This window comes from Schistocerca cancellata, chromosome 1, assembly GCF_023864275.1.
Source record: "Schistocerca cancellata isolate TAMUIC-IGC-003103 chromosome 1, iqSchCanc2.1, whole genome shotgun sequence".
Classification (NCBI taxonomy): Eukaryota; Metazoa; Arthropoda; class Insecta; order Orthoptera; family Acrididae; genus Schistocerca; species Schistocerca cancellata.
The window spans coordinates 249,066,449-249,643,164 of NC_064626.1; positions in this window are offsets into that span (position 1 = coordinate 249,066,449).

A 576,716-nucleotide genomic window follows, 5' to 3' on the forward strand; every position below is an offset into this window, starting at 1 on the left:
AGAATCGACCGTCTCGTCTCCCAGTGGGATAAATGTCTTAAGGTGTGTGATGATTACTTTCAGCCGGCCTCGGTGGCCAAGCAGTTCTAGGAGCTTCAATCTGGAATCGTGGTGCTGCTACGGTAGCAGGTTCTAATCCTGCCTCGGGCATGGATATGTGTGATGTTCTTAGGTTATTTAGGTTTAAGTAGTTCTAAGTCTAGAGAACTGATGACCTCAGATGTTAAGTCCCACAGTGCTTAGCCATTTGGACCATTTTTTGATTACTTCCGAATGGAACCATTCCTTGCCTCCGTCGTGGCCGATGTTCGGTTTCCATTTGACTACGCTTTATAACTATGCATTCTAGATACTTTGCGTTAGGATCATTAGGATAAGCATATTTTAAGTTAACATTCTGTAAGGTACAATATCACATAACATTTGGAAATTATTACAGTGAAAAGTAAAAGAAAGATCACAAGCTTATATTCATTTATAAAAAGCATATAAAATTACAGCCAAGCTGATTTTAAACTATCGGTAATGGTGACACGTTTTCAATCAAAACGTAATCAAATAAAACGAAGACAGGGGAAATGGCATGACTGATTAAGAAACGAAAACAAACCTGCAAGAATAACTGGGAGAAGTTAGAGCAATTGCTGCATTGTTTGACGGAGGGAAATATGGCCTTACAGATCAATTTTGGGGAAACGTCACGGACGTGACAGAAGAAATTGTTTTAGTTGCTTCTAAAGACCAACAAGGTATTTAATTCGGTGCAGAGTGGATGATAGGTTGTTGCACAGTTGGACGGAGGAAGAGTTCGTGAAATGTTTTCTTTTACAGGTGGTTTGTAACTAGGGTGTATGAGAAGTGAAACATTCTTCCGATATTATTGACATGATAGGTGCTTAAATCTGTGATGGGAGGTACTGGGGTGCATGTGCACAGAAAGGCCGATGTATCTGCAGTCTAGCATTCGTCTACATAACGTCATGGCTTGCGGAAACTGAAGGCAGAGACGACGACGACGACGACGACTGTGTTGGTCGTCGATATGTTGTGTGCAAGACAAGATACGAACAGTTCAACAACACTTCATCAATCGTCCTGATAAAATCTGACAGATCAAAGAAGCACGCACCTCTATACAGAATAAAAAAGAAAGAGGATAGAGAGAACAATCATTTGCGTGACAGATTACTAAATTAAAAATTCCACAGGCTACAATTCAATCGAAGAAACACCAGAACAGGTGTTCGTGTCTTACAGAATGAGTCAGGAGAATTTTTTAATACACTACTGGCCATTAAAATTGCTACACCAAGAAGAGATGCAGACGATAAACTGGTATTCATTGGACAAATATATTATACTAGAACTGACACGTGATTACAATTTCACGCAATTTGGGTGCGTAGATATTGAGAAATTAGTACCCAGAACAACCAACTCTGGCCGTAATAATGGCCTGGGCATTGACTCAGAGCTTGGATGGCGTATACAGGTACAGCTGCCCATGCAGCTTCAACACGATACCACAGTTTATCAAGTGTAGTGACTGGCGTATTGTGACGAACCAGCTGCTCGGCCACAATTGACCAGACGTTTTAAATTGGTGAGAGATCTGGAGAATGTGCTGGCCAGGGCAGCAGTCGAACATTTCCTTTATCCAGAAAGGCCTGTACAGGACCTGCAACATGCTGTCGTCCGTTATCCTGCGTAAATGTAGGGTTTCGCAGGGATCGAATGAAGGGTAGAGCCACGAGTCTAAAACATCTGAAATGTAGCGTCCAATGTTCACAGTGCCGTCAATGCGAACAAGAGGTGACAGAGACGTGTAACCTATGGCACCCCATACCATCACGCCGGTTGATACGCCAGTATCCCGAAGCCACGTACTTTTCTTCCTACTATAAACTCCTATAATTGTTCCAGACTTCACGCCAGCCTGCGTGAGCTTAGACGCGTGCCTTTCGACTACCAATCATAGTGGCTTGGCTGTCTTGCCAAGTCACAACAATTTCAACTAGATTTTATGTCCAATAATTCCAAAACATCCAGTTTTGTAATTACACCATCATTGAAGCACTAAATAGCATCATAAACACCAAATTTGGAGGTTGTAAGCTGCACAAATACAGTTTCGATAACCGGTTCCAAATGACGAAATTCATACATTCATTTAAATTCTGTGTTTTCCCATGAAGACATTTCTTCAACAAGGTATCTTTACAAAGGTCTCTAAATATGGGTTTAATTTCGTTTCATTTAATTAAATGCTGTGCATTATCTCTGCATGGAGCAAAAAGGAAGGCGTGGCATTTAAATGTCGGATTGCACAGAGCGTCAGGAAAACTATCATATCTCACGAAAAAGTTGTCGTATTTATATAAAACAAACACTGTTTCACGCAGGAACGACAAGGCATTTCGAATATGCTAAAATCTAAAAATCGAATTTTTAAGCCCATTGGCCTTCTGTCTCCACTTAAGGCCCTTGTTTGATACTAGTACACTTCTCTTTGCCGGAATGTCCTTTTTTCTAGTGCTAGTTTCCTGTCCTTGCTCCGTCCGTCGCAGGTTATTTCGCTGCCCAGTTAACAGAACTGCTTCACTTCATCCACTTCACGGTTACCAATCCTGATGTTAAGTTCTTCGCTGTTCTCACTTCTGCTACTTCCGTCTTTCTTCGACTTACTCTCAATTCATATTCTATACTCATAGGCTGTTCACTCCATTCAGCAGACCCTGTAATTTTTCTTGATTTTCACTGACGATGGCAGTGTCATCAGCGAATATTATCGTACTTTGACCTTGAATTTTAATTCAACTCTTGAAACATTTTTTTTCTCTCTGTCCTTGCTTCTACGATGTATTCATTGAGCACCAAGGGCAAGTGATTGCACCCCTGGGTCTTATACCTTTTTCAATTCGAGCACGTCAAGCTTGGTCTCCCAGTTATTATTCCCTCATGGCTACTGTACGTATTGTACACTAGCTGGGGTACCGGCTTCGCTTACTGAGTTGATGTGAGATTGTTTGGGAGGCGGAATAAAAGGATAAACTTTAAAGTACAACAGGATAAAAATTGTATTGAAAATAAATTCTAACTGTTAACAATACTTCTTAAAGTATAAGAGGTAAAAAACTTATTTAAAACAGAATCTAACTATTTACAATACTTAATTATAAATAACATTTTCATTTCGTTATCCGGGATGTATACTTATAAATTTTTCGAATTTCCTACTCGAGAGTCATCTACATATAGTTGTTCGTGAGAGAAGCAGAAATCTTTGAGGGTGATGCCGCAATGTTTTAAGATTTGTCTTTGTGCTTTGTTAATTGTAAATCTGTTGGGTAATTGATTGAAAATTGCAGTATTTTGAGTAGGACTGGCAGTTCAGTAGAGACCAGTGGTATTCTGGGAATAAATAGTGTGTGTCCTTTGTACTTTCCTGTCACAAGTTAGTCTTCGAAGATGTTATTCGGTAGCTGCTTGATAGTTCAAAAATGGTTCAAATGGCTCCGAGCACTTTGGGACTTAACATCTATGCTCATCAGTCCCCTAGAACTTAGAATTACTTAAACCTGACTAACCTAAGGACATCACATACATCCATGCCCGAGGCAGGATTCGAACCTGCGACCGTAGCCGTCACGCGGTTCCAGACTGAAGCGCCCAGAACCGCACGGCCACACCGGCTGGCTGCTTGATAGTCATTCTTGTTCCATTACATAGTTTTGGTGAGGTGAGATTTCGGAGTAGTATGATCGGAGGCAGTGTAATGGCTTCCCGGTACTTGCATGGAGTTTAGAAATTCTGTTGCGAAGTTCATACTTTCTTCAACTGTTACCACCGCGTGGATCGATAGTTATAGTCTCTACTCATTGGCACTTTCCTTTTGAATATTTAAATTGGTATCATCGACAGTATTAATTTTAGTTGCTACAATTGCCCTTTCATATAGCGAATGCGGATTGGTATAGTTGTGAACAGTGTTTGCATAAATTTGGTAGGCGAGTAAGCCGTGCACGGCTCTTGTTCAGGCCATTTATTGTTTGTCATCTTCTATTACGGTACTGCCGCCTCGTTATCTTATTCCATGTACTGGCGTCACTACTTCCTGCCTTACTGGCCCATGAGCGGCACCAGCAGCGCGTATCGATAAGTGCACTGTCGTACCACCTCTGGAGCGACCGATAGTATTTCCAGGTCGCCATGTGTCTGGTAGTCAGTTGGAGACGGACCAGCAGTGCAGTCGGGACGCAGCAGCAGTGAAGTCGGGGACGGAGCGCCGGTGAGGCGCCGACTGCCAGTGCTCGCCGACTTCTGGCGACACACATGGACTGTCCGACGGAGGGAGATTGGAGCGGGGCGACCGTTGGTTGGTCGTTCGGTTGGTCGTCTCATCGGCCGACGTATATTTGGTCCTTTCACCGTTTCCGGGTCTGGGCAGTCGGTCGATTGGCGTGGAGCAGCAAGGAAGTCTCTGTCGCGCAGACTCCGGCTGGGTCCGCTGCCGGTGTGCAGTTGGAGTTGGAGTGTGATGTGCTGCTTGCGAGTGCTACGAAGTTCGTCGCCCACCGATCTTGGACATGAAAGTTGAGTCCTCACTTAACCTACTATCGAGCATCAACTGTTTACATTTCTTCGTTTGATACTGGTTGTCGCTTTTGGGACATTCTCGCGAGCAACAACGTGTGTGTATTCAATTCGGCTAAGATTACAGCCTTTTTCCTGTGAAGTTTAACTTAATTTATTCCCTGTTGTTGAAGTTGACCAGCGGTTCTTCTGCCTTGTGGCCGTTGACGTTCCGGTTACGTGCCCTGGTTGTTGACGTAATTTGCGGCAGTGTATTTTCCTCGTCGTGTTGTTGCTGTCGAGCGCGGCGTGTAGTTCCATAGCTGAGGTGTTGTTGGTCGTTGTGGGAGCCAATATTCTGTGTGTCGTTGTATTGAAATCTTATGCTCATTTTGCTGGTTGCGTGGAGCGGAACTGATCTTGTTGGTTGGTCGGTCGGCTGCTTGTCGGTTGGGTTGCCTTCAGATTAAGAAGTCGTTGGATAGGTTGCCTGTCTCACATAAACGGGCGTTAGTGTTACAACTCCAGGCCGATACTTGCAAACTTCTGAACGCCGTTCATTGTGTGTTACATAGTAATTTCCCTGTTTGGGTTTAAGTTACTTGGCTGATGTGTGGCCCTCAGCCGAGTATCAATATCTCTTAAATAAATGTTCTTGTTTTGCTCTTAAGGCATGAGATTGTTATTCTTTTAGATGGGGCATTCGGCCGAATTTTACGTGAGATGTTTTAATATTAGGGCTTCCTTCTTTTCAATTGAAACTCTTTCCTAGGCCTTAAGCTGTTAAACATATTTTGGTGATATGTGGCCTTCAGCCGAGTATTATATCTCTTAAATTAATGTTCTTGTCTTCCCCTTAAGGCATGATATTGTTATTCTTTATAGGGGCCTTCAGCCGAATTTTGTATGAAATGTTTTAAGATATGGCCTCCTGCCTTTTAAAACTGAAACTATTCTTTCTAGGCTTAAGCCGTTAAATTATTTGCTGATGTGCAGCCTTCAGCCGAGTTTTAATATCTCTTAAGTTAATGTTCTAGTCTTGCCCTTAAGGCATAAGATTGTTATGCTTTTGTATGGGGCCTTAAGCCGAATTTTGCATGAAATGTTTTAAGATGAGGCCTTCTGTCTTTTGATTGTGACTCTTCTTATTGCTTAATATGCAGCCTCCAGCCAAGTTCCACTAAAATTAAATTATTAAGACCTTCAGCGTGTTTAGATTGAAGATTTAGAAAATATTTTTGACTGAAACCTCCAGAAGACACTTGTAGTTCAATTTCTTGCTTACGCCTTGTGTCTTGGATTTTGAGTGTGGCTTTCAGCCGATCTGAAGTTAATCAAAGGAGGTCGATCAAAGTTTTGAGTGTTTAGCATCCTTGTAATATTGTGTGTTGATAAATAAAGTTTGTATGTTGTGTGCAAATGACAGCAACTATTTTGACCCTTTTCCACAACCTAATCCGCTCCGTCCTGCTAACCCAGGCATTTCAATTAGTATGTTTTCAGCAGTGGCTATGTTGCAACAATCACTGTTGGGTTTAATGAGGCTGGTCGTCTGGTCAGTTCGGTATATACACACATCAAAATATGTTTTGCGTCACCTCGGTTCCGAGAGTTCGGGAAACGGTACCGAAAATTGGAATAGAGATCAACATAAATGTCATTTCCGCCCTTTTTATTGCTCATGAAAACCACACATTGCATGTTGTACCACAATGCAGCGAGACCTTCAGATCTAGTGGTCCACATTGCTGTACACACCGGTACATTTAAGACCTAATAGCATTTCCTCTAGCACTGATGCGTCCTTGTATTCGTCATGGCATACTATCCACATGTTCATCAAGGCACTGCGGGTCCAGATTGTCCCACTCCTCAACGGCGACTCAGAATAGATCCCTCAGAGTGGTTGTTTTGTTACGTTCATAAACGGCCCTTTTCAATATATCCCAGGCATGTTGAACAGGGTTTATGTCTGGAGAACATGCTGGCCACTCTAGTCGAGCGATGTCGTTATCCTAATGGAAGTCATTCACAAGATGTGCACGATGGAGACGCAAATTGTCGTCAGTGCAGACCAATGCTTCTCTAATGTGCTGCTGATATGGTTGCACTATCCGTCGGAGGATAGCATCCACGTATCGTACAGCCGTTATGGCGCCTTCCATGACGGCGCCAGTAGCACACGTCGGCCCCCCATAATGCCACCCCGAAACAACAGGGGACCTCCGCCTTGCTGCGCTCGCTGTGTCTAAGGCGTTCAGCCTGACCGCGTTGCCTACAAAACACGTAATCTGACGATTGTCTGGTTGAAGGCATATGCGACACTCATCGGTGAAGAGAATGTGAGCGCAATCCTGAGCAGTCCATTCTTCATGTTTTTGGGCCCAAATGTACAACGCTGCATGGTGTCGTGGTTTGAAAGATGGACCTCGCCATGGACGTCGGGAGTGAAGGTGCGCATCACGTAGCCTATCGCGTACAGTTTGAGTCGCAACACGACGTCCTGCGGCTGCACGAAAAGCATTTTTCAACATGGTGACATTGCTGTCAGGCTTTCTCCGAGCCATAATCCGTAGGTAGTGGTCATCCACTACAGTAGTAGCCCATGGGTGGCCTGAGCGAGGCATGTGATCGACAGTTCCTGTCTCTCTTACATCTCCTCAGTGTCCGAGCAACATTGGCGAGACGCCCGGACATTTCTCTTGTTGAGAGCCTTTCTGGCAGAAAGTAACAATGCGGACACGATCAAACTGCGGTATTGACAGGCTAGGCGTGGTTGAACTACAGACACCATGAGCCGTGTACCCCCTTTCTGGTGGCATGACAGGAACTGATCGGCTGTCGGACCCCCGCCATCTAAGCCTGCTCAGGCATGGTTGTTTTCATATTTTACATTTCTAAACAGTTAAAAGGGACTGACTGTCACCCAGGTTCTGGGAAATGGGGTGATGCAATACTTTTTTTGATGTGTGTACTTCCCCTATTTGTAAAAGGTATTAAGTAAAATTTGCTGTTATTTCGCCTTCCGAGAGTTCAACTCTCACATTGTGTTTTTAGTCGCAGTATTTGTATGTGAGGCCAGAGATTTTTTTATACATGCATTTATATCATGTGCTGGCGTTGACTTAGGGATAACTGGAAGTGTTTGTCGAAAATCTCCCGAGATTTTTGCAGAGCTCCACCCATCAGTTCATGGTTTCCTCGCAAGTCTTGTAATGTTCTGTTCATGCCTTCACGTGATGTTTTATGTGGCATTGTGCATTCGTCCCAGAAGAAAATTTTAGCTTGCTTTGGGAGTTCACTCTGTCCAGATAGTCTTTAGATTTTACACTCCGGAATTGTTCTCTAGCTATATACTACGGTAGTTGTAGGGCAGAATGGGCAGTACGTCCTGCTGCAATGCTAGATGGTGCCAGTGCAAGTTCGATGTGTTGTGTAGCATGTTTTCCGCCAGCAATAGATTTATCAGAAACATTTTCCCGATGGCGCCTGATAAGTCCATGTTAATACACTATGTGATCAAAAGTGTTCGGACACCTGTCTGAAAATGAATTACTAGTTCGTGGCGCCCTCCATCGGTAATGTTGGAATTCTATAAGGTGTTGGCCGATCCTTAGTCTTGATGACAGCTTGCACTCACGCAGGCATACGTTCAATCAGGTGCTGGAAGATTTCTTGGACAGCCCATTCTTTGTCGAGTGCTGCACTGAGGAGGTATATCGATGTCGGTCGGTGAGGACTGGCACGATGTCAGCGATCCAAAACATCGCAAAGATGTTCTACAGGATTCAGGTCAGGACACTGTGCAGGCCAGTTCATTACAGGGATGTTATTGTCGTGTATCCACTCCACCACATGCCAAGCATTATGAACAGGTGCTAGATAGTGTTGAAAGATGCAGTCGCCATCCCCGAACTGCTTTTCAACAGCGGGAAGCAAGAGGGTGATTAAAACATCAATGTAAGTTTATGCTGTGATAGTGCCACGCAAAACAACAAGGGGTCAAGCCCCCTCTATGAAAAAGACGACCACACCATAAAACCACCGCCTCCGAATTTCATTGTGGCGCTACACTCGCTGACAGATGACGTTCTCCAGGTATTCGCGATACCCACACCCTGTCATCGTATCGCTACGTTGTGTACCGTGACTTGTCACTCCACACAACGTTTTTCCACTGTTCAATCGGCCATTGTTTACGCTCCATACACCGAGCGAGGCGTCGTTTGGCATTTACTGGCGTGAAGTGTGGCTTATGAGGAGCCGCTCGACCATGAAAACCAAGTTTTCTCACCTACCGCCTAACTACCATTGTACTTGCTGAGGATCCTGGTGCAGTTTGGAATTTCTGTGTGATGGTCTGGATAGATGTCTGTCTATTACACATTACGACCTTCTTCAACTGTCGGCGGTCTCTGTGAGTCAACAGACGAGGTCGACCTGTACGCTTTTGTGCTGTAAGTGTCCCTTCATGTTTCCACTTCACTATCACATCGGACCTAGGGATGTTTAGGAGTTTGGAAATCTCACGTACAGACGTACGACTCAAGTGACACCTCATCACCTGACCACGTTCGAAGTCCGTGATTTCCGCGGAGCGTCCCATTCTGCTCTCTCACGATGTCTAATGACTACTGAGGTCGCTGATATGGAGTACCTGGCAGTAGGTATCAGCACAATACACCTAATATGACAAATGTATGTTTTTAGGGGTGTCCAGATACTTTTTATCACATAGTATAATTCCGCCAGTTTTGTTTCGATCCGGTCCATGATAATGTTGTAAATTCTCTTTTGATTGTCATTGAGGTGGGATTTATTGTGAGCGATGTATTGAAGTAGTTCTTAGATGTAGCTTTTTTACTTTGTAATTTCAATGTTTAGCACACTGATAGCATCACTTCGTGGTGCTTGTATCCCATGTTATACTAGTACCCACTTGTTTATTCTAGAGCAATGAGTGTTTCATTGAATATGTTGTTGAATTCTATTGTCAGTCAGGACGAGCCTGTTTGATTTCGACAGTATGTCATCACACTTAGTTTCTTCGAAGGAGTTCCATAGCTGATTTGCATTTGATGGGTTACATGTTTTTAGAATTATGGCGAATACATCACTTGTTCGTCTGAAATTGTGAGTGAGGCTTCTTGTAGTTTTAGTTCCCAGCAGTTTCCCAGTACTGCTAAGCGTTTGCGTGCTTCGCTGTAGCTCTGGCATAGTTAACCGTCGAAAATTTTAGACCTGTGAAACTTGTTCGTCCCCGTATTTTGTGTACAATTAACCGGAGATAAAAACATTCGACGATGTTCGGATGTAGGTGAATACTCGGCCTAGTGCTCCAGTTTTCACGAGTCCTGGATGATCTTCTGCTGGAAGTCCTTGTTTCCGTTGTTGGAAGGTTGTGTATAATAGGTAAAGACATCAACGTAACGTTTTCGCAAATAGATCCATTTGGCACAGTTGGTTAAAAGCTGTTAATATTGTGTTTATTGTGTTCTGAGTTAGTTCGCTTCCAGTTACTGTGGCGGCGTGTCTTTTGTGAAGTAAATTTTCTGCCTATTCTCCAAATGTGCTGCTAGATGTTGCACAGTTGGTTCGCGTTCGTGCGTGGGAAAACTGAAAATCCGCCACGCTGCTTCGTTACTGTTGATGTGTCTTCCATTTCGGTTCATGAGGATCTCGTCGTTTCTGTTTTATTGTTCGTTGTCTTTGGCTATTCGAAATACTGCAATGTCACTGCCTTTGCATACATTCTTACAGACATATTTGTTTAATTTCACTCAGTTGCAGTATTTTACGTTTGTGTGTGCCTGGAACATTTTGGAAAGTTGTGTGTTATTGATTATCTATTTCCAGTTCGTCGCTGCCTCGTATTCGTGTTTTTGCTGTGAAGCCACTGGTTTTGGGTGATCGTCTTCTGCATTTGGGATAGTCATCAACTCCGGTTGGTGTGTCGTCCAAAGTATGGTTTTGGGTACATTTTTCTACATTTTCCATTACTCCTACTTGGCGAATTGGGGTTTAATGGCCCGCATGGTCGGTGACTCATGTTTCTCACTACTGTGTCATACAGTTCCTGATCTTTTTGTGGAATGGGAAATTTAGCTTGGATGATTTCGTCGATGTCCGTGTGATGAATTTTGTCTTGTAGCCAGATGAGACAGAGTGAGTGAGACAGTCTTCGCTTTTGGCCATTCGATTGTGTACATCCAGTATCTAACGGTACCCACTTGCTTCTGTCGGAAAACTCGGGCTGTTATGTCGTGTCAATGCATGGTAGCTTGTCGTTATCAATAAAACATGCTGGAACCTACCCTGAAATTTTTTACACAGGAAGAAGACAACGAAAGAAATGCACTGTCAAAATTTTAGCTGCTAAGAGGCACTGCAAGTATTAAAAAAATAGCTGAAAATTGCTGAATTCGTAACGGGATAGGCGGCTGGAGGTACGTACACCCCTACTGGCGCTGAAGCAACTGCGCATGCGTAACTAGGTACACACACACACACACAGACACACTCACACACACGAGGTCGGTGGTACATTTGTAAACAGAAAACACGACACAACCCGATCGTAATTTGTAAAGGACGTTACGGGTTACCATTCGTTGATGGTTTCTCTGACATTACAGTATACAGTTACTATTCTCTCAAAATAGCCACTCAAGTGAGACCTATTAGAAATTATCAGTTGCTTTTCGCAGTATTTGTAAGTATTGGCAATGCAAATAAAGCTGAATTAATATTTATTGTGCTTTCGTTAGGCATGCCTCCTAATAATACCTTTTTCTTCTATCAGTTTCACACTAATGTTCTCAATTTACCAGTGTTGAAATATGAAGAACGTAGTTTCCATCCAAAATCACCTACTTCTCCTGAGGACGTACATATGTGTCATTTGTTAGTTGATTTCCTTGACATTCGTTCGAATGATATCGACATTTCATTTGAAATTGTGGACACGTTAGAAGAAACAGGAAATAACTGTGACGATTCCATGAATTGTGGTTCGGACGGCATCTGTTGTAACAGTATTCAGAATGGATAAATTATATACATGTGACGGTGGAAATACTTATTGCTCTCAGAACTAGTTTAACTTGTAGTGACATTGGAGTGGCTAGTTCCTGTGAGTTAGTATAGATAGAGGTTATATTTGACAAACGTAATAAATTAATAATTGGTTCTTTTCACAGAACCCCCGACTTAGATGATATAATTGCTGATCAGTTCAAAGAATTCTTGAGTCTCGCTTCCAGTAAGTACTGTACTCATATAATTATGGTTGGTAGTGACTTCAATCTACCCTAGATATGTTGGCGAAAATACATGTTTAAAATCGTTGGTAGGCAAGCTACATACTGAGTAAGTTCACAGAAAATCTTATTGAACAATTAGTTCAGGAGCCGACCCGTAGTTTAATTAGTTGTGAAAACATATTTGAAATCTCAGCAACATATAATTCTGAGGCAACAGGGAGCATCACGACGGATACCGCGATTAGTGACCACGAGGTTGTTCTACATCTACATCTACATTTATACTCCGCAAGCCACCCAACGGTGTGTGGCGGAGGGCACTTTACGTGCCACTGTCATTATCTCCCTTTTCTGTTCCAGTCGCGTATGGTTCGCGGGAAGAACGACTGTCTGAAAGCCTCCGTGCGCGCTCGAATCTCTCTAATTTTACATTCGTGATCTCCTCGGGAGGTATAAGTAGGGGGAAGCAATATATTCGATACCTCATCCAGAAACGCACCCTCTCGAAACCTGGCGAGCAAGCTAAACCGCGATGCTGAGCGCCTCTCTTGCAGGGTCTGCCACTTGAGTTTGTTAAACATCTCCGTAAAGCTATCACGGTTACCAAATAACCAGGTGACGAAACGCGCCGCTCTTCTTTGGATCTTCTCTATCTCCTCCGTCAACCCGATCTGGTACGGATTCCACACTGATGAGCAATACTCAAGTATAGGTCGAACGAGTGTTTTGTAAGCCACCTCCTTTGTTGATGGACTACATTTTCTAAGGACTCTCCCAATGAATCTCAACCTGGTACCCGCCTTACCAACAATTAATTTTATATGATCATTCCACTTCAAATCGTTCCGCACGCATACTCCCAGATATTGTACAGAAGTAACTGCTACCAGTGTTTGTTCCGCTATCATATAATCATACAATAAAGGATCCTTCTTTCTACGTATTCGCAATACATTAGATTTGTCTATGTTAAGGGTCAGTTGCCACTCCCTGCACCAAGTGCCTATCCGCTGCAGATCTTCCTGCATTTCGCTACAATTTTCTAATTCTGCAACTTCTCTGTATACTACAGCATCATCCGCGAAAAGCCACATGGAACTTCCGACACTATCTACTAGGTCATTTATATATATTGCGAAAAGCAATGGTCCCATAACACTCCCCTGTGGCACGCCAGAGGTTACTTTAACGTCTGTAGACGTCTCTCCATTGATAACAACATGCTGTGTTCTGTTTGCTAAAAACTCTTCAATCCAGCCACACAGCTGGTCTGATATTCCGTAGGCTCTTACTTTGTTTATCAGGCGACAGTGCGGAACTGTATCGAACGCCTTCCGGAAGTCAAGAAAAATAGCATCTACCTGGAAGCCTGTATCTAATATTTTCTGGGTCTCATGAACAAATAAAGCGAGTTGGGTCTCACACGATCGCTGTTTCCGGAATCCATGTTGATTCCTACATAGTAGATTCTGGGTTTCCCAAAATGACATGATACTCGAGCAAAAAACATGTTCTAAAATTCTACAACAGATTGACGTCAAAGTTATAGGTCTATAGTTTTGCGCATCTGATCGACGACCCTTCTTGATGACTGGGACTACCTGTACTCTTTTCCAACCATTTGGAACCTTCCGTTCCTCTAGAGACTTGCGGTACACGGCTGTTAGAAGGGGGGCAAGTTCTCTGGCTTACTCTGTGTAGAATCGAATTGGTATCCCGTCAGGTCCAGTGGACTTCCCTCTGTTAAGTGATTCCAGTTGCTTTTCTATTCCTTGGACACTTATTTCGATGTCAGCCATTTTTTCGTTTGTGCGAGGATTTAGAGAAGGAACTGCAGTGCGGTCTTCCTCTGTGAAACAGCTTTGGAAAATGGTGTTTAGTATTTCAGCTTTACGCGTGTCCTCCTCTGTTTCAGTGCCATCATCGTCCCAAAGTGTCTGGATATGCTGTTTCGATCCACTTAGTGATTTAACGTAAGACCAGAACTTCCTAGGGTTTTCTGTCAAGTCGGTACATAGAATTTTACTTTCGAATTCACTGAACGCTTCACGCATAGCCGTCCTTACGCTAACTTTGACATCGTTTAGCTTCTGTTTGTCTGAGAGGTTTTGGCTGCGTTTAAACTTGGAGGTTGTTGTAGCGATACTGAATATAGCAACGCCCAAACCCATCAAAGCAAGGTCAAATTCATATACTAAAGAAAGTAGGTAAATCTTCGCTTAACACCGTCCTAAGAGACAGTCTCAGCTCCTTCTAATCTGACTATCTGAGCAAAGACCAGAAATGGTTTAAATTAAAAGAAATAGTGTCAGCGACGATTGAGAGATATATACCAAATAAGTCAATAAAAGATGTTACTGATCCCTCATGGTACACATAAAGAGGTAAGAAAACTGTTGTAGACGCAACCAAAAAATCATGCCAAATTTAAAAGAAAAAAACATTCAAGTGCAAGAAAGTTTTACAGAAGCTCAAAATTTAGCACGAACTTCAATGCGAGAAGCTTTTAGTAGTTTCTACAACGAAACTTTGTCTCGAAATCCAACAGAAAACCCAAACAGATTCTGTTAGTATATAAAGTACACTGGCGCCAAGACGCAATCAATACCTTTATTTTGCTGTAACAATGGTGATACTACTGAAGACAATGACACTAAAGCAGAGTTACCAAACACAGGATTTCGAAATTCCTTCACTAAAAGGAGACAAAATAAATATTCCATAATTCGAACCAAGAACAATAAGAAACTTGAGTAACTTAGATGTAGACATCCTCGGTGTTGCGAAGCAGCTTAAATAACTGAATAAAGGCAAAGCCTCCAATCCATACTGTGTACCAGTCAGGCTCCTTCTGAGTACGCTAATTACAACAGCTCCATGCTAGGCAATCACAAACAACCACTCGCTCGTCGAAAGATCCATACCTTTCAGACTGCACAAATCACACCAGTACCTCAGAAAGGAAATAAGAGTAATCCACTGAGTTACAGACCCATATCGCTAACATCGATGCGCAGTAGGATTCTGGGACTTACACTGCATCCAAACAATAAGATTTACGTCGAAGAAAACAATTAATTGACAAACAGCCAACACGGTTTTAAAAAATTGCGTGACTGTGAAACACAAATAGCTCCATTCTCACGGAGTAAAGAGCGCAGTCGATAAGATATGCCAAACCGATTCTATAGTTATAGATTTGTTTTGACACCGTTCCTCGTAAGCGGCTTCTGATCAAATGTGCCTTATAGTCTCGGTGGTGTGAGTGGATTCATGAGTTCCTCTCAGAAAGATCACAGTTTGAAAAAACTGAGGGAAAATCATCGAGTAAAACAGAATTAATGTCTGGCGTTCCCATGGAACTGTTATAAGCCCTCTGCTGCCCCTAATGTACATAAACTAGACTGGTGTTCAAAATTGAAGAATCAAACCGTTATTTCCCCGACCTACACTTGTGTTCAAAATTAAAGTTGGGAAGCTGGCAATCCCGTCAGCGGACAACTGTGATCTCTCCCTTAGTCTTTCTTCCATCTATTGCCCACATTAAACAATGCCCGGTCCAAGTAATTAATAAACAATGCCTTTTATGAAGATTTGAGAGGAGCGAAGCTGAAGTTGAAAACCTAACATCAGGGCTCGATTGGCTTGAACTAAGTAAATTGGATGATTGTTGTTCAAAATGGTTCAAATGGCTCTGAGCAATACGGAACTAAACTTCTGAGGTCATCAGTCCCCTACAACTTAGAACTACTTAAACCTAACTAACCTAAGGACATCACACACATCCATGCCCGAGGCAGGATTCGAACCTGCGACCGTAGCAGTCATGGGCTACCGGACTGAAGCGCCTAGAACCGCTCGGCCACCGCGGCCGGCTGAAGATTGTTGTTGCCGAATCTTTTACGTAAATATATATTTCCATTGATTTCTCACATTTTAGTACATCGTGCAGTATTTTGATTTTTCATATTAACAAAGTCGAAATTACATTGTTCGCACCCATTATACAAAAATAAGTCCGATCACATCAGAGGCAAGCTTACTACTCTCACACTCTACGGAAATAACAATATTCCAATGGGTTCACAACTTTTCGTAACATATGAAATCCTTCTAGTTTTCGTAACATCATTAATTTCGATTATTATTTCGTAAATGAATCCATAAATAAACGTAGTAAACAGTAAAGGATTGCGTAATTAATAAAACAAATTTTAAGTGAGCCAATAGTTCTTAATTTCAATTTTTTTTTAAATTTTAACTATATATTCAGAACTAGTACTTACCGATTATAACATCGAAACTAAAATATTTTATAGAGTAATTCCTTTCACAATTTTAGCTTGAAATATAACATACCGTGTATAAAATTATATGGAAGTTTTCAGAAAAGCAGCTAAGATAATACTGACTTCTCCAAAATTCGAAAAATAATACTGGTATCGACAACTACTGTTGAGGAAAAGTAATGCTAGGGAACAATGTCCCGTTACAAAACTATGCCAACGATGCCGTCAAGGCACCTATGAAACGACGTAGTGTTTGCCGGCTAGCTCCACATCCGCAATCGCTGAGTACACAGTCACAGACGGTGCAGTATGGCACAGAGAAGATGCCTGCCATACTCTCTGCGGTGGAGGGCCAGACAAAAAAAATGAAGCAGGACAGTCGCAAACTGATAAGGGCCGATGCCTTAGTGTGAATCGTTCTGTTGTTTCTCGGATGTAACGACAATGTATACGGACCGAAACTGTAACCCGAAGAACAGGACAGAGCCGACGACGTGTGATTTCAGAAGTGAAGACCATTATTTGGCTGAAAGGACACGACAGTACCACCTTAATACTGCACGGCTACTGGCATGTGACCTTGCAGCATCCACTGTGCGTGGTGTATCGAGGCAAACGATGTGCAGAAGGTTTCGACAGACTGGTCTTCATTGTGTGAGACCTGCTGTATGTCTACTTCTCACGCTTCTTCACAGAAGAGAACGTCTAGAGCGGAGTCATCAACATGCCGCCAGGGCTGTCAAACAGTGGGACAATGTTGTTTTCACAGATAAATCCCTATTGAGTTTGGAGTGTGATTCTCAAGGGATTCGCATCTGGAAGAAATATAGAACACGTTTTCGAGATCCAAGCGTTGTGGAAAGAGTTCGATATCGAGGATGATCCCTAATGCCTTGGGCAGGCGTTATCTTGACCACTCGAACCCATATTCATAAAACTGTACAGGTGAATCGGCAAGACTTAACTGCCTTCAGCTAACGTGACGAGATTTTAGGAGTTCATTTGCGATTGATGCGATTTTCTGTGGGCCCAGACTTCGTATTGATGGACGATATTGGGCAGATTCATAGATTACAGGTGGTTGATGTTTTCTAGGAGAGGGAAGATATTGCATGCATGTCGTGGCCTGCTCGCTCTCCCGATTTGAATTCCATAGGGTATGTCTGGGATACTCCAGACAAGATATCTGTTTGGTGCAAAAAGTGGCAACTGACTCTAAATAACTAAAGGTACCAAAAGGGGATCCACTACATTTCGGCTACACGATAAACAACAAAAATCTAAAAGTTGCGAATTCAACAAAATACTTAGGGTTACAGTAACGAACAACATAAGGTGGACGATGGCATAGGTATTGCTGTGGGTAAAGAAAACCAAAGACTGTGATTATTGGCAGCAAGCTTATAAAATGCAAGTAGTCTACTAAAGAGACTGCCTACACTACGCCTGTCAGCCCTCTTTGCTGTGTGATGAGAGATCCGAGTCAGATACGATTTACGGATGACATCGGAAGAGTCCAAATAAAGTCCTTACGTCCGAAAAAGAAGAGAGAGGGCCACGGATATGATGTGCAAGTCGGGGTGGGTGTCATTAAAACAAAAGGATTTTTCGTCGCTGCATGATCTTCTCAGGAAATTTCAATCAGAAACTTTCTTCCTCAGAATCGCTCAAATTTGAGTGAATCCCTAAGTGACCAAACTACTGATGTCATCGGTCCCTAGACCTACACACTACTTAAACTAACTAATGCTAAGAACAACACACACACTCATGCCCGAGGGAGGACTCGAACCTCCAACCGGAGGGGCCACGCAATCCTTGACATGGCGCCTCAAACCACGCGGCCACTCCTCGCGGCCTCACAATCGCAAATATTTACTTGGCGCAAATCTACATAGGGAGAAATTATCCTAATAATAAAATATGAGAAATCAGAGCTCGCACGGAAAGATTTAAGTATTCGTCTTTCTCGCACGCTGTTCTAGAGTGGAACGGTACAGAAGCATCCTGATGCTGGTTCGACCAAACGTCTGCAGTTACTTAATTGTGAACTACAGAGTTTTCATGTAGATATAGATGTAGATAGATCAATGGGAAACTAAAAGGCGAACAAGTCACCCTGGATACACATTAAAATCCTCTTTTTAAGAAGGTATGTGTTAGATCGGAAATCACGCTTAAAATACACGAATCACATTCCTTTCATCGCCTCCTAAAATACATGACGGGTCAGCTAGTACGCTGGATGCAGCCCTCATATCGGGATATAAACGCATTCAGTTAACGAGGTCAGACCCCATCAGGAGGCGCGTTAAAAGTACTTCTTCCAGACGCTGAATTTACCTATTTTCAATGTTGATTCCATATCTTACATCAACATATTTTCAGTGGTTTATTTTCCATTACTTTCCATCAAATTCCGTTAATTTTCTTTTTACAGTTGTTGTTAACTGCGTGATTCTTAAGAAGCGCTTCACACCACTTCATTTGAAATTTCAGTGTAATACTTACTAAATTTCTGACTACATTAGTTGATTTTACAAAACATATTGTGCCTTTTCTTTCCGTTAACAAATAACGAATATAACACTGTCGGTGAATAGCTTCACACTGCAGAGTTTTAGTTATACAGTTTTAATACTATCGAAGGATTGCATATAACCAAACCAAAGTCAGTGTACAGGTTTCACTTTTGTTATAGATCGCATTTTTATTATGAATGAAACTCCTGCACAACTCATGAAGATACTACCACTTTCTGTTAGCGTACTCGATACTGTAGTTACCTTCCCCATCTAGTGTGTTTCTTCATATCCGCTAGCGACTGACACCTGTGTACGTAAAAACCTTCCTGCCCACACCACCGCATGCGAGCCTCTCCCTGCCCTAATCTCATGGACCTGTCAACGTCACCTCGCATCCACCATCGAGAAAATGCGCCTCAGGAAACACGAATACTGACGAGAAGACGCCGCCCATTGGGGTTACCTTCTTTAGAAGGCGGATGAGAAAGATGCGCCGCCATTTCTCTTGCGTCTGCTCCGGAAAGAGTCACTCATTCGTAACACAGAAGTCGACTTTACTCACGGTAGCCACCGATATAGCCTGATTAGACCAATTGAGATGAAAGGTGCGAGCAACATTAGGTACATCAAAGGCAATTCAGACAGAACCCTGACGATGCTTTACAGCGAGCTGAAGTTGCCAAGTGACGCACGTGAAAATACGGCTGCCTCACAATATTACAACTTATCTTCCACAAGTAAACGAAACGCTTTATATTTGTCTCTTTTCAGACCATTTCGTATCTAAAACCGCGTTAATTAACACGTTACGATCTTTTAATTCTCTTTTTTTCGGCTATTTTCAATGTGTAAGACACTAATACACATTATTACAACACTTGTGACTGTTTCACCCATATTTTTATTTACTTTGTCACTAAACGCAAAGCTTGAGTCGTCATTTAGCAAACAGTCGCAGTGACACCCCTTAAAAAGTATAATAGTTGAGTACCCAGCGCTATCCGGTTATGAGTTTATTTCAGTCATTTGTTATCCCATCCCATCGTTCCCCTCCGATCTCCACCACCTCGTCTCTATACACCTCCACCACCCCGAACTCTCCGTCCACCTGCTCCTGCCCCCTCTCTGTCCATCTCCTCCTCCCCTATGTCACTCTGCTCCTCCTCCCTCCATCCATCTGGTCCTTCTCTCTTTGTTCATCTCCTCTTCCGCCCCCTCTATTTCAATATTCTGCTCCCTCCCCTATGTCAATGCCTCCCCTTCTCTCTCCCCATCTCTTCCTCTTCCTCTGTCCTCATTTCCTACTCCTCTGTTGATCGTCTCCTCCATCACACCTCTGCTATCTCTTCGTTCCACGTGTCTGTTCAACTTCTCCTATTTCCTTTCTCTGTCCATCTCCTCCTCACCCCTCTCACTGTCTACGTCCACCTGTCCTGTCTCTGTCCATCTTATCCTCCTGTTTGAGTCTATCTCCTTCTTTTTCATTTCCTCATCCTTCTTTTTCTCTCCACGTTATCATACTCATATAACAATAGGAGGCTGGTGGTTCTTAGCACTACAGTATTTCTTTTTAGACTGTAACTGTATTGTATACTAGATTTGATTGAAATCGGTCAAGCGGTTTACGATGAGCTTTTTGCCCGTGGCTTTGTCCGCATACACACATGGAAAATATATTTCACACGTGTTTAACATATTTCACCCGTATTGTCCACGTATTTCACTCGTATGTGTAGCAAATTCGGCACTGCAGTTTGATTCGTGGGCACCTCAATGCTTACGATGAGGTATCTGCTGAATTATTGATGTAAAATTATGTGAGTTAATTTTGCAGGTACATCCAGTGGTTTATGTGTCTACTGTTGCAAAATTTTTTGTGAATATAATTAGCAGTAATGAAGTAATAAAACGTCATACAGGAGCGGCAGTCTTGGCGCAGACTGCACATCCTTGAATCTTGACCTAGTGGAGATAAGTAGTTAATTCTGTAATAACTGTCACTAAAGTTAGTATTACGCCGTAAGGAAGTTAGTTGGAGCCTACCTCATCTTATCTGTTGCAAGTTTTACTTGTTTAAAAGTGTTTCTCAAAAAAAAAAAATCTTCAGTTTCCGAGTACATTAAACATAAGTATTCATACAAATATAAGACGTTTGTGTAAGTATGAGTGTTAAGTGAAGAATGTAGGCTGTTTCGTTACACATGTATTTAGTTATGGTGTATCTATTCGAGGAATTAAAAGTTTTAAGTTTCGCCTTTCACTTGTTTCCTAAACTGGTAATCAATGTAGCTCATACGTGATATTAGGCCTAATTTTTCGGGTATACTAGTTTCGAGTTTTAATGTTATTTTAAGTGAATTACATTACTATATTAATAGCACACACATATATTAGTGTTTCACATAACTTTACTGAATCTTGTGATCTGTAGTTAATAGAAAATTACTGTTATTTTCTGGATAAATTTTGTACAATGCTTGTAAATAACCATGACCGAGAAGTGTTTCAGCTTCTGTAAGAAGGTTATTTCTGTGCTTCTACACAGCTGTTGCAACAGTTGGTTTCGTTTGGGGAATGTAGCCGCATGTGTAAGTGGGGAAGTAAATGGATCTCTTCCAAGGTATTGCTAAATACTTTTAAGGGTTAGGAAAAAAGCCAGGAAGGGATAATTAAGCCCCTTAGGGCGGAACTAGACAGTGCTAAGTAGGAACCGATGAGGTTAAGGGTGGAGAAGGGTGAAGACAAGTGGGAAGTGGTAGCAAGAAACACAGAAAGACAACAAAGACAGTATCATCATAGACACAAACAGTAGATTTGCCCTGCTACCTCAGTTACTTAAGGAGGAGGCTCAGGTACAAGTAAATGTAATAAATACTTAACAGACTTTCACCAGCAAACCAACTGTTTCAGAAAAAATTGTTAAATAGGAGGAAAGTTCTTTTGTTAATTAGTAGCCATGGAAGAGGTACGGGCCCGATCTTGCAGAAAAATTAGGTGACAGGTGCCAGGTCACATGTTTTTTGAAGCCTAACACATGTCATAGCCAATTAATAGAGGATGGAGGATCATTGTGCAATGATTTTACGAAGTACGATCATGTTGTGATAGGGGGTGAAGCAGGAAAAGGAATTTATACGGATCAGGGCTACAGTCTTGAGTGTGATCTGGTAAAAATAACATCTGCAACGAACCATACAAGTGTTGGCTTGTCTTCTGCTTTCATGGTGTATGATCAGCCCCAATTGAACCGCTCTGTCATGAGGATCAATACGGTGTTATATCAGCTTCTTTAGGCGGCTACTTTGTCAGGAATAGGTTTGGTTCCTGTTGATGAAACTGGTAGGTGGGACCTCACAAGGCACAGTGGTATCTAAATATGTAGGGGTAGAGTAAATTGGGCATGGTGATAGGTAAGGGCGGGGAGCACTGAAACTCATGGGAGTATCTCTTTTTTAGGATAAGATCAGTGTCTAATGATTCAACATTTAATGAAATGAAGTTTAATGAGAAGCTCAGACAGGCTGATACTAGAGATGTTAAAATATCACAAGATTCTCATAAAAGTACATTGAAAAATAACATTATTACATAATAAATACATCATTACATAAAAATAATGTTAGTGTATTGTGTCAGAATATCCAGGCATAGAGAATGAAAGTAGATGAGCTTCATGTTTGTTTAGGAGATTTAGAAACTTGGGGTGGAATATTTGTACTATACCTGCCTAAACATTGTGTAGCCACAGAGCTGACCGGAGTGGCAGAGTGGTTAAAGGCGCTACAGTCTGGAACCGCACGGCCGCTACGGTCGCAGGTTCGAATCCTGCCTCGGGCATGGATGTGTGTGATGTCCTTAGGTTAGTTAGGTTTAAGTAGTTCTAAGTTCTAGGGGACTTATGACCACAGCTGTTGAGTCCCATAGTGCTCAGAGCCATTTGAACCATTTTTTGTAGCCACAGATATGGAAAAGGAAAATGCACGTGAGTATATACTTTCATTAAATAAAAATAGAGACACTATGGAGAGAGGAGGAGTTCCCATATATGTTGAAATTAATCACAGAGTGAAAAATCTAGAAGCTAAAAAAATTTCTAGAGCAGTTTTGCAACTTAAACTAAATAATGGTACTTTTATAGTTGTACCTGTGTATAGATCCTCACTAGGAAATTTTCAGCTATTTCTGAAATACATGGATTCTCTGTTGGGCTATTGGTCAGACAGAGAGAAGAAAATTATTGTTGTGGGGATTACAATGTAGATTTTCTGAAAGAGTATATTAGAAAGCATGACCTTGAAGTATTGCTCAGTGCTTTCAACTTGATGACAGTTACTGATTTTCCTACAGGAGTACTAAAGAAATCAGCACAGTGATATATGTTTTATAGACCAATATAAATTTAATGAAATAATGACTTTTCCTGCTAAGAACAGTACTTCTGATCATAATGCACTGCTAGGTATAGTATCTGACGTAGCTCTCTACAGTAATGCAAAAGAGTCCTCAAGAATAGTGCATTCGCTTAACGATTTAACAATTGCAAATTTTAGGGAAAGCTTGCAACAGATTCTAAAGGCGAGCTGATGCTAATTTCTGATTCAACCATTTCCTGATACCTTTGTGAGTATATATGAAAAGAGCTTCTCTAAGAAAACAGTGAAACATAATTGTAAGAAACCATCTAAAAAGCTATCGATTACAAAGGGGATAACAATACCTTGTAAGCAGAAAAGGGAAATGTATTTTGTAGCTAGAAGGAGTAATGATCCAGAAATAGTGAAACATTATAAAAAAATACTGCACAGCATTAAGAAAAGTTATGAAAGTGAATTGAAGTACGTGCATTATGACTGAAATTAGGAATGCTGATAATAAAATTAAAACAATTTGAAATATTGTTAAAAGGGAAACAGGGCAACTGAGAGTAGAGGAAGACAGTATTTCTATCAAACTCAATGAAAAATTTGTTAACAAAAAGTCAGAAGTAGAGAATATTTTAGTAATAGTTTTTAAGCGCTGTAGAGAAAATAGAATCCAGCTGTTCATTAGAAAATGCAAGGCAGTATACGGAAGAGGCAATACATATGAAATGTAATAAAATTGAAATTCAACCCACCTCTCCTAAAGAACTCAGGAAAATAATAAAGTCACTCAAAAGTAAAAGCTCAATTGAAATTTATGTCGTTTACAACAGATACTAAAAGCTTGATCCCAACTGAAAAGTAGGATTCTCAGCCTTCTCAGCCACATATGTAGTAGCTCACTGAAACAAGACATTCTTACAGATAGACTGAAATATGCTTTTATGACACGACTGCATAGAAAAGGGGATAGGTCTGATGGTAGCAACAACCACCCAGTCGCACTTATGACACCTTTATCCAAAATTCTTGAAAAAGTAATGTGTTCAAGAGTAGCTTCACATGTTTGTAAAAATGAACTATTTTCAAAATGTCCATTTGATTTTTAGAAATGTTTGTCAACAGAAAATACTGTATATACTTTCACTGATAACATGTTAAATAATCAGAAGAACTGAAAGTCACTAATTGTAATTTTTTGATCTCTCAATTGCTTCTGCCTGTGGGAATCATAAAATTATTCTATATAAGCTTAAAGTATTGTCATATGCATGGGACAGTGCAAAAATATTGTAATTCATATTTTAACTGGAGAAATCCAGAACACTGAAATTAATAATACATATAATCTGCAAAAATCAGCAGAGTCCTCTAACTAGGAAGGTATCAACAATGGCATCTTTGGCCCCTTATTAGACTTGATATATATTAGCGACTTACCACACTGTATTCATGAAGATGCAAAGGTATTTCTTTCTGAGGCCAATACAAGTATAGTACTCTTTTTGATAACAATACAAATATAGTAATCACATCCAAGAAATGAAAATTACTTGTGGAAGTTGTGAACAATATATTTCAGAAAATTATTATGTGGTTCTCTGCAAATGGACTCTCATTACATTTGGAGAATACGCAGCATATATATTTCTGTACAGTAAATGGCATAACAACATTGATAAATGTTGACTTTGAACAGAAGTATGTTGCTAAGGCAGATTACTGAAAATTTCTGGGTGTGTGCACTGATGAGAAATTGAATTGTAAGGTACAGATTGATGATCTGCTGAAACACTTACATTCAGCCACTTATGCTGTTAGGTTTACTGCAAATTTTGGTGATCAACAAATCAGTAAATTAGCTTATTATGCCTATTTTCCTTCACTGCTTTCATATGGCGTCGTATCTTTGGTTAATTCATCATTAAGAGAAAAAGTATTAATTCCTCAAAACCATGTAATCAGAACAATAGATGAAGCCCACCTGAGATCACCATATAGACATTTATTTGAGGAACTTGAGATATTGACAGTACATCCATGATGCATATATTCACTTATGAAATTAGTTGTTAGTGACCTATCCCAGTAGAAAAATAAAAGCAAATTGTATAGCTACAAACTAGAAGAAAACATGATTTTCTCTGTCCTGGGTTAAATTTGACTGTGGCACAGAAAGAGGTGAATTGTGCTGCCACAAAAACCTTTTGTCATTTACCAAATAGCATTAAAATGTGACAGAAAGCAAACCAGCATTTAAAAACAGACAGAAAGAATTTTTGAATGGCAAATCCTTCTACTCAATAGATGTACTTTTAGGTATGAAGCAGTAATTACAAAAAGTAAAGATTGTATTGTGTAAGGAAAACTTACAATAAACTGAGTCGTTCCACATCATTATGAAATGTTGTATTCATGATCTGTGGAATAAGTGTTAATGAAATGTAATGTCTCATACATCTCAGTGATTATGACATTATATCTCCTAAAGCACTAGTCACACAATGATGTAATTTTTTCAGTTGTATATCTATTTGCTGTCTCCAAAATGTCTCATGAGAACAGTTAGTAACAAAGAAGTAATCAATTAACACATCACCCTTCATGTGGCTGTTTTACTGCATTATTGGAGAGAATGTAGAAGCAAGAAACTTATCTCATTTCATCACTCTGTGAGGAACATCTGTGAGAAAAAGTTTCATGAAGGTTTAAAACTATGTTAAAAATTTTATGGAAGTCATTAAGTGCCCTAACTCTCAAATAATAAATGAAGAAGGTATGGGTACTCTTGCGTCATGGGCTACAATGCTTATTCACCCCAATGCTCAAACGTTTGATAGGTGGTTGGTTCTTATGCCCAGTGTTTGTATGCATACAGTAAATTATATATGTACCATGTTTGTTGAAATCGGTCCAGTAGTCTAGGAGGAGATGTGCAATGCACATACATACATTCATATATACCCATGAATGTACACACAAAACTTCCTTTTTAGTAAGTGGCATGGCTGTGTACCCTTGAGATGAAGTTTAAATGTTACCATACTATCAAACTTTTGAGATTTAACAATAAAAAGATTCCACAGAAGATACCATAAGATGCACCTAAACGTGTGTGTGTGTGTGTGTGTGTGTGTGTGTGTGTGCAGTAAAACTAATAAACAGGGTCTTGCAGAAGGCCAAATATCTCTCGAAAATATTTTGATTATCTGTAGAACTTCTCTTTATCCTGGTGACATTTTCCACACTCATACACAACCTGATCATACAGTTAAGATGATGAATCGAAAATGCAACACTTAAGACACAGAGCAGAGCAACTGATTCTGCATCTGGAATCTGAAATTATTTGCAGTCCGAGAACTGGAAAAGAACTTCATGGGTACAGCAGTTCGTTGTCACAAGGAGATAGTAAGTGTACAACTGAGATTGGTAACTGAAAAAACTACTTTAAGCAATGTGCTTTTTTTGTCACAATGAATTATGAATTAATGGTTCCAGATCCTTTCTTTACCAACCACGAGTAAATTCTACGTTTTTAGGCAGTGGGAGTGTTTCAAAATGCACATTTCACATGTGTTTTCATCCTATGATAGGTGGTAATTAAGTCACAGTTTTACAAGAGTAACATCATTGTTCAACTTTCAAACAGCACCTACATTACTGAGCTGGCACACAATACGTGCAGGGGACTAACCGAAAACAGTTAAATTGTACAATGACAAGAATACTATAGAGTGCACTCACTTTCAGGAATCAGTGTTAAGAAAGCTGATGTCTGCCACCGATTTTTCTGTAAATGACTGTCTCAGATGGTGGGAGTATGTATATCGATATTTTGGGGGGACGGATTGTACATTATTACGATAATGACCCTCAAGGAAACACTGGAGGAAATTTTCGCTATTATTTGCGATATTTGTTGTACGTCTGCATACAGTTTTTATGCCGCATCACCACTGTTACATATCGCTAATGAAATCCATCGATAATTGGATATGTCCATATACATAGACTACATTGTTATCTGAAATAAAAAAGGAAATAAATGTTTTTTACCTCTACAACTTTCTCTTTAATTTCGAATAGGCTACCCATACTAGGTTAAACTGCACAGCCACAGCAGTTGAGTTAATAAGGTAATTGCCCTAAGAAATAGGGTGCCTTCATTACTATTGTACCCCTCTCAAATGGCTAAGTTGTAGTGGCTGCCCAATTTTATATCCATTAGAACAGATAATGTGATCAGGTTATTGTAAGTAAGACTATATATAATACTTTTATATACTTTTTAAACCGATACTGTTTGATACTAATGAATAGCAATTTTTATTACACTAATACAAGTGACAAAAAATAATCTATACACTACAGCTCCCATGGCAGTCTTTTAAAAAGAAAATTCACAGCTACAATTCTTCGATAATGCTGTTTCCACATACATTATTTATTGACATTCATAGTGCATTTGATATAATATTAGGGATACAGCTATCGTTCTTTAATGCCATGTTCTTCTTCTTTAGCAATAAAGCTTTTTTTACATTGGATGTATATATACAGAGTGTCTCTCCTAAGAGTTGTCAGGCAAATTTTCTCTGTTGTTTTGGCAGATATTTACAGTCTCGTATTTGCATTGTGTAGCTGGAGTCACCCAAAACAGTTGTTGTTCATCATGTCTTTTATGCAATGCCCAATGCCAACATCAGCATTGGTTTGCTTCCCACTACAAAAAAAATTAAAGTGAGGTTTTACACGCACGTTAGTTAGAGCTCTCCCAGATCAGTATAGTCTGACATTCATATATCAGTATATATGAACAGGGACAGTAAAACTCAAAGAATAAACAGTAATCCAGCAGCGACTCAGTAGAGCTGCATGCTGGGCAGTAGCAATCAGTGTGTGCCAGGGCAGTGCTGTCACTACTGGGGTACTAGTTATTCTTCGTTTTTACCAATCCTGTTAGTTTTTGTTAAGTCAATAGTCTTCTGACTGCTTTGATGCAACCAACCACGAATTCGTCTCTTGCACCAACTCTTCATTTCATATAGTATGTAAAAGAAAATTAAAAGAATTTCTGAATGGCAATTCCTTCTATTAATTAGATGAATTTTTGGATATAGTAATTGGGCAAATCGCACCCTCCCCCCCTCCCAACACGTTCCACATCATTATGAAGGTATTCATGATCTATGGAACAAGTACTAATCTAATCTAATCTACATATCTCTGTATGTGAGTATGCAATCTTATATCAGTTCCTTTGACGGTTCAATGTATATAATCCAGAGGAAATCGTTCATTATTTTTACATCGAAAGTCAATACCTTAACCTGAACTACAGTATCCATATTGGCTAATACAGGTTTAATAGTATTTTGATATTTTCTACGGATCTAGCTTTTCTCTTCCATCTGGTGTGTTACCTTTGCTGTGTACCTTAGTCTTATGCAGTATTTCAGCATACATTTCTGTCTATTTCGGAATGTACTTATTGAGATTTGAAGTTTTTAGGATTATTCGATCCATTAAACCAGGTGCTCTTTCGAATTTCCTATCCCCAACATATACAGTATGCTTGGTTAACCTTATAGAGTGTTTACCCAACATGTACAGCTGTCTCTGCTGATTCTGTAAGCCCTGTACATTTCACTGTCACTGAAGGCATTAATAGTATATCCTTATTATTATTATTATTATTATTATTATTATTACACTTTTTCTCCTCTTCTAACTCCATCCATCAAATTAATACAGACTTAATTAATGAGGACTCGTCAGTTATGACCTTCAACGTTTCTGAGAGATTATGTTCTTATCCAACTGCCTTAATTTAGCAATCGTAGTATCCAGCGAATTGAGCTCCTTACCTCATAAATTTGGGTTTTGTTGGCATGCTGTTGCATACTAAACAGGTTTCAAGTTGGTACAGCTCATATACTAATGGTGGTGGTGGGCTGTTCTTTCAACTGCCCTGTCTCGCTCATTCACATCCCACATCTCACTCATTCACATCCCACATCAAGGATTCATACAGCTCAACGTTTATGTTTATCCTTGATAAAAGTATCCTGTTTTGTTAATCTTGTGTTGAGAATTTTGTTCACTGTTTCAGTTTTTCCCTCGACATATAATTCACGTCACTGGATTATTTCATTCAACTGCTCCTCTTAGATCCATACATCTCAACTTCCGTAGCTATTACTTTGATAAAACTATCCAGTTTCATTAATCTTGTGTTGATTGCTTCATGTATAAACACATCTACACAGTCAGTTCATCACTAACACTCAGAAAGGTACCTCCTGAAAAAATTAATAAGGTCATTATACTACACCCTAAATGTGATAAGAAGAGGCTGATAGAATTACTATTATGCTCTGGAGACGATTGTATACGGCACGTTCTCAGCACTGAAGCAGTATTGAGCAATTTGCGGTCACCCATTAACTTCCTGAGAATGATTAATATAGGCCATTGGTGGTTTCAATGAATGTACTGACCAGTCGTCCTGAAAATTCTGTAATAAAAGATGCAAGAATAAGTCACAATGCTGCAACTGGAAGACAACGGATTTGACAAAAAGGATAGTGTTGAGGCATTTTATACGATCAGGTGGTTTAAATCTAAAAATGAGTAAGATGGTTCTTGAAATTTATGGCACAGTGCTATAATTTGAATGCAGCTAACAATTACGTGTCTGCCAAACAAATAACAAACGTTTTATGTAACATTACACACAGATCTGACAAGTTACTGACAGCGATGAGTTTATTGTCAAACATAAATATTGAAAGAAGCATTTTTAGTCACATGGAGACTGTCAGCTTCATGGACCGTCTCCCATCAAACTGCACCGTGAAGGGGTATAAATGGGAACACATAAGGTAAATGTTTTACACGTGCACTTTTTTCTTTCGTGTGTCAAACGTATGTTCATTATTGCTTAGGCACCTGGTAATGACTGAACTTTATTTTCTAGTGCAAGTACCTTTTCGATTGAGCTACCGTTCCAGCAAACCTCTGTCTACTATAAACAGTATACACATCATAATAATTGTATGAGAGGCAACAGCAGTGACCGAGACACCAAACCATGCAGGTACCAGTTTGCTGCTTGTACATGATGCATCGAGGCAATAAGATGGGGCATGTATATGGCTCCCAGGCCAGACGCTGAGATCGGTTATTATGCCAATAGTGAGGTGAACGGAGCAGAGACAGGAACTGCCTTGCCAACCGAGTGCGCTGCAGGCACGAACCACACTTCTTTTTGCTAATATCTGGACACTTGGCTGGAAACGAGTTACAAGTTAGTGGCGCACTCCATCGGCAATGCTGGAAGTCAATACGGTGTTGGCCCACCCTTAGCCTTGATTACAGCTTCCAACCTCGCAGGAATACGTTGTATCAGGTGCTGGAAGGTTTCTCACGGTTCGTCAGCCCTTTCTCCACGGAGTGCTGCACTGAGGAGAGGTATCGATGTCAGTCGGTGAGGCCTGGCACTAATTCGGCGTTCCAAAGCATTCCAAAGGTGTTCTATACGATTCAGGTCAGGACTCTGTGCAGGCCAGAGAATTACAGGGACACCCTGCCATCGGATCACCATATTGTGTACCGCGATTCGTCACTCCACACAACGTTTTTCCACTGTTCAATCGTCCAATGTTTACGCTCCTTACACCAAACGAGGCGTCGTTTGGCATTTACCGGCGTGATGTGCGGCTTATGAGCAGCCGCTCGAAAATGAAATCCAAGTTTTCTCAGCTCCCGCATAACTGTCGTAGTACTTGTAGTGGATCCTGATGCAGTTTGGAATCCCTGTGTGATGATATGGATAGATTTCTGCCTATTATACATAACGACCTTCTTCAACTGTCGACGATTCGACGATCTCCGTTAGTCAACAGATGAGGTCAGCCTGTACCCTTTTGTGCTGTACGTGTCGCTTCACGTTTCCACTTCACTATCACTTCGTAAACAATGGGCCTTGGAACGTTTAGGAGGGTGGACGTACAGACGTATGACACAAGTGACACCCAGTCACCTTACCACGTTCGAAGTCCGTGAGTTCAGCGGAGCGCCCCATTCTTCTGTCTCACGATGCCAAATGACTACTGAGGTCGCTGATACGGAGTACCTGGCAGTAGGTCGCAGCAGAATGCACTTAACATGAAAAGCGTATGTTATTGGGTGTGTCTGGATACTTTTCATCACATCGTGTAAATTGCATTGCTCCCCTATCCCAGGACTGGATTCCCACCGTCATTTACTATACTGGTAAACTTGCTGTATTAGAGTCCTCTAAGATAGCCACTGTTTTTAAAGCAAGGGCACTGAAAAAGTAGCAAGCGCATATACACTGAAGCGCCAAAAAATCTAGTATAGGCATGCGTACTCAAATACAGAGATATGTAAACAGGCAGAATACGGCGCTGCGGTCAGCAATGCCTATATAAGATAAGTTTTTAGCGCAGCTTTTAGATTGGTTGAAGCCCCTACAATGGCAGGTTATGAAGATTTAAGTGAGTTTTAACTCTGTTGTTATAGTTGGCGCACGAGCATCTCCGAGCTAGCTATGAAGTGGGTATTTCCCTCTTAGACCATTTCACGAGTGTACCGTGAATATCAGGAATCCGATAAAACATGAAATCTTCGACATCACTGCGGCAGGAAAAAGAACAGGACTTACCACGACTGAAGAGAAACGTTCAAAGTGACAGAAATGCAACCCTTCTGCAAATTGCTGCAGGTTTAAATGCTGGGACATCACCAAGTGTCAGCGTGGGAACCATCGATATGGACCTTCGGAGCCGAAGGCCCACTCGTGTACCCTTGATGACCGTACGAGAAAAACCTTCACACCTCGCCTGGGTCTGTCAACATTGCACCGTCGATGACTGGAAACATGTTGCCTCGTTTCAAACTGTATCGAGCCGATAGACGTACACGGGTGTGAAGACAACCTTGTAACACATGGATCCTGCATGTCAGCAGGGAACTCTTCAAGCTGGTGGGCGCTATGTAATGGTGTGGAACGCGTGCAATTGGAGTGATATGGGACCCCTGATACGTCTAGATATGACTCTGACAGGCGACACTTAAGTAAGCACCGCCGGCCGAAGTGGCCGTGCGGTTAAAGGCGCTGCAGTCTGGAACCGCAAGACCGCTACGGTCGCAGGTTCGAATCCTGCCTCGGGCATGGCTGTTTGTGATGTCCTTATGTTAGTTAGGTTTAACTAGTTCTAAGTTCTAGGGGACTAATGACCTCAGCTGTTGAGTCCCATAGTGCTCAGAGACATTTGAACCATTTGAACGTAAGCACCCTGTATGTTCACCTGCATCCATTCATGCCGATTGTGCATTCCGACGGACTTGGGCAAGTCCAGCACGACAGTGCGACACCTCATACGTTCACAATTGCTACAGAGTGGCTCCAGGAACACACTTCTGAGTTTAAACACTTCCGCTGGCCACCGGACTCCCCACACATAAGCATTATTGAGAATGTACGGGATGCCTTGCAATGTGCTGTTCAGAAGAGATCTCCACAGATTTACGGACAGCCCTGCAGGATTCATGGCATCAGTTACCTCCAGCACTACTTCAGAAATTAGTGAAGTGCATGCCACGTCATGTTGCGGCAATTTTGCGAGCTCATGGGCTCCTAAATGAAATTAGGTGGGTGTACCAGTTTCTTTGACTTTTCAGTGTATGTAGCACTGTGTTAACTCGTAATTTATCAGGGTATCAATGTAAATTGCACTGTATTGGTAGTTGTTCAACATTTACAGTTACATATTTATTTGAATATTGTCACCAATGTTGATAGGTCGCTAACAAGTCAGCAGATGTTACTTGCCCTCCTTTATCACTTACGCGTTTCAGGTATAGTCCAACATTAATGGTCTGTCGAAAAAATGTTTTTCAAAACATTCATATTGTCACACACTGCATTGTAAGCAGTACAAAGGATATATAACAAATAACGAAGCTGATAAAAAAATTTAAACACAGTCAGTGTGGCATATACAAAATCATAATTGTAAGCTGTTAGTGCCAAGTGAACAAGAACGACGTCAATAAACATTTGAAGAAATTTTGCCTCTAACAATTAACAACTGTATGTACCAAGTCCTCCCCCCATGAACCATGGACCTTGCCGTTGGTGGGGAGGCTTGCGTGCCTCAGCGATTCAGATAGCCGTACCGTAGGTACAACCACAACGGAGGGGTGTCTGTTGAGAGGCCAGACAAACGTGTGGTTCCTGAAGAGGGGCAGCAGCCTTTACAGTAGTTGCAGGGGCAACAGTCTGGATGATTGACTGATCTGGCCTTGTAACATTAACCAAAACGGCCTTGCTGTGCTGGTACTGCGAACGGCTGAAAGCAAGGGGAAACTACGGCCGTAATTTTTCCCGAGGGCATGCAGCTTTACTGTATGATTAAATGATGATGGCGTCTTCTTGGGTAAAATATTCCGGAGGTAAAATAGTCCCCCATTCGGATCTCCGGGCGGGGACTACTCAAGAGGATGTCGTTATCAGGAGAAAGAAAACTGGCGTTCTACGGATCGGAGCGTGGAATGTCAGATCCCTTAATCAGGCAGGTAGGTTAGAAAATTTAAAAAAGGGAGATGGATAGGTTAAAGTTAGATATAGTGGGAATTAAAGAAGTTCGGTGGCAGGAGGAACAAGACTTCTGGTCAGGTGACTACAGGGTTATAAACACAAAGTCAAATAGGGGCAATGCAGGAGTAGGTTTAATAATGAATAGGAAAATAGGAATGCGGGTAAGCTACTACAAACAGCATAGTGAACGCATTATTGTGGCCAAGATAGATACGAAGCCCACACCTACTACAGTAGTAAAAGTTTATATGCCAACTAGCTCTGCAGATGACAAAGAAATTGAAGAAATGTATGATGAAATAAAAGAAATTATTCAGATAGTGAAGGGAGACGAAAATTTAATAGTCATGGGTGACTGGAATTCGAGTGTAGGAAAAGGGAGAGAAGGAAACGTAGTAGGTGAATATGGATTGGGGCTAAGAAATGAGAGAGGAAGCCGCCTGGTAGAATTTTGCAGAGAGCACAACTTAATCATAGCTAACACTTGGTTTAAGAATCATGATAGAAGGTTGTATACAAGGAAGAACCCTGGAGATACTATAAGGTATCAGATAGATTATATAATGGTAAGACAGAGATTTAGGAACCAGGTTTTAAATTGTAAGACATTTCCAGGGGCAGATGTGGACTCTGACCACAATCTATTGGTTATGACCTGTAGATTAAAACTGAAGAAACTGCAAAAAGCTGGGAATTTAAGGAGATGGGACCTGGATAAACTGAAAGAACCAGAGGTTGTACAGAGTTTCAGGGAGAGCATAAGGGAACAATTGACAGGAATGGGGGAAAGAAATACAGTAGAAGAAGAATGGGTAGCTTTGAGGGATGAAGTAGTGAAGGCAGCAGAGGATCAAGTAGGTAAAAAGACGAGGGCTAGTAGAAATCCTTGGGTAACAGAAGAAATATTGAATTTAATTGATGAAAGGAGAAAATATAAAAATGCAGTAAATGAAGCAGGCAAAACGGAATACAAACGTCTCAAAAATGAGATCGACAGGAAGTGCAGAATGGCTAAGCAGGGATGGCTAGAGGACAAATGTAAGGATGTAGAGGCTTATCTCACTAGGGGTAAGATAGATACTGCCTACAGGAAAATTAAAAGGACCTTTGGAGATAAGAGAACCACTTGTATGAACATCAAGAGCTCAGATGGAAACACAGTTCTAAGCAAAGAAGGGAAAGCAGAAAGGTGGAAGGAGTATATAGAGGGTCTATACAAGGGCGATGTACATGAGGACAATATTATGGAAATGGAAGAGGATGTAGATGAAGATGAAATGGGAGATACGATACTGCGTGAAGAGTTTGACAGAGCACTGAAAGACCTGAGTCGAAACAAGGCCCCCGGAGTAGACAACATTCCAGTAGAACTACTGACGGCCTTGGGAGAGCCAGTCCTGACAAAACTCTACCATCTGGTGAGCAAGATGTATGAAACAGGCGAAATACCCTCAGACTTCAAGAAGAATGTAATAATTCCAAACCCAAAGAAAGCAGGTGTTGACAGATGTGAAAATTACCGAACAATCAGTTTAATAAGCCACAGCTGCAAAATACTAACACGAATTCTTTACAGGCGAATGGAAAAACTAGTAGAAGCCGACCTCGGGGAAGATCAGTTTGGATTCCGTAGAAATACTGGAAACGTGAGGCAATACTGACCTTACGACTTATCTTAGAAGAAAGATTAAGGAAAGGCAAACCTACGTTTCTAGCATTTGTAGACTTAGAGAAAGCTTTTGACAATGTTGACTGGAATACTCTCTTTCAAATTCTAAAGGTGGCAGGGGTAAAATACAGGGAGCGAAAGGCTATTTACAATTTGTACAGAAACCAGATGGCAGTTATAAGAGTCGAGGGGCATGAGAGGGAAGCAGCGGTTGGGAAGGGAGTGAGACAGGGTTGTTGCCTCTCCCCAATGTTATTCAATCTGTATATTGAGCAAGCAGTAAAGGAAACAAAAGAAAAATTTGGAGTAGGTATTAACATCCATGGAGAAGAAATAAAAACTTTGAGGTTCGCCGATGACATTGTAATTCTGTCAGAGACAGCAAAGGACTTGGAAGAGCAGTTGAACGGAATGGATGGTCTCTTGAAGGTAGGATATAAGATGAACATCAACAAAAGCAAAACGAGGATAATGGAATCTAGTCGAATTAAGTCGGGTGATGTTGAGGGTATTAGATTAGGAAATGAGACACTTAAAGTAGTAAAGGAGTTTTGCTATTTGGGTAGCAAAATAACTGATGATGGTCGAAGTAGAGAGGATATAAAATGTAGACTGTCAATAGCAAGGAAAGCGTTTCTGAAGAAGAGAAATTTGTTAACATCGAGTATAGATTTAAGTGTCAGGAAGTCATTTCTGAAAGTATTTGTATGGAGTGTAGCCATGTATGGAAGTGAATCATGGACGGTAAATAGTTTGGACAAGGAGAGAATAGAAGCTTTTGAAATGTAATGCTACAGAAGAATGCTGAAGATTAGATGGGTAGATCACATAACTAATGAGGAAGTATTGAATAGGATTGGGGAGAAGAGAAGTTTGTGGCACAACTTGACCAGAAGAAGGGATCGGTTGGTAGGACATGTTCTGAGGCATCAAGGGATCACCAATTTAGTATTGGAAGGCAGCGTGGAGGGTAAAAATCGCAGGGGGAGACCAAGAGATGAATACACTAAGCAGATTCTGAAGGATGTAGGTTGCAGTAGGTACTGGGAGATGAAGAAGCTTGCACAGGATAGAGTAGCATGGAGAGCTGCATCAAACCAGTCTCAGGACTCAAGACGACAACAACAACAACATGTACCAAGTGGCTTGCTGATCACTCGCACTGCGTAAGTTAATGGAAGAAACGTTTATTTACATTTATATTTATTCGTTTCATTTGACTGCAGAAAGGTGGCAGATTAATGAAGCAGCAAATTACCAAAAGTAAATCATTAATCTCTATCCTTTTTCCCCTAATTATTTTATATTTATCATCAACCAACTATTTTATTATACTCGTTTTTATACATTTTTCTATTGTAAAAAGTAATTTTTTGTTATATTTTTGTAAGTTTTAATACAAATGGCTATCAAAAGTTTTTATCTTGTTCGGTAATTCGTCGTTATTATTGTTCTTTCATGTATACAATTACGGGAGTGGCATCGTTACTTTAACAGGAATGTAGTGGTCCAGGAGACATTATTTTGCACTCAGAATCGTCAAATACCGTTATTTTTCATTATCGACATCACACTCCTCGGAGTTCTGCAACGAGGTGAGGTGTACCAAAAGCAGAGATTTTTGAAACGAACTGTTAAATACGATCAGGCTCTCAATAGCAAACGTTGTATATTTTTTCGTTTTGAAATAAAATGTTATTCCACTAGTAAGATCGCCCTAGATCGAGTGTACTTTAACTAGCTGCACAACAGCATTAAGATTTAAATGTGTTGTTTGCTCTACATCTTTCAGTACATTTTTAATATTAATTTGCAAAATAGTGGTCACACGTGTGCCCATTCATTCAGTTTGTTTGACATATCCTGCAGCGTCTGGTTTCGGTGTAAACAATAATTTAAATTATAAAGTGGGCTGTTTGCAAATCGCCCTTGTAGAGCGTGCGTACATACCTATCAAAGTTGTGCTTTATTCTGACTGGACGCTGTATTCAAATGAGACCGATGATGTACACATGTTTCGGATGGTTTGTTCAAAATTTTACGCTAGCCGCGACGGTTGGGCGTGTCATTGCATGTAAGTGATGGAGTGTATTTCTGGCTGCATGATAACTCATTATTCAACACCATTTGTATTATACACTTACTGTAACAATATGTATTGTCAGCGACTAATGTTATGGTAATGCTGAAATGTATTTTACATCACAACAGAAGTTTTCTCGAGCCATATTCCTAATACAACGCTGTCGATTCTGAGGTTGATACGCAGAGGCTCAATAGTAAAGCTAACATGACGAAAGGTGTCACACGAGTGGAACATACTGAAATATATAATTGTGACCACCATTTTCTCTGATATATATGGAGCATTATACTGTCGTAGGAAACGTGCCTGTAATGGCCGTCGATAACAGATACATTATCACTGCATCGAATTACGTTTGTACTTAGTGTAGGTGTGAATCAAACCTTGTTCTTCACGTTATCTTCTAAAACGACAACACTGACTTCATTTTTCGTAGAATGTATAAATAGCAGGTTTGAAAAAACCATCATACTTAACATGACTGTACCTTAATGAGGTGTGGAAAGGGCAATTGTCTCTGAAAAATATGAAAAATAGTTGAGTTTCTAAAGCGAAATCTAATGGTATAGAACTATTCCGTACACTTTTATCTTTAAGATACCAATTTTTTGTCCACATTGGAAGCATCCTGTAACTGCTACACCTCATCGAAGGAATCCTTGCTGCCGCAACATAGGTCTCCGGTGGGAATTGCTGATGCCACCGTATTCGACCTGTAACAATATAAATTTCGCTGAATCATTTTCAATACGTGTTCTATTAGCGTACCTAGGATAATTGAAAAATATGAAGCTCTAACAAAATGGTGACGTGTTGAAATAAATGTCATTTCTTTCACAAAAACCATCGAGACAAAAGCCGTCCCCGAAAATATACTTTTGAAAACACCGCAAAACGGTTAGGTATGCTGGTAAAGAATTCTGTAAGGATTTCGACACAAAATTTCGATTGAAGGTGTATATACCGTTCTAATGTTATGTTTCCCGCCATTATGAAAAGTGCCGTTTTGAGAAAAATTTGTTTAATGTTTCTGGTTACACTTTGCGTAGTTAACATCTCTAGTCAGTGAACCCTGGACTATACATCTATCACTCCAGATCCAAAAGGGGTTCGTCCTCCATCTTCTTCGTGGTCATGGTGGTCCTGGGAGCCTCTTTGGTGGCTTCTGCTATTTACTTCTCCGTTCGCTCAATACGCCTTTGGTCCTGTTTTGTGCAGGAGTTGCAATAGACTGGCCCGATCTGAATTTAGACCACCTTCATAACTTCAATAATGCATGGTAGGCCGTCTCTCAAGCTACATACTGCCACAATGGTCGCGATATCGAGTGGGGGGTTTTGGAGACACATTTTCACACACTGATAACTAGGTACGAGCTCTATAATTGATATTTCAGAGAGGACTTAAAGCTGAAAATTATAGGATTTTTGAAATTTTCTCAGAGGGCTACCCCTGAAGAGTGAATGAACATACAATTTTAATGTACGCATCGAAACTAAAAGGTTACCTCAGGGAATGTTGTATGTCTTCCTTTCACATTGTTAATCTCTGGCGCCTCACTGCTGCAGCTGTCTCGGTCGCATGTTCAGCATATGTGCTGAATCGAGATGGCGATGAGAAAGAAAAAATGATGCCCACCTTCAACGATGGTCTAAGTTATTTCATTATTAACGGAAAATCCACAGTTCGCACCCCTGTGCTGCTTCTGCCGATTCTCTGACGTGTTCCTTTACGACGTTTATGTTTTAAACCAAACGAGATTAATTTGCTACAAGCCCTTTATGATGGTGATAAAGAACGAAGTGTACAATTTGTACTGCTTCGGAGTCTGATAACAAGCAAGTTTCCCGCTTAGAAAGGTAAGCCAAAAATGTTATTTGTTTAACATCATGTTGTGTCCTGAATAACTGTATTAAAAAATTTTCTATCGACGTGGGTAGAGAGTAATGAAAGCAGTGACTCCAGATGTCAGCGGCAGGAAGACTTCCTGGACTGTATCGTCAAGGGAGACTTTGTACTCTGTTGTTCACGAAGCTTGAATTAAAAATATTGAATGTTATATGAAAGCAGTGACTCCAGATGTCAGCGGCAGGAAGACTTGCTGGACTGTATCGTCAAGGGAGACTTTGTACTCTGTTGTTCACGAAGCTTGGATTAAAAATATTGAATGTTATATCGCTTATCGAATGTCTTGTCAAATGCAATATATGTGACTTTGTGCACAATAAAAACTGGTTTCACAGTATTTTACAGGGTTATTACAAATGATTGAAGCGATTTCACAGCTCTACAATAACTTTATTATTTGAGATATTTTCACAATGCTTTGCACACACATACAAAAACTCAAAAACTTTTTTTAGGCATTCACAAATGTTCGATATGTGCCCCTTTAGTGATTCGGCAGACATCAAGCCGATAATCAAGTTCCTCCCACACTCGGCGCAGCATGTCCCCATCAATGAGTTCGAAAGCATCGTTGATGCGAGCTCGCAGTTCTGGCACGTTTCTTGGTAGAGGAGGTTTAAACACTGAATCTTTCACATAACCCCACAGAAATAAATCGCATGGGGTTAAGTCGGGAGAGCGTGGAGGCCATGTAAAGCCCTACACCCCATTGTGCTATTCCTGTTTTGACTCCTGACAGGTAGACCGTGTATTCTCCTACTTCCTGGCCTGGCGGCAGAAACCTGAAGTGCGGCTTCAGCCGAACAAAACTTTATGAGTTTTTCTACGTATCTGTAGTGTGTCGTGACCATATGTCAATGAATGTAGCTACAGTGAATTTATCAAATCGCTTCAATCATTTGTAATAGCCCTGTATGTTGCGTTTATATCAGGGAAGTATTATTCACATTTCGCAAATTTTATAAAAAGAGAACAAGTTTGCCAGCAGCGTATTTAAAAGATACCAACTACGAGAAAATTTCTGGTCTGAAATACGTTTTAAAGCTATTTGATTTGAAGAAGTCATTAACAAAATAACCAAGTGGTTATTGATAACAGCGCGATATATATGTTATAATTCAGAGTCAAATAGCATCTGTGAATATCGCTCTTAGCGACGACGCAATGTTGTTATTTACAGATAAGCATTTTCGGACTTAAACATTAGCAGAAAGTTATCTAAACGGTTTCCGATCTCTTCTCCTTCGACAAATGGATCTGCATCGTACTTACAAGATTTTAATAAGAAAGTTACAACCTGTAGATGCAATTAACGTATCTAAAAGAAGATAAATTTGTGGTGAGACGACGACATTATGCATGGTCAGCGATTACTTGAAGAAAATATTTTGTCGTTGTTGTGTAGAGACTAAAATACAACGATGATAAGAATCTATACTGATCCACGTCTCTGCAGAGCTGATACACTTTGGACAATGGAGTGTTACCGAACAGTGGAATTTGGTATTGAATAACTTCAAATGCTGTTTTTCCCAGCTTAAATGAAGCAACGCATTCGGATCACCGCAAGTAGTGTGAATTCATTACGGACCAGAAATGGACTATTACAGTTTCCTTTCAACTTTAGTGTTCAGTAATGATGCTTCGATTCACCTAAGTGGAAATGTGAACAACCATAATTTAAGAACATGAGAAACATAGCGGTCACATACTACATGGAAGAGATTTTCGAAAACTTCATATTTGTTCGTTGTTTGCTGAGGGAAGATTTATAACTCTTTATTTTTTGTGGAAAATATAATTATATAACTATGTACCCTGGATATGCTGGAGATCTGGCTCCTTCCACAATTGCGAGAACATGCCGAGAATTTAATTTTTCGCCAGAATTATCCCCCGCGGCCCTGGCATATGCTTGTAAGAGAGCGTCATAATTCTAAGCTGCCTCAACGAATCGACCGTAAGCAGAGTGCGTATACCATTCTGCACCAATGGCCTCCGAAGCCACCTGATCTTACGGTACTCCAGTTCCCTTTTTTTTCGGTGTTTGTAAAAGGCTGTCTTCATTCATATAGATGATATAATTTTACCAAACTGTATGATTATTCTGAAGCATTCTCTGTTATTCCACTGAATTTCGCGCGAACCCGAGGTCATGCTAATTAGATAGTCGTAGGGTATTACAGTTTTGCACTAGGTCTTGCATTGTCGTCTAGCCAGTATCTCCAGCCATCAGCCCTTTTTTACAGAGGAGGTATTGCGAATTTGCAGAAAATCCTATTTGCGCGCTCTTAAAAATCATCTTCGGAAACCGACTTTGAAAGTTATTATGGCTTTATAAAATACTGCGTTTGTATCAACTGGTTGCCGTTGAAAAGTATAAACTTTTGTCTCTGAAAGGTTAAAGACATAGTATTAGAACTTCTGTATTTCAGCTAGCACACAATTCTCCACTGGCATCGTTTGTAGCGTTCTCATTAATCAGCGTAATAGGCAATAACCGGAATTAACTGCTCGTTTTAATGCGTTGATTTCCGCGTAAAGCCGGCGCTGTGGTCTGTTTTACTGGAATCGGTTTGCCAATAGTGCTTTTATGAACCTCTACTTAGTGAACGAAAAACATGCTGAGTGCAGTCAGTATCTCTGTTGTTGTGTCTGCTCGTTTTTAGTCGCGTTACTTTTAGAATAACAACTGTTGTAGAATTTAAAAGAAGTCTTCATTGTGCTGCAGTGAAATTAAATTATCTTGCACATTCTCAGGTATTCCAATTGTTTTGCGTTACTGCGAAATACACTTTCACACAAAAATAAAGAACAGAAGATCCGTGGCCTTTACTTTAAAGTTTTTTTCTCTCTTAGGGAATTGGCAGCACTCTACAGGAACAATATCGTGTCCGTGACAGCTACGAAAGTGAAGCAACAATCGTAACAATGTTTATGCCTTCAGAGGAGTGCTACAAAAGTTACGACACCACACTCGTATTCAGATACGGATTGACGTTGACCTCATTCCTTCATATTGATGTTTTAGGCTCTTTCACTGAAAGTATTATGTGAATGCGGAGTGGGATCTCCCATCCCACAGATCTTGAGTTCCTGCTCCGTATATCTGGGACGATGAAGGAAAGATGGAACGCACGAAGGAAGATAAGAATTTAACGTCCTGTCGACATCGAGATTATTAGAGATGGAGCACTGGGTCGTGTTGGACGTGGAAAAGAAGGGAAATTAGAGTTTCCCTATCGAAGAGGCCATCCGGGCGTTTGTCCTACATAGTTTAGGGAAATCACAGAAGACTCAAATCTGGATGGCCGGACGTAGGTTAGAACCATAGTCCTCCAGATGGTGGGTCCGATATTCTACCGACTGCACCACGTCGCTCATTCAGAGACGCTCAGACGCCATCGATATAGCATGAATGTGTTACTACATGAAATCACCAGTACCAAATCTACTATCTGTGTGTATCGAGGGTACTTTTTTAACTGAAATTGTTGTTACTAAACAGTAGTAAGTGCTGAAGGTCTAGTTGTGTACTCCACTACAGTATATCAGGTTATGAGACAAAATGAAGTGTACGTACATATAACTTGAACTGACGCAGTTCCAGACAACACTGATTAAACAACTGAGCCGAAAACTTATAAATAATTACAACTGAATGAAATACAATTTTGTGCCATACGCGTTTCGCATTTATTCTTTGTAAGACACCTTCAGTGACTTGGAATATATACATATTTTTGTTCACACTATCTATTTTACATTCGAGGCATTATATATATATTGTTCTGGCAGTTTGCTATTCTATGACGTAGTAGTAATTTGACTTTCTACTTAAATGTTTCGTGGATGTTCTACATGCTGCATTTTTGTTCCATTGTTAGCGCTGTCTGCTTCTTAATACTTTAAAGATATTAGGCGACGCACGAAAAGGGAATTTTAGATCAATTACATTAAAACTCAGTTTCTTTCATGACTGTAATACAAACTTGTTGTCATCAGTCTGACGCGACCTCATTTCGCTAACGTTTTCCATTCCACTCCAAACATTTGTAAACTCCATGAATCTAAAACTAGCATTACAGTAGCACGTATCCTCGAAGGGATTCCGAATTCCGTCAGCTTGTCCAACGAAGCCAGTATCTGATAAGGATCGTAACCACCCTTAACATCAAGAAAAGCAGCAACCATCCTGCTTTTTTCGGTTTGCAATGATCGTTTGATACCCACAGCAAGTAAATATAGGTTTCCCATAGTCCCTCTACGTTTTCTGCATCTTTATTGACTTTCTCTTTTCAGGCCGTCATTTAATCTTCATTTTTATCATTCATTCCAGAAGTTTTCTCCACAAGACGTCAAAGTTCTCTGTCGATGGAGGTGACATTAGGATCCTTCACACTTTTTCGAGCTAGTCTTATAACTTACGTCTTCCATGCTTCCATTAGGTCCTAGTTCATCCAATACTAATTAAAAATAAACATTGGCAAATCCTACGTTTCCGTAGGTAGTTTCTCAAACACAGAACACGACTGAAACGAATATCAGGACAGCGATCACTAGATGATTAAATAGCCCCATTTAGAACTTCTTTAGAAAAAGGTCGAAGCAGGATGTGATGACAGTCATTTTCAATAGGTGGGCGTTTCGATAAATTCCTCTATGCAGGCGTTTATAGTAGGAAGAATGGCTGGTAGCCGGCTGTTTCGAAAAGCGTTAGTGGTATACCAATTGCTCGTCGTACACGTTGCTGTACTGAGAGAAGAAAAGAATTCAATACAATTTTTTTGTTTTGTTTATTCATGAATTGGTAACACACGAAGCTACTTTTTTTCAGTTCCCGAAGTTATTCAAGTTAGAATTCTGGACATAGGTTTCCTTAACATGTCTGTATTTAGCTATTTCTCTGTAGCATTCGGGATTCGACCAAGAAGGGGACTGTTTCTTCGTAATAGTGAACTGTTTTTTCTTGGGAATGCTGACATCCATTGCGATTTCCATTGGGTTTATTAAAGCTTGATATGCTCATGCTCTTTTTCCATTATCTGATGCCCTATAATCTTGAGTTTCCTTAGGATCGTTTCTTTATATTAATTCCAACTGACTCCTGCCACTTTCCACTTGCTATTAGCGTAGTATATTTGTTTAGTTTCAACGTCTATATTTATATACAAGTTCATTGGCAGATGATGAGATCTCACTGACAGTGTTTTGACGCTCTGAGTTCAGTAAAACAGGCGATGCAGAACGTTACATCTATAGCATAAGCTTTATTGAGAAGTGACATATGCCACAGTAGGAGCTCCACCGTATGTAGACTGTCACTACTTTAATGTCTCCGATAATATTCATCACACCCTTACTGTTCTTGCCTGTCAAAGTCTCCTGAACATCCACCCACCTGTCGGAGCCCATGTCTATGTGGTGGAAGTTCAGGTCTCCCATTAGAAGGTATATCTAGTCATCTTACATGATAATGTGGTGTGGAGCCTTATAAACTGAGAGATCAGCGTAAGTTTCGAGAGCAGATTATACTAGGACAGCGACTAATTCATTTCGCTGTTTCTATCACTGAGGGTGCATTTCTGAGTGGCTGCGAATTTTTTACAACCATAGGTTCGCCACTACCGCATTGAGATAATTGTCCCTTATTACGAAATAATTTTTAAGGCGCCAGTAACAGGATATACTGGCTGACATGAGTATTTCTCATTACAAGCTTTGCCGCGCGATTATCCGAGTGGTCTGAGGCGCTGCAGTCATGGGCTGTGAGGCTGTTCCCGGCGGAGGTTCGAGTCCTCCCTCGGCCATGGGTGTGTGTGTTTGTCCTTAGGACAATTTAGTTTAGGTAGTGTGTAAGCTTAGGGACTGATGACCTTAGCAGTTAAGTTCCATAAGACTTCACACACATTTAAACATTACAAGCTTTCTCTGCTGCAGGCATCTCATCTTGCGTTTCGCTGCAATACTTTATGGGCCTCATAGTTTAGGTTGGAAGAGAATCAAATATGCTTGTTATGAAATGCCTCATATCGTTATCTATCACAACATTTTTTGTCCCATATACTGAATGACATTGTCAATAACATTTATTATCTAATCGATCAGTTCCGTGTGAACTAGCGGTTGTCGTTGATTTTGTACTTAGGAGGCAGCTAAGGTGGACACAAGGCAGATCTGGATTCTGAATTACAGATGTTGCGCAGAGGATAGCAGGTTTCGGTACTGCGCTACGGTGTTTACTTACTTCCGCCGGCCGCAAGTAAGGTCGGTCAGCGATGTTTGTCTGCAGAAACACATACACGTATTTTCCGCACCTGTTTCCGCGCTATTGACCCAGCATATTTGCAGACGACAGACGCGGGAAGAGTTGTGTGTTTTAGGTATGTGGAACGCAGTAGTTAGTCTGGGCACTAATGTTCGGTGCAGGCAAAAAATTTGTGCTCCCAGTGATGGACGCTTAGGTTGGCATACAAGTTATGTTTAGTGCAACCACGTGATAAGTGTTATTAACTGTGTCTAATTATTGAGCTCTGCTCCATCTATGACATTCAGTGCAGGACTGATAGCTGGTTGGGTGTTGTCCCCAGCAATGGTACGAGTACCAAAAGCTGACACACAGTGTTCAACAGAATGAGGCCTACTACATTTAATACATATCATCTGAGATCAACATTGTTTGCGTTTCCTTATAGGAAGCATTTAACCCTTTCTTGACCAGTGGGATGTAAATGTCCCATACACCAATTGATTTCCTTGAGGTCACTGGGACATGGTAGTCCCACTCTGCTTGGAAATGCGGTCTAGCGTTCTATGTGTCAACTGTCTGCAGCAAAAATGCAGTCTAGCGTTTAATATGTCAACTGTCTGCAGCAAAAAGGTTCATTGTTTGCCAGCAATGCACAATATATCGCTATATTGTTTCAGATGTGAATTGTGTGCCTTGTGGTTTGGCAGTTTTATGTAATTTTTTTCCTGCCTCCAATAGATAAGGTGGGTTAAGGTATTTACTGTCTTTTGCACTTTGTGTGCTAGAAAATATACAGACCTGTGCACGAACAGTATTTGTTGATAAACACTTTTAAGTTCCCAGAATGAGATTTTCACTCTGCAGCGGAGTGTGCGCTGATATGAAACTTTCTGGCAGATTAAAAGTGTGTGCACGACCGAGACTCGAACTCGGGACCTTTGCCTTTCAGGAGAGCTTCTGTAAAGTTTGGAAGGTAGGAGACGAGGTACTGGCAGAAGTAAAGCTGTGAGTACCGGCTGTGAGTCGTGCTTCCGTAGCTCAGATGGTAGAGCACTTGCCCGCGAAAGGCAAAGGTCCCGAGTTCGAGTCTCGGTCGGGCACACAGTTTTAATCTGCCAGGAAGTTTCACTTTTAAGTTCGTTTACTGGTTTTTCTTTGTGGACAGTGTGTGAAGAGAATTTATATTTGTGCCTTTTGTTCATATTTGTGTCTAAATTTTTACGTTAATCTGTTGTATTCTGTGTTCTAATCTTATTTTATTTCCCCTTATTTAATATGAAATGGTAAGCTACGCAAACTTCTGGTTTGTTTTCTGTGATGAATGCTTCCCTTCCCCTTCTCTTTAAATTTTTCTGAGTTGAAAGTTGTCTTAAAAGAGCAATATGAAAAGAAGGTTTATGACATTTTCATCTATTATTACAGATCTACATGATGAAACTGTTTACTATTGCAGTGTCCTAAAAGAAATTAAAAATTCAATTCCACTGTCTGAATGACCTACTATCAATCGTTCTCTTAACTGTAAAACTGATTTGCAGCTGCCGTTACAGATGTTTACTTTGGTATGGATGTAGGGAAGGATACAGCTGATATTGCAAAAAGTTATATCATGCCGATTCTGGCGCAATGAGAATTTCCAGGTAAAATTTCCGGGATGCTGAGCAAGAACCCAATTTTCAAGTTTCCTCCCAACCGAAATATCTCATTTCCCTACATCCCAAAATTAAATTCTACATAAATACAATGGAACCAAAAATATTGAACATAGCTGAGCTATTTAAAAAGCTTCGAAAATTTCAGCGAATGAAATCTTAATGTACAAAATTGTTAACGCTTTCGTGGCCACTTGTTGACAAACTGCCTATTGGCTTTTGTCTCGGGTTCTTCGGCCGATGTTCATCTAATGATTTTACTGACGTTTCGCCAGCACGAGTGGCTGCCATTGTCAAAGCTTCACCCTCCATTGCCGGTGGTGAACTGGAGCCGAGCTCACGGTCGCAGACTATATGTACCTGGCGCACCAACGTCTGAGGGCTTCTCCGCGGTCATTTCCGGTGCGGTTCTCCTCTTGCAACCTGCGACACTCGTTCGCTGCAGTACGGAGAGCCAAGATCCGTTTACCTTAAGGCTTTCCTCTTTCTTGTTGAAGTTGTTCGCGTGTTTTTGTATTTCTACAGTTTCTCTGAACAAGCGCTTGTGATAGTGCTTCTCTACGGCCAGAACTTCGGTGTCAGCGAATTTCATTACGTGGTCGGTCTCACTCTGCACGTGCTCTGCCACGGTCGATTTCTCCACCTGCCCCAACCTGCAATGTCGCTTGTGTTCTTTGATCCTGGTGTTGATTGATCGTCCAGTCATTCCGACATAATATTTTCCGCACGTGCATGGTATACGGTATATTCCCGACATTGCAAGTTGGTTCCTTTTCTCCTTTGCCGATCTAAGACACTCTTTGATCTTCCTTGTCGGTTTGAAGAATGTCTTTACGATATGTTTGCGCAATATACGGCCGATTCTGTCCGTCAGTCTGGGAATGTATGGCAGAAAGGCCGTACCCGACTTTTCTTTTTCTGATTCCTTACTTCGCCGAGCATTTGGCTCTGTTACACTTCTAATATAATTTGTGGAGTATCCATTTCTTTTCAGAACACTTTACAGGTGGTGTATTTCGCGTCTGAGGTGCTGCGGCTCACATAATCGTCCTGCTCGCGTTACGAGCGTATTAATCATGCCTCTTTTCTGGCTTGGGTGATGGTTTGATAGATTGTGTAGGTATCGGTCCATGTGTATCGGTTTTCTATACAAACTGTGTCCCAGGTTTTCGCCATCCCTTGTGACCAGCACATCTAGAAATGACAGTTTTTTGTCCTTATCTACTTCCATGGTAAATTTTATGTTTGTATGAGGGATGTTCAAGTGTCTTAGGAAGTCAGCGAGCTGTTCTTCACCATGACTACACACAGCGGAAGTATCAACGACTTATCTGTACCACACCTTAGGTTTGCACATCGCCAAGTCCAATGCCTGTACTTCGAATTGTTCCATGAAGAAGTTGGCCACTACTGGACTAAGAGGACTACCCATGGCGACGCCTTTCAGCTCTTCGTGGAATTCGCCATTCCACGTGAAATAACACTTGGTGAAACATGCATGGAAAAACTTTGTGATGCCTTGTGGGAAAATGGAACCGATGTGCTCCAGAGCGTTACTAAGTGACACTTTCGTAAACAAAGAAATGACATCAAAGCTGACCAGGATGTCGTTTGGTGCAAGTTTCAGTTTCTTCAGATTCTCAATGAAATATCCTGAGTCCTTTAAGTATGTATAAATGACTCCAAAAGATGTGGTTTATCAAAATCATAAAGCTTTTAATCATATTGATGAAGAACGTAAGAAAATATTAAAAAATATCAGACCAATCAATTTGGAGAGACTAACGTCTAACAAAAGAATGCAATGGTTACTAAGCTATCTGGGTTAAAATGTTTAATATTAAACTAAAAAATGAAGAAGCAAAAGAATTTGAAAAATCTGTAACTCTTGATGTCTTTCGATCTGTTAGAAAACGTGGTGAATTAAAATGAAAGGGAAAACAAATCACTAGAAAAAATTAAATAAAATCAAATTTAAAATTCTAAAAGGTATCAGAAAAGCAATTTGCGATGCAGTTCTAATAAGACATGAAAAAATGAGAAAGTAAATAATTACTTACACATGTTCTTCATCAATTAAATGATGAAAATTTAAGAGAATCTTTTGTTACTTATAGAATATGTCAATGAACAATATAAAAAATGCACAAAGTCAATTACATATTATTACAAATGACCACCCAAATTGTGATAAACTTTCAGGTATAAATTATGTACCAAATTCAGAAAATTTATATAACCTAATGAACGAAAATTTAATAATTCATTGTCACGGAAATTATTTTAATATTTTAGATTATTATTCATGAAAACAACTGACTGATGATACAAATAGATTAACAAACGTTTCCTAGAATTTAAAACGAAATTTTCAATCATTTTTTTCATAATTTAATTCTATATAACAATCATAACTGTTTATATATGGATCTAAAAAAAAGGAAATTTACTACTTTCATTATAACAACTCAAATTTAAAACCTTCTAATGACTGTAATGTTAAATCGCTTTGGTTAACCTTTACTGGAATATCAAAATAAACTCTGTCTTCTTTAATGAAACAATAAACATTATGAAAAGTGTAATAAATATCAAACATATCTAGGTTTTCATTATCGACCTACATTTACATATAATACAGGGTGATTCAAAAAGAATACCACAATTTTAAAAATGTGTATTTAATGAAAGAAACATAATATAACCTTCTGTTATACATCATTAGAAAGAGTATTTAAAAAGGTTTTTTTTCACTCAAAAACAAGTTCAGAGATGTTCAATATGGCCCCCTCCAGACGCTCGAGCAATATCAACCCGATACTCCAACTCGTTCCACACTCTCTGTAGCATATCAGGCATAACAGTTTGGATAGCTGCTGTTATTTCTCGTTTCAAATCATCAATGGTGGCTGGGAGAGGTGGCCGAAACACCATATCCTTAACATACCCCCATAAGAAAAAATCGCAGGGGGTAAGATCAGGGCTTCTTGGAGGCCAGTGATGAAGTGCTCTGTCACGGGCTGCCTGGCGACCGATCCATCGCCTCGGGTAGTGACGTTCAGGTACAGCGCCTCAAGCGAACAAATGTACAACTAAATGAAACTTTACAGCTCCCTTAATTCGCCAACAGATAGTGCTTAGCTCTGCTTTTTGTCGTTGCAGAGTTTTAAATTCCTAAAGTTGTGGTATTCTTTTTGAATCACCCTGTATTTTTTATTAACATTGGTTTGTTTTATTTACCCAACTATTGTGTGAACTATTGAAACTTACCATTTAAGATAAACTTTATTACCTTATTATTTAAAAGTTTCTCAACAAGGTAAACACCTGGAAAATTAGTTTTCAATAGTTCTTGTTCACAAAAATTTGCTTGCTAATAAAATCTTTCAATTTATATGTGATTGCTTTGGGGTGATTAAAGTCTTTAATTCTGAAAATACATGTTGACCAACAGACTAAAAACTTTCCCAAAAAGTTCCTTAAGTTTAGTAATTCTTACTTTACCACCAATTTTATATTTAGGTTCAGTACCTTACAAATTAGTTACATATAATATTTTAATAAGTTTTTCAGTTTCTTTATGTATATTTTTTAGACCCATTTTTATTGTTCAGTGCTTTGTGTTAGTGTATTCGTCAACTAATATCGAAACTAATTCAACCCATTTATACTTTCATCACAGAGCAAGTTTATTAGACATTTTTCTCTTTAAGTGTCCTATTACATCGTTCAATAACAAATGCTTTTTACTCACTAAGGTTGAATAATAGTTACTTCTTTATCATTATCTGTTTGAAATTTTTTTTAGTTTCTTCCAGTCAAATACATTCTTCAAAGATACAATTATATTTTTACCCATTTTATGTTTAACCAGAATTGCCAAAGCAAATTTTGAAAAAGGCTATAACAGTTAATAAATATTCACATACATCAATATGTCTCGAATTTCCTTTCAAGTTTCCAGAATGCATTTCGACTAAATCAGCTTGTGCCAAATGATCTATTCCTAAAGAAATGAACTGTGTAAGCATTCACTTGAGCACGAACAACTGCTACAATTCTGCACTGCATTGATAATGACCAGACACAGGTCGAAATCTGATCTGCATTGTGACTATAAATGTTAGATTAAAGCAACTTAATTCTATGACTGATTGCTGCTCTATCTAACCCAATTAATTTCTTCATTTTAAATTGTGTCTCACTGGTTTATGTAATTAATTAATAACTTTGTCACGAATATTTTAAGGGGTGAGCCAATCAAGCACTCCTTGGCGTTTAATTTTTTTAACGAATTTCTCTTAATAGTTTTACAAATTTAACAATGAGCATCATTTCTTTTTTCCATCGTTAGCTAGTGTTCTATGAGGATGAAGTGTTTTGGTAAACTTTTTGCATTTCACACAACAAATGTGATCATCATTCTTCATACACATAGAATAAAAAATTGTTAAATTATTTCACAAAAATAATTCACTTTAGAACAACTGGAATAAATTTAATATAATCTTTTAACCCTACAGTTAAAAACTTGATTTGAACAATATTTTGATTGATTGTATTGCAGGATTTATTTGGTTAAGTTTGTCAACAACACTCATCGAAAGATCAAAATTATTAAATGTTAAATCTCTGTTTATGTTTTTCCCAACAATGAGAACTTTTTAAGAATAAAAGCATAGTCATTGAAATTGGGCAATTTTTGATTGCCTGCAGTCATAAAAGTATATGCAATAATTTCTTTATTGTATTCTTTTTGTTTAAGATTACTTAAATGTGTTTCAATGACATAATTATTCAACTGCATTAAAATACTTATATATTCAGGTTTTGTAACAAGATTTGATAATTAATTCTATAAATAATGTTTGTTGACTATATCTTCTGCACCTATTGCATCATTACATTCGGAAGTCTTCTACCTTTAAAACCTACATACTATTCACTTAATTTGAAAATAAGACTTAAGTGTTTTCTGTGTTATTCTAATAAACCATTTATTTGTGTATTTACTGAAGATTGAATACCTTAGATTTTTATTGAAAATCTGTAGGTTCCAATGATTGAACAAACATTATTTTTCCCAATTCACTGTTGAGTTTTTTTCCAAAAATTCCATTTAGTAAAATGAAAGTATCATTTAATCTAAAATTTGTACATAATAATTTCCAAACCAATAAACACAAATATCGACAAATTACTTCATCGAAATTTTGTATTCATTCGATGTTATAATAAAGATAATTTTTTTGCAAATAGTTAACTCATTGTTTTAGAATATTTACTCCAAATGGTCAATAACAACTTTTAATTCACTATTTTTATAATAACAAATCCAAAGAGTTCCATCATGATTAGATGTATTTAAATTTACTATTCGAGAATGTAACTTTTTTGTATTAATAGTTAATCCAGCAATCATAAAAGTGACACAAATAAGATTTGCTTTTGTTGTTTAACTAATTCATCTATGTCAAAATTTCATCCAGGATAGTCAAATTATTTCGTTATTTCTTTGAATATTTTTACTCATTTTTCTTTCTTTTACAATTATACAAGACATCTCTTTTGTTCTCCTAATTTCTTATCCCATTTTTTTATATACAACTACATTTGCAGTTGCTGCAGAACCATTACCTAGTGAACCAATTGTTGCTAAATAAGGCAAAAACGTTTATCCTAATGGAAGAAATTTACCTCTATGTTGTGCTAATCTAAAACCTTCATTCTTTTTTGTTATATATTCAATAATCTTTGTCACAACTAGAATAATTAATGAAACATGTAAATTTCCACAGTCTCTTTCCTTTCTTCTTGTCCTGAACAACAGTTAAAATGATATTATAATAAACAATTGTTCATTGTTAAGTTTAATTGATTTTGGTTTGGAAATTAGCAGTTGGAAGCAATGTAAAATAAATCGAAAAGTTATTCATTTATATAAATTAAAACATAAAAAAAAATTTCTAACAACCCCATCCATTTTTATCAACTTCATACCTATACCTGATTTTAGTTTTCCATACATTATTCCTGTAGCTGCAGTTGCAGCAAATTGTTCTTCTAAAGAAGCTTCACTTGCATGCTTTCTTTGTTTCATAACTAATGTAAGTTTTTTTTCTGCTTCATGTATTTTTTTCTAATTCTTTATTAGCTCTATAAGAGATATCATGTTCTTTACAAGCTTTATTTAATAAATTAATTCCTTTATCTCCTCTAGCTAATGTGTCTTCTAATTTGGTCTCCAGGCCAAAGAATTAGTAATTTGGAAGAAGGATTTCAAATGGTAACTTGATAATTAAAGCATTAACTAAAGCTTTCCATATTTTTCACTTTTCTATAATGAATATAGTAAATTATTCAAAACTCTAATTAAATAAAGAATCCATTATTGATTATTCTTTTTAATAGGAGTACATTAGTTAGTTAACATTTGAGCTATAAACATTGTTTCAATATTGTAATTTTTATTACTTGCTAATTCTCCAACATAAGTTACTATTAACCTATCAATTAAATCGCTAACATCATAGATCTAAATTTATTCAACTTGTTTTTCTAATTACCTTTTTAATAACTTTCATCACCTTTTTCTAGAGAATCATTCAGATTTCTTTCCGAAATTCCAGTGAAATATTCTTCAAAAATTGTTTTAATCAATTGGTTTTATTAACTTATTCTGCTTGAATTTATTTTGTGGGATTAATTTCATTATATTCTGCACTTGAATCATATAAAATACTTGCATAATTTTGTAAATCAGTATAATCAAATTCTATTAATAAATCGCCTGTATTTTATCTGTTTTCTAGTTAAAACTCCATCTGTTCCTTAGTATTCTTTTCTACCAATTTTTATTTTATCACCACTGAATTCTAGTAGTAATTCACCAATTTATTTATAGCAACCCACAGGCATTAATCCAATACCAAGAACTTCACTATGATTGACAATTTCAAAAAACACTTACATTTATTTTTATACCATCTTTAACGTTTAATGTTCAGTATTTTTCATAATTTTGTATTTTATTTATTTCTCATTCACTTAATGACTAGTCATACTTCAAAGAATTATCATCAATCCATTGACATATGGGGATATCATTACATTCATAAATAATATTGATTGTGAGGAACCATTTGTTTTTCCATTTGGCTATTTTCTTCAACTTCTTTTAAAACGTTTTCTCCTAATCCTTCAGTTCCTTTGTTAAGATTTTCAATCTTATCGGTAGCTGGTTCATGACCTTTTTTAAATTTTTCATGTTCTGCTCTTGGAACTTTTTGATTTCTTAAACTCTTGTTCTTATTTTGTTTCATTTTCTTTTTTTGTTTGGCTTTCTTAACAATTTCTGGATCTTATTTTGCAAACATTTATTAAGAATAATAATTATGGTAAGGTCTTTTAATTTAAGTTTAATGTTTATGTTTATGTTTTACTTTTAATGCCTTATGTTTCTTTTTTATATTAAACATTTACGATTAACATTAATGTTTAATAAGTAAGTTAAATGTTTATGTACAATGTTGATGTTCAATGATTAAAAAATTTAGAGAAATTTATTAATTGGAAAATCCAAATATTCATATTATAGCAAGTAAAATTTTAAATTGAATTCTAATTTGACAGCAGTAATAAATTGTATATGGATATAAAATAAAACAGTATTACAGGTGTTTTAGGATTTAATGATCTAATTATCGAACCTAATCAATAAGTGTTGCTGAAGAGGTTTCTAACCTCATTCCACTTCAATGTATTAATGTAAATATTAATTTTGCTGATCTCTTGTTTATTAAACATAATGATCATTTTCACCAAGAAACTAATATTTCTTCAATTAAACTTAATTCTCAGTTTGGTATTCCAATGAGGTATGAGCCAAATCTTCCAATAAACATCCCAATTTTCAATACTATAATTGATTAAAATGACAATTTGACTGATTTTAAAGGTGCTAATGTAATAGTTATTTTAAAAATGAATAAATGAACCACATCGAAAGATCGATTTTACTCATTTCCTGTTAGTGAAAACACAAAAAAAATTTACATCTTCCTAACTAGGTAAATGAAATTAATATTAATGTTTGTAATGTTTGGAATCATCCTAATTTTTCCCAACTTTATATGACTTTTGATGTTATTCACAGAGATGGAATGGATTTTTCTTCATATGATGGTAAATCAAATATTACTCTGATTGTTAATTAAGTTATAGAATGGTTTGATTTCACTACTATTATAAAAGGAAATAATGTGTTATCTGGAAACAAACTTTTTTTACTTGTTTTTCAACTCTTATGTGTTTAATCTCTTCCCTCTCAAATGAATTAAATATAGAATGACATATTCTAAACAATGAAGAATTAAAACTACAGAAATTGATGTTCTTTATCCACTAGACTTGTTCAGAGAATTTTTGATAATGATAATTCTACTCTTCGAAGAGGAGGTAAAATTGTTGTTTAAAGTATGGAAATACTTGTATCTGTTGTTAAAAATGAACCACAATATTTATTTCAATTAGAGCAAGAAAGACTTAAAAATCCAAAAAATTACAATTTTCCTTCAAACTATAATCTATTGAATTTGCTGGTTGACAGGTAAAGAGAAATTTTGAAGTAGATATTACCAATTACCATAATGCCATAGAATTTGACATGGCTTACATTATTTTAATTTTTTTTTCAAACTAGGCACAGTGGTAATCAATTACATGATTCTTCTTCATCTGACCACTTAAAATAACAAAAACTCTATTTTAAAAATAGAAGAAATGTCATTTTTCCTAGAAATTATGGATCTTGATCCATCAAATGACTTTTTGGAAGACTATGATTCTTTTAGAGATTTTAAATGAACAATGAAATTTAAAATCTGTGTACATGTTAGTCCTTTTAATTTTTTTCCAAATTTTTCTGTAGATGTACCTAATATGACTAGAACAATAAATGTTTTAACTCTTCAAAAACAACAATGAAGTTGTATACATTCTTTAACGAGAATACTCCAATTGATAGTATTGCAAATGTAATTATGTATGGTTGAAAGATTTTAAATTATGATATCCAATGTAGAAAGCTTAATGAAAATTTCATATTAAGTAAATGAATGAAAAATTTGATCTTTTGATTTCTTGTTCTCATTTGCTTTTGAAATATTTTCCGAAAATAATAGAATTTAAAAACTGAAAACTTTAGTTCTTCAAAAATTTAAATGTTCTCTAAACGGTTAATTTTTTATACTTAATTTCGTCTATAAATGAAAACCTATAAACTGAACTTACAGTAATGGTTGTTTAGAAGTGTTCACTAAATTAGCAGAACATAATAAATATGAAACTTATGTAATATCGCAAATTGTACTTATAGAAACTAAATTTGGACATAAAATTTGAACTTTTATAGGAAAAATATAAAATTGCACTTCCAGGTCGATATTCTAAAAGCTTTAAAAATTATGATGTTGAATTAGATATACTAGTAAATATATATTTTGTTTATTGAGGTGAAAGAATTAATAATGATCGACCTATACATGTTATTGAATTTGAATAAATTTTAAAATTTTTGTATTTTTCCTTTATTTAAATGAAGATTTCCTTTGCTATAACTTACTAAGTTTTTTAAATAGCTCAGCTCATTTTTGTTTCCTTTACATTTATGTCGAATTTAATTTTTGTATATAGGGAAATTGAATTGGGGGGATGTCAAAATTGGGTTCTTGACCAGCACCTTGGAAATTTGACTTGGAAATGCTCTTTGCGCCAGGATAGGTATGACATGAATACTGTTGTCACACCTCTGTTTTTTTCTTGTGAAGAGAGTTGCATCTTTCAGGTGGCAGTTGACAAAAGTATAAATAGTTTATTATCTTGACATTTTATGGCAGATAAATACCCTTTTGTACAGATGAGAATGGGCAATTATATGCAATCTGAAAACATATTCCAGAAATGAGCAGAAGAGGTGTTGCTGACAGTGTAACACAGGGAAGCAAGTGATTATAATATAATAAAATAAAAATAGTTGTGACTCTTTTTCTTTAGTATCAGTGTAATGTAATAGAATGAATATGAGCTGTGATGAATATAAAAAAGAAACACACATTCATGCTATGGCTTAGTATAAAAGAGAAATAACTAATATAGGAATATTATTAACAGTGTAATATGTTGTTTAATGTAGCCCAACTGATAAAAGCACTCAATAAACTAGGTCAGTTTTCAGGGGTTATGGAATTGTAAATACTCATTTGTTTAACTATTAAAACACCAAAGATATTCCTCAGTATATGCCTAGCTGACATCAAGTTACAAGTCGTGTGCTTATAGCATCAGAGAATATTTCACCACTTCATTCACTGTACAACAATAACTTCCATGACTCAAAATCATGGTTTCATCTCGATTCTCAATATAAGATAACAAGTGTAGCTTTTGAAAATAAAATCTCATACCAGAACTTGAACCCTGTGACAGGTCTTTCTGCCTAGGATGTTATCTCGCAACTTTGAGAAAATCTGAAAGTGAAACTCATTAAATTATTTGGAGCGATCGGCAGGCTTGTAGGATCTGAAAGAAACGTTTAGCTTTCTAACTGGTGGCACATCTCTACGATGAGCTAAAAGAAAGTTCTTAATTATTTTTTAAGAAGGCGCCTAACAATAAAGAATTTCTGTTAAGGCCCATGTCTACTCTCGACAAGCAAGGCATTGGATTACAAGTGATTTCAACACAGACACAATTTTTTGTCACAAACAACTCTATTATCAATTTGTCAATAACTTACATTGGCTGATACAGCAAGATGTATCTTCGATAAACGCTCCTTATGGTTCGCATCCAGATCATAAGATAGAAGGAAGAATAGTAATGACAAAAGAGGTCACAGTTCAAATACATAATCGCAATTCCATGGAATAGACATACATTGTAGCGTAATATATTGTTCCTTTGTAAAACCTGCAAGTTACTCATACAAAACTTACTGAATAATTTGTAATCTATCATTTTACATTCATGTCCACCTGGGAGAAACAGTACAATTCCGCCCTGGGATGTCTGGGACAAAACTGTTTAATTGTACTACTCATACCACAGTACTGCTCGACTCTTTAATAACATTGTACATTCATGTTTGTGAAATAAATTTTCGAATATGAATTCTGCATAATAGCAATATATATATGTCCTTTTCTTAATCATAAGGAAAGATAATTGTAATACTTCCCTACTCATGTGGTAGATGTTTCAGTCCAGAAATGTATTGACAATTCTCACTGGAGAATATAATAAGTTAATTTCCTCCCCCCCCCCCATTTGGCATTCAAGGGCATTGAAAAACCGAGAGTTAAAAACCAGTCCAGGGTCTTCAGACTGTATGGTCACATTTATCCAATATCTATAACAATGGCAAGGCAAGGACATGTTGATTGTATATTCCTCAAGTAAATCACATCAAAGAATACAATCGGAGAAAACACAGTAAATTATTGTTACATACATAAAATTAAAAACAATCTTCTTAGAGATGGTTATCTGAGCACCTTTTCACTTATAGTGAGAGATATGCCTAATGAGGCGTTTTACAACACCATAAACCCACTCATCACCTGTAATATCCGTTGTCAATCGCCGATTTTTTAGCTGTTGCGACGCGGGTGTTGCGTAGACGGTGTTGCGACGATACTTCGCGCGTCGGAGCTGCGAGGTGCCCCCTCCACCACGTACGCAGAGGCGATTGTTGGGCGGCAGCCGTTCGCTCTCCGATCAGCTGTTTCACCTCTGCTATCACACCGTTTCCGCGTCGTGTCCGTGACAGACGTATGAACAAGAAATTACCCATTCTAGCATTAATTTTAACTACGTACATAACAGGTACTACAGGTTAGTGGTAAAAGAGAATTATTAATATTCCATTCATTTGATATTCACACACGAACGTTCGTTTTAATGTTCTGAAATGTATTTAAGTTTCCGAGTAACCTTTAGTCCAGTCTTCACGATGTATTTCTGTTTCTTCCCTTGAAGGAATACACAGTCTATTGGTTCTCCACAAGTCAAGTTTGGCACTCTTCGAGCGTCCTGCAAACTCATGTAGTCACTTTACACAAGTTACAACTCTGTACTGGTATTCACAACACGTGCGTACACAGATGTATAACACACTAAGCTTATCTACGCTGCCGCTATGGTTGGTGTCCAAGGGTGGACTCAACTTTTCTACACATTCACCAAAGTTTTCACAGTGTTAAACATTTAAGCTTCACACGATATTCATATTGATCTGTGAAGACACCTTTGCTGCACAGCCATAATCTTAATATACTAAAAAAGAAATTACTATGTTAATCTCTATGAGCGTTTACTAGACTTTTTCCACTTTCATAGCACACACTGATGCTTTTGTAAACTGAATTGCTTTACATATTGTTTTTATCGAAAAATTGTTCGCTATATAGGCTTTGTCGCTAACAATTATATCCTTTAGTTTCAGAAGTCATGACATTAACATTTAGTCAACATTAGGATTTCATGTTAATTGCATATACCCTATGTCATGGACTTTCCTCAACCTTTCGTGCCGAAAGTAGACCTTTGGCCATCTGGACTACCAATCCTCATGCAGTTACATTTGTGTTGTTCCTAATTCATCACAGTTCCACACTTTTAATTATTTTAGATTTTAAGTGAGGAACCGTTTGCGCAAATACCAGGTCTCAACTGCATGTGTACATCTCGTGCTTTCTTGCGCGTCATTCTTTGTACATATGTCGCAGCTCTAAACTTAATGTCATGAAGTTAGTTTCTTTACATGAGAACTTCTATTCCATTAATTCTCAATAGTGTCCCCCAGTCACATGCTATTACATAACTGAAGGCCACTACTGGAGGAAACAGAACCATTACACAAATCTCGATAGTGTTCTTAAGTATTTAAAACATGCCTGTTTACTTTCACACTCCGAGCAATCAATCCATAGTCACAACTACGTATTGGCACATCCTATGCGCTCCTGCGAGTATTTGGTCACATCATTATATCCCTATTATCCTACTTATGCAAACTAGTTCATCACACAAAAATTACAAAAGAAATTCTTATCCTACTATGCACACATGAAATTGAAAGCTGTCCATTCGTTAAATCTTTAATGCAATCATTTCTGGCTACTTCTACTTTGTTTCTGAGTTAGGTTCACTCTTAAGATTGAAGATCTTATTGAGGCCATTCCTTATTATGCAACTACGAACTATTGTACAATACATGAATATAAAAATTCCTTATTCACCAAAGTACTTTACTATTTAGATGTCTAGAACAAATATTATTTTTAACTGTTTATCCTTCCCTGTATGTACATTTTTAAATCATGGTGTTACCCACACCATGATTTAAAAATGGCGTCTTTTTCCTGATTTGGGATACTCCAGAATATTGCATCCTTCATTCGGACTTGTCATCAGTCTGTAAGGTTCTGTGTAGACCATCTGCCATTTCAGATATATTTTCTATAATGCGAAGGTTTTGGGTGTGCCTTTAAACAACATGAGATCTCCTTCCCTGTATTGTGGCACTTTGTCAGTCATATCGTCACTTTCTGAGATCTGCCTGTTGACTCAATGCCAGCAGGGCCCCTTTTATTTTATCCTCATGATTTTCTATTCTAGGTAGGCGAGGTAGGTGTTCTAGTCATTCATTCTTCTCTGGATGATCAAACATCAGTTCCTCTGGTAGAATCAATGGCATCATGCAGCAAATTGTCGTATATTTGTTCAGAAATGTTGAGGTATTCGCTCCATTTCGTATGCTTAGTTGCAGCATAGGTCCTCATGAATCTATTATATTCCCGAAAGATTCTTTCCACGGGGCTAGCGTGTGGGTTAATGTGGGATATTAAAATGTGCATGATCTCCTGATCCCTTAAGAACTCCTTCCACTACTTTTGAAATATGAAGCATTATCTGATACGACAGCCATAGGCTTTCCCACTTGTGGGACAAATTCTGCTACTACCCGCTTAATAATAGGGGTAGAGGTTGCATGTTTTAAGTCATATAATTTCACATACTTAGTGAACAAGTCATGTATCGCTAGGATATACTTTACACCTCCCCACGCAGTGGATACAGGTCCCGTGATATCGACCGATACCAGATTTAGCGGTCTATTCGGTATAATAGGGTGCAGTTCCCCTTTTGTACCTATATTCGGGGTCTTAATCTTTTGACATGTGGTACAAGTGCGTATTAACTCCTGTACATGTTTCTGTAGGTTCAGATAGTAGCGATACGCACCAATCTTTCTTGTACACATTTTTATACTGAAGTGTCCCCAACAATAGTGGGTATACAAGATTAAATTTTCTATCCTTCTGGAATGCAAACAAGCCACTGTTCACACCCAGATTTCTTTCTGTAGAACAAAACATTGTCCTCGATTTTATAGTGTCGTTGTAATACGCTATTCTCTCTATTGTTAAGCACTTCTTGCACTGTTCGCCATAGCGGATCTGCCTCTCACAAATTAGCTTTGTTCGTACACATCGACAAATATTTTTGTCGTCGAGTTCTACCCTTGAAAAGTAATACTTTATATTCGGATGATTGTCCCACAAGTTCAGCGATCATACCTAAGCCTTGTGGTAGCAGTGATAATGCATCTGCCACCACATTTTGACTTCATTTTACTTGTCTTATCTCAAATAGATATTCGGATAATGCCCAAATCCACCGAGCTAATCGAGCTTGTAGCAACTTACATGACAATAGGAAACTAAGTGCTTGGTGATCAAAACACACTTGTATCTTCTTTCCATATACATAATAGTGATATTTGCGGAAAGCTCAGACTGCTGTCAGAGCTTCTGGCTCTGTGGCTATGCTCGCTCGCATTGTGACAGATCACGACTAGCAAAACCAATAATCTTTATTTCAGTAGTTCCTGAGGCGTCGTCCACTTGAAGTAAGCACGCCCCCAGGCCCATAGTAGAATCATCTGTCGCAATACAAAAATCTCTTGACATATCTGGATGGTGCAGTACTATAGAATTTAGCAAGGCTTCTCCAATTTGATCAAACTCACGCTTGCATTGATTAGTAAACAGCCACTGATTATTTTTTTTTCTATAATGACAGTAGAGCGACACTGTTCATCAGCTGTGCTGCTATGAACCGTCTAAAAACAAAGGAAGCTGAACCCAGATACGCCTTCAGTTGTTTCCGATTCGTGGGGCACGACATACTCTTTATTGCTTCTAATTTCCCTGGCTCGGGAGAAATAACCGTAGGTGATATTATATGTTTAAATATCTTCAACATCTCTTCCCACATCTAGTAGGGCACTAGTATAGGGAGAAAGGGATGGTTCAATAATTCCCCAATCGAGCATTTTCCTTAATTCCTGCCACACAACTTCACGTTTACTCCACGGCACGGAATAGGAAGCACAACAGAACATCTGGTGCGGATTTACCTGCATATCATATACACATCCTTGAATTATTCCGAGTTCTTCCGAAAATGTGCTTGCGTATGTACTCAGTAATCAAGAAAGCGCATGCTGCTGTTCCCTCGTTAAACATTCTGACTCCTTAACCTTCAATTGAATCTCTTGCTGTATTTTAACGATTTCTTCATCACACAGTTCATTTATTTCAGGATACGCCTTCAGTGGAACATTATCCTGTATATTAAGTACAAAGGATTCCATCTCTGTGTGTTCAAACCACCGAGAATACCTATTGTGCCTTGCCAATGTTTTAATGAACGATAATAGCAAATTTTTGGTAGGCGTTCGTAGGAAACACAAGCCCTGAGGGATCTTGATCATATGGCTTTCTTCCCTCAGTATGCCCCATCCCAGAATGCAAGTTGCAGTTAAATTCATAACAATGAGGAATGTTCATAATATCGAATCATTTCCAATTTCTATTCCTGCCTGCACCTGAGCTTTGACATATTGTGACTTTCCCTTTATTGCCCCCGTAATTTTGAAATTTTGAACCGGCAATATAGGCAGTCTTTTCATTCCATTAATAACTCTGAACAAACTTTCAGACATCAGCGACACAGCCGCTCCTGTGTCTATTAAAACTTTTGCGGGTACACCATTTACTTTTACGTGTACCGCAGCTTGCAATATCCTAAGCACGTCGCGTGTGGCAATCGTCTCTGACTAGTACCTCGTTTTGTTTATGTACTTCTCAAAGAAATTTCTGAGGGTTCCTAGATTGCAATCGTACATCTCAGGATTGTATACCTGTTTCTGTAGCCTTGTATGCTAACTGACCAAAATCTGGCCAAAAAAATGTTGCTCGAACTCACTAAAAGAATGACAGTTCTCTGCAACCTCTGATGCTCATAATGCGGCATCTCCGGTAATATAGGAGATAACAAACTGTATCTTTTGCCTTTCCTGCCACGAAGCAGGTAGCACATTCTTAAAACTCTTTTTGAATATTACCGGACGAACAGATCTCTTTTCTTCGGAAAATACTTGAAATTGTCTGTGTTTCAACAATGACTCTCCCTGTTTTATGGTAGCAAGAGTAGGTACTTCATTGCGAACAACTACCGGATTATTTATACATGTATTCAATGTATATGTATTAACGGTCACATTATTTGCTGGTGAATTTCCGTACGCGTCTGGGTTTGACACATTGTTTCCGCCCTGCTGCATATTACATGAACTACTACTGCCTGCACTAGGTGCGACATAGTTCATGATTCTATTATCACAGTCACTTAATGGTTTTTCAATAATTTCGAATCTTAAAGGTTCATGATTTATGCTTTTACCTTCATGACTCTTATGTCTAACTTGGCCAAGCATTACTAATTTCACTTCCGCTTCTACCTTTCATTCAATATTTAAAGAAATCTCCTCGATGCCCTTGGTTAATTGCTTGACCAAGGTATCGAGAGAATCCTGGACCTTTATGATCTCAGATACCTCTCAGGCCAAATTATTTACTTTGTCGGGTAAATCTTGCAAATTTTTCTTAACTTCAGATACTTCCGACTCTACCTTTTCTATTTCTTCGTTAACGCGTTCTAATATACATTGATCCCTGTCATCTAGAGCAAGATTAAGATTCTGTATTAACGCTTGTTCGCGTTTGACTAACATCTCGTCCACTTTGGCGATTATGTTAGTCTCAACCTTTTCAAAAAACGCAGTCTGACGTTGGACATCCTCCTCGCGCTCTATTTTTTTCTTCTGATCCATTATTGCCTGCTCTTTTTTTCTCTGCTGTTCCATTATTTCGAATCCCTGGAACAGCACTCCAAGCATATCACTTGGATTCGCTAGCTCTCCCTGCATTCGTTTACTTTCGTCTGCTCTCTCGCAGCTGATTGTGCGCGCCGGAACGACCGTCTCTTGTTGCCCCAGCGATTGTAAATTCTGTTGACAAATATCAGTCTGCCATCCTACATTATCCAGTGGGATCGTGGTTTGTTCAGCCTCAGTAACTACATTTCCTCCTGCCAACGATCCAGGAATATTCTCAAGCTGTTCGTCGCTCTCGTAATTTTCTACGTCTACACGGTTACGCCTAGTGTTTGGTCTAACCATGTTGCTACCTAATGTCAATATCGACACACAAAAATCAGACACTAACTAAGCAGTAGTTGCTATACTAATATTCACAATTGAAATACTAGAATGCCACTATGTTGAAAGTTTGTTATTAATTGCATGCGGGCAGGTGGTACAAACTAACTTCAATTAGAAACCTGGTCGCGTGCATTCCATTACTTTCCTTACAGTCTCTTTTGGATGTAGTGAACAGCGTGGGTCTACGATCACTCATTCAGTGCTTCACAGCTTGTCGTCGTTCCCGTGCGTATAATACATGTAATCGAAACGTTTTGGTCATTAGTTACAATTCACTAAGTGCTTTTATACATACATTTAATCAATGACTACCATTAAATTCGGTCAGAGGATTGTAGTTTCAATTTCGGCCTCACGAGTAAGTGTTCAATGCAATCAGCTGTTGCTGTATGTGCACCGCACTGTTTGAATGCAAAACAAAAGTTCTGTAGTGATAATGATTATCTCTGAACGTTCAGTTACATGTGCTGCAGAACACTTACTACCGGCGCTAGTGTAACGTAATAAAATAAAAATAGTTGTGACTTTTTCTTTACTATTGGTGTAATAGAATGAATATGAGCCATGACTTATATAAATGCAATGGCTCAGCTTAAAATGGAAATAACTAATGTAGGAATATTATTAACAGTGTAATATGTTGTTTAATTTAGCCCAACTCATATAGGCAGTCAGTAAGCTAGGTCAGTTCTCAGGGGTTATGGAATTGTAGGTACTCATTTGTTTAACTATTAAAAAGCCACAGATATTCCTCAGTATATGCCTAGTCGAAGTTAAGAGTCGTGTGCTTATAGCACCAGAGAATATTTCACCAGTCCATTCACTGTACAACAATAAATTCCGTAACTCAAAATCGTGGCTTCGTCTTGATTCCCAATATAAGATAACAAGCGTAGCTTTTACAAACAAAATCTTATGCCAGAACTAGAATCCTGTGACCAGGCCTTCCTGCCTGGGATGTTATCTCGCAACTTTGAAAAAATCTGAAAGTGAATCTTATTAAATTATTTGCAGCGACCGAGAGGCTCGTAGAATCTGAAAGAAAGGTTTACCTTTATAACTGGCGAGAAGTCTCTACGATGAGATAAAATAAAGTGCTTTATTATTTCTTAAGACGGCGCCTAATAATGAAGAATTGCTGTTAAGACCCATGTCTACTCTAGACAAGCAAGGTTTAGGATTACAAATGATTTCAACACAGACACAATTTTACATCTCAAACAACTCTGGATTCAATTTCTTAATAACTTACATTTGCTGATACAGCAAGATGAACCTTCGTTAATCGCTCCTTACGGTTCGGGTCCAGATTATAAGATGGAAGAAAGAATAGAATTCCATGGAATAGGCAGACATTGTAGTATTATATATTGTTCCTTGGTAAAACTCGCAAGTTACTCATACAATACTTATCGTAAAAACATGTAATCTATACATTTCACATTCATGTCCACCCAGGAGAAACAGTACAAGATATAGAGTAATTTCATATGTAGCTACTGCAACATACTGCTGTGTATTTGGCAATTGTTTGATATATTTCATAAAAATGTTAGATTGTGAATAAATAAATCTGTTTGGGTTAATAATAGTACTTACTTTCTTTTTACAGATCCTGATCCATACTAAAAAAAATTATTCTAAGTGAGACATATATGTACTGCTGGACTCAGAAACAAAGTTAGCAAACCGTTAAATCCTCCTCGAGTCCACAGGTATGAATGAATCCTACTTAAAATACTTATAAAACTATAAATAAGAATCCAAATTTAGAAACACAGTCTGATTCAGTGTCTATTCCAAAAACAGGAAACCAATTTTTATATCACAATTTGCTTTGTACCATCCCTCACACATCGATTAGTAAATATTCTGACACCTCTAATGGGGAACACTGATTCAATGACCACCAAAATCTGCATTTCCTCTAGTTCTGTTACAACTGTTGAGGTTAATCTCTGTTTGTGGACACAAATGAAGTAATGTAAGCTTCTATGTGTTTAATTTTCATCCATCTCTATTTACTAAAAATTAGCCATTTTGGGAGTTCTTAATTAAACCTTCACTTTGATTTTTCCATAATATTAATAACAGCATTTTTGAATTCTTGTGAGGAGAGACGGACGATTTTACCTAGAGGTATATGGTGGTCATGGAATATGTTCTATCTTAAAATTCCGTGCAAACAACGAATTATCTGTACGTTTATAAAAGTTATCAGACTGTCTGTAGTTACAGTTTCACAAGAGGAGTGATAATAACATTTGTTTTGGTGCAGATCAGAAGCAGAAGCTACATTTTTTTCGGATCAGTTACATTAGCAGAAGATGACACATCGTTAGCTTCTCTAATGCAAGTTTCCAAATCCTTTAATTCCCCATTAACTCCATTTTCTGCTTATTTCTCTCCTTCAACGTGCATTCCAGAATCATCCCTAACGACCACTAACGAGTGTCTCATGGCATCCATCGTGTTGTGCAATGCAGTTCCTGGAGAAAATTGAAAGGGGAGTATGTATCAGCTGAGCAGCCGATTGCTTGTAACCGTACTAAACATAAAACCGGTATTTACACACAATAAGGAAAGCTCAGGATGCACATGGAGGAGCTACCTCGGAGCACATCTAAACACTGGCATGTCAGCGAGCTAACTGGTGGATTGCGGGACTTAGGTGATTCTCTAGAAAAGGACTTGAGCTTGTGATACTTTTCTGATAATGTGGTACTTGATGTGACTAACCTTAACCTTCCTTCTCAGCAGGTATCCATGTAACTCGCTTCTGAGATTTTCTTCTTTCGGTTTTCTCTATTTTATAGTTCTCGTCTTTTGATTTGCTTCCATTTATCGCTTATTCAATGTTTCTACGCCTTATTACCATTCATTAGTACACACAGTTTCGAGTCAACATAGGACTGGTGTCAAATATGCGAATTACTCGTAATTTCTAAAACAAATTAATTACTGCTTGTTGAATTATCTTTGACTTGCAGCTGAGCAGCTCGTGTATAATCAACGTTCTCTCAGAGAAAATGTCACTGTAGGTGAGTGTTCTAATGTATACGCCGCTTCCTGGGTGTGATTTCAACACTGCGCATGACGGGTGAAGGCAAGTTTAAACTCTTTTTATAGTTCCTGTCAAAAATTGGTTTAAATTAGTAAAGGTTGTTTTGGTGTTTGGTATGATTTATTCACTTTTTTTTCGTCGGTCTTCTTACACACCGCCACAACATTTTGTCACGGTGATACACAATGCTAAGAGGTTAGAAAATTATAGAATAATTCTCCCGTTACTTTTAAGGCATAATAAATTCATGCATGCTTTCACTAGTGCTTTCTCATAAAATAAGGGTCCGCAACAGTGATTTTACTGGGCTACTCATCACCTTTCTGGAGAAAATGTAATCGTGAAAATTCGATATCTTATGGAGAAAAGAATTGTATTTAAAGTAGTGCTAAACACAAGTACGAAACAGATATTTCTTCTGAGATAACAGACTTTTTGGAGCAACAGGTTTATCGGTTAATTTCAGCCCTATATACCTCTAAACCTATAAACCAAAAATGTGGTAATACTTCTAGGTTTTATAAAAAAAAATTGCTGGACAATACAATCGCAATTTGCGAACTTTGTAGGTCAACAAAAATTACTGGCTCTTTTAAGTGCTCCCATGCGAAAACATACTGAACCAAATGACATCAAGTTTTGAATTGCTTTGTCAAATTTTTCAGGATGAACAAAACATATTTACAGAAATACAGAATTTCAGACTACGCGAAAATTTTTGGAATTTAGCTCTTACTGAGAGACTATTATGTTCATATACGTTATTGGTCAGAAAACTGGCACTGAAACTGTAAACATAAACTAAGATATTCGAAAGATCGAACATCTGAAAAGCTACGCCATTAGATGCGAAATATCAATTTCTCAACCCTGATGTTTCACTAGTTTACCACAGTAATGAACGCAATAGGATCCACTACTGGAAGCGCTTTGCGAAAGCTCCTTGTTCTAATGAGAATGCTGTGGCCACTTTCGCTCGCCTCAGCAGCAGTCGACTCGGAATTAATTGCAAGTCAGAGAATCTGACAGAAAACAACATAGATCTGTAACGAAATGAACTGTTCTCCATCAGTTTCATTCAGCACTTGTAAACATTCTATAGTAACCAAGATGACTGAAAAGAGGTAAACGAACTGCTCCTAAGGGTGATGTACTGGTTTAGAGAACAAGCATGATTTAAACGAAAGAACAGCCGCTTACATTTAAGCACTATGTAATATGTGTAGAAACACGTCCCGTAAAAATATGCTGTATGAATTAAAATGCTTTAGATCCTCGTAAATGTATGCTCTGTTGCTAAATACGTTTTGAAATTCACATATTATCGACCATTTACCTTGCATCTTCTGATGGCTAATTCCTTTATGCGGTAATTTTCCTGAGGGTTTCATTGCTAAGTTTATAGACTAATTCTGTGCATTGAGTTGTTAGTGTCTTCTTTTATTCTTTTTATCCTTGTCAGAGTCATACTAATTGTTGTCTGAAGTAACATATGTTTACAAAGTCTATGGAGTGCAAGGAAGATGTCTTTTTAAATAATTTGATCTACTCACTTGAATCCCCAGCAGCTTACGTCGCTATACGTAATACCCATGGAGCTTCTCCTCGTGATATCTGTTTCCAGCTACGCTAGGTGGTGGGAAAAAAATTTAGAACACTAAGAAATAAAGAAAATAATTACTGATGTGCTTTATACCTCTATCCGTCCCCTACGTTTTCTTTAGATCCCCTGCCCACTTTGCCCCATCCCCCCTCCCCCTCCCCTCTGGGCGCCGGAATTTTCTCTTGGCAACGACAAAAAATAAGGGACGTGACGTCTTTGACTAATAGTCTAGGGTTCCGCGTTCGAAAGTCACCATTGCTTCAGAAGTGGGGGCCGAAAACTTCCGGCATGAGAAGTAGCCTTCATTCAGCCAACGAACTTGTCAAAGAGAGCGGAGCAGCGGGCACTCGCTTGCTCTTGGGGAGTGACACTGCCCCTAAAAAGTCGAAAGAAGCAGCTATGATCAAAGACGTGAGGACGCTGAAGATAATGGCAACTACTGAATTAAAAACACATAATGTGAATCCACGGGGGGAAATGTGCCAAAAATTCCGGAAATGTCCACATTCGGGCCTCTGGGAGGCGACTTCCTAGGGAGAGATGACCGTGAGAAAATGACTGAATAACAGATGAAAAGATAACGCTCTATGAATCGGGGCGTGGAATGACAGACGTTTGATCGTTGTACGGAAGGGAGAAGATCTGAAACGGAAATACTACGGCTTCATATATTGGTAGCAGGGGCATTGAAGTGAAACGGTACGAAGTCTCGGATTTCTGATCAAACAAGTATAGGGCAACATCAAAAGCAGCAGAGAATGGTATAACGGGAGCAGGATTCGTTGTGAATAGGCAGGTAGGTCAAACAGTGAGTTACTGTGCGTAGATCAGTGATATGGATGTTCTCAACAGAATCGACAAAACCAAAACGCAAGAATAGTTCACGTACACATGCCAAAGTCGCAAGTAGAAGATGAAGAGACAGAGAAAGTATATGAGGATGCTGAACGTGCAACTCCGTAGGGAAAGGGAGATGAAAATGTAAGAGTTGTGTGGTTTCGAAGGAGTAGAAGAAAGGTGTACGATAGAATGTTGGCTGAGTAGTAGGGATGAGACATGAGAAAGCCTAATTTCTGCAATAACATTTAGGTAGTAATAGCCAATGTTCTGTTCAAGAATCACAAGATCAGCAACTATACTCTGGGGATGGTAAAGGATACGGGAAGATTTACGTTATATTACATCACGGTCAGGATTTTAAGGGGTACTCAGCGGTAGTTATAGAATCAGATCACGATTAGGTAATGGTGAACAGTAGTCTGAAGTTTGAGAAAGTAGGCAGGAAGAATTAAAGCGCTCGAATGAAGAACGGTGCGAAACACGTATGTAGTCTTTCGCCCCTAGTGTTGAATCCATACAGTGAAGAACACACGACGTACATACAATACATGTTCAATTAAAATTCCAACTGAGAGATTATCGATTGATACGATTCGCCAATGGCCTTGGTACCCTCAGTGAAAGAAAAGAAGAATTGCATGATTATTGAATGGAGTGAACAGTCTAATGGGTACAGAATATGGACTGACAGTAAACGGAAGCACGACGAAAGTAATGAGATGCATCAGAAATGAGAACAGCGAGAACTTAGCAGCAGGATTGATGGTCACGAAGTTAAGGAATTCTGCTACCTAGGCAGCAAAATAACCCACGAAGGTCGTAGCAAGTACGACATAAAAAGGGTAATAGCTCTGTAACACTGTAAAAAAGGGCATTTATGTTCAAGAGATGTCTACAGGTTTCAAATGTAGGCTTTACTTTGAGGAAGAAATTTCTGAGAATGTAATTTGGAGCACAGCACTGTATGGTAGTAAATATAGACTGGGGGAGAACCGGAAGAGAAGAGAATCGAATCACTTGAAATGTGATGCTACAGACGAATGCTGAAAGTTATGTGGACTGATAAAGTAAGGAATGAGGAAGTTCTCCTCAGAATCGGCGACTATAGGAATGTGTGGAAAATACATAGAAAAAGAAGAAGGGACATGTGTAAGGGGATCAGGGAATAACTTCAATGGTTCTAAAGGGAACTAAGCCTGCTAAATAGTTCCCTCTATGATGCTGTGGTGTCCTGAGAAAATTTGTCAGACATTAGCGAAGTTAAAGGGCTTCCAGGGATTAAATGACTTTTACCGAAATAAGCGGGAAGGAGATAACATCGACTTTCTTTAGGGCGTTTTGGAGTTTCAGTCTTGCAGTGTTTACGGTTGTAAGACTCCTGTGAATTATTGAGAACAGACTCGTCTCATGATAATCAATCCTCTCGCTGTTCTCAAGTGTGCAAAACACAATGTTCAATCTAAATGAAGACTAACCTGCTTACGTGACTTAGTTTCATTTAAAATTGCTTTCTGGTTAGTACTTCAACTTGTATTTTTTTCTTTCGTTTGCCTTCCCCTACGAACGTAAGTGCCCCTTGATATTTCATGCATACGGACAGAGATTTAGCATGAATTAATTTCAGCTTTTAAAACAGTCTCCAAGCATGAGAACATCGATACAGCACTTGGGTTAGTTTCTACTGGACATATTATCAATCTGTGATGGTTCCGAATTATTTAAAAGTACGTGAATATGACCTTGTTGGCATAATGGTTAACTCATTCTACTCGTGTTTGGGAAAGAGATGTCCAAATTTCCGTCTGCTCATCCCGATCTGGGTGTTCCATTGTGTGCATAAATTACGCAGGGCTTATGTTGAGATGATATTTGAATTAGAAATGGCTAGTTCTCTTTCCACATACTTGTCCATGGAATGTCGGCGTACCATTTCAACCTCTATTAGACGCCAAAATCTGATTATATTTATCTGCTATCCACCGCGTGTGAAGTATGTGGTCACTTAGGTTACTAGACGGCAAATTCACTGATTTAGGCACACTAAAAAGAGACTCTTCGACGATATTTGTTAGACTAAACCTTCATTCAACACTTGATGACCAACCCTAGAGTAAACAATGTTGCTATAAGTAACGGTGAAAATATAGATTAGTCATTAGTCTGTTCATAAAATTACCTTTTCCTTGGCCATCGTTGACACAGAAAATGAATTCCAATCAGGCACCTATTGATGGCAGATCAGGACACTATGCCACACTGACCCCCGCAACAGTTTTGTACGGCACATAATTTTTGGAACATCACATTCGTATTTACATCAACTATTAGTTTCACATTGACAGAGTGCCTGCATTTCAGCTTATTCAAAATTAGTTTATATGCCAAACAAGCGCAAAGTTGTTTCAGTTAATATAAACTATGTTTCTAAACGGTCATTGTGCAACTGTCTTGAAGAATAACTTACTTGGTTCCAAACTCAAGCATGCTGTTGTGGCCGAGCGGTTCTAGGCGCTTCAGTGTGGAACCACGCGGCTGCTACGGTCGCATGTTCGAATCCTGCCTCGGGCGTGGATGTGTGTGATGTCCATAGGTTTTATATTTGTTTACGTAGTTCTAAGTCTAGGGTACTGATGACTTCAGATGTGAAGTCCCATAGTACTTAGAGCCATTTGAACCAAAACTCAGTTTCAGAATTTCGAAACACTAGTAACAGTAGCGTTTAACACCTATTACTTAGACTCATTTCAGCCAAATTCTTTTACATTCCTGCTGTTTATTTTCAGATCAGGTGGTCCTAAGAACTCTATTCTTCGGTGATAAGGTATTTTCCTGCATTTCATTGAGACATGCACGTTCAGTACACTATATCGGATACAGTGATCAACTGTTTAATAGCGGTGGAAATCAGAATAACTAGGAGTATAGGGAGTAGTGTGAAGTTATCGATGATTAGTCTGTGCTCCATATTCTAAATCAAATTCTGAATTTATTTGCAGTGTCAACTGAAGGAGGGTGGCATTATAGGTAACTGTAGGTTGTAGTCCCCATCCGCTACCCCCATAGACCACTGAATGACGATCCGAGAATTGGGAATTTCCTAGAGGTTGCTCGAAGGAAGGAAGATTACGGTTTAACGTACTTTAGACAACGAAGTCATTAGAGACGGATAATAATCTCGGATTACGGAAGGATAGTAAAGGAAATGTGCAGTGTCGCTTCAAAAGAACGATTCTGGCATCCTGTAGAACTGAATCTCACCCACGATAACGCTGAGTGTCGTGGAAGGAACTCGCCCTCTCGATTCTCCGATTGATGATGTCTCGAGACGTGGTCTGTTCTATGTGAACCATGTTATCCTCTCTTACAACCTCTCTGGCGCAATACTACATGTACAGTTTGTCCCAGGAGCAATGATCTATCTATATATACGGATATGAGAGGGAGGATCATTCGAAGCAAGAAAGTGTAGTAAACAAAGGGTCTAAAATGCATACCGTAAGGGCTCTGAGCACTTCTTCATCTTCGATACTGTAAAACAAATCTCTCTTACAGCGAGCTATTTGGTTTCCACATTTTTGGAGGAGGTAGTACGGACCAAAACAAAAGAAATTCTATTAAACATGGGCTCTAAAACGTGTACCTTAAGAACTGTGAGCACTTGTTCAGTAGATGAGATGTATTTCACATTATCGAAGATGACAAAGTGCTAGTAATTCTTAAGGTATGTACTTTAGAGGCCATGTTTCCCGGACTTCTTCTGTTGTTTTGGTCACGAAATATGGAAACCGTAGAGTATCCAGTAGAAAAGATTTGTGTCACGGTGTCGAAGGTGAAGAAGTGCTCGTTTCTCCAGAGAACCACCTTATTCCTTATCTTATAAGTCCACTTAATTGCTAAAGAAGTGCGTATGTGAGTATATTTACGTTATTCCTATATAGGTACAGTCCCCATTTTGTACAGATTGATGCATATACTGTTGTTTGTTCTTACATATCAGATACCACTGATAATGGGCTATAGAGATCTCTTTTAACAAATATTTGTAATCTGGGGAGTATCAACCATTCAGTATTTTTACTAGACTACATTTTGCTCTTTTTTCTTTCTTTATTGTGATTTCATCCCCCTGCTCCATATGGGCAGGGGAGGGCTGTTAGCGGCACAATCCGCCGCTATACAGTCGAGTGACATGGCAGCTAATACAAGAAGAAAATTATACATACAAAGGCGATAAAAAAGGGGGACATAAAAACAGAGTAAGGGGGATAATTGAGGTAAAAATACCCTGACAGGGAGACATTCATGGGGGTACAATTAAAAAAGTCGACATAAAGCTAAAAACACAGTTCGCGATTTGCAGAGCACAAAAAAGACACAGAAGTCATACACACCGGTTAAAAGTGGGCCACAATATTAAAAACGCTCAAGAGCGTGACACCTTAAACCCACTTGGAGAGATGAAGCACATACGACGAAAAATAGAACTGCCAGGAGGGACCTGCCGAGGGAGAGGCCTGAGAGGATGGAAAAGGGGGAAAGAGCAAGGTGCAACAGGGGAGAAGGTGCATCAGAGGGTGGGAGATGAAGAGGGAAGACAAGGCAGTGCTGAGACCATGAAGGGGAGCACAGGAGAGGTAGGGGGTATAGGATGGGAAAGCCACTCAGGAGAAGGGAGGGAGTGAAGGGAGCCCTGAGAAGGAGACAGGAGGAAGGTGGGGTTAGAGTTGGGAGGAAGGGTAGACGTCAGGACGAAGATCATCATCCGGGAGGGGTAGACGCAGGAAGCTGCATTGGGAAAGGAGGGTGTGGAGATGGAGCGAGAGTGGGACACAATAGTAAAGGCAAAGCAACAGGCTGGGGTGGGGAGGAAGGGAGACACCAGGGGGTGAGGGGGATTGAAGTGTTGGACAATATACAGGGTGCAGATGTCTTCAAGGAATAGTTGAAGGTGGGGGAGGGGATGAGGTCGTAGAGGATGTGTTTGGGGGAAGGAAGGCAGATGCGGAAGGTGAGGCAGAGTGCATGGCATTTGAGGAATTGGAGGGCTTTATAGAACCTCAGAGGGGCGGAAATCCAAACAACGCTGGCATAACAAAGGATGGGGCAGGTCAAGGATTTGTAGGTGTGAAGGATGGTGGAAGGATGCAGACCCCATGTCTGGCCAGACAGGAGTTTCAGGAGGTGGACTCTGTTGTGTGCTTTGTGTTGGATGGTAAGGAGTTCGGGAGTCCAGGTGAGGTGGCAGTCGGGTGTGAGGCCAAGGTATTTGAGGGCAGGAGTGAGGTGGATATGAAGGCCATAAATGGTGAGGTAGAAATCATGGAGATGGAAGGAATGGGTGGTGCGGCCTATGGTGATCGCCTGGGTCTTGGAGGGGTTCATATGGAGGAACCACTCATTGCTCCAAGCAGTGAATTGGTCAAGGTGGCTTTTGAGGGTACGTTGGGACCACTGAAGGGTAGGATAAAGGGCTAGGAAGGCGTTGTCATCAGAAAATAGATGAACTGGAGGGGAGGTTTAGGCATATCAGCAGTGTACATGAGACAGAGAAGAGGGGAAAGGACAGATCCTTGGGGCACGCAGAAGGATAGAAGGCACAGGAGTTATAATTGTGGATGATAACATACGATGGACAATGGGAGAGGAAGGAAGCAATGAGATGGACGAAGTTGATAGGGAGAGCATAGGTCTGGAGTTTGAAGAGGAGCCTGGGATACCAGACACGGTCATTGGTGTTCAGGAGGTCAAGGCAAACAAAGATAGTGGAGTGGCAGGAGTTAAGTTGGAGGTAAAGAAGATTGGTAAGGTTAAGGAGCTGGTCGTCACCTGAGAAGGAAGGCTGGAAGCCACACTGGTTAAGGGGAAGGACGTGGTGCTGGTTAAAATGGCGGTGAATACGGTGGGAGAGGATAGTCTCGAAGACCTTACTGAACACAGAGGCAGATGGGATGATAGGAAGAGGTATCAGAGGGAGGTTTGTTGGGTTTACGGAATAGCATGACATGGGAAGTCTTCCACAGGTCGGGGTAAAATCCAGTGCAGAGGAGGGCATTCTACAGGGTAGCAAGGACAGCCAGGAAGGATGGGGAGGGAGATTTCTTGAGGTGGCTGTAGGTGACACCATCATGACCAGGGGCGGTGTTGCATTTGGAGCAGAGGACAAGTGTGATGTGTGGTGATGGGAGTGTTGATGTCTAAGGGGGGGGGGGTAACTGATCCAAGTACTGGAAGCTAGGGGCCAGCAGTGGGACAGAGGTATCAGTGTGGTCAAGGATGGTGGGGAAGAGGGAGTAATCAAATGGGGGTCGCCAGGAATGGAGAAGACCTTGGTGAGGTAGGATGCTAAATGGTTAGCCTTATTATCATTGCCAGGAAAGAGTCGATCGTCATGTAGGGTAGGGTAATGTGGTGTGGGATGACTACCAGTAAGGTGGTGGAAGACTGACCAGTACTTGGAGGAGTTGACAGTGAGGGTGGAGTTGAGGCATCTGCATATCTGGCGCCATTCTTGGGGTTTCTTTGCTGTAAGGAGGTTCCAGATGTGTCCCTGTAATTGCTTGTGGTGGATGAGTGTATCCCGGTCACAGGTGCAGCGGAAGCAGTGGTAGAGCCTGTGGGATTCACACAGAAGAAGGATGGCCTTTAGAGGAAGTGTAGGGCGGTGAGGGTGGATGAGTTTGGTTGGGAGATGGACCTCCACAGCGTTAGTGATGGTTTTCTGAAGGAAGGAAGAGGCATGGGTGATGACAGCAGGATGGTGAAAGGTGAGGAGTTGGTATTCGACCTGTGAGTTGATGGATTCCTAATAGGTATAGTATTTTAATGGAAGAAAAATACTGAATGTTCTAATGCACAATTTTATTTCAGGTGAATAATTAAAAGCGATGTCAATGTGATTAAATACCAATTTAGAAGAGAACTGACATGTTTAGATTAGCGTTATTCCAATTCGGTAGGGAAAAACCAAAGTCAAAACGAACTGGTGGAGAGAAAGTGTGTTCTCTTTCAGTGGTAGATGGCTTTGAAATCATATAATTTCGAAACTATTATTTCCATACGCAATTTCCTAACCAAACGTACCCAATGAAATGTTATGTATCCTGAATCTCAGTGGAGACACAGAAGAAAACAAATATTTTTGACATTTCTTGTGAAAGTAAGCATGATTATGGTTCAAACCTCTGAATACGATTAGTGATGGTGTTGAACACAGAAATTTAACTGCCAGATTTAATTAATGCAGTAGAATTTGCTACATGAAACCAATGTATTGGCCATTACGTATATGCATTTTACATTCGTAATATATCTCTACACTCTTTACATTTACTTTTAGTTTTATTAAATAATTCTCAGTTTGATCACCTTTGAGTGAATTTTTCTTCATTTAGGACGGCAATCTAGGAACAACCAAAAATAAAGTCCATCAGTAATACGCCTACATGAGGCAGCTTCGACGCCATTTTTAAGAAAGTCATTCGCCATCGATCACTTTGAAATACTTGTCAACCTAATCGGTAACATACGATTTCTTGCGTCAGCAAAGGTCATGATTATTATTAAAAATTATATTATTTATAACGCTACAAAATCATTCATTTAAATCAGTTGCCTAAATAAATAGGAAACAGCAAATTCTATTTAACTCTAAAAGATGTTAAATTCGCCGATAATATCAAATTTACACCAAAACTGAAATTCGGTAGAAACAGCATCTGACCATAATAAACATTCCATTGAAATTCCATATTCACGATTCACAAAACAGAATTATTTATCGGTCATGACTATAGAAGTGTCAAGTTGTTTTTCGGTTCTCATTTTGATTTATGAATCGTTGAAGTATCCTGGAGCTGTGGACGCCTTTTGGAAATTCTCACTACGAAACTTAAGCACTGCTTAATTCCACCTCTCCAGTAAGACAGTTATTGGGCAATATTGTCCGAACCCGGTGAGTAAAGTTAATTTTTCATTCTATCATTTTTTGGTCTAGTAGCCATTGCCTGACCACCAACTAACTATTCATAAACTGCATTTATTTGTTTTCTTCTTCTTACTATAATCAGTTGACGATGATTAGCCAGAGTTCACTTTAAAATCATTTAATCTGTTAAGGAAAACGGGTTTTCAGTTATTATTTTGTTACTGGTGTTAAACAAAATTTTGAGTTGCTTTGCTATTCTAATAAATTCCTACAAAAGAAGCTTCTACACTTCTCTTCTTTGTATTTCATGCCTTAGTGAATACAGTATTGTGTTTTGGCAAAAAATTCTCAATTCTATAGGAGGACTGCATAGATATTTATTGGAAAAGTAATTAACGAGTTGTGTTTGTTGTTTTCTGATGTATCGCTAGGAATTTAAAAGGAGAAAAGATAACCTCTCCAATAACACTTCTGAAGTAAAATCTTGTGTTCCCAATATATCCGCATAGCAAAAAGTGAATTAACATTCCATTTTCATTTTCACATAATACAATAATACGCCTGACAACTGCAGCCAATAGTACAAGCCCAATTCGAGAACCACAGGAGAAATACTACTTTTGGTTCCAATGTGCTGCCTATATAATTCGCCGCCTGTTACGTAAAAAATGGGAGTAACCAATGCAGTGTGTGTGTGTGTGTGTGTGTGTGTGTGTGTGTGTGTGTGTATGCGCGTTCTGGGAAATAATATACGCAAAGCGAAACAATGTAACTGTGCTAAAATTGTGAGCGACTATAGTAACTGTAAAATTAACACGATTCTAAAAGTTAAAATATACGTGGGTGATCATAAAAGTCTTCAGTAAGTTAAAGTATTACTTACTGGAGGAACAATATAGATTCCTTAATGCTTGTAAAGAGCGGGTCTTCCGTATATACATCTGTTTTCTGTAACAGTCTTTGTGTGATAATAATACTTGTTCAGCGACACACTAGTGGAAATTTATCACTGACTAGCTATACTGAATTGACCTGTTGCTGAAACAGAATAAATTAGGGAAAACTGTATTTTTTTAAAAAATAAAAAAAATAAAAAGAAAGAGAGAGCGGGGGCTCCCTCTCTCTCACTTTGTCCTGCTCTCGTAGTCTGTCTGAGCAGGCACATTTTCTGTGAAGTTCTGCTGAAATGATTTTTCGTTTGGTGATTTTAGAGTATTTAAATATGGTAATTGCTTGCCTCCTCCCAGCTGGATAATTTAGATAATTTTTAATCACGTGATCTAGTGGAGTTGGCAAATCGTTGTGAATAAACGCAATGACCGAATGCCATTGCGTTCAGTCATTAATCTGTACTTGCTTATAACTTTCACCGGTCCTGAGATCATCGGCCGATCACTTTAAAGCGTCTTACAATTATTCCAGGATAGAGATGTTACAGATGTTTCGGTAATTCGCCTCCAAATAATAATGATGCTAGTGGTCCTTATCCATGCCAGTGACCAGCCCCATGTTTTAAAATGTGGATGTTTTATCCGTCTTCCAATGATGTGCTGACCACACAGAGAAATTATAGAGATAAACTAAAAGTTAAGCTAAAAATAGAGGCGTAACGCATCGGAGCGGTGGGATTATAAACAGTAACGAAAGACGTATACTGAAATCTAACTTCGCCAGTAAAAAGAAGTGTGAACGAAATATCATGGTTAGCATTGTCGTCCGAGGTGCTGGAATTGGTGGTCATGTGTGCATCAAGTGTGCTTGTTTGTGTGTGTGAATGGTCTTTGTTTTACTTTTTCTGATGACGGCTGTGGCCGAAACCTTTATGTAAGTGTCTCTTAATTGTGGGCTTCTGCAACTTAACGTGTCTTCTTCACGGTACGTAACAACCTAACTTTTCCTGCATTGTTGATATTCCTACCTGGAATTACCATTGTATGATTATATTTATGTTGGTTAAAAACTTTCAAGCAATATGTTACACTAGGTCCATTATGAAGTTATTGTACTTAATCACTCTAGTTATTACTGAAATCGCAACAAAGAATGAAAACGTGTACATTGACAAAAAGTTATAAATAGTAAAGCGTCTGAGATTCATCGGTCAGTAACGGCGGACTCAACTCAGTATTAGTTTTCTTCACTCTCACTGTGGCGGGAATGCGTCTCCGATTCATGGCTCAGTAACAGTGGGCTCAGCTCAGTATTAGTTTTCTTCACTCTCAATGCGGTAGAAACGCATCTGCGATTCATCACTCAATGCCGGTGGGCTCAATATTAGTTTTTTGGCTCTCAGTGTGTTGGGAACTTCGTTACTCGGTAAACGTGTTTCTTACTTAAAATGTTTTCGTTTATTGTATGGGTTGGATACAATAGACAGAAAATTGTAACACGAATGTGCTATTTCATTTCTGTTTGATCACCGCAATAAGTACATTAGTCATTGTCTCTGGTTTGCTATTTCCAACGAGAATACGTGATGATAACATCAGCGTATTTGCTACAGAAATCATTTGATTGACGAAAGTTATAAGGTAACTGTTTCCTATATTACGTGACCGAGCAGTAAGTTGTTACATCGTGATGTAGTATCACTACGTTACAAAGCTATACAGATATATTCTTTTGGGAACTAAAATATGATATAATTCTAATAAAATATTAAATATTATTGCAATTTTAGCTTTGGATTTGCAACGTAATATATTCATTTTCAGTATTAGAAGCCAAAAAAAAATCATTAAAAAGACAAACACAAATGTCGTACTCCAAATCGGATGTTCCTGGTCCACTGTAGCTGCAGTGCAATTGCGTTTTCAGCTACTTTGAAAATTAACAGAATAGAAAACGGGGAATTAACTTACATTGAAAATTACAATAAGAGTTATTCGAAAATTCTCAGCTTCTTGTACTATAATAATTGAGGCATTATTTGTCTTAAAAAGTAATATTACACAATTAAAAACTAACGATGAAGTCAATAATGATAAAGATTATTTCGTGCACTTATTTTGAAAAATGAAATTTCTGATAACAACGAAAATTGCGATGTCTATAAGTTATAAATTCTTAGCTGCCTCAGGGAAACATCAGCACAGAAACTTACTTCATTCCCCGAATTCAGCACTGGTTCGTAATGTGAACTTTATAAACATGTTTGTTACAGTTTGAGCACTTTACAGGTCTCTTGTTGTCACAGCCTGACGGACACGATTTGCATCTGTCACTTATGAAGTTATAATTTCCGCCACAAGAGATGGTTGTTGAAGAGTTCTCGGTTTGTATTCTGTTAAGAATATCTGCTGATTCTTTATTCCGTGGCAGCGCTTTTCTATCTTCAATATAGGAGTGACGAGGAGTATTCCCAGTTCATCAAGCAGTTCTTGACCGACACCATACGATGGGAACAGATCGTCGTTTGTGACAGTCTCACGTTTCTGTTATGTGACAGACGTATGACAAACTCCACGCATTGACTTCTCCAGGTTTTTGGCCCGGTTGCTTTCCTGTATAGATATGTATTTTCAAAACATAAGAAGTAGCAGTACCGCACAGTATCCAAATTTTTATCCCATATTACGAGGGTTTGCTAGGTATGTGTTGTTTAATGGGGCACAGTCCGAGTAAAGTCACCAGTCGTGCTTCTGCCGTTACATTTGAGTCAGCATTTTTATACATTGCACAACACAATTAATGGGTAACTTTTTCGAAACTCCGTAATTAACTCCCATTGAATCACAGAACTGTGAAACTTTTCTGAAAGGTGTCTACAACGATCCTCTCCAGTCGCAAAGCGTGGAGCCCTGCAACGTCACTCACGGAGTCGCCAACGCTTCAGACATCAAGTAGCCGACAGATGAGAAAAAAGTGCCACAGCTCAGAACTTCATGTAACGTGGAAAGTGGCTTCACGCAGTCACATTGGCATCAAATTTCACAACAATTCTGCCCAACGCCATATTTCAGCGCTTCTCTTGACGCCTCTGCAATGGAAGGAAGAACCACAACATTCAGTGTTAAAATCACGCGATTTTCTTGTGACTGGCCGAGGAAAACATTTCAGACAAACCGCCGTTCTGAATCGACACTAAAAGGCCTAAGGGCGAGGCATAAAGTGCGTTGCTCCTTCATTTAGAACGTAGATTGACACACATTTCACTTTCGAAAACAGTAGTTTGCAGTGCGATGACCAACAGGATGACTTTATTGACAACTCACGGTACTGCTGACAATCCCGTTACGATTCAGCCCTTCTCTGAGGACACCGTGGGGACACAACGTCTTTGATTGCGGTCTGGCCCCTTTTGAGTGTGGCTGACCACAAGCTTTGCTCTGGCATACAGGTTGGCACCACTAGGGACCGTTGAAAACCAGTAGACGAAATTTGATTGTGATCTGAAGCACAAAGAGTGTTTATTCTTTTTCAGTACTCCTGTTTTACGCCCTCCTGTTGTATGACTACGGGGGATGCTAAACGTGTGTGAACATGTGGGGCGGCGAGTGAGTAAGCAAATTGCTTGTGAAATAAAGTTTGTTATTTAAACGTGGGAAAAACACTGCACTTCCCGGCTTTTGGAATGTTGTATAATGCTGTCTTTCACCGTTCTCAACACTGGCTCTCTCTTTGCTTTTTGGCACCCAGAAAGTGATTTAACGAAACGTGGAGCCTGTAATGAGAGTTCCTAGTGCCCACTTAACCTGAGAATATTATTATAGCTGCAGCTTATAGCTCTGAAGAAGTAGGAGATTGTTCGGGATTTCTAATCAAAAACAATTTTCCAAAATAGTTGAGTATATTCTGAAATTCACTAATAACATCACAATTATCCCAACAGCCTAACAAACAGAGCAGTTCAGAGTCTAATTCGCTGATGCAACTATAAATGTCCGAATTGAATGTCAAAAGAATGCTCGCCAAAATTTGATGAGAAAATCTCATCAAACGCCACGCTAAAATGATTGGTAGAATGTCTGTCCCGCGACGGCACGTGAAAATACAACAACACGCAAACTGAAGCTACATAATGAAAATCATTCCAAAAATAATCCTTCATTTGAAATGTTTTCACAGTTACGCGTATACATCGTAACTCAATACGGCACCCGAGGCAGTTTGTAGCAGCGCTACCGTAGCGAAGCGACTCCCGACACAGCTGACGTGCTATTCAGCGTCTGGAGAGAACTGGGGCCTTCCTTACTCGCGCAGTGCTCTTATATATATAGCCTCGGTGCGGACGGCTAAGAGAACGCCGGCTCTAACTTGGCTCTCACGACTGGCCGCTGGGCTAGTAACGCACCACTTCAAGTTACATAATAATTTATAGCTTCTTTTGCTGATGGCTTATGAAGCTGTTAATTTAATCGTGCATTTGGCACGCAGGTAAGTATTTATAATAAAATTATGACGTGGCTAAGTTAAATATCTTGGGCGAGAGAAATAATTAAGTTACGCTGCACGCAACAGATTAGCTCTGAACTGGTCCTTTTGAGATCCGCTATCGCTATAATTTTATAGGTATTCAAAAGAAACTTTTCACATCTTCATAGTCATAGCGGACCTCCAACCTATTTAAATCTAAACATCCTAGCCTTATTTATTAGCCTACTTAATCTATCTTGCTTCCTTCAGTTTTGAGACGAAAACCAGAAAATCATGAATTTCCACTAAAGTCTTAATCTGTGAAATCCAAAGTACTGTTTTTATTAAATCATTATGAAAGATGAATCTAAATATAAATTTTGAAGTCTCTAGCTCTTTTCTGTTGCGCCAATGATTTTTTCAGAAAAACGTCCAAATTTCAAAAATGGCTGAAGTTATCGAACTGATATTTAACACACATTAATTTAGTATTATTCCTCACATGTTAGAAAAGTTTTAAGTCATTTGCTTGATTTTTAAGGTATTGCGCAACATTTATGACGTCAGAGCTAGTTACAGCAGACTAGCTGGCACACAATGGAAACTGATGTGAATTTATTACAGCGTGAGTAGGCTGCTTCCCTACATCACCCTCTACTTAAATTTTTTTGTTTATGAATGTTAATGAATGAAAAAAAAATTTAATTACAAAAAGGGAAGCAAGAGTACAGTTTAACCCCCTATAAAAAAAATCGAAATTGAAATATAAACATGTAGAAACATTAAAGAAAACTGATTACCTACATTAATTATTTAAATTGTGGGCATGTTCACTGCCTTTTAAACAATGTCATTACTCAAAATTTTAAGCAAAGTCAATGAAATATTTTGGCATACATATTGCCTTAGACAAACAAACACATATGAATTGAAAAATTACGAAAATCTTAGATCCATTAAATACATTAAATACATTTTTACCTACACAAATTCAAAGAAAATAACATGATACATAAACAGATAATTATCTCTTAGCAGTCTTTTCTAAACCTGAAAGAAAAGTTCACAAATAAATTTTTTTTTACGCACGTGGTTGTAGCCGCTTTGGCTGGCGTCCTACACTTCCATTCACAAGGGTAGAGGAGGGGAAGTTGCTATGGTGTGCGTCCTTCACGTTCTCTCTAAATTACATGGGGGAAAGGGGAGGGGTCACTGTGAGTTGTGTCCAAGTAACTCCACACTTTCACGCAGCTACCAGGCTGCCATTATCTGGTTTGTCGTGTATAACAAACAAAAAGAGTGCCTCAGACTCTGTTCACTTAATATCTAAGGGTGGGTCACAATGAAATGGGGATATATACATTTTATCCTTCAATATATTACTGGAACAAAGTTAACAGAACTTTTTTTCAACATTACTCTTGCGGTTACTTAAATGTCATAAAATCGGTAAATAAATGGCTCAAAACGCCGTTAGTCACGTACTAGAGAAAATCTATGCTCATGGCATACAATCATGAATCCTATTTAACGTCAGTTTATTATTTCTGGGCCGGAACACTGAACCAATGCTCGGTACATTCCTGACATTTGTATATTAAGCACTTAACTGAATCATCTTTGATTATCTTATTCTTAGAGATAGTATGAGTATGATTAGTGGTTGTTTTCTCAGCTTCTTTATATATGTGAGTAACTTGTGGTAATAGTACAGTTCTGAGTGTTCAAAACACACTATGTTAAGTTGACTACAAAATCCATTTATTGGTCCTCTGCTGTTGTGTTAGTTCCACATCTGCAATTAGGTAATTACTTACTTTGAAGTGTATTTATGCTGAGCTAAATTTACTGTTTCACGTCTGCTATTATGTTTCTTATTTATATTGCTAGTGTATGTACTTATTTACCACTCACTCTATTAATATTTAAAGCATAGGATAGCACATTTATTTCATATTCATAGTGTATTGCGGCTGATTAGTTTGCTCACGTGGCAATCCATTTCCACTCGATCGGATGCTGAAACCTCAGGTAGTCTCTCTCGGACCTACCACTAAAGTGCATCAAATAATTATGGACGAGCGTAATGCTAAATTCCTTAAACCTATAGGACACCATGAGCTGCTCTGTCTCATCTAACATAAGGGTACCTATGGTCGCATTCACGCTTCCAACTCAGAACCTCAATACGCGTAGGTGTATCCTGTCACACCCTACACTAAAATAATGGCCAGCTCCAACCTTATAAATACTTCAGGGACGTGTCCTTCACGACTCAACCACAAACACTGCTCACTTCTATTACATTGCCTTTCCTTGCTACATCAGGTGAGTTTAAACTTACAACTTATCTGCATATTTTTCATAACACTTAGCAATCTCTTTCTTATTATTTATTAGTTAGCTCTAATGTATCCACTAGGTTTCATTACCCCTTCAGATTCTGCTTGTACACGAATTCATACATCTTTTTAAATTACTGTTGATGGACCATTTCCAACCAAACAACACTTTGTACTTACTATATTACCAGGGTACTACACATAATTGTTACTCAAATACATTTGTATCTTAATTACGTCATACTTCTCTATTGTTTGTCACTATTCAGTTTATCACATTAGGTATCTTTCTTCACTGATCGGTAGATAGAATGGTAACATAACTCATGACCTGATAGTCATGACAGAAAAATTTCATGTCAGAAAGAAGAGATCTAAATTTTGGTGGATAGGAAAGATGAAGAATGAGTGAGACCTGAAATGGAAAGAAGATCTCACACAGCTGGGACTGCACAGCTGCCACACTGTGTAGAGGTTACAGAACAACTTCCTCCCTACAGCCTTCATTGGCTGAATGCTGACTTGATAGTCATGACGGAAAATTTTAGTGTATGAAAGAAGAGGTCGAAATTTTTGACGACAGGAAAGAGGAAGAATGAGTGAGACCTGAAAGGGAAAGAAGATCTCACACAGCTGGGACTGCACAGCTGCCACACTGTGTAGAGGTTACAGAACAACCTCCTCCCTACAGCCTTCATTGGCTGCCTATGAATCTGCCACGTCGATCTGAAAATACCTTATGATGCCTTTTTAGAACCTGTCTCAGTTCTTCCTTTTGATTGGCGGAAATTTTATCGATTTCCTGCAATTTAGCTTCTATTTTGTCCAAAATAATTGCTTCTTCTTCTTCTGTGTTTAGCTTACTTGTACTAGGATTAACACCTTCGTCCCAATACCTCCTATTTTTCAGAACTCGTATAGGCAGCTCCCAAGTTTCATGATCAGTTACTACATGTTTATCACTAAAAGGTACTATAATTATTCCGGTTATTGGTAAGACCATTTTTAACTGGCTGCTTTCAAAGTCCACAACACTCTGATATTTTGACAAGAAATCTATGCCAATTAAAACCTCAATACTGAGATTGTTTACAATTAAACATGGATGATCAATTAAATTACCATTAATGTTAAAGGGTAGTAAAGCTTCTTGCTTTACCGTTTTTGAAACCTTGCCAGTAGCACCAATTATTCTTAGTCCTGATACCCTCATTACTGTAAGCTTGTCTTTACCAGGTAATGCATCAAAGAAGGACTGAGATATTGCACTCACCTCACTTCCACTGTCTAAGAGACAACGTACATTGATACCCAACATATTTACTATTATTATAGGGTGGCTTATTCTAGGTTGTACAGGTGGTTCCTCAAATTCATCTAGTAGTTCCTTTTGGATTTGTCTCCAACTAAAGTGATTGACATCTGTCTTCATTACATTTAGGTCACAGTGTGTAGGGGTTTCCGGAATTATATTTTCAGCTGCCTTTTCCAGTCGGTCTATTAATTTTAAATCGAAACACCGCACGACTTCATTACATTTCGTTTGCTGAACATAACCCAAATTACTGTAGTCTGAGCGATTCTGCGTCTCCAGACCGGGCATAGCACTAGTTACAGCTAAACCACTTTCACCATTATCGTCGGTTTCCTTCTCAAGTGACAACTGGTCACAGCTACTGGGTTCATCGACCCTCAACAGCCTACCCTCTACATTCTCACTTATCTCCTGTCCTAAATCTATTAGTACATTATCAACATCCTGCACAGGCACTTTAGATAAGAGCACATCATCCTCATCGTAAATATAAGCATGAATTTCTTCTGCTTCTTCACCTGTCAATTCAGTATTTTGTAGCTCCTCCCTATCGTTACTCTGCTGCGCCTTCTCTTTCTCTTCCCACTTAGAAAGCGTTTCTAACACGGTATCTATCAAATACTGTGAGTGATCTAATATTTCTGTTGTATCCTTAGATGCTACCGACTCTTCATCCACATGTTCAGTCTGAGTATTCTGATCTGTCTTACCAATTCCCTTAACTACTGGCTTAGGAAAAGTAACCGCCTGGTGAGCGCCAGTGTCCTCATAGACGGGAACTAGTTTTCCTGCCTCGGCCTATTGCTGTTTTCTTTAGTTTCATTATAATTGACTGGCACAGCATTGCTTTCCGTACTGTTGTTTACATGCATATTTCTGTTCGGCACAAAATTATTATCTCTTGGACGCCATTGTTGGTTCTGATAATTATTTCCCCAATTCCTACCTCTCTTAGGATGGCGAATACCTACTGTTCTGATGTTTACATTACCATTTTGCTCATTCCTAAAATTACTATTATTGTTAGTGGCATTTCTGTTATTACGTGCCTGCTCCTCATTGGCAGCAACACGTTCTACACGTTCCAAATATTCAATGAAACGATCAAGATTGTCTCTAGGGGCCGATATAATTCTGGTTTGCCAATACCATGGCAGTTTGGCGTCAAGACCTAATATAATCATTTCTGGCTTTAGCTTTTCCGCCAAATGTGACAAACGTGAAATCCATGACCTAGCAAATTCTTTAATTGATTCCTTGCCTGCACTGAAGCGTTTTCCACTCCAAAATTCTCTTAACACTTCATTTTGCTTATTACTAGACCAATATTCATTAATGAAAGCTGTTTTAAACTCCGCTAAAGTTTTACACTTCAACATAACATCAGCGGACCAACGCAAGGCGTCACCTGCTAAATGGCTTTTAATAAATGAGATTTTCTCTCGTTCAGACCAATTTGGTGGAATTACATCTTCAAAATCGTTCCAGAAATCTAGCGGGTGGATATTTTTATCTGGATCAAACCGCAAGAACTGCCGACACCCGATAAATGCGGCGTTTGCAGCTACAACTTGTTGTACACTACCATTACCAGAAGTTACTGAAGCTACTTTACTTTCAATGTTAGCAATGTTAGTACTGATATTTTCTACTCTCAATTCAACATTATCTACTCTTTGTACAATATGAGTAGTATCACTTTTGATTGCATCTAAGTCTGCTTGACATATGTTCACTTTAATATTAACATCTTTAAATCTATCTGAGCAAAGTTCAGATTCCGCCTCGATCTTGTCTGTTAACTTGTGCTCCAGCTTCGCATCTTCCATTTGGAAGTCTTTGCGAACCTCAGCAACTTCGGATTTAACTGTTTTATACATTTCAGAAAATTGTTGAGCAACCTTTTTCTTAATATCCTCATGGTTGTAATCAATTTTATAATTCAAACTGTCAAGATCCTCTTTCAACTTATTGCAACCAGCCTTGAAGGTATCGTCCATTACCTCCAATCGTTTATTAAAATTAGTTTGACTGGCCACAATCCTGTTATTTACCTCAATTATATCAGATTTTAATTCAGCTGTCATTTGTGCATTACTGGCAGCGATTGCTTGTAATATAACATTTAGATCAACAGCCCCAGCATTTTTGGGTTGCTCACTAGCTGGCTTTTTATCACACTCAGGTGACGAAAAACTAGCTCCAACACCAGAATCATCAAAATTAAATGAAACTTCTGATTGATTAGTCCTATCTAACTTCTCCTTCTTAAACTCTACCATCTCTGATGACTGTTTCATTTTTAATTCATCAGAGAAACTATCATCCAATAAATTTACAATTTCTACTTTCTGCTTTACTACAGGGGTCTCTATTATTGAATCATTACCCCTTCCCACACTACTGTCAGGAGATAATACTTCATATTTTACTTTAACATTACCACTTTTATGCATATTTACACTTGAACCGTTGTCTGGATTTACAGTTCCCTCCTCAGACATAGGTTCTGATATAAGTTTAACCTCAGTTTCTTTTGGCGGTTCCATCGCCGACAGTCTCTTAGTGCAGGTTAGTAAAATTTTTAACAGTTTTCCACTTAACTTAGTTCCTTCTGCACGACGTTGTTGTTGCCGGCGCGGCGTACCAGGATTCCTGATGCGACGCGGCACGTTGAACTGCAGACGGCACTCCGACGGCTGTGGTGCAATTGCGTGGCCCGCAATTGCAGGCGCAGCTACGGCTGCTACGGCGGACGACTGCGGTACGGCGAAACTGGCTTCTCGCGATGCCGGCAGCACCGCTAGACTCAGTGCCAGCTCCGTCAATCTAGATGCGTTGTTAATTCAACTGCGTTGCCCACCTGCCCATGTCACACTTTCACTGTTCCATTACTCAGTTGCGTGTCGCATTTCACTCGCGAATCCGAATAGTTAAAAATCACTTTCACTTAGTTGATTTCCCGGCCGATGCACCATATGTGGGGCGGCGAGTGAGTAAGCAAATTGCTTGTGAAATAAAGTTTGTTATTTAAACGTGGGAAAAACACTGCACTTCCCGGCTTTTGGAATGTTGTATAATGCTGTCTTTCGCCGTTCTCAACACTGGCTCTCTCTTTGCTTTTTGGCACCCAGAAAGTGATTTAACGAAACGTGGAGCCTGTAATGAGAGTTCCTAGTGCCCACTTAACCTGAGAATATTATTATAGCTGCAGCTTATAGCTCTGAAGAAGTAGGAGATTGTTCGGGATTTCTAATCAAAAACAATTTTCCAAAATAGTTGAGTATATTCTGAAATTCACTAATAACATCACAATTATCCCAACAGCCTAACAAACAGAGCAGTTCAGAGTCTAATTCGCTGATGCAACTATAAATGTCCGAATTGAATGTCAAAAGAATGCTCGCCAAAATTTGATGAGAAAATCTCATCAAACGCCACGCTAAAATGATTGGTAGAATGTCTGTCCCGCGACGGCACGTGAAAATACAACAACACGCAAACTGAAGCTACATAATGAAAATCATTCCAAAAATAATCCTTCATTTGAAATGTTTTCACAGTTACGCGTATACATCGTAACTCAATACGGCACCCGAGGCAGTTTGTAGCAGCGCTACCGTAGCGAAGCGACTCCCGACACAGCTGACGTGCTATTCAGCGTCTGGAGAGAACTGGGGCCTTCCTTACTCGCGCAGTGCTCTTATATATATAGCCTCGGTGCGGACGGCTAAGAGAACGCCGGCTCTAACTTGGCTCTCACGACTGGCCGCTGGGCTAGTAACGCACCACTTCAAGTTACATAATAATTTATAGCTTCTTTTGCTGATGGCTTATGAAGCTGTTAATTTAATCGTGCATTTGGCACGCAGGTAAGTATTTATAATAAAATTATGACGTGGCTAAGTTAAATATCTTGGGCGAGAGAAATAATTAAGTTACGCTGCACGCAACAGATTAGCTCTGAACTGGTCCTTTTGAGATCCGCTATCGCTATAATTTTATAGGTATTCAAAAGAAACTTTTCACATCTTCATAGTCATAGCGGACCTCCAACCTATTTAAATCTAAACATCCTAGCCTTATTTATTAGCCTACTTAATCTATCTTGCTTCCTTCAGTTTTGAGACGAAAACCAGAAAATCATGAATTTCCACTAAAGTCTTAATCTGTGAAATCCAAAGTACTGTTTTTATTAAATCATTATGAAAGATGAATCTAAATATAAATTTTGAAGTCTCTAGCTCTTTTCTGTTGCGCCAATGATTTTTTCAGAAAAACGTCCAAATTTCAAAAATGGCTGAAGTTATCGAACTGATATTTAACACACATTAATTTAGTATTATTCCTCACATGTTAGAAAAGTTTTAAGTCATTTGCTTGATTTTTAAGGTATTGCGCAACATTTATGACGTCAGAGCTAGTTACAGCAGACTAGCTGGCACACAATGGAAACTGATGTGAATTTATTACAGCGTGAGTAGGCTGCTTCCCTACAAACAGACTGGCAAACGGTCCGTGTAAAACACCCTAGTTCGGCAACATCCTCGGTACAACCAAACTACCTATTATCAACCACTATAAAATGTCTATATATTATTAAAAGGTTTTTTACTTCTAGGTTCCGCCGACTCAAGTGTCTTTGTTGTTTCATTGACCAGTGTGTCGTCAGTGTCGCACCCATGTTGATCAGGTCACATAAGGTTGAGGAACAGGAACGCAGAACAAGCAAAAATGTCCTTTCCTGCTACGGATCAAATTCAGTTTTCGTTGAATGGTTTTTAATGGTCCCTCGTGCTTCCACTCTGTGCAGCATAGAGAAAATTGCACTCAGACTACAGTCCAAAAGGACGAAGTTCAGTGGGGTTGCAGCCCTAAGGTGTCCTTAGAGAAGGGCTGAGTAGTCCATGGGTGTCATCAGCGTCAAAAGTTGTCAGGAAATTGATTCCGTTGCCCATCGGATTTGGAACTGTCGTTTTCAACCTACCAATGTGTGATGTTATCATTGACGCCCTTTATGCCACTCTATGATGTCTTTTCGTGCCGATTCTGAGCGACAGCGTGTGTGAAATGTTTTCCTCGGCCTCAGTGATTTCAACACTATGCATCGCGATTGTCATTTCGGTTACAGACGCGTCAAAATGAGTGATGAAAGATGGACGAGAGCACGTATGACGACGTTTCCATCGTTTGGTGCACCCATGTTGATGTTGGGCAGAATCGTGGCAAAATTTGGTGCCAGTATGACGTCAATAAGTGCAAATGTGACGTCATTAATCACCTTACACCTCATATATTCTGAGCTATGCCTTTTTTTATTTTGTGTGTGTGTGTGTGTGTGTGTGTATCTGTCGACATCTTGATGTTTGAAGCGCCACCAACTGCGAGAATGAGCGCCACTGTTTTACACTTATACGGAGTAATACTGTAGGCACCTCTGAGTCATATTTCAGACTTCCGCTTATCAATGGGAGACAATTACGACGTTTCGAAATACCTGCTCTTTAACTGTGTTGCGCCGTGTCATTTCTAATGTATTTCCGTTCACATTTTCTGCAGTACTGGTGTAGGTGCAGCTAGTCGTTTGCTACGAATGATTGCCCAAATTGTGAACACCCAGGTCGTATAGGCCCCAGGGACACAAGTGTAAGAAAATGAGCTACAACATGGGGGTGAAAACTCATTTTTGCCGTTTGAACCTTAAACTGTGTAGAATGTGCACAAAAATGAAGGCACCAAGTTTTGAGCACCAGCGCTTACATATACGTAGAATGGTGCTGAGGAGCGAAGTCCTTTACGTATTACACTGACCCGATGATAACAGCAGATTTAAACCAAGTGCGTTATGCTTATGTGGTACTACAAAAGCGTATCTCTCTGTCTATTGGTCACTAATGGCACTGCAGTCGTCGTCTTGTTAAAAGTCTTGCCCGGGACATGCCTTTTTGCCACAACCAGCAACAAATAGTCTACCTATCTGTACCGATGCAATCATTGTTCTTTGTAACGTTTCACATGTGGTAATAGTGATTAAAATCCTTAAGCAACTGATGAAATGACATTACTACGCGAAGTATCGTGTAGGCTCATGCGCGTCGAGCCACATACGCTGCCAGATGCAATCGGACTAGCTCTTCTGTCACTTTGCAGACAACAAAGGTGGTGTTCTCGCGTTGCGATGTGATTGACTCTGTTGTCAGCACTGAAACTCGTTGATCGCGTTGAAATTACCGGAATCTCTTTATAACTGTTACAATTTAAATCGTATTTTCTTGTAGAAAAAGCACATAAACGCTCTGGTAGTTTTTTTCTGTGTATTGCAACAAAACAATGGTTCTTCAGGCGGTATACATTACGGTTTGTGGATGTCGAATAATGATCTAAAGGAAAGAGACACAAAGTTCTGAATCCGCATCGATGTACCCTGTTGATATATGCTACAGGAAACAGCTGCTGGAAGTATTTGTTCCAAGTTTATGCATGGTGCAGTCGAAATAGTAGGTAAATTGAAGAGGAATGCAGCTTGAGTTCGACAATAAATAAATTGGAGGGGGATCAATTATTAGCGAAAGACAGTTTTGAGTTTGAAATCATTGTCATGCTACACAGCCCAGTCACGTGAATATAAACCCCCACCTATGTTCGACGTTAGCGTGCAATAACCGCTCACAGACACCAGGTGGCAGCACTAGCAGTGGAGGGTATATAAAGCTTTGCGAGGGGGATGCGGAAAACAGTGCTTTCGTTGTCGTCATGCGGAGATGGTGTGATTTATCTGACGTTCAAAAGACATGATCCTAGGTTTCTTGGCACAAGATGTCAACATTTCAGAAGTGGCGCAGTATGTGAACTGTTCGCACGACACTATGGTTAAAATATACCGCGTGTGGCAAAACGATGCTATCCAAGACCGGTGCAGAGACTACAGTGGTGCACCACGGCCCATAGATGACAGGGCTGAAGCAAGACTAAGGAGATGTGTACGGGTGAGTAGACGCACAAGTGTTGCACAAATAACTGACCGTGTGAACCAAGGGGCTACCAACATCTGTCTCCTCAAAGACGTTCAGCGTACGTTGCTACGTATTGGTCTCCGCTGGAGGCACTTGGCTCATGCACTCATGCTGACAGCTGTTCATGGTCGAAGTACGCTAGAATTTGCACTCCAGTAACGCAGCTGGAGGTTCACTGAGTGTCGACAGGTTGCCTTATCCGATGAATCACTTGTTATGCTCCATGGAAACGGACAGAAAGCAAACACCCTACAACAATCGTCAGAAGTGTCCAGACCCGAGGACGGAGCATTACGGCATGGGGAACGTATTGATGGATATCCCTGGGTGGTCTCGCCATTCCGTAAGGCCCACTGGATCACTTAAGTATGTGGACTCTTTACACCCCTACATGCCACGATGGCATCTACCAGCAGGACAATGCAGCGTGTCATATATCTCGCACTGTACGTGCGTGGTTCGAAGAGCACCGCGATAAGTTTACCATACTCTCCTGGCCGCCACACTCCCTGAATTGAAATCCAATCGAGAATCTGTGGGACCACCTCGTTTAGGCTATTCGCACCACGGATCCTCAGCCCAGAAACCTAACGCAGCTGGCCTTGACACTGGAGTCGGCGTGAGTCCACATCCGTTTCACTACCTTCCAGAACCTCATTGACCCTCTTCCTGCACCTCTCGAAGCAGTACGCGCTCCAGAAGGTGATTATTAAAGCTTTTGACATTCAATCACATTAATGTGTCCGGACAGTGTACGTTTTCCCTCCTAGAATTACCAGAGTGGAGATCCTAATTGGGCAACCGTTTTGGAGATGATTTCCATTTCTAGTATTTGTCTCACACCCAAAAAAAAAGTGTTCTATAAATATTGTTGGAAAGTATGGGTCGAATGTGTTTTAATTTTTCGGCATGAACCCCCAACACTGTCCCAGTCATTACTGATGTTGCTTAAATAAAAATAATTGCATGTGGCTCAATGGCCTAGTCCTTCAAAAGGACGCCATACGGCGACCTTGTCTGTCGCTAACATATCTCAATAATCCTACCGAGGAAAGTGGACGTACATTTTAACGTCAAGTCAGCTCTACGTGTCGTTCCTGGGGAACCTTCACATCATTCACAGGTGAAGACCAGGTTACAGGGAGACAAAATATACAGTGCTTCCTGTAGGATTTGATCCCGTGACCTCTCGGATTTCAGGCATTGGCTTTACCACGTTTTTTTTTATTTCTTTGACGCTCGTGTCATAGTTTGTCACTATTCTTGACTATTATTCCAAATAAAAAACTTTCTTCTCTTCATAAATAAATGAAAGCAAAATTATGTAGTCCTCCTTTTTTGTCACAGATGTTTTCTTTGGGTGTTCTAGCTGTAGCGAATATCTGGTGCCCTCTAAAATGAACTCTTTTCTTCACGTTTGTGATATAGCAAATCAAGCACCTTCTTGACGTTAAATACGTGAGTAACGTACTAACAGAAATTTTAAAAAGTCAGTACATATTAAGACGAAATTATTAAAAACTGTTTCATCGGAGTAAGGTGAAAACATACTTTTTTATATTAAAAGCGAACAAAGTTTCTAGTTCTAAAATCCACTTCCTTTGTTATCAGATATAATTATCCTTCTTAAAGTTACTTAGAGAAATACGGCATGGATTTTCTTGTAATTTACTCTTCGACAATGGAGTGAGTTGCGCTGTAATACATGTACAGAATTCCTCCTTACATTAGGTCTCTTCTGACATTAAAAAATGCACTGAATGCTCCTTTATTCAGTTGAAAAATATGGTTTTGGTTTTAGCTTACGGAATTTTATCGGGATGCAGGAATTCGTCCCATTTACTGGCTTACAAGGAAGCAGTACTGATGTTAATTGTTTGTTAATGGTCCAAACATCTTTGACACTGTCACACTCAAACCGGTATTATTGATTGCCTCTCAAGTTACGTTGTACATAAGGGTGATTTAGCCAAGTATGTGGCATAAAGCTCAGATTTGGTGGGTATTTTCCGGCTGACTGCTGTGTATTTCATGAGCCTGGATGTAGCTAAACTCGGTTAAAACGACTTTCAGAAGAAACAGTTCACTCGGAATATATTGCACATTAATGGCACGCTGTAGACTGATTGGGACTATTTCGTTGCACTAGTGAGCTGCTACTTTGTCGGACGACTTCGTACGCTGTCTCAACTTGATTCGCACGCACGTTAGATTTAACCTTAAAACTTTATCCTAGAGTATGAAAAATGACCTAAAACTGACATGATTCTTTTCATTGCCCCCTGTGCCATCAGCTTCACTTTCACAACACTGTTCATCTTTGATGTTATGTAGAATTCAAAAACATTACTGTTTTTTTGTATTTGCCGAACTTTCCTTGTCTTTCTGTATGCATACACACATGCTCGCAAGATTATTCTTGTAATTAAGAGCTGCCTCGTGTCTTAAGCTGCGTATATATTCATTAGAAAAGCATTTCATAGCAGTGAAAGTTTGTAGGTGACTGTGTTGTTGCACAGTTATGATTCCCATATGCGTCCCATATTTACAATCACAAACTTCCTCCTTAGATAAGTTCGTATTTGTAAACTGTCTATATAGTTTCAACTACTTCATGATCGTGACTAGAAATCCTACATCATCTGCATAAGCATCAGAAACAACTGTTAAACCTCTTAAACGTTCAATTAGTGTGACAAGCAAGGATTCAATGTCGATTACACACAGAGCCGTCGACATTGGACAGTCATGTCTCACACAGCTGTTATTTTAATTTAATTAGTCAGCTGTGCTCGTAACACAGCGGCAAGCTAATAGGTAGCAGTGAGTGAAGTGTTGATTAAACTGAACAATCAGGCCTGTACCCGTGCTCTAGGAGTAGTTTCTTTGAACAGTAATCAAGAAACTTCCTGAATCACTGATTTTAACATCGACACTGCTTAAATTTCAGATCAAAATCATGAGCAATGGCAGCTGAAGACTTCCGCCATAAGAAGTCTGCTAACGACTTTGCCTAAGAGTCGGAGGAACGGACAGAGTTTCAAGCCATTTTCTTTCCTTTGGGGTGGGAAACAGTCCCTAAAATGCAGAAGAATCAACAGTGGTCAACAGCTTGAGGATGCAGAAGACAATGGAAAATAATGCTTTAAAGATACATCAAGTGAATCGACAGGACATGCGGCCTGTAACTGAAAAAAGCATCATATGATCACTTCATTGGCAAAAGATATCGGATTAGTTCCCCATTCGAATCTCCTGAAGGAGACTGCCAAGAGGGAGGTGATCACCAGAAACAGACTGAACTCCTAACGAAAGGATAACGTTCAACGAATCGGGACGAAGAATGTTGAACTTGGTAGGGAAGCTAGAAAATTGAGAAAGCGACGCGCTAAGGCTGTCTACATACAGTGGGAGCCAGATAAGTGAAATAGAAATATGTCAAGGATTTCTGATCGACAGAATATAGGACAAGGACAACAACAGAAAATGGTATAAAGTCAGTGGGATTCGTTATGAATAGAAAATGTGAGAGAGTGTTTGAAGTTCTGTAAGTCTGTGGGTTCTGCGATAGCGAATAGCTCAATGGGTAGTACAATTGAAGAGGAACGGACATCTATAAAAAGAGCAATCACAGATGGTGGAAAGAAAAACGTAGGTACAAGGAAGGTAGTTGCGAAAAAACCATAGGTAACAGATGCAGTACTTCAGTTGATGGATGAAAGGAGAAAGTATAAACATATTCAAGGAAATTCATGAATAGTGAATACAAGTCATATAGGACTGAAATAAATAGTAAGTGCAGTGCATCTAAGGCAAAATGGCTGCATGGAATTGTGAAGAAGTCGATTAAGAAAAGATTATCGTAAGAACTGACTCACCATACAGAAAACTCAAAACAGCAGTTGATGAAATTGAAAGCAAGGGCGGTAACATTAAGAGTGCAACTGGAATTCCATTGTTAAATGCAGAGGAGAGGAGACGAGGTGAAAGGAGCGCACTGAAGGGCTCTATCAGGGATGGGACTTGTCTGAAGACGTGTTTGCAGAAGAAACAGCAGTCGACACGGAAGAGATTGAGAGTATCCGGCATTAGAATTAGAATTAAAAAGAGCTTTGGAAGAGTTCAGATCAGATTAGGCGGAGGGGTTGGATAATGTTCCATCGGAACTTCTAAAGTCAATGGTGGAAATAAGCGACTATTCACGCTGGTGTGTAGTCTTTGAGAGTGGTCACGTACAGTCTGACTTTCGAAAAACATAATCCACGCAATTTCAAAGACAGCAAGACCCGACAAGTGTCAGAATAATCACACAGGATAGCTGCTCATGCATCCAAGCTGTTGGCAAGAATAATATGCAAGAAGAATAAAAAAGAAAATTTATAACGTGTTATAAGACGCTGAATTTGGCCTTAGGAGAGGTACAGCGCCAGAGTGGCTCTGACGTTACGTTTGGTAATGGAAACAAAAGTAAAGAAATAAAAATCTGACTTGGCGGCTAATCATAGAATCAGTATTGAAAAAAAAGTCAAGAAACGTTCATAACAATGGAAAAAGCGTTCGACAACGTCAAATGGAGCAAATACTCGAAATTCTGAGAAAAATAGCAGTAAGCTACAAGCAAAGACGGTTATATACAACATGTACAAGAACCAAGAGAGAACAATAACACTGGATAACCGAGAGCGAAGTGCTCCGATTACAAACGGGGTAGGCATGGAAGTAGTCTTTCGCTCCTTAACTAAAAGAACTTGCAATACGGCGGCCGAACTTCCCCGCATGCGGCCTCCCGGCCAACAATACGATCATCATCATCAATCTATACACTGAAGAACCAGTGACGAAAACAGAAGAAAAGTTCAACAGTGGAATTAAAATTCATGGTGAAAGGATGTCAATGATAAAATTCCCTGATGACATTGCTCTCCTCAGTGAAAGTGATGAATTACGGGATCTGTTGAATGGAATGAACTGTCTAATGAGAACAGAATATGGACTGAGAATATATCGAAGTAAGGCGAAAATAATGAAAAGAAGCAGAAATGAGAACAGCGAGAAACTCAACGTCAGAAGTGAGGATCGAGAGATAGACGAACCTAAGGAATTCTGTTACCTAGGCAGTAAAATAACCCATGATTGACGGTGCAAGGAGGACGTCAAAAGCAGACTTACGCTGGCAAAAAGGTCATTCCTGCTCAAGAGAAGTCTACTAGTATCAAACATAGGTCTTAATTTGAGGATGAACGTTCTGAGAATATACATGTGGAGCACAGAATTTTATCATTGTGAAACACGGACTCTGTGAAACATGGAGTAGAAGGGAATGGTAGCACCCGTGATGTGTTGCTAGAGAAGAATGTTGAAAGACGTATACATTGCCGGCGATGGGCGAGTCATAACAGAATCTCTGACCGGAGAGTAGTTTATCGTTAGTTGTTGCTTGTCGCTAGTCTGCGCTTGTCTGCGCGAGTCGACAGTAGTCAGTAGTAGTCGCTAGTCTGTGCTAGTAGTCTGCGTGAGTCTGGTGGAGTCGGCATGCATCGGCTGTGTGCTCTGTTCGCGACTCTCGTCAGGACTCTGGAGGATGAGTATTGTTGTAGAAGGTAAAGAAGCAGCCTTGCGCATATTTAATAACGTATGTTAATTGTAATTTAATTTGTTCAAAGAAATGCTCCAATAATAATTTTTATAATATAAAGCAACTCTTTTAAAGAAAAGCATTCATTTCAATTTAAAGAATTTCCAATCCATTATCATTACATTCAAGAATCAAAAAAATATATATATACGCCAGCACTGCACGAAGCTGTGTCGAGAAATTCCAACTTAAGAGCAGATATAATTGGGGTTTTTATTGAGGTAAGAATTTTTGCTTTTTTTATTCAGAATACAGGGCCGAAGGGCAGCGCTGCTGTCCTCATAAAATTTATCAGGTTACTAAACTTTTTTATTATTTTTGCTGTTTAGGAATTTTTCTGTTTCGAACTTGATGTTAAATGAGAAAAGAGTTTTTGGGGGAACATTAAATGCGAATACATTTCTGCACACAGACTGTAAATGGGAGCCAATTTTGTTCAGAGGTTACATTAAAATCAATTTCGTTCAGAGGTTACAATATTAGAAAAATTCATTTAATTATTAATATTTTTTGTGGGCCAGGCTACGCTTGGCTCCATTTCCATTTAAAAAATATTTTTTGTGGGGAGGTTACATTTGGCTCACATTTTCATTTAATTATTAATTACTGTGGGGAGGTTACAAGGTGAACAGATGAGGTACGAAGTGGCAGAATCGCCGAGGAAAGGAACATATGAAAAACAGTGACAAGAAAAAGGTACAAGCAGAAGGCACAGGACGACAGAACATCTGTTAAGACATCGCGGAATAATTTCCATGGTTCAAATGTCTCTGAGCACTATGGGACTCAACATCTTAGGTCATAAGTCCCCTAGAACTTAGAACTACTTAAACCTAACTAACCTAAGGACATCACACACACCCATGCCCGAGGCAGGATTCGAACCTGCGACCGTAGCAGTCCCGCGGGGGGGGGGGGGGGGGGGGGGTCGTAGAATGTAGAAACTGTAGAGGATGGCAGATTGAAATACAGGGTGATTCAAAAAGAGTACCACAACTTTAGGAATTTAAAACTCTGCAACGACAAAAGGCAGAGCTAAGCACTATCTGTCGGCGAATTAAGGGAGCTATAAAGTTTCATTTTGTTGTACATTTGTTCGTTTGAGGCGCTGTTGACTAGGCGTAAGCGTCAGTTGATGCTAAGATGGCGACCGCTCAACAGAAACCTTTTTGTGTTATTGAGTACGGCAGAAGTGAATCGACGAGAATCCGCGGGACACAACTCAGTATGAACGTGACTCGCCTAAGGTGAACGTTTTCTGTGCCATTTCAGCCAATAAAGTTTTTGGTCCCTTTTTCTTCGAAGGTGCTACTGTAACTCGACTACAGTATCTGGAGATGTTAGAGAATTGGTTGTTCCCTCAGCTCGAACAAGAAGCACAACAATTCATATTTCAGCAGGATGGAGCGCCACCACATTGGCACTTTTCTGTCCGTAACTACCTGAACGTCAACTACCCGAGGCGATGGATCGGCCGCCAGGCAGCCCGTGACAGAGCACTTCATCACTGGGCTCCAAGAAGCCCTGATCTTACCCCCTGCGATTTTTTCTTATGGGGGTATGTTAAGGATATGGTGTTTCGGCCACCTCTCCCAGCCACCATTGATGATTTGAAACGAGAAATAACAGCAGCTATCCAAACTGTTACGCCTGATATGCTACAGAGAGTGTGGAACGAGTTGGAGTATCGGGTTGATATTGCTCGAGTGTCTGGAGGGGGCCATATTGAACATCTCTGAACTTGTTTTTGAGTGAAAAAAAACTTTTTTAAATACTCTTTGTAATGATGTGTAAGAGAAGGTTATATTATGTTTCTTTCATTAAATACACGTTTTTAAAGTTGTGGTATTCTTTTTGAATCAACCTGTACATTAAGCAAATAATTGAGGACGTAGGCTGCAATTGCTATTCTGATGTGAAAGAGGGGTATAGGAGAGAAATTCGTGGCTGGCCGCATGGAATCAGCCACAAGACTGATGACTAAAAAACAAAAAATAGCATTACCTTCTCCACTCACATTTGGATCACGAGTGCTGCGTTTTTGGGTTCACCAATGTTTAAAATCCATTATCTAATTTGTTTGGAAATTACTGAGAGTGGAAGTGTCTAGCATTTGCAGAGTAACATTTCTACAATCACCTATAGCTGTTAAGCTGTGCCTTTTAAGTTATAAGTATCATTTCAGATATCAGATTATTGTTTAATGTGTATTTCAGAGCTATGACGTGAATTTTCACAGAGCCAGGAAATAACCAAGTTTTCGAAATATCTTTGTGAGGCAGTTGCTTCAACGTAACGTTGCCTGGAAATCATGCGGTCAAGCACGAAACGGATAGGTCACCGTAGGTCACGCTATTCGCCGAATTAACACGCAATGCATCTGTGTCAGACTGCAGGCGGTAGGAGTCTTATACAACATACATTACCCGTCAGAGTCTTCGGAAAGGATAATTGGCGTTATGGCTGATTGTCAGGCTTCAAACTACGACGCGAAACTTCACTCTTCAATTGATGCCGTCATAATATTTGCATGCAGTCATCTCCCACGCTATGGAGGTAATAGTTTTTATTCATGCTGAGATCCATATATAGTCTCTTCGCCTATATTTACGTTAGAATCGCGTGTGACTCAAATAGCCAACAAGGGTAAAACTATAATACACTGAATTTCAACATCAGTATGGTTTCGTTTTCCAGATTTTAGGCAATGAAAGAAGGGAAAATTTTAATAGACTGACGTTTCCGATTTGTTAATTGATGTTTTTATTTGTCTCTTCTTTGTAGTTACACTCAGTATTTACTCGTTTTAGGAACATAAAATTGCTACACATGACACCACTCCTGTACACTATCATTAAAGGTAAGCATTTATCGTAGATTTCCATTGTAAAAAGTACTTAACATGAAAAATAAGTTCAGTCCTTCTGCTCACAGACAACAGACGGGCCAGCCAGGACTGCCGCGTTATCCTCAACCAATAGTACACACAGTTACATGTCTTTGATTATATAACTATGCCTTGCACAACTATGTTTACTGTTACTAGTGGAGAGAGACAAATTAATTTTCCTGAAATGTATTCGCAGTTGCTAATACGGAGAACCATCAGCTGTATAAGTGAGCGACGATAATGAAAGTTTGTTACTCGAACCCGGATTTCCCGCTTTCCGCGAGCAGTCGTCTTAACCGCTTTGTTTATTCGTGCAAGACCCAAGGCCAGACCCCAACTTCAGAATATCGTCATTCCTGAATCACAACTTATACTCATAGACACATTACATATGTTACTCCCGTAAAAGGGATGACATTTTAATTGAAAGTCGGTGCCTGGTAATGGCGGATAAATACGATATTGCAGTGCCTGCGTTGTTAAGACGAACGTGAGTTGGGCGCGGATACCCAAAGCGGCTAGGGCGACGGCTCGCGTAAAGCCGGAATTTGGGTTCGATTCCCGGTCCTAAACAAATCTCCACTGTGGACATTATGTTATACAACTGATGGTTGTCCATATTCGGAAATGCGAATACATTTCATTTATTTTACAACTGCTGTAGTTGCGGCAATGCCTGTTACTTTGAACAGGCATGCTTGTTCAAAGAAATATTGCTTCGGTTTCACAACAACGCAGGCACTGCAGCACTGTATGAAATAATTTTCATTGTATGATTCAGGCCCTACGTGTTGTTGTAAATGAACCATTCTTCACTAAAGATATTGTCATCTGGAAACCTCATTTCAAATCCAACAATTCAATTTTCCATACTAAGAAGGAGTTATGCCAAAATTATTTCGTGGTATTGCAGCTGGTACATTAACATAAGTGAAGCAAAGTTAGTGGTAAGTTTCGCGGAATTTTTTATAATGTCGTGCAAAATCAGCACTATAAGGTTTGAGCTTTCGTGAAAATGTATAATTATGATATTAATCGGTGATAGTACCCGTGGTCTAGGGGTAGCGTCTTTGATTCGTAATCAAAACGTCTTCGGTCCCGGGTTAGATCCCCGCCACTGCCTAAATTTCGATAAATAATCAGCATTGGCGGCCGAAGACTTTCGGCATAAGAAGTCAGCCTCATTCTGCCAACGACCTTGTCAAAGAGGGCGGAGGAGCAGATAGAGGTTCAGGGCACTCTCTTGTCCTAGGAGTGGGAAATTGCCCCTAAAGGCGGAAGAATCAGCAATGACAAACGACATGAGCATGCAGAAGGCAATGGAAACCACTGCATTAAAGACACGTAACGTGTATCCACAGGACATGTGGTCTGTATTTGAAGAAGTGTCATGATGATCTCTCCATTGGCAAAACATTCCGGAATAGTCCCCCATTCGGATCTCCGGGAGGGGACTGCCAAGGGGGAGGTTACCATGAGAAAAAGATTGAATAATCAACGAAAGGATAACGTTCTACGAGTCGGGACGTGGAATGTCAGAAGCTTGAAAGTGGTAGGGAAACTAGAAAATCAGAAAAGGGAAAAGCAAAGGCTCAATCTAGATATAGTAGGGGTCAGTGAAGTGAAGTGGAAGGAAGACAAGGATTTCTGGTCAGATGAGTATAGGGTAATATCAACAGCAGCAGAAAATGATATAACAGGTGTAGGATTCGTTATGAATAGGATGGTAGGGCAGAGGGTGTGTTACTGTGAACAGTTCAGTGACCGGGTTGTTCTAATCAGAATCGACACCGACAACGATAGTTCAGGTATACATGCCGACGTCGCAAGCTGAAGATGAACAGATAGAGAAAGTGTATGAGGATATTAAAAGGGTAATGCAGTATGTAAAGGGGGACGAAAATCTAATAGTCATGGGCGACTGGAATGCAGTTGTGGGGGAAGGAGTAGAAGAAAAGGTTACAGGAGAATATGGGCTTGGGACAAGGAATGAAAGAGGAGAAAGACTAATTGAGTTCTGTAACAGGATTCAGCTAGTAATAGCGAATACCCTGTTCAAGAATCACAAGAGGAGGAGGTATACTTGGAAAAGGCCGGGAGATACGGGAAGATTTCAATTAGATTACATCATGGACAGACAGAGATTCCGAAATCAGATACTGGATTGTAAGGCGTACCCAGGAGCAGATATAGACTCAGATCACAATATAGTAGTGATGACGAGTAGGCTGAAGTTCAAGACATTAGTCAGGAAGAATCAATACGCATAGAAGTGGGATACGGAAGTATTAAGGAATGACGAGATACGTTTGAAGTTCTCTAACGATATAGATACAGCAATAAGGAATAGCGCAGTAGGCAGTACAGTTGAAGAGGAATGGACATCTCTAAAAAGGGCCATCACAGAAGTTGGGAAGGAAAACATAGGTACAATGAAGGTAGCTGCGAAGAAACCATGGGTAACACAAGAAATACTTCAGTTGATTGATGAAAGGAGGAAGTACAAACATGTTCCGGGAAAATCAGGAATACAGAAATACAAGTCGCTGAGGAATGAAATAAGTAGGAAGTGAAGGGAAGCTAAAAAAAAATGGCTGCAGGAAAAATGTGAAGACATCGAAAAAGATATGATTGTCGGAAGGAGAGACTCAGCATACAGGAAAGTCAAAACAACCTTTGGTAACATTATAAGCAACGGTGGTAACATTAAGAGTGCAACGGGAATTCCACTGTTAAACGCAGAGGAGAGAGCAAATACGTGGAAAGAATACATTGAAAGCCTCTATGAGGGTGAAGATTTGTCTGATGTGATAGAAGAAGAAACAGGAGTCGATTTAGAAGAGATAGGGGATCCAGTATTAGAATCGGAATTTAAAAGAGCTTTGAGGGACGTACGGTCAAATAAGGCAGAAGGGATAGATAAGATTCCATCAGAATTTCTAAAATCATTGGGGGAAGTGGCAACAAAACGACTACTCACGTTGTTGTGTAGAATATATGAGTCTGGCGATATAGCGTCTGACTTTCGGAAAACCATCATCCACACAATTCCGAAGACGGCAAGAGCTGTCGAGTGGGAGAATTATCGCACAATCAGCTTAACGGCTCATGCATCGAAGTTGCTTACAAGAATAATATACAGAAGAATGGAAAAGAAAATTGAGAATGCGCTAGGTGACGATCAGTTTGGCTTTAGGAAAAGTAAAGGGACGAGAGAGGCAATTCTGACGTTACGGCTAATAATGGAAGCAGTTCTAAAGAAAAATCAAGACACTTTCATAGGCTTTGTCGACCTGGAAAAAGCGTTCGACAATATAAAATGGTGCAAGCTGTTAGAGATTCTGAAAAAAGTAGGGGTACGCTACAGGGAGAGACGGGTCATATACAATATGTACAACAACTAAGAGGGAATAATAAGAGTGGACGATCAAGAACGAAGTGCTCGTATTAAGAAGGGTGTAAGACAAGGCTGTAGCCTTTCGCCCTACTCTTCAATCTGTACATCTAGGAAGCAATGATGGAAATAAAAGAAAGGATCAGGAGTGGAATTAAAATACAAGGTGAAAGGATATCAATGATACGATTCGCTGACGACATTGCTATCCTGAGTGACAGTGAAGAAGAATTAAATGATCTGCTGAACGGAATGAACAGCCTAATGAGAACACAGTATGGTTTGAGAGTAAATCGGAGAGGGACGAAGGTAATGAGAAGTGGTAGAAATGAGAACAGCGAGAAACTTAACATCAGGATTGATGGTCATGAAGTCAATGAAGTTAAGGAATTCTGCTACCTAGGCAGTAAAATAACCAATGACGGGCGGAGCAAGGAGGACATCAAAAGCAGACTCGCTATGGCAAAAAAGGCATTTCTGGCCCAGAGAAGTCTACTAATATCAAATACCGGCCTTAATTTGAGGAAGAAATTTCTGAGGATGTACGTCTGGAGTATAGCATTGTATGGTAGTGAAACATGGACTGTGGGAAAACCGGAACAGAAGAGAATCGAAGCATTTGAGATGTGGTGCTATAGACGAATGTTGAAAATTAGGTGGACTGATAGGTAAGGAATGAGGAGGTTCTACGCAGAATCGGAGAGGAAAGGAATATGTGGAAAACACTGATAAGGAGAAGGGACAGGATGATAGGACATCTGCTAAGACATCAGGGAATGACTTCCATGCTACTAGAGGGATCTGTAGAGGGCAAAAACTGTAGAGGAAGACAGAGATTGGAATACGTCAAGCAAATAATTGAGGACTTAGGTTGCAAGTGCTACTCTGAGATGAAGAGGTTAGCCTGGATTATTTGCCAAGCTATGAATTCATGTCTAATGGCCTACAAGAGTGCGAAATGAAAAAGAATCAGATTCTCCATATAGTTGTAGAGTCGACATCAGTGGGTGATATCCACAGTTTCTGCTCCGTTCCGTCGTCTCCATGCGTCGTCACTGGATTATGATTCGAACATGATCCACATCGGGGTAAACCCGGTCACCACTTGTTAATTAAAGTGTTATTATGCGATCGAGACTTTTTTGTATAACATTTCATTACACTATAGACACGATTCGGGAACAAGTTTTACACTTAATGAATTTCGATTGTATAGACCCCATCACTCAGTTTGTTGTGTAAGTAATGTTTTAATGACAGACTTACAGCATGTTGTTGTTGTTGTCTTCAGTCCTGAGACTCGTTTGATGCAGCTCTCCATGCTACTCTATCCTGTGCAAGCTTCTTCATCTCCCAGTACATACTGCAACCTACATCCTTCTGAATCTGCTTAGTGTATTCATCTCTTGGTCTCCCTCTACGATTTTTACTCTCCACGCTGCCCTCCAATGCTGAATTTGTGATCCCTTGATGTCTCAGAACATGTCCTACCAACCGGTCCCTTCTTCTTGTCAAGTTGTGCCACAAACTCCACTTCTCCCCAATTCTATTCTACACCTTCCCATTAGTATGTGATCTACCCATCTAATCTTCAGCATTCTTCCGTAGCACTACATTTCGAAAGCTTCTATTCTCTTCTTGTCCAAACTAATTATCGTCCATGTTTCACTTCCATACATGGCTACACTCCATACAAATACTTTCAGAAACGACTTCCTGACACTTAAATCAATACTCGATGTTAACAAATTTCTCTTCTTCAGAAACGCTTTCCTTGCCATTGCCAGTCTACATTTTATATCCTCTCTACTTCGTCCATCATCAGTTATTTTGTTCCCCAAATAGCAAAACTCCTTTACTACTTTAAGTGTCTCATTTCCTAATCTAATTCCTTCAGCATCACCAGACTTAATTCGACTACACACCATTATCCTCGTTTTGCTTTTGTTGATGTTCATCTTATACCCTCCTTTCAAGACACTGTCCATTCCGTTCAACTGCTCTTCCAAGTCCTTTGCTGTCTCTGACAGAATTACAATGTCATCGGCTGACCTCAACGTTTTTATTTCTTCTCCATCGACTTTAACACCTACTCCAAATTTTTCTTTTGTTTCCTTTACTGCTTGCTCAATATACAGATTGAATAACATCGGGGACAGGCTACAATCCTGTCTCACTCCCTTCCCAACCACTGCTTCCCTTTCATGCCCCTCGACTCTTATAACTGCCATCTGGTTTCTGTACAAATTGTAAATAGCCTTTCACTCCCTGTATTTTACCCCTGCCAACTTTAGAACTTGAAAGAGAGTATTCCAGTCAACATTGTCAAAAGCTTTCTCTAAGTCTACAAATGCTAGAAATGTAGGTTTGCCTTTCCTTAATCTAGCTTCTAAGATAAGTCGTAGGGTGAGTATTGCCTCACGTGTTCCAATATTTCTACGGAATCCAAACTGATCTTCCCCGAGGTCGGCTTCTACCAGTTTTTCCATTCGTCTCTAAAGAATTCGTGTTAGTATTTTGCATCCGTGACTTATTAAACTGATTGTTCGGTAATTTTCACATCTGTCAACACCTTATTTCTTTGGGATTGGAATTATTATATTCTTTTTGAAGTCTGAGGGTGTTTCGCCTGTCTCATACATCTTGCTCACTAGATTGTAGTGTTTTGTCAGGAATGGCTCTCCCAAGGCTGTCAGTAGTTCTAATGGAATGTTGTCTACTCCCAGGGCCTTGTTTCGACTCAGGTCTTCCAGTGCTCTGTCACACTCTTCACGCAGTATCATATCTCCCATTTCATGTTCGTCTACATCCTCTTCCATTTCGATAATTTTGTCCTCAAGTACATCTCCCTTGTATAGACCCTCTATATACTCTTTCCACCTTTCTGCTTTCCCTTCTTTGCTTCGAACTGGTTTCCCATCTGAGGTCTTGATATTCATACAAGTGGTTCGCTTTTCTCCAAAGGTCTCTTTAATCTTCCTGTAGGCAGTATCTATCTTACCCCTAGTGAGATAAGCCTCTACATTCTTACATTTGTCCACTAGCCATCCCTGCTTAGCCATTTTGCACTTCCTGTGAATCTCATTTTTGAGACGTTTGTATTCCCTTTTGCCTGCTTCGTTTACTGCGTTTTCATACTTTCTCCTTTCATCAGTTAAATTCAATATTTCTTCTGTTACCCAAGGATTTCTACTATCCCTCGTCTTTTTACCTACTAGGTCCTCTGCTGCCTTCACTACTTCATCTCTCAAAGCTACCCATTCTTCTTCTACTGTATTTCTTTCCCCCATTCCTGTCAATTGTTCCCTTATGCTCTCCCTGAAACTCTGTACAACCTCTGGTTTAATCAGTTTATCCAGGCCATCTCCTTAAATTTCCACCTTTTTGCAGTTTCTTCAGTTTTAATCTACAGTTCATAATCAATAGATTGTGGTCAGAGTCCACATCTGCCCCTGGAAATGTCTTACAATTTAAAACCTGGTTCCTAAATCTCCGTCTTACCGTTGTATAATCTATCTGATACCTTCTAGTATCTCCAGGATTCTTCCATGTATACAACCTTCTTTTATGATTCTTGAACCAAGTGTTAGCTATGATTAAGATATGCTCTGTGCAAAATTCTACCAGACGGCTTCCTCTTTCATTTCTCTCCACCAATCCATATTCACCCACTATGTTTCCTTCTCTCCCTTTTCCTACTCTCGAATTCCAGTCACCCATGACTATTAAATTTCCGTCTCCCTTCACTACCTGAATAATTTATTTTATTTCATCATACATTTCATCAATTTCTTCATCATCTGCAAAGCTAGTTAGCATATAAACTTGTACTACTGTAGGAGGCATGGGCTTCGTGCCTATCTTGGCCACAATAATGCGTTCACTATGCTGTTGGTAGTAGGTTACCCGCACTCCTATTTTTTATTTATTATTTAACCTACTCCTGCATTACCCCTATTTGATTTTATATTTATAACCCTGTATTCACCTGAGCAAAAGTCTTGTTCCTCCTGCCACCGAACTTCACTAATTGTTTTGGTTAGTGTTGCAAGGCCAGCTCAGTCAATCAGCTCAGTCAGTAAGAATTACTAAAACGATAAACTATCCAGACTACTGCCCCTCCAACTACTGAAAAGGCTGCTGCCCCTCCTCAGGAACCACACGTTTTTCTGGCCTCTCAACAGATACCCCTCCGTTGTGGTTGCACCTACGGTACGGCCATCTGTATCGCTGAGGCACGCAAGCCTACCCACCAACGGCAAGGTCCATGGTTATTTGGTTACATCATAAGTTAGTGTAAATTACAGTAAGTGTTGGAAATATGGGCGATCCATTTCTGTACACTGACCACTCTTGTTAGCTTTACACTGCCTATTTCGTTGAAGGCTTTCGTAATGTTTGTCTTTAGTTTATGCAGGATATGCGGATTGCTCCTGTAAACAATAGCTTTTAAGTAGCCCCACAGAAAGAGGGAATCATTATAGCCACAATCTATTTGAAATGATTGTTTCACAAAATCTTGTAGCATCTGCATAGTAGAGCGAGCTGCATAGCGAAGTGATGCCGTTCTCTTGCACCCAGGAGTCACTCTCGTCCTCTTGCAATAAAGATATGAGCTACTGGTTAATATCTCGGTATACGGCAGCATCCACAGTTTCAGAAAACGAAGGTAGTATTATGTATAAGCTTGAAACCCCATACCAAACACAAAATTTTTGTGGGCGTAGAAAGAGTGCGGGTTGTCAGCACATTGGGTATGGTAGTTCTGGCTATTATCATACTCACCAAGGTGAAACCAAGCTTCATCCGTGAAGAACACTTGATTCAAAATGCGAATGTTGCTTCTAACAGGGTCTTGAACCGTTGACAGTAGTGAATACTTTTGATACTATCGGCATTATTCATGTCATGGAAAACCTTCGTGCGATACAGATAACATTTCAGTATTCATCTCACTGTAGGGTGGGCTGAACGGAGTGTAATATTCTTTTCGTGCCTTCATGTACGTAAAGATTTATGGGGAGATGATGAAACTGCTGCTTTAATATCATGAATGACCTGCGTCTTTAAAACTGATCTTTGTCGACAAATTTCCTAGTCTAACACTGAGCCTGTGTCACGAAAATTTTTAACGAACTTCTGGATAACACATTTCACTGGTGCTTCCTTTGTGGATTTCTCCGAGAACTTCCGCCGACACACGTCATGAGATTTCATCATAAAATAATTTGCAAAGACGAATACAGGTTCTTCAACAGTTAAGCGCCTTTGACAAACGACGAGACATTATTATTGTTCAAAAGTCAGTCCTCGGCAATGAGTAGCCCACCTTAAACGTGCGAGTAACAAACAGCTCTTCCACTCCAGCTTCAGTCGCACCAACATCATAAACATAATTTCACCCATCTCACACTAATATATGCATTTCAACAGCAATATGCATTTAGTACAAACTACTGTAGGACGAGGCCTCTTTTAAGTTGAACACTCTGTACTTATATGGTATCTGTACCATATACATATGAAACCGCTTCAGTCATGGAAGTTCGGGGGCAAATATTGTGAAATCCATTCAGAATATTTATTACATTTTGGCTAGTGTCTGTGGGAATAAAATTGAGATGACAGCAACAGCTCAATGACCTACACATTGGTCCTTAGTTATTAGTCATTCGCAAAAAGAGAGGGTTTGAGTTAATTGGATTCACCACAATATAGCCAAATTGAAAATGGATATGAATACCAAAGTGTGGAAAAGAGATACGGAATTGGTCAACTACAGCATATTTCTCTTTGGAAAATGCGACGACTGAGAAGCAAAAAAATTTAAAAACTACTGAATAAATGTAGCTTTGGCAGTCATTGTAAGAACACTTGACAGTATATGTGAAAGAGTGAACTTAACGAGCGTATAACTGTTTAATATGATGTTGCGAAGAAATTGTGATAATGCAGTCGCAAAGGTCATACGATTGGAAAGCTCAGTGACATGAATTACAGCTTTATAACCATGAAACTGAGAGTAAGAAGTGATTAAGTGAACAAAGGATCTGCATCGGATCCTGAAGAGGCGAAATAGCGAAAGCAAATACAAAAATTATAAGGGATATTAATAAAATTGATACAGATATCGTAATTGTGTATGAACACATTACTGAATCAGTAGTTCATTAGCGAAGACTGATTACAATATTACTGACAACGAATTTTTAAAAATTTTGTTGTATGAATCGCTTAACTACATCAGATATATTTCCTTCAACAGTGATTATGGTTACTAAAATGCATAGGGTGCAAAGTTAAGTACGTGGGTAACAGATGTTTTCCAATTAGTGATAAGCTAAAAAATCTATTCTGAGGACGTAAAATTGGTTCTGACCATTATACATTAGCTGCCAAGTGAATCCCAAAACTGTACACAGTACAGTTACTACACAAAGAAGCGTATAACGAGTGTACGATAAATGGCTGGATTACCTATTAGAAATATCTATTGATAACTAATAAATGTTGAAGACGTTTAGCGATACGGAGTAAAGAAATTAACACATCTACAACAGAACTCGAAGCTTAAGAAAGATTTAAAAAGCAGAGATATTAGGATGAAAATGTAGAGATGCAGGACTATCTGCTTAGTGCAAATTCGTAAGTCAAATAAATATTGGTTGATGCATAAATTCGTAGAGTTTTTTCATAAGTTTACTGTACACAACACGTACACATAAGAAAGACTGTATTCATCAAAAATATAATCTCCTTCACTATTTACAACAATCTGCCAACGCTGTTTTCGATTCAACGACTGTAGAAATCAGCTGATTGTGAGGCAAAGAGCTCGTCGAGCCACGTTCAGAGCGCATTTTCATCCGGAAAGGAAGTTCCTTGAAGGTTGGTCATCACAGAGCGGTAAGTGTGATGATCTGGGATCTCAAGATCAGGTGAGTAAGGTAGCTGAGGGATGACTTCCGTCCAACTCCTGTACAGTGCTTTCTGTCCGTCTATCAGAATGCTGGCAAGCGTTATCGTGGAGTAGCGTCACTTCACGCAGTCTTCCTGGTCGTTCTTCTTCGATTGCTTCAGCACGACGTCTCATTTTTTGACAATAATTGTCAGCAGTGATGATTACTGCCCAGGGAAGCAATTCGTAGTACACCGCACCGTCGCTGTTCCACCAGATCCATATCATATCATGCTCTGTTTGGGCTCAACCATTTCTTTCTTTTCCTTATGTTAGCATAAAAACCGTTTCTCCTCACCAGTAATGATAAAGGATAGAAATGGTCGGTGTTTTTCACGAGCCAATTGGTGACGAGCAAGAAGAGATTCATATCTGACCACTCGCTACTTTTTGTGATTTTGGCTTAGAGAATGCGGCACCGACACGAGCGGCTTTTTAACTTTCCACATTGCATGCAAATGTCATACCATGGTGGAATGATCACAGTTCATCACATTTGACAGTTCTTGAGTACTGACGTGGTTCATTGTGGATTAATTCAGTTAAACCATCTTCATCAAATTTCGAAGGTCTTCTGGAGGTGGAGAGACACTAATGTGAAAAAGATCCACCTTAAAATGAGAGAAACACTTTCTTGTGGTGATCTACTGAGCAGCGTTATCCCCATAAACAGCGCAAGTGTTTCTTCTTGCCTCCGCAACTGTCACCCCTCTATTGAATTATCTCCAAATGACGCAATGACAACATGTAAACTCAAATAGCAACAGTGACCTACACATGAAAAATGACAAACGATAAATAAACCCATCGCAGTCGGAATACCAACAGACAAAACAAAAACGCTAAAAACTTATAATGCTAGAAACTTATGCACCGACCTAATATTTATGTATGTTAGGCAGTATCTCACCTAAAAGGTCCCAAAGCGTATGAACAGGTGTTAGAATCCGACAATAAGAATGGATATGACAGAAAAATATTATGGGTTAAGTGCAATAAACACAACAGACAGAATAAGAAAAACTATCAGGAGAAGAAGATAGACATTTTTATCTCATACCTGGCTACGGGTATGGTCTGTGAGCAGGCACACTCGTGGTCTTCTTTTGATTTTTGTCTATATTCTTTGGTCTGTTCGTCCCTGACCAATGGCCTAACCTGTTCTGGTTAACGTTCATTATATGTTGTTCTATTTTCTTCTTTATTGGTGTTGATATTGTTGTCAAGAGGTAAGTTTGTGAATTCCTGCAGTGTTGTCCTTGTACTAACTGTTGTTAACGACTGTAGAAATCGGTTGATTTTCAGGCAAAGAACTCGTCGAGCCATGTTCAGAGCGCATTTCCATTCAGAAGGGAAGTTCCACGGCTACTGTGTCCCATAATTTGTTGGCCCAACGACGAACAATTTTCTTCATCTTCGATTCCATGCGAAAGACTGTACCCAACGACCGTGATACAATGAAGGATAGAACGTAGATCAGCATCATTTGTAATATCATCTCATTTTTACTGCAGATCTATGTTTCAGCTAACAGTGCAGCTATCATCAGAGCGCTGTTAATACAAATATTACAAGAATAAGACATAGGAACAGTTCATTGATCAAAATTCATGTCGTAATTGTACACAATATCAATTCCATAATTACTTATCGTTATAGACATTGCCCACATGAAAGAGACTGGGTTCACATACAAAAGTTATAGAAAAAGATACAGTGAATTGAAATAGCAATTATAATCAAATAGATTCAAAAATATTACATTAAGTATTACGTTACTTCATTACGTCATTACCGGTGGGTGCAACGACACAGATATCAAGAAGGTGTTAAAGAAACCAGGCAGCATAACACCTATTGTCATAGGACCTCAGCATGTTTCACAGTATGTGCAGGCAATCGTTCCTCCAGCCAGGGTCTTTCCTTCGCTCAACAGTAGAGCTGCCAGTTAAATTTCCAACCAGCGTGATGAGACTGCAAACATTCCACAGGCGAGGCCGCTGTTTTCCAGCAATGTTCAGCCAAAATGGAGTACTCGCACGTCACTGGCAAACACGGAGCCCCGACCACCACTGCTCCCGGCCAGTCATTTCACTATAGAGAACCGAGCACCGGGATATTTCCTTTCTGCGGGCTCTCACACGCACCCTCTAGTGGCCCATTGTCCTCTAGTCACCCAGCAAGAGTACAGAGGCAAATCTAACGCAAGTACAACTGATGCCGGTAAACATATCTTTTGTGCATGGCACAATTATAGGGTCATATTTAACCTGCATATATTAGTAATACGCAAGGATATCATCGTAATTTTTTTACATAAACCTAACGTGACCAAATACAGTGGTGGTAGAAGACAGCGACGAAACATAGCCAAAGAAATTGGTGCTATATGATAGAGAGGGAGCGTCGATATGTCGAAAATTTAATCTTGACACCAAAATAATAATATTTATAAAATAAGGAAAGATATACAGCACAGAAGGACGCACGAACACACACACACACACACACACACACACACACACACATACATGCAGCGCGCAGGTGCTACAATAGATAGAGGTCTTATACTGTGAACGAATATTTTAACTTTCCAGAAGATACACGCTAAGCAGTACTTGCTTATGGCGAAAGTTGTATTATTCTACCAAGCTTTGCAGGCACAACGACCCCTCATATTAAATATTTCCACATTTTACCTCTCTGTATTACTTACAAAGAAATACCCATGGCTTACTTATTGACACTACCGACATACACCGAAGAGCCAAAGAAACTGGTACACCTGCCTAATATCGTGTAGGTCCACCTCGAGCACGCAGAAGTGGCGCGTCCGCCGCTCGTGGTCTCGCGGTAGCGTTCTCGCTTCCCGAGCACGGGGTCCCGGGTTCGATTCCCGGCGGGGTCAGGGATTTTCACCTGCCTCGAGATGACTGGGTGTTTGTGTTGTCCTCATCATTTCATCATCATCCAGGAAAGTGGTGCAATTGGACTGAGCAAAGATTGGGTATTTGTACGGGCGCTGATAACCACGCTGTTGAGCGCCCCACAAACCAAACATCATCATCATCATCAGAAGTGGCGCAACAAGTGCATGGACTCAACTACTGTCTGAAGAAGAGCTGGAGGGAACTGACACCATGAATCCTGCGGGGTTCTCCATAAATCCGTAAGAGTACGAGGGGCTGGAGATCTCTTCTGAACAGCACATTGCAAGCCAACCCAGATATGCTCAATAATGTTCATTTCTGGGGAGTTTGGTGGCTGTCGGAGGTGTTTAAACTCAGAAGAGTGTTCCTAGAGCCACTTTTCTGTAGCAATTCTGGACGTCTGGAGTCTCGCATAGTCTTGCTGGAATTGTCCAAGTTAGTCGGAATGCATAATGGAGATGAATGGATGCAGATGATCAGACAGGATGCTTAAGTATGTGTCCCCTCTCACATTCGTATCTAGATGTATCAAGGGTCCCATAACATTCCAACTGCACACGCCCCACACCGTTACAGAGCCTCCACCAGCTTGAACAGTCCAGTGTTGGCATGCAGGGTCCATGGATTCATGGGGATATCTCCATACCTGTACACGTACGTACATCTGCTCGATACAATTTGAAACGAGACTCGCCCGACAAGGCAACATGTTTCCAGTCATCAACAGTCGAGTGTCGGTGTTGACAGGCACAGGCGAGGCGTAAAGCTTTGTGTCGTGCAGTCATCAAGGGTACATGAGTGGACCTTCGGGTCCGAAAGCCCACATCGATGATGTTTCGTTGAATGGTTTGCACCCTGACACTTGTCGTTGGTCCAGCATTGAAATCTGCATCAGTTTGCCAAATGATTGCACTTCAGTCCCGTTGAACGATTCATTTAAGTCGTTGTTGGTCCTGTTCTTTTTCCGGCCGCAGCGATATCGGAGATTTGATGTTTTAACGGATTCCTTATATTAGCGGTATACTCGTCAAATGGTCGTACGGGAAAATCGCCATCATCGCTACCTCGGAGATGCTGTGTCCCATCGCTCGTGCGCCATGCCACGTTCAAACTCACTAAAATCTAGATAACCTGCCATTGGAACAGCAGTTATATAGGCGTTGCCGTCCTCAGTGCCGTATTCTGCTTGTTTACAAATCTCTATATTTAAATACGCTTGCCTATACCAGTTTCTTTGGCGCTTCAGTGTACATAACAGGTTTGTCGATGACCACAGTTCGATATTTTTATGATTCATAGATTAATAAACGCTGTAATAATTGATTCTATAGCATAGCAAAACAGTCATTAAATGTTTTGGAGACCCTGGGCACTGTAGTTCTCATTGATAAATATTGCAGCCTTCCTCGAAACATTGTTTCATCCATGAACTCAATCAGATCTAGTTCAAAGGAAAATGAAAAACCGTATTAGCTTATTAATATGTTAGATTGTATTCTTCTGGTAAAGAACATGATATTATATCTTCTTGCCTCCTAAAATAGAGTATGCTAAGGTGAAGAAAACTTGTAAAAACTTTAGGTGATATAGGTTCGTTTTATAAACCAGCCATAATACACTCCTGGAAATTGAAATAAGAACACCGTGAATTCATTGTCCCAGGAAGGGGAAACTTTATTGACACATTCCTGGGGTCAGATACATCACATGATCACACTGACAGAACCACAGGCACATAGACACAGGCAACAGAGCATGCACAATGTCGGCACTACTACAGTGTATATCCACTTTTCGCAGCAATGCAGGCTGCTATTCTCCCATGGAGACGATCGTAGAGATGCTGGATGTAGTCCTGTGGAACGGCTTGCCATGCCATTTCCACCTGGCGCCTCACTTGGACCAGCGTTCGTGCTGGACGTGCAGACCGCGTGAGACGACGCTTCATCCAGTCCCAAACATGCTCAATGGGGGACAGATCCGGAGATCTTGCTGGCCAGGGTAGTTGACTTACACTTTCTAGAGCATGTTGGGTGGCACGGGATACATGCGGACGTGCATTGTCCTGTTGGAACAGCAAGTTCCCTTGCCGGTCTAGGAATGGTAGAACGATGGGTTCGATGACGGTTTGGATGTACCGTGCACTATTCAGTGTCCCCTCGACGATCACCAGTGGTGTACGGCCAGTGTAGGAGATCGCTCCCCACACCATGATGCCGGGTGTTGGCCCTGTGTGCCTCGGTCGTATGCAGTCTTGATTGTGGCGCTCACCTGCACGGCGCCAAACACGCATACGACCATCATTGGCACCAAGGCAGAAGCGACTCTCATCGCTGAAGACGACACGTCTCCATTCGTCCCTCCATTCACGCCTGTCGCGACACCACTGGAGGCGGGCTGCACGATGTTGGGGCGTGAGCGGAAGACGGCCTAACGATGTGCGGGACCGTAGCCCAGCTTCATGGAGACGGTTGCGAATGGTCCTCGCCGATACCCCAGGAGCAACAGTGTCCCTAATTTGCTGGGAAGTGGCGGTGCGGTTCCCTACGGCACTGCGTAGGATCCTACGGTCTTGGCGTGCATCCGTGCGTCGCTGCGGTCCGGTCCCAGGTCGACGGGCACGTGCACCTTCCGCCGACCACTGGCGACAACATCGATGTACTGTGGAGACCTCACGCCCCACGTGTTGAGCAATTCGGCGGTACGTCCACCCGGCCTCCCGCATGCCCACTATACGCCCTCGCTCAAAGTCCGTCAACTGCACATACGGTTCACGTCCACGCTGTCGCGGCATGCTACCAGTGTTAAAGACTGCGATGGAGCTCCGTATGCCACGGCAAACTGGCTGACACTGACGGCGGCGGTGCACAAATGCTGCGCAGCTAGCGCCATTCGACGGCCAACACCGCAGTTCCTGGTGTGTCCGCTGTGCCGTGCGTGTGATCATTGCTTGTACAGCCCTCTCGCAGTGTCCGGAGCAAGTATGGTGGGTCTGACACACCGGTGTCAATGTGTTCTTTTTTCCATTTCCATTTCCAGGAGTGTATATTCTCAGATACGAAGGACAAGATACTTTATATATTTTAGGCAACATTTTATATATATATATATATATATATATATATATGTGTGTGTGTGTGTGTATATGTATATATGTGTGTGTGTGTGTGTGTGCGTGTGTGTGTGTGTGTGTGTGTATGTCTGCGTGTGTGGGAATAACATTTTGCCACTTGATATAAAGATTGCATTTTTTTATGCTGTGTCAAAGGTCAAGCGCTCAGAGAGCTGACGTAACATGCTGTTCTCGCTCTATGCCGACAGATTCTAGATGTACCCTTGTCCGTTTTTAAGCTACGCTACAGATCAATTTATTTATGAAAATACAAAGTACAATCACCAACAAACTTTACATATTCACAAGTACCTTTGCCTTTGATCCAAATAAATACAGTTTCATTAGATGATAGCTTACGTCTATTACGAGTCTATAAAGTAAAGGGAGAGGGTGACATATAGGTAGATTTGCCAAAGTCTTTATTAGCATTTTCAGTAACATGATAGGTTCTGTAGGCGATGACATCTCTGTCCACAAAGCTCTCCAGGCCAGATACGTTTGGTACTCCTGATCCACCTCGTACAATGGCGACGGTTAGCCAGCCGTTGCCATGTGTGGAATCATTGATGTCGATGCTGAAGTTGAGTCTGCATCCACAGAAGACTGCTGGTCAATCAAGTAGAGAATGTGCTGCGACAGACTTTATAGTATTCTTGGGGGGGCACAATAGACTACCCCCACACCATATTCACATTGATCACTATGGCATGACTCAACATGACTAACACATCCCGGACGGACGCGTATACCTAGTATGTCTAGTATACGCGTCCGGGATAACACCAAAAAATGAAAAATTGAATTTTCATTAAATGACAATATCATTCCAATCCTTGATGGACCAGCAGTCTTCTGTGGATGCAGACTCAACTTCAGCATCGACATCAATGATTCCTTCACACATGGCAACGGCTGGCTAACCGTCGCCATTGTACGAGGTGGATCAGGAGTACCAAACGTATCTGGCCTGGAGAGCTTTGTGGACAGAGATGTCATCGCCTACAGAACCTATCATGTTACTGAAAATGCTAATAAAGACTTTGGCAAATCTACCTATATGTCACCCTCTCCCTTTACTTTATATACTCGTAATAGACGTAAGCTATCATCTAATGAAACTGTATTTATTTGGATCAAAGGCAAAGAACATTGTTTCAGTTAAAAAGCAACATAAAATGATTTCGACGCCGAAATATTTAATCTGAGAGTCTGTTGTGCCTTATCCCTGGACCTTTATAAATGCTGCTGAACTTTTTAAGTTCATGTCATGAACATTGTCGGATAGTTTTCAACATGGCTAAGATGGCTGCTCTGGGGCCACATTGTGATCAACTGCTCCAAATCACTGGCCACTTAAATTCTGCGTTCCGGCTGGATGATAGATGAGGGGAGATGGAGCGGGAGGATATAGCGGAATGGAGGAGAAAAACAGACAAATGTGTGCTGGTTCCACAACCTTGAAATTTTTAGTTTTTTTTAATTTTTTTAAAAACTGTGTTGAATGCATGTTTTTCTTTTTTTTTTTTAATTTCCCACCATCTAACATACATAAATTACTCACGAGCGCCACATTGTACTCCGCCTTCTTGGTGATTTACATCATTGCCCTTGCATGTCTCCTTTGGGCCTTTAGTCCAGGAAAAATATTGTCATCCCCTTCCCCTGAGTTGCAGGAAACGAAGACTGTTTCTTATCTGTTTGGGCTTGAGGCCTAACCTAAAGAAAGATTATATTACCGTGTTCCTACGAAAGTGAATAGAAAAGAATGGAAGTGAATTCTCACATCAGTATCATGGACATTACTTTCATTGACTTCAGTATCATTATTATAAATATTAACTGCCAAAATGCGTTGAAGAGATGCTCGCAGAATTCCTTTTTTTCTTAGATGGACTGATTCCTTTCAAACTGCTAGTACTTCCCTTGGCTGTCTGTGCTGGAAGGGTGAAACAGAACTGTTGAGTGGACTATGGATTTCAATCTTTTACATATATGTTCAATGTTCACAGTTAGTTGGCAGGATTATGTGTTATATGTCTGTATTTTCTAGATATTTGGAATGATTTATTGTCGATGTATGTGTACTTACGGGTTAGGCAGCACAGTACCTTACCATTGGTTTTAATTCTTGTGCCTTTGTTTAAAATATGTGTGTTTATGCTCATTGTACTATATTGTAGAACGGAACACATACATACACAACACATTTTAAGGTTAATGTTTGAATTTGACGATTAGACCTCTGCACTCATTGTCACTTAATACAATATTTCGGGTTGGTCTTTAGAGTGGGCAGTTCTCCACAATATGACTTATTGACTGTTCCTCCGCATCACGGTCACTCATTTGAATAATAACAGCACTTCAGTATGTGGCTATATTTCCCTTTTCTCGTTAGGTTGCAGTCGAGTGCGACGGGGAAGATCAAAATCCTTCATCCTCTGTCATTGAGTTCTGAATTATGTGAGCGTTCTGGGAGCCGATATCCATTCTAGCGTTTTCTCCCCTTCTCAGTGACATCTAAAACATCTGTGACCCGATGATCAGCTTAAGGCTTGCTTGGCTTTAGTCATGTAACTGCTGAATTCTGGAAAGCACTACCCAGAAATTTCCTTTAGAGCTGTATTTTCTGAAGATCTGTACCTTGGCAAATTTTGTTCTGAAATGCGGAAGAGAAATATTTGTCACAACAGGAAGCTACTGAATGTGAGTAGACCTCACAGTGCAAGTAATGGTTCTCATGGTCTCATTCAGACGTAGTTTAACACCGCTGTTTTACCATGCAGGGGTTGGTAACTGATACACAGAAAATGGCATGGTCGTATCGAGAATAACACCTAGGTATTTAGGAAAACAGTTATGGGAAACTCACATCCCGTCAAATATTACGTGTAACGTTCTGTATGCCTCTTTATTGTCGAGGTGGAGCGCTGTGACTTCTGTTTTAGTTCGGTTTGACTGGTGGCTCCATTTGCAAAAGCACTCACTCGATATTGTGAGATAAGGTGAGAACGTACGGCCATACAACGTGACCTCTTTGGTGTGACATTTCAGTGCCAGGCTATTTCCAACATGGATTTCCTTCGAGCTGGTACCTGGAACGTTACGGACATAGAAATTAGCCTGAGTGGCAGTCGGGACACATCGTTGACGCAAGCAACAGTTCAGGGTTCTCCGCCGTGTTAGTTTCTTCTTTTATAAAAAGGGAAAACCGTCGATCGTAGGGCATTATGTTGAGTAAATGTGTTAGCTCCTGATATGGAATTACCTCAACACAGTCGAATATCAGGCCGTCTCTCCATACAGTATCGTAAGTCTTTTTTCAGATTCAGAAAAGCAGAAGCCGATTCGAGGCGTCTGTGAATACATAAGTAACAGCTGTAGTAACCGATGACATCTGACCGCAGCAACATGATTTTTTTAAGTTGGCACGTTACTCGACTGGGATGATTTTATCAGTGATATGTTGGACACGACTGAGAATATGTGCGTTTTCTGTGACATTTAAGCCACCATGGCCATGCTGACATTTTGTCTACAATAAACTATAGATGTTTAATACGAAAGTGTGGTCTCAATTCCCGTCTGTGTCCTTGTGGTTACCATACGTGTTTGATGTCGTAGATATTTCGTGTTCGTAGTTGAACCAGGCATAAACATTCAGAAAAGTCCTTCGCTAGTATTTTCCATTATAAACGTAAGAGGTCTCTTTATTTATTAGATATGCTCGTAATTTTTCATGTCCTGTACCGAAGTGTCGGTCATAGAGAAATACCGAGATAGGTACTGAAGTGAAGAAAAAAAAGGTGCGAATTATTATTTAGGCTTATATCTGATTGAGTAATGACAAGTTACCTTAGAAGAAAAGTTCGAGTCGTCAGTCTTTCCTTATTTCTTGAACTCCAGTCGTAGCATGTACTTAGAAATATCATAATTTATCTAAAGAGTCTGTGAAGATACCTACGACCTAAGTACGTCATTATTAGTTCCATAGCCATTAATAATTTGTTGATGCAGCCACAACAATAATAACGTGGCAGTGATCGTATAACATAGTGCAGTACATCGCAGATCTTTCGATTACGATGTTCTCAGATGCGCCAAAACTGCCTTGCAGCAGTTGCTAGGGAATTGGGGACGTTAACGACAGCCGCAGCTTCCATTAGCAGATTCCGAATTATCCGCTTTAGCAGGCAAGTCACGCCTGAGCACTACGTGCGTGCTGCTTCGGAAACTGAGCTCAGCAACTGTAACTGCCGCTGTGCCTCTAGAACGCTACAGGGATTACGTTGCAGCGAACACGCCACAACGTCGTATTTAATCTGCAACTGGAGAGAAATAAAGTGTACTGGAATTTAGCTCGATTCAACAGTTCTGCTTTACTTGAGTTATGAGGGTTACCGGCAATTCGATACACTTGAAAAGTCTCCCAAACTGCACTCAGATGACGTTATCTTAGAAGGTATATTTTGTATGTATCTGTTGCACTCCTGTACATTCAACATCGGCGGAAAGTCGCAACTAGAATGCAAATCGACGTCAGATATTTAGTGACAGAAACAGGATGAAAATCGGCATGAAGTACAGATTTCTGCCACTTAAATAGCGCTTGCTGCTGGCGCTTGCAGCGTCTCTCCCATTTTAAATTTTTAATACAATTATAAAAGATCATTCTTTTGTCTGCTACTCATTTGCTTCCTTAGTTACAATTTTTCACGGAGGTTTTACAAATTTCCAGTTTGTATGATCATCTACACATTGTTTCTAGCATCTGTATGTCATAATCTTCCTTGCTAACAATGGAAATGGGAATGAGCGTTTGGCGTCATTGGCCGGGAGGCCCCTTACGGCGCAGGCCCGGCCGCCTCGGTGCAGGTTACAGGTGTTACATTCGACGCCACATTCGGCGACCTGCGCGCCAGATGGGGATGGAATGATGATGAAGACAACACAGCACCCAGTCCCTGAGCGGAGAAAATCCCCGACCCATCCGGGAATCGAACCCGGGCCCCTTAGGGAGGCAGTCCATCACACTGACCATTCAGCATAGAAAATTCTAAATCGTATGTCGCTGTGCAAGTGATTTTGGAATTTCTCATATATTATCTCCAAACGTCTAACCCGGCTAATTTTTTATGCTTGTTAATGGTGCAAGCTGTTCGAGATTCTGAAAAAAGTAGGGGTAAGCTATAGGGAGAGAGGGTCATATACAATATGTACAACAACCAAGAGGGAATAATAAGGGTGGACGATCAAGAACGAAGTGCTCGTATTAAGAAGGGTGTAAGACAAGGCTGTAAGACAAGAAAGGATCAGGAGTGGAATTAAAACACAAGGTGAAAGGATATCAATGATACGATTCGCTGACGACATTGCTATCCTGAGTGAAAGTGAAGAAGAATTAAATGATCTGCTGAACGGAATGAACAGTCTAATGAGTACACAGTATGGTTTGAGAGTAAATCGGAGAAAGACGAAGGTAATGAGAAGTAGTAGAAATGAGAACAGCGAGAAACTTAACATCAGGATTGATGGTCACGAAGTCAATGAAGTTAAGGAATTCTGCTACCTAGGCAGTAAAATAACCAATGACGGACGGAGCAAGGAGGACATCAAAAGCAGACTCGCTATGGCAAAAAAGGCATTTCTGGCCAAAAGAATCTACTAATATCAAATTCTGGCCTTAATTTCAGGAAGAAATTTCTGAGGATGTACGACTGGAGTACTGCATTGTATGGTAGTGAAACATGGACTGTGGAAAAACCGGAACAGAAGAGAATCGAAGCATTTGAGATGTGGTGCTATAGACGAATGTTGAAAATTAGGTGGACTGATAAGGTAAGGAATGAGGAGGTTCTACGCAGAATCGGAGAGGAAAGTAATGTGTGGAAAACACTGATAAGGAGAAGGGACAGGATGATAGGACATCTGCTAAAACATGAGGGAATGACTTCCATGGTACTAGAGGGAGCTGTAGAGGGCAAAAACTGTAGAGGAAGACAGAGATTGGAATACGTCAAGCAAATAATTGAGGACGTACGTTGCAAGTGCTACTCTCAGATGAAGAGGTTATCACAGGAAAGGAATTGGTGGCGGGCCGCATCAAACCAGTCAGTAGACTGATTTAAAAAAAAAAATAAAAAAAAATGGAGCACAGTCGCATTGACAGGTTACTAACGGCTTCCAGGAGTAACAAAAATTTAATTTATAGTATTCCATACAGTTATGGACCGAATTTAAAAATTTAAATTTTGTCATAATATACTCATCAAGAAGTACACTCTTATGTTAAAGGTTTAATGCGGTAAGAAATTACAACAAGAATATATATATATATATATATATATACATACGTATTGAGGCAACTCAAATCACAGCGTGCAAATTGCCCCGATTTTATTCATCCGGCGCTTGAGAATGAGAGCACTTAGCGTCTTCCATAAAAGTTGAGACATAATTTAAAGGCCTAAGAAACTTTTTCTCCCTAACACTCACCAAGACATTTAAAGAGCACTCCCCAAAAAAGTTAAAGAAAAAAATTATCGTTCGCTATACGTTTCGCTATTCATTCAGTAAAATTTAAACATCTGGCCTGATGTTTTAATTTATTACTTATTTATTGCCTACACTGTTCGCATCACATTTTGCAGACAATATGCACATATACCAATGAATTCAGCTGCAAAATTATATCACTTTACGAGAGTCAGTTCAAGAAATGCGATGTCATAAGCATTGAGACGCATGAGCAACTGTTTTTTTCTTGAAACGACTGTAATCATCCAGTGTTTGATAATGACAGCACAAACTTCGAACACAAATTCTATTTTTTCCCTTTATACCGCTTACATGATTAAAATCATATATTTAACACATTAAAATTCACCTATAAAGTAATCTAATGTTTGAAACTGTTTGATACCTGAGAGTTCTATTCTCTAAGGAATCGGGTTTTACTAGTACCTGATTCCGCAATAACTGTATTAATTACTCCTCTTCAAGGATATTATTGTTACTACAGACCGACATAATTCCCGTCCTTGTGACACGAAACTTGGTCAAAAAATGGAATTTGAGTGAAGTAAGAGTAGAATTAAGCCAGTTTGTACGGTAAAATCCTGATTCCCGATTCCGCCTTCAAACACGAAGTAAAAAATTTCAAGCCAAAGTTTGGCTTACACTGTAAACGCAAACAAAGAATCAAGTAAAGAGACCACTGCCATTCCTCTCTTGTGCTACATTTTTTATCCTTGATGAAACAATTCATCCCGATACTTATTACCTTAATGTAACGCTTTTTCTCTACAATTTCTGTTACAGTTAGCATTATGCAGAGTAATTTTACATTGGTGCTCACTTCATTAGCAGATTTGTGTACACTACACGTAACACATGACATCCAGCTGCCTCAGAAATTTCATATCCACCCTTCCGGAATGGATATTCTTATTGAATAAACTTTCCAGCGCTTGCGTTAACTTGCTCTTAATGTAATACAACCCCCCCCCCTTCCCCCTCCGCTCATTCTTCCCCCTTTCTAACACAGATGAAGACTTTTTTCAATGCAAACTGTTCCTTAACTTGCTTTCAATTTTAGTCATTCTTCCTTCTTGGATCTTTTGTTTCTTTATACCCATCTCTTCATTATCTTACTTCGGTTTCGATAACCGATCTGTTCTCTCCAACGTCTTTAGTCTTCCAGGAAATATGAAGTTTCTACCTCGTTTCTTAACTTTCATTTTCAATAAAAAAATTTCACTTCCATCAATCTCTGCCAGAATCAAAAATTTTAAAAAAAGTGTTACATTGTATTCTTACGTGACTTTTTTCCTTTACCATTTTACTCTTCCCTCCCTTCTCATTGTTTTTAAATGTTATTAATTATTCTGGTTATAATAACTCGCCACTTCAGACGTTTGTCTCGCAGCAAGGGAGATGACGCCTTCACTTCGATCTGATGTAATGGCAATGGCGAGACACCACGACTTTTTGTGATACAGCTTTGGAGTGCCAGCAATGCAGCCAACATGAGATTAATTAAATTTGTTTGTGTACATACAGAACACAAAGTAACTCAGCGCAACAACACATCAGGGAATCGACCAATATATATAGTTCTTTTAGACTGTTAACGGAATAGAGGTAAAGTATAATATAAACAAAGACTAAATAATGTCTTCCAAACTGATAATGGGGAAATATTTTCAACAGCGACCATGAAGCAGTTGTAGCAATAATGACCACCAGAGTACTAAGGGCAGTAAAATAATAGAACGATTTAAATGTTCAGCTAACTAGATAAAGAGGCAATGGTGTCGTATCTCAATAGCTCTGGAAGGAGTCATGTGGATTCACTGTGGCTCAGATGTAAAAGTATAATCAACAATGCCCCCAGTCCAAGATGGAAACAACCGTCCATGGTACACAGTCACTGTAAAAAAAACTTCAAAAGAAGCAGTAACTATTGCATTGTAGGCACAAAGCAAAACGCAGGTCTGTCGTTTTGCGAATTGCACAGTTTCTGAACATTTAAGTCAGTCTGCCAATACTAGCGCCCTTCTGAAACTTTATCAAGATCCGAGTGAATATTTATGCAGTTTTCTTCAGACAGTATTTCGTTATAGGCAACTGTGCTATATGTTAAAAATCTGAGGATAGTGTTGTGCGCCAGCTCATTAACATACAACATGAATCTCAAAGGCGGCAACACTCTTCCCTGGGGCACGCATAAAGTTATTTCCTGCGATGATTCTCCATCCACGATAACGTTCTGCGTCGTGCCTACCTAGACATGTACTTAATCATCTCACATATTTTGATTCAATCCCTACATACTCGTACTCTTTTTAGGTAATATTGGTAATCCTGGTTTGGTACAGAGTCAAACGCTGTTCTAAACTCAAGAAATCCTGCACCTATATGAATTTTGTGATTCTTGGGTTCCCGGGCTTTGTATGAGTAAATCCGTGCTAATTGGAATAGTGAAGGTCGAAATACATTATGTTTGAGACGGCAGTTTTGTGGATCGCGCCCGCTACCCCTTAGCAAATTCTGCATAGAACCTGTCAGTGATCCTTTCGGGGCCATGGAGACATGTTTACTTTTAACGATATCAGCTGAAACTCAACGTAATTGGCATAATTATCTACATCACTATACTTTGTAGTAGCGCTAGAAGTAAAGTAGGTTAGTACCTTTGTATCTTCCTTAATAAAGAAACATTTGAAAAGGGAGCTGTGTAGTTCTGATTTTGGTTTGCTAACCTGTATTTTTGTTCTGATGTCTTGGCTCTAAATTTGATACATTTGGTACCACTTACAGTCCTCATATATGACCCAACTTTAAATATGGTCTTTGTGCCTTATATGTCTTTGTGTCTTGTGTCTGACCTCAATTTGTTTGGATCTTGTGACAAATGTTTCGTTCTCATTTTGTTACATTAGTAACTGAAGTTTAACATATTGCCATCTTAACAGCCAACAGTATTTTATTCTTCATCTCTCACTCGTCCCATGCGTTGTTTTACACATGTTGTGCAGGAGCTGATTTATCTTTAGAAACTTCTTTTCTGTGCCTGTAAATTGTGGAGCATCCTGTCTGTCATCAACTGCTCTATATATCCGAATAATGCATGGATATCTATGTTTCTTAAAAAACTAAAGCCACAGTTCTGCATCATGCTGCCCTGAAGTTAATATTACGAGTTCCGATTTGGGACCAGAAACTACCACTTCATCCAATTAACTAAACTTGTAAATATTCCAGTTTTTTCAGTTTTTCTTTGTAAAAAATAACTATTCCTGACAGCAGATTCGACGCTGATATTCTCAAAGAGGGCTCGTCTCTTTGTTACTATTAGGTCTCATTTATTTCCATCTCCAATAGAAACCCGAACTCTCTGTTCCAGCTAATTTTCTGAGTAGACATTTATTAATTTTCCACAGGATGACTAAGTAGCCCACAACTCAGAGAATAATTGAACGATTAAAATGTCTTACAATGAAGACAGTTTGACTGGGGTACATTCGTGATAGCCAAGTTAGGTTTTCTCTGAGGTGGTCAGTAACATTTGGGGTAGAATCTGGTGGTCGATAGAAATGTTCAGCTACAAGTTTATGTTCATGCATGATGTTTAGTCTTGTCCAAAAAATTCCATCTGAGGCGACAATTTATTTTCACAACCGCTGCTTCCGATTAGTCTTTCAAACAACGCCGTATTTCTCCGTCCAGGGCAGTTGTTTCCAGAAAACTGCATTGGAATCATATCAAATAACTGTCAATTTAGAAATGCGAACCTATAGGAATTTTAAGCAAGTTTTTTCCTCTGACACAAGTAATAGTAGCATTGATGTAAGTGTGATTCTAAGGCTGACGGCGAAGATTTTTCCCCCAACAATACACGATTTACCGCTCCAGCAACACCACCACAAACTCATACACAGCTACAGAAGTCAAGGTCTTTTAGGAAATATATTCGTAGATGTAAGTCTGAATTGGCTTCATATTGGGATGACGACAGCGAGAATTTGTACCAAAGCGGGATTCGAACCCGGATATCCCGCTTTACGAGAACAGTCGTCTTAACTCTTCGACTATGCATGCACGAACCACGGTCAGCACCAAATTCCCATATGTCGTCGTCCATGTGTGGGAAATTGCACTCGTACGTTACGTATATATCCCTCCAGGAAGAACCTATTTTTTGAGAGTCGAGGACCTTGTATTGGCGAATAAGTACAAAATAGCATTGCCTATGTTATTAAGAAGTATGATGCAACGTTCCTTATAACATGAATGTATGCAGATTCGAGTCTCGATCCGGCATAACTTTTCGTTATCATTCCAATATACAGCCGAAGGAGGTCATATTCGTAAGTGTAGAAACATTTCCTGTATTCCTTGACAGCTGCAGTCACTGCAGTCCGAAGGAACATTACGTCGTACTTCGTAATAACGCAGGCACTACTGTTTCGTATCCAGAATTTTTGTTATCCACCGCAACATCAGCACAACTAACGGCCAGCAACGTGAACTATTGACTATATCATGAGGTGAATGTGGATCTAATTCTTTATATCGTTTATTTAATGTTTTCACATACAATAGCACACCTAAAACAATAAATTATAGAAACTCCAACATTTCTGAAGGACCTGTAATATTTTGAGGTTTCTATAACATGAAGTTTAAAGGTTCCTAAGGAGTGAGACTGCTTCGGTGACATAGTATTATCAAATTTTTATGTCAAATATTTGTATTGGTATCTGTTTTAATATCAAGTCACATATAAATGTGGCATGCACGACTAAAGACAGAACTTTTCATTTCTCATTAAGAGTTTTTCGGTTTCTCGAGTGCGTACTAGATTTCACCACGTTAATTGTGGGTCTGTAAGAGGAGCGACAGTGGATCTGAGCAGTATCTTTGGCTACAGGGGATGTTGTTAATCATCGGTCCTCAGGTAGAGCAATCAGCGGATATGCGGTAACAAAGGAGCGGCTAACTGATGGACGTTTATGTAGAGGACGTCGCATTAGTCACTCCACGCTGCCGCTGCTCTGGATGACTTGGGTATTAGTTTGCTATGCCACGTTAAGCTAATTCGGGAAGAGAGAGACATAATAAATTTTGCATTACTTTTGCCATTACAGATGTGCTCTCAGATTAATTATTTATGCCGCATTTGGTAAACTGTTTCGTGACAATAAAAATGTTTCGTTGAGTGGCGCTCCTACTAAGACCACGTGCCTCTCAGCCAGCCACTTAGTTATAATACTACCTTGCTAATTTACCGTACAAATGCTTTGCCCTACTCTACTTTATTGCACTCTATTCCTGCACCATTTTTCTTTCAGCTTTCTGTTCTGATGTGAAGTAGAAAAACGTTTCGGTCAATATCACTATTTTGTAGGGCATGACTCGTAATCCAAGCCATTCCGGACTATGTTGTACTGTACTTTTCTTGTTGTCTATTTTTGGGGAATACATACCCGAGACCATGTCCGCTGTTTTTGCAACACCGTGTCTAATATACTACGTAACTTTTCTCGTTATTCAGTCAATTTTTTGAATATGCGGTTTTCGCGTGAGTAGACTATTCAGTTAGTTTCTAAAGAGAGATTTCCTTTCTTCTCGAATGCTTTTATCATGGTGCGCACTGTATACAAGGTGTGGAGAACGTGTGTGCACTTAGCCCAACGTTATTCGAGTATAATTTATAACATGACAATAATTTTTTTTTCTTGGAGCTCATAAATCTGTATAGAACATGGTATGTCTTGCACTTGTTCACAACAATCAGCTACAATTCTTTTTGTTAAAACGGAACTTATGTCTTAAGACCGAGCGAGGTGGCGCAGTGGTTAGACACTGGACTCGCATTCGGAAGGACGACGGTTCAATCCCGCGTCCGGCCATCCTGATTTAGGATTTCCATGATTTCCCTAAATCGCTCCAGGCAAATGCCGGGATGGTTTCTTTCAAAGGGCACGGCCGACTTCCTTCCCCGTCCTTCCCTAATCCGATGAGACCGATGACCTCGCTGTCTGGTCTCCTTCCCAAAAACAACCAACCAACCAACTAATATATTATTTCGCATGGAGTATTCGTGGAGAAAACGCAGTTGAAGTATGTGAAGTATGTTAAGTTCGTTCGTTGGTTGACTGGAGTAGAGGGGGAGGGGGAATGGGGGATGGGGGGGATAAAACCGAAGTCATTAGCCCCACGATCTAAGGTCACAAAAATGGTTCAAATGGCTCTGAGGACTATGGGACTTAACATCTGAAGTCATCAGTCCCCCAGAACTTAGAACTACTTAAACTAACCTAAGGACATCACACACATCCATGCCCGTGGCAGGATTCGAACCTACGACCATAGCAACAGCGTGGTTCCAGACTGAAGCGCCTAGAACCGCTCGGCCACAGCGGCCGGCTAGGGTGACAGAAACTAAGGAATGCAATCAGCGTTTAACGTACAGAAATTAAAGGTGGAAAAACACAAAAAGCACAGTCCACTCAGTGAGAAAGGAAAACGGGCAAACAAAGAGTCAAAAGGAACGTCAGTAAGGCAGGAAGAATAAAGAACAGGAGGGGGGGGGGGGTAGAGGCTAGAGCAGGGGGCGGCCCAAACGTTCTATGCAGAATGGGGCGCCAGCACCTCTACCGACCCATCCCAACCCATACGCCATACCATGATCGCAGGGCAACGCCAAGCGAAGAAGACAGAAGAAGAGGGGAAACAAACTGATACAGAATATTGGACAAAACGAATACAAAAGGAGGAAAACTGGTGGCGTGGAAACAAGGCTGAAGGCCTCTCAAACTAATGCCAACGCTAACCAAGGAATTCCAATAAAGGAAGGAATTTCAGGTGCTTAAATCTGCGAGGACACATCACTTCCGTGAAAAAGATTGGGGCTGACTGTAGCCATGCGAGAGTCGACAGCTAAAACACAGGACAAGCAAGGTGTGAGAGCTTATTTAATGTGAAGGGCCAAAAGGCAGGGGAAGTCTGAAATAATATATATCTGTAGGGGGGCCACGCAACTACAAAGTCGGGGGTGGGGGGCGCCCATTACAGAGGAAAAAACCAAGGGTTAACCTGGTATGGCCGTTCCAGAGACAGCAGAGGATGGTAGATTCCCGCTGCGAGATGCAGAAGGCAAGACGCTATGTTGCGGCAGTCCCTTTCATTGCATGAAATTTATTAGACAAGGGGGTGGCACCCCAAGCGTTGGACTATGACAGATCAAAACGGGATTTGACATGAAGCCACAAATCGGCAGCAAGAGGTGTCATGGAGAATAGGGGGAAGGTGGCTGCCTCTCCCCCCCCCCCCCCCCCCCACCAGGCAGACGATTGTAAACGTCACCTGTGGAACCTAAAGGAAGTCAACCAAACAAGGTGAATGGTCATGATGGCAGAGACCAAGGGGTGGCGGAGAAAACATGGGCGAGAGCTTGAAGGCCACTCATTGCGTCTGTACATAACAAAACTCGGGTGAGAAAGGACCATTGAATAAAGCAGAGGATAGTACATTCCATCTGGGAGAAGTGGAGAGCAGAAAGCATGTGCAGGAAATCCCCTTGGTCGAAAGAAGTTTATTAAACTGAGGGGTCAGACATGCCAAACAGAAGACTTGAAGGCATTAGTACATGATCAGCGATTTAGAGCCATCAGTGTAGAAAACAATAGAATCCAGAAACTTCTGTAAGAGCAGGTGGAACGAACAATAGAACACCACCAAAGCGATGGGGGCTTCGCACCCCGGGAAGTGATCCATGAAAACCTGGGGCCAGTGAACCAACCAAGGTTGGGAGAAAATGTGGGCAACAGGACAAACAGGGAAGATGAAATCGTGGTGGACAGAAGTAGGCTGAGTCTAGCCAGTAAACCCATCCAAGGTACAGGTCAAGGACCAAACTAGTTCAATAACTTATTAAAAGACGTAGCATTGTATCACTTTTCCTTTAGTTTTGTGTTCTGATGTCAAGCAGGCTATGAACAAGATTACAGGTAAGTGGAAAATTTTCCTGCAACTCCATAAGGGAACAAAATAATCGAATAGATGGCATTGGTTGCTTCTGTGCAGCCAGACGCGTTTTATGGTATACATATTTGGTTCAAAATAGTAAATTAATGCAGTGAGAGTTCATTATTTGACCTTACTCATTAATCTTTTGGTGTACAGATTTGCCTTTAGTTCTGCTTAAAAAATATTAGTTTCTACAGACGTCTAACGCTGGCTGGCGCCAGTGACCCAGTTCTTGGCTATGTGGTACTGGCTCGGCCAGTGTGCGGCCGCCGCGAGACCTGTGACTGAGAGGCGCGCCGCCATGGCCGCACTGAAGAGAGACGGGGACGGCGGCAATCACCTAGCTGAACTAACGTGGAGAACACGGCAAGTACGATAACCCGATTTATCAAAAACATCGCCCAGACGAAGAGGAGTCAAAATAAGTGAAAACTTGTCACGGCTTATCCCTGGATACTCAACCGTTTTTGGCCGAGCGGTTCTAGGCGCTACAGTCTGGAACCGCGTGACCGCTAAGGTCGCAGGTTCGAATCCTGCCTGGGACATGGATGTCTGTGGTGTCCATAGCATAGTTAGGTTTAAGTAGTTCTAAGTTCTAGGGGACTGATGACCTCAGAAGTTAAGTCCCATAGTGCTCAGAGTTATTTGAACCATTTTTTTCAACCGTTTCGGAGAAAACGACGGTCAACGTTTTCGACGACGTAATTTAGATGCATTACAGCGCCCAATAATTACAGCCGAAATGGTGGCACTGTGTTTTCTCAATTTTGCACCCTGTGTTCCAAATCCGATTATCACTTTTATTTTTGTTTCTCATTTATCTACCCATGTCTGTAAAAGATTATTACACAAATGTTACTTATCAAATTGAGGGACATAGTGGTGTTACATTAATTATAAAATTACGACTAACTTTTACAAGTGTCATACTTTTCCTATACAACAAATCTGTGTGTGATATTTTAAGGGGTGCAATATTCTTGCACCTGCATCCCTGTCTTCTCTGCAAATCACACTTAAGTGCCTGGCAGAGGGTTCATCTAAGCACCTTCACAATAATTCTCTGTTATTTCATTCTCGAACAGCGCGCAGAAAAACCAACACCTGTATCTTTACGTGCGAGCTCTGATTTCACTTATTTTATTATGATGACCGTTTCACACTATGTAGGTCGGCGTCAGCGATATATTCTCACATTCTTTGGAGAAAGTTTGTGAATGTTATTTCGTGAAAAAATCCCGCCACAATGGGAAACACCTCTGTTGCAATGATTTCCAAGTGAAATCCAGTATCATGTTCGTGACACTTTCTTCCCTGTTTCTCGGTAATACAAAAAGTGCTTCTCTTCGTTGGACTTTTTCGATGTAATCAGCTTATCTAATGAGAAATCCACACCACGCAGCGGTACTCCAAAAGAGGACGTACAAGCGTAGTGTTGGCATTCTCTTTACTAGATCCTTTGCACCTCCTAAGTATTCAGCTAATAACACACATTCTTTGGTTCACCCTCCTCACAATACTTTCAATGTGTTCTTTCCAATTTAAGTTGGTCGTAATTGTAACTCATAGGCATTTAGTAGAATTTACAGCCTTTAGATTTGACTGATTTATCATGTAACCGAAGTCTAACGGATTGCTTTTAGCACTCATGTGGATCACTTCACACTTTTCATTAGTTAGGCTCAGTTATCAATTTTCACACCATACATATATCTTAGCTAAATCGTTTTGCAAACGCTTTTGATTTTCTCACGACTTTACCACATGTATACAACAACATCGTCTAAAACAACCTAAGATGCGTGCTCAGATTCTCTCCTTGATAGTTTATGCAGATATGGAACAAGAGAGAGCCTATAACGCTACTTCTGGGAACTCCAGAAAGCACATCTGCCTTACTCGATGACTTTCTGTCAAATAATAAGAACTTTGATCTCTCTGACCGTAAATCACGAATCCAGTCCCCTGTCTGAGGCGATATTCCATAAGCACGCAATTTGATTACAAGCCGCTTGTGAGGTATAGTGTCAAAAGCCTCCTGAAAATCTAGAAATACGGAATCAATTTGAAATCCCCTGTCAGTAGTACCCAAGACTTCGAGTGTATAAAGAACTAGCTATGTTTCGCAAGAATAAAGTTTTCTAAATCCGTGTTGACTATGTGTCAATAGACCGTTCTCTTCGCAGTAATTCAGAATGTTCGAACACAATATTTATTCCAAAATCGTTAATATACGGGCCAGTAATATAGTGGATTAGTCCTATTGCCTTTCTTCAATATTGGTGTGACCTATGTAACTTTCCAGTCTTTGGGTACGGATCTTTCGTCTAGCTAGCGGTCGCATGTTGTTGTTAAGTGTGGAGCTATTGCTTCAGCGTACTCTGAAAGGAACCTAATTGGTATATAATCTGGACCGAAAGTTATTGACTTACATTGCTTCAATAATACGAGGATATCTACTTGTATCTTACTCACGTTCACATTTGTTCTTGGTTCGAATTCTGGAATATTTACTTCGTCATCTTTGGTGAAGGAATTTCGTAAGATTGTGTTTAGTAACTCTCTTTTAGCAGCACTGCCATCGATAGTATTTCCATTGTTATCGCACAGAGAAGGCATTAATTGCGCTTTGCCGCTGGCTCACTTTACATACGACCGTTATCTCCTCGGATTTTCTGCCAGGTTTCGAGAAAAAGTTTCGTTGTGGAAGCTGTCGCAAGCGTCTTGCATTGAATTCTGCGCTATATTTCAAGATTATCTAAATGATCGCCAATCTGGGGATTTTGTGTTCATTTGAATTTGGCATGATTTTTCATTGTTTCTGCAACAGTGTTCTGATCTGTTTTCTGTACCAAAGGGGATAGGCGCCATCGTTTGTTAATTTATTTGGTACTAATCTCTCAACTCCTGTCGCTACTGTTTCTTTGAATTCAACTCACATCTGCCCTACACTTACATTCTTAAGTTGTAAAGAATGGAAATTGTCTCTTAGGAAGGCGAATTTTTTATCTGCTTTTTTGAATAGACATGTTTTTCATTTAATCTTGGTGGATGTGCGAGTTACGATATGCAGTCTCACTACGACAATCCTGTATCCAGTTTGGTGCTCTTTATCATCTAACTATTTTTTGTTGATAAGAGGTCAAGTGTGTTTTCATAGTTGTTTATTATTCGAGCGGGCTTGTGAACTAATTGCTCTAAATAATTTTCAGAGAATCCATTTGGGTTAAATATCTATCTCCGCCAGCATATCAGGGCAAAATTGAAGTCACCACCAACTATAATTGTATGAGTCGGATACCTGTTTGAAACTAGACTTAAGTTGTTGTTTTTTTTTTCTTTTTTTTTCTTTTTTTTTTTGAACCTTTCAGCATTTGTTCCATCTGAGCTGGGAGGTCGGTTTAAAGATCGAATTACTGTTATATTCCGGTTGACCTCCACCCATAGTAACTTACAGGAACTATCTACTTCAATTCCGCTACAAGATAAACTACTTCTAATAGCAAAAAACACGCCAGCGCCAACTGTATTTAGCCGTTCCTTTCTGAACACCATTAGGTTCTTAGAAAAAATGCCGGTGGAACTTATCTCTGGCATTAGCCAGCTTTCAGCGCCTATAACTATTTGAGCACCAGTGCTTTCTATTAGCCTTAGAGCTATGGTATTTTCCCAACACAGCTACGACAATTTACAACTGTTCCAACGATGGCTCCTGTATCTACGTTCTTACATTGTTCGACCTGTTCTCTTTAAGAAGGAAGTCTTTCTTGTGTTTTTCTGAAGCCCTCAAACCTAAAAAAAACCTCCCAGTCCACGCCACACAACCCATGCTATCCGTGTACCCGCCTCCTGTGCGTAGTGGACTAGTGACCTATTGAGCGGAACCCGAAACCCAACCACCCTGTGCCTCAAGTCGACGAATCTGCACGGTAACAGAACCTTCTGAGCCTCTGATTCATGCCCTCCGCTCTATTCTGTGCCAGAGGTTCGCGGTTGATCCTGCCGACTATGCTGCAAATGGTGAGCTCTGTTTTCATCTCGCAAGCAAGAGTGGTAGTCTTTACCATTTGTGATAGCTGCTCGAAACCAGAGAGAATCTCAGACAAAAGTCTGAAATAACTCCACCCAGTATGTACATGGCTCAAGTTGTGAAATCGAACCGAACACAGCCTGGAGCTGAGAGTGATGTGTCACCAACTAAGCTCGCATCCACACACAGAAATCACAATCGCTGTTCATACTAAAGAAGATAGAACATTACATTACACAGACAAGAAAACGACTATCGACAATCGTTACGGAACTCTGTAGACACTGTCTAAAACTCAAGAACTGTGTCTAAAAATTTGATTAACACACAGGGATTGAAAAACTGAACTACCAAAGCACATAGGTGAGACTAAATTTTTTAAATTCTCAATTCTTATATTCCATTCTTATATCAACTCTAACGTTAATTCTCATATTTCATTCTTATGTATAATCTTCATGAATATTTAGTGGATTCCCTTGGACGATACCTATCGTAGAAACGTTCGGAACATAGAAATTCCGAGCATCACGAGTATCACATTGATGGCAGGTTTGCCACTGTGACATTTCTTCATGTGAATTTATGTATCAAGATCCACTACAGGAAATTCACCGGAAACAACTCCAAATAATTTTGTCATTCATTTATTGTATTTTTCTTTTTTTAATGCATAACTAGACTATTAAATGAATAAGAACGATGTTATTTCGATATACCTTGCAAAACATTTAGTTGTATCCTATAAAAACACAGGTAAATAAATTGAGAACTAAAATAAAAGTAGCGGCAAAGTATGAAGCCACGATGCTGGCTACTGCGCTAGCACTTTTTTTTCTTTTTTTTATGGAAAATGGGTCAGATCGTGTGGTGGCGGAGGCAAGGTGGGCGGGGGTCGAAACCCGAGACCTGGCCACAATGTCTCCTCTCTCTCATTCCTGGCGATGTGGTACAAGGGATGCAACGGTTTTATTGTTTTGAATGTTTATTTCCATTTATTTTTATTTGGCTACTTGTGTTGTTTTTGTTATTTTATTTATTTTATTTTTTAAGCAGTAAGGAATTGAAATTAACAAGTACACTTGCACATAATTGAAAACATACTGATAGTTGCAACGAAGGGAAAAAAGAAAATGAGTAAAGTATGAGGCTAAGGAAGCCATTAAATATAACCGAAATATGGAATCCGTCCCACCATTAACCGGCACTGCATCCTGCACCGGATGGGAGACAAAACAAAACTGCGAAGAACCTTTCGGACTGGGGACAAAAAGAGGAAAGGGAACAAAGGCTGTTACACAGTGCAAGGGGTCACGACAAAACTCTCAATTTGCTTAATCATCAAGGTACGACTTCTCGCAATGACCAAGGTACATCCCATATTGTTCCGTGTGGTGTTCTATCATCGTCTTGTAATTTTAGCTTCTCTTACCCGTGATGATCCAACTGTGTGGAGGGTCGTGGAATGCACTCCACAAATAATTCGAAAAATAGTGTCGATACTTTGGGTTACGGAGGATCTTGCAATGTCGTTCCCGCAAACAGTTCCAAAAGTCTAAAGCGTCCTTAGTGCCGTCATGAAACAAATAATGTACTGCTTGTCCACGAAGCTACGTCACAGCATTCGTTTTCGTGCGTGGTTAAACGCCTCACCCAGAAATAATATAGGCTTGGGTTCGATATGATTTGACGTGACTCGATGGAAGTATGCTGACATTTGCTAAGTGCCGCAATGCTGTAGACTCGCCGCAGCTAAGACGGTGTTCATCGTTGTCTTGTACGCCACAGCTCGTGCACATGGGTGAGTGGTCACCTGCTTGCTGTTGACAGTGATATACCACATCGCCGTGAAGGCAGTGTCCTCCACACCGCTCGCCAGTTGACGTTCGGGTGCTTCCTCTCCACGATGTTATCGGTTCGTCCACGCTGCAGGACACGATAAAGCGTCCGTGCCGTCGCCAGTCGAGTCGCTGGTAAGGCAAGTCGAACGTAACTGAGTTCGAAGTAAAAGAGACCGATGTAGAAGAGGAACGAGGGGACATGGTGTATTGGCACAGGTGGTGAGAGGGAGGACGGCGCTAGTTCTTCTAATAGCAAACTCGTCAGACTGCCCCGACGCCGGTGCCATTGTTTGACTAACGTGGTCACAGATAGGGCGACAGCTGTTCATGAACGTGATAAGACTTCGGCTGAACAGTTTACCCGCTAAAAGTCACATAGTTTCTCGAAAACTTTTATAACCATTTTCTTTCAAATAGCTCGTATCTACACGTGCTCGCTGATTTAGACTCGTTGAACGAAGTTGCTTGGAAATCGGGTAATGGCACTTGCTGGGCTCTCCTCGTAAGTAGAACTAACATATATACTGGAAGCACAGCATCTGCTCTGGTCGCCCAGTGATCTCTGAACATTAGTGAGAATGGTCATACATCCTCAATATACGGAGTGATTTGCTATATGTGGACAAACTGAGAGAAAAAGGCCTGATGGGGATGTGGGCGGAAATGCTTCCCAAGGGAAGTATACCCACTTATAGGTGGAGATAAAAGAGTTTTGACAGTGAAGGTTTCAGTAAGTGAAACCACACGTGATATATCGGTAACGTGGGAACGTCTGTATGTATTAGTTTTATCTCTGCAAGCAATAAGCCGTCGCCAATAGCCTGCTCACATTGACGCTGAATCGGTGCTGAAGGTTCGCTGCCACCAAACTATCGGGAATCTCCATAGCCCAGATGAAGTTGGAGGATACTGCCCCTCTTGTAGGTAGCCTCATATGTGAATAGGGTGAATCACAGAGAACCCAGTACCGTGCTGACCTGTGCGACAAATAGCGATTAAACCGTCACACTAGTCTGCTGTTGATAGCGAGATTTTGTTCTACGTAGTCGGTCACCTATAATGTCCAGCTTCAAGTAAGTGTACCCCCTTGAAACGCCTTTCCGGCCGTACGCCCATATGAGATTTTTCCTCTGTACCCTCTCAGGGACAGCTTTCTTTTGTTGGGCCCCGTTTACCACCTTGTATTCCCCGTTCGTTGAAACAATTACGACAATGATTTTACTCGTGACATTTAGGCGACGACAGCGCATTGATTATGGCGGCACCTTGAACTACTGTAAACAAAAGATAAGCATTGGACTAGTCAGTGCGGCCGTAACTACGGCGGCAGCTTGAACAACTGTGAAGAAAAATGAGGCATTCTACCAGTCAGAGCGGCCGTAGTGTGTCAACATTGTTGTCACAAAACCCAACGCAGCAAGTGTTCAGGACATCTTCCAGAATGTTTCGAAGAAGAGAAAATCGTGTTAACAGTTCATACGACACCCCACGACACCCGAGCAAAAACAGCGACGCGTCAACACAAACCGCGACTTGACTCACAGCATTTTCTTTCTGGAAATGTCGTCACAGCAGATAGGACTTGGTGTTACGAATAAGAACCTACCACGAACAGGACGTAGTGCAGAATGGGCCTCTAATGGTTCGCCAAGATCGAAGAAAATGCGAATATGACGTGCGAATTGAACAACATCCCAAACAAGGACTTTTATGACAGTTTGTAATGGTTGTATGAATGTTCTGTGTCACGTTCTCAAGTGGGGTGTGACTAGGCAGAACAGCTGAAGCACTAAAAGCACTATTCTAGTTTTTCGCTAGTTTCGTTAATCCAGTCCCAAAACTTTTAGGGTTGACAGTACCATATTGTTAGGTTCAGTGCCAGCTTTGAAAGAAAAAGGCAGATAACTCTTGAAAAATAAATTTAGCTTTTGTTACTGCTGTCAGTTAATGCATTCAGTACGAAAAATCTTGCAAATGCATATTTCTCTTCATCGACAATCCGTTCTGCTCAGTGGAACTAATTAACGTACATACATACATTTTCTTAACAAATATATATCGAACAAAAAAAAAGTAACATAAGTTGTTAAGAAGCCAGAGAGCTGCTGCAGGGCGATGTTCAGCACTGTCGTCCGGATAGCGGCACACTAGTCTGCTGGTTAGAGATTTTATTCTGAAATTCACCTTATTGGGATCTCTGAGGCACGGCATGCATAATAATGCAGTGGAGTAACTTCAGTCGGTCGCTGCAATTGCTTGCACCATACCTTTTCAAACTAAAAACTAAACGTAACAAAACTGTAGCGCATTTGAATGCAAAAGTATTAATTTAAGAAGTACAAAACGTAACAAAATTTGACGTTACCAGTGACTGCGTAAGCGCCAGTATTTACATTGCCAGTGTCAACAATTTTGTAACACAACATCATAGGGTACGATCATGATGGTACCAGCTCAGAACCACCGCGACTGCAGAAAAATAATTTTACGTAGGACGTGCGCAGGTCTATTGTCTCGTCTGTTAGAGTTTACGTGTTCCGTCTTGCGTGTCCTCGCTCGCCCGTGTGCTTTGGGTCCCCACGCGTCCATCGCCAGCCACGCCCTCTGCCGCCCCCACGTCACTTGCTAGAGGGACAGCCCGACTGCGGGGCTGTTTGGAGGCGCTGCCGGCGCTGATCACGCTTTACGATCTCCAGTCACGCTTATCCAGCGGAACTGCGTGGCACGCTGCGCCGCGTCACGTGACTAGGGCGCTGCTACACACAGCCGCTCTGCCACCGAGACAGCCTCACGACGCACCTACCCCTATCTCTGGAGATGGACCTCTTTAAACCCCAGTCCGGACAGCATGGATGACTAATCTGGATCAGATAGCAAATAATTCGTTTGAAATTGAGTAATAGCTGCTCTTGTACGACTTATGAATAATAAAGCTTCGAAAGACTTGGGGTAAAATAAGGTAGAAGTGATAGACAACATTTCTTCTGAATACCTGACAGACGTTCAATCCATTTTTTTTTTTTTTAAATCTCATTTTGTTCGCTTTGGTTCGTTGCATCTGCTCGGGGCGGACGTCGTAAGACATCCGTTTAAGTTCGTTGTTGATCGATTAGCTGAGTTTTTTATTACGCTGAGCTACCGTGCCGGCTACCATCTAAGCCACCGAGGATACAGAGGATAGCGCGACTTCAGGGCTTTATCTCTGGCACGCCTCCCGCGAAACCCACATTCTCAACGTATTAATACGTAAAGTATGAAAAACGAAACTGGATCTGTTAGGTGAGAGTAAGTTGGATTTTCAGAGAAGAGAAGCACCAGAGGGGCAGTCGTGACGTTGTGCTTGATGGCGGAACCCAGAAAGTTCAGGATACTTTCATACAAGGAAAAAACGTTCCGTAGTCTAAAATGGTGCAAGATGTTCGAAATTCTGAGAAACGTAGAAGTAAGCTATGAGAAAAAACGGATAGTATTCAGTACGTATAACACCAAGGGGGAAGATCGAAAAAGAAGCCCTCGGTTTAGTACTGTAACAGATGTAGTCTTTCAACTATAGTGTTCAACGTATCCGTCGAAAAACCAATGGAGGAAATAGAAGAAACGTTCAATAGTGAATTAAAATTAGAATTGAAAGGATATCAGTGTTGAGATCACTTGAGGACATTGTTGTCCCCTGTGAAGGAGAAGAAGAATTACAGATTACGTTGAATGGAATGAACAGTGTAATGAGTACAGAATATGGATTTCTAGTAAATCGAATGAAGACGATAATAATGTGGAGTCACAGAAATGATACCAGCGAAAAAATTAACAAAAATATTTGGGATCACGAGGTAGACAAATATAATGATTATAAGGATTTCCACTACCTTAAAAGCAAATTCCAATTGACGGATGAAGCAAAAAGAACATAAAAACCAGATTACTACGTAAAGAGAGAATTCCTGGCCAAGAAAAGTCTGTTAGTAGCAAACACAGCCCTTAATCTGAAGGAAAAATTTCTGAGAATGAGCGTATGGAGAACAGTTTTGTATGGTAGTGAATCATGGACAGTGGAAAAAATGGGAAGGAAGAGAATCCAAGCATTTGATCCGTGGTGCTACAAAATAATGTTGATAATTAGGTGAATTGAAGGTACGGAGGAGGTTCTCCGCATAATGGGCGAAGAAACTTAAGAGATACTGGCAAGAACGGATAGGAGAACAGGAAAGTTAAGACAGCAGAAAATAATATCCATGGCACTAAAGAGGAGCTGTATAAAGTGAAAGCTGCAGAGGAAGACAGAGACTGGAATATATCCAGCAAATAATTGAGGAAGTAGATTGCATACTCTGAGATGAAAAGGTTTTCATAGCAGAAGATACAGTGGTCACCACATCAAACTTGCCAGAAGGCTCATAACTCCACAAAGAAAAGAAATCATTACCAACTGTCTCACTTATTCTTTTATCTGTCATTTACTCTTTGAATAACTCAAGTCGAAGTACACGTTTGATGTAACTGTCTGCTCAAGTCTATCCTGTGTAAACGTTTTCGTCTTTGCATAACTACTGTAACCTAAATCCACTTGAAGATGGCCAGAGCCTTCCCTATCTTTTGGTGAAGGGCCAGTGCCTATCACAAACTGTTCGGATCATTGTTCTATTTCTGGTATAGTACAGTGGCCTCATGCCTCCTCCACTGTAACACACAGGTGCACGAAATGAGTCGCAGTTTTTAAAAAAATATCCTATACACTGTTAGGAATTAGTTCTCGCATTTACTGTTGGTAATCATTCAGCACATATGTCTCCCACCATGCACGAAACTTCCTCATTCTATAAAATGTTAGTCACTCAATAAAACGAGGAGATTGCTCGCTTTCGAGCGCTGTAGATGATGCTGAACTACAGCACGCCGTAATGTGACCCTCCAGCACTGACCATGTCATGACATTGAAGGGCGTATGTACCACTGGGTAAGACAGATCGATGTGGGGACGCGGCTGAACGGCCGAAAGGAGTACACGATCACATTCTCATTTGTTGGCGTGTCAACACGGACCGTCCAGCGTCTCTACAAGGAACAGTGTAGCATTCGCAGTGATGTACAACCATGTAAGAAGCTTAAACATATAACAATGATAACGCATAAGGACCGGAGACGTGTACATCGCCTTTCCAGATTTCCTCTTTTCCAAACTCTATAGGAATTATTGCTGTGAATGATCTAGGTAAGTCTTAATGAGCTAACATTGCAAACGGAGCTGCGCGGTCTAGGGTGCCTTGCGATTCGCGCGACTTCCCCCGTCAGAGGTTCGAGTCCTCCCTCGGGCATGTGTGTGTGTGTGTTGTCCTTAGCGTAAGTTAAAGACAAATTAAGTAGTTTGTAAGCCTAGGGACCGATGACCGAATCAGTTCGGTCCCATAGGAACTTACACAAATTTCCAAAATTCCAAACGAAACTTCATGCACTGGACATTTTGAGGCAGATAAAGCAGCACATGTTTAGTGATCCAAGCAGCATATAACTGGAATGTAGCTGACTGGAAGCGCGTATTGTGGTGCGACGACCCGCGCTTTTGACTCTCTTCAAATGATTCAAGATACCGAGTTCGCCCTGCCCTGAACCCACAGTATGTGTAGGGTGGAGTTCAAGCCGAAGGTGGGCCCATTATTCTTTTGTTTTGTTTTTCGTACCATGACTCGGGCCCACTCATACCAGCTATCGTGAACATTAACCAGGATTTTGATTTCATCATTCTCTGTGACCAAGAGCAGCTTTGTCTTCTGTCTTTTCATAACAAGTGTGCTTCGGAATCTTCTGTCATCCAAGATGTCATCAATCATGTTCATGTGGAATGTTTAGTTTCCGCCGTGTTCCTTCTTCTGCTATATTTACAGCATATTTCGTATACAATTAACTGTCATATATAATTAATTTTTTCAAGTATACTTAGTTGACAAGTTGTCCAGCATCGCAATGCACATCGTCGTTCTTTTCATCTGTGTTTGCAGTTCTCCATCATCTTCCAGAGAAGTATGACTTCATTTTGAATTGCGCGACATATATTCCAACTGTGAAAAACCGACAGTTTCATGATCGTGTCTGCATGAAACACACAGGATATGGGTACTTTAAAACATCCAACAAGTCTGCAGATTAAGAAGACATTTGTATTTCATTATTGGCCAACGTGTCCAATCATACCACAAACAACTTCTGGCTGACGTCAACGCCATCCCTGCGTCACCTTGACCTCGTCACTAGGATGAACTGAATTCACTCTTACGCCGTTTTAATACATTTTTCTTACTCTTTCGGCAGGTAAGATTCCCATCCTGCATCTGCTGTTCTCTTATACAAACATTTCGAATGTACGTATCTGATACACCCAACTTCCTCCTCAATTTCCTGTTCTTTATATCATAATAAAATTTTTCTCTATTACTGCTCCTCACAACGCTTATCCTGGCTTTCCCAGTTGTCCACCCAACTGGGCCTTCTCTCCTCTCTTTTTGTTGTGTTGCTTCTACATTTCGTTCCTCTTAAGCTTATTTATTTTTAATGTACTTCTACGACACTGCGTAGCACATGTTTCTTTTTATTCTTTTCCAGATTTCCCATGGCTAGATTTCCTTTTGTTGCAGCACTGTTCGTCAGGTGAAAGTTTTCAAGACGTTATTCCTCAACACGAAGATTCTTTTGCCAAACAGAGCTTTCATCTATTTCGCCAATAATTTTCTTACATCTTATTCGCTAACGGAACTTGGTACAACCTCATTTGTTGGACCGAAGAATCCACAGAATTTATACTTCATAATTCTCAATTCATCTATGCTCAAACTTTATCCAAATTCTCTGTCACATAAAGGCTTGATTTTTGCCTTTACTTTTGGCCACAAGTTACGTTAGTCACGGGACCTTAGCATCGGTATACACCTGTATTACAAATGTAGATTTTTATTCCTATCCGAAAATTTTGGTCAATTTACGCTACTGGGCATTATAATAGCTACACCAAGAAGAAATGCAGATGGTAAACGGGTATTTATTGGACAAATATATTATACTAGAACTGACATGTGATTACATTTTCACGCTGTTTGGGTGCATAGATCCTGAGAAATCAGTACCCATAACAACCACATCTGGCCGTAATAACAGCCTTGATACGGGTGGGCTATGAGTCAAACAGAGCTTGGATGGCGTGTACAGGTACAGTTGCCCATGCAGCTTGAACATGATACCACATTTCATCAAGAGTAGTGACTGGCGTTATGTGACGAGCCAGTTGCTCGGCCACCATTGAACAGACGTTTTCAATTGGTGAGTTATCTTGAAAAAGTGCTGGCCAGGGCAGCAGTCGTACATTTTCTGTATCCAGAAAGGCGCCTGTACAGGACCTGTAACATGCTGTCTTGCGTTATCCTGCCGAAATGTAGAGCTTCGCAGCGATTGAATGAAGGGTAGAGCCACGGGTCGTAACACATCTGAAACGTAACGTCCACTGTTCAAAGTGTCGTCTGTGCGAACAAGAGGTGACAGAGACGTGTATCCAATGGCGCCCCATACCATCACGCGGGTTTTACACCACTAGGGCGATGACGAATACACGCTTCCAATGTGAGTTCACCGCGATGTTGCCAAACACGGATGCGACCATCATGATGCTGTAAACGGAACCTGGATTCATCCGAAAAAATGACGTTCTGCCATTCGTACACCATCGCAGGCGCTCCTGTTTGTGATGCAGTGTCAAGGGTAACCGCAGCCATGGTCTCCGAGCTGATGAGCTTATAGTCCGTGCTGCTGCAAACCTCGTCGAACTGTTCGTGCAGATAGTTGTTGATGGTTGTTGTCTTGCAAACGTCCCCATCTGTTGACTCAGGGATGGAGACATGGGTGCACGATCCGTTACAGCCATGCGGATAAGATGCCTGTCATCTCGACTGCTAGTGATACGAGACCGTTGGGATCCAGGAAGGCGTTCCGTATTTCCCTCCTGAATCCACCGATTCCATATTCTGCTAACAGTCATTGGATCTCGACCAACGCGAGCAGCAATGTCGCGATACGATAAACCGCAATCGCTATAGGCTACAATCCAACCTTTATCAAAGTCGGAAACGTGATGATGCGCATTTCTCCTCCTTACACGATCAGGCGACGCCGGTCAACTGCTGTTTGTGTATAAGAAGTCGGTTGGAAACTTTCATCATGTCAGCTCTTTGTAGGTGTCGCCATCGGCACCAACCTTGTGTGAATGCTGTGAAAAGCTAACCATTTGCATATCACAGCATCTTCTTTCTGTCTGTTACATTTCGCGTCTGTAGCACGTCGTGTTCGTGGTGTAGCAATTTTAATGGCCATTAGTGTATGAAACTGGAAATGCGTAAAACTTTAACCATTAAATAAAAGTAATCACCGTACCCAAATTACACCTGAGTGTGGCACTTGCACATTAAATGAAAGGAATCACTATGTCATAAACTGCTCTTGAGTGTGGCATTTGCAAAGAGTACAAAAAGATTTGCAGTTCCAGCAGCTAAAATGCAAACGACATTAGTCGTAAACATCTCTATTTTTATGAAAGAAACTGGTTTTGGAGAACGACTCTAGAAAAACAATTTACAAATTACTTTTACCTTTGAAAGGGATATAATAATTTGACCATTACCGTTACAAGATTTTCGCGGCCGTTACTATGGTTTTAAATCGTGATTGCTGTGAGACTAAGTGGAACTGGCAGGCAGACTGCGATGAAAATTGTGGTGCATTTACGAGGCGAGGGGGCAGCCACTGACAGTCGAAATGTGTAGGCGCGCTGTGGTCGACTATCGACGTCTCGCGATAGAGTCGAGGCAGCGAGTAACAGTGCTGAGATGGGCTGCACCCATCGCCTGTGGTCTGGCGGCGCGTATGCGGCGGGCGTTGCGTGTCTTCGGCAGCTGCCGGCGCTGGATGTCTTGCGGCGTAGAGGCAGCTGACACAACCAGGCAGTGTTCCCTGTCAAGAGATATCTTTTCTATCCCAACGACAACTTTCTGTCCAGGACGATATGCTTGCATTTTCCAGAGCTATCTCCCTGGGCGTGGCCATATAACCAACTTTCTAGCTTCATTAAAGGACATCATCTTTACGCCAGTGACTGTTATAAATTTTTATTACACTACTGCAATTTCGGCCTTAGGCCACTATCAAGTGATGATATTATGGGTTTAAGCCATGTCAACGTAATGTAAGCTGACACATTTGCGTGTCGTTGTCAATCCTGTCAAATACATTCGTGTTGTTGTTACACTAATGTATTTAAGAGAAATGACAACGACACACAAATGTGTCAGCTTACATTAAGTTGACATGGCTTAAAGCCATAATACCAGCGCTTGATAATGACCTAAGGCCGAAATTGCAATACTGTAATAAAAACTTGTAACAGTCACTGGCGTAAATATGATGTTCTTAAAAAAAAAAATTAATGGCTGTGAATCTCAGCTACAAGTGGCTAGCTTCCTTTTCTGGTGAGTTCAGTTACTGCTCACCATCCTTCTGATATATTTTGCACCCTCCCATCTCACAGTACTTACACTGTGAAAGGAAGGCACATTCAGACTTTATTTTAGCGGAAATTCCTTCACTAGACATGCACAATGTTGCCAGATAACAACAATGGTTGTCTTGTCTCCTGTCGACTCACTTATCGCCCACCCCCACCCTCCCCCTGCACCTGCTGTCTCTTTTTGCTCCATTTTGACAATGAGGAGAATCCACTATTTATCACTATTTCTCCCAAAATTCTCTCAACAGGAGACCACACACAGTGTTTAAAAAGGTATTCATCGAAAGCATGCTTTCTCTTGGGAAAATACGTAAGGTCCATTTCACATTGGATTCCCACGTTCTGTGGAGGCACCCAGTTGTCCCATCCACCTTTTTCTCCAGTTTGACGACGTGGATCTTCAAGTGTTCCATAATTACGGACAGCAAAGGGAGACCGCTCGTCGGGTGCCTAGTGCTTTAGCTACTCGAACGCACAAATGCGTTTGCGTGGATGGGGTGCCCTGAACCGTCTCTGCCTCAGGCGCCTTCTTTTACAAGGGGTGTCCAGAGCCCATGAGCCCTTGATGACGGGACGTCAAAGTGTGGATACATTACGCACTGTCGTATGCAGACACTTGGAGGCTTCAACATAATGTACAGTCTTATTCATTTATTTTAAATGAAATAATTAGAAAGGTGGTAACTCATGGTCTGGAGCTAACATCTTTGATCAAAATGCCCTCAACCGCCGGTTCGAAACCCGCCACCGCCTAAATTTTGATTAATAATCAGCAATGGCGGCCGAAGACTTCCGACATGTCACCCTCATTCTGCCAACGGCCTTGTCAAAGAGGACGGAGGAGCGGACATAGGTTCAGGGCACTTGTAACGACAACTGTACATATAATAATTTTTTTCTTGATGAATTTAGATAAATTTTTCTTTCTGAATTTATGTAAAGTAATGTAAGCAATGTTTTGAATTTCTTTTTCTTTTCGTGTCATGTTAAAGAAACTGTAAGCAACTTTTGAAATGAATGTTATTATTTATGTTAGATTTCAAGCAATGTGACAATCAAAAGAAAGTGTATTTAGTGTTAAAACTATTGTAAGATGTGTAAATTGTAATTTATACACTTGGTCCATACGTAGGTAATGCATTAGGATATGTGTAGTAGAAAACCTGTGGTGAATACCCTACCTGTAGGGGAGCGGAAAAAGGTGGAGGTAGGCGAGCGCGGGAAAACGCACACTGGCGCGGTTCGGCACAACGGGATCAGTAAAGTCAGTCGGAGTTGGGCATCGGTCAGAGGAACATGTACTGTACCGAGGAGGCTATCTAGGAAAAGTGGATTCCATTGAGCCTCGGATGGGCTGATTCCGACGACTACATGGCGTGGCTATATTCTTAGGCACAAAATTGGAAAGATTACGACGCTAAGAAGAAGGAAAGTGCCGATGCAGTGAGAGCCTTAGCCGTGCTTGCATGTGTGCTGTGCGTCTCGCTATCTCGCTGCCCGCCATCCGCAGCACCGACGTGCACAGGTCAAACATTTAATTCATCTTCAGAATTGTATCTGTGTGGACCAGTGTCGAAACTGTTTTAACTGTTCAATAATAATGTGACTTTTACCAGAATTGCCTTAGCCATCACTTATCCTTATCATTGACCTAGACAGGGTTCTTACCACATATTGTGCAACCCGAGTATCCTGAACTGAAAGTTTAAAGATAGTATTAACGAGAATTATCAGTAGACAAAGCCATGCTATAAAGAAGTTAAAATTTATGTGTGTTATTGTAAATGTTGATAAAAAACAAAAGTATGACTATATTGAAAGAGAGTTTTTTGAAATGAGTTAGCGATGTTATTTAATTAATTTGAGACAGATATAATGACAGTCAAATAATTCAGAAATAAGAAAAAAGGGTAGTTATCCATAGATTGATAATTTTGAGTGTTAATTTACCTTCAGGACTTAATAGTCTCAGTATAATGACCATAACAGTTTCAGGCCCCCCCCCCCCAACTTCTCTTGTCCCTTCTTTCACATCTTGAAGTGTACTGATCAGATTTGAACAGTAAAGTTAATTTCTATATTAAACCTAAGTGTATTAGTGTTTTTTCCAATTTTAATAGTGACATTGTATGTGTGTTTTCAAAATTGCTAATTCTAGGGTAATCTATGCCCGATTTCAGTCTGATCAATATACAAAATGCAGTTCGTAGTAATCATTGCTGTGTGGTGTTGTGTATTTATAGCTCGTCCAATTTAGTACAAAAGGAGAAAATTTTAGTTCAGTGGATTTTTCCTATGCCAAACTTTGCCATATAACGCAACATTACTACGTGTTGTTATGCTTGTACGTGTACTCACTTGTACAAGGAAAAACTCACTCAATGCCTAATTAGGCTGGCGACCGTATTATTAATCATTGGTAGTATCTACTGTGTGTATTTCTTGTCCATGCGAACGCATAATTATACTTTACATTTGCTTGACGCATCGCTGTAGTTACTGACTGAGTATAGGTTCGATCTTGCTTCCATTAGGTACACGCGGTCAAATTATGTACTAAAATCCTTGTTTTTAAGGTGAAGCCCGTGAACTTATTACAGTACAGGCTTTATAGAGTTAACGTACGTCCGAACGGGCGGTAGCGTTACACACTCTCTTGTTCTTTTGGTGGGAAACTGCCCCTAAAGGCTAGATGAACATGAAAGTAACCGATTTTGCTACTTTTACGAGTTACTAACCTGAAGCGAATTGTATAGTTCCATCTGTGTGCTTTGACAGATTAGTTTCTTTAGTTACATCGTGTTAATTTAATATTTAATAGACACAATTCTCGCGTTTTCGTTTGCGTCGGAAAGTAAACCGATTTTGTGACAGATTACAAGTTCCAAATCAGGAAAGGGTGGGATTATTGGTAGTTGGGAGCTCCAATGTTAAACACGTTATTGGGCCCCTTAGGGACATGGCTGCCAAGAGGAAGAAAGCCAATGCACACTATGTGTGCATACCGAGTGGAGTCAATCCAGACTTGGAACGGATAGTTCCGGATAGTTCCGGATGCCATGAGGAGCACAGGGCGCAGCCAACTGCAGGTGATAGCTCATGTCGGCACCAATGATGTGACTCGCTTCGGATCCGGAGAGATACTCTCTGGTTTCGAGCGGCTGATAGAAACAGTGAAGACTGCCAGTCTTGCTTGCGAGATGAAAGCAGAACTCACCATTTGCAGCATAGTCGACAGGACCGATTGCGGACCTCTGGTATAGAGCCGAGCGGACGACGTCAGAGGCTCAGACGGTTCTGTGACCGTGTAGGCTGCAGATTCCTCGACTTCGCCATAGTATGGTTGGGTTTCGAGTTCCACTGAATAGTTCAGGTGTCCACTACACGCAGGAGGCGGCTACACGGGTAGCAGGGGCTCTGTGGTGTGGACTCGGCGTTTTTTTTTTTTTTTTTGTTAGAGGATCTCAGGGAAACAGAAACAGGACTTCCTTTTTAAAGGATGCGGGCCGAACATAGGAAGAACGTAGATACGGTAATCGGCGTTATAATAGTTGTAAATTATCATAGCTGTCTTGTGAATGTACCAGAGGTCCAAGCGCTAATAAAAAGCAATGGTACTCAAATCGCTGTAGGCACTGAAAGCTGGCTAAAGCTGGAGATAATTTTAGCAAAAATTCTAACAATGTTAGGATAGGCGAAACAGAGTTGGCGGTAGGGTCCTTGTTGATATCAGAAGTAGTTTATCTTGTCGCGCAATAGAAGTTGGTCCTGTGGGTTAATAAGGGCACCGTCATTCTTGGCAACCGGAATAATTAATAACTAGATCCTTTTACGGATCTACCAATTCAGGTGATTAATTGCCGAAATATTCAAAGAAAACTTGAGTTTAATTTCAAACACGTACCTGAGTCATACAATTATAGTTGGTGGTGATTTAATTTACACTCGACATGTTGGCAAAAATGCATGTTTAAATCCGAAGGTACGTCTGAAGCATCATCCGAAATTGTGCTAAATGCATTCTCTGAAAATTATTTCGAGGAGTTAGTTCATGAGCCCACGCGAGTAATAAACGTTGTAAAAACACACATCTTAGCAACAAATAATCCTCAGCTAATGACAAGCATAAAAACGGATACAGAGGTTAGTGAACTCAGGGGTGTCGTAGCGAGACACAATATTGCAACCCCGAAATCCTCCAAAAATAAACGAAAAATATACCTATTCAAAAAAGCAGATCAAAATTCATTTGACGCCTTCCTGTGAGAATTTCCACTCCTTTCAAATTAAGAATGTAAGTCTGGGTCAGATGGTGCTTCGATTCAAAGAAATAGTATCGGCAGCATTTGAGAGATTTATACCAAATAAATTGACAAACGACGGAGCTGATCCTCCTTGGTACCCAAAACCGATCAGGATACTGTTGTAAAAACAATGAAAAAAACATGCCAAATTCAAACGGACGCGAAATCTCCAAGATAAGCGATCTTTTACTGAAGTTCGAAATTTAGCGCGGACTTCAATGCGAGATGCTTGGAATCGTTTCCACAACGAAACTTTGTCACGAAACCTGACAGAAAATACAAAGAGATTCAGGTCGTATGTGAAGTATGCCATCGGCAAAACACAGCCAATGTCTTCTCCGCGCAATAGCAATGGAAATACTATACACGATATGGCTGCCAAAGCAGTTAATAAATAAAGCGCTGCGAAATTCCTCCACCAAAAAAGAAGAAGTAAATATTCCAGAATTCGAATCAAGAACAACTACTAAGGAGACTGCCTACACTACACTTGTCCGTCCTGTCTTAGTGTGGGATCCTTACAAGACAAGAGTGATGGAGTACATCGAGAAAGTTCAAAGAACGGCAGCACGTTTTGTATTATCTGCGAAATAGAGGAGAGAGTGTTACTAAACTGACACAGGATTTGGGGTGGACATAACTATAACAAACGTGTTTTTCGTTGCTACAGAATTCTAACGAAATTTCAATCACCAATTTTCTCCATAGAATGCGAAAATATTTTGTTGACGCTGACCTACAGGGCTATTACAAATGATTGAAGCGATTTCATAAATTCACTGTAGCTCTATTCATTGACATATGGTCACGACACACTACAGATACGTAGAAAAACTCAAAGTTTTGTTCGGCTGAAGCCGCACTTCAGGTTTCTGCCGCCAGAGCGCTCGAGAGCGCAGTGAGACAAAATGGCGACAGGAGCCGAGAAAGCGTAGGTCGTGCTTGAAATGCACTCACATCAGTCAGTCATAACAGTGCAACGACACTTCAGGACGAAGTTCAGCAAAGATCCACCAACTGCTAACTCCATTCGGCGATGGTATGCGTAGTTTAAAGCTTCTGGATGCCTCTGTAAGGGGAAATCAAAGGGTCGGCCTGCAGTGAGCGAAGAAACGGTAGAACGCGTGCGGGCAAGTTTCACGCGTAGCCCGCGGAAGTCGACGAATGAAGCAAGCAGGGAGCTAAACGTACCACAGCCGACGGTTTGGAAAGTCTTACGGAAAAGGCTAAAGCAGAAGCCTTACCGTTTACAATTGCTACAAGCCCTGACACCCGATGACAAACTCAAACGCTTTGAGTTTTCGGCAGGGTTGCAACAGCTCATGGAAAAGGATGCGTTCAGTACGAAACTTGTTTTCAGTGATGAAGCAACATTTTTCCTTAATGGTGAAGTGAACAGACGCAATGTACGAATCTGGGCGGTAGAGAATCCTCACGCATTCGTGCAGCAAATTCGCAGTTCACCAAAAGTTAACGTGTATTCTGCAATCTCGCGGTTTAAAGTTTACGGCCCCTTTTTATTCTGCGAAAAAAACGTTACAGGAGACGTGTATCTGGACATGCTGTAAAATTGGCTCATGCCACAACTGGAGACCGACAGCGCCGACTTCATCTTTCAACAGGATGGTGCTCCACCGCACTTCCATCATGATGTTCGGCTTTTCTTAAACAGGAGATTGGAAAACCGATGGATCGGTCGTGGTGGAGATCATGATCAGCAATTCATGTCATGGCCTCCACGCTCTCCCGACTTAACCCCATGTGATTTCTTTCTGTGGGATTATGTGAAAGATTCAGTGTTTAAACCTCCTCTACCAAGAAACGTGCCAGAACTGCGAGCTCGCATCAACGATGCTTTCGAACTCATTGATGGGGACATGCTGCGCCGAGTGTGGGACGAACTTGATTATCGGCTTGATGTCTGCCGAATCACTAAAGGGGCACATATCGAACATTTGTGAATGCCTAAAAAAACTTTTTGAATTTTTGTATGTATGTGCAAAGCATTGTGAAAATATCTCAAATAATAAAGTTATTGTAGAGCTGTGAAATCGCTTCAATCATTTTTAATAACCCTGTACATAGGGATAAACGAGCATCATAATAAAAAAAAAAGGGAAATCATAACTCACGCGGAAAGATATAGGTGTTCATTCTTCCCACACGCTCTACGAGATTGCAATAAGGGAGAACTGTTTTGAAGGTGGTTTGATGAACCCCCTCCCAGGCACTTAAATGTGATTTATGCATGTAGATATAGATAATCAACAATGCCCAACGGCATGAGGATGCAGAAAGCTATGGAAAACACTGCGCTAAAGGCACATAACGTGTATCTGCAGACTATGTAGTCACTAACTGAAGAAAGTGTCATGATCGTTCCTCCATTGGAAAAAGTTTCCGGAATATTCACCCATTCGGATCACCTTCTCTTTCCAGGTGTATTTTCCGCTCATCATTCCATGAACCTGGCACTGCATTTCCATAGTTTTTCCAAGAAATTATAGGTGTAACCCATTTCCTGGCCGAAATTTCGAAACTTACTCGAGAGTCCACTGTTGCTTTCAAACAGCAATTCTTTTCATCATTCTCTAGCTGATTGGATATGATCTCTCCCCCGATTAACTTTTTAATTTGTCATCTAGGAGTTAGAGACCGCCTAACAATGAAACTGAGATCACGAATGAATGTCATTACTAGTTTTTGTTCACTAAACTCACCGGATTCCATTCAATTAATAATGTCGGATATCGTTGCGGTGAGACTACCCGACACATGCAGCAGGCTGGCGATGGCTGCACGTCGTATCGCTGCGCTGGCAGGCCGCTGTACTCACCCGGCGGATCAGCTACAACTCGTGCCAGCAACTCTGCAGACGATTCCGTGACGCTGCTAGGCTGGTGGTCAGGTGGCTACCAGACGCCTGCGCTCTCCAGCACCAGGACCTGTAAGAAACTTCCCACCGATTTTTCTTTGTCCTTAAGGCCTCTTCTTTTTTCTTGTATTTTCGTCTTCTTACTTGTTCGACGTCTTCGCTCTTCGTCTTCTTTCTTACCCCTTCTTTCTTCTCCGTCGCCTTCTTTCTTTTTACTTTCCAATTACACGGTTGTTTCGTGAGTTAATTTCGTTTTTGCTTTACTTTTCGTGCCCTTATTTTCTGCGTTTCTAGCCTTCTCTCGTTATAGTGTTACCACATATCGTCGACAATAATCCAGTAGCCTTCAGGCCAGGTCCTGCGATTTCGGTCAACACCTACGACGCGCGGCCACCTCGACACTCACTAGCCACAGAAATATATCCACTGATCAACCCGTGATGTTATAACAAATGGGACAATATTTTACGCCGTCTCTTCCGAAGAATTATTCTCTATATTTTGCAGTTGTGTACTTTCAAAAGGACAAACGAGCACTAATTGCTTTTACTCTCGTAAATATTCGTGTTGGAAATATCAGTTTCAAGTTACTTTTCGTATTCCAATATATTGCAGTTTGTTTCTGTTGTCAAGACAACCAGAGATTCTCAGGTGTATTACTAAACAGACAAGCGCGTATTATTTAACCCTTCATCTCTTCTTTTTAGCCGATTAGGCACTTGATTCAGTTTTGATAGCCACTTCAAGCATGTACACTGCCAAAATAAAAATATCTTCAACAGCATGATTTTTTCCTTTCACAGTAATTATCCTCTCCGTTAGTTTCTTGACAATTCTTCACAATATACATAGTTCGTGGGATGGTATACATTTCCACCCAACGACCAACTTCAATGGAATACAGACATGTACTAAACCAAATTACAATACTAACAAGTTCTTTTTCATATTAACAATGTTATATTTTATTCTGCCGGATCTGCTGGCGTCTCTGGTGTGGTATGGTTGTCAGCTCAGCGCGTGCAGAGACCAACTTCCGAAGCTGTCGTTACCGTGCTGCTGCCAGTCCACCGTCGTTGTTACAGCGTCCTCGAACACGTGGAACATAAGAACACATAAACAGCACACACAGTACACCTTTTACATAATTTTAATCTGTTACATTTATGAATGTTAACCACGAAACTCTCTAACTACATGCTGCTTCATATATTATAGTACTCTTACGGCAACATCATACATCGAACAGCTTTATAAAGGAAGGCAGTGCTGATCGGCAAAAAAGTCCGATTTTCACTCAGGATTATCAGCACAAGGGGGCTGCTGAGGAGAAAGTGATCATGTGAAAAAGCATGAAAAAACAACGAAAGGATAGCGTCCTACACGTCAGAACGTGGAATGTCAGAAGCTTCAAATGGTAGGGAAGATAAAAAATCTGAAAACTGAACTGCGACGGCTCAATCTAGATATAGTTGGAGACAGTGAAGTGAAATGGAAAGAAGATAAGGTTGTCTGGTCTGGTGAGTATAGGCTAACACAAAATGGTATGACGGGAGTAGGATTCGTTATGTATAGGAAGTTGGAGCAGAGAATGTGTTACAGAGAGTGTGTTACTGTGAACGGTTCAGTGACAGGGTTGTTCTTACCAGAATCGAGAGCAAACCAACACTGACAACGATAGTTGAGGTGTACATGCCAACGTCGCACGCTGAAGATGAAAGAGATAGAGGAAGTATATGAGGGTACTGAAAGTGTAATACAGTACCTAAACGGAGATCAAAATGTAATAGTCATGAGGGACTGGAATGCAACTGTAGGGGAAGGCGTAGAAGAAAAGATTACAGGAGAATATGGGATTGGGAAGAGTAATGACGGAGAGGAATGACTAATTGAGTTCTGCAATAAATTCCAGCTAGTAATAGCGAATACGCTCTTCACCAATCGTAAGAGGAGGAGGTATAATTGGAAAAGGCTGGGTGATACGAGACGATTTCAGTTACATTAGATTATGGTCAGACATAGATTCCGAAATCAGGTACTGGATAGTAAGGCGCTCCCAGGAGCAGATGTAGACTCAGACCACTATTTAGTAGTGATGAAGAGCATGCTCAAGTTTAAGAGATTAGACAGGTAGAATCAATACGCAAAGAAGTGGGGTAAGTACGTACTAAGGAATGACGAGATGCGCTTGAAGTTCTCTGAGGCAGTAGACACAGCAGTAAGATATAGCTCGGTAGGCAGTACAGGTGAAGAGGACTGGAAATCTCTAACACGAGCAATCACAGAAGTTGTAAAGAAAAGCACATGCGCAAAGAAGGTACCTGCGAAGAAACCGTGGATAACAGATGAAATACTTAAGTTGATCGATGGAAGAAGGAAGGGCAAACTTGTTAAGGAAAATTCAGGAATACGGAATTACGAGACAGTTAGGAGTGAAATAAATAGGAAGTGTAGGTAACTTAAGAGCCAGCCAGGGTGGCCGAGCGGTTCTAGGCGCTACAGTCTGGAACCGCGCGACCGCTACGGTCGCAGGTTCGAATCCTGCCTCGGGCATGGATGTGTGTGATGTCCTTAGGTTAGTTAGGTTTAAGTAGTTGTAAGTTCTAGGGGACTGATGACCTCAGAAGTTAAGTCCCATAGTGCTCAGAGCCATTTGAAGTTAAGACGAAATAGCTGCAGGAAAAATGTGAATAAATCGAAAAAGAAATGATTGCCTGAAGGAATGACTTAACATATAAGTATATAAGAAAGTGAAAACAACACTCGGTGAAATATTAAGACAGCTACAGGAATTCCACTCTTAAATGCAGGGGGAGAAGTAGATATATGGAAGAGTACACTGAAATCCTCTATGAGGGGATGATCTGTCTGACGATATAGAAGAAGAAATAGGAGTTAGAAGAAGAATAGGAGTCGATTTAGAAGAAATAGGGGATCCGATATTAGAATCAGAATTTAAGAGAGCTTTGGAGGACTTAAGATTAAATAATCCCGAGTGGATAGATAACATTGCATTAGAATTTCTAAAATCGTTGGGGGGAGTGGCAACAAAACGGCTGTTCACGTTGGTGTGTGTGGAATGTATGACTCTGACGACATACCATCTGACTTACGGAAAAATATCATCCACATAATTCCGAAGACTGCAAGAGCTAACGCGTGCGAGAAATATCACACAGTCAACTTAACAGCTCATGCATACAAGTTCCAGACAAGAATAATATACAGAAGAATGGAAAAGAATATTGAGGATGTGTTAGATGACGACCAGTTTGGCTTTAGGAAACGTAAAGGCACCAGAGAGGCAATTCTGACGTTGCGGTTGATAATGGAGACAAGACGAAAGAAAAATCTAGACCCGTTCATACGATTTGTCGAGCTGGAAAAAGCGTTCGACAATGGAAATTGCTGCAAGATGTTCGAAATTCTGAGAGAAACAGAGGTAGGGAGAGACGCATAATGTAAAATATATACAACGGCCAAGAGAGAATAATACGAGTGGATCGACCAAGAACGAAGTGCTCAGATTAAAATGGTGTAAGACAGGGATGTAGTTTTCGCCCCTACTCTTCAATCTGTACATGGAACAATCAATGATTTATATAAAAGTAAGGTTCGGGAGTGGAATTAAAATTTAATGTGAAAGGATTGCAATGATACGATTCGCTGTAGGCATACCTATCCTGATGGAAAGTGAAAATGAATTAGATGATCTGCTGAACGGAATGAACAGTCTAATGCATACAGAAATGGACTGCGGGTAAATTTACGAAAGACGAAAGTAATGAGAGGTAGCAGAAATGAGGACAGCGAGAAACTCAAAATCAGGGTTGATGGTCACGAAGCTGATGAAGATAAGGAATTGTGCTACCTAGGCAGCAAAATCATCATTGATGGACGGAGCAAGGAGGACATCATAGGCTCAGTAGCCCTGGCAAAAAGTGCATGTCTGGCCAGGAGAATCTTATGGTAACAAACATAGGCCCTAATCTGAGAAAGAAATTTCTGAGAATCTACGTTTGAAGCACAGCATTGTTTGGTAGTGAAACATGAACTGTGGGAAAACCAGAACAGAGGAGAACCGGCGCATTTTAGATATGGTGCTATAGACGAATGTTGAAAGTTATGTGGACTGATAGGGTAAGGATTGAGGAGGATCTGCGCAGAATCTAAGAGGAAAGGAATATGTGGAAAACACTGACACGAAAAAGGGACAGGATTATAGGACACCCGTTAAAACATCAGGGAATAACTTCCATGGTGCTAAAGGGTGCTGTAGCGGGCAAAAACTGTAGAGAAAAATAGGGATTGGTATACTTTAAGCAAATAATTGAGGACGTAGGCTGCAAGTGCTACTCTGAGATGAAGAGGTTGGCAGAGGAGAGGAAGACTGATGAATCAAAAAAATAAAAAAAATAAAAAAAATAAAAAAATAAAAAATAGGAGTCAATATATAATTTTACTCTACTCCCACAATTAACTTCAGGGACGAAGAGTAGTGTCACTGTATAACACTACCTTCATAAAGGGCGATATCGCCGCGCGGGATTAGCCGAACTGTCTTAGGCGCTGCAGTCATGGACTGTGCGGCTGTCTCGGCGGAGATTCGAGTCCTCCCTCGGGTATGTGTGTGTGTGTTTGTGTGTGTTTGTGTCTAGGATAATTTAGGTTAAGTAGTGTGTAAGCTTGGGGACTGATGACCTTAGCAGTTAAGTCCCATAAGATTTCACATACAACTGAACATTTTTGAAAGGGCGATATGTGGATACTCTTTAAGGACGTGACCATTTAGTAAACAAAAAAATTCCAACTTTTTGAATAGACTACGCGATTTCTGTGACGAACCCTTCTTCGGAGTATTTTCTGATCGGTGCATATTCTTTTTTCTCTTTTTTGCCTTATTGGGGTTCCGTTTTGCGCCGGTTTGCATATTTCTTATACTAGCTTCGTTTATCAGATCTGTGGTAGTGTCGATCTAGTGTACATTTGAGACAGCTTGCTATTAGTGTGCTACACGTAGGTGGCGTCGGCAGCTGCACGTCATCCTTACTGGTTCTAATACCCGTCAAGAATAACTATAACCTGTAACAAAACAAAATTTTACTTGTTTTCTGTTTGAGAAGGCATTCTCTCAAGGGCGTCTTTACATTATGAAAGGTTTTAATCTTGCGTTTATTTTTTAAGTGGTGCTAACGTTATACAACTAAGTTATCAAGTGTGGGCCTCAATTCCAACAACCAAACGGCAGATAGTTTTACGCTGTTGACCTCTAGTCACTCCTATTTAGTTGACAATTCACTACGTGATGTGTACAAGAATGTTTATGAAGTGAGTGTGATATGGACTTCTGTTAACTAGTATTTTACTATTCACATTTTTCTTCCATTTTAAACAAATAATCTCATGATGACTTAGTAATAGGAGGTGATGTCTTTCGTGTGACTTCGGCTAGAAAATAAAATTTAAAAAAATCTGAGTTTTGGATACTTGTGACGAGGTATAAACAAACATTGTTATGACATTCAAAACTACTGCTAGTATTTTCAAATTGTGTACCATTATAATATACAATGAGAATTAATTTTAGTTTGAACCGTAATTTCTGAAAAGCTATCTAAACTTTTTTTGTCCTGAGAACAGATATGGAAACCTATTTCCCATAATTCTTATTATGAACTCAAAAATTGTTTGTTAAACGATGTATGAAAGTTCTCCTGCAAATCTTCTTGCATTGCACTAAAGTATGAACGAAGAGGAGTGGTATAAAGAGAGTGAATTATCAACAGATTTACGAATCCGAAAACTCCTAAAGGTCAGGGGGAGGATCAATTTCATATATCCCTGCCGTACTCATTAATGTTAACGTATTTAAACAGGAATGAATATCTAACTCCACAACGGAATGTGCATTGTTATGAATCTTTCCTGCAGAACATGTCTAAAACACGGAGTCTTGTCTGTCACGGGGATCTGCTCTTATTGGCGTCTGATACCTGCTAATCCTCCCTTTTTGACCTATGGACTCCTCAGTACCCCCTCCTTCCTAACTCGCTGGACCAGCAATCCTGCTGAATAAAGTTTACAAAGGTGACAGTTTCCGCAAGGCATCTTGTAATGAACCACTTGAGACGATTGATAAAATTGACAAAACCGGTAAGATGAAGCTTATTGCAATAGCAATTACTGCCATGTGCTCAAAAGTACTCGGACACCCTCAGAAACACACGTTTTTCATATTAGGTGAATTGTGCTGCCACCTACTGCCAGGTACTCCATATCTGCGACCTCAATAGTCATTAGACATCGTGAGAGAGCAGAATGGGGTCCTCTGCAGAACTCACGGACTTCGAACGCGCTCTGGTGATTGGGTGTCACTTGTGTCATACGTCTGTACGCGAGGTTTCCACACTCCTAAACATCCTTAGGTGTACAGTTTCCTATGTGACAGTGAAGTGGAAACATGAAGGGACACATACAGCACAAAAGCGCACAGGCCGACCTCATCTGTTGACTGACAGAGACCGCCGACAGTTGAAGAGGGTCAAAGTGTGTAGTAGGAAGACATCTATCCAGACCATCGTACAGGAATTCAAAACTGCATCATGATCTACAAGTACTGTCGCAGATAGGCGGGAGGTGAAAAAACTCGGATGGCGGGGTGTGGGTAAGGCGAATGCCCTGCGAACGTCATCTGCCAGTGTGTATAGTGCCAATATTAAATTTCGGAGGCGGTGGTGTTATGGTGTGGTCGTGGTTTTCATGGAGGGGGCTTGCGCCCCTTGTTGTTTTGCATGGCACTATCACAGCACAGGTCTACGTTGATGTTTTAGGCACCTTCATGCTTCCCACTGTTGAAGACAAATACGGGTATGGCGAAGGCATCTTTCAACACGATCGAGTACCTGTTCATAATGCACGGTCTGTGGCGGAGTGGTTACACGACAATAACATCCCTGTAGTGGACTGGCATGCACAGAGTCCTTACCTGAATCCTGTAAAACACCTTTGGGATGTTTTGGAACGCCGACTTCGAGCCAGGCCTCATCGTTTGACATCGATATCTCTCCTCAGTGCAGCACTCCATGAAGAATGGGCTGCCATTCCCCAACAAACGTTCCAGCACATGATTGAACATATGCCTGCGAGAGTGGAATCTGTCAACAATTCTAAGGGTAGGCCAACACCATATTGCATTCCATCATTACCGAATGAGGGCGCCATGAACTTGTAAGTCTGTAAGCACGCTCATGACAACTGTTCGAAGCGACGACGCTAGTCAGAACGCACGACTTATTTGAGCTCTGGGTTCAAATCATTTCTCCCCGTAACTAGCGCACGGTGTTTAGAGAAGTGTTTGATTGCTACTCCACAAGAATTCTCCATATCATCTACTCCGAAATCTTGGTTTTACGCGGAAGCTTATTGATTAATCTTCTCTCAAAAGTTTCAATTCTATTTTCTCAAATTCATTAACAAATGACCTCCTCCGGGTCAGCCAGTAAGTATTCCGAACACATCACGTGAAATCTAACTCGCGCTTTCCTCACGTTACATTCTGAAAGCAATGGATAAAAGTAGTCAGATAAATGCAGTATTTATTGGCTTCTGAAGAGCGTTTCACAAAATGTCACACCTATGATAATTACTGAAAGTACTACCGTAGGGCGTATCTACCGTAATTTGTAGCTTCATTAAGGATTTCTCGGTAGATCGACCGTAGATGGGGAGTCAACGCCAGAGACAGAAGATACTTCTTTCTTGTTTCAGTGTACTATGATCTTGAAAGACGAATTGCTAGTAAGCGCAGACTTTTCGCAGGCGATGTACATACGTGTGTCAAAGTACTGTCTGAAAAACTGCAGAAACATTCAGTCACATCTTTGTTAGAGTTCGTGGTAGTACACATCCACAAAAAGAAAACACTTAGCATCCTACGACTACAATTACAGTGAGTCATAACTGGAATTGGTCAATTCATACACATACTCGGATATAGCAATTAGTTAAGATATGGACTGTAACTATAACATAGGCTCAGTAGTAAGTAATGCGGGTGCAGAATTCCGTTCATTGGTAGATATACTAAGGAAATGCAACAGTCTGAAAAGGAGTCTGCTTACAAAACAGGCGTGCGACCTATCCTAGAATACTGCTGAAGTATGTTAGACTCGTACCAAATATGACCAACAGGGGATGTTGAAAGTAACTGGTTAGTTTCCCTGACTGGAAAGTGTCACAGAGATTCTGAAGAGACTGGTAGGCACGAAGATAGTCGCAAACTATGCCGAAAAAGCATAACTGCCGAGTTTCAAAACTCAGCTGCAAATGATGAATCCAGGTATATACTACAACTCAGTACATCCCGCTCCAGCAGGGTTCGCGAAGACGAAACGTTCTAACTGCAGCTAGCACACATTCGCGTAACCGATCGTTCTTCTCGTGCTTCATACCTAAATGAAACAGAAGGAAGCCCAAATAACTCTGTATTTATGCAGATTAGTTGGTGATTAGTAGGTGGTTGCATCTACGAACGTGTGATTGATTACCATATTCATAACGACGCTAAGTTATTAGATTATTCAGTGACGCAGTACACTACTTCATTAGCAAATCTACGTCAACCTCCCATTTCTTGTAAAGTTTTATTTCTTTCTAATTTCAAAGTGTTAGTACACGCACATAAATGGGAAATATTATTACCGCGTGTACTTGAAATTTTGTTATAACACGGCATTGGGTAGTCCGACGCACTCATAGTCATAATTTTCTATGAATCGGGATAATTAGACAATAAATTACCGCATTGCAAATGCAAACGTGGAATTTCTGTGAAATGATTAAAACACAGCTGCATGGAACGGCACACACTCTTGACAAGTGCAACATATTCGAAATATCCGCAATGCAGAAGTCCAGTATCAAACTGTACAATGATCACATCATCAAATGATAAGTTATAGCTTTTAGATACCATTCGCATAACTGTGACTGGCTTTCGAATGCCATGAATCTGTTGATGTAGTGAAATGATAACGTTGCGATGTAGTATTCGCAGTTCACTGCTTTGGTAGGTCCCACAAGCTCTACAATCTGCCTCCAACTACACGACCATGATATCATTAGCTCGTTATAGGAAACGAGCGATGTCGTTACAGTAACACAGCACAGCGGTGGCTAAGGAAAACTCATGACTTGAAGACAGTTGCATGTATACTGTCAAGTGGTTCAGCGTGTCCTCGTGAAATACTACGATAAAAACTCATGATAACCCAACCGAAGTGTCCTCATATCCTGTTGAAATATTACTGTGATCGATTAATGCTGGCACCTGGATTGTCTCTTGTGCGTTTTTTTTTGTTTTTTTTTTTTTGTTTTTGTTTTTGATTTTTGTCTTCAGACGGAAGACTGATAGGATGAGCTCTCCATAATGATATACTGTTTGCAAAACTCATCATCTATACACAAATGTGGCCTAGCGGTTCTAGGCGTTTCAGTCCGGAACCGCGCTGCTGCTATGGTCGCAGGTTCGATTCCTGCCTCGGGCATGGATGTGTGTGATGTCCCTAGGTTTCAGTAGTTCTAAGTCGATGTGGCTGATGACCTCAGATGTTAAGTCCCATAGTGCTTAGAGCTATTTGAACCATCTATATACAAATACTGCAAACAACAACTACACTCACATATATGAATACCCCATCATGTACTGTCATTCCTAATTTCTTAAATACTGCTTTCTCTGAAATGGTTTCCAATATTCTTTTGCATTACCTGCAAATATACTGTAGTATAGACACTAATTCACAACTTTCGCCTTTTTCAACGTTGTAACAGTTACCTTATCTCGTGGTACATATGGATGTCGGAGCTATTTTAAGTAGTATGGATCTATCTTAATGAGTAAGTAGATGTTTTGATTTACTGTATTTGTTAAAGGTATGCGAAAGCCCGTTTACTGTATTCAGACAGCCGAAGATCATTTTAGATGCAAAAGCGCTACCAAAAAAAGCGAGAACTTTAAATACAGCAGAAGAATTCAATCATACTCGAAAAAAAAGGAGAAATATACTTTGAAACAATAGTCTGCAGGCAGACTGTTTTAACAAAAATGAATATTCCTCTCAGCAGATACAGAAAGCGGTACAGACGTGTAAAACACAAAAAATTGAAGAGGATGAGGATCTCAAAACAACAGCTTATCTGATATACATGATGTATTAAAAAGAATCATTCTGTTTGGCACGTCTGTATTTTTGAAACTAATAAACACATGCAATAAATTATATTTTTCACGAACGGGAAACTTAAAAAACTTGTTTCATATCTTTACATAAGTGTTCAATATGCTCCGTCTTGAGATGCACGGCATGCGTCAGTGCGGTATTCAAATTATTCCTACACTGCAGGAGCATGTCTTGAACCACACTTCCACAACTGTTGTTACACGAGGTCTCAATTCATTCATTGTTATTGGTAACAGAGGCACATAAACAGTCTTTTACAATCCCCCAAGAAATAATCACATAGTCAGGTATGGAGACTTTCGAGGCCAGTAATGTAGCGCTGAATCATTTCGTCCAGTGCGACCGATCCATCGTTCAATAATCTTTTGATTTAAAAATCTCCGCACTTCCGGATGGCAGTGTGGCGGTGCCCCATCCTGTTGTTAAATAAAGTCGTTCGAATCGGTCTCGAACTGTGGGAAAAGAAGGTTCTCAGGCATAACAAGATACGTGCTTCCTATGACAGCGTTTTCAGCAAAGAAACATGGACCACCTTCCTGTTTCTCAGAATTGTTCATGCCACCGTCTAATGTTCTGTACTATAGGAGGATACACACCATACTTAGTACGAATGTCGCGCTGAACAGTTTTTACTGACCCGACACTGCACAAAACGTGGAACACAAAACGGTTTCTGTCGCCCCGACACCATTTTTACTAAAACTGGAGTGGGTCCACACTGCTGCTATCTAGCGGGAACCATGTAACACTCGAGAGTTTGATCTTTCCAACAGTACGTTGTTCACACACATATCTCAAATAACATAATAGTTATGATTTCCTTAAATATGAGAATTCTTTTTGATTCACCATGGATGCTTCCGTGAAAGTAAGTAGAATACTACGGATAGATGAGAGTAAAGTGATCTTCGTCTTTTATCAAAAGTCTTGGAGCTACTGGTATCCGCCAAAGACGATGTAGGGCTCGCACGGCGGGTATTTATAGGAATCCGTGCAGTGCGGCAAATCAGGTATGTTATTATTACGGAAACTGACGCCCATTGTTGAGACGCACGTCGTGAACACGAACAGCATGCTCGCCTCCTGCAGACCAGCAAATCCGATAATCCTGAATACTGTATTTCTACCTATCATTCGATAAAATGTAGTGAAACCAAAACAGTGGTCCACAGTACAAACATTTTGAACCCCATTACGAATGAATCAGTGGGAATATACTATGAGATCAAAAGTGTCCGGACACCCCCACAAACATACGATTTTCATATTATGTGCATTGTACTGCCACCTAGTACCAGGTACACCATATCAGAGACCTCAGTAGTCATTAGACATCAAGAGAGATCAGAATGGGGCTCTCCGCAGGACTCGCGGACTTCGAACGTGTTTCGGTGATTGGGTGTCACTTCTGTTATACGTCTGTAGGCGAGATTTCCACACTCCTAAACATCCCTATGTCCACTGTTTCCGATGTGGTAGTGAGGTGGAAATGTGAAGGGACACGCACAGCACAAAAGCGTACAGATCGACCTCGTCTGTTGACTGACAGAGACAGCCGACAGTTGAAGAGGGGAGTAATGTGTAATAGGCAGACATCCATCCAGAGGAGAGAAGACTTGGATTTCATGGTCGAGCCGGTAAATATCAGACGACGCCTCGCTTGGTGTAAGGATTGTAAACATTGTACGATTGAACAGTGGAAAAACGTTGTGTGTAGTGACGAATCACGGTACACAATGTGGCGATCCAATGGCAGGGTGTGGGTACGGCGAATGCCCGGTGAACCTCATATGCCAGCGTATGTAGTGACAACAGTAAAATTCGGAGGCTTGGTGTTAAGGTGTGGTCGTGTTTTTCATGGAGGGGGCTTGCATCCCTTATTGTTTTGCATGGTACTGTCACAGCTCAGGTCTACATGGATGTTTTAAGCACCTTGTTGCTTCCCACTATTGAAGAGCAATTCAGGGATGGCGACTGCATCTTTCAACACGATCGAGCACCTGTTCATAATACACCGCCTGTAATGGAGTGGCCCCTCTCCGGGGGACACCACCTTGACGAAGCACTGTCCGTGCGGGTGGAGAGGCTTGCGTATCCGCGGAAAGCTGAGGGCTATGCCGAAGGTAGTGGACCTACTGCCAGAAAGGCCTCAGCCAATGGATCAGACTAAGAGTGTCCCACAACGTCCCATCTTCCCTATCCACTCCTAATCCTGCCCTGTCCCCTGACCCAACCCAAGGTGTGGTGCGATCTGTGCTGAGGAGTGCGTGGCACATGGGAAGATGTGTCACGTGAGAAGGGCATAAAGGCAAGGCCCCACATATAAGGAAAGTAGACTATTTGTATTTAAGGTCATGACGTAACTCGAAGCAAGTCATGTGACATTAAATCTGTATGAAACTTTGAACCAATTGGACCACATTAAAATGGCAGGATGCCCATGCACCTGTAAGAGTACCCCTCCTCCTCCTTCTCATTTGTATGACTAGATCAACAGTGTAGTTCTCCTCATTAGAGATCTGAGGCGGAGTGCTTCAGGTTTGGTATAAACAAGTTACTATTGCCTTCTCCTCTTCGTAAATCGTCTGTACTGCCGAGGCTCCCCGATACCAATGTTAACTATAAATCTATAGTGTCTGGGTTGGGAAATAATAATAATGATCTAACAAATTAACTAATAGTTTATTATTTTATTCATGGATGTAATTTTCAGTAGCTGGAGCATGTATTTCCAAATACAATTCAGTCGTCAGTAGGAAAAGCAGTGTGAAGGAAAATGCCGCTGTTGACGGTCGGCATAGGATTCCTCATCCGAAGATTTTAAACGTGGCTGAAACAGCAACTGTTGATGTTGTATAAATGGAGATGATATGTTAACTACTGACGACGCCTTTGGCACAATTATTTTATTAATCTACATCGCAGGATGTAATTTTAGGTATTTTACTTCTGATGAAGGTATATTTATATATATCGAAACCTTGGTCAAGAATTTTAATAAATCTTCTCCTGCAACTGTTTTGGCTGTCATTTACCGTGAAGAATTCCTCAACCCAATTCAAAACAAGTGTTTCTAGTGAAGCTTAGTCCCGCCGATAGGTTTAACGGAAGTGCGATTAGAAAAACGAGACACTGGCAGCGCTGTAACAACGGGCAGAGTGGCCAAGAACAGGTAGCCTCAACGCTGCGCTTTACCAGAGCTGTCCCATGAGCGAAGTGAGACGAGGCAGTGCAGTGGGGAACGATGGGCAGACTAGCCGATGTTCTATTCGCTTTCGCACTATTTTTTTCAGTTAAAGAATGAAATTCTGTTCAATTTACACATCCACAATGCCTTATCTTGCGTATTTCTATCTGTTACTGTTACCTTTACTTAAACATTAAGACATAAAATTAAATTTTTACGGACATAAAGGACCGTTTTGTTCTGTCCATCACACAAATAAAACGAACAAAAAATAACATTAGAGAGAGTAAGATCGTCTGTATCCAACAAGGTACAAAAACACAATAGGTAGGCTACACTCGATTACACATTATTCTACGCAGAATAATTCCGTTCTTTACGCTTTATGTCCAGGCTTATGTTCACAGAGTAGTATGTACACATATGTGCAACGTTACTGCAGAGAACATGTTTAAAGCGACCTCCTTACGCTTCCAAACACTTCGCCACTCGCTGGATCATATTTTGCTGGACCCTACCCAACACGCTTGCAGCCACTGTCGCCGAAGTGGTACGCAAGAGAGCTATTAGGTCGTGTGCATCCGTGAGTGGAGGACTATAAACTTGTTGCTTTAAGTGTCCCCTGAAATAAAAATCTAGTATAGGTCTGAACATTGGACTCCCACGACCAGTCCATTACCGCGGAAACGGATCATCTAATTAGTTATTCATTCCAATGTGTGTCTGTACACCATAATGCTGACCCCATAGCTGTCGCCGAACACAAAGTGGAACGGTTTGTAAACCGTCAAGCAAAGTATTCGTACGATACAGGGACGCATTCAACTTTTCCACCAATAGGTATGGGCCCAAATGCACTTTTCCCATAATTCCAGCCAAATCTTTCCTGAAAGCTACGTTCACGGGTGAAATGTGGGTTGTGTTCACATCAATAATGGCTGTTGTGGAGGTTGAAAATACCTTCAAAAGTGAAGCTATATTCGTCAGTCCATATCACCTTATTTATAAAATGCTACCCCCACCTTGATGCAGAAGCCATTCACAACATGTACTCGTCGAATGCAGTCTCTGGGTGCTGGTATTGATTTAATGTGTAATGACGTGGATGCAATTTTTCATCGTACAACACTTCAACCACTAGTCTTGGAGATATTTTAGAACTGCCTCAACATATCACGGGTGCTTCGCCCAAGTGATGACTGAACAATTTCAAGAATTGCATGGTCTGTTTGTGGAGTTCATCTAGTTCTCAAACTACCTATGTGCATTACTTGTCTACGAAGGTTACCTGTTCCCGAAGGTATTGCTCCATATGACGAAAAACATTGTTATCGGGATGGCACTTTGGGGTACCATGCAGGAAAATCATGAGCAGCAGCACCAGCAGCTTGGTAATCGGATGCACCTACCACTAAAAGCAGACTGAAGTACTAATACTACATCGGAAAAACACCCTACATGAACTTGACAGAATCAATTGTGGCTATGTGCTGCGCAGTTAATGGACACAAGCATGCAGTTTATAGGGTCCGACTGTCATGTGTCAGGATATTGTCGTGTAATAAAATGATGCTGTGCTTATAAACGATTAAAACTAGGAACGGAAACGTAATGCATAAATAAACAGCCTTATGAGGATTCGAACCACAACTCCATAGTAGCTGTGGTTTTGACGTCCCAACAGTCTACCCAGTGAGCTACAGCCGCTGGTATGGTAGCGCCCAGTGAGATACGTTCGTCTGTACATTCCGATGCACTGCACGATGTGACAATGTCCCAGCTCCTCATCTTCATACGTGTCTTTTCAAAATGCACCCGATCTGATTTTATTACATAAACATCTGCCTTGAATCTGGATGACTGTAATTGTGGTTGTTGTGTTTTGATAAAGTGCTTTTACGACATTATTTGGCAAAATACATGTTATATTTACGTGTGCATCACGACAACTCACCATGATGCTGAGAATAAAAGGGCTTGCCACGCGAAAACATTACAAGCTACCTACAATAAATAACACACAAGTGGTCCTGAAAAATAATGCCCACCAAGTGTAAAGATTAAATAAAACGGAAAACCACTGATGATGGCACAGTGGTGCTGAAACATGGTTGGGTACTTGGAAAAAACGGTGTTTTGGGTAACTGGCGGACCTCACATCCTACAATTTTAACTGCAAACACGGTACACAAGGAGCTGCAAATCCAAACGTTTATTTGGGTTCAGGGCTGACTGTCAGTCCCTGCACTAGCCATTGATTCTCTGCATGTTTTCCTGCATTTCTTTACAGTTCTGGTGTTCCGACTTTCGCATTGACAGTTTCGTCATCTGGGAGAAGCTTCAGCGTTATCCACTAGATCATTAACGTATATAGTGAATGCCATGGTATCCTTTAGTTATATGTAATTTACTGATAGACTTTTGGTTATTCCTCCCTCCCCCCCTCCCCCCCCGCCCCCCCCTCCCCCCTCCCCCCCCTTCCCCACCACGCACTTTTATTCCAACTCAGAAAAAAACAGTGAAAAATTCCATTTCAATCTAACAAATTTTAGGTGACACACAAACGCCTTGAATTTGGAATATAGCATGTGCAACACCTACTTCCATTAAATCGCATTGTATTCTTCGTCAGCTCCATTTTATACTAGTCTTTCGTAAGAGCAATGTATGTGACACATTCAGACTAGTCCAGCAACTGTTTAAAATCATTTTGACTCATATTATTGAAAAGTTTATAATAGGGTCAAAAATACCACCGAAAATGTAGGAAACATCACGTTTATTTTAGATGATTCGCTGTTTTCTATTTGAGGAACTTTTTCTTATATACTGTAATCATTTTAAAACATCCATTTCTGTAGAATCAAAAGAATTTGAATATATGAATACTGAAAATTGCTTGTTCCGAAGAGAAGATTTAGTAGCAGCTGGGAATTTTTTAATCTGTAAAACAATTGTAGGGGAAGGAATAGAAGATAACGTTATAGGGGAATATGGGCTTGGGACAAGTAATGAGAGAGGAGAAAGACTAACTGAATTCTGTAATGAAGTTCAGCTAGTAATAGCAAATACTCTGTTAAAAGATCACAAGAGGAAGAAGTATACTAGGAAAAGGCCGGGTGCTACGGGAAGATTTCAGTTAGATTACATCATGGTCCGACAGAGACTCCAAAGTCAGATTCTGGATTGTAAGGCGTACCCAGGAGCAGATATAGACCCAGTTTACAATACAGTAGTGATGAAGAGTAGGATAACGTTTAAGGTATTAGTCAGGAAGAATCAATAAACAAAGAAGTTGGATACGGAAGTACTAAGGAATGGCGAGATATGCCTGAAGTTCTCTAAGTCTGTAGATACAGCAATAAAGAATAGTCGAGTAGGCAGTACAGTTGAAGAGGAATGGACGTCTCTAAAAAGGGCAATCAGACAAGCTGGAAAGAAAAACATAGATACAATGAAGGTAATTGTAAAGAAACCATGGGTAACAGAACAAATACTTAGACTGAGCGATGAAAGGAGGAAGTACAAAAATGTTCAGAGAAATTCAGGAATAAAAATACAAGTCGCTGAGGAATGAAATAAATAGGAGTTACAGGGAAGCTAAGACGAAATGGCTGCATGAAAAATGTGAAGGAATCGAAAAAGGACTGACCTCCCCCCCCCCCCCAAAAAGGATGGTAAAATTAAGAATGCAACCGGAATTTCATTGTTAAATGCAGAGGAAAGAGACTCTATAGATGGAAAGAGTACATTGAAGCACTCTATGAAGGGGATGACTTTTCTGATGTGATAGAAGAATAAATAGAAGTCGATTTAGAAGGGATGGGGAGGTCCGGTGTTAGAATCAGAATTTAAGAGAGTTTTTGAGGATTTAAGATCCAATAAGGCAGAAAGAATCGATAACATTCGATCAGAATTTCTAAAATCGTTAGAGGAGGTGGCGACAACGCGACTCTTCAACTTGCTGTATAGAATGTAAGAGCCTGGTGACATACCATCTGACTTTCGGAAAAATATTATCCACACAATTCCGAAGACTGCAAGAGCTGTCAAGTGCATCATAAAAGGTTGCTGACAAGAATAATACACAGAAGAATGGAAAAGTAAATTGAGGAAGTGTTAGATGACGATCAGTTTGGCTTTAGGAAAGGTAAAGGTACACGAGAGGCAATCCTGACGTTGAAAGCAAGACTAAATAAAATGCGTCATATTCATAGGATTTATCGACATAGAAAAAGTGTTCAACAACGTAAAATGGTGGACGATGTTTGAAATTCTAAGAAAAACAGGGGTAGGGTACAGGGAGAGACGGGTAACAGACATATGTACAAGAACCAAAGGGAATAATCAGAGGAGATAATCAAGAACGAAATGCTTGGATTAAAAAGCATGTAAGACTGAGCTGTAGTCTGTCGCCCCTACTGTTCAATCTGTACATCGAAGGCGCAATGATGGAAATATAAGAAAGGTCCGCGAGTGGAATTCCAATTCAAGGTGAAAGGGTACCAATGATACCATTTATATGATAGCAGGCTTACTCGGCGTATTTCAGCCGGGTGGAGTCGCCTTTTAGACGACTAGATGACGACGCCTCTCGGCTGATAACCCGTGAAGATTTCATAAATGATACGACTCCATGATGACATGGCTATCCTGAGTGACTGCGAAGAAGGATAACAGGATCTGCTAAATGGAATGTACAGTCTTTTGAGTACATAATATAGACTGAGGGTGGTCACGAAGTAGATGAAGTTAAGGAATTTTGCTAGCTAGGCAGTATAATAACCAATGACGGACGGTACAACAGGGTTATGAAGCTAAGTACTGACAAAGTTATTTGTTCACTGTTTTAGAGGTACTACATTGGCGTTTCGTGCTGTTTGTGGCGAAATAACGACTTAATAAACCTTTGGAAAAGTTCGTTCGCTGTGTTTTTTTAGATTTTCTGTGACTTGAAGTCGTTTAGTGAACTTTGTGCTTTAGTTTTCAGCCGACGTTTCTTATTGCTTGTAGTGAAATATTTCAGTAAAATTTTGTTTAAACTTCGTTGAGCGTTTGGTTTTACGTAATAATTTTGTGAAGTTTCGTTGGCGTTAGCTGTGGTGTAGTAGTATTAATACAAATAGTTACTTTCCTACTAGACAGAGAATTTCGAGACCGCTATTGTTAGTTCTTTAAGTAGTTCTACTGGTGTAGCTGAACTTATGTACCGTAGACGTATAGTTTTTTTTTTCAGAAACTGTGAAATTTTACCATGAGTGAGAATAGTGGGCTCTGTCGTAGTAGTGGGTTACGGAGTATGATTTGTTCAAAGTATTTTCATTGGGGCAGTGCAGTGGGGACGCCAGTGGGCAGCCGCGCGGGATTAGCCGAGGGCGCTGCAGTCATGGACTGTGCGGCTGGCCCCGGCGGAGGTTCGAGTCCTCCCTCGGACATGGGTGTGTGTGTTTGTCCTTAGCATAATTTAGGTTACGTAGTGTGTAAGCTTAGGGACTGATGACCTTAGCAGTTAAGTCCCATAAGATTTCGCACACATTTGAACTTTTTTTTTTTTTTTTTTTTTTTTTTTTTTTTTTTTTTTTTTTTTTTTTTCCAGTGGGCATTCTAGCGAGATCCTCTCCTGGGAATGCAGAATCTGTAGTAGAAATAAGTTGATAGAGGAGCAAGAGCGTAAGATCTGTGCCCTTCAGGTGCAGTTAGAACGCGCAAAGGAGGAACTAGACAGGTTGAGGAGGTAAAGGGTGGTGGGGAATGGGAACTGGCAATTGGCAAGAAACAAGCTAGGAGGAGGAGGAATTCAGTTATATTTTGCGTATATGCAATAGATCTGAACAACTGTCAGAGTTGAGTGGAGCCTCTTGTAGCTGTAAATGTAGGGAACAGGCAGCAGTCCTCAGCAGTTAGAAGGGCTAGGTCAGTTGCAAAGTCTAACTGAAAGAAGAAGGTCCTGCTGCTAGGTAGTTCGCACAGTAGAGGTATGGGCCAGCAATTGTTGTAATTGTTGGATAGTGAGTACCAGGTCACCTGCATTGCGAAGCCTAGTGCAGGGTTGGCTCAGGTGACTGACTGCATAGGGAAGTTATGTAGGATTTTTACGAAGGTGGATAGTAGGTGGAGCAGGGAACAGTCTTGATAGGGACGGGGAATATGATGTAGGTGGTGACCTGTTAAAGACAGCTACTCAAACTGATGGCAGTAATCTGCATTTCGTGCAAATGTCAGCGTCATGATCGGACTCGTCTTAATGTGGCTGTTAGGCGCCAAAACGGGGCTGGAGAGGGCGCTGATGGCAGAGGTCATGGGGTACATTTCAGTTTTTGCCAGTTCGGTCTCTCAATAAACTGGGTTCGCTAGGCATGGCCTGCACCTCAATCGGTATGGGAAGGGGAGGCTGGCAAAGCTTATAGGTGACAGTGTGGTGGGTGGTTGTGGGATCACTCATGGAAAAATTCCTGGAGTAGTTGTTGTTAGAGCTGAACCTTTTTTAGAGTGAAGTCAGTTGATAAGTATACCTGCTTAAAGTAAGTCCCTCTAACTACGGTCTCACCTTCAGTGGACATCATGTTTCCAAGTAGAGAAGCAATTAGCATATTCCAACAAAATATAAGAGTTATTAGAGATAAAGTTAGTGAACTGCTTATAGATGTTTACTCTGAAATTATTGGTATATCGGAGAACCACTTAAATAATTGGACAATTCAGAGGCATTCTTTACTGGGATACAGATTAGCTGGCTGTTTTTAAAGGCGTCCCTTGCGGGGCGGGGGAGTGGCCATGTACGCAAGAAATAGTATTCCATTTGAGTCCATAGACGTATCACGGCACTGCAGTGTATAGATATTTGAATGTTGTGTAGGGTCAATTGATTTTAGTGAAACTAAACTTCTAATTTTTGTTATTCATAGATTCCCTAACTCTAACTTCAAAGCATTTCTGCTCAAGCTAGAGAGGGTTCTTGATTCACTTTGTAGGAAGTACCTGAATATGTGGTGACTTCATTATAAATTTTGTATATGATGATGCAAAAAAAAGGATGTTGGTAGATCTCCTAAATTCATATGATGTGTTGCAGACAGTGTTTTTTCCAACTAGGGTGCCGGCGAACAGTAGCACAGCCATAGACAATATTTTTATTCATTATTCGTTACTAGATAGGCATTCTGCTAGTAAATTGGTGAATGGCCTTTCAGACCATGATGCACAAATTTTAACCCGAAAATGCTCTTGTACTCAAACAAATGTCACATGTAATTACAAACTATGTAGGAATGTTAATACAACAGGAATAGAGAGTTTAAACAGGAGTGGCAGGATGTTTATACTGCTGATAACACAGAAGACAAATATAATGTTTTCCTTGACGCATTTCTCAAGCTCTTCGAGAGTTGCTTTCCATTAGAACGTTCTAAACGGGGTACTAGCAGTAATAGGCAGCACAGGCGACTGACTTGTGGGATAAGGATACCATGTAGAACAGAGCGAGAATTATATCAAAATGTTAGAAGTAGTCACAATCAAGCTATAGTACACCATTACAAACTGTATTGTAAGGTGCTTAAAAATTCTATTAGGAAGGCAAATAGAATGTGGTATGCAAATAGAATAGCTAATTCACAGGATGAAATTAAAACCATATGGTCAGCTGTGAAGGAAATTTCTGGTCAGCAGCACAAGGTCGCCGATACAGAATCAGTTCATAGTAAAAATATTTCTGTTACTGATAAATCAGATATATGTACAGAGTTTAATAACCATTTTCTGAGCATTGCTGTTGAATTAAATAAAAATTTAGTTTCTATAGGGAATCATATAACTTTCTTGGCAAATGCCTCTCCGAGGTTGATGTCTGAAATACTCCTCTGTGATACAGAAAAGGAGGAGATTGAGTCAATAATTAAATAAAGACTAAGAACTCTTATGGATATGGTGGAGTGACTAGCAGAATATTAAAGAACTGTGGTGAACATGTTAGTCATGTATTTAGCCATATTTGTAGTTTTTCCTTGTAGCAATGGCCAGTTTCCTGAACAATTAAAGTACTCAGTAGTAAAGCTGTTTTATAAAAAGGAAGAAAGGGATAATGTAGACAACTTTAGACCTGTTTCTATGCCATCAGTATTTGCTAAAGTTATTGAAAAGGCTGTGTATGTAAGGATCATTTTATATCACACGATTTGCTATCAAATGTACTGTTCAACTTTAGAAGTCGTTTAACAACTGAAACTGCCATATTCTCTTTGCTATGTGAGGTACTGGATGGGTTAAATAAAAGGTTTCGAATGCTAGGGATATTTTTTTTTATTTAACTAAGGCATCTGATTGTGTTGACCACAAAATATTGTTCCAGAAGTTGGACCATTACAGAATATGGGGAGTAAGTAGCTCAGAACTGGTTCATCTCTTACTTTAGCAACAGACAGTAAAAGGCCATTATTCACAATGTTGAGAATGGCTGTGATGTGTGGTCTGAGTGGGAAACAGTCAAGTGGGACGTGCCCCAGGGATCAGTGTTGGGGCCACTCCTGTTCCTTATTTATATAAATGATATGCCCTCTAGTATTACAGGTAACTCTAAAAAAATTCTCTTTGCTGGCGGCACTACCTTGTTAGTAAAGGATGTTCTGTCCAACATTGGCGTTTCAAATAGTGCAGTTCATGACCTAAGTTCGTGGCTTGTGGAAAATAAACTAAGCTTAAGTCACAGTAAGAGTCGGTTTTTACAGTTTCTGACTGACAATTCAACAAAACCCGACGTTTTATTTTCACGGAATGGGATTATGTTTAGGGAAATTGAACGGTTCTAATTTGTAGGTGTTCAGATACATAGTAAACCGTCATCGAAAGCCCACGTTCAGGATCTTGATTTAATGCTGCCATTTTTACTGTTCCAATGGTATCTAAAGTGACTGATCGTTCGACACGAAAATTAGTCTACTTTGCTTATTTTCATACGCTTATGCCATATGGTATTATACTTTGGGGTAACTCATCCCATTCTAAAAGGATATTATTGGTTCAGAAACGGGCGGTTCGGGCAATAAGTGGTGTAAGTTCACGAAACTTTTGGTGACCCCTGTTCACGAATTTGGGTATTTTGACATAGGCCTCTCTCTCTCTATATATATATATTCCTTACTGTCATTACATGATAACAATATTAGCTCAATCCCAAGATTAAGCAGCTTTCACTCGGTTAATACTTCCTTAACTCTTGTGCAGAAAGGTGTGCAGTATACTGCAGCATCTATTTTCCATAAACTATCACTCGAATTCAGTAATCCATGCACTTTCAAATCCAATCTGAAGAGTTTCCTCATGGCTCAGTCCTTCTATTCTGTCGAGGAGTTCCTTGAGAAATGAAGCTGATTCTTGTTGTATTGCCGCTTGCGTTTACTTAAACTTATGGACTGACTTTTTTCGGGTTCATAAACATTTTATTTTTATCTGTTATGACTTTTTGTTGTAATTTCATGTACTGACAAATTCCATGACCTTGGAGATTTGCTCCTCAATTTGGTCCTACGGAAAGTGAATAAATCAAAAGTAGACTATCACTGGCAAAAAGGACATTCATGGCTAAGAGAAAGCTACTAGTGTCAATCATGGGCTTCAATTTGAGGAAGAAATGACTGAGAATATATGTTTGGAGCATAGCATTGTATGATAGTGAAAAATGGGCTGTGAGAAAGCCGGAGCAGAAGAGAATCGAAGTATTAGAGATGTGGTGCTACAGATGAACCTTGAAAATTAGGTGGACTGATAAGGTAAGGAATGAGGAGATTCTGTGCGGAATGGAAGAGGAAAGGAATATGTGGAGAACACTCACAAGGAGAAGGTACAGGATGGTAGGACATTTGTTAAGATATCTGAGAATGACTTCCATGGTATCAGAGGGCAAAAACTGTAGAGAAAGACAGAGGTTGGAATATATCCAGCATATAAATGAGGACGTAGGTTTCAAGTGCAGCTCTGAGATGAAGACGTTGGCACAGTAGAGAAATTCGTTGTGGACCGCATCAAACCAGTCAGAAAACTGATGACACAAAGGAAAAAAGGCTCATAAAAGTCCAACTGGCCCGTCTCTAAGGTCGCACGGTTGCGGTGGAATGCTGAATCCTGGATACATTGGCAGTAGTGTTGCCAAATTCTCTGCAATCGTTTTAGCGATGTCTCCGAGCGCCGTTTTGAGACACCCCTGTTTCAACACTGCTGCTTTTGGTAAGTTACTGTGTTTACTGGCAATTATTCTAATAGCTTCCCATACGTTTGGATATCAATTGGAACGATTAATAGAACCCAGAACGCTAGCCATGACCTGTCCTAAACGTTTTGCTAATGCTGCAGGATTTAACTGTCGGGTTATTTATTTTAATACGAAATATTTCTGACTTGTGTCACACATATAGCAAACACAAACAGTAACACAGCGGACAGTCCCATGTAACCATCATCCCGAAACTCGCTGACAGTACCATTGTATCTCTGTGTTTGGTTTCAAGTGTCCGCCACTATGTTGCAGGACTCACCAATTGAGTCATATATAGATCCATTAATGTTTCACTATTAATAAAATTATGATATATATTATATATTACAATTTTATGGTTACAATCTTAGAACACGGCTATAAAAAATAAGACTTTACCTAATAATGACAATGAGAAAATGTGTAACAAGATTAGCACAGCAAAAATGTGAAATTTACTTCTCGATGATGGTCAACTTGTAGTTCTCTGATTGAGCTAAAACTTTACACATTTCGTTTTTTTATTGATCCAAACAAAAAAGGGGTGGGAGTTAAACCTGTAGAAAGTTGAAAAGTAAGTGCCACCCTAGTGGACGGTGACGCCACAGTCTGGCTGGGAACGTAAGTTCCTTACTTCAGACGAAAAGTAATATTACAATGAAAACCAAGTTCGTATTTTCATAGGAAGTATGACTTAAAACTTTCTCTCGCAGAATTGATTGCAAAGCCACACCAAAAGACTCTTACATTTTTCAAGTGACTCTTCTGCAAACTGCAGCCCCTCGTGTTGCTTTTCCCAGATGTGCTTGAGCTGTGACCAGCCGGTTGCAGCTGGCCTCTAGACGCTGCGGCAGAGATTCGTGGCAAGATCGTGATCCCATTAAGCGCGTTCGTGACCTCTGGTATCGAAAATAGGAAAAGTCTCAGGCCACTGCCTCCGTGCGTGTTGAACGAGAAGAGCTACATGCCTACTTGTGAAATCTCCTCCATCTTTCTTGTAACTCACGTAATGTTTCATTTCAATAAGCAGTGAAGCTGCAGCGAATTTATTATGAATAAATGAACTGCAAGGTTTTGCATCTAGACCTGAATACCTTGAAAAAAACCTCTCCCTATCTTTACACTACTGCCTCAGTTAGCGACAGAATCATAGAAAATTAAAGAACACTGTAAATGCATCAAAAATTTCTTTAAAATTCCATGCTATGAGGTACGTTATTTCCATTTACTGATTCATATGGACGTATGGGGAGACATAGAGTTGAATCTCACAAATAAAAGTGTCTTATTGACAGGATAACATGGCAGTTAGGGAACTAGAAGAGAATCGTGGGTGGTTGAACGACTGTTGAGGGAGCAAGATGCACATACATAGACGCAGTAAAACATACCTATGAAATCGACGTACTAGAGATACTGACGATCATTATGACACCTGTTATGTTGACGCTGCACAATCAAATGTGGGCAGTAGCCTGACAGTACTTTTTTTTTTGTGGTTTTAGGGCGCACAACTTCAATGGTCATTAGCCCCTGACTACTCTAAGAATGCACCGCGAGGCACAAGTTGAGAACAACAACTAAAAGGGAAAACACGATAAAAGACAGACGGACAGGCATAGGATTAAAAAACAGCACCATCAAATGTCCTTAGAGAGGTTTGTCAAATTGATAAAACGAAGAACACGAGCAACTGCTCGTGGGTCATCCGCTAAAATGGCATCGAAAGTATTTGGCAGGTTAAGATCTAGACGCAGTGTGTTAAACTCTGGACGGGACATTAAAATGTGTCGAACCGTCAGCAAGTGCCCACATGGGCAGAACGGCGCCGGCGCAGCCGTCAGCAGATGGCGATGGCTGAACCGGCAGTGTCCAATTCTTAACCGGGCCAAAACTACCTCCTCCCGCCGAGAAGGACGTGAGGAGGACGTCCAAGCCATGGGAAGAGGTTTTAAGGCCCGAAGCTTGTTGTCTGTAAGTGCAGCCCAATCGGCATGCCACAGCGATAAAATGCGCCGACAAATGACCCTGCTAAAATCGGACGAAGGGACACAACAAGAAGCTGTCCGAGGCTGGAGGACCGCAGCCTTGGCCGCGGCATCTGCAGCTTCGTTCCCAGGGATACCGACATGGCCAGGAACCCACATAAAGCTAACCGGAGAACCGACGTCCACCAGCTGCTGAAGAGAGCGTTGGATCCGGTGTACGAAAGGGTGAACCGGGTACGAATCACTGAGGCTCTGGATGGCGCTCAGGGAGTCGGAGCAGATGACATAAGCAGAATGTCGGTGGCGGCAGATGTAAAGAACAGCCTGGTAGAGGGCAAAGAGCTCAGCTGTGAAGACCGAACAATGGCCATGGAGCCGGTATTTGAAACTTTGTGCCCTGACAATAAAGGAACACCCGACCCCGTCATTGGACTTAGAGCCATCTGTATAAATGAAAGTCATGTTGATGAACTTCGAACGAAGTTCCAAAAAACGGGAGTGGTAGACCGAACCGGGGGTAACCTCTTTTGGGAGCGAGCTGAGGTCAAGGTGAACGCGGACCTTAGCCTGGAGCCAAGGTGGCGTGTGGCTCTCGCCCACTCGAAAGGTTGCAGGGAATGAAAAATTAAGGTGTTGAAGGAGGCGACGAAAGCGAACTCCAGGGGGTAGCAGGGCAGAGACATACAACCCGTATTGACGGTCGAGAGAGTCGTCAAAAAAGGAACGATAAGACGGATGGTCGGGCACTTTTTTTTTTGTTTGTTTGTGGTTTTAGGGCGCAAAACTTCTATGGTCATTAGCGCCCAGCCCGTGACTTAAGACAGTAAAAAACCGAAATTGAAAACCAGCAGCAATGGGAACAAAGTCAGAAAATTGGAGAAACTAAAAATAGAAGAATGCTTAAAAATCCACTACAGAAAGGGGGTGGTTGTCCCCAAAAAAAGCTTCAAATGACTGACGTCATTTCACTGTCACTAATAAACTGGAGAACGCGGTCGGCTGAGCGCGTGTCATCTGCTAAAATCGACGATAGATCAGGCGATAGCTGTAGACGGGAGCGTAACGGATTAAAATAGGGGCATTCAATTAAAAGGTGTCGTACCGTCCACAGCTGAGAGCAGTGGGGACAGAGTGGGGGAGGATCGCCGCTTAAAAGATGTCGATGGCTAAAACGACAGTGCCCTATCCGGAGTCTAGCTAAAATTACCTCCTCCCGACGACGCGTTCGGGAGGAAGAGGTCCAAGCGCAAGGAAGGGCTTTCACTTCCCGCAATTTATTACGGGAAAGTGCTGACCAATGCGCATGCCATAAATGAGCAACTTGGCGACATAAACCGCTCCGTAGATCGGTGAAGGGAAGCGACTGAATAGCTGGCCGAGGAAGAGAGACTGCAGCCTTGGCCGCTATATCGGCCGCCTCATTCCCACAGATACCAGCGTGTCCCGGGAGCCAGAGGAACGCCACCGAGACGCCCCCCAGGTGGAGCAAGCGCAGACAGTCCTGAATCCGGTGGACCAGAGGGTGCACAGGGTAAAGAGCTTGGAGACTGAGGAGAGAGCTGAGAGAATCTGAGCAGATAACGTACTGTATCCGCTGATGGCGGCGGATGTAGTGGACAGCCTGGAGAACAGCGTAAAGCTCCGCAGTATAAACCGAACACTGGTCGGGAAGCCGAAATTGATTTGGGGTGTCGCCAACAATATAGGCACTCCCTACACCTAACGATGTTTTCGAGCCGTCGGTGTAAATAAATGTGGCGTCCGTCATTTCTGCACATAGAGCAGCAAATGCCCGACGATAAACAAGTGTAGGGGTACCATCCTTGGGAAATTGACAAAGGTCACGGAGCAGGCAGATCCGGGGACGGAGCCAAGGCGGTGCTGTACCCCAAGTTGTCAAGAAGGTTTTAGGAAAGCGGAAGGGAAGAGAATGGAGCAGTTGACGGAAGCGGACTCCTGGGGGTAGTAGGGAGGAGGAGCGGCCTGCATACCCTACATCAAAGGAGGCGTCGAAAAAAAGGTCATGGGCTGGATTAGCAGGCATGGAAGACAGATGGCTAGCATAACGACTCAGGAGGACTGCTCGCCGATTGGACAGCGGAGGTTCAGCAGTCTCAGCATAAAGGCTTTCCAGACACTAAACGTAATCCACGGTGGTGGATAGAGTCGAGACGCCGAAGAATAGACGGCCGAGCAGAGGAGTAGACTATGCTTCCATAATCCAATTTCGAGCGCACTAAGGCGCGATAGAGGCGGAGAAGGACCACTCGGTCCGCTCCCCAGGAGGTACCATTCAGGACACGGAGGGTGTTAAGCGATCGCAGACAGCGAGCCGAAAGATAGGAAACGTGGGAGGACCAGCATAGTTTTCTGTCAAACATAAGACCCAAGAATTTAGCGACGTCTGAAAACGAAAGGTTGACAGGACCTAGATGTAAGGAGGGCGGAAGAAACTCCTTACGTCGCCAAAAATTGACACAAACGGTCTTACTGGGTGAGAAACGGAAGCCAGTTTCGATGCTCCACGAGTGGAGGCGATCGAGACATCCTTGAAGACGTCGTTCAAGAAGGCTGGTCCGTTGAGAGCTGTAGTAGATCGCAAAATCGTCCACAAAGAGGGAGCCCGAGACATCAGGAGGGAGACAATCCATAATTGGATTTATGGCGATGGCAAACAGTACAACACTCAGCACGGATCCCTGGGGTACCCCGTTTTCTTGGGAGAAAGTACGGGAGAGAGTAGTGTTCACCCGCACCCTAAAAGTGCGCTCTGCCATAAATTCGCGAAGAAAAAGGGGCAGCCGGCCTCGAAAGCCCCAAGAGAACAGTGTGTGGAGGATGCCTGTCCTCCAACAGGTATCATATGCTCTCTCCAGATCAAAAAATATTGCTACCGTTTGGCGTTTCCGGAGAAAATTGTTCATGATATAAGTGGAGAGAGCAACAAGATGGTCAACTGCAGAACGATGCTTTCGGAATCCGCATTGGGCAGGTGTTAAAAGACTGCGGGATTCCAGCCACCAAGCTAAACGGTAATTCACCATACGCTCCAAAACCTTACAGACACTACTCGTGAGAGAAATGGGGCGATAGCTAGAGGGGAGATGTTTGTCCTTTCCAGGTTTCGGAACGGGAACGACAATAGCTTCCCGCCACCGTCTGGGAAAGGTACTGTCGGTCCAAATTCGATTATAAAGGCGAAGGAGGTAACGCAGACTATGGGTTGATAAATGCAGCAACATTTGGACATGGATACCATCCGGTCCTGGGGCGGAGGAGCGAGAAGAAGAGAGGGCATGTTGGAGTTCCCGCATGGAGAAAACAGTATTGTAGCTTTCGTGATTTGGAGAGGAGAAAGCAAGATGTCGCACTTCTGCTGCACGTTTCTTCGGGAGAAACGCTGGCGGGTAATTTGAAGAGCTCGAAATCTCAGCAAAGTGCTGACCCAACGAGTTAGAAATTGCGACGGGGTCCACTAAGGTATCATGCGCGACAGTGAGCCCAGAGACCGGGGAGAAACTAGGCGCGCCTGAGAACCGTCGAAGCCGACTCCAAACTTCCGAGGAGGGAGTGAAGGTGTTAAATGAGCTAATAAAGAATTTCCAGCTTGCCTTCCTGCTATCGCGCATGACGCGACGGCATCGCGCACGGAGCTGCTTATAGCGGATACAGTTGGCCAAAGTAGGATGGTGACGGAAAATGCGAAGAGCACGTCGCCGCTCACGTAGTGCGTCACGGCATGCCTCGTTCCACCAAGGAACTGGGGGGCGCCGGGGCAATTCGGAGGTGCGTGGTATTGAACGTTCCGCAGCTGTAAGAATAACGTCGGTAATATGTGTGACCTCAACGTCGACGCTGGGAAAGCGACGGTCATCGAATGTCGCTAGAGACGAAAAAAGTGTCCAATCGGCTTGGGCAAATTTCCAGCGTCGCGAGCGCATATATGGCAGTGGAGGCTGCAGTCTAAGGACACATGGAAAGTGGTCACTCGAGTGTGTCTCATCAAGGGCGAACCATTCGAAGCGCCGAGCTAGCGGAACAGTACCGACCGCAAGGTCCAAATGAGATAAATTTGTCGTGGAGGCAGACAAAAATGTGGGGACCCCAGTGTTGAGGCAAACTAGATCCGCTTGGTGGAAGACGTCTAGCAATAGAGAGCCACGTGGACAAGGATGTGGAGATCCCCAAAGCGGGTGGTGGGCATTGAAGTCCCCAACCAGCAAATAGGGGGGTGGAAGCTGACCAAGAAGATGAAGGAGATCAGCTAGTGCCATTGGTGTGGATGATGGAATGTATACAGTACAAAGAGAGAACGTGTATCCAGAAAGGGAAAGACGGACGGCGACAGCTTGGAAAGAACTGTTTAAGGGGATTGGGTGATAATGGAGAGTATCATGGAGAAGAATCATGAGTCCTCCATGAGCTGGAGTGCCTTCAACAGAGGGGAGGTCATATCGGACGGACTGAAAGTGAGGGAGAACAAAGCGGTCATGGGGACGCAGCTTTGTTTCCTGAAGACAGAAGATGACCGGCGAGTAGGATTGTAAGAGGACCGACAATTCATCCCGATTGGCTCGAATGCCGCGGATATTCCAGTGGATGATGGACATGGGGTGAACAGAAAATGGAGGAATGTGACCAAAGTTGCTGTCAACTCAAAGACTGCTCGGAGCTAGCAACCGACAGCATGGAATGGCATTCAGCCGAAAGCAGAAGATCCTGATCCATAGGTTGGTCAGGAGCAGCCCCTGCCACCAGCGATCGGCCGGTTGACCGGCCACCAGCAGTGCGCCTCGGCGACACAGAAGACGGCCGAGGGCGATTTCCGCCAGGTGGTGCTGGAGATGGGACACGCCTTGGCGGAGAAGGAGAGGAACTGGGTTTCTTTGAAGCCTTCTTGGAAGAATGATGTTTAGATGAAGGAGGAACCGATGGTTGTGAAGTTGCGGTACGTAAAAACTCTTCACGAGTATGCTCTTTTTTCGAAGACTTGGCGTCCGACTTTTGGGCTCGAGATTTAGCAGAACCCGACGAAGGGTGAGCCATAGAGTGTGCAGGCGAAAGTGGTGAGGTTGAACGAGCGATCTTTGCGCTGGCCGATCTGACGACCGTGGCACTAAAGGTGAGGTCGCAAGTCTGCGTGGCCGCCTCCTTTGTTGGCCGAGGAGAAGCAAGGACAGTGCTGTATTTTCCTGTCTGAGGCATGGTGGGCTTGCGACTGGCGAATAATTTTCGAGCAGCAAAGGTCGACACCTTTTCCTTCACTCTTATTTCCTGGATGAGCTTTTCGTCCTTAAAAACGGGGCAATCTCGAGAGGAAGCAGCGTGGTCACCCATACAGTTGATGCAGCGAGGGGATGGAGGTGGACAAGCACCCTCATGGGCATCCTTGCCACACGTAACACATTTGGCCGAATTGGAACAGGACTGGCTGGTGTGATTGAACCGCTGACATCGATAGCAACGCGTAGGGTTTGGGACGTAAGGGCGAACGGAAATTATCTCACAGCCTGCTTTGATTTTCGATGGGAGTTGAACTTCGTCAAATGTCAAGAAGACAGTGCGGGTTGGAATGATGTTCGTGTCAACCCGTTTCATTACTCTATGAACTGCCGTTACGCCCTGGTCAGACAGATAGTGCTGAATTTCTTCGTCAGACAATCCATAGAGGGAGCGTGTATAAACGACTCCATGCGAGGAATTTAAGGTACGGTGCGGTTCCACCCGGACAGGGAAGGTGTGGAGCAGAGAAGTACGCAGCAATTTTTGTGCCTGGAGGGCACTGTGTGTTTCTAACAACAGGGTGCCATTCCGTAATCTGGAACAAGACTTTACAGGACCTGCAATTGCGTCGACACCTTTCTGAACAATGAAAGGGTTGACCGTGGAGAAGTCGTGACCTTCATCAGTCCGAGAAACAACAAGGAACTGTGGCAACGATGGAAGAATCGTCTGTGGCTGAGACTCAGTATACTTACCTTTGTGAGCAGACATAGTGGAAGGTGAGGAAACCATTGCGGAAGAATCCCCCATGATTACCGGCGTCTCCGATGGCGCTCCTCCCTTGTGGGGGCCCTCTCTGAGGGCACTCCCGCCTTAGGTGATTGTTCACACCTCAGGTCACACCTCCCGACAAACGGACGGAGGGACCAATCGGCATTTTCGGAAGGTATCAGCTCGGGTAATCACCCCTCCCTGGGCCTGGCCGTTACCAGGGGGTACGTACGTGTACTACCTGTCTACCCGGGGCGGGGAATTACGCGTTACCCCGTCACCGGCTACGCACAAAAGGCGTGGGTCGGCCTTCAGACACGCACAGGGAGGAAGAAAGAGAAAGGGAAAGGAAAGAAGAGAGGTCTCAAACGCCGCAGCGGAGAAAAGGGAAAGAGAAGAGGTAAGGAAAAGAGAAGGACAAAGGAAGGAAGAAGACATAAAAGCAAGGAAGGCGAAGAATGCAGTACATTTACGAGCGTCCGTCTCCGGACGTAGGCACAAACCATACTCCCAGATGGGGAGAAATGGAAGGAAAGAGCCAGAGGTGAGCGGAGGAGGGGCGAAGATAGGGATGGGGAAGGATGCGGAAAGGGAAGGTATGCAGCCCAGAAAGGAAGGAAGGCCACATTAGCTCGGGGTCCCGTGCTCGCTACGCACGTATCCACAAAAGAGTTGTGGACCCCCTGGGGGGTGGTCGGGCATTGACAGTAGCCGACAGGCATACCGACAAAGCAGTATATCGCGCCGGTAGGTGAGTGGCAATTCGCCAGCGTCAGCATGAAGACTCTCTACGGGACTAGTATAAAATGCTCCGATCGCAAGTCGTAAACCCCGATGTTGTATGGAGTTGAGGCGGCGTAAGATGGATGGCCGTGCAGAGGAGTAGACGAAGCTCCCATAATCCAGCTTGGAGCGGACGATCGACCGATATAGACGAAGTAGGACGGTTCGATCCGCTCCCCACGACATACCACTGAGAACACGGAGGACATTTAAGGAACGGGTACAACGGACGGCCAAATATGACACATGTGGAGACCAGCTAAGTTTCCTGTCAAATGTAAGGCCTAAAAATTTGGTTGTCTCCACGACTGGGAGAGCAATGGGACCGAGTCGTAAGGACGGTGGGAGAAACTCTTTGTAGTGCCAGAAGTTAATACAGACTGTCTTCTCGGCAGAAAAATGGAAGCCATTGGCGACACTCCAGGAGGAAAGACGGTCAAGAGAAAGCTGAAGACAGCGCTCCAGGACACGTGTACACTGCGCGCTGCAATAGATGGTAAAATCGTCCACGAAAAGGGAGCCTGATACATCAGCTGGGAGGCAATCCATTATTGGATTGTCGCGATGGCGAAGAGAGCGACGCTCAAAACTGAGCCCTGTGGCACCCCATTCTCCTGGCGAAAGGTGTCGGACAGGACAGAACCCACACGTACCCTGAACTGTCGATCCATTAAAAAGGAACGAATAAAAAGAGGGAGGCGACCGCGAAGGCCCCATGTATGCATGGTGCGGAGAATGCCCGCCCTCCAACAGGTGTCGTAAGCCTTCTCCAAATCAAAGATCACAGTCGCGGTCGGGCGCTTCCGCAAGAAGATATTCATAATGAATGTCGACAAGGTAACCAGATGGTCAACAGCAGAGCGGCGCCTACGAAATCCACATTGTACATTGGTAAGTAGGCGTCGAGACTCGAACAGCCAAACCAATCGAGAGTTAACCATTCGCTCCATCACTTTACAGACACAGCTGGTAAGCGAGATAGGTCGATAACTCGAAGGCAAGTGCTTGTCCTTCCCCGGCTTAGGAATCGGGACAACAAGAGACTCGCGCCAGCATGCGGGAACATGTCCCCCAATCCAGATGCGATTGTATGTACGAAGAAGAAAACCTTTACCCGCAGGAGAAAGGTTCTTCAGCATCTGAATATGAATAGAATCAGGCCCTGGAGCAGAGGACCGTGATCGGCCAAGTGCGTTTTCGAGTTCCCGCATGGTGAATGGGGCATTATAACTTTCACAGTTCGAGGAGCGGAAGTTAGGTGGCCTAGTCTCCTCTGCCTGTTTGCGGGGGAGGAAGGCAGGGTGGTAATGAGCGGAGCTCGAAACCTCTGCGAAAAAGCGGCCGAAGGCACTGGAGACAGCCTCAGGGGCCACAAGGACGTCATTCGCGACCTTCAAGCCAGAAACTGGTGAGTGGACCTTAGTGCCAGATAACCGGCGCAGGCTACCCCAGACAACAGAAGAAGGAGTAAAACTGTTGAAGGTGCTTGTGAAAGCAGCCCAGCTGGCTTTCTTGCTTTCGTTAATAATACGACGACACTGAGCACGTAATCGTTTATAATTGATACAATTCGCCACTGTAGGGTGGCGTTTAAAGGTGCGTAAAGCACGTCGACGAGCATGTAAAGCGTCTCTACATGCTGCGGTCCACCAGGGGACCGGTACGCGACGTGGAGAAGAAGTAGGGTGAGGGATGGAATATTCAGCAGCAGCGAGAATGACTTCCGTGAGGTGTGCGACCTGACGATCGCAGCTTGTGAAGATTTGATCCTGAAAGGTCGCCCTGGAAGAGAAGAGCCCCCAGTCTGCCTTGGAGATGGTCCAACTAGAGGAGCACGGAGAGGGGGTATGCTGCAGGAGATGGATAACACACGGGAAGTGGTCGCTCGAATATGTATCAGAAAGTGCATACCACTCAAACTGGCGTGCAAGTTGGGGAGTACATATAGAGAGGTCTAAATGGGAATAGGTGTGAGATGTGTCCGAAAGAAAAGTAGGGGCGCCAGTATTGAGGCAGACAAGATTGAGCTGGTTGAAAAGGTCTGCTAACAAGGAGCCCCTCGGGCAGGATGCTGGAGAGCCCCAAAGGGGATGGTGGGCATTGAAGTCTCCAGTTAACAAAAATGGTGCAGCTAGCTGAGCAATAAGTTGCATCATGTCTGCCCTGGTAACGGCAGATGACGATGGAGTGTAAACGGTACAAAAGGAAAACGTAAAAGTGGGGAGAGTAATGCGGATGGCAACTGCCTGCAGGCCGGTGTGCAACGTGATGGGATCGTAGTAAATATCATCCCGGACCAGCAACATAACCCCTCCATGAGCTGGGATACCTACCACAGGGGGTAGGTCAAAACGCACAGAGGTGTAGTGTGCCAAGGCAATTTGATCGCATGGGCGTAGCTTCGTTTCCTGGAGGGATACGACGAGCGGACGGTGCAAGCGGAGCAGCAACTTCAAGTCCTCTCCGTTGGAGCGAATGCTGCGAATATTCCAGTGAATAAGTGCCATCGTAAGAAAAGGAAGATGAAAGAAGGGGTCACCTCGAAGGCCGCTGAGGGCCTGGCTTCGAGCGAGCACTGCCGCCGCTATCAGTAGGCGGACAGTCATCGTCCATTGGGTCTATAGGTTCATCGGCCATCTCGGGAGGATGGCCGGGAGGGGGAGCTTCCTCCGCCGGTGAACGGCCAGATGTACGGCTACCAGCGGGGCGGCCAGGCGAAACGGATGACGGCCTGGGGCGGCAACCGCTGGGTGGCGCAGGAGAAGAAATGCGCCGTGGCGGAGAAGGAGAACTGTGCTTCCTATGAGCCTTTTTGGAAGGACGTTTGGTGGAAGTACCGGTCGAAGGCTGGGAGGTCGAGGTACGTAGGAAGTCTGCACGGGATGGTTCCTTTTTGAAGGCCCGTGCATCTGACTTCGGGGCCTTCGTCTTAGCAGAAGCTGATGAAGGGGCTGGTGTCTGTGGGGTGATGGGAGGAAGAGGAGACGTCGACCGCGCGATCTTAGCACTGGCCGAACGGACGACCGTGGTGCTGAAGGTCAGATCGCATGTCTGGGTTGCTACCTCCCTGGTAGTCCGAGGAGAGGCGAGGACAGTACTGTATTTCCCCGCTGGGAGCAGCGCAGGCTTCCTACTAGCCAATAGCTTGCGAGCAGCCGAGGTGGACACTTTCTCTTTGACCCGCATTTCTTGGATACAACGTTCTTCCTTATAGACAGGACAGTCGCGGGAGGATGCGGCATGGTCACCCTGACAATTCACACAACGAGGAGACGGAGGTGGACAGTCACCCTCATGGGCATCCCTGCCACAAGTGACACATTTAGCCGCATTGGAACAAGACTGTCGAGTGTGATTGAAACGCTGACACTGGTAGCAGCGCGTAGGTGTCGGGACATAGGGGCGAACAGAAATAACCTCGTAGCCCGCCTTGATGCGTGATGGCAGCTTAACACTATCGAAGGTCAAGAAAAGTGTCCGGGTCGGTACAAGGTCATTGTTGACCTTTTTCATGACCCTATGGACAGCCGTCACGCCCTGCTCAGCGAGGAAAGATTGAATCTCCTCGTCAGTCAATCCGTCTAGGGAGCTAGTATAGACTACACCACGAGACGAATTCAAAGTTCGGTGGGCCTCCACGCGGACAGGGAACGTGTACAGGAGTGTGGCCCGAAGCAGTTTTTGTGCCTGAAAGGCACTCTCAGTTTCTAGTAATAAGGTACCGTTACGCAACCTGGTACAAGATTTGACAGATCCGGCTATGGCATCTACGCCCTTCTGGATAACGAAAGGGTTGACAGAGGAAAAATCCTTTCCGTCCTCAGATCGAGAAACGACGAGGAACTGTGGGGCAGGCGGTAGTACTTTTGTCACTGGTGGCTGGTCACGTTTCCGTTTTTGGGCAGAAGTCGAGAGAGATGGAGTAGAATCCATTGCGGAGGAATCCCCCATGATTGCCAGCGTCTCCGATGGCGCGCTCCTTCCTTGTGGGGACCCTCTCAGAGGGCACTCCCGCCTTAGGTGAATGTTTACACCTCAGGTCACACCTCCCGAGAAACAGACGGAGGGACCAATCGGCATGGTCAGAAGGTATCAGCTCAGGCAATCACCCCTCCCCGGGCCTGGCCTTTACCAGGGGGTACGCGCGTGCCTTACATGTCTACCCAGGGCGGGGAATTACGCGTTACCCCGTCACCGGCTACGCGTGCGAACGCGTGGGTCGGCCTTCAGGCACGCACAGGGAGGAAGGAAGAAGAGAGAGAGGGAGAAAGAGGAAAGACTGTTTCAAACGCTGAGGCGGAGACCAGAGAAGGCAAGGAGAAGAAGGCAATGAGAAGGCAAGGAGAAGAAGGCAATGAGAAGGCAAGGAGAAGAAGGCAATGAGACGGCAAGGAGAAGAAGTCAAGGGAAAGAGTAAGGAAGACAGTGAGGTGGAGAAGAACAAAGAAAGGAACCAACCAAAGGAAGGAAGAAACAAGAAGTGAAAAACCAAAAAAACCACAATTATAGGTCGTGGAACCGTCCGTCTCCGGACGCAGGCGCTAACTACCCCCGTGAGGGGGATGGACTCCTTTTAGTCGCCTCTTACGACAGGCAGGAATACCTCGGGCCTATTCTAATCCCCGGACCCGCAGGGGGGCTGACAGTGCTTGTTGTGTACAACTTCGTACACAATGGTAAGGACAGGCATGCTACAGAGTGGTGCAGCTGATATTTTCATAGGAAAATTGGACAGAAATAGAAATGACTAGCGAATAAAATGTTGCAGTAAACAGAAGATTTACTTAACTTGTATTTCTCCAAACGGGCACAGACTTGTAATGACACATTCCGACGCAGAGACATACAATACCTTAAGGGCTGCTCCAAAGATTAACTTGATGCATGTAGAATATATTCTTTGTAATGTTCATATTGGATTCTCTTTTGTTTCCTACTCCAAGGAGGAGTTAAGATACACTTTCGATTGTTGGTTGGTTGGTTGTTTCGGGGAAGGAGACCAGACAGCGAGGTCATCGGTCTCATCGGATTAGGGAAGGACGGGAAAGGAAGTCGGCCGTGCCCTTTGAAAGGAACCATCCCGGCATTTGCCTGGAGCGATTTAGGGAAATCACGGAAAACCTAAATCAGGATGGCCGGACGCGGGATTGAACCGTCGTCCTCCCGAATGCGAGTCCAGTGTCTAACCACTGCGCCACCTCGCTCGGTCGCTTTCGATTGTTACCTTGTAGGGGATGGACGTAATTTTTGATGTGTGCGGAAAGGTAGCTATCTTGTTAGTATTTATGGTTTGTGCGACGAGCAGAGCAAGTCTTATTGTCTTGTGAATAAAAAATAGTCAGAAGTATCGAAGTTTTACGAGAATTATTTAAAGCGACGTAGCATTGTATTCCTTGGTTTCCACCGTCTTCGTGAAGTAAACCGATGCCGACTCAGGAAGATACACACGGTCAACAAAGAGAAGAACATCGATGGCGACTAATGAATTAATATTTCGCAGGAGGACTAATTGTACGTCTAAGGTGAGAACTCTGATTAAAGCAACAATGGCGTAGAATTAAAAAATGTAACTAATCGGAATTGTAAATTATATTACAGGCAAATTTCACGCAGCACTGACTTTGTCTGCATTCAAGCCGATCAATACAGTCCGTAAAAAAGCCTTTCAAAAATTCTAAAGTTACAGTTCGTTATCAATAATTTTTTCCTCTTTTCAAAAAAATAATAAATTTAAATATTTTATTTATTTCGCCACACTGGCTACCGTGACAGGACAGATTGTCTGGTAATGGGATATGTGCCCCGAAGAACATCACACACTACGTGCGAGGCAGAGGTCGATCGTGTCGATGTAGCTCCAGGTATGAAGCGTACCATATCAAACTTGTTTGGGATTGTCTTGTCTTATTGTGGTGCCATGGTCGTTTGATGTACAAGTTTCAATTTTCTGTGTCACTTGTTTAGGCTCTCTGACACTTGCAAAGTAGCACTATTTTGCACAATTTATACACACACTACTTTAACCGCGAATATTGCGATCGAAAATTTTACCTATTGCACCGAGATTCATTCCCCTCGATACTTTTGGTCAGTGCACATAAGTATTCACAAATTTGCAAGTCACGGGATATAGCATGAAATACAAAATACATCACATACAAGGGAATAACATATAACACATACAATACATTGTTAACATTAATTACAGGAAAATACTATCGAGGAAAATTGGAAAAAGTTTTTGGCCACTCATAGTGGCTGCTTCGTCTTGGATTTTACTGAGACAGACACCTTTTTCCATTAATCAGTAAAAAAGAACAAGTTCTTTGTTTTCATTCTTGAACTCGTGTGTAAGTTAAGGTTTACCTTACTTTACGTATTCTTCATACGCAACGACATGCATCAGTGTGCAGAGACATACAGTACCTTAAAGGCTGCGCCTAAGATTAACTTGAGAGGCATATAGGATGTAATCTTTGTAATGTTCATATTGGATTCTCTTTTGTTTCATACTCCAAGGAGGAGTTAAGATACACTTTCGATTGTTACCTTGTAGGGGATGGACGTAATTTTTGATGTGTGCGGAAAGGCAACCATCTTGTTAGTATTTATGGTTTGTGCGACGAGCAGAGCAAGTCCTATTGTATTGTGAATAACAAATAGTGAGAAGTATCGAAGTTTTACGAGAATTATTTAAAGCGACGTAGCATTGTATTCCTTGGTTTCCGCCATCTTCGTGAAGTAAACCGATGCCGACTCAGGAAGATACATACGGCCAACAAAGAGAAGAACATCGATGGCGACTAATGAATTAATATTGTGGTAGAAGGGCTAATTCTACGTCTAAGGTGAGAACCCTAATTAAATCAACAATGACGTACAATTCAAAAATGTAACTAATCGGAATTGTAAATTATATTACAGGGAAATTTCACGCAGCAGTGAATTTGCCGCATTCAAGCCGGTCAGTACAGTCCGTAAAAAAGCCTTTCAAAAATTCTAAAGTTACAGTTCCACATCCATAATTTTTTTCTCTTTTCAAAAAATCAATAATTTTTTTTAATTTATTTCGCCACAAACTCAATACAGAGAGTACAGCAATAAACTCAATACAAAGACCGCAGCAAGAAACAGAGTCAAGCTATCTCAGTACCAACATCGATGGCGATGGAGCCGCTACCTGGCGGCGTCTGTGTAGCGTCTTCCTCTTGCGATGTGCCCCCAAGAACGAGTGAGCTGGGTCACTGTCGCCCATCGTCCTATACTGTGGCGGCAGAGGGCGCTGCTGGAGGTGCGGCGCAGCGGGCATGCTCCTTTGGGTCAGCCAGATCCTGCACGACTACTATCGGCGTTGGACAGAAAGTTGCTTTTCCGTTGCCAGCTTCATACACCATTATCGTGGTATCGGTACAGGATGCAACAGTACTAATTACATAGTTTTCAGAAACCAAGTGAACACCGAGTTAATGAGAAACAGAGACAATTCATGTTTTAATACAAAGAAGTCAAGAATACAAAGAAGTCTTGCTATGATATGGATCAAAGCATACAGCAGTATTAAGGGAAATAAAGCACAAAAAGCAAAGGAGTTAGAGCGTATCTGTAAATCCAATGACCAATCTGCTTAGTTACACTCATGTACGTATGCATTGTTGTGATGGTTAAATGTAAATGACTGTAAGGCATTACTGACTGGGAGACCCTGTCTGGAGTTGATTGGTCTCCTGGTGCAAGCTCCTCTATTTGACAGCGCTTCGACGACTTGCATGTCTTCATGATGAAAACGAAATGAAATGATGAAGACAACACAAACACGCGTTGGCCCCTCAACAAAGAAAATCTCCGTCACAACTGGGAATCAAAGCCAGCACCCAGCGCTATAGAGGTAGCGCAATGTCACTACAACGAGAGCTGTGGATGGTTCAAATGGCTCTAAGCACTATGGGACTTAAAATCTGAGGTCATCAGTCCCCTAGAACTTACAACTACTTAAACCTAACTAACATAAGGACATCACACACATCCATGCCCGAGGCAGGATTCGAACCTGCGACCGTAGCGGTTGTGCGGTTCCAGACTGAAGTGCCTAGAACCGTTCGGCCACAGTGGCCGGCAGCTGTGGGTGTGTTGTGTTTCAGTTGATATACTGATGCAGTCTCTACACGTTAGTTTATCCTTTTAAAACTCCTTCATATCTGCAGAACTACGTCAACCTCTATCCACTAGAACGTACTTACTGTACCCAAGCCCTGGTCCCTCTAGACAAGTTCTACTCAGCACATTTATTTCCAGTACCAGGTGTGGAAAATACCTTCATGCCTCAGGCCTCAGAAATCGCCTTATGAACTGCTTGCATCATTTAGTCAAGGAATTAAATTGTGATAATACTTAGAAAGTGTATTTTTTGCAAGCATACCCTTTTTTAAATGAAACATTGCTTGTTGAAATTGATATTTTAAAATTGGGGTAAATTAGAATGTTAGTGACGTTTGTAGCAGTATTCAAGTACCAGTCATCTACAAGATATTGTATATTGAAAAGATCCCACGCCGTCATTTGTACAGTACATGTGATAGGATCCTCTAAAGAACAACACAAGTGCATACAGTAGTTATGTGGATTCTGACCTGTAACGAGAAATTTGACTGTCGCAGGTTGTGTTCAAAATGATCGCCGTCAATGGCAATACACCCTTCCAGCCTGGTATGGAACGGCTCCTGTACACGTGCTAGCATTTCAGCGGAGATGTCCGAGCATACTGCAGCATTACGTCCTGGCGTACCATCAGGTGTAGTTGATATGTACTTGCAGACAATGTCTTCCAGGTTTCCCACATGAAGAAGTCTACGCGCATCAAATACATGGAACAGAGCTGCCAACGTACAGTTCCTGTGCTTCCATTACAACGATTTGAAACGATTCCTAAAGATAAGTCTTGGTACTTCGTGCATTATGGGCTGGACAGCCAACACGTTGGTAGGAATGGTTCCTCTTAGTCTACAGAGGAACATCTTCTAACAACCGTGGAAGATCATTAGGAGGCTGCGATATTTGTGTGCGTTCAGCTTTCTGTCTATGAAAAACGGGTTTATGAGCAGACGGCTGACTATCCCACACCACTCCTTTAAAATCCGTGGTCGCTGACTTTCCACCTGACAAGGCCAATGAGAAGTGTCAACAGACTAATAGTACATGTTTCAGCGGTGACTGGTGACTTGTAATTGTCGCTTCATCTCAACCTACATGATACATCTTGAGTATCCTGTCTTAATGCCCAGGTACAGAAGTTAACACGATTATCACAATCGTTTCCATGCAGCTCTTCATGGAGAGAGATGTAACAGGGGTGGAAAATATGTCGACAGAGAATATGTAAAGCATTTGGCCTGAGTCATGCCACTTCCTCGTGTGATTGTGCTAGAGCTAACGTAAGGATCACCTGCAACAACAGTAAGAACATTAATTTCCCCCTCTTCTGCAGTCACTTGTTTCCTTCTGTTACATTGTCTAGGTGTTGCACAACGACATTCACATAATTGCTTGAAGAGATTGATAAACAGTAGCTAAGATGGTTGATGTCTACTGGGATATCTTGCCACATACATTGTATAAGGATTAACTTCATTTGACCTACTCTCTCCATACACAATGACCATGTCGGGTTTTTCTGCATTGGCAAACCCATTCGACCACATACATTATATAAGGACTAACTTCATTCGACCTACTCTCTCCATACACAATGACCATTTCGGGTTTTTCTGCATTGGCAAACCCATTCGACCAGTCACGACCTATGCATGGAATGTCGCACTAATTGGCTAGCAAGTCGCAATGAATTCAAGGATCACACAACCACACTGCAAGGAAACATACAACAACGTACCTAGCAACTACGCAGGTTGAATGGCACAAACAAGTGTCAAAATACGATATCTCGTAAACGTCTCGCGATAGAATCCTGCAACAAACACCACTGACATTCTGCTTTCCCCTTCTTTTCATCTGTTAAGGTCAGTACGCATTATTCCATTTAAAGAAGTGTATCTTTGAACAAAAAATACACTTTCTAAGTGTTATTACAATCTGTTTATTGGCTAACAATATGAGCCCCTGACTGCCATTCATTCTGTGAAAACTACTCAACAATAACACTTACAGTTTCCCCAATATTTAATTAAAGTGTGGTGTGGCAGTAGAAAGCATACCAGTGACACTAGAAATTTTTTCCCAGTAACACTAGAGATTTTTTTAGTGCCATATTTTAGGAAACCTTTCTGTCACTATGTTGCTGTTGGATTTCACCACCACTTTTCACTTACTCAGCTGAAAGTTTGTGTTCCGAATGTTTTAATACATTGTTTAAATAAACTTCTGCCAGTACTGTGTTAATGGCCCACCTGGAAATTTAATTATCTAAACTTGCATCTAAGTGCTGTTTGAATGACACTGTAAACTAATTCAAAGCTGGTCCACTAATTTTATTTTTTTTTTGGCATAATCAGTGCAAGTGGGCATTGTTACAATTTGGCATTAACACTATAAAATTTTTCGAAGAATACAGTCATACTTCATTTTACATAAAAACAGGGAATCTCAATTTATATCGCTCATTACCTTAGAATTAGAATATAACTTAAAGATGTTAAAGACGAAATAAAACAACGCAGGCTTCAATTTATTTATTAAGTCTCTGAAAGGAGCAGATACATTTGAAAATGAGAATAACTAAAGCAGAGGGAAATTAACTATCTATTGAGAAGAAACGTACACAATTTCAAATACCAAAATATGAAATTTGTGGTAAATCTGCAGAAGGAAGCATGTAAGACCTTAGTACAAGCAAGATGTTTACAGTCAAAGAATAATATTCCCTCCTATGTATAGTAACAAAAGGCTATGAAAAACTATCACTGTGTAAAATGCCAGTCATTATTTCAATGTTAATAGTAGTTAATTTATTTGAAAGAATACTAGGAGATAAATTACTCACAAATGGATGAAGTATGAAGTTTCAAGAACGCAGATTCTCATTATCAGTGTTTCTGGTGGTTCAATAGTTTCCCACCCCTTGCGTCTTTCTGAGTTCATTTCTGAATGTCTACTCCATTTACTACCTTAGGTAATCTGTTTTACAGATGTTACTTGTTGCCACTCCCACGGATTTTCCCAGTTGTCGTGGTGTAGACTATAAAGATATATATCCTTACTTGCATTTTCAGATGTCCTTGTAATTTTATTCCTTTTCATGTGAGAATGGTACATATGTGGTTTACCTCTCCTAGTTCTGCCTACACTTCTACAGTTTCGTAATTTGACTGTGAACTTACCTTTTAATGCTATGCCAGATCGCATATGAAATACTGTCAATTTACCTTGTTCCGTTATTTCAATTGTTCCACACTGCGAATAACCTATTTTCTAGAGGCACATTTTAAGGAATGTCACAACACCATGTCATTATTTGATACTGACAGATAATTGAGCTATCGAACGAAATTACTGACAACTGAGGTTTTCGTAGTGACAAAGATCTACCATAATATCTTGAATTGAGAGTCAGAAGTAGATGTAGATGAAACATAAGGCGCTTCACAGTGACGTGTATTGGGACACTAGCTCTTCATGTATTTCACTAACGACGTAACGGATAATAGTAACTTAGACCTTTTTCTAGATAATGTCGTTATGTATGGTAAAGTACTATCTTCAATAAGCTGTATATATATCTAGCCATATGTTGAAAGTTTTGGCAGCGTACTTCCTATGTTAACAAAACACCAAACCGTGGCATCTTATTGCCGCTGGTAGGGATGTGAAATAGAATGGAATCACAAACGGTCAACTATAACGCATAGTAAATGATAGACATTGGATTATTATTAGGAATCTGCTAAAACTCAGTCAGTCTGCAAAGTAAATTGCTTACAAAACACGTGTGTAACCCACCCTTTAATCTGAAATAAAAGCTTGATCGTTATGGGCTGCCAAATTTTCAGGTTATTTGCTATAGGCCAATTCAGAATTTCTAGTCTTATCAAGATTGCTGTAAAACTTATTAGACGTAGAAAGAACAAAACTTGTAAAATAACTCTATAAAACCGAAACAAATATCTAGTAGCTACTTCAGACATTTATATGCAATATGTTACAACAGATGTGACATACATATCATTCCACCATCTTTCTTGTGGAACAACCTGTAACATTATCTTGAACTGTATCAAATGGGAACAGAATTTTTACAACACGCGCTGGACAGCCACACACAATACAGTTTAAAAAAGTATTTAAGATACAACCATTAAGAATCCGAACCCCTTCATATCTGTATTATTCTCTTGATATACACACTTGCAAACTGGTATCAATGCCAGCTGTTCCAACGTGCGACAAAGATATTGCCAATTATCCTAAAGGTTTATATCGATATCTACGTCTGTGCATACGTCAGCAACAGAGTACAATGTATAACACATAGGAATCCGTCATCGATATAAACCTGTAGTGAGTTTTATCTTTTCGATTCTCAATGGTTGGATATTAAATACGTACCTGAATTATACTGTATGCGGTTTTCCCACAGGTTTTCCCGACGGCGTGGTGAAGAGATGCCGGGGCTGGACTTCAGTTAAGTAGTTTTAACTCCACATGGTACCACGGTACTATAGGTTTTAATGTTAATGTTGACTGTGCCTTACTCTGGCATGTTACAGTAGTTTTATGCTTCTGAAGAAGGCTAAATTAATTTAGCCGAAACCTCGTAAAGACCAGAAAATTTGCGCAACTGAGGCGGGGACTCTCCAGTATATTAGTCTATCACAGTTGCTGACTGGGCTGCAATAAGCTAAAAGTTCTTATTAGGTTTGCCACAGCATTGCACTTTAGGGAACATAGTGACAAACATGATCTGTTTAGAATACTTACACGTCCTTGTATTGCACTACTCAAGGCTCTCTTTCCTTTAGCCAGTCTGCTGCTCAGCTGTTTTTTTTTTTTTTTTTTTGTCCATCAGTTCGAGCAGTACCGACTTCCACTGGCACAGGTAAGACATATGAATTTGCTATGGTCTATTACATTGCAGTCAGAACAGAACTATTTATAATTAGCTGTGCATTTCAAAACTATTATCACGTTCAGCTTAGGTAAGGTCTGTTAAGATCTCATATCTCAGACAGACAGTTTTATTCGTTCAGTGCAGTGTTACATCTGCATGTGTATCAACCAGTGCTTGGAAATTTGTTAAGTTAGTTTGTATTCGTGAATTTACAGGGCATTTTCACAAAAACGTTCTTGATTATTTATTCTTTCAGTATTCGGTTGGTGTTTTATGTAGCATTTTTATTCTGTTAGCTTCGTCTGTCAGAACTGCAAGTGACGTATAGTACGTTACTCAGTGTAACATTCTCGCTGCACTGTGCTACACAGACAGTTCCTTTCGCATACAGCTCTTTGTTCTCCACTTAGTTTGGTAAAGCTCTAATCAAATACAGTCACACAATTTCTAAAAAAATTAATGAGATTTTTTTTCGTAATTACACCACTTGCATTGTTCAGGACGACAACACATTCACACGAAATTTAAGACAGGGATTCAGTGCAGTTATAGTTCACAATATTTCAATATTTTTATTTTATTTCATTCAGCTGTTACAACAAACAGTAGCAAGTGCTACTGCTCGTTCTCATATGGCCACCGACGCTGTATTTGCAACGACCCAGTGCGTCAGCTGGCGGAACTCATCCGTCAGTTGGGACCATGTGTGCAATCATCGTTAAATGAAATGTGGAATATTGAATAACTGAAATACATTTCAACAGATGCATTTGTAAACGCAGGAACTGTCGCGTATTGTAGCAAGACTAGTTCGGGCAGATACTACAACGCACACACAAATCATTAGTACTTTATTAAAAATTGAATATGATACGTATTGAACTTTGGAAACAATTAGTGTTCGATCAGATGTCATGAAACAGATGGCACTTATAACATTTAGCACTTCATTAGAGAACGATATTTTCATACTAACACACATTCAGATTAACTGATGGTAAGTTCATTGGAACCGTTCTACTCGCATACATTCGTATCTGTACCACGACGATACTGTCGTCGTAAGCGATGGTTACAGCTGATCGCTGATTACATAAAGAATGGTCCGAGGGGCACAGCGCTCGCACGTAAATAACTTTCCGTCTATGGTATTGTAGGGAAACACTTGGTGGGGGGGGGGGGGGGGGGCTACACCGACTTCTCCGACTCGTTGCTGCGTTTACTCGTGGTGCCGTCTTGAAGTACTAACTTTTGCATGATACCTCGTTCTGCGGACATCACAGTAATAGTACGGTAAGGCCATCGGTAAAAGTTTGCCGTTAGTATACACTCTGAACAGGAAGTGTGCAGGCTTTTGGTAAATTGTAGCACTTTCCAGATAATTTATGACTTTTATGTACGTAATTCGTGTCTGAGGTCGCATACCGCAGTGACTGAGAACACGGAGTAGAATGTTATCAGTCTCTCTAGCCTGCAACATTTTATTTTCTTCATTTTTAGCATATGTCCCACTAATGGCCATTTCCGTCAGTACTAATGTACACACTCTTTAGGCCTCGTGCTACAGTTTTATGTCCCGTGTAGCTCAAAATAATAAATTTACCTGACGACAATGAACACAGAATGAGAGGATTTAATGTTAATGGTAACATCGAGCAGGAAGGATCGTGTTTGTTAGAAGCACAAATTCAATTAAACAGAAGACGAAGGACACTAAATACGATGTCGGCTACCACGTGTTTTACTCTCTCTCTCTCTCTCTCTCTCTCTCTCTCTCTCTCTCTCACACACACACACACACACACACACACACACACACACACACACACACACACCATACACTCATTTACAGTGTTCATATGTCCTCTCTTGAGTAATGACACAAATCAAGTCATGTTACATTCTAACAGAATGTAGTAACTATCGTAAACTTTTGCTAAAACTTACGATAGCACAATTTTATTTTTCATACACACTTATTTCATGTGGTTAGCAAATTCTCAGTAATTTTTTAAAAAAAGAATATATATCTGTTTTTTCCGTTTCCGTATCAGATGCTATTAAATCCCCTGTGGAATGTTCGCATACTTAAGCCTTACGCGAATTCACCCTTCATTTTGCTTAATAACGTAGTCCATATGCTGGAAGAATAGATAACACGGCAGTAGCAAAGACCTTATACTACCAGAGCCATACATCTAAACTCCTGTAAAAGTTACTATGAAGAGTGTTTCCCTTTAATTTTATTCTGTGAGAGACAACGTTTAAATCTCCAACAAATAGTGATATCGCTTGAAAGATAACAAGTAAAATACATTGTTTGAAACTGTCAGTGAGACGTTATCCGTTAGAGTATTACTTTCTTCCAGTGGTTCGAAAGGACTTCTTACGCAGTCAGTTGCTCAAGGTGTCATGACAGACTCAGGTATGCGACATTAAACAGGCTTTTGTTGCTTGTAAGCGCGCCACAGAAATTTTGTGATCACCTTATCAAGCCAATAAAGAATAATAATGTCGACATATTGTTTCCCTAATGATATATCATTTTTGACACTTCCAGATCATGAAAAACAGAGAAATGTGTTTATATCTAAGCTCGTTTTCATTGTGTAAGGCGGAATACGTACATACATAAAACTCCCATTGCTAATTTCTACAAGTGAATAACTGAAAACAAAACTATGTTGAAAAGCATAGTGTAGATAGAGGCCGCGCAGCGTACGGTGACCGATGCGCAGTGACCAGTTTTTGTCCATAGCTCAAGGTGAGCTGATACGTTTGTTCGGAAGGAGTGGCCGACGTTGATTGCCCGCTTTCGGCCGGTCAGCGACGCACTGCGATCGCCGTCTTCCTCAAACAATTGCACAGAAAATATAGGGTAAAAAAACTCAGTTTTGCCTTACCTACAGCTTTATATGTCAGACTCTTGATGACACGCCCATCATTTCTCTAATAGCCATAGTTATTCCCATATATGTATTTAAGACACTGCGAGGAATGAAAACGTTTGCAATGAAAAGTAGAGGTCACACTGATTTTGCGTTTGGCGCGTATTACAAAATACGTTGCAGCGCATGAAATTTAGCTAATATATACAAATTTTATTTAGACTTGTGCGGAGCTGTCTACCTATCCCAAGCTGGAGAAAATTCATCTGATGTAGCAAACTCACTTGCATTCAAGGAAGAATGAAATATCCACAACATATCTCATATTTCCTAAAACGTCTGAGTTATCGAAATGAGATTTTGGCAAACGATAGCGTTCAAAGTTGAGAATATTTTGCGAGAAGGTTATTATGAAAACCTTCATTACCTATAGTGTTATTCCAATAAGTACAGACATTTTCGATAGCTGGTGAAACAAGAAATGCTGTGGGTTTTGGAACACCACAAGTGAATACATTACGAGGATGTGCTTTTTCGTAAGCTCTTGACCTTACTTTTCCAAAGTTGTTCACATAATAAACCTCTTGATACCTTACAACTCGGGCTGGGAAAACACGTGGACGGTGGACCCACATATTTCGTAATTTTTTGTTTCGTGGAATACACATTTTTGCTTAACAACAACATTATAATTTCAATTAAAGAAGACCTTTTTAAAAGAATCACAAAGCTCAAAATCCTTTAAAAGACTTGAACAGGCTCAATTCATTATAAACAAACTTCAACAACGTATACCATTAAGCGCAGGGTTTGAAACTGGCAGTGCACAGGGCCCAAATATAAAAAAAGAAGTCACACCAACTAGGCGTGGCTGCAAGCAGTTCCAACAAACAGTTTTATCAGCAAAATGAACTACAATGACCACCAGTTAATGTACTAACAATTTCTAAGCATGGGTAACATGTTACACAAGTGGACAACACATTTCCAAAATACCGACAGGGTAACAAGTCACACCACTGATAGTGGCTGTTGAAAAACCCTTAACAATGTATAAGCATTGACCAATATCCCGTGAGCAATAAAATACACAATCCCCGAAAAGTACAGGCAAAGCTGGGAAGGCATACAATTTAACTGTGATCCCAACCGGCAAACACCAGCAGAAAGATTGAAATGATCCTTAAATAAACATAGAGTTGCCGAAAATAAATAAGCTCGGAGGAAATGCTATTTAAATGTGACTGCCAAACAATGACTGAGGAAAACAATGGCACTCAATAAAAAAACAGTTGTTTGCAACACAATATTAGTTCGGAGGACATGTAAATGTAACTCCCAACTGGTACACATAAACAGAAAAGCTAACAATGACCCTTGGTAAAAATACAACTGCCCAAAACGCAAGATACGTTGTGAGGACATGCAACTTAAATGTGACTCTCAATTGGTACACACCAGCAGAAACGTTGACAATGGCCGTTAACAAAAAAAGAAAAAGCAATCGCCCTAAAATACAGGGTAAGGTGAGAACTACAGAAGACCGCCGTCACAGCCAACATGGAACAAATGGGTAAGTTTCACAATGATTGGAGTCAGCTAATGACTGTGGACCGACGGAAAGGTTCAACAGTTCATACTGATTAGTAGTTGTCCTTAAAACATAATTCGCTCCAACAGTAGCAATAAGGGTGCAAGGTTTGAACGATTGGTTAAAGAGCAGATATTGCGAGGAGGAACTTCGGGCTTGCAGAACACGCTTTAAACCTCACGAGCTTACTGAATTCACCAAACTGGGCAGACTACTCGTTCCCTATTAATCGGCGACACTCCGCAGTGGCACGCATCAAACGAAAAACTTTGCTTAAACTGAACCACCACGACACGGCTGGTAGAAGCACGAGATTGCCGGACGGAAGAGCGACAACGGAAGTGACGTCGCAGCAGAAAGCAAACTTATCTCTGCTCCGGGCCCAGGGAACAGGAACGCGTCGTCCGCTGCCGGAGCTACCCTGCCAACACACATCAGAGGGGAACAGTAATCTACAAAAATAAGGCTACAGACGAGAATGCCTTGGATGTAGAAAATCTCAACTTGTTGCGCAAGCGACTACACATGCAAGTTACAAGCTTAACACTAATTAAAATTACTTGTAAATTAGAAGTCAAAATATCAGCGCTTGCTGGTGCAATGATTAGGAGATACTCATCCACAAAGGGTGCTTTGCCTCCCGTACAGATTATGTTACAAATTTAATTTTGTCGATTCGTTTTACAACAGACAGTACACGTACACTTGCACGGAATATGGCGTGAAACGAACAATTGCGACACTGACCGACGATCATACACCCAATAACTCGGAGGTGCGTTAATATAAGAGGTACAATTCCACATTAACACATACGTGGCCTTGCAGTATCAAATACCCAAAACATAAGGAAACAACACTTAACTCCACTCTGAATTGAAAGAGCTGTGACTTCCAGGATTCCAAGCTGTGGCGTCATTGTCTGCAATCCGTACAGGCTGTCTTCCACGTGCCATAAAAGTTCTGTTTGCAGAGTGGTCCGGGAACTTGCCGACCTGGTTGCACGTGACGTCCGCTTCTCTTGCAGCAACTCGCCGTTGCCAATCCTTAAGCAAGCATGCAGGTCTTGCCTCCAACCGATTTAAACACTCGCGACTTCTCGAGGCCCGTGCCGGGCAGCCGGTGTCTCCCAAAAGCAACAACTTGCCAGCCAACGTGTCCTCCAGCTGACTGTAACAGGGCCCGCCAAACCAACAACACACGCCTCGACCAAAGAACCTAGACGGCGGTATGAGATCAGATCGCCATCGGCAGCCCAAGTAGTTAGTGGCGCCAGCGGAGTGCCATGGCTCCAAAATTAAAGTCGCCATGTCATAGGTCAACACTGAATTATTACGCAGTTGCATCTGCTCAGTGTTGTGAAGTGCTATTGTGTAACGTCCACTGCGTTTTGGCAAACGTATCAAATTTTAATATGGCAACAAGAGAAATGACTTTCCAAATTAGGCATTCATGACTGCTCTTTTACGTCACAAATTGTTAAAGGCTGGTGAAAATAAATCTCTGCTTTTGTTGCATTTCCAGCAGAATTCTTTTTGGATACTAACCAGAGCAGAGATGATAGTTGATCGTTTCGAATGTCCACCATGTAAGTGTGGGCATGGATGGTGTAACGTAGGAAGTGGGGAAGAGCGGTACGTTTAGGATGGAAGGTGAAGGCCCCTGTAATGTCATTCCTTAAACAACAACAACCAAATTAATTGTTTATTCAAAACAGGTATGAGATAATCAACGTAGGCATCTTTTATAAAATATTACAGATATCTTGCTTCTCAAGCAAGACAGCAGATAACAATTACTAACAGATTTAAAGTGAAGAGTACTATGGTACCTACTTTTCCTTTTTATAACTGTACATTTTCGCCCTTTGTGTAATTTATACCTTACCCCAACACTTCTTATTATGTATTGATTAGCTACGTGCTGGCCCGAACCTTTACAGCAATACCATAGTACACTAAGAAAATAAAATATCAGTGTTGTCTGTGGACGCTTGGTGACACTCGAGTGACCAAACGTCATGGGAAGCACTTTGACACGAATCGACTGTCGGCTGCTGAAACCTGTGTTCCAACTTGGTGGCCTGATAGAAACAAGTTTGTGACGTGGCGATCGGACTCAAGATAGACCGTCTATCGTCCTGACGTTTGTGCGGAGCGATCTGAGTCAGTTTGTAAGACACTTACCTTGGTCTTGTACACTTTCGGAAACATTGCCTCTGCGATACTGAAGAGAAACCATAGATACCTTTTACCTTGTGTCACAGCCGAAACTATGCGACCCATATGTCTTTCAACAATTAGTAGCCCAAGTTGTAAGTACTGCCACATTCACTTCGCGGTTGTCTTTAATAGACTGCTCACATACCATATTTACACGCGTGCTGCACACACTATCTAATCACAACATTCAAGCATCGTACTACGCTCATCTCCAAATTGGCCTACCCTCTCCATCACTTATGTCTACCCAGTTTAAATTCTCTACTTACTGGAAAACGATGGCAGACGAAAGTTATTCTATGTTGAAGACCGCCGCAGTATGGAAGTTGTGATATACATTGACGCACGCGTTGTCACTTTTCAAGAGACACGCTACCAAGCACGGGTGGCACACGTCATTCGAATTCTCTTGTCGCACGGCGTCAGACCATGGCTGTATTACGTATCGGAGAAGCATATCCCAGAAATCACACTCTCCGTGTGCCTGCGTGATCAATTATTCATGAAGCAGTCTCCAGTTTACAGGTGCGTGAGCTGAGGCCGAGATGAAAAAGCCGATGGGAAAGGTGTGACCGTCCCTGTCTTTGAGTAAAGAATTACATGTGATTTCGACTTACATCAGAGTCTGATTGAAATATTTTTTCATGCCTTCGAATATTAACTTATCTCAGAATAAACCAGAAACGGAGAAGCGAGGAAACGACTGCCACGACGTTCTATAATTCAGGATGAAAGTTCAGTCCGTCACAAGGTTGGACTAGTGAAAGATGTGGGAGAAACTGTATACAAACCGTTTCGATCACTCCACTGCTGTCCTAACTTATAATACACACCTACATAATGTATTTCAGATATACGTAGATACTTGTGATAAAATATTTCCGGTAAATTCGCACGCGTTTGTTGAGGCAAACGTGTAAGTCAGAAATCAGACATAAGGTGAACGCTAGAAAAATTTTAATGCATCGTCCCAGGAAGCTTTGCACGTGGGTCACAAATGCTTGTTAGTTCATAACTTCTTCATCAGCTAATTATAAATGACAGTAAATAATAATGAGAAAATGGTGAGAATTACAGAAAGGAAGTTTAACTGTTAACTATTTAGAGCTTAAAAATATATCAAGGAACTTGTACAAAATATACTAGAGCGCTACAACTATCCCAAGCAGCACTCCATTAACTAAAACAATTCCTACTACAACAATTCCTACTACATGTTCAGTATGCACAGAAAAGTGTGCTTGATACTATTAAAAGTTCCCAATTCCCTTCGCAAAACATCAGCCAAATTTTTGCGTCTGCGGAAACATCGAATGACAAAAAAAGAGACATAAAGCCCAAATAGGACTACAAGACTGCGTAATATTATTCAATTGAAGACGTGTAAGCGAATTAGTGATTTCTCACCAACGTGTCGAGATTACAGCTTCTTATTAATAAGTAATTATAACAAGATTTCCTATCCTCAAGTTACTTCAAAACTGACTATTGGGATTTTAAAGTCTGTGACGGTTCAAAAGATCTGACGGTATTTAGCGTCATGCGAATATTATGGCATTAACTTGTTGGGTCAGAACATGGCTGTATTCGGTCATAAAACAGGTGGCTGTTCATGTGGCACTAAAAATTTCCCCTATATGTTGTTGTTCAAGAGTATGTTGTAAATAAACATGAAGGAGCGTCACCGCAAAATCGTGTATCGCTTGCCTACAGCCCAACAGCATCTCAAGCGGCAAAGACGTTACAGCGCGCTGCAGCTCGCTTTACTAATACACTAATTATCAAAAGTGATAGTGGCACAGTACATTTATTTGCATTAATTGTTCCAAAATGCTTTGGCGTGAGTCTTATGAGCAGTTGCGGTTGGGCTTTGGGTACTCACGAGATCAGAGTAGACACTGACCTTATACGTCCGGGAATCCAGACACAGTCGGGAGCTGCGTTGTTTATGTGGTAAGTCAACTATAGAGGGACTGACTACCAGGAAATTTTGTAGTTTCTCGGAATTTTATAGCAGTAAAATTCGGTAGAGCAGGTTCCGGTTACCACTATTAGGATTGGTTTTAAATGCATGATAGCGCAGGCATTTGTGAATTGTTACATTACTGCAGCACTGTGCAGGTAAAACTGTGTCTTGGATAAGCAATTATTGTTGGTGGTTTGGTATGATGGTTTGTTGAGATCGGAATGGGACCCGACTGATTCCGTATCTTGTTGCTAATGGTCCTGTTCGTCAACTTCTACGGTAATAGAGATGTTGCTTTACTTACGTTGGAGATTATTTTGTTCGGCACCCTCTCAGGTAACCAAGTGGTTGCTGTATTTGCGTTGCAAATTGGTTTGGTGATCTGCGTTGAGTGACGTATTAATTCAAGTTTCAGGTTATTATCAACAAGCGTTAAAAGGTTAAAACGGAACTTCGCTTATATCATACAGTGTGCACTTTACCCGAAAGTTTTCAAAGATCTTTCCCTGAATTGTAAAAAATTGTACCCAAATGGAACCATTAATTAGAGTTTTGTGCTGAGTTATCATACACTTACAGAATTATTTGGGCAAGTGACCATTCATTAGGGAAACGATAGGGGACGCCTTTGCCAACACCTGAGGAGGTAGAATTTCGATTTGATTCTGTAAATCAAAGGCATAAATTGGTGGTAGCTCCTAGATATTTTATTTGTGTTTATTTTTTATTGTTAAATATCGTAGTTGGTTTGGGGATTTAGCTTTGCTAGCACTCGTTCACAGCCGACAAGAAACTGCAGCGAAATAAATAAAAACGATCGAATAAATGTTTGATTAGTAAAAAAATTTGAAAATCATCACGCGACTATTCATCTGAAGTACAGTAAATAGAATTTTTCCTTAATAGTGAGTCTCAAAGAAAGAAATAAAGAAAAGTATATAATACTTTAAAATAGACATAAAGAGAGTAGAAAGATAGTAGAAAATCTCTGTTAGCCACATTACAGTGTATTAGGCCAAATATACATTTTTTGGTTTTGTGCTTGTCTAGGCGATTTGCATATTATTTGAGGTAAAAAATAAAAAGAGGAAATAATCTGTAGACGCGATACATAGTACATAAAAGAAACATTAGAATGTAATTATCGTAATAGGAGAAGAAAGATGAATAGTTTGTAACTGGTAAATAATAAGAAGGCTAATAATATATCTCTGAAACTTCCTGGCAGATTAAAACTGTGTGCCCGACCGAGACTCGATCTCAGGACTTTTGCCTTTCGCGGGCAAGTGCTCTACCATCTGAGCTACCGAAGCACGACTCGCGCCCGGCCCTCACAGCTTTACTTCTGCCAGTATCTCATCTCCTACCTTCCAAACTTTACAGAAGCTCTCCTGCGAACCTTGCAGATCTAGCACTCCTGAAAGAAAGGATACTGCGGAGACATGGCTTAGCCGCAGCCTGGGGGATGTTCCCGGAATCAGATTTTCACTCTGCAGCGGAGTGTGCGCTGATATGAAACTTCCTGGCAGATTAAAACTGTGTGCCCGACCGAGACTCGATCTCAGGACTTTTGCCTTTCGCGGGCAAGTGCTCTACCATCTGAGCTACCGAAGCACGACTCACGCCCGGCCCTCACAGCTTTACTTCTGCCAGTATCTCATCTCCTACCTTCCAAACTTTACAGAAGCTCTCCTGCGAACCTTGCAGAACTAGCACCCCTGAGAGAAAGGATACTGCGGAGACATGGCTTAGCCACAGCCGGGGGGATGTTCCCGGAATCAGATTTTCACTCTGCAGCGGAGTATGCGCTGATATGAAACTTCCTGGCAGATTAAAACTGTGTGCCCGACCTAGACTCGAACTCGGGACCTTTGCCTTTCGCGGGCATCCCCCAGGCTGTGGCTAAGCCATGTCTCCGCAGTATCCTTTCTTTCAGGAGTGCTAGTTCTGCAAGGTTCGCTGGAGAGCTTCTGTAAAGTTTGGAAGGTAGGAGACGAGATACTGGCAGAAGTAAAGCTGTGAGGGCCGGGCGTCAGTCGTTCTTCGGTAGCTCAGATGGTAGAGCACTTGCCCGCGAAAGGCAAAGGTCCCGAGTTCGAGTCTCGGTCAGGCACACAGTTTTAATCTGCCAGGAAGTTTCATATCAGCGCACACTCCGCTGCAGAGTGAAAATCTCATTCTGGAATATACCTCTGACTTAGCGGTTAGGGCCTTAGCTTGGGTTTAGCGAAACATACACGCCAAAAAAGATGTGATTTTCTTTGAAAAATTTTACGTAAAAACATATTTGTATCGAATGGTTTGCCCACATGTTTACCATTTTAACCATGAATAAATTCATTCTTTCGTGAGTAGTAACGAAAATTATGTTATTCGCTTAAGTCAGCGATATAGATGTCCAACTGCGTTTTAAAAGATCATACATCAGTTACTGTTGCATTTCGTATGTTACAGTACGAATATTTGATAAGGATACGATCCATGCTTCGGCAAATTTTCATAATGGAGCTAAGGGTTAGTAAGATATGAATTACGATTTAATAAACAATAATATTGTTGTGAGACTTGATTTTCTCCCGGCGTATACAATCCTCTAATAACTTACGGGAATGCAGTCTGGTGACGTATAGACAGCCGCCGATATTTCGACAGGAGTAAATTCTTCCACTTTTACCTCCCTGTGAAAATATTGGCTGCTTTGCGGTGTTATTTGAATAAGAATACTATTAGCTAATCATATACTAGGTATGTTTAAAGAAATTAATATGTAAGATTTCGAGTACAAAATGATTGTGAAACTACTGTCGTATTTAAATGGTTCTATAATATTATAAAAAAATACACATGTCCCACATATTGGAATTACTGATAAAATTTACAGCTTAAGGCAGGCTGGCAATGATGGAAATTCGATCGGTCTACCACCTTTTGCAAGGCGCAATCGACAGTCAAATTAAATGTCCTAAAGTGTCTGTATCACATATCCAATACACCTGGCGTGTTTGTTGGTACTACTGACATAAATTATAGTTTAATGAAATACTATAGTTCAACTTTTGCACCACGCATTACTTTTGTGGAAGTACATAAATATTTATCCTAAAGCTTTGCAAAACACCCATGGGTACTGCTGCTGCTACCACTTACAGCTTAAAGTACACTTGTTGACGAGAATGTTCAAAGTTAACGATGTCAATCTCATGTCTAAATTTGACAAAAAAATCGTCTGTAAAATTGAAGTAAAAATTAGCCAGAAATTGTAGTGATCCCTGTACTAGGGTATTAACGAGATCTCTCAGTTCAAAACGTTTGTCATCTTTTGCTGTCACAGAGGGAGAACTCGATGACACTTCGATGAAACAGCATACTGTAATACACAAAAGCGTATTGGTAGGAAATGGAGAGTTCTGTGATTTCAGTTATCCACTTTCATAGCCAAATGTTATGGTGACCCCATGCTAGGGTATTAACTTTATCTTACATTCTAAAACGTTTGACACCTACTGATAACGCTAAATCATGATGTCACAGAATGGAAACTACACGACATGACAGTAAAGTAGCATATGGAACAGTTCACACACATTCATATAGATGAGAAACGAGGGTTGGTATGGTTTCACACAAGGAAGCTGACAATGCTAAGCTGCAAGGCAATGATAGTTGATGCAAAGAAACAGGCATTCGTAACTGAAATAGTGTTCTGAAGCTGACAGGGTATGCAGGGTCGGCGGTTGGATGAGTATAATGGGTAGCTGTACACACTCAAAATATTCAGAGTGAGTAAAATACCCACTCTGGATTTGAGGGACTATACGAGGGCGTGCTGAAAAGTAATGCTTTCTAACGTAATGTGTGACAGCTCCTTTTAATTGAAGTAAACTTATTATAATACTATATCCTTATTCTCCATTTCTAAATCTTTATTTTTCAACGTAGTACCACTGGTGAAGAACAAATTTCACCCAACGAAAAAGCACTTTGTTGATAAGTCTTTCTAGAATGTTTGACTTTGTTGACGGAGCCGCAACCTCACCTCTGTTTGCACAACATTATGATTATAGAAGTCTTAAGTTTTGGAAAGAGATGAAAATCATGTGGGCGTTAGTCGGAACTGTATGGTGGTTGATGGATGACAACGAACCCAAGGCGTCGGGTTGTTGGGGATATGGCCCCGCTCGTGTGTAGTTCGGCATTGTCATGCTGAATGAGAGGGTGCTCCGTGTGTGGACGAACTCTTCGAATTCGAAACTCGATCATAGCACGCTGTTTCACACGCACCGACACAGTTACTTTATACACAGCCACGTTACACGCTATAATTCGGAGCCCTCTAGTGGGAGAAGGGTTGCAGATGTTAACAATAAAGATGCAAAATGTTAACAAAGTTTATTTTATTTAAGAAGCTAAAAGGGTTTATAAATAAAAAATTCGGAGGCGTTACTTTTCAGCACGCCGTCATATATACACTGCGAGAACTTTAACGGAGGAGCTGTGCTAAAGGAAGTTAACAGTGGCGTACTTACGTCTTAGCGTGAGCTCTTTCCTATTTTGTAGAGAACTACTTTCCTAGGAAGTAGTCCTTTTGCTCCAACACACCGAACAGCACCGTGTCTCCTGCTACAGCTGCACTCGCAAACAGTGGCACAGGCATCCGAAACTAGGGCAGCGAAATTACGAACGTGTGGTGACGTCACTTACCTAGCATAGTGCTGCAGCTGCTGCTGCACTATGCTCCCAGCCGTTGAGACCACTGCTAATCATCGTGAGGTATATAGCAGCAGCTGACTGGGCCAGCAGTTCTGCGAACGTTCTCTCAGCGTACGAACACATGCATTCGTGCAGATATATGATCAAAGTAACGAACCTAAAAAAGGAACGAGGAAACGTGACGCAGGAAAGCACCATACTTAATTTTTGTATTTTAATTTCGCGAAAATCTGTTGCGTATTCTGAGAGATTACCGTTGGGGAGAGGTAAAAGCCGCTTTCTAGATATTAAGCGCTTATTTGTTGACACGTCGAGCACCACTTTTACAACACAAAAAGAATTACTGGAACTGTATTTCGTCAGACAATGTTTGTCTTCAGCACCGGCTAGTCGATTTTCCGGTGAACTTACAATATAAGAATGTCAGTAAACATTTGTCCTTTCTTTTATTCTCGTATTGCCGTATTACCAAAATAAAATTTATCTCAGTGAATCAAGCGTATTATAATTATCAAGTGACAGACGGCGTATAGTTAGTGCTGTATCTAGAGTTCTCCATTTATTGAAGAAACACTTAAAACAGTCATGGATAACATTCGTGCTGGAAATCGAAAGGAAAAACCAGGAGCAAGTAGAATAATTTCTGCAGCAGAATACTTAAGAGACTCCCATATCGTCTTTGAAAACAGTGCGTCTTGGAGTCCTTAGCTGCGAACAGGCTTAGCCAGCTGACAGCCATTTTATAGTACACTAACAATTTAAACAAGCTACTTTTGACAAACTTGATTGTGACTGTAACTTACAATACAAATGAAAAGTGAATTGTGGTACAGAACATCTGCATCATTCATATAGTTTATATATTTTTGGATTGATTTTTTTATATGTTTCTCATAGAACGTAAAAAGATATTATGGTTTTTAGCTTCAGCTGCAGCGAACTTTACAGTCCCTTCAGTTTTCAAAAATTCGATGAAGCATAATCGATGGCTTCAACTCAACAAAGACAATAAAGAATTTGTCAGATCTGTGCTAAAGTGTGTGAGCGAAAATTAAAAGCAGCTTTCGCCAGGCAGGCCATGAAATCGGGAAAAGCTTATGTTGAAGACGGATCCTCAAACCGTAAGCATGGAGCGTAGCGGATAAGCAAAGCGGGTAAGGATGGACGTAAAAAAATTTTTTCGTATAAACTGCACCGAAGCATTAACAAACGCTGAAACTATTGAGGTCTTTCGATCAATATTGTTACGAGGGTGAGTCAAATGAAAACCTTAATTAATTTTTTAAATATTATTTATTGTGCAGAAGTGGTAAAAACCTATAACACTTCTCAACATAATCTCCCCCACGCACAATGCAAGTCCTCCAACACTTACAAAGTGCATAAATTCCTTTAGAAAAAAATTCTTTTGGTAGTCCGCGCAACCACTCATACACCGCGTGGCGTACCTCTTCCTCAGAATGAAACTTCTTTCCTCCCATTGTGTCTTTGAGTGGTCCAAACAAATGGAAATATCTTGGGGAAAGGTCTGGTGAGTATGGTCGATGAGGAAGACACTCAAAATGCAGATCTGTGATTTTTGTAACTGTTGTACGTGCAGTGTGGGGCCTTGCATTTTCATGTTGCAAAAGGACACCTGATGACAGCAATCCACGTCACTTTGATTTGATTGCAGGCTGCAGATGATTTTTCAGGAGATCTGTGTGTGATGCACTGGTGACATGCAATGATCCAAAATGACGCCTTTTTCGTCCCAAAAGAGTGTCAGCATAACCTTCCCTGCTGATGGTTCTGTTCGAAACTTCTTTGGTTTTGGTAATGAGGAATGGCGTCATTGCTTGCTCGCTCTCTTCTTTTTCCGGTTAGTGGAAGTGAACCCAAGTTTCGTCCCCAGCAACGATTCTTGGAAGGAAGCTATCACCTTCTCGATCAAAGTGCCGAAGAAGTTCTTCACAAGCATCAACGCGTCGTTCTCTCATTTCAGGAGTCAGCTGCCGTGGCACCCACCTTGCAGACAGTTTGTAAAACTGGAGTAGATCATGCACAATGTGGTGTGCTGACCCATGACTAATCCGTAAACATGCTGCATTGTCATTCAGTGTCACTCGGCTGGTTTCCTTTACTATGGCTTCAACTGCTGCAATGTTCTGTGGAGTCACAACTTGTTGTGTCTGACCTGGACGAGGAGCATCTTCCACTGAAGTCACACCATTTGCGCCGCGCGGGGTTAGCCGAGCGGTCTGAGGCGCTGCAGTCATGGACTGTGCGGCTGGTCCCGGTGAAGGTTCGAGTCCTCCCTCGGGCATGGGTGTGTGTATTTGTCCTTAGGATAATTTAGGTTAAGTAATATGTAAGCTTAGGGACTGATGACCTTGGCAGTTAAGTCCCATAAGATTTCACGCACATTTGAACATTTCACACCATTTGCGAACTTCCTACTCCATTCGTGGACTTCCTGCTGTGACAAACATGCATCACAGTACTCAACCTTCATTCGTCGATGAATTTCTATAGGTTTCACACCTTCACTACGAAAAAACCGAATAAACAGAACGCTGTTCTTCCCTAGTGCAAGTCGCAAGTGCGGCGGCCATCTTTATACTGATACTGCGACGGTATGTGAGCATCTGCACTATGCTGCCACCTACAGGCTATTCCGCACGCTGCTTACAGGATAACGGCGCGAAATTTCGATTTGTTATTACAAATTTAAGGTTTTCATTTAACTCACCCTCGTACTTCAGTTGAAACAAACGATGCATGATTGAACTGTGTCCGTTTACAACCTGCATCACGCAAGTAACGAGCAGCCCTTAGTCGCTCACCATCACAGTTTTATTATCTTAAATATCTTTGTGACTAGTGCTCTTTTGGCATATTTATTATTTTAGAAATGACATTTAAGTACTGCGAGTCTTTCGCGATAATTCCGTACTTATAATTTGTATCATACGTTTTTAGTCATAATTCTGTGACCATGTTATAGACCATTCTTTGGTTTAAATTCTGAAAAAGACACTCCTAACAGTGTTGAAACCTGGTTAATTCGTTACAAATTAGTGACCGAGGGCTGTTTTCTTTTAATTGTAATATGTGAAAAATACTAACTGGAAAGAAAGGATGTCAGCATATCTGATAAGATATCCGGAAGCAACTTCCATGGTACTAAAGGGAAAATCAAAATGGATTATTGTAGCGGTTTCTATACATACACATCTGTTATTCAAAGACGTATTCTACCTTAGCCACTTTCGTTATTTTAACATTAGGCAAAAATCATCTTAGGTTATGAAAGCCCGATGCATAGTGTTGTTAGATCACACTAACCAAGGTTTTCATATGAACAATTGGGGGTAATATTCATCTTCTACCAGTCCTACCTATATCAAGATCCTCTTCGGCAGCAGCTTATAATTTCTTTCGTCACACACCACACTAACGGATTTGTTGGGGTCAGTACAACAACCTCTGGTTGCAACATGATGGAGTGCCATCACATTTCTGTGTTAATGTGCGACCATGTGTGATGTCTCGTGTAAAAATAATGTCTGACTACAGCTTTCTGAGCCCACAGAGTCTCATCAGGAGTTGTTCTTCCCTGGGAGAAAGAGAGTGAGACGAGGAAGGGTTGCATGATAACAATTGGAAGTCTCAAAAAAAAAGGTCTTTCTCTACCTATCATGCTCACTACAGGAGTAAAAATCACGGGTACCTCACTGTGATGTATATGTAATACAGCCTAAAGCCAGTTGGTGCCGCATAAACAACTTTCTGCTTATGTCTGTACTGCGTGACTGCCATAAATCTGCACATGTGAAGTGAGAGCAGCTGTTCTGCGCTGATGGAAGTATTCAGAGTTACTATTCCCAATGAAGCACACTGTATATTCCAATTCCTGTCGTCTCCCACAATCGTTACAGTTGTTTCTTCTATATAAAGATTGAACAGAAGTAGAGAAGGGCTACATCTCAGTCTTACACACTTTTGAATCACAGCATTTTTTATTATTGTCTTCCATTTTTGTTATTCCTTCTTGGTTCTTCCAGATATTATGTATCATCTGGTCCTCTCAATACCGTATACTATTAGCCTGAATAATTTAAACATCCAGCGCCATTGTGCCCTTTTGGACGCTTATTCTGTGTCGACTAATCCTAAGGTGTCTTCACTTTTATAAGTTTTGCTTCCATTACTAATCTCACCAACAGAGTTACTTTTCTGCTACCATTATCTTTGCTGTTGCCAGCCCTAGTTATTAATAGATCTCCAGTTCGCTTTTCTATTATTTTCTATATTTTTCTAGTTCGTAAATTTCGTTGCACTTGTTGCATGACAGCTCTAGAAGTTTTCTACCCTTCCTGTCATTGGAACTGTGTGGATGATTTTCTTCCTTAAGCACAGTGGCATACCTCCAGTCACACACACTTGAATCATTATCTTGAATAGTCGCTTGGTTGCAAGTTCACCCGAGAGTTCTCTACCCTTCTGCCTTGTCTTATTACAAGCGTTCTAAAATTCAAAATCTAATTGACAATGCATCGCCTTTTTTCACCAAATGGACACCCGTTTTGTCTTTTGTTACATCAGCTGAGTGTTCCTCCCTTTCGGAAAGGCTCTCGACCTACTTTTCTCAGCTAGCTGCTCTATCGCCGCTGCATCTAACAGTGGAGTTTCTGTAGCGCTCCTAACAATGACGACTTTGCTTTTAAGTTCCCAGAAGTTTATTTTTTCTCTATTATGTCTTGTATATGTCCTTAAGACAACAATTTCCGGGGGCCGGCCGCGGTGGTCTTGCGGTTCTAGGCGCTGCAGTCCGGAACGGCGGGACTGCTACGTCGCAGGTTCGAATCCTGCCTCGGGCATGGATGTGTGTGATGTCTTTAGGTCTTTAGATTAGTTAGGTTTAAGTAGTTCTAAGTTCTAGGGGACTGATGACCTAAGATGTTAAGTCCCATAGTGCTCAGAGCCATTTAAACCATTTTGAACCAACCATTTCCTTTGCTATTTCTCTACAAAATTTATCTGTGGTAGTTTCGCTTTACGTCTCTAAGACGTTCTATTGATTGCATTTCTAAATGGCTTATGTTTCTGCCTTCTTTTCTTTTCCTTGATATATTTCTATTGTCTATTTCGTCTGTCTGTTAAGGTACTTTTCCTTTTGTCAAAGTTTCTTCCCGAGTACCTATCATGTACCTATATTTTTCTTCCAAACTTTCGTGATCCTCATTTCCAGTGATGTCCTTTCCTCTTCGAACAAACGAATTGGCATTCACTATCGCAGTACAGACAGCGTCAGATAAATTCGAATTCACATTATACCTCAATACTTACATATCCCAGTTCGTAAACGTTGATTGTTTTTGACTTACTCTTAAACATCAGCCTACTCTTCAAAATTACTTAATTTTGATGGGAATTAATATTTGCACGTGGGCAAGCTTTAGAATTCAGTACGTGGTTTCACGACCTCTGTCTCATCGTGACGTAATCCAGCTGGTAATTTTTCGTGTTGCAGGTCTCTTCCAGGCAGACATCATTCTCTTTTCATACGTAGGCGATGCATTGACTATTTTTAGTTCAGATTTATTCTAGAACTCAAGGAGTCCTTCTCCTTACTCATTCCTTTGGCCAGGCTCTTACTCTCTCGTAACTATGCTTTCTTGTCCATTCCCTACCACAGCGCTCCAAACCCTCATAGTTTCGTCTCCACGAATATACTGAACTACCCATCCAGTTCCCTCGTGCATTACATACTCCTCATCTTCTGCTTGTCATGTAGGCACATATAACTGAAATATAGTTTTAAGCGTTGACTTGTTTGATTGCTGATGTGAGCAATTCCATCCCTGAACTGTTCACAGTAACTCACTGATATCCCTGCCTTCCCCGTAACAGTTCCTTCTCCTACACATTTCCTGCAACTTCACTTCTTTCCATTTCAGTGACACATACTACAGTTACTTTTAGCATTATCATTTGATTATTAAGATTGTCTATTATCACTAACACACTGTGACTGTGTTGTCGTGATCATCATCATTTCATCCCCAACGACACGCAAGTCGCCGAAGTGGCCTGAAATCGAAAGACTTGCACCCGGCGAACGGTCTACTCGACGGGAGGCCCTAGTCACACGACATTTACGTTTTTACCATGCTGCGAAAATGTTATAAGTTCAACGGTATTTCGATGTTTTCCTCGTGATCAACCCCCTCCGGAAGTTCCTTCCCGTAGATTCGAATGGGAAACACATCCAGAATGTTCTTATAATGTAGAGATCATCATCAGACCATTTCAGTTACACGAACGCAGTCGGCCTTGCCTCGTTAAATTGCGATTGCTATAACATCCTGTTGGCACCCACCTACATAGGGAGAAATGATCATCACGACATAATAAGAGAAATCAGGGCTCACACAGAAAAATTTAAGTGCTCGTTTTTCCCGCGTGCCGTTCGAGAGTGGAACGGTAGAGTGACAGCATGAAGATGGTTCCTTGACCCCTCTCGCAGGCACTTTATTGTGAATAGCAGAGTAATCACGTGGATGTAGATGTGTTCCCGTGACATTGCGCCAGTGTCTTGGATTAAGTTCGAAACGTTTCCACAGAGTCTCGTGGAGTGTAGACATGTGACACTGTTGATCAGGATCCGCCAGTCGCACGGGGACGTTAAGTTCAGTGGCCTCCTTCGTGCTAATCCAGAGGAGTAGGCTATGCAGTGGAACCGCGTTTCACCATCTCCCTTCTCTTATCTCCATAGAAAGTAAATATGACACCACTCTACTCACATTCATTATACATGACACACGCGACAGAAAGGTGCCATTGTGTGTGAAGGGTAGGGAATACCTTTCCAATTAGGCAGCTGAACCTGCCCCTTGTGGCGGTTTTTGTGTATCATCAACATGGACAAGTGAAATGAATATAGATGATAAGATACTCTATTTTTTTAAATTTTTTTTGGAGTTGCATTGATGTGATTTTGTAAATGATACTGACAATATTATACACATGTATAATGTATTATTCAAACCATAACTTCTCCCGGATAATTATTTTGTTCAAATTGCACAAGAATTCCACCTGACGTAGTGTAATAATGTTGACTGTAAGCTGTGTTAATATCACTAAAATTACAGATCGTACATCAGAGCTTTTATAATTTTTTTGTCTTCAATGGATTTAATTATTCTTAGCAAATTGATCATGAGAAGGAACCACAGAATACCACCCGCACACAACACTGACGTTGTTGTTGTTGTTGTGGTGTTCAGTCCTGAGACTGGTTTGATGCAGCTCTCCATGCTACTCTATCCTGTGCAAGCTTCTTCATCTCCCAGTACCTACTGCACCCTGCATCCTTCTGAATCTGCTTAGTCTATTCATCTCTTGGTCTCCCTCTACGATTTTTACCCTTTTTACGATTGGTGATCCCTTGATGCCTCAGAACATGTCTTACCAACTGATCCCTTCTTCTGGTCAAGTTGTGCCACAAAATTCTCTTCTCCCCAATTCTATTCAATACTTTCTCATTAGTTATGTGACCTACCCATCTAATCTTCAGCATTCTTCTGTAGCACCACATTTCGAAAGCTTCTATTCTCTTCTTGTCCAAACTATTTATCGTCCATGTTTCACTTCCATACATGGCTACACTCCACACAAAAACTTTCAGAAATGACTTCCTGACACTTAAATCTATACTCGATGTTAACAAATTTATCTTCTTCAGAAACGCTTTCCTTGCCATTGCCAGTCTACATTTTATATCCTCTCTACTTCGACCATCATCAGTTATTTTGCTCCCCAAATAGCAAAACTCCTTCACTACTTTAAGTGTCTCATTTCCTAATCTAATTCCCTCAGCATCACCCGACTTAATTCGACTACATTCCATTATCCTCGTTTTGCTTTTGTTGATGTTCATCTTATATCCTCCTTTCAAGACAATGTCCATTCCATTCAACTGCTCTTCCAAGTCCTTTGCTGTCTCTGACAGCATTACAATGTCATCGGCGAACCTCAAAGTTTTTATTTCTTCTCCATTGATTTTAATATCTACTCCCAATTTTTCTTTTGTTTCCTTTACTGCTTGCTCAATATACAGATTGAATAACATCGGGGAGAGGCTACAACACTGTCTTACTCCCTTCCCAACCACTGCTTCCCTTTCATGTCCCTCGACTCTTATAACTGCCATCTGGTTTCTGTACAAATTGTAAATAGCCTTTCGCTCCCTGTATTTTACCCCTGCCACCTTTAGAATTTGAAAGAGAGTATTCCATTCTACATTGTCAAAAGCTTTCTCTAAGTATACAAATGCTAGAAACGTAGGTTTGCCTTTCCTTAATCTTTCTTCTGAGATAAGTCGTAAGGTCAGTATTGCCTCACGTGTTCCAGTGTTTCTACGGAATCCAAACTGATCTTCCACGAGGTCGGCTTCTACTAGTTTTTCCATTCGTCTGTAAAGAGTTCGTGTTAGTATTTTGCAGCTGTGGCTTATTAAACTGACTGTTCGGTAATTTTCACATCTGCCAACACCTGCTTTCTTTGGGATTTGAATTATTATATTCTTCTTGAAGTCTGAGGGTATTTCGCCTGTTTCATACATCTTGCTCACCAGATGGTAGAGTTTTGTCAGGACTGGCTCTCCCAAGGCCGTCAGTAGCTCCAATGGAATGTTGTCTACTCCGGGGGCCTTGTTCCGACTCAGGTCTTTCAGTGCTCTGTCAAACTCTTCACGCAGTATCATATCTCCCATTTCATCTTCATCTACATCCTCTCCCATTTCCATAATATTGTCCTCAAGTACATCGCCCTTGTATAGACCCTCTATATACTCCTTCCACCTTTCTGCTTTCCATTCTTTCCTCAAAACTGGGTTTCCATCTGAGCTCTTGATGTTTATACAAGTGGTTCTCTTATCCCCAAAGGTCTATTTAATTTTCCTGTAGGCAGTATCTATCTTACCCCTAGTGAGATAAGCCTCTACATCCTTACATTTGTCCTCTAGCCATCCCTGCTTAGCCATTTTGCACTTCCTGTCGATCTCATTTTTGAGACGTTTGTATTCCTTTTTGCCTGCTTCATTTACTGCATTTTTATATTTTCTCCTTTCATCAATTAAATTCAATATTTCTTCTGTTACCCAAGGGTTTCTACTAGTCCTCGTCTTTTTACCTACTTGATCCTCTGCTGCCTTCACTACTTCATCCCTCAAAGCTACCCATTCTTCTTCTGCTGTATTTCTTTCCCCCCATTCCTGTCAATTGTTCCCTTATGCTCTCCCTGAAACTCTGTACAACCTCTGGTTCTTTCAGTTTATCCAGGTCCCATCTCCTTAAATTCCCACCTTTTGCAGTTTCTTCAGTTTTAATCTACAGTTCATAACCAATAGATTGCGGGCATAGTCCACATCTGCCCCTGGAAATGTCTTACAATTTAAAACCTGGTTCCTAAATCTCTTTCTTAGCATTATATAATCTATCTGATACGTTTTAGTATCTCCAGGGTTCCTCCATGTATACAACCTTCTTTCATGATTCTTAAACCAAGTGTTAGTTATGATTATGTTGTGCTCTGTGCAAAATTCTACCAGGCGGCTTCCTCTTTCATTTCTTAGCCCCAATCCATATTCACCTCCTACGTTTCCTTCTCTCCCTTTTCCTACACTCGAATTCCAGTCACCCATGACTATTAAATTTTCGTCGCCTTTCACTATCTGAATAATTTCTTTCATTTCCTCATACATTTCTTCAATTTCTTCGTCATCTGCAGAGCTAGTTGGCATATAAACTTGTACTACTGTAGTAGGTGTGGGCTTCGTACCTATCTTGGCCACAACAATGCGTTCGCTGTGCTGTTTGTAGTAGTTTACCCGCATTCCTATTTTCCTGTTCATTATTAAACCTACTCCTGCATTACCCCTATTTGATTCTGTGTTTATAACCCTGTAGTCACCTGACCAGAAGTCTTGTTCCTCCTGCCACCGAACTTCACTAATTCCCACTGTATCTAACTTTAACCTATCCATTTCTCTTTTTAAATTTTCGAACCTACCTGCCCGATTAAGGGATCTGACATTCCACGCTCCGATCCGTAGAACGCCAGTTTTCTTTCTCCTGATGACGACATCCTCTTGAGTAGTCCCCGCCCGGAGATCCGAATAGGGGATTATTTTACCTCCGGAATATCTTACCCAAGAGGACGCCATCATCATTTAATCATACAGTAAAGCTGCATGCCCTCGGGAAAAATTACGGCTGTAGTTTTCCCTTGCTTTCAGCCGTTCGCAGTACCAGCACAGCAAGGCTGTTTTGGTTATTGTTACAAGGCCAGATCAGTCAATCATCCAGACTGTTGTCCCTGCAACTACTGAAAAGGCTGCTGCCCCTCTTCAGGAACCACACGTTTGTCTGGCCTCTCAACAGATACCCCTCCGTTGTGGTTGTGCCTACGGTACGGCTATCTGTATCGCTGAGGCACGCAAGCCTCCCCACCAAAGGCAAGGTCCATGGTTCATGGGGGGAGGAACACTGACGTATGCTACCAAAAAATATTTTTCTCCGTGATTCGTCCGTAGTTTAATTTTGGCCTCATACGTCAGCAATGAAATCTTGTTCAACAATAAATACCATCAGCACTGTTCTTAGAAAATGCAGTCTGATTCGATTAATTTTTTTTCTTTTATAAATAGAGTTCAGTACCACCGGTGCACATTTATTTCTTACACATCGGAATATTGTTTGCAGTTTCAAGTAATTTAAATTTGCCGCTGAAATAAAAGTTAAGATGGCGGCCAACAAAAGTTAGAGGATTTCTTTTTTAATTAAGATTTTCTTTTTCCCAATAAGTTGTTAATAATTTAAATTGATGCCACCAATAAAAAAAAATTATTAAATTGTTTTGCAAATTAGTTTAACACAAACCCATGCTATTTTCAACTAGAAGTACAGACGAAGTTGCTATATAATCGCAACTGACAATGGCTGCGCTTCTTGCAGCTATGATAAAACAATTAATACAAAATTATAATTAAAAGAGAAAGTGAATTTTCAACAATTAATCATAAATAGTTTTAACGCATTTGGCTCTGTTTTTACCAGCAAATTAACATAAAAGTAGAATAATTTTACATTAAATGTTTTTCATTTAACAGACCTCAAATCGATTCGCGTCTTGCGTCGGCGATGTACATCAGAAGAAGACGACAACAGGGTAGAAAACAAAAGAAAAGAATGACATAGGTTAACAAAGAATGTGAGACAAATATTGTCTCTGTTTTACATAATTATCATCTTTTTAAGAAATAATTACATAATCGAATGAATATTATCCACACGCTCATATTCCACTCGTAATAAAATATATATATATATCGTGGATGTCATATATTGTGTGTGAAGGGTAGGGAATACCTTTCCAATTAGGCCACTGAACCTGCCACTCTGGGCTTCCTAGCCATTCCCACCACAAAACTTACGTTTTAACTACAGGCAACATTTTCCTGTAGATATACACTTGTTTAATGTAATTGTTTACACTGCCTTCTCCACCCTCATGTCATTGATAAGCACTAATCTCCCGTCCCTTGCTACGTAAGATGACGGTCAATTGCTTCAAACTCCTCCCGTCGCGAGACCTGTGTTCTGGAAAATTCGCGCGGTTCAGATGTTGAACCGCAGAGCCATTACCGTATGATGTATCAAAGGGGCATCTGCGAGTTACACATCTGCGTACACTTCCATAGCATTTCATCGGAAATCAAGTCCATGACGAACAATAGTGAAACATCTGTTCATCAAATCTTTAATGATCACTTTAACAATCGGTGATTCAAGTAAATAAGGCAATGAATTAGGTGACTCACATGAACACACTACTTTCAGTGCATTGGAGCAGAAATCACTGGTGGTGAAGCTCCGAAGTTCAGTTTAACCTGGTGTAACCAAGAGAGCATATTGGATATTTTATGTTAGAAAGAGATTCATAAGGTATACTGATACGTCCTTTCGCTATTTGCTTCTCCTGACTAATGTCCTACGAATAGAAGTGGAACATAAAAGAAGCGGTTCTGGATGCATGCCCACGTAATGTAGTATCTTTTTCTATGTTGAAGAAACTGTATGGAAAGTTAGGACGTAATCTTTTTGTTACATTCTCTGTATTCCACTGGCTTCTTGAGAGGAAGATAGATGAAATGTGACTACTGTCCCACAAGACGAACACCAATCACTCCACACAGTTTCTGGTATAGTGCTACAAAGTGAAATCATTCGACGTGAAATATAAATTTCCATAAACTGAAGCAGAATAAACGCACTAATCTTTTATGATTCGTCATATTTACTGCTGTCGGTCTGTGCGCTGATAAACTGCTTACTACAGTGTGGTGATCGTAGTTTCACAAAATTTTATTTGTTAACTACTTGACCTAGTCTGACTGTGAAGATTTTTCCCTTGCTTTAGATTTACTACGGTTCCCGTGCAGTTTGTTGGTACAAGCAGAGCTGAGTGCGCGTATTTTGTGCCCTCTCTCTGAGTCCCCCCACCCTCGCGTCATTTGTTTCGGAATTAAACTCCCTCCTCCGACAGCGGCCATGCGTCTTGCCGTCGTCTGATGCAGAGGCGCTGTTTGTTGCGGACATCTGCGGTTGCGCCGCGAATCCCTGGCGATACTTCATGTAGCGGCGTGAATTTATGGCCGCTCCGCGCTTTAAGAGTTCTCTCCGCTGGGTGTCATACTCGGGTGAAGTTAGTTGGCAGGTAACAACTGACGAGGGACTTGGGTGCACTCGGAATGCTACACGTACCGACGTAGCACAGGCTATTTGTTCAACACCTGCAGTTGTGCATAACGAATTCCTGACGTGTCGCTACGTAACGCGTAGTACCCAGCTATCGACTCTTTGGGTTCGTTTAGAAAATAGTAATCTTGGTTGAGAGTTAATAGCACGAGTACACTGTTGCCCAGTGACAGATGGAGCAACGGTTGGGAAACTACAACATTAAATGTTACACTCACACGTGCTATGTACTTCAGATGATTGCATATTCCGAGTGTTATAGGCCTTCTTCAGACCTTTTCTGCTTTGTTATGGTGCTAATAATAATAATAATAATAATGCCACATGGTACACGGCCTATTGTAAGTCATTCAATTCCACGCCATTTCAGGGACTCCCATGTCCTTGAGCCAACAGCATCCATATGCTCACCTGTCCAAGAACTAAGTAAGCCCGACTTTGCATAGGATCGATACTTGGCACAGAACCTTTCATTCCAACGTGGCAAAGCCGTTGACTGCTAGTTTTTGGTGAAACACATAAATTTCGTTGCCGTGTATGGCAGCTACAGCATTAAAAGTATTTAAATGTGGAGGCAAACAGTCTCTGACCATTCTGATACTTCATTTTCTTCAAAGGGCTGTAGACTCAGACTCTTGAGTTTTCGATAGAAAACTTCGTTGTAGGCTGAGAAGTAGAGCTAAAGAAGGAACGGATGTCAAATTCGTCGCTGAGATGTACTGTGCGAACCTCCACCACATGTTTTACAATCTTTCTGTTCGTATTCGATACAAGTCATTACACTGATGGCGTGCGGTTCCACATGTGGACTGATAAATTAATTTATATGCCTCATCACGTAGGCCTATACCATATCGCACAGAGATAGTAAGGCGCGGTAATGACTTCACAGTCAACATTGTCAAATAGCTACTAATAAACGAAATATTTACAGCCTACACTAGGCGAAGTTATATTTCGATAATACTTTGCCTCAGCTTCCAAAGTCGAATTCACTGTGGATGACTGCTTACATGAAAAGCCCAGTCTGCTACACTTGATAACTGAAAACATTACAGTGGCAGAAATAGTCCAGGAACTTTGAGTTAAAAGTAAAACATTCTAACACCTGATGCACACACGTCTTTTGTGACATTACCATCACTATCACTATGCAATACTGATTAATTATTGCCACCATTTTGTGGTTAATCTTATTTACTGGGCACGTTAGGTAGAAGGAAAGATTCGAGTTTTTCTTCTTGGCAAATTGTCCTCACAGTGTGTTCTCTGGGTGCTCTTTGTCCGCGGGAGGCGGTCAGTGAGTCTCATTAGGAAGGACGAAGGTCGCCTGGGAGTCGGGCATTTGTCACCGAAGTTAGGTTGCAGCCGGCTTATTGTTTTTGTCGGCCGAGCTAGTGCCTCACTTAGCCTTCAGTGGAAAGTGCCGTTCTGCCACTGATGTCCTCAAAGAATAACTGAGTTTGATATTTTTGTCTCTTCTGTTCAGACGTCAAAGGGCAAGACATTGAGATACCATACGATCAGCATGGGAAGGTCCACTGCTTTCATTCCAAACTGAGTCGCCATACAACCATGTTTGGTGCGATGAGTCAGTCAGTCGACTGACTACCATCCCAGTACCAACTTCATATTCGTTAAGCTGCGCCAAGAGCGTGAAATTTCTGCGGCGTTCCACCATTTTTTCATGAAATAAGTTGTATCCTTGTCTATCACATCGGCAGGAGCATTGAGTGGTATCCATCATACAGAGCTTTCTTTATGTCACTCAGTCTTGGTTTAAGAAACAATGGTCCATATCAGTGGAGAAATCTCGTGATTTTTTTGTCTTGGTAATAATGGTGTCATATGAAAGTTACCATTGAATATTTCACTCAAAATATCTTTAACATAAGTCATCAACACAAGAAGTGTAATGTGCACATGAAGTGTCTCAATGTTTTCCAGAGGAATGTGCTGCTGGGTGAACAGGTCAACTGGTAGTCGGAGAACAGGTAACGTTTGAAAGAGCAATGGGTACATCTACATCTGCATCTACACCAATACTCCGCAAGCCACCGTGCTGTGTGTGGCGGAGGGTACTTTGTGTACCACTGCGACTTCTGTCTTTCCCGTTCCAATCGCGGCTAGTTCGCAGTAAGAACGATTGCCGGTAAGCTTACACGTGGGCTCGAATCTCTCTGATTTTATCTTCATGGTCTTTCCGCGAGATACACGTAGGAGGAGGCATTATAGTTTTTGAATCTTCTAGGAACGTACGCTCTTGGAACCTTAGCAGCTAACTACAAAATCATGCTGGACGCCTCCCTTGCAGCGTCTGCCTCTAGAGTTGGTTGATGATCTCCCTCACGATTTCGTGATTAATAAATGAACCTGTGACGAAACGCACTGCTCGTCGTTGGAACCTCTAATTGCTCTATCAGACCCATCTCATAAGGATCCAATACCGACAAGCAATTTACGACGGATTTTTTACGTGCGTGTGTGCGATGCATCAATTGCGACGGATATACGTTGCTGCTGCTGCAATGCAATTTCTTTTATAATTTTTGTTCACCTACCTCTTTACAGCGTAAACTCCTGACTTCAGCTACTTACGAGATCACAGAAAAGCAGTGTTGAGGAAACTGTAACCTCATAACTATACTCCGGAGGCCGCTATAAGTAAAATTTGCTGAAAATTGTCCATGTACTTTAAAAAAATGATTCGGAAAGGGGATGTCACTCGTACTTTAAACATGAAGTTCAAATTTAAACCTTCAATAGATCTTTATTGCCGTTAAGCAAGATCATCAGCCCACATTTGCGAAAATTACTAAAGTTTCTGCTCACAGTTATCACCATACCTAAAACAGCCAGAACTTTTACCTTCCCAAATTCCGAAACCAATTACTTGTAACACAGTCAATGATCGGCCAATTACTTCTGCACACTATATTCAGTGGTTGTCTTTAGTTAAAGTTTATGCTCGCCATAAAATACTCAGTAAGAATATACACAGTACCGCCACGCTATATAATTCAAAGTTCACTCGCGATTTTCGTCGGAACGAATTATCACAACACTATAACGTTTTCATAAACAGTTTCTGGTCACATCCAGATACCATTAACACTGGACCATAACGTGGAAGTCATCTCAAGACTTCATCTTACACATAATGCGAAAAGTCACATCCAGCATAACCGCCTCCAATCGAAGCTAGCTCGCGACTCTCCACTCACTCTCCCACACCCAAAACTATATCTCCTCGCTAGGCGGCCAACCGTCTCGCTTCTCATTGGCTGTCAGCACTTATGACCAATGAGAATTCACTTCTAGGGTGCAGCTCGCCCCAAAATCTAGCAAGCACCAACCACTTCTCTAGGCTCATTGACGTCATCAAATTAAGTAACACAAAACGCTCTAATTAAATAATCGAAACAAAATTAACTATAAGCTTTACTTTACATCTGGAAATTTATTATGTAGTCGCGAATGTTCTGGCTGTCTTACACATAAGCATACATACTTGGACATCCGACATTCACTAATAGGGGAACCACTAGTGGATTCGTTCCCACGTTACAGAGTTGGAACACTTGCCAGTTCCTGTAGAGAATTACATGAATGAGTTTTAATAATGCCGAACGTCCCACATGCTCTCACGCACGCATTCTCATTCACACGCACACTAACACACAATACACATACTTACTTAGAATTCTTGAAATTATTATTATAGAAAAGTCACAGAGGTTTTCTGAAACTAAACACTTTCCAAATTTATATATGAACACTGAAAGTGTTATCAGATCATCGTACATAGTCACTAAAGGTGAACTATTACATCACTGTATTTATTTCAATTCTTGACTGTCGGAAAATTACGTTTTTTATGGAATTTTACTAACTTCCAAAATACAACTATTTTTTATCTCAGACTTTGACATATTGTTTGTTTTCACAACAGAAAGATGTATATCAAATATGACGTTCCTCAGGTTATTCCTTTATTAGTTATTCATATTTTTAGTTTCATATAATGTAAGTGGCCTGCCAGCACTACTCCACTGCTTTCACATGCGCAGCTGCAACAGATGGTCGTGACGTCAGTCTGCAGGACACAACTCGTCCGTTACTGACCGAATAATACTCTACCGGCTTACATTGCAGCCCACATACATTCTGAAATAAAGCTTTTAATAGACAAATGGGCGATCGCGCACTAGTTGCGACGCCACAAATTCTCAGGTATTGGTCGAACGAGGGTTTCGTAAGGTACCTTCTTTATTGATGGGTTACATTCCCTGAGGATGTTTTCAACGAATCTCAGTCTGACATCTGCCTTTCTTGCAATTAGTTTTACGTGGTAGTCCCACTTTGAATCTCCCCACAGGCTTACGTGTAGATAATTTATGGAAGTAACTGCTTTCTGTAGCTGTTGTGCAATCGTGTAATCATATAATAATGGGTCTTTCTGTCTTCGTAGACGCAAGCCATTACATTTGTTTATGTTGAGGGTCAGTTGGCATCCCTTGCACCAAGCCTTCATGCTGTGCAGATCTTTCTACATTTCACTACAATTTTCGAGCATCGTGGCTTCTCTGTATACAACAGCACCATCCACGTAAAGCAACTTCCGACGTTATCTATTAGACTATATATATAGTGAAAACATGTTACTCTTTTGTATCGGTTGTGAATAAATAGTTACAAATATTGGAAACTATTTATATAAGGGATACGAGGGTTGGAATTTAAATATTGGCAACTATTTATAACTATTTATTCACAACCGATACAAAAGAGTAACATGTTTTCACCTGTTACTGTCCTTCAAAGTAGTCACCAGCGTTGTGTAGAACCCGTTGCCAGCGATGTGGAAGGCGTAGTATACGGTTAGCAGAGCCTGTTCTGCTGATGGTGCAAATGGAGCGGTCTAAAGTTATGGTGATTCTCGTGTACGACTGTCATGGTGTTCTCCTAACGCATTACGTTCCTCCACGGCAGACCATCAGTGCACAGTATTACTGTTCATTTTTCGAGCGTCACCTGGAACTAGCTTTGCAAAAGAAGCGACGACACTTTCTGCGCAACCCACCCATCATTTTTCATGACAATGCACATACAGCGCAAGTTGTGGCTGCACTGTTCGGTCGATAGGACTGGGAAGACTGTACCAGCCACCATATTCCCCGGACATAAGTCCTTGTGACTTTTAATTGATTCCGAAGATATAGCAACCACTTCGCGGCATTCACTTCACAATTGTTTCAGAGATCCGACAGGTAGTAGACCGCTCCATTCGCACCATCAACAGAACAGGCTCTGCTAACGGTATACTACTTTGAAGAACAGTAACAGGTGGAAACATGTAAATCTTTTGTACCGGTTGTGAATAAATAGTTGCCACTATTCAAGTTCCAACTGTCGTATATATATACGAAAAGTAATGGTCCTCTGATACTCCTGTTACTTTTACGCCAGAAGACTTCTTTTCGTTCAGAATGACATTCTGTATTCTGTTTGCTGTAAACTTTTCCGTCCAGTTACACAGTTGGCCTCATATTCCATACACTAGTAGGTTTTACATTAGAAGGTTGTGCGGAATTGTATGTAATGGCTTATGGAAGTCAAGAAACACGGTATCTAGCTGGACGTCTACATCTACAGCATTCTGAGACGCGTGGACGAAAACAACAATCCGATTTCCGCACTATCGTTCTTTTCTGCATCTATGTTGATTTCTATAGATCAAATTTACGGTATCCAAAAACGCCGTAATATGTGAATGTAAAACGTGGCAAAATTCTGCACCTGACCGACGTCAGTAATATAAGTCTGTTGTTTTGTGTATGTGTCCGACGATCCTTCTTGAAAATGGGTCTGACGTGTGCTTTTTCTCTAATCGTCGGGAACATTCTGCTCCCCTAAACAACTACGATGCAATACTGCTAGTATAAGGGTAAGTTCTTTCACATATTCTGTGTAGAATCATGTTGATATCCCATCAGATACAGAGGCCTTTCCTTCGTTGAGAGGTTTCAGTCGCTGTTCCATCCCATTGCCTCTGGTTTTGGTATCACCCATTTTGTGCAACAGTTTTGGAAAATGACGTTTGGTACTTTAGCCTTTTCAGTGCCACTGTGATCACAGAGTGTCTGGACAGATGGCTTCGATCAGTTTACTGATTTAACATACAAAAACTTCCTCGGATTTTCTGTCGCGTCGGTGGAAAGAATTGTATTTCGAATTTGTTGGACGCTTCACGCATGGCTCTCCTTCCGGATATTGCGGCTCCGTTAGTTTTTGTTTTGTACGTGAGGCTTCGATGACGTCTAAATTTGCACTGAAGCGTTCTTTTCTTTCGTAGCAGCTTTTCTAACATGACTGTCGAACCAAGGCGGGTATTTTCCATCCCACACAACATTGTTTGGCATATACCTGTCTAAATCGTGTGGTACAGTGCTCTTTGTACATCGATACTCCACGTTGTTAGTGCTGGAGATGAAATAATTGTCCTGATCGCTCAGATAATCTGAAATCCGTTTCTTGCTACTCTTGCTAACCAGAGGGTTCTTCCTACAGTTCTTGATATTCCTTTTTACTGCCTTATTCAGTGATTCTGTAACGGCTTTATGCTCACTGATTCTCTGTTCTAAGCTGCCTCGAAAAGCTCCGGTTTATTCGTCACCACCATTCCTAATATGTTATTCTCACGAGTCAGATCTCTGGTTATTGCTCGAGGTAATTTTCGGATAAGGTGTTTAAAACAAATTCACGCAACTCCCGCTCCCTACGACACGCCCTAATCAACTGAGTCTCCCAGGCTACAGCTGTTACGTTGAAGACAGCACGTAATACTACAACCTGGGCAGGAAACAGGAAATTTACTGAAATGTTCTCGGAGGTTCTCTCAAATGTTCCAACACTATTGCTCCTGAACGAGAGGAGGGTCTAGAAAAGCGTCCGATGACCCGTCTTTAATACTTCTCTTCCTCAAAATGTTTCACATTAGGAATCTGTACTGCTCTCCCTAGATACCACCCGGTATTTTATGTCTCTAAACGCACCTCTACCACCAGAGTTCAATCTGTCTCTGCGATATACATTCTAATCTGAATGCAGAATTTCATTGCTACTGACGTCTGCTTTCAGCCAGCCTTCTGTTTGTGGTATTATGTCTGCATTGTTGCTGTTAATAAGCGAGACAAGTCCCGGGACCTTTTCATGGACGCTGCTGCCGTTAACTAATACTTTGTCAACATTTTCTTTATCGGAAATGCCATAAAGAATGCTACCCTGTTTGGAATGAGAATAAACCACCTGCAAGCCACACGTACTCTGCTACCGTAGTAGCTGCTTCATGGGTGCAGTGCACGCCTAACACATTAAGGGGAACCCTTCTTCTCCACCCGATAGTGGAAGTCGATTAATTTGCATCCGATACAATCGCAGAATATGCTGGTCCAAACCAGAGGACCACGAACCTTTCTAAGACAGACGCTGCACAATTATAGCTCACTATAAGGTTATTTGTCTTCAACAAATCAGCCAGACGCCTGATAAAAGACGGCAGGCGTCATTTGTGCCTAGAAAAGCCACGATTTGGAACCGGATGCACCCAGAGCGCTCAGTCGATGCCGGCTGTCTCCCCCCCCCCCCCCATCTCGAATGAGAACCCTCGAATGCAAACAACGACCAACCTCTCTAGAGACAGATTCACCCACAGGACACTGGAAATTCAAATAACAAGTAATCCCACCCTCTGTCGTTGCCCGAAATTCTCAGACAGATCGGCAGGAGTTCCAATACGCAAGGTACCCCGTGCTGACTTAGAAATACTTTTAGCAGCAGGGAATACATCCAACCTGTTTTTAAAATGCGGCTGGGTCCCATTTTCGCCCTCTGCCCTCTGCTCAGAGATTAATGATTCTGTCATTGTTCGTCAGTCACCATCAGATAAACGTCGACAGACTGGAAAGTGGTAATCGTAAGACGCAGTGGCATCAGCGATACAAGGCTACAGAGGCACCAAAACATTTGTCTCAGCCAATCCAATGTCACATCAGTCAACAGTAGTAGTCTGAAGCCTGTCGAAGGTGGCCAACACAGCTTCCAGCTGTTTACAAATGGCTCAAATGGCTCTGAGCACTATGGGACTTAACTTCTTAGGTCATTAGTCCCATAGAACTTAGAACTACTTAAACCTAACTAACCTGAGGGCATCACACACATCCATACCCGAGGTAGGATTCGAACCTGCGACCGCAGCGGTCGCTCATTTCCAGTTTGTAGCGCCTAGAACCGCTCGGCCACCCCAGCCGGACCAGCTGTTTACAGACAGTGACCAATTCCACCTGAATCTTTAGCCAACAGTCACAGTTCCTATCTACTTTTAACTAGTTGTTGTCAGAACCAACCAAGAAACTGAACTAATTCAGTAAAAACAATCAAAACATACTCACACTCTTACAAGAATAATAATTAAAACTACTAAAATCAGCTACACTTCGCCTTTAGTCAGAAGTAAGTAAGAATACTACCATACTAAATGAAGTACACAACCTGTGTACCAGCGATAAGCTGTTGCTAGTGAGTCCGCACTCTTCTGTGACTAGGGCTCTAAGCAAGTGAATAAACACTAATCAGCCCACTGAAATACGAACGTATAATTCAGTTCCTCGCAGAAACAGAACTAAAACCAAAGACTAAGCTGAATTCCTGTGTGTCAGACAAGCCGCTACAGCTACAGGCACGTCATCTCGGCTTCGAGACACACTGGCCGCTCAGGCGCTCAGTTTAAGCAAGAAACTTAGATTAAGTTAGTAAACACTAGGCAGTACACTAAAATTCAGAGGCACAATTCACTTCTTCATGGAATTACGTTTGAAAACAGAAACTAAACTACATTACAGTTAATCAGACAAACTGCCACAGCTACAATTTACAGTTTTTGTTACGGTGCTCGCTTATTTCCAAGTCCGTATCGATCTTAGTCCTGAGTTTTCATTCAGACGGCACTTTGGCGTGTCCGTGTGTGATCGCTGGAATCTTGGAACTTACAACAAGAACCAAAACTGGGTAGGATGACGATACCGAGGGTGGAAATATTTCAACAGCTTCTTTATCCTACAGATTTTGTAAGAAAATAGAAATGTGTTGTATCAACAAAATGCATTTGCATTCTAATCATGTTGCTATGTTTTTCGACATGTATGGGTGAACTGTTTTTTGTGAAGCTAAAATGTTTTCTTTGTTTATTTATCGTATTATCAGTGTACTTTAGGCTGTAAGTTAGATCTGAAGTAGTGCCACGTGGGTGTTTTTCAAACAATTTTATGCATTTCGATGAATTAAGTGTATGGTATAGAGATGCAAGTATGATTCCAGAATGAGATTGGAAGTATGATTGTCTACTAATCAATAATTTATTTAAATAGTGTCAGTAAGTGAGCTATGTGTACTTCAATAAGTACTTAAGTTGAGATGTGGAATTACTTAACATGAAGGCACACAAAGCCTGGTAAGTGTGGCACAGTAATCGAACTTACCAAGTGCTCCTTAGACTGAACATTTCTATAAGTAGTGCCAAAACGAATAAGTGATACAGGCAATTTATATTTGAACGTATTTAATTAGATGGTCCATTGTACTTGAAAGTGTGTTTGGTGCCCTAAATCTTAAATTTTTGCGTTTTAAAATCTTTGAATTTTCGAATTGTACTTGCATATTACGATACATATACGTGTGTTTGTACTCGATAAATGATAATTTTAAAAAGTGTTCTACTGTTGAGATATTAACTATATGTTCCTCGCAGACATTACAACTCTGTCGCCGTCTTTACTCATATTGCGTGTAAACTTAGGGAAGTAGTCAGTTTACGTTATAATCACCTTTTCCCTTCCTTCTTTCGTAAAGTGGTTTTTTGTGTGTGTTTGGTGTTTCAGTGTTTTACATCCCATATTTTTATTAGACGCTGATGTTATTTTGTAGCTGATTGCAGATCTTTGAGTGTTTTGTACACGGAGATAGCACTGTAAAACTCGACGAGCATCACAGAGCAATTTAGATTTAATTTGTGATTAAGCTCGACTAGCGCCATTCAATTGTAATAGATACCAATAATAGCCAATCAGTGCCACAGATCATATTTTTCCACTGAAACGTTATCTTCTTCCCCCTCAAACTGGTGGTGAAACATTACTGAAAATCATTAGATGATCACAGTGTGTTCTGCAATGTATCCTCAGACTGAATGACAACCATCTTTGAGTGTTTTGTACACGGAGATAGCACTGTAACACTCGACGAGCATCACAGAGCAATTTAGATTTGAGTGTGTATTGTGCCGTACATCAAGATTAGGCCTAATTAATTACGTTCTTGTGTATTTGCTCGGTACTTAAGCCAATGCGCATTCTCGCAGTTAGAAGCGTGGTGATGTTTGTTTGTGGTTGTAGGGGAAGCAGTAGAAGTAAGGGTTACGGGAGGATAGCAGCAATGAGAGAGACGAAAGACTAACTAAGTCCTACAATATATTTCAGCTAGTAATAGCAAATACACTGTTCAAGAAAAACAAGATGAGGAAGTATACTTGGAAAAGGCTGGAAGATACCTGAAGATTCCGATTAAATTACATCATCGTCAGGCAGAGAATCCGAAATCTGATACGAAATTGTAAACCAGGAGCAGCACATATAACTCAGACAATAATTTAATAATGATGAAGAGTACGCTAAAGCATAAGAGAATAATTAGGAAGAAACAATGTGCGAAGAAGAGGGAGACGGAAACAGTAAGGAATGAAGAGATATGCTTGAAGTTCTCTGCTGTTATAGATACTGCGATAGTGAAAAGCTCAGTACGAATTTAGTTGAAGAGAAATGAAGGTCTCTCAAACGTGTGAGCACAAAAATTGGTGAGAAAAACGTAGGTACCAGGAAGGTAACTACAAAGAAAGTATCGTAACAGAAGAAATACTTCAATTGATTCATGAAAGAAGGAACTACAAAGAAGTTCATGGAAATTTAGAAACACAGAAAAAGAAGTTCAAGGAAATTTAGAAACACAGAAAAATAAGTCACTTAGAAATCAAATATATAGGAAGTGTAGGGAAGTTAAGACGAGGGAATAGCTGCATGGAAAATGTGAAGAAATCGAAAAAGAAATGATTGTCACAAGGATTGAATCAGCAAATAGAAAAGTCAAAACAACCCTCGGTGAAATTAAAAGCAAAGGTAGTATCACTAAAAGCTCAACGATAATTCGCCTGTTAAATGCAGATGAGAGTGCGGGTAACTGGAAAGAGTTCACTAAAAGCCTCCATGAGCGGAGGATTTGTCTGACGACGTGTTAAAGAAGAAACAAGAATCGACAGGGAAGAGATGGGAATCCAGTACTAGCATCAGAATTTAAAAGACCTATGGATGACTTAAGATCAAATAAGGTAGAAGGAATTTCTGAAATCATTGGAGGATGTGGCAAGTAAACGACTTTTCAAGTTCATGTGCAGAATCTATGACACGTGACGTATCATCTGGTTTTTGGAAAAACATCATCCACAGGAGTTGGTAGACAGCAACAGCCGAGAAGTTTGAGAATTATCACACAGTCAGCTCAACAACTTACGCATCGAAGCTGCTGGCGAGAATAATAAGCAGAAGAACGGAAAAGAAAATTCAGGTTCTGGTAGACGACAACCAGGCTGGCTTTTGGAAATATAAAAGCGCCAGAGAGAAAGTTCTGATGTTGCGCTTGATAATGGAAGCAAGACTAATGAAAATTTAAGACACGTTCAAAGGACTTTCCGATCAACAAAACGCATCAGACAATGCAAAAGCGTGCAGGATGTCGAAATTCTATGAAAAACAGGGATAATCCATAGGGAATGGCCAATAATATACTGAATGTACAAGAATCAAGAGGGACCAACAACAGTGGAAGAAAATCGGTGTAAGATAGAGACGAAGTCTTTCGACCCTGGTGTTCAATCTGCATATCGAAGACGTAATGACGGAAATAAAAGGGAGTTGCAAGAGGGGGATTAAAATTCAGAGCGAAACGCTATCATAAGATTCGAAAGTGAAGAAGAATTAGTGGATCTGCTGAATGGGATGAACATTCTGATGAGTACAGAACATGGACTGAGTAAAAATCGAACAAAAATGAAAGCAATGAGATGTAGTAGAAATGGGAACAGCAAGAAACTTAAAATCACCATTGGTGATCACGAAGTAGGCGAAGTTAAAGAATTCATTTACCAGTGCAGGAAAATAACTCATTATGGATGGAGCAAAGAGGACACAAAATGCACGCTAATAGTGATAAAAATAAGATTGCTGGCGAAGAGAAGTCTACTAGTATCAGACATAGACCTTAATTTGAGAAAGAAATTTTTGTGAATGCACCTTTGGAGTACAGCATTGTTTGGTAGTGAAACATGGACTGTGGGAAAACCGTAAAGGAAGAGAATCGAAGCATCTGAGATGTGGTGCTACAAAAGAATGTCGAAAATTCGGTGGACTGGTAAGGTGAGGATTGAGGAGACACTCCGCAGAACTGGCGAGGAAATGAGTATATGGAAAACAGTGATATGAAGAAGACACAGGGTGGCAGGACATCTGTTAAGAAGCCGGGAAATAACTTCCATGGCAGTAGAGGGAGCAACAGAGGGTAGAAAATGTAGAGGAAGACAGAGATTGGAATACATCCAGCAAATAATAAAGGGCATAGATTACAATTACTACTCTGAGATAAAAAGTTTGGCACAGGAGAGGAATTCGTGGGGGCGGTATCATACCAGTCGGAAGACTGATGACTCACTTAAATAAATAAGTAAATATGAAGTATTTGCTTCACGACATCGGTCTTTAAGGCCTAAGTGGTGGTGTCAACTGTTTGATTAGCATGTTATTTCTAAGCCACATTTGTTAAGGCATTAAAATAGCACTGAGGCACTTAACTTGAGTGTTAACAGCGTAAACCGATGTTTCTGTTTATGTGAAATATAAGATTGTGATACATGAGGTGAAAACTGCATTTTTTGTGCTGTTGCCATATTTTTGTAGACGTTAGACTTTAAGTTAACGTTGTGGGATTTGACAAGTATCATACATGTCGAAAATAATTAATTTGAGGCTCTGTTGCGCATTGCACTATGGTACATTAAGCGTACTTTGAGTGTTACAGGTGCAGACACCTGTTGGTTACCACAAGTAACAGGAGCATAAAATAGCAGTAGACTTTATTTCACATTTTAAGTTTGGCACAATTCTGTTTAAAGTAAACCTCATCATCAACAACTACATACTACCATTTTGTTTCAATTGTTTTACACTCGTTTTCGTACTCCACAAGAAATTTTTATCCTGTTGAACTCGTTATAATATATTTTTCTATGTTTGTAATTTTTTTGTGTTTAGGCATGAAAACAGCATCGATGTACTTAGTTTAGGGTTCACAATCATGTTTGAGTCGCCAATATGACGGACAGGAATATATATTTGGAAAATGACCTTGTGATATTTGAAGTAAACATTGCACTTTTGGAACGGTTATGTATTGTTGCAGATTATTATAGATGTTATATTAGCACTGTAACCTTTCATAAGCATCAAGACTTTGATCCCAGAGGCGAGTTTCTGATGTGTGAATAATAATGTTTACTCTTGTCAATAAGAGCACTGCTGCAAGATCAGCGGTTATGCCCTTGTTATTCCATTGTAAATAGGGCATGCGTGTCACATTACGGCGACAAGATGTAAGCACGATAAGATTTGCTGGGACAACCAAAACAACCAGTCAGCAAATTCAGTTTTGGCCATGCCTAATCAGAAAATGTGTCACATTACTGTGATTTGGTGTCACGTCAAGACAAGACATGTGAAAACAAGCAAAATGCTGTGATTCCCCAGAGACGGGCGGGATAGGGAGGGGGAGGGGGAGTGAGAGGGAGATGTGGAAAGGGTTGTAGGGCGCACAGAGTGGGGCATGGTTACGGAATTTTTTCAAGATCAAGGAAAAGGTTCATTGCCTTCTCCTAAATGTAGGCAACCCAAAGGACAAGGTAAAATTTTGCTATCTGCATACCTACCAGCAACATTTTTCTCCTGGTCTTTATAAATTGTTTTTATTTGTTCATCATGATCACGATTTAGGCATATAGCACTTTCAAGTGATAACTCACTATAATGGGCATACATGCATTGTTTTTTAAGAGGACATTGTCCTTGGTCATCCATGTTTAAATTCATTATACGTTTAGAATATTTAACCCATCTTATTCGCCAGCATTGGACCTCATATAAAGTTTTCTCCTATTTGTTAACATGAAAGTAATGTCAGGAGGTTATTATTTTTGACGAAAAAGAGAAATCTCTGCCAAAGCTGGAAATAATGCGAGCTTTTGTTGAGAAGTAAATGTATTCTTTTGTATCCACATATTAATTCGCATATTTTTATCCAAAGTGACAACCCACTCATGTACAAAATTTAGTAGCACACCAGCTGAAATAGCTGTTTGTTAGATGATAGTGAGGAACAAGCGGAGAAGCCATTGTGGTCACTTGTGCAATCGTCTTTCGGATATATTTTAAGAATTATAGCTGTCGCTGTTCGAGTTATAGAGACTTTTGTTGCTGAATAAGTTAACTAGAAAGGTTAATCCGATGTAATGCATTTTGCGGGTAGCTTTATTTACTATAATGGCGGTACAGTGTTGAATCGGTGTCGCTTCCCATCGAGCTGAAACGATCGCGGTAGGCGTTCGCACTGAAATGGCGTGATCGCTGGAAATTAGGTAACCAAAACAGCTGCTCATAACGCTTTGTTTTGTAAATAAACAATGCTGGCTCAGCGAGACCATGACAGCTACGTAACACCGACACCAACATACTCGCATGTTGTTATCGCTTCAGAGGCGCAGCTGCGCCCATGGCAGTAGCGTGACTGCAGGAGCAGCCAGAAGCACTGAACAGTTTATGTACATGTGAGAGTCAATTTCCGGGTGGGGCCAGCTGTTTGCGGTGTCGATGGTCGCATCGGCCACATTCGGCCGCGCTCTTGTTGTGGTTCAAAGTTCAATGAAAGTTATCCACCACGAATCGTATTAATGACCAGTGAAATCAAAATGTTTCTGGGAAACAGCTATAATATGTCTCTTATATGTTTGTCGTTCTTGCAGTAGAGTTTTTACCTAGCGAAACGTATTTGGATCTTCTGAATAACACTGCCTAAATACAATTTTTATTATATCTCGATAAGGGATGTTGAGATCTAAAATCTCGTCGTAGAATTCGTCGTGAGGTGACGGCGAGCAGTAATTGCTAGTGTGGGTTTTTACTTCTGAATATGGCCTGTAATAGCTGTATGGCAGTATCGGAACTACAATAAAAATAATTATTTTTTTACACATACTATGTTAATACATCGATCACTGTCATGATTCCACGACAGCATGATGCCACAGCTTTATATCGACTTTAAACAAGCCTATGATACCAACTCAAGACTGGCATTGTGGAATGAAATGGAAGAGGCTGGAATACCTAAGAAGCTCATTAAACTTTCTATGATGAGTCTCAGCAAAACCAACTGTAAGGTAAAATTTCAGGACGAAATCTCCAGAGAAATGGAAGTGACGAACGGTCTTAGACAGGGTGAAAACATCTCCTCATTCCTATTCAACCTTTGCCTAGAAACTTCATAAGTCAGATAGAGTTAAGTAAAGGAGGAACCTTCTTAAATGGTTCACTACAGTACCTAGCCTACGCTGACGACGTGGCATTACTCGCACTCAGGAGAAGTATCGATGTCGGTCGCTGAGGCCTGGCACGAAGTCGGTGTTTCAAAACATACCAAAGGTGTTCCGTAGGTTTCAGGTCAGCATCGGCTAATACCTTTGAAATCCAACGACATCCCTCCCCAACATTCCGCTGTTCTCCATTTCTGGTCACCACTTTATTGACGGCTTGATATAAAGCAAATTTTGTTCCTTCCTATCTATTAAGCTCCTTTCCTAGATCTACAGAAGCCCTAGACTAAACCCATGGTATAGGCCCTATCCAGGGAAATTTATTGATAGCTAAACTGCAAAGCTATCAGTTTACAGCAATGTCCAGATTAGAAGCCTCTGACGTAGCATGTAAGTCTATTTAACAGAACACAATACCACTACACAACTATATGTCCTAACGAACCGATGACATTCATAAATTAATAGAATTGAAATTATTAACGAATTTTTAGAGTAGACGTCACTGTGAACAACAGTAACGTGGTTTGAAAAAAAAAAGTTGAGGTTTGTGGTCATACAAATGTCAGCGCTTCAGTTTTAAAAATATCGTAAATTATTGTAGCTCGAGCGGAGAATAGTAGGGCAACCATTATGACCAATAAAATGTTTTTTATAAAAATTACATCCTATTTCTTTAAAAAAGGATCGCATACATTTAACTTTTGAACTGTCTGCTAAAACGCTGAAGGTCTGACACATCGCAAAGGATTGCCGACGGTGCGGATCTTTGCCTATAGTGAACTGTGTGTGCTGAAATATGTTTGAAATTGACATGTTTCCGCAGTGTTATTTTTTTTCCCTTTGGTGCACTCAACGGTGAAGTATTGTAGTCTAATAGCAGAACTAATTGTGATGAGCGGGAAAGATTTTGCCAGGAAGCTCGCAGACAAGTAATTATGATCAATTTTCGTAATGTGAATTTATACCGGTGGAAGTGGATATTAAACAATTTATGTAAAGTGATGAAATATAAACTTACGGTCGCGTATTCAATCTCGCAATATGTGCAGAGTGGTCGATAAAATAATGGGTATCAGAAATGCGAAAATCTCTTAAAATCTTCATATAATCATACGCATTACGACATAACTTTGTTTACTAGGTCGTGTGAGCAGGTGTATGAGAGAGAAGTAATTATTTTATCGGACTGAAAAGTAAAAAATAGTTTGTTCTATTTCCATAGATAAACGTTCAATTTTTATCTTGCAGATGGCAGATGGGTGGTTGAAGTGATCACTGTATCAAGCAGAAACGTAGAGATACCAGTCTGACCCCTATTTTGACCGGAACCGAGGTTGGAATCCTCCTACACGTCGGTCAGGGGGTCTGAAGATGGCGTATTAAATCACCGCAACGGGTAGCGAAATAAAATAACACTTTGGAAACTAGACGGCTGAAAGGTGTTCGATTTCACATTGTGTACTAAGCAGCCGTGTCCTGCAACCATCTCTGAATAGATCGACATGCAGAGTCTTTTGACTATAATCTACCATAAATCCCTCAAAGAAAAAACCGTCCCCAGTAGGTAGAAGAAAGCACAGGTCACACCCGCTTACAAGATGGGTGGTTCAAAAATGGCTCTGAGCACTATGGGACTTAACATCTTAGGTCATCAGTCCCCTAGAACTTAGAACTACTTAAACCTAACTAACCTAAGGACATCACACACATCCATGCCCGAGGCAGGATTCGAACCTGCGACCGTAGCAGTCCCACGGTTCCGGACTGCAGCGTCTAGAACCGCACGGCCACCACGGCCGGCCAAGATGGGTGGTACAGAACCGCTTACAAGAAGGGAGGTAGAAGTGATCTACTAAACTACAGACCTATCCTTGACATCCATTTGTTGTAGAATCTTATAACATATTCTGAGCTCAAAGATAATGAGATATCTTGAACAGAATGACCTCCTCGATGACAGCTAGCATGGATTCAGAAAACATCGACTATCTCACACCACATACTGGAAGCTTTGGATCAAGGCATTCAGGCAGATGCAGCGTTTTTTGATTTCTGGAAAGCATTTGACTCAGTACCACATCTACGCTTGTAACCGAAAGTACGATCGTATGAGTTATGAAGCGAAATTTTTGTCTGGAGTGAGGATTTCTTGGTAGGGAGAATGCAGGAGATTCTTCTTGCTCATGTTACACGCTCTAAACAATAAAAAAAAAAGAAAAAAGCGACGCACGAAGAAGGAGTTACGTAAATTGGTCACAAACTGATTTTAGTACAGGTATCGACAAAAAAATGCGATACTGTGAACTTTTACGGCCGATGGATGAATGTGTGACGCTAAGCGAAATTTCCCCAAGTTGCTGGCAACAGTACTAAACAGTGAACATAAAGTCTTTGCGAATTTCATTCCATGTACTCAGCTGGAGAGGGACATTGCCTAGCAAACAGGCGCTTGAACAATGTACGCAGATCTCAGCATTTGAGAGAAGACGAGTAGTTGGGCGCAAAGAAGTCGGCTGGAGTAACCAGCGAATCGCTCGATATTGGCTGGATTGGATTTACCATGGCTGAGGCAAGCGTTAGCCGAGCGGTCTAGGGCGCTGCAGTCATGGACTGTGCGGCTGGACCTGGCGGAAGTTCGAGTCATCCCTCGGGCATGGGTGTGTGTGTTTGTCCTTAGGATAATTTAGGCTAAGTAGTGTGTAAGCTTAGGGACTGATGACCTTAGCAGTTAAGTCCCACAAGATTTCACACGCATTTGAACAATTTTTTGAGCCAAGCGTCGAGAAAGAACCGAATGACCTAGAGAGACTGAAGAACGTGAGGAGCGAGCAGTTGTCACACAGCCTCTCAGAGCCCCGGATTCATCGTTAACACCGATCGCACGTGCAACTGGTGCTTCATTCGTAGGCGGCTCAAACAAAGCGGCTGAGTTTAAGGCGTCCATTGCGCCGAATACCATTGACCTCCGCACGCCAGCAAGCCCGTTTGTGGTGTTGTCCGGCTCATTCGAACTGGAATCTCATTGATTGGAGAAGAATTGTCTTCAGTAGTGAATTCCACTCCGTACCGAGCCCCGACGACCAGAGAAGACGTGTCTGGAGACGCCCTGGTAAGTGGCGGGATACCGGCCTGATTGTCGCCCACAATGCGGCCCAACTACGGGAGAGGTGGTCGGGGTGACATTTCATTTTATAGCAGCATAGCGGTACGTCGACGATATTCTACACCCCGTTTCGTTGCCCTTCATGGCAAGTCATCCAGGGCTCACATTTCAACAGTATAACGCCCACTCGCACACAGTGGGAGTTCCTGCTGCTTGTTTCGTGCAGCCCAAACCCTAATTTGGCCACCAGGATCACCAAATCTCTCCCCAATTGAGAACATTTGAATCATTCTGGGCAGTGCCCTACTACTAGTCTAGGATTCTGAAGATCTGACGCGCCAATTGGACTAAATTTGGCAGGATATCCCCCAGAAGGGCATCGAAGAACTTTGTCAATCAATGTTAGGCTGAATAACTGCTTGCGTAAGGGCGAAAGATGGCCCAACGCATTACTGAGTTGCTCAATTTGCAAAGTTCTTTCTCTTGAGTAAATCATCCAATTTTTCTGAAACTGTAATCGTTTATTTGTCTATACATGTACATCACATCTTAGTGGTGCGTCAGTTTGCCGGCAACGATAATGGTAACCTCAGGCATTTTGCAGGTATTGCAGTTATATACTGTGAATTAATGTCTGAAATAAGCCGTATAAATATTGAGTCAGATATTGATATTTCCAAGCAGTGGAAACAATGACTACTTGCTTTAAATATTCAAATATGTAAACCTGTGCACCTCAAAAAAAAATGTAGTATCCTGTCACAACATTATCAGTGAATCACGGTTGGTATCTTTGAACTTATACAATACCATGGGTTCACGACTTTCCAGGAATACGAAATAGAATTATCAGGTAGCCTCAGTCCTGTGAGAAGCAGGTGGTACACTTCGCTTTATTGACAGAATGCTGGGGAAGTGCAATCAGTCAACAAAGGATATTACAAATTTCTCGTGCGATCCTTCCTGGAATGTTGTTCAAGTGTGTGGCACCAATACCAAGTAAGACTATCAGGGAATATTGAGTGTATACAGAGAAGGGCAGTGCAAATGGTCACCGGTTTTTTCGATCCTTGGAAGAGTGCTACAGAGATGCTGAGGAAACTGAACTAGAAGGCTTTTGAAGATGGACGTAAACGACCGTGAAAAAGGCTACTTATAAAGTTCCAAAAACCGACTTTAAATGATGGCTCTAGGAATATGCTATAACCACCAACGTATCACTGCAGTAGGAATCGTAAACACTGACGCATTTAAACAATCTATCTTCCCGCGTTCCATACGTGCATGGTTCAAAAAATGGTTCAAATGGCTCTGAGCACTATGGGACTCAACTGCTAAAGGTCATTAGTCCCCTATAACTTAGAACTAGTTAAACCTAACTAACCTAAGGACATCACACACATCCATGCCCGAGGCAGGATTCGAACCTGCGACCGTAGCGGTCTCGCGGTTCCAGACTGCAGCGCCAGAACCGCGCGGCCACTTCGGCCGGCTCCATACGTGCATGGAACGGGGAAATCCCTCTCCCATGTACTTCTCAGTGATGTGCATAGTATAGATGTAAATGTAGATATAGATGTAGTATGAACCACCATTACTGTCCGAATTTGCACATTAAAACATGGGAAAGAAACGCACATCCTGCCATCTTCTCGCATCGTTAGCCTTTACATGATTCTGTTTCCAAGATGAACCTCAGAAAACCGTACCTAATACTAAAACTGTACATCACGCATCAGTACTCTTGGAATGCCAGTAAACGACAGTCTTCTGGCACAGATTCCGAAACCGAGCGAGGTGACGCAGTGATTAGCACACTGGATTCGTTTTCGGGAGGACGACGGTTCAATTCCGCGTCCCGCCATCCTGATGGAGGTTTCTCGTGATTTCCGTAAAATTAGGCAAATGCTGGGATGTTTCCCTTGAAAGGTCATGGCTGACTTCCTTCCCCATGCTCCCCTAATTCGATGGGGCCGATGAACTTGCTGTTTCGTCCCCTCCTTCAAATCAACCAGCCAACTAACAGACTGAGAAAGCTGTGCGCAGATTAAAAGTCGCTACAAACTATCTGTAGTAGCGTGCTATAAAGATTTACCTCTTCTTCCAGTCGCTTGGAGGAAGAAATTGACTAGCAATGATGCGTAGGAAAAAGAAGTCGAACTGATAGAAATGTATTTAAATCACTCCCCATGTGGGTGTGCAGTGTCCTCATAATGTACACAGAAAACATTCCCATAAAAAAATCTGATACTGTTGTTGAGAGTATCTCATACATCGTTCATGAATATTTAAATGCTTTTAAGGGTACACTTCTTTCGAGCAAGCCCGACGACACACACATTTCTGTTCAACCTATCGGTATTCACGATAGCGAAGGTTCTATCAGTAATGTATTCATCGATCCTATCAAAACTATGGGAAGGTTTTTTATTCACGTCTTTGTAAACGATGTATAAAGTGGTGCAGTGGGAGCGTCTTCCTACGAAGCCGGATTGCGCCTGTTGGTCTCAGTCTATCACGTAGGTAGCGTGTGAATGCAGCGAACTTGTTTCACACGAGTAGTTTTTGTTGATTGAACCCGCCCCTTTGAGAGAAAAGATATTTTCCTCAAAATACATGATCATATCTGAGGCTGGAAGGCATTCAAGCTCTCTGCAGTCAACTGTCGTAAGGGACATTTCTCGGCATATCTGGCAGCAAGTCTTTGGGTCTTCTTCCGAGGGCGAGTGACTTACGCTCCTACCGAGCCACGCGGGGATATTCGCTGCGCTGAATTCGCTTACGGGGATTCAAGTGGTACGTTTCCAGCCATCCTTCTCTTTCCGTTTCCCTTTGTACTAGATTCAAGAATTTTCCGGGGCTTCTCACAGAATTTTTACTGCTTTCCAGGCCAGTGAACAGTACTACACATCTGCTCCTCCTCTTTCACCGTTCATGCCAGCAACAAGCGGCCTTCTTTGTTAACAACAGAATAAAATTTGTCAGGCGTGACTTTTAAGGGGATGATATCTTACAAAGTAACATGTGTGCATCTGCTAAGTTGTTCAGCTGCACTGGCTATATCAGTGATTTTATTTATTATTTTATTTTACACGTCTAGTGCTGTAGGACCAAATTCAGGAGCAAATCTCCAACGTCATGGAACGTGACAGTGCATGAAATTACAACGTAAAGGTAATAAGAGATATAAAAAAGACAAGCCATAAGTTTATGTAAATGCAGTCTACAATATAACACAAGAATCAGCTTAATTTTTCAAGAAATTCCTCGACAGAATAGATGTGACTCATGAGGAAACTCTTCAGTTTCGGTTTGAAAGCGCGTTGATTAGCCGTAGGATTTTTTAATTCTTGTGGTAGCTCACTGAAAACGGATGCAGCAGTATATTGCACACCTTTCTGCACAAGTGTCAAAGAAATGCTACTCAAATGCAGATTGGATTTCTGCCAAGTATTAACTGAGTGAAAGATACTTATTCTTTGGAATAAGCTGACATTGTTAACAAGAAACAGACTACCCAGACAATGAATAGAGGTCGACAAGAAGTTCACGAATTTACCCCACTGATGCCCGAACCGCCCGTTTCTGAGGCAAAACTATCTTTTGAGAATAGGAAGAGTTGCCCCAAAATATAATACGATGCACCATAAGCGAATTAAAATAAGCAAAGTAGACAAATTTTCGTGTCGAACTGTCACTTTTTATTGGATTGAACTGGGGACCTAGAAACTACGGAGAGGCTTCGTCCCCGCCGTAGCCCTCAGTGATTCACAACCCAACATCAGGCTACAGCAGTCCACTCACGCCACCGCCGTCCCATACCGAACCCAGGGTTATTGTTTGGTGCGGTCCCCAGTGGATTTCGTCCTGCCATGGTCCCTATACCCTTCCAGGACAATGTACAAATTGGTGTATTTTAAACAGAACAGATATTTTAAACATATAACTGTGACACGTAAAACATACTTCATAATATTCATCCGTCTATCTGGGCGTGACACATTTAGTTTATGGTCAATGTTTTTATTTACAAAGTAACGAATATCCACTAATGAAAGATTTCACAGTTTTCTTATTGGGGCAAAGATGTAAGTAAAGCAAAGAAAATATGTTGAAAGTGGAGCATGCTGAAAATAGAAAGAAAAACTTTTCTCCGGAATGAATTTATTATTAGAATTCTCTAGAATAAATAGTTTACAGCGCATTTTTAATCAAATTGTATCAGAATACGAATATTTTGAGCACCCCCTGCCATTTTCAAGGCATAAATGCTGCAAGTAAGCGCTGAGGAAGGCAATATAAGACCTGTGTTTACAGAGCAACCCGGAAAAAAATAATACTCACATACACTGTAAACGCAAACCAAAGGTGAACGACGTCATTATCGATAATGAAAATTAATAATCAACGTGTGAGGTAGCATTAACACCCCCCCCCCCCTTTCTCTGTTTTTGGACGAGGGTGGCAGGTGTATTCCATAGAGAATTTAAACAAAAATCACCATCTCTGTCTATAAACCCGTTCACTGATTTAATTTCAACAGCTTGCTTAATAACATTATCGCAACAGCTTAATGCTGTGCCAGCATCTTAATGCTGTTGCATTCCATTGGATGACCGGTGCCAAGACAATGTTCTTCAATAGCTGTTTTGTTCGGCTGTTGGAAGCGTGTGCTCCTCTTGTGCTCAGTACACGGGTCGTCCACAGTCCTGATAGTCTCACCAATACATGACATCCCGGCCGGCCGGAGTGTCCGAGCGGTTCTAGGCGCTTCAGTCTGGAACGGCGCAACCGCTACGGTCGCAGGCTCGAATCCTGCCTCGGGCATGGATGTGTGTGATGTCCTTAGGTTAGTTAGGTTTAAGTAGTTCTAAGTTCTAGGGGACTGATGACCTCAGCTGTTAAGTCCTATAGTGCTCAGAGCCATTTGAACCATTTGAACTATGACATCCCACATTTGTCAACAAAGCGGTAGACACCCGACTTACGCAAACCGAGATCATCCTTTATGGAGCCTAAAAGCGCCCCCGATCTTAGATGGGCATCGACAAACAGATTTCACATCACATTTCCGCAAAATACGACAAGTCCTGTTCGAAGCGCTCCATGCGTAAAGCAAAAAGGTCGTAGTCTTTGATACCATTTCGGTATCATCATCACTCACCTGTTGCCCAGCTGGTTGATAACTCAAAAGGTAACTTCACGCTGTAAACGGCTATAAACGGCTTGTCCCAAAGTATCACGAACCTTCCTCCTGACCATAACATGATGGATAGGAAGACAGCCACCCTCTTCCACTTTTAGCATAAAAGAAATATTCGGATGGACTGAATTCTGATTTTCTTAAAAGTCGACAAAAAATTTCACATTTTAGTTCGGATTGGTGCGGCGTTGCTTAATGGTCGCAGTCTGGAAACTTCAATCCTTAACTGCCTGGGGTTTGGCGAATTTTGAACCTATCTTATATTGCATCTCGACGTTGTGATAAACCTCATGGAGAAATCTGTTAATGACGCAGCTTTATCAGTGCTAGGAAAAGGTTTATTTTTGCACCGACTCCGAAGCATCTGCCAGTGGCTGGTTTTGTTTGTTTTGTTGAGCAGGCTGTTTTCAAATTACCTTCTGATGTTGCAGAAGAGGCTATGAGGGAAGCTTGTAGTTTGTTGACTGTGGCACGTCCACCCAATAGTAATATCACAACAACTCAGAGGACTGCTTTATGTTCACTTCGAGTTGATCCGGATATCGTTATTTTACCTGCGGACAAAGACAATTGCTTTGGACAAGCAGGATTCCTTTTAGAAAATGCAGCGTTCGCTGATTCATCGATCGGAGGATCAGTGCTGACCCCACAAGCAGGTCGAGAGAAAGGCTATGTGCCTTCTGGAGAAAGGCTCCTTGTTACAGGAGTCTATTAAGAATCTTATTATTGCGCTTTTCCCCTACGGTATATGACCTTCCTAAGATCCACACAGAAGAGGAATTCCACCCTCTTCATCCACAACGTTGGTGTTCCGACATATCGTGTTCCTTGCTAGTCTGTTCAGCCCTATTTTAGGTCTGTGTGAACACCACATAAAGCACTCTTAGGATTGCTAAAGTCGATTGGAGCGGATGCGTTTGAATGACTCTGATGTGATCTCTCGCTCTTCACTCGTGTTCCTCTGCCTCATTAGTTACGGTAGACTGAGGTTAGGTTTAGTGCTGAACTAACGAACCTATTTTGACATGTGTTGACATTCACATTTTATTCAATGACCAGTACTATGAGCTGGCAGAAGGAGTTGCGATGGCAAACACGTTGTCACTTATTACAGCCGACCTGTTTATGAAAGATTTCGAGGAACTTGCCTTGGAGTGGGTGGCTTCGAAACTTGCGAACTTTTCAAATACGTACACGATATTTCTGTTGTCTGGTCTTATGGCCGTGAGAACTTGAATGACCTTTTAAATTCAATGCACCCGAACACTTGGTTCATGATAAAAATAGAAAAGGATGGCCGTTTTCCCTTCCATGATGTGTTGCTCAGGAGGAAGGATAGGACATGCCGTTTATAGGAAACCTATCGACACTGACTTTCATCTGTAGGCTTGTCACCATCCGGCTCAACGTGAAGGGGTACTTCGTACCTCTGTTCACAGGACCATGTCTACTCTGACACAGAGTTTGTCTGCTGAGCTACCCCATGTCAAAATAGCCTTCCATCAGAATGATTGTAGTGAAAGATCAGACGTGCATCGCGCTATCGATCGACTCTGCACAAGTGAGTGATGGTAATGCGGAGGCGGTACCAAGGCCTACGACCTTTTTGCCTTACGCAGGGAAAATTTCTAACAGGATCGGTTGTATTTTGCATATATAATGTTGTGACGTTTGTTTTTCGACCACCATCTAATATGAGGGCCCTTTTAGGTGCCGTAAACGATGATCTTGGTATGCATCAGCCGGGTGTCTATCCGATTCATTACTACTGTGCCATGTCATTTATTCTTCCGACAATGAAGACTGTGGAGGATTGGTGTACTGAGCATAAGCGTCGCATACGTTTACAACACAGAAGCATATGCGCTGTTGGAGAACAATCTGTATCTACATCTGCATCGATACTTCACAAGCCACAAGCCACAAGCCACAAGCCACAAGCCACTGAGGGTACCCTTACTTGTCCCACTCGCAAGTAAAGCGCGGGAAGAACGACTATCTATATACCTTCATATGAGCCCTAATTTCTCAAATCTTGTGTCCGTGGTTCTTACAAGCAATGTATGTTGGTGACATTAGAATCGTTCGGCAGTCAGCTTCAAATACTGGTTCTCAAAACTTTCTCAATAGTGTTTCTCGGCAGGACTGCTACGGTCGCAGGTTCGAATCCTGCCTCGGGCATGAGTGTGTGTGATGTCCTTAGGTTAGTTAGGTTTAAGTAGTTCTAAGTTCTAGGGGACTTATGACCTAAGATGTTGAGTCCCATAGTGCTCAGAGCCATTAAAAAAAAAAAAAAAAAAAAAAAGTGTTTCTCGAAAAGGACACCGCCTTCCCTCCAGGGATTCCCATTTGAGTTCTCGAAGCATCTTCATAACACTTAAATGTTATTCGAACCTACCAGTAACAACTCTAGCAGCCCGTCATTGAATTGCTTCGATGTCTTCCTTCAATCCGACCTGGTACTGTTACCAAACACTTGACCAGTACTCCAGAATAGATCGCACTAGTGTCCTGTATGTGGTGACTTTTTCAGATGAACCACTCTTTCCTAATTTCTCTTGCAAGGTGGCAGAATAATTGGCCAGATTCGCACCTTACTTGAGACCTTTACACATCACAACGAGAAGGTGAAGATGACACCTAACGTAATTCGGCAGTTATGAGAACATTTGCCTATCAGTATGTAATGCAAAAAGGTATAATAGCCAATCGATGGTAATTAACACACCATTCCTATCATTCCTATACAGTGCATGTCTTTGAATGGAAGGTGGAACAGGGAACGCAATCTCTTTTAGTTTTGAAAATCCAGCCCCACCTATGGTGTAGCGAAGCTGTGCTGTGGAAGTTAAGACGGAAACCACTTAAAGTGATCACAGGACGAAGGTCAGCGACCCCAGGCTAGGTGATTCAGGCTAGAAGACGCGGGTAGTGGCACATCTGCACAAAGGAAAGAAATAAAACTTTAGAAAGCTGTGTTTCGGAATTCCAAGGGATACAAACAAAAGCCAGTGAAGCATTTTCGTCCAGCGAGTGCGACACACGGAAATATCAATGTACTTTAGGCGTCTAGAACGACCACAAAGCGTCCAATTGGTGGAAAATACGGAAGTTTCAAATGGAGTTTGATAGAAGGGACATTGCGATTGATAGGGAGCGTTTCTATAAAATAAGAGGAACACTCTTATTGATCTAAAAAAACTGTGACGTGAAAAACAACCCAAGTCGAGGGAGGAAGTTCTGCCACGAGTAGGACAAGAGAAATTTTCTGGGGACTCTTCTCTGACCTGGCGTCAAGTGCAGAACAGAGTGCTTAACGCTCCATACGATGCAGAGAAGAAATTGGTGTGGACACTGCGTCCACAGCGGCTGTTCTTCAGCTAGAAATTAGCTGTATCAATGTTTAGCTTCAACTGTGGAGAAACGAAACCAGCCAAATCAGTTATTTGTTCTTGCGAGAACTGAGAGGGCACCGTATATGCACGCTGCTCCAGCCACGCGTGTGTATATTGACACACAATAAGACTAGGGCTGAGTATATGTTTTCTCACATAACGAGAAACGTAAGGAAATTTTCTGCTGGAAAGTTCAGTGGGAACGAGCTGACAGCACCACGTCGCAGCTTAAGGCAAATAACGCGTGCAGAGGCTTAACTTAGTTGGTTCACCAGCTTGTGTCCACTGTAAACTCGAGCGGCCTTGGGTTGTCTTGAACTCAAATTTCTCATTTAACTAACCGTCCACCGTAGACTTGATTGTCATCCTAAATACTACTGAACTTTTAACTGGAATCTGACAATTTTCGTAGCACTCACCAACATCATACTGTATCAATAGGAGCAATTTTGTAAACAAACTTCCAATTAAACTTTCATATTATTGTGCTTAGGATTAATGTAAAGAAACTTCCAATTAAAATTTCATATTATTGTGTTTAGGATTAATGTAAAGAAACTTCCAATTAAACTGTCACAATATTGTGCGTAGGATTAATGTTCTGTCAGAGAGTTAATATTTAACATTGTTGTGTATAAAAATATTTCTCTTTTTGATGGTGGCAAGATGTATTATCCATTGCGCTGTTTTTATGTTGGCGAGCTGGAAACTGTGTAAAAGCAGTAATTTTGTGAGAAATATTGCGACATTAAAGTTGTCATTTCACCTTACACAGTTTTTCTCAGCAATAATAAGCAAAACCAAACCGCACCTTACACTCTCAATAAACCAAAGTCGACCACTCGCCTTCCCTACCACAGTTCTCAAATGGTTCAAATGGCTCTGAGCACTATGGGGCTTAACATTTGAGGTCATCAGTCCTCTAAGAACTACTTAAAACGAACTAACCTAAGGACATCACCCACATCCATGTCTGAGGCAAGATTCGAACCTGCGAACGTAGCGGTCGCGCGGTTCCAGATTGAAACGCCTTGAACCGCTCGGCCTCAACAGCGGGCCCACAGTTCTCACGTGCTTGTTTCACCTCATATCGCTCTGTAACGTTACGTGTAGATATTTAAACAACTGTGTCAAGCAGGGCACTAGTAATACTGTATTCGAACATTACATGTTTTGTCTTCCTACTCATGCGAATTAACTTGCATTTTTCACATTTAGGGCTATCTGCCATTCACCAGGCCAAGTGGATGTCAGCTCATGTTCCTACAGTCACCTAACTTCAACATCTTACCATACACCAAGGTGTCATCAGCAAACAACCGCCGATTGCTGCCCATCCTGTCCGCCAAGTCATTTATGTATATACAGAACAACAGTTATCTTGTCACAAATGGTTCAAATGGCTCTGAGCGCTATGGGACTTAGCATCTGAGATCATCAGTCCGCTAGAACTTAGAACTACTTAAACCTAACTGACCTAAGAACATCACACACATCTATGCCCCAGGCAGCATTCGAACCTGCGACTGTATCAGTCACGCGGTTCCCGGCTGAGCGCCTAGAACCGCTCAGCTACCGCGGCTTGCGTATGCTATCACACTTTCTGGGGAACTTCTGACGATACCCGTGTCTCTGTTGCACACTCGCGATCGAGAACAACATACTGGGTTCTATTATTTAAGAAGTCTCACAAATCTGTTAACTTATTCCATATTATCGTACCTTCGTCAACAGTGTACAATGGGGCACCGTGTCAAATACTTTCCGGAATTTAAAAATGTGGAATCTGCCTGTTGCCCTTCATCCATAGCTCGCAGTTTCATGTGAGAAAAGGAGAGCAGAGTTTCACATGAGCGATGTTTTTTAAAAAAAAAAAAAATGCTGATTTGTGGACATAAGCTTTTCATTCTCAAGAAAGTTTATTATATTCGTACTCAGGATATGTTCAAGGATTCAACACCAAACCGTTATTATGGCTATTGGTGTGAAGACTAGTGGAGGGTTGGCTCAGGTGACTAACAGCATAGGGTAGTTATGTTGGAATTTTACGAGGGAGTATCTGGTAGTGATAGTGGATGGAACAGGGAATATTCTTGATAGGTACGGGGAATATGATGTAGGTGGTGACCTGGTAGGGATAGCTACTCAAACAGGAGGCACTATTCGGCATTTCGTGCAGCTGTTTCAGCATCAGGTAGGCCTCATCTAAATGTGGCTGTTAGGCACATTAACATGGGGCAGGAGAGGTCACTGATGGCAGAGGGCATGGTTCACAGTGCAGTGGTGCCAGTTGAGTCCCTCAGTAGATGCGGTTTCACTAGGAATGGCCTGCACCTCAATATGTATTGGAAGGGGAGGCTGGCAAAGCTTGTAGGTGACAGTGTAGTGGGCGGTGGTAGGACCACTTATGGAAAAATTCCTGCAGTAGTTTGTGTTACAGCTGCATCTTTTGTGGATTAAAGTCGGTTGACAGGTAGACCTGCTTACAGGAGGTCGTTCTAACTAAGGAATCACTTTCAGAGGACGTCATGTTTCCAAGTAGAGAAGGAGTTAGCATGTTTATTGGTATATCGGAGCAGCACTTAAATAATTTGCCAATTCAGAGGATTCCTTTACCAGGATACAGATTAGCTGTCTGTTTTTTAAAGAGGCCCTTGCTGGATGGTGGAGTAATCATGTATGTAAAAAACAATATTCCATTTGAGTCCATAGACATATCACGGCACTGCACTGAACAGATATTTGATTGTGGTGCAGGGCAGTTGCATTTGATGAAACTAAACTTCTAATTTTTGTTGTTTATAGGACCCCTAACTTTGAGTTCAGAGCATTTCTGCTCAAGCTAGAGACGTTTCTTGATTCACTTTATAGGAAGTACCAGAAACTATTTATATGTGGTGACTTCAATATTAGTTTTGCCTATAACTGTGCAAGAACAAGGATGTTGGTAATCTCCTAAATTCTTATCATCTGACGCAGACTGTGTTTCTTCCAACTAGGGAGCAGGGCAACAGTAGCACAGCTATAGACAATATTTTTCTTCATTCTTATTTACTGGATGGGCATTCTGTTGGTAAAACGGTGAACGGCATTTCAGACCATGATGAACATATATTAACACTAAAAGACCTATGCAATGAAATGTCACATGCAGTTACAATATAGGAATGTTAATCCAATGGTAACAGAGAGTTCTTTAAAACTCGTCAAGGAACAAGAGTGGCAGGATGTTTATAATGCCGATAACATAGATGACAAATATAATGCTTTCCTTAACACATATCTCATGCTCCTTGAGAGTTGCTTTCCATTAGAACGTTCTAAATGGGGTACTAGTAGTAAAAAAAATGATTCAAATGGCTCTGAGCACTATGGGACTTAACTTCTGAGGTCATCAGTCCCCTAGAACTTAGAACTACTGAAACCTAACTAACCTAAGGACATCACACACATCCATGCCCGAGGCAGGAGTCGAACCTGCGACCGTAGCGGTCGTGCGGTTCTAGACTGTAGCGCCTAGAACCGCTCGGCCACCCAGGCCGGCTACTAGTAGTAAAAGGTAGCCTGGGTGCCTGACAAGCGGGATAAGGATATCATATAGAACAAAGCGGGAATTATACCAAAATGTTAAAAGTAGTCACAATCAAGCTACAATTGCCCAATACAAACAGTATTGTAAGGTGCTTAAAAATGTTATTAGGAAGGCAAACAGTATGAGGTGCGCATCTAGAATAACTAATTCATAGGATAAAATTAAAACCATATGGTTAGTTGTGAAGGAAGTATCTAGTCATAAGAACAAATTATACAGTATTTAACAATCATTTTATGAGCATTGGTGGTGAATTAAATAAAAATTTAGTTTCAACAGGCAATCATATAATTCCCTTGTAAAATGCTTTTCGGAGACTGATGTCTAAAATACTCCTCTGTGATACAGACAAGGAGGAGATTGAGTTAATAATTAAATAACTGAAGAGTAAGGACTCTTATGGATATGGTGGAGTGACTAGCAGAATATTAAAGAACTGTTAGTCATGCATTTAGCCATATTTGTAATTTTTCCCTGAGGAATGGTCAGTTTCCTACACGATTTAAGTACTCGGTAGAAAAGCCGCTTTATAAAAAGGGAGAAACGGATAATGTAGACAGGTTCAGACCTATTTCTATGCCGTCAGTGTTTGCTAAAGTTATTGAAAAGTCTGTGTATGGTATGTAAGGATAATTGGTAATTTATGTCACATAATGCTAACCTCTTCATCTGAGAGTAGCACTTGCAACCTACGTCCTCAATTATTTGCTTGACGTATTCCAATCTCTGTCTTCCTCTACAGTTTTTGCCCTCTACAGCTCCCTCTAGTACCATGGAAGTCATTCCCTCAAGTCTTAGCAGATGTCCTATCATCCCGTCCCTTCTCCTTATCAGTGTTTTCCACATATTCCTTTCCTCTCCGATTCTACGTAGAACCTCCTCATTCCTTACCTTATCAGTCCACCTAATTTTCAACATTCGTCTATAGCACCATATCTCAAATGCTTCGATTCTCTTGTGTTCCGGTTTTCCCACAGTGCCTGTTTCACTACCATACAATGCTGTGCTCCAGACGTACATCCTCAGAAATTTATTCCTCAAATTAAGGCCGGTATTTGATATTAGTAAACTTCTCTGGGCCAGAAATGCCTTTTTTGCCATAGCGAGTTTGCTTTTGATGTCCTCCTTGCTCCGTCCGTCATTGGTTATTTTACTGCCTAGGTAGCAGAGTTCCTTAACTTCATTGACTTCGTGACCATCAATCCTGATGTTAAGTTTCTCGCTGTTCTCATTTCTACTACTTCTCATTACCTTCGTCTTTCTCCGATTTGCTCTCAAACCATACTGTGTACTCATTAGACAGTTCATTCCGTTCAGCAGATCATTTAATTCTTCTTCACTTTCACTCAGGATAGCAATGTCATCAGCGAATCGTATCATTGATATCCTTTCACCTTGTATTTTAATTCCGCTCCTGAACCTTTCTTTTATTTCCATCATTGCTTCCTCGATGTACAGATTGAAGAGTAGGGGCGAAAGGCTACAGCCTTGTCTTACACCCTTCTTAATACGAGCACTTCGTTCTTGATCGTCCACTCTTATTATTCCCTCTTGGTTGTTGTACATATTGTATATGACCCGTCTCTCCCTATAGCTTACCCCTACTGTTTTCAGAATCTCGAACAGCTTGCACCAATTTATATTGTCGAACGTTTTTTCCAGGTCGAAAAATCCTATGAAAGCGTCTTGATTTGACTTTAGCCTTGCTTCCATTATTAGCCGTAACGTCAGAATTGCCTCTCTCGTCCCTTTACTTTTCCTAAAGCCAAACTGATCGTCACCTAGCGCATTCTCAATTTTCTTTTCCATTCTTCTGTATATTATTCTTGTACGCAGCTTCGATTCATGAACTGTTAAGCTGATTGTACGACAATTCTCGCACTTGTCAGCTCTTGCCGTCTTCGGAATTGTGTGGATGATGCTTTTCCGAAAGTCAGATGGTATATCGCCAGACTCACATATTCTACACACCAACGTGAATAGTCGTTTTGTTGCCCCTTCCCCCAATGATTTTAGAAATTCTGATGAAATGTTATCTATCCCTCCTGCCTTATTTGACCGTAAGTCCTCCAAAGCTCTTTTAAATACCGATTCTAATACTGGATCCCCTATCTCTTCTAAATCGACTCCTGTTTCTTCTTCTATCACATCAGACAAATCTTCACCCTGATAGAGGCTTTCAATGCATTCTTTCCACCTATCTGCTCTCTCCTCTGCATTTAACAGTGGTATTCCCGTTGCACTCTTAATGTTACCATCGTTGCTTTTAATGTCAGCAAAGGTTGTTTTGACTTTCCTGTATGCTGAGTCTGTCCTTCCGACAATCATATCTTTTTCGATGTCTTCACATTTTCCTGAAGCCATTTCGTCTTAGCTTCCCTGCACTTCATATTTATTTCATTCCTCAGTGACCTGTATTTCTGTATTCCTGATTTTACCGGTACATGTTTGTACTTCCTCCTTTCATCAATCAACTGAAGTATTTCTTCTGTTAGCCATAGTTTCTTCGCAGCTACCTTCTTTGTACCTATGTTTTCCTTCCCAACTTCTGTGATGGCCCTTTATAGAGATGTCCATTCCTCTTCAACCGTACTGCCTACTGCGCTATTCCTTATTGCTGTATCTATAGCGTTAGAGAACTTCAAACGTATCTCGTCGTTCCTTAGTACTTCCGGATCCCACTTCTTTGCGTATTGATTCTTCCTGACTAATGTCTTGAACTTCAGCCTACTCTTCATCACTACTACACTGTGATCTGAGTCTATATCTGCTCCTGGGTACGCCTTACAATCCAGTATCTGATTTCGGAATCTCTGTCTGACCATGATGTAATCTAATTGAAATCTTCCCGTATCTCCCGGCCTTTTCCAAGTATACCTCTTCCTCTTGTGATTCTTGAACAGGGTATTCGCTATTACTAGCTGAAACTTGTTACAGAACTCAATTAGTCTTTCTGTTCACAGTAACACACCCTCTGCCCTACCTTCCTATTCATAACGAATCCTACACCTGTTATACCATTTTCTGCTGCTGCTGATATTACCCGATACTCATCTGACCAGAAATCCTTGTCTTCCTTCCACTTCACTTCACTGACCCCTACTATATCTAGATTGAGCCTTTGCATTTCCCTTTTCAGATTTTCTAGTTTCCCTACCACGTTCAAGCTTCTGACATTCCACGCCCCGACTCGTAGAACGTTATCCTTTCGTTGATTATTCAATCTTTTTCTCATGGTGACCTCCCCCTTGGCAGTCCCCTCCCGGAGATCAGAATGGGGGGGCTATTCCGGAATCTTTTGCCAATGGAGAGATCATCAGGACACTTCTTCAATTGCAGGCCACATGTCCTGTGGATACACGTTACGTGTCTTTAATGCAGTGGTTCCATTGCCTTCTGCATCCTCGTGTCGTTGATCATTGCTGATTCTTCCGCCTTTAGGGGCAATTTCCCACCCCTAGGACAAGAGAGTGCCCTGAACCTCTATCTGCTCCTCCGCCCTCTTTGACAAGGCCGTTGGCAGAATGAGGCTGACGTCTTATGCAGGAAGTCTTCGGCCGCCAATGCTGATTATTTATCAAAATTTAGGCAGTGGCGGGGATCGAACCCGGGACCGAAGACGTTTTGATTATGAATCAAAGACGCTACCCCTAGACTACGGGTCTGAAAATGCTATGTTCTTTTTTATCTGTGAGGTATTGGATGGGTTAAACAAAATATTTCGAACGCTAGGCATATTTTGTGATTTAAGTAATGCGTTTGATTGTGTTGATCACAAAATATTGCTCCAGAAGTTGGACTATTACGGAATACTGGGCGTAACTCACAATTGGTTCACCTCTTACATTTAACAACAGGGCACTATTCACAGTGCTGAGAATGGCTGTGATGGGGGGTCTGAGTGGGGTAAGGTCAAATGGGGGGTGCCCCAGGGATCAGTGTTGGCCCACTCCTGTTCCTTATTTATATAAATGATATGCCCTCTAGTATTATGGATAATTCTAAAATATTTCTGTTTGCTGATAACACTAGCTTGGTAGTAAAGGATGTTGTATCCAACGTTGGCGCTGTTTCAAATAGTGCAGTTCAGGACATAAGTTCATGGCCTGTAGAAAATAAAGTAACGCTAAATAACAGTAACAATCGTGATGACTGGGTGTTGTCTGCTGTCCTTAGGTTAGTTAGGTTTAAGTAGTTCTAAGTTCTAGGGGACTGATGACCATAGATGTTTAGTCCCATAGTGCTCAGAGCCATTTGAACCATTTTTTTTTTTTTTTTGAACAGTAAGACTACGTTTTTACAGTTTCTGACACAAAATTCAACCAAACCCGACGTTTTACTTTCACACAATGGGCATATGATTAGTTAAACTGAACAGTTCAAATTTCTAGGTGTTCAGATAGATAGTAAACTGTCGTGCAAAGCCCATATTCAGGATCTTGTTGAATGACGTAATGTCCCATTTTTACTATTCTAATGGTATCTGAAGGAAGTGATCGTTCGACACGAAAATTAGTCTATTTTGCTTATTTTCATTCGCTTGTGGCGTGTGGTATTATATTCTGGGGCAGCTCTTCCCATTCTCAAAAGATATTTTTGACTCAGAAACTGGCGGTTCGGGCAATAAGTGGTGTAAGTTCACGAATCTCTTGTCGACTCCTATTCACTAGTATGTGTATTTTGACATTGGCTTCCCAATATATATACTTTACTGTCGTTTCTTACTCGGCAGAAAGCCAACCTGCATTTGGATAGGACTTCCGTAACTCTTGTTTGGAAAGGTGTGCAATATATTACTGCATCCATCTTCAATAAGCTACCACAACAATTCAAAAATCTTAGCAGCAATTCACGCGCTTTCAAATCGAAACTGAAGAGTTTCCTCACGAGTCACTCCTTCTATTCTGTTGAGGAGGTCCTTGAAAAATTAAGCTGATTCCCATGTTCTATTGTTGACTGCGTTTACCGAAACTTATGGCTTGAGTTCTTTGGGTTAATGAACATTTTATTTTTGTCTGTTATCACTTTATGTTGTAATGTCATGTACCGACACGTTCCATGAACTTGGAGATTTTCTCTTGGATTTGGTCCTACGGAACTTGACGTGAAAATAAAAAAAAATGGTCTCCAATTTTACGGGTTCGTTATTGTACCACTGAGTCACCTGCGCTTTTTTCTAGTCGTTTGGGACTTTGTACTTGGCGAGAGATTCACGATAAGAGCAAGGCAGGCAAGGGCCAATACCGTAGAATACTCTTTGTAAAATTTAGTTGTGACTCCATCTGCACCTGGTGATTTATTTGCTTTCAAATCTTTCAGTTTTTTTCTCTACCCCAGGGATGCTTACTGCTATGTCGTCCATACGACGGTCTGTCCGATGGGCAAACGACGGTATGTTTCTTCGATTCTCCTTTGTGAACGATTTCTTGAACGTGAAATTTAGTTTTGCTATCTTCAGCTGCCACACCAGACGCGTCAACAAGGGACTGAATAGAATCCTTTAGATCCGGCGAGCGACTTTAAATAAGACCAGAGTTTCCTCACGTTCTCTACCAGAGCTTTTGCTAAAGTGTGACGGTGGTAGTTGATGTACGCTTCGCACGTGGATCTTTCCACAGACCCGCGAACCTCTACTAACCGCTTGTCGTCATTTGTGCGTTGTCTTCTGAGCCGGCAGTGTAACAGTCTCTGCTTCCTCAGTATCTTCCGAATTTCGTCAGTAAACCATGATCGATCTTTCCCATCGTTTATCCACTTTCTAGATACATAACTCTCCAGATCGCTATTTGCTGTCTCCTTAAACTTTGTCCGTAATTCTTCTACGGTCATCTTACTTTTACTATGTGGTGTCTTTTCGGGGTCCCCGGTTCGAATCCGCCGGGCTGGGGATTTTCTTTGCCCAGGTACTGGGTGTTTGTGTTGTCCTCATCATTTCATCATCATCATCATCATTATCATTCGTGGCAGACTTGATTGTGTAAAAATTTGACTGTGTAAAACTCGGGACCCAGCCAAATGTCATGATCATCATTATCATCCCAGCCTTCTTGGCTGATTTATTAATTTTCGTAACCATGGCTGTTATAATGACATCATCATCGCTAGTCCCCGTGTCCGTAATGCGACTGTCGATAAGTTCTGGCCTATTTGCAACTACAAGATCTAAGATATTTCCGTTGCGTCTGGGCTGCCGAGCAAGCTGCTGAAGACAGTTTTCAGAAAACGTGTTCAAAATCATTTCGCGTGACTGTGTCTGTACCTCCACAATAACTCCATAGACATCCTAGTCTATACTCGGTAGGTTAAAGTCGCCTCCAGCTAGCATTTCCGCGGTACAGACGGCAGACTTCCTTTGAATGACTCCAGAACTGTCACAGCGGAGTCGTGCGGCCGATAAAAACATCCAGCAATTAACTTGATTTCACCTACACCTGTTATACGCGACCAGGTAACTTGAATGTCACACTCAAATTCGACCTCAATAGGGACAATAATTTGTCAACTGCAATGGACACTGCCCCTGCTATGGCCTTTAATATGTCTTTCGAATATACGTTCCACAACTCGCTAAATATCTGACAGCATTTCATTTCGAGGTGCAACCAGCTTTCGGGCCCAAGAACAATTTGAGTACGAGAACTTCTCTGGAGGACAGTAAATTCTAGAACTTTATTACGAATACTTTGACACCTTGCTGATGAAAGTTTGACAATCGAAGTATCTTTACCCTGAACGCCCTCTGAGTTCCCTTACTGCATATCGACTGAAGAGTGTTCATCGCCGTCGGGGAAGACATCAAGCGTGAAGGGCTGCAGGCAGTTCGCAGCTCTCAGCGTCTCTTCGATTACTACCACAGGTCGCAAGCAACCACAGGTGAATATTTCCCATAGTATAATACTGCTACCACCAGGCTACGTCCATGGCGCGCTGCCATATTTCGAGTCGCAGTTCACCCCGACGACGGCATTTGTGCAGACGGCCATCGACCTACCGTAGCAAAAATGTGATTCATCCGAAGAGCCGACAAGTTTTCATTGGTCAACGGTCAAATCCCGAAGGCTCCGTGTCCATTGCAATCGTATGTGACGATGTCGTTGGGTCAACATGTGAAAACGTAGAGATGGTTGTTGCTGAGCTCCCTGTTCAACAATGAACGATGAAAGTTGTGCTCCAAAAGGCTTGTGCGTGCACCAGCGTTGTGTTCTTTCGGCAGAGATGCCACAGATCAACATCTGTCCTATTTCATAGAGCGAACGACCCTCCGAAACCAACGACCTGTGAAGAGTCGTGGACGTCCAACGTTTCACCTACCTCTTTCCGTAGATTTTCACGACACCAGCCACGTGAACATTCGACCAGCTTCGCCATTGTCGAGATACTAGTCCACATGCTCTGCGTAATAATGATCTGCCCTTTGCCAAAGTCGCTTGTCTCAATGGATTTCCCCATTTGCAGCCCATATCTTAGCCAGGTGATTCCCCGTCCGTGTCTGCTCCGCTTACATACTTTTGTTACCTCGTCTCGTGCCTGCAACGCCACCAGGCGCCTTACAGCGTTGCAGTGGGCAGTGTTCATAATTACTTTTGAATGCATTACGGGAACAGCAGTGATCAATGTCTTGTAAATAATTACTATTAAAAACAGTCTTGATCACGATTTATTTAACAAGGTGACCGGTTTCGACCACTACTGTGGTCATCTTCAGACCATTGAGTAGGAACCCCTTTCTGTTGTGATTCTCCAACAGAAAGGGGTTCCTACTCAATGGTCTGAAGATGACCACAGTAGTGGTCGAAACCGGTCACCTTGTTAAATAAATCGTGATCAAGACTGTTTTTAATAGTAATTAGTGTTCATAATGTTTTGGCTTATTGGTGTAGGCTCTAATCCGCCTGGGCAGGGTGTCGAACTGATTGTGAGCTTGGATGACAGATGCAGCTATGATGCTACACCTCGGAGCGAATAAGGCATCTGTCGCCTAACGCAAGCAGCAATATCGTGATAACGATGAACTTCATACTCATCAGAACGTCGCTCTACCGATGTCGAATTCGGAACTTGTGGTGGACGTTTCTGCTTCTTACACGAGACATAACGCGATCTTCTCACGGAAAACCATCATTCACATTGAATTTCTGAATGAGAAATTCACTTCGTAAAATACCCTTAACGATCAGAATACGGGTAGCATTATTCCAACATTTTTCATGCGGTTGCGCTGAAATATTACTCCTTTGCATGTAAAAGTATGCCATCTGACCTTCATTGCATGCCGACTTGGTGCTGATATTTTAATGGCCAATGGTGTATAAAGATTAAAGGTCATTACGAGATGTGGCTCTAACAGCTATATGTACGGTTTTTGCCTACTGTATGTTGCACTCAGAAAATTTACATGTTGTGACACAGAAACAAACATGACTTTCAGGTCTTTTATATGCTTACACGTCGTGTTGCCGGCATATCGGGATCACATAAGGTTTTACACTCTTCTTTTCTCTCTCCTTTTTTCCCATTATCTCTATGATTTTTTATGTGGTTACGTCTACGATCACGAAACTAATTTCGAAATCGGACAGATAAATTAAATGCCGTCAACAAAACAGTGGCAGAGATTACACAAAACAATACATTAAACTGAATTTAACATTGCTTTCCATACCAAAACTGATAGTTTCCCGAAATTTCTTTATAAAAATTACGTTCAAAAAAATGGTTCAAATGGCTCTGAGCACTATGGGACGCAACATCTTAGGTAATAAGTCCCCTAGAACTTAGAACTACTTAAACCTAACTAACCTAAGGACATCACACACACCCATGCCCGAGGCAGGATTCGAACCTGCGACCGCAGCAGTCCCGCGGTTCCGGACTGTAGCGCCAGAACCGCACGGCCACCGCGGCCGGCAAAAATTACGTTCCTCTCTGTAACAATCTATGCGCTATACATGGATGTAAGACGCCCATTTTCGAGTTTTTCGATTTCACACATACAACAAACTCAGAGTTTTCGTTTTTACCATCAGCGGAAGTGTGATACTCCATCAGATAGGCTCCCCGTTTTCCCGAAGACTGGTTCAAATGGCTCTATGGGACTTAACATCTGAGGTCATCAGTCCCCTAGACTTAGAACTACTTAAACCTAACTAACCTAAGGACATCACACAGATCCAAGCCCGAGGCAGGACTCAAACCTGCGACCGTAGCAGCAGCGCGGTTCCGGACTGAAGCGCCTAGAACCACTCGGCCACGGTGACCGTCTCTGAAGACGGGCAAGGGCTGAGAGCACCTCGCTTGCGCTCGGCATACTCGATGGTCACTCACCCGAGTGCTAACCCAGCCCGATAGTTCTTAACTTCGGTGATCTGACGGGAACCGGTGCTACCAATGCGGAAAGGCCGTTGGCTTCAGGGGCGGTAGTCTACATAAGTTACTACGTTATGAGCCCACAGTAGACTATTGTAAGGGAGCGGTTATTGGCCGCCCGTTCCCAGATTTTCATTGCTATGATGGCATTATTATCCACACTTCGTGTCGACTGTTCTCTGTTCCAGATTACTGCCACATTTACAGATTACTGCCAAATTTATAGATCCCAGAGTTGTGACACTGTAATTTCGTGACGAAGTGCTATCTGTGTGAGCGAATGAGTAATTCATTAATATCATGTGGCATTACGCCCATGTTCACTAAAACTTTAGAATGTCGTTTTTCTTCTACACATTTCCTTGTATTACAATATCATTAATGTAATTTCATATTCCTTGCTACAAATAATTACTTCATTTCAAGATGGACGTCTCTGTAAACCGCATTCACGAATCCATTTTACTTCCGTGTCAAAATTTATACCATAGAAGCTGATCATTCTAAGCCTTGTACGCCTGTGAGTTGTCAATACTTTTGAAGTCAAACAATAAACATTACTCACCTTACATCCTCTAATCCCTCCCAGTGGCACTCGTGTTTTTCCACGACAATATTTCACTCTCACTAGCGTCTTCCAGCGTCATTATCGGCGTCTGATGGGACAGTTACGTACATCCTCATAGTACTGCAAATAGGCTTATGCGATGCCATCAGGCGCAAGACCTGACACCTTTAGCAACGGCTTTGTGTGGTATTCCGCCACTTTAACTGCATGGAGCGGAATGTGTGAGAAAAAGCAACGAGTTGAAGTAAGTGACTAAATTGCCGACAATTAGCTAATAAATTTTAAGGTTCCGAAGCACAAACTGCTACGAGTTGCAAGACCCTTATATTTCTCCACTTAGCAGTACGAACACGCACAGAGAAACTTAATGCAAAGTGTTGTCAATTAATTAGCAGCCGGCTGGCAACGGTGGCCGAGCGGTTCAAGGCGCTTCAGGCAGGAACCGCGCGACTGCTACGGTCGCAGGTTCGAATCCTGCCTCGGGCATGGATGGGTATGATGTCCTTAGGTTAGTTAGGTTTAAGTAGTTGTAAATTCTAGGGGACTGATGACCTCAGGGCTTAGAGCCAACCAATTAGCTGCCACACTAGTTATGGGTAAAAATGAGGAGAAATATTTAGATATTTAATCCGTTGCTATTGAGATCAGAGGCAGAAAACCAGGTGAAAGAGCCGTTCTAGTAGGTGTCTGAAGTTAATTACGGACAACACGGTCTTACTAACTGTTCTATGACGACATATACATTACATGCTGCGCAACGCGCTGTGGAGTGGGTGGTGGAAGGTATTTGCTACCAGTGTTATAGATTTCCTGATGTATCCCACCCGCATATTGAACGAGGGTGAAATTATTATTTACCTACTACTGTGAGAGCTTATATAACTCTTATTATCATGATCCCCACACCAATGGTGTCAGCTAGAGTATGGTAGAGTCTTCTTCTCTAAACTTACATGGCAAGGCTTTGAGAGACCATCGTTGTTTTTCTCCCAAACCTTCCCATTTAAATTCCCCGAGCCTTTCTTTTCCACTTTCGCACGAGGCGTATCACACTGTCGACGTCTGTTATCGTGGTTACAAGATAAGGGTTCGAAAAAATGGTTCAAATGGCTCTGAGCACTATGGGACTCAACATCTTAGGTCATAAGTCCCTTAGAACTTAGAACTACTTAAACCTAACTAACCTAAGGACATCACACACACCCACGCCCGAGGCAGGATTCGAACCTGCGACCGTAGCAGTCCCGCGGTTCCGGACTGCAGCGCCAGAACCGCTAGACCACCGCGGCCGGCGATAAGGGTTCGAAACCATTGAACTCTCCCATGGTATTCGTCACTCTTGCATCTTTTATGCTGTCTTCTTTTCTACCCTTCCACTCACTTTCTCTAATATTGTTTGTAAGTGATCGTCCCATTCCATATAGCTTGTCAGTATTACACCTAAGTACTTATAAAATTTTGTGTGCCCTGCTAATCTTGTAATCTGAATTTCTTTCGAATCGTCCAACGATCATACTTTCCTGTAGATGACAACAGCATCAGAGACTAATCTTACAGTGCTGCTGATAGATATATTTGAACTCTCGTGCCTGAATTACTGCGCTTGGACATATGCTGTAGCATTTGTGGCGTATTCGTTTGCTCGCTCTCTACCGTCTCATTCGAACAGAAAGTGATTTATAATCTCCCTATTCAAGATTCTTCATTTTGTTTACAATGATATATTCGCTTCAGTTTTAAATGATAATTTTTTTCTGCACCACTAATTTCGGAAACTATTTCCCCGTCATCGTGTGCCGCGGAAAATGGTTTGTTACGTCATGGTTGCCGGACAGGCCACCTACTCACAAAAGATCTAACTCGCGCATTGCCACATTAGGAACCAGCGGAGTAGCAAGGTGAGCGCCTCCCGGTAATAAAGGAAATGTCAATTGTAACTTAAGCAAATATATCAATCTGTTCAATATGATCCTCAGGTGCGGTTATTCTTCCCATCAGCCTTCGTACTCCATTCTAGGTATTAAATTAATTATACTCATGTTAATTAATAATCTTCGTCTACCTAAACATTCATAAATAATATTATACAAACAAAATAATCCAGAAGAACATAAACCATAACCAGCCATTAAAGAAAGAGAACCTATACAACCCCATCAATTTATCTTCTTCATGTGGCACGTCTTTCCTCGTCCGTCCCCAATCCGTCCTATCGCCGAAGTTTAGTTATTTCTGATGATTTTCCCATCTTCTTCTCCCCTACAAATTCTTTTGGCGATTTCTGCTTTTGATCTAAGTAATTTCTCCTTTTGGTCTAAGTATATATCCAAGCCATTCCATACGCTTGGCATTAATATCGAGCTGCTACTAGATCTGCTACATTCCGTAACACCTATATTTATTTGTCCCTCATCTTCCTATGTTGTATTTCTTCCTCTAATGTTCCAGAACTTTTCTCATCATTTTCTTTTAGAATTTCATTAATTTCATCTGCATTGTTTCAGATTTAATTCAACTCAGAGAACCGTTTAGCAGCAAAGAGATGAATACTGTTTGGTAAAACATTACTTTTGTTTTTTCTGGATTCCAACTTGCTACTATGTATATGTTTTTGTAAGAATACTTTATACCTCCTAGAGCCTCTTCTTTCACATTCCTATCTTCATTAACTGCATCATCCAGTTACATCAACCATGCTTGCATCTTCAGCTTCGTGGCCCACATTCTGTACTCTATTCCATTTGATTTACATTTACTCGGTTTTTTCTTGAGTGATTACCAGGCCATCTCCTTTCGCCTTTATTTCTGTTACAGTTATTATTACTTATTGGAAGCACATGCAGAACCTAAACATCTCTAATTTCAGAAAAAATCTTTCCTTAGCATGCAAGCGAGGCAAATTTTCAAGGATTCTATGTTTTCAACACGAAAAGAGATTGCTTTTGCGTTGCTTTTGTTCGTGACCCACAGTACACCGTTCGCAGAATTTCAGTGCGCGAATGGCGACTGTCGGAGCCAACTGTCAGCCTATGCATGTCAATACACCACTCATTTTGAAATTCGGTTTGTTGTCTCCTGGGGATAGCAGTGTAATTGGCAGCAGTGTATCAACGACGCTAAGCTGTACTGGCGTAAACTCATTGTTAACTGAGCAGATACATGACTCACAATAATGTAATTAATGAGCGCAGGCAATAAAAGATAATTCCATAGCGACGCTGTATTGTGTAATCAGTCACGCTGCACGATAGACAGTGATCCAAGTACGGATATGATTGGCATATTACATCGTCTACAATCACGCAGTAGCGTTTGTGTTGCTATAATGATTATCCTGCTTTATGGAGAGATTAACTTCAAAATCACAGGAATTAAAGTTCATCAAAAACAGTACTAAACATTATAGTCTTTTCAGGCCATTCATGTTCTGAATTTTATTAGCGCAATACCGTTATGATATATTTGGTTATTCCATATACATTTCGTTCAGAGTCTCCGACTAATGGATATATAACTTTCATACGTTATGGGGAAAACTTTCCTTGCTGCAGCAAAACAAAGGAAGGAAATGAAAGGAAAAAAAGACAGGAAAATAAAAAAGTGCTTGTGAAACAGACTCGAGAGGAAATCAATTTCATACGGCCTTCGTCTTCTTCTTTTTTTACAGGCCAGCTGGTGACCACATTATGCCATTATGTTACTTATATTCTTTCTTGAGTCCTTCATCTCCGTTTTATAAATTCAAACACCATTTTATTGCTGCTCGAAGAAGGCGTTAAACTTATAAGACGGATGTTTATATTATTGCAGCTGAAAATAGTGACACTAGTGAACCTGACAACTTCCTCTGTTCATTTTTTTTCTTTCATCCCTTCCGCTGTACAATTATGGATCTGTTGTCTTGTACATCTTCTCTCCTCTTGATTTTGTTGCGCTATGTTTCTCTTTTTCGGTTTCTTGCTTATTTCTTCTAATTTTTTATGCAATTACTGCATGCTGTTGGTTCGGCTTTCTAGTTTTCAAAATGCTGTACAATTATTCTTGTCAGTTGGATAAGACTCAATGTATATATGTGTCCATAGAACAACAGTATTTATTTCATATGAAAATTTTCTACCAATTACGTACTTCTTTGTTACTACTTAACACAAGTATATCTATTGTTGTGTTAGTTCCCAGTATCATCCGCACAATTTATTTTCCTTTCTTTCTGATTTCTTAAAATTCTTTTATTGGTCCTAAACGTAGTTTTGACGATGCATTATTGCTCTCCAGCAGAATTACTCTCTCATAATGACGAATTTTTTGCATTTGCAGAAACGATTTATTTACTACAAACGCTTTCTTAATCTTGCTCTCATGGCTTCTTTTTCATCTTCATTAAGTCTCGATAACATCTCCTAAATTCTTTAATGTTGTTCGAAATATTTATCCTTAATTTTTATCATCCAGTCTTGTAGTTTATTGTTGCCACTATTGTTTCGAAGGAAGTTTGGAGTTCTGCACTTCACGCTGTTTCTTTAAGTATTTCTGTATTTTATTTCACTATCCCACATTTCATCACCAAATTGTTAAATTACATACAAATAGCGAACAATTTATGGACGTAATTTTCATACTTTTCGAGCTGCACAGAAATTCTCCTACGTAAGTTGCACTCCTGAAAAAAAAAAGAAAGAGAAAAGATATTATGAACATATGGCTTAGCCACAGCCCACGGCATTGTTCCTAGAACGAATTATCACTCTGCACCTGAGAGACCTCTGATATGAAAGTTTCTGACAGATTAAAACCACGTGCCGGATATGGTCTCCAACCCGAGACCTTTGGTTTTCGCAGGGAAGAGCTGTTCCTGCTGAAGTACCCGAGCATAACAATAACCTGCCTTCAGAGCGTTACTTCCGTCACTCCCTCATCGCCTACCTTCCAAACTTCACTGAAGTTCTCCTGTGTAACAACCCTTTCGTCCAGTACTGCTAGTTGCACAAGATATGCAGGAGGCTTCTGTGAAGTCTGGGAGATAACAGGCATGGCGCTGGCGGAACTAAAGTTGTGTGGACAGTTCGTAATCCGTTTGACGGGTATAGCTCAAGCGATAGAGTCCGTGGACCCGGTGGGAAAAGCTTCAGTGTTCGAAACAGAAGAAGGAGTTACGTTCCAAAATAAAAAATCACTCTGGACTAACTTTTTACATTACTAATCATACAGTACCAAAAATTCCAACGTATCATCATAAATACCACTCCTATCCTAATAACATATTTTTTTTAAAAAAATGAATGAAACAATAATAATGAATAAAAAAATAAGTAATAAAAATAAAAATAAAAAGAGTACACACACACACAAGCAAACCTACATTAACACACATACAGTCAAACAAAAAACAGTCGAGAACAGAAACTGAGAAAGTTGGGAACACTTACCAAAACGCGGTCGAAAATTGTGGCTAAAGAGTTATGTTTCGAGAGAAGTACGAGCACTAGATAAACTGTAAGTTTTCAAGCAGTTTTCCAGAATGTAGATAGTTGTTTTTTGCACAAACAGTAAATTATACTCTGATATCTTTCCATTTTATCATAAAACTTTCAAGAACAGTTCTAAATTTATAACCTATACGGGCTAGTGAAAAAAAATCAAGTAACATTTCTTAGCAGCCACTAAAGATGTCTTGTAAATAAGGTAAAACGCGTCTGGGTGCACATATAAAACATAAAACAATTTAATCCCCAGCATGCAAATGAAGTTTTTCATTTAAACTGCTGCAAAAGAATTTGGGTTTCTTTTTTCGTGTTGAATCGTCTGTGAAGATACGATCTACAAATCAACTCTAAGTTCCCAGTTTATGTTTTCACGATCAGAACGCAAATAAGATTTTATAGCATCAAAAGCGCACGCAATCGACCAAAATCTTGTAATGGTAGCGATAGACAACTTCTAGAATAGGCCACTGGATAGGTAATCGGATACAACAAGTACACCGTCAGGTGGCTTGCGGAGTATGGATGAAGATGTAGATGTAGAAATTGCACATGAAAATACTTGATATTCTACAGCTTAGTACATTACTGTTAGACATAAAGAGCTGTTGGTGTACTTTGCATGAAAAAAACGTAAATATGAAACTTACAGAGCTAAATTTGATTGACTGATTTACTTTATTTAGCTTTCAGCATAGTATATTACACGAATTAATTACATGTACGTGATCAGTGTACAATATAGACACCAAGAATGCACTTATGACATGAAGATAATCCAGAAATGGAAAATGAGTAGATACACAAATACACAAAGCATACACTACCACAAAATATATTGAACATAGCAACAACCGAATGTCAATGTTGCTGATGTATCGTACCGCCGTTTTGATGGCTTGCAAGTGTGCGGAGCGGTCGCCAGTGAACGTTTTCAGTGGGCACTCTTCAACTATATATTTTACAGTTTGTCTGGCAGCGCCACAGTCGCATTTGGAACAAGTTATTTTTGCCCATTTATACAGCGAGGTGGCATATCTGCCACAGTTCTTCATATTCTATTTAGAGTAGCCTCGATTTTCCGAGGCTTGTCGAATCCAGGTGGTATGATTGCGACGCAGCGCATATTATGGAAGGCAGTGGCTGAATGTTTGGTTCACTCCTCTTCTCAGCGATCACTTAGACTGAATCTGTTTGTATACAAAACTGTAGCACTTTTTAGGGGAATAAGTGTAGAGCACAGTCAGGTTCTGTCGGAGACGTCTCGATAGATTTGCAGAAGACGGCTGTTCTTGATGTTTTTGAGTTCTCTAATGGGTGCCTGAGGTAGACTGGATAGTATGTTTCTCCTCCACTACGATAACCCCGATACATTCCGCATCAGTCAGTTCATGGTCAGAACAACTCACTTCTTCTAACTAAACGAACCGTGTTGTGATTTTACAAATTGAGAGTCTTTCCAGTGGCGATTCCAGCAAGTTAATGTACATGATGTTGTTGAGCCGTGCATGGCTCCTGTTCACGCCATCTTGTATTTTACACCCTTTTTTTTAACGTACTTCCACCTCACTACGTTAATTTAAGTTACTGTCACTGAGTTGCTGCTTTGTCTGACCGTGAGCGGTGTTAGCAGCGTGTATCGATATATCCCCTCTCGTAGTATCTCTGCTCGACTGCTATTACTTCGCGATCATTGTCTGTCGTAGTCCAGTTCGGATCGCCAATTCCGGTCGCGAGTTCGGGTCTGCCAGTCAGTTGGAACGCGTTTGTAGCGCAGTCCGGACCTGCCAGTCGGGGAGTTGCAATGCGGCATTAGTGCATTCGGGGTGGAGCAGCAGTGAGGTCTGCGTCGACTTCGCTCGCCCGACCATTGCCGCCACGTATAACTTGAGCAGGGCCACGGTCTTGGTGGATCGTCGGTCCGTCGTCCCACAGGGCGACGCGTTTTGGCTCGCTGATCGTTCATGAGTCGGCTGTGTGTGTGCACGCATCGGCTCCCGATTTGTCTTCGTGCGTGCTTAGTTACTGTTGGGTATCGTTCAGGTCTTCGTGCAAGTGTTTGTCAGATTATGTGTGTAGTTGGCGTGATTTTCTTTGACAAGTTATTTTAAATGTTGTCGGCATACTGGCTCTGAGAGGTCGGTCGTCTCATAGAGCGACGTGTAACTGGTTCTCTGAGCGCTTCTGGGCCCCTTCAATTACCATCCTGTAGAATTTGGGCCGGTCCTTTCCTGGTGCAGGGATGTCGTTTAGCCAGTGGGCGTGTTTCCTCTGCATGGTTGGGTCCGAGCCAGTATTTCCGCCGTCGTGTGTCTGGAAGTGAATGGGAGACGCACCAGCAGTGCAGTCGCGACGGAGCCTCAGTCGCGGACGGACCAGCGGGCAGTTGGTCGGTTGGTGCGGACCAGGAAGGATATCTCCGTGCACTGCAGTCGGCTGGGTCCGGTGGCAGTCCCTGCGCAGTGTCGGAGCGTGTGTGGAGCTGTCCGATCGCTACGAGCTTCGTGGTTCACCGACCCAGGAAGTCATAGTTGAGTAGTGGTTTCAAGTACCCAAGCCACGTCCATTCATGTTGTGTGGTTCTTTTCGGTGGTTCGCTATGGGGGAGATTTCCCTATGAGCAACACCGAGTCTTTCTATTGCTGAAATTTAGCCGCCATGCGGTGTAATTAACTATATTGGTTGACTACAATTCAAGTGCACCAGCGGAATTTTCTGTCTTGCGGTCGTTAGTGTTCCAGTTACCTGCCCTGGTCACTAACGTAATTTCAGGCAGCGTCCTTTCCTCACCTGTTGTCGCTGTGCAACATGGTATGTAACTTTGACAGCTAACACACACTTCATTGTGGATTATCACGTTCGTAACCTTTCGTGTTTGGGTTCTCATGTACTGATTGATGGCAAGCAAGTCGTTGTGTCGGTCGGTCCGTGGCTGTCCCCTGGTTTGGTTCCGACAGATCAAGTGTAGTTGGGTTCACCATCTGTCTCACCGAAGTGAACGAGGTCAGACCGACCTCCCTGGACGCTTCTGAGTGCCGTTGTCTTTATTGTCTCTCCCACCGGTGTTTAATTATATTTTCAGCTATTTAAAATTTAAGGCTTATGGTTATATTTTTAAAAAATTGGTAAATTAATTGTGGGCTTTCAGCCTTGCAACGTATTATTAAAATTATCTTTCAAGCTTAAAAATTGCGGCCTTCTGCCTTTAAAAGATTATGGTAATATATTTTAAAATTTTGAAATTTAATTGTTGCCTTCAGCCATTTGTATTGCACCTTGCATTTGTTTGTTCTATCTACTTTGCCTTTACGTTTTCCACCTAGCTGTGATATATGTTTTTTAAATTATTTTATTTGCTACTTTAACTGCATTTTTGTCTTGTTGAGTTTTAAGATTTCTTGTTTGGAGGACTTCAGCCGTGGAAGAGTTGCACTTGGTAAAGGTTCGGCTATGTGCCGCTTTCGTTGTAAATGTGTTATCAAATTACAATAAATTACAATTAGGAGGTGAAACTGACCCCTACCTTATTGGGCCCTTTCCATAATTCTAATCACCTGTTCTGCTCAGCGGGTTTAGCGGGCGTATCAATTGTAGCATGTAATAGTGCAACCAAAGGTAAGAGAGATACAAACACGAAATTTTGTATGTAAGTACAGTGGGATCCAGATTTGGTGCCAATGTGCATGCCCACAGACCCAGCAGTGGTGCTGCAACAATCGGGCAAGGGGGATGGGGTTTAAACGGCACGTGGTCGGCGAGTCATACACGTCAAGATCACATCCTCACTGGAGGAGGGCGTCTGCAGGCGCAGAATTCCAGAAAGACCAGTCAAACATTTCTCACAGTTCAGTCAGTTTGAGAGAGGCCTAATCATCGGCATGAAAACCACAGGCTGGTCTATACGCCGACTCACCAGGTTGATCGTCGGGAGTGTTCGGTCAGGCAGCGTGGGAGCACCCACCTGCGATGTACCAGTCTGGATCGACCAGGAAGACGAGGCGAGAGGATCGGAAGTTCGTGCGGCAAGCAATTAGGCATCCTACAGTGACTCGCTCTACGACACAAGCAGATGTACGGGTGTCAGCTGTTCCACAAACCATTTCTCTCAATCCATATTCTGTACTCATTAGATTGTTTATTCCATTCAGCAGATAAAAACAGTGGAAATGTCGTGTGTCGTCGGGTAGACCGCTCGCCTGGTGGAAGTCTTTCGAGTTGACGCGCATTCGGCGACTAGCGTGTCGATGGGGATGAAATGATGATAAGGACAACACAGCACCCTGTCTCTGAGCGGAGAAAATCTCCGACACAGCCGGGAATCGAAGCCGGGCCGTTAGGTGTGACTGATCACTCAGCTATCAGAGGCGGACCCATTCAGCAGATCATGTAATTCTTCTTCACTTTCACTCAGGATAGAAATGTTATCAGCGAATCGTGTCATCAAAGTCCTTTCAACTTGAATTTTAGTTATACTCCTGAAACTTTCTTTTCTTCCATCACTGCTCCTTCGGTGCACAGATTGAATAGTAGAGGCGAAACAATACATCCCTATCTTACACCGTTTTTTATCCGAGCGCTTCGTTCTTGGTCGTGCAATTCGTGGCTCTTGTACATATTCAATATTACCCGTTTCTCTTTATAGCTTACTACAATTTTCTTAGTAATTCGTGCATTTTTCACCGCCTTACATTGTCGAAATGTTTTTACAGGTCGACAAATCCTATGAACACGTCATGATTTTTCTTTAGTCTTGCTTCCATTTACAACAGCAATGTGAGAATTCTCGTTCTGGTACCTTTACCATTCCTAAAGCCAAACCGTCATCTAGCACATCCTCAGTTTTCTTTTCCATTCGTCTGAATTATTGTCACCTACTTGGATGCATGCGATGTTAAGCTCATTGTGCTGTGATTCTCGAACTTGGCAGCTCTTGCAGTCTTCGGAATTGAGTGGACGATATTTTCCCGAAGGTCAGATGGTGCCACACCAGACTCATATATTCTACACTCCAACGTGAATAGTTGTTTTGTTGCCACTTCGCCTAATTATATTAGAAATTCTGATGGAGTATTATCTCTCCCTTCTGTCTTATTTGATGTTAAGCCTTCCAAAGCTCTTTTAAATTCTGATTCTAACACTGAAACCCCTATCTCTTCTAAATCGATTCCTGTTTCGTCTTCTATCACATCAGACAAACCTTCACTCTCATAGAGCCCTTCAATATATTCTTTTCATCTATCCGCTCTTTCCTCTGCATTTAATACTGGAATTCCCGTGGCATTATTAATGTTACCACCCTTGCTTTTAATGTCACCGTATGTTGCTTTGACTTTCCCGTATGCCGAGTCAGTCCTTCCGACTAACATTTCTTTTCCGATTTCTTCGTATTGTTCATGCAGCCATTTCATCTTAGCTTCTCTGCACTTCCTGTTTATTTCATTCCTCAGCGATTTGTATTTCTGTATTCCTCAACATCCCTGAACATTTCTGTATTTCCTTCTTTCGTGGATCAAATGAAGTATTTCTTCTGTTACCCATGGTTTCTTCGCAGATACCTTCTCCGTACCTGCGTTTTCGTTTCCAACTTCCTTGATTGCCCTTTTTAGAGATATCTATTCCTCTTCAAATGTACTGCGTTACCAGTTATTCCTTATTGCCGTATCTATAGTCTTAGAGAACTTCAACGTATCTCATCATCCCTTAGTACTTCACTATCTCACTACTTTGTATATCGATTCTTAGCGACTAATCTCTTAAACTTCGGTCTAGTCATCATCACTGCTACTTTGTGATCGGAATCTACACTGAATAGCCAAAGAAACTGTTACACCTGCCTAACACAGTGTAGGGCCCTCGCGAGCATGCAGAAGTGCCGTAACAGGACGTGGCATGGACTCGACTAATGTCTGAAGTTGTGCTGGAGGGACTAGACACCATGAATCCTGCAGGGCTGTTCATAAATCCGTAAGGGTATGAGGGTGTGGAGATCTCTTCTGAACAGCATCTTGCGAGGTATCCCAGATATCCTCAAAAACGTTCACGTCTCGGGAGGTCGATGGCCAGCGGAAGTGTTTCAACTTGGAAGTGTATTCCTGTAGCCACTCTGTAGCAATTCTGGACCTTTGGGGTGCCGCATTGTCTTGCTGGAAAGTCCGTTGGACTGCACAATGGACATGAAGAGATGCAGCTGTTATTTACTCATGCAGCTTCTCCTTCCACCTCACCACACTGAGTGAACCTCATGGCAGACGAAGCCATCACATGAGATTCTGTGATGGTCTTCAGAAATCGAAACCAAACTCCCACATCAGCAGCCACACACATTAGAGATCAGAGCGGCCAGAACTACTGGTGATTCATTTTGGATTGGTGAAGATGTGGTCTTGGTGGTCTGGAGATCTGAAGGAGCGTCTCCTTCGCTCGAATATTGTCCTGCTCACGCTCTCCCATTGGCGCCCCGGCGGAAGACGGTATGTTGGCTGGTGTGTCGATGCTTCTGTCCTCACTCACTACATTGGATGGTCCTTAGACATTTGTGTCTTGAGAGCTCAATTACAATCACGCTGCATAAAATCTAAGGAGCGCTGTTACTGACATTAAGAAGAGTGACACAAAAGTCTCCAATAATATTAATAAAGAAAATAACAATGTCCTTCGCAGCACCGATATACTGATTTGTGGCGTATTATATGTAGTTCTCTATTAATCCCAGACTAGTACCAACAATCATAGTACTCAGTGGTTGTTGTATGTATTCTAGCCTCTATCATACATTAGAGTTTTTACCCTCTATAGCTCCATCAGATACCATGGTAGTTGTTCCCTGATATGTCAACACTTATCCTGTCATTCTGACCCCATTCCTCTATCATACATTAGAGTTTTTACCCTCTATAGCTCCATCAGGTACCATGGTAGTTGTTCCCTGATATGTCAACACTTATCCTGTCATTCTGACCCCATTTCTCGTAAGTGATTTCCTTACACCCCTTTTCTCCCCAATTCTGCAGAGCATTTCCTTATTTCTTATCCGTCCACTTAATCCGTTAAATTCTGCTATAGCAACATATCATAGACACTTTGAGTCCCGTCTTTTCCGTTTCCACAGAGTCCATGATACACATCCATTTCAAGAAGAATATGAAGCTGATGGTAATGACTCTTTTTCCGGTTACACATAACCTAGTGTTTTAGAAGTGATCTTCATCAATACGGTGAACACTGCAGCAACTGTCACATAGAAGCATGATAGTTTCGTGTTGTTGAATTGTTTGAAAGCACGACATCATTCAACCACATAACATCGTCAGTTCACAATTTGGATTCGTTCGTAGCACCCGACCACAATTTCATTTATGATAAGCGCTGCACGCATTGCCTCATAACTACACTCTCTGAACAGCAACACCTCACACATGTCGTACTAGATATCTCCACACTTAATAGAGCATGTTCTGCTTATACTCAGTCACGAGTAAGGAACTATAAACTAGCACTGGACCAGTCATAACAAGTGCGACCATTACGTCTGCCTATCCAAGATGTCCCCTAACTTTGCCTCCAGCAATCACCGCCTCGCAAGACGGTGAGGGTGTTTCTACATAAACGTGAGTTCACACGAGTTCATAGATTCAAACTCCTACATCCAAAAAACTGAAGATAAACGTTGAAATTAGTCGGTGAACGAGTGAGGCAAAATGTCTGTCAGTGTGTAACCTATCAGTGAACGCTGTCTTACATAGAGTTCGATAAGCAGAAATATGTAGTAGATTTAGTAGATCGTTGGCATTGGACAGTGTCGGTCGATTACCATCCAATTAACAATCAGGTCATTAGAGATGCGATACAGGCCACGAGCTGAAAATTGGTGTGGAATTTTGGTAGAAACTTTGCCGTCATTCGCCATAAATGACTTGGTGAAACCATATGAATCTAAAGCGTGAAAGGTTGGATGGACATATCGGGCACCAGCAGTTTCAAGAAACATGTTTTCGATGAGGAGATATGCAGTGAAATAAAAGGAAGATATCACATTCTACAGAATAAAATCAGTTGCGTTTACTGTGGGTGTTACAGTGTATTAAAATCGATATTCTGTGTAAGGTAAACCAAGAGAGTAGTTTCATTACCAAAACCATCATTATACTCATTAACTAATCTCTAAAGGTTAATACCTCAACGCAGAAACAAGTGTCTGATACCCACGGGCAGTAAGTACAAGATTACCCTTGATGCCTGATTCTCAGGTGGAACTGGGTTATAACTGAGGTTTATGTAGAAGTGGGCTCAAACTAAAAACAATTTATTGAAGATTCAGAATGTCAATGCACAACATAAATCATACTGAAAAACTAATTATTCATTGCAGCCAGAATAAGCCCTATTAGGGTTCAAATAATGACACAAAATATCCTTTTAAAACAGCAGTATTCAACAGAGAATAAATAACATGGCCCTCCAGTTTACAGCCGAAAACAAATAACAGGTAACAGTACATGGCACCTGAGCTCAGTACTCGTGACAATTGGAAGTCCTTTTACAAGAAAATATTGAACGTATCTAGCGTAGAGCCAGTAACTACTCCTCACCCTGTACCTATTAATTACACCGAATTACAACACCACATAACAACCTACGCCCATTCCTAAATGATAAATCAATCCATTACACAATATAGCAATTTACATTACAGTTTAGTACACCACAGATTCGATTACAACAAAATCACAGCATAAAACAAAATCACGGTCACTAAAACAGAATCACTGTTCTAATATAATGTACACGGACGGAAAAAAGACCGCAACACCAAAAAGTAATTAATGAAGAGTAATGAAATTCCAGTAACACATTTGTCTAGGTAACATATTTAAGCGATTAACGTTGTAAGATGAAAGGTTACTGTAAGCACGAGATAAGCCATCGTACATTTAAATACTGGTACATTAATAACCGATGTAACCACCAGAATGCTGAATCCAGGCATGCAACCGTGTATGCATTGCGTTGTACAGGTGGCGGATGTTAATTGTATGATGAGATTGCATGACTGTTCCACTTGGTCGGTCGATACGAGGGCGGTCGGTACTGTCTCAGGATGACTCTGGATTGATGTTCCTGACGCACCATATGTGCACGATCGAAGACAGATATGGTGATCAAGCAGGCCAAGGTAACATGTCTACACTCTGAAGAGAGAGTTGGGTACAACAGCGGTACGTGGGTGAACGGTATTCTGTTAGAAAACTCCTGGAATGCTGTTCATGAATGGCAGTACAAGAAGTCGAATCACCAGACCAAATTCCAGGTGTAGGTTCAGTGTGTCAAACACGCAGACTTGTTGGTTGCAGGCCTTTACTTGGCCTCCTTCCAACCAACACACGACGATCACTGGCACCGAAGCAGAACCAGCTGTTGTCAGAAAGCACAACAGACCTCCATCCTGTCTTGCAATGAGCTCTCGCCTGACACCACTAACGCGACAAACGGCGGTGGTTTGGGGCCAGTGGGATGCGGGCTACAGAATATCTGGCTCGGAGATGCCCTTAAAGAAACCGGATTTTAACAGTTCCTTGTTGCACTGTTGTGTCAATAGCCGCTCATATTCCTACTGCGGATGCAGTACGATGTGACAGAGCTACACGCCGAACACGAAGGTCTTCTGTCTTGGTAGTGTCGATGTTGGCCTACCGGAACAGTTGGATACGTGAACAGCGTCTCAAACCATCTTCATCAACAAAGAGGCAGTTCGTAAAAATTGCTGTCAGATCCTGTTAAAAGCAGGTTACATGTAACGACGAAATTCAGGAAAGGAATGAATGAAAATGAGAATTCAACGTATTGTCTACATCGAAGTCACTTAAGACATCCTAGTTCTGTTTCAAACTGACACTGAAGAAATATGCGTGACCGCCTGTTTTCCCGAAAAGAAGCTTACTACGTGTTACGCGGTGCAGCACCTCGTTCTTAATACACTACTGGCCATTAAAATTGCTACACCAAGAACAAATGCAGATGATAAACGCGTATTCATTGGAAAAATGTATTATACTAGAACTGACATGTGATTACATTTTCACGCAATTTGGGTGCATAGATCCTGAGAAATCAGTACCCAGAACAACCACCTCTGGCCGTAATAACGGCCTTAATACGCCTGGGCATCGAGTCAAACAGAGCTTGCATGGCGTGTACAGGTACAGCTGCCCATGCAGCTTCAACACGATACCACAGTTCATCAAGAGTAGTGACTGGCGTATTGTGCCGAGCCAGTTGCTCGGCCACCATTGACCAGACGTTTTCAATTGGTGAGAGATCTGAAGAATGTGCTGGCCAGGGCAGAAGTCGAACATTTTCTGTATCCAGAAACGCCCGTACAGGACCTGCAACATGCGGTCGTGCATTATCCTGCTGAAATGTAGTGCTTCGCAGAGATCGAATGAATGGTAGAGCCACGGGTCGTAACACATCTGAAATGTAACGTCCACTGTTCAAAGTGCCGTCAATGCGAACAAGAGGTGACCGAGACGTGTAAACAATGGCACCCTACGCCATCACGCCGGGTGATACGCCAGTATGGTGATGAGGAACACACCCTCCCAATGTGCATTCACCGCGATGTCGCCAAACACGGATGCGACAACATGATGCTGTAAACAGAACCTGGATTCATCTAAAAAAATGACGTTTTGCCATTCGAGCACCCAGGTTCGTCGTTGAAAACACCATCCCAGGCGGTCATGTCTGTGATGCAACGTCAAGGGTAACCGCAGCCATGGTCTCCGAGCTGATAGTCGATGCTGCTGCAAACGTCGTCGAACTCTTCGTGCAGATGGTTGTTGTCTTGAAAACGTCCCCATCTGCTGACTCAGGGATCGAGACGTGGCTGCATGATCCGTTACAGCCATGCGGATAAGATGCCTGTCATCTCGACTGCTGGTGATACGAGGCCGTTGGGATCCAGCACGGCGTCCTGTATTACCCTCCTGAACCCACCGATTCCATATTCTGCTAACAGTCACTGGACCTCGACCAGCCGGCCGCGGTGGCTGTGCGGTTCTAGGACCTTCAATCCGGAACCGCGTGACTGCTACGGTCGCAGGTTCGAATCCTGCCCCGGGCATGGATGTGTGTGATGTCCTTAGGTTAGTTAAGTAGTTCTAAGTTCTAGGGGACTAATAACCTCAGATGTTGAGTCCCATAGTGCTCAGAGCCATTTTTTGATCTTGACCAACGCGAGCAGCAATGTCGCGATACGATAAACCGCAATCGTGATAGGCTACAATACGACTTTTGTCAAAGTCATAAACGTGATGGTACGTATTTCTCCTCCTTACGAGAGGCATCACAACAACGTTTTACCAGGCACCGCCAGTCAACTGCTGTTTGTGAATGAGACATCGGTTGGAGACTTTCCTCATGTCAGCACGTTGTAGGTGTCGCCACCGGGGCCAACCTTGTGTGAATGCTCTGAATAGCTAATCATTTGCATATCACAGCATGTTCTTCCTATAGTAGTAGTAGCACAAGGGTTTTGTGGGCACACGACAGCAAGGTCTTCAGCGATGTTCTTCCTGTCGGTTAAATTTCGCGTCTGTAGCACGTCATCTTAGTGGTGTAGCAATTTTAATGGCCAGTAGTGTATTTTTAAAAGTAGTTTAATTGCATTTTAAAGCACGTCGCAATTTCAGTTTAACGTATATTTGTGGTCTAGAAAAGTGCAATACCCAGTGCAATACCTTTCGCTGCCAGCCAGCATTACTGGACAAGCTTCAAAATTTGTCATTGCTATAGCGGACCTATAATAGTCTAGCCTTATAAATGTATGTATAAAGTGCCTGTCTCAAGTTTGTCTAACTTCCTTTTTAATGGGTAATTGTGTTCTCTTAACATCTGGTTACAAGTTCGTCATTTATTTAGTTTGAGTTCCGTGCGTCACTCTGTGAAAACGGAACCCTTATAGGATTGCTTTGTTTTCTGTACGTCATTCCGTCTGTGTGTCTGTCTGACTGTCAGGAATCTTTCTTCTCTGGTAGACGCTACGGCGTCAAATGTTAAGGTCTTTGGTCTCTTTGAGGTCTAAAAATTTAATCTAATTTACTTCAGTCAAAAGACACGGCCGTTTATATCACATGAATTATTACTCGAAAACTCACTCATCAAAACCAATAGGATCCTTCCTGTTGACATACAATCACAAACTTTGGCAAGAAGCAAGTTTCACAATAAAGGATAAATCAGAAAATTCTTATTTTTTAATTAAAGACCACAAAAAATATTTTCTATTTCATTTTCTATTCCGCCTGTCTGTTTGTCTGTTAAGGCCCTTTGTGTCGCATACAAAGATCTATGGTACATCGGTGGCATAAAAATCGTAAGCGTCTAAGTTAATGTAATCATAAGATACGGTCATTTGTGTCACATATTTTGGCTTTCGAAAACTCAAACGTCAAAACTTGTGCCGTGCTTCCTATTGACCTACGATCTTGAAATAGGCCAGAAGCAAGTTTCACAGTTGAAGTAAAGGGAAAAAGAAACTGCAAATTTCTAATTTGTAATTATATAACTCGAAAAACTATTTTTTTATCTGATATCCCTCTGTCAGTCTGTTCGCCTGTTAATGTTAAAACGATTTTTGTCTGGAACGGTTTGGTCTATCAAGTTCAAACTGACTGACGTACGCAGGTCTATTATCTGATGGTGGTGGAAAAATTATAAACTTCAAAGTCAATGAAGTCGAAAGATACGGCCATTTTATGTCACGCATCAAAACCTATAGCAATCTTTCTGTTGACCTACAGTCGTGAAAGTTTTCCAGGTGCAAGGTTTCACAGTACAAGTAAAGTAAAAAAAGTCTGAAACTTGTTAAATTATAATTATTATACACAAAAATCTTTTTTGCCGTTTCAGGATACATTACATTCAACATCCGTCAAACGTACAATAAGGCGGACATTACTGCACTCAAACATAACATATAAGTTATAGTCATGTTCCAGCAAGTAACTAAAAATGTTTTATTAAATCTTCTCTTTCTACATATATGAACGGAAGTTCCCTGTTCGCTTCTTTTTGCGTGCCTGGCCTAATGTGCGGAGCTACTGGAGAGATTTTGATAGGGTTATGCAATTCCCGGGATCAATATCCTGCCAGTCGACATCGAATCAGGCAAAAGTCGTAGAGATTTTTGATTCTGAGGATCGATGACCTATATACGTACATAATTAAGTTTGTACGGAACCTTCAGTTCGCGAATCCTACCCGCACTTGGCCATTTTCTTTTCTGTTTTTGCCATTAAGTCGATTAATAATTGGTAGAATTTACAGCTGGATGTAATTCATTCATGTCTTCGTAGACTACGGGTGTGGAGGAATGATTCCTTAAATTTATTAAAAAAAGTATCTTGGAGGTTAGGGAAGATACACATTGTCATGTAAAATGCCACTTTATGATATTTGATCATTTAACTCTTTTTTGCGTGCGCGCGCGCGCGCGTGTGTGTGTGTGTGTGTGTGTGTGTGTGTGTGTGTGTGTGTGTGTGTGTGTGTTTGGTTGTCTAAATAGTTATTTCTAATAGAAAATAATTATCTCACGGCTTAAGAGGTCTGTATTGGTTTTTAAATGACTGGCGTTTCAATCTTCAATGCAAACGGTATCCCCTATTTGCAGACTATGATAAATGTTTAATTTTTCTGTAGCTGCTAGGTATAACAGCGAATTTAACACTTCAAGAGTGTTAATCTAGCGGCGTAGGAAAGGACAAGACATAAGAACTCGTAAGAAATATTTTTATTTTCTTTCATAGTTCAGTAATATTACAAATGTCTGTCTCTACTACTTCTTAAGAAGAGAGAAAGGATTCCCTTCAATTGATTTGTAGGTCTCACGAAGAAGCTGATCAGATATGAATGTAGATAATTCGTATAACAAATATCAGCCGAGCTACTTTATACGAACCTGACGTCTTATGTACGAAGGAACTCTCATGATAAATACGTAACTGTGATCTTAATGGTATCATTAATTTTGGCAGAAAAAAAAATATTTCGGCCGTAGCTTAGTATTCAAGTGAAGGGTGACGAATAAATTTATAGGAACCACCGACAATGTTATCCATATGCAAGCATGCGATAAGATTGGAATGCATTTCTTTTACTGGATTTATCCAGATCTACATCAGCATTCCCCAGCAGCGAAACTTGTTTGGCGTCATCGGGTGTGCTCCATTTAGAACCGGCTATTGACGTTCCGTCAGTCGTGCAATCCTAAAAGGACAAGAAAAACCTTCCAGCCGTCTGCTGATGGACGTGAATAATTCGCCTGAGCGCTGACCATGCACGGATCGGCCAGAAGGCGACGCTGATTCGCCTTTACAGCTTTCGGACTATGGCGTCCCCTCGCACCTCAGAGGTGGCAGAGGAATTCATTAGTTCAGACGCTTTTACCGCGACGTCGTATTGCAGACTGTCAGAGCAGTGGCTGCTCTGAATATTTATTTCCACTTCAGCAGACTTCTGAGGGACGCTACTTCGCACTCCAAACCCCGGTGCCTGCTATTCACGTGAGCTCATTCACGTGAGCTGCTGTTTTCTCTGTTCGCAGACGAAAACTGTTGTTATTTCTTTTCTAGTTTCTTGAGAACCCACGCATTATAAAGGTTTTATACTGAATTATATCATTCCGACTCTGGAAATCGATTTATATGGTTCAAATGGCTCTGAGCACTATGAGAATTAATTTATGAGGTCATCAGTTCCCTAGAACTTAGAACTACTTAAACCAAACTAACCTAAGGACATCACACACATCCATGCCCCAGGCAGGATTCGAACCTGCAACCGTAGCGGTCGCGCGTTTCCAGATTGTAGCGCCTAGAACCTCTCGGCCACTCCGGCCGGCGAAATCGATTTATATTCGTAATTAGCAGAATTCTGTACACCAATATAATTTAAGCATTCAGCAGGTTACTTAAATCTTTGGATGGCTTTTTGACGAGGTACCACATCCATATAATTGTCAACATAATCCTGTAAAATAATCCAGAGTTTTGTTATGTTTACGAATAGGCCAGGCTAAGTAACAAATGGAAACTATTGGCTAAAGTATTTAACATATTTAGGCTTGTAATGTCTGCAGGATTAATGAAAAGTGTTACACGGGTATGAAAATCAGTGTGTAAGAGCATCTGTCTAGTGCCAAACTCAATTAAAAATATAGAGCTATCTCGATAAGAATGACAGGCAATGTAAATGAGAAAAAAATGTTCAAATGTGTGTGAAATATTGTGGGACTTAACTGCTAAGGTCATCAGTCCCTAAGCTTACGCATTACTTAACCTAAATTATCCTAAGGACACACACACACACACACACACACACACACACACACACACACACACCCATTCCCGAGGGAGGACTCGAACCTCCGCCGGGACCAGCCGCACAGTCCACAATGTAAATGAAAATTCAATATTTCGATCGTTGCAGAAGCTTAATGGATCAGAAGTTAGATTATGGGTGGCGATGTATAAGCGAGGAGTTCCATGCCATACTTGAAAATTGCGAAACCCGTAAACAAGGCATTCCACTTGTTAGAATTTTAAAATTAACTATATATCACCAAGTGCACAGAAGGTTTTGTCAACGAGAGTGGCAAGTACTTCCAAAAGCAAAAATATTCATGAACAGCATCGGCTGTTTGAGCAAACGGAAAGTTTGTGCAGATAAAAAACTACCGGCCAGCCTCATGTACCAGCACAGACGGTTGAAATAAATCGTCTTTCGTCTGACCGTAGTTCACGGAAATCAAGTTACGGAGACGGTAGTAAGTTACAATTGCCGTACTGCCACAAATAACTCTTTCGTTTGCTCTAAACAGGAAGCTAAAAGTTATACCTTACGTATTTCATATTTTACAGGAAATGAAGTAGGAATACTACGTCAAAAGTATGAATCACGCTGCGAAAAAGCTGGAAACCATGGAAGAAGGAACATTTGCTGCACGTCTCATATTCAGGCTTCCCTACATTAATCGGTAAAAAAGAAACGCTTTCAGGATTGCATAGTTGTCCGCCTGTCTGTTTGTCATTCTGCCTACTGTTCAGAAAGCTTTTCTTTTTCAGGAAGCGATAGACTATAAAGTTGAAATTTGAGTCACACACAACGGACTACGGTCCTTCGGCGGTATAAAAAAGTTACACTTTTAAGTCAATGCAGTCGAAAGATACAGCTATTTATACCACATATTGGTCACTCACGCTAACTCACTCATCAAAACTTATACGGTACTTCCCGTTAACCTAGAATTATGAAATTCTGTGAAAGGTAAGATTCCACAGTACAAGAAGGGAAAATACACGAAAAAATACACTTTTGTCAATTGTTGTTCGTATGTCAGTCAGTCTGTTAAGATCCCTTTTTCTCGGAAACTGTGATACGTATAAATATGAAATGTATCACACTTATTAAGGTCTATGGTTCTTCGGCGGTGTAAAGAATAGGAACTATTAACTCAATGCTATTAAAATGCAGGCCATTTGCTTCACACGTTTTAGTAATCGTCAGCTCACACATCAGAACCTATAGGTTTCTTTGTCGTCGACCTAGAATCACGAAACATGACAAGAAGCAAGGATTCACAGTATAAATAAAGGAAAAAGTCCGAAAATTGTTAAACTATGATTGTATCCCATAAAAGATTTATTTTCGTCATTAGAACTTACTGCATTCGTCCACTGTGAAAACCGTAATAGAAAAATATTACTTCATGCAAAGAAAAAATATAAGTTGCAGTTCTCTTTTAGTAAGAATGTAAAAATTCGACGGTTCACTAAAAAGTAATGCCTCCACGTTCGTAACTCTTCAACAATTGGCAGCATTGGTATGCGGCAGGTATTGGCTTGTTCTGTAGCCTCTTCTCTACAGCTCCAGATCGCGGGAAGCCTTACCATTGAACAGTTGTATTGTTACAGTGTAAAGTATGGAACCCTGCGCATACGGTCGGTCAATGCGATTTAAGCAACGTGCAGTCATTGAATTCTTGACAGCAGAAGGTGTCACCCCACGTGTCGTTTCCTGTCACAATTGAATGGAGAAAGTCGTCGCCTCCATTCTTGTAACGCGAGCGGAATTCCTGGCAAATTTCAAGTCTGTGCGCTTTCATTTAAGGATTCGGTATCCGGGGTACGCATCGTGCACAGATATTCCGTCAAACAAAGCAATAATGTGACCCACACGTTCTTGTGACATGCCGATTGTGCTTGCAGTTTCTCTCTGAGTGATACGACGATCGTCATGAATCAATCTGTCAACATTTTGCTTGTGAAACTCGGTGGTTGCTGTCACAGGACGTCCATATCTTTATTTGTCACGAAGGTCACATGTTCCCGCCTCAACATCTTTAAACTTACCCGCCCAACGACACACAGTACTCACATCAGCACAATCTCCATAAACTGCTTTCTTTGTCTGATGAATCTCCTTTGGGGTGACACCTTCTGCTGTCAAGAATTCCATGACTGACACGTTGCTTAAATCGCATTGACCGACCGGGGTTCCATACTTTACACTGTAACAACACAACCGTTCAATGGTAAGGCTTAACGCCAACTGGAGGCTACGCAACAAGCCCATATATGCCGCATACAAATGGTGCCAACTGTTGAAGAGTTACAAAGATGGAGACACTACTTTTCAATCAATCCTCGTATTTTATTATATTTTCTGTCTCTACATACATAAACACTAATCCCCTGCACACTTGCTTTTGTATGTCTTGGTTAGTTTGATGAACTTCTGTAGAGACTCTTATATGTACTTGGAATTCCTGGGATCGATATCTTCCCAGTATCGATATCAACAATAGGCAAAAACCGTCCTTATTCTCGATTACCAGAGAGGATGAACTGTCTGAATATATAATTAAGTTCGTATGAAATCCTCGGTGCGCGCATCCTACTCGCAGTTGGCCAGTTTTATCGATGAGACAACTTTTCACATAAGTGGCAACGTTACCGGTGGAGCAGTAAACTATAGATTACACAGAAGCTTCGCGTGTGTAATTTAACTTCAGCATGGCTCACCGGAAGCTAACGCGTTTTTTCAGATCTTAGCGCAAAACGTTTTGGTCCGTTTTTCTCCACTGAGCTAGGTGTGTGTACAAAAATGTACGTGAAAAGTTTGATACGATTTCAACAGATGGCGCAAGAACACGGTTCCTTGGTATATGTAGTTTCGGACATTTTTTTAAGTCATACAAGTAAACCGCTAATTTGATAATACTGTTTACCGGACTTGTCCACCTAGATCTCTGTACCTGGTACCTGAGAATTTCTTTTTTTTGTGTGTGAAAGACTTTTAATATGTGCCTCCATTGCCGAAAATAATTCCTGAACTCAAAATACGCATTTGTATTGCGATTGCGTCGATGAACTTTCCCTGTGTCCTAACAGTGATGGTCTGCCCCTTCCACAAACAGTGCAACACATTTGTCATGTAGAGATAACATATCGGATTGCTGAAATCAGTTTTCAGAGGACATACTGAAATATACTGCGCCCAGAGAGAACCAAAGAACAAACAGAATATCGCATATACAGATGTTCTGTTTCTCATATTCTGATGAGAAGGGATTACCCTCATGCCATTCTAAGTTTTCCTTCGACGTTTTCTATCGCTGGGTGACATTTAATTAATTGTTTTTGTGTTTATTCGTTTCTTAATATTCTGACTGTAGGAACGTGATTGTAAGCCAACAGAATAGACATTCAGGTGAACCAACTAAGCACCAGTGGCCAATCAATATAGCACAGACTCTTGGAAGGTAAACAGTCGGATGCAGCTGATAGAAAGAGATTTCCTGACGTTCAGATGCAGTGGAATTTTATCTGTCGTTAAGGAAATTAATCTAACGTGCCGGTTTTTTTACGCTACAGTTACCATTTTCGGATTAGTGTTACTGCACAAGCCAACCAGTAAGTACTGTAACGCCCTTCCCCCGACTAGCCGCGCGGTCTAACGCACTGCTTCCTTAGCGGGAAGGCATGCCAGTCCCGGGCACGAATCCGCCCGGCGGATTAGTGTCGAGGTCCGGGGTGCCGGCCAGCTTATGGACGGCTTTTAAGGCGGTCTTCCATCTGCCTCGGCGAATGCGTTCTGGTTCCCCTTATTCCGCCTCAGTTACACTGTGTCGGCGATTGCTGTGCAAACACTGTCTCCATGTACGTGTACTTTATAATTACTCTACCACGCAAACGTTTGGGGTTACACTCATCTGGTATGAGACTTTCCCAAGGAGATCTACTTTGTGCCGAACCGCACAATAATCCTGGGTTCGGTGTGGGACGTTGGTGAGGTGGGTGGACTGCTGTGGCCTGTTGTGGGGTTGCGAACTACTGAGGGCTAAGACGGGACGAAGCCTCTCCGTTGTTTCTAGGTCCCCAGTTTAATGCACAACACACAATTACTGTATCAATATCTATATTACATTTTATGAACAAGAATAGCTAGGTTAACAAATGATTTTCTTTAAGTTCATGTTGCCTGAATTTATCCCCTGGTGGTCAGCTATATCATGATCTTTGTGAATCACGTAATACTTAATCAGCTTAAAGCACACATCAGATTAAAACCGCGAGGCAGATATGATACTGAATCCTGACTTTCGCATTTTGAGTTCTGTGATATCATGAGCTGTCATCCTGTCAATGATGTGCAAAATTGAAAACTTGATTTTCAAATGCTGCTTTCGAATAGTCACACTATAAGTTTCATTGTTGAGAAACTAAACAATACATAACGTCACAACATACAAGACAAATATTCTGATCCTATATTACAACTAATGAACACACTTTCTCCTTTATCTTGTGTCAACTGATACATGTCAGCTATTGTGGCAGGTCATTTAGTTTTTATTGAATGCAGCACTACATTCAGACTGAACAGATAGAAGTAGGAATGCAGTGCCAATTCTGGGCAAACAATGACCTTGAATGTGACCATTGACTAACAACATATGACATCAACATGACCATTGTACCACTTCCCTTCACACCAACTCACAGCCTGTCTCCCCGTCTTTCCTCAACCCTTTACTCTTTTCTCTAGTCAATGACAGACAAGTATTTTAGTCCGTATTAAAATTAAGCAGTCAAGCAGCCTAGTATTTTGAAAGCTATTAAAATGTGAGTCAATCGCAGTATACGAAAAGTTGCAAATTTATATAAGTGTGAAATAAGCGTCAAAACGCTTTGGACTACCTAGTTTCCAATACCCCACTTTCAGCTACTTTCAGTGTCATTATCCAAAAGACACATCTAGATCATCATAAATGGGAGACTTCTATGATTTTTGGCAGCGTAACAAATAAGAAACCCGTTTTCTTGAACAAAATCTTTATAAATTTGTGCACATATACACTCCTGGAAATGGAAAAAAGAACACATTGACACCGGTGTGTCAGACCCACCATACTTGCTCCGGACACTGCGAGAGGGCTGTACAAGCAATGATCACACGCACGGCACAGCGGACACACCAGGAACCGCGGTGTTGGCCGTCGAATGGCGCTAGCTGCGCAGCATTTGTGCACCGCCGCCGTCAGTGTCAGCCAGTTTGCCGTGGCATACGGAGCTCCATCGCAGTCTTTAACACTGGTAGCATGCCGCGACAGCGTGGACGTGAACCGTATGTGCAGTTGACGGACTTTGAGCGAGGGCGTATAGTGGGCATACGGGAGGCAGGGTGGACGTACCGCCGAATTGCTCAACACGAGGGGCGTGAGGTCTCCACAGTACATCGATGTTGTCGCCAGTGGTCGGCGGAAGGTGCACGTGCCCGTCGACCTGGGACCGGACCGCAGCGACGCACGGATGCACGGCAAGACCGTAGGATCCTACGCAGTGCCGTAGGGGACCGCACCGCCACTTCCCAGCAAATTAGGGACACTGTTGCTCCTGGGGTATCGGCGAGGACCATTCGCAACCGTCTCCATGAAGCTGGGCTACGGTCCCGCACACCGTTAGGCCGTCTTCCGCTCACGCCCCAACATCGTGCAGCCCGCCTCCAGTGGTGTCGTGACAGACGTGAATGGAGGGACGAATGGAGACGTGTCGTCTTCAGCGATGAGAGTCGCTTCTGCCTTGATGCCAATGATGGTCGTATGCGTGTTTGGCGGCGTGCAGGTGAGCGCCACAATCAGGACTGCATACGACCGAGGCACACAGGGCCAACACCCGGCATCATGGTGTGGGGAGCGATTTCCTACACTGGCCGTACACCACTGGTGATCGTCGAGGGGACACTGAATAGTGCACGGTACATCCAAACCGTCATCGAACCCATCGTTCTACCATTCCTAGACCGGCAAGGGAACTTGCTGTTCCAACAGGACAATGCACGTCCGCATGTATCCCGTGCCACCCAACGTGCTCTAGAAGGTGTAAGTCAACTACCCTGGCCAGCAAGATCTCCGGATCTGTCCCCCATTGAGCATGTTTGGGACTGGATGAAGCGTCGTCTCACGCGGCCTGCACGTCCAGCACGAACGCTGGTCCAACTGAGGCGCCAGGTGGAAATGGCATGGCAAGCCGTTCCACAGGACTACATCCAGCATCTCTACGATCGTCTCCATGGGAGAATAGCAGCCTGCATTGCTGCGAAAGGTGGATACACACTGTACTAGTGCCGACATTGTGCATGCTCTGTTGCCTGTATCTATGTGCCTGTGGTTCTGTCAGCGTGATCATGTGATGTATCTGACCCCAGGAATGTGTCAATAAAGTTTCCCCTTCCTGGGACAATGAATTCACGGTGTTCTTATTGCAATTTCCAGGAGTGTATTACATACAGAAAGTAATTCTTTCTTTATTTTTTTTGTGTAGTTTTAATAACATTTAATAACTTATAATTTATATCTATACCCAAATATTCTAATTTTTTCCAAAAAGTAATTCTCCGAAAACAAAGTAGGTATGTTCTGAACTTCTAACACATATCTAATTATTTTACTTTAAATTATATCTTTAATGGCTTTAACAACTATTTCCCGTCCTTCTTGCTACTTTTGTAGCCAATTAGTTAATATTCCACAACCCCTTGGGTAAACGTTCTAAATTCTACATCATCACATTTCCACCGAATTTCCTTCTAGAAGTTAAAGTTCACAACTTTTGTAAATGAATGTAGTTATTCTATACGTTTGGAACTCTGTCAAAGGCCTATCTGTTGCTATATGCACAATGTTTACTCCACAAAGTTTAGATATATTGTGACAAACTCTTTTAAGCCTATCCAAATGCAAATAGAAGTTTAGAAACAGATTTTTCATGTATCTTTTAACACAGTAAACAGACTCGAATCCATCATGCTATGAGTACTCCACTTTTTACTACTATTTAATCTAATGATGATTTCTTGTCTTTCCAAATTATATCAAGATTTTCCATAAACATTGTTTTAAGTAATTAATAATTATTGCTTGCACATAGGCAATAGCTTATTCTTTTTCAGTAACACCTTATATTCTTCCATTGATGGTACTTGTTCTCATGAAATATTCCAGGTTTTGTTTTTTGACTTCGACCTCTTCCATGCATATGCATAACACACCAACTAAACTTATGAATAACTTGTTCAATGAGTCTGGTTTCAATCTGTGTGATATTTTTATTAATTTCCTTAAGAGACATGCAATAATATTCATGTGACTGCATACACTCTCTACTGTACATAAGATACATCAAATAACAAAAAATTCCAAATGCTGATGGAGTTATATGTAAGTGACATATTTTAGAGAACAAAATTTAGAGAAAAACAGTTCTATAAAAAGTTTTCTTTTATATGAATTATAGATTGCAGTCCCTAAACTGAGCCAACTGTGGCCCACTTTTCCCTGTTTTTCTAGTCATCATCATCATCATCATCATCATCATCTAAGACTGATTTTGCCTTTCAGCGTTCAGTCTGGAGCATAGCCCCCCTTATACAGTTCCTCCATGATCCCCTATTCAGTGCTAACATTGATGCCTCTTCTGATATTAAACCTATTACTTCAAAATCATTCTTAACCGAATCCAGGTACCTTCTCCTCTGTCTGCCCCGACTCCTCCTACCCTCTACTGCTGAATCCATGAGTCTCTTGGGTAACCTTGCTTCTCCCATGCGTGTAACATGACCCCACCATCTAAGCCTGTTCGCCCTGACTGCTACATCTATAGAGTTCATTCCCAGTTTTTCTTTGATTTCCTCATTGTGGACACCCTCCTGCCATTGTTCCCATCTACTAGTACCTGCAATCATCCTAGCTACTTTCATATCCGTAACCTCAACCTTGTTGATAAGGTAACCTGAATCCACCCATACAACAAAGTTGGTCGAAAGATTGAACGGTGCACAGACAACTTAGTCTTGGTACTGACTTCCTTCTAGCAGAAGAGAGTAGATCGTAGCTGAGCGCTCACTACATTAGCTTTGCTACACCTCGCTTCCAGTTCTTTCACTATGTTGCCATCCTGTGAGAATATGCATCCTAAGTACTTGAAACCGTCCACCTGTTCTAACTTTGTTCCTCCTATTTGGCACTCAATCCGTTTATATTTCTTTCCCACTGACATTACTTTCGTTTTTGAGATGCTGATCTTCATACCATAGTCCTTACATTTCTGATCTAGCTCTGAAATATTACTTTGCAAACTTTCAATCGAATCTGCCATCACAACTAAGTCATCCACATATGCAAGACTGCTTATTTTGTGTTCACATATCTTAATCTCACCCAGCCAGTCTATTGTTTTCAACATATGATCCATGAATAATATGAACAACAGTGGAGACAGGTTGCAGCCTTGTCTTACCCCTGAAACTACTATAAACCATGAACTCAATTTACCGTCAACTCTAACTGCTGCCTGACTATCCATGTAAAGACATTTAATTGCTTGCAAAAGTTTGCCTCCTATTCCATAATCTTGTAGAACAGACAATAACTTCCTCCTAGGAAACCGGTCATATGCCTTTTCTAGATCTATAAAGCATAGATACAATTCCCTGTTTCACTCACAACACTTCTCAATTATTTGCCGTAAGCTAAAGATCTGACCCTGACAACCTCTAAGAGGCCTAAACCCACACTGATTTTCATCCAATTGGTCCTCAACTAATACTCGCACTTTCCTTTCAACAATACCTGAGATGATTTTACCCACAACGCTGATTAAAGAGATAACTCTGTAGTTGTTACACTCTTTTCTGTTTCCATGTTTAAAGATTGGTGTGATTACTGCTTTTGTCCAGTCTGATGGAACCTGTCCCGACTCCCAAGCCATTTCAATTATCCTGTGTAGCCATTTAAGACCTGACATTCCACTGTATTTGATGGGTTCCGACTTAATTTCATCCACCCCAGCCGCTTTATTGCACTGCAATCTATTGACCATTTTTTCCACTTCCTCAAATGTGATACTATTTCCATCATCATTCCTATCCCATTCTACCTCGAAATCTGAAACATTACTGATCGCATTTTCACCTACATTGAGCAACTCTTCAAAATATTCCCTCCATCTTCCCAAGGCATCCACAGGATTCACCAGCAGTTTTCCTGACCTGTCCAAAATACTTGTCATTTCCTTCTTACCTCCCTTTCGAAGACTGCTAATTACACTCCAGAATGGTTTTCCAGCAGCGTGACCCATAGTCTCCAATCTGTTTCCAAAGTCTTCCCACGATTTCTTCTTGGATGCTGCAATTATCTGTGTGGCTTTGTTTCTCTCTTCAACATAACTTTCTCTGTCTACCTGCGTTCTGGTATGTAGCCATTTTTGATATGCCTTCTTTTTCCTTTTACAGGCTGCCTTGACTGTATCATTCCACCAAGCTGTTTGCTTCTTCCTACTTTTACACACTACTGTTCCAAGACATTCTTTAGCCACTTCTAGTACTGTGTCCCTGTACCTTGTCCATTCCTTTTCCAATGACTGTATAATTGGCTACATTCAACTAACTGGTACCTTTCTGAGATCGCTGTTATGTTCTTGTGCCTGATTTCCTTATCCTGAAGTTTCTCCACTCTTATCCTCCTACATATGGACCTGACCTCCTGCACTTTCGGCCTCACAATACCAATTTCACTGCAGATTAAATAATGATCAGTGTAATCAAAGAATCCCCTGAATACACGTGTGTCCCTCACAGTCTTCCTGAATTCCTGATCTGTTATTATATAGTCAATGACAGATCTGGTTCCCCTGCCTTCCCAAGTATACCAGTGAATGTTCTTATGTTTAAAAAAGGAGTTTGTGATTACTAAGCCCATACTGGCACAGAAAATCCAAGAGTTGTTTCCCATTCCTGTTGGCCTCCATATCCTCTCCAAATTTACCCATAACCTTTTCATACCCTTCTGTTCGATTTCCAATCCTGGCGTTAAAATCACCCATGAGCAGAACACTGTCCTTGTCCTTTACTCTAACAACTACATCACTGAGTGCCTCATAAAAACTATCCATCTTATCTTGATCTGTCCCTTCGCAATGCGAATATACTGACACAATCCTAATTTTCTTGCTAGACACTGTCAAATCTATCCACATCAGTCGTTCGTTTACATACCTTATTGCAACTACGCTGGGTTCCATTTCTTTCCTGATGTAAAGCCCTACACCCCATTGTGCTATTCCTGCTTTGACTCCTGAAAGGTAGACCTTGTATTCTCCCACTTCCTCTTCTTTCTCACCCCTTACCCGAATGTCACTAACAGCTAAAACGTCCAGCCCCATCTTACTTGCAGCCTCTGCCAGCTCTACCTTCTTCCCAGAGTAGCCCCCATTGATATTAATAGCTCCCCATCTCATTACCATTTGTTTGCCAAGTCGTATCTTAGGAGGTCCTGGTTTGTCAGTTAGAGGTGGGACTCCGTCACCTCCAAAGGTCCGAGGCATTTTGCTCTGATTGTTGCCAGCATCATATTTAAAGTACCAGGGAAGCAGGTTGCTAACCTTACTTACCCCGAGTCCCATTGGGTTTTACCCCTAACGGCTGAGGGACTAACCGGTGGGTTTGGTAGTCTTTGCCGTATGAGCACAAAGGTGACCACGACTCAGAATATGTCCGAGATGCCCAGCCTTATTCCAAAGTAATTGGTATCCCGACTGTCGGGACCACTTACTTGGCCACTCATACGTTGCCCGTGGTTCATGAACTAGGACATGACTACAGGAACCCACACCATGAACCACCCTGTTTTTCTAGATGAAATTTTATTATGTCCTTTATTTTTCACACACAAAATGCAAACAAGAATTATGTGGTAAACGTGAGTGTTTTCTGAGAACCTTTTGACACAGAGTCCATGATTAACTATTACTGTTTCAGAAAATTTTGTTTTGCTAAATGGGCTAATGTCACCCCATTGTAGGGTAACTAAATTCCCTTTAATTTTTCAATTTTGGGCAATATATTTTGATCAGTGGTTAAGCTTTACTAGAGGGGTCTGATATTTTACACTAAATAAAGTAAAGAACCTGGTATTTCCTTGAACTACAAGGGTAAATTTAAGATCCACAAAGAAGAAAGTTTTTATACTAGTTTACCACGACCAAAGAGCGGCATCCCTTGGAACAATACTTCCTGTATGAAAACAGAGTAGGAATCCAATAGGACCAACCTCGACAAAGACTATACATACTAGCAAAGAGAACGAAACACCTGGATTTCCAGCTTCTTCAGCGTAATCTCTGGAGGAAAATAATTTAAATTTTTCATGTATGTGGGACAAAGCTGCACCACAGGGCCGCATTTATGGTAACATTAAATTTATATTTGAATTTGAAATAAACAGTGTATTATGTGAATTAAATGTATAAACACTGACTCACAGGTCCGGTACATTATGAAGTTAATACTTAAGGCAATACCTAGCTAAACTAGTTTTCTCTTGAATTAGTTTATTATCTGTTCATTACATCGATCCGGAGACTGTAAAACGACTACCCTTGACCAAAACTATACTAAGATTGTTCCGTAGAATAATTTGTACTTCTTACTCAGCATACAAAGGGCTCATGCTACATTTTGAAATTACTATTTAAAGCAAGTGTTTACTTGCTCACATGAAATTACAGGCTTTTCTAATGTGAAAGCATACTTCATTTAAAATTTCCAGAAAGCAGTAAAAGCAGTTATTGCCTGTTGCAGCTGTCAATAAGTGAATTAGTTAGTTTCAGATATGAATACAATAAATGCGAAATTTTACAATACCACACATTCAGTAATTAAGTTTACAGTTACAATGAAAACTAGCGATATTATGCTCCTTATGTTTCGGAAATGTTGCAAAGTATGATGCAAGCTGAAACTTCCTGGCAGATTAAAACTGTGTGCTGGGCCGAGACTCGAACTCAGGATCTTTGCCTTTCGTGGGCAAGTGCTCTACCAACTGAGCTACCCAAGCACGACTCACGCCCCGTCCTCACAGCTTTACTTCTGCCAGTATCTCGTCTCCTACCTTCCAAACTTCGCAGAAGTTCTCCTGCATACCTTGCAGAACTAACACTCTTGGAAGAAGGGATATTGCGGAGACATGGCTTAGCCACAGCCTAGGGGATGTTTCCAGAGTGAAATTCTCACTCTGCAGTGGAGTGTGCGCTGGTATGAAACTTCCTGGCAGATTAGAACTGTGTGCCGGGCCGAGACCCGAACTCGGGACCTTTGCCTTTTGCGGGCAAGTGTTCTACCAATTGAGCTAACCAAGCACGACTCAAGCCCTGTCCTCACAGCTTTGCATGATGCAAGCTATTGTCATGATTCTCTGTCCTCAGAAATTTCTCATAATATCATATGGGTTAAGGTCTAAGGCAAGGAGAACTTGGAAGAAACAGGCCTTATTGCACAAGTAATCAAACACATCACTGCAGACAGAGCGTAATATAGTTACAGGACTTAACATGTAAAAATATGTACATCTGCAACTCTTTTTCGAGACACGTAATGCATTTATACCCTGAGTACACAGCAGGCACAGTTATGAAAAGAAGTTTAACAATACCTTTGCTTAAGAAACCATAAAACAACTCCCTCGTTTTCAAAACAACTGCAGCATGCCTACACAAAGCACGACAGCTGTATGTATTGCGTGGCACTGCAGGAAGCGCTAAGTAACCTTGCACAGCCTCTCTCTGTGTTTTGCACCTCTTTGGGCTGAACCCATCAGCTGTTTGCTGTGGTTGGTCTGGAAGGCCCATTGCTAACTGTAGACACCACTGAGAAATGAATGTGAGACACTACCTTCAAGTATACTTGTCAATGTGGCTGCCAACACCTCCACAGAGAACAGAAATGTTTTTTTACTAACGAACCAAACCTATATCCAGTAGCAAACGCCCACTAATACAAGTACGGGAAGGCCCTACCACAAAATACTATTTCTGTGAAAGCATACCGTACTGTCAAGTTTTACATACTAGAAAGAAGTGAACAGCATGTTACTTCGCTTTATATAGGTGAAATAGTTGCGCCAGCTGGTGGTGCATTGTCTTATGGAGTCGGGTTTAGTATTTGTTACGAGGCAGCAGACTAACGTGTGAGCACCAATCTCCTGTAGGTACGCTGCGCTACGAACAAGACGAGTGCACCGCAAGGTCGCTACGCACGTCATCACGGCACTCTCTTCCAGAGCACCGCCAAAGTGCTTCCTGCCAGGGAAAGTGAAGACCTAAGTGCGCCCAAGTGGCAGCTTCGTGTCTCTGAAATATGACGCAAGGAGGTAGGATGGGCAGCGCTAAAGGATTCTACAGGTTAGGAAGCACGTTCTTCCGATGCGCTTATAGACTGCGGGTTTCAAGCACGTAGCGCCTTAAATGCGGCTGCCGCACGACTGTACACTCCCTACTTTATGACACTGTGAGAAAACTTCCAACGTAGTGCATTTTTCTGTTCCAAACAGAAAAAGGAACTCGAAAGAAAACTGGTTATTCGCTGGTTATTATTACTAATAAACGCTCCACTATATCTCTTGAATATCTCCAAACTGTTTACACAAACGGTTATCTTATTTGTGTCTGACTCGCCCTGTAACTACGGATCTAACACTGGTAAGCCGTTTACAGAGCTGAACTTTTGTAATAATTTTTGGCAGTAAGAGTGACGAATTAAAACAATTAAAATAATTGCTTTTTTTTAATGGTTTCCCCTCGTGACACTACGATCTTGGGTAGCGATCTTACGTTGTAAGCTATTCTATCCCACCTCAACGTGGTGTTTGCGTTGTCCTCATCATTTCATCACGATTTCATCATCATTCGTGACAGTGGCTAGATTGGATTGTATAAAAACTGGATTTGTTAAAATTGCACTTTATACGGGCGCTGGTGACCACGCAGTTGAGCGTCCCGCAACCCAAACATGGTCATCATCCCACGTCAGCGTTTTCATGTGACCGTAACTGGCTATAACTTCACAATTTTCGGTGAGTCTCCCTCCAGGAACTTGGTAACTAATTTGTTTGGATAAACGCGTATCACGACGAGCCTGGTACCCTTAAATGTGATATTTACACAATGAATCTTAGTGCAGGATATGCTACTAACGGTAGCACCATGGAAAGTGAGACAAAATTTCAGCACTGCCGTCCCTCAAGCCTGGCATATCAGAATTGCTACATACAAGCCAGAAGTATGGGGGATGTAGTAAATCTGCGCATGTCATGAAATTTTTTAAAATTTGATTTAGTAATGATAATAATGATCTTGTTTCCATAAAAAAAACTGAAGATAAGTTTGAGTAAGGACTGATGTGAAATGAGTGCAAAATTTCGTCAGGTAGTGAAGAAGCTCTAAACTTCGACTAAATAATACTACTTTGGAAGTTTGCATTTCAAAGGTAATGAATTTGCGTTATGCAGGTGTGGTACATTATACATAAAAACCCTCTGTTTTCAGATATTCATGGTACAGATAGGAAAGTGTCATGGAAGCTACAGGAAAAAAATCAACCTCAGTCTTTGTTGTCAGCGCTTGTATGTAACATTTACATAAAAATTTAAAATAAATATTTATCTGCTAAGTAACAGGCTTGTCATAGATTGATATCCTCAAATTTAATTTTTTATTTATATCAACGTTGGTTCCATCACGAACCGTTATGCACAGTGACCGTAGATTATCTCATTAGCTTTTATTATGCTTTCAATCCAGATTTTGACTATAAATAGCCATCTTCAGTGCTAAAGTACAAGGAAAAATTACAGGATCAAAATTAATTTGCTTTACATAGAACAAACAGTAAGCAAACGCCATGTTACCCATTAGCAGCTATCTACTCTTGTCAACAAACCATTTTCGTTGCAATTCAACAGAATCGCGGCAGTTACCTCTCCATATGCTCTTGCAGGTATAAAAACAGAAGGACACTGAGGTGGTAGTTTACAGTAAGTGCAACAGCCTTAGCTTGCGTCGTGCAGTACAAGTAAAGCCGTCTATGTTACGAATTAAGTAACAGAGGTTTGTTTCGGTACAGTAGTTTAAAAAGCCTCTTTGTATAATATGTAAAATCAAGAAGCATATTTGCATACCACTTTGAAACACGAGGGTCGTTCAATAAGTAGTGCCCCACATTTTTTTAAAAAAAAGCCATCAATATACATAGACAAACGTCCTTGTTCGTGCTTCACATTTGATGTTAGTTCTGTGAGCCGGTGTGTTTCGAACTGTTCTGGCAGATGACAGAGCCGTGGTACAGCGTCAAAATGGCGTTTACATACGACACACGTTACAAGCAGTGTGCTGTTCTTGAATTCTTATGTGAAGAAAATGAAACCGTACTGAACATCCATAAACGTTCGTGTGCAGTAATGGCGATGCTGCAGAAGACAGGAGTATAGTTGGTCGATGGGTAATGAAAGTTACAGCCTCAGGAAATGCAGAAACAGAGCTCCATGATTAGCCGCGCTCGGGACGTCCTGTCACAGCCACTGCTCCAGACATGCTGAATCGTGCGAATGTCATTATTCGTGCCGACCGGCGCATCACAATTCGCTCTACAGTTGTCGGTCAGCATAGGAACTGTGGCTGCAATGATCGAGACTCTCGGATATTCAGAGAGGTGCTCACGAAGGGTTCCACGAAACCTCAAAGCGGATCACAAGATTCAAAGAAAGGACACTTCATCTGAATTGTTGGAGCGTTTTTGAGACCGACGGAGGGATTCTCTACGGGAAACACGCGTTGAAGATGTCAGTCATGCAGTGGAAACGTTGCTGCGCCTAGAGCACAAGAGCATTTACCAGCAGGGAATACATGTTCCACACAACGTTGGCGTACAGCCATAGAACGTGATGAAGACTACACAGAAAAACAGGACATGGACAAAACGTGTTTATGTATATTGTCACCAAATTCTGACTCTCAACAATAAATACGTTCTGAGAAAAAAATGCGTGGCATTACATATTGAACGACCCTCGTATTCAAGAAATGCTGAATTACAACATACTTTTTACAGATTAGCGCTGGAGCGATCCATCAAAACCTATGAAAAGGACTGTTAGTAGGTTCACGTAACTATCTTTTTCCTTCTACTTTAGCACTGAAGATGGCTATTACTATACTAAATCTAGATATGCAAGCATAATAAAAGCTAATGGGATCTCGACTGACTGTTCTGTGTCTCTCCTTCCTTTTATTTATGTTTTATATACCAGGATTGATCAACAAAGATACAGACTGATTTTATTCCTATAGCTTCCGTGACAGCTTTCTGCCTGTACCATGAATATTAGAAAACAAAATTTTTTATGTACAATGTCCACAGACAGCAGCAATATCGTATTGGTATGTTGGTAGTAACACTATTGTATAGACGCCCTTTGCAAATCGCAAACGAGAAAAATGGAGGTGTTCGGAGAGGATCAGTAAGGCGCAATAAAATTCGGTGTTCATTTAAAAGATACAACCACTGAAACTTACGAAAACCTGCAGCGAACGTACGGTCTAGATACACTACCTCATGCAACATTGTTCAACTGGTTCAAGGACTTAAAGAAGGCCGACTTGCCTGTTGCTTCTGCTGTGATTGTCCATGAGGCTCGGCGGATAACATTACTTAGCATCAGCGAAGTGTTGAGAATTTCATACGGCAGTCTCTTTTGCAGATACGCATTATCATGTCCATATGACCAGTATTTGTGCCTGTTAGGGGCCACGTGTGGACAAAAGGCTGTGAATGTGGGGAAAGCCATGAGGTACTGTGTCTCTTTGTTGATGGAGGGAATGCCTGCCTGGGATCGATTATTACTGCTGATGAGTCATGACTGCACCATTATGATCCTGAAGGAAAGCGAGTCAACACAATGTGGAAATCGCCAGGTTCTCTAACATTAAATAGGTTGTTCTGTTTGCGGGGGAAGTGACGATGATCACATTTTTTGACTGTCTTGTAATGATTTACCAGCATGCTGCTCCCCCTCATACTATTGTTACAACAGCCTGCTACGAATCAGTATCGACTAAACTGAGGAAACACATTGCAAGGAAAGGAGCAGAACTTCTCGGACTGGGTGGCGACTTCATGATGACAATGCGCGCCCGCATGTCGCAAATCAAGTATTGGCTCAATCCAAAATTGCCTGTGTACTGCAGCCGTCTTATAGCCCCATCTTTCACCCTGTGATTTTTCTCTTCCTATCATTAAAGGCAAAGGTTCGGGGCATTCGACTTGAGAACTCAGAAGTAATGCTCAAGGACCTGACAAAGCATGGCTTGAAACATGTGTTTGAGGACTGGCCGAGCCGCTACAAAAAGAGCATTTACGTAGGAGGGGAGTAGTTCGAAAAATATCATGTAAATATTGAAATTCAACAATAAACATCTGTCAAAAATCAGTATGTCTTTGTTGATCAACTCTCGTATTATTATTAATGTGTGTGTGAAATCTTATGGGAGTTAACCGCTAAGGTCATCAGTCCCCAAGCATACACACTACTTAACATAAATTATCCTAAGGACAAACACACACACCCATGCCCGAGGGAAGACTCGAACCTCCGCCGGGACCAACTGCACAGTGCATGACTGCAGCGCCTTAAACCGCTCGGCTAATCCCGCGCGGCGTATTATTATTATTATTATTATTATTATTATTATTATTATTTTGAGCATAGCGCATTATTAGCAGTTCATATATCCTCGTATTATTATTATTATTGTTATTATTTTAAGCAGCATTATCGGCATAAATCACAATATTTAGGACCGACTTACAGCTAACGTCTCCCTCCGCGAGGGCAGGGGACGTCCTCCAAGTGGGAGAATAACTTGCAGATGTACGAATTTACTTATTTTCAACGTGGGTCCTTAATGGGGCGACGCAGTTTATCCAGCGTTTTAAGAATGAGTAACATTCATAGTGCGTTTCTGGAGTTCTGGAATATCTGCCAGATATACCAGACTAGCACTTCCTCAGTTTGACTCAAAATCGTTTCCTGGATGCAGATGTCTTCAGACGCGATGCAAGATTAAAGTCAGAGGTGCCAAAACCGGTGGATAGGATCTGTGTTCCAACGAATTACACTCCGACTCCATTGGTTTTGTCATTGCCAAAGTACTTCTGCAGCCGTGTTTCGTCGTACTGAATATTATAGCTTATGCTCCCAACGTCACTTCAAGTAAGTATTTATTCAGCTGCTCCTGAGTACTTTCATGGCATTTGCCGGTTATCGTTTTGTCGTTTATAGGGTAATGAATACCAACAATCCCTTTTGCATCCCAGTGAACAATGACGGTCAGCACACCGGCAGATGTGATAAATTCCGTCCAGTCTTTATTCTGTGCGCTGTTCGGTTTGTGGTGTGTTGCGTTAAGTTCCCAAACGGCAAGCTGCTTAGAGATGGAACGCAAGCTCTATCTGAACATGCGTGGGCCCAAATCCGGCATCGATCTGCTCAAAAGAATCATTCCAGCACAAGCTGCTAGTGATTTAGAAGAATCATGGAAAAACTAACTTCAGATTACTAGACGAATATTTGCTTTTCGATTGTTCGGATGTCCTGTGTGTAAACATCCTACAGCTTACAACACTTTTTGAATTGATGCTCGGTTAAAGCAAGTAATTATGGTGTTGAATAGTTTCCCCATATTACTTCCGTAGGATATCGAGATGCTTCCTGAAATCAGTTACGGATGATGGTCTGCCTCCTTCCCCAATTGAACGCACTTTTCGTCTGCCTGTGACTGTCACTGGCGTTCAACGGATCGCCTAAGGACGCGCTCCTTTGTTTCGTTTCCACTCACTGTGCTGCATGAGTGTACCAAAAGAGACATGTTTGCGTACGGCCCTGAAATAAAATAACATGATAATCGTAATTTTCATGGGTGGATCTCCTTTTGACAGGCGTAGTACAGAATTTTGACGTGGCATGGACTCAAAAACTCGTTGGAAGTCCCCCGGAGAAATATTTAGCCATGCAGCCTTTACAGCCCCCCTGATTGCGAAAGTGTTGCCGGTGCACGAACTGACCATCTGATTATGTCTCATAAATGTCCTATGGGTTGCAGGTCGTGCGATATGGGTGGCCTAATCATTCGCTCCAATAGTCCAGAATGTGCTTCAAACTAGTCGCGAAGAATTGTGGCGCGGTGACATGACATAGTCCATGAATGGCTGAAACTGGTCTCCAATTAGCCGAACATAAACGTTTCTAGTCAACAGTCGGTTCAACCCATGTAAGCCGGCCGAAGTGGCCGTGCGGTTAAAGGCGCTGCAGTCTGGAACCGCAAGACCGCTATGGTCGCAGGTTAGAATCCTGCCTCGGGCTTGGATGTTTGTGCTGTCCTTAGGTTAGTGAGGTTTAACTAGTTCTAAGTTCTAGGGGACTAATGACCTCAGCAGTTGAGTCCCATAGTGCTCAGAGCCATTTGAACCATTTTGAACCAACCCATGTAAACACAGCCCAAACCATCATGGAGCCTCCACCATCTGGCACAGTGCCTTGTTGAAAACTTGGGTCCAAGGCTTAGTAGGGTCTCCGACACAGTCGGGTCCTACCATCATCTCTCACCAACTGAATTCTGGACCCATCTGATGAGTCGCCTAGGTTCTAACTGATACGGGCAAGAGCCCAGAGAGGCACTACAGACGACGTGCTGTTAACAAAGCCATTCGCATCGGTTGTCTGCTGCTGCTGTTCTAACGGACATTGATTCCTGCAGTTATTTCACTCAGTGTCGCTTGTTTGTTAGCACTGACAACTGTACGCAGACGCCTTTGCTCTTGGTCTTAAAGTGAAGGCTGTCGACCTATGCGTTGTCCGTGGTGGTTGGTGATACCTGAAATTTAGTATTCGCGCCACTCTCTTGGTGCGAAATGGAATGTCCCGTGCGTCTGGCTCCAAATACCATTCCGAGTTCGAAGTCTGTTAATTCCCGTCGTGCGATCATAACCACATTGGAAACCTTTTCACATGATCTCCGGCGTACAAATGACAGCTCCGCCAGTGCACTGACTATTTATACAACGTGTACCACTGGCATACACGTAAATTCATATCACTATCCAATGGCTTTTGTCACCTCAGTGTATCCACTGTGTGAAACAAGATTCCTTGGTCGAGAGAAGAGCTGCGTGTGAAAATGCAGGTCGTTTGTATGAGCTAACGGCATCTCATCGTTCCCAGGACATAAGAAACTCTTGGAGATAGAGGAAACGGCAGAGTGACCCACGGGACTGAAACAAGGAACAATATTCGTAGCGGAAGGCAGGAGAGTGCTTCAGCTCGATGTAGCCCACGGCTACAGTTGCTGTAGTGAAACTCATCATCTTCTGCACAAAAGATGACAGCTGGAGATACAACCGTCGTGAAACGTTGAGGCGCCAGTGCAGCCTGACGGTCCCGTTTTACGATGGCTTCCAGCAGTGAATGAACAGCAGGCCAACTGCAGCATCCGAGAAAATATGTCGTTGGCCACACAAAGGGAGCACACCACCACCAGGACTTCACCCTTACCATGTAATCCAACAGGAAGCTCACTTGTGAAATATTCTGTAGCAGTAGATAAAAGTTAAAATGCAATTATTCACTTCGTATCTGCAACTTATGTCACTGTAATTTTACATTCAACCATAGGTAAGTTTGTGGTCAGCTAGAATAACTTTCTGGATTGCTCAGAAGTCTATGGTCTGACGTTGCTTCAGCACAGCTGCTTTGATTCTGAGGACCTTATTTATTGCTTCTAACCAAACACTTGTTTTCAGACACATTCTTCCCTGTAAGTAACTTGACGTCTTTCTTTTTTCAGTTCAGCACAAGGGTTTTTCAAAACGTTATGGCCACGACCGATATTTTTTTCATCTTCCACGTTTCCTTTCGTTTCCTTATCCGTTACAGATACATTTTGCTCGATGTCTGTTGACATTACATTTGACGAAATAATTATTTGCTGGAAAGTGCTATTTTAATATTTTGTCTTGCTATGTATAGTCCTCTCAGTATATCTAAGGAATCTGATTTCCTGTCCCAATTCCATTGGCAGTATGTGTTTCGTAACAACCACTGCCTGCATCCACACGGATATACCATTGTGCTAGCATTTTTCTCTTGGTACATTATTCTACCATAACACATTACAGTTGCAGGATATGTTTTTAATTTTGACAGTTCCACTATAATACTGTTAAGAATTATTTTCTATTACGATTCTGAATACGAAATTTGTCATGACGTAATTTTTGTGAATTATAGTTGGATCAAGTGAATTAAAGGACAAATCAATAAATACTGACACAATTCTGGGACTAACAACCACACTATTACTATAGCAAGTATAGTAATAGTGTGGTAATACTATTCACAGTAATACTAATGACAGTAATACTAATGACAGGTCATACCACGGAAACAGCACTGTTGACATAGCACTGTAACCTTGCAATTAGTTCCTATGAAACGGATACTCTATTCGCTTACGGTAGCGTCTACAATTTGTAGTATGGAAGACTATAACGAGAGTTTTGAGTAAAAATTGAATGAGGTCAAGAAGAGGGAAACAAATGAGCACGTGTGGTTACTGTCACCGAACACATAGATTTCTGGAAAGTAGCAAAATTTACTTCAAAATTAAGATTCTCATTCGCCAGGCCACATAACCTTCGATAGAATCTTTTGCCCTCACTCCGTAAGACTCTGTGGAGCAATGAGCAGTTTTGCCCAGGTCACTTGGTCACGACCTCATGAACATATATTTTACGTACACCGCCATGGCTACTTCCAAGCCAACTGAATTCCAATTACGCAGAGCTTCTCCCAGTACGCTAACCGAGCCTGCGACGATCTAACTGTATCAATGTGAGTTGCCGAAAATGTTACTAGATGACGGATACGACAAAAGTTTGGCAGTACAGCTCTGTTTCTCTAATTTCTCAATGAATCCAAATGTACCTGGTGTTATAAACATATCAGAGTAGTTCGTCGTATATGATATAAAACGTATTAGATGAAAAAATAATTATTTTTTGGAGGTTAAAAAATCCTACAGTAAATGTTATGTGAACCGGTGAATAAAGTAGAATAGCACAACCACGTTACTATGTCTAATATTCTCTTTGAAGAAACATATACGAGTACATCGTGGCTGGTTAGAGTAAGGAAGTCCAATTGAATCTCGAATACGCTTAAATCAGACCCATTTAGAGTCTTGTACAATGGGCAACCACTTTCTATAGTAACGTCAGATAGCATCATTACGAAACACGTAAAAATAACGGCATATTCAGAAATTGTGAAACTGACTATGTAAAAACAAATCAGAAGATCGAAAGCTAGTCGACCTTGCTGGTGATGTTACTGTTTGGCAAGAACGAAGACAAACAGTAGAAACTCTCGAAAATTGCGAGTGGGTGTAACATTGCTAAAATTTAAGCTCAGAAGGGCAACAAAATGGGGCGTAGAATATCGTCGACGTACCGCTGCGATGTAAGGATGTCGCAGATGACAATCAAAGGGGTCTTGCTGTAACTGGAAATGGCACTCTGGCACTCCTGGTTGTCGGTCCATGTTGCAAGCGACAGTCAGGTTGGCATCACACTGCTGTTCTGGGCGTCTCCAGACACATCCTCGGCCTGGAATCTCACTGAATGGAGTATAATGGTCTTCAGTGATGAGTGCTGCTTCGAATTGAGCCCCAGTGAGCAGCGTCTGGGAATACCCCGAATAGCAATGGGATACCAACCTGACTGTTGCTCTCCGTACGGCCCAGCAACCAGGAGTAATGGTCCAGGGTGCCATTTCTTTTCATAGAAGGACCCCTTGGGTTGTCATTCGCGGCATCCATCAGCGTCGCGGTACGACTACGATATACGTTTTGTTGGCCTTCATTGCAAGCCATCCTGGGCTTACATTCAGCAATATAATGCCCGCCCACGCACGGCGAGGTTTTCTGATGCATGTCTTCGTGCTTGCCAAATCTTACCTTGGCGAACGTCTGGAGCATTATCGGTAGCGCCCTCCAACCAGTTCGGAGTTCTGGCGATTTAACGCGCCAGTTGAACACAATGCCAATCTGTATAACTGCTTGCATCCGGGCCAGACGTGGACCAACGGGTTGTTGACTTGCTCAATTTGTGAAACCCTTTCTCTTGAATAAATCATCCATTTCTTCTGGATTTGTAATCATTTGTTTGCCTGTTCATATACGTCACATCTACCGATTTCCGTCCCATTCGGATAATTCCTTTGTGGTGGCTCATTTTTATTGAATTAGGATGTATTATTATCATGTGCTTAACATGTCGTACTAGATAACAAGCGGACTGAGAGGTATATTCGGTAATGGAAGTCAAATTACCTTTTAAGACAGGCAAGGAGACGGAAGAATGTTATTAGATCAATGCTATTTACAACCATGTGAATAAAAATAGAATTTTCACTTTCACTTATTTATCTGAGGTACGTTCTCGAAAGAACACAGGATGACACTTGTATATAACTGAGATGGTATCGGAGATAGAAACTAATATTTCAATTTGAGGATTAAAGATATTATTGCTGCTATCAACGGAGAATAACAAAAATTGAAATATATTTTAGTTGAGTCGTCATTTTCTCTTGATTGATTGTTGTTCATAAATAATGCACCAGATGCAGCTATTCATTTACAAAATAGCCCCTAATGTACCCTTTAACATTTTTCAGAAGCACATATATTTCTGGAAGGCTATGCTAAAATAAAATGTAAACATCACCATAATTGAAACAAGACTTCTGCTGTTTAAATCCTGTGACGGGCATCATTATGGGAAACACACCCCTAAATGAAATCTTTATGACCTGCTTAGGATCTACAGGAATTAACAACAGCAATGAAACTGATACTAAAAGGAAGTACCCTAGCTTGACTTCACTGTTAACAGTAATTAATTAATTAGCATCTATATAGGTATGTAAGTAGGTAAGCAGTTTTTCAGTTGATATGCCTGGTGGGTGTTAACTTAGGATGTGTATAATGTACTCTCGGGGAAAGGAAAGTCATACGTCAAGAACAGCATAAGTATAGATTCAAAGAAAGGTAACAAAATCGAAGAGCCGCCTATAAAGTAGTATTAAAATAATCTACAACGGAAATTGCATAAGACCAGATAAAAAACCATACTAGCACATTAACTGAATTTGGTGAGAAACTCCTTATAAAATATTACTGAGAAATAATGGTGTGCAAATAAGATACCTGTAGATACTAATACGATGTTTCAGAACCAGGACGGAAAAATAACGAAATCACGAAGTACTTAAATTAACGAGGAATCACTTTTAGTGTCGCTCGAGAATCTCCATCCAGCCACGCTACATCGATCGCGTAACGGGAAGTGGCTGCCGACAGCTCCTCAGAGGGTAGTTTCCGAACAAGAAGCTCCGTAGCCAATTATAGGCCCTTATCTATTCATCATCGCATCTCTCCCTCCCGAACACGACCCTCACGTTGAAGTAGTCTGCTTCGTGAACCTCATAGAGGAAGGAGAACACCTTACAGTAAACTGAGTTCCAAAAGTTAAAGTCACGCAATGTCAGATTTCAACCCTTTCTATAGCATTTACTGTGATGAATACAGCTCTACAACGTGCATTTACAAAGGGTGACTTAAAATTCAATCTCAGGTCAATCAACACAATGACAAATCTGACGAGGCGTCACAGTAGGAACAAAGTGAGCTGGTGTTCGAGAGTACGATTTTAGAGGAACGTGAGATGCGTTTTTTCTCAACTCAGTTTGAATCTGAAGTGAAATTATAACTTCAGCATTCAGCATGGTTACTGCAGATTCGATCCCCATTCCATTCCTCCAGTCCTAGCGCTTACAGTCCATTGCCTGACAGAGGGTAGAAGTAAAGAAATGCCGTCTGTTGAAACGTAGGTTTATTGCAGTTTGCAAGGCACAGGTATTTTGAAAATATGTACATCAGACTATACGCCACTCTCCCTCTTAATACGAATAAACATTTTGCAACACCGGCGAACTCTCTGAGATAAAAGATTTTTTAACGCATCAGCACTTTGCGATGCCTGTTAGTGCCCCATTGGCGAGGAATATACTAAGATTTTATGTTAGAAACTATAAAACATTTCAGACATACAACACTAAGGTGTTAGAGAGGTGTAGTGTACTTGTCAGTACGAGATGTGACGAGCCCAAGTTACTTGTGTTCCTCTTAGTGAATGCCTCTATACGTTGTTTACTGAATGAATGTCAATAAACAATATTTCTTTACTCGTAGAAAGAAGAGTTGGATATTTGCAGTAACACACTTACTCAGAACACCACAGTCGTGGTCCATGGAATTAATATGGCGAAATGGAGCTAATCACTACAGGTACTGATGACGTGTTCAATATTTATTGTTAGATACTGTCGTAATGTAATATTGTCAGTGGAAAAACTTCATCAATAAAATTGCGTGCATGATGCTCAAAGGTTAAGAATCAAAACTACAGAGACGGTGGAGAATGATACTCTGAGTATGGCAATCCAAGGCTCGGGAATGAATACAGGGGCAGCTCTTATATCTGGACAAATTTCAGATTGAATTTCCCGCCATATCGTAGTTCCGCCACAGGTCGCTATTAGCGTTCCTGAAAGCCGTAGGAAAACAATCAGAACTTCTAAAAGTTCGAGATGTTACGGACAAGTGCGGAATAGAACCGAAGAGCCGAGATTATAGAAAGTCTTCGCACTGTACGTTCGCCCATTGAAATAGTTCGATTCTTCGGGTACCCGAGATCAACGCTTTACGATATTGTGGCCAAGAAGTCTGGGCTTCATATCGTAGGTATTGTGTCCAGTACCGGTGATATCATGCCGCTACATTCCTTTGAAGTGGGATAAACCGTCACAAAAGAAGTTTTTCTGCAAGTTCTGGAGATCTTCGTGAAACCGTGGATGGTAACTGCGGCTTCAGGGAGACAAGATGTCTTTCAACAGCACTGACGGCCGAAGACTTCTGGCATAAGAAGTCACCCTCGTTCTGCCAACGGCCTTGTCAAAGACGGCGAAAGAGCGGACAGAGGTTCAGGGCACTCTCTTGCCTTAGGGGTGGGAAACTGCCACTAAAGGTGGAAGAATCAGCTATCATCAACGGCCTGAGGCTGCAGAAGGCAATGGAAACCACTGCATTAAAGGCACATAACGCGTATCCACAGGCCTGTAATTGAGAAAGTGTCGTGATGATCTCTCCACCGGTAAAAGATTCCGGAATAGTCCCCCATTCGAATCTTCGGGAGTTGACCATGAGAAAAAGATTCAATAATCAACAAAAGGCTAACGTTCTACGAGTCAGGGAGTGGAATCTCAGAAGCTTCGACGTGGTAGGGAAACTAGAAAATCCGAAAAGGGGAATGCGAAGGCTCAGCCTAGATATAATAGGGGGTCAGTGAAGTGTATGGAAAGAAGACAAGGATTTCTGGTCGGATGATCATAGGGTAATATCAGCAGCAGCAGAAAATTTTATAATGTGAGTAGGATTCGTTATGATTAGGAAGGTACGGCAAAGAGCGTGTTACTCTGAACAGTTCAGTGACAGGGTTGCCCTTATCAGAAGCGAAAGCAAATCAACACCGACAGCAATAGTTCCGGTATACATGCCGGACTTCGCAAGCGAAGATGAAGAGATAAGGAACGTATATTGATAGGGTAATGCAGTACGTAAAGGGAGACGAAAATCTAATAGTCAGAGGGACTGGAATGCAGTTGTAGGGGAAGGAGTAGAAGAAGTAAAAAGAGTAGAAAATATGGCCTTGGGACAAGCAATGAGAGAGTAGAAATACTGATTGAGTTCTGGAATAAACTCCAGCAAGTAATAGAGAATACTCTGTTCAGGAATGACAAGAGGAGAGGGTATACTTCGAAAAGGCAGATTACTTCATGGTCTGACAGAGATTTCGAAATCAGATACTTGATTGTAAGGCGTACCAAGGAACGGATATAGATTCAGATCACAATGTAGTAGTGTTGAAGAGTAGGCTAAAGTGTAAGACATTAGTCAAGAAAAGTCAATACGCACAGAAGTGCAATACGGAAGTACTAAAGAATGACGAGATATACTTGAAGCTCTCTAAGTCTATAGATATAGCAGTAAGGAATAGCTCAGTAGGCAGTACAGTTGAAGAGTAATGGACATCTCTAAAAAGGGCCATCACAGAAGTTGGAAAGAAAAACACAGGCACAAACAAGGTAACTGCGAAGAAACCAAGGATAACAGAAGATATACTTCAGTTGATGGACGAAATGAGGAAGTACAAAAATGTTCTGGGAAATTCAGGTATACAGAAATGCAAGTCGCTGAGGAATGAAATAAATAGGAATTGCAGGGACGCAAAGACGAAATGGCTGCATGCAAAATGTTAGAAAACAGAAAAACATATGACTGTCGGAAGGACAGACTTAGCATACAGGAAATTCAAAACAACCTTCGGGGACATTAAAAGCAAGGGTGGTGACATTAAGAGTTCAACGGGAATTCTTCTGTTAAATGCCGAGGAGAGAGTGGGTATGTGGAAAGAATACACTGAAAGCCTCTATGAGGGAAGGAATTGTCTGGTGACCTGGTAAAGAAGAAACGAGAATCGACAGGGAACGAATGGGGAGTCCCGTATTAGAGTCAGAATTTAAAAGAGCTTTGGACGACTTAAGATCAAATAAGGCAGAAGGGATAGATAACATTCCATCAGAATTTCTAAAATCATTGGCGGAAGTGGCATAACGACTATTCATATTGGTGTATAAGAATGTATGAGTCTTGTGACATACCATTTGACTTAAGGAGAAGCGTAATCCACACAATTCCGAAGACTGCAAGAGCTGACAATTGCGAGAATTATCGCACAATCAGCTTAACAGCTCATGCATCGAAGTTTCTGACACGAATAATATACCGAAGAATGGAAGAAAAAATTGATAATTTCTTAGTTTGGCTTTAGGAAAGTTAAAGACACCAGAGAGACAATTATGACGTTGTGGTTGAAAATGAAAGAAAGAATAAAGAAACCAAGACACTTTCTTAGTATCTGTCGACCTGGAAAAACATTCGACACTGTAAAATGGAGCAAGATTTTCGAAATTCAGAGAGAAAAGGTAAGCTATAGTGTGAGACGGGTCATATACAATACGTACAAGAGCCGATTAGGAACGAAGTGCTCGGATTAAAAAGGGTGTAAGACAGTGATGTAGTCTTTTGCAACTACTGTTTAATCTTTACATCGGAGAAGCACTGATGGAAATAAAAGTTCAGGAGTGGAATTAAAATTAAAGGCGAGAGGATGTCAGTGATACGAATCGCTGATGACATTGCTATCTTCAGTTAAAATGGAGAAGAATTACATAATATCCTGCACAGAATGAACAATCTAGTGAGTACAGAGTACGGATTGAGATTAAATCGAAGGATGACGTAAGTAATGAGAAGTAGCAGAAATGAGAACAGCGAAAAACGTAACATCATGACTGATAGTCACGAAGTAGATGAAGTTACGGAATTCTGCTACCTAGGTAGCAAAATAACCAATGACGGACGGAGCCACGAGGACATCAAAAGAAGACTAGCACTGGCAAAGAAGGACATTCCTAGTAAAGAGGAGGAGTCTACTAGCATCAAACAAACGAAGTAGATGAAGTTACGGAATTCTGCTACCTAGGTAGCAAAATAACCAATGACGGACGGAGCTACGAGGACATAAAAAGCATTCTAGCACTGGCAAAGAAGGGCATTCCTAGCGAAGAGGAGGAGTCTTCTAGCATCAAACATAGGCCTTATTTTCAGGAAGAAATTTCTGAGAATGTGCGTTTGGAACACATCATTGTACGGTGGTTAAACATGGACTGTGGGAAAACCGGAACAGAAGAGAATTGAAGCATTTGAGATGTGGCTCTGCAGATGAATGTTGAAAATTAGGTCGATTGATAAGATAAGAAATGAGGAGGTTCTGCGCAGACTCGGAGGGAAGGAGTATGTGGAAAACACTGACAACAAGAAGGGACAGGATGATAGGACATCCGTTAAGACATCAGGGGACGACTTCCATGGTACTAGAGGGAGGTGTAGAGGGCAAAAACTGTAGAGGAAGGCAGAGATTGGAATACATCCAGCAAATAATTGAGGACGTATGTTGCAAGTGCTACTTGGAGATGAAGAGGTTCGCTCAGGAGAGGAATTCGTGGTGAGCCGGATCAGAAGACGGATGACCTAAAAAGAAAAAAGGAGAAAAATACATCCTTCAGGACAAGATTGGAGGCGGTCATTGCGGATAAAGGGGGTTACATAGAGTAATGTTACTCTTGAAAGATATCACTATTTTTATTTAAAAGGAATTACATTTTCATTTGTATTTTGTTTTGATAAATTTGCTTTAAGGAAGTTTCATTTGTCCGGATTTCAGCGCCACACCCTATATTTCAGGTGGTAAGAGGACCTGAATGAAGAACGCATTTGAGCTTCTGGGAAGAAATATGTTATAGACTCGTCGACTTCAATGGTTCTAAGTTGGTAAACAATACAGAATTGCCCTGTGATAAGAATGTAATTATTTACATTTCTTGGCTTTTGTCGATGGTGGAACACTGCTTGTTATAGTAACTTGCAGAAAAGCATGTAATGAATGGTACAAAGGGTTGTAATACCAACATATATGTCATCATCAATATTTTGAAACAGGTATCAGTCTATGTCACTTCGAGACATACCACACAGTCACCCGTTAACCAGTGTTGTACGATAATACAAGAAAGCAAACGGAACCTGAAGTTCCAGCTTTCGAGTTTCGAAAATCTTTCACGCAGGAGTATCGTAGAGACATATCATCCTTTGCCCGTAGTACAGATTCCTGGATGGAGGGCGTAGAAATAGGATTCTGAAGCCAGGTCCGGACGGAATCCCAATTTGGTTTTACACAGAGCACCCTACCGTATAGGCCGCTTACATAGCTAGCATTTACCACGAATCTCTGACCCATTCCAAAGTCCCAAGAGAATCGAAAAAAGCACAGGTCATTCCTGTAAAAGAACGAGCCGCAAAATAACAGGCCAATGTCCTTGACAGCGTGTTTTGGGAATGTTCTAACATTAAATACAATCAGTTTCTTTGAGACATTAAAGCTTCTGTGCACAACTCAGCTAGGATGTAAAAATCATCCCACGTGCGAAACTCAGTTTACCATTTTCTCGCAGATGTACTGGGAACCGTGGTTGAAGGGCAACAATCAGGTTCTGTATTCCAGAATTTCGGAAAGTGTTTGACACAGTAACCGCCTACGGACTGCTGGTTAAGATTTTAGCTTATGGAATAAGTTCTCAGACATTTGAGTGGCTAGAAGACTTCTTAATTGATAGGCTCCAGTGCACTGGTCTGGTTAGCGAGTGTTCGTCAGAGACAAGGTTATTGCCAGGAGTGCCCTAGAAATTTGTAATGGATCCAATTTTATTCTCAGAACTGTCAGGGATAGCAGCAATGCGCGACTATTTGCTGATGACGCTGATGTGTACGTTGAGTACCAGTAGGATAACTTAGAAGAAATGTCTGTTTGATATGATCAATGGGAACTTGGTCTAAATGTAAGAAAAGGTAAGTCAGTCCAACTGAGGTCAATCCAGCTCAGTAGGAAAAACAATCCGGAAAGGTACGTGTGAAATATTGGTAGTAATCTCCTTGACACTGTCATCTCGATTCAATATTAAGGCGTAACGTCGCAGAGCGATATGAAATGGAACGAGAACGTCGGTCGTCGGGGTAGGCGAACGTCGGACTTCAGTTTGTTCCGAGACCTCAAGAGATACCCCCTAGTTAGCTTCCATCTTGGGAGTATGAGGGTGGCAAACACATGGGTCCTTAGCTAGGTGTGACAGTACTTCCACTAACTTGTGCCAGGATTCTGGTTTATACATTACCATCATCTTCCCATGGCTAAGTATTGGCTTTCGACACCAATGGTTTTAGGTTTCGCTGCACGAGAATATCTTTATTTCTTTTCTTTTTACTCTAAATGACATAGTAGATTCGATAATTCTGTCAAGGCAACTTCTCTAGGGAACGAAACATTGATTCAAAATACTACAAGTGAAGTAGCAGCCCCACAATCTGACTGTGCTTGCATGGGGCTCGTAGCTATATCGAGCAAGATTTTCTTACTAAAATGCTTCATAAAAATAAGCCGGATGTATAACAACTAATACAAATAGGTAAGAAAAACGATAAAGAGTTTGATATAACACAGTATAAGCTGCTGTTGGGAATATGGAATACTCGTTGTTTAGCTAATAAGAATATACAATTTAACAAAAAATCTGAGGAAAGAAAATCTGATATACTGCTTAAAATCTGATAGAGTGGTTCTAACAGAAACAAAACGGAAAATCAAAGGAATTCAATATACAGGAGACTACACCGTGATTTATAGTGGGGTTAGAAAATAATAAAGAGCAGCTAGTGGAGTTAAAGGCATCACTTATACCAAATGGCTAGCAAAATAGAATCTTACTCTTATGTAAATGATAAAATACTGTTAGATTTAATGTACCTAAATGTCACTTGAGCTTAATGAAAATATGTGTCCCGGAAGAAGGTAAAAAGGAAGATAGTGGAAGATTCTGTGAATAACTAAATAAGGACTGGTTGAATAAATAAAAAGAGATTACTTTGTATTATCAGGAGATTGTAATCCCCAAGTCGAGTAAATACCAATTAAATATGTTACATTTAGTTTTGATCACGACAGTTTGAAAAATAATGGAGAGAAGCTAAGATAGTTTGCAGCACTTAACGAAATTAACGAAAACAAACACTTTCTTTAGAAAAAAAGACGTCTTTAAGTTTATTTGCTGTGCATGGTGACATAGATCACTAATTACTATGTCATTACAAATAAAAAATACTCGTCTCAAATAAAAGATGCAAGCGTCTATCGGGAAAGTAATGTATCGACGGATCACTATTTCCTAATATCAAAAGCACATCTGCTAAAAAGGTGGAAGAAAAAGAAAAGTCAAATAGTGAATGAAGAAGTGTTTAAAATATACTAATTACGTGGAAGTGTATAAAAACTTATTGTCGGGCAATATCTGCTTATTTACACCAACAAGAAATTACCCAAGATATTAAAGAAAAATGGGTTAACAGTACATTAACAAAAGCAAAACGAAAATAATGTAATGTAGTCAAATTAAATCAGGTGATACTGAGCGAATAGGATTAGGAAATGAGAAACTTGAAATAGTAAATGAGTTTTGTTATTCGGGAAGCAAAATAACTGATGATGGTCGAAGTAGGGAGGATATAAAGTGTAGATTGGCAATGGCAAGAAAACCATTTCTGAAGAAGAGAAATTTGTTATCATTAAGTATAAAGTGTCAGGAAGTCCTTTCTGAAAGTACTTGTATGGATTGTAGCCATGTATGGAAAAGAAACACGGACAATAAATAGTTTAGAGAAGAAGAGAACAGAGGCTTTCGAAACGTGGTGCTACAGATGAACGTTGGAGACTAGATGGTTAGATCACGTAACTAACGAGGAGGTACTGAATAGAATTGTGGAGACGAGGAATTCGTGGCACAGCCCGACCAACAGAAGGAATAGGTTGATAAGATACATTCTGAGGCATCAAGGGGTCACCAATTTAGTACTGGAGGGAAGCGCGTGGGGTACAAATCGTAGAAGGAGACCAAGAGATGAATACTGTAAGCAGATTCAGAGAGATGTACGTTGCAGTAGTTATTCGGAGATGAAAAGGTTTGCACAGGATAGGGTAGCGTGGAGAGCTGCATCACCCGTCTTTGGACTGAAGACCATAACAACAACAACAACAGACATGATTGGAGAAAGCGTGTTGATAGAATGCTAAAGCAAAGAGTTCGACGAAGAATGCAAGGAATTATCTACAAAGGAGACAACGTACAGAGCACTAGCGTGACCCATTTGTGAGCACTGCTCGAGTGTTTGGGATAACCGAAAGGTCGGATGAAAGGAAGACATCGAAGAAGTTCAGAAGAGCGCTGCCCAAAAACATGTTTTAAAACGGCAACACTTACTTATTTTTTTATGCTTTGTACAAGCATTTCGACAGTTTATATTCATTCTCAAGTGCATTCGTATATTTGTTTAGGTGAAAATGTTTGGTGACGTTTGGATGTGTATTTTCTGCCTCTCCTGCGTCTGTTTAAAGTTAGAATTTACTCAGTATAAAGGAGAAGGCACAGTAACAGTAAGTAGCCAAAAAAAAAAGAACCTGCTCTAATATTAGTGTTTAAAAACCCTCGGTGATTCATGTTGTCCCATTTTTCGATTGCAGAGACAGAAAATCACACTTGCAAAGATCACCAAATATAGTAACGTAAACAAATATACAAATGCACTTGAAAATGAGAATAAATTTTGGAAACGCATTGTGCTAAGCATGAAAAAATAAGTAACTGATGCAGATTTCAATATTTACATCTTGAATGACACAGTTGTAGACTTTTCTGTGTCTTCTAATATCATGAACGAAATTAAGCTGCTAAATTCGTTAGCGGTAGGTTCGATCAACAAGCAAGTATTACTGAGATGCTTCATGAACTTAAATAGGAACTCCAAGGATTATTTTTGTGTAACACTGTTGAGAAAGTTTGGAAAAACGGTATCTGCGGGTGACTGTAGTACGATTCGACCGCCGCCAATGTGCATTTCGCTTAAGGACCACGATGGGAAGATAACAGAAATTACGTCACTTACCTAAGGGATTCTAGTCGAGAAAGTATGACGCTGAACTTCGTTAGAAACTCATGAATGTGTTGCTTCCATGCGTATTTACATCCAAACTATACTCCACCGATATATTTCACTCAATTCATGATTTGGAAGTCTGTTATTCCATTTACACATGGGTGACGCAATGGAGACATCACGCTGCTGTCGCCAAGTTGAATAGAATGTTTCGGTGTGTAACGTGACTGGGATGTCGAAGAGGCTGTAAATGGTTGTAGGCATGAAAGAGTTAAGCAAGATGGTCCACACGTACAACTCCACTACATTCGGTTGTACTGATATCTTCAGTGCCTGACACCGTCTACGACGGGTTACAGATACCGGACGTTACGTGTTCACCGCCCACCGGATGTGTCGTATCTCGATTCTGAAAAAAACAGAAAAATAGAGCCACCAATATAAACTGCATGAACAACAAGGTATTCATAACGAGCTACGCTATCTTTTGCCGCCGTCTGTAACAGCAAATGGGCCACAGTTTTCGTATCGCTATCAGTTTGAATAGTGGGCAACAACAACTTGCGAGCAAATACACCATCACAACAACCTCGTTATGTAGTACAGAAGCTATGGTCCTACACAAGTACTTATTCTTACTGTACACTAAAATGTATCTGTGGAGAGCTAAATTTTCTTTCCTGTCGAGGTTGTTGCCAACTTTTATAAAAGCTCTTGATGCTAATTTGTATCTGAATTATGCGATACATGTAATCACATATTAGTAATTGAGGAATAGAGAGTGTATGTGGTAGAAGTGCTTGCTGAAGCAAACTGAGTGAATGAGTGCTTGAGTTAAATGGCTCTTTATACACTACGTGAACTGCTGTGGAAACATTAGGTATTTTTCATAATGGTTAGGTAGACTGTGGCCGCGCGGAGTGGTCGCTCGGTTTCAGGCGTCGTGTCACGGCTGCGCGGCCACTCCCGTCGGAGATTCGACTCCTCCCTCGGGAATGGGTGTATGTGTTGTTCTTAGCAAAAGCTCATTTAACTTAGTTTAAGTAGTGTGTAAGTCTAGTGACCGATGACTTATGCAGCTTGGTCCCTTAGGAACTCACACACATTTGAACAGTTAGACTGTGTACAGTGGTAGCTATGGTTAGAGATCGTAAGTCCCTTTAACGTTTTTTATAATGTGTTAAAAATACCTGTATTCCTTGCGCCTTAAAACCTTTTAGAGTAAAACAGGTACAAGTGCAAAAACATATCACTTACTGTGTCTTATTTTGAAGATTTTATTGGTACAACAAGTATGACGTACGTAGTACGACAAACCCATACCCATATTTACATATCCATACTTTCCATACTAATGGTATAAACGCTAGGGTAACTCTGTCTGTTACGCTTTCACTGCTTAACCTTTGAACTGATTTTGATAAATTTTTATGCAGATAGCTTGAACGCTGAGGGAAAACGTAGCTACTTTAGAAAGCGTATACTCCAACATATTTATTGATCTAAAGAATATAACGCTAAAAATAGGACAATAATTACTATTTGTAGAAGCTATTTAGTCCATGACTTTTGAACTTCATCGTGTTTGTGTAAATGCCTTCATTGTTTTATATGTTCTGCATATCACGATTCAACGTAGTCAGTACAATGCTTATACAATCCTCTAAGTATTTAATCCATACTTCGATACTAATGTCAGTCCAGTCACAAACTCGTTACATTTTAATAGCTGAACGTCATCCGTCTCTTATAACTTCTTTGTTGCGTTGAATTTTGCGTAAACAGCTCGCGGTCATGCGGTTAGAGTTGCTCGCAATTCCAGACTAGCACTGAATATGCGAAAGTTACTCTGTCTGTTAAGTTTTCCAGATTAAACAGCTGAACTGGTATCCATGAAATTTGGAGTGAGGTACCTTGACCCCTAATGAAGAAGATAGGCTACTTTACAAAGTGTGTAGTACAAGATATTTATGTGAAGCATATTACGCAGCTTAATGAAAAAATAATCCTCTTTAAAAAAAGCTATTTACTCGTTCACATTTGAACTTCAGCATGTTAGTGATAATGCTTTTATTGGTTGATATATTCTGCGCAATATGATCCAACGTAATCATATAAAATTCTTATTCAATTCTCAACGTGTTTAATCCATACTTCCATACTAACACCAGTATTGTTAATAGCGAAAGTAACTCTGTGACGTTTTCTTCCCTGTACCGCTGAACCGATTCCAATGGTATTTACTATGGATATAGTTTGAACTATGGGGAATAACACAGGCTACATAAGAAAGCTCTATCTTTTTGAGTATTAATAACATTTTTAAACAGACGTGAGCGGAATGCATATGACGCTGGCGCGGTCATGTGTGACTCTTAGTGGCTGTAGATTATTCCGTGACAGTGAAAATCCAACGTTGGTGTGCGCGTGGTTTGTGACATTCAGTTTCTACACTACGTGGCATAGCTGGATAGTTTTGGTGGAGAAGCAACAACAAAATCGGACAGTAAACACGAGAATCATGTTTAAAACTGTAACTAAAAGCCTAACAAAAGTGAGTCTGATTTAATGCATATTTCTAATAGAGCTCAAGCTGCGAAAGTTACTCGAATCCAACAAACTTTAGATGATGTTTGGTTTGTGGGGCGCTCAACTGCGCGGTTATCAGCGCCCATACAAATTCCCAATATATACACAGTCCAATCTCGCTTCTTACATGAATGATGATGGAATGATGAGGACTACACAAACACCCAGTCACCGGGCAGAGAAAATCCCCAACGTGACCGGGAATCTGACCCGGTACTCCGTGATCCAGAGGCATCAACGCTAGCCACTAGAGCACGGGCTGTGGACACGAACTTTAGAGCAATCTCAGGTCCGCCGGAAATTGGATGGCCTTAAGAGCTGCAGAAACATTAGACCAGTCACAAGCCCATCACATTTTAGACGCTGAGAGTGGCGCGTCTCTTACAGCTTTCAAGACGCTTGAAGACTCCCAGCGAAGGAGTGGTTTAAAAGGCTGTACGACAAACAGAGAATCGTACCTTTACATGTGGAAGGTGGGAGGCTTGTGGAGAGGCTACATTTTAATTGTTGTTGTTGTTGTGGTCTTCAGTCCTGAGACTGGTTTGATGCAGCTCTCCATGCTACTCTATCCTGTGCAAGCTTCTTCATCTCCCAGTACCTACTGCAACCTACATCCTTCTGAATCTGCTTAGTGTATTGATCTCTTGGTCTCCCTCTACGATTTTTACCCTCCACGCTGCCCTCCAATGCTAAATTTGTGATCCCTCCATGCCTCAGAACATGTCCTACCAACCGATCCCTTCTTCTAGTCAAGTTGTGCCACAAACTTCTCTTCTCCCCAATCCTATACAATACCTCCTCATTAGTTACGTGATCTACCCACCTTATCTTCAGCATTCTTCTGTAGCACCACATTTCAGAAGCTTCTATTCTCTTCTTGTCCAAATTAGTTATCGTCCATGTCTCACTTCCATACATGGCTACACTCCACACAAATACTTTCAGAAACGACTTCCTGACACCTAAATCTATATTCGATGTTAACAAATTTCTCTTCTTGAGAAACGCTTTCCTTGCCATTGCCAGTCTACATTTTATATCCTCTCTACTTCGACCATCATCGGTTATTTTACTCCCTAAATAGCAAAACTCCTTTACTACTTTAAGTGTCTCATTTCCTAATCTAATTCCCTCAGCATCACCCGACTTAATTTGACTACATTCCATTATCCTCGTTTTGCTTTTGTTGATGTTCATCTTATATCCTCCTTTCAAGACACTGTCCATTCCGTTCAACTGCTCTTCCAAGTCCTTTGCTGTCTCTGACAGAATTACAATGTCATCGGCGAACCTCGAAGTTTTTACTTCTTCTCCATGAATTTTAATACCTACTCCGAATTTTTATTTTGTTTCCTTTACTGCTTGCTCAATATACAGATTGAATAACATTGGGGAGAGGCTACAACCCTGTCTCACTCCTTTCCCAACCACTGCTTCCCTTTCATGCCCCTCGATTCTTATAACTGCATCTGGTTTCTGTACAAATTGTAAATAGCCTTTCGCTCCCTGTATTTTACCCCTGCCACCTTCAGAATTTGAAAGAGAGTATTCCATTCAACATTGTCAAAAGCTTTCTCTAAGTCTACAAATGCTAGAAACGTAGGTTTGCCTTTTCTTAATCTTTCTTCCAAGATAAGTCGTAAGGTCAGTATTGCCTCACGTGTTCCAACATTTCTACGGAATCCAAACTGATCTTCCCCGAGGTCGGCTTCTACCAGTTTTTCCATTCGTCTGTAAAGAATTCGCGTTAGTATTTTGCAGCTGTGACTTATTAAACTGATAGTTCGGTAACTTTCACATCTGTCAACACCTGCTTTCTTTGGCATTGGAATTATTATATTCTTCTTAAAGTCTGAGGGTATTTCGCCTGTCTCATACATCGTGCTCACCAGATGGTAGAGTTTTGTCATGACAGGCTCTCCCGAGGCCATCAGTAGTTCTAATGGAATGTTGTCTACTCCCGGGGCCTTGTTTTGACTCAGGTCTTTCAGTGCTCTGTCAAACTCTTCACGCAGTATCTTATCTCCCATTTCATCTTCATCTACATCCTCTTCCATTTCCATAATATTGTCCTCAAGTACATCGCCCTTGTATAAACCCTCTACATACTCCTTCCACCTTTCTGCTTTCCCTTCTTTGCTTAGAACTGGGTTGCCATCTGAGCTCTTGATATTCGTACAAGTGGTTCTCTTCTCTCCAAAGGTCTCTTTAATTTTCCTGTAGGCAGTATCTATCTTACCCCTAGTGAGACAAGCCTCTACATCCTTACATTTGTCCTCCAGCCATCCCTGCTTAGCCATTTTGCACTTCCTGTCGATTTCATTTTTGAGACGTTTGTATTCCTTTTTGCCTGCTTCATTTACTTCATTTTTATATTTTCTCCTTTCATCAATTAAATTCAATATTTCTTCTGTTACCCAAGGATTTCTATTAGCCCGCGTCTTTTTACCTACTTGATCGTCTGCTGCCTTCACCACTTCATCCCTCAGAGCTACCCATTCTTCTTCTACTGTATTTCTTTCCCCCATTCCTGTCAATTGTTCCCTAATGCTCTCCCTGAAACTCTGAACAACCTCTGGTTCTTTCAGTTTATCCAGGTCCCATCTCCTTAAATTCCCACCTTTTTGCAGTTTCTTCAGTTTCAATCTGCAGTTCATAACCAATAGATTGTGGTCAGAATCTACATTTGCCCCAGGAAATGTCTTACAATTTAAAACCTGGTTCCTAAATCTCTGTCTTACCATTATATAAACTATCTGAAACCTGTCAGTATCTCCAGGCTTCTTCCATGTATACAGCCTCCTTTCATGATTCTTGAACCAAGTGTTAGCTATGATTAAGTTATGCTCTGTGCAAAATTCTACAAGGCGGCTTCCTCTTTCATTCCTTCCCCCCAATCCATATTCACCTACTATGTTTCCTTCTCTCCCTTTTCCTACTGACGAATTCCAGTCACCCATGACTATTAAATTCTCGTCTCCCTTCACTACCTGAATAATTTCTTTTATCTCGTCATACATTTCATCTATTTCTTCATCATCTGCAGAGCTAGTTGGCATATAAACTTGTACTACTGTAGTAGGCATGGGCTTTGTGTCTATCTTGGCCACAATAAAGCGTTCACTATGCTGTTTGTAGTAGCTAACCCGCACTCCTATTTTTTTATTCATTATTAAACCTACTCCTGCATTACCCCTATTTGATTTTGTATTTATAACCCTGTAATCACCTGACCAAAAGTCTTGTTCCTCCTGCCACCGAACTTCACTAATTCCCACTATATCTAACTTTAACCTATCCATCTCCCTTTTTAAATTTTCTAACCTACCTGCCCGATTAAGGGATCTGACATTCCACGCTCCGATCCGTAGAACGCCAGTTTTCTTTCTCCTGATAACGACGTCCTCCTGAGTAGTCCCCGCCCGGAGATCCGAATGGGGGACTATTTTACCTCCGGAATATTTTACCCAAGAGGACGCCATCATCATTTAATCATACAGTAGAGCTGCATGTCCTCGGGAAAAATTACGGCTGTAGTTTCCCCTTGCTTTCAGCCGTTCGCAGTACCAGCACAGCAAGGCCGTTTTGGTTAATGTTACAAGGCCAGATCAGTCAATCATCCAGACTGTTGCCCCTGCAACTACTGAAAAGGCTGCTGCCCCTCTTCAGGAACCACACGTTTGTCTGGCCTCTCAACAGATACCCCTCCGTTGTGGTTGCACCTACGGTACGGCCATCTGTATCGCTGAGGCCCGCAAGCCTCCCCACCAACGGCAAGGTCCATGGTTCATGGGGGGGACATTTTAATTATGATCTATTAACTGATTATTTTAATCATAAATTAGTCATCAAAGAGGGATGGATGAAAACTTTATCCACCATTACGCATTAAAATGGAAGGGAGAAACGGTCTGTAGGTGTTGGTCTGGTAGCTAACACAAATGTAATGAATCAAGGCATTTTTTAAATATAATTAGAAAATATGATGGATGCTTTCACATTCGACATTCATTGTGCACCTACACACCGGAGCTGCATATGTATTTTATACATATGTCTCTACAGCACTAAAAACACAGACACCTCATAAAATTACTGTCTTTCTTACTAACTAACACTCATCGCAACAAAACAAGGGAGCGAAGCAGCGGGTAACAGCTAGCGTTCATTATAAAACAATGATATACATGCGTGATTAAAGTGAAATTCATATAAAAAGCTTAAAAACAACAGGGTAAATAGCAAATTGAAATATGTTGAGGTGACTCCAAAAATTACGAAAGATAATTCATACACACTCTCTATAACCCCCTCATAGTCAGTGTTTATAGAATCATGATTATTTCCTTTTGTGGTATCCCTTGAATAATGTCCGTCCTGCGCCACACTCGCGATGGTATACCATTGTGTTGTTCATTTTTCAGTCTTCCACCTCATCTTTTGTGACCAGATCCAATACTTTCTCCGCTCCCTCTTCTTACACGCTTGGTAACAGTCGTCTGGGAATGGAATATACTCTTACGGAACTCGTGATAAAGTAGATGAATATAGTTCTTTATCTTCTGAAGTTTTCGAGTTTTCAAGTTTTATTTGAAACACATCTTAACGGAAAGTCTGTAGAAGAGGTATTGATGGGGAATCAATATTGGTTCTCCTAAAATCCGCTTCTATAAAATCAAGATCACGGTTTAGTGAATACCTCAACTGCATTTTGTTTCCTTACTGTCATTACTACTTCCGTCTTCGCTGTGGCCTCCATGGCTTTAATTCAAAGAAAGTTCTCTGTTTTCATTTACACGAGGGCAAAGTATCTGCTGACCAGTTTCACTGATTACATACTGTCTTGCGGAACAGGTATGTGTTTGAAGTGTTTCTTTCGCTTTTCAGCGAGAACTAAACCTTTATCACATTCCATACATGGCCAGATTCAAGAGCGAAACGATTTATTAGATCAGTATGTCGATTTTGCCTCAAGTTGTATCAGCAGTATTTCAAAATACGGCCTATTGAACATGCATTGAATAGTACGATAAATATCCTTAAAAGCATACACATTATACTACTGCTGTACTTAAAAGAATACATACCTGAACCTTCATTAAAGACACCAACATTTATCCTTGTGTCCTCTATTTCACTTGTGTTAATCGTACTCTAAACGCAATCCAGACACTGGCTTAGATCTTAAACTTTATCATCACTTGGTGCAGCACTATGCAGAAAATGGCTTGTAATGTTTTTACTCAGAAGAAATCCAATCAGTAAACTCTTCCGGGCTAAGTTGCCGTGGTCGATCTGTAGAACTTCTTCTCCCTGACGTTTCGTTCTCTACTACGGAGAACATCTTCCGAGGTGAGTCGAAGGGAGAAGAAGTTCTACAGATCGACCACGGCAACTTAGCCTGGAAGAGTTTACTGATAAAGACGCCGGCCGTGAAAGCCTACATGGAAAAAAATCCACATTTTATTTCACAAAATGCATATTTTAATCATTTTCTTGTGAAATGTCACTTTCCCATTAGTACTCTCATCCCATCAATTATATCGTTCATCATGTACGGTAATACATAAGTTTAAAGAATAGAAATAGAGGTTCGTCATCACATCATTTATGTTCGGTAAAGGAAGTAATTAAAAACAAAATGGGAACTAATGATCCAAACAACACTTTTACTTCTTTTATACTACCTATCAAATCTGTAATGTATAATCAATAATTTCATGAAATTGTAGAAATGTTAATGAAGGTATTTCACGTGGAACTCTCGATCATTGTTTATTTTCAAGTCTCCTCATTGTAATACAGTGTATTTATAAATTAGTTATACAAAAGTAACCATTAATTGTGAAAAGATTGAATATCTTACACAACTGCAGTACACGCTCGAATTTTATTCCCGCCTAACGCTGTTCCTTCCCAACATTCCCGTTAGGTGGCATGCGTGAAAGAGTTATTGCCACATTCATCATGGAGTCGTATAATGGTGGAGAGTGTGCGCAGTGTTGTTTATGGTTTTATGGTTCCAAATTCGCTACTACACCTTCCATGCGTACGATAAAATAAATCAGCATAATGTTTGTATATGGGACAAGCAGAAACCACGTCACGTAATCGAACTAGTACTGGACACACCTAAGGTAAATGTTTTTGCACTGTAACCTGTAACAAGACTTACGGTCCCTTCTTTTTTGTCGAGGTAACTGTAACTGCCGTATCCTACCTGGATGTGCCTGAAAATTATCTAATGCCTCAATTGCAACTGGATATAGGCTCAGAATTTATCTTTCGGCAAGATGGCGGGGTCACGACGTTATCATCGTGAAGTTGTTTCATATCTCCGTCGGAATGTACCGACATGCTTTGGGCAAGATGAAACATTATCCTGGACACGACGATAACCTGATTTAACCCTAATGGATTGTATATGTAGCTACATCAAAGTCATTGGTCCTCCGCATCCGGGAAACGTCGACGAGCTGCGACAACGAATAACACAAGCCGTTGCCACCATACAACAAGACTTGCTTCAAAGGATCTGACAGGAAACTGATTACAGATGGGACTTCTTCGTGTTACAAGAGGTAGCCACAACGAATATTTGTAAGCCGCGCGGAGTGGCCGCGCGGTTAGAGGCGCCATGTCACGGATTGTGTCACCCCTACCGCCGGAGGTTCGAGTCCTCCCTCGAGCATGGGTGCGTGTGTGTTGTTCTTAGCGTAAGTTACTGTAAGTTAGTTTAAGTCTAGGGACCGATGATCTCAGCAGTTTGGTCCCTTAGGAATTCACATAAATTTAAAATTTTTCAATATTTGTAAATAAAGCTTGAGATGTACTGCAGTCAGTGCTGTGGAAAATATTTCTGTTAGTGCTTTACCTTTATAATAGTTTAAGGCCACCTTTGCATGTCTAATTTATAAACAATCTGTAGATTAGTTCATTGTAATGAAAGCTTTTTATTTAAAGAAGTGTGATAAGATTACAACACCTGCAAAAATATGCATTGCCCAAAATCTATACAGTTAGGATAGTAGTTTATATTGGCCTTGACATATCTAAACTGAAATCTCTTTTTCTCCATTTCTGAAAGAATGATTTTCTTTTTCCAAAAATAATTTGTTTAACAAGTTATTTATCAAATGAACTGTCACATTGTATAATATTATTTTGTAGAATTGGATAAGATTTGAATAAGCAATACTATATTCTTTTAATATTAATTCTCAATTTTCTAAAAATGTATACTTTTGCCAACATTAATGTGCTTAGTTTGAATTATTGGAATTACAAAGATTCTGTTTCGAGAAATTTCTTGCAGGAAATGCGAAATTGTAAATATGGACGTTGTGGAAGAATTTTGCGAGCCTGTGTTTATCTTCTAACTAATGAAGATAGTGTGTCTGTTAGTCTGTGAGTCATCTAATACTTGAAAGATATTATGCCACTCATCTCAAGATGTTCGTTGTTCGTTCAGTTCTTTGTAGAATTTGTGACATGAACAGCTGATCTGATGACTATAAATGATGAAAAAGGCGTAGAAAAATGTGGCAGTCATCAAATAAGAAATCCAACCAGGAAATAAGCGTGGAAACGTATGCTAACAATATTTAATTCATAATTACTTTCTTAAAATGATAATTAAGTAGTGTAAAAGTGGTGAATATTTATCCCTAAAATGCACTTACTTTGTTTGATGATTAACTTTGTTGTATAGAGATTGGAATGGACTATTAAAACATCGCGAGTTCCAATGTTAGAACTTGTGGAAGAACGTGACTTTCGAATGCTCGAAGCAGACTTATTAGTCGTGGAACATATTGGTACATACTCCTATAGCAGGGTAAAAATACGCCAAAAATAAAAGGAGGTGATACATTCAACCTGCCACCACAGCTACATTCCCAGGCTTTCCGTAGGATGTTAGTCACACGGCAACACAGCCATGGCGGGCGGGTTGCCGTACAACAAGGCAGCCACTACTAGCTTCACAACACAGGCCAGCACCCCCGCCTTCGTGGCCGGAATCGCAGTCTGCCTTTGGCAGGGCAATAGTGCGGACATGCCAATATTTCCGTGGCGAACCGTTACCGCAAATCTACACTCCGATTTACTTTCTGCAACGACTGTAACCGACCCAAGCACAAAATGAAGCGTTTTCTGCGAGATGGAGTCAACATCCCGGCGACCGACGTCCACAGGAATACACTATTCGACTGTGAATAGTACGGCCTATGTTAAAATCATTAACGAAGAGGCTTGCAAACGCGTCCAACACGAGAGCAAACAGAGACTCCGCTTCAGTCGTGTTGACGGCAATGTCGGGGCGGTGTCCATCGACAACGCAAGCTTAACCATGCGTACGATACGCGTATTCAAACTTTCATTCAAGTTTCCAGGAGAGGAAGCCATACGGCACAGTCCACAGCCTCACTGTGGAGAAATGGACACAGTTTCGGACGTATCCTCCGAACTGGCGTTCGACAGGTCATCATTGACCCGCAAAACCACGTCACGAGCTACAGATCGGCGGATGCCGTGCAACAGTTATGCACGACGGCCAGTTTCGGACCTGTTCCGGATGCGGCAAAGAAGGTCACCCTAGATCGGAATGCCTAAAACGGCGTATTACGCAACTTCGAGCTGCCGCCGGACCACCCACCTCGGAAACTATGGTGCTAGCAGTGACTTACGCCACTGCTCTCGCTTCTCCTGCCGCCTCCCAAAGACGACCGAAACCCACAATCAAGCCAAATCATCAGATCACAGCCCACCGGACAGCACCTCGGACGACCCACCGCCTCGGTGGACCATCGACCCCGCTGAGACGTTGCCGACACTGCCAGCCGCCGACCCTACTCTCGGTAACAAGACGGACATCGACTCGCCTATTGTTCCTCCGAAACGTAGCTAAAGAAGGCGTCGAACCGCCTCCGGGCAACACGAGGCCGAAGATGAGGCCTCGAAACCACCACTGCCGAAGGAGCCCCTCCTCCAAGCACGGTGACGGCTCCAAACTATTTAATGGAGATAGCACCGCCGAAACTACACCACTAAACATTACTCGGTTTTATGAGGACAAAATTGACAATACACCGCTGCCCACCTCCAAGACAGTGCATGAAGAAGAGGTCTAGGATCCCACTCCACTAATCGTATTCTCCCCTGAACCCCATGAGGGTTGGTAGGATGACGTTCCACCGCGACAGCCACGTCCTTCCGCTAATGTCAAGGTGGATCAGCCTTCAGCGGTCCGTCATCAGGCCTATCAGATAGCAAAAACACCAACAACATCCGTTCAAGAGTGAAAATCCACCTTATGCGTTATATTTTCTGGGCTCCTGCAGAAAGTTCACTTGGCCAGTCTCCCTGATTTCAATGCCTATACCGCCCACCCCTCCGTAGGTGATCCCATGGGCTATAAAGTGGCCATCTGCATCCACAATGGGATTCCTGTCACCAATGCCACCTTTCTTTCGCGAGCTAGGGGCATGGTACTCACTGCCATGGGAACACGATTTTGTCTATGCCCCATCTAGCACCAACGGGCCCAATATTATTCTGTGATTATTGCCCCTTGTTTTTAGAGAGATAGGAATGCTGCCTGCTAGGATGCTTAGAATGAATTACATCCCTCAGGACTATTCAAAATGAAGTGTTTGTTTAGCCTAATTAGCGTACCTGGAAATCAAAGAATATCCATTTATATTCTGAAACATATTAAGGAAGTATCCAATTAAGCATGCTTCAGAATTACGTGGAGTTGCGCCCCAGTGAAGGATTATTATTAAATTATTTCTTGTATTGTGTATGAATAACAGTCCTTGTTGTACTGTACTAAGTGGGAATCTTAATTTATGAGTGTGGTTCTGCTTTGGTCACAAGAAACAAGGCAGCTGGATACTGATGGTATTCTCATGTATGGAATATTTGCTTAGGATGAAATGTGGTTTCTGATACCTTCTTCCATCATCTCATCACCAAAAGATATAGTAAGCTACTGTGTAACTACGTGTATCCTGATGTTTGCCTACTGCAGCCACAGACGCCTGTACCTTCAGCAAGACAATGCATTCATGTTCTGCGTTCGAGCACTACACAGACTAAGAGAAGACAACTCACTTTCTCAGTTATTTTCATATTGTAGCTATTCTCTAATGTTGTAATTACACCCCAGACAGTTTCTCTGAGACGACAGGATCAACGTGAGCTGGTGTTGCTTCCGTGAGGCGACAGGAAGTTATCACCATGAGCAGGTGAGATGACAGGATGTTTCAACATGAGCAGGCGTTCATGGGAGTATGTACATTGTCAATGCATGTTGGATCTTTATGGTAGCTCTCCTTCGATTGGCATTATCTGGAGCTGAGAAGAAATCGGTAGTTTGTTTGGTTCGAACGGTTCTAAGCACTATGGGACTTAACATGTGAGGTCATCAGTCCCCTAGACTTAGAACTACTTTAACCTAACTAACCTAAGGACATCAAACACATCCATGCCCGAGGCGTAGTAGCCGTAGCAGCAGCGCAATTCCGGAGTGAAGTGCCTAGAACCGTTCGGTCTCAGCGGCCAGCTGCAGTTTGTTTATTTAACAGCAAATCTTTCTGTTAACATTTGTGGCTTGGAAGCCACGTGCGACTGCTAGGAAGAAGAATATCTCAAAGCAGTGTCGAAAAAAATTCTGGTCCAAAGAATTTATTGCACCAGTGTGTAGAGAAAGCTTTTGGCCGAAGAGACGAAAAATAGACTTTCTGGATCTACCTGTTTGGGGTTTGGGTCACGGCAGGAACCAGGGCGCAGGACAGAAAGTAGGTTACGCGTCTGAGGAGTTTCGTAAATGCCCATTGTGTATAGGGCTAGGTTCCATAAAAATCCGCAAGTTTCCATGTTTGGTTTGGACTGGACACTACAGACAGAACCAAGGTAGTGTCGTCCCTCTGCCTACCAAGATTTTTGGAAGAGCCAGCTTCCACAAGAATTTTAGGATGAAACGCAACGTTTGTGGTGGCTGTGAAATGGTCTATATTGGGAAACAAAAGCGTTTCTATTAATTTATCTGGGGCTTGTGGTCGGACATGCTGTAATTTTCCGCCTGTCAAGATAATGATCTCTGTTTTAAATGTGTTGTGCACTTTAGGCTTAAACAAAAACTTTCAAAACACGCTGCCGAAAGTGGCCATGGGAAACAAAATTTGTGAGCGTAATATGTTTTTCTCCTTGCGCGAAAATTTATGAGTCACGGTTTGGCTGCTTCTCCAGCAGGATAAAGATTACTATTAGCTTTGGTTAGGATTGATCGGGAGGTTGAGCAGATAACCTAAAGGGAAGATGTGTTGTTTGTGGTGTGTTGTGATTAGCGTGAAACCCCCGGGGGGTGGTTGGGCTGGTGAATTTTTGAGCTTATCGAGTTTTGGTGGAAGGATGACGAGGGGAGAAATGGTCTTCTGACTCACACTCCAGTCTGGAGAGGAAATTCTGGTTTTGACACTTGGTGTGAGTGGGTAGTACTTGGGACGCTTGCCTTGAACTTGATTTGCGCTGGCACAGGTCTTGAATGGGGAGCCTATGGTGAAGTCATAGCTGTACCAGTGGTTTGGACCTCAGTCATTCGGACAACACGCTATGCCAAGGGCAATCTTATTCGAATCAGGTCTGCTGCCTTGACGTTTGCTCTCCTTGCGCCCACTGCCATAAAAGTGAGTCAGATTGGTCTGTGGTATGACTAGCGAATGGGAGTGTCACACACTGGAATCTGCCGAGATTCCAGAGCTCCGTTGGAGAGTAATTGCAATCCGTCCAACAGATCGCTTGCCTGCAACTTTGTATATTTAGTACCTGTGATAACAACCACTTCACATCGCTAGTCTGCTGATGTTTGCGTCATGACCATCACCTGAGACAGCATGACACGTCAAGAAAGGAGTGTAGTACTGCTGCCACGGCTTGGTGGGGCAAAGAGAATCACAGTCACTCCACTTGTTCTCAGCTGCACCAGCGAAGTGTAACTTCTGTGTAGTATAAATCCATCAAAGTCTATTCAGAGTAAGATCACTTCAGATTGCGTTATCCATGTCTTGAGTTAGGGTAAATGTATTACACAGATAAACCTTAATCTTCGCCAACCAAACGCCACCCAGTGGAGTGCTAATTATTTGTTGCTTATATTGTTGTTGCCAACAGTTCGTGATTTAATTGTCATCTCGCTTAGCTTGTGGTACTTGTCCTATTTTATGAGTAATAAACTTTCGCCATTTAAAAGATTAAACCCTTGTTGGTATAGTAATCACCCAACAGTAATTGAGTACAATAATGACAGGGCCACCATTTTATTAATTTTTTCTCAGCATTCAATTTTTATTTAAGATTCTGATGAAAGTTATTGCAGGCTAGCAATAGTGACCACTGTCAGAGGGCAAATTTAATGTATCAGACACATGGCCATGTAGAAAAGTGGAAGGGTTACAAGCTAATGCGAGTGCTATTTGGTTGTAAACTTGTAACCGTAGTATTTCAAATCAAACCTCAATACCAGTGTAGTCTTGCAAGATATGGCCGTGATCAGGCCAGCCGCATCTCCAGAGTTAGTCCTGTGCTAGATCAGTAGCAGCTGGCAGCACCATTGATGGCCGTCAGCCTTGAAGTGCACAATGCTGAAAGCCCTGCTTACCTAGAATACCAGTAATATTGATTCGTCACCACAGAAACGTAAATCAAATTTCGTTAAGCGATTACTAGTGGCAGACACCTGACGCAGTCGCACTAAGTTACCTTAACGTCATGTACAAACAGGTAAATCAGAGGCCGCTACCAGTCACATTTTTTTTTTTATTTATTCAAAATTATATAATATAGCAAAATGTTTCAAAGCACATTCCTCGTCCTCAGGCTGCAAAGGCAATTAAAAGCAAAGACGAAATTTAGCAAAAGTATGTATATACATTGAAGTTGTTCTTTGCAGTCTTGGTGTGTGCTGTGGCCATCCTGTAGACAATGAGAAGGGAACGTAAGTGATCGTTTGTTCATATAAAAATCTTTATAAGATTCATATGACAGATAACGCCAGGATCAGCACATCGATACTCAAATTGAAAGAAGCTTCTTTTAGACCGCCATATTGCTTGCGCTGCATAGCAGAAATGATTATGATGACGCATTTTAAATTATCCTTCGCGGTTTTATAAACAGTAGTTAAGAAAACCCAAGGACCTGTAGAAATGAATGTAACTGAACATTAATGTCAGAAGAAGGCAGCCAGTTCATATGATCATGATTGTCTAAAACCGGTTTATCATGTGAACAGCAGACTAACAAACGTTCATTATGGTTTACCTTTCACTTTTACCGCTGGATGGACGTAGCACATGCCAGGACTGTAAATAACAATTTCACTATCTACCTATACTTTTGTTAAACGTGTTATGTATACCGTTGTAACCATTGTAACCTAAGTATCAGATTTGTACTCCGAAATGGGTTGTTTTATTAAATAATATTCAGTAATACAACAAAAATGTGTGGCGATAGTGGTCTCTGAAAAATCTTCCATACTTTTGAAGCAGTCACGGCCTTAAACTGTTAACTGTCATGGATGGTCTCTCGCCGAATGGACATTAGAAAAATCGCCATAACTGAATAGCTCATTCGGAAAAGATGTGTTAACAGAACCTGTGTGATGGTGAGAAATGTGACAGCTCAGAAGGAAGAGGGAGTAGAAATTAAGGAGCTTCTAAACATTACGCCTTCACCTTAACCCTAGAATACTAAAGAGGAAAAATGGTTCAAATGGCTCTGAGCACTATGGGACTTAACTTCTATGGTCATCAGTCCCCTAGCACTTAGAACTACTTAAACCTAACTAACCTAAGGACAGCACACAACATCCAGCCATCACGAGGCAGAGAAAATCCCTGACCCCGCCGGGAATACTAAAGAGGACAAAAACGTACATTGCTACTGAACCATCGTAAATTTTAGTACTCATCAGGTTTTTGAGTGGTTTGATGCGCCAAGAATTCCTCTCCTGTGCCAACTTTTTCATCTCAGAGTACCACTTGGAACATACGTGCCTAAGTATTTGCTGGATGTATCCCATACTCTGACTTCCTCTGCAGTTTTTACCTTCTACAGCTCCCTCTAGTATCATGGAAGTCATTCCCTGGTGTGTTAATACATATCCTAGTATCCTGCCCCCTCTTCTTCTCAGTTTTATCCATATATTCCTTCCCTCGACGATCCGCGCAGAACCTCCTCACTCCTTACCCTATCACTTCACCTAATTTTCAGCATTCGTCTGTAACACCACATCTCAAATTCATCGAATCTCGTCTTTTACGGCTTTCCCTCAGTCCATGTTCCACTACCATATAATGATGTGCTCCAAACGCACATTTCCAGAAATTTCTTCCTCAAATTAGGACCATGTTTCATACTAGTAGACTTCTCTTGGTCAGAAATGCCCTTTCTGTTATTTTGCTGTCTAGGTAGCAGAATCCTTTAACATCTCAAATGCTTCGCTTCTCTTCTGTTACGGATTCTCCACAGTACATGTGTCACTGCCATACAGTGCTGTGTCCCAAACGTACATTTATTCCCCACATTAAGACCTATGTCTGATACTAATGGGCTTCTCTTGGCTTGTGCAGTAGTTGGTTACAGTTATGTCTACAGTGGTAAGTAACGTACATAATAAAAACAGAACGTCCTGTTTTACTCCCTACACTGACAGTACCAGTATGGTTGGGACCCTGGATTTGTACCAACAGCAATTGTAAATTTTACGATGGTAAGTAGTCAAGGATTAAACTGAAACTTCCTGGCAGATTAAAACTGTGTGCCGGACCGAGACTCGAACTCGGGATCTTTGCCTTTCGCGGGCACGTGGTCCACCAACTTTTTTTTTTTTTTACCAACTGAGCTACCCAAGCACGACTCACGCCCGATACTCACAGCTGTACTTCTGCCAGTACCTCGTCTCCTACCTTACAAACTTAACAGAAGCTCTCCTGCGAACGTTCCAGAACTAGCACTCCTGAAAGAAAGAATATTGCGGAGACATGGCTTAGCCACAGCCTGGGGCTAGCACGTGCCCGCGAAAGCCAAAGGTCCTGAGTTCGAGTCTCGGTCCGGCACGTAGTTTTAATCTGCCAGGAAGTTTCATATCAGCGCACACTCCGCCGCAGAGTGTAAATCTCATTCAGGACTAAACTATTTAGCGTAATGACAGGAAACATAATTCACCATGACTGGATGAGGATTTGAGTCACTGCCAATTTAGAGTGCATTTTGTCACATGTAAATTTATCTTGAGTCCTGTGAAAGTGTTAGGCGACTTTAGATTTTCCTAATATTAAACTACAGTGGAACAGTCGAATTTCTCCAAACTCCATGGTGCTGTACCGTATGTACCGATATCCCATGGTATTTGTTAGAACACAAAGGATACAAAACGTCTATTAAAATGTCTGTTAATCGAGCAAGAGCTGTGCGCTCCCTCAGACGGCACCCGTGAGGCGCTGACGGCCCTCCGCCATTGGCCAGCGCCGCATTTGACCTCCCCACCCCCTCCCCCCCCCCACCCCCAACCCCACGGGCAGGCCACGTGCTGGCGGTTCTGGGGCGCAGCTGGTGCATCACTTAGCCGATTGGACAACACTCCGCAACCACAACACAAACTGCGGCCTTCTGTGGCGTTCGCTGAGTGCATCCGACCTTCCGACCAACAGTTCGCGAGCAGTCCTGCCCTCTGGTCCATGCGCTACGATGCCACTCAGACCGCGTGAAATAGAGGTCACTGATAGGGAGCCTCCTCCGCAGTGGCGGCAGGTCTGCAACAAACCACTACTATGTGGAGTAAATAGGGGAAGGGAAAAGAACCAGAAAATGAGCTCAAATCGAGAAAAATTTGGAGAATAACCTTATGTTCGAAATGCAGAGTTTTGGAGCTTTTTTTCTTATCTTCTGACTGGTTTCATTTCAGAAAAGCGCTTCCAGCCTACGTCCTCAATTATTTGCTGGATGCATTCCAACCTCTGTCTTTCTCTATAGTTTTTGCCCTCTACAGCTCCCTCCAGTACCATCAAAGTCTTTCTCTGACGTCTTGAAAGGTGTCCTATCATCCTGTCCCTTCCCCTTGTCAATGTTTTCCACATGTTCCTTTCCTCTCCAATCCTGCGCAGAACCACCTCATTCCTTACCTTACCAGTCCACCTAATTTTCAACATTCGCCTGTAGCACCACATCTCAAATGCTTCGATTCTCTTCCGGTTTTCCTACAGTTCATGTTTCACTACCACACAATTCTGTGCTCCAAATTTAAATTTTCAGAAATTTCTTCCTCAAGTTAAGGCGATTGTTTGATACTCGTAGATTTCTCCTGGCCAGGAATCTTGTTTTTGCCAGTGCTAGTCTGCTTTTGATGTCCTCCTTGCTCCGTCCTTCATTGGTTATTTTGCTGCGTAGGTATCAGAATTCCGTAACGTCATCTATTTCGTGATCATAAATTCTGATGTTAAGTTTCTCGATGTTATCATTTCTGCTACTTCTCATTACTTTCGTCTTTCTTCGATTTACTTTCAATCCACATTCTTTACTCATTACATCGATTCCCTTCAGCATATCATGTAGCTGTTCCATAGTTTCACTCAAGATAGCAATATCATCAGCGAATCGTTTCATTGATACCTTTCACTTTGAATTTTAATTCCACTCCTGAATCTTTCTCTTATTGGATGTATAGATTGAACAGTAGTAGCGAAATACTGCAACCCTATCCTACACCCTCTTTAATCCGTGCGCTATGTTCTTCATCCTCTACGCGTATTATTCCCTCTTGGCTCTTCTTATATTACCAGTCTCTCCCTATAGCTTACCCCACTTCTTCTCAGCATTCCGAACATCTTGCACCGTTTTACATTGTCGAACGCTTTTTCTAGGCCGACAAATCCTGTGAACGTGGAGCTTACAGCCATACAACGACCCACAAGATTATGGAAGTGTGTGTGAATAAATTAACTTTCCTCAGCTGTTAAGGTAAAGAGATCGTTCATCAGTTAACTTAGTTGGAGATAACCGTTTTCTTTTTAACAGTCAAAGCTAGGTAAATTTTAATCTTTTGTGATATTTACTGGGTACACCTTGAACATTATATCAATTACGTTGAATGGTCTGCGATTCCATTAATTTGTTAATGCATTAATCTTTCGGACAGAAACAGCACTGCAGTAAGATACTCGAATTGCTTAGCTGCACTTACACAACGAAACACTCAAAACAAAGCGAACGGAAATACAATGAAGTTTCTACATGCTGTACCCGAAAGGAACTACAGTCCACAGGGTGAACATTAATAAAACCGACAAACTGCAACGACGGATCTCTAACAGGAGCCGGACGTAGTAGCCGAGCGGTTCTAGGCGCTACAGTCTGGAACCGTGCTACCGCTACGGTCTGTTTCTAAGTTCTAAGGGACTGATGACCTCAGAGGTTAAGTCCCATGTGCTCAGAGCCATTTGAACTATTTTGTGTGACAGTAAATGGAGGAAAAAAGGTCCTATGAACATGTGTCCGGAAAAGTATCGTTTCCACAGTAGATGGTGCTGACGAATGAAAGTTCCTCTGACCATGTGCCGCGTCTGTGCCCCACAGATGACCATTGTGCAGACCTATGACGTCAGGTCTGGCAAACGAACTTAATCGGCAAAGAGGACTGATGACAGAAATGCCATAACTGTCATGGTCAGCTGCAAAACCCATCGACAAAATCCTTCCCATAGAGGGAAATCACGGCGGTAATGCTTACACTCGTTGCAGGTGACAGGGATAGTAGCTGTTATCGTGCAGAATATAAATAATTTTGCTGTGGCTTACACCATGGTGGCGGGCCGCTTGCCTGGAGCTTGCGGTAGGGTTCGTCTCAGTATCCTGTAGAATCCGGTCCTCTAAATCTGATGTCCTCACAGTCCACCGCCTCCCTGCACGTTCGTCTGTCTGAAAGGACCCATGACCACTTAAACGTCCATTGTTTGAAACGTTGTGTGATGTGGTTGGTGTCTGTTGTGTCTAGGAATCCTGTGTACTCGGTTCGCTAGATAAACAATCAAACAGCTCGTATAAATGAGTTGTATTACAACTAGAAATACAAAAAAAATACACACACTTAACTCCGATTACATAGATGTGTTGCAAGGAAAGGGCGACATACAAAATGAACTGAACTGCATTAAATGCTGATCTAGAACTGAGCTATGTACAGATTCTAATGAAGAGGCTACGATGCGACGGCTAACAAAGTGGTAAACGTTGAAGTTGCGGTAGAAGTGGGCTGCCGCCATTCGGGCGCGGCGCCAATGTCTTCTTCACCTATGTAGGAGCCGCTGTTGTCGCCTTGGCTGGCTGGCCTCTTCTCACAGCCGTCTCTTCTCTGTCGTTCCCGACTGGCGTGCCGGCGCTGACTTTTACGCCATAACAGTATCTGTGAGGGTAATTTTTGGTATAGCCCTGCTGCCTCTCGGCAACTTCCATCTTCTTCACCGTACACAAACACATCCTCGGCTTGTTCCCGACAAGAATACCGGACCACTCTGATGCTTACAGTACGCTGCGTCAACCACACAGCCTGCAATACAAATGGCTCTGAGCACTATGGGACTTAACATGTGAGGTCATCAATCCCCTAGAATTTAGAACTACTTAAACCTAACTAAACTAAGGACATCACACACATCCATGCCCGAGGTAGGATTCGAACCTGCGACCATAGCGGTCCCGCGGTTTCGCACTGAAGCGCCTAGAACCGCTCGGCCACAACAGCCGGCCCTGCAACACACAAGGAACACACGGCACGTGGTATGTCATTCGCAAGTGGCATCTACCGTGGCAACGATGCATTTCTGGACACATGTTCATAGATCTATTTCTCTTCATTTCCAGACAGGATTCCGTCCCTAAAGTTTGTCGATTTTATTAATATTCACCCTGTACGTCCTGGAAGAATTAGGAATCTACAGAGTGTCCCAAAAAAGCTCGGATAAACTCAAGGGACAGATTCCTTAGGAGATATCAGCACTAGTTCATCTTCGATACTATAAAACACATCTCTTCTCCTGTAAGCTCTTCGGTTTTCATAATTCTGGAGGAGGTAGTCTGAACCAAAATAAGGAAAAAAGTCTAGTAAATATTGGTTCTAAAATGCATACCTTAAGAGCTATGAGCACTCGTTCAGTACAGAAGATGTGTTTCACTCTATCAAATATGAAGAAGTGCTCATAGTTCTTAAAATATGGATTTTAGACTCCATGTTTAATGGACATTATTTTCTTGCGTTGGTCGATACTTCCTCCTCCCAAAGTATGAAAAGTAGAGGTAGTGCATAAGAAGAGATCTGTTGCATAATTTAGAAGATGAACAAGTACTCATACGTGTTAAGGTATGCTTTATAGAGCCCATATTTTCTGGACTTTTTTACTTATTTCTACAAAAGGAACCTGTCAGTAAGATTTGTCGGGTTTTTGGGGCACATCTTATATCGGCTGAAATGAGTATCTAGACAAAGTTCTCATTGCACAAACGGACATAAAGGCAATCTGTATTTGGAAAACTATATTGACTTACTAAAAGGAAAAGCACAATTTCGACGCGTCACGACACCCGGAAATTAATTAAAAACAGCAGAAACATCAACCTAAAAATATTTCAGCGTGATACACGAAACCATATAGTAATAATATCTTTGTAATGTAGCTGTTACCATTGATTTTCCGCGGATGTAAACTGATGGTAAACACATACGTGTCAGTTTAGTAAGCTTTCCTGTCAAACAAACGTAAGTACAAATATAAAACTTAGTAGCATACATAAATTTCCGATGAATCCCAACAGCAAAAAAAACTTAGAAATAACCTCAGCAAACCATTCCAGGACACTATATTGTAGAACCTAAACGGAAGAATGACAATTAACTTCTTAGACGTAACAGATACAACACTTGAAGAAAATAGCATGATGGCGGCAACGGGCCGCGCCGCGTATCAATAACGAGTTTGTAATGTTGTCGCACAGCAGACACTTGAATGATAAATATGTCATGTAATATTATTAATAATGAAATCTAAAACCCACATGGCTTATTTTAGCTACTGGAACATAAAGTATTTTTGAACTTCTGATCTAGTAAGTACACTAGATCAGTAATAGTAAGTGATGGTAGTAAAGGAAGCTACCTTTAAATTTTAAGTACTCTTTGCTGATTCACAGTATCCTATCTCGGACATTTCTGAAACGCTGACATCGCCGTGGAAATGGTGGTGCACACCATGAAACATAGCTTGTTTGCGAACGACTGTCGCGCAATCAAAAACTCTTGTAACGAAAACTTCAGGAGCGTAGCCCGCCTGGACTTCCACCTACTCCAGGCTCCGCCTTCCCTTTTCTAATCTTGTTATCACGTTGGTTTTCTACACCCTGTATACTACCATGTCTCCCCACCGAGACAGAATGGTTATTTCTCGGCATAGTTCCGATGTGGGTCAGTGTGTGCAAATGAACAACTGACCTAGCCTCTAAATCCACTCTTCTTCAAAAATTTGTTGAAGGCAGGATGTCAACCTAGCACAAAATAAAAGATTAAAAACTGTATTAACGTATATGAAACAGAGCTCATTGTGGTACTGCCTTTCTAAACTCAATCACAACGAACAAAAATATAAATAAACTAATAATAGAAACTGCGTCCGCAGACCAAATGGTCCAAAAATATAGGAATATTGACAAATAATTCAAGTTATTGTTGAGTTGATAATTTGAAGAAGGATATTGCTGGGAGAATATTACTCAAAAATGTTCAAATGTGTGTGAAATCTTATGGGACTTAACTGCGAAGGTCATCAGTCCCTAAAACACACTACTAAACCTAAATTATCCTAAGGACAAACACACACACACACATGCCCGAGAGAGGGCTCGAACCTTCGCCGGGACCAGCCGCACAGTCCATGACTGCAGCGCCTCAGACCGCTCGGCTAATCCGGCGCGGTGGGGAATATTACTCCGAAATTTAGAAAGACTAATATGCTGCCAGATTTTGGTCACGTTTTTTTACAGCAGATGTCAATAAAAGTTGAATAGTACACATAAACATGTATCAACAACGGAATTTTCGCTCTGCAGCGGAGTGTGCACTGATATTAAACTTCCTAGCAGATTAAAACTGCATACATGGCAGAGACTCGAACTCGTAGCCTTTACTTTTTGGTGGCTGCCGACTGAGCTACCCAAGAACGACTCACCGTTCGCCCTCACAGTTGTACTTCGGCCAGTATCTCGTCTCCTACATTCCAATCTTCACAGAAGCTCGCCTGCGAAACTTACAAGACTGGCACTCCTGGAAGAAAGGATACAGCAGACTCATGACCGGCAGGTTGTCTCCTGAACAAAATTTTCACTTTACAGACTAGTGTGAGCTGATATGAAACTTCCTGGCAGATTAAAACTGTCTGCCGAACCGATACTCGAATTCGGGATCTTTGCCTTATGCGGGCAAGAGCACTTGCCCGAGTTCGAGCCGCGGTGTGGCACACAGTTTTAATCTGCCAGGAAGTTTCATGTACCAAGAATGTTCCTTGAATACGCTGTGAGGCAGTATAGTCAGTTACTAGATAACAAATTTTTACGTTGCCATATATCTAACTGTTCAAATGAAACCCCTCATCGACTCGCCTGCTTTACTCACTCCTTCGTGTCAGAGACGGATTTGTACTCAGCTTTGTCAGTTTTTGTTGGATATCTTTCATTTTCTGTATTCTCCTATTGTGTTTGCCCGCTAATCGCTCCTTCCAGTACCATGCAAGTTATTGACTAATGTCTTAACACGTGGCCCTGTCATCATATCCCTTCTTATAGTCAGTGTATTCGCCATGTTCCATTCCCTGTCAGTTTTGCAGAAAACGTCCAGCCATTGGAAGTGTCACCATAGTCTGTAGGCACACTCTTGGTCTCTGGGCACTGCAAGTAATACGATCAGGTGGTTTGATGGATGGTGTCGAGATACAGTGGATGGTTTAAGTAACAAAAGTATGTCGATACTGTGACGACATATGCAGGTTTATAAAACCTCAGTCTGTGAGTACGCAAAATTTGAGACTTCACTCTAAGTGAACCATATTCAGTTGAAACTTATCTGTCGACGGTGCAGCATTAAAAATGCCTTTCTTTCCCAAGTAAAACAGGATTCTGTACCTATACGTTAATGAGAAACCTTCCTATTTTCGTTGATTTATTAATCGATAGAAATGCTCTTATGTGTTCTGTAATTTCATCACATTTAAGTAGAACTTATGTAGTTACTATGCTAAAATTCATAATGTATATTACCTACTCAAATACACTGTTCATCAAAACAAAATCTATTAACATACACCCAAGAATAGAATGTGTAGAACAAAATTAAATAATTAATTGAAAATATACCTTGTAGAGCAAAATTAAATAGTTAATTGAATAGTAATTGCTAGAATATTGCAACAATTTTGCTTTAAAATTTCGAACTGTATTAATTTGCTAGGTTTCGGTGCCATTGGTGCCCTGTCATGTCTCTGTAACAATTAGTGCTATGGTGGATCTATCAGTGAAAAGTTTTTAGGGATATTATTTAAAGTATGACATACTTTAAGGGCGGTTACACCGGCTCCCGTGAGATCACCGAGGTTAAGCGTTGTCGGGCGTGGTCGGCACTTGGATGTGTGACCATCCAGGCCGCCATGCGCTGTTGCCATTTTTCGGGGTGCACTCAGCCTCGTGATGCCAATTGAAGAGCTACTCGATCGAATAGTAGCGGCTTCGGTCAAGAATACCATCATAACGACCGGGAGAGCGATGTGCTGACCCCACTCCTCGCCTATCCGCATCCTCCCCTGAGGATGACACGGCGGTCGGATGGTCCTGGTAGGCCACTCGTAGCCTGAAGACGAAGTGCATACTTTAAGGGCTTTGGGATCACAAGAAGACCAATACAAATATAAAATTTACTAAATTACTGTGTATCACCATTTCAGCACAGCTCCCCACTATAATGTAGTACGAATGACCATAGTTGTAGGCGACAATCATGGTGGTTTGTATAGTTTATCACTCCATTCACCACTGTCAAGATATCTCTAAACGGGCCCCTTTAAGTATGTGAAAGACGTGGTAATAAAACACGAGCAACTGCATGGTAGAACCCTTGGAGGAAAGTTCCTTTGTGAAGCTCGTACTTAATGTTGTTTGAATTGCAAATGTGAAATTCTTCAAGCAAAAGATGTTTTAACAACTTTCATGTGATTGTGAGACAGGAAAATTGAGAAACTGAATTAATGCAAGATTTATCATACTGTCGTTTTCATTAAAAATACTGCAGGAAACTACTTCCCTCGATTTCTTCACATTTCGTGGAATTTCCGGCCGTCGTGAAGAAATTTCAACGTAAACGAATACAGTTGATATCGCTAGTAAATACTCAAAGCTTTATTGTACTATCCTATCTATTCAGTTTAAGAGAAATGTCTGCAAACACATTTACAGCACATATGTGGTGTACCGGCTCCTCCTTCTTCTTACCATAGGAGTAGTACGGTAATGAAATATTATGTATGAAGTTCTTGCTTTCTTGCTGAAGATGAAGAGTTAGCTGCCGTGTTTGTCGACTCCCTGGCCTCTTCGTAGATGTTGGAGAACCACGATATAAGTAGACACTGCCTACTTTATAGTCAGTTTTAGCTTTGGGTCCAGCATAAAAGAAGACGCGTTAAAATGCGTGTGAATAGTACAAAAATTCACGATGCACGGCGCTACACGACAAGCTGTATCGATGGTTATCCATGGCCACGCTAAAGTAGAGCACTTTTTTTATTTCCAGTTGGATTAATAAGGTTTCTAACTGAATTATCTACCTCGCATATCTAGCAATAGGCAAATTTATGACTATATGAAATGAAATAATGTTTGTCACAGCTAGCTCGAATGGCATAAAAATCAATGATACTGTTATTCCCTTCGAAAATCACTGAAACAAATGACTACCGGTTAATGTAATATTCGCTACGTTAAATTTCAGAGATCAAATTTGAAGTATTATCACTTCAGTTCTATTCAATATTCACATTCTTTACCTGTTAATAATTTCAGTCTCTTTAACTATCTCTGAAAATAAGTATTTCTGTTTCTTTAACTGATTTATCTGACATGGGAATCCGGGTGATATTTGGAATCAATGCCGATTATACGGCGAATTTACGTTTTGCAATAAATCGGGTAAAACACAGTTTGAGTAATACTGATAAATTGTTTCACTTCCAGTTCACAACTGCGCAGCAAATGAAAGCGACTACCGCTAACGGGCAAAGTTTTTACAGAACAGCTCTTCACACACCGAGAATGTGTAATGAGTGCTTCGGGCTTATATAACACTAAACAAGACCTGGAGTCCAATGAAACTCACAGAACTGTTACTATTCTTTCCAACGAAGAATTGGAAGGCTGTTCTGTTGCAACGCTGAGTAAAGGCCTCAGTTTTTGTTCGGCACCGCATCGTCTGCCAATGCTGAACATTTTTAGTGGAACAGAACAGGCATTAGACATCTTTCGCAACGCGGCTGAGCACGTCAGACTAACTGCTACCCGTATGCTGGCAAAAGTTAAACTACCGAAATCCATTATCAGCAGGAAGGAACGACATCGGTTATGCTTATTACGTGAGAAAAAAGGACTTTGTTATCTTGCCTCCCGGTGCCTGAAGGTGCTGCATTTATTAGAAGATGATACAATAAAATGGCTCGGAGCGCTATGGGACTTAACTTCTGATGTCATCAGTCCCCTAGAACTTAGAACTACTTAAACATAACTAACCTAAGGACATCACACACACGCATGCCCAAGGCAGGATTCGAACCTGCGACCTTAGCGGTCGTGCGGCTCAAGACTGTAGCGCCTAGAACCGCTCGGCGACCCCGACCGGCGAAGATGATACATATCGGAAGCTTAGTCGCGATCTTGCACATATTATCGTCAAAAACACAAAGAAGCTAATAAAGTATTCCAGAAGAAGTGACGAAAAAATTAATGCCATCTGCCGCCAGACCTCCCAGGTTTTATGAATTGCCGAAGAGACACAAGTAAAATATTGCTCTGAGGCCTATAGTTAGTGGAATCAGTTCACCCACTTACAGACTGGCAAACATATCAGGCAGGGTTATTACCACACAAATTGGGACACTGGTCACGTTATTAGGTCGCACTCATTCCTTGAGATCGTCAAGAAAATAAAGACAGGCCAAAATGACATAACGGTTAGCCTGGACTTACGTCACTTTTTACTAGAGTGCGGTACAAGACACGTTGATAACACCTTATTGATGTGATCTAATGGTGAAAATGCACTACAGCGGTTTGTCGACCACCTGAGCGCTATTCATCCCAATATTAAATTTACTGTCGAATTGGAGAGGGATAGCAAGCATCGCCGGCCGTTGTGGCCGAGCGGTTCTAGGCGCTTTAGTCCGGAAACGTGCGACCGCTACGGTCGCAGGTTCGAATCCTGCCTCGGGCATAGATGTGTGTGATGTCCTTAGGTTAGTTAGGTTTAAGTAGTTCTAAGTTCTAGGGGACTGATGACCTCAGAAGTTAAGTCCCATAGTGCTCAGAGCCATTTGAACTATTTGATAGCAAGCATCCGTTCTTGGACGTTTTAGATGAACGGAAAGCAAGAGGCAGGCTTGGTCAATCAATGTACAGGAAATCTACGCACACTGACCGGTAGCTAAACGCCAACAGTTTTCATCACCCTGTAGACAAGAAAGCGGTGCTGAAGACGTTAGTATACAGGTGAGAGACTATGTCTGACGACTATCACCTAGAGTCAAAATTTGACCATTTGAAACACCTTTTCAAATGGTTCAAATGGTTCTGAGCACTATGTGACTCAACTTCTGAGGTCATCAGTCGCCTAGAACGTAGAACTAATTAAACCTAACTAACCTAAGGACGTCACACACATCCATGCCCGAGGCAAGATTCGAACCTGCGACTGTAGCGGTCGCTCGGTTCCAGACTGTAGCGCCCAGAACCGCACGGCCACTCCGACCGGCACACCTTTTCAGAGAAATTAGTTACAGCAAGGGAGAAATGGCTCCCGCTTTCAAGTGCCACCGTCAAAAGGCACCTTGTGAGAATGACAATCAGTTGCATTCCTTCCATACCGGGTAGCAGCTACTAGCAAGATTAGGTTGCTTGCTAAAGCCACATGGACTGAGACAAGTGTTCCGATCCTCCTCCAAGAAAAGAGATATGTCACGGCCCGTTAAACACAACACAGGTCTTCGAGTTCCCGCCGTGTTTGGTGTATGTTGTACCCGGTCAAGTGGTAGTATTTACTTACGGAGAACCATTTTCACTGCTGCCGAGCGTTGTGCAGAGCATTCGCGACATATCAAACAAAGGGAACTTGAGAAGTCGGCCGTGGCTGAACATTGCCTAGAAAACAGGCATAAAATAAAATTTGAGGAAAAGAGAGTATAGGCTCTAAAAGACATCATACTGGGATTCTGTCATCAAAGAAGCGGCCGAAATTAGAATAAACAGCAGCAATTTTAACAGAGACCAGGGGTACACATTTGGCAGGGCATAGGAGCAAGCTTTGGACACTGAGTGGAAGCAAAGGCGTCGACTTGGCGCTTGTAGAGACACGGCAGCAGGTGTTTCAACGGTGACGCTGCCGCCCGCGCCACCAGGCGTCTCCGATAGCCCTCAGGAACTGCCCAACTTGCCACCCGCGTAAGCGACACTCTTGCCCTCTCTGAAAGTTTCCAGATTACATCTATATAAGCAGAACAGCCGGCACGCTATGATTTCAGTTCCTGATGATGATGGGGTAGACAGTCGTCGAAATTCGAGTGTTTTGCTCGAAATGACGCTTGTAAACCGATAAGATTCTGTTGGAGATGGCAGATTCACAGGCTACAAACTGAGTTAAATGTTTATATCTTGCGTACAGATATTCTCACTACATTTTATTGGTAGTTGGCTAAACAGGTTTCTAGATATTCTTGTAACACAGTACTGACAATATGGTATATACGAAGGTTTTTACAACAGATACAAAAGAGTTACATGTTTGCACCTGTTACTGTCCTTCAAAGTAGTCACCAGCGTTGTGTAGACCCCGTTGCCAGCGATGTGGATGGCGTAGTATTACGTTAGCAGAGACTGTTCCGTTGATGGTGCGGTCTACTGCCTGTCGAATCTCTGGAACAGTTCTGAAGTGATCGCCACGAAGTGGTTCCTTCACACAAATCAAAGTCACAAGGACTTAAGTTCGGGGAGTATGGTGGATGGTACAGTACTTCCCAGTCCCATCGACCGAACAGACAGTTAGAGCTTGCGCTATATGTGCCCGCGCATTGTCGTGCAAAATGATGGGTGGGTTGCGCAGAAAGTTTCGCCGCTTCTTTCGCAAAGCTGGTCGTAGGTGATGCTCCTGATGGGGAGACACTAACGCATTACTTTCCTCCACGGCAGACCGCCAATCCACAGTATTACTGTTCGTTTTTTGAGCATCTCCTACGACCAGCTTTGCGAAAGAAGGGGCGACACTTTCTGCGTAACCGACCCATCATTTTGCACGACAATGCGCGGGCGCAAATACCGAAAGCTGTGGCTGTCTGTTCGGTCGATGTGACTGTACCATCCACCATACTCCCCGGACTTAAGTCCTTGTGACTTTGAATTGATTCCCAAGACGAAGGAACCGCTTCGTGGCATTCGCTTCATAACTGTTCCAGAGATTCGACAGGCAGTAGACCGCTCTATTCGCACGATCAACAGAACAGGCTCTGCCAACAGTATAAATACGCCTTCCACATCGCTGGCAACGGCTTCTACACAATGCTCGTGACTACTCTGAAGGACAGTAACAGGTGCAAACATGTAACTCTTTTGTATCGGTTGTGAAAAGATAGTTGCCACTATTTCAGATCCAACCCTCGTATATCATAAAACTAAGATCCACAATAATCTATTACAGCTCATAGTACTTCAGGGAACACATTTCGGTAGAAATTATGTAACTGAGTCACACAGTTTGTGTGTGGGACATGTGGGATCAAACTGGATGCATCTTACTCCTTCTAGCAGTGTACTGGAATGGTGAGGAAGAAAACTCATTTGCTCTTTCGGTAATGGTGCTGGGTGGCTCTTGTGGTGCTTTGTAACTGATAATATTTCAAACAATGAATTTATAAGAAGTACCACAGAAAAATAATTCAAAACCTCTCAGATTTTAAAACCCTTGTTTGGAAAAGTTTTATGGAGTGCAGATGTCGATATACGAAGAGTATATCTTGTGGAAGTGCAGATGCAAGACAGGAACGTGACTTAACAGCAACTTGTGCTTATTTTTTGTAAAAATTGAATTTTGAGCGTAGTTTTCACATCAACATTTTTAAAAATTATTTTGAAGAAAAGTTTGTGAAGCCAAAAGTATCTAACAGATATTAAATGTAAACTAGATTGAAAGGGGACTAAAAATATTATACTCAATTTTGAAGGAAACGTTTTACACGTAGAATTATTGCAGTTACAAAAACTGCTGTCTGTTAATGTAATGGGAAGATAGTCAAACAAATTAACCAATCACTGAAGGTTAAATTTAAGGTTCTGAAGCACGTGAGGATAAAGGGAAAATAAAAGCGTTGTGCCTTGCATGATGAATCCTTCTAACACTTTCTGTTTTATACTATTGCATTTTAATCATTAACTACAAATGAACATTCAATGTAATGCACGTCAATTTTGAGTGTGTAGTACTGGTACCGACGAAGCTGTAGCAGCAGCGCAGTGGTGCTCATTTGCGCTTAGACTTCACGAAATTTTTTTAATGGGTTTTACGTCATGGTGGATGCAAATTGCAACGAAGGTAACATGCAATTTTCGAACAGTCATACTTTTTATTCAAAACATTATTTTCCTCAATTATACTTAAAGTTTGAATGTGGACTGGTCCGTAATATCAGTACACCCTTAACTTTAGCCCACTATAAAAACAATCCGTTGTCCTTTATGCAATGTGATGGCCATCACGGCGAGTTTTTAAATTTGATAGATTTATTGAAATCCCCGATTTCCCAAGAAATGTTCTTCGTGACGCAAATGACTCTGCTGAGATTTTTGGCAGGTTCCTTGCCCTGACATCTTTATAATTCCGAAATTGAGGTGTTTAATGTTCACATTCCTCCTCGTGTTTGTGTATCCCGAATGACATTGGCCGACGAATAATCCATCGATTCCCGGAGAGGTCGAACAAATTACATTTTACTTGCAAATCCAAGCGTTCGGCACCTCAGGAGACCGTGGAAAGAAAAGAAATGAGAGTATTTGTGCTTATTTAGCTAGACAACAGACACTGCCACAGAGGTCAGTTGGACACTAAATGCAGTTTTAGTAATAAATGTAGCAGTATCTTGTTTCTCACTAGTTTACTTCGTCACTTATTTGTTCTCGTCTTTCAGAATTCAAGGTGAGGAACACAAGGTTCAACGGCGTACAACGACAAAACGGAGGCGCAAGGAAAATTGTAACATCTTTTCAGCGCCTGTAATGTGGTATATTTCAAAATAACACTTGCTACTGAAGGTACACTCCATGTAAAAAGCTACTTCATGCTGCCTAACAAAGTAAAAAGGGCTTTAAATTGTCTTCTGCAAACATACAAAAAAGTAGAGCTGATTTAATTACATTGACGAAAGATTACCCTAATGTTGGATCATGTATACAGTAAGATAAAATGTACTTATTCACTGCAGAATAGAGTTGCAGTCATTAAAATAGGATACCAAAAGCCTGTATATCAGAAGTGAAATGGTTACAATATAGTTGCTTGGTTTTGTGTACTAGTAGCCTTCTATTCGTATTATGTGCCCCTAAAAGCCCTATTTAGAAATAGATCAAATGGCATTATGTCATGGACTCGTCTAATGATCTCGTGTGAAAATTCATCTAAGGAATCATATATCAGAGCACGTCATTTCCAAATGAAGGTTCTTTGTGAGGTACGTTCATTTTCCATCAAAGTCAGACCGGGTAATCCTACGTCCAGTGGAGTGGAGTCTAGGGCTGACAATGAAGTCTCATATTGCTGGAACGTTATCCAGTCACCGAGAGAAGTATCAGTTAAAACGTGTGTGGCCGCCAAATGTGTGCGGAGGAAGATGATTTCCTAAATAGACCACGAGAAAGTAAAGCAACTAGCTACAACAAATATGCACCTATTAATACACAAGACATGTATTAAAATTATAACAGCTGTATAAACTTCAGAATGTAATGGAGCTAACTAAAGAGCTTGTTTTAGAAGTGAATGTGGCTCACAGACAATTTTTAAGTCTAGGGAAATGATAGAACAGAGTATATACTATTATTTTGAATAGATACCTTTCGAGCTTTACTGATAGCCCATGATAAGCCAGGCATTCATTCAGACTATATTCGTGTACCAGACAACATATATGTCATATTACAGTACCCATTATATTTAATCAGGATGGTCAGGAAAACTTCAGAAAGGAGTCACATTATTACAAATCACATCTATAAACCAGAAAACGAAGAAGTAATGCTTGTTAATGGAATGTATTTGAACAGCTACCGTTTTGAGTATGAGGCTGTACTGTTTGCCTTTAGTGTGTACAGCTCAACAACGACTGATATACCATAAAAGTGCTAATTTAAATACATGTCTGACACTAAATTACATTATGGTTGAAATACTTATCTACTCGTGAAAAAGAAACGTCTGTGGATATTAGATTAAAATGCAAGTACATTCTAATTGCTACTTGTGATAGACTCGTAAGATCCTGAGTGAAAATGGAAACAAAACTGCAAAGGAACAGGTCCACCGTGTAGAAAATTTGAAATACAGATTACGAGAAGATTTAAGCATTGTGAGCTATACTAAACTGAATTGAGAAACAAATTCAGGAACACAGAAAATAAAGAACCGAAGAAGCAAAAGAAAAATTCTCAAATTCAGAGTAGGTCTCAGAATGAATCAAAGCTTAAAGGTAAAATCTGGTAAAATCCAGTTACAGAATCAATTATCTCACCCGGTAATAACCAATCCAGGGCCCCTGCCGCATCATTATATCAACATTCCACCTTCCATACACCTCCAAACCTTATCAGTTCTCTCCCGCCGGAATTTTAACTAACTCCCATAACCACTGGCTTTTGCGGACGGTGAACCCAAGACAGGATGAACAGGCGACGATGAATCAGTATCAGCACATCAGTTAATATGGCTCTCCGGCAATCTTGCCAGATGTGCATTGTTAGTCCCTGGTGCTGCATCAGGAGCTGGTGACTCTGTCCTCGTAACTGCAGTCAAATTAGCTGATACCTTACCTAGTGTTAGGTGGTAGCATTGCACAGGATCGAGTCCCACATTGCTGACTGGAAGACAGAGGCTGGTGCTTGTGGACCCCAGAGAATCATAGACGAGGATACATTAGTGCATACCCGGCCCATTCAGGCTGCGGATGAACTGCTAGCTGGCGGATCATTGTGGTGGTGGAATAAGGTTGGTGGCCTAGCGGTGGAAGCCAACAGACAGTGGACGGAAATTCGAAGCTCCGCTACGGTGTCATATCCAGCTTGGCCGGATTTCCAGTTTCTACATGTGAGAAGGCAGGTCTTGGGGCGGCTGGGTCACGTAGGAGTAACCTGCCAAGCGTCGATGAATCGTCCGCAACGGCACTTACTGCCGCAGCCCAGAACAGCAGTTGCAGAGCCGCTAGCGTGGCTTAAGTAGTGAGCTAGTAGATATCAGCCAGCACATGCATTAGGCGCTGGATTGTGCCAGCACTGCTACAATTCTCCTGTTGGAATACTTCGTTCCTAATATGAAACTTCCTGGCAGATTAAAACTGTGTGTCGGACCGAGACTCAAACTCGGGACCATTGTCTTTCGCGGGCAAGTGCTTTACCACTGAGCTACCCAATCACGACACACTCCCCGTCATCACAGCTTTACTTCTGCCAGTACCTCGTCTCCTACCTTCTAAACTTAACATAAACTCTCCTGCGAACCTGACAGAACTAGCAGTCCTGAAAGAAAGGATATTGCAGACACATAGCTTAGCCACAGCTTGGGGAATGTTTCCAAAATGAGATTTTCACTCTGCAGCGGAGTGTGCGCTGATATGAAACTTCCTGGCAGATTGAAACTGTGTGCCGGATCGAGACTTGAACTCGGGACCTTTGCCTTCCGCGGGCTAGTGCTCTACCATCTTTTTTTTTTTTTCTTTTAAAGGAGGAAACAAACAAAGACCTCTTGTGTATGAAAATAAAAGACGACATTCGTCATAAAAATAACAATATCCTTTGAAAACGTAAAACATAAAAGGGAGCTATTTCCGCAACGGCCTTCTTTTTTTTATTTATTTAATTATGTGTTTGTTACATGTGTAAGGAAAAAAAACTGAGAAGAGGAGGAGAAAAGAGAAGTGAAATAAAATAGGAATACTTCCCGCGCCATGCTCTACTTTGGCGCGCCATCAGAACAAAATGCATTCTTTCATTGACCATTAAAGGGGTACGTGGGATCGTCCAGTCTTGGCTGGCGCAGTTCGTTGAGATTCCAGCTTTGAGGCGGGTTGGTGAAAATACTCTGTAAATAGTTCGCGAAAGTGGCCCGATAATGTCGATGTCGGCGAAGGGTGTGGTGATGTACTTGGAGGCGCGTCCAAAAGTCCGCCGGATCGACGATGTCGTCCCGGAAGAGGTAGTTGACAGCCATGCCACTGATCCATGTGATGGCGTGCCACTTAGCCGATGGAAAGTAGGTCGAGTCGGGATATATCATCATGGTAGGAGAAACGTGATGTGGAGGTACTCGGAGGTAGAAAGCCACAATCTTCTGTGCGAGGGTCCAGACAGCTGCTGCTTGCCCACACTCAAAACGATGTAAATCTGTATCGTCGACATTGCACTTGAGGCACAGGGGTGAGTCCACCAGTGCGATGCGATGCAGTTTCTGTCTTGTAGTATACTTGCCGTTGACGAGAGGGTACCACATAGAGGTGGTGTGAGTGGTGTGATACGATTGGTGGATCGCTTTCCAAACTGTAGGTCATGAAACCTGGGGGTGACGTGTTTCGACGGGGTTGCGGGGTGGAGACTTTCGGAGAAGGCAATAGATGTCGCGGGTGGTCGTCTTCCTGGTCCTGGGGAGCTCGGTGCATATGTAGCTATACTCCAAAAAGAAACGGCCGATATGTGACATCGGAGGTGGGATGTGTGCCAGAGACGTCGGTGGGCGTCTCGAAACAGGTGCGAGCTCAGTGCTCAACATTCCAGTAAAATTAACATTTTGGCTTTTCCATAACCGGAGCATAGTATTGGTGTAAAGTGCCGTAGTCATGGCTCTCACATTAACTAGATCGAGGCCACCGTCCCGCTTCGGTAAGGTGAGTGCTTCATACTGGACTTCGAAGATGTGTCCAGAACAAACAAAATAGCCGAAAGCCGCCTGTAATCTGGCCGCCATTGTCGCAGTGATGGGCAGAATCTGCGCTGTATGGGGTATCCGGGCTGCCAGATGGGTATTGACGAAAGTAACTCTCTGGCACATATTCAGTGGGCGTAGTATGTGATTTTGTATGTTGGCCCGGATGCGTTGCAGTAGTGCCCGAAAATTGATCGCCGAGGTGCGGCGAATGTCTCGCGTGTACACCAATCCGAGACAACGGAGGGTGTCCACCAGTTGAAATGGGACTACGCTGTCTGCGGGAAGGCCGCGGCCGATCTTCATGGCGCATGATTTTGCCACGTTCATAGCGCTCCCTGCCCCTGCACTGTAACGGGTAATCCACTGCATCGCAGCTTGTACGTCGGCCGCCGAACGTACGACGAGGGCCAAGTCGTCCGCGTAAGCTCGACAGCGGAACATATGATCCCGGAGTGGAATACCTGTCAAACGTCGCCGTAATCCGCAAATAAGTGGTTCCATCGCAATGGCATAAAGCACCGTAGACAAAGGGCAACCCTGCCGTACTGAGCGTTCAATCCGTATAGGTTCTGTAAGTCTGCCGTTGACGAGAAGTCTGAACGTTGCTCCACGAAGGAGCCGCATAATCACTTGCGAGAACGTCGGGGGAATTGCCATTCGGTCCATCACTGCGTTGAGGAATGCGTGATTGACGCGGTCAAAGGCTTGTTTGAAATCGATGGAGATTAAAGCGCCTGGCAGTCGCGAGTGTGTTGCCACAGCGATCACATCTCGATATTCACTGAGGGCTGTCTGTATATTACGATCGCCACCTAAGGATGTTTGTTCGTGGGAAACAATATCTCGTAAGACATGTTTGAGTCGCATTGCTAGAAGGCGTGTGAAAATCTTGAAGGAATTGAGTAACGTGATCGGCCGATAACTGTCGAGTCGTGTTCCTCCTGCGGGTTTCGGGACTGGTACAAGAAAGCCTTCCATGAACATTGGTGGCGGGTTCGTCGCGCCGGACAAAAGTTCCCAGTACATGTCCCTCCATCGTGGCATCATCAAATCTTGGAAGGTTCTGTAAAATTCGAGAGGTAAACCATCCGGGCCGGGAGATCGATTCAGAGACTCTTTGGCCACAGCGCCTTGGACATCGTCGGTGGTCACTTCAGAAGTCAAGACGGTTGCAGCTGCTGCGTTGAGAGTACCAAGTGTCTCCTGGGCAACCTCAGCAATGGCCTCTGCACCGGCAGGTACTTCTCGATAGAAAAGTCTATAGTGCGTTGTGAATGCATCCGCAATGGTAGCTTCGAAGTCAGCCGTCGTCCATCAGGTAAGTCTAAAGTTGTCATTAAAGCCTGTCGGCGTTGACGAACATTTTGAACAATATGATGCATAGAAGGTTCTTCACCGTTAATCCTATCTCGACTGCGTGCTCGTACAATGGCTCCCTCTAGACGGCATCCGGTCAAGGTTAAAATCATTGCCTTGATGCGTTGAGCGTTTTTTAGACGATCCGGGGATGGAGGATGATCCATGAGGTCACGTAGAGCGCTATAGTAGAAATCAGTTGTATGGTGATTCCACCGGGCTTTGGCTCTGCCATAGTATGTCAATGTGCGTCGGATGGCCGGTTTGGCGCACAGCAACCACCACTGCAGTGTGGTCTCGTAACGCATAATGCGTTGAACACAGGTTTGCCACGTGTCGGTGACCTGTTGTTGACATTCAGGGTCCTGCAGTAGCGCGACATTGAGTTTCCAAGGTCCTGCACTGCGCCATATAGATTGTCGACGTAGGTTCGTGGTACAGATGTAGATGTCATGATCCGAAAAGGCAGACGGCCAACGTTCCGCGTCGAGGAGAACCGATTTCAGAGCGTCAGAGATGTATATTCTATCAAGTCGGCTGGCGGAGTGGCTCGTGATGTGTGTATACCCCGGGCGGTCGCCGTGTACCACTCACCAAGTATCGAGGAGACGAAGGCGGTGGACGAGGAAGCGAAGTTCCGGACATGTGGTGAAATGGGGGTATTGGTCGGTGCGCTCGAGAACACAGTTGAAATCTCCACCTAAGATGAGGTGATCGTAGCGGCCGAGGAATAAAGGCGTGATATCTTCTGCGTAGAACTGGGAGCGATCCCTCCGTTTGTCAGTGCCCGATGGGGCGTAGAGATTTATGATTTTGAGTCCTTCAACCGTTATGGCCACCCCTCGCGCCGTTGGGAGATATACGACATCGGAAACTGCGATCCCTTCTCGTAGGAGGATGGCTGCGCCTGTGTGTTCCATAGCTGCAGGGGCGGCGTACGTCTCATATCCATATCACCCAGCCCAAGTTGCTGTCCTCAGTTCTTGTAACAGGGCGATGTCGATGTCCGCTGCTCTTAGCGTGTCACGGAGCAGTTGAAGTTTAACGTGGGAGCCGATATTATTAGTATTGACAGTAGCTATTCGGTACGCCTGATGGGAGATCCGTGCTGCCGATAGGTTCGTAGCTGGTGAAGATTGTCGTGGTGGATGCGTGAAGTCCATAGAAGTCGCAAGAGTCGCCGTAGAAACTTCCCCCATTTTAGTGTTGGTCTAACGGAGGAACAGATCTCATTTCCGCATCGGATGGAGGTGGGAAATCCGTGTCATCTGCCCATGAAAAATGTCCAACAGGTTTGACATCGGCGAGAGGTGGCAGCGCTGGCCGAGTCGGCTCAATTGCGTCGGTGACAACAGGCGTGCTATGTTCCATAGCTTCTGGGCGCGGGACTTGCGCACGATCTCTGTTGGACGGTTCACCTTCTTGCGGATGACGCGTCTCCATGGCAGAGGAGAAAGTGTTATCGTGTTCTCCGTCAGAGTGATGTGCCATCTCTTCGTCCTGTGGAGGGGGCTCAATGGTCGATTCTGATGTCTTGCGACGTTTTTTTCGTCGTTTGGGCGACTTCTGCTTTCGGCAATGAGTTTCGGTGTCTGAAGAAGGAAGAGATTCACGTCGTTCCGGTACAAAAGCCGCGGGTGTTATGATGCGGTCGTCATCCTCCAGAACAGTCTCGTCGGTATCCTTGTGATCTTCTAGCGTGGGCGTGTCCGGCTGTTGGACATGTTCACGGGCGGCGTCGCCGGTGTCAAGGTGCTGGGACGCCTCCGGGTGTATCGGACCAGAGAGACGCGCATGAATGGCGTCTTGTGAGGGCTGGACGTGCAGTGTCGCCGCATAGGTGACTGTAAGGGTGGTTGTGGTTCTGTCGGTGTTCGTGTCGTCGTGCCTTAGTTGTGTGATGCGGCGTTGCAGGCATTCATTACGGACGTGGCCTTCTTTGCCACAAGCGGAACATGTTCGAGGTTGTCCGTCGTAAATGACCACCGCACGGCAGCCGCCGATAGAAATGTACGATGGAACGTGCCGTTTGAGATCGATTCGGACTTGTCTCACACCATTAAGCACCGAATACGTCGTAAACTGGGCCCATGTCTCGGCTACGTGGCTCTGGACTTTCCCGAAAGGGCTTAGCGCCACGATAACTGCATCTTCATTTACCTCGAAAGGCAGTTCGAATACACGGATCGTCCGAAGGCCAAGTCCTGCTTGGTCGACATCCACAGGCCCGACGTTTCCGTCGGAGTGCCGAAATTTTAGTCCATGTCGCGTCCTTTGAATGATCTCATTGCAGGCAGCGTCGGAAGTCATCTTAACATAAACGACGATGCTAATGATCGATAGGTGTATGCCGATGAGTTCGTCACGGGGGATCTTCACGTCTTCGCGTAGGAAGCGTTCGACGGCCAGAGCTTTGGGTCGTTCGTATTCATTTGAGAAGGTGAACTTAAGAGTGTTCTTCCTGTAAGAGTTGGCCATTAGAGCTTGTTCGACTGAGAAGCGCGGTGACGACGAAGTAAACAAAACACTCCGCGCGCGCAGCGGCGTGGACGGCCGAACGCGGTGCGCACTGCCATCTGAGCTACCCAAGCACGACTCACGCCGCCTCCTCACAGCTTTACTTCTACCAGTACCTCGTCTCCTACTTTCCAAGGTTTGGAAGGTAGGAGACGAGGTACTGGCAGAAGGAAGGCTGTGAGGATGGGGCATGAGTCGTTCTTGGGTATTGTGGCGTTCGCTGGATTATTCAGTGGCTTGGTATTTAACTAATTTGTAAATGGAAATGATAATCTTATTTTATTACGTTGAGTAATTACTAAATAATTTTTCTCCCGGCTAAAGATTTGATCAAGTTGCTAAGGAACTCCAAGTTAACGTCGTGTTAAAGTGTTGTCTGTAAGTTGTGTAAGTGTCACTAAATCACAGTTCATACAACAGGTTCTATACAACTATGGATTATGATGGAAACAGTTATCTTCAGCAAAATGATCATTAAAACCACAGAATATCAGCCGCGCACAACACTGACGTATGTTACCTGAAACAATATTCATCGCAACTCGTGCGTAATTTATTTCGGCTCCATACATCAGCTAGAAAAGTTTGTTATAACGATCGTGCTATGAGCACTGTTTTTAAAGAACCAATCTGATTCGAATTACTTTCATTAAAATGAGTTCGGGACCACCGGTGCACATTTATTTTTACACATTTGTATTACGTTCAGCATTTATGTCTGCAGAGTTGCGTAATTTGAATTTGCCGCTGTGATAATTGTTAAGATGGCGGCAGACAATTGATGGAGACTTTCTATTGTTAGAGCAAATAAATAAATATTTAAAATGTTTATTAAACGCTATAAACTATACTTTCATATTGTGCAGTATTTAGATCTCATCAAGCAAACATTTGATTTGTTTCTAAGGAAAACGCGATAAAAATCGCTATCATCAATGGCTGCGCTCGTTGCAGCGGAAAGAAATAATTAACACAGATGATGCCTACTGAGAGAGGAATTAAAGTTACAAATAATTATTCACTCATATTTATAATAATAATGAACTCTATTTTCAAGTAATAATTAACAAATAATTACAATTTCTTAACAGACCTCAGTTTGATATGCGTCCGCAACTTACAAAAGCCAACCAACAAAAGGTAAAAAAGGGAAGACCAACGCAGATCATAAAAGCAATTTACAATTATCATTGTCTTTGTATGATACACATCGATATGTTCAATTATATCATGGAATATCATATAAATAAATAACTAATATTTATAAGTTTTCACTGTTTTTTCATACGTCCAATAGATAATGTTTATAACTGTAAGAGGCATAATTTCCTCTCGTCGCACTGTAGCCAAAAATTTATCACGTGGATGTTACAATGCCCCTTGGGCTGAAAAAAAGAAATTAGTTTATCTATTGTATTTTTTTTCAGTCCTTGTAATCCACGTAGATATGCTACTCTCAAGATGCAAATTTTTAGTTTCAATGTTGTTTTAGACATGATAAAATTTATATTTGAATAGAGTACTTTAAATGACTTTGGTGACTGTATTATCTCGGAAATTGTTGCGGATACTTCGCGGATTGACTTATCCCCCGCCCCCCCCCCCACCCCCCTCATTTGGGTTCACTGGACTCGGAAAACCGGGAATAAAACCGTCCAAGGGGCTTCAAGAAAATACAGACACCTACTTTTAACAGTCAGGCTTGACATGAATGTAAAAAAATATGCTGGAAAATGCAAATTTTTGACTCTGTTGTAAGCATCTGAGATAATGAATGTTTTCTCATGGTGGTATATCATAAAATTTCCAAAGTCACTCATTTATCGAATGTCATAACAATTTGCTGCTGACGTCGTAAGACCGCCCCCGTGTCGTTGGACCGCAGACAGGTTGTGGCTGCTGCTGGACCGCCCCCGGCCGAGTCGGTGGGGCGTCGGTTGCCGTCGGCTGCATCGTGGTTTTGATCTGCTGCTGGCTACAAGTCGCGCTGCAACAGGTCTTGTTTCTCCTTTCCCACGTCCTCAGTTTAAGACAGGTACATGAAATGTCAAAATATAAGCATCAGTGACAAGATAATTACTATTCTCATCCTGTGGAAAAGTTTATTAGTGTCCATTTCACTTGTATTCACACGGATGGAATTAGACTGTTTTTGGAGTATGTTCTGTATTATTGACACTGTTCAACACATTGTAGTGATTCACATGTAAGTTTATCACAATATGCACATTTTGAACACTGCACCGTTAATCATACAAGTGTCCGTAGTGTGCTTCGTTTACTTAAGCGGAATGTAAATATTTTCGCGACGCGCTGCGTAGCCAACGTTGCGTTATTGTTTTGCCGCGCGGCTGGCTGTACAGTCTGTCACATTAAATTTGGCACGCGGAGACCCTTCATATCAAACTACTAAAGGTCATCAGTTCAAATTAATTATTAATACAGTCAACAGCACTCAACGTTCATAGCGTTGCTGCTAACGTTGACACTCCAAGAGCGTTCATAAGGTTACGTGATCACAGTTTTTATCACTGTTCATCATTATTCACAATGTAAATCACAGTTCTTCACGCGTCCACTAGTTCCTGCGAAACACATTTCACTGTTCTGATTGCTGTCAGTAGTTTTCCACAATACTTAACAGACAATCTATATGCAAATGACACTTTTCAAGTAATGAGGTCTGGTACACTTGCACTTAAGTTCATATTACCATGACTGAATAACAAAATTTAAAATTTTACACTGTCACATGAACATGAGACAATATAAAACTTTCAGAATCTGCTACATTATCTTGACCATGAGATCATTACTGAACTGTCCAGATAACAGTACATTTCCATTTTTATTACAGATACATATATTTATATATTTCTATTTTTTATTTTTTTTATTGTGATTGTTATTTACCATGTTTTTAGGACAGATGTCCATGTTCGGTTTATCTAACCGGAATGTTGCTCATAAGAGCATTTTAAATGACTTGTAATGAAACCGTGTACGTAAATCTGTACACATTCAGATTTCGCTTCACTAGTGGTGAAAGCAGTTTATTTTATCTTCAATAAAATTCTTCAGGGTATCAGACCGCATCGTCATAATTTAAAATGCGCATTTTAAATTATGACGATGCGGTCTGATACCCTGAAGAATTTTATTGAAGATGACAACGGCCGCGGAAGCCTTCGCTTACAGTTTATTTTATTTTTTATTTATTTATTTATTTATTTTCAGTCACACAGCTCACACACCACCAACACTAGCTACGTGTGTGGGACTACATGACTCGATCTTATGTAAAATATTTTTGTTATATCCATTCTTACACACGAACAAATATATTACTTAAGCATTTTAATCATTTCTATCCTACGTATAGGAAGGTAAAATTCCTCACATTTAATGCAATAACACTCAAGTGTTCATCAAGTTATTTATCCGTTTTAGAGTAAAAATACATTTATTATGGGGATTCTCTACTCCTTGTTCAAATAATTCAAGGCCATTACAGTGTAATACTTGTCATAAAAGCTTTTAAACTAATACATACATAATACTATCACATTATTACTGCTAATTATTTTACCATAAACATTATATTTACAGTTATGGGATAGTGCACTTGCACTTCTGAGTGGTCCTTTGTATATTCACTTCGTTTTTCTTAGTCCAGGGGACCGAGTAAGATGCTCTGCAATAGGTCTTGTGCGGATATACTTTCATATTATAATGGCAATCTTTTATGATTCCAGGGCGTTCAGTGACCACTTCGAGGTATCCGGAAATAATTCTATTAATTGTCTAGCCTATGAAGCATTAATTCAAGTTGCCTCCTGTACTTTCTCTTCTATTGTTGTGACGATGTCACTCACGTTGCTGGGTGCATCGTTATTTCGATTTTTGTGACACATCTGTGGGTGCTTATGATCCAACACTAACAACTTCTGTTTGCTGACAGAAAGATTTATTTTTCTCATCAGCGGAAGGTTCGCACCGATCTCCCGATTCAGCATTAATGTTATGGGTCGCTGTTGGTACTTAAGTGCACATGTCCCACGGGCGAGATCAATTATAGCTTCCCTTTCCCGAAGAAACACCGGTATTGACAAGTTATCCATTAGTAGGAACGTGCATAATAAGCGATCATTTCCCAAGGAAACTTCCACCTGTGTCTGGTATTATATAGGCTGTGCCTTTGTTCCCAATGCCCCTATAACCTTACAATTTGCAACTGGCAAAATCGGCAGTCTCCTTATCTCCGATACCTTCTTGAAAAACTGCGTGTTCACAACTGATACATTAGCACCTGTGCCAAGCAGAATAGTAGTTGTTACACCATTTACAGCTCCGGTGACACTTGCTTGGATATTTTCCCTTTGTGGCTTATCAGAGACAGCAGGTTCCTGATATAGCTCATCTTCAATCCTGTTGCCATCCTGATACCGTTGTTGTTGTTGTTGTTGTGGTCTTCAGTCCTGAGACTGGTTTGATGCAGCTCTCCATGCTACTCTATCCTGTGCAAGCTTCTTCATCTCCCAGTACCTACTGCAACCTACATCCTTCTGAATCTGCTTAGTGTATTGATCTCTTGGTCTCCCTCTACGATTTTTACCCTCCACGCTGCCCTCCAATGCTAAATTTGTGATCCCTCGATGCCTCAGAACATGTCCTACCAACCGATCCCTTCTTCTAGTCAAGTTGTGCCACAAACTTCTCTTCTCCCCAATCCTATTCAATACCTCCTCATTAGTTACGTGGTCTACCCACCTTATCTTCAGCATTCTTCTGTAGCACCACATTTCGAAAGCTTCTATTCTCTTCTTGTCCGAACTAGTTATCGTCCATGTCTCACTTCCATACATGGCTATACTCCATACAAATACTTTCAGAAACGACTTCCTGACACCTAAATCTATATTCGATGTTAACAAATTTCTCTTCTTGAGAAACGCTTTCCTTGCCATTGCCAGTCTACATTTTATATCCTCTCTACTTCGACCATCATCGGTTACTTTACTCCCTAAGTAGCAAAACTCCTTTACTACTTTAAGTGTCTCATTTCCTAATCTAATTCCCTCAGCATCACCCGACTTAATTTGACTACATTCCATTATCCTCGTTTTGCTTTTGTTGATGTTCATCTTATATCCTCCTTTCAAGACACTGTCCATTCCGTTCAACTGCTCTTCCAAGTCCTTTGCTGTCTCTGACAGAATTACAATGTCATCGGCAAACCTCAAAGTTTTTACTTCTTCTCCATGAATTTTAATACCTACTCCAAATTTTTCTTTTGTTTCCTTTACTGCTTGCTCAATATACAGATTGAATAACATCGGGGAGAGGCTACAACCCTGTCTCACTCCTTTCCCAACCACTGCTTCCCTTTCATGCCCCTCGACTCTTATAACTGCCATCTGGTTTCTGTACAAATTGTAAATAGCCTTTCGCTCCCTGTATTTTACCCCTGCCACCTTCAGAATTTGAAAGAGAGTATTCCAGTCAACATTGTCAAAAGCTTTCTCTAAGTCTACAAATGCTAGAAACGTAGGTTTGCCTTTTCTTAATCTTTCTTCCAAGATAAGTCGTAAGGTCAGTATTGCCTCACGTGTTCCAACATTTCTACGGAATCCAAACTGATCTTCCCCGAGGTCGGCTTCTACCAGTTTTTCCATTCGTCTGTAAAGAATTCGCGTTAGTATTTTGCAGCTGTGACTTATTAAACTGATAGTTCGGTAACTTTCACATCTGTCAACACCTGCTTTCTTTGGGATTGGAATTATTATATTCCTCTTAAAGTCTGAGGGTATTTCGCCTGTCTCATACATCTTGCTCACCAGATGGTAGAGTTTTGTCATGACTGGCTCTCCTGAGGCCATCAGTAGTTCTAATGGAATGTTGTCTACTCCCGGGGCTTTGTTTTGACTCAGGTCTTTCAGTGCTCTGTCAAACTCTTCACGCAGTATCTTATCTTCCATTTCATCTTCATCTACATCCTCTTCCATTTCCATAATATTGTCCTGAAGTACATCGCCCTTGTATAAACCCTCTATATACTCCTTCCACCTTTCTGCTTTCCCTTCTTTGCTTAGAACTGGGTTGCCATCTGAGCTCTTGATATTCATACAAGTGGTTCTCTTCTCTCCAAAGGTCTCTTTAATTTTCCTGTAGGCAGTATCTATCTTACCCCTAGTGAGACAAGCCTCTACATCCTTACATTTGTCCTCTAGCCAACCCTGCTTAGCCATTTTGCACTTCCTGTCGATTTCATTTTTGAGACGTTTATATTCCTTTTTGCCTGCTTCATTTACTGCATTTTTATATTTTCTCCTTTCATCAATTAAATTCAATATTTCTTCTGTTATCCAAGGATTTCTATTAGCCCGCGTCTTCTTACCTACTTGATCGTCTGCTGCCTTCACCACTTCATCCCTCAGAGCTACCCATTCTTCTTCTACTGTATTTCTTTCCCCCATTCCTGTCAATTGTTCCCTAATGCTCTCCCTGAAACTCTCTACAACCTCTGGTTCTTTCAGTTTATCCAGGTCCCATCTCCTTAAATTCCCACCTTTTTGCAGTTTCTTCAGTTTCAATCTGCAGTTCATAACCAATAGATTGTGGTCAGAATCTACATCTGCCCCAGGAAATGTCTTACAATTTAATACCTGGTTCCTAAATCTCTGTCTTACCATTATATAATCTATCTGAAACCTGTCAGTATCTCCAGGCTTCTTCCATGTATACAGCCTCCTTTCATGATTCTTGAACCAAGTGTTAGCTATGATTAAGTTATGCTCTGTGCAAAATTCTACAAGGCGGCTTCCTCTTTCATTCCTTCCCCCCAATCCATATTCACCTACTATGTTTCCTTCTCTCCCTTTTCCTACTGACGAATTCCAGTCACCCATCACTATTAAATTTTCGTCTCCCCTCACTACCTGAATAATTTCTTTTATCTCGTCATACATTTCATCTATTTCTTCTTCATCTGCAGAGCTAGTTGGCATATAAACTTGTACTACTGTAGTAGGCATGGGCTTTGTGTCTATCTTGGCCACAATAATGCGTTCACTATGCTGTTTATAGTAGCTAACCCGCACTCCTATTTTTTTATTCATTATTAAACCTACTCCTGCATTACCCCTATTTGATTTTGTATTTATAACCCTGTAATCACCTGACCAAAAGTCTTGTTCCTCCTGCCACCGAACTTCACTATTTCCCACTATATCTAACTTTAACCTATCCATCTCCCTTTTTAAATTTTCTAACCTACCTGCCCGATTATGTGATCTGACATTCCACGCTCCGATCCGTAGAACGCCAGTTTTCTTTCTTCTGATAACGACGTCCTCTTGAGTAGTCCCCGCCCGGAGATCCGAATGGGGGACTATTTTACCTCCGGAATATTTTACCCAAGAGGACGCCATCATCATTTAATCATACAGTAGAGCTGCATGTCCTCGGGAAAAATTACGGCTGTAGTTTCCCCTTGCTTTCAGCCGTTCGCAGTACCAGCACAGCAAGGCCGTTTTGGTTAATGTTACAAGGCCAGATCAGTCAATCATCCAGATGCAACTACTGAAAAGGCTGCTGCCCATCTTCAGGAACCACATGTTTGTCTGGCCTCTCAACAGATACCCCTCCGTTGTGGTTGCACCTACGGTACGGCCATCTGTATCGCTGAGGCACGCAAGCCTCCCCACCAACGGCAAGGTCCATGGTTCATGGGGGGTCCTGATACCGTATAATGTTTATTTTTTGTTCCGTCGACCTATTGGCTTCATTGTTGGCCTCGGTCACCTGGCGAAGGCCTACAGGGACCGAAATTAGTTTGTTGGCTTCTGAGTGTTTCGATTTGTTTCCGAAGGTACCTCCATTATTCTAACATTTTGTGAGATTTCAGTCGGAAGAGGTCTGCTTGGATCCAGCCACGGTGGATATTGATTGTTTGGTATAGGTATAGCCTGTAGATAATTTATTGACTGACCTCAATTGATAGAATTTTGCTGCGGCTGCCGATGACTTCGCCCTGGCTGTCGCCAATAGTCACTGTCACCCCGCGTATTTTTAGGTTTGTCTTTATATGGACTGTCTGACCTGTTGTCATTTCGTCTTTTTCGGTTGCTATTGATATTGCTTGGGTTTTCATTGTGGTACGGCCTCTGATTACCATTCGGTTGCTGGTGTTCTTCGGCCTTTTGATAATTACTGTTATTATTATTAGGATAACCAAAATTTTGGTTGTAGGGATTCCTACTACTGTTATCATTATTGTATTTTCCGTTACTATAAGCTTTACTTTTATTTTTCTCTGGACTACCTTCGCCCTTATTTCCATTGTTTCCATTCCATGAATTTTTTCTATTAGGACTATTATTATTGCCGATCACGTCACAATTTTTTCAAGCGTCTTCTTGCACTAGATCCAGAGAATTAATTACAGACAGAAATTCCTTCAGATCAGTGTCTGTAACATTAAATAATTTTTCTCTAATATGTATGGGTAGTCTAGCTTTTAACACTCGCAGTAAGTCTCTGGTGGTTCCTGGCTCATCCCAGTACCGGGTCATGTTAACGTATTTTTCAAAGTACTTTCTTAAGGAACCTGACTTCGGATTGTACATTTCTGCATTGTAAACAATTTTACGGAGTCGCTCTTGAGTAGACGCTGACCAGAATTGATCAAGGAACGCCTTCTCAAAGTCGTGGAAAGTCTTGCAAGTTTCTGCGGCATTTAATGCCCAGAGCAACGCATCACAAGAAATATGTGAAACCACAAACTGTATTTTCTGTTCTTCCGACCACGATTTTGGAAGAACACTTTTGAAGTTTCGAATGAAAACTACTGGATGTATGTTTTTCTTGCTTTCTTCGGCCGGCCGGTGTGGCCGTGCGGTTAAAGGCGCTTCAGTCTGGAACCGCGTGACCGCTACGGTCGCAGGTTCGAATCCTGCCTCGGGCATGGATGTGTGTGATGTCCTTAGGTTAGTTAGGTTTAATTAGTTCTAAGTTCTAGGCGACTGATGACCTCAGAAGTTAAGTCGCATAGTGCTCAGAGCCATTTGAACCATTTGCTTTCTTCGTTAAGTATTTGAAACTGTCTGTGCTTAATTAGGCTTTCTTCATGCATCAAAGTAGTTAAGTGCATGGAATTGCTATCATTCGCAGGTGGTGTGGTTACTTTATTACAAGTACATTCTATTCCACTATTATAGTTCCTTGGTGTCACATATTGCTATGGTAATATCGGTTGGTTACCAAAATTTGGTCTTCCTTCTGGTGCATTAAAATTCACCGTTAGATTATCTGCGATCTTTTCCCTGTCAGTACCAGTGTTGTCATTACTGCATACTGTCAGATTTTCAAAGTTTTGATTTTCAGAGCTCAGCACCCTGGCTACTTATGTTCGGACTTGCTTTCGTATTTCCGAGGGAATGTCCTCCTGCATTGTTTCCACAGCCGTAGCCAACGGTTTGAATTGGTTCTCTAGTCTATCTACTTCAGTTTGAAGACTATTGACCTGAACTGGAATGTTTGTTAACGGTTCAATAGTGGTTTTTACTGCATCGATCTCCTGCTTAAAATGGGTAGTAATAGCATTATCACGATCGACCAACACTTGATTTATCCTACGGGCAATTTCTTTATCTCTTTCCAGAAAAATATTGTTTATATTTTCTACAAATTTCTTTTCCTTTTCTAGGTTCCTGAGCTCCTGTTGCTGTTTTTCTATAAGCTTTTCCTGTCTACGTTTTTCCTTTTCCTGCTGACGTTGTCTTTCTCGCTCCTGCTCTTTAATAGTAAACTTTCCAAAAAATGCTGTTGGCATATCCTGTATCGACATAGCTTGAGCATTGCTAACTTCTGCCCCTTGCCCAGAACAAATATTGTCATTAATTCCTAACTGGTTGAATGCAGGAGTGTCAGTTTGTTTTGGCAAATCGTCAGTTTTACTATCGCTCGGGACATCAGTTACTAAATTATCATTCATAATTAAATTTTCTAATAATTCGACAGAAATATGGGTAGATGGTTCTACCTAAGACTCTGATGTTATCTCTGCATCAGTATCCTCATTGGGTTTATATTTCTTTTGTTTAATCATTCTATCGACAATATAGCGCAACAAATATATAAATCACTGACAAGCACCAATTGACAAAAAATAATCTTATGACTAACACATATACACAAATAACACTTAAAAATATTATTCTCGCAGACAGAATATGCTACGTATTTACAGGACATGCACATCTGCTCCTACATGAGTTGATAGAGCTTGCTTTGGTACCCCGCACCTGCAATAGACCACAATTTCAATTATTAAAATGAATAAATGTGCATTGGTGGCCCCACGTTGGGCACCAGTGTGGCGCTCGCTGGGTTACTCAGTGGCTCGGTGTTTCACTAATTTGTAAATGAAATGATAATCCTATTTTATTACGTTGAGTAATTACTAAATAATTTTCCTCGTTGCTAAGGAACTCCAAGTTAACGTCGTGTTAAAGTGTTGTCTGTAAGCTGTGTAAGTGTCACTAAATCACAGTTCACACAACAGAATCTATACAACTATGGATTATGATGGAAACAGTTATCTTCAGCAAAATGATCATTAAAACCACAGAATATCAGCCGCGCACAACACTGACGTATGTTACCTGAATCAATATTCTTCGCAACTCGTGCGTAATTTATTTCGGCTCCACATATCAGCTAGAAAATTTTGTTATAACGATCGTGCTATGAGCACTGTTTTTAAAGAACCAATCTGATTCGAATTATTTTCATTAAAATGAGTTCGGGACCACCGGTGCACATTTATTTTTACACATTTGTATTACGTTCAGCATTTATGTCTGCAGAGTTGCGTAATTTGAATTTGCCGCTGTGATAATTGTTAAGATGGCGGCAGACAATTGATGGAGACTTTCTATTGTTAGAGCAAATAAATAAATATTTAAAATGTTTATTAAACGCTATAAACTATACTTTCATATTGTGCAGTATTTAGATCTCATCAAGCAAACATTTGATTTGTTTCTAAGGAAATGCGATAAAAATCGCTATCAACAATGGCTGCACTCGTTGCAGCGGAAAGAAATAATTAACACAGATAATGCTTACTGAGAGAGGAATTAAAGTTACAAATAATTATTCACTCATATTTATAATAATAATGAACTCTATTTTCAAGTAATAATTAACAGATAATTACAATTTCTTAACAGACCTCAGTTTGATATGCGTCCGCAACTTACAAAAGCCAACCAACAAAAGGTAAAAAAAGGAAGACCAACGCAGATCATAAAAGCAATTTACAATTATCATTGTCTTTGTATGATACACATCGATAAGTCCAATTATATCATAGAATATCATATAAATAAATGATTAATATTTATAAGTTTTCACTGTTTTTTCATACGTCGAATAGATAATGTTTATAACTGTTAGAGGCATAATACCTCTCGTCGCACAGTAGCCAAAAAATTTATCACGTGGATGTTACAGTAGCTCAGATGGTTTGGAAGGTAGGAGACGACGTATGGGTGGAAGTAAGGCTGTGAGGACGAGGTGTGAGTCGTGCTTGGGTAGCTCAGTGGAAGCCGGCACGGTAGCTCAGCGTGCTCGGTCAGAGGGTTAGCAGTCCTCTGTAATAAAAAACTGAGTGAATAGATCAATAACGAATTTCAACGGGCGTCAGGGGACGTCCGCCACGAACAATTGCAACGAATTATAACGAACAAAATGAGATTTTTAAAAAATGTGGTAGAGCACTTTCCCTCGGAAGGCAAAGGTCCCGAGTTCGAGTCTCGGTCCGGCACACAGTTTTAATCTGCCAGGAAGGTTCATGGGTAGAGTCTATCTAAAACAGAGATGATGTTACCCTACATTTTACGCTTTTCTGTTTCCCAGTCGAAACACAGTCCGGAATTTAAATTGCATGTTAGCTGCCATATGACCTTTCTATTCACTTCCTTCTTGATATTTAGCCTATTTACACCATTCCAAACCCAAAGGTTCAGTCGCTGAGTCTTTGATTCTTGATTTCTGTTCTGCCTCTGTTCTATTCCCGAGCCTTAGTCACATATCCACTAATGCTGACACTATTATCGTGGACCTGCAGGTCAAAGGATGTTGAGAGTGGGATCTGAGCTTTTACAAGTTTAAGGTAACAGTAGACAACATCTACTGTCACCAAGATTTTGAATGCGACTATGTAGTTCCTACAGTGATGGGCTCGTGGTGATGTACGCCATGGTACTTCTTTATGTGTCAAAGCTTATTTTCCTGTGATAAACAGTCATTCTGGAAACGAGCATGTTGACGAGGAAGGCTATGAGAGTTGGGCCTAAGGTGATTGGTTAGGTCTTCCTTAGGCAAAACTTCTAAGGGAAGGTCCAGTAAGTACAGTAGTGAGTATGTGGTGTTCGGTGATGTAGGCTTAGAAATATCGCAACTGCTGCCATTGATCTGCAACCCTTAGCTCGTCGTTCTATTTGCTACCGAGTCGTCCTTGGTAGTATCAGGGATAGATGATACCTACAGGATTCTGGTAGTATAAGTTTTGTGCGGCAGAAGGTAACTCGCAACCGAAACTCCAAGATGGAGACGAGTGTATGAGGCTTCCTGTTTTGTGCTACGAATAGTGTCTCATGTAATCTACCCTCAGTCACACAACTTACCTCATTCTACCCCCGCCCCCCCCCCCCCCAACATTCCCGCCACCCCATCATTTCATTTGCTCAAATCGACTCAGTAAACAACACACATTTAGAAATGAACCGTTAATCTTGAAGCTAAATAGCCAAAATAACGACATGTACACACTCACGGTCAGTGACAACCTGTTTCTTTAGAAGTATGCACTAGATAAAACCTGCTTGTAAACCAGCCACACACTACACAAAATAATCTGCGTAAGACACCATATCACATCAATGTTTCCATGAAAAAACTAAATTAATCGCATTAAGCTCCACTACACACTTTGCCAGCAACTAAGAAAGAAAGCACAGATAAAATTCACGTGGATATGGTGCCTTATAACTGAAGGTAATCCAGAGTTAGCTCACTAAACCGCCTCATAACCTTACCCCACATGGATACCTCACAGTAACTGCAAGGTTACCTGGTCCCTTCACCTGATTTTACCTTTCTTCCTTACCACTTCCTTCACCCTTCACAAAGGAGGCGCTGGCGACTGTGGTAGTGCTTCAGGGGTGGCCGTAAACAGTCGAACTCGCCCTATATGTAGAACTATGGCGCAAGTCGAGAGTTACAGTTTTACATTAACCAGAGATGTTGTAAGAGGTATGCGATGTATGCGCTGCCTGCAACAGGCAAGACTTGGGAGAGTCTCTGACCAGAGAGCAGTATGTAGTTAGTTGTTGCTAGTCGGCATTAGTCGGCAGTAGTCGACAATAGTCGGTAGTGTGCGCGTGTCTGCGGGTGTCGGCAGTCTACTCTGGTCGGGACTCTGGAGGATGGGTATTATTGTAGAAGGTAAAGAAGCAGCCTTGCGTATATGTAGTAATGTATGTTAACTGTCATCCCATTTCTTTTAAAAAATGCCCCAATAATAATTTTTATAATATAAAGTAATTTTTTAAAAGAAAAAGGAAGCATTCATTTCAATTTAAAGATTTTATCCAATGGATAATTATTCCTTTCACGAATCACAAAACATAGGCCAGCATTGCACGGAGCTGTGCCGAAAATTTTTTAGGTAAGAGCAGATATATTCGCAGTTTTTACTGAGGTAAGAATTTTTTGCTTTTTATTCAGAATACAGGGCCGTAGCGCAGCGTTGCTGTCGTCATAAAGTTTACCAGGTTACTGAATATTTTTTTTATTATTTTTGGGTTTAGGAATTTTTCTGTTTCGAACTTAACAGTAAATGAGAAAAGAATTTTGTGGGTACATTAAATGTGAATGCATTTCTGCACAGAGATTATAAATGGGAGCCTACTTTGTTCCGAGGTTACAATATTTAAAATTCATTTAATTTTTATTTCCGAGGGGAGGTTACACCTGGTTCATGGTTCATTTTCATTTTTTATTATGATTTCTGTGGGGAGGTTACAATGTCATTACGTTTAATTGGAATGTTTCTTGTTACTGTGTAACAAACTTCTTTGTTTTCTCTTTGGGGCACAGGTGTTAGTCAAAATAACGCACTGTCTGATGTGGTACTTCGGTAGCTTGGACATTCCTTATAGCATGCCCTCTCGCCACTCCAGGGCTTTCACGTGCATATTCTGTACCTGACGCCGTATACTGTTCAGTCGTTTGGTAAATTCAAAACGGAACGTTTGTCTTCCTCGTGGGATGGTTTTACACAGTTAAAAGGGATGATTATAACCCTAAGCCTTTGAATTGTAGGCCTCTACCATAATTGGTGCACCCTCTCTGTCCCGCCATTGGCTTTCATATGCATTGCACTAGTCAACAAGTTCCTGTTTTCCAAAAATCTACACATTGCTTCATCAGTTTAGACATAAAGTTAGTGCCCCGACTTATTGTTACAATTGCTAACATCCTAGTCGTTGATAACAAGCGCCGGCCGGAGTGGCCGTGCGGTTCTAGGCGCTACAGTCTGGAACCGCGTGGCCACTACGATCGCAGGTTCGAATCCTGCCTCGGGCATGGATGTGTGTGACGTCCTTAGGTTATTTATGATTAAGTAATTCTAAGTTATAGGGGACTGATGACCACAGCAGTTACGTCCCATAGTGCTCAGAGCCATTTGAACCATTTGATAACAAGCGGTTACCCATTGCCAGAGCCACGGTTTCATCTCGTTAATTTGACGCAGCAATGATGGATGGAAATCACGTGAAATGGTCAATTATAGTCAACGTATGTTGGTTCCCTGACAGACGCCGAGCAAACGGACTAAGAATGTCGATACCGATCATTTGAAGTGGACTGCTAAGCTTCAAGTAACCTTCGCAATGGAAACTATTGATGACTATATTCAGCCCTTTTTGCTCATGGCACACAGTCTTGACGTACTTTACCACAGCCTACTTACGTGTTCTCCATCAGCAGTTTTCTGTTCTGCAGTTCTGTAGCTCGTTGGCCTGCGAATAAGAATCATGAGTCTGCTTCTACAGCTAATCATGTTATGTAGCTGGTGTTACTATGCATTGAACACACTTTGTTTGTCTGTGTAACACTCCATTGTCAGTACTGAACTGAGCTTCTGTCTCAAATTGTTGATAATCGCATTTAATATCCTGAGCCTTTTAGCACTCATTTCCAGATATACAGACATGTTTCACACTATGTGTCTTGTGACTCAACCTGTCTGCATTACCACATGTATTTCCAGGATGAGGTATGATTTCAACATCGAACTCATTTAACCGTAAAGTCCACCAAGTCAAGTGAACAGATGGACCCTTCAGACTCACAAGCCTTTGCAGAGACGCACGATCTGTTATAACTTTAAAACGTCAACCACACAAGTAGTAACAGCAATAGGGATTCCATAGATCAAACTAAGTGGTTTTTCTTAGTCTCGTTCTCTGCTTTTTTTAGCTGTGCAGAAGAATAAGCTACCATGAGCTCAGCTACAGCAATTTCCCCACTCAGAACGATCCTCAAATCACATTATAATATGAAGTGTTTGTGATAATCTGAGAAAGCAAGTATGTGACTAGTGATCAAATAAGACCATTAAGCACACAACGTCTCTTTATATTCCAGAGTCCATTCAATCTTCACCCACTTCTAGCAACGTGTCAGGAGTCTTGCCATTTCTGTAAATTTTGGCAGATATTTCCTGTAATAATTAGCTGTCCCAAGATAGGACCGCAGCTCCTTCTCTGTTATAGGCATCAGAAATTCATGGAAAGAGTATAAACGCTATGGCTGGTTCACAGTCTGTCATGGCCAATAATATGACCCTGATATCAGACTTCTTTTAGGACAAAATGACACTTCGACAATCCTGTGTTACTTGTGCCTTACTCTAGAAAATGGTTACCAGACAAATTTCACAAAACCTCTATCACAGGTCACACTAACGGCTTCTGGGACTATGTAATTAATGTAGCCATCAAAATAATCACTTACATCATACCCAATGGAACAGTGGCCTGCAGCTCAGTTTCACATGGGATCCAGTGTTCGAAAGGCTGAAGTGGGCCCACTGAACAATGAGTCAACATATGCCCATATATAGCGATGCCGTGAGCCAGCAGATAATGCATATAAGGGAGTACCAACAGCACACAGGCAGTTATTGACATTTGGCCAAGGAATGTTTGGTCGGAAGCTTGTGACATTTGAACAACTCGACATCGCCTAATAATACTTTAATCAATGTTACCGCTGTGAGACTCTCCATTCCTACAGTAGCGGAGGAGTGGTTCTCTCGTGGAGGTGGAGAGTAAGTTTATTGTTTGAAAGTACATTTCTGTTTCTAGAAAGGAGAGCTTCTATGAAGTTTGGAAGTAAGGAGACTAGGTATTGGCAGAAGTAATGCTATGGGGACGGGGCGTAAGTCGTGCTTGGGTAGCTCAGATGGTAGAGAACTTGCCAGCGAAAGGCAAAGGTCCCGAGTTCGAGTCTCGGTCCGGCGCACAGTTTTAATCTGCTAGGAAGTTTTCTGTTTCTATTTATTCTCATAGTTAGCTGCTTAAGGCTCTGGTGTTTCTTTGGTGTATAGGGGTCTAATCACTAACATTGTTGTTTCTTATTGGTTGGGTATGAAAAAAATGGTTCAAGTGGCTCTGAGCACTATGCGACAACTTCTGAGGTCGCCCGGTTCCAGACTGCAGCGCCTAGAACCTCACGGGGTTGGTTATGAAACTGATGTTGTGCCCATAACCAGTGAAACTTAAGCCTTGATAAAATTGGTACAAAATACAGCTGTTTGCGGAGATCTTGATACACAAGGAATCATACGTCAATTTCTTTCACTCTGAAAAGAAAGTGAAAGGGTTCGCCTGATGTAATGAATGCTATTCGTGCCCAAAACTGGTTGTCACTGGCAAATTTTAACACCGTTCGTAAATACATTGAAGTCGTGCAGTAATATTTGCAGAAAATTATCACCTAAAGATGTCTGAAAGGAGAGGCACATAGACAGAGTCTTACTGTCTCCTAATAGATAAATAATTATGAACACTTTGATCTCAGTAGATATCCAAGTTATATGTTTCCTTTTTAAAAACTTTCCTTAACACGAGAAGTTATCAGCAAACAATTTCTGCTGCCCCTTTTTAGAAGAAGTGACTAATGTATACATTTACTGTTTACCCGAAACGCAATTCTGGCTTCCTGGGCTTCTACAGCGCTCTTTTACATCTGGCAAACGGTGCTGTGATAATCGATCTGTTTTCATTAATGGGGATACATAGTGTAGCTTGGCAGTCTGTGTCATCGTCATTCTACAAGTGGTGTGCGCTGTCGTTTTCCATTGGTAAATTTCTGCCAATAAAACAGCTCGTTAATAGTTCGCTAGAGCTGTGTATCGCATAACAACAACGAATTCCGCTATGCAAAGCACCTTCCGCTGAGCCAACATTAAGTGCGTATCTCTATGACTATTTGGACAGATGCTGTTTCCTAGAACATAAATATTCATTTAATACAGCATATGTTAACTGTTCAGGGCTTTAATTAACTGATCATGGTAATAACGAATTTTTATTGCGCAACATTCATTTTATGTGGGTGTTTTATGTTGTGGATTGGCAGGAGAGCCAACACCGGGTTACTAGAGGAAGCCGAAAGGCACGCGTTTTAGCTCACGCAGGCTGGCGTGAGGTATGATCCAGTATCAATAGTAACTGGTAATGGCGCCTTGCTAGGTCGTAGCAAATGACGTAGCTGAAGGCTATGCTAACTATCGTCTCGGCAAATGAGAGCGTATTTTGACAGTGAACCATCGCTAGCAAAGTCGGTTGTACAACTGGGGCGAGTGCTAGGAAGTCTCTCTAGACCTGCCGTGTGGCGGCGCTCGGTCTGTAATCACTGATAGTGGCGACACGCGGGTCCGACGTATACTAACGGACCGCGGCCGATTTAAAGGCTACCACCTAGCAAGTGTGGTGTCTGGCGGTGACACCTCATTCCTCCCCCGCAAATCGGCGTACGGTTGTGGCATAAGGCTTCCGCCCGCCGTGGGAAGACCCCATGTTGACGTATGCGACGAAGTGGGGAGCCTAACAACATGCGAGGCTGTGCCACCCGCACCCTGCCATTCGGACCGCGGGGAGCTAGGAAACGCCTGAAAACCTGCTCCAGGGTGCACGCCAACATGCGGTGTATGCGCCCGTATAGAGACAGGAGAGGCCGAAGGGTCGACCTCCATCGGGCCGGGGCACACGACGGGCGAAGTCGACATACGGTCCCGAGCGGGCAAGAGTTCCATGACGGAGGACAACTGGTCACGGGAAGCGATCGGCGGCGCGTGACCCAGCGAGGCGCCCGGCGCTTGCAGCGACGCGTCCACTGCGGGCGTCGCCGGCGGGAGAACAGGCGGCGGCGGGGGCGGCGACGCGTCGCCATGGGGCAAAATGGAAGGCAGCGTCGGTAACACCTGGGGCTGAGGCGAGCCAGTAGATGGGTCCCCAGGGCGCTGACCGGACGGCACCGTCGCTGAAAGCAGACGGGGAGCGGCAGATCCCGTGCGACGACAGAGGCGCAGCTGATTGAGATGCCGACGCACCTCACCAGAGGCCCCCAAAACCGGATACATAGCGCGGCCGAGGCAGCGAAGAATGCGCCCTTCGAGTCAACGCCGTGAACCTCGATAGTGACGGTAGTAGACAACGTCGCCTGAGGCAAAAGCAGGTGTCTGCCGCTGCACAGGAACCTGATGCGGCGGATGTAGCAAAGACATCAAGGTTCGATAAGGGCGACCGTGGAGCAACTCATCCGGCGAGCGACCATCTCGGGGCTGAGAGCGATACGAGGACAAAAAGAGCAATAACGCGTCCTCCCGAGAATGCGACTCTTTCAACTTCAACATCTGTGACTTGAAAGTCCTGACCAATCGTTCAGCGGCACCGTTTGACTGTGGCGAAAACGGCGCGGACGTCAGATGTTGAATACCATTGGCCTTGCAGAAAGGCTGAAATTCTGCGGACATGAATTGTGGGCCATTGTCGGAAACAATAGTCTGTGGAAGACCTTCAATGCAAAAGATATAAGATAATGCTTGGATGGTGGCAGATGACGTCGTGGAAGACATCTGGACAACAAAAGGAAAATTACTGAATGAGTCTATCACAACCAGCCATCGAGCATTCCAGAATGGACCAGCAAAATCGATGTGTAAGCGTAGCCAAGGGGAAGTGGCTTTTGGCCATGCAAAGAATTTCCGCGGTGGTGCTGATTGTTGTTCGGCACGCACCATGCAAGAAGAGCACATATTCGTAATCGCGGCATCGATTCCGAACCAAGTACAGTGCTGACGAGCAAGTTGTTTCGTTCTCACTATACCCCAATGTCCTTGGTGGAGAAGCTGTAAGACAGAGGACTGTAGCGAACGTGGGACCACGACCCTGGACTGAACATTATCAGAACGCAACAGCAAAACACCACGTCGTACAAAAAGTCTCTCCTGGTGAGCAAAAAATCGGCGAACGAACGGATCCCCGATCCGTGACTTTGACAAGGGCCATTGCGTAGCAACAAAACACAGAACGGTAGGAAGGACAGGGTCGGCAGCTGTAGCAGTAGCTACAAGACGAAAATCAATCGGAAACAATTCGACCACGTCATCAGTTTCCGAATCAATGAACATGCAAGCAAGTTCGGAGGAATCGAATGCTCTATCCTCAGCAACAGGCAAACGGGACAACGCATCGGCGTTTCCGTGCTTAGCAGTGGACCGATACAAGATATCGTAGCGGTACTGGGAGAGGAAAATAGACCAGCGAATGAATTTCTGCGCTGTACGTGGAGGTACAGGCTTGGTCGGATGAAAAAGCGATGTCAAAGGATTGTGGTCTGTGATGATGGTAAAGTGACGACCATACAAGAAATCATGAAACTTTGGAACGCCAAATACGAGAGCCAATGCTTCTTTCTCGATCTGTGAATAATTTCTTTGCGCAGACGAGAGCAATTTGGACGCATAGACAATAGGGCAATCGTGCGAACCATCTGTGTGCGCAAGCATAGCACCGATCCCGAAATCCGATGCATCCACCATCAACAAAAGGGGCTTCTGGGGATCGAATGGCGTAAGGCAAGTATTGGAAAGCAACGCCGATTTCAACTGGCGAAAGGCGCGTTCGCATTCCGTCGTCCAGACGAACGGAACACCTTTACGGCGTGAGCGATGAAGCGGAGCTGAAATGGAAGAGGCATATGGAACATATCGATGATAATAGTTAATTTTTCCCAGCTCACTCTGTAGCTGCTTCAAATTCTGCGGCGAAGGCAAGTCTTAGTATAGCACGGAGGTGCTCGGGACTGGGATGTATGCCCTGGGCATTGAGTACGTGTCCCAGATAGGGTAAGTCACGAGCAAAAAACACACATTTGTCCTTCCACAAGCGAAGACCATTTTGTCGCAAGACCTGAAATAATGTTCTGAGATTGGCTAAATATTCTTCTTCCATTTTTTTCGGAGATCACAATATCGTCCAGATAGTTTGCTGCAGTAGGGACCGATGCACAAAAAGTTTGTAGATATTGCTGAAACAATGCAGGGGCGGATGCACACCCGAATGGCAGTCGTTTGAATCGATGCAAACCAAGATGCGTGTTAACCACCAAATCGCGCTGGGATTCTTCGTCCACCGGTATTTGCAAGTACGCATATGCTAGGTCCAACTTCGAAAAATATTTTCCTGGGCACAGTTTGTCAAAAAGATCTTCCAGGCAGGATAAAGGAAAAGTTGCAGTCACTAGTTGTGGATTCACTGTTGCCTTGAAGTTCACACAAAGTCTCAATTTTCCCGAAGTTTTTTGCAAAATTACTAAGGGTGCTGCCCAGAGAGAAGCCTGCACACGTTCAATTACACCTTGTGATTCCAAATCGTGTAATGTTTTTGCGACCTCATGACGCAATGCGTGGGGAACATTGCACGCTCTGAAAAGTTTCGGTTGCGCGTTTACTTTCAGTTCCAAATGTGCTTTATAGTTCTTAGCGCAACCAAGGCCCTGTGCAAAAATGTCTGCAAATTCTTCACATAGACGAGAAACACTGTCTGAACGCAAAGTCTGGTTCACTGATAGGACCTGATTTACTATAGACAAGTTAAACAACTGAAATAAATCGAAACCAAACAAGTTCACTGCAGAAGAAGAACGAAGGACGTAAAATGACACAAGTTTTGTTTGTCCCCTGTATGTTGCAAGAAGGCTGCACTGCCCTAACACAGGGATCTTGTTACCTGAATAGGTGCGGCACACAACAGATGCGGCACACAACAGAGGTGTGCCCAGCAGTTTGTGAGTGTCTTGATTGACCAGTGAAACTGCAGCCCCGGTATCTAGCTGGAATGGTATCACATTGCCGTTAATGTGCAAGTCCACAAAAAGTTTGTCGCCCTGCTGACGGCAAGAGCGACTGTCTCGTGCAACGTGAACTGACACTGGTACAGAATCACTTGCGACTTGACGGGAGTTCCTGTGATGTCGATGCACACTATATGTGGGATGAACACAGTCACTGTTAGAGAGAGTGGCACTGGGTGGAGTGGCATGAACTACATGAATTTCCATGGGCGAAGTGTCACGAGCCTGAGTATCCTTGGCTCGATTCCGATTCCGGCGCTAAGCAAAGGGCCTGGAATGATTTTGAGTTTCCGATCTGAGCTTTTTCTGGCAAACACTTTGCACATGTCCTTTTTTATTACAGTAAAAGCAAATAGCTTGGCGTGGTGGCAATTCTCATGCGAATGTCTAGTAGCACACCACGGGCATGATTTTAGCACTGCATTTGCTCGTTGGCGCGGTACACGTGGCTGAGAGCCTGGCGGCAGTGGCGCGGCCAGGCGCGAGGACTGTTCCGTGCAGCTCGCCCGGCGGGCCGGTTGACCTGACACACGGGTGGCGAAGTTTCAAATGAGTCCTGAGAAAAGTCAAGTGTGTCCTGCCGATCCAATATGTCCATCACTTGTTGAAGGGAGGGATTGACTAGTTTCAAAATCTGTTCCCTTATACGAACAACAGAAACGTTCTGTGCAATTGCGTCACGTACCATAGTATCTGAATAAGGGAGTCCACATTGACACTCAAAAGCACAATTCCTAGTAAGGCCTTGGAAGGTTGCAACCCACTCCCTATTAGTGTGACCTGCCGTACATTTTGTGCGAAAGAAGATATACTGTTCGGCAACTACATTGACTGATTCTTTGAAATATGCATCTAATGCAGACAAAATTTCGTCGTAGGACAGAGTTGCTACGTCGCGTCGGGGAAATAATTTGACTATCACACGGTACCTGTGCACCCCTACAGAGGACAACAAAAAAGGCTGCCGCTCGTTACCTTGAATTCTGTAGGCGGCGAGATGGAATCCAAATTGGCGTGACCACTCCGTCCAGCTTTCCAGTGCAGCATCAAAAGGACGAAAAGTTGGTGAAACTGCATGTTGTGGCTGCATTAGCGGTGGAGCGGCGGCTGCCGCATCGTTTTGCATTGCACGTTGACCCTGGACGAGATGTCCAAGGGCATCCAGTAAGGCCTGCGTCTGCTGACTCTGTAAGCGATAAAATTCGGACAGTACATCTGGAGATGGTGGCGAAGCCATTACACAAGTAAATCAGGGCAGTATACTTAAGAACGCAGTGTTGCCTCGTCGCCAATGTTGTGGGTTGGCAGGAGAGCCAACACCGGGTTACTAGAGGAAGCTGAAAGGCACGTGTTTTAGCTCACGCAGGCTGGCGTGAGGTATGATCCAGTATCAATAGTAACTGGTAATGGCGCCTTGCTAGGTCATAGCAAATGACGTAGCTGAAGGCTATGCTAACTATCGTCTCGGCAAATGAGAGCGTATTTTGTCAGTGAACCATCGCTAGCAAAGTCGGTTGTACAACTGGGGCGAAGTCTCTCTAGACCTGCCGTGTGGCGGCGTTCGGTCTGTAATCACTGATACTGGCGACACGCGGGTCCGACGTATACTAACGGACCGCGGCCGATTTTAAGGCTACCACCTAGCAAGTGCGGTGTCTGGCGGTGACACCACATTTTATGTGGCTTACTGTTAAAAAATGATAATGCGAAAGGTTGGTCGGAACAACAGATTCGGACATACTTTCAGTAACTCAAACATAGCGTGTCTTTGAATTGTTACGAACGAATATATTCCTTTGATCTGGAATTCTGTGCTCTCGCTCCGACAGCACAGCTATTAATAATACATGACCAGTTGTATGCTCTGCACGGCTCTGACAATATTGATTGCTGGTGACGGCGGATGAATACCGTTTGATAAATGATACCTGTCACTGCTTGTGTTGTCAGCCTGCCACATGCGTGCTAAATGTGTCATTAACCATATCTGGTCTCCAGGATCAGAACGCTTCCGGAAAAAGGAAATTAAAGAACACTTCAGAGCAAGATTTATTATGAGATTCTATACACACGAACTACACTGCGCAATAAATAAAAAAAGTTCCTTCTGCTTGTAGATTTATTGCAAATTATGTACATGTAATCGAAAAGTTGCTAGCGCTGGTAGTAGAGCGTGATCTATTGCCTCGGAACGATTTATAATTATCTCCATGCCAAAAGTGGTGGAAAAAAGACAGGAGGTATCTGTGTTTCATGATAAACAAATAATGGGTTCACGAAGGACAGTTATCTACACTCCTGATGAGATTTAAACTATGTTATGTGATAATTATGTTCCAGTGGAACTTTTTCTACGCATTCTTGTATCCGCAGGTGAACACAGAAAGAGTTATGGAGAAAGAATGTCGAAAAGCAGAGTGACAGTGGGTTTTGGTACATGTCATAAAGTAATAGACGGTACGTAGTTCATTGTCATGTATCATACACTCTTGCATACGGACAGTTTCATAATAATTGCACTGCTTGACTCACTCTCCTTTCAGTAGGACATCTACATCGTTCTCCGCAAGCCACCTAATGGTGAGTGGCGGAGGGTACTTTCGGTACCATTATGTGATCCCTCCAACCCTGTTCCACTCGCGAATAGTGCTGTGGGAAGAAAGATTGTCTTTAAGCCTCTGTATTGGTTCTAATTTCTCGAATTCTCTCCTCGTGGTCAATGCGCAAGATGTATGTGGAGGAAAGTGGTATGTTGTCCGACTCCTCCTGTAAAGAGCTGTCCCGAAATTTCAATAGTAAATCTCTCCGCAATGCACAACGCCTCTCTTGTAACGTCTGCCCATAGAGTTCGCTTAGCATCTCTGTAACTCTCTCTCGCCAGCTACATGATCCCGTGACGAAACGCGCCGCTCTTCGTTGGATCTTCTCTATCTCCTCTATCAGTCCTACCTGGTAGGGATCCCAGAGAGATGCACAATACTCAAGAATCGGGCGAACAGGAACCTTATAACCCACTTCTTTCGTGGATAAGTTACATTTCCTTTCTACCGATGAGTCTGGTGTCTGCTTTTCCCACTATCTGCTTTGTGTGGTCATTCCATTTAAGGTCGTTCTAGATGGTTACGGCTAGATATTTAAAGGCAGACGCTGTCTCCAGCTGTTCGTCATCAATAGTATAAGCCTAGCTGTACAGCAGTGGATTTCTTTTCCTACGTATGCGCAATGTCTTACATTTATTTACCTTCAGGGTCAGCTGCCAGAGCCTGCACCAGTTATCAGTTCTCTGAAGGTCGTTCTGCAGGTTCACACTGTCTTCTGGCGTTGCTACATTGGTATAGACAACTGCATCATCTGCGAATAGCCTTAAAGAGCACCCGACGCTTTCTACTAGATCATTTACACTCGCATATATTGTAAACAGCATCGGTCCTATCACGCTTCCATGTGGTACTCCGGATAATACCATTACGTCTGTTGAGTTTGTTCCGTTAAGACCGACATGCCGACTTATATCTACAAGAAAGTCTAGAATTCAATCGCAGGTCTGTTCCGACACTCCGTAAGGCCTTTTTTTTCTTTAAACGGCAATGCGGGACGGTGTCAAATGCCTTACCGAAATCAAGGAACACAGCATCAACCTGAGCGCCGTTGTCCGCTGAGCTGCGGATCTCATGGAGGAACAGAGCGAGCTGAGTTTCGCAGGGTCTCTATTTGCGGAATGCATTTTGATTTTTATAGAGCGGACGTTCATTTTCCAAAAACGTCATAATTCATGAGCATAAAACATGTTCCATAATTCTACAACAGATTGACATCGAAGATATAGGTCTATAATTGTGTGGCGGGTAAACAGGCCGCCCCAGATCTATCCAGAATAACAGTTAGTGAAATGTTTGCATTTCACAGCGTCTGTATAGTACAGGCTTAAGTGTTCCAGACAAGCATCCATGTCGGAAGAAACAGACATTACTGATGATACACGGCTGCATTAAATAACGAAATGTAGTGCCAGACCAGATTCTAATTTGGATATCCCGCTTACGGCGAGAGGACGTCTTAACCATTTTGGCTATTCATGCATGCCTTCTGGACCAATCCAAACTTCTCTGTGTCAAAGCGTGTACGTCCCATAGTGCTCTCACATCGTTTGTTTGAGTCTTGCATGAGGAGAGACAACGGTTTTCTCTTCAGCTTGCTTTATTTTTGCGTGAAATATAGTTATTGCAGTATCTGCATTTGACAGTGTCTGAGTAGTTATGTACAATTTCAAATACATTTCGTAATTTATAATGGCTGTAGATCGTCAGCAGTATCTGTTCCTTCAGACATGCATGCATCTCTGAAGGAAATTTGCATCAAAATACACAGACACTGTCAAATACAGACACTGCACTAACTGTATTTCATGCCGAAGCAAGACAAATTGAGGAGGAAAACATCCCTATGTGGAGTTCGCACAAACGGAGTGCGAGCACTGTAGAGTGAAGACGTTATGGCATATAAAAATTTAAATCGGTCCGGGAGGCGTGCACGGATAGGCGAAGTGGGAGTCAGTTTTCTGCAGTGGTCGCGTGCTGACAGGCTTCCCGCGCCGGACAGCGCACCGCAGTCGTTTACTTCCGCGTCGAGGTACTTCGTGTTGTGTTGCGTCCATTACCACCGCACCTCATGGCGCTCTGGTAACTCCGAGCGACACTTAAAGTAACATTCCAAGCCGAACATGCACGACCACACACTTATGAAAATGAACAATTCATTCACTAGGAGTTACGTCTGACCACACACTTATGAAAATGAACAATTCATTCACTAGGAGTTACGTCTGGACCCCCAGGAAGTGATAGGTACTCACTTCTCTATCACTGTCAGTATCGTCTATTTTAAAATCATAATGGAGGAAGCATGTGCTGAGGTAGTTCGACAACCGACAAGCGGACTCAAGTTCAAGCATTCTGACGGGCATATTGGAGAGATAATGGTAGATCACGCTGGTTTCAGTCCTCGAACAAATCGGGTCTTTGAGCTGCCTTTCGAAGTGCCACAAGACGTGCTCGTCGAAGCTTTCCGGCCGTACGGCAATGTTGTGGCACACATCGCGGAAAAATGGCAGACGTTCGCGACATACCACATGTTGAATAGTGTCCTCTAAATCATAATCGAACTCTTTAGACATGTACCATCGTATGTGCGGATAGATGGCGTGCAAGCCATCGTTATATATAATGACCAGCCTTGGATGTGTGCTGGTTGCGGTCAAGAGGGCGATATTCGGTCAGACTGTCTCCGCCGACGTTTGCTCCAGGTTCCGACCAGTGACTCAGCTCCAAAAGCGACGGTCACTTCTTTACCAGACAGCTAAACCAAAGCCGTACGCAGCCCCTATGCGTCACTTCAAGAAGCGCTCCCCACTGGAAACACGGTGCTGCCACGGCACCATCTCCTCAGACGCCTACGAGACCACCAACCGTCCAGAGCTCAATGACCAGCCCGCCCGCTGCGATAGACATCAATGCGGTTGCGGTGCCTACCTCTGCTTTTCTTCAGACGGACGCGACCTCGGACATTGAACTACAACATTCTGTTACAGAACAGCACCTCCGAAAGCAGCGGTCGCCAGGAAAACGGAAGAAGAGAAGTCAAACACCATCCGACAAAACACTTCATATGGCATCACAGGCAGTGGAGGAGACACAAGACAGTGATCTCCCTTCGCGCGGCCTGACGACGTGTGTGGCCGCTCCTGATGTCTCATTTTGGGAACGATTCCACCTGACAACGATGGATCCCATGGAGGCAGAGTCCCTGGATCCCGCTACAGCATCGTCACTACAACTCGCCCTCGATAAGTGCGACAGTTGCTTGCCACCTGTTCCAGTCTCCTGGGCTGATGATGTCGATGATAGAACATATCGAGATGTTGGCCTCCCATCAGACAGTGCCCCTTGGAGGTGCCTGACCCATCGTCCACCCAGTGATTGCGGCTCCAGTGACTGCGATGGATGTTACATGTCAGCCAGACACCTCTGCCAGAATATCTGTGCCAATGGTGGTAACATGCCAACAACACTACCGCATAACGATGATGAATCTGACCACCATTCTGGCTTCCCACAAACTGGCAATGTTCCCAGAGACCATTTATGCTGCAGATGTCGACATTGGCCCTTCTGTCAGGCAGTGCCCCTTGGAGGTGCCTGACCCACCTTCCATCCAGTGATAGCGGCTACATTGACTGCGCCGGACGTTACACGCCAGCCAGACATCTCTGCGGGAACATCTGTGCCAATGGTGGCAGCATGCCCACAACACTACCGCATAACGACAATGAATCTGACCACCATTCGGGCTTCCCACAAACTGGCAATGTTCCGCTGCTGATGTTGACATTGCCCTCCTCCAAGAAGTGATCGTCGCTGATTTCTATGCCCCCACTGGATACACAGCACACATCTCGCATGCTTCTGACAACGCTTTCCGAAAATCTAGGAATATAGAATCTGCCAGTTGCCCTCCATCCACGGTTTGTTGGAGATCATGTGAAGAATGGACAAGAAAAGTTTCGCACGAGTGATACTTTCTAAATCTGTTATAATTTGTGGACACCAGCTGTTTCGTCAGAAGGAAATTGATTTTATTCGAATTCTGAAAGTGTTCAATAATCATGCGGAAAACCAGTGTTAAGGATATTGGTCTGTAACTACGCGAGTCTCTCATTTTGCTGTCGTATAGACAAGAGTAACACGTGCTTGGAGCTTTGCACTGGGCGAGACTTCGCGATAAATGCAATCTAAGTAAGGGGCTTTCATCTCGATCTGGCGACTTATTTCTTTTCGACTCTTTCAGTTGCTTCTCTACGTCAGGGATCCTTATTTCTATGATATCCGTGCGGGTGTCTGTGCGACACTCAAACGACGGTATGTTTGTATGATCCTCTGTGGCAATAATTTCTTAAATGCGAAATTAAGAGCTCCAGCTATCCTTTTGTTGTCTGCTATTACCCTCCCCTGGCTGGACGATAAGTGATTGGGTAGGAGGCTTCGATTCGCTTCGTGATTTTACATATGACCAGAATTTTCTCGTGTTCTCGGAAGGTTGTGGTATACCTCATGCATTGATGTTCTAACAGACGCATGAGTTTTTACTAACTTCCGATTGTCGATGTGCATTCTTCTCTGAACCGAGAGCACAACAGTCTCCGCTTTCTCAGCATTTTCCGAGTCTGATTATTGACCACGGTTGGTTTTTAGAATCCTTAATCAACTTACTTGGCAATTACACCACCAGAGCCCGATTTATAATTAGTTTAAACTTCGCCTACAATACCTCTGTGTTCGTCATGCTACAATTAAATTAAGTCCATTGGTTGACTAAGTGGGATGATAGTAATTGCTTATCAGCTCTTCTAAACTTTTGTCACCGCTATGATGACAATACAATCACCAATCTCAGCCTCCTTTTCGACACTGTCGATAATGTCAGGCTTGAAACTTCCTGGCAGAATAAAATTGCGTACCAGACCGAGACTCGAACTCGGAAACATTGCCGCTTGCGAGCAATTGCTCTACCAGCTGAGCTCCCCAAGCACGATTCACGACTCGTCGTCACTGAATCTATTCTGCCACTACCTCGTCAGCTACCTTCCAAACTTCACAGAAGCTCTTCTGTGAACCTTACAGAAGTAGCACTCCTAGACGGGAGGCTATTACGGAACCATGGCTTAGCCACAGCCGGGGGGGATGTCTCCAGTTCAGATTTTCACGCTGTGCCTGAGTGTGCACTGTAATGTAACTTCGAGTTGGGTTAAAACTGTGTGCCAGACAGGGACTCGAACTCGGGACCTTTGCCTTCGCGGGAAAGTGCTCTACCAGCTGAGCTACCCAAGCGTAACTCGGGACCCGTCCTCACAGATTCATTTCTGCCAGTACCGCGTCTCCTACCTTCCATACATCACAAAAGCTCTTCTCCGAATTTTGCAGGTCTAGCACTCCTGGAAGAAAGGATATTTCGGAGACTTGCATTAGCCACAGCCTGGGGGATGTTACCAGAATGAGATTTTCACTCTGCAGTGGAGTGTACGCTGATATAAACCTTCTTGGAAGATTAAAACTGTGTGCCGGACCGAGATTCGTAGTCGATACTTTTGCTTTTCGCTGGCTAGTACTTTACCAACTGAGCTACCTAAGCACGACTCTCAACCCGTCCTCACAGATTCAACTTTGCTAGTCCCTCGTCTCCTTCCTTCCAAACTTCACAGAAGCTCTTCTGCGAACCTTGATGAACTTCTGTAACATTCGCAGAAGAGCTTCTGTTGCCAGCCAAATACTGTCAGTGACAAATTTTTCTACCACCAGGATTCGAACTTTCTTACCCCCGGTCGAGTGACCGCGTCACGGAGGTGGGTTCGCGCGCTGACCGTTCCATGCAAAATTACAAACAAGTTTGTACGGAACGCTTGGTGGGCGAACCCACCTCCGAATTTTGGTGGTGGAAAAAGTTTTCTATACCAGTATTTGGTTGGCAAATGGGTATGTGACACTGTTGATGGTGATCCGTCAATCGGATGGGGACGTTAAGCTTGACTGGCAACCACTTGCTGCTTTTCGCTAGGTGAAGGCTTCGATTAAATTTTCTAATCGGTCACAAGTATTGCAGGTGTCACTCCTTAGCTTATAAAATGATAGATTAAATTTCGAATTGAACACTTTAAGGTAAATGTAAGCCTTCACTGACAAAATGTTTTCTTCCTCACACTTCTTAGTATAAAGCATATATATTTATGAAACATATAACTCTGGCGACAGGTATTTCCAATGAGGATTATGTTTACGAGAATAGTGGCTCTGGCTCTGAGCACTATGAGACTTAACAGCTGAGGTCATTAGTCCCCTAGAACTTAGAACTACTTAAACCTAACTTACCTAAGAACGTCACACACATCCATGCCCGAGGCAGGATTCGAACCTGCGACAGTAGCGGTCGCGCGGTTCCAGACTGAAGCGCCTAGAACCGCTAGACCACTCCGGCCGGCCGAGAATAGTGACTTGTGTAACTAAGGAAAATCTTTTTATGTGGTTCCTTACGGTAGTGAAGCGATCTTCTGGTACTTTATTTCCAGGAGCAAGTTTACCATGCTCATCAACCGGAGATAGGCCTTCCAGTCTTGGTTTGTATAATACAGCTGTTGTAAACCGGCGTTTGCTTATAGTTAATGTCTTCAGGAAGACCTTTGACACTCGATTACCATCCAGGATAATGACAGTACTTTGTGTTTTTGACTTCTTATAGTTTTGTTTACGTCTTGGTTTGGCAGTTCAAATGGTTCAAATGGCTCTGAGCACTATGGGACTTAACATCTATGGTCATCAGTCCCCTAGAACTTAGAACTACTTAAACCTAACTAACCTAAGGACATCACACACATCCATGCCCGGGGCAGGATTCGAACCTGCGACCGTAGCAGTCGCGCGGCTCCGGACTGAGCGCCTAGAACCGCTAGACCACCGCGGCCGGCGGTCTGGCAGTTGAAACACATGTTACTATGAAGGACGTTTGTTGTTGCCAAGAACCAGCGTAATTTTTCCTGTTGTAGATGTATATTCTTGTCCCAGGTTTCTTAGGCTCTTTCTTTTATTAACTTTCCATGACTCCACGTTCCTTTTATCTTTTTTAAAACCATGTTTTGTTGAGTTTCTTCATGAGGGGCTTCTACGCACGACTTTCCAACTGTGTTATGCATTTTTTTATTGTTGGGTTTTTTCTGGATTGCTACGATCTTCTTTTTCATCATAAGATGATGCATGTGGATATAAAAGGAAATATACCATTGAAGCATCGATCTAAAGCAAATACTTATATAAAAATTAGTTTCATACATAAAATTACCAAAATAATCTCGTCGGTTTAGTGAAAGTGAATGTGTTGAAGGAATGCTAACGTACCTCAAAGACGTTAAGCATCTCAGTGACATATCAGTACCAGTGACAATATTTTCGTGACAGTATTTTTCACGTGGACAGTTCAGAGAAGTTATGCTAGTTTGATGTGTGCTCATATACTAAAAATGGTTTAAGACGTTTCTAATGGCCACAAAAGTTATTGAAAATTTCAAAACAAAACCCTACATGGTCACTAAAACGTTTCACAAAATGCTTGACTTTTAATTATTTTGAACACGAACATAATCTTCGTCTGCGACTGAATCATCATCTGATAAATCTTCATCAGTCGTTTCTGAACGACACTGAATACCTTGAAACATAGAACTACTCATTTCTGGTAGAGATTTCGTCAGTAATTGAGAGACTAAATCGCGATTCTTTGGAGCGTCCGCCATGTTGTTGCTTGTACCGTCCTGACATTGCCTGTCGATTGAGATTCGATAGATTTAGTTATACCACATGCCGATAGATGGCAGACGGTAACAGTAGGCACCTGGATCTTGTGCCACTGACAAGTATCCCTTGTTTCGTGCACCCATTCAGATAGTGGTATTTTTTCATGGCTTACTATTTATTGGTAATCAACATAGTTTCTTTTTTCGTTTACGTAGAAGACAGTAGTAATATTTTTCGAACTGTGTTTAATGAAAACATTGTCCTGAAAACGAAACACGTATACTGAAAATCTGGGGGTTGCCACCCTACTTTAGGTTTTACGTCGTTTGCCTATGTAAGTCAAAAGGATTCCTCAAGTTTTGAGCGTTACCCATTTCCTCCTCAATCCCAGCCCATCTAAACAACGATATTCTCTCTCTCTCGAAAGTTCTCTTCGCCTACGTAAGACACTGGCTGTTCTACTTCACCTTTTTTTTCCTGTCATGACCGGACAGTCACTCACCATGTAGCAGCGTAGATTAACTAAAAGAAAAGCAGTATCTACTACTCAACAGACGAAAGGCTCGAAATGCTAGTCCAGACTTTCGTGCCTCCGGCAAAGACTTCATTATTGTACTGTACTAGCGGCAAGGCACAAGTGGCTCTCCGCTAAATCCGGGCCTGGATTTACGGCGTCCGGCAAAAATGCCGCTCGGCCTGCCATAGAGCTTACAAGGCTTTCAATTCCCTAACAGCCGCAGGTTCTCAGAGCCACCAAATGTGAGCATCATCGTGCTCGCCATTGCAGGTGACCAGCCATAGCAGCTACAACGACGACGACGAGGACTACACTGTCTGCGCACAAAGTTATTTAACTGTAGCAGAATCCAATTTCTACATACAAATTAGTCATTTAATTAACAACACGTTCCACATAAATCAAAACTAGATAGTTTAGGCGGTCAAGTATGAGTGTGTGTGTGTCTACACGCAAGTCATTAACGGATCACTAATAGGCGTGGTTTCCGCCAAAATAAAGCAGAACGAGGCAGTTTACACGCCAAGTGTGCACTTGTACTTTTATGTCTACATGCTGTTCATTAACGGAGTTACTAAATAACATTAAAGCTTAAAATTAAGAAAAACTGCGGTATTTGTCATTAAGGGTGTAACTAATGAAACATTAACAGTCCAAGTTTCTCTGTGTCTTCTATGCTGCATGCCCTTCTAGATTTCATTCAGATTTCGTCTACTGGTTAGAAGGAGTTCAATTGAAGGACCATATCAGTTTAACTTTAAAGATTGACCTGCCAACTGTCAAACATATTACGTAAACAGGAAAATTGTCAAAGCTTTTTTTAAAACTATACACCTTTTTGAACTACTGAAAATTCCACTGTTGGCTAATGAATGCTACGTTTTTTCTTCTAATTACGCATCAGACTTTAGTATTTGTTTACGGTTGGAATAGATTAATTATTGCACAATTCATCAACAAACATGCAGGCTATTAACAAAGAAAACAATCCATAAACCAGTCTGGGACCATTGTGCAGTTTTTCAGAATAAAGCTGCTTTCTCAGTTAAGGCATTTTCTTTTATCACGACGTTAGGGCCATTAATATCATCAGACACGTACGCACTCATGCCCCATGGGCACTGTCTTGACTACTAACGAAAACGTCCGGGGTCCAGGGTTCGATCCTAGCCACTGCTTTAAATTGTGAATAAATATTATCAGCAATTGTGGGCGAAGTCTTCTGGCATAAGACGTCACCCTAGTTCTGACAACGGAACTGTCAAAAGCACGGAGGGGCGGACAGAGGTTCAGGGCACTCTCTTTCCGGGGTTGGGAAACCGTCCCTAAAAGCCGGAAGATTCAGCAAATAATCCATGGCATCATCATTTCATCCCCATCCGGCGCGTAGGTCGCCCAATGTGGCGTCGAATGTAATAAGACCTGCACCGAGGCGGCCGGACCTGCCCTACATGGGGCCTCCCAGCCGATGACGCCAAGGGCTCATTTCCATTTCTGTACATTGCACTATATAACATTCATAGATTCATAAACCACTCACAATTGAGATTGCATCGGCGTGAGATGACAATGAAATGCGACGTGTTTAGTACAGTATCTAAGTTAAAAAAAATGAAGTGATGGTATGGCATTAATGGCTGGGAGACTCCATCTGGGGTTGTGCATCTACCTAGTGCAAGTGTTTCAATTTGAAACCACTCAAACCACTTGCTGATGCTGATAAGGAACCTCTTGAGTGCCAGTGCGACTCAATATGTGAGTCAGAAGAGCGACAGAAAAGACTTTCCGGAAAGAGCAGAGATCAATCATCTATGGGACGTATGTATTGCACTTCAAGATATTGACATCATCGACATCTAAGAATAAGCCATTAATTTGCACCATGAACACCGAATGGAAAGTGGCGTACAAGAGTGATCACAAAGATTCACACCATCAAGATAGAAGGCGAACTTCTTGGGAATTACAAACAGTGCAGAACATTCAGCTAGGTACCACCTCTTAAAGAATGCATATAGTGTCATGTCGGTGTAACAAGGTGATGAGAACTGATTGAATGCGATGGCATGCAATTGCCTGTGAAACAGTCTGTCGTGGAGATTATCGTGAAAATGGCTATCCTTCAAGGTGTATTATAGACACAGAAAAAAAACATCCAGAGGCTGAATTTGTCTAGAAGTTCAAGGTGGTATGAGCTGTCATTATACACATTTTTCAGGAGGGATATTTTGCTGAAAAGGAGTAAGATTTTTACAAGCAAACGAGGAATCAAGCAAAAGCAAGTTATTTTGACAACTGTTGGCCAAAAGCAGTGTTCATACCATAGCTATAGTTCTCTTACGCCAGTTTTCTCACTCTTGCTTGCCGCGACGTAAATATTCCCTGCTGCTCTTGCAAGATGTCGCTCACGAAAAAGAATCGTAGAGGGTACAGCAACTTCAACTTCTCGCAGCACAATAAAAAACTTTCCAGCCAATACACCATCCAGATTAACAGTCGGCATAATTGTATACGAATATGTTGAGGCACCGATGTTAGTTGACCTTGATACAACCCTCTTGATACGTCTAATTTCCAGGGTTCCTTCCTCTTAAAATCCTTGCTGGTCGGAGTTGAAAACATTTTCTTTACTATACGATGAGATAAGAATGTTTATCCTATTCGCAAAGTTTCGTGCTGATTCTGGAGTTTGCTGTTCAACGTCAAGTTGATGCTTTGTTTGAAATTTCATTCCCTTAGGCCTTCCAATTCTGCAGCGCTGTTTGAAATTATCCAACCATCCACTGCTTCCCTTGAACTCACTCTCATCTACGTCGAGAGCAGTTTGTTGTGGAGAACGTAGCAGGTCATTATCATGCACATACTGTAAATTGTATCGAGCATCCTTGGGAAGCACACACACCTGTTTTTGTAATAAGTGCGCCTTGCCTTCCCTTGAATATTTGAATATTCGTAGTTTTTGTTATCCATTACGCCGTCATATTGCTGCGGACCTATTAGAAATCTGCTTTTCTTGTTAAGCACCTATCGTTATCACTGTGCTCCTCATGTACATCGTCTGAACAGTCGAGCGTATACGACACCACACATTCCACTGACTCCTCTCGCAGAGACGCTAATATTTCGTATGCCTCTTCTTTCTCTCTTTCCAAAATTCCTTGGGTTCCTTTCTGACGAAATTTCAACTTCGGCAACTGTTGTTGTAGATATAATGTAATGTTTGCTTTGTTTGTCGTTGCCATTGCTCTGCCTTGTACCAACACCACTAGTACTGTAGCACTGTTATGAGTTAGTCGCCGACTAAGTAGTTTAACTACGCTCCGTAGCCTCAAGCTGTTCTCACCATTGGATAACTCCTGTTGCCTTTCGCAGCCAGTATTGTAGTTCCATGGTAGACAATATGTGCGGCGTCGAATGCCGTAAACAACACTGGTCTTTTCCGATCTCGTAATCAAGGGATTCCTTGTCAGTTGTTGTGGAAGACTATTAGAAAATGGCAAGGGTTGTCTCTCTTCTACGTCTACATTTTTCTCCACAATAAGCGTTATGGTGAGTGGCGGAGGGTACTTCTGGTACCAATAGCTTTTCCTATCTTCACTGACCCATTCGCGGATGGAGGCTTGATTGTCAGTAAATCTCGGTTTCAGCCAGAACTTTGTGGTCGTAATCGTTTGGCGAGTCTTATGTGGGAGGAATATACGAATTGTCTTTACTTTTAACATACGCTCTCGGAATTTGAACTGTAAACTTTACTGTCATACTGTCTTGTAGCGTCTACCACTACGTTTTGTTATACTTCTTGGTACGCGATCCCGTTGTACTTCTACCGCCCTGGCCCGGACACCGTCTCAAGTATGCTTACGGTATCCTCAACGAATGTGGTGAAAAGAATGTAAGGAAATCTTAACTCCTCACGTTATTGATATTTACGCCCGGCAACAGCGTGAATACAGCACTTATTTGGCGGAGTGGACACAAGAAAGAATGATGATAATATGGGGGACAGGAATCTATACTTTCGTAAAATAGTTCTCTGATCTCTAATTATTTAACAGCATTCGACTCACCGCCTTGTTAATACAGGATTGTGTAATGCGCTTTTAGAATCTGTTGCAAAACTGATGTCTACGTTAAGCGTCCACAGAGGCAAATACGTAGACGTAATCTCAGCGATTATATTTCGTGTTATATTTCATGTTGCTGCAGGATATCTTTATCTTAGAGAAATTAATTAACAGAATCCTTTGAATTATAGAAAGAACTTCCTTTTGAAACGAAATAATGAAAGTTTTTAGTTTTTCCTTTAATATGAAATAAATTAATTTATGCACTTTCTTTTCCTTACTAATTATGACTGCGAGTCTTTTAAAGCGTCCATTGATGACGGAACGCAATGCAATTATAATGAAATTATTTCTACGCAGGATATCTGCCTAGAATGGTCTATTGTTCGGCGGTCCTTGTTGTTTATCTAACGTACTGAAAACCTTGAAAATAAACCTTATTTTTACTTCTGCATGAAGGTCACTATATACATGGAAGGAAAATGCACAATTAGCATATATTACAATATGTTATTTATAATTCACAACTTACAATGCAAAATGGCCGCCTTAGCGTGTGTTTTCTTCAAGGCTAGAACAGAGAGTGTGTGTAATAACGCGGGTCTTTTTCGTTTCTTGCACCAGCGAGCAAAAGAACAATTACATTGCTACATAGATTCATCTTATATAGTCTGTCTGTACCGTTATTATTTCGTTTCATTGCAAATTACCGTTCTGACATTTAATTATACGCCATTTTCAGAGTCCCCGCGTGAGATTTTCATTAATTTAAACTTTTACAATTTTCGTTTTACTTCGTTTTATGTCCGACATGTCGTCGCCAGATTTGATATTTTTACCGAGTATCGGTACAAGCGTATCGGTCCACATTGACGAAACGAGCCGCTCTTCGTTGGCTCGACTATACCCCCTCTAAATAACCAGCTGAAAGTGTCCAAAACTCACAGTAGTAAAAAACTTGTGGAACAAATGCTTTGTCACTTTCTTCGTGAATGAAATGTATTTCGTTAAGAATTCTCCAAATGGACCTCAGTTTGACATCTGCTTTCCTACATTTTCTTTTCATGTAGTCATTCCACATTAGGTCGGGCCGGGTGGTTACCTATTCCTATTGTCGATAGTTCAATAGCATAAAACTAGGTCTCTCCGCTCATACGTGTGTAATACATGAGATTTATTTGCGTTCAGCACTAACTGGCAGTCCCTGCACCAGCTATCTTGTGTAGCCATTTCGGCATTTGGCTATAGTTTTTTCGGGTTGCAGCCTTCCTACAGTACACAGCATCGTCCGGGAATAGCCCCTCGCAGCCTCCAACATAAACCAGTAGGTCATTAATATATACTGCAAACAGTAACGCACGTTTATCACACCCTTGGGTACCACCGAAGTAACTCTTAAACCATTCAATCCGTTTATCTAAGGACGGCATGTAAAGTTCGATCTTCAAGGAAGTTCCGAATCCAGTTACAAATATAATCTGCTACTTGCCACGTTTAATTTTGTTCACTAGTCGAGTGTTTCTATTCTGCTCCGAATGTGCTCCGAGAATCAAGATACACTATTGGCCATTAAAATTGCAACACCACGAAGATGACATGCTACAGACGCGAAATTTAACCGACAAGAAGAAGATGCGGTCATATGCAAATGATTAGCTTTTCAGAGCATTCACACAAGGTTGGCGCCGGTCGCGACACCTACAACGTGCCGACGTGAGGAAAGTTTCCAACCGATTTCTCACACACAAACAGCAGTTGACCGGCGTCACCTGGTGAAACGTTGTTGTGAAACCTCGTGTAAAGAGGAGAAATGCGTACCATCACGTTTCCGACTTTGCTAAAGGTCGGATTGTACCCTATCGCGATTGCGGTTTATCGTATCGCGATATTGCTGCTCGCGTTCGGCGAGATCCAATGACTGTTAGCAGAATATGGAATCACGCCGTGCTGGATCCCAACGGCCTCGTATCACGAGCAGTCGAGATGACAGGCATCTTATCCGCATGGCTGTAACGGATCCTGCAGCCACGTCTCGATCGCTGAGTCAACAGATGGGCACGTTTGCATGACAACAACCATCTGCACGAACAGTTCGAAGACGTTTGCAGCAGCATGGACCATCAGCTCGGAGACCATGGCTGCTGTTACTCTTGACGCTGCATCACAGACAGGACCGCCTGCGATGGTGTACTCAACGACGAAACTGGGTTCCGGCTCACCACGAATTCCACTCCTGAGCGAACACCTTCATCTCCAAGTAGCACTTGCAACATACGTCCTCAATAATTTGCTTGACGTATTCCAATCTCTGTCTTCCTCTACAGTTTTTGCCCTCTACAGCTCCCTCTAGTACCATGGAAGTCATTCCCTCAAGTCTTAGCAGATGTCCTATCATCCCGTCCCTTCTCCTTATCAGTGTTTTCCACATATTCCTTTCCTCTCCGATTCTGCGTAGAACCTCCTCATTCCTTACCTTATCAGTCCACCTAATTTTCAACATTCGTCTATAGCACCACATCTCAAATGCTTCGATTCTCTTCTGTTCCGGTTTTCCCACAGTCCACGTTTCACTACCATACAATGCTGTACTCCAGACGTACATCTTCAGAAATTTCTTCCTCAGATTAAAGTCGGTATTTGATATTAGTAGACTTCTCTTGGCCACAAATGCCTTTTTTCCATAGCGAGTCTGCTTTTGATGTCCTCCTTGCTCCGTCCGTCATTGGTTATTTTACTGCCTACGTAGCAGAATTCCTTAACTTCATTGACTTCGTGACCATCAATCCTGATGTTAAGTTTCTCGCTGTTCTCATTTCTACTACTTCTCATTACCTTCGTCTTTCTCCGATTTACTCTTAAACCATACTGTGTATTCATTAGACTGTTCATTCCGTTCTGCAGATCATTTAATTTTTCTTCACATTCACTCAGGATAGCAATGTCATCAGCGAATCGTATCATTGATATCCTTTCACCTTGTATTTTAATTCCACTCCTGAACCTTTCTTTTATGTCCATCATTGCTTCCTCGATGTACAGATTGAAGAGTAGGGGCGAAAGGCTACAGCCTTGTCTTACACCGTTCTTAATACGAGCACTTCGTTCTTGATCGTCCACTCTTATTATTCCCTCTTGTTTGTTGTACATATTTTATATGACCCGTCTCTCCCTATAGCTTACCCCTACTTTTTTCAGAATCTCGAACAGCTTGCACAATTTTATATTGTCGAATGCTTTTTCCAGGTCGACAAATCCTATGAAAGTGTCTTGATTTTTCTTTAGCCTTGCTTCCATTATTAACCGTAACGTCAGAATTGCCTCTCTCGTCCCTTTACTTTTCCTCAAGCCAAACTGAACGTCACCTAGCGCATTCTCAATTTTCTTTTCCATTCTTCTGTATATTATTGTTGTAAGAAGCTTCGATGCATGAGCTGTTAAGCTGATTGTGCGATAATTCTCGCACCTGTCAGCTCTTGCCGTCTTCGGAATTGTGTGGATGATGCTTTTCCGAAAGTCAGATGGTATATCGCCAGACTCATATATTCTACACACCAACGTGAATAGTCGTTTTGTTGCCACTTCCCCCAATGATTTTAGAAATTCTGATGGAATGTTACCTATAACTTCTGCCTTATTTGACCGTATAGTCCTCCAAAGCTCTTTTAAATTCCGATTCTAATACTGGATCCCCTATCTCTTCTAAATCGACTCCTGTTTCTTCTTCTATCACATCAGACAAATCTTCACCCTCATAGAGGCTTTCAATGTATTTATTCCACCTATCTGCTCTCTCCTCTGCACTTAACAGTGGAATTCCGGTTGCACTCTTAATGTTACCACCGTTGCTTTTTTTAATGTCACCAAAGGTTGTTTTGACTTTCCTGTATGCTGAGTCTGTCCTTCCGACAATCATTCTTTTTCGATGTCTTCACATTTTTCCTGCAGCCATTTCGTCTTAGCTTCCCTGCACTTCCTATTTATTTCATTCCTCAGCGACTTGTATTTCTGTATTCCTGATTTTCCCGGAACATGTTTGTACTTCCTCCTTTCATCAATCAACTGAAGTATTTCTTCTGTTACCCATGGTTTCTTCGCAGTTACCTTCTTTGTAGCTATGTTTTCCTTCCCAACTTCTGTGATGGCCCATTTTAGAGATGTCCATTCCTCTTCAACTGTACTGCCTACTGCGCTATTCCTTATTGCTGTATCTATAGCGTTAGAGAACTTCAGACGTACCTCGTCATTCCTTAGTACTTCCGTATCCCACTTCTTTGCGTATTGATTCTTCCTGACTAATGTCTTGAACTTCAGCCTACTCTTCATCACTACTATATTGTGATCTGAGTCTCTATCTGCTCCTCGTTACGCCTTACAATCCAGTATCTGATTTCGGAATCTCTGTCTGACCATGGTGTAATCTAATTGAAATCTTCCCGTATCTCCCGGCCTTTTCCAAGTATACCTCCTCCTCTTGTGATTCTTGAACAGGGTATTCGCTATTACTAGCTGAAACTTGTTACAGAACTCAATTAGTCTTTCTCTCTTTCATTCCTTGTTCCAAGCCCATATTCTCCTGTAACCTTTTCTTCTGCTCCTTCCGCTACAACTGCATTCCAGTCGCCCATGGCTATTAGATTTTCGTCCCCCTTTACATACTGCATTACACTTTCAATATCCTCATACACTTTCTGTATCTGTTCATCTTCAGCTTGCGACGTCGGCATCTATACCTGAACTATCGTTGTCGGTGTTGGTCTGCTGTCGATTCTGATTAGAACAACCCAGTCACTGAACTGTTCACAGTAACACACCCTCTGCCCTACCTTCCTATTCATAACGAATCCTACACCTGTTATACCATTTTCTGCTGCTGTTGATATTACCCGATACTCATCTGACCAGAAATCCTTGTCTTCCTTCCACTTCACTTCACTGACCCCTACTATATCTAGATTGAGCCTTTGCATTTCCCTTTTCAGATTTTTCTAGTTTCCCTACCACGTTCAAGCTTCTGACATTCCACGCCCCGACTCGTAGAACGATATCCTTTCGTTGATTATTCGATCTTTTTCTCATGGTAACCTCCCCCTTGGCAGTCCCCTCCCAGAGATCCGAATGGGGGACTATTCCGGAATCTTTTGCCAATGGAGAGATCATCATGACGCTTCTTCAATTACAGGCCACATGTCCTGTGGATACACGCTACGTGTCTTTAATGCAGTGGTTTCCATTGCCTTCTGCATCCTCATGTCGTTGATCATTGCTGTTTCTTCCGCCTTTAGGGGCAATTTCCCACCCCTAGGACGAGAGAGTGCCCTGAACCTCTATCCGCTCCTCCGCCCTCTTTGACAAGGCCGTTGGCAGAATGAGGCTGACTTCTTATGCCGGAAGTCTTCGGCCGCCAATGCTGATTATTTATCAGAATTTAGGTAGTGGCGGGGATCGAAGCCAGGACCGAAGACGTTTTGATTATGAATCAAAGACGCTACCGCTAGACCACGGGTACGACGGGAGGTAATAACCAGTGAACTCTTGTTGAGATTGGGGTGATAACGTGAAAAGGGGAGGGGGAAGAAGAATATGAGCAGAGAGGGGAATGAGGAGGTGGAGTCGGAGGAGATGAACAGGGGGAGAAGGAGTGAGAAATGGACAGAAGAGGAAATGAAAGAGATGGACAGAAATAGGAGGCAGGAGGAGACTGGATAGGGAGAGGAGAGAGGAGGAGATGGACAGAAGGGAAGGAGCAGATGTACGGAGGGGGAAAGAGAAGATGGATGGGGAGAGGAGGAGATGGACAGAAGGGAAGGAGCAGATGTACGGAGGGGGAAGGAGAAGATGGATGGGGAGAGGAGGAGATGGACAGAGAGAGGCAGAATTAGGAGACGGACTGATAGATGACTGGAAAAAATACATACCCGGGAAACGCCGGGTGGTAGGCTAGTCTGCTCTGTAAAAATCAACATGGACTCCGAAAACAGAGACCGTAAGAAACTCTGTTACTATATTCGTCCACAGGATACAGATTGCTGTACACACGGCGAGCGGCTTGATATTTACACTACTGGCCATTAAAATTGCTACACCAAGAAGATATGCAAATGATAAACGGGTATTCATTGGACAAATATATTATACTAGAACTGACATGAGATTAAATTTTCACGCAATTTGATACGCCTGGGCACACATATTGTAAGTAGGCTGTTTAGGTTTTAATGTTGGTAACGCCTTGTAGCGCTCTCTATTAAAATCGCTGACTGCGCTGTGTGCAGTCTGTGGCTGGTTGGACTCGCTGTTGGAAGTTATTCGCCTGTGTAGTGTTGGGCAGTTGGATGTGAACAGCCCGTAGCGATGGGTAGTTGGATGTGGTGGATGTGGAGAGAGAGATGCCAGAGTTATGAGATGTTAATATGAGTGGACGATCGGGACGTGTGTCCTTCAGAAAAAGAAATTTGTTAAACTGGATGTCAGGAATATAATGACTTCTGAACACTATTAAGATAATTACTTTGTTTATTCTCTATCAAAATCTTTCATTTGCTAACTATATGCCTATCAATAGTTAGGCCTTCAGTACTTAGAATCTTTTATTTAGCTGGCAGTATTGGCGCTCGCTGTATTGCAGTAGTTCCAGTAATGAAGATTTTTGTGAGGTAATTGATTCATGAAGGGTATAGGTTATTGTTAGTCAGGGCTATTCTTTTGTAGGGATAATTGAAAGTTATATAGCGTTGCGCTAAAATATTGTGTGTCAGTGTAGTACTGATCAGAATAAGCAAACCGAAAACTGTCTCAGTACGTTCAGTTTCACTCTGGAGTTTGAAAATCAAGTAACGTAGAAGTTTTACCAGCACAGTCATTCTTTACATTAAAAAGGGAAATTTCAATATTTATATACATGGTTCACCTGTATCTCTAGCCATCTGTGCCCTGCAGTTTAGTTTTCACGAAGCTCCATGTTTATGACGCTGTTTCTTCTGAACTGACACGGAGATATCCCCAGCGGTGGGATCGACTTTTTGAAACCAAATATACGGCGATGTAAGTTAAGATACCAGGTATCACACCCTGCAGCCATTTACGCTGGTGGGCTCTCGTTTGCGAGTAACTGACGAAAGAAAGGAATTCGGAATTTTGCGTGATACTCAATAACGTCAAGAAGACGTATGACATGGACTGGCTGTGCGGTGCAGTGGGTAGGATAATAACTTCACACACAGGAAACTCGTGGTTACGAACTTCATCAAGAGAAGTATATTTTTTTAATTATTATGATAATGACCTCGATCGTTTTTTTATTTAGTTAATTGGTTTAAATGTATTTTTTTTATTTCTGTTCCTTTGTGACACCATTCCAATCATTCAATGAACTTTTTCATTTGTGAAATTTGTTTTATAGCATACTTTTTCCAATTTGTTTTATATCATTCTTTTCCAATTGGAATTGTTGTGAATATGAATTTCATTATAATTATGTATTATATTTTCTATTATTTGAAAACTCCGTTCAGTCAGTTACAAAAGAAAAGACGAAATAAGCTATTTGTATTGATCATGCAATGATGTGAAAAATGTATTTTTCGTTACCAGCTGTGCAATTTATTTGTAGCACTGTAATCGTCATACAAACATTTAAAACATAACCTAGATACCTATTGCACTATGGACAAAATAAATCAGATGAAGATTTAAATGAAAAAGAGTTTATAAGTTAAACGAAATTCAAGCAAAATAATAGATATAATAATTGAAATTTAATGGACGAAAAAAGAAACAGGGTGTTAAAACCAAAGAAATTAAATCGCAATTAATGAATTAAATTAATTCAAAACACGAGAACAAATATTTCAAGTAGAAAAGGAATGAATGGAAGGAAAATGAGAGAAAATGAAGAAGTTGATATTATGATTAAAATGATGTGACAAAGGTGTGGAAACAAAAAATTACGTTTAAATCCATTAATTCAATAAAACTGATGAACAAAGTCATTACGATAAAGATTTAAATATAAAAAAGTTTACTGCAACTCATGAAGCTCAAAGCCACTACTCCTTGCATATGAAGCTACTATCCCATCCAATATATCCAGCAACAACACTATATAACACAACCTCTTTAACCCTATTAAGGGTCACACAAAACTCCGAATTTTTTTTTTGTCGGTTACTCTTAAACGATGGCCTACCAGGTTGAGTGGCTACAGTGTGTACTACCTGGGATCTTAACCTACATAACCATAGAGAAATAGAGTTAGTAGGAAACCAGTAACAGATTTGAACGTCGGGCATGATGCGGCAGTTTTCACGCACGTCAGTGTTTATCACACCATGTCTCCTAAACTATTTGTCCTGCGATGATATAATTTTTCAGGTATATTCTGTGGTTTATGTCAATACTAAGTACAATATGTGTCGTGAATATAATTAATAGTAAAGAAATAATTAATTGAAAGGTCATGCATGATGTGGCAGTTGAACTGCATGAAATGCGAGAATGTAGTAAGAAAGAGAATTTTTCTATTCATCAATTTATGGGCATGGTCAGCAAGAAAAAGATTCGTAAAGGTTTTAAAATAAGTTTAAAGTTTGTTTCAAGTCATTAAGTGCGTTGGATGGATATAATCAGGATATTTGCGCTTCGTTGCCCACTCCTTTTATCCCCCACAACGATTATTTCCAGCAGTAAGTTACATGTATAACAAGTTTGGTTGAAGTCTTTCCAGTGGTTTAGGAGAAGGTGTGGAACGTACGTACATACAGACATACATACGTTCATTTTTATAAGACTTATGGATTTGCGTTCCGGTAAAACGTCTACAAGCTTGAGCATAAAATATGATCCTCAATTGTACTACAATTTTTCATCAGCGATATAGGTTTACATATACTAGGTCTACAACATTGCTTCCGTCGTTTTTTTCTCGAAGTTCGGGGCTTTATTGTGAAAAACTTATCAAAAAATTATGATTCATAGTATTGCCCATCGCTGGCCACTACATTCTCCCATCTTTCGGATAGCATACGAATCCCGTGGCGGAAGAACTGGGCGTCTTTTGTGGGTATCCATGAATCGATGCAATTTTGCACTTGGGCATATGATCGGAAGTGATGGTCAGCCAGATTGTATGCCACTGATCGAAAAAGGTGGTGGTCATAAAGAGCAACGTATGGAGAATACGGCGGGAGGGATAGGACTTCTCATTTCAACGTTTCAATGAATATTTTGACGGGTTTTGTGACATCTGGTCGTGCACTGACCTGCTGCAAAATTACCTTTGCGTGTCTATCGCTGTATTGTGCTTTCGATAATGATGTCCTGTGACTGTCTTCGTCTGTTTCAGTAGCTACGAAAACGTACTGGCCATGCTGGTCTTTGACATCAAAATCACCGTTCTTAAGGCGTTGAAAACATTCTCTCCACGTTCTTCCACTAATAGTTCCCTTACCATTGGTCTTACCCAGCATTTTAAGAGCCACACCTGCAGATTTCTTCATGTTAAAGCAGAAAATTAAAACTTCCCGCAAATGGCGAGAAATGGGTACGTAAGTTGACGTACTTAATCGAGAATAACCTTATGATGCAATCACAAATCGACTAATATTTTATGGCATTATGTTTACAGATGCCTAATCTTATTGTGACCTACAATCTGAACCCCACGTGCAGCTACTGCCGTCTATTGCAAAACGACGGAAACAAAGTTGTGGACCTAATACCTCCGTGCATCTGTCTGACATCCTTCTTGAAGGCAGGTCGTATCTGGGCTTTTTTCCAGTCGTTTGGTACACTTCGTCATTGACCTACCTTAAATGCTACTGGCGGACAAGTTCTCTTGCATAATTTCTGTTATGTGTCACATGTATCTCACTTGGTCCAGATGCCCGTAACCCTCGAACAGTTTTAGTTTATCTTCTATACTGTCATCACTTCTCTCAATATCTTCCATTTTTGCATTCGTACACTGATAATGTCTCTCTTTCCCTCTCTCTCTCTCTCCATTTCTTTTTCTCTTTCTCTACTGCAATGCTAAAGAATTATTGTGATTACTCGCTGTAGCACGTTGCTGCTGGATACTGTACGTGTTGCGGTGACGAACAGGAAAGTGAGGGATGAAACTTATAAGACACATTACTTATAGGAGCGTGGAGTCCATAAAGGACGTGCAAGACGCGCGAGAAAAGTGAAACAGAAGAAGAATGAAGAAGAGCAACAAGTACTTTGTGCCTTGTTTTATAGGCGGAGTTTTGCTATATATTTGGGCACGAACCTTCTTTTATGGTCCAGCAACGTTGCGATGTATTACGATAGTGAGAGCACATTCTACAGGGTAAGACTTTTAGATTGTAGGCAGCATGGTGAGACGCAATCTCGCAGACCTGTACCGAGATGAAGGGAGGTCGTTTGGCGCAAGTGACGCCTCTACCCCGGCGTGTCCTCGCCGTAAAGTTGGCTGCGGAGACGTGTTTAACTTCCGCCGCTTCGACAAGCGTTATTAAATTTTTCAGATACGATCCCAGACCAGAACACGGGTTAAGGAAACTTTAATTCGAGCCCTAACGGAGCGTAACGCAACTTTAATCACTATTATTAAATAACTCCGTTTATCGAAAAACTTTATTTTTATTAAAATAATTAATCTAGAGGAATCACACTCCAAAATTAAAGAATTTGTGGAAGCCAGAATTCTACTAATTACAGCACTGTAGCAGCACGGATTAAGATCATAGTCGTTATTACATAATAGCGTAACCAATAGGTAACAAAATGAAGGGCTACTATGAATGTTATATTAGTTTTTGGGACTCTATATTTTCCAAAGTATTACATGTACAAATGTAATTGATACATGAATGTAAATGTAAACTCACCAATTCCGTATTTTGCACCCCATAAATGGGCTGAGAGTGCCTCTCTGGCCACACGACACATGTCCATGTGGTAGCCAGGTACGTTCCACATCTTTTGTAGCAACATCCTATCAATAGTCATTACATTTGCATTCATAAGAGGATGCAGTATTCATTTCAGTGGGGGTACGTAAACGCGGTCCTTAATGAATATCCAAAGGAAAATGTTATAAGGCATTAGGTCAGGTGATCTGTGAGGCCAATTGAACAGAGGCACATTATCTTTCACCACTACGCCCACTCCAGCTTTCCGGGAGTTATCGTTTACGTAGCGATGAACAGCGAAGCTCCAGTTGCAGGATGATATTCTCGGCCTCAGGATTTAGTTGTGGAAACAATCACAACCGCACACGTCACATTCCTCCCACAGAGGGAAAACGGCCCATACAGCTTGGTCTGTGATACTGCGCAGAAAACATTAACTTTCGACTTATCTTGTACATGCGCCACAACTGCATGAGAATTTTCAGTGCCCCACATTTTCACATTGTGATGATTAATCCTTTCCAGATAAACCGAAGGTTATTTCATCGCTTAGTGTCAGCTTCGAGGAAAGATGCTCATCCTTAAGTATTTACTGCATGGTGACGCAAATTTGAAGGTGCGGTCATAATCTGCCGATTTTAATTGTTGGACCTGCTGCAGACCGTGCGGCTAGACTCGTAACCGTTCTCGCAAAATCTTCCACACAGATTTCTGCAGTATTCCAATTTCGTGGCTTGTGAGTCAGTTTGTTTTTCTGGAATTCATATAAAATTTTCCCTCAAATTTTCCACAGCTGCGTCCAGCACACTTGGTCGACTGGTATTTTTCTCTTTACAGAGATAAACGGTATCCCTAACTTGCAGATACCAGTATATAATTCTGTTCTTTTCCATTATTCCTTCTGAATACACGCTGCACCGTTATAATAGCATAAATATTTCGCATGCTTCTTCACAGAAAAACTCTTTTCTCTTTTGTCACCATTTCATCAAGGTTCTGTTCTCGTAACGGCAATTTCTGGGCACACTCCAAAATTCGGTGAGATTACGGCTCTATTCATGCATTCTATCATATTTGGACATGTAATACCTCGGAAAAAATAGAATTATGAAAACGCATATATCATTAATAACAGCCCTGCAATTTGTTTTGGTACCTTTTACATTCCACTCAATTATTTTAGGTACCTTATTTTGTGGACTAAAAGACGCTAAGCACTATAAGATGCATCTTAATTTTAAGCAATTTATTTTCTAGAAAAATAACATTTTTATCATTTTTATTATTATTTAGCAAAGTCAGACTAAAAAAAGTCTTAGATTACAAAACGGAATTGACCTTGACAATCTCTGAAAATCGCCGTCTGAACTTTTTTCTTCTCCTTCCTAGTAATCATCGGTGTCCTTTTCATATGTAAGATGATCTTCACTGCTATTGAGATCGTTACTCATGCCGCACGTCTTCAAAGATTTAACAATAATGTCTTCTCTCACTCTAGGCCACGACTGTATTATCCACTGACATACTTGTTTGATTGTAGATCGTATTAAATCTTCCTTCAGTGTGAATTCATGTTGGGTTTCATCCACGATCCATTAGCCCCATTCCCCTCTCATATATACTTTAAACAGTTTATTTAGCGAGACATAAGGAGGTTGGAATTGTGAAGATAAGTCCTCCCGGAATTCGCTATCTCAATTTCTCTTCCACAGATTTTTTTTCAAATAACTACTAAACTGCTCTGGCACAAGAAGAGAGCTCTTCTTCAATAAAGCACCTTTCTTTGTCTCCCACACTTTGTTAATCCATAATTTCATTCCAGTCCCGTCCATCCAACTCATGTCATGTACGTGAAAAACAACACAGGTTTTGGCAGTGTTTGCGCTTAAAAATTATCATTGAAATTATAAATTTGTGGTAAGTCCCTATCGGACTAAACTGCTGAGGTCATTGGTCCCTAGGTTTACATACTGTGTAAAGACATTGCTTTCCCCGAAAGTCGCTATTTTTTTCCCCTTTGTGCATTACCTTGTCATAGTACGTATGTATCATTTATTTCAACTATTCTTTATTTGTTAATACGTCACATTGTTTCTTAATTCATTTTGCTACTGTTTTATATTTTATATTGTATGAATATGAATGTTCTGGTTCTATATCCTTTGTAAATCTTTGGTTAGGCTAGGAGAACTACTGTGTCAGAGAGAGAGCGAACGACTATCGATAGAGAGCGTGCGAGTTGCTGTCGTACGCGGCCGGTTCGCGGGTGGAATAAACGTGGCCAAGTTCGGCGTGAAAGACGGTGATACGCGGACGAACAATTAATTACAGTGCGTCCGCTGTGTTAACAGGAGATCGTGCGTTATTAAGTGAACAGTAAAACCTGAAAAGTATATCTAGTGTTTGCGGTGACGATTTTACAAACTCTGTGAACGTGTGACAATTAGCCATGAATCAGACACTATTGTCGTGTGGAGACACTAACTGTGAAAGTGGAACAAACCAAAATGTTAAGTTAGAGAACAGAGCTGTGATTTGATCAAGAAACATTTATTATATCGTCCAAACTGTCTTAAGGACGACGACGTAAACTGAACTGATGTTTAACGGACTGTTATAGTGATGAACACATGTGACTGTTTCCCTGTGACAACACGGTGAAAGAACTGTGCGAAGTATTGGCATTAACCAGATATATATCGTAAATACTAAAGACATTGCATAATTCCGACCTACCCGCACCGCGTGATTAATAAACTTTTAATAATAAAACGTCGCACGCGTGGCGACAACGCACATACTGGAAATATTATTATCGCGCGAGTGCTGCCAGCTGATTCGACTACAACGGAGACGTGAACCACCGCCGTAACGGGAATATTAATGAAACACGAGGATCCATCATTATCTTCACGCCACGAACCAGGATTCACTTCACACATGGTCCGCGTGGACCACCGCTGACGTCATCGCACTGCCTGCAGCAACAGTTAAGACATTAAAAGAAAATTATTACTCTCTCTGTCATTTCAAAATTAAAGACAATTGCAGTAAAATAACTATTTTAAAAATGCTGTCACAATATCTCAATTTTGTTTAGTCCCAATAAATATTCTTTCGATTCTTTCGTCTTGTTGACAGTGTTGAGAACCCACCAAATTAAAGTTCAATTAATAATTTTCTTTCAAAATTCTTTTCAGACATTTTGCTGCTCATTATAATTTTATTTTAATGTTTGTTTGTAAATTCTTTTGGAGGGAGTACATATTTAATTTTTTGTGCAGTAAAATTAGCTACCATAATATTACATATATTACCAGCGATGCTGCCCGCCATTACTGGTTGAAAACTGTACCTATTTTCTCATTGGCTGTCAGCTTCAAAACAAAATTACGTATTTCATGGGCATCTAGCAGATGCGCTATGTTTATGTAGGCCTCTAGAATAATTTGTTTTTACTTTCGCAGGTTTACTGGAATTATATTGTCTTTAATTGTTCATTTGGCCCCCGTTGAAGTGATTTATCTCATCTATTACTGAATTACCTAATTGTTTTTCGTTCATGACTAACAGGGGTAATCAGATTCCTTGTATAGGTCATGTTTTATTATTTAAAATAGTTGTTTTAGATGTAGAGAACCAGTTTCTTTACAACTTACGCTGAGAACAACACTCACACCCATGCCCGAGGGAGGACTCGAACTTCCGACGGGGGGAAGCCATAAACCATAATTGAATTAAGTTCAGTACCGCCAGCTTAAAATGAGAGGAGATCAATGTAGTCCATTTTTTAATGTCCATTTGTTTTTATAGTTACGGTTTTAGGACCTTTCATGGCAATAGTTTCGTTATTCGGCAAATCAAATGTCAGGGAAAATACCTCCATATTCACTATTTGGCTTAGTTTCACACTGGTTTTCTTTTGAGGTTGAATAATTAAGCACTGGAAAGATAATATTTTCTCTTCATTCTTCTGTGGCGTTTTCGGCGATATTTCGGTAATGGTTCGCATGCTAAATCCATGACACTTCGTAAGCCTGTGGCACCAACCAACTCCACCCTTGAAGTCTAAGTTACACTGTAGCGCTAGCTTACGAGAATGTATTAGTATCATTATTGTATTAATTCCAATGTCATATCGACGGTGTCCTTGAATCCATTTCAATATGCCCACCTTTTAGTTTTGGCCATTTTACATTCAGCCCTCTATTTGCACATTTAAACTTCGTAATTTTTTTCAGTTGATCTTCACTAGCCCGCCAAGCGTGAATGATTTTTTTCTGTTGACGGATGGCCGAAATGTCGCTCAGAATGTTCTTCTGCATATCCTACTACTTTCAATTTATAGATCGCATCTTATGAACACCCTTTACTAACTACTAACAAAAATATTGTACTGCTACCGACAACACAAATTACTTTCAATTCAAGTCCACTGGCACCGTAGACAGCAATGACGCATCATAGGCAAGATAGTGTTCTGGGAGGGAGACAGTGTTAGTAAGCTTCTGAATCCCCGCAAGGGTGCACTGCCACTGTCAGCTGAATCCAACGTTGCCAGATAGACATGTCTAAAGCGACATCGAATAGATCGCCATTTTTAAGACTGGCGGGAATTTTAAACCAAACACTGGACTTTTTTATATTAATTTTGAGTATAAGACGCACCTGAATTTTCGATGCAATTTTTCGAAGAAAAAAAGTGCGTCTTATAGTCCGGAGAATACGGTGTCACTTGTAACCTTGCTAGTTGTCATGAGAAAATAAGTCCAGAGCATTTTGTCACATTAAACAGGTCGTTGCAGATACTAAAAAGTTATTGAGAATAAGCAACGCAGCTAAATTTTCTCGCATCTAGTTTATCCGTATATTGACGGCAGTTTCATAATAAATTCTCATCAAATACGTACTTTATTCTTCGTAATATATGCTAATGTGATACAGAACATGATAAGTAATCCTACATACTGTCCAAAAAGGCTTCCTGTTACATATCTTGGAAGAACTTTAGATTTTCGTCCACCCAAAGAAAGAACCCATCGCTTCTCCTTAACGAACACAAAGAATTTCAGGTTAAAGCATGTTTTGAACATTTCATAATATCAAGAACCCAAGGATGCTGCTCTCCCTAATTTAATTTGTAACTCATGCGTTATATCCTGTCTTATCCTCGTTTTATGAAAATTAATTGTTTTGTCACTTTTTATTTATGTCTTTCATCTATTTAAGCGCCATTTTGCTATGAACAAGCTTTTTATCTCACATGGTATTTGTTTTATATTGTACTTTTGGACCATCTAAGTTAAAATGTACTGATGGATATCTATATTTCTAACGTTTTATACTTCAATTACTGTAAATTAATAGAATAATATTAATGTATCCTAATGCTAACCTGTAGAGCATTTTATCATCATATTATTAACGACACGATGTCGTATATGTATTCAAGTTTCTAGAAGCCAGTGCCATGAAAAGGTCCACACAGGGCTACCACTCTCTCACCATGGCACCTTGACAACAGCAGGTGCTCTCGTGGTTGTGCGTCACCACATTTGGTTCAGTAATGGCACTGGAGAATACTAAGTAACCTTCCTACAGCGTTTATTAGCGAGTCGTCAGCACAAATGTCTCTAATGATATTTACCACAGCCACCAGTCGGCGTGTACGATCGCGATATCACGAGTAATCCGAGGAGCCCCCAGCAACAGTCATAGGGGTATACACTATAACCCTTAAATATCTTCAACATTTCGCGGCCCTGTCAGCAACTGTGTAAATACTAATTTTAATTTTAATAATTAACAGCCTCAGTTCCAGAGCCAGAGTTCCAGTACAGCACTCATAGCTGCCGCATCGTGGTCGCGAAGTGGAGCCGAGGCAGTTCCAGATAAGTTTTATAGTCTGACGAGAATTTATGGATTTGTAGTTTTAGCTTGACGATGTCCACTATGGAAAGACGGTAGTTACTGATATTCTGAAGAAGGTTCGTTTATCCCGACTGAAACCTAGGTAAATTCTAGGCAAACAGTGCAACTGACGCTGTTAATTATTAAAATTAAAATTACTATAACCCATCTCTATTTTTAACGCTATATGCAATAGTATTGTTTGCATTTTTTCTACAGCTTTTCTGCATGTTATTTTAAGCCATATGTAATAGTACTGTTTGTAATTTTACTGTTCCTACCCTTGCAGGGTCAACAATTTCAAATATGGCTTTAACATAAGCTGAAAACGCTAAATAAACAAATGTTATTGCGATCTCGACTGTTCATTTTAACTTACATAATATAAAGGCCTAGATTATACATCCGTTTGTGTGTGTGTGTGTGTGTGTGTGTGTGTGTGTGTGTGTGTGTGGTCAAGTTCCGAGTGTCGTTACTTCTAACATTTCTCTAGAAATATCTGTACGTACGTTACAGGGAAAATATGTGCGCGTGCCGGTTTCGGAATGCGATTAGAGACCATCTATTCAGTATTAGGAATTAAAATTTTGTCACAAATTATAATTTATAGAGCTAGATTCGTTTTGTATATTTTGCACAAGAGTAAAAAGCATCATCCACTGCATTTTCTTAAAAGTACTTATAAATATTGCCTTTCAGATTAGCAGTGTGTATCGTTGTCCTGTTCCGTGAGTTACTGCAGCTGAATAAAAGAATACCTGTTGATTCATGGAAAATCTAAAGCAAACGATAGCAAAAATTCTGTCATAGATTTCTGCAAACTTGAACCACATGAATTTCTTTAAATTTTTAAAATAAATTGATTTAAAATATTTGTTTTGTTTTGTGACTCCTTTTCCCTAGAGGAAAGTGCGCAAAATAATACTGAATCGAATGGTCCGCAGGGAAAGGCACGGATTGACTTCCAATGCAATTAACGAGTCTTCCATAGCACATCGTAGAAGTACTATGTCATGACAACGTTACGACTTCTAACTGCTTTGTGTTAGCAGCACGTTCTCTCTCGTCAATGGAATGTACCATTTTATTCGGAAAATTGAGAATTTTATAATGAGACAAAAATCCGAAAATGTGAAAAAAATTCCCGTTCTAACTCCTCTTAAGACCTGTGTTTGATACTGGTATACTTCTCTTGGCTAAGAATGCCCTGGTTTTTATGTCCTTCTTGATCTGTCCATCATGGGTCACTTTGACGCCTACGTAGCAGGATCTCCTAACTTCATCTACATGGTAACCATCCTGGCTCTTTCAATCTTTTTACCTGTGTGGACGATATTTTTCCCAAAATCAGATGGCATATCGCCGGACTCATCCATTCTACGCACTAACGTGAATAGTCGTTTTGAAATCACGTCCCCAATGATTTTATAATTTCTGAGGGAATGCTGTCTATCTCTTCTACCTTATTTGATTTTAAGCCTTCCAAAGCTCTTTTAAATTGTGATACTAATACTGTATCTCCTCATAGAGGCCTTCAGTATGATCATCACACCTATCCGCTCTCTCCTCTGCATTATGTTTTTAATGTTACCGCCATTGGTTTTAGTGCACAGAAGCCTATTTCGACTTTTCTATATGCTAAGTCAGTCCTTCGGACCATCAGTTCTTTTTTGATTTCTTCACATTTTTCATGCAGTCATTTTGCCTTTGCTTCCCTGCATTTTCTGTTTATTTCATCCTAAGTGGCTTGTATTTCTGTATTAATGAATTTCCCTTAACGTTTTTGTACTTCTTTCTTTCATCAATCAACTTAAGTATCTCTTCAGTTATCCACAGTTTCTACGCAGTTACTTTGTACCTAGTGTTTTCCTTCCAACATCTGGGACTGCCGTTTTTAGAGATATTCATTTCTGGCCAACTGAAATGCCAACTCAGCTATCACTTATCGCAATATCTACCACCTCAGAGAACTTCAAGCGAATCTGCGCATTCCTTACTACTACCATATGCCACTTCTTTGCGCTTGATTCTTCCTAACTAGTCTCTAAACTTCGACATGCTCTTCATCACTACTACACTGTGATCTGAGTCTCTGTCTGCTCTGTTATCTGACTTAGGAACGCCTGTTTGACAATGATGTAATCCAATGACATCTTCCCGTATCTGCCGGCGTGTTTCAAGTATACCTCCTCTCCTCGTGATTCTTGAATGGAGTGCTCTCTGTTACTAGATGAAATGTATTACAAAACTCAATTAGTCTTTCTCCTCTCTCATTCCTAGTAACAAGCCCATATTTTCCTGTAACCCTATTTTCTGTTCCTTCCCGCACAACTGCATTCCCGTCTCCCATGACTATTAGTTTTTCATATCCTTTTACGAACTGAATTACCCGCTTAATATCCTCATGTACTTTCTCCATCTCTTTATCTTCAGCTTGCGACGTCTGCATTTATCTCTGAATTATCGTTGTCGGTGTTGGTTTGCCGTCGATTCTGATGAGAACAACCCTATCACTAAACTGTTCACAGTAACTCACTCTCTGCCCTACCTTCCTATTCATAACTAATCCTATTCCCCTTATACAATTTTCTGCTGCTGTTCCTATTACCGTGTATTCATCTGACCATAAGTGCTTGTCTTGTTTCCATTTCACTTCATTAGTCCCCACTGTATCTAGACTGAGCCTTAGCATATCCCTTTTCAAACAGTTTGGCTCATCAGTACAGTTTCTATACACGTACTGACAAGTTGGACAAAGACCACAGTAGAGATACGGATTTTCTTGCCCAAATAAAGATATTCGTAATCCACCATAGAAATGAATAGTTATTAAAAACGGAAATAAAATAAAATTTAATTGGATTCAGTGCCACAAGAAAATAACCACAACCCAACAACTTTCAGTTTATGCTGAACATAAAGATGAAATGCGCAAGATAGTTTAACAAAAATTGTTATGTACTCAAGATTAAAATTAATTAATTTCAAATGAATTTAAAATCATGATTGAGAACCACGGTGATAAGAAAGCAGTCTAGAGTAAGGAAATTTCAGAAATATATGAGTTTACATAAAACTAGAATCCTCAAGACAACGGTAGCTTCACTTGCGTAGTCCATGGGCCTCTTCCTTGTCACGCAACTTGGTGTTTGAAAACTAGTCCACCACATCAGACACAGCTACAATGAAATACCACAGACTAATCTGAAACAGTTCAGTATTAAAACCGGGACACAACCTTATTCTATTTTAAACATATGCTAGAACTAGTGCACACAGCCAGTCTAACAGTACCATTAATGACAATATACCAAAGTACCTCTACTTAATACCACGCAATCAGTATGAAATCTGTATCACAAACAACATGAAGCAGGCCAAAAGGAATCCAAACGTCTCAAAAATGTGATCGACAGGAAGTGCAAATTGGTTAAGTAGGTATGGGTAGAGGACAAATGTAAGGATGTAGAGGCTTATCGCACTAGGGGTAAGATAGATACTGCCTACAGGAAAGTTAAAGAGACCTTTGGAGAAAAGAGAACTACTTGTACGAATATCAAGAGCTCAGATGGAAACCCAGCTCTAAGCAAAGAAGGGAAAGCAGAAACGTGGAAGGAGTATATAGAGGGTCTATACAAGGGTGATGTACTTGAGGACAGTATTTTGAAAATGGAAGAGGATGTAGATGAAGATGAAATGGGAGATATGATACTGCGTAAAGAGTTTGACAGAGCACTGAAAGACCTAAGTGGAAACAAGGCCCCCAGAGTAGACAACATTCCATTAGAACTACTGACAGCCTTGGGAGAGCCAGTCCTGACAAAACTCTACCATCTGGTGAGCAAGATGTATGAGACAGGCGAAATACCCTCAGACTTCAAGAAGAATATAATAATTCCAATCCCAAAGAAAGCAGGTGTTGACAGATGTGAAAAATTACCAAACTATCAGTTTAGTAAGTCACAGCTGCAAAATACTAACGCGAATTCTTTACAGACGAATGGAAAACCTGGTAGAAGCCGACCTCGGAGAAGATCAGTTTGGATTCCGTAGAAATATTGGAACACGTGAGGCAATACTGACCCTACGACTTAGAAGCTCGATTAAGAAATCCCAACATATGTTTCTAGCATTTGTAGACTTAGAGAAAGTTTTTGACAATGTTGACTGGAATACTCTCTTTCAAATTCTAAACGTGGCAGGGTTAAAATATAGGGAGCGAAAGGCTATTTACAATTTGTACAGAAACCAGATGACAGTTGTAAGAGTCGAGGGGCATGAAAGGGAAGCAGTGATTGGGAAGGGAGTGAAACAGGGTTGTAGCCTCTCCCCAACGTTATTCGATCTCTATATTGAGCAAGCAGTAAAGGAAACAAAAGAAATATTCGGAGTAGGTATTAAAACCCATGAAGAAGAAATAAAAACTTTGATGTTCGCCGATGACATTGTAATTCTCAGCAAACGACTTGGAAGAGCAGTTGAACGGAATGGACAGTGTCTTGTAAGGAGGATATAAGATGAACATCAACAAAAGTAAAACAAGGATAATGGAATGTAGTTGAATTAAGTCGGGTGATGGTGAGGGAATTAGATTAGGATATAAAATATAGATAGGATATAAAATTTGGACTGGCAATGGCAAGGAAAGAGTTTCTGCAGAACAGGAATTTGTTAACATCAAGTATAGATTTAAGTGTCAGGAAGTCGTTTCTGAAAATATTTGAATGGAGTGTAGCCATGTATGGAAGTGAAACGTGGATGATAAATAGTTTGGACAAGAAGAGAACAGAAGCTTTCGAAATGTGGTACTACAGAAGAATGCTGAAGAGTAGATGGGTAGATCACATAACTAATGAGGAGGTATTTAATAGGATTGGGGAGAAGAGGAGTTTGTGGCACAACTTGACTAGAAGAAGGGATCGGTTGGTAGGACATGTTCTGAGGCATCAAGGGATCACCAATTTAGTATCGGAGGGCAGCGTGGAGGGTAAAAATCGTAGAGGGAGACCAAGAGATGAATACACTAAGCAGATTCAGAAGGATGTAGGTTGCAGTAGGTTCTGGGAGATGAAGATGCTTGCACAGGATAGAGTAGCATGGAGAGCTGCATCAAACCAGTCTCGGGACTGAAGACCAGAACAACAACAACAAACAACATAATAATACACTATGGACACCCAATTCAATGTCATCAGTTCCAATTGCGACGTAGCGAAGCACTGGCCTTTCATAGCCGTGGGATAGCGCCGATTTAACAAAGACCAGATACACCACCTATTGAGAAGGGAATCCTGACAGCAAAAAGATAGCCACCTACATCGCATGTACACGATATACCCAGCATGTCTGACATAGCAGGAACATTGACATACTATAATAGGTTCCAAGGGATCAAGTCTGCTCAGCCCAGCCTACCCACAATCACTGCTGTGCATGCAGCGACCTCAAACACAACCTACCCTCGGCTTGCGGCCACGTTGGCAGCTTCGAGCGATTAGCATCGTGCACCCTGCTCGCTCCGCCCACTATTCGTCCTCTCTGCCGTATGCGCCAGAAGGTAAACATTTCCACAACCAGAGAATCGCGCCACGCTAGCAGTGACACTACCCCTCGAAGTAGTGCCAACCTAGAAACCTAGGCAAGGTAGTGTCGCGTTTCGCACTAGTCTGTAGGAGCCATGAGAGCCTTACAAAGAGTCACTTGTCCTTCACAATACCTAAATATTTGTAACCATTATGCTTGTGGTTATAGTCATCTTGGTAGGAAGAGCAGTGACTATTTATAATGCCTCAGTCTAATGTTACTATTAAAGCAGACGCAAATTAATTACAGCAAGCAATTAAAACTAAAAAGTAATTCAAAAACTTTTTTAGTTACTTAATCTGGGACTGTGAACATTAGCGGTAGTCAAATTATAACGTTTTTTCTGGGGTATAGAGAGGTCATTCTCCAATTTTTGCTTCTCACCAAGTAGCGGCGAAGATACTAATTCGTGTAAAAACGGGCCTTCATGAAGAAGATCCCGTCTTCACACGCGATGGTATTCTTGCAAGGTGAATTGTCGATAAACATGTGGATCCACATGATTACTCTGCAACTACACCTAAGTGCTTGTCAGAAGGTTCACACAACCATTTCCAGCCTATTTCTCGGAAGTTCTAGTCTCGAATAGCACATGGAAAAAAGGAACAACTGAATCTACGCGTGTCATCTCTGAGTTCTATTATTGTATTACGATTGTCACTGCTCCATTTGCAGGTGACAGTCAACAAAATATTTGCGCATTCGGAAGAGAATATTTGAATTTTTTTTCGAAAAGATCTTGCCGCAACGAAAAATGCTTTTGCATTAACGCCAGCCACCCCTACTCGCGTATGATATCCGGGACCCTATCCCGCCTATTTCTCCATAATTCAAAACGAGCTGTCCTTCTTTGAACTATTTCGATGTCCTCTCTCAGTTTCATTTGGTAAGGATCCCACACTGTGCTGCAGTACTCTAGCGGAGGACAGGCAAGTACACAGTCTCGTTAGTAGATGTGTTGCATCTTCTAAGAGTTCTGACAATAAAACGCAGCCTTTTGTTCGCCTTCCCCCTCAACATTTTCTTTGTGATGGCTTCAATTTAGGCTGTTTGCAATTCTGATACCGAGTCATTTTAGTTCAAAACGTCGCCAGAGTCGGGAAAACTAAGATGTAAGAACACACAGTGTTTTTTTTCAAAATGTCCTGGAGAAGTATCCAGTTAGGATAGTCATGCACAAATGGTTATCCTGAAACACCTTACTGTGTTTCTCTGGGTCGTTAATCAGGAGTCAGGGAGAAGAGCCAGAAATTTTTTTTTCTTGTAATATTAGGAAAGATGAGTCAGCATATGTGGCGACAGTTCAAATCGACCTAAGACTAGCGGCCATGTTGGTAGAACTTTTTTCTGTACGCTGAAGAGCCGGGAAAAGTAACTACTGCGAAAAGCAGTCATTTCGATTGGTTTCCTACTCCCATCTTCAATGAAGTTTTGGATAACTTAACAGTACTACGATAAATATAACATCTCTTAAGTGCCTCGAGATTAACCAGACCGCCTCTCCGGTCATGCCAATACGTTCGATTGCTGTGAAATTCTTTTGTATCGGGGAATTCCATTTTTTCTAATAAAATATAACAACCAAGCACATCTTTATCGCGTCACATACCTGAAAAACACCTAACGAAATTTTAAATGGAGCGAAAAAGTGTCAAACATCAACGGTTGTATTTGTATCAGTAATATGTTTGAACGCTAACGATTGCAATTTCTTCAGACTCACATTTGACTCAAAATAAAAGACGGTTTTCATTTCTAGGTTCGCAAAAATCTTAAGAAGATACCGTTGGCAAAAAGATAAACGTGTTTTCAATGTAGTTTATGTAATAATACGCATTGTTTAGAGTTATATTTGTCTAATAGAAGTTGCATTGTTTAGATTTTTCCGAAGTAATAACTCATTTATGACTCTTATATCCCCGTAGATAATACATAAATTTTGCAGTATCCAAAAATCAAATATTCAGTACATAGTTTCATCTCTTAGAGGTAAGACTGCGACTTTACCAAAAAGGGAGATTTCGATGGATTCTCCAATCTCAGTAGAGGATCTCAAAGTAGATGTATGAGTGTCCGGAAAATTATCCAAAAATAAAATATTCAGTAGATATTTTCCTAAACTAGCCGTAATTTCATCTCTAGAGATAATATTGTGACTTTACCGAACAAGGATAGATAGACGGATTCTCCAATCTTAGTAGAGTATCTGAAAGTAGATGTGTGAATGTCCGAAAAAGTCACGACGAGCGAGCCATCTCGTTCTGAAAGCCAGCAGTAACTGGTCAAATATCTCGTCTCTGTTTCGCACGAATTCGGTGTGATGACCCATTTCTGTAACAATGTGGAAACTTTATTGGCGAGTGGATGCCTCTGGGGGCGTGACAGCACAATAAGGCCGCGACCCAATATCTTGTCACTGGGGAGGAGGCTCCAAGAAATCCAGGCCGATGCTTCTCATGAGAACACAAGTAAAAGTCACATGTCTGATGCGGAAGGAAATGGTTGTGTATCTGATACGGATTCAGCTGTTCTCAGAAAATAAACACCATAAACAATGTCCCTTCTTGCTTACTATCAAATATGTAAGCATACAAAAGCTGCTGATCTAAGATTATTGACATATCTGTTTCAGTTTCGTTATACATACATACATGCATATACACACACAACACACACACACACACACACACACACACACACACACACACACACACACACACATCATTTATTTTCTGGTACTTTGGTACTTCGGTAGAAGTTCCATTAATTTGACCCGTTCCCTGGAAGCCATTTCCTATAACCTTCTTCGGTCGTCCATTCTACTCTAGATTTATTCGTACATTAACTCACCTTTTAATTTTGGTCGTGATTATGCAGCACGAGGTGTGAAATAAGACCCCTTTTCTTTCTCAGAATCCGAATTTCAGTTCCGTAATATACTATGTTCTTCTCCAACATTTCCTAAAACTTTTCTCACCATAGGTGCAACAATTTGATGGCAGTAGAGATATCTCACATCTCTCACAATCATTTGAAAGACTCTCTTGGTTCGACTATAAAAAAATGATCGTGCCTCCTAATTTCAGAATCCTTTGACGTTACTTACTACTATGATTTGTCGGCAAGGTGTTATTGACTTCTACTTCACATCTTAGCCAGTGAAGTTCAAACGCGAATCCGGTGATCAGTTCTTTTAACTGTTCAGTATGTCAGGGAACGTAGTTACTTGTACCCATTACAGTGCTATTTAGTTATTATTCGTCGTACAAGTTGAACAAGGAAGAGTTTCAGACTTGCCTTAGGCTCTCCCTGCTTGATTATTTTCAATGAGAACCTCATAGTATTTTGTCAGGAAACAATTCTTAACGTCCTTCTTTAACATCACATCTCAAAAGCTATGATTATCTTCTTTTCCGATTTTCCGACAGTCCATGATCCGCTGGCATACAACGCTGTCTCAAGTCAAAACCTACGTTTGTTACATACGAAAGAAAAGCTCACACGTTGTCGCAAAGAAGAAACGGAGCAATCTTTCTTAATTCCAAATGTGCTTAATCAATGGCATTCGAGCCAAGGCTCGAAGCATTTCCGAAACAGCTCAGTTTTGTAAAATGTTCGCATGTGGCCGTGGTCAAAGTACACCGTGCATAGCAAAATGGCGCTTTCCAGAACCGATGCCGAGGCTACTGTGGTACACCACAGGCGATAGATGTCAGGGGTGAAGACTGCTCCGCAGCTGTGAACAGGAGAATAAGCGTGCATCTTTTGAGCAACTGACCGCCCACATGAACCACGGGGCAGTGAACAGTGTCTGCTCAGCGTACAGTGGTGCACATGACCCTTCGCAGCAGACGCCTGGTTTATAAACCTTGCTGAGTGCTGTTTATCGGCGACGAATGCTGGAGTTTGGACGCCAGTACTGCAGCTGGACCTCCACCAGGTGGTGACAGGTGGCCTTTACAGTAGCTCCATCAAACACGTAGCCGTTGGCGTGTACGGCGTGAAACGTCTGGCAGCAAACTCCATGCAACCAAGATGGAGCAATGTGGGGTGCCCTGGATGATCTCGTCATTCTGGAAGGCACAATGAATCAATACAAGTTATACATCTGTCCTTGGGGAGCGTATCCACCTCTACTTGCAGCTTGTTTTCCCTCGGCACGATGGCATCTGCCAGCAGGACAATGGAACGTGTCACACAGCTCACAGTGTACGTGCGTGGTTAGAAGAACACCAAGATTAGTTTACCTGACTTCTCTGGTCACTAGTCTGTCAGGCTGTTCGCGCCATGTGGTCCTTAGTCGAGAAACCTAGCTTAGCTGGACACGGTACTAGAGTTGGCATGAGTCCACATTCGTGTCGGTACCATCCAGAACGCCATCGAGTCACTTCCTGCAGGTGTCGTGTTGCAAAAGGTGGTCATGTTAATGTGACTGGACAGTGTATTTGGACCATTCGCTTTTCACTTTATTTCAAAGCATTTTCAGTGATCGACGATGAGTGGAAGCTTCTGCTATTCCTCTGTGTGCGTGTTTATACGAGGGTGAGTCAAACGAAAACCTTAAATTTGTAATAACAAATCGAACTTTCGCGCCGTTATCCTGTAAGTTGGTAGGCGTGCTACAAACAGCGTGTAGAATGGCCTGTACGTGGCAGCATGGTGCAGATGCACAGATACCGTGGCAGCATCAGTATAAAGATGGCCGCCTCACTTCCGACATGCACCAGGGAAGAACAGCGTTCTGTTATTCGGTTGTTGCGTAGTGAAGGTGTGAAACCTACTGAAATTCGTCGAAGAATTAAGTTTCAGTACGATGATGCATGTTTATCAGAGCAGCAAGTCTACGAATGGAATAGGACAGGCTCGTCCAAATGTGTGCCCCTGGGTCGCCAGCGCCCGCGATCGCCCGCGGCCAGCCCCCCGGGCGAATTCGTATGTTGCTGCGCTGCAGTGGCCGGGCCGTGCCGCTTAGCTGGCCGTGCGGACCGCCCGAACGCCAGCCGATAGATATATTTGTTCGCCCGTTTTCCCTTCGGGCAGAGGACGTCTCACAAGCGCTTCAACTAGAGCTGATTGACCTACAGTGCCATATCCACCTGAAGGACCGCTTTCTTATGTGTAAAACTTTGGATGTCTTTTACAGCTGTCTTCCACGAGAGAAATATCCTCTACTGCACACGTACGCGGCCAAAGTTTTCTTAATGTTTGGTTCCACGTATATTTGTGAGCGCCTTTTATCTCTTTTAAAGCTTGCTTAAGCTAAGAACCGTTCATTCCTTGGCGATAAAAATCTGACCAATTCTTTGAGGTTAGCAGACTCACGGAATATTGTACCCAAGCCTAGACAAAATCGTTTCCTCGGAAAAGAAAAACGTGTAAAATGTTAATTGTCTTCTTTAACAATGTTGACTGTAAGAATTAAAGAGCTTTATAACCTTAATTGCATTTTAATAAGTTTTCAAACTTGGTCAGTTAAAATTATTACGTACAAAACAGCAAACTAAGGATCCGATTTCTAAACTCTGAAAAGGGATACAAAAAATTGTAGCACGGGGTATAAGAAAAAATACTTACTTGTAACTACTAACAGTAAGAATGAGGCTCTAAATCCCTTACATAAAATTAATTCTAAAATAGAATATTTTGTTTACGTTAGATCTGACGGCGGAACAGTCCAGCGCAGAGCAGTGCTGTGCGGTCTCACTCGCTCCGCAGCTCTCTCTCTCTCTCTCTCTCTCTCTCTCTCTCTCTCTCTCTCTCTCGCTCCTATGCCGACACTAGCGACACACGGTCGCGGACGGGGCGCTGAACTACACTGTCTTGCGCCCGCCGGGCGCAATTCTTGGATGAGCCTGGAGTAGGAAGTTTGCAAATGGTGTGACTTCAGTGGAAGATGCTCCTCGTCCAGGTCAGGCACAACGAGTTGCGACGCCATAGAACATTGCAGCAGTTGAAGCCACAGTGATGGAAAACCGCCGAGTGACACTGAATGACATTGCAGCATGTTTACAGATTAGTCATGGGTCAGCACACCATATTGTGCATGATGTGCTCCAGTTTCACAATGTGTGCAAGATGGGTGCCACTGCAGCTGACTCCTGATATGAGAGAACGACTTCTTGAAGCTTGTGAAGAACTTCTTCGGCTCTTTGAAGGAGAAGGTGATGGCTTCCTCGGAAGAATCGTGACTGGGGACGAAACCTGGGTTCACTTCCACCAACCGGAAACGAAGAGAGCGAACAAGGAATGGCGCCATTCCTCATCACCAAAACCAAACAAGTTTCGAATAGAACCATCAGCAGAGAAGTTTATGCTGACGCCCTTTTGGGACGAAAAAGGCGTCATTTTGGAGCATTACATGCCTAGATGGACCACTGTCATCAGTGCATCATACACAGATCTCCTAAAAAATCATCTGCGGCCTGCAATCAAATCAAAGCGACGTGGATTGTTGTCAGCAGGCCCCACACTGCCCGTAAACAGTTGCAACAATCACAGACCTGCATTTTGAGTGTCTTCCTCATCCACCATACTCACCAGATCTTGCTCCAAGTGATTTCCATATGTTTGGACCACACAAAGACGCAATGGGAGGAACGAAGTTCCGTTCTGACGAAGTGCATGAATGGTTGCGCGGACTACCAAAAGAATTTTTTTCTAAAGGAATTTATGCACTTTGTGAGCGCTGGAAGACTTGCATTGAGCATGGGGGAGATTATATTGAAAAGTGATACAACTTTGTACCACTTCTGCACAATAAATAATATTTAAAAAATATTTAATGTTTTCATTTGACTCACCCTCGTATTTCTCGATTAGTGTGTGTTTCTGTGAGACTGCGCGCGCTCCTGCGCTTGTTTGTGTACATGCGCACAGACCTGCAAACATACTGAACATACTTATTAGACGAAGTGTGTGAACACACACACACACACACACACACACACGCTCGCGTAGAGGAATAGCAGACACACAGGGATAGCAGACACTTCCAAAATACACAGAAAGCAAAAGACGAACGTATCTCGCATCATCAAAACAAAGTTCACAAACTGGTAGCTCATCTGCTCATCTACACAACATGAAAACTAAAATACATTCATCGTCAGTGTAGAGCAATGTTCTAAAAAATCGAGAACCTTCGCTTGGACGAACGTTAGGAATGAAATAGGAAGCAAAACATTCTGTGTAATAAACGTAAATTTAATACTCCCTAATAGCAGTAATGTATAATATGAAAACTGTTTATGATCGTGACAAGGACATCTGTAAGGAAAACTACACTTTCCCAGGGACCACTGAAGCAACTTTGAAATCATGCGAAAAGTGTATGGTCTAAATAAGTCTTTAACTACAGTCGCAAAACGTGATACATACCCTAAATCAGTTGTATGACTGCGACAGCAGAAAGAGGTTCAAATGGTTCAAATGTCTCTGAGCACTATGGGACTTTACATCTGAGGTCATCAGTCCCCTAGAACTTAGAACTACTTAAACCTAACTAACCTAAGGACATCACACACGTCCATGCCTGAGGCAGGATTCGAACCTGCGATCGTAGCGGTCGCGCGGTTCCAGACTGAAGCGCCTAGAACCGCTCGGCCACAATGGCCGGCTAATAATCCTAGATTTACCGCTGGGTAACACTTGTTTAACACACGAAACTATCCATATCTCTCATAACTGAAAAAATGAGAGTGATCAACCTAATATTTTTAGGTCTATTCTTAAAAGCTGTCTAATGTACTAGAGTTCCTCCCTGTAGTTGAGGTCTTTGAACTGCAATAGATTATTTATTCTTCCGTTTCCTGTTCTATTTATAGCTATTTTCTGTATAATATAGTCTGGTGGAACCTGATGGGTTAAATGAAATTCAATAGTTCAGATCTTTGAACTGCAATGGATTATTTATTCTTCCAGGTCTTGTTCTAATTATAGTTGTTTTCTATATACTCATATAGTCTGGCGGAACTAGACAGATTAAATGAAATTCAGTTATTGATCAAGATGCACTCCTATGCCAAATTGCACCAGTGCTTTCTGTTTTGGTTTTTATGTTATAGCGCTGTCTACTCAATCAAACTTTGGAGGCGTCTCAAACAGCAGCAGAAATAGTGATATCATGTCCATGTGCCACAGTTTCCGGCGAAGATCACTATGCTGAGTGTAAGTAGCACTTTATTAGCTGCTGTGGCTTTACACGGCTACCGAAGTGCAACACCTGGTCTCACTAAATTGTGTGCTCTGATCCTACGTCTTGCAGTTTTCGTCATAGGTCGTCGTGGATCCTATTGGATTATTGTAATTAGTGAATAACTCTATCATGGATGCTCTAGTCTGTATAGTGTAAGGAAATATTTCATATACACTCAAGACCTGCTCAAGTATTTTCTACGAATCCGTCGTGCACTTAAAGAGGAGGATGCAGATAGTCGTACTAATGGCCAGTTCCCGTAATTTAACTCGAGGAAAGACTCAACGACATTTTTGTGTTTCTTATTCATGGCTCGTTTGAATTTCACACTTCTTGTAGCTAGTTTTCTTCCAGTAGATGTGTATGGTGATCAGTTAACAACAAAGTATTCCATAGTGCAAACTGGCTCCTGTCAGTAAGAATTCCCGGAAACACATCCATTATTTCAGTCCTCGCTAAGGCACTGCACACAGGGCATTTACCTCAGTTTGTGTACAAAAGCGGTACATTACAGCTCTCCCTGATTGCCGCTCCGTGACTCGGAAATTCCACGGAAAGGACAGTGGTGGGCGAATTGCTGGGTGAATAGCCTTGACGCAGCTGATGCATGAGGTACTTTTGGCGTCGAATTGACTGGCGGGTGCTACCAATGGAAATGTCTATCTGTAGCTACGCTGAATAACGGTTTTCGAACGAGCTCCATTTGTGCCATGTACTGTAAATCGGAATCGGGAAAGATTAGCCAGGCGTACCCAAGCAGTGGGGCATATTTAACGACTAAATATGCTCACGAGAAAATTCTTTCCCTTTGTCAATTCTTTTTGTTCACATTCCCCCAGTTTCCCATCTGACACTAATCTTTATTACGTCATCATGACCATTACAGACTCCACCTGTTCCTTGCGCCTTTTTTTCGTTTCGTTTTTGCATAATTTTTTGGGTTATAATTATTTCAGTAAGACAGGTTTTTACAGCCACATTTTTCACTCCTCACTCTTCTTAACCCGCGACGCAAAGCAGAGGAATACCATAATTTTAACATGTGTACCTGCGTATCTGTCTGTGGCATTTTAGCTCCCAAATGAAAGGTCAAATTTTAATGCAGTTCTTTTTTGTTTGTTTGTTTGTTTGAAAGCCGATTTTATCGGGATGAATCTTAGCTATGTTCCATGGAAGTCTGTGAAGCCGTTTAAATTTCATCAGATAAGCGAAATAGAAATGTTTCCCTCTAGCGCGCTCTCTTGGTATCTGCTACGTAATGCGTAGTAGCTGCAACATGTTACGTAATACTAGATTGTAGGCCTCAAAGAGATCTAAATAAATGTCCTGAAGAACATATGTTTATCTTTTATGGTTCACCCACAATGATGATTTTTGTCTTTTGAAGTCACCCATTTCATCAATCACAAAACAGAAGAGTAACTGTGTTTCAACTGCAAAAGACAAACATGTGCTCTCACATACTTTCTTGGAGTTCTATTTTAGGTCCACAATTCTGTACTAAAACAAATTATTTTGTCCTAGCACTTTAGACAGCCTATTTCAAGAGCGCGCAGTCGCAGCTCACTTTTTTCCAACTTGATTTATATTTATTATCGCCACTGCCCGTCGCTTATGTTACCTAAATTAGCTAAAATATACTGAAACATAGTAAATTAATATATGTGTGAATTGAAAAAAAGAAACACCTACATCTCTTAAGTGACAATGGTATAATACGATGATAGTTTTTTATACATTTTAATTATTAATAGTAGCTACAAGTAAGAAGAATTGCAAACTATTCTAAATATAAAAATATTTTTAAATAATAAAGCTCGACACTTTGTTCATAATTAATGTAACGAATTACGGTATATTGATAATTTTTATTTCTGGACCGTCTAACTACTACTAAATGAAACATAATTTTCGTGCCATACGCGTTTCGCTTTTTCCCTCTACAAGGCATCTTCAGTAGCCTCGAATATGAACACATTTTTATTATTTAGTTTACATTTTGGGGCATTGTACCTATAGGTTATAAGCAGTTCTTGTGATTGATTTTTCCTATGACATAGTAATATTTTAAATTGTACTTACAGGTTGCGTGGACGATTTTCTACATATTTGTTTCTGTTCCATTTTTGGTGTCTAATATGTAAAATATAGTCCACACTATCTGTGAATATAATTTAAAATATTTCTGCGTCATAGCAAACGCCAACCACTAGAACTGTTTTTATAGCCTATATGTATATACCCAAAAATGTAAACTAAATAGCAAAAATATGTACACATCGCAGGCCACTGAAGATGCCTTGCAGAGAATAAAGGCGAAACGAGAATGGCACGAAAATTGTGTTTCGTTCAGTAGCAGTCAGACGGTGCAAAAGTAAAAATTATCACTATACCGTGCGCAACTGAGGAAGACAGGACTACAGAAGTTGAAGATCTTAATGTAAAGAAGTACTGCCTCTCAGTCTTTCCAATTCTGCTAAAGCGTATTTGTCATGAAGATTACTAAACAGATTTCTTTGACTGAGTTTACAAACAGTAACATCCTGCAAGCTTTTTGCACCACTTAAGGTATCGTAAGCTTGACCTTTTACAAAAGTACTTTTGCCTAAATAAATGACAGCTTTTCCAACCGTGGTCCCTTGGTACTTATGGAAAGTAACAGCCAAGCTTAAAATTGTTGTTGTTATGGTCTTCAGTCCTGAGACTGGTTTGATGCAGCTCTCCATGCTACTCTATCCTGTGCAAGCTTCTTCATCTCCCAGTACTTACTGCACCCTACATCCCTCTGAATCTGCTTAGTGTATTCATCTCTTGGTCTCCCTCTACGATTTTTACCCTCCACGCAGCCTTCCAATGCTAAATTGTGATCCCTTGATGCCTCAGAACGTGCTGTACCAACCGGTTCCTTGTTCTAGTCAAGTTGTGCCACAAACTCCTCTTCTCCCCAATTCTATTCTGTACCTCCTCATTAGTTACGTGATCTACCTGTCTAATCTTCAGCATTCTTCTGTAGCACCAAATTTCGAAAGCTTCTATCCTCTTCTTGTCCAAACTATTTATCGTCCATGTTTCACTTCCATACATGGCTACACTCCATACATATACTTTCAGAACGACGTCCTGACGCTTAAATCTATACTCGATGTTAACAAATTTCTCTTCTTCAGAAACGCTTTCCTTGCCATTGCCAGTCTACATTTTATATCCTCTCTACATCGACCATCATCAGTTATTTTGCTCCCCAAATAGCAAAACTTCTTTACTACTTTAAGTGTCTCATTTTCTAATCTAATACCCTCAACATCACCCGACTTAATTCGACTACATTCCATTATCCTCGTTTTGCTTTTGTTGATGTTCTTCTTATATCCTCCTTTCAAGACACTGTCCATTCCGTTCAACTGTTCTTCCAAGCCCTTTCCTGTCTCTCTTTTGTTTCCTTTACTGCTTGCTCAATATACAGATTGAATAACATCGGGGATAGAATACAACCTTCTCTCTCTCCCTTCCCAACCACTGCTTCCCTTTCATGCCCCTCGACTCTTATAACAGCCGTCTGGTTTCTGTATAAATTGTAAATAGCCTTTCGCTCCCTATATTTTACCCTGCCACCTTTAGAATTTGAAAGAGAGTATTCCAGTCAACATCGTCAAAAGCTTTCTCTAAGTCTACAAATGCTAGAAACGTAGGTTTGCCTTTCCTTAATCTTTTTTGTAAGATAAGGCGTAAGGTCAGTACTGCCTCACGTGTTCCAACATTTCTACGGAATCCAAACTGATCTTCCCCGAGGTCGACTTCTACCAGTTTTTCCATTTGTCTGTAAAGAATTCGCGTTAGTATCTTGCAGCTGTGACCTATTAAACTAATAGTTTGGTAATTTTCACATGTCAACACCTGCTTTCTTTGGGATTGGAATTATTATATTCTTCTTGAAGTCTGAGGGTATTTCGCCTGTCTCATACATCTTGCTCACCAGATGGAACAGTTTGTCAGGACTGGCTCTCCCAAGGCCGTCAGTAGTTCTAATGGAATGTTGTCTACTCCCGGGGCCTTGTTTCGACTTAGGTCTTTCAGTGCTCTGTCAAACTCTTCACGCAGTATCATATCTCCCATTTCATCTTCATCTATATCCTCTTCCATTTCCATAATATTGTCCTCAAGTACATCGTCCTTGTATAGGCCCTCTATATACTCCTTCCACCTTTCTACTTTCCCTTCTTTGCTTAGAACTGCGTTTCCACCTGAGCTCTTGTTATTCATACAAGTGGTTCTCTTTTCTCCAAAGGTCTCTTTAATTTTCCTGTAGGCGGTATCTATCTTACCCCTAGTAAGATAAGCCTCTACATCCTTACATTTGGGCCCTAGCCATCCCTGCTTAGCAGTTTTGCAGTTCCTGTCTATCTCATTTTTGAGACGTTTGTATTCCTTTTTGCCTGCTTCAGTTACTGCATTTTTATATTTTCTCCTTTCATCAATTAAATTCAATATTTCTACTGTTACCCAAGGATTTCTACCAGCCCTCGTATTTTTACCTACTTGATCGTCTGCTGCCTTCGCTGCTTCATCCCTCAGAGCTACCCACTTCTTCTACTGTATTTCTTTTCCCCATTCCCGTCAATTGTTCCCTTATGCTCTCCCTGAAACTCTGTACAACCTCTGGTTTAGTCAGTTTATAAAGGTCCCATCTCCTTAAATTCCCACCTTTTTGCAGTTTCTTCAGTTTTAATCTACAGTTCATAACCACTAGATTGTGGTCAGAGTCCACATCTGCCCCTGGAAATGTCTTTCAATTTAAAACCTGGTTGCTAAATCTCTGTTAAAATTATGGGAAATATTATTCTTTGACTTTACTATCCCCTGAAGACCTTGAAATGTCAGACTATGTGCCTGTATTCGAACCCATCCATTTTCGTCTTTAAAATTCCCTCCAGTCGATTTTAGTCGACTTTTATAAATATCGTTTTCGGGAGCTCCCCATCTTACAGTTGATCTCTGCGAAGTCAGTTCCATTCCAGTGTTTTTAATGATACCCATGCTACCATTGACCAACCCTTCTGAAACCTTCAAATTCATCCGCAGCGTGACTCTAGCACCGACTGCAATTTTTATTGAATTTAACAGCCCTCCGTACAATTTGCCCTTGTAGGATTGCGTTTTTCACCGTAATTGCCAAGTTCTTTGCATTCATCGAGAACATTTAACGTATAACGTTTTACAGTTCTGTCTATTAGTTCTGTAATTTTGTCTGTAGAGTCATTAACTAGTTTCACTGGCGGAAAAGTACGTACAGGTTCGCTGTCAGCTAAATCTACAGCCAAAAACACACGACTTCTTTTAAGAAAAACTTGACACTGCTCAATACTTACCTACTCGAAGGTTATTGACAAGGCGAACAAATTGGCCACCGTTCTGTAGTCGGGCGCTGGTTTGTAACTCGCAAAGCCTAAATTAATGCCATAACTGCGGCTCTGCTTGGAATATAGTTGGTTGCCTGAAGGACCAACTACCTTTATGAGGCAACAGCTGCATAATATCTCGGAAACTAAAATATTTACCCCACCAAAAATGTCTTCATAGTTTTTTAATTCTCATAAACGGAAATGAGTAGATCACAAAACATCATAACAAATCATTGATATTTCTTGTATTATAAGCCAACGAACGTGTTGTAATTTTCTTCTCTTGCCCTCCAGCCACTGCCCTGTCATCTGCCTAAAGACTCTTGCCCTATCTTTCGCGGGGCCTAAAGTAAATGCGCTATAATTGGTTCTTCCGTTGACAAGACGCGCTGCAACTCCTGACGGTGTAGTTACTTCAACGAAAGCTACATTTAACAACTGCTCCGTTGTTGGAGCATAACACCAAAAAATACGGGGTGTTCAAAAAGTCTCTCCGCAGTGCCGTATGATTGTTAGCCGCGAGTGCCGTATGCCGCAGTGAATATACCGAAATGAAACTCAGTGAAATACAAATTATTAATTTATTTAATATTCATTTTTACTTAAAATTTTTCACATTAAATGTTGAAATTGTTCCTCCTGTTGTTGAATAACAATTCAATTCGTCTAATCATGTTTCCAAACACAAGCTGTAACATTTCTTCTGTACCAGAAGCATTGAAAGTGGATATTGCAGTTTTCAATTCATCGATGGATTTTGGACGGTTTTTATAGACAGTTGCTTTCGCTGCACCCGAGAAGAAAAAGTCAGGTGGTGTTAGGTCAGGCGATCGTGGAGGCCAAAGTCCCTGTGAAATTATGCGATCTCCAAAAACATCAACAAGCAGTGACACTGAAACGCGAGCTGTGCGTGCGGTTGCAACATCTTGTTGAAAATAACAGTTCAGTATTTCACTTAACACAAATTTTTCTATGAATGGGTACAGAATATCACTGCAGTATCGTTGTGCGTTTATTGTTCCGTTGAAAATTATGGAACCCACAATCCGACGTCTAGGAATTGCAATTCAAACTCCTATTTTCACATAATGAAATGGTTCCTCATGAATACACACTGGATTTGCCGTACTCCACATACGAGAATTTTGCGAGTTCATATACCAGGATAAATGGAACCACTCCTCATCAGTGAAAAACGTTTCATTAAGAATGTCCCTTCCATTTTTTTGAACGAAATTTTTGAACCATTGACAATAATACTGTCCCTTGCCATGATCAGTATTATTCAGTTCTTGCACGACTGTCACTTGGTATGGGTAAAGTTCTAATTTTTTTTCCTTTCAGCTGTGTGGGCCGTTCCGACACTAACATCGATTTCCTGGGCGAGTTTTCTTACTGACTTGTTCGGACTCATGGACATTTTATCGGAAATATTTGGTAGTTTATCCTCAGACAAAACGCTAGGACGACCACTTCTCGGTGCATCTGTCACTGACCCCGTACTTCGAAATTTGTTAATCAAATCTCGCACAGTATCGCGATGTGGGAGTGTTGTCTCCGGGAAAACTGAATTAAATGTTTGACGAACTGAAACTGTATTTACCGCCAGCTTTGAACAGTTGTTTGACTAAAAACACACGTTCTTCAGTGGCTAGCATTTTAACAGTGACAAAAACGAAACAAAGGAACTAAATTTAAACGTTCACGTCAATAAATAACGACACACACCAACGATACTACTGACGCTGGCTGAGATAAACGAAACAGTGGAATGTTGGGAGAGTCCACTTGAAGGGAAGTAACCCAGGCAGGCGAACAATCATACGGTACACACGGCTAACAATAATACGGCATAGAGACTTTTTGAACACCCCGTATTATTTACTACATTTTTCAGCACAAAAGATTATCCGCCGCCAGCTCCTCCAGTCACGAATAATTTGTAGCGTCATGGCGTATTCGTTTTCTTGCTTCATCAAATCTTTTTTTTTCTTTTTCTTCCTCTATATTCATGATGCTGACCAGGGTGGGATTAAATTCTTCGTCTGTGATCTTGACATGCTTTTCTTTCCCGAAGTCTTCTGCCTTGACATCAACATCAACATCAGCAATACTCGGTTCGTATCGATCAAGAATCGCTGCTGCATCCTGGTTTTCTATATTGACTTTTTTGGCCATTGGCGTCATTAAATGCTGCAGGTTCGGCTAGCGCTAGCAGTTGATGAACAGTTTGCGGAAGCTCGCGTTCAGTGTATTGAAACTGCTGAACAGAATCTCGGTGAAGAGGACTTAATCGATTTCGTTGTGCCATGGAGCTTCTTCTCGCGTTTAATGATCCGCTACCGAATCGCTTTCATCTCTGAATAACACATGGGCAACAAGACAGCGATAAAAACTTCCTTCTCTGTCTCCCATTTGCGTTTAATAGTGAGTCCTCAGAATCGCAGCCTTTCTTCGGTTTTACATGATGTTTCGATTTAGAAGTCTGACGGCGTTTGTTTGGTTTCAGCGCCCTCTTCTAGCACTTCATAAGCTTGCGTGTGACCGTCTTCTTCGCCGCTAACATGTCGAGTTGGCTGTTCGTAATTTATGGCAAATGCTGCCAGACTAAGGTGATCTAGATAAGTTGGCCTTTGACTATGCCCGTCAAATACGTTTCGATACGTTTTTCCTTGCTACTTGTCGTATATAATTCTTTATCGCTCATGAGGTTGATACGTGGTAATGAAAACTACTTTTCGTGAACTGTCTCTTAATTTCAGGTGCCGCAGTCTGCATCCACATTCACACGGTGATATTTTACGATGCTTTCAAACTGCCGTAGAAACGGCAAACAATTGCCTAGCCTACCGATATCCCCATGACAGGCTCGCTCTTTGCTAACGGCAGCTTTCACCGCTTGACCTTCATACTGTTTCTGGGTTTGGAGGTATATTAGGCGATATAATAAGACAGTTGTCACATTTCCAGAGGGGTGGATGGCCATATTCGCTTTCCAGAGTCTGCTGCTTGTAGTTATTTACGTACTGTTCCTCAGGATTTTATTACAATACGAAATAGTCCATTATTACGCAAAGTTTCGTCATGTCCTAATAAAACTGGTTGGTCACTTAAAAGTAGTCTTGGAAAATTAAATCTACAGTGATCATAGTTCCTGTGCTTACAACATATTGCTGAATGAGAGTGTGTTTCAACCTGTTTAATTATTTCGTTTAATTCGTCAATTTCATTATGTAAAGAACACGAAACCATCTCACTCATCAAAGATCTCCCTCCAGGAGTGTCAAAATCTGGTGTATTTTCTATCCAGCATAACATATGTAAGAGCGGACTTATACGATTGTGAAACTCAATCGTCCGCCATTAATCTGAAGGGGTCTACTAATTTTTGTCTGTCATCAAAACTTAAATCTCTTGGATTTTCATTGGGACTGCCTGCAGCAATTAAAAGTGCTTCCCCATTTCAGACCATTGCAGCTTAAGGTAACGAACCACGTAGAAGAACACATATTCTTAACCACGGGAATAAGGTTTGAAGATGGACATCGCCAGTATACGTTCGATCCTCGCATATTCCCTACATTAAAGTGAATATTTACAACCAAGTTGTCAGGTCGATATCCTTCCTGCCACCTTCTTCAACCTACAATTACATTTTTCTTAGCTCTACAGAACTCCATAACCGACAATGCATCAGAAAGATAGTCATGGCTTTGAAAACATGTGACAACTCCCATTATTCAACCTTGACAGTAATCTAATGGTGCAATCGGATGAGATCAATTTTCCTGTAATCAGTTTCTCCCATGAGGGAACAAATGGAACCAAGAAAATTTTTCTGTTCTTCTTTCCTTCGTAATTAGTAAATGCGGCTCAGTTTTTGTAAGCGGATGATGAACAGTTAGCATTGTTGATAAAAGTTGTTAATTCAGGAAAAGGTTCGTCTATAACATTTGAAACGGGCGAGATAATAACAATATTGTCATTGTTGAAAATCACTGGATGATTCTGATGACCGGCTGGTGTTTCGTACAGTGTCACTTTCATTTTCTGGTTCATTTACATTTTGATTTAATGGATGTACAACAGGGGTAATTTTCGCAATACTGTATTGGTCATCATCCAGTCTTTTTTGATGTGATTGGGGTGTATTTGATTTCAAAACTGTAATACCGAGGAAAGACATCAAGCAAGCTCCACCATCCTGAGCTACACGACCATCTGGTTCTCTTGGGTGGGATTCGAACAAGTAATATAGATTATTAGTTTCACAGATTGCCACTGATAAGCCATTACACGTAGCAACAGCACCATGATCAGCACCAGAATCTGTAAGGAAATCAAATATGCCATTGTTTAGACCTGGGCAACCAGCATCTTGATTATTAATGCTCAGATGGCCAAAATCGAAGATGATTCATTGTGAACTTCTATTATACATGAATAATATAGTACCTCAAAATTAACTAGTAACTCTTAAAGACGTAATTATTCAACGTCACCATCCACCAAATCCAGAGCCCGTAAGTTGTGTATACTATTTGAGTACAAACGATAACCGAAAATTAAAACTGGTTCTATTACATCTGAAGATTTTAATGCTGTTGAGTGATTACAAGTAAAACCTAAAAAGAACGAAACAACATTACACAACTACTACACTTAACAAAAACTATACAGCATGTTATTTACGTACTAAATTTTAAACTTATTGTTATATTGAAACGTCCCCTTAGAACAATTTATACAAGACTGTGCTTAAACTGACACACAATATTTTTAGCGCAACGCAATCTGACTTTCAAAATTCCCTACAAAAGAATGGCCCTGACTAACATTAATCTATACCTTTCACAAATCACTTACCTCACAAAAATCTTCATTACTCGAACTACTGCAATACAGCGAGCGCCACTACTGCCAGCTAAATAAAAGATTCAAACTACGGAAGGCACTAACTACTGATAGGCATAGTTAGCAAATGAAAGATTTTAATAGAGAACAAACAATGTATTTACCTTAATAGTGTTGAATATTTTTAGCGCAACGCAATCTGACTTTCAAAAATCTCTACAAAAGAATGGCCCTGACTAACATTAACCTATACCTTTCACAAATCACTTACCTCACCAAAAATCTTCGTTACTCGAACTACTGCAATACAGCGAGCGCCACTACCGCCAGCTAAATAAAAGATTCAAACTACGGAAGTCACTAACTACTGATATGGATAGTTAGCAAATGAAAGATTTTAATAGAGAACAAACAATGTATTTACCTTAATAGTCATCAAAAGTCATAATATATACAGCAGTTCATGACATCCATTTTTACAAACTTTCAAAACTCCGCCATCTCTCTCCCCACATCCACCACTGCTGGCGGCTCACCTCCAACTGCGCAACGCTACGCTCTGTTCACGTCCAGCTGCCCAACACTACAATGGCAGATAACAATGCAAACTAGCACACAGAGCGCTACGTAACGTTGCCAATAAGAAAACATAAACAGCCTACTTACAATATAAATTCACGACATACTTTTATCTTCGCCTTAGACGCTGCACATTGAAGATATTAATAAACAAAAAAGATAGTTGCGTTATTACAACAGTCGAAAACTAAATCTACGGAATTATCACCTTAGAATATGTAAATCATTATTAATTTAACTTAATCTTGAAAGAGTACATTAATTGGAAGAAAAACTTAATCTCGGCAATTAAAACTAAAGAGAAGTTTGTGATCAACTACCCTAAGCCGCCCTCTGAATTTAATCACATTCCTTTACAGAATATCAAAGAAAAGAAAAAATAATAATTTTGGGTTGAACTCAAAACCGCATGTGCGACATTGCATTCCCAAAATCTTGCAACTATAATAATATTTATAAAAATACGTCTATTCTCAGAACACATACGCTTTGGCGAGGCAAGATCTCGCGTCGGAGTTTCTTACTTGGTCCTGAAAAGTCGAGATGGACTGTAGATCACCTCTCGTCTACTAGTAAAATATAAAATTTAAAAAGCATTAACTGAAAATTGAATTAAAAATTTACAAAAAGCCCCGACATAAAGAAACCTCTAAAAAGTAAATAAATAATATATGTTGGCCCAGTAAGTTTGTTCGCCGGAGAATACTGAAGCGGTACTAGTTGCTGTAAGAGAAGTCCCGGGAAATCGTGTAGAAAGGCAGCAGTGCAACTGGGAATATTCAGACGCTCCGTTCAACGCATTCTTAAAAGTGACCTCCATATGTACCCACACAGGATGACCTGTGCACAGAAGCTCACTGAAGAACACAAGTAGCAGAGACTACTGTTTGCTCAGTGGGCGGAGGATAGGGAAGAAACTCTCAACAACGTTTGGTTTTCAGACGAGGCGCATTTTCATTTAGACGGTGTGGTTAACAAACAAAATGTACGCTTTTGGGCCACTGAAAACCCACAAGTGCTTCATGAACGACAACATTATGCTCTGAGGATTACAGCGTGGGCAGCAATTTCCAGTCACGGACTTACTGGACTTTTTTTCTTTGAAGAAACTGTGAACAACGAGCGTTATTTGAACATGCTTCGCAATAGGTTCATTCCACAGCTTCTTGCTACTGCCTTGCCCTTCAACACGCAGTGGTTCATGCAAGATCGAGCAAGGCCACATACTGCAAACACTGTATTGGAGTATTTACACGAGCATTTCGACATGCGGATCATTTCACTTAGGTTTCCAGGTCGCTTCAATGACTGACAAAATTGGCCCCCCAATAGTCCAGACCTCAAGCCATGTGACTTTTTTCTTTGGGGGTACCTAAAGGAAAAAATTTTCCCGAAACGTCCACGTGATTTAATGGAGCTCAAAGACTAATTCTTCAAGCTTGTAGTGAAATTACGGAAGACATGTGCCGTAGGCTAATCACTAACTTCAGTGTTCGTTTGAAGGAAGTTAGGAAACGAAATGGTGGACATATTGAGCATGTGCTGAGTTAGAACAAATCTCCATGGACGGCTCTTCATTGTAGTATATGTTCCTTTCAGATTGTATTGACAATAAAGTTTATATTCAAAAACAAAATGGTAACACATTTCGTGAGTCACCCTGTGTTTTATAACTTCACCAGCATTCATTAAATAAATGTAACAGTCTTATACCACCCAGCATCCCTCCATGCACAATACGTTCAGCGTTTATTCCATCTGGACCTAACGTTTTGCGATTCTTTAAACTTTTCAGAACCTGTTGCGCCTCATCTAGGGTTACTGAATTAACTGTCTTGTTATGACAGAATGTTAGGTATTCTGTATTTATTGAAGTGGTTTCACAGGACAATAAATTCGTTTAATGTTGTATCTCAACACAGTGCAGTCTTACTGCCCACTCATCATTAGGTGAGAGTGTCTTCAGATTCTTCTCCAACAGTTCAAATGGGTGTTACAGGTGGGTGCGTAGAAACACGTCACAAATTCTTTTCCCCTCACCTCGAATCTCGTAAAGATGCTTGTCACCTATAGCAGAGGCAACGCAGGGCCTTAGTCCCTTATATGTGCATATCGGACTTCCACTTGCATCTGACGCAACATTGGCAATGACTACGCCTACAGTTATTATTGGATGCCACCACATTTTTTATTAAGCACAAATAATGGATGATGTTTACAAGCCGCGCGGGGTAGCCGCGAGGACTATAGCGTCTTGTCACGGTTCGCACGGCTGCCCCCGTCGGAGGTTCGAGCCCTCCTCGGGCATGGGTATGTGTGTTGTCCTTAGCGTGACTTAGTTTCACTTAGATTAAGTAGTGTGTAACCCTAGGGACCGATGACCTCAACAATTTGGTGCCATAGGAAATTACCACAAATTTCCAATCTTGGTTACATGTGGAAACCATGATAGTATCGAACTAGTTTCACGTGGAATTAATATGCAATATTGTCAATATTTATTCTCAAGGTTTACATGGTGCAAAGATGAGCGCCCTGGAAATTACGTCTGAACCCAAACTGTTGGAATTGTGTGAGCAATATATTTCGTGTGAGACGGCGGCAAAATGTATTACGTGAAATATAATAGATCTCTCTGGTGCTATTGTACGCTCTGAGTTTTGTGTGTGTTGCTACTATTATTATTAAAATCGAGTGTCGGATGTTTCGCCACAAGGAATACGCACGTTTACCTTGTCGTTTCGTTAGTAGGGCAGTAGGAAAAGCCCAATAACTAAGGCGAAATCAGGAGGCTGGTGACGCTAGTAGAACTTTGCAACAAATTCTGTTGGTTTAACACCGTGAGGACAGCCAAATTCGTGTCACAGTATATTATTGTTGTGTTCGATGTATTTTATCTGGAAGTGCAAAAACAGTTACTGGCATTCAGTATCTGTTACTCATTATTACCTATTCAAGTGTCGACTCTAATAGGTTATGGGCCCAGCGATGCATTTGGAATAAGTGTACGCAAAATATAACAGCGAAAAAGTATTGGAAAAGTTCCAAGTAGTGCACTTGCGTGAAGAACGAATTACTCTTACAAGACGAACGCAACTCTTTTGTATTCTTCTTCTGTATTACTCTTTACGTCAAGAAATATCAAAGTTACCGTTAAAATGAGCGTGGCACAAATTCCGCAGATTGAAAGACTTATGGGTCGCGAAAACTATTTAACGTGGAAATTTGCATTAGAAGCGTATTTAAGTTTGGACGACCTATGGTATGTGGTGGATGGGACAATGAAATCCACAGATCAGAATTATACATGTAAGAATAGGAAAGCAAGATCAAAGTTAATATTACTGGATGACTCAGTGAATTATGTTCACACTGAGAAAGCTGCGACAGTGAAATAAGTCTGGGACAAATTACGAAGTGCTTTTGAGGATGGAAGTCTTCAAGGAAAGTAGGATTACTGCGTGTGTTCATTTACCACTCAGCTGGACAAATGCAAGAGTGTAGACTAATACGTCAATAAAATAATAGCCATGTCGAACCGACTGACAAACATTGGGTTTGAGATTACTGACGAATGGATAGGGACACTACTGTTGGCAGGACTACTCGAAAGGTATGCGCCCATGATTATGGGGCTGGAAAGCTCAGGTATACCGATCAGGGGCGACAGTATTAAAGTGAAAATCCTACAGGATGTAAAGAGTACTTCAAGCTGTCATGTATTGGACGAGGAAATTGCATCTGCTCTTTCTTAAAAAAAAAATCGGAAGAAATCAGTGAGGTGATGCAGATGTCAGAAGAAGGGGCGTATTGCATCTCAGTGCAGAGAAAAAGTAAACCCAAGATCAGACACGTAGCAAAAGACATATGTAGCTGATATCCCAGAGAGAGGGACCAATAATAAAGGTAAGGCACCCTAATACATTTATTCTTTTGGAGATATGGGTAATCATCAACTGGAATGGATTTTAGACTCAGGTGCATCTGTGCATCTTCTTTATGATGTTAAAGGTAAGACTCATATGGGAATATCAATTGTCGATGGCAGCGAGCTCCAGCGTCATTTGGCTGGGAAACCAGACCTAAATGTAAGTGTAAATGGTGAACCCGATGTGGTTACATCACATGATGTCCATTATGTAAAAAATGTTGCGACTAACCTACTGTCTGTAGGGGAAATTGTCAAGAAGAGAAATACAGTCATTTTTGACATGCAGTAATCAACGAAAATGGTGAAGTTATAACTACAGAAAGTAACGAAAGGGGTATTTTTAAGTTGGATACCATTGACAGTAATCATAGAAATGTTAGTCGTTCAGTATCTCAGCGGATGGTTTTTTATGGCACCGCAGACTTGGACACCTAAACAGAAAGAGTATGTCATTAATAAGGGATATGGTAAAGGGAACACAGAATTATAATGCATCCAAGGACCCTTGTGAGATACGCATAAAAGGAAAACAAGCGAGGCTACCTTTTAAGACTAGTAAAAGTAAATCTACAGAGGTCTTACAGTTAATCCATACGAATTTATGTGGCCCGAAGGAGTGCAAATTCATAGGTGGGAGTTATTATTTTCTTACGTTTACTGATGATTATTCAAGATATATTCATGTTTATTTTCTTAGTTCCGAAGACCATGTGAGTGACATTTTTTAGCAATATTGTAATATGGTTGAAAGGTGGACGGGAAGAAAGATTAAAATCATCAGGTCTGATAACGGGAGAAAATATACTAACCAGAAATTGAAGACACTTCTGGCAAAAATGGGAATCAGGCATCAAACAACCACAAGGTACAGCCCATCTCAAAATGGGACTGCTGAGAGGGCTGATAGGAACATTGTCGAAAAAGCAAGGAGCATGATAACTGATACCGGATTGTCAAAAGATTTTTGGGCAGAGGCGGTATCAACGGCCGTGTATTTGAACAATACATCATCTACAAAAGCATTAAGGAATGAAACCCCCTATGAGATATGGGTACTAAAGAAACCTGACCTATGCAATATAACGATTTTTGCGTGTGATGCAATGGCGCACATTTCAAAACAGCTGAGAGGAAAATGGGACCCCAAACCTAAAATGTATATTTTGGTAGGCTATTGTGAGAATTCAAAGGGCTACCGATTAATGGATCCATTGAATAATAGGATAGTTATAAGAAGAAATGTAGTATTCTTTGAAAATAGAAATGACTAAAGAGGGCAAGACTACTAAATTAACTGCACCTAGTTCCGAGAGTGAAACCTAATGTGAAGAAAGAAAAAGTGAAGAAGAGGAAGAGGATAGTCAAAGGCAAATGGAGACTATTTATGATGACAATGAGTTTGAGGACGAACAAAATGAAGAGAACAATGTAAGGCATTCTCCTCGCGTACCAAGACAGAAAGAATATCTGGATTTTGAGATGTATGCAGCCCAGTCTTTTAATGATGAGCCAGCAACAGCAGAAGAAGTAATGAGCGGCCCGAAGTCTCAAGAATGGAAAGAAGCGATGGAGAGGGAATCTTTATTTCAGAACGAAACCTTTGAATGGCTAAATATGACAACAGATAAGAACCCATTACACGCAAAATGGGTATTCACTTTGAAGAGCCCCGAAAATTCAACACCAACATATAAAGCACGACTTCTAATAAAAGGATATTCGCAAAAACAAGGGGTAGATTACAAAGAAAGTTTTTCACCTGTAGTCAAGTATGCCTCGTTGAGATGTCTTTTAGCCTTGGCAGCAAAACGAAATATAACAATTCACCATATGGATATAAAAACGGTATATTCCAATGAGAAATTGGAGGAGGAGATATAAATCATTCCACCAAGAGAAGTCATGATAACCAGATCGGAAAGGGAAAAGATTTGGCGTTTGCGAAAAAGTATTTATTGACTTAATCAGAGTGGACATTGCTGGAATCGATGTCTACATAAAACTCTAATAAATATTAGTATGAAGCAATCTAAGGCAGATCTCGGTATATACTACAAAAGGGAAGAGAACGGATAATAAAAACGCCAATATGGGTGGACGATTTCTTTATCCTGACTGACACGAAAGCCAAACGAGAATTTTTAAGAAACAGCTGCAAACCAAGTTCAAGGTGCACGATTTGGGAGACGTTAAACGTTATTTAAGTATGCAGATCGCTAAGGACGAAGAGAGACAATAATTGAACACAAATACATCATCATATACAGAAAAAATCTTAAATAAATTTGACATGAGTGATTGTAAACCCATAACTACTCCAATAAAAGTAGAAGTGAAGTTAAACATAAATGAAACCGATGTGGAATGTGATAAGAATGTTCCACATTTAGAAGCAGTAGAGAGTCTGTTATATTTGTCTCAAACGTCACGACCCGGCATTGCTTTTGCCACCAACGCAGTGAGCGGACATTGCAGAGACCCAAAGGAAAAGCACGGGGAAACTGTGAAAAGGATATTCCGATATCTAAGAGGAACTTCAAACCACGAATTAAGATATCACAGAGCAGGTAATACAGAACTAGAAGGCTCAGCGATGCGGACTGGAGAGTGAATTTGGAAATTAGGAACTCGACTACTGGCTGCTGCTTTAAATTAATGGAGGGCCCTCATTTCATGGTCCTGTCAAAAGCAAAAACTGTTGCATTGAGTACCGTAGAGACCGAGTATAAGGCGCTGTCTTACACCACACAGGAGGCACTGTGGCTAAGAACATTAATATGTGAAATAGCACCCAATTTAATCGTAAAACCTATAACGATCTTCTGTGACAATAAAGGAGCCATTAACCTAGCTAGTGCTAGGACAAAACATATTGATATAAGGTACCATTTTATTCGGGACCACATAGAGCGACAGAACGTCGCCGTGGACTACCTGTGCACAGAAGACATATTGGCTGACTTTCTGGCAAAATGGGAGGAGTGGGTCAAGGGGGGTGTTGGAATTGTGTGAACAATATATTTCGTGTGAGACGGCAGCAAAGTGCATCATGTGAAATATAATAGACTTCTCTGGTGCTATTGTACGCTCTGAGTTTTATGTGTGTAATGTAACAGGGTGTATACGTGGATGAGGAAAAAAAAAATCCCGGATTTCCCGGTTAAAAATACACTTTCTCCCAGATGAAAATACATTTCTTCCATGTTAAGTAACAGTATACTTTTCCTCAGAACTGTTAAACTTATCAACCCTATCAATGGTAGTGGTTTTATACACCGGCGTAGAATTTCCCGGCACTTTAAAAAACGCAATTCAGGGGAAAAAAACACGTTTTGAAAAGATGTCTGATGTGCTGCAACATGTACACTGCATATTTTCGTATTACAAAACTATAAATTCGAATTCCACCAAACACCGAATGTTACTTTCCGAAGCATTGGACATTGCGATGCGCTCTTATAAACCATTCGTAGCTCATGTCAAGCGATCACGCCAGCCGATGACAGCGGATATTCAGAGCACAGGACATGTGATGTAGTCAGACAATAGCAACTTCACTGTTAAGAACCGCGAACACACAAATAGGAAAAGGTAATGATTTATTTTAATATACATAGTGTTGCTACTAGAAAAGAAAGGCTTTCACGTATAATATTGGTCTCTAAGATTAATAAGCTGAAAGAGAAGCTATGCTGTCATACATAAAGTTGATCTTTTTTGCGCTAGTTACACTTTAAGATAGATCACATACATGTGCCAGTAAAATTTTTAACAACGACATAAATGTCTGATCTTTTGAGCTCGAAAATATTCTAAATGGCCATCCTCAAAGATCTGATTTTTGAATGAGAGTCAAACGCTCTGCGATTTTAGAAATTCATCGGACATTTGAGCACACAGTTCATCTTGCGAAATAGGAAATTTAATTTGAAAGTAACGCTCTTCAAAGAACTATTCGGAATATTTTCCCGCGACCTGTTAGAAATAGATTTGTTTCAGCAGTTGCCAGAGAACGCCAGATAACAGGCGTCGCCGCGCTTGCGCAGCTACGATGACGCAGGAAGTCCATACATTCGTACGTATAAAACATAAAAAGATTTTACATTATGTCACAAAAGAAACAAGACATGGGAATTTTGTGAACCATACTAAAATGCATAATTCGGCTTAAAGCGCACATTCGTATGTCCAGATTCAGATGTAAATTTTCTTGTAGTACCAGTACTGTATTATCTCATGCTTGGTTCTTTATTATGGCATAACGCCATACGTGCTAGAAGATGAAAAGGTGAACTTGAAATGCAGCGAACAGTTGAAACTAGCCAATAGTGCTGAATTAAACACTTCGTTTAAAATAAATTGACTGCCTCAGCAGAAAAGATTAATAAAACTCAAATTTCTTTAACAAACCGACAAAAATAACTTCACTGTTCGGCAAGGCGATTAACGCTTGACTGTCAGAAAGGTGGAAACAAAATATTATCTGAAACTAATAACATATTTTACCCTTCCGTAGTTATGTGAATGTATGTTAATTCACTTGATAGCTCCCGCCCACAGAAATCCGTTTTGTTTTCATTTGATTTGAGAGCAATAAACGAAGAGGAAACAACAACATCACTTAACGTAAACACGGATCACGTGGAGACTACCACCTCCCCACTAAAACTCAGATTGCTCTGTGCATCAGGTCCAGGTCTACAATATTTCCGAACCGCGCCAATATTAGATAGTGGCACTCCCCTTCCTCGAGCGTTTGAGGTAGGAAGCCAAAAATTTAAAAAATCGACTTTTCAAAAGTATCTTCATTTTGTAGCTCACATCTTTCTGAAGTGTCTGATACATAAAACATATATGTTCGAGGGAACGTAATACATCGTAAGTGTGCCGAAGTGCAGTGCCACGCCTCTTCACACAGCATTCTTCCATCGCACGTCTCTGTATTTCGCTCTGTGGAATTCAAACGGGCAAAATTTTGTAAAGGGGCCATCAAACTATATTCAGGCATGTGCAAATTAAAATGTCCTGTGGTGCCTCTCCTGCTCCCAGTCGGCCGGTTTGACATCCTGCCCCTCTTAAAAAAATCTCGCAATTAATACTGTATGGGATTATTTGTAACCGGAAGAACAAGAACTCTTCAGAAAATTTGCAGTCTTTGCTGCCTGTTAGCTAACAACTTGCTGTTTTGTGACATAAAATTAAATATAGGATACATAAAAAGAGTAAAACAAGAGACAAGCAAGACAGCACACATTTTTTCAATCCTTAAGTCCTAGCAGTTTTTTCTCTCTAATCTTGCCACAAATTTATATGGCATACTTTCCTTTCTGGGAAAGAATCTATTACCTCATCAAAGTTCGTCAACATTTTGCTACCTGAAAAAACGAAATGTCGTTGTCTAATACTAGGAACTCTGTTAATACAAATAGTACCCAAGATTGCTGTGGTTTCTCGATATGATTACGTGTATTTTGTCATTGTCTGCTAGATAACACGAAATAGGCCTGGTTAATATTGCAGCAATTGTTACACACAGCAAATAAACGAGACTGTTTTGACATAAATGGTCATTTTTATAACACGACAGAATATAATTCACGAAGTACCAATATCAAACGCCTATTAAGCATACTACAAGCAAAAAGTTTTATGTTAGGAAATAGTTTCACACTTTATTCATACTCTCTGCCGGACGAAGTGGCCGAGCGGTTCTAGGCGCTACAGTCTGGAACCGCGCGACCGCTATGGTCGCAGGTTCGAATCTTGCCTCGGGCATGGATGTATGTGATGTCCTTTTAGTTAGGTTTAAGTTGTCCTAGGTTCTAGGGGACTGATGACCAAAGAAGTTAAGTCCCATAGTGCTCAGAGCCATTTGAACCATTTGAACCATACATTTGAACAATGCTTCTGAAGCATGAGATCGAAAAGTAGTAGTACGAAATCTTTATATGCATCTTGAATCGTCATATTCTTCCGTAATTTGTGTGAGTCCCCTTTTCTTCTCCTTCCATGTTCTAATAAACAATCTTGTCATTACTAACTCTGTAACTATCCCTGCCAGTGCCAAAACGTATTCTCTGGTTAAATTCACTAACCCTGCCACAATCACCGGTTTAGTTATACCGCATTTATTCTCCGGTCAGGCGTTATTACGTGTTCGTACAACGCGTTTTCCGCGCGACTCCCAGAATAGAACTTTAGCTGCTGCTACCTGGGGACTGTATAACTGGCCCTTTGTAGTGTAGCGGCCTGGCCAAAAATTTTCTGTCAAAATTTCATTTCCTTGGATACTCGGAGAAGACAATACATAATCTTTGTTGCCTGTTATTCCTGTCAGTCATTTATTTCCACTCTGGTAGTCTGAATCTAGGGAATTCGCTAGAAATTATAACAATGCTGATCATTTGTAAACCCACTGAACCACATCAACAGTGATTGACAATCACCCGTTCGGCTCTATTCGCTCAGCTCGTATAGCCCCATCCTCTTTTGTCTGCAGGGAAATTTATTTCTAGATGCGGCGGGGATTCCCCTGCGGGGACATCACGTACACTATGCACGCATTCAAAAATCAACTTACGATTCATTCAGAAACCGACTTAAAATTTGATCAAAAATGTTAAAAAACCGACAGGGACGTGTTGAAAATCATATGAGTAATCGATAGAACAACGTGCGCTGGATGCTAGGAGCTTTGTGAAACTAGGTATTTTTCCTCAATAATATGAATTTGCCCCTCCTCCCCCCCCCCCCTCCCCTTGAAACTGCCGCCCGGTGTAGATACCCGGTTTCACGGAATTCCAAAAAATTCCCGGGTTCTTCCAAGTTTTCTCCCGGATGAAAAAATTCCCGGGTTTTTCCCGGATCTCCCGGTTGTCCCGGGTCGTATACACCCTGTGTAATGTTTCTTGGTTGTTGCGTTCGATTTATTTTACCTGGAAGTGGAAAAATAGTTACTGGCATTAAACGTTTGTTACTCACTATTACTTATTCAACTGTGTCAACTCTAATACAAGCACCTCTATCATCTAACTCTCTCTTCGGAAAGGGGCTCCCTGTTCTCTACCAGGAGACAACGAGAAGACCGAATTTGCAGTTCCTTGTGGTATCATGTTTCACAAATTTGGATGTTTTGTGAGGGAAGAAACTAAAATGCTAAACTAATTTTCATGAATCAGTAACATCACTTCATTCAAGGATACGTCTAATTAGCTTCAAATGTTGCGAACTCCCTCCAGCCATATGATGTCATGGTGGAAACGTCACTCACGTACTTTAATAAAAAGCAGAAATAAGTTTTCGGATGGAGCTATAAAAAAAACAGGAGCCTGCAGGAGAGAGAATTTGCATAGATACTGGATATGAAATGAAAGAGGCGTAGGATAAGTTGATGTCTGTGATGATTCAAGCAGACTAAACGAGAAAATTAACAGGAGCACTATGCAGCCACTGCTTTGTGCCTTTAGTTACGGCGCCAAACGATTATTACTTTTCTCCGCCATTCTACAGTGTTTGCTGTTTTCAGGGTACCATAGCTGAAGGCCATTAATGGCGCTTGCGCACTCGTATTTCAGCAGGTCAGTTAACGTCCTTTTGGGGTACTCTTACAGTATTCTCCGTTATCTCCTGAATACGAGCATAAATTTAACCGAACTACTATAAAGTTTGGAAACACTGTTAGACACAGAGCTCAGGCGCCTAGCAACATTCCACTCTTTATTGTTAGGCAGTACTGACAAGTTGCCAGGCAACGAAGCTACCACGGGACGAGATGCTGCGCCACGTACTGGGTCTACGCTGTCCCTCCGCAGCCACGAAATGCTCAACCGAAAAGTGCAACCTCCTGTACTCGGCCAGTAAGTCGCAACACTTCAGGCAGTAAATGTCATTCACTGTCTCTCTTAATTATATTTTTGTTGATTCACACCTCTGTTAACTGACCGCAGACCTGTGTGTCACTTCAGACTACCTCTCTTTGAAAGTTAGTTGCAAACACACATCCATTGCCTTGAGAATATATGGTAGTAATTACATTCAGCATATCGCTTAAACGACCAACAATAATCAGTCTGAGAATTTGCATCACTAGCCACCGGCTTTCACTATTGATGTAATGGTACTTGTAACTGTGACGTCACTTCTTGGTGCGCATTTCCTCAAAGCGCTATTCGTTGCCGCATTTTCCTTAAACTGAAAACACATTATTTTCTTAATCTGTGTTATATTCTATTAACAATATTCTCGGTAATATCCAAGAATGATTGCCTATCGAAGTGGCAGTGTCCAAACGATACATATCGAACGTGCGATTGTAAATCGATCACACTACTCTGGTGGCGGGCGTTATGAGTACGTTTATGGTGGTTGCTACAGCAATGACAAAAGAAGAGCGTTACAAAAAGACTTTTAATTGTAAAGGAGACGACTTACCTTACTCGTCGTCGGTGTTGGAATCAAGTGAAACTCCATTACGGTGGTCTGGATGGATAATTTGGAAGAGTCGAACCATGTATTCTTCCTGATACGCGTTCGTTTTCCGCACTGTCCACAATGAAATTGTAAACGGCATTTTAGCATCGAAACTGTTCTTACGAAGTTTTACACACTTCGCACCGCTACAGTCTACACAGTACTTCTTTCCTCGTCCAGTAGTACTCCATATTTGCGACAAAAAGTCGATCAATTTTCTACGCTGGATAAACATGGAATTAGATTTTTCCGTGTGAGAGAATCCGCTGAAGAAACGTCAAGAGCACCAGACATCCGAGTTACTTGCCACATAAATCGTCTGGGACTCCCTATCAATTCACAAATAATTCACGGAGGTATGTAATTTAGAGCAACTAAGGGAACGACGGGAAACATAAAATTGACGATCACAAATGACTGATCACAACACCCGCCACCATGGTCGCATGATCGATTTACGATCGCACTTTCGATATGTATCGTTTGGAAGTTGCAACTTCGATATGCAATCATACTTGGAAATTACCAAATTCCCTACGTCCTGTTTCGGTGGGAATTATTTTACTAATGTTTAATCGATTTAACAGTATTTTTCTTATTTACAATAAACTTTCTTTATTTCATCCCTACTACAGCTGTAGGTTACATTTTTAAGATAGTAAATTCGTTTTCTTTGCTGTTAATACTTAAAGGTCTTCATGTATGATAAATATTTCGCTTTATTCCTTATACATGTCTACATTCATAACAGCTCCGCTTGAACTACACAGGATGGTCAAACACAGTCTGAAAAGCTTATAAGGATGTTGTGGTAGGTAGCGCCGAGGCACAATTGTTGATAAGACATTCGAGATGCTGTGTCCTTTCCGAGTTAATTAGTACGGCACTTAGTCAATCAGGCCTCTGTGTATGCAAATTCAACCGGCCCGCCAGAGATGGCGTCGCCAAACATGTACTTCATTTGGTCTCCTAAAACCTGACAAGTGGGCGATACAAAAATTGGACGTGGGACTGCAGTAACGACAGAACCCGAGCCAATGAACTGGTTAACTTCAATGCTAATTAACTCGGAAATGGAGCAGCGTATTGAACTTCTTTCTCAGCAAGTATTTCTCTGCATAACATAACCCGCGACGACCTTACAAGCTTTTCAGATCTTTCCGGATCATCCTGTATAGCTGCAGTACATTTTGAGATGCTACATTCGAGATATTTTTGAGAATTTTTTTAAAATTTGATACTGTCTTGTTGCGCACATTATACCGGTAGAGGTTTTTCTTTCGATAACAGTGCAAGATTCACGTTCTGTCCCATAAAGAGTTTCTTAATAGTCTGTGATTACGCATCGCAGTTGTAATTCGAAATATTCTTTTCCCGGTGCATTATATTATTATAATCAACAATGACCGTTTTATTTACGTTTCAAAACATGACGAGGGGTATGACTTTGTAGCCGTCGTGTCATGTACGTTGTTTGACGCATATTCACTCCGTCACTGGTCAAAGCTGGCGCCTAGTTTCACAATTTCCACTTCCTCCAAGATACTGCAGTAATGGATTCCAGCATGTCGGTTAAAAAAATAGTCTATCTACTACCTGATCACGCAACGACGATGCGCCCAAATATAGACTCACCAAAAGGACAACTGCAATAACTGTTTCTCATGGAAATAAGATAAAGAAGTCAATTAAAAATTCCTTTCTCTTATTGTTATTTGTCAAATGAAGTCATAGCCAGTTTTAAACACAGATGCTTCTGTGTTCTGGATTCTGGTGCTTTTTCGCTATGTTATTTACTGATGTTAGTACTGTCATTCAGTGGATGTATGATGTTTTTGCGATTCTAGCAGGAGTTACATGTTCCTCCTGCCGCCTTCCACCGTCCGGAACGAATGTTTTTATTCACACTGTAAAGTAATTTGCATGAAACTGGCTGCAGGATACATGCAGACTTTTCATCTGTTGTACTGGTTACAATAAAGTTCATATTCCATACCATCATCATCATCATCATCATCAACCAATTCAATCATTAAATGATGTGGCCTCTTCGAGTCGTGGATTCAGGTAGGCTTTCAGCAGTCTTCTCCAAGTGGGACGGTCTTGGGCAGTTCTCTGCCAGGTGTTACCAGCGATCTTCATGATGTCTTTGCCCCATCTGTCTGGTGGTCTTCCTCTAGGCCTCCGGTGCTCCCTCGGACTCCACTCCAGTACTAGCTTCGTCCATCTGTTGTCTTTTCTTCTTGCGACGTGGCCAGCCCACTGCCATTTCAAGGAACCTACTGTCTCTGAGATGTCATTAACCTTCGTCACAGACCGGATGTCATCTGCCCTTTTCCTGTCCTTTCTTGTATAGCCCAGCATTGATCTCTCCATGGCTCTCTGTGCTGTCCTAAGTTTCCCTTTTGTAAATGAGTTCAGTGTCCATGTCTCGCAGCCATACGTCATCACAGGAAGAATGCATTGATCAAATACTGCTTTCTTCAAATTTACTGGCATTTTTTATCTGAACACTTTTGAATTCTTCCCAAATGCTTGCCAGGCAAGCTTGATGCGTCGATAGATTTCTGGCCTTATGTCTCCCTTCATATTTATAATCTGGCCAAGGTAGACATATTCACTGACCTCTTCTAGCAGACTGTCCTTGACCTTCACATCTCCAGCTGGGACCCATTTGTTGGACATTACTTTTGTTTTGGGAAGGTTCATGTTCAAGCCAACCAGCTGACATTCCGATGCAAGATTTGTAACTAAGTTTTGGAGCTCTGCGAAGTCTTTGGCCAGTAAGGCAATATCATCAGCAAATCTCAAGTTGGTAAGCCTTCTTCCATTAATTCTAATTCCCTTACCTTCCCACCTCAACTTTGACATAGCCATTTCCAATACAGCAGAGAACAGTTTTTAGGGAGATGGGATCGCCTTGCTTGACACCCCTCATGATGCGGAATTCTTGAGTTGATTCGCCGATGTTAACATAAGCTGAAGAATTCTCGTAGATTTTCCTGAGCACTTCAATGTATGCTGCTCCCACTCCTTGCTCACTCAAAGCTTGGAGGACAGCTACATGGCTAACGGAGTCAAATGCCTTTTCAAAGTCAACAAAGGCAATGCAGAGAGGCAGTTGGTATTCATTCGCTCTGATTATCACTTCACTAACGGTCAGAATGTGGTCAATAGTGCTAAAATTGCTTCGGAATCCTGCTTGTTCTATAGGTTGGGCTGAGTCTAGGGTGGAAGTAATTCGGTTTAACAAGATCTTTGTGAAAATTTTGTACAAAATTGAGAGCAAGCTGATAGGACGGTAGTTTTTAATATTGTGAATACTTCCTTTCTTGTGTATCATTATAATCATAGCCCTGTTCCACAATAATGGGATTGAAGCGTAGTGCAGGCAGGAAGTAAATACTTTTGCCAAGTGATTTATTCCATATTCCATATACATATTCCATATCCATATTCCATATACATTACCAAAATTAAAACATGTGATCTTCGGAATTCATTATTATTAACATTTCATTTTACATGTCACATGTGTATTACTGCAGCTCTGTTTCTGCAGTTCACCTTACTATCTTAACAAATGATGATTCAATGTTCAAGTTACCCAGTAAAAATCCAAGAACATTCCCGTGCAGCATTAACCGGCCATGAATACCATTTTAAAGTTAGCCTACAGTTTGACCGTTCCGGTGAAACCAGTATCTTCAGCCGATTTAATTTGTAACTGCGCTCGTTAGTATAAGAGGTATTAGCTGGAGGAACCTAGCTGAAACGTGCACACTTCCGTGCGCTCGTCGCTGACTTGCTATCGTTTTACGGCCGTAGCCTCACATCAGTGCACTGACCTGTGGTCATCTTGAAAATGTTGCTCGATTCGACACCCCCCTATCTTGATCTGACCATCTTATCACGCTCTTTCTCGTCACCCTTGTATAGTCGTTTTCCCGTAGCAAGTCATCTTGAAAGAGTTATCTTAATAAAAAGTTTACACTGAAGAGCCAAAGAAACTGGTACACCTGCCTAATATCGTGCAGCCTCCTGCCTCCGAACACCTCTCCCCCCCCCCCCCCCCCCCCAAAGCAAGCAGAAGTGCCGAAACACGACGTGGCATGGACTTAACTAATTTCTGAAGTAGTACTGGAGGGAATAGACACCATGAATCCTCAGGACTGTCCATAAATCCGTAAGAGCACTAGGGGATGGATATCCTTTCTGAACAGCATGTTGCAGGGCATCCCAGATATGCTCAATAATGTTCATGTCTGAGGAGTTTAGTGGCCAGTAGAAGTGATTAAACCCAGAAGAGTGTTCCTGGAGCCACTCTGTAGTATTTCTGGACGTGTGGGTTGTCGCATTGTCCCGCTGGAATTGCCCAAGTCCGCTGGAATGCACAATGGACATGAATGGATGCAGCTCATCAGACAGGATGCTTACGTACTTGTCACCTATCAGAGTCGTATCTACACGTACCATACTGCAAGTATGGGACCAACGACGACTGAAGAGAATCTTTCAGCGTGACATAAGTGCAATCCTTCCGTATATCGCTGCAAATTTGAATGCTGAGCCACCAACAAGAGTCAGCGTGCGAACCATACAATGAAACGTCATCGATATGGGCTTTCGAAGCTGAAGGTACACTCGTGTATCCTTGATGACCGCATGACACAAAGCTTTACCCCTTGCCTGGGCCCATCAATAACGGTACGATGATGACTGGAACATGTTGCGAGACTCGTTTCAGATTGTATCGACCGGATAGACGTGTACTGGTATGGGGACAACCTCATGAATCGATGGGCCCTGCATGTCAGCAGGGGACTGTTTAAGCTGGTGGAGGCTCTGTAATGGTATGGGGTGTATGCAGTTGGAGTGATATGGGACCCATAATACGTCAAGATACGACACTGACAGGTGACACGTACGTAAGCACCCTGCCTGATCACCTGCATCCATTCATGTCCATTGTGCATTCCGACGGACTTTGGCAATTCCAGCAAGACAGTGCGGTACCCACACGTCCAGAATTGCGCAGAGAGTCCCAGGAACAATTTTCTGGGTTTAATCACTTCCACTGGCCACTAAACTCCCCAGACATGAACATTACTGAGCATATCTGGGATGCCCTGCAACATGCCGTTCAGAAGGGATATCCACCCCCTCGTGCTCTTACGGATTTATGGACGGCCCTGAGGATTCATGGTGCCCATTCCCTCCAGCACTACTCCAGACATTAGTCGAGTCCATACTACGTCGTGTTGCGGCACTTCTGTGTGCTCGCGGGGCCCTACCTATCTGTCTCTTCGTCATTTTCGTAAATAGCTCTGTGCGGATCTCGCATGTCACCTCTCTAATTCCATCAGTGACAACTTCAATATTTCTTTTTTTTCCTTTTTTTCTCTTATTTAGAGGGTTCGTAGCCTCTGATCGAACATGCTGCGCTATCGTGCCTATCACTCAACCTCGCAGGCGGCGGAAATGTATCTACCCAAAATAAGATACCATTTCTTTCTCTTTATGCTCTTCCTGTTATGACCAGACGACACTTCAGATCTGTCTCCAATGGAGCACAAGTGAGACATCATTGGTCAACAACTCCCGGGTCATCCATAAACAGCATTTACCATCCATGAACTGACCGACCAAGTGCAACAGGCCACTTGTTTGCATACTTCCATTCAACATTGCATGCACGTCTGCATACTTGCATTCAACTTTCTACCGGTTACGTTGGAAATCAGTGTATCAGTATTTCACATTTCCGATGGCTAATGTTGAGCTTACATTAACCTGTGATCTTACAATGTTAATCACTTCAATATGTTATCCAGACAAACGTATTCCCGAAATTTCATTATTCTGAATTACTTTTTGGGGTTACGATATTTTTTCGTCGGTGTATTTAAGGATCCTGGATTTCTGGCGTTTATTCTCTATAAATAAAGTCGAACAGGCAGATTCGTAAGGTCGTAAGGTCTGTGTCATTTTCTGTTTAACAAACACTATGTCGCATTGTGGCTGAAATTCCTCAGACCACTACATCCAATACTCCTTCACCCGAGCTGGCTTTCAGATGTCCCAGATACTTACTACGACGGAGTAGGGTCTCCTAAAAGCTATGGTCCAAAGCCTGAGAAGGCCGGTACAGCTTGAGGAGACAAGCGTTCCGTTGTAAATATGTGCAAAGCCATGCTCTCACCATTTTCTTCCTAGTTTTAGCACTTCGAAATCTCGCAGTTGTATGGCAATACTACCAGTCTGTGTGGTGATCAGCTGCCAGAATAGACCTCATGCCATATAGGATAGCTTAAATTTGTCGCAGCAGAGCGAGCAGCAACGATAACTACATTGATATTTGTTCCCTATTTAATTCGCGTCTCTCGAAGGTGTTGCGTGTTCTCAAAAATGGTTCAAATGGCTCTTAGCACATCTGAAGTCATCAGTCCCCTAGAACTTAGAACTACTTACACCTAACTAACCTAAGAACATCACACACATTCATGCCCGAGGCAGGATTCGAACCTGCGACCGTACCAGCCGCGCGGTTCCGGACTGAAGAGCCTCGAATCGCTTGCCCACCGCGGCCGGCGTTGCGTGTTCTGATCCGATAGTTAACTTAGGGTCTGATAGCACAGCATAAATCTGCGGCAATCTGCCACGATAATTACAGACATAATTGAGATACGTGATTCGGTGTTCTTTTCGATTACATTATACACTGTGTGATCAAAGTATCCGGACACCTGGCTGAAAATGACTTACAATTTCGTGGCGCCCTCTATCGGTAATGCTGGAATTCAATATGGTGTTGGCCCACCGATTTCGAATTTATTGTGGGCACAACACTCGCTGGCAGATGACGTTCACCGAGCGTTCGCCATACCCACACCCTGGCATCGGATAGCTATATTGTGTACCGTGATTCGTCACTCCACACAACGTTTTTCCATTGTTCAATCGTCCTTTGTTTACGCTCCTTACACCAAGCGTGGCGTCGTTTGGAATTTATCGGTGTGATGTGAGGCTTATGAGCAGCCGCTCGACCATGAAATCCAAGTTTTCTCACCTCTCGCCTAAATGTCATAGTACTTGATGCTGTTTGGAATTCCTGTGTGATGGTCTGAATCGATGTCTGCCTATTACACATTACGACCCTCTTCAACTGTCGGCGGTCTCTGTCAGTCAACAGACGAAGTCGGTCTGTACGCTTTTGTGCTGTACGTGCCCCCTCCACGTGTCCACTTCACTTTCACGTCGGAAATAGTGGACCTAGGGATGTTTAGGAGTGTGGAAATCTCGCTTACAGACATATGACACAAGTGACACCAATTCACCTAACCACGTTCGAAGCCGGTGAGATCCGCTGAGCTCCCCATTCTGCTCTCTCACGATGTCTAATGACCACTGAGGTCACTGACACGGAGTACCTGGCAGTTGGTGACAGTACAATGTACCTAATATATAAAACGTATGTTTTTTGTGGTGTCCGGATTCTTTCGATCACATGGTGTACGTATCTCTAAGTTATGGCTCGGTTGAGGCATTTAGCACTTGCTTAAATTGCTGCTATGGTAACAAACTCCACTCAGAATTACTGAATGAAATGTTTCAGCCTCGTTTTAATGCTTCTTCCCATTGGGACCTACATTTATGACGTAGTTAACTGCACACTTAAATAAGTAATGGTTTGAGACTTCAAATGATCGCAGCCGGTGGCAACATTCTGTATTTAGCACACTCCTGCTTCTTAATTTAAAAGAATTACTGGCTTTATGGTGAAACGAAGAAATTGTTGTCTAAAGGAGACAAATCCCCGGCGAGAATTTTGGTGCATATTTTGAATATGCAACGGTCTTGGAATATTAAAACGTGAGGAGGAGGAGTTCCAGCAACACGTAGTTCTCGTTGTAATTTCAGCAACCACTTGTCAACGTGAAAAATCCATCGCATTCCTTCATTTACATTTCTTTTATTACAGTGTCACCGAACCACTTTACAGCAAACTTCTCCTGTTTTCTACTCTACGACGACCTTTAATTTGGAGTGTTCGCAAACCAATATTATATTCTTACCAGCTAAAAATCTCTAATCAGGAGTCATCTTGTGATTATTTACACGACTTTTATTAAACCTTTTTCTCCCTACAATGATTTGTACTTTACTATGTTCAGTCTCTGTCCCTGAAACATATAAATTCTTCTGTCAAATAGAACGAGTTGCTAAGCAGTTGGGATGTCAGATTTTTAAGAACAGGAAACTCTTCGAAACCACTAGAAAAGACAGCACCATGTAAAGTAGATATTCCAACAAACTGGAGAGAAAATACCTATACCAGTTATCTCTAAATTTTAGTTGGTAACTGTGTTAACTGCCGGATTATCCACAGTCATGCCCTAGAGCTCACACCTCTCATTGAAGGCAATCACCCTCTGCTACGAATTGAGAAATTATTGTAACGTAAGAGGAGGAGGATTTATATCGACAAGCAGAACATTTATCTCTAGCGAGGTCCAAAATGTACTCAGCTACATCTACATTTATACTCCGCAAGCCACCCAACGGTGTGTGGCGGAGGGTACTTTATGTGCCACTGTCATTACCTCCCTTTTCTGTTCCAGTCGCGTACGGTTCGCGGGAAGAACGACTGTCGGAAAGCCTCCGTGCGCGCTCGAATTTCTCTAATTCGTGATCTCCTCGGGAGGTATAAGTAGGGGAAAGCAATATATTCGATACCTCACCCAGAAACGCACCCTCTCGAAACCTTGCGAGCAAGCTACACCGCGATGCAGAGCGCCCCTCTTGCAGAGTCTGCCACTTGAGTTTGCTAAACATCTCTGTAACGCTATCACGCTTACCAAATAACCCTGTGACGAAACACGCCGCTCTTCTTTGGATCTTCTCTATCTCCTCCATCAACCGGATCTGATACGGATCCCACACTGATGAGCAATACTCAAGTATAGGTCGAACGAGTGTTTTGTAAGCCACCTGCTTTGTTGATGGACTACATTTTCTAAGGACTCTCCCAATGAATCTCAACCTGGTACCCGCCTTACCAACAATTAATTTTATATGATCATTCCACTTCAAATCGTTCCGCATGCATACTCCCAGATATTTTACAGATGTCACTGCTACCAGTGTTTGTTCCGCCATCATATAATCATACAATAAAGGATCCTTCTTTCTATGTATTCGCAATACATTACATTTGTCTATGTTAAGGGTCAGTTGCCACTCCCTGCACCAAGTGCCTATCCGCTGCAGATCTTCCTGCATTTCACTACAATTTTCTAATGCTGCAACTTCTCTGTATACTACAGCATCATCCGCGAAAAGCTGCATGGAACTTCCGACACTATCTACTAGGTCATTTATATATATTGTGAAAAGCAATGGTCCCATAACACTCCCCTGTGGCACGCCAGAGGTTACTTTAACGTCTGTAGACGTCTCTCCATTGATAACAACGCGAATTAACGTGAAGACGGTGTTTTCAGATTAATGTTCAGAGGTTTCTATTGATTACCAGATTCTGATATCTCCCTTTGAGTCATTTGGAGATAGCCTAAAGTCGGTAGCGTTCTGTAATAGTAGATGCTGATGTTAACCTACCTCCCTAGTACGCTTAAGTTACCGGTGATAAGGACATACATTGATAAACGAAAGCATTATGACCGGTGCCCACCACAACATTGGTTGTCGCTTGGTGGCGTTGCAGCACGTGATGCGGTGACGAACGTATGTAAGCGGACTAGACACGGACGGCGCTCAGTGCCTGGACGTCCACGACTCTTCGCAGAACGTTTGGTTCGGAGGCTTGTCTGCTCTGTAAGGCAGAAATGATGAAGATCTGTGGCATCTCTGTCGAAAGAGCACAGTGCTCGTGCACGTGCAACTGTTTCGGAGCACACTGTTCATCGCACTTTATTGACCATAGAGCTCCGCAGCAGACCATCCATATGTATTCACCTGTTCACCCAATGACATAGTCAATTACTGTTTCAATGGGCACGGAACATTCGGCATTCTACCGTCGATCAATGGAAACGTATCTGCTCTTCGGATGAATCACGTTTTTGCTACACTAGATCAGTGGTCGTCTTCACGAACGCCGTCGTCGAGTTGAACGCGGCTCAAAACGTGCAGCGCGCCACGGATGCAGGCTGATGGAAGCAGTATTGAGCTATGCGAGACATTGTCCTGTGCTTGCGTGGGACCTGTAGTAGTCATCAATGACACGCTGAATGCTGCAAACCACCTACACCCCTTCGTGCCTGATGTCTTCCCCGAGGATGATGTCATCTTTGAGCATTATAACTGTCCGTGCCTCAGAGCCAGAAATAATTTACCGTGTCTCAGAGCCAGAAACGTGCTACAGTGGTTTGACGACATTACACTGAACTCGCTTGATGTAAATCCTATGGAACCCATCTGCGTGCTATCGGACGTCGTCACCACGAACGCACATCAACTTCCCCTTGTTAATGCGAATTATATGACGTGTATTTAGAAATTTAATGCCACATACCTCCACAGACCTGTCAAAAAAACTGTCGGATCCCTGATATGCAGAATCATTGACGTATTTCTTTCCAAAGACGGACACGCATGCTATTAAGCAGGTGGTCATAAAGTTTTGGTTCATTAATGTACAGTCTTCTGAAGTAATACTCGATACTTAAATTGCAAATACATTGTCTGACTACTGTCTCGAAGAGCGAATGAGGGAAGCCACACATGAAATAAATATTCTAGACATTCGAGTTACAAACAGACCTGAACATTTAGAGGTCACCAATGAGTTGTTGGCGATCATGAGAGAAGCCACACATTAAATAAATATTTTAGACATCGAATTTACAAACATACGTCATCGCCAATGAGTTGTCGGCAATGATAAAGGTCAGCAGAGACTAAATGACCAGAAAGAAGGTAGGAGAGTATTTGTGCTTAGCCGAACTAATAATCGTAATCAGCTTACTTAACGGACAAAGTGGGAATATTTATTCCATCTTTAGCAAATGCAGAATAACTGTGATTAAAGCATAAAGGCGTCATGAACTACAGCCTACACAAACATGTGCCACTGTAATAAATGCCACCAGAGACCCATTGTGGTGTAATGTTATCATCCAGAGAACGTTGTGAAAAGAGACTGCTTGATAGGTGGTGTTTACACCGACCATACAGGGCCCGGCTATCCCGTCACTCCAGTATGAGAAGTCGACTTGAGCTAACCAACATTTCGGCCATTTTGAAAATCCTTTCAATGGACTCATTTCTCACAAAATCATTAAAGATTAATAATTGGAGGGAGTCAACTACCTACTGAATCAACCCTAATTTTTTTCCTCTTTGTGAGCACAGACATATGCGCAAAAAAAGACTACATATTAATAAGAGTAGTAAGAATTTTAAAAAAGGAAGAGGAAATGGATGAGAAATATTGGGCGTCGAGACGATTTTACTGAGTATTATGTCAGCTTCACAAGGGCCACAAGGAACAGGTAAGATGTGAGACCACTATCCCAGCAGGCCGGTTTATGATAATGCAAAATCACGGCTGGGTCACGGTAAAAACTTTCTAATCATATCGGGAACAATATTTAAATTTCATTCGCGAATGTCTAAATCCGATTGGTCATGGATAAGCACTTGTCCATGAATCTAGATATTGAATTTCATTGCCTAACTCTGTTTAACAAAAAACAAATTGAGAATACCTAATCTCCCTTCATCTTCTCAACAGATTAGAACCATCCAGATGCTTCTGCTGTAGGCTGATGGGTCTCCTCACTAAGTCTATTTTCTAAAACGTACCCACCAAGAGTGTCCAAAAAGTTTTACATTTCCACCCTCCTCCACACACAGTCTGTACAAACGCTCTTCGACGAGTGGGAATGCATGCCCAAAGGAACTTTGCACCGTAATTCGGAATGACACAGACACTGAAATATCGTACTTCTCCGCCAACACCGGCAAGCGACTTTCAAGTAAAATGTGTCACTTGTACGAGAACATACACAATGGATTTACGACTACGGGTTGCAGACGCGTGGTTGACGACTTCTGGAAGTTTGGGTCTAGACATGAGTCGTCCACGTTTAGCCAAATACTAAGACGACAGCTCGCGATAAGTGGGAAATACGAGTTCGAGTCCCGAGCCGGCACAAATTTTCGTTGTCTTCATTCCATTCTACAGCTGATGGTTGTCCGTATTCGCAATTGCGAATACGTTTAATGTATTTCAAAAGGCTGTAGTCGCCGCAGTGCCTGTTCTACGGACATGAATGTATGTTCAAAGGAACTTTGCATCGTAATTCGGAATAACACAGGTAGTACAATATTGTATTTATCCGTCGATGCTGGGAAAGGGTTGAATGATAAGTAATGCCTCCTCCTTCGTTAACTGGGTTTGGATGGGAATATTTTAATAAATCAAACGCAGAAATAATCCTTAGAATGTGATCTTTAAATACCAATATTCACTTTTCCACACAATCACCAGCTAATTGGATACATTTCTGCCAAAGATGAACAAGTTTTCTGAAGCCATCACGGAAGATGTCAACACTCTGTTTCCGCAACCACACTCTCACAGTTCTCTCAACGTCTTAACCAGAAGCATAATGACGTCCCCGCAGATCGTCTTTCATCATCGGGAACAGATGGAAATCAGACGGTGCTATATCTGGACTGTATGGAGAATGCCGTATGGTGGTGAGATTTAGTCTCTGAAGTTCTGCTGTGGTACACAGATCTTCCGATAGCCAAGCAAAACAATAATGTGACCCACACATTCTTGTGAAATGCTGATTGTGCTTTCAGTATCTCTATGAGGGGTACGACGATAGTCCTGAAACAATATGTCAATATTTTGCTTGTCAAATTCGATGGTTGCTGTAACGGGACGTCCAACTCTTTGTTTGTCACGCAGGTCAGATGTTCCCGCCTCGACATCTTTAAACTTACTCGCCCAACGACGCACAGTACTCACATCAGCACACTTACCACAAACTGCTCTCACTCTCTCATGAATCTCCTTCCGGGTAACACCTTCTGCTGTCAAGAATTCAGTGACAGCACGTTGTTTAAATCGCATTGACCGACCATCTTCGCAGGGTCCCATACCTTACACTGTAACAACACAACCGTTCAATGTTAAGGCTTCCCGCCGACTGGAGCTGTAGAGAAGAGGCTACGGAACAAGCCAGTAGCAGCCGCATACCAATGCTGCCAACTGTTGAAGAGTTACGAAGGTGGAAGCATTACTTTTCAGTCAACCCTCGTAAAAATGTCTCACCTCTACAGGAATTTACATAATGGATGTACGAATACAGGTTGCAGACGCATGGTTGAACACATACAGAAGTTTCGGTGTGGCTGTGAGTCGTGAGCGGCTGCTCGCGATGATCAGGATATCCAGGTTAAAGTCCTGGTCTGGTACGAAATTCCATTGTATAGCTGATCCTTGTCCATATTCACAATTGCGAATACATCTAAAGTAAAATTATTTAAAGGTTGTTGCCTATGAAACTGCCTTTAAGTTAAAAGTTTATAAAGTCTACCTCTTAGCCACTTCCTACATCTGCAGACACAAATAGAGACTGCTGCACACTCAGGAGGAAGCCTCTGCAGGGAAACGGATAGACTAAATTTCTTATCTATTCCTACATTCACAATGAACACTGCCTACGAAGCCCACTTAAATGTATGACAGTGCTTGTAAAAAAGATAAAGGGTTAGACAGCGTCCAATTACAAGATTAGAAATAAACATGAATTCATAAAGGGGTAGGATCAGATGATGTTTGTGATGACGACACGCAGACTGTAGGACAGAATGCATCAAGATCACTATGGAGCCACTGCCTCCTATCCTCATTTACGACAGCCACACGACTGCCTATTTTCCGCGCCATTTTAAGATGTTTGCTCTTGATCATGGTGCTGTAGCTGAAGATCGCTGTTTACGCTAATGCACTCGTTTTTTACAATCAGGTGTGCCCCAGGGCAGCGTAATAGGTCCCCTGCATTTTACGATTGACATAAACGGTCTGGTTGATGGTATTGACAGCGACATTGGACTGTTTGCCGATGATGCTGTGGTCTACAGGAAAGTAGTTCCACACGAAAGTTGTGAACAAATCAATAAGGATTTGAAGAAAATAAATGCGTGGCGTAACGACTGGCAGTTATCTCTCAATATTAGTAAGTGCAACCTACTGCATATAACAAAGCGAAAATCCCCATTAATGTACGAGTACAGAATAAAGGCCCAGTCTTTGGAAGCGGTAACTTCCGTCAAGTATCTGGGTATGGCTATTCCAAATGATCTCAAATGGAACGAACAGATTCCACTAGTGACGGGTAAGGAAAACTCTACATTGCGGTTTATTGGTAGAATCCTGAATTGATGCAGTCCTTCAACAATGGAAATTGCTTACAATACTTTAGTTCGCCCAATTTTGGAGTATTGTTCGTCTGTATGGGACCCTTACCAGTTGAGTCTGATTCAAGAGATTGAGAAGGTCCAAGGGAGAGCGGCAAGATTCGTGACTGAGAGCGTTAGATACCTCATAGAGAGTTTGAAGTGGGACACACTTGCAGATACACGACGCGCTAAATTTCCAAGGGGCTGCTCACTAAATTCCAAAATCCGATCTTCGCCGAGGATGCAGAGCATATATTATAACCACCAACTTTCAAAACGCGCAATGATCACCATTCAAAGACAACGGAAATTAGAGCTCGTACTGAGGAATTCAGACAGTCGTTTCTCCTTCGCACGATCCGCGAGTGGAACAGTGGAAAGGGGGGGGGGGAATATGACTTTGGCGCGAATAGTGCCCTCCGCCACACACCGCTTAGTAGCTAGCGGAGCATATAAGTAGATGTACAATATTCCCAACTATCTCCTGAATACGAGCAGATGCTTATTATTGTGAAGTATTTTAAAGTCTTAGCAACAATATAGATGCATCGCACATTACATTTTTTATTGTTTATTGTTATGCAGAGCTGTTTTGTGGCCACGGAATGAAGTTACCACAGGACGAGTTGCAGCGTCGCCTGCCGGGGCTACGCTGGACTTCCACAGACACGGAATCCACAAATGAGAAGTGTAACCTCGTCTATCCGATTAGTAAGTCGCAGGCTTCATACCGTGAACCTCATTCACTGTACCTCTCAGTAGTATTTTGGTTGACTCACACTTCCCTTTGACTAACTGCAGAAGTGTAGGTCACATCAAGATAATTCTCTCCGAAACTTAGTCGCAAGCACAATTCCACTGATATGAGCATATTCAGTGCCAATACCACTCCGCATACCGTTTAAACAACCGATAAAACCAACCAAAAGCAATTTTCGATAGTTGCCATTCGCTTTGATCACTGATAAGCCGCGCGGAGTGGCCGCGCGGTTTAAGGCGTCATTTCACGGATTGCGCGGACCCTCCCACCAGAGGTTCGAGTCCTCCCTGGGGCAAGGGTGCGTGTGTTGTTCTGAGCATAAGTTAGTTTAAGTAGTGTATCAGTCCATGGCCCGAAGACCTAAGCTGTTTGGTCCCTTAGGATTTCAGACACATTTGAACATTTTCAACCACTGAAGAAGTTAAACTGGTTGTGATGGCTTCAAGTCTTGGTTCACATTTCTTCATAACGCAATTCGTTGCCATGATTTCCTTAGTATCGATAGGAATTATTTTTATAATCTCTGCTGTATATGAGTAACAAAACACTGCCTCATGTGTTTCGGAGGAAATTATTTTAATATTTAACTGATTTAATCTGTTCTTTTTCCTTTACGATAAGCATTCTTTAATAAGTCCTCACTATAGCTGTAAGTTATTTATTTACGATACTCGATTCGCTTTCTTTCCTGCAACTAGTCAAAATCCTTCCCGTGTTAGCACCATTGAGATCTACTTCTTATAAATGTGGAAATTTGTGGTAAGTTCCTATGGGATCAAACTGCTGAGACCATCGGTCCCTAGGCTTACACACTATTTAATCTAACTTAAACTAACTTACGCTAAGGACACACACACCCATGCCCAATGGAGGACTCGAAACTCCTGAGGGAGGGGGGGGGAGGAGGAGGCGATGCAAATCTGGCGCTCTAAATATAAGAAAAACGTATAAAGATATTTCCATATCTAATGGATTACGAATGGGACTTGGGCAGAAAAGGTCAAACAGGTGAGCAAGGTATAATGTTGATTTTATTATTAACTGCCGCTTACGCACTTTGTTCAACATAAACATCGGAGATGTCGACAAGATGCTGTACAGCGTCACATTTGCACCTGCTCACCAAAATTGGAAGTAATTGTTTTCCCCGCAAATCGGTTCAGCATTAACGCATTAGCATATTTACCAAGTTCTGTTGCCATACGATATTTGAAGCCCACACTGGACCTCTAACAACCACCTAGTACATATGCATCCTCGTAAATTCTTCACATCAGCGATACAGATAAGTGTAATTTGTAATACTAGTTCTGATATCTTTACAAGAAATATGTTTCTTTTTTTAATGTGTTCTCATAGTCATTGGTAGTAGCATACTTCAGTAAAGTCATCTCGGTTTATAAGCGATGTCATTTCGAATAACATACCCGAGGTTTCAACAGCTGTCTCTACCATTGTCATCAGAATATAAAACCATTGACTGCCAAGGCTGGCTAGGTGTTTCGCTTACATAGGTGCAATAGCAGCGTCTGGAACCTTGCACAGAAGATCAAAAGAACATATACGCGAATGGCGAGTTGGGCAGCTTGTGGCAACTGCAGTCCAATGTGGGCCCGAGTGCTGTCAGTTGTCACATAGTGTCAGCTCCATATTTGAAACTATCGCTCCCACCTCCCCACAAACATCAAGCGTTGGCTTTTTTTTATATCTAAAGTGCGCATCCGTCTGCTTCAAACTGTGTACACTTGGTATCTGTTTTAACTGTTCCTGTTTGTTCTAATTTCGGCCGCCTCCTTGTAACAAAACTCCAATGTGATGAACCATGATCCAAGACTCTTGTCTTTTCAAACTGCATATTATATCTGTTTTCTAGGTAATGTTTAGCCACGGCCGACGTCTCAAGTTCCCATTTTTTTCATGTCGTAAGTGCTCAGTGAAACGTTCAGCAACAGTGCAAATAGTTTCCGCTCTACTTATGCTACCGCAGTCGCAATGTCCAGCTCACACACCATGAACGTACGTTGGCTTTAATGGGACAAATTAAACCTTGTATCTTGGATGTGAGCCAGATCACTGGCCTCACTCCATGTATCTGCAGCATACATCTTATCTGTCTAGTCACTTCCGCACAGTTGGAATGAATGCCGCTGGCTTGGACTCTTCAGCCAATTAATCAGGCGTCTTTTGTTAGTGGCACCTGAAAGATTTTCCATTAACTCCTTTGCTGTAATCAATTACACACAACACACGTCTTAAATGCTGAAACTCGGACTCTAGATGAACGTCATCACATGTAATCTTTTTCCCTTATACAATTACTAACGCGTTCCCCACCTCTCTCTAATTATGGGCATTCAAGTACCGGTCAGCGTAAACAGAGATCCTTTATACCTATGGACCTGCCTTCCATTCAACTGAAACTTCTAAGAACGGAAACAAGCTATCCGCCACCATCCTTACAGTACGTTTAGTGTTAGGTTAGACACCGTTCGTCTGGTGATGAATTGCTGTAGTGCTTTTACACCATTAGTTCCTATTTTGGATGGTGTCGTAAGTGTAGCGTAGGAAGCAAGACGGATGTAGCCTTGCAGAGTTCAGAGCACGCTGCCCAAAGTGCTCAATGAAGAAATTCCCGGCAGCCAGATATAGTAGCCACCCCATTACCATGCCATGAGCCGTCTCATAATATTTGTTGCGGAACAGAAGGTACGTTGCCCTTAAGGCATGGTGTAATAGGTTGACAATCCCTGGTGGAAAACTGAGCCAAAATATACAGCATGTGTTGTATCAGCACCTTCGTAAAAAATGACACAACGTCTCTGATAACCGTTATGTCGTTTTGGCTAGTCTTTATTTTCCTGAGGATCTCAATGAATGACTGCCAGTTAACGATTTGGTGTTCACATTGTTTCGCATTAGGAACCAACAATTCTGCCAGATCTTTTGCCAATCTGTATTTGAGTGAACTGATTGCGCTATCGGCTTCAGAGCAACACCTTTCTTGCAATCTATAAAGCTTGTGATGCCTGACGGCGTTAATTTATTTACCGCTTATTCTGGTAAACCTTTAATAACTTCCTTGTTTTTTTGATAATGGGCTGTGCTGAATCACAATTAAGTTTCTGGTATGTATCATTTTCTAATAAACGTAATAGTTCCAGGTGTAGCCCTCAGTATTCAGGACCACAGTGGCATTTCCTTTATCTTCTGGCAGGACAATCAAATCCTCGTTGTTACGTAATAAGTATAAGTCACGTCGCCCTATCCAGCTGGTATTAGGTTTCGGTGAGAGTCATGCGTCATGGATCATCATATTGGGATTCTGATATAAAAGAGGTAGCCATCATTAGAATTAACAACAACAGTTTGAACAGAGACCAGATGTATATACACTCCTGGAAATTGAAATAAGAACACCGTGAATTCATTGTCCCAGGAACGGGAAACTTTATTGACACATTCCTGGGGTCAGATACATCACATGATCACACTGACAGAACCACAGGCACATAGACACAGGCAACAGAGCATGCACAATGTCGGCACTAGTACAGTGTATATCCACCTTTCGCAGCAATGCAGGCTGCTATTCTCCCATGGAGATGATCCTAGAGATGCTGGATGTAGTCCTGTGGAACGGCTTGCCATGCCATTTCCACCTGGCGCCTCAGTTGGACCAGCGTTCGTGCTGGACGTGCAGACCGCGTGAGACGACGCTTCATCCAGTCCCAAACTTGCTCAATGGGGGACAGATCCGGAGATCTTGCTGGCCAGGGTAGTTGACTTACACCTTCTAGAGCATGTTGGGTGGCACGGGATACATGCTGACGTGCATTGTCCTGTTGAAACAGCAAGTTCCCTTGCCGGTCTATGAATGGTAGAACGATGGGTCCGATGACGGTTTGGATGTACCGTGCACTATTCAGTGTCCCCTCGACGATCACCAGTGGTGTACGGCCAGTGTAGGAGATCGCTCCCCACACCATGACGCCGGGTGTTGGCCCTGTGTGCCTCGGTCGTATGCAGTCCACTGGCGACAACATCGATGTACTGTGGAGACCCCACGCCCCACGTGTTGAGCAATTCGGCGGTACGTCCACCCGGCCTCCCGCATGCCCACTATACGCCCTCGCTCAAAGTCCGTCAACTGCACATACGGTTCACGTCCACGCTGTCGCGGCATGCTACCAGTGTTAAAGACTGCGATGGAGCTCCGTATGCCACGGCAAACTGGCTGACACTGACGGCGGCGGTGCACAAATGCTGCGCAGCTAGCGCCATTCGACGGCCAACACCGCGGTTCCTGGTGTGTCCGCTGTGCCGTGCGTGTGATCATTGCTTGTACAGCCCTCTCGCAGTGTCCGGAGCAAGTATGGTGGGTCTGACACACCGGTGTCAATGTGTTCTTTTTTCCATTTCCAGGAGTGTACATAGTAGTGCATGTAGAGAAGCTCTGCATGTCGAGTGGTGGCAAGGGTCGACATTTGATGTTTGCAGGCAAGTGGGAGGGCAATGTTAAACGTGGAACCGGACGCTCGACCATCTGATATCTCTCGGTCCTGCATCGTGCTGAAGCTGTGTGAACTGCCAAACTACCTTCTGCACATGCATCACTTCAGCCCTCTCTGGAAAGTCGTTGACGCTACTATCACAATTATAATCACAATACCGTGCCAGCTCTGGCAGTCCATGATTTCAACACCTGACGACGACCATGATAATGGCAGAGGCTACTGAAAGCTCTTTTAAATTCCGATTCTAATACTGGATCCCCTATCTCTTCTAAATCGACTCCTGTTTCTTCTTCTATCACATCAGACAAATCTTCCCCCTCATAGAGGCTTTCAATGTATTCTTTCCACCTATCTGCTCTCTCCTCTGCATTTGACAGTGGAATTCCCGTTGCACTCTTAATGTTACCACCGTTGCTTTTAATGTCACCAAAGGTTGTTTTGACTTTCCTGTATGCTGAGTCTGTCCTTCCGACAATCATATCTTTTTCGATGTCTTCACATTTTTCCTGCAGCCATTTCGTCTTAAGCTCCCTGCACTTCCTATTTATTTCATTCCTCAGCGACTTGTATTTCTGTATTCCTGATTTTCCCGGAACATGTTCGTACTTCCTCCTTTCATCAATCAACTGAAGTATTTCTTCTGTTACCCATGGTTTCTTCGCAGCTACCTTCTTTGTACCTATGTTTTCCTTCCCAACTTCTGTGATGGCCCTTTTTAGAGATGTCCATTCCTATTCAACTGTACTGCCTACTGCGCTATTCCTTATTGCTGTATCTATAGCGTTAGAGAACTTCAAACGTGTCTCGTCATTCCTTAGTACTTCCGTATCCCACTTCTTTGCGTATGGATTCTTCCTGACTAATGTCTTGAACTTCAGCCTACTCTTCATCACTACTATATTGTGATCTGAGTCTATATCTGCTCCTGGGTACGCCTTACAATCCAGTATCTGATTTCGGAATCTCTGTCTGACCATGATGTAATCTAATTGAAATCTTCCCGTATCTCCCGGCCTTTTCCAAGTATACCTCCTCCTCTTGTGATTCTTGAACAGGGTATTCGCTATTACTAGCTGAAACTTGTTACAGAACTCAATTAGTCGTTCTCCTCTTCCATTCCTTGTCCCAAGCCTATATTCTCCTGTAACCTTTTCTTCTACTCCTTCCCCTACATCTGCATTCCAGTCGCCCATGACTATTAGATTTTAGTTCCCCTTTACATGCTGCATTACCCTTTCAATATTCTGATACACTTTCTCTATCTGTTCATCTTCAGCATGCGACGTCGGCATGTATACCTGAACTATCGTTGTCGGTGTTGGTATGCTGTCGATTCTGATTAGAACAACCCGGTCACTGAACTGTTCACAATAACACACCCTCAGCCCTACCTTCCTATTCATAACGAATCCTACCCCTGTTATACCATTTTCTGCTGCTTTTGATATTACCCGATACTCATCTGACCAGAAATCCTTGTCTTCCTTCCACTTCACTTCACTGACCCCTACTATACCTAGATTGAGCCTTTGCATTTCCCTTTTCAGATTTTTCTAGTTTCCCTACCACGTTCAAGCTTCTGACATTCCACGCCCCGACTCGTAGAACGATATCCTTTCGTTGATTATTAGATCTTTTTCTCATGGTAACCTCCCCCTTGGCAGTCCCCTCCCGGAGATCCGAATGGGGGGCTATTCCGGAATCTTTTACCAATGGAGAGATCATCACGATACTTTTTCAATTACAGGCCACATATCCTGTGGATACACGTTACGTGTCTTTAATGCAGTGGTTTCCATTGCCTTCTGCAACCTCATGTCGTTGATCATTGCTGATTCTTCCGCCTTTAGGGGCAATTTCCCACCCCTAGGACAAGAGAGTGCCTTGAACCTCTATCCGCTCCTCCGCCCTCTTTGACAAGGCCGTTGGCAGAATGAGGCTGACTTCTTATGCCGGAAGTCTTCGGCCGCCAATGCTGATTATTTATCAAAATTTAGGCAGTGGCGGGGATCGAACCCGGGACCGAAGACGTTTTGATTATGAATCAAAGACGCTACACAAAATGAAAAAAGAAATACAATCTAAGGAATTTCATGCATTTAAAATTGTATAGTCCCAGAATAAACTTGGTGGAGTAAATGGGCTATATAACCTGGGATGTGGAGAAACTAAAGACAGGGGATGCAACCCTGAAAAATAGACTTTGACTGAAAAGCCTAATACAGCAAGACAGAAAGTTCTACCATAATGTTTAATGTCAATTAAAATGAGAGCAAATAAATACTTTTAGCAAACTGTGTACCTAAATACTTTAATTATTGGAACATTAAGACAAGTTGAAATGTTAAGTTAGTAATGACGTAGCAGGTGATATTTATTGGAAAGTAACAATGACCTTCACTGCAACTCACTTGTAAGTTTATTGTATGTTTTCTTCCACTTGAAAGCAAAATGTGCCTTACAAGTTATCTATGTAATTCCTTTTAATTTTTGGTAGCAGCATATACAGGGATAACCCGAAGTGTCTTAAAATTTTCCTTTAAAAATGCCAGTATTACATGTATTAGTTTAAAAATTACTTGATAATAAAGTTTTTGCAACTTTTTTAAAAAGGGAGTTTCTAATATCCTTATATTTGTATAACATATTTAGATTGTTTGATATTAAACACAAAGGTATCTGCCAGAGTTTGTTCTTGCCCTACAAAAATAAAAATCTTGATTCTAATGGAATGCTAGTGACAAATATTTTGGATGTCTGTTACAAATGTTGTATTTCTATAAAACATATTTTTTTACAGAATTTTAAATTCTTGTATTCATGTCTTTGATCTATGGTTGTGTATTACTCTTATGGAATGTGGGTGGGAGAGAAATATATGTTTGTTTGTATTATTATTGTGTGATACTAGGTACTGATGACACGCTTTCGTGAGTTTTTTAAAAGTTTTTTCCATCTTAAAGAAAATTCTTAATATATAGGATTGCACTTGTAACTTAATGGGCTATCAACTGTGTGTATGAAAAATCTAATTCTTGGAAATGCATCTGATTATTTTGCAAATAATATTGTTCTACATTGTACGAGCGCAGAGGCCCTAAACAACGGTTTAAAGTAGTACTGCACATATGGTTAAATTCTCGACATCTATAGGAAGTTAAGGCATTTATGTAACATGTTGAGTTCAGTGTGAAATGAATGATGACATGAAGAATTGTTGCACTGGGACAGTGTGTATGATGGATAAATAACAGATGAATCTCAAATGATGTTTATGGACAGAAACTGATTGTTCGCCTTTTAAGAAGTATAATGTGATAACAGAGGTTTGATCAAGAGGAAGGTTCCAATGGTTTTAACCACTGTGTAAAACAAGAAGTTGCCTCAAACAACATGAATTAAATGGCATGCGTTGTACCTCAATTATTGGGCTAGATATCAATCAGTTGAGTATATTTTGATAAATAGAGCTCAGTAGTGTTTCATGTAGTTGTGAAGTCGCTAGTAATGGCGCTTAAAAACTGAAGAATGATAACGATTTGTCGTTGCATTAAGACTCTACATCCTTTTGCCACCATGAATTAAGATATACCATTTTCAGTTTGGTTTTTAATAGATGTAGAATACGAGAAGCTGTCAACATAAATTAACTATTCAGTTTAAAGGTGGGGGTAGATAAAGCAAGAGAAAGAGCGAGAAACGTGTGTCCTGCATAACCAGGTCCTGTCGGATCAACATATAATTACCGAGAAGGATTTTTGTACCGTTGAGTTTAATGTTATAGCCACCACTACTTTGTGGAAGTGACTATGGAATGTTCGACAGTGTTAGTGCTGCTGAATTACGTTTTACACTTGAGACACTCGCTTTATAAAATATCGAACTGAAGCGATGTTTAGTGATGTTGTTAGTTCATAGAAGACGTAGGAACAAAGTTATACTTTTACTGCAAATTAGTTTCTTTTCAATCAGAAGTGCTTTTTGTTAATATGTTATTTATTTAATGTGCAAGAACTTGTACTTAGTTTCCATACATGTTTCCTAACAGTGTACTAGTTCATGATTGTGAGTACTACAAAATAGGAGAACCGTTAAGACATAACTCGTTTGAGGCGGTGACTATTATCACAGTTATTATCCATTTCGGTATAAAGGTATTGGTTATTATTGCGACTTCATCATGTTGACTGTGATGGTTGAAGCTTATATTTGAGACGTCTAGTTAATTGTGAATCTTTACGAGACAAGTCTGGTTTACACGGACCTTTAACCCCATGTTCACCTGAATTATTTAACTTTTTTAATTTTGAACATTTACGGATTAAATGCTTGGGGGAGGGAGGGGGGCAAAAACAGACTGGGTGGAGTATTTCATACTGATAGGAAGTTGACTGAAGTTGAATTGTGAACAGCCTATACATTGTTTCTAGAGTTAATTACTTTCTGCTGACTAGATGATATTTGGGTGAACTTTTCTGGAATAAGTTACACGCTTTTACTTTACTAAAGCAGCTTTAAAATCGCAGTTTCAGTTAATAACTAACACCACGGTGCTTTAACACTGCGTCCCTCTATTTACACGAAATTCTTGCGGATTCACTGCTGACTGATATTAGTGGCTCGTAATTGACCACTAAAGCGTGAAAGCAGTGATGAAGCCCAGCTGCACACGATAGTATGGGCGTTTAGTCAGAGAATTTTCAACAATAAAATTACATCGGGAGGGCAGTACTCTTACAGACTGAAAAATTGTTCATGAGAACCTGGTATCAACGTTTATGAGGCGAGGGAAGAGCTGCGAGCCATCACTCCCACACAACAGAATCGAGGTGGCCACAAAGATTAACGTCCTTATCTGATGGACGAATCCGTAACAGGATTGCCACATTACTCCACCTTGTGGGACATGTGGAGAGTTTTTTAATTTGTGTCTGGACCTTCTCGAAAACTCTAGTGATCCAAGAACTGTAAGCCACAAATTCTGTTTCCCTTGTCAGTCAAACGTCGCCGATGAAAATTTTCCCACTGCGCTATGTATAAAATCCCCGAAGCGATGTAGATGATGCTGCGACACGTAATTTAATACACTACTGTCCATTAAAATTGCTACACCACGAAGATGACGTGCTACAGACACAAAATTTAACCAACGGGAATCAGATGCTGTGATATGCAAATGATTAGCTTTTCAGAGCATTCACACAAGGTTGGCTCCAGTGGCGACACCTACAACGTGCTGACATGAGGAAAGTTTCCAACCGATATCTCCCACACAAACAGCAGTTGGCCGACGTTGCCTGGAAAACGTTGTTGTGATGCCTTGTGTAAGGAGGAGAAATGCGTACCATCACGTTTCCGACGTTGGTAGAGCTCGAATTGTAGCCTATCGCGATTGCGGTTTATCGTATCGCGACATTGCTCCTCGCGTTGGTCGAGTTCCAATGACTGTTAGCAGAATATGGAGTCGATGGGTTCAGGAGGGTATTACGGAACGCCGTGCTGGATCCCAACGGCCTCGTATCACTAGCAGTCGAGATGACAGCCATCTTATCCGCATGGCTGAAACGGATCATGCAGCCACGTCTCGATCCTTGAGTCAACAGATGGGAACGTCTGCAAGACAACAACCATCTGCACGAACAGTTCGACAACGTTTGCAGCAGCATGGACTATCAGCTCGGAGACCATGGCTGCGGCTACCCTTGACGCTGCATCACAGACAGGAGCGCGTGCGATGGTCTACTCAACGACGAACCTGGGTGCACGAAAGGCAAAACGTCATTTTTTCGGATGAATCCAGGTTCTGTTTACAGCATCATGATGGTCGCATCCATGTTTGGCGACATCGCGGTGAACGCACATTGGAAGTGTGTATTCGTCATCGCCATACTGATGTATCACCTGGAGTGATGGTATGGGGTGCCATTGGTTACACGTCCCGGTCACCTCTTGTTGGCATTGACGGCACTTTGAACAGTGGACGTTACATTTCAGATGTGTTACGACCCGTCGTTCTACCCTTAATTCGATCCCTGCGAAACCATACATTTCAGCAGGATAATGCACGAACGCATGTTGCAGGTCCTGTACGGGCCTTCCTGGATACAGAAAATGTTCGACTGCTGCCCTGGCCAGCACATTCTCCAGATCTCTCACCAACTGAAAACGTCTGGTCAATGGTGGCCGAGTAACTGGCTCGTCACAATACGTCAGTCACTACTTTTGATGAACTGTGGTATCGGGTTGAAGCTGCATGGGCTGTACACCCCATCCAAGCTCTGTTTGACTCAATGCCCATGCGTATCAAGGCCGTGATTACGGCCAGAGGTGGTTGTTCTGGGTACTGATTTCTCAGGATCTATGCACGCAAACTGCGTGAAAATGTAGTCACATGTCAGTTTTAGTACAATATATTTGTCCAATCAATACCCGTTTATCATCTGCATTTCTTCTTGGTGTAGCAATTTTAATGGCCAGTAGTGTATAAGACACATGGGTCCGCAAATTTCTGGAAACACCACAAAATTGGATGAGAAATAATCAACATGTAACGTCACCAGGTGACGTACGTGCTGTTGGGCTTGTCGATCCCACCCTCGTCGCTGCTACACGTTGCTCCGCTAAGGTACCCTTGTTTTCATTCTTGCATTATCCGACGCGATACGGTAGTGTTCGCGGTATTGGTAATACAATTCTGCGATGAACTGGTTTACATTACGAAAACTGAATATCCAAACCGAACAGTGTCAATCACTGCCCCCCTATTAGCGAAAGTAGAGCTGACAAACCCTAGTGCTGTACGTATGTTATCTGGTGACGTCAGATGTTCAACACTTGTTACCCGCTTTAGGGATATTTCCCGACTATTGTGGCCTCGTGTGTCTTGTATTAAATTGCTTATCTCTGAGTCATCTAGGTCGCTTCAGGGATTTTTAAACGTTAAGAAGAAACATTCTGGACAAACTGGCTGCATTAGAGTCGATCTAAGCCACATAAATGTGTGTTAGCGACCCCAGCTATAATGATAAGTTCCTTTGTCATCATAACATGTTTTGAAACAAATAAAGAAACAAAGTACGCCAGTTTCACGCTATCTGAATTGCTCCACAGTAAAAGTTATCACCTCGAAAATTTAAAGGTCTAGAATAAATCGCCTGCTTGTTTATTTGCCTGAACATGTCTCCAGTTCAAGAGTACGTCGAATCCCCGTCACACGGCGGAGTACCACGGCGCTAGAGAAACTGAGACAAATGACATAGCCCTTTAGTGCAGTGAAATATCGTACGGTAATTTGTTTCGTACATTTCAAGCTGAACGTCGCTGTAACAAGTCATGTTGAGTTGGTGGTAGTGTACAGCTACAGTGCACCATCATAGCTGCTTCTAGTGTGTTCAAACAATTCTGAATGACGAAGAACGAAGTGGCGGACCATGTCTCTCTGAAAAGCCGGGAATCACAGGAGAAGTGGAGCTCCTGGTGATACAATAATGACTGGAGTGAAAATCAGTCATGGATCAGTTTATGTCATCTTGCATGACAGTTTTGCACAGGACACATATCGCCGCCCGCTGGATTCCGTGACTATCCAGACTCATTCTAAAAGTCTGTAGAGCGAGGCAGTCGCGGAAATGTTGCAGCTGTGTCAGGCAATCGAAAGGACTTCCTTAGGCGTATAACCAACTTCCAGGAGTACTGGGTCTGTCACTATGATTTCGAGATAAGTGAGCTTAGCAAAGCTATGGAAACAAGTGCAGTCACCACTGCCAAAATGAGCGAAGCCCCGGATTTTCTTCCTAGTTCATTGGACACAGGCCACACTGACAGATGATGCTTCTCTGGGTTGTCAAGTTGTGCCCCATCTTTCCGTATTCTCCTGACAAAGTGCACAGTGACTTCTTCCTACTTCTTTCGCTGAAACATCCGCCGCGTCACAGGACTTTCTAGGATGACGACGAGATGATTTGCGAGGAGCGTTTCCTGACCAGAGAAAATGCTGTACTCCTAGAGCCATTGTCCCCGTCGAGTGATCAGTCGTTGAGAAAACTGTGTCACATTGAAAGGCAAAAATTTAGTGTAAAACTATCCATCACCACCACTAAATATTTTAACAGTCCCAGCTTGACCTTGTCGAGATGATAATCAAACCTTTATGAATACCTTCCACACAAGTCTTCAAGCTGAATAAAATTGCCTTTTTTCCTCATTATTTCTGGCGGACTGAGTGGGTTTCTTGTGTACATACCAGTAGAGCAGGTGACCTCATCTAACAGCACAGACTAGATTTTATTTTAATACTAGCTGTTCCCAGCCATGCGTTTGCTGTGGTTTAGTCTGGTTAAATGGTAAAGAGAGAATATAAGGGATATCAGTCCGAAACTTTTCAAAATTTTTGGTAATAACATTTTACATTTGTATATTACATATTTATTTATGTTGTTGTTGTTGTGGTCTTCAGTCCTGAGAGTGGTTTGATGCAGCTCTCCATGCTACTCTATCCTGTGCAAGCTTCTTCATCTCCCAGTACCTACTGCAACCTACATCCTTCTGAATCTGCTTAGTGTATTCATCTCTTGGTCTCCCTCTACGATTTTTACCCTCCACACTGCCCTCCAATACTAAATTGGTGATCCCTTGATGCCTCAGAACATGTCCTACGAACCGACCCCTTCTTCTAGTCAAGTTGTGCCACAAACGTCTCTTCTCCCCAATCCTATTCAATAATTCCTCATTAGTTATGTGATCTACCCATCTAATCTTCAACGTTCTTCTGTAGCACCACATTTCGAAAGCTTTTATTCTCTTCTTGTCCAAACTATTTATCGTCCATGTTTCACTTCCATACATGGCTACACTCCATACAAATACTTTCAGAAACGACTTCCTGACATGTATATCTTCCAATCTTCTCTTAGTCGACGTCCTTCTTCCCTCTCTCTCTGCCATTGTCCACAATCACCTCCCTCTGCCCACCTCCTCCACACACAGTCTCTGTCTATCTCCTCCTCCTCTCTCTCTCTCTCTCTCTCTCTCTGTCTCTCTCTCTCTCTCTGTCTCTCTCTCTGTCAACATGCTCCTTCCCTCTCTGTCCACATGCCCCTCCGTCCTCTAGTTCGACCTACTCCTCTTTTCGTAAATCTTCTCCTCCCCCCCTCTCTGCCCATCCTCTCCCCCCTCTCTGTCCATCTTCCCCCCCCCCTTACTGTCCATCTTCTCCTCCTATTTCTCTCTAATTATATCCTCCCCTTTCCCTTCTGTGTCCATCTCCACCTCCCCCTCTCTCTGTCCATATCCTCCTCTTGCCGTTCTCTGTCCATTTCCTACTCCCTCTCTGTCTATTTATCTCTTCCTTACCTATCTCTCTGCCTGTCTCATCCTAGCGCTGTCTCTGTTTAGCTCCTCCTCTTTCCTTTTTCTGTTCATCTGCACATCTGCCCTCTCTCTGTCCATTTCCCCTCCAATATTTCTGTCGATGTCCTTCTCCTCCTGTCTGTGCCTATCTCCTTTCTTCTCGTTGTCTTTCCAGCACATCGTCCTCCTATCACCATTCACGTTATCTCACCACTATAGGAGGGTGGTGGTTCTTTCTCCTACATTATTTTGTTCCGGATTGTAATTTATCGATGTGCCAACTTTGATTCAAATTTTTCAAGGGGTTTAGAGTGAGCTTTTAATCAATGGCTTTGCCAGCATACACACATGTCAAATACGTTTCACACATATTCAACATGTTGCACGTTTATTTGTAAACATATTTCACCTCTATATCTAGCAAATTTCACCCTGCAGTTTCATTTTCGCGCTACACAATGTTTATGATGTCGTATTTCTTGAACTGTGTGCTGTACAACGATGTAGCTGTATAGGTACATCCACTGGTATATGTGCCTACTGTCTGCGAAATGTATTGTAAATAGAGTTAGTACTAAGGAAGTAATAAATTTAAAGTTCATTCATGATGTGGCAGTTTCTCAGTCATTGCAATGTTTATGATGTCGTACCTCCTGAGCTATGTTTCGCATAATGGCATAGTTTTCTTGGTACATTCAGCGTCATATGTGGATACAGTCTGCTAAATGTGTTGCGAATGGAGTTAGTAGCAAAGAAGTAATAAATTAAAACGTCAGGCACGATGCGGCAGCTTTTTCTCTCATCTCAGTATTTGAGGTCATATCTCCTGAACTACAATGTCGTACAATGATATATTTTTGTAGGTTCATTCAGTCGTATAAGCGAATACTATCTGCGAAAAGTGTTGAGAATAGAGCTAGGAGTAACGAAGTAATAAATTTAAACATTTTACGTGGTGCAATAGTTTTTCACTCATCTCATTGTTTATGACATCACATCTCCTGGACTCTCTGTCGTACAACAATGTAAGTTTTGGGGAACGTTCGGTGGTATATATGAATACTGCCTCTGAAATGGGCCAGGAATACAGTTAGTAGTAGAGAAATAATACCCGTACTACTAGTTGTAACCATAATACTGCAGTGTGTTTCAGAATCCCTATTACAGGCTTCTAGGGATGTACGTAAAGTTATGATAAGGAACCCACGTATGGAAATGTGCCGTTTTGACGCAAAAGCAGTTTTGAATTTGGATCACATTCGAATCTTCAGTTTCATGGTAAGCAAACACCGCGAATATTGTCTTCTGATTTATCTGTTCTACAGGAGATACTTCCCGTGTCGATCCTGCTGTTTGTTGTACAAGGTGTGTCTGCCACGCATATTTCCATACGCACTACCCTGACATTCTGGCGCACACCTGTGGAGCACACAGTCAACCCTCTTCGGCGTTGATGTAGTCGGGCGAAAATGATATTTGGTGAGACTAACGTGGTACTGAAAACGTTCTCGATACACGACTTGTGCAGCTCTACTATTACGTACGATACATTTGAAAGTGATTCGAGCTTCAGACTTATTTTATATCCAAGCGGTATGTTTCCAAACATGGGCTCCTTCTCAGAACTCTACTAGCCGGCCGTTGTGGCCGAGCAGTTCTATGTACTTCAGTCCGAAACTGCGCTGTTGCTACGGTCGCAGGTTCGAATCCTGCTAGGTCATGGATGTGTGTGATGTCCTTAGGTTAGTTAGGTTTAAGTAGTTCTAAGTTTAGGGGACTGATGACGTCAGATGTTAAGTCCCATAGTGCTCAGAGCCATTTGAACCATCTATCTACTAAAAATCCGATAAAATCCCAAGAAGCCTGCAACAGGAATTGTGAAACATTGTGAATAATGACAGTTAAGTAGTGTTTATTAAAGTTCTCCAACTTCCAGAGAGATCGCATGTGGCATATCGTGTTTGTTGTTCCCAGCCTTTCGATGTTAGGTTATGCCACAGAAGAAAAGTGTTCTTCATCTCAAAATGCTTTCTTTCCTTTTTAGGCGGAATGCGCACCTGGCGACTGTACGCGCTGTGCTTGGCTCTTCCGTTCGTAGCCGCCCTGTCATACATCGTCGGCAGCATAAAGGCCAAAGAACATAAATACCACGAGAGGTGCAGAATACGACCTCCTATGGCCCCCTACACTTACCTGCGCATCCGCACTAAGGTCAGTACACAGGCGTAGCACAGTTCTCCATCAGAGTTCATATGGCTTTCACAGTAGTAAAACTTATCGTTGCAGTGATTTGTCCCTCTACAGCTGGCAGTTCTTTCCAATTGGAGTCTCCGATAGACCAACGCTGAATAACGGACTGTGTCTCGAGTAAGAGACTGCTTTTTCACTGGATTGTGCCATCCTATTCCAGTAGCTCTCTCACGCTGACCCAAACTCCAAAGACGCTATCTCAGTTTTTTTTCTTTTTTTTTTTTTTTTTGTACTAGCGGTCTTGTGTAAAACGACCAAGGGGTGACATCTGTCACATAATTATAGCTCGATGGACACGAGCGATTTTCTCTCGCGAGTTAACGGGGTCATTTTCAGCAGTGTATGTGAAACAATGGTGCAGCGCACCCCATAGCGGCGACTCAGCGAACTAGCTGCTGATAGCAGCGAAGCAGCAATCATTGTAGATGAATGGGGCACTGCACGCGCGTTGCAACAGCTGCCGTCAGCCACCATGGGTGCGGCCTAATTGAACCTGGAATTTGTTAGTTGAAGAGGTGAAGAAAACCCTCCCTCTTTTCCTTCTCCGTCTCTGTAGCTGCGCGGTCAGCGCGGAAGATTGCTAACGGAAGGACCCCGGGTTCGACGCCCAACCGGGTCGGAATTTTTCTCCGCTGGGGGATTTAAAGCTTTGCTGTCCTTAGTTTCGTATCGTCATAACTGATAATACTAATGAGACGATTGAATGGAGACGACCAGAAAGCCAATAAATAAAAAAAAAAGAAGTACCCTAAAATGTCGAACATATCTCTCAAGGAGTATCATGATACGATTAGGGATGCGGAAAAACCGATATCGGAATTTTGGTTTTGAATAATTGGTATTTTTAGGTATTTGTTCGGCCTTATAACAGATTTTTTTTTGCCAATAACCGAATACGAAACCGAAATATCAATTAGCCGTAGCAGTAATACAGTTTTTTTGCGTTTTTAAATAAACTTATTTTTTTAAAAAAAAGAGTAAATTGTACTAGTAAAATTCGCACTGGTTTGAAATATTTCGGTATTACAGACAATGGGAAATGCGACGAATGCTATTTTAATAGCAATGCAATCAGAAACCAGCAAAAAACACATGGCATAAGAACTGGTAGAGCACTGCTGACCCCTCCCGCCGGAGGTTCGAGTCCTCCCTGAGGTATGGGCGTGTGTGTTGTTCTTAGTATAAGTTAGTTTAAGTAGTGTGTAAGTCAAGGGACCGATGACCTCAGCAGTTTGGTCCCTTAAGAATTCACACACATTTGATCACTGCTGAGACAAAAATGTCTCCATTGCAGTGGTCGTGGCTTAAGGTATGCGTGTACGTGCAGTGGGTTAAGACCTCCCTCTTCCCCCCCCCCCCTTCCCGCCATTTTGCCCTCTTTAGTTTATACGGTAGTTTCTCGTTGTTGTTACCGGACATCCGTTCTATTGCAGAATGGTATCAATGTTCTGCTGCCTTTGCCTGGGTAATATGGATTTATCTGCTTGTAGCGCTTGAAAATGGACGAACGAACGTGAAAAATAGTCCTTTAGCCTCAGTTTTCGCCCTTTAGCACTGATTATTCGTGAAGCGCGAATGGTGGTACGGTCCCCGATTACAACATGACAAAAACTTGAAATCAATAGGAGAACTAAATCACCTACGACTTTTCGAGAAAAGCAGGGAATGGTGGATGGACTAAGTTTTCTTTTCTTTGCCTATTTAGTTTAACACTTTGATTTTGCGTATCTTGAAAGTGAGTCAAATTTTTTAAATCTTTGTTCGATTTCTACTTTTTACGGGATATAATAGGAATAAAAAACTGCAAATCGGTTATTTCAGCAACAGGTCATTTTGAGCGATTCTGTCAAGTTAAAATGGCGTTCAAAAAAGCGATATAACGGAAAAACCGATTGTTTCAGCAGTAACCGCCGTCCCTAGATACAACGAAGCCACATGGTTTCAAGTCTCTATTGACAAGTTTTGTGAGGGTTTTGCTACGGAACAGGGTCAAGAGAAAAATGATATATAAAAGGTATCACTATTAGACTATTTTCTGTTTGTACCTTAGAGGTGGCTTTTTTTGCTTGATAATGGCCATTCAAAACTTGAATTAGATCTAAGCAGCAAATGCTTTCCCCCCTGACAAGAGCCCTTTGAGCGGAACGAGCAAATATTCTGTTAATAATAAAAGTTTAAAATAAAGTCCATTCAAAACGTAAGTGTAATAAACGCTTCATTGTATTGCAACAACAAAATATGTAATTACTAGTACATAAATATTGATATAAAGTAAACAGTCTTTAACGGTAGAGAAAAAATTGATTCAGCGTTCACTACGATTGTTACCGACCCGATTTATGTGCGTTTGTCTTGCCACGGCACTTTCGCCAGCATTGGCTCTAAAGTAGCCAGTGAAAATATTGCTTCTACCGTAAAGCGTACTTCTTCCTTGGGTTGACGGGATCTTATTGCCCAGATTACACAGACTCCTTGTCCTTAACGTGTCTTAAGAGTCAAAACCATCTCTGTAACGACAGTAGTTATGAAGGACACAGCAACATTTGATATTGCTGATAATAGAGATCAGCTTAACATTATAGGTCTGTGAAATACGATGGGTGTTCAATGCGTAAGGCAACACATTTTTCTCCACGGCCAGTTTCGGTTGAAAAAACGCGGAATTTGGTGTGGGACATCGTGGGATATTCCCGTTTTAACATTTACAAAAATGGCTCTGAGCACTATGGGACTTAACTTCAGAGGTCGTCAGTCCCCTAGAAATTAGAACTACTTAAACCTAACTAAACCTAAGGACATCACACACATCCATGCCCGAGGCAGGATTCGAACCTGCGACCGTAGAGGTCGCGTGGTTCCAGACTGTAGCGCCTAGAACCTCTCGGCCACCCGGGCCAGCTAACACTTACAGTTCATGAAGTTGCGATAGGTGGTGGTGGTGTGCCAGAGGATTGCAGATATTCATGGTCCCTTGCAGAGTGTATACGGAGACCTTAAAGTGAACAAAAGCACGGAGAGTCGATGGGTGAGGCGTCTGTCATCATCGCAACAAGGTCGCGAAAAATCTGTCCGATCTCCTGCTTGCCACCCGACCACACACAGCTGCGACTCCTGCAATGTTGGAACGTGCGGACACTCTGATTCGAAGTGATCAACGTATCACAATCAAAGACCTCGCAGCGGAACTGGACGTCTCTGTTGGCAGTGCTGTTACACTTGTCCACCAGTTGCGAAACTCACAAGTGTGTATCCGCTGGGTTCCTCGCAGCCTAACAGGAGACAATAAAGAGCAACGAAGGACCGTCTGTTCGGAATGGTATGCGCTCTGCGAGGCTGACCTTGACACCTTCTTCTCCAACATTATCACCGGCGTGAAACATTGGTTCACCGCTTCAAATCGAAAAGAAAACGGCAATCCATGGAGTGGCACCACACTATCTGTCCTCAGAAACAAATGTCCAAAGCTACACCCTCAGCGGATAAAATCATGTCAAGGGTCATCGCGGACATTGATCGCCTTATTTTCTTTGATGGCTTCCTCATGGTGCAACGATCAACTTTGAAGTGTATTCTGCTGTCCTCAGAATATTGAAGAAACTAGTTCATCGTGTTCGTCGCCACAAAAGTGCAAGCGAATTTCTCCTTCTCCATGACAACGAAAGGACTCGCACAAGGCTGCACACCCGAGACGAACTCACAAAACGTCATTGGACTGTTCTGCGTCATCTATCCTACAACCCGGATTCCACACCTCCCGACGTCTTTGTATTTGGCCCAATGAGGGATGAACTACACAGGAAGCAGTTTATGAATGATGGAGAGGGTATTGATGTAGCAAGACGTTGGCTCTGACGTCGACCAGTAGACTGTTAACATGCAGTCATAGAGGTCCTTCCAGTAAGGTGGCATAAGGCCGTCGCACTGAACGGAGATTGTGTTGAAATGTTATGTTTTCTACCCAAATGAACGGGTAAATAGAATGATGCATTGGAATCCTGAATAAAACCAATCTGCTTTCAGAAAAGAATCTGTCGCTTTACTTATTGATGATGAAGTCAAAAATGGTTCAAATGGCTCTGAGCACTATGGGTCTGAACATGTGAGGTCATCAGTCCCCTAGAACTTACAACTACTTAAAGCTAACTAACCTAAGGACATCACACACATCCATGCTCCAGGCAGGATTCGAACCTGCGACCGTAGCGGAAGACTGAAGCGACGGCCACACCGGCCTTCGATGATGAAGTCCCTTACTCCTTGACATGGAGTATGAGAACGATGCTGGAGACCCGCACCGCCTACTAGGCAAGGTCCTAGCGGCGGTGGTTTGCCATTGCCTTCCTCCGACCGTAATGGGGATGAATGATGATTATGAAGACGACACAACAACACCCAGTCATCTCGAGGCAGGTGAAAATCCCTGACCACGCCGGGAATCGAACCCGGGAGCCCGTGTTCGGGAAGCGAGAACTCTACCGCGAGACCACGAGCTGCGGACTTTACTTATTGAAGGCCCCTCATATTTACCACAGGGAAGTGTGATAGGACCGTTGCTGTTAACAAAATGTATAAATCAGTTAATAGAAAGCGTCGGATTTTCTATAAGGCTATGCGCAGATGATGCAGTTGTTTATACCAAAGTAGCAACGCCAGAAGATAGTAAGAATTTGCAGAACGACCTGCAGAGAATTGATGAATGGTGCATACTCTGGCAATTGACCCTGAACGCAAATAAATGTAACATATTGCACATACATAGCATAAATCCACTACTGTACAGCTATACTATTGATGACAAACAGCTGGAGACAGCGTCTGTCGTAAAATATCTAGGCGTAACTATCCAGAGCGACCTTAAGTGGAATGACCATATAAAACAGACAGTGGGAAAAGCAGATACAAGACTCAGATTCATCGGAAGAATCTTAAGGAAATGTAACTCATTCACGAAAGAAGTGGCTTATAAGGCGCTTGTTCGTCCGATTCTTGAGTATTGTTCATCTGTCTGGGATCCCTGTTAGGTAGGACTGATGGAGGAGATATAGAAGATCCAACGAAGAGCTGCGCGTTTCGTCACGGGATCGCTTAGCTGGCGAGAGATCGTTACGGAGATGCTAAACAAACTCCACTGGCAGACGTTACAAGAGAGACGTTGTGCATCACACAGAGATTTACTACTGAAATTTCGGGACAGCACTTTTCAGGAGGAGTCAGACAATATATTACTTCCCCCACATACATCTCGCTTATTGACCACGAGGAGAAAATTCGAGAAATTAGAGCCAATACACAGGCTTACCGACAATAGTTCTTCCCACGCACTATTCTCGAGTGGAACAGGGTTGGAGGCATCAGATAGTGGTACCGAAAGAACCCTCCGCCACACACCATTAGGTAGCTTGCGGAGTGTGCTGTAGATATAGATTTTAGCGCGGTTCCAGCTCCGACACGCGGGCAGTTTACTGCAGATAGATGACATCACCGTCGGAGAAGAAATAGAACATGAAGGGATGCAGGTGGTTCGCAACTGTCAGTATGTCTTCGATTTACACCACAGGTCCCATGCAAGAGCAGGAGAAAATCTACCATAGCTTAACATTGCTCCCACCAGCCTGCGTGGGTGGCACGCTGCACGTTTCGAGCCGCCGTTCACCTCAATGACGGCGTTTGCGGAGATGGCATCGACCTAGTGTAGCAAAAATGTGTTTCACCCGAAGAGCTGACACGTTTACATTGATCGACGTTTGAATCTCGATGGCCACGTGCCCATTGCATTGACGATATCGTTGCGTCAACATGTGAACACGCAGGGGTGGTCGGCTCCTGAGCTCCATATTCAACAATGTGCGATGAACGGTTTGCTCCGGACCACTTTAGCGTGCACCAGCATTGTGGTGTTTCGGCAGAGATGCCATAGATCACCATCCATCCTACTTCACAGGGTAGACAAGACCCCGATTCCCACGTTCTGGGAAGAGTCGCGGACGTCCTACCATTTGGCGCCTAGTAGTAGTTTAATTGACTTATCCCTTTCCGTAGATGCTCACGGCAGTAGCGCCTGAACCATCGATCAGGCTCGCCGTTTTCGAGATACTCGTTCACAGTGTTATGGCTCATCAGTGTATCTCCGAGCATGACATACACTATAGTTAAAGAGTTGTTTGATGAAGAAGAGGAACGTTGCGTTGTGCGGTCTCATTACGCAGCATTGAAAGTCTCAAATGGTTCAAATGGCTCTGACACTATGGGACTCAACATCTGAGGTCATTAGTCCCCTAGAACTTAGAACTACTTAATACTAACTAAACTAAGGACATCACACACACCATGCCCGAGGCAGGATTCGAACCTGTGACCGTAGCTGTCGCTCGGTTCCAGACTGAAGCGCCTAGAACGCTCGGCCACACCGGCCGGCATTGAAAGTCTCACAGCACAGTCTTTGTCCTTGGCAGTTGATTGCAGTTCTATTGTTAAATCATCAAACTGCCGTATACTCACTAGAAAACAATTAAAGAATTTGCTTTCGTTTTCTCTTAAGTTTATAAATAGCGACACGAACTCTCCCTTCACCAGCCGTGAACTAACCAGAGTGTGGGTCCAAACCCTGCTGTTTCTTAATATATCCATAAACGAAATAAGCTAACACTGCCTGCTTTCTTCTGCCTACGTGCGTACGGGTCGGATCCCACCGTAATACTGCTGCACGATTATCGCAGCGATACCGCCACGTGTGCGCTGAAACGATTTCTGACGCCACGATCTCGCTGCGAGCTCGCACGGTTTTTATTGGCTCGTTGTGCATCGAGCTTAAGTTCACTGACGCCACGGGACTTCTATTCTGCGTCCCTCCCATGCCATCTCCCTGTATGTCGTTTAACCCACACCATACCGCACCAGCCGCCCTGTCATCAGCCTTTGTTATTTTGTTATGTTTGATTGCTCAATGAAATAAAGTCGCAATGTACCACTTTGGAGTATCTTAGACAAGCGTGATTCTAAACGGGGAACTCTTCTGTTACCAGTTTCAACAAAAAGTCATCAATCATTTAATTCCAAACTCCAAGCGAAAGAAATCGTCTGAACTTGGAAGCTCTTTGCAAAAATAAAATGAGTCATTGTTTATATAGCTATCAATAATTAATTCAAAGGGCACGGTTCATTAATTCTTTTTTGTGTGATAAGTTCAAAATATGAAATAACACACAGTCCAAAGTTGCAACAATAACAAGAATCCTATTTCATTGAACAATTGTCAACCGATGCAAAGCCGTATCCGACAAAATAACAAAGGCAAAATATACAGGGTGTACATAAACTCCGGGAACACTTAAAATTATTTATTGCACAACAACTAAACATTGTACAGATGTCATACATACTGAGTTTTGAAGAGATACTCTGAAAGATTTTTATAGAAACATACGATTTGCGAACCACGAGTGACCCGGCAGACGTCAGTACGTCAAATTTTTGCCATACGCTTCCCACCATGGAATCGTCAACTGTGGCAGTCGCTTCCCGTGTTCTCTCCCGGAGCTCTGCTACATCACGTGGTACAGGCGGTACATACACCAGATCTGTAATGTGTCCCCACAGAAAAAAGTCACACGGAGTGAGATCTGGTGACCGGGGAGGCCATGAAACAGCTAGTTCCGCACTTGAACTCGCCACGTTTGCGACTAGCTCTGACTATCGGCAAATTACCAAACTGCGCTATGGCAGTGTACATGAAAAAAAACTTTCAGGGTTTCTCTTCAAAATAACATATGTATGATATCTGTACAATGTTTGATTCTTGTGCAATAAATAATTGAAAGTGTTCCTGGACTTTATGTAAACCCTGCACTTTCTACAATACTGTTGTATTGGCTTCTTTATCGCAACGAAACACGGTTCCTTCCAGTATCCTTAGAAAAACAAATAAACGTCCACACACCAGTGAAAGGTCACAACCGATCAAAAGTATGCAGACGCCCCTATGTATTGCGGAAATAACCATTACATGTCACAAGAGGAGGACACAAGCAGAGAATATTGTGTTATCAGTACGGTAGCAAAAACAACAGAAGGCGAATAGAGTATTTCGAACGTGAACTAGTCATTGAATGTCACTTGAGTAACTAATCCATCAGTGATATTTCAATCTTTCTAAAGCTTCCATATCGGCTTTTAGTGAAGTCATTGTGAAACTCACACTCCAAGGCACAGCTGCAGCTAAACCAAGTCCAAACAGACTTCAAATACTGACAGACAAGGACCATCGACCACTGCTGAGAGTAGTTGAACAAAATCGCTTGAAATCAGTGAAAGGAATCACTCATGACTGCCAAAACGCTAGCAGCAGTCCAGCTAGCACAGTGTATTTTCCTGGGGAGTTAGAAAAATGGGGTACAATTGTCGAACAGCTTCTCAAAACTCACACATTTCTACAGTCAACGCTAACAGCGCTTCAGGAGGTGTAAAGAACGATACCATTGGACGATCGATGAATGGAAACGCGTGATTTGGAGCGATGAAGCGCTCTAAGCCATGTGGAAGTCTGATGGATGGCTTTGGGTGTGGCGAATGCCTGAAGACGTTCATGTGTGGGACCAACAGAAAAGTACGGAGGAGATGGTGCTACCGTATGAGGATACTTCTTAAGTTGAAGGTGTGGTCCCCTTATTTCGCTTAAGAGAACGCTAAGTGTGGAAGGATATGAACACATTGTAAGGATGGTGGACTGCATACAGTAGAGGAATGCTTCGGAGACAATGAATGTGTCAGCATGACATTACATCCTGTCATTAAGGAGCACTTACAAAGCAATAGTTTGCTTACAATAACATTTCTGAAATGCATTAGGATGTCCATAGTACCGACCTCAAACCGACGTAACACCCTTCGTGTAATTTAAAACGTCGACTTCGCTCCAGACCACAACGTCCAACATCAGTACCTTCTCTGGTTTCGGTTATTAGAGCTGAAATCGCCGTAAGGGCGAGGAGTGGACATATTCCATACTAATGTCTACCAACAGGCGTTCAGGCAATTTTGATCATATAGTGTTGGTCTTAGCGAATTTTCGCTCAGAAAATTCCAATATGAATCTTCTCAAGATTTCATTTGATTAACGCCACCTCCTTCCCATTTTAGAGTCCTTCGGTTCTTCCCTTTTCTTCTCCTCCTCCACCTTCTTCTTTCTCTTCTTCTTCTTCTTCTTGTTATTATTATTATTATCATGACTGTTAGTATTATTCTTTCTCCTCTGCATTCTCCTGTTTGTCCTCCTCTTTTTCCACCCTATCTTTTCCCCTTTTCTTTTCCAAGTCTTCATTGCTTTCGCTGCTGTGGTGCGGGTAGCATACCATGATGTCAAGTCATGGTAACCACATACTATCCAGGGAAAGAGTGGCGGCGGCATCTTAAAATACACTCCTGGAAATTGAAATAAGAACACCGTGAATTCATTGTCCCAGGAAGGGGAAACTTTATTGACACATTCCTGGGGTCAGATACATCACATGATCACACTGACAGAACCACAGGCACATAGACACAGGCAACAGAGCATGCACAATGTCGGCACTAGTACAGTGTATATCCACCTTTCGCAGCAATGCAGTCTGCTATTCTCTCATGGAGACGATCGTAGAGATGCTGGATGTAGTCCTGTGGAACGGCTTGCCATGCCATTTCCACCTGGCGCCTCAGTTGGACCAGCGTTCGTGCTGGACGTGCAGACCGCGTGAGACGACGCTTCACCCAGTCCCAAACATGCTCAATGGGGGACTGATCCGGAGATCTTGCTCGCCAGGGTAGTTGACTTACACCTTCTAGAGCACGTTGGGTGGCACGGGATACATGCGGACGTGCATTGTCCTGTTGGAACAGCAAGTTCCCTTGCCAGTCTAGGAATGGTAGAACGATGGGTTCGATGACGGTTTGGATGTACCGTGCACTATTCAGTGTCCCCTCGACGATCACCAGTGGTGTACGGCCAGTGTAGGAGATCGCTCCCCACACCATGATGCCGGGTGTTGGCCCTGTGTGCCTCGGCCGTATGCAGTCCTGATTGTGGCGCTCACCTGCACGGCGCCAAACACGCATACGACCATCATTGGCACCAAGGCAGAAGCGACTCTCATCGCTGAAGACGACACGTCTCCATTCGTCCCTCCATTCACGCCTGTCGCGACACCACTGGAAGCGGGCTGCACGATGTTGGGGCGTGAGCGGAAGACGGCCTAACGGTGTGCGGGACCGTAGCCCAGCTTCATGGAGACGGTTGCGAATGGTCCTCGCCGATACCCCAGGAGCAACAGTGTCCCAAATTTGCTGGGAAGTGGCGGTGCGGTCCCCTACGGCACTGCGTAGGATCCTACGGTCTTGGCGTGCATCCGTGTGTCGCTGCGGTCCGGAGTAAGTATGGTGGGTCTGACACACCGGTGTCAATGTGTTCTTTTTTCCATTTCCAGGAGTGTATAATTGCTTTTGGCCTTGATCCTTGCTTTCTTCAGATCTTGCCAAGAGCACCACCTTGAGATCCTGGGTTGCTGACAGTCGTTGTAATTAGAGCATGGGCTGTAGGATACCGAGTTCTGATTGGGTCATGTCCGAAAAATCTGTTCAGAAGATGTTCAAAATTCTCACAAGTGTTCCTGCAAAGGAAATGGGTGAGAAATCCTAGAGTCGAACATGCACAAATAAATGTAAGCCACGTAGTGCTGCCATAAAATTAAAGAAATGAAACTTGCATTCAGAAGCAAAAATTGAAAATCTAATTACTGCTTAGTTGCGGAATCGTGTCTTCTGTCTTCTTCTTCTTTTGCTACTGCCTTTGTCCCGCATTGCGTGCAGAGTCAACAGGGTTAAGTAGGGATCTGGCATGGTCAATTTTAAGGGGTGGCCGGATGGTCTTCCTGCTGCCTCCCCATACCCAGCTGTCTGGGCCGGCCGGAATGGCCGTGCGGTTCTGGAACCGATCGACCGAGACGGTCGCAGTTTCGAATCCCGCCTCAGGCATGGATGTGTGTGATGTCCTTAAGTTGGTTAGGTTTCATTAGTTCCAAGTTATAGGTGAGTGATGACCTCAGAAGTTAAGTCGCATAGTGCTCAGAGCCATTTTTGAACCCAACTGCCTGCGTCGAGTGTAAACCATGAAATAGTGTGAACGTTTCCCAGATATCTGCAAGGCGTGTAACTGAGGCAGGACGTGGGGACCAGGCCGGTATTCACCTACATGGATGTGGAAAACTGCCTAAAAACCACATCCAGGTTGCCCGGCAAACTGCCCCTCATCGGTAATCCACCGGGCGGATACGAACAGGGGCCAGCGCGCCTACTTGAGTCCAGGATGCAGCGCACTAGCCCTCTCGGCTAACCTGGTGGGTCAGAATCGTGTCTCCTGTATTGGTTTTTTTGCTTTTCACCTTTATTGATGAGGATAATTCTGTGGGCTGGCATTACCTCGTTGTCAGTGTAAGCCATGAAGTAGTGTGAACATTTCCCAAATGTCTGCGAGGCGTGTAACTCAAGCGGGATGTGAGGACCAGCCCGGTATTCACCTGGTTGGATGCGGAAAACCTCCTAAAAACCACATCCAGGCTGGGCGGCAAACTGCCGCTCGTCGGTAATCCGCCAGGCAGATTCAAACTGGGGCGCCTACCCAAGTCCAGGAAGCAGTGCACAAGCGTTCTCGGCTAACTTGGCGGGTCAGAATCACGTCTCCCGTATTGGTTCTTTTTGCTCTTCGCCTTTATTGACGAAGATAATTCTGTGGGTTGGCACTGCCTCGTTATCAGTGTTTGGAACACCCGAAAACATCAATAATACTGTTTTTTTTCTCATTGTCAGTATTGTGTAAATGTTGAAATTTTTTAGCACATCTATAAACTGTACCTCGTCGGTAGTGTTGGTAATTGGCGAAAAATTGTTAGCAATCTATAAGCTTTCTCCTGTTTATCAGTTGTAACTCAGTGTTACGATCAATTCGGCCCAAAAATCCACAAGAGCAGAAAACGTATTTCTAAAATAATTCATTACAAAGGTGGCTCAAATGGTTGAAATGGCTCTGTATACTATGGGACTTAACATCTGTGGTCATCAGTCCCCTAGAACTTAGAACTACTTAAACCTAACTAACCTAAGGACATCACACACATCCATGCCCGACGCAGGATTCGAACCTGCGACCGTAGCGGTCGCGCGGTTCTAGACTGTAGCGCCTAGAACCGCTCGGCCACTCTGGCCGGCGCAAAGGTGGCATTAAGCTCTCTGGTTATTTCTATTCATACATTTGCTTGACAGGGTGACGCTATAAAAGAACTGTCGCAGTACAATAGGAATTAACCAATAGCATTTATTTACAGATAAGATTCAAAATTGTAATTAACTATGGTAACAGTTTTATGCATGGCACTTTATGTCTTACACTTAATACAATGAAATCTAATAACTCCTTTCTCTGGCTGTCGGTGATTTAGTCACTAGGACGGTAAAATATTATTATGCAGACACTCGTCGTTCACCGTAATTATTACTCTGTAAATAGCGACTGTTAACGAGACGAACGCAACTTCGTTCAGTGGAAGAGAAGTCAAAATAAGCGAAAACGTGTCTAGGCTTATCCGTACATACTCGACTGCTTATGAGAAAACAGCGGTCAAGGTTTCCAATATAATTAAGTCGCCTTTAAGAGCGCCATAATCTCAGAGGAAGTAGTAGCACAGCCTCTCATTTTGCTCCCCCTGTTCGAAACCCGATTATGGTATTTATTTTAATTTTTACATTTATTTACCCTTGTCCGTAGAAGGTTGTTACACGAATGCATCGTATCAAATTGGGAGATACAAGTGACTTATGGTAACTGTAAAATTACAACTGTGTTTCACAATATTATACATTGATTATACCGGGTGGTTATAATTGATCTTTCCCTACTTAACATATTATAACACGGAAACTAATTACCGCACGAATACCAGATGTGGTAGCATTAATGTCAAGGACATGCCAAGGTACATCATACCATTACATACCGGCACCATTACTGCTACGAAAGGGGCTCAACATAGCGCTCATCAGTGTCCAGAAAAGTCTGAAAGTGCAGGACTGCATTGTGCACAGCAGAACGAAGCATGTCCATAGGTATGTTGGCTACCTCTCTTGATATGCTGCGCTTCATATCAGAGCATGTGCGATTGTTCCCCTGGCAAACCATGCCCTTCAGGTAGCCCAACAACCAGACATCACAGGGAGTGAGATCAGGTGATGGTGCCGGCCAAGCATTTGGAAAAAATCGGCTGATAATTCGATCGTTTCCAAATGTGTTTCGGAGAAGCACGTGGACTTCACGAGCAATGTGCGGCGGGGCCCCATCTCGAGTGAAAACAGCCCGCATCTCGTGGTCGTGCGGTAGCGTTCTCGCTTCCCACGCCAGGGTTCCCGGGTTCGATTCCCGGCGGGGTCAGGGATTTTCTCTGCCTCGTGATGGCTGTGTGTTGTCCTTAGGTTAGTTAGGTTTAAGTAGTTCTAAGTTCTGGGGGACTGATGACCATAGATGTTAAGTCCCATAGTGCTCAGAGCAATTCGAGTGAAAACTGTTGACTTCAAAGCGTCTCTCTCCTGAAGGGTGGGTATGACACTCTGGCGAAGCATATCGCAGCAACGCTGGCCAGTCACACTGCACGTCTTTGGTCTTTGAGCGCCAGCCTGTTCAAAAAAGAATGGACCAATGATGAACGTAGCCGTGAATCACGCCATACAGAGTAACTTCGTGCTCATTGCCTAGAGGTGAAGATCCCCACACTCGGAAATTCAGTGTGTTCACCTCACCCTTCAGAGAAAAATTTGCTTCGTCTGTCCATAGAATGGTCCAGGGCCGCCCCCGTCAACTTCAATCCTTGCGAGAAAATGGAGAGCGAAGTCAATACATCGTTGTGCGTCCTTTGGTGCAAGCTACTGTACGATATGGATCTTGTACGGATACCATTTGAGAATGGTTCGAAGTACCTGCCGTACAGTGGCCCACGGAATGTTCAACTGTCGTGACACAGCACACGCACTGCCTGACGATCGGGAATTGCGTGCAGCGTTGTCTGCCATAGCAGCAGCGATTTCATCAACCACCTGTGGTGCAACCGGTCGTGGGCCTCTTCCCGGAGCGACGCCCAGTTCTCCAGTTGATGCGAACTTCTTTAACATGCTCCGCACAGCAGGTGGAGGAAGAGGACCCTTTCAGCCGACGTTATTCTCGAAGTGCAACTGCAGCATTACTGTTGTTTTGATAATAGAGCTTCATCAATAATGCCCTGCTCCTTTTGTACAAGCTTACGTTGACACGTCAACAAGTGCACTGCGACTGGTCAGGTGTGTGAGACTATGAATGACGATGACTGACCACGGCACCTAGTGGCCATAGTTGGAACTCGATGGTGGCGCTGTGACGCGTGAAAATCACGCATCCCATACTCTGTACTTTAATGCCACCAAGTTTGTTACGCGTACGGTGATTAGTTTACATGTTATAACGTGTTAAATAGGGAAAGTTTAATTATAACCACACGGTATACAATATGCGCGTATGGTATTTTCAGAGGTTACAATCATTTTAAATGTTCATGTCCTTGTATTTAATTCTTACATTCCATTCTTATATTCACTCTACAGGCAGCTTTGGTGAATTCCATTGGATGACAGCGATCGTAGAAACATTCAAAACATAGATATTCCGAAGATCACGAAGGTTGCTACAGTGACATTTCCTTATATCAGCCTGATTCGGGAAAGGAACTTTGTTAACTGTGCTGAACATTTCAAGCTTTAGCTATAATTTCGAGGCAAACCACGCGCAAAGGATCACTTTTCCGAAAACTGGCGCTTTCAGTGAATTTCACCGAAAACAATTTAAAATAATTTTCTCGTTCGTTTGTTTTTCTTTTAATTCACTTACCAGTCATACGGTTAGTAGATTAATAAGGAGAACGTTGTTTTAGTACATTGGAAAACTTTCGAGTAGCATTTTACTACGGATATGTGTAGATAAATGAAGAACAAAAATAAAATAGTAAGTACGTTTTTCTAACTGTGCTGGACTCTCACATGCGAATGACCTTTTGTAGTTTTACTTTTTACTTTTTATATATTTATTTATTTTTTAACTACAACTAACTACTTCGAAAGAAAAAATCCGAACTAAACCTACACGGCTTCCAAAACGTAAAAAATAAAAAGTAAAGACAAGACAAACACGTCCATAGAAATGAAATAAACCATGTAACGATACTCCTGTAAAGGAACCATGACGAAAATACATTCGAGGGCCAGTTAATTTAACCTATACCTTGACGACGAGATATAAGGTTCATAACTTTGACGAGTAAGTCTCGATACTGTGGCAGACACAAACACTTCCAATATACAGAGCCCGTATACTGGTGTAAGGCGAGTGGGTCCTTATCGCTCCCTTCATCGTCAGTGCACTGAGCATAGTGGCCTAACAACCACGCAATGGTATTTGATTTTGCCGTCGCAAAGTAGGAGGACTCTGGACGCAATACAAAATCATTTGAAAGGCAGTCTCAAATGATCGAGTTAGAAACACTAATTATTATGTAAGCCCCAGTGCCAGTTCGCTTCGTGACCATGACATGTAATTCTGTTTTGTAATATGTCTATGGCGGGACAGCATCTGCACTGATCCGTGACACTAAGTACAAAACGGAAACAGTCGCTCATTGGTGGATAACAGATTCTTTATCACTTGATACCACGAGGACGCAACCATCGTTGGTAGAATAGGAAGGCTGAGATGAAACTAACTTGTCTTCCAAGATGATTGAGATTGAGATTATGCCCTTTCAACCAGCTCCCCTCCCCCCCCCCCCCCCACTAACAAAAATGTGATAGTGAGGTGCTCCCTCTGCAGAATATCATCCCCCAAATAACTGTCAGGAATATGTAATTCTCGGACGTGTTTTAACTGAAAATCAAGACTGCAAGGGCGCAGACAGTAAAATAACCGAGGCGTGAATGCGTAGATGGCACGAGTGATAGCACCGTGCTCCGATGGAATAACGCAGATACTTTCCGTTAAGTGTCGGGGCCGGCCGCCGGTGGCCGAGCTGTTATAGGCGCTTCAGTCTGAAACCGTGCGACCGCTACGGTCGCAGGTTCGAATCCGGCCTCGGGCATGGATGTCTGTGATCTCCTTAGGTTAGTTAGGATTAAGTAGTTCTAGGTTCTAGGGGACTGATGACCTTCGAAGTTAAGTACCATAGTGCTCAGAGCCATTTGAACCATTTTTTAAGTGTCGTAAAGGACCAGACACGAGAGAACGTGCACGCGCAACCACCTCGCATCGTAATCGAAAAATGATTCTTCCATAAAAAACGACTGTTTTAGTTTCCTAGCCATCATCGTGAGAAGAGGAAACATCTGAGCGATTAATATGCTTTTCACAAAACATAGGTATCCAGGAACCGAACTTTCTGAAGCAGATTAATGAAACGCTATTCATGTTCCTGGATTGCGGCTTGTACTTTCTCCATAACTGCCATATGGAGTGCACAGCTTTCAGTTATGATTCCCAAAGATTTATGTCTCTTGCCCAGCGTCGTCCGCGATTTTTTTTTTTTTTTTTTTTTTTTTTTTTTTTTTTTTTTTTTTGTCATCAGTCTACTGACTGGTTTAATGCGGCCCGCCACGAATTCCTTTCCTGTGCTAACCTCTTGATTTCAGAGTAGCACTTGCAACCTACGTCCTCAATTATTTGCTTGACGTATTCCAATCTCTGTCTTCCACCAAAGTTTATGTCCTCTACAGCTCCCTCTAGTACCATGGAAGTCATTCCCTCATGTCTTAGCAGATGTCCTATCCTCCTGTCCCTTCTCCTTATCAGTGTCTTCCACATATTCCTTTCCTCTCCGATTCTGCATAGAACCTCCTCATTCGTTACCTTATCAGTCCACCTAATTTTCAACATTCGTCTATAGCACCACATCTCAAATGCTTCGAATCTCTTCTGTTCCGGTTTTCCCACAGTCCATGTTTCACTACCATACAATGCTGTACTCCAGACGTACATCCTCAGAAATTTCTTCCTCAAATTAAGGCCGGTGTTTGATATTAGCAAACTTCTCTTGGCCAGAAATGCCTTTTTTGCCATTGCGAGTCTGCGTTTGATGTCCTCCTTGCTCCGTCCGTCATTGATTATTTTACTGCCTAGGTAGCAGAATTCCTTAACTTCATTGACTTCGTGGCCATCAATCCTGATGTTAAGTTTCTCGCTGTTCTCATTTCTACTACTTCTCATTACCTTCGTCTTTCTCCGATTTACTCTCAAACCATACTGTGTACTCATTAGACTGTTCATTCCGTTCAGCAGATCATTTAATTCTTCTTCACTTTCACTCAAAATAGCAATTTCATCAGCGAATCGTATCATTGATATCCTTTCACCTTGTGTTTTAATTCCACTCCTGAACCTTTCTGTTATTTCCATCATTGCTTCCTCGCTGTACAGCCTGAAGAGTAGGGGCGAAAGGCTACAGCCTTGTCTTACACCCTTCATAATCGAACACTTCGTTCTTGATTGTCCACTCTTATGATTCCCTCTTGGTTGTTGTACATATTGTATATGACCCGTCTGTCCCTATAGCTTACCCCTACCTTTTTCAGAACCTCGAACAGCTTGCACCATTTTATATTGTCGAACGCTTTTTCCAGGTCGACAAATCCTATGAAAGTATCTCGATTTTTCTTTAGCCTTGCTACCATTATTAACCGTAACGTCAGAATTGCCTCTCTCTAACCGTAACGTCAGAATTGCCATTCTTCTGTGTATTATTCTTGTAAGGAGCTTCGATCCATGAGCTTTTAAGCTGATTGTGCGATAATTCTTGCACTTGCCAGCTCTTGCCGTCTTCGGAATTGTTTGTATTATGCTTTTCCGAAAGTCAGATGGTATATCGCCAGACTCATATATTCTACACACCAACGTCAATAGTCGTTTTGTTGCCACTTCCTCCAATGATTTTAGAAATTCTGATGGAATGTTATCTATCCCTTCTGCTTTATTTCACCGTAAGTTCTCCAAAGGTCTTTCAAATTCCGATTCTAATACTGGATCCCCTATCTCTTCTAAATCGACTCCTGTTTCTTCTTCTATCACATTAGACAAATCTTCACCCTCATAGAGGCTTTCAATGTATTCTTTCCACCTATCTGCTCTCTCCCCTGCATTTAACAGTTGAATTCCCGTTGCACTCTTAATGTTACCACCGTTGCTTTTAATGTCACCAAAGGTTGTTTTGACAGTCCTGTATGCTGAGTCTGTCCTTACGACAATCATATCTTTTTCGGCGTCTTCACATTTTTCCTGCAGCCATTTCGTCTTAGCTTCCCTGAACTTCCTATTTATTTCATTCCTCAACGACTTGTATTTCTGTATTCCTGATTTTCCCGGAACATGTTTGTACTTCCTCCTTTCATCAATCAACTGAAGTATTTCTTCTGTTACACATGGTTTATTCGCGGCTACCTTCTTTGTACCTATGTTTTCCTTCCCAACTTCTGTGATGGCCCTTTTTAGAGACGTCCATTCCTCTTCAACTGTACTGCCTACTGCGCTATTCCTTATTGCTGTATCTATAGCGTTAGAGAACTTCAAACGTATCTCGTCATTCCTTAGTACTTCCGTATCCCACTTCTTTGCGTATGGATTCTTCCTGACTAATGTCTTGAACTTCAGCCTACTCTTCATCACTAGTATATTGTGATCTGAGTCTATATCTGCTCCTGGGTACGCCTTACAATCCAGTATCTGATTTCGGAATCTCTGTCTGACCATGATGCAATCTAATTGAAATCTTCCCGTATCTCCCGGCCTTTTTCAAGTATACCTCCTCCTCTTATGATTCTTGAACAGGGTATTCGCTATTACTAGCTGAAACTTGTTACAGAACTAAATTAGTCTTTCTCCTCTTTCATTCCTGGTCCCCAGCCCATATTCTCCTGTAACCTTTTCTTCTACTCCTTCCCCTACAACTGCATTCCTGTCGCCCATGACTATTAGATTTTCGTCCCCCTTTACATACTGCATTACCCTTTCAATATCCTCATACACTTTCTCTATCTGTTCATCTTCAGCTTGCGACGTCGGCATGTATACCTGAACTATCGTTGTCGGTTTTGATCTGCTGTCGATTCTGATTAGAACAACAGGTCACTGAACTGTTCACAGTAACTCACCCTCTGCCCTACCTTCCTATTCATAACGAATCCTACACCTGTTATACCATTTTCTGCTGCTGTTGATATTACCCAATACTCATCTGACCAGAAATCCTTGTCTTCCTTCCACTTCACTTCACTGACCCCTACTATATCTTCGCATTTTCCTTTTCAGGTTTTCTAGTTTCCCTACCACGTTCAAGCTTCTGACATTCCACTCCCCGACTCGTAGATCGTTATCCTTTCGTAGATTATTCAATCTTTTTCTCATGGTAACCTCCCCCTTGGCAGTCCCCTCCCGGAGATCCGAAAGGGGGACTATTCTGGAATCTTTTGCCAATGGAGAGATCATCATGACACTTCTTCAATTACAGGCCACACGTCCTGTGGATACATGTTACGTGTCTTTAATGCAGTGGTTTCCATTGCCTTCTGGATCCTCATGTCGTTGATCATTGCTGAATCTTCCGCCTTTAGGGGCAATTTCCCACCCCTAGGACAAGAGAGTGCCCTGAACCTCTATCCGCTCCTCCGCCCTCTTTGACAAGGCCGTTGGCAGAATGAGGCTGACTTCTTATGCCGGAAGTCTTCGGCCGCCAATGCTGATTATTTATCAAAATTTAGGCAGTGGCGGGGGATCGAACCCGGGACCGAAGACGTTTTGATTATGAATCAAAGACGCTATCGCATAACCTAGAACTACTTAAAACTAGCTAACCTAATGACATCACACACACCCATGTCCGAGGGAGATTCGAACCTGCGACCGTAGCAGTCGCGCGGTTCCGGACTGAAGCGCCTAGAACCGCTCGGCCATCGCGGCCGGCGTACAACCTTCTTTACTTGACAGTGGAAGCCCCGGGATAAGGAAACAACTAAACGGGCATGGGAAAGAGGCAGTGCATTTATTACAAGTAATTTGTTACTTTACAAGAATCCAAGCATCTTTATTGCACAGATACCAAAAGCACAAATAAAATACAAATAACTGAGGCGGTCACTCGAAAATTTCTTCAGTTTAACCAACTTACAATTAATTAGTTAATTTAAAGAAATAAAATGCACCAATAGGAAGGACTAACAAGCAAGTAGAGTGGAGAGTAGCTATGAAGGCGGGTCAGTCAGGCTCGGATGTGCAGAAGGATGCGGAAGTGTACCACGTGACTCTCAGCCAATCGCTCGCCAGTGACATTCTTTTGTTCGTTCTGAGCAGGTCGTGCTGTGTTCGGAAGTTCTAACTGTTTATTTCAGTCACAGTGTTCCGTGCTGACTGCGGACTGCCTTCATAGTGTTCATTATCAGTGATGGTAAACAGTCAGGCCAAGTGCTACACAACCAGGCATGAGGAATAGTGTTCCGTGTGTACCAATACTTTCAAAGAGACAACTTCCCGCTGAATCCACGCCGGCACAAGGCGCGGGTCGCGCCGTTGCCAAATGCCAGGAGCAGACAGCTGAAGCCTGTGGTGTTGGTTTGCGGAACGTTCGGAGAATATCCAGCGAAGCTAGGACGTCAATGCAAGTCTGCGGCTCAGCTGTTTTCAAATCGCCAGGGAAACAACACAACCGCAAAAAAGAAGTGGGTGAACTAGACGATTTTGCGAAAAACGTTTCGCGGTACATAGTGCTCAGCATGTATGCTGAAGGCGAGTATCCAACAGCAGGGAAACTTGTTTCGCCTATGAAAGAAGTTGAAAATTTTAACGGAAGCAAATGAACCATGTTGAGGATACTGAAAGACATTGGGTTCAGGTATCAGAAAACGAACGACAGTAGGAAATTTTTAATGCAACGAAATGATATTGTAGCTGCAAGGACTATGTTTTTTAGAACAATGCAGGAGATCAGAGAAGCTGGCACATCTCGAATTTATTACTTAGATGAAACTTTCGTTAATCAGAACCACGCAAGGGCTATGTGGTGGAAAATTAGCGATGGATCCGGTGGATTAAAAGTTCCTGTTGGTAAGGCTAACAGAATCATAGTGCATCATGTCGGATCAGCAGATACTGGCTTTATTCCCAAGGGTAAGCTGATTTTTAAGACGTCTAAACCTAAGAATTCTGAAGATTAGCACTCTGAAATGGCATACAGCGTCTTCAAATACTCCAAAAAGGCAGACATTATTGCATGGCTGTCATCTAACGGAATACCTCATAACTCGTTGCAAACCAGAGCAGAATTGCTGGTTCTTGTCAATCAACAGAAGCCTGCATACAGAGTTTATGAGACAGACGAAATTGCAAAGCAGTATGGACGCCGTATCGTTAGATTACCCGCACACCATTGCTTTTAAAATCCAATCGAGCTGGTCTGGGCTCAGGTGAAAGCATATATTGCGGGAAAGAACAATACATTCAAAATTGCAGATGTTCAGAGACTTACCCATGAGGCAATAGACAGCATCTCAACATCTGCATGGGCAGCTTGCGTAAAACATGCATACAAACTGCAAGATGAAGATTACAACGGTGAAACTGGCAGGGACACGGTTATGCAACCATTCGCCATAAATCTTGCTGAGTCTGATTCATCTACGTCGGACAGCGAAGACGATAGCGTGGATTTCTTGCTGTGCAATATATAAGAACCAATTACTGCTACTTGTGACTTTATTTGTGTGACTGTGCCGGCAGCAGCATAAAAAATTATTAATAGCTCAAGTTTAATCTTTGACCTCGTAACAATGCCGTTTTCTTCATAAAACATATTTCGTTTAAATAACTACACATACTATAACGCCGTACCAGGTTGAAAAATGAAAGAAAATTAGCTTTTAGTAACACATCAAACAATCTGTTTCTGATGTCCTTATGGTCACAAATTATTAAAACTTGAAAATGCTTTAAATATATTTGATTACTGTGGGTGCCTAATGCAAGCAATGCAAAAATTCGTCTAATGAAATAAATAAATCGTAGTCGTTCAAAAGACGGAACATTAAACATTGACAGTATTTAAAGAAAGAATGAAGCTACATCATGATTACTGACAAAATAGTGTGTATCACCTTGAGGTTGAAGCTCTTGCTTTATAAATAAACTGGTCTTTTGGAAGGGATCCGCCTTGAGCAAAACTCATCTATTTCTTTTTGTTTTGTCACCCAGAGACGTTTCGCTGATGTTTCAGCGTTATCACTGCGCTTTCATTTGCTTTCTGTTATACAATAGGAAAAATATTCGTTTTTACTTACATATATATAAATTAGAGTCTTTAAGAAAGTTTTTACAAATCTGACAACAGCATAAAGTTTTCCATATATACCTTGTTACCACATGCAGTGGTTTTCCTGGTTCTTTATGTTTTTTCTTTACAACCCTTTTACTCTCAGAGTCTGTCGTCTTCAACCATATAGAATTTAAAGTAGAGAAATTATTTATCTCGATATGTTATACGATTTGGAATGTTGTGATTGAGTTCGACATTAATTAATTCTATGTGGAAGGTTGTGTGTGCGGGCGCGCGCGCCTAAGGATTACCGTTGCTAAGAATGCAGTTCTTAAAGTTCACTGTGGAACGATGTTTATGCTAGCGTACCGTCAGCTGTCTCAGTGTGCCAACTGACGGAAGGAAATTGGCAGCGTCACAACGTATCTTTCCTCCCTCTCTGCGAAGAACACGCGAAGCACCTGCCTTCATAGCTGCTCTCCATTCTAGTAGAATGAAATGTAACTGAAACACCCGCTTAGCGCTGGGCCAACAATGACAGCAATGATGCTTAAGATTACAATTACAACATTTAGCTTGCCAAAGCGGGGGCTTGCCACTAATGAATGTAGTTTGCAAGAACTGTGGTAATTTCAGCACGACAATGCGACACCCTACACGTCTGGAATTGGTATAGATGGCTCCAGAAACACTCTTATGACTTTAAACACTTCCGCAGGCCAGCAAACTCCCCAGACATGAACATTATTGATATGGGATGCCTTGCAATGCGCTGTTCAGAAGAGATTGCCAACCCTTTGTACTCTTACTGATTTACGCTCAGTCCTGCAGTATTCATGGTGTCACTTCACTCCAGCACTACTTCAGACACTAGTCGAGTACATTCTGCGTGCTCCCGAGGATCCTGCACGATATAAGGCAGGTGTACCAGTTTCTTTGGCTCTTCAGTGTGTTTTATGCAACGAGTACAGAAACAATCCTCAACACAAATATCTAATATTTGATCAGTCAGAGACGTCATACTGCTGTGGAAAAATAATAAACTACCATTTAACAAATTGAGCGTTACACCGATGTTAAAACCAAACTTTAAAAGGGGAAACATGGGAGGGGCAGGTGCAGCCAGACAGGAATTGGTTTATAATAACGGGCACTCACGAGTAAATAAACGCCCGATTGTTACGAGATAGAAACTCAACTTATGACGGATGCCATAGCAAGCCAGCAGGCCACGTCTCAGAAGCTACGGTGAGACGGGAAGAGACGCGCCGCCCGCTTGCACATACACAGCCGATGCGGGCAGGCTACTCCCGATGAACTGGTGGGTAACAGATAACACCCAGGAGCAGCGCCTCCAAGTGCTACGAACATCTCGGGAAGCCCAGACCAAACAAGCGACAAATATTTCATGCATAATAATCATAGACTATATGAAAATACTCAAAGACAAGAAACACAACGTGAACGTGGCCCCAAGCCCCAACCAAAGAATTAATAATAAGGTTAACTGGTCAACCTTACAATAAAATGTAACAGCCATTTAATGCAGTAACCAAGATATCACAGAGTATTCAAACACATTCATTAACTTAAGTGAATTAAAATGTAACAGGCAAATCTTGAGGGCTAACACTCAAAATACTACAATAGTAATTATATTTAGAATAATAAATATTAATTTTTTTTTTGGAAGGAGATAATTTCACCAGAGTTATGGAACTTAATTAACCAAGTGAGTCAAGATTGACTGGGCCGCTACCGTTTGCTTATCATGGTCGTAGGCAATTTTATAGTCGTTATATCAACCAGGGAAGCAACAACTTCCAATAAAAATAAGACTCCATTTCGACTAACACACCTGGCGGCCTAGAAAATATGACACAATTAACTTCAGGCCCAAATGACAAGATAAGCAGACACTGAACAAGTTGCAATTAAAAAACAATTTAAACACTTCATATATGGCACTCAGGTAACTTCAAACAGTGACCCCAAAAGGTAAATTTACTACTTGAGACAGAGTGATGGAGAACCACTGGCGATTCAGCGTAGCAGGAGTGACTTCATCATGGAAGCACATGTGTCAATGATGTAACGGGTACCTCACCTCCAAAGGGCAGAACAGACGGTACCAGAAAATGAATAGCACTCCAACACTGACATCAGCAACTACGACTCCTTAATCCAGGGTAGACCAGTTATGTCGACATTAGGCCCAAGTACTGCGAGCAACGCAACTCTACCAGTCACCGGCCTCTTAGACAGTTGTGCACCCGCAAGCTCCGTGAACAGCTCACCGTCCGTCACATGTGCCTCTTGTCTCTCTCCCTGACTGTGACCTACTGCATGCCCACGTGGTCAACAACCCGCACCAAGGAACTACAACCAAACACTCAACTAATAGGCGACCGAAGCGCCACCTGGCGACTAGACAGAGACGGATCGCCCCAATAGGCAAAGAAGTAAAAACATAGAACGAGTCCACACGGCTCTCTTGTAACGGAGCGACGATTCTTCGAGAAAGGGGCTCAACTGATAGAACGAACAACACTCTGAAAGCGGGCTTCCCTGAGGAAAACCCCTACCGACGGTAATCGGCGGTGTCAGTTGGACAATGACAACCACTGAAACATGGATATCCGTAAACAAACTGTACTAGACCCGGCACGAGTCAGTTGTGAGCCCAACGGCTGCCAGTACCTACGATAGAAGGCCATGGCTGGCCCGATCGAGCACCTTGTCAAAATCCAAAAATGCCGGAGCAACAGGAAAAGACGAAATGATATCGCGACATTCAGCTACTGGGGCAGAATAGTACGATCAGGAATACAACTTTGTTGGTCAGCAACAACTTTCCCAAGCAAGGCAGCCAGCCAGCCATTCACTCCTCCCCCCCTCCCCCCATAGGCTTATAACCAAAATTTATCAGTTGCTGCCAGACCAGAACTTAAATAATCAACCCCATTTTGCCCAATTTAAACGAGTCGCGCTCAAATACTCTTCTCAACAGTTAATTCAAAAGCAATGTAAAAGTAGTACCAGACGAAGGCAAAAAACACACATACAACTCCTTAGGCTGGCCATCCAACCCCGGCGACTTACGAGAAGGCGATCCTACAACAAAGTCATAGACATCATCCCACTGAAAATCATCTAAAAACGCAGAATTCTGAGCAGATGTAAGTCTACAATCCAGAATCAGAGCAAATAAATCGGATGGCGTATCGACAGTAACGGGTACATCATACAGCCCAATATAGAATTGATGTAGAGCATGCAGCATATCCTTTTATGCCTTCACAACATTGTCATCCTTGATCTTGTGGGACCTGGTACACGCAGGTCAACGGCGAGTCTGATGTCAAATCAGATAATATAAAGAAGTCAATTCATCTGCTACCACGAAACGTGGTTTGGATCGCAATCTGAACCCTTCCATTTGATGCTGCCTGAATCGTAACCAATGCGCCCTTGCACGCCTGACGTCTACAATCCGTAGCAGAGCCTGCTGAGCGCTTTCATAAAGGTCACGTAAGAGAGAGAGAGAGAGAGAGAGAGAGAGAGAGTAGTACACTTCTTGCGTTCTCCACTGCGCCGCAGCTTGCACTGAACCGTCTACTCACTAAAAGGAACATAAAGTACCTCGAAAACTTTGACCGTCTTTTTCTGAGAAGCAGATGAGTGCCTTCGGGTAAGCCGAGACAAGTGTTTATTATTTTGAGCCCTCTTCAGCTAAGCGAAATTTCTGGGAAATGGGATTATAGTGCTTGCCGTGTTCTCGGCGTTAGTCGGAACTATAGGCTTCTGAATGGCATTCGTGGAATTAATGTTCTGTAGTATAATTGCCGGTAACGCCGCAACTAGGCGAACTGAAGCAACTGAACGAATGTCTATGTCGCGTCAACTTTCGTGTCTGAAGGCAGAAGGATCTCCATCTGCGTCAGCACTAGGCTGAAGCAAAGTAGTTCACAATTGCCAGAGCTTTCTCTGGCACCTGGTAAGATTATCGGCTCACGAATAGGGCACGCTGATGGACGTGGTGGTGGAACCAGAAGGTACTCTCGATTGACGGACGACGTCTGGAGACAGTTACTATAAATTGGGAAGGCGCCTTATGATTGATGTGCCTGTCTGGTAGCGACCACGAATAATATTGCCGTAAAGCTCTTGTCATGTACGCCTCATATCCCGTGTCTAAAGTATCAGTGGGTCTCATTTGGAAGCGGTCAACTTACCCATGTACATGGGTGTAACAATTTCTAGGAATATGAATTGGAAAGACAACATAGGCTACGTCAGACGTGAAGCATTTGGCAGACTCAGGTTCCAGGTAGAACGCTACGGATATGTGCTCCGCCTAGAAAGGAGATAGCTTACAAAACACTCATTGTATCTTTCCTAAAGCACTGCAAAGGTGTGCTGGACCCATATCAGATAGCACTAATAGAGGACGCTCAACATGTAAAACGAATGGCACAAGGGGTGGTCACTGATTGTTTTGAGTCATGACAAAGTGTAACGGTGATGCTGAAAAAAACTGAACTGACAAAGACCTGAAGATAGACACGAATTATCCCATAAATACTTACTTGCATTTTATTGTATTGTATGGTATGTTAACCGGGGGCCTAGAAACGACGGAGAGGCTCCGTCCCCACCACAGTCACAGTAGTCCACAACCCCACGACGGCTACTACAGTCCAATTCACCCCTCTGTCGCCCCACACGGAACCACTCTTGCAGGGCTATTATGCGGTTCAGCCCCCGGTGGAACCCCCACCCCAGGGAACGTCTCACACCAGACGAGTGTAACCCCTATGTTTGCGTGGCAGAGTAATGGTGGCGTAGGCGTACGTTGAGAACTTGTTTGCGCAGCAGTCGCCGATATAGTGTAGTTAGGGCTAAATAAGGGGATCCAGCATGAATTCGCTGAGGCAGATGGAAAACCGCCTAAAAACCATCCACCGACTGGCCGGCTCACCGGACCTCGCCACAAGTCCGCCGGGTGGATTAGTGCTGGGGACCAGGCGCTCTTTCCCAATGCGGAAAGCTGTGCGTTAGACCGCATGGCTAATCGAGCGGGCGAAGCGCATACTTAATAAAGTTTCTAGAACTAACTTCATGTAATAAATGAAGAGACTGACAAAACAATTATGCCCAGAGGCATTAGGAAATCTAACTGCCCGTGCATGATGCGTTTACCGAAAGGGTAGAACCTGTAATAACAAGTGCAATGGTAAGTGCTGTACCGGACGAAATACACTCGATGGTTCACTGGCACGAATCCGCCCGGCGAACTTGTGTCGAGGTCCGGTGAGCTGGCCAGTCTGCGGATGGTTTTAGGCGGTTTTCCATCTGCCTCAGCGAATGCGGGCTGGTTCCCCTTATTCCGCCTCAGCTACACTACGTCGGCGATTGCTCAAACAAATTCTCCATGTATACGTACAGCACCATTACTCTACCACGCAAACATAGGGGTTACACTCGTCTGGTGTGAGATGTTCCCTGGGGTGCCCACTGGGGGCAGAACGCCACAGTAAACCTGAAAGAGTGGTTCGGTGTGGGGCGGTGGAGGGGTGAAGTGGACTGCGGTAGTCGTCGTGGGGTTGTGGACCACTGCGGCTGCGGTGGGGACAGAGGCTCTCCGTCGTTTCTAGGACCCCGGTTAACATACAATACAACACAATACAATGCAATACAAGCAGGTTGGTGTTATTCGGTATTCCAATACCCCACTCTTTTGGATACCCCATTTTTCAACATAATCTCCGTTAAATGCAACGGCCTTGAGCCAGATCACTGGGAGGACTTTTATACCTGCATGGTACCACTCTCCTGGTCGACGTCGGAACCAGCGTCTTGCTTCAATAACCACCCCATCATCCACCTACTGCTACCCGCGGAGCATCCTTCATTGGGCCAAACAAATGGAAGTCAGAAGGTGAGGTATCCCGGCTGTATGGTGGATGGGGAACAACAGTCCAATTAACTTTTCAGAGCTCCTTTCGGGTGCGCAGACTTGGGTGAGACCTTGTGTTGTCACGGAGAAGGAGTTTACATTCTGTGGTGACAGTCACCTCGACTGAGAGTGCCCACACATTCTAACACTGCAGAAGTCACAGCTGTGTGCGGCCGGCCAGCACGCGGGAGATCGGACGGGTTTGTACGACCTTGTTACGACGAAGATAGACGCTTCGCTCAACGACTCACCGTGCTTTTGCTCGCTGCCAGGTCTTCCTAGACACTCTGCAAGCGCCTATGAGTATCTGCGATGCTCTGCTTTTCTGTTTAAAGACACTCAATGACAGGTCTCTGCTTGGAATACACCACCGTTACAGTCGCCATTTTGAAGGCTACGTACTGTGCCGCCATCTATCGGAACTGCATGAAACTGTAGGGGCTGAAGCGGAGTATTGCACGAAGTCCCACAACAGATACCAAATTTTTTCAACCGAAATTGGCCAAGAAGAAAATGCGTTGTATTACGTATTGAACGCCCCTCATTGGTTATTGTATTACCACCTGAACAAGATGAAACACTTAACTCTGTAACAGTCCATGTTCACAGGAGACTCACGAATATTTATTACTGTCGCTGAATATTAATATATTTCTTGACGCAGAACACGATACTAATCACTTCTCACAGATTACAATTGACTTTAAACGTTTACGCAGAATTCTACCTAATACAATTATCGCGCTGCTGTCTCGGTACACGGACGATGCTGTCACTTTCGGTGATGAAAGCTGCCCAGACTAAGCGCCGCTGCACTCAGACGTATGTAAGCGATCTGAGTTGCTCGCGTATGGAGACTGTTCTTGTCGGTTCTGCGACACTGGCACTCATTCGTCGTTGCTTCTTGCAGCGACTGTGTTGACCTCTGGTTCCATCGCGAGGTACCAACCTTGCCACGATGCCTCGATCCTCGGGTGGCATCAAAAGAAGTACCCTCTGACATGCACAGTAGTTGCGTAGTATGACCGTTGATAGAGATTTAGTTGTAGATATAAACGAACGCATATGTGAGGAAGCCTCCCCTTGAACCATGGTCCTTGCCGTTGGTGTGGAGGCTTGCGTGCATAAACATTCCAGATAGCCGTACCGTAGGTGCAACCAAAACGGGGGGGGGGGGGGGGGGGGAGGTATCTGTGGAGAGGACAGGCAAACATGTGGTTCTTGAAGAGGGCAGCAACCTTTTTAGTACTTGCAGGGGAAACAGTCTGGATGACTGACTGAACTGGTCTTCTAACGTCAACCAAGTCAACATTGCTGTGCTGCTACTGCGAACGGCTGAAAGTAAGGGGAAACCACAGCTGTAATTTTTCCCGAGTTCATGCAGCTTTAGTGTGTGGTTAAATGAGAACGTCGTTATCAGGAGAAACAAAACTGGCGTTCTATGGATCGGAGCGTGGGATGTCAGATCCCATAATCGGGTTGGTAGGTTCGAAAATTTAAAAAGGGAAATGGATAGTTAAAGTTACATATAATTGGAATTAGTGAAGTTTGGTGGCAGGAGGAATAGGACTTCTGGTAAGGTGAATACAGGGTTGTAAATACAAAATCAACTAGGGGTAATGAAGGAGTAGGTTTAATAATGAATTAAAAAAATCGGAACACAGATAAGCTACCACGAACTGCATGGTGAACGCATTATTATAGCCATGATAGACACAAAGCCCACGCCTGCCACAGTAGTACAAGTTTATATGCCAACTAGCTCCGCAGATGATGAAGAAATGGAAGAAATCTATAATGAGATAGAAAAAATATTCAAATAGTTAACGGAGACGAAAATTTAATAGTCATGGGTGAGTAGAATTCGATAGTAGGAAAAGGAAGAGAAGGATAAGTAGTAGGAGAATATGGACTGGGGGCAAGGAATGAAAGAGGAAGCCGCCTGGTAGAATTTTGCACATAGCATAACTTAATCATTGCTAACACTTGGTTTAAGAAGGTTGTATACGTGGAAGAGACCTGGAGGCGCCGGAATGTTTCAGATTAATTACATAAAGTTAAGATAGAGATTTAGGAACCGGGATTTAAATAGTAAGTCATATCCAGGAGCAGATGTGGACTCCGACCACAATTTATTGGTTATGAAGTATAGGTTAAAACTAAAGATACTGCAGAAAGCTAGGAATTTAAGGAAATAGGACCTGGATAAGCTAAAAGAACTAGAGGTTGTAGAGAGTTTCAGAGGGAGCATTAGGGAACGATTGACAAGAACAGGGGAACGGAATACAGTAGAAGAAGAATGGACAGTTTTGAGAGATGAAATAGTGAAGGCAGCAGAGGATCAAGTAGGTAAAAAGACGAGGGCTAGTAGAAATCCTTGGGTAACAAGAGAGATGCAGTAAATTAAGCTAGCGAAAATGATACATACGTCTCAAAAATGAGATCTAAAGGAAGTGCAAAACGGCTAAGCGGGAATGTGTAGAGGGCAAATGTAAGGATGTAGAAGCATATATCACTAGGGGTAATATACATGCCGCCTACATACAACATAAAGAGACCTTTGCGGAAAAGAGAACCACCTGTATAGATATCAAGCGTTCAGATGGTAACCAGACCTAAACAAAGAAGGGAAAGCCGAAGGGTGCGAAGGGTGGAAGGAGTATATAGAGCGTCTATACAAGGGCGACGTACTTGAGGACAATATTATGGAAATGGAAGAGGACTTAGATGAAGATGTGATGGAAGATATGATACTACGTGAAGAATTTGACAGAGCACTGAAAGACCTATGTAGAAACAAGTCCCAGGGAGTAGACAACATTCCGTTAGAAATGCTGATAGACTTGGGAACTCCGGAGAAATTTTAGAACACGCAAAACAAGTGGCTTGAATGAATCAGATTTTCTGAAAAGTACAAATTATCTAGCAGCATTATATGAAGAAATATCCAGGTCGGACTAATATTTTCAATTTTCTCACAATCGATGGCTTTAAATATTTGATAGTAGCGCTTGTTATGTATCTGTAGGCACACGATCCTTAGTTAAAAAGAAAAGATACAGGTGCTATGCCCTCACAAAAATACTGTTAGGTAACCAGTCACTCCTCGCGTCAATCGAGTAAAGAGCCACGGTCTTCCGTCATTTATATATTGCAGCAGTTCCTTTTATGTTCATAAATCGTTTGCAGAATCTCATCTATTTTAATCACTTGGAAATGAGGTCCATACGCCACCTTCATACCTTTCTTCCGCAAAAAGTTAGTTCTTGAATCTCACAAATCCTCATTTTCCAACATTTGATGTTCAGAGAAACTCACGCTATTACCGTTTAATCACTGTCCTTCAGTTCTACATTCCTCTGATTTTAGTCATATAAATATCTCTCTGAGGATAGCACACATGCAAATAAAAGTGAATCATCTAAAACTTGCACCGCAAATATTGCGGAAATGAAAAGTACTATTGATGTGAGGTTTTCACTTAATGGATTGACAGTCAGAGGCTCCTATTATTAGCCAGTCAACAGATTGTAATAAGGGTTAAAAATGTTTCAAATAGCTCTGGGACTTAACATCTGAGGTCATCAGTCCTCTAGAACTTAGAACTACTTAAACCTAATTAACCTAAGGACATCTTATACACCCATGCCCGAGGCAGGATTCGAACCTGCGACCGTAGCGGTCCGTGGTTCCAGACTGAAGCGCCTAGAACTGCTCGGCCCCAACGGCCGGCTGTAATAAGGGGGCTCGTACTGTTAGTCCATCAACAGATTTTAATAATACTCAGTAAGTGTATTTTTTGGTCCAAACATTTGTGCAAAGATACACTTTCTAAATGGACCAATGCCTATTGACATTAACAAACTAAAAGTAATGTAAATTAGAATGTCAGTTGAGTCTGTTGCAGGATTCTAATGCAAGTACTTTACGAGATATGGTATTTTGTGAAGTTCCCACACCGAAAGCTAAAGAGCAACACATGTGCGTATATCAGCTATGTGGATTCCGCTCAGTAACGAGGCAACTGACAATCAGAGGTTGCGTTCGAAATGACCAACGGCAGCGGCAATATACGCTTCCAGTCTGGTATGGAACGACGGCTGAACACGTGTAGGTTGCAATAACACATCGTTGCATGTCATCGGGTGTAGTTGGTACGTCCTTGTAGACAGCGTTTTCAGCTTTCACCAGAGTAGAGGTCTACAGGCGTCAAATACGAGGAACGGGCCGGCCAAGCTACACGGCTTCCGCGTCCAATCGAACGACTGGGAAACAATTCGTCAAGAGACGCTGTAGTTCTTCGTGCACTAATGGCTGGTCAGCCATCATGTTAGTACCACAGGTTCCTCCTAGTCTGCAGAGGAACGTCTACTAGCATTCGTTGAAGATGGTCTGTTATGAGGCCCCAATACCTGTGCGCGTTCAGTGTTTCGTCTATGAGAAACTAACCTATACACACCACACGTTTACACTCCATGGACGTTGACGTTCGACCCGACGAAACCAACGTGGATTGTCAACAATCCAATAGTGCATGTTTCAGCGGTTTACCTGGCCATAATAGGTAAATGTGGCTTAATCACTAAACAAGGTACATGAGACACCTGGAGTATTTTGTCGTAATGCCCACGAACTAAAGTTAACACGGCTCTGCTAATAGTATCTGTGCAGCCCTTGATGGGGAGAGATGTGATAGGGATGGAACCTGTGTCGATGGAGACTGTGTAGGACAGTTGCCTCACTCTTGCCACTTCCTCGTGCGATTGCGAGGGAGCTAACGTGCGAATCAACTGCAGCAGCAGCAGTGACATTAATTTGTCCCTCTTCTGTTGTCACGTGTTTCCTTCTGTTACGTTGTCTAGGTGTCACACTACCACATTCACGAAACTGGTTGAAGAGACTGATAAATAACTGCCGAAGTGGTTGACGGCTATTGGGATAACTTGCCGCATACTCCGTACGAGAACACACGGCATTCTTCCTATTTTCTCCATACACCATGAGCATGTCAGCTTTTTCTGCATTTGTAAATCCCATCGTTCACTCACAACCTACTGCTTGGACTGTCACGCAGTAATTGACTAACAAGTTGCTGTGCACTCAAGGAACACACAAATACACTGTGAGATAACATAACAACACTTTGCCTCACAACCATGCAGATTGAATGGCACAAAGAAGTTTCGGTGTGGAAACTGTTCAAAATGCGACATCTCGTAAAAGACTCGCACTGTAATCCTGCAACAGACACTGCTGATGTTCTAATTTGCCCTACGTTTAGTTTTTTTTATGTCAATAGGAGTTTTTCTATTTAAAAATGTGCATGTGCGCACAAAAATCCACTTTACGAGTGTTATTACAATTTTTTTTATTGACTGCTAATGCGAACCCCTGAATACCAATCCATTCTGTGAAAAGCGCACATCAATAGCACTTTCCATTTGCGCAATACTTACGGCGCAAATTTTAGATTATTCTCGATGAACGTACATATTTGTTTAAAAGGTTTAAGTCACTACTTCGACTACGTCGCCTTTTATAGCAGTTCATATATTGTTAAGGTAGATCTGTCATTTGCGTTTAAAAGAGCGCATTTAACACGTTCGGTTATCCTGTGACATGGAATTGACATTTTGTTCTAAATGAGGAAAAGTCACTGGCTTGCACCCTTTTAAAACTGAACAGTTGGCAATGGTTCGGTGAATGCAAAGATTCAGGATATAAAAAAGGGTCAAACCCTTCGTATGTTTATCATGAAGGAACCGGTGGAGAGGGTACTAATGAAGTCTGTCCTTTTTTATTTGAATATCTGAAGAGTATCTCCGAAAGTATCAAAGAGCTTCGACTGCTCTATGATATCTGCATGGGACAAAACAAAAAACAAACGCTCTCTAGATTCTTTCTTCCACTAACTGACTCGGAAGTTTCAGACTTATTCAGCAGTAGACCTAATTCCCAGTGAGGGAACATAGCTTTCTACCGTGCGATCGAGACATTTCAAACAAGCTTCTACAGTTGACAGGACATTCACTGTTCATCAAATAACACAGCACAGTCTTCAAAGTAGTACAAAACCTGGAAAGTTTATAGCCAGAGAAGCTGATACATATGACATTCTGTATGTTAAAGCTGGTAGACAAAATTTTATAAGAAGACGATAGTTTCTGAAGAAACAAGGAAAATCTAAGATGTGACAGATATAGCTTTGCAGTCAGCAGTTTCTTTCTCTTTCCATATTCGAGCGCCAGATGTTGGTCGATCTAAGGTTGGATGTGTATTGCCAGGATAGAGATTCATGCATTCTTCGTGGTACATAAGCGAGAACATGTTCCTTCACCAACAAACCCCGCCTACTCAGCAGGACGAGTGCCAATTAAAGTGCAAAAAATTCTAGACTTAGAATAGATGCAGCAGCACATTCCAAGTGCGCATATGCAATTCTACGACGTACTTTTGAGCTGCACTAATGACATTGGTAAAGCACATGACGCTGACTAAGGAACAGTTCATCATAAGTGGAAAAACTTGAGTTTTACATTTTTCATATTTCCAAGTTTAAAAATATTATATTAATTTTCTGTCACTTAGAGTCGTTTCTGTGACTTTAAATTTACTAATGTGTCTGAATATCAACATTTTTTTCTGTGTCTTCTTCCTGTGAGACCAATTTTTCTAAAAGATGGATGTTTTCACATTTTAAATGACCTTAAAATATTACGTATTTGTATTCTTGGGTGAATTAATGTATCCATCAATTAACGAGCCTCTATATTGCTGGTTCATATGAGCAGACTTTCTTATTTCCTGATATTTTTTCTAAAATATATTTTTTAAAATTTCCCTTTAAGTTGGTTTTCTTTATACGTTCTTTTAAAAGAGACCGATTTATAGCATCAACGAAATAACCACTAAATTATGGACTAAAGAAAATTGCATCACTCATTGTGCTGAATCGATTCCTAATGTTCGGTTCATGATTATAATCCATTTTTCTCTGTGCAGTTGGTAATGATGATAGTGATGTTGATATACATTACACATTGTCTGATCAAATGTATGTAGAAACTTATGGGATTGTTGAAGAATCGAATACACACCGTCGGCTTTGACTAGTGACGTCAGAAGTTATCACAGATAATGTATTCCACAGCTTTTAAAGCAAAGAAGAATGTTGAGAAACAAAGGAATGCAGGACAGAGAAAACAGATGATAGACATCTATCACGTACGTTCATATTCCGAACATAATGTTAAATATATCGCTTCTTTCAGTCCTAGTATCCTGTTCTTCAGTTGACCTATATAGTTCAACTCAAAAATGGGTTACTAGTGCAGAAAAGAAAGAAAAAACGGAGAGAAGTAGCGTTAGTAGAGACTATCTCAATTCGCATATATGAGTTGTATTCCGAACTTCAGCTTATCTGTATAGGTTAACTGCAGCACAGGATATAAATGTAACGTGTGACATGATAATTAATTCGTGGCCCTAAGCTGTCGACAGGCGTTGATATACATGAACGGGGACGGCTGAAAATGTTTGCCCCGCCCGGGACCCGAACCCGGGTACTCCTGCTTGCATGACAAACGCTCTATCCCTCTCTTTTTTCCTTTTTTTTTGTTTTTTTTTATTTTTTTTAAAGTTTTTTTTTTTTTAATAAAACAAAGACTCCGATTATACTGGTGTCTCCTTCCAGTAAACAAAAATGAGTCTCCTTCGTCTTGTTGGCGAAGAAGCAATCCTTTGGAACAAAAAAAGTTTCTCAAAGCCAAAATCAAATTTCTTTTTCCTTTAAGAACAAACTATGAGGAAGAAATAAGGAAAAGCTTTTTAAGTCGTCATGCGACTTGTAGTTAAAGTCTAGTTCTTACAGGAGCTCCTGAAGTGTATCCGCATACAGCATGCCAGCTCGTCCAAACGTGTCTTCTCATGGCGTAGGTGTGGGTTCTGGGTAGCAGATCTATTCAGTTCGGTTCGTTTTATACAGTTTTCAGCTTCTCAGGGCTTGGACGTTCCAGCTACTAGGTGGGTCATCGAAAGTGCTCCGTAAGAAATTAGAAAAATATTGTTTATAGCGTGGGTTGCATATCAGGACGCAATGTCGTTCGTTGAGATAAGTCCAATATCCTATCGTAGACTTGTCGCCTGAAGTAAAAAGATAGCGGATCGTGTGGCCACAGATCCAATTCACTGAGTTAGTTTTGGCGGAGGGTTAGAAAGTCTTATCGGGGTACAAAAGCATGTGGACGTCGATCTGAGCCGGTGTCTGGCGAGTAAGAAACGCCAAAATTCGCCGCGCAAGTGTCCAGACGTCTAGCGCTGTGCCACAGTGGAACCGGTGGACATCCGTGTCATCCACGCCACAGTGGGTGCAGAGGGATGAATCGGCGAGATGGATGCGGTGCAGACGATCTCGGTTAACTTGTTTGCCATTCACGGTGATGTACCACGCTGATTGAACGTCTGATTCGAGAAAACGCGCATGGATCGCCTTCCATATGTGTCGCCACACGTACTGTGGATACTTACGTTCGATGGGGTTGGACGGGCGGCACCGTTGTAACAATTCGGAGACTGTTTTCGTGAGGTACAAACGTGTAAGTGGTAAGGACCGATAGATATAACTGAACTCCAGGAAAAATCGTTGGATGTAATAAAAGGGGGTTGGAATGGTCGATATCAGTACTGGGGCGGACAAGGAGGCCGGTGCAAAGTTGTGAAGCAGGAGGCTAGTAAGGCTCTGCGGGCAACGATGCCAAAGTTTGAGTTGGGAGCTGACGTATAGTGCCTTGACACGAGTCAGCACGTGGATGAGTCCCACCCCGCCACGATCTCGTGGCAGTGCAAGGGATTCATACTGCACCTTGAATAACATCCCCGAGCTGACGAAGGAGCCGAAAGCCATCAACAGTCGTCGCGCCAGGAGATTTGGGACTGGTAGTACTTGAGCCACGTGTGGTATACGGGAAGCATGATACATGTTCACGTATTGCGCGCGTTGGATAACGTCGAGAGCTCGTAGCCGGTGATCTGCGAGATTTGCTCTGATTGTCTGTAGCAAGCGTCTACCATTGATAGCCGCTGATCGGCGCAGGTCTGCTGTGAAATCAAGTCCAAGACACCGTATGGTGGCGGCGACACTAAGGGGGGCAGCGCATCTCTCCGGCAAGCCCTCACCAATGAGCAGGACCTTGGATTTTGACACGTTGAGGCAGCTCCCCGACGCTTCGCCGTAAGTCGCCACCCATGTCAGTGCTGCTCGTACTTCATCTTCACTGCGCAGATATAGTACTATGTCGTCTGCGTAGGCTGTACAACAAAAACGGTGGCCCTGCACAGCCATGCCTTCCAAACGTTGGCGCATACCCTGGAGCAGGGGTTCCAAGGCGAAAGCATACAAAATCGTGGAAAGAGGGCATCCTTGCCGTACAGATCGTGCGATGACCAGGGACGGTGTAAGACGACCATTGTACATGATTTTAGAGGTTGCACTACTCAACAGGCGCATAACCACTGTTACAATACCGCCAGGAAAACCCATATGCTGAACAACTGTCCGTAAATAGAAGTGGTCAACACGGTCGAAAGCCTGGCTAAAGTCCAGTGAAGCCAAGGCGCCAGGGAGACGCTGATGATGCGCTAATGCTATCATGTCTCTGTAACGGCAAAGGGCCGTACGGATGTTGTTGTCGCCTCCTAGGGAAGTCTGGTCGCAGGATGTGACGTAACGAGCGACCTTCTTGAGTCACGATGCCAGTAGCCGTGTGAATATTTTCATGTCGCTGTTGAGCAAAGTAATTGGTCGATAGTCCTGGACCCTCGATAACCCGCGCGGTTTATGTACGGGGATAATAATTCCTTCTAGAAAGGCGCTCGGGACCACTGTCCTCGGTGACATCAGCTCTTGTGCGATTGCCGTCCACGTGGAAGCCAACAAATACTGAAAACTTTTATAAAATTCGATGGGTATACCGTCAAGTCCAGGAGACCTGTTATCGGAACCCGCCTTGATAGCATCTACCACTTCATCTGTGGTTACGTCGCCTTCGAGGTCATGCACTGCATCCTCCGGAAGAGTGTTCGTAGTGAGCTGAGCGACTTCTGTGATCAGTGCTGCAGAATGCGGTACGGCTGCGTATAGCCCGGCAAAATGAGCATGGAGAGCACGACCGATGCTTTGTTGGGTGTCGTACCGGCGCCCTTCCACATCAGTGAGGACTTGGATCAGAGCTCGTCGTCGTCGTTGTCTTTCCTGAAGTAGGTGGTACATCGACGGACGTTCTTGAGGGATTCGATTAGAAGCTCGAGAACGGACTACAGTGCCTTCCAAGTTACGCCGCATGATCAAGGAGATCTGCGCCTTCGTGCGATGGACCATCGACTGCCGGGCTGGCGAGAAAGGCATCGTCGCACAGTCACGTAGAATGGTGTAGTAGAAGTGCAGGGTATTAGTTTGCCACGCCTTTAATTCCTTCCCAAAACTCATCAGAGTCTTCCTGAGGGTCGGCTTTGCACAGGAGAACCACCATGATAAGGTGGAGTCATAGGCTTCTCGACGATGGTGGCAGCGTGCCCCGCTTCTTCGACCATACGGCGACAGTCTGAGGAGGTCAGGTGAGCGACATTGAGTTTCCACAGACCATTCCTTTGAGCCACCGAAGGCACAGAGCATTGTGCGACTGCAGGGATTTATCCCTTGCACACTCCCCGTGAGACCCACATTCCCAACTTAATGTCCACACACTACATTCGTAGTGCCCCTGCCAATTACACTCATTACTCGCAGCAGACATTCTTACCGAGTCCCGTAAGAGTTCGGGCAGTGCGTGTGTATCCAGCACAGAAGAAGAAGGTCAATGGCCGGTTAGCCTTAAGTATATGAAGATAGTATCTGTTCGAAAGAACAGCGAGAGACGTAAGATTTGTATCCAGTACTTCAGTTAACGTATATCGGTCAAATGAGGAACAGGACACTACCCACGTAGCACAACTGACGTACACGATTCCAGTGTTGCGCATGTCGCTTTTTTCCTCTTTGCTAGCACTAGTATCCCATTCTTCAGCTGACCTATGTAGGTCGACTGAAGCACGGAATACAAATTTTTTGTGTGTCAGTCTTTTCGCCTTCGGCAGTACTAGTATCGACTGAAATATACCATAGTAAAACTAGTGCTAGCGAATGCGAAAGAAAACGACCACTATAAGATTTGCATTCCGCACTGCAGCTGACGAACCCTACTTCAAGTCTTCCATATTCATAGGAATAACTAAATCCATAGCTACAGAAGAAAATCAAAAAGTAAAATTTGTCCAGAATGAAAAACAGTTCTTCCAAACTATTTAAAACTGACTAAGACTGAAAATAAGTACCGACTGAATTGGAACGAAGCAATGATTTAAATTAATACAAGCTTCAGAAATAGTATACAATATCTAGACCTATCTTTTAATAACACATTTATTTATTTCGATTTACAATGATGACACGTTGCCACAGAAGAAACCGGATTTAATTATGTATGGCTCGAAAATAAAGACATTAATATCTATGAGTGAACTACGACGTCATTGGTCAAAGCTGACGGGTTGTATCCCATTTTTCAGTTGACCCTAACTTATTACTGGATGTTAATATGGGGTGTGTCGGCACTTCCCATTTATGATGGACTGAACTCAGCATGGGACACTTGTAATTAGCCCTGCAGAGAAATGGCAAACCATTCTTCTAGAAGAGCCGTAACCAGAGAAGGTAGTGACGTTCAAGGTTAGGATCTGGAGCGAAGTTGACGTTATGACTCACCCCAGCAGTGTTCCGTTGGTTGCAGGACAGAACTGTGGACAGGCGAGTCTATTTCAGGAACGTTATTGCCCAAAAACCATTGCCTCACAGATGCCGCTTTAAGACAGCGTCCATTCTCATGTTGATACAAACGATCACCGTCTTTGAACTGTTCCTTCAATGTACGGTGTACACAGTGCTGTAAAATGTCTTCAAATCCAATGACATACAGCGTTTTCTAAAGTGTAATAAGATAACCGAACACGTACCACGTAAATCAGCCCCTTACTGATGCTTCGCCTCGTCTGTACTTCACTGTTGGCACTTACGGCAGGTAAAGTTATCCATGCGTTTGGCCGTCCATCGGATTTCCACAGGGAACAGCGTTATTCCTGACTTGAAATCACACGTTTCCAGTCATCCACTGTCCACCGGCATCGCTCTCTACACCTCCAGAAGCGTCGCTTAGCATTGACTACAGCTAGGTTTGGCTTACAAGGAGTTGCTGAACCACTCTACCCCTCTCATTTTAACTCACTACGCACAGTCATTTAGCCATACCGAAGAGCCAGAAAAATTGGTACATTTGCCAAATATCATGTAGCGGCTCCGCGAACACGTAAAATTGCGGCAACACGACGTGGGATGGACTCGACTAATGTCCGAAGTAGTGCTGGAGGAATTGATACCATGAATCCTGCAGGGCTGTCCACAAATCCGTAGGAGTACGAGGGGGTGGAGATGTCTTCAGAACAGCACGTTGCAAGGCATCTCAGATATGCAAAATAATGGTCATCTACGGAGAATTTGGCAGCCAGCGGATGTGTTTAAACACTGTAGCCACACTTAAGTAATTCTGGACGTGTTGGGTGTCGCATTGTCCTGCTGGAATTGCCCAAGACTCTCGGAATGCAGAATGGACCTGAATATATGTAGTTGATCAGACAGGGTGCTTATGTACATGTGACCTGCCAGAGTCGTATCTAGACGTATTGGGACCCCCCTATCACTCCAACTGCACACGCCCTACGCCATTACAGTGCCTCAACCAGTTTGAACAGTGCACTGCTGACATGCAGGGCCCATAGATTCGTGAGGTTGTCTCCATACACGTACACGCCCATCTAACTCGATACAACTTGAAACGAGACTCGTCCAACCAGGCAACATGTTTCCAGTCATCAACAGTCCTGTATCGGTGTTGTCGGGCGCAGGCAAGGCGTAAAGCTTTGTGGCGTGCTGTCATCAAGGGTACACGAGTGGGCCTTGGGCTCCAAGCCCATATCGATGATGTTTCGTTGAATGGCTCACATTCTGACAATTATTGACGGACCAGCATTGAAATCTGCAGCAATTTGCGGAAGGGTTGCATTTCTATCACGTTGAACAATTCTCTTCAGTCGTCGTTGGTCCCGTTCTTGCAGGATCTTTTGCCTGCCGCAACGATGTCGCAGATTTGGTGTACTCTCGTGAAATGGTCATATGGGAAAAGTCCGCACTTCATCTCTACTTTGGAGAAGCTGTGTCGCATCGCTCTTCAGCCGACTATAACACCACTTTCAAACTCACTTATATCTTGATAACCTGCCATGATAGCAACAATAACCGATCTAATAACTGTGTCAAACACTTGTTGTCATATAGGCGTTTGAGACAGCAGCGCCGTACTCTGCCTATTTACATATCTCTGTGTTTGAATACACATGCCTATACCAGTTTCCTTGGCGCTTTAGTGTAGACGAACTGCTGGTAGCGCCTTGTAATTCATGAGTAATTTCTTCTGCTGATTTCGTGCTATTTTCAGAAAATCATCGGCATTGTTCGTCGGTCCCTGTCTGCCAATACATGAGGTCTGTCTTCTCTCGGTTTACCTGTGGTTGTTCTTTCGCACTTTCATTTCACAGTACAGGCTTGGGCAACATAAGGAGAGTAGAAATTCCCTCATTGGTTCGTTACTCAGGTGACAGTCGATGACAAGGCTATGTGCGAAGTCACTGAGCTGACCCGATCTTCTCATTCTTTTGTTACTGTTTCACTACTGACAACACAGTACTCTTCATGTTCTTTAGTACTGGCTGGTCTGCCTCACGCGATTTCTAATGGTCATTTCCGGATTACACAGGGTTTATTGTATAATTTTGATCAGACAGTGGATATATTTTATGTTCTGCCTGTATCATTTCTTATGAAGAAGAATAATTATACACTAATGGCCATTAAAATTGCTACACCACGAAGATGACGTGTTTTTGTTTTTTGTTTTGGTCTTCAGTCCTGAGACTGGTTTGATGCAGCTCTCCATGCTACTCTATCCTATGCAAGCTTCTTCATCTCGCAGTACCTACCGCAGCCTACATCCTTCTGAATCTGCTTAGTGTATTCATCTCTTGGTCTCCTTCTGCGATTTTTACCCTCCACGCTGCCCTCCAGTACTAAGCTGGTGATCCCTTGATGCCTCAGAACATGTCCTACCAACCGATGCCTTCTTCTAGTCAAGTTGTGCCACAGACTCCTCTACTCCCCAATTCTATTCAATACCTCTTCATTAGTTATGTGATCTACCCATCTAATCTTCAGCATTCTTCTGTAGCACCACATTTCGAAAGCTTCTATTGTCTTCTTGTCTAAACTATTTATCCCCCATGTTTCACTTACATGCATGGCTACACTCCATACAAATACTTTCAGAAATGAATTCCTGACACTTAAATCAATACTCGATGTTAACAAATTTCTCTTCTTCAGAAACGTATTCCTTGCCATTGCCAGTCTACATTTTATATCCTCTCTACTTCGACCATCATCTGTTATTTTTCTCCCCAAATAGCAAAACTCCTTCACTACTTTAAGTGTCTCATTTCCTAATCTAATTCCCTCAGCATCGCCCTACTTAATTCGACTACATTCCATTATCCTCGTTTTGCTTTTGTTGAAGTTCATCTTATACCCTCCGTTCAAGACACTGTCCATTCCGTTCAACTGCTCTTCCAAGTCCTTTGTTGTCGCTGACAGAATTACAATGTCATCGACGAACCTAAAGTTTCTATTTCTTCTCCATGATTTTTAATACCTACTCCGAACTTTTCTTTTGTTTCCTTTACTGCTTGCTCAATATACAGATTGAATAGCGTCGTGGAGAGGCTACAACCCTGTCTCACTCCCTTCCCAACCACTGCTTCCCTTTCATGTCCCTCGACTCTTATAACTGCCATCTGCTTTCTGTACAAATAGTAAATATCCATTCGCTCCCTGTATTTTACCCCTGCCACCTTTAGAATTTGAAAGAGAGTATTCCAGTCAACATTGTCAAAAGCTTTCTCTACGTCTACAAATGCTAGAAACGTAGGTTTGCCTTTATTTAATCTTTCTTCTAAGATAAGTCGTAGGCTCACTATTGCCTCACGTGTTCCAACATTTCAACGGAATCCAAACTGATCTTCGCCGAGTTCGGCTTCTACCAGTTTTTCAATTCGTCTGTAAAGAATTCGCGTTAGTATTTTGCAGCTATGACTTATTAAACTGATAGTTCGGTAATTTTCACATCTGTCAACACCTGCTTTCCTTGGCATTGGAATTATTATATTCTTCTTGAAGTCTGAGGGAATTTCGCCTGTCTCATACATCTTGCTCACCAGGTGGTAGAGTTTTGTCAGGACTGGCTCTCCCAAGGCTGTCAGTAGTTCTAATGGAATGTTGTCTACTCCCGGGGCCTTGTTTCGACTTAGGTCTTTCAGTGTTCTGTCAAACTCTTCACGCAGTATCGTATCTCCCATTTCATCTTCATCTACATCCTCTTCTATTTCCATAATATTGTCCTCAAGTACATCGCCCTTGTATAGCCCTCTATATACTCCTTCCACCTTTCTGCTTTCTCCTCTTTCCTTAGAACTGGGTTTCCATCTGATCTCTTGATATTTATACAAGTGGCTCTCTTTTCTCCAAAGGTCTCTTTAATTTTCCTTTAGGCAGTATCTATCTTACCCCTCATGATATAAGCCTTTACATCCTTACATTTGTCGATCTCATTTTTGACACGTTTGTATTCCTTTTTGCCTGCATCATTTTCTACATTTTTCTGTTTTCTCCTTTCATCAATTAAATTCAGTATCTCTTCTGTCACCCAAGGATTTCTACTAGCCCTCGTCTGTTTACCTACTTGATCCTCTGCTGCCTTCACTATTTCGTCCCTCAAAGCTTCCCATTCTTCTTCTACTGTATTTCTTTCCCCCATTCCTGTGAATTTTTTTCTTATGCTCTCCCTGAAACTCTGTACAACCTCTGGTTCTTTCAGTTGATCCAGGTCCCATCTCCTTATATTCCTACCTTTTTGCAGTTTTTTCAGTTTTAGTCTACAGTTCATAACCAATAGATTGTGGTCAGAGTCCACATCTGCCCCTGGAAATGTCTTACAATTTAAAATTGGTTCCTAAATCTCTGTCTTACCATAATATAATCTATCTGAAACCTTCTAGTGTCTCCACGTTTCTTCCATGTATACAACCTTCTTTCATGATTCTTGAACCAACTGTTAATTATGATTAAGTTATGCTATGTGCAAAATTCTACCAGGCCGCTTCCTCTTTCATTTCTTAGCCCTAATCCATATTCTCCTACTACGTTTCCTTCTCTTCCTTTTCCTACTGTTGAATTCCAGTCGCCCATGACTATTAAATTTTCGTCTCCCTTCACTATCTGAATAATTTCTTTTATCTCATCATACATTTCATCAATTTCTTCATCATCTGCAGAGCTAGTTGGCATCTAAACTTGTACTACTGTAATAGGCTTGGGCTTTGTGTCTATCTTGGCCACAATAATGCGTTCACTATGCTGTTTGTAGTAGCTTACCCGCACTCCTATTTTCCTATTCATTATTAAACCTACTCCTGCATTACCCCTATTTGCTGCTCCATCTACTTCAGGAGCAACACCCCCAACCATCGGGGACATCAGTTCCCCCATTCCAGCTGGGGAAGCGTAAGACTTCTTCGGCTCCTCTCGCCAGGAAGGGGTCCCTTGGGGGACCTCCCTTCGCAAGTTCCGGTTTAAAAGCGGTCACTCGCAAGTGGCTCAAACAACCACTGGTCGCTGGTCGTCGGGCCTCCCGGTCGTCGTCCGTCCCTGACATTGACCCAGTGCAGCCCTCCCAGCCTGATCCACCAAAGGCACAGAGAGAGACACAGGAGAAGAAAAAGGTTCGTAAAAATCACGACAATGCGGTGGCACCCGTCCCACCATTTCCTACAAGCTCCGCGTCTGAGGATGAAGTCGAGATTCTTGCGTCTGCTGAAGTCCTGGATCTCGCCGGTCCCTCACACGACATGGATGTCACTCGCGCTGGTGCTGAATTGGTGGCAGCGGGTGAAAGCGGCGTAAACTGCCTTCCCAGTCCCTTCACGCCTTTCTGCGCCATGGACAATATCATCCTCCAGTGGAACTGCAGCGGTTTCTTCCATCATCTAGCTGAGCTACGACAACTTTCTTTTCATTGCTCTTCAGGAAACTTGGTTCCCAGCAATGCGAACCCCCGCCCTCCGTGGCTATCCGGGTTATTATAAGAACCGGGCAGCTTATGAAAGGGTGTCTGGTGCCGTCTGCATCTATGTCCTTCACTCTCTTCACAGCGAGTCTGTCCCTCTACAAACTCCTTTAGAGGCTGTCGCTGTTCGGGTGTGGACGCCACAGGCTGTTACCGTCTGCAGACTTTACCTTCCACCGGATGGTGATGCCACGAAGCATGTCCTGGCTGCGCTGATAGCCCAATTGCCGCCACCTTTCTTGTTACTGGGCGATTTCAACGCCCATAACCCTCTGTGGGGTGGGTCAGTGGCAAAAGGTCGAGGCACCACCGTTGAGCATGTATTGGCACAGCTCGACCTTTCCATTTTAAATGATGGTGCCTTCACACATTTCAGTGTGGCGCATGGCACGTACTCCGCCATTGACCTTTCGATCTGCAGCCCTAGCCTCTTACTGTCTGTCCAATGGAGAGTGCATGACGACCTGTGTGGTAGTGACCACTTTCCGATATTTCTGTCACTGCCACAGCGTCAGTCTTCTGGGCGCCCTTGTAGGTGGGCTGTGAATAAGGCTGACTGGGACTTGTTCTCCTCCACTGTCGCTGTTGAGCCAACTAATGACGACATTGATGCGGTGGTTCACTCGGTCACCACCGGCGTCGTTACTGCCGCAGAATCTGCCATTCCCCGTTCTTCTGGGTCCCCTCGGCGGGGGACTGTGCCTTGGTGGTCGCCTGAGATCGCTGCAGCGATTAAAGATCGCCGGCGGGCGCTCCAGCGCCACAAGCGAATTCCCTCCATAGAACACCTCATCGCCTTTAAACGGCTGCGTGCGCGGGCCCGCCGCCTTATCCGCCAACGCAAGCAGGAGTGCTGGGAGCAGTATGTGTCCACCATTGGCCTCCATGTCACTCCATCGCAAGTCTGGGCCAAGATTCGACGCCTGTATGGCTATCGGACCCCTGTCAGCGGTCCTGCGCTCTCACTGAATGGAGCAGTTTGTACTGACTCCGACGTAATTGCCAACCGCTTGGCAGAGCATTTTGCTCTGAGTTCCGCTTCTTCGACTTACCCACTGGCCTTCCGCTCCATTAAAGAGCGGATGGAACGTCGGAGCCTTTCTTTTCGCACCCACCATCCTGAATCCTACAATGTTCCATTCAGTGAGTGGAAATTTCACAGTGCCTTCGCCGCTTGTCCTGATACCACTCCTGGGCCAGATCACATCCACTGTCAGATGCTGAAACACCTTCCAGTGGACTGCTAGCGACGCCTCCTCGACCTTTACAACCGTATTTGGGTCGAGGGTGAGTTTCCGTTGCAATGGCGGGAAAGTATTGTTATCCCCGTTTTGAAACCTGGCAAGAACCCTTTGGAGGTGGATAGCTACCGTTCCATTAGCCTCACCAACGTTCTTTGCAAGTCGCTTGAACAGATGGTGAGCCGGCGGTTGAACTGGGTACTGGAGTCTCGGGGCCTTCTGGCTCCGTCTCAGGGTGGGTTCCGTAAAGGCCGCTCCGCCGCCGACAATCTGGTGAGCCTGGAGTCAGCCGTCCGTACTGCCTTTGCCGGCCGTCAGCACCTGGTCGCTGTCTTTTTCGACATGCGGAAGGCGTACGATACGACATGGCGTCATCACATCCTTTCTACGCTTCATGGATGGGGTCTTCGGGGTCCACTGCCGATTTTCATCCGAAATTTTCTGTCGCATCGAACCTTCCGCGTGCAAGTCGCAGCCTCCCATAGTTCCTCCCGAGTTCAGGAGAACAGGGTGCCACAGGGATCTGTTTTAAGTGTCTGCCTATTTTTAATAGCAATTAAGGGCTCGCTTCGGCGGTCGAACGTCTGTCTCAGTGTCCCTGTATGCTGACGACTTCTGCCTTTATTATAGCTCTCACGGCATTGCAGCTGCTGATCGTCAGCTGCAGGGCGCTATCCGCAAGGCGCAGTCTTGGGCTGTAGCGCAAGGGTTTCAGTTTTCGGCAGCCAAGACCTGCGTTATGCATTTCTGCCGGCGACGCACTGTTCATCCGGAGCCGCGGCTTTACCTTGATGGCGAACTTCTTGCTGTGGTGGAGTCACATACGTTTTTGGGGGTGGTTTTTGATGCCCGGTTGACTTGGCTGCCTCATATTCGGCAGCTTAAACAGATGTGTTGGCAGCATCTAAATGCTCTGCGATGCTTGAGCCACACCCGCTGGGGCGCCGACCGATCTACCCTCTTACGGCTCTACCAGGCGTTAATCCAATCCTGTCTGGATTATGGGAGCCTGGCTTACGGTTCAGCATCCCCATCTGCGTTGGGTGCTGGACCCAATCCTCCACAACCGGATACGCCTTGCCACTGGTGCTTTCTGGACCAGCCCTGTGGACAGCATACTTGTGGAGGAGGGTGTCCCCCCACTGCGGTTACGGCACCAACGTTTGCCGGCCGCATATGCTACGCATGTTTGTAGCTTGCCCGGTCATCCTAACTATCGTCTACTATTCCCACAGTCGCACATACATCTCCCAGAACGTCGGCCCCGGGCCGGTTGTACGATAGCGGACCACGTCAGAGAGCTTCTCTCCGGGCTTGGGGCTTTACCTCTTCCGCCTCCTTTCCGGGCACCTCTGCGTACACCCCCGTGGTGTGTGCCTCGCCCTTGCCTTCAGCTGGAATTGGCACAGGGCCTGAAGGACTCAGTCCCTCCGGAGGCCTTCCGCCACCGCTTTCTTTCCATCCTCGCAAAGTATCAGGGCTCTGGCATTGTTTACACTCACGGCTCGATGGTTGCTGGTCGTGTCGGTTATGCTGTGACTCTAGGGGACCACTATGAACAACATTCATTGTTAGCTGGCTGCAGCGTTTTCACTGCTGAGCTGGTCGCCATTTTTCGTGCCCTAGAGTATATCCGCTCCTGCTCAGGTGAGTCCTTCGTTATCTGTAGCGACTCCCTGAGCAGTTTACGAGCTATCGACCAGTGCATCCCTAGCTCTCGTCTGGTGATGGCTGTCCAGGAGTCCCTGCATACTCTTGCCCGTTGCGGCCGATCTGTGGTCTTTATGTGGACCCCAGGACATGTTGGGATACCCGGCAGTGAACATGTCGACCGCCTGGCGAAAGAGGCCACCAGTAAACCATCTCTGGACATTGGCCTCCCGGAGACTGATTTGCGAGCAGTCTTCCGCCGAAAAGTTTTTGGCGCTTTGGGACGCTGAATGGCGCGATCTAACCACGCCCAATAAACTGCGTGCTATAAAGGAGACGACGAGTGTGTGGCGTTCCTCCATGTGAGCCACTCGCAGCGACTCCGTTATCCTTTGTCGGCTCCGTATTGGCCACACCCGGCTGACGCACAGCTATTTACTGCGTCGTGAGGACCCGCCTCTCTGTCGCTGTGGGGTGGTTTTGACGGTGGTGCACCTTTTATTGTCCTGTCCACTTTTAGCCGTGCTCAGGCAGACATTTGCGCTGCCTGATACGCACCCTGCCCTTTTAACTGATGACTCTGCTATGGCAGGTTTAGTTTTGCGTTTTATTCGAGCAGGGGGCTTATATCATTTGCTCTAAGTGTTTATCTTTATTTAGTGTTGATTCTGGCCTTTAGCCTACGGTTTTAGAGTGAGTTTTTAATATATTTCTCGGTGGTTGGCTTTTCCTTTTTTTTTCTCTATGGTCGGCTAACCACCGTCACACTGCGCGATTTTAATTCGTTTTGTCTGATCTGTGTCTGTGTCTTTCTTGTCCTGTGTCGTCTGCCGTCTTTTCTGTTGTTCGATATTTTATTCTCTGTGGGTGTTTTTAGTTTTTGGAAAAAGGGACCGTTGACCGTAGCAGTCTGGTCCCTTTAATCACACAAACAAACCAACCTATTTGCCTTTGTATTTATAACCCTGTATTCACCTGACCAAAAGTCTTGTTCCTCCTGACACCGAACTTCACTAATTCCCACTATATATAACTTTAACCTATCCGTTTACCTTTTTAAATGTTCTGACCTATCTGCCCGATTAAAGGATCTGACATTCCACGCTCCGATCCGTAGAACTGCAGTTGTCTTTCTCCTGATAACGACGTCCTCTTGAGTACTCCCCTTCCCGGAGATCCGAATGGGGGACTATTTTACCTCTGGAATATTTCACCCAAGAGGATGCCATCATCATTTAATCATACAGTAAAGCTGCATGCCCTCGGAAAAAATTACGGCTGTAGTTTCCCATTGCTTTCAGCCGTTCGCAGTACCACAACAGCAAGGCCGTTTTGGTTAGTGTTACAGGGCCAGATCAGTCAATCATCCAGACTGTTGCAACTCTTGAGGAACCACACGTTTGCCTGACCTCACAACAGATACCCCTCCGTTGTGGTTGCACCTACGGTGCGGCTATCTGTATCGTTGAGGCACGCAAGCCTCCCCACCTACGGCAAAGTGCATGCATCATGGGGGGGGGGGGGCGAGGGAGGGAGGAGGGGGGATGACGTGCTACAGACGAGAAATTTAACCGACAGGAAGAAGATGCTGTGATATGCAAATAATTAGCTTTTCAGAGCAGTCACAGAAGGTTGGCGCCGGTGGCAACACTTACAACATACTGACATGGGGAAAGTTTCCAACCGATTTCTCATACTCAAATAGCAGTTGACCGACGTTGCCTTGTGAAACGTTGTTGTGATGCCTCATGTAAGGAGGAGAAATGCGTACCATCACGTTTCCGACTTTGATGAAGTTCGGATTGTAGCGTATCGCGATTGCGGTTTATCGTATCGCGACATTGCTGCTCGCGTTGGTCGAGATCCAATGACTGTTAGCTGAATATTTAATCGGTGGGTTCAGGAGGGTAACACGGAACGCCGTGCTGGATCCCAACGGCCTCATATCACTATCAGTCGAGATGACAGGCATCTCATCTGCATGGCTGTAACGGACCGTGCAGCCACGTCTCGATCCCCGAGTCAACAGACGGGGAAGTTTGCAAGACAACAACCATCTGCACGAACAGTTCGACGACGTATGCAGCAGCATGGACTATCAGCTCGGAGACCTTGGCTGCGGTTAGCCTTGACGCTGCATCACAGAATCACAGACCGGAGCGCCTGCGATTGGGTACTCAACGACGAACCTGGGTGCACGAATGGCAAAGCGTCATTTTTTTCGGATGAATCCAGGTTCTGTTTACAGCATCATGATGGTCGCATCCGTGTTTGGCAACATCGCGGTGAACGCACATTGTAAGCGTGTATTCGTCATCGCCATACTGGCGTATCAACCCGGCGTGATGGTATGGGGTGCCATTGGTTACACGTCTCGATCACCTCTTGTTCGCATTGACGGCACTTTGAACAGTGGACGTTACACTTCAGATGTGTTACGACCCGTGGCTCTACCCTTCATTCGACCCCGCTAAACCCTACATTTCAGCAGGATAATGCACGACCGCAGGTCCTGTAGGGGCCTTTCTGTATACAGAAAATGTTCGACTGCTGCCCTGGCCATCACGTTCTCCAGATCTCTCACCAACTGAAAACGTCTGGTCAGTGGTGGCCGAACAACTGGCTCGTCACAATACTCCAGTCACTACTTTTGGTGAACTGTGGTATCGTGTTGAAGCTGCATGGGCAGCTGGACCTGTAGACGCCATCCAAGCTCTGTTTGACTCAATGCCCAGGCGTATCAAGGCCGTTATTACGGCCAGAGGTGGTTGTTCTGGGTACTGTTTTCTGAGGATCTATGCACCCAAATTGCGTGAAAACGTAATCACGTGTCAGTTCCACTGTAATATATCTGTGCAATGAATACCCGTTTATCATCTGCATTTCTTCTTGGTGCAGCAATTTTAATGGTCAGTAGTGAAGTATTGTTTTACTTTTGGATGACTGTCTGGTTTCGCAAAGTATAAATTACGTTTTCTGTAGACAATATTTTATATTGCAAAACTTCCGTCTCTTGATGTACAGTCGAAGACAAGGACAAACAGAAGGAGCAAAAAATACATGTAGTACCAAGAAGGAATTATCCGAGTGGGACGGGGAATCGGTAGATGTGAAGTCAACAGCGCATTGGTCCACCTCTAGCTCTTATGCAAGCAGTAATTCTGCTTGGTATTGATTGATTTAGTTGTTTGATGTCCTCGTGAGGGATATAGTGCTATATACTGTCCAATGCCACGTTACACTGTCGAAGTCCCTAGCCGGTTGTGGGTCCTTGCCCATACTGCTCCAAACTTTCCCACCTGGGAATAGATCCGGTGACTATGCTGGCCGAGGTAGGATTTGTCAAGCACAAAAACAAGCAGTAGATGCCCTCGCCGTGTGCGGGCGGGCATTATTTTGCTGAAATGTAAATGGTTTGCCGTGAAGGGTGAAAAAACGGGGCCTAGAATATCGTCGACGTGCCGCTGTGCAGTAAGGGTCCCGCCGATGAGAACCAAGAGGTCCTGCCGTGAAATGAAATGGCCCCTCAGACCATCACTCCTGTCTGTCGGGCTGGTGGCTGGTGACAGTCTCGTTGGTATACCATCGCTGTCCAGAGAGTTTCCAGACACGCCATCGCTGGTCATTGGGACTCATCACTGGAGACACCTCTGCTACATTTAATGAGATTTCAGGTCCCGATAACCAGCGAAAACTTATCTGGAGGCGATCTGGACAGCCGTGTACCTCAAATCTAGCGACTTCCGTCACATTCGGATAATTCCTTCGTGGTGCGTTGTTTTTATTTATCTGAGAATGTGTTTCCGAAATTCTTACTTCGAATACCTTTATATAAGTTGTCATTTTTATTTAGAAATATATAAGAAATAAGAAACTTTATCTCATATAATGAGCCGGAACAAATTACTGGTGAATTAAACTATTAGATAAGTTAGTACTAAGAGACTCGTTTTTCTTGTCGCAGTAATGTGAGGTTGTGTTCCAGCGGTTCCCCTGGGGAGACGGAAACAAGACTCTGTTCCACAACCCACGAGTGAATCCTCTGCCGGAAGGATACGAGGATGAACTGGAGGCGGAAGAAGACTGAGCCCCACGACGGCGCAGCATTTCGGGAGCTCGCGGTAGTTGTTTGTTCGTACCTCATTATCCAACCGTCTTGAGTGCCCATTTGAAACACATTCGTGTCGTATACTTGTATTTTCAGCAGAACGAATTAAATTATTGGCTTATTTCCATGTTCGATAACTAAATAAATTGTTTTATTGGCCTCAGTAAACATAAGTAATATGTAAAAGGGGAACTGATCTCTGAAACTGACATAAAATCCGAATTATTTCTTACACAAACGTCCGCCAACGCCATGCTTTCCCACAACTTCAAAGTAGCCATATAAATAAGCTTCTGTCTTAAGATTTGCATTCCAGTCGTTGTGGAACATTAAAACTATCCTATCGAAATTCTAAAGATGTCCTCATTTATTACTCAGAACGAGACGTAATAGAAATTTTTGTAAATCTCTTAACTGCAACTTCCTGTCGTCAGACAGCTTGATAGTAGATACCGTTTAAGAACGTTTATGGTGATTATAAGGTACGTTGTTCTGCCTCTGTCTGTTTTGTATAGTTACGTGGATTACATTAATTGGAAAAATGGCGATGTATATAAGTCGGTAGGAATGTAATCATATACTCACTGACTGAGTTAGTAACATATCTCGAACTGTTCTGTGTGGCTTATTTATGTTCATTGAACCTGGAATTAATAATGGAGTAACCTCAACGGAAACATTACGTGACATAATATACAAACTGTCTAAAGTAGTACATACTAACAGGAAAAGTGACAACACAATAGACGTTTTGATATTGCGGTACTCCAGATTTTAGTTAACAACACTGTCCTTAGTTACTGGTTGAGCGACATCAGGTAGGCAGGGAAAGTCCATGATTTAATTATGGATTCTGCACATGACGTGTGTTGTTTTTTTCTATCTGTTTGTCGCAGGCGGTAGATGCTGGTAACTGATCGGAGGGTGTGCATTGTCATGAAAATTGATGTTTATCCAAAGTGTATCAGTTCACAAAAATATTGAACATATACTGGTCATTGTATATGATATCAATGTGTCAGAAATTAAACGAGATACAGATGCACTCTTATGGGAATTGGCGAACTGCAACGAGTAATGAAGATAATGGGCAAGGGGCACTACATTAGTAGTGTGTGGATTAATTGAGAATGAGGGTCAGACAGCTGGCATGCTTGGGTAGTCGACCACTTTTTCTGGATCGTTCAGTGGTGGCAGTCTGCCTTTGGCAGGACAACAGAGCAATCACGCTGGTGTTTCCGTGTGCGGAAACAGACCTTGCCTTGTTTGCATTCTGAAGGCCGTTGGTTACGTGCCGGCTTTGCGACTACAATATATGGCGAACCGTTACCGTAAATCAAGGGTGGGCAAGACTTCGACTCGCGGGCTGGACCCCACCACGAGTGCCATTAGCGATCGGCCTCGGTGCACATTTGGCGCGGCGCCACAGCGCGCTGTGTGAAGGAGAAGAGGGGAAACTGCGAAGGGTCGCATTTAAACAATACGAGACTGGAATAGAAGGGAGAACCGATAGAGGTACTCAAAGTACCCTCAGTCACACACCGTCAGATGGCTTGCGGAGTATGGATGTAGATGTAGATATACACTCCTGGAAATTGAAATAAGAACACCGTGAATTCATTGTCCCAGGAAGGGGAAACTTTATTGACACATTCCTGGGGTCAGATACATCACATGATCACACTGACAGAACCACAGGCACATAGACACAGGCAACAGAGCATGCACAATGTCGGCACTAGTACAGTGTATATCCACCTTTCGCAGCAATGCAGGCTGCTATTCTCCCATGGAGACGATCGTAGAGATGCTGGATGTAGTCCTGTGGAACGGCTTGCCATGCCATTTCCACCTGGCGCCTCAGTTGGACCAGCGTTCGTGCTGGACGTGCAGACCGCGTGAGACGACGCTTCATCCAGTCCCAAACATGCTCAATGGGGGACAGATCCGGAGATCTTGCTGGCCAGGGTAGTTGACTTACACCTTCTAGAGCACGTTGGGTGGCACGGGATACATGCGGACGTGCATTGTCCTGTTGGAACAGCAAGTTCCCTTGCCGGTCTAGGAATGGTAGAACGATGGGTTCGATGACGGTTTGGATGTACCGTGCACTATTCAGTGTCCCCTCGACGATCACCAGTGGTGTACGGCCAGTGTAGGAGATCGCTCCCCACACCATGATGCCGGGTGTTGGCCCTGTGTGCCTCGGTCGTATGCAGTCCTGACTGTGGCGCTCACCTGCACGGCGCCAAACACGCATACGACCATCATTGGCACCAAGGCAGAAGCGACTCTCATCGCTGAAGACGACACGTCTCCATTCGTCCCTCCATTCACGCCTGTCGCGACACCACTGGAGGCGGGCTGCACGATGTTGGGGCGTGAGCGGAAGACGGCCTAACGGTGTGCGGGACCGTAGCCCAGCTTCATGGAGACGGTTGCGAATGGTCCTCGCCGATACCCCAGGAGCAACAGTGTCCCTAATTTGCTGGGAAGTGGCGGTGCGGTCCCCTACGGCACTGCGTAGGATCCTACAATCTTGGCGTGCATCCGTGCGTCGCTGCGGTCCGGTCCCAAGTCGACGGGCACGTGCACCTTCCGCCGACCACTGGCGACAACATCGATGTACTGTGGAGACCTCACGCCCCACGTGTTGAGCAATTCGGCGGTACGTCCACCCGGCCTCCCGCATGCCCACTATACGCCCTCGCTCAAAGTCCGTCAACTGCACATACGGTTCACGTCCACGCTGTCGCGGCATGCTACCAGTGTTAAAGACTGCGATGGAGCTCCGTATGCCACGGCAAACTGACTGACACTGACGGCGGCGGTGCACAAATGCTGCGCAGCTAGCGCCATTCGACGGCCAACACCGCGGTTCCTGGTGTGTCCGCTGTGCCGTGCGTGTGATCATTGCTTGTACAGCCCTCTCGCAGTGTCCGGAGCAAGTATGGTGGGTCTGACACACCGGTGTCAATGTGTTCTTTTTTCCATTTCCAGGAGTGTATTTAGCGGCATTGAGGTTAGGGAACTGGACTGTGGTTCTTAGAAAGTGTTCCTTCTGCAACGCGATTTTTTGTTTTTAAATGGATCCCCACCAGATCAGGTATAAGTCGTTTCTCACCTTGGAATGTCTTATTGTGAGCAGCGTGCAGTGAATTCCACTTAAAAGGTGACGGCTCCAATCCCTTCTGGACGTTTTAATCTTCGTTCCTGCACTCCTTTTTCCTTCATAAATTCAAAAGCAACGAGATTTAAATCGTTCCAGGCATTTTCCTTGATTTAACCAAAGTATTTCGCAATAATGTATAAAATCTCCATATTCCTCGTTTAGTTCCACTGACAACTGTTGTAACTGACAGTGGAATAATGCGCACGACTTCAAAAATTTTGCTGTTCCTACCACAAATTTCTTGACGTATTGCATGCCTGCAAATCTGGTCCAAAGTGCTTCTTCATGTACAGAACAATGAATCCCGTCTGTTGATGGTTGTAATTTTTTCCTCTTTCATTGTCAACTAAATATACAAATTATCTGTTGATGATAATGTACTATCTTTTCATAGTAAATATGCAGTACCCGTCACGTAGGAAGCTGCGTAATGGAACTGAGAATTTTCGTCCCTCTCTTCCGTCATTCCTATTTATCTTTGAAGGATTGTGACAATAGATCGCTGGATTGTGTCTTTTTGTACAATCACCCATTGGACTTGTGAAGATCCTTCATATCAGGAGCATATAGCGAAGGGTAAATAGCGTAGACAACACTATTCTACCGAACTGAAGACAGCTGTGCCGACCCAAACTGCCGCGCCGCGATGCTAAAAAAATGACATGTCGCGCTGCACCGGGTACAGAAAAGACGAAACCGGCTGTAGTGATTCGAGAATTTCGGTGAAAATTCTAGAACCACTCGGCCTTCTACCGTTTTGAACACACGATATTTTAAATGTGTGATGATAGAATGCCTGTGTCTGTGTCTGTGTCTGTGTCTGCAGGTTTAAATTCAGTCTCAGGAAGGATGGAGACGCGACGGTCGAACGGCACCTGTCGGGCTATCCATGGAAGTTTTAGTGAAACAGCGTACGAAAGGACCATGGAGTTCTTATGTCACTCTGTGATAATAGTGTCAGTGACTATTGTTAGTGAAAAAAGAACAGTTGAGAAGGTACTCTTGAGGAAAACTCTTAATCCAGCCTTGGTAGAGGCAAGACCTATTTTACAATTCATGTGAAATAGAGTGACGGTTATTAAGCCAGCTCTTTTATAAATGTAATTAAATTTGTTTCTGACGTTGGACGGAGCGAGTGACTTACAGAAAGTCACATATGTATATTGAAAGTGTGAAAAGTAAGAATTTTGTTCTGCATGCAAGTTAAACATACCGACGGTGTTGACGAAAAAGCAAAGTTTTAGAAGAGAAGACCTATTAAGAAAGTCGTCACAAAACGACAGAACGTGGCGACCAGTGAGAAAGGACAGAAAAAACAGGAATTTTCAGACCAAAAAACCAGAAAATAAGCTGTTGTGTGTTGCCATAGCAACAAAACCAAAAGCGACAAAGAATCAACGACGAGACAACGGAACATGGTCAAGTATATAAAGAAGCAAAATTTTGAATTGAGATATAGAGAAGAAGATTCCAGTGTGTTTCTCTAAGAAGAAATACGCCTAGAACACTTCGATTATGAAGATCCTGTGCGAGGAGTGTAGAGCTCTCATATACATCACGGGGACGCAGACGCGGAAACCAATATCCGACGCCGCCGGCACCAGTTGCTCTTCACCAGTGCTGACATGCCTCCGCATCCGCTCAACGACGTAGCGCTAATTCTCCGCCGGGTGAGCGTAAAACAGAACTTTATTGTTTTAGTACAAAGTGGTACAAGCTGTTGAGTGAACTTTATTAGGGTACTTACCATATATAAAGTTAGTTAAAAGCTTACAAGATCTAACATACAAGAAGTCGAGGAATCTCAAGAACCAGCTATGGCCACGAGAGTTAATAAAGAAGTGAGAGACTGGGCTAAGGTAGTAAACTTAATCAAAGCCCAAAGTGCTGCATTAAATGCGACTCTAAGTGAAAAATTAGGCTAAGTACAATCTCAACTAAATGCTCGAAATGCGATTTTAAGTGAAAAACTAGACTCAGTACATTCTCAATTAAATAAACAGCAGCCAAGCGGCAAATATAGGTTTGTTAAATACTAAAATTGACTCACAAAGCCAAGAATTTAGTAATTCATGCAAAGGTATGGATGCTTTAAAGACTGAATTTAACGCCTTAAATAGTAAAGTAGAAATTTTGAAATTAGATTTAAAGAATGAGTTGACTAGTTCCTTGGCCATTCAGTAAATCAAATGTTCACTGACTTTAGTCAGAAACAGAATGATAATTTTCAGAATTTGACAAAAAGGTTAGAACTGAATATTGAAGACAAATGTAACAGTGTTGAATCAGAGCTTAATGAAGAGTAAGGATCCTCTGAAAATGTCTGCAACGTTAAATTTAATGCTGTAAAGCAATGGTTGAGCACTTCTAAAGACAGTGTCGATAAGCAGGATACTTTAATGCCAATAATTCAATAGCATATTACAGGTGTTAATACACGAGTGGATAATGTGATAATGTGGAAAGGAACATCAAGGAGAAATTAGCGAACTCTGACTAGAAGTAGTTTGAAGGAACAGGTTGAAGAAAGTATTGATCGAAAAGTTACCGATGGAGTAACATCAGGAAACGTGTCTCCTATTTTATGTACTGAACTTAGTGATACCACGAAAGGTATAGAGGACCTGTGGAAGGAATTCAAGCTTATCTAGGATAAAGTAAACAAAAGGGTAACTTCATCTATTGTGGTATTAACTAGTGAAGTGACGACTGATCTGCAATGGGGGGCTAATTCAAGATTATCCAGGTAAATCTCCAAATGTAAGCCAGACGGGGATGTACATCCGACCCACTTTTTGAAAAGATTCAACCAAGCTTTGCCAAAGAATTGGAAAGATTCTAAAAAGATCGAGTTTGCTGTGGGATACCTTCTAGGGGAGGCCTCAGAATGGGGAACCGTGAATATTGACAATTTTTCTTTTTGGAAACATTGCAAAAGTAATTTAAAGAGAAATACTGGTCTGCCAGTGCACAAGAAATGTTAATATCAGATCAGTGGGACCCGGACGGAGTCATGTATCCCCTAGGGACGTTAGCATTCTGAGTTAACGGGCGGAGAGTCGACCGTCGGATCCCGAGTTGTTTTCGATGTTTCTTCCAAAATAGTTTTCCTGTACCGAATTCCTTTAAAATCTTAAACTATCCTGTCATCTATTCCTAAAATCTTAAACTATCCTGTAATCTTATATCTTAGAAAACTGGATACGACAACAAAATAAAGAAAACTTAGGATAATCGCAGAATAAGAAAGAAGGTGATACACGAACACAGTGTATCAATTTTCTAGTTTGTATAGAGTATTTTATACCTTTTATGAGAAGTGGTGTAAATGGGAGTGTTTGTGTAGGTTTTGAAAGGGGTGGGTATTGTAAACAAAAGCATGGTTTAAAAAAGCAAATAAATAATGGCTAACACAAAACACACATCACACCTCTCAGACAAACCTCGCAAACAAGTGTGCCTGATTCTTCACCATTTTCCGTTTCCATAGGGTTGATAAGATTTTCTTCGGGGACCTCAAGGGTGAAGGTGGGAATGTCCGTTCTGTAGGAGACGGTTTAACACCAAACCTCCTCCGGCAACTCACTCAATTACCTGAGGGGTAGGGATCCTGTGGAGCTGGGGGGGGGGCGGGGGGGAGGGAAGGGTTTCCTGTCTTTGGGGCTATCTTGTTTCTCTTCTTAGATCTTAGCAACCAAATCTATTTTTTTCCTTTCTTACTTCTCATTTGAGGACCTATCTACTTTTTCCCTCTTTTCATATTCATAAACATCCATCGCTGAAGCCCTTCCTTGTTTCCGTGGTTTCTACTAACCTACATCTTATCTTTCGACAACAAGGCCGAAGAATCATACTACACGAACACACATCCACATACACACAAAGATACATTTAGACACAAACGCTGAAATTACAGACTAAAAAGCCTGTCACGATGTGAGAATCGCCAGGTACTGGAGGGGATAGAATATGTGTACACAGGGAAATATGCCCACACAATAAACTATGACGATTCCACATGGCATGTGTATATCAGAATATAAGAACTACGACGGTTCTATATATATAGACACACGAAGAGGTATGCATAAGGAAAGAATAGTGCCAAAGTTCTCATGCGCAAAGAGGGAGATAAAAGCATGTGATATGTGGGATAACTATAAACCAGTAATGAGCGGGAGATAGACAAGGGACAGACGTGAACAAAGAAAGAAACAGAAAGCAGGAGTGGCATTAGTCATGCTGATCATTAGGAAATGTCAGTTTAATAAATACTCTGACTAATTGCAGGATAGTGGGACTTGAATAGTATATATAGACATAGTATCTAATAAGATTATTGAAGCTGAGAAGTAGAGGAGGGCTCTGGGGAGTAAATGAAGCAGTAAAAAGTGAATGCAAAGTTTAAAATAGAGTTTATCATAGAATACTTAATTGTAGTATAGATATGAATGTATACTAGGGTAATGAACCATGAGGCCTTCTCAGAAAGAATAAGGGGGGCGTACCCGGCATTTGCTAAGTATATAGGGCAGGCGTACTTACATGGAGATAGGACGACCTGTGGCCTAAAAGATAGGAATGTTTTATAAACGGGCGTACCTGCCAGAATAGAAAGATGAATTGGTCTCATAAGGTCAACCCACAAGCAAGGTATAGGTACTGATCCGAGGAGAAGGGGACAGTATCGTGACAAAAGTCACAAATTTTATAAGGATCATTCAGGAAAGTTTGAACCCTATGCACAACTATTATTGTTACGTTTCATGTAAGTTTACGAGTATCAAAAAGAAATCTTTCATTATGCCCAGAGTTCCTCCAAGCTACACAAATAGTAAAAATAGTATATACTAAGGAAAAGTAGTACAAAAAAAATGAGAACGAAAAGTAGGTTACTCGTGTGTCATGAACTCCTGAAGTATACGACTGAAAATAAGGAAAGAGTCCTCACAGTTCCTAAACACTAGGGAAGTTGACTGAACTACGGATAATTGGTCATATCTGGATATCAAAGTAAAGTAAGAACAGAATAAAGAAACGCTCAGCTAACGATTGTTCATGAGAAAAAAAGATTGTTGTTGAAGTGAAAGATGTATGTATAAACATGTATAAGAAAAGTGTGTTGTTATGATATGACATGTTGTTACGAGTGATGTTATTTACATAATGATTATGTATAAAAGATCGCGTGTTCGATCTGGGGAGGGGGGGGGGATACGTAGTGATTCGAAAATTTCGGTGTAAATTCTAGAACCACTCGGCTTTCTACCGTCTGGAACACACGATATTTTACATGAGAGTGTACGATGATATAATCCTACCTCCTGCTCGTCACATGTCTGTGTGTGCAGGTTTAAATTCAGTCGCAGGAAGGTCGTAGACGCGGAGGTCGAACGGCACCGACGAGTTTTGGTGAAAATGAGAACGAAAGGGCCATGGATTATTTATGTAACTCTGTGATAATAGAGTCAGCGACTATTGTTAGTGAAAAAAGAACAACTGAGAATGTACTCCTGAAAAAAAAACTTTTGTCTTAGCCGTGTTAAAGGGAAGATGTGTATTATGGTTCATGTTGAGTCTGGATGTGGTTTTTACGCCAACTTTCTCTTATATGTAAATAGCTTTGTTTCTAACGTTTGGAGACACGAGAGGCTTACGAAGTAGTATATATTTTTATGAAGAATGGAGTTTGTAAAATTTCTGACGTTCAAATATACGTGTAAGTTGAAACAAATGAAACTTTCCAGAATGAGTTTTTCACTCTGCAGCGGAGTGTGCGCTGATATGAAACTTCCTGGCAGATTAAAACTGTGTGTCCGACCAAGACACGAACTCGGGATCTTCGCCTTTCGCGGGCAAGTGCTCTACCAACAGAGCTACCGAAGCACGACTCACGCCCGGTACTCTCAGCTTTACTTCTGCCAGTATCTCGCCTCCTACCTTCCAAACTTTACAGAAGTTCTCCTGCGAAACTTGCAGAACTAGCACTCCTGAAAGAAAGGATATTGCGGAGACATGGCTTAGCCACAGCCTGGGGGATGTTTCCAGAATGAGATTTTCACTCTGCAGCGGAGTGTGCGCTGATATGAAATTTCCTGGCAGATTAAAACTGTGTGCCCGACCGAGACTCGAACTCGGGACCTTTGCATTTCGCGGGCAAGTGCTCTACCAAATGAGCTACCGAAGCACGACTCACGCCCGGTACTCATAGCTTTACTTCTGCCAGTATCTCGTCTCCTACCTTCCAAACTTTACAGAAGTTCTCCTGTAAAGAAGTTCTTCTGTAAAATTTGGAAGGAAGTTCTTCTGTATACTCCGTCTCACTTTCTGCAACGAATATACTTGACCCAAAGCACTCGAGGTGGAGCTTTTTCTGAGAGATGAAGATCCTGCGACCAACCGCTTTGGAATACATTTACCGATCGGGAACAACACAGTTTTTCTAATTTTTTTTTTTTGTCGTCAGTCTTCTCTTCATAGTAGCACCTGCAACCTACGTCCTCAATTATTTGCTCGATGTATTCCAATCTCTTTCTTCCTCTCCGTTTTTGCCCTCTACAGGCCCCTCTAGTGCCATGGATGTCATTCCCTCATATCTTAACAGACGTCCTATCATCCTGTCCCTTCTCCTTGTCAGTGTTTTCCACATGTTTCTTTCCTTTCCAATTCTGCGCACAACCTCCTCGTTCCTTACCTTATCAGTCCACCTAATTTTCAACATTCGTCTGTAGTACCACATATGAAATGCTTCGACTTTCTTCTGGTCCGGCTTTTCCATAGTCCATGTTTCACTGCCATACATTGCTGTTCTCCAAATGTACATTCTCAGAAACTTCTTCCTCAATGTGAGGCCTATGTTTGATACTATTAGACTTCTGTTTGCCAGAAATGCCTATTCGCCAGTGCTTTTCTGCTTTGATGTCATCCTTGCTCCACCAGTCATTTGTTATTTTGCTGCCTAGCTAGTAGAATTCCTAAACTTCACCTACTTCATGGCCATCAATCCTAGTGTTAAGTTTCTAACTGTCCTCATTTCCGCTACTTCTCATTACTTTCGTCTTTCTTCGATTTACTCTGTCCATATTCTATACTCACTAGACTCTTCACCCCATTCGGCAGATCGTGAAACTCGTCTTCACTTTCACTCCGGATAGCAATGGAATCAGCGAATCGTATCATTGATATCCTTTCACCATGAATTTTATTTGCGCTCCTGAACCTTTCTTTTATTTCCGTCATTGCTTCTTCGATGTACAGATTGAACAGCAGGTACGAAAGACTACATCCTAGTTTTACACCCTTTTTAATCCCAGCATTTCGTTCTCGGTCGTCCATTCTTATTGTTATCTCTTACCTCTGGTACATCTTGTACATTACCTGTCTTTCACTATAGCTTACCCGTATTTTTCTCAGAATTTCGAATACCTTACACCATTTTACATTATAGAACGCTTTTTCCAGATCGACAAATCATATGAACATGTTCTGATATTTCTGTAGTCTTGCTTCCATTATTAACCGCAACTATCTGGTGACTTTCCCTCTCCTAAAGCCTAACTGATGGTCACCTAACACATTCATAATTTTCTTTTCCTTTCTCCTATATGTTTTTCTTGTCAGAAACTTGGATGCATGAGCTCCTCAGCCGATTGTGCGATAACTGTCGCACATGTTAGCTCTTGTGGTCTCCAGAATTGTGTGGATGATATTTTTCTGAAAGTCAGATGATATGTCGCCAGACTCACACATTCGACACACCAACGTGAATACTCGTTTTGTTGCCACTCGCCCAATGATTTTAGAAATTCTGATTAGTGTTGTCTTCTGCCTTATTTGATCTTAAGTTCTCCAAAGCTTTCTTAAATTCTGTTTCTAATACTAGATCCTCTATCTCTTGTAAACCGACTCCTGCTGCTTCTTCTATCACATCAGACAAATCTTTCCCCTTATACAGGCCTTCAATGTACTCTTCCCACCTATGCGCTCTCTCCTCTGGATTTAACAGTGGAATTCCCGTTGCACTCTATAATGTTACTACCCTTGCTTTTAATTTCATCGAAGGTTATTTTGACTTACCTATATGCTGAGTCAGTCCTTCCGACAATCATATCTTTTTCGATTTCTTCACGATTTTCATAACGTTTAGTCTTAGCTTCCTTGTACTTTCTATATATTTCATTCACACTGACCTGTATTTCTGTATGCCTGAATTTCCCTGAACACTTTTGTACTTTCTACTTTCAACGATCAACTGAATCACTTCTTCTGTTACCCATGGTTTCTTCATAGTTCCCTTCTTTGTACTTCTGTTTTTCTTTCCTACTTCTATGATTGCCCTTTTTTGAGATGTCCACTCCTCTTCAACTGTATTGCCTACAGAGCTATTCCATACTGCTGTATCAATAGCCTTAGAGAACTTCAAGTGTACCTCGTCATCCATTAGTAATTCCATATCCTACTTCTTTGTGTATTGATTCTTCCTGACCAGTCTTTTACTTCAGCCTACTCTTCATCACTACTACATTTTCATCTCAGTTCATATCTCCTCCTTTGTACGCCAGACTACCCAGTATCTGATTTCTGAATCTCTGTCTGACCGTGATGTAATGTAACTGAATTGTTGCACTATCTCCCAGCCTTTCCAAATATACCTCCTCCTTATGTGATTCTCGAACAGAGTGTTCGCTATTACTAGCTGAAATGTAAGACAAATTTCAATTAGTAGTTTTTGTCTATCACTCCTTGTCCCAAGCCTATATTCTCCTGTAACCTTTTTACTCCTGTCCCTGCAACTTCATTCCAGTCCTCCATGACTATTAGATTTTCATCGCCCGTTACGTACTGTATTATTACCTATTCAATATCCTCATATACTTTCTCTATCGCATCATCTCCAACTTGAGACCTTGACATGGATACCTGATCTAAATTGTCGGTGTTGGTTTGCTGTCGATTCTCAGAAGAACATCCCTATAACTGAACCGTCCACAGTAACACACCCTTTGCCGTATCTTCCTATTCATAACTAATCCTACTCCTTTTATACCTTTTTCTGCTGCCGTTGATATTAACCTTTGCTTATCTGGCCCGAAATACTTGTCTTCTTTCAAATTCACTTCACTGTTCCCTATTATATCTAGGAAAAATCAAATTAAAAATAAAAATAAAATATAAATTAAATAACATAATAAAATCCCACATTCACATTCCATTCAAAAACACACACATCAATAGCTTATATATCCGGTCTAGGAGCGCTGCAGTCATGGACTGTGCGGCTGGTCCCGGCAGAGGTTCGAGTCCACCCTGAGGCATCGGTGTGTGTGTTTGTCCATAGGATAATTTAGGTTAAGTAATGTGTAAGCTTAGTGACTGATGACCTTAGCTGTTGAGTTCCATAAGGTTTCATACACAGTGCTGGTTATTCATCAAAACTTAAGCCGTGGAATATTTCGAACCTAGGACCGTAGACGTTTTGATTACTAGCCAGAGATGTTGCGTCTAGACAACAGGTACGCAGCACAGACAAATATGCTGTGAAGTGTCTCCGTTATGTGGAAACCACATGTTTTCAGTACATGGACACCGTGCAAGCAAAGCCTTTCCAGCTACCGCTCGACATTGACGTGGTGGAGGGACTACACCAAACTGGCGATCTGGAGGACGCTGATGAGGTACGGGAAAAACATGGCCAAATGGAATCGCAATAGTGTCAACTTCTACTACTCAATCTTCCGAGAACTGAACCCTTTACCGCCATCGGCAGACAGCGCGATGGAACGGCAAAGAAGGATAATTACTCTGGTGCGCCACAAGTTGCAGGGATGGGTGGTGATACAGAGGCGTTACCACGGTCAGGCGGGATTGGAAACGCCATCCATGCATTATACGAGGTGCATTCAAGTTCTAAGGCCTCCGATTTTTTTTCTCCGGACTGGAAAGAGATAGAAACATGCGCATTGTTTTAAAATGAGGCCGCGTTCATTGTCAATACGTCCCAGAGATGGCAGCACCGTACGGTAGATGGAATTTTACCGCCAGCGGCGTGAATGAGAACTGTTTTAAATACTTAAAATGGCGACGTTTTCCTTACTTGAACAGCGTGCAATCATTCGTTTTCGAAATTTGCGTGGTGTGAAAACAATTGAAATTCATCGACAGTTGAAGGATACATGTGGTGATGGTGTTATGGATGTGTCGAAAGTGCGTTCGTGGGTGCGACAGTTTAATGAAGGCAGAACATCGTGTGACAACAAACCGAAACAACCTCAGGCTCGCACAAGCCGGTCTGACGACATGATCGAGAAAGTGGAGAGAATTGTTTTGGGGGATCGCCGAATGACTGTTGAACAGATCGCCTCCAGAGTTGGCATTTCTGTGGGTTCTGAGCACACAATCCTGCATAACGACCTGAAAATGCGAAAAGTGTCATCCAGGTGGGTGCCACGAATGCTGACGGACGACCACATGGCTGCCTGTGTGGCATGTTGCCAAGCAATGTTGACGCGCAACGACAGCATGAATGGGACTTTCTTTTCGTCGGTTGTGACAATGGATGAGACGTGGATGCCATTTTTCAATCCAGAAACAAAGCGCCAGTCAGCTCAATGGAAGCACACAGATTCACCGCCACCAAAAATATTTCGGGTAACCGCCAATGCTGAAAAAATGATGGTGTCCATGTTCTGGGACAGCGAGGGCGTAATCCTTACCCATTGCGTTCCAAAGGGCACTACGGTAACAGGTGCATCCTACGAAAATGTTTTCAAGAACAAATTCCTTCCTGCACAGCAACGAAAACGTCCAGGAAGGGCTGCGCGTGTGCTGTTTCACCAAGACAACGCAGCCGCACATCGAGCTAACGTTACGCAACGGTTTCTTCGTGATAACAACTTTGAAGTGATTCCTCATGCTCCCTACTCACCTGACCTGGCTCCTAGTGACTTTTGGCTTTTTCCAACAATGAAAGACACTCTCCGTGGCCGCACATTCACCAGCCGTGCTGCTATTGCCTCAGCGATTTTCCAGTGGTCAAAACAGACTCTTAAAGAAGCCTTCGCCGCTGCCATGGAATCATGGCGTCAGCATTGTGAAAAATGTGTACGTCTGCAGGGCGATTACGTCGAGAAGTAACGCCAGTTTCATCGATTTTGGGTGAGTAGTTAATTAGAAAAAAATCGGAGGCCTTAGAACTTGAATGCACCTCGTATGGTGTCCGACGAACGACAGCATCGTCGCCAGCTCATCTACATACTGGTCACACCTCATGACCCATAGGTGATTAATGAGAATGACATTGTTAATGCCTTCGTTGAACACTGCTGACGTACTTAGAAGGAAAAAGACACACATGCTGAAGTGGACGACTCCATCTTCTACTATGTCACACGACCAAATGGGTAACTAATTGAGTGTTACTGAGCCTTCCCGGGGCCAGTGTCAATCTGATGGATGACTACGTTCAAAGAACTGATGACATCTGAACATGCAGTCCCACATACCTTTATTGAGGGCATCATCACTCTGGTCTACAAAGCAGACCGCAGTTCAATGGTCACAAACAGACCACTCACACTACCTAACGCAGATTACAAGATCTTCACTCTCTTCCTGGTGATGCGTCTTTAGACGATACTCCCACATGACCCCCTGGAGCAAACGATATCTAGGGGACAGGTTAACATAAAAACTGCCAGAGGAGAATGCCGCTACTTAATGGCGGTGGTGGCGATCTGCAGACTCCGTGCAGCTATCATGGCTATAGATTTTGATAGTGCCTTCAATAACCTGCGCCACCGTTTCCTGTTTTTGGTGGCAGCCCGCAATCAGCATACCACCTCCCTTCATTGAAGTCCCCCACTGTTATTACATGGTACTCCAGAGCTTGTACCCATCCACCACTCATTTTAGCAAGGGTGGCCCCTCTCTACCCTTCTATATGCTACCGTCCTAGAGCTCCTTCCTTATTGGGGTCCTGACGACCAACCTCTGTGCCCTCACCATTCGACATAACATATTTCAGCGCCAGGCATACGGTGATGACCTTCTCCTCCTCGTCCACTCCGACTCCGAGACTGGAACAGTGCTCTAATTGATTACTCGTTATAGGGGTGCCACAGGCATTATCATGAACGTCACCAAATTTTCTACGATCTACATCAGACGAGGCCTACAGAAAGGAAAAGTGGCAACCCTGCTACTTGTATAGACATTTCGGTCCCTGGGCATTACGTTTACCTCCACTGTGAAATGCACAACTGTGACGAATTTCCGTCCCTTGTTACACATCATCTGCAACGACATCTGCCAGAACCTCTTGCACACCCAGGACACACTTCAACACTTTTGAGTTCCTTAATCGTTATGTATAACATTGGTCAATGTCGCGCAAGTACTCCCTCTGCCGGCGGCCCTTGACTATTATCTTATGGCTGCTTCCATTTTTAAGGTCCGTATGGTGTCCTCGGACTCGTCAATGCATGCGAGCTATGGCTTCATATATGACTGCTAAGAGAAAAAAAATGGACCAGACGGGGCACATCTCAAATACGAAGCTTACTTGAGGTCCTCCTGCCTACGTCTACCTCACCACTGGTGTCTGTCGGCCACATCGCGCCTCATTTTTCTCACTTTTCGGACTTTCTCGTCGACTACAGTTACACACATATCAGCGTCTCAGGTAAGCGTCTGCCCAGGACCAAGGATTTTTATAGCCTACTATTGTGCCGCGTTCCCCAAATATAGGGGAGACCAAATATCCCTCCATCCCGTGGCGCCATAGTGTGGAGTTCCACGCACCAGCCCTTCCTCCTTACAGATGTTGTGAGCGGCGGCGGGTTTGCTATTCTGCTATCCTGTGCAGTGGATTAATCTGAGATGGACCCTTTACCCTGTGGCTCCTGAAAGATGCAATTTCCACCCCCACACTACTACAGAAGTCAGACAGACGCTCCTAACGTTCTAAAGAGAAATGCCTGAGAAACTTTCAGCAATAAATATCTTCTGGAGTCGACCGCTGTAGGGAAATAACACAAAAATTCACAAAATTTCTTACGTAACTAGTGGGATACTTGGGTACTGGAGTAGTGCTAGTTAGTCTAAGGAAAACATGAATCTAACGAAAATTATTATTTATTTTGCAAAAATTCTGAGAAATCACAATGGCACTTTTAGTTATGAATTGAACAAGTTATATCCTGGGTCTTTTCGGAATGTCAAGTTACCTCTCAAGGATAGGATTCGCTAATGAAATTTCTATACAAAGTTTAAGATTGTTATTGACTTGGAAGAATGGCTGAGAGCTGCGCCTACACAACTTGAATAATTATCCGTTAGAATGTTGCTAGGTACGGTCGAAGCTGTCACATGTGAAATGCAGTGAAGTGTACTGTCATGGAGGAAATATGGGGCTCGCAAGAGCTGTAGCGCACAATACCGTAAGCTGTGATGACTGCTGTCTGCGTCGCTCGCTGCTGACAGATAAGATAATTCTCGTTCTATCTGGATTGACCTTCGCCAATTGCATTCTCCCTACGCCTTGATGAAGTCAAGGACTCTCATTCGCCCCTAGTCTAACTACTGGCGGGTACACCAGTCAGATAACCAGTCCACCACGATGCCACTCAAAAATTTGCTCGCAGGCGTTTAACTATTATTCTGTCCGTTCACACCGCACAATAAGTGTGTTGGCCAACACAGTGAACAACGCTTAATCGCAAGGATTCAATATAGAGTCGCACTTCGATTCGCTCTCGACAGAGGTGCTCTCCCAGTGAAGCACTGAGGAGAGACTTGTTCCTAGCTGTTTGAGTACATGTACTATAGCGCACGCTCTCGTTACGTGTTCTCGCTCCAATAGTGACAACGGAACGGCCCCTCTCCATGCCAGATGTGAAGGGGTATATCTTTCGGGCTCTTTCATTACTCCTTCAGCCACCACTTTCGTCATGCTTGGCCTCCCAGGTGCGATTATTGGCTTTGGGGTTACCTGAAGTCGCAAGTGTATCGTGATCGATCGACATCTCTGGGGATGCTGAAAGACAACATCCAACGCCAATGCCTCACCATAACTCCAGACATGCTTTACAGTGCTGTTCACAACATTATTCTCCAACTACAGCTATTGTTGAGGAACGATGGTGGATATGTTGAGCATTTCCTGTAAAGAACATCGTCTTTGCTTTGTCTCACTTTGTTATGCTAATTATTGCTATTCTGATCAGATGAAGCGCCATCTGTCGGACATTTTTGAACTTTTGTATTTTTTTTTTGTTCTAATAAAACCTCATGTCATTCCAAGCATGTGTGTCAATTTGTACCTCTCTATCTACATTATTCCGTGATTTATTCAGTTTTCAAATTTATACTGACTTTTTGATCACCCGGTATAACAGCGTTGTCGGAGAAAACTGTTGAGGTACAACGAAGAACCATTTATTTTGTAAACAGTAAGCTTAGGAGTTGGTAAAACCTCAACTCTTTGAAGAATCGAAATCCTATGCTTAGCAGCTGCAAAAGGATAAATATTCACTTCTAGGGTTAATACATTAAATATTTGACGTTTAGCATATAACTGAGAAAAAGTTTAGAATAGGTTTGAAAGTATTCTTAAAGTTTGTTTCAACGTCCCTGCTCTGATTCTGAAGCACTAGACAAATATAGACAGGGCAATTTACGTACCATTTTTAGTGAAAGCAAGTTTTTCGCATATCTCCCGCACATCGTATAAGTTAGTAGATTGATGGGATGATTTGGGGGGAAAGAGACCAAACATGTCATCGGTCTCATCAGATTATGGAAAGGATGGGGAAGGAAGTCGGCCGTGCCCTCTCAAAGGAACCATCCCGGCATTTGCCTGAAGCGATTTTTGGGGAATCGCGGAAAAGCTAAGTCAGGATGGTCGGACGCGGGATTGAACCGTCGTCCTCCAGAATGAGAGTCCAGTGTGCTAACCACTGCTCTACCTCACTCGGTTAATTTAGTACATACTTTCATGATAAATGCAAGTACTGTATGTAAAGAGCTATGCGATTGTAGTTAGTAGTAAAGAAGTAATAAATTGAAACATTATGCCACATACTGAAGTTTTACTGCGCGCCATTTTAAACAGAAGCAAGATTTCACGCAATTCAGTGCTATGAGATATCTTCTAGTGTGCAACGGGTACATCCAGTGGATATGTGGACACTGTCTGCAACTACGTTGTGAAAGCAGTCGCTGGTAAAGAAGTAGTAAATTAGAACGTCATCTCTGATGATGATGTTTTAGAGCAAGAACAGAAAAAATACAGCAAGCGATAAATTTCTTTCTTTTCGCCATTTTGTGGGACTGTCATCAGTAAAGCTTTGAATTTATGTGTAAAGTTTTTTGGAAGTCACTCAAACAACGTCTGAATATTTGTGCATTATCAGTTATACAAACTCAAGACAAATAGAGAGTTCCTAATTGTAATACTTGTGTTATTGTGTCAATCTTTGAACGTGACATTATACTTCTTGATGAGTAAATTATAAAAGTACTTCAAAATTTTTTACTTCGACTAATAATTATCGGAAGTACTGAAAATCGTGGCCCCTTGAAGATGTTAGATAGGAAACCTCGAACTGGGAGTGGTTTCTAGCTTTCAGTATAGTTCCTTAGTAATATACATTGAAGATCCAGAGAAACTAATATCGTCTAGGGCCCCCGCGAGCATGCAGAAGTGCAGCAGCACGGCGTGGCATGGACTCGACTAATGTCTGATGTAGTGCAGGAGGAAATTGACACCATGAATCCTGCAGGGCTGTCCATAAATCCGTAAGAATAAGAAGGGGTGGAGATCTCTTATAAACAGCACGTTGCAAGGCATTTAAGATACACTCAATATTGTTCATGTATGTTGAGTTTGGTGGCCAGTGGAAGTGTTTAAACCCAGACGAGTGTTCTTGGATCCACTCTGTAGCAATTCTGGACGTATGGGGTGTCGCATTGTCCTGGTGGAATTGCTCAAGTCCGTCGGAATGCACAATGGTCATGAATGTGTGCAGGTGATTAGACAGGATGTTTACGTATGTGTCACCTGTCAGAGTCGTATCTAGACGTATCAGGGGTCCCATATCACTCCAACGGCACACGCCCCACGTCATACCCTTACACGTCCACCCACTTCATACAATTTGAAAGTAGAGTCGTCCGACCAGGCAACATGTTTCCAATCATCAACAGTCTAATGTCGGTGTTGGCGGACCCAGGCGAGGCGTAGAGCTTTGTGTCTTGCAGTAATCAATGGTACACGAGTGGGCCTTCGGCTCCGAAAGCCCATATCGATGATTTTTCATTGAATGATTCGCACGCTGACACTTGTTGACGGCCCAGAATTGAAATCTGCAGCAATTTGCGCAAGGGTTCCACTTCTGTCACTCTCAACGATTCTCTTCAGTCGTCGTTGGTTCCGTTTTTGCAGGATCTTTTTGAGGCAGCAGCGGTGTCGGCGATTTGATGTTTTACCGGATTCCTGATATTCGCGGAACACTCGTGAAATCATCGTACGGGAAAATCCCCACTTCATCGCTACCTCGGAGATGCTGTTTCCCATCGCTCGTGCGCCGACTATAACACCACTTTCACACTCGCTTAAATCTTGAAGCCTGCCATTGTAGCAGCAGTATCGATCTAACAACTACGCCAGACACTTGTTGTCTTATACAGACGTTGCCGGTCGCAGCGCCGTATTCTGCCAGCTTACATATCTCCGTATTTGAATACTCAAGCCTATACCAGTTTTCTTGGCGCTTCAGTGCAGATGAGCCCAATATTTTTAACGTTATTTGATACCTTCATATTTACAATGGTTTCTGCTGCGGTTTTATTTCTTTCCGAATTTTCTGTGCACGACATTACATGTGGATACATTCCCACTCCCCAGGCAGGTACTTTCAGGAACATCTGCTTCGTCTATGCTGCTACACGATCCAGTCACATTAGTCTCGCCAAGTGTTAAAAGCCTGGATAACCACATGTTGCAACGCGGACGGGCAGGAAGAGAGTCATTGAGGTTCTGGAATGTACCAACAGCAATGTGGAGTAATGCCGATTCCAGTGCCGGAACTAGATGCGCTAAGTTTCTCTGTTGAGGATCCAAGGCTCGAACTGTCCTGTCGAGGTAGTCTCACAGGTTCTCGATTGGGCTTAAATCCGGAGTGTTTGGTGGCCAGGGGAGAACGGTAAACTTATGTACTGTTCGAACAGGGCACGTACGCTGCGAGCTGTGTAACACGCTGCATTGTCCTGCTGGTAGACGCTATTGTACAGGGCTATTACAAATGATTGAAGCGATTTCATAAATTCACTGAGGCTCCATTCATTGACATATCGTCACGACACACTACAGATACGTAGAAAAACTCATAAAGTTTTGTTCGGCTGAAGCCGCACTTCAGGTTTCTGCCGCCAGAGCGCTCGAGAGCGCAGTGAGGCAAAATGGCGACAGGAGCCGAGAAAGCGTATGTCGTGCCTGAAATGCACTCACATCAGTCAGTCATAACAGTGCAACGACACTTCAGGACGAAGTTCAACAAAGATCCACCAACTGCTCTGCTAACTCCATTCGGCGATGGTATGCGCAGTTTATAGCTTCTGGATGCCTCTGTAAGGGGAAATCAACGGGTCGGCCTGCAGTGAGCGAAGAAACGGTTCAACGCGTGCGCGCAAGTTTCACGCATAGTGATGTGAAAGATTCAGTGTTTAAACCTCCTCTACCAAGAAACGTGCCAGAACTGCGAGCTCGCATCAACAGTGCTTTCGAACTCTTTGATGGGGACATGCTGCGCCGAGTGTGGGAGGAACTTGATTATCGGCTTGATGTCTGCCGAATCACTAAAGGGGCACATATCGAACATTTGTGAATGCCTAAAAAAACTTTTTGAGTTTTTGTATGTGTGTCCAAAGCATTGTGAAAATATCTCAAATAATAAAGTTATTGTAGAGCTGTGAAATCGCTTCAATCATTCGTAATAACCCTGTACTTTGGAGAAAGACTGCATATAGGGGTTGACACCGTTCCCAGGGGTAGATGCATACTTGTGTCGATCCATTTTGTCCTTCAGAATGACGAGACCACACAGGGAATGCCACAAAAGAGTTCCACACACCGTAATGCTCCATACTCTGGCCTGGACCCTTCCGACGATTGTTGCTGGGCCGTACAAGCCAATGGCCGTCTGTCGGATGGGCCATAGAAAGTGATTCATCTGAAAAGGCCACCTATCGCCACTCAGTGGAAGTCCAGTTGCGTTATTTCCGTGCAGATTCCATCATTCGTCGCCGATGACCAGCAATCAGCATGTATACAGAACCAAGAGCCTGCTTTGGACGCCCATACCTAGCAACGCTGAATGGTCGTTGAGGAAACACTCTTCGTAACCTCTTGTTTCATCAAGGGGCTCGTTTGCCCAACAACTGCACGTCTGTTCACCAATACACATATCTGCAGCTATCGTTCACCCCTGTCATCTATGGCCCATGGTGCACCACACTTGCCTCGCGCAAGTTTTGGATAGCACCATTTTGCAGTGCACAGTATACAAACTTAGACGATTCGGAAATGCTTAAACCTGTGGCCAGAAAGCCAATGATCATGCCCACTGGGAGGTCAGCTCCGTTGCCACTTTACTACGACGACTATACTGTTTTTCGCTCTCCCATCCCCCCTCTCTCATACCCGTATACCAATGATCCCAACCGATTTATCTGCTCGTCTTAAGTCGCTTCAATTCCCAATCTTAATTTCGTTTGCAATAAGAATACATAAGACACGAGGTCCAGAGAGAGAGGGAAAGGTAAAATGGATAGAGGGTGGGAGGAGTGGATGGACAGAGAGAGGGTGGCAGAAGGAGATTCACACATATATCCAGTTCCCATATACATTTAGCATTTGCGAAGCATTGCCAGGTTCACTAGTAACATATAAATGTATGATACCATCAAAGATATTTTATTTAAGACAATAGCATTTACCGGTGCGAACCTACTTCTGACATATTCCTTCAAATGGCTCTGAGCACTATGGGACTCAACAGCTTAGGTCATAAGTCCCCTAGAACTTAGAACTACTTAAACCTAACTATCCTAAGGACATCACATACACCCATGCCCGAGGCAGGATTCGAACCTGCGACCGTAGCAGTCCCGCGGTTCCGGACTGCAGCGCCAGAACCGTTAGACCACCCCAGCCGGCGACATATTACTTGTTTCATCGTCATTGGTATCTTAGCTACAGGTGAATCGTTTTACTACTGGTTCTAATCAGTCATTCCCACTTACGAGTTCAATATTTAGCTATTCTCCTTTGTAGTGGTGCACAATGTTGTCTTCGTTTTAGAGTTGTTTACCATTAACTCTCATTCTAATGGTTCAAATGGCTCTGAGCACTATGGGACTTAACTTCTAAGGTCATCAGTCCCCTAGAACTTAGAACTACTTAAATCATCACACACATCCATGCCCGAGGCAGGATTCGAACCTGCGACCGTAGCGGTCACGCGGTTCCAGATTGTAGCGCCTTTAACCGCTTGGCCACACCGGCCGGCAACTCTCATTCTGACGGAAGTACAGAGTACATTCCACTCAACTAGCATGCTAACTATTCCCTACTCTTCGCCACAATAACTCTGCCAACAGGGTCACTGCGATTCACAGACAGAAATTCGAAAGTAACATAGTTATTTTCTGAACTGAAACGAGGACTTTCCAGCAAGAGTTGCTTTTGAGCTTTATTAGCAGAGAGTACTAAGTTTGCAGGTGATTGTAAGATTGAACGAAGTGAAATTTATTGCGCTTATGAAGTCACAACGGCACTCACGAGACTCCAAGTGCGGTGACAACAGAACGTAAGAGTTGTTGACTTGTTTGCTGCACCGGGCGACTCCCCATTACGTAATGAATATGTGATCTGCTAATTGATAGACTCAAAACTGCCTCGTGTTAGCAACACAAGGGCCCTCATCATAGCATTTAACACAGGCTACATGTCACTTAACCAACGTTTCGCTGTTGTTAACAAACAGCAGCACATCACGTTTATAGTCCGGAGAATAAAATTTCGTTTTACTTGTGAAGTCTTTGAGAGATTGAAGTAATTCGAAAGTGTGATCGGAACATATGACAAATACCAGTATAAATGGTCATTTGTATACCAACAACACAAAAACATATAGTTCGTCACGGAGTTTAGTGAGAAATATACGAACTATTTACATAGATATTTCTGTATCAGTTTGACCTAAGATGTTGTCATTACATTTCTACAGCGCTCACTGATGTCAATTACATTCTCTTGCAAAGAGGGGAGACACAGTTTCCCCTCTATCTTTTGTCTCTTGTCTTCTGTATCTCTTTCTTGCAGCAGCTTAACATTTAAGCATCCCTGTACTTACATCTAAGAAAATTTGGAATAATAATAGTAAACAGTGGCGTGGTCCATGTTTCATTTGTAGGTCACTGTTGTTACCTTTCACCCCCAATGATGTAAAATGTTTCTCTAATTTAGTTTAACTGAAGCTGAAATGGGAGCAATTTGGCTATGTGTTGATTTGCGCGCCAACCACGCTCCATTACTTGCAGGCTTGCACACTACAGAAAAGATGAACCTTTGCAACCTGAATTTTTTATACGATGTCTGATTCATGTTTTATAACGTAATGTATAATTATTTCTTGGGTGGTATTTAATACTAATACGGTACGCCACTACCGATTCCGAGGCTGATACCTGCTATGCAGGTAACCAAATTAATCGTAACAGACTATTCGAGGAGGAAGTTGTAAGACATCGATATTACTCGGTTCAGATATGATTTTGGTATATAATTCAAGCAGTGGCCACTGTGAGTCATACTAACTTCCAAACAACTAAGTTTCAGAAGTCTGCTACATCATCTAATTTCTGAAAAAAAAGCTTTTTCTTCTCTCTTCCTGTTCATAAACGGATGCGTTACAACTTCTTGGACTTGACGTAGACTTCACCAAAATTACATCCGTTTCAAGATTCACTCAAAACTAACAAGACATACTGCAACATGGAATAACATGGAAACTTGTTGCCTTCTATTGAATGATGATTCCACTATTGTGTTGATCTGCTACTGTGCCAGCACATTCGCGAACGGTAGTACACCACAAAAACAGTTATTTACCCATTCTACTCAAATCGTTAGACTGGAATTGCCTCGACAAATTACTTTATTTTAAGCCTCAATTACGCAACAATATCCCTCTCAGTGCTTTCATAAGGGGCCTCTATCAAGAGACTTCAAACAAGAGACTACTTAAAATATGCACCCAATCTCGATGGTCCCTTCTTCAGCATTGTTCATTAGGGTTCAAGGAATCTTCGTCTGTTGTATTCGTGAAGCTGCGGTTGGTAATGAGGTCGGCTCTCTGTACTAGCTCTGACGTCACAGCATTGGCTGCTGCGCCTCATCGCTGCCCCTAACCCAACGGATGCCTCAGACAGATGGGGTGCAAAACCGAATCGAGACAAATGTCTGGAATACACATCCGAAATATGAGTTTGTAGAATCACATCACAGAACATGAACCAGTACAAGAAATAACACTGTAAGTCAGGGCCGCACAAACTCAGAAAACCGCGCGCGGGCAAAGCGAGGTGCAGCGAGTGCCTGCACAGTGCTTCGTTTCAACTCGGCATACCTCGCCTCAACTCGGCTTGCTAGGTGAGGCCGACGCTGTGCGCTGCCGAATGCGCTGCCAGACGGCTTAGTCAACATTGGAATACGTAAGCGCAACACAATTAGCGGAATAATGGAACCATCTGCTCCAAAAAATAGGGAAAATTGCCGAAAGTCAGTTTAAACCGGAATGGAAAATGTCCTACTTTTTGTGCGTTGTGACGATAAAGCCAAATGTCTAATCTGCGGTACACTAATTACGTGTGTCAGAAAATAGATTATTGAAAGGCACTACAACAAATTGCATTCAGAAAAGTATAGTGATATAACAGGAGATGCCAGAGAGGAAGAATTACGGAAGTTGCAAACTCTTGCAGAAGAGAATTCTGTATCTACAAACGGGGTTTGTTGCAAGTACTTTAGCATGTATATTTTGGTTAAAGGCCATGCGAAACGAAATAACATATGTTTAGATTCGTTAGTTTTCGTTTTCGCATAAATAATTTCTATCATATCTTTTTTTCTCTACTTTAGGGTGAAGAAGATGAGGGGTGTTGCGAAAGGACTCTCAGAGCTAGTTACAAAATTGCTCTACGTTTAGCAAGAGCTGGGAGGCCATTTATGGACGGGCCATTAATAAAAAACATTATGTTGGACGTAGTAGAGACAATGAATCCCACATTAGCTCCCGCGTACAGCAGAATACCACTTTCCAGAATGACAATACATCGGAGAATCAACGACATTGCTGAGAATTTCCATGAACAACTGGCAGCCAAAATTGAAAACTTCCTAGCGTACTCCATCGCACTTGATGAGTCCACGGATATTAACGACACGGCTCAGTTAGCAATATTTTTGCGTGGCGTGGACGACGACCTACATGCAACGGAAGAGCTCCTGGGTATGATTTCGTTGAAGGACACTGTTACAGGGGCGGATATTTTAGCAGCTGTTGAAATGGCAGCTGAAGGAATAGGACTCCCTTGGGAAAAGCTGTTTTCCGTTACCACAGACGGTTCCGTAACCACATTGCTGGTGCCCCACCAGCAATGTGCGGTAAAGCAAAAGGGTTTATTGGCCTACTGCGGAAAAAACTTAACATGCCGAATTTACCTTTCGTTCATTGTTTTGCACACCAAGAGGCTCTTTGTCCGAACGTTATCCGCCTTCAAGATGTGATGAAGGTAGTGGTGCGTATCGTGAACTACATTTGTTCTCATGGACTCACTCATCGTCAATTCAAAGAATTTTTGATTTCCTTTGAAGAGGAGTATCCAGATATTCCCTACCACGCTGAGGTGCGCTGGCTGAGCAAAGGGAAAGTGATTTCCCGAATTTTTCGACTACGCCACACTGTGGCTCAATTTTTGGAGAGCAAAGGACGTCCGGAGCCACTTTTTCATGACCCTGAATGGGTAGCTGATTTAGGATTTTTAGCAGACATTATGGCCCTCCTAAATGATTTAAGTCTGAAACTCCAAAAAGAAAACAATCTCATCAACGATATGATAAGCAAAATAAATGCTTTCCAGTATTAACTGAAGCTCCTCAAAAACAACCTTTCACAGAAAAATACGCAACACTTTCCTGAACTAGGTAAGCGAGATATAAACTGTACCTTTATTAAAACAGCCTGATTCTTGTAACAGCTCTAATCATAACGGTACTATGTTTTTGTTTGACAGCATCTGCGCAGGAAGGAGCGCGCTTTGAAAAATACGTCGAGGTTCTACAAACCCTTGAAAATGCGTTTAACGACCGATTTAAGGTAATGTGCCGGTATATGACATACAGCTAAATATAGGAGATTGCGTTACATATGCAAGTGTAATATTACATTAAAACCAATAGTACACATTACATGTTTATTAAAATCTATCGCATTTTAGTACTTCGAAACAACGGCTTACATTACTTTCATTTATTAACATTGGCTTTGTTATTGTTTCAGGAAATTACCTACCTGCAACCAACTCTCGATGTTTTTGTGAAACCTTTTTCGATGGATATCGAAAGTGCGCCTTCAGATTTACATTTCGAACTAATTGATTTGCAAAGCGATGTTCACCGAAAGGATGTGTTTTACAACACAAAAGGTTTGCTCCAATTCTACCAGAATTTGCCAAAGGAAGAATTTCCCAAGTTACACAGAGAATCAGCGAAGATTATTTCTAAGTTTGGTTCCACTTGTGTATGTGAAAGGTTTTTTTCTGTTTTGTCTTGTACAAAAACTAAATTGCGTGCGGGTATTTCTAATTGTAATTTAAAAAATTCTCTCAGAATTGCTGTCAGCCAATATCTTGTTCCAGATCTTAGTAGCATAATTGCAAATAAAATAAAGAGCACACAGGAAGATACATTTGTGTTGAAACCAAATTTAAAATTGTTACCATTACAGTTATTATATAAATCTCTTTTGTACCGGTACACCAAACTAAGCTCTCCACCTAGTGTACGTTAGTATTTGGCAATGACGAAGGCAACAGGGTAAAAGCTTTGAAACAGGTAGAAACAGGCGGCGCAAAACCGAGGAGTGGGGGGTCTGCACCGTCGTCAACATAGCGCAGCCGTCTTCTGCACTCTGCACTGTGCGATGCACCGGTGCATGCATCTTGTGCGGCCCTGCTATAAGTCTACACATTTACTCATTCGTATGGGTCATCAAGAAAGTGCAAATTTTAGCTTGATATAGACTCACGTATTTCAGGTATTGACATTTCTAAATATCTCCTCCTTTCACTAAACACAATTTCATTTCTTGCATCTAACAATACCTATACCATGGCTTAAATGAGAACATTCCATACAAGAAATGAAGAAAGATTTTTTATCGATTTTTATGCCCCCTCTGCAGAAACAGTCATAATTAGATCAGCTGGTGTACTACCCCATATTTAGGAAAATCATACACCAAATTAGTCAGAAGCCTCAAATCTAGCAACTTTAACAGATTTGTTACGTAATAGCGGTCGGCGATGTTTCTAGAATCCGTCGCACTGACTGTCACAGACCATACATTGTTGAAAAGGCATGGTTATATGCAGCTATACTAACTGAGAACAAACATAGCAGGAGATTACATAACCAGACTCCAGTTCTGCTCAACAAGTGTTGAACGAAGGTCACAGATAAAAATTTTAGACAGAAGTACTACATATGGCCTACAAAGTGAAGAAACTTTGCCAGTAGTATATCTATGGGTACTCTGGGACACCTTCGCCTTAAAACGTCAGCTGAAGGTCAAGCAGGTAATCACGTGCAAGTCACAAGTCCCCCACAAATGACGTCTCAAGCCCCACCCCACTTGTAACTGATGTCGTCACTGTTATCGGTAATGTCATCATTCTTATCAGTGATGCCACCATCCTTATCAATGATGTCATCAAGGCGTGTCCTTTTCTCCCTCCTCTCTCCAAGAATATGGAACTATTCAAGTTGTACTGTTGGGCAATTAAAACAAATCAAACATCGTTGAAATAACCCAGTTGTGGTTTGTAGCGCACCCTCTCCCCTCTCCACCAATCGCATCGCCGTAGCTCTCTGTCCATTAAAATCAAACAACGAACCACGATGTAGCCGTCTCGGTTGTCTTCAAAAATATCACAACGATTTGAATTATTAGTCAAAAAATTATGTTTTCACTACTTCCTCATTTAAAACAATGCGGCACAACATGCACATACACAAACATAATTAAAATATGCATAATGTCCAACTGAATTGAGTAAAATGGCGTCGAATTACAAGAAAGTATTGTCAACTAAGTTTTCATTCCTTTTCTCAAGAAATTGTCTTTGGGCCCTCTCGGCAGTCATGTGTAAATTGTGTTGGAAACTATATAGCATTTGATATGGAATATGGAAACGACTGTAGGACATACTCTCAATAAACAATTGAAAAGCTAATTTTACTTGAGCAGTGGAATTAAAAAATTAGAAATACATAGTTACTGAGGATGAATTTTACCTTCAATGCTATTGCATAAAACTTCTAAATATGAAGTAAAATTTAATGATGCTTCATGCTTCTCTTGCTTGGTGTCACCAACAGATGGCAGGATTCATACTTCGATTATAGTATCATACATTCTGATTTGCATTTCAGCTAGGCGTAGTAGAGGTTAAGGACAAAATCAACTGCTGCAACATTTACCAGTCGGAACAGTTGTGTCAATAAAGTGATTTCTAAAATATTTTTGTGAATTTTAAAGCATTTGCCGCTATGTTACTTCCATACTTAAACAGTTACAAATAACATGCTAAACGGATAGCTAAACACCCTACGGAATTTGAGAATGAGTATAGAACATACTCTCCATAAACAGTTACAAACCAGCTGTCACTTATGCAGAGTAATTAAGAAATTAGAAACATGTAGCTGCTGAATATGAGTTTTGCTTCAATTGCTACTCCATAAATATTCAAAATTACGAAATAAAATCAACTGTCGCTTTATTCTGCTGTTGCTTCTTGTCACAAACAGATGACAGCGTTCATACTTCAGTCTGCATACCACTCTTGGTATAAAGCACAGAGAAGCCTAAAACTAGTTACTTGTCCTTTCTATAAATCTTGTCATGTGTTAACAATGGTATCTAAAAACGTAAATGGTGTTGAAACAGTGGCATGTAATTAGTCTGATGCTGTGTCACAGAATTTACTGTCAATCCATACCGTATTTACAAGTTTTACGGTAATGATTCATGCACAGATAATATAATACAGGGAGAATGGGAAAGGACGCACGAAGAATGCTCCAGATATAAAGTTTATCATCAAACATTTACAGCAAACGTTTTTACATACAATACATATACATATAATGTATTTACATTTCATCAGTTCTAAAAATATTTGATATACGATGTTTCTACACGTCTGCATAGCATATTTCACACACTCCTACTATACCAAGGGATACTCAGAATTTAAATTGTTTAAAGTATTTCACTAACTGACCAATACCAATGGATCACTAAATTCTTGTCAAAAAGCATACATCAGGGAATGAGAAGAGGTTAATTCATATCAGTTACAAAGGTGGTAGTGACATCAGGTTGCAATCAAAAATTTACATTTTTCTCACACTTTTTCTCTCGTGTTCTTCTCAACTAGATGTGTACCTAGTTTGTCATTGGAATGGAAATAGCGCAGACAACGTTCACATACTTTTGTGAATCTACAATGACCGTTAGTACTACTTTGTACGAATCCCTTCAGGTTTCTTATTATGTCCCTGAATTGTCAACCAGTAGCATCAACGAATTTTTATGTTCCTCACGGCACTGTTTTGTGATATGTAGCAGTACAACTCGAAATTCTCCTTCATCTCTCATATCATTTATAACCATCCACTTATAATGAGAGTATTAGATGCTGTAGACATTTATGGAGACGTTTTACTCGTAGTTTTGTTTTAAAGAAATGTGAACATGTTTTAGCTCTGGGAGAAACAGTATGTTGGGTAAGTCTAGTCTGTTTTCGTATTAAAACTATTTAGACTGCAGTCAACATGCCTGCAAGAATAATATAAACCAGTCAGAGCTGAATGGAGTTGAAACAGGCAATTTCATGTGACTGAACATTTACTACTGAATGTTTATTTACTACAGCTTTGTGAAATTTCGTTTATACTCTTCTATAAAACCCGATATTTTCATTTAGTTTAACTCACAGCTGAACTATTTCCTTCATGGCTCAGCTAGAATCTCTCTTAGAAAGTCTCAAGTTTCCTTAACGACTTATCACTTACTTTAGTCAGGTACCAGTCATCACTGATTTTGAAAATCTCGCATTCTTTATATTGAGACACATTTGTGTTTTCTTTGCTGACCCGCGAAAAGAAAATTAACAGTCTGGCGAAAAACTAATTTTAAGAGGTTATTCAAGTAGACTAAACTCTAATCGCGAAAAATAAAAACAGCCGTCGGAGAACTGCCTAGGTCTCATAAACCCAAACCTATTTTCTATCAAACGTGTACATATTTGACCTCTAAATGAAGATTTCAGAGTAACCTATTCAAGATCACCTTCTTTTATTCTTTTTGGTGGCAGATTATCTTTTACAACAATGTTACCAGGTTAGGTGAGGAAGTTCAGGGTACCAAGAGACTGTCTTCGACCACTACGTATTCTTTACTGCTTGCAAATTTTTGCACTTCCCAGTCAGTGGGTACTACAAGGCCACTGTTTAGATATTCTGTAATAATGAAAAACATTTCTCTATGCGTTGTTTTGGTACACATATTGGTGCTTCATCTAATTATAATGGCATTTTATTTTTTGCTTATTGTATAGTTTTTCTTACTTTATGTTCTGCAGTTGGTAAAGACATTATTTACTTAGTGCATAATTACTGACAGGTGCTGTATTTGTTTCTGGGAACTTTTTTTGCAATTTGTCTGCAATATCTGAAAATACTCGTTCCCATAGATTGCTGTGTGGTGTGAATCATTTATTATTTTAGCTCTTACCTTATCAATTCGTTATGATGCCTTTGTTCAATGTCTTTGTTTCCTCTTTTATGACATCTCAGGCTGTTTTCCTTTTATTCTCGACACTGTATATTATTTCGTCTTTAACTTACTTTTTTCCACTAATGAGCACCTTCTTTTTGCACCTATGATAGAAATTTAAGACCTCGAACTCATTGTGACTTTTTCCCAGAAATTATGTACTTAAGGGTTTGGGAGGACTTCTTGATTGCTGCTGTTACCCATTTGATTTTTAGGACATTGGTACTGATGTGCGTGCATTTGGAAATATCTTTCCAAAGTTCATTGTTGAGAATTTCACATTTACGTGAGTTTCTCTATGTACTTCATCCCAGCTTTGGTTTCCTAGTGCATCTGGAAATGCTTGTATTTTGATTTCTGACAATGTCTTTTGCTAAACTACAGCTTAAGGAATTTTCCTATACCCGATTCTACTGTTACGAGGGTCACTCCAAAAGAAATGCACACAATTTTTTTAATCCATCTTTTATTCTACATGTTTGAAAGTTTTACAGTGTGTAGATACATCGTTTAGGAACAATATCTTTATTTCTCCACATAATTTCCATCCCTCTCAACTGCCTTACGCCATCTTGGAACCAGTTCCTGTATACCCGCGTGGTAAAATTCTGGACCAACCTGTTGGAGCCATTGTTTGGCAGCGTGCTGAAGAGAGTCATCATCTTCAAACCTTGTTCCACGAAGAGAGTCTTTCAGTTTCCCAAAGAGATGATAGTCACTTGGAGCCAGGTCAGGACTGTAAGACGGGTGTTTCAGCGTTGTCCATCCGAGTTTTGTAATCGCTTCCATGGTTTTTTCACTGACATGGTGCCGTACATTGTCGTGCAACAGCAAAACATCCTGCTTTTACCGATGTGGTCGAACACGACTCAGTCGAGCTTGAAGTTTCTTCAGTGTCGTCACAGATGCATCAGAATTTATGGTGGTTCCACTTGGCATGATGTCCACAAGCAAGAGTCCTTAAGAATCGAAAAACACCGTAGCTTTCCAGCATAAGATGTGGTTTTGAATGTTTTTTTCTTGGGTGAATTTCCATGATGCCACTCCATTGATTGCCTCTTCGTCTCTGGTGATAAATGATGGAGCCATGTTTCATCACTAGTCACAATGCTTCCAAGAAATTCATCTCCACCATTCTCATACTGTTTCAAAAGTTCGCAGCATGCCGTTTTTCTTGTTTCATTGTGAGCCACTGACAACATCCTGGGAACCCACCTGGCACAAACCTTTTTTAACGCCAACACTTTCAGTATTCTGCAAACACTTCCTTCCCCTATCCCCACGTAGCATTACAATTCGTTAACTGTGATGCGTCTGTTAGCAGTCACCAGTTCGGTAACTCTCTGCACACTGTCTGTAGCGTGTGCAGTACGAGGCCTGCCGCTGCGAGGACAATCCTCAATATTGCCGTGCCCGCTTTCATCACGTAATCTGCTTGCCCACCGACCAACTGTACTGCTATCGACAGCAGCATCTCCATACACCTTTTTCAACCTCTAGTGGATGTTTCCCACTGTCTCGTTTTCACAGCACAGGAAATCTATGACAGCACGTTGCTTCTGACGAACGTCAAGTGTAGCAGCCATCTTGAAGACATGCTGTGACGGCGTCACTCACGGGAACAGGTTGAACTAAGTTTGAAAACAAGAGGGAAGGATGTATCTACACACTGTAAAACTTTCACACATGCAGAATGAAAACTGTATTTTTACAAAATTAGTGTGCATTTCTTTTGGAGTGTCCCTCATATTACTTAGCAGAAACGGTCACGTAGTCCAAGATCTTTTACAGCTATGTCACACTTCTCCCTGACGATATTTGAAGCCACATGGTCAATTACTGATACAGTTATTGTAATAATCCTTGTTACAATGCTGACCAACAGGGACATGTCAAAACTGAAGGATGTTTACTAGGGTGCAACTACTTTCATTTATGACATTTGTCGTTATGTTTATGTCTCCATACAAAATTATGTTGACCTTTGATTTGAGACTTCATCTAGAATTTCTGTTAATTTTCTGAAAAGAGTATCCACATTAACATTTTGAGATCGATATACGCACAAAATTTCTTGGTGACATGAAGTCCTGTTAATTCATTAACTGGTATTTCAAGACGTTTCTCTTCACTAACAATACTTAAGTGATGTCTTGATTTGAAATCTGTTCCTTTTTTTATATAAATGCGTGATACTCCTCAGTTTGGAGATTGTCCTACGGTAAGAGTGTGCTTGTAGACAACGATAACACCACATGTTGGATTTCTGTGTCTCTACACCAGTGTGTATTAATGTCTTAAGAAAGAACATACCAAGATATTTCCTGTAATAATGGATAACGTTCAGTGACAGTAGTAGTAATGCTTCAATAATAATTAGCCTCTAATAACTGGAGTACTTAGATAAGGATAATTTATTTAAGTTGCTGAGAGTTTATGTTAAATAACCAATCAGTGCATTTGTGGTTTCTCGAAAAAACTAGAAATTAATTATGACTTCGTAGAGGTGTATATTTCAATATCACATACATTCTTTGACGTCTACACTTCCGGGAATGTGCCACAGCATACTTATAACAACTGACAGATTAACAACGAACATAAATTGTGAGTAAATTCAATTTCAATTTGTTTCTTAAGTAATTAATCACAAAAATATTGTCTTACCTTCATTCTTTAATATTGCGTCTCTGAACGGGTACTTTGTTATACAATACATGCTTTTACATTAGTGCCTGTGCTCCTGGTCTAATAGCACAGTAACTAGTATACCGAATAATAATTGTAGAGGAATGGATGATTCCGTCCTGTTCGCTCTGAAACCAGTCCAAGAAAGGGAAGATGTAGACAAAAATGTACATATAATAAAAAATTAGGAACGAAATTCGTAGTGTTGTTTCATATAAATTGCTTTCTGACCCCTCTGTCTTTCAACATCAGTCTCTGTGGTTAGGAAAGGTTAATTTTAAGATTCTGACGTTACAATGTCTCAAAAGGCTACATGAATGACATTTGTTATTCATGTCGAACTTCATTTTAAAGTCAACGGAGAAAGTTCACCAGGGAATGCTAATAGCTACCGGGTAGTGGGTAAAAATGTAAATGTCACTTAAGACTAATCACAGTGTTACAGTGTTACAGTGTTCACATACAGTGTGTTTGTTTTAGCTGGAGGCAATTAAATATCTCGAAAACGACTCATCACATGAAAAAAAATATTCTTTGTGAAAATTTAACAGTAATGAAGGAGGCATCCAACTGTGCTAAAACTGATCACCTCCTAACAACCACTCCATCGTGGATGGGGTCAACTTTATATTTTCATATGGGAACCCCAGTTTTTAAGGCATAATATTGAATCCGCCAAAGATTCGGAAGTGCCTACCGCCAAAAAAGATTCGCAGTTGCCTTATATATATATATATATATATATATATATATATATATATATATATATATATGGTTTTTGGATACAAATCCTAATTTCGTTCTCCCGCTCTCTCTATCCCTCTCATCCTCCCCTTCCCATTGTCCAATTGTCCATCTCCTCCTACTGCCCCCTATCTGTATCCATCACCTTCTTCTGGTTTCCTGTACATCTCTTATCTCATACTCCCTCTGTTCATCTCCTCGTCCCTCGTCTATATGCCCATATTCTCCTTCCCTTTATTTATATCCATTTCCTTCTCTGACCCTCTCCTCTCCCCCTCTGACCTTATTTACTGTTACTGCAAACGGAACCTACGTTGGGAATAGAAGTCAAAAGTAATGGGTGGATCGGTCGGACTGTTTAGGACCTGAGGTATGAGAGAGACCTTACCAGCTGTTGGATCTGTGAGGGTAGTGGCTTTAATGACAGTACTTTGTCTGGTTTTAATCTGCGAACAGTTCTTTTAAAATGACTTCGCGAAGGAAGACAAAATGGCGCGTTTCACAGCACAATGTAGCATGTTCTTTCTCGCAGTAAGTTTAACAGAAATGTTTTATTGTACAATTTTTATTCGATGTGCCCCCAAACACTGTCTATGCTCTTCGTTAGTCTCATTTACTCGACGATCATGTAGTTGGCTAGCGTTGAGCGTAACCCGACCAATATTTCGAGGCTCACTGTTGGAATTTTTTCCAAAGTAGTAAACCACGAACTAAAATCAACTGAATTTTTGTAAAACATCAAATTACTAGGCATTGACATCAATTCAATCTTTGCAACGCACCAAAGATTTGATCACCGCCGATAACACATTGAAATCTCGCTTTCAATTCTAAACTTTTTTGCAGAATTTCGGCGTTCAAAGCAGAATTTGTTGTTACGATAACATGTGGCAGCAAACCTGTCAAACTGAACGTCCCTTTTTTTTAATGAAAACATGTGACAGCAGAAATGTCAAACCGACCGTTACATTTCTTTCATTGACCTTTTCATACAAAAATACCATCCAAATTTTGCAAAAATTTTATTTCACGTACAAACACTGCCCTGACAGTTATTAACTAAAAAAAATAAAAAAGGAAACGTCAGCTAAATCGGCCTATTTGTTCTCATGTGATGATCTTTCATACCTGCGGCAACTGATATTGATTTATATACATTCGCATTCTACTCCAAAAAGTATGTATGCTGTACTCAAACCATTGTTACCCATCCGTGGTAGATGGTGCTATAATGTAAAAATATCAAGTGTGTCTGTTTTTGCAATCAAGAACAGATACATTTAATTTTACATTTCATTTACGATGAAAATGTAAGCCATTGTGTTCTAAAGGTTTATATTTGTGTTCGAAATTTACTTTAGTGTTACAAATTGGACTGTGCAGTAGAATATTGTTTGCCGCTACAATATCTGGTTAGAATTACGTGTAACGTGATCGAGGAACAACTGTGTGGATTTAATAGTTTTGTATTCCCACCACTGCGGCACTTGGTTTCGGTGAGTTCACTTGCCTCTCGCCATTCAGGTGTTTGATTTCGATGAATATCCACGGCAGGTGTGACTGTTACTATAACCTCACGAACATTTTACGTTATTACAGTGGTTGTGATGTGTATTCCGCTGGTAGCCGCCAGTGCGTGAATTACGGTCTTCGGACGGAAACACACACCGAAGTCAGTCACCCTGATGGCGGATTCCAATCGGATGATTTTGGAGTCTTCACAATCAACTCTATAGGAAATAGAAAGCAAAGTTACCATATAAGTAGCTTATTTTCCAGAATTTCAATGTCTAACCATATTATTTGTACTGTAGAATCGTGTTTGCAACAACCAGGTTGAATGTTCCCTTATAAAAAACATTTTCGTTTGATTTGAAGCTCATACTGGCTTAGTTGGTTGGTTGTAACTTTGCTGTTGATCAGCTTTGGGTGACTTTGTGCATTGTGAACAGCGAGAGAAATCAAATGTATCTGCCTGCGAGAATGCAGCATAAATTTGGCCCTGTTTTATAATCTTTCCACAAATGTGCAAACTGATGAAATCCTGGACTGTACTATTAATCTGTTTTATTAAACAAAGTGGTCCATGTGGGTTAATGATTTGCCTAATAATGCTTTGGTAATTTTAGTAGCAAAGTGATCTTGAAATGAAAATCTCTTAGCTCCTAATGCTCGCTGCACACCAGCTGCAAATTTCTAACTACATGTTGCTGAGAGCTTAGTGCAATGCTCCAGACAACAAGTAAACTATTTTATATACATCATTGAAGGAGACACTCTAAATAAAAAAAATAACTTGAATCGAGAATGTGGACAATGCTCTTAGGGGAAATATTTCTTTAACAAACTCTTTTCAATCATCTGATATATTATTACTTGAATGAAATTCATGTTACAACACTCATTAACATTAACAAAGAGCAAAATTTATATAAAACTCTTACCCTCATAAACGTTAGAAAAATATAATAAGCGTGAAAAACGCCTTACAGTGAATATTACTTAATTTTTAACGTTGAATCTAAAGTTCTCTGATACGGATTGCTCATTAAACAATGCTTCCAAACTACGGGCAACACCAACGCAACTAAATAATAAATATTACCTTCATTACTCTTCAACACGCTTTTCTAATCTCATTACATCTCGTTTCATTCTAAATCACTAATCGAATCTTTCTCCTCTGTTTCACAACATCCAAACACAAATCATTTGACTTAAACACAGATGCCCATAACCTTACGTCCACATTGCCACGAGTCCAACGCTCGGCTTATGTCTCACTGCTCCCCTAACGATAGGACTGCCATGCATCGACGACAAAACAAGCTCATCTTCGAGCGGCACTTCTATCCTAATCAAAGACTGCGCGCGAAAAATAAACGATTCAAAATTGCCACTTAGCGTTTGAGACCTCCGAAGTATGTACAAATTACACAATTGCGAATAACAAACTCCTAACATACCTGTTTCAAAAAAACGTTTGAAAATATGTATCAACCGCTAGCTCACGAAGTTTTACACGAACATCGCAAATTAAATGTATAATCAAACGCATCGGTTCTTAACAACAAAAAAAGGTACACTTGATATTTGTCCATTACAGCGCCATCTACCACAAATGGAAAACAATGGTTCGTGTAAACCAAGAGTATTTTCGGCGTAGAATCCGAACGTACAGTATATATTGGTGGTATCCATTTGAAGAAACTGCAAAAAGGTGGGAATATAAGGAGATGGGACCTGGATAAACTGTAAGATCCAGAGGTTGTAGAGAGTTTCAGGGAGAGCGTAAGGGAACAATTGACAGGAATGGGGGAAATAAATACAGTAGAAGAAGAATGGGTAGCTTTGAGGGATGAAATAGTGAAGGCAGCAGAGGATCAAGTAGGTAAAAAGACGAGGGCTAGTAGAAATTCTTGGGTACCAGAAGAGATACTGAATTTAATTGATGAAAGGAGAAAATACAAAAATGCTGTAAATGAAGCAGACAAAAAGGAGTACAAACGTCTCAAAAATGAGATCGACAGGAAGTGCAAAATGACTAAGCAGGGATGGCTAGAGGACAAATGTAAAGAGGTAGAGGCTTATCTCACGAGGGGTTAGATAGATACTGCCTACAGGACAATTAAAGGGATCTTTGGAGAAAAGAGAACCACTTGCATGAATATCAAGAGCTCAGATGGAAATCCAGTTCTAAGCAAAGAGGGGAAAGCAGAAAGGTGGAAGGAGTATATAGAGGGTCTATACAAGGGCGATGTACTTGAGGACAATATTATGGAAATGGAAGTGGATGTAGATGAAGATGAAATGGAAGATACGATACAGCATGAAGACTTTGACAGAGCACTGAAAGACCTAAGTCGAAACAAGGCCCCGGGAATAGATAACATTCCATCAGAACTACTGATGGCCTTGAGAGAGCCATTCCTGACAAAACTCTACCATCTGGTGAGCAAGATGTATGAGACAGGCGAAATTCCCTCGGACTTCAAGAAGAATATAATAACGCCAATCCCAAAGAAAGCAGGTGTTGACAGATGATAAAATTACTGAACTATGAGTTTAATAAGTCACAGC